Source organism: Phalacrocorax aristotelis, chromosome 7 (assembly GCF_949628215.1).
Source record: "Phalacrocorax aristotelis chromosome 7, bGulAri2.1, whole genome shotgun sequence".
Taxonomy (NCBI): Eukaryota; Metazoa; Chordata; class Aves; order Suliformes; family Phalacrocoracidae; genus Phalacrocorax; species Phalacrocorax aristotelis.
This window is the reverse complement of record NC_134282.1, coordinates 43,931,982-44,477,263: the sequence shown is the minus strand read 5'-3', so window position 1 is coordinate 44,477,263 and position 545,282 is coordinate 43,931,982. Positions and strand designations below refer to the sequence as shown.

Genomic DNA, 545,282 nt, shown 5'->3' with positions numbered 1-545,282 from the left:
CAAAGCCTGCACTGCCACTCTGCTACATTCACTATTGCTAGTTTTGCTTTGTTTTCTCCTCGGCGATTTAACACATGAAATGTCGAGACACATTGTAAATGGATGTATTTTTGATAGGAATTGTAAGGTACATGCACCCCCAGTTGTTAACATTTCAACGTTATTTCAGAAATAGTTAAAATAGGTGATCAATCCTTGTTTTGCTTGTTATTCTAAGGGATCAGGTATTATAAAAACGAATTTGCATTTCACGTGCCTAAAGAGAATAGCTGCAAGGTTTATTCTCTACAATTCTTTTGACAACTACCTGAAAGGAGGTTGTAGCGAGGTGGATGTTGTTCTCTTTCCCCAAGTTACTGGCAATACAATGAGAGGAAATGGCCTCAAACTGCGTCAGGGGAGGTTTAGATTGGATATTAGGAAAATTTTCTTTACTGAAAGAGTGGTCAGGCATTGGAACAGGCTGCCCAGAGAGGTGGTGGGGTCACCATCCCCGCAAGTATTAAAAAAACAAGTAGATGTGGCACTTGGGGACATGGTTTAGGAAGCATGGTGCTGTTGGGTTGATGGTTGGACTTGACGAACCTAGAGGTCTTTTCCATCCTTAATGATTCTACGATTCATTCTCACACGCAACGACATAAATTTCGGTGGCTGCCGCAGTGCTCTGTGCTTTGCACGTCTAGTTTTTCTCTCTTGGCGGCTCTGGAAGTGCACTCCCCACTGCACACGCGGGTACCAGACGCCTCTGCCAAACCAACGAGTGACACGGACCCAAAACTGGGCCTGACGGACCCGGCCCGCGCATGGTAGCCCGCGCCCTCCCGCGTGGCCCCACAGCCACCCACGCGCGCAGCCGCTGGGAAAGACAAGCGGGCCGCCGCGGCTTCGCCCGCCGCCCGCGAGCGTGCGCGAGGTGGAGGTGCATGCGCATGCGCGGGGCAGGGACGGCGGCCGGCTGAGGCCGGGGCGCGTCGCGAGAAGTCGTGTGCCGCCGGCGGACGGAGCGGCCAGGCCCGGCCCGGCCCGGCCCGGCCCCTCAGGGCGGCGATGGCGGCCGCCGGCGGCGGCTCGGGTGCGCCCGTGGAGACGCCCGCCGCCACCACCGCGGAGGCTGGCGCGGTGTTGCAGCGGGAGCCGCTGTACAACTGGCAGGCCACCAAGGGCTCGCTGCGGGAGCGCTTCGCCTTCCTCTTCTCCAACGAGCTCCTCAGCGACGTACACTTCGTGGTGGGGAAGGGCAGCCCCCGCGGCAGCGGCGGGGGGGCGCCCCCCGGGCCTGGCCAGCAGCGCATCCCCGCCCACCGTTTCGTCCTTGCGGCCGGCAGCGCCGTCTTCGACGCGATGTTTAACGGCGGTATGGCCACCACCTCGGCCGAGATCGAGCTGCCCGACGTGGAGCCCGCCGCCTTCCTGGCGCTCCTCAGGTCAGGCCTCCGGGGGGGCTCCTGGGCCGGGGGCACCGAGCGGCGGGGCGGGGGTCGGGGCATTTGCTCGCCCCGTGGCCCCTCCTGGCTCCTGTCCCTCAAGACCCACGCCGCCCCCCGGGCCGCCGTGTCCGTGGGGGAAGATGCCGAGAAAACCCGTAACCACCTTGTGGGCTGGCACGCAAGGTCAAACCGGCCCGCCAGCACGTTTTGGTTCCTTCCTGCTCTTTCCCCTGCATCCTTTCCCCCAGAGAAGTGCCCTAATTTTAGGGCAGCTAATTGTCCGTTCAGAAAAGTACTTTGATAGCGGTGGGTGTCTGGTTTGGCTTTTTGATTCCGTTTGGGGTTTTTTGTAGCTGAGACGATGGGAATTAGTGGTTCCTCTGAGGGTTGCAGCTACCCATCCACCTTCCAATAATGGCCAGGGAGGGACAGAGGCTTTTGTACCAAGCTTTTAATTTCATTTGATAGTCACTTTGAAATTTTATTAATGTTATGTTCACTTTCCTCTTTGATCAGTGGTAATAAATTGTTGTATCTTTTTACCAGAGTAAATGGTAAAAAAAAATTACAATTACCCATTGCAATCACCCTTACTTCAGATACTTTTGGGTGGAGAGTGAATGTGCAGCAGCAGAAGGCAGTAATCAACTGATTTTTGCACGCAAACCACCCAAGTGAGACCATGAGTGCAGCGATGGCAAGAAGTATGTAAAATGGGTTAGTAACTTCTAATTCGGGCAGAACAGGATCTGCTACTTCTCATGCTCACAAAACTGATGAGTTTACCTACCGTTTCTTTTTACCACCAGTCTTTACTTAGATGGTGGTAAATAAAATTTATGGTGTTCATAGAAACAATTACTGATAATTTCTTTGTGCATCAGGCTGTGGTGCAGTAATATGATTAAACTGCTTAACCTTAAGTTTTTTCTCAAACTCGTCTGCTAGGCAAAACCTCTGTAAAATACACGAAACAGATTTCTGTAATGAACATTTGGGAAACAAGTAATACTATTGCCTGGAAATAAATACATAGAGTTGCGGGGCTTTCTGTAATGGGAAAAGCTCCAAAGTGTTAGCAACTTTGTCTTTGTTTTGAGGCCTAACAGATAAGAACAGTGAGAGCAAGTCACCTAGTCCTTTTAATAATCTTGGGCACAGGAGTTGCAGTAACTGAATTGGGAGGAAAAAACCAAAACAAACACAAAACCTCAATCCCACCAAACCACCATGCAGCAGCAATATTTCTCTGTTTGCAAATTAACTGTATTTATTTTGTGGATTCTTAGCAAAGAGGGAGTGGCAAGTGAAGAGTTTGTGTAGCGGAGTGGGAGATAATGGGAAGGCCTTTCAAGCAAAATGGTTTCAAAGGTTAAAAGTAAATGAGCGTGCACATGTATGTGTTTGTACATATGTGGGGGAAAAAACACTGGACAGTGAAAAGTGGATATAATGAGAGAAGTTTGTCTGGATAAAAATATAAACACAGAAACAGGAGAGTTCTAAGTAAAGATAAGAAGGATGGTCTTTGAAAACTGTAGAACGGAATGAAGAGATGTTGTTAGAAGCAAACAAAAGCCATGTAGTGTTGGTAGAGCTGCTGGTATGTAATGGCCATGGCACTTATGCAAGTAAACTGATTATACTTGCATCTGGTCTAAATATCACCAAAGTGATGAACTATTGAAACATTTCAGGTTTGATGTCTTCTTTGGTATGAAATACATGGCAGCTTTTTATGATCTTTCATATTGTCAATATATTTTGAGGTTATGTTGGAATAAATATAACTTACAACACCTTGTTAAAAACATATCTAAGGAGAACTTCTTTAATACAGAGCAGTACTGGACTTCTTCCATGTTCATATAGACTGTTTTTAAAGTATACCAACTGTAAGACAACTTGTTTTGTGTTTTGGTTTTTTGTGGGTTTTTTTTCCTGGTGTTGGCCAGAAAAGGCAAGAATTATACCTTGCACTGTTGGCCTCTTTTTTCTATCATTAGTAAGTTGGTCAGATAATGATGGTTCCCTTTTATAGGACCTTTCTTTAATCATAGCAAACACCAGTTTGAGGTGTATGGCTAGAAATTAAGTTGGGTTATTTGAATACACATAGCAAATGAACATCAAGGTAAAGGAAATGTTTAAGTGATGCAAAAACTTTTAGGGATAATTTACTAATTATTAAATGTTCCGCAGCTAGTTTCCATTTTATTTACTCAAGTGGTTTGTTAGGTCCTATCTGTAGTTGATGTGTTTTATAAAGATCTACTGATAAAGACGTCTTGTAAATTTAAGCCAAAGGAAAAGATTTTTTTTAATGAAAACTTTTCTGATTCTCTTAAAAAACTCATTAAATCTGTAGCTGTCCAGTGAGACGGGGTGTCATTTCTCTGTCCTATGACATAAACTTTCATCAGTGTTAGTATTTTGTCACAAAATAGGAGGTAGTTCAAAAATTATGTTTATGGGGAAGAAAAAAGTAGTTAGAAATTGAACAATTTAAACACCGGATAGTCACCAAGTGAATGTGATGTCTGTATTTTTTATTTTTCTTTTGGATATGTTTGTACATAATTTAGAAATCAGCTGCAGTTGCTACCCTTTTCTGACAGGGGCCTCTAAAATAATAAATTTGTAGAGTTAAAATATTTAAAAATAATGAACTGAAACTTTAATTGATAGTACCACTGTAATTCCAGTAATGTGCTTTAGGGTTTCTTTTTTCCCCTAGAGAAAGTCCTCCTTGTCTGTGGGCTAAAGTCTTAACTGTAAAGATTTGAAAATTGGCTGGGGAAGGGGAGAGAACTTTCTTAGAAAATAATTGGCTGAGCTCAAGGGCTTAGAAATTACTGTGGTGTGTGTTTTGGCTTATCATCCAGTATTCCTCTTGCCTGAAGAGTTTTCGAACATGAGCCAGAGGCTTTTTTTTTTAAAGCAGCTGAGTACTTAAGGATTTACCTGTCAAACTACTGAAGAACAGAAATTATATCAAAGTCACAAAGTTTGAATCTGCTTCCCAGTTAAATAGCTGTAAGACTTTTTTAAAAATTTCATTCACAATTTACGGTAATTTTAACTTGTCCTTTAATCATAGTATAAAGGAAAGTGACGACATGGCACAAATTTAGCAGTCCATCTCCAAGTGTCTTTGCAGAGCACTTTGGCAGGCAGTAAATAGAGGGGCAGTAGTGCTTATTGCAGAAAGATTCCTGTATGCTTTTAGAGTGATGAAAGTATTTCAGCTATTGGGAAGGTGGTACGACTAGGTGACAAAGAAGTGCTAACCTGAGAGTAAAGAAAAGTGGTATAAAATGTGTGAGAGGCTGATGTAAAGTGAATGATTGAGCGGTCACTTGGAAAAATTGTTCTTGTTACTAAAAGTGTTCTTCCACTATGCACATACATCCCCCTATCCTGGATGACAATAAAGTCATTCAGTGTCTAAAGAGCAGCTTACTTCTATAAGTCTCTTGAAGGGGAGGACGGAAGAAGGCAAGGGGGAAGGATAAGTGATCTTGAGCCCAACTGAGTTCAGTGGAGGAGGAGCAGTGGTATAAACATTAAGGTGTGCTAGCTCAGGCGTGCCACAAACGGAAGAGTTAATACAGTCAGAGCTCTTCGCACATAAGCAGAGGGATTTTTAGAGAGAAGGCACACCTAGAGTAGATGAATGCATCATGATCATCCATCCGTATACTTCAGGGAAATAGGATTATACAACATCCTAGAACCATGTAGTTTATTACCATTTTTCATAGTTCTTTACAGACACCTTTTAACTTTATAAATGCACATTTTAGTATTTGCAAAAGACTACTGTTTGGCTTTGAAAACCCCAGAAAAGTATTGGCATTGTCAAAAACTTGAAATACTATACAGAAAAAACTGACAATGTTACTTCCTTAGTGTGTTTGGACACTTGCCATGAGTTTTCTCAGTTTCAAACAATGTAACTATATTGCATGTTCTGGGACTATGAGTTGCTATGTTTTGTGGTGATTGATGTGTAGAAACAGGTAACGATGTCAACAGGGTGAGCTTGAGATGCTTTGCAAATTTTAGTTGTCAGAACTTTAATCACTTAAGTCCTGTCGGTTTGTCATTGACACACTTGTAGTTGAGGGGTGTCTCTTAATGTATATCCTGCCATACTGCAGGAGAGGGACTGGAGCATAGAGCCTCAGATGTGCACTTCATGGGATGAAAAAGCATCCTGTAGCTCACAGATCTCACATGAATGAAAAACCTGCATGTGTATTTGAATTCCTGTCATTTGGCCATGTAATTGGTTTCTGATCATATGAGGAAAAAGCCTGCAAAATTCCTGGAAAAGCAAGGGTCAGAAAAGAGAGATTTGGAACCGCGCCCTGATTTTTAAGAAGGTGTATTAGAAAGTGAACCACAAGCCAGATAAGCTTCTCTGGTGGGTCAGTTCAGTAGCTTCAGGTGGGACACACTTAAAGAATAAAATCAAAATCATGTTCCAAAAACAACTTGGTGAAATGTTTTTGGTGTTTTTTTTAGGATTAGGTAAAATTTATAATGTAGTTTGCATGGTAGTGGTGCTTTTTTTACGGCCTGTTAATGTTCAACTCTTATGTGATTTGGACTCTAAGCTCCTATGAAGTCATATAAGGAAGGTTAGAGCATTTTGAAACAGATTTTTTTTTTTTTTAAATGTAAAACCAAAATCTAAACACTGTGCTAGTTCTTTAATGAACTACTTGTCAATTTGGTATACAAAAATGTACATATGAGATATTAGTTTCTTAAAAGTAAATTTGTCAGTGGTAGTGACTGGCAAGTCAGCCCAATATTTTTATCAACAGATAATAGTTCACAGCTTTCATAAATCAGTTCCAAATGAACTGTACAAAACTTTTACTAATAAAAACATTAGCATTTAATTAAATTCATTATTTCTGAAAGCTGTTTGATGTAAATCGAGTTTAAAGAATTAATCTAGAGCATCATTCACATTTCCTAACTGGTATGAAAGCTGGCCATTTCAATGGATTGAAGTATTGTAATGGTAGATATGTACCTGTTGGTAAGTGGCAGAAAATTTAATGTTGAAGGTCATATTTAATTGTGTGTTAGCAATTACTGAGAATTAGAGTTTTCTTGGAATATAAGAAATATAAACAGTGAAAAACTTCTGTTGAAACTTGATTTATAGGTTTCTATTGCTTAGATCGCCCCATGTTGCAAACAAGTTTGAGTCCAGTAATTTCACAGTTTTCTTCTGATAAAAACAAACTAGTTGTTATTACATTAAAATCTCTTCTAAACACACCCTCTGTCTCTACTTGTTGCTTGCCAATCATTTCTAGAAGGTCCTGAACAAAAAAATCCTGAGAAATAAGGAAGGGCATCATCTTCATTGCGTAGGTCTTCATTCCTTCATTTACTAGAGTGCCCTTGTTTATCATGTAGAATCATCTGTGTGCTGGGGGTGGGGAGGAGTGATGAGGTTGGGGGTTGTGTACCATGAATTTATTTTTGCAAATCACAGGGTATTCTTGATTATTATCTGAAAAACTGATGAAATATTGCTGATTATTTTCAATGTCACCTGTAAGAAGAGTTATTTTTGAAGAGTCATCTTTTCCATACAGTACTGTAAGATAAATCTTATCTTGTCTGGTCTTGAATAACAGCTTCTCAGGCGTTTTTCCTGTTTTTGGTGGAGAGTTCTGTCTTTTGGTTCACAGCTTATGCTAAAATCTCAACCAATCATCTAGCCTCAAACAGTGGAGACAAGCCAGAGTGATTCGCTATGGCAGGAGTAGAAGAGTCAAGGTCATCTGCTAGAATATTACTCTCTTTCCTCTCCTCTGAATACTACAGAATGGTAACTTCGACAGTATAAGTCCTTGACACTTCCCCTCATGGCAGGGAAGCTGGTGTGCACTGCCAGTAAATTAAGTTTAGTAATGTAGCCATAGAGGGTTATATATTGATATTTAGAAATACAGCTCTTCCTAGTGAATCAAAAGAGTGTATGCCTGTGCATTAAGTAATTCCGCAGCTCAGCTGTTGTTTACAGTTCGGTAGCTATGTATAACTAGTACAGCCAGATCTGTCGTAGGGAGCAATACATATTTAAAACAAATGTATGCCATTAGGTTAATGTAATATTCTTTCTTCGACCCTTTAACTAGCTTATTAATTTGTAAAAATGCTACATGGTGAACTGTCGCATGTTCACAGTGCAAATCATTGACCTGTTTTCTAAATGCAAAGAGACCGTTATGTTGTGTTTGACTGCCCCCCTCAAGATACGTTTTTATGATCTATTGTGTATTGATTTCTAGGTTTCTTTATTCAGATGAAGTTCAAATTGGTCCAGAAACAGTCATGACTACTTTATACACTGCTAAAAAGTATGCAGTCCCAGCCCTGGAAGCACATTGTGTGGATTTTCTAACAAAGCACCTCCGAGCAGATAATGCCTTTATGCTGCTTACTCAAGTAGGTAAATTTAAGCTTAGTTTTGATTTGCTAGGCAAATTAGTATTTGGAGGGAAATGACTAAATACTACTTCACAGTGGTTTTGCTATCACATAGTCTTAAGTTATGTATGAAAATGTCTTGTTGCTCTGTTAGAATTTTTACAGGCTCAGTTTCTTATTAATGTGGAGGAAGCTTGTTTTTTTTTTTTCTTTAATACGCAATGGACTGGGATGTTTCAAATGGAGCCACTTTATTCTACAATGTATTTGCACTAATCTCTTAATTGTTCTTTGTTAAGACTGTGCTTCATTCACTATAGCGGATTTGATGTGTACTTGTTTTTAGTTATATTGCCTAAACTACAAAGTAGTGAATTCTCCTTAATTGTACTCCTTTGAGAATAAGTACCCTTTAAGGTATAAACACAAAGAGTACTTAGACAAATCAAGCTATTTTAATTTAGATCTATACTAGAGTAGAAATACTTGCTCTTTAAGATCAGCAGTTTACAACTTTATGCTTAAGATATATTTCCTTACCTTTCTAGGCTCGTTTGTTTGATGAACCTCAGCTTGCTAGTCTTTGTCTTGACACAATAGACAAAAGTACTACGGATGCAATAAGTGCAGAAGGCTTTACTGATATTGATATAGGTAAGCTACCTTGTGTGTCCTAAGCATTAAACTTCTGAAGGGAAGTTAGGGTGCAAGAAGGCTCGGTTCCGGTAACCCAGGATAATTCACCTCCCCCATTTGAGTGTGTAGAGTTCCAAGCATATCATATCCCCTTGTCACGGTAACTTGGGGTAGTTCGCTTCCCCCCCTCATCTGCACCCACCTTTGCATGGGCACCGATATGATGGCCAGCTGTGTATCTTGGAATTTGGACAGTAGCACCTGCACTACATCAGCAATTTGCTAATGAGCAAAACAGGACATTGCATATGTATGATATGTTGATCAGGGCAAGTTTTATTATCTACCCTTGCAGTGCATTCCTTTGAGCTTCACTCCTGAGCAGGGTTCCACTGCATTGGGTCCCTATTTGATTAATATCAGTGTCCCACCGAAGCTTTCACTTACTGAGTGTTGTGCCTCGTCCCTGAGGAATCCACACCTGCTTTTCATGTGTAATAGGAGTAACACTGTTTTGTTGCTGCATGGTACTTCTCTATTCAGAGTTGCATAGATTGGGTACAATTTATTAAATCTGTTTAAAAAAAAAAAGTCTAAATGGCTGGTTTCTGTGTTTCATCTTTTATGAAAAGCTAGCAGTTGTAAATTTGCTTACTTAACTTCATTGTTACTATGTGTCTAAGATTTTACTCCAGTTTAACTAGACTGTGTGAAAAACTCAGACTGAAGGAAGATATTCCAGCTGCTTAAAGAAATTTTAAAGTCATTGTTAACTCGTGTTCAGTGGGATTTGTACTATGAGTGTTCATCGCTGCTCTTGATAAATCCCACTTGGTTTTGACGCTCCAATGTGGTATTTTCTATGACCGCAAACAGGCCTTGCTTAAATTCAGGGCATATAAAAATTCCCAAAGACGACAGAAGATTCAGAATATGAAAACACTTTTTTTTTTGCCCCAGGCTTGTGTTCTATGATAAACTGAGAATTTTTGCATACCTGTTATTGAATAAATGTCAGAACAAGTAAGAAATACAGGAAAACTTGCTTTTGTAAAACATGTGAGAGTGCCTTGCCTTGCATTCTGTATGTCACCTTCAAGTTTTGTGGGTGGCAAATATGTCAATATTTAAGATTACTTTTATTTATCTTTAATCTGGTTTTGTGTGCACCACTGCTGCTTGTGTTTATGGTTGATCCAGATTGGTAGATGGTTACTCGGGTGAGAATATGACAATATCATCATGACTAACTTGTTTTTTAGTTGTGTGCATTCACTGCTTGGTCACTTCCGGTTTTGATCTTGCCCTAGCTGTGGAAATTCTTCAGGATATTGGTCGTCACTACCTAGATTATAAACAGTCACACTCTTGGGAATCAAGAAAGTTCATGTGCTGTCTTCACAGCAGGAAAATTAGTTTCTTAGTTTGCAGTCTATACACCACTGGAAGATTTCTTTTTACATAAGAAAAGTTGTCTTATCTTTGTTGGGTTATTATGAATGTTCTTAGTGTCTATGTGCTTAACATTTTAAGCCTACTTAATGTGTAGCACTGTTACTGGTTTGGATGAAAACTGATGTAAATTCATTAACTTTTTTTTTTTTTAGACACATTATGTGCAGTTCTAGAAAGAGATACCCTTAGTATTCGAGAAAGTAGACTCTTTGGAGCTGTTGTTCGTTGGGCAGAAGCAGAATGTCAAAGACAACAGCTGCCTGTGACATTTGGAAACAAACAGAAAGTCCTTGGAAGAGCTCTTTCATTAATCCGTTTTCCATTAATGACTATTGAAGAGTTTGCAGCAGGTGAGTTTTGGGTTTCTTGTCTTACTGTTAGACCATATCTCTGCTCTGCTCACCTGTGAGTGTTTAGATGCTTAACACTATTCTGCTATTAATGTCGTACTAACAAAAGTTGTGATGCACAAATGGAAGCAAAACATTCTGCAGAATACACTCTGATTGTTGGAAAATATTATTGTCATCTTCAGTTTGCAAATGTGTAGTTTAAATACAACAGTTGGAGTAATTCTTTGAAAAGTCTTAGAAGTTTTTTCTTTTCACAGGCCCTGCTCAGTCTGGAATCTTGTCAGATCGGGAAGTAGTAAATCTCTTTCTGCATTTTACTGTCAATCCTAAACCTAAAGTAGATTATATTGACCGACCAAGATGTTGCCTTAGAGGAAAAGAATGCAGCATTAACAGGTTCCAGCAAGTGGAGAGTCGCTGGGGCTACAGTGGAACAAGTGATCGGATTAGGTATGGGTTTTGAAACTACTTGGTGGAGAGACAGAGAAGTGTGGGAAGAAAGGGAACATATTACTCAATTTCAGCTTTTTGGCATAAGATACAGTAACAAACATGCTGGTTTTGTTTGGGCATGTTTAATCTTTTCCTCCTTTTAAATAACTTAGGCTGTTGCGCACATAAAATATAAAGTAGCAAAGTCAAAGTTCAGGAGGATTGGGTGCATTGTAGAGTGATTGGGTGTTAGCTGCATATTCCTTTTTAAAATAGCAAATTTTGAGCTGCTTTTATTTTGGAGATATTCAAAGAATCTGGTTATTTTTTGTTTAGTGACGCTGAATATCTTGGGGGATTAGCAAAGCTTTAACCTATAAAGCTGACACCTTACAAAGCATTTTTCTTACTATTGAAATCTAAATAGGAAGTGTTATTGGAAAAAAAATGTAATGTCATTTTCAGTTTATTTCCCTACTCTTCAGTGGCAGTCTTTTTCCTACTTCACTGGGAATAAGGTTAATACCAATCACAGTTGTTTAAATTCCTTTCTTGGCTTGTGTATTACTAGGTTCACCGTTAACAGAAGAATTTCCATAGTGGGATTTGGATTATATGGATCTATTCATGGACCCACAGACTATCAAGTTAATATACAGGTACAGTATATTCTGTTTAAATAGGCTTATGCAGAAACTACACTTCTAGTACTTGCAAAAGGCTAAGTGTATATTTGAATTGAGTAGGAGCAGTCTGACAGGCCAGGAATCTAACCTGTTTTGTCACCAACAGTGCTCATAAGCAGATGACTAGGGAAAAATAAGAACAGTGTGATACTCTTCTCCCATTCTGCTATATTCTCCTGTCCTTCAGTTGTTTTCAGTATAGGCGTTTCCTGAGACTGATTTTCTTTCTCTATTTAGTAGCTCCTGGTGAATCTTTCTTCAGGATACTTGTCTGGTCTAACCTTGAACTCCTGTGAGCTTTCTGCAGAGGAATTTCACAGCTTTGTAATCTGTTCAGTTGTGCACGAAGTCTGTTCTTTAATAAAGTTTCTAGTAATTCAGGAAAGAGATCTTGAATTTGTCATCAACAGCTCTCTGAAATCAGTGACACAACGTGTAGTGACTGCTAAAAAAGCCCACTGTGTCACTGGGAAGATACTGAAAACAAGATAAAAGGTGACATAGTGTTGTTCTATGAAAGCCAGGTATGCTGACATCTTGAGTATTGTGTGTAGTTCCCAGTCTCACGCGGTAGAATTGGAAGGTAGAGAAAAGGGTAGCTAAAACGATTAAGGGGATAGAGCTGCTGCTTTATGGAGAGAGACCAAGAAGGCTAGGACTCTTCCATTTGTAGGGGAGAGGGCTCTGGGGAGGTGTGAGCGATGCTTCTAAGATTGAGGGCAATAGATAAGGTAAATGCAGAACTGTTTGTTTGTTCACCAACCCCTGAGTATTACAACTAGCTGATACTAGCAGAAGATCAAAACAGGTAACACTATCTTGTCAATACAGAGGACACTAAACATAATGCCAGAAGAAGCATATATCTTGTTTTGAATCTGGTGATATTTGAACATGTTCATTCATCAACAGCAAATCCATTAGAAGATTCCAGAAGGAATAGAAGGGGGATATGCACTGTGGCACCCCTAGTAGAACAGTTGTGGTTGTGGAGGGAACAGACAGCAGAGCCCAGACTTGTTTGCTAACCCTCAGCAGCAACATCTTCTCTTGCCACTGTCATAGCGTATTTGACCATTTGTCTGGCCCGATGGGTATTCATTACACTCTTAGCTTGCCTGTTACACGTATGGGGGCTTAGAGGCTTATCCTTGCCCAGAACATTTTGGAAAGATTGTCTGTCTTGCTGCTGATTCAGTCTTAGACAGAATGTTGACGTTGCTGTTACTATAACTTCTTCTGTAAAGTTACTTCGATTTTAGGTTTGCTGAAAACATTGTCCCAGCATGGGAATCTCCCCAATTTCTTCTGCTCATAAATTTATTTATATTGCTGTTCTCCAGGCTCTTATGTGAAGACCTTATCCTGCTGCTACTCACTTTATATCTTCAAGCTGTTCAGCCCACCGGAGAGTCTATAGGGCTTTTTGCTACTGCTGTGCTGAAAGAATGATTTAACATTGGTTTTGATGCTTTCAGATAGCTGTTCCTAAACCTTCTTTTGGCCTGCTTAATTGCATTTTTTACATTTTGATCTATCAGTTTCAAACTTTCTATTTTAATCTGGATACACCTTCATATTTCTATAGGATGCCCTTTTTGGTTTGTTTATTTCCGGTAATAGCCTTTTTTTAATCAGCAATCCCAACTTTTTCCCCCTTTTCTCAAGCCTTTCCAAATAGGCAATATGTACCAATACTGCACTTGGGCACGTGATGTCTTACAGTAGCCTGCATGCTTCTTGTAAGGATTTTATTTTCTTAATTGCTCATTTTAGCTGCTTTTGAACAAGGTCACTCATTTTCCTCTTGAAATTTAGCACAGCTGTGGTGGATTTGCCTTTGTTGTTCACATGGGAGCGTTGACTCTAAGTATATTATGGACACTGTTACATAGTGTTTCCATTATGAAATTTTGAATCTGATCCTGCTCATCACTCAGTACCAAATCAAGGGTTGCGTTTCTTCCTACTGAGCAATTGGTTAGCAAGCTCATGAAATGGTCAGTGATAGCATCTAAAAATGTCACCCCTGCTTCATGTCCTGATATGACACTTGCCTGGTCTGAGTGGGTAATGGAATAAATACACCACTAAAATTGTATTTCCTACTTTTGTAGCCTGATTGATCTCTCTTAGCATCTTGTGGTCAGGATTGTCTTCTAGCAATATTGATCCAGCACTACGTTTTTTCCTTTTTAAGTGTGGAAAGTCAGTCCTTTTGAATTTTCTTTCTTGTTGAAATCGGTTTTGATTTGATTTTAAGCTTTCTAACAAGGTATTAGCATTCTGTGAGTGGCACAGTTTCACTCTGCTGCATATTTCATAACTGGGTAATGTCAATAACCTGTCACATCACATTGATTTATCAGGTGCCTGGGAAATTTTGTGAAAGAAAATCTGTGACTTCATTTAGGGACAGAAATTCCGTTCATAGACTTTAGCATGTGCTGGAACTGCTGTTTTGGTTCATTTCTGGGCATCCTATTGAAATGACAGTTTATTTGTCTTCTGTTTCCTCTTTGATGTTCACTATTCTCTGACCATTCTGTACTTAAAAGACAGACAAAAAATTCCTATCCTTAAGAAAAAAAAAATGTTGTGTCTTTCCTCTTACGATGTTCCAAAGAGAATGTATCTGGAATGAGGTTTTGAAGGAATTTGTTGGCTTTTCCACCTTCCTCAGTTTAAAAGCTCGCTTGCAAATTCCTCAATTTGAAGTGCCATCATTTGGTTTTCTCGGACTATACTTCTGTGTAAACGAGTAGCGTAGTGTCCTAGACCAGATCTTTAGAACAAGAGAGTTGGTACTGAGGACCTAGCAGATATACTATACATATCTGGGGGTTTTTACTTTGCATTAAGCCTTGTTTGATCCTCTCGCCTAAATTCCTGTTAGCAGATGAGAGCATTTAGTGTGCTCCCTCAGCAGGTTTGCTGGATTTATTTAATCTGAAAAGAATTTAGTTCTTGCAAGGCAAATGAAAGCATAGTGTGGGAATGATGAAGAGATTCACTTGAAAAACATGCTTGTGATCCAAACTGAAAGGCTAACGTACCTTTATGGTTCAGAGGAAGGCCATCCATCTTACACAAGTTCTCTTTATTCTGGAAGTATCCCCAATTCCCGAATCTGAAACTTTCTTGTTACAATCTTTACAGACAGGTATTTAAGTCCCATGTCTCTACCTTTCTTCTTGGGCCTGCATAAGTACTAGCAGAGCTCCAGAGTGTTAAACATTTAATACTTGTCTTAAAATAGTGATAATGTGTATTGCAAATACATCTTTTATGTGAAAGGGGCTTAGGACTTCAGCATTATAATTGTTAATATTTCTATTGATTGTGGCTGGGAAAAATACTTAGAGCACATTTTGCCTAGAATAGGGCTTCATCTCATTTGTGCAATATTAAAATTTACATGGCAGTTTAATAATAAAATACTAAAATCGATAGGATCTTTGTTAGTGCAGTAATTGTGAAAGGTGTTCGTGTTACTCTAAAGCTCTGATATCCAACTTCTGCAAGAGGTGTTGGGCAGCATGGATCAGGATTGCTATCCAAAATGAGAAGTGAGGTATCAGCTATCACTACATCTTGGCTAGTGATTCCTATTTGCCACTAAAATTGAAGGCAAAAGAAATAATACGTAGCCTGAGTGTAATTTTTATACTGAATCTAGGATAGAAATAAATTGTATAAAATATAGCAGTACAAGTTCCTGTTTTCTTTTAAGAATGTATCATTGACTGCTTACATTATCTGTAAATACTTGTTTTCTAAATCAGCCACAGCCAGCAAATGTGCTTCCCTCATGCGGGCTGTGTAGGTGTATGAAGATCAGCAAATCTAAGTGCAGGATTATACATAGCAGATGAAGGTCAGAAGCTGAAGGTCTAAGAGCTGTTCTTCATCTCCCAAGCCAAGACTGTAACCTGGTTGGAGCAGTGTTGAAATCTAGCCCACAGATCAGACAGCCTGTGTAAAACTCACAAGCCATTGTTCAGCACACTGCTGGGTCAACCCTAATGGTATCAGGAAATTACGCCTATTTTCCAGTTCTGAGATTGCGCTATCCTTGCAATTAAACTGGGTGGAGTAGGCAAGTGTTTGCTTGTAATCTTGTAATATACATACAATAAGAATCTTTTTCAAGCTTGTAAACCTAAAAATATTTTCATGTTTTTGTACAGATAATTGATTATGAGAAGAATCAAACACTAGGACAAAACGATACTGGATTTAGCTGTGATGGAACGGCCAGTACATTCAGAGTTATGTTCAAAGAACCAATAGAGATTTTGCCAACGGTTTGCTACACAGCTTGTGCAACGTTGAAAGTAAGAATGCCTAACAGTACAGAAGAAAACGTTATTTTGATGCAGGAGTTGTTCTTTTTTCTGTCTTCTGATAGCAAAGTGACTTCTGGATCTTGAATTTATTCTAAGTTTAGTGCTAAAGAAGGCCATAGTTAATCTCCACAGTAACTTTTTAATACTGCTACCTCCCTTCTGTCCCACAGCACAGAATTAATAACTGGATCCTTATTGCCTTCCCAATTTCTGGCTTGCTGTATGAGTTAGAATGAGTCCTCGTGGAAATCACCGGTTCTCTGTGGGCAAAAGCACTCTCCAGAATATTTAATCTGGCAACACACTATCAAAAAATCAAGTTTTATTTCTTTTATCAAGTATGGTCTAACCACTTGCTAGAGTCAAGAAAACAAAGCTTTCTTTTATCACTTCTTATACTAGTGCTAAAATATAGGAAATAACTACTTGTTCTAGGAAAGTCTCCCCTTAGTGTTACAAACAAACTTATTTATTCAGTGTGTTCTCAATCATCCTCTTTTAAATATAATTCACTATACAGAAGTCAAAGTTGACTGGGTTTGAAAAAAAAAAAATAGTGCATGTTAAAAGAAGCTGAGGCAGGAAACTAAGTGAGAATGCAGACAACCTGTATGACAAGAAGAAATAAGAAAATATTTATTCATTACTAGTTGGATAAAATCAAGTGGGTCTGCTGTCAGAGAACCTTTATTTTTGTTGTTATTATTTAGACATAGGACGCTTGCTTCTGCTGTCTGTGATTTTTGTATATAACTTACATGATGTGGGTACAGAAATGTTATACTGTTAAAATAACCTAAGTCAGTAGTGTTTGAAGCTCAACATTTTATGGGTCTTGCTGCCCATTTCCATTCAGTTGCTAATATCTTCTGTTTTTCAGGGTCCTGATTCCCACTATGGAACAAAAGGTTTAAAGAAGGTGATCCACGAATCTCCTACGGCTAGCAAAACATGCTTTGTCTTTTATAGTTCACCAGGTAACAACAACGGTACATCAATAGAAGATGGACAGATACCAGAAATAATATTTTATACATAATTTCACATGATCATCTCAAATATGTCAGCATATCAGTGGACTTCAGCTCACTAGTGGTGGCAGTTAAAAAATTCTGTGAAATCACATGAATGTGTAAAAAGAAAACTAACTTGTTGGAGAGGTACCGGAAAAGCTGTTTTCTCTGCATTGTTATTGGCAGAACGTAATTACGAGGAAAAAGCTAAACAAAGCATCAAGTGGAATAAGTACTCTGTATATGGAAAAATTGTTTTGAACAGTATCTTGTGATTTATTGCTTTGTCTTTTCACCCCTTCATTTCTCGTGTAGTAAAATTCTTTTTTTTTTTTTTTAAACTGGAAAATCCTTACTCATTATGCACTTCTTGTGTATGTTTTGCCCAACCAGTCCTAAAATGACAGCAGCAGCTTTACTGTAGTCCCAGCTTATGACCTTGGAATGACCCTATGGACATGAATTGCTACTCTGGTTTTTTTGAAGGACAGTGGCAAAGCTGGATTCACATTGCTATCATCTTGACTTTTTGGACGAGCTGTGGAGAACTACTGGACTCAGCGCTGCCGATCACATCTGCAGCTGCACTGAAGAAATACTGAGTCAAATTCAGCAATAAACAGATCTTTCCAGAATCTCTCTTAATTTAGAAGGGCTGTTTTGGAACATAGAGCTGGTTATGGAAATAGCCACTGTACATACATACGTGCCTGTAAGAAAATGTATAATGTGAAAATGAGTATACAATACTTGTAATGATGCTATTTTATCATTGGATATTCTAATACTAAAAAATTAGTATGAACTAAGCATTGTTTATGTGCAACTAGTTTTACAGATTGCATACACTCGTTCTGTGCCATTGGTGTATGTATATAGCATTCACTGTCTTGCAGTATGTACTGTGTAGCAACAGAACGTCTTCGTGTACAAAATCCTGTACCCTCCCCCTAATTATACTAAAATAATTGTAGGACGCAGGAGGTAAAAAACCTCTTTACTCTCCCCCCGTTTCCCTTCACTGGCCTGCTCCCGTGAGGGGCGTGCGGGGCTGAGCGCTCAAACCCCGTCCGACCGCCGGCTCTGCCGATCGCCCACGGCCCCCGCGCCTCGGGGCGGGGCTGGCCGGTGTCGGCGGAAGGGCCGCGCCGCGCCATGCTGGCCCTCGCCGGCTTCCGTTGGCTGCTGGCGGCACCGGTGCGGAGCGGCGGCTGGGCCATGCCCCGGAAGGTGCGGGTGGGGAGGCCCCGAGGGACCGGTGGGCGGGCGGCGCCCGCGGTGACCGCGCCTGTTCCTCTGTTTCAGGGAAAAGGAGCCGGGAAGGGGTCCACGGAACCGGCCGCCGCCGCGGGACCGGTGGTGGCGGCGGGCGACGGCTGCGTGAGGGTGGCGGTTCGCGCCAAACCCGGCTCCCGGTGCAGCGCCGTCACAGGTGGGTCTGCCCGGCCCGGGAGGGGGGATGCTGGGAGTCCTGGCCCGCCGCCGTGCCGGGCGGAGGGGGCCGGGCCTGAGGCGGGGATGTGGCGGGACGGCCCGCTGTCGGGTGGGGACAGCCTCCGCACTCCCGGGCGGCCAGTGGCGCGCGCTGACAGCGGGGGTCGGGGAGCTCCGGTCGCCCCTCCTGAGGGACGGCGCGGGTGGCCTCTCCCGCCCGAGGACTAGCCCTCAGAAACGGGGAACGGAGCGGGAAAACGGCTTTGTCTAACGAGTTCTTCGGCTTATCTCCATCCCCTAAACTGGAAAAAAAAACCCGAAAACAAAAACAAACCCAAAAACCAAAACAACAAAACAAAAAAACCCCCACATCAGAAACTAAAGAAAGCAATTTCACACTGTGCTCGAAAGAAGACAGGAGTAGCGCTTTCCCCCCACCCCTACAGGTGACGCTAGGTGGTGCAGCGAGAGTGGTGTAAATTCTTGTGAGCAAACTTCCTTTTGAAACAGCAAGCACACTGGATGGGCGCTTCGGCTCGACGTGGGTCGCTTTGTGCGTGCTGTTTGTACCCCAAAAGGTTGTGCGGTCTTATTTGAACCGTAAAAGTTTGATCTAATAAAATGTGTTCTCCCTCTAGAAATCTGGACTTGCTCGTGTACGAATCGGTACTGCTTTTTTATACAGATAAGCGTATGAGACACTACTGTGGTGGACTGTAGAGTATGCAGGCTGAATGGGCAGCACAAGGAAATTGTTTATGATAACATAGCTCTCTGGGCAGGCTTATTTATCGTGTCTTTTTTTGTGATTTGTATTCTGCTGTATGACACCAGGCTGGGCTGCACCTGCAGGAGAATGGGCAACGTAGCAAGGGGCTTAGATTAGTGCCCCAGTTGTGTGAAGACTGGTAATACGTGGCTGCACTCTGATGCAGGTCTGAAGGCTTCGCTGTTCTTCGTATTGGAAGGTTATTTTTGTACTGGCCAACAGTTTTACCGTGAAGGAATTTGTGAAGTGTAAAAATGTTGTTAACTGCTAATCTACAAGTTTATTTGTTTTTTAAATGAAAATGCTTTTGAAAGCATAAACATTCATACTAGCTGTTTTGTATATTTTGAGCATAAATTCCTTAAAATATTTGTTATAGATGTGACAGCTGAGGCAGTAGGTGTAGCAATTGCTGCACCTCCATCAGAAGGGGAGGCAAATGCAGAGCTGTGTCGCTACCTCTCTAAGGTGCTAGAAGTGAAGAAGAGTGAAGTTATTTTAGAGAAGGTACTTCCTTTTTTTTTTCTTCTTTTAAGTCTTGCACTACTGCAATTTAAATTCAAGATTTTGAAACTTATTCACTGAGAATGGGGAGCTGCTCTCCAAGATCAGTCCAAAAGATGTTTTAAAGGTGTTTAGTTGAATTAATGGAATGATTCATTGAGAACAAACCTAGTGTAAGAAGAACCACAGCTGATCTTGAGATCTTTAATCAGAATAGTTCTCATCATGATATATTTTCCAAAAATGTGTGGTTCATGTTTTCTGTATTCTTTAAAGATTCTCATTTTCATGTCACATGCAGTTCACAAAATTTGTGCTTTGCAGAGAATGTGCATTTTATTAATAACTTTGCATTCATTTTTTGAAGTAACATCAAAAGTGAACATTTTCTGACAATTAAGTGCACACATGAGCAAAGGCATATAGAAGCACTTGGATTATATATTATTATAGATCACTATATTATAGTTATATTATAGCTGGGCCTCAAGATTTTGTGTGTGTTAGAATTTACATGTCTTGACTTTGGTGAGCACAAACTCTGTTTTATTCATTGCACTGAATAAATAATTTGTTTTATTAATTCATTGTACTTGAAGTCAGTCTTCCCAGTCATGTTCATTTATAGTTTATGAGCATGAGAGCACAATGAAAAATTGTGCTTTTTATTTTTGTCTGTTACTTTAATGTAGTAGTTGTAAAAGTCTGTTAAAAGATAGCGGTAAATTGCAACATGATTAATGGACTGAGCACTGTGTTGCCAAAAGGTAGATATGCAAAGATTTGAATCCTGTTTTTCCTGAGGCATGGGCGTTCTGCTTAATTTGTTTGTCAACATTTTACAAATAGCACTGTTTCCTGCCTTAAAGGGATGTTCAGGTTTAACTATATTATTCTCATAAGCGCTAAGCAGAGTTGAACATAGAAGGGGCCAGTGTCGTCTGACCTTCTTGATTTGTTTTTTCTGACCTATGTCAGAATAATTACATGCTAGTGTTACTTTTCATAAGCCACTGTTCTCAGTGAAGCATTGTGGTAGAATCTCTCTTTCACCTGTGGCTTAGATTTTTCCATCCTGATCTGCTAGGTGCAAACAACAACTGATTTTTGGTACTGGTTGCTCTCTTATGTGATACTTGCTTTATGATGAGCAATAACATTAACAAAATCAATCTATATCAGGGAAATATAAAGTGGGCACTACCAGATATCTATGCAAGGGCCTTGATTTTCATCATCAGCTGTGTAGACTGCTTAAAAAATCTGTTTCTAATTTTAAATTCCATGCTATATTTCTGTATGGTAGAGTTATGGACTCTTTCCTCCCTCAGGATGTCCCTTTTGGGCTTTGCAAACTTTCTGCCAGGCTGCAGATTAACAAGCAACTTGTTTCTCATGGTTTACTGAGTACTAGCAAAGTTCTGTCTTCAGGGGATATGACATGAGGTGGCAGGTTTGCCAGTTGCTATGTAAAACAGCCTTTTTTTCAGTAATACAAAAACAGGTCAATAATATTTCATATAACTGCTCTATGAATCGGAGTGTCTTACAGGTTATCTACAATGTGATTTCTTTTCATTTAGTTGATACTATCAACCTGAGAACTCAGCTTAAGAGTGACTAATAGTCTGTGGGAGAAAACTCTGAAGAAAGATCTGAAAGTACACAGTTATCAAATATATGTGTTTATACACACACACTTTTTAAAAACAAAAAGGCAAATTAGTTGGAGTCTTGCTTCTAGATGATACAAATAAATTATGGAAACTTATCACTCCTTGCTTTCCATTCTAGCCTATAAAAAGAGCATCAATTCAGGGCATACTCTAGAAGCAGTATCCAATTTTAAAAGGAGAGTAGGTAAGACATTGTTTTCCACCTTTCAGATAACTAGAAAAGGACATTGATGAACTACCTTTTACTGCTGTTAATTCTGCTTACCCATACTTCAATAATTATTTTTGAAGTACCTTGTTTGTTGGCTGCAGTGAGATTTTTATGGAATGTGTATTTGATGGTGATTCTCTCAAAGATACAATTTTTTGTGTGTCTAAACCAGGGCGGTAAATCACGTGAAAAAGTGGTGAAGATTTTGGTATCAATGACACCAGATGACGTTTTAGAAAAACTGAAAAAAGAAGCTTCCAGCTGACCTAAAACAAAAGCAGGAAATGGGACAATGCATCTTGGTAAATGGACTGATATTTTTTCTTATGTAAATCTAGTCCTGTTGAGAATGTGGATAATGACTAGGGAAAGATACTTCTCCCCCTCGCCCCACCCTTGTTAACACAGCTGCTGTACAGTTGAAGTTTTTCTGTAGGTTTGCTTAGAAAAACTTGTCTTTACTGAGGCTCTGTAATCTGCCTCTGTCACTACAGAGATTTTTCCGCTCTGGACAGTTTTCTGTTGGTAAGATTTGTCCTCTTTCCTGGTCCCTAAACAAATGGTTTAGAAAACTTGTTTCTTAGTGAAACAAACTTTCGTTAACAAAGTGAAAAACTTGGAGTGGCAGGCTTCAATGTGAAAAGTGGTACAAAAAGATGAGTCTGTCTGGATGGTAAAGACCCTAGAATAATGTTCTTTTCAACATCTAGCGGCAGGTACTGGGTGCAGTTTTGCACTATGTGCACATATGTGCATCTAAAATAAATGTATTGGAGCCAATATACTGTTGTTGATCACACAGGCAAGCTAAAAGCAGAATCACCTCCATAACTGAAACAAAACCAGAAGTTTGCACTATGAAAACCTGACCAATAGCCTAGTAATTGCGTACACAGTGTCACTTTGTAATAGTTTAATTAGGTTCCTGAAAAGTAGAGGTACAATCCTGTATCCTTGCCAAAAGTATGTCAAGTGTAATGGCCGTTTTTTAATAAAAGGGGCAAAAAGTGTTATCAAACTTTGTTTTGTGTTTGTATTTTTAAGGGGAAAAAATGGTTCCTAGAATGTTATTTTTAAACAGAGCTTTTTTGCAATCTTTCTTTGGTTTAAAAATTAGTAGTTTCTAACCCATAGAGAACCATTCAGAGTCATTTGGAGAACAGAGCTAGAGGTCTGTAACTAAATGGGCAGCTATACTCCAGCCTCGGGGCTAATAAGAAGGCTTAACTTCTCTCTTTATCATGTTTCAGAGGCCAGAGTGAGATTTAACTAGTGTTTCTCCAAAATGTTTGTGATATCGCACATGTCTCTGGTGGGAGTTTGCTTTTTTATCTGCATCACTGCTGATGTCTGAAATTGTCCTATCTTTACTATGGTTGTCTCTTTTTTTTTTTTTTAAATATATATATTAAAAGATGTAATGCCTAAAATAAAAAAGAAAAAGTGTTCTGAAGGTTTGCTTAAGGTTTGTCATACCTTTTCCTGGAAAACAATGTAAGGAATGCAAAAGTTACAGCTAAATTTCTTTACCAGCTTCATGCAGTGCAGACTTCATAGCTCATAGTTTAGTTTTTCATGGACAAAAATATTTTCCTTTAGGAAATTCTTTCTGCTTCCTGTTATCCTAAATATTGCAACAATTGTTTTTAGAGTTAGAGAGCTGGTGCTTGTCAAAATGACAGCTCCTTTAAGGTGGCTTGTTTTAAATATGTTATGAAAAGTGTTACTTTCTTGTTTGGAAAGTGTTTGGAGAAGTAAGTCTAAACTGTGAATGCTGCTTGCTTAATGGTTTGCATCTGGGCTCTTTGTTTTCTCAGGCTTTTGGTCAGCTGTACATTGCCTCAGTTGCCTTTCCTTACTGAGCCTTCCTAGTCTGTACTGGTTGGCTGTGTTTTACTGTTCAGTCAGTTTTGGTTCACGGCTGCTTGCTGTTTCATCTGTTCTTGCCCAGCAGAGGGGTACCATGTACCATGTCCTGCAGAAAAATTAAGGCAAAGCAAGCCAAAACTAAGCGTTCATGGTTGGTTGGTGGTTTTTTTTCTGTATTTCCTAGACTACTTTTTATTCTGAGTGGAAAAGAGCAATCCAAAGACAAAGGAATCCTGCATTTATAAGTTATATTCTGAGTTGGATGCTGCAACAGCCATTATAAAGATTTCTTTGGAAGCTAATACCATGTGTTACATGATATGTATTATATACTATATTGAAATAATGTATTCCACTTTCACATGACTTCAGACCCAGGTGGAGGGAGGAGCTGGGTAGGCAGATATAGTCTCTGAAGTACATTGATCTTCAGTGATTATTATCTATAACAATAGCCAATTTAATCTTTCAGTTCCCTCTCTGTCTTGTCAGCATGTTCTGCCTGGTGTCTTTGCTAGTTTCTGCTTCAGGGGTTTCACCTTTCCTAAACACCTTTAACTGGCATTCTGCATCTTTTCTTCCTAACCAGTGAAAGTAACTCAAAGACTAATAGGGTGTCTTCAGTGTATTATGCTGTCATTATTATGTAATGTGAATATTGTCAGATTCATCACTTGTCACTCAGGAGACAAGTACTGTTCATCTAGGAAGTTTATTAGACCTTGGGAAAACAGCCACTGGGCCCTCCTCCCTATTGCATTTCTGTTTTCTATTGCATTTACAAGTGTGTGCATGGGGAGGGGGGAGTCATTTATATAGTATTGATTTTGTGCTTGGCCAAGCCAAGTACTTTTCCTTTCATCTGGAATGTAATATGGCATTTAAGACTCAATTTAATCTGTCTGGTTTAGTCATCATACAGTACTTTTTCAAAACTTATAGTTGGCTGTTTTTAGCATTGCTTCCTAGGAAGCAGAAATATTATTGGTGGCATGTATTGAAGCCATAGCTTCTGTTGCTCAAAGCATAATGTAACTGAGGCCTCAGTGATTGTGTAAAAAAGCCATGGCAGATGGAAGCCACAGCAGCAATCAAAGCAGAGGGATAGAAATTAAGTTCTCTTGGTAGTAGTGCCCTGTCTCACGACGGAAACAGTGGACTAGCTAGCAGAGTGGCAAATAAAGTCTTTATGTTTTGGGAACAGAGAATTTATTTAATAGAAGTAACCAAAATTGTTTTAGAAGGGTAGTATAAATAACACTGGGGTGTTGCCATACCTAATATCTGAGAGCCTCTTATATCAATGGTTTTTACGCAGTCATCTAATTCTATCCTTGATATCTTGGTTGTGGATACATGTATCCCAGTGAAATTCCTGGGAGGCAGGAATTGCTGGTCCATTGTGTATCAACAGTGAGGTACAGAAGAGTTTAGCAGCTTGTGTGACCAAGCAAGTCAATGGCAAAACTGTGATCCTAGCACTTTCAAATCTTGTATTGAAATTATAACCTGTCAGCTATCTCTTCATGAACACAGCGAATGAAATATCTTTCAGTCCACTGAGAAAATTGTGGTAGCAAATATCCCTAACTCTTCAGCAGAGTATGTTTTTAATAGAACAGAGGTTTGTGATATCGTGGGAAGCTTCTTCCAAGAATTTCAAAACTTTTCACATCCCCTGTCTCAATAAAACTTAACTCTTACTCCTAGACCAGTTTAAAAACACTGTGGTGCCAGTTGCTACCCTCCTTTTACTTGTTGGTCCCTATTTTATCCATGTGCATTAAGCTACATGATTACTCAGCTGTTTGAAATCCTGCTATTGACTCAAGCACTGTCCTCTTTTCCTAATACGTTGTCTGACCAATTTCAGTAAAATCTGTCTAATGGTGATTTAATATCTTACTGCTTACATACCTGGGCAGTCAGTGCATTTTTTTAATATAATTAAGTTATTTAAACATCAGCAAAATAGAAGTTATCTGAATAAATTCTGTGCCAAGCAGTCTTAATGGCATAGCACATCCTTGGTCTTTCATCCACTTGGTTACATTTGTTTTCTATAATCCAACTTTGAAAGTAGGTATATGCCTTCATTGCAGTACTCTAATATGCTAATTAAGGATATTTCATTATACCCTCTGAAGCTGGCCACTTTGCTATTTTACTTTCAACGCACTGCATTTATCATCTGCAGTACATTTCTATCTCTCCTTTTAGTCCCAAGTGTTTCTAAATCCCCACTTCTTCAGGTGTCATCAGTCTAAATAATCCTGTATAATTGACAACTTTGTCAATAACTGGCAGTGGCAATTTACCAGAAAGCACAATTTAATATCTGCCTTCGTTCAGCCTCTGGGAAGATAAATACACCTGATCTTTCTGCTCATTACTTCACATGTCTGTCTCTGTGTTTTCCCTCTCATACTGTTTATTTGCATATGTAAAACTTGAAACAGATTAATTCCTTTTTAAAATTTTTTTTATTTCAATCTACTGTATTCCCCTCTTAATGTTTTTAGTCTTTATCTCAGGAGGATGATTCATTGCCATATTAGCTATTATAAAAATGTGCTCCCCGTCTCCTTCTGGGAACAGAGTGTTTTACCCGCATGTAAAGTATATCTTGGTTATTATTCTCTAGGAAGGCTGCTGCACTTGGGGCAAAGTGCTGTCAATGTAACCAAGGCACAATAAACAGTCAAAAAGCTGCTGAAGAAATTAAATAGTTGCCTTAAAGGAGTGTAATACTTCTCCAAGGTACTGGGAATTCATTTCTTCCTGGTCCTTTATATAATAGCTTTTCAAGTAATTGTTAGTGAGCCATGAAGAATTTTGTGTTAATCTATAAATACTGCATTTATTTGTTTTTGCATTGTTTCAAGAGCTGGGGAAGTTAGTGATGAAGTAGTGTACCGTACTGTCTTACTACAGCTCAAGGCTCAGTTTCTGGAATGTTGTTTAAATAACATTTTGAGTTTCCAAGTCTGAAGTAAGGCAGGTTGGTCACTATAGCAATATACTGTAAAGAGAACTGTTAACCATGGACTTAAGGAGAAAAGAATGTTGGAATGACCAACAGAGGGTCAAAACCTCATTTTGTGCTGCTCAGACAAAGCAGTCATCTGCCTTAAGAGAATAACTGGGGTTACAAAGTATAATTCTGTGGTGATTGTCATTAAGTTGACTTTTTTCTATTACCTAGTACATGTGTACTACGCATGGCTGCAGCATGTTGTTCCTTTGGCCAGCTTTCATTGCTGTAGTGTTTTGCAAACCAGGATGCATTGAGGCATAATTTATTAAAAAATTCAAAGCTCTCAATACGTATTATGACATAGTTGGTGCCCATCTGCCTGAAAGGGACATCAGCAAGTTGAATTTTATAAAACAAGCTATTTCTATGGAACCTTCTTTTACTGGTGCTACTTTTGATAGCTTGTCTTAAAATCTACAAAGTTTTCTGCTTCTTTTCTGGTGTTCAGAAGGTCTATGGGGTTACATTTGATAGCGGTATCACCACATATGCTCAGCTCAAGCAGCCACCTTCCTGACATCTCTGGGCGCTGGGTTCATATGGCCTCTTGCTGCCTCTCACCTTCAGTTTTGCAGCTGCTGTTTCAGGTAAGTGCCCTCCAGCAGGGCCAGGCTCTCTGAGGTTGTTTCTGCTCTTTATTTGTCACATCAGGGTTGTTGCTGATGCATATCTCCTTAGATGCTACTGTATTTCTTGGGCTTGACAGCTCTTTGAGATTCATTGTGGAAGGGGGGTGGGGGGGAGGGAGAAAAACCTTGTGATATAATCTTTGCAATCCAAGTGCAAACATGTCCCCTCCAGTGAGGCCCTGTAGCAGCTCTGTATAGCCTCCTGGCATTTGTCCTTTAATAAAATGTCTCCTTTCGTCTTCAGTAAATCTGACAGCAATCAGCTGGCATGTATGTGAGGTCATGTTCCTGCTACGAGGAAAGATTGCTATTAGCTATTAGGTGCACTTCTGAACAAGCAATTTTCTTCAGTTTCATAGCTGCCTTTTTACAATGGAAGTGCAATCTGTTACTAATAGCCCTTGATAGGTTTATGGTTTGGGGGGCATTTTTTATTTTTGTTTTAAAAACCTGATTAAGCTTATCACTGACTGAATATAAATGCTAATACAGAGAAGGGACCAGCCAGACAAATTGCACTTGGCTAATTTTACTTAATGAGAATATCTGATTCTGCTCAGTCACTTCCTTGCTGAGTTCGGGTTCAGCTACCAAAGCAGACCCAGGAGATTTTTGTTAAATATTTTCAAAAGGTAATAAGCTTATAATGATGTTCTCAAACTGTATGAGTTCTGTTTGCTGTGATTGCTGTCATAGATCAGCTAGAATAAATTTTTTTATTTATTTAATACAGTGCCAGGCAATATTTCTGGCAGAAGATAAATGTGAAATTAGAGCATCTGAAAACACTGATTTGACAATAGCTGTCATTAAAAGGTGAATGTGTGGCAAGGCCAGTCTTCCAGTAATCAAATGCCTGTGTGCATAAAAGTAGAGAAGGTGTAAGATCTAATTAAACACTACCTTTCAGTAGTCTGAAAAGTATATAACTCCTAAATCTGCAAAAATAAGCAAAGTGACCCTGTCAACTGAAGTGTTGGTATACATGTGTTACGTACTTAAAGAAACAAAGACAAAAAGAACAGGTAATACCAGAGCTTGCCATAAGCCTTTCTGCCATTGCAAATCTGAATTTGAAATTATTTTTTCCTCTAATCTTGCTGTAAGATAGACCTCTACAAGAAACAGAAAATTTTCTGCACCACTGTTCATGTCACAAGGCTGTGAAGAAAAGTTCCACTTAAGCATGTTTTATGGAAAATGGTGCTTAACAACCTTTTTGTAGAAAACCTTTGGTTTCTCAGCTGCACGTGATTCCTGATGACTTCAGTGTACCTACTTGGTCTTTTTACCTGGAGAAGAATTTGGTGAAGTGCTCCAATTTTATATACCTGGGCTTATAAAATTAAATAAGCAATTTATGTTAGTTCATTTTAGATCTTAGCTATTTTCAGGCTGGGTTTTAGGCTTTGTCCTGCAGTTATCCAAAGAGAGATTAGACTCTCTGAAGAAACCTTGTTTGATTGATTCCTGGGTTTGCATACTAGGTGAAGTTCTCCAATCCAAAAATAGAGAAAATAAAGCGGGGGGCGGGTGGTGGGGGATTAATTTACATTAATCAAAGGACATACATTGAGTTAGGAGCAATTTTACTTGGCTTGTTGGAAGTACTTGCTGCATGTCCCTAAGGTCTGCTGGGGAGGAACATGCACAGAATAGAGGCTGTGATAGACTCTAGATATTTTATAGCACCTGCTCTGCTGTTTAGCACTCAAGTCGGAATGGGGAAAAATCTGTCATGTTTTCCAAGACTGTAAATCTAATAATTTGCAATATAACTTTCACAGTATTTTTTTTACTTGCAATCTGTGAATCTAGGTAGGAAAAGGATATTACCTATGGCCCTTTGCGTGTGAATCCTGGGCCCTTAAATGCCAATCTGAAATTTTTCAGGAAGGAAAGATTCATCTTCTGAAATGATAGATTTGTGTAAGGGCTGTTTATGTGTAATATAGAAAGAGCATCTACTGATACAGTTCTTATTTAGAGTTGTGTGGGTTAAAATACAAATTCAGATGGAAAAGTTTGTGAGCTGCTCATAACTAGTTCATCCATTCTGCCTTCCTATCTCATTTAAGTAAATTGATTCTACAAAGGCAGCTACACTTTGCCAGCATTTTTTCATTTTGGTGACTGAACTATTATCCTTCACAGCTCATCAGGACTAACACTTTGTAATTGCTGTGAGAGGCTGGCACATCCCCTTGCCACCAGAATCAGCCAACTGCAACTCACAGGGCCTTGTCTTAGCTGCAGAGCTTCATCCAAAGTATTGTGAAGCCTCCCACAGGTTTCCATTACGCTAAGCAGGCAGCTCTGGGAGCCCAGCCCCCAGCCCTTTGCAGTGGAAGGAGCTCCTGCCAGAAATGCTCATTCAGGTTAGTGGGTACAGTGAGAGTTTGCTCTACAGGGGAAGATAACTGTGGACTGTATAAAAATGTTTCAAAATATGAGACACTCTCTTCTATTTCTGTCAGAAGAAAAGCATTAAGAGTCTAATTAGAAGAGAAATTTTAACTCTGAGAAATTTGTATCAGTCATTGCCACCTTTCATCTCTGAATTTTAGACCTAGCCCCTCTGCTGTATTAATTTCCACTGTTGAAAAAGTACAAATACTAAAAAGGAGGGCACTTCAAGGTTTGAGTGAAATCACTTGGGAATGGTAAAATCAGGCCTTCTGATTAACTGACTCATTCATTAGTGTAATATGTGAGAGAGTAAATCAAACACTTGTTTTCTTTTGCTTTACTGTCTGTGAAGAACATTGAGTAGAAGAGACACCCATTTCTACATCCTCCAAAATTATGTGCTTTCTCCACAGAGGAGCCTTTGGTCTACTGCCACATGCCTGTTCAGTTTTAGAGGATAAATTCAGCCCTGAGTTTTAGAGGATAAATAAATCTGTGACTTCTTAATTGCAATGAAAAAGTTTGACTCGAGGCAGGTTTGGCAGCAGAGAAAAAGCTATCAAGACTGTTGTGAATGTTTGATTGGCAGCAGGGGAGATAGCTGTATTTAAGGATTTTAGAGAAGAACTTGTCCTAAACAATAAGGTCTAAGCCAGTTCTAGAGACTAAGACTGCTGATAATCTTTGTGTCCAGTTTCATGAAGGACCAAATCTTTTCCAAAGAAGAACATCGGATGTCTAAAATAAGAAAATAAGAACATATAAACTAGGTATAGCAACCTCCATGGTTTGTTCCTTCTCCCTAGTCTTTTCTGTATGTAATGTCCTACAAATTCTTGTTCTAGATTAGATTTGGGTTCTTGGGGATGCACACACCTCTGTTCCTTTGGTAAACCTCAGAGTCTCTTGTTGCTGCTGTAATACAAATAATAATAAGAGCATAATCAAGGTTGTATTTGTTTTGTGGTTACTCTGAACGCTAGAGACTTACAGTAATTATAATACCATTAAATAGTAATGGAAAAGGATTTAAAAGTAGATCATGAGGCTCCTGGAAGGAGATGTAAATCTTGCTCAGTTTTCTTCACTACCCCAGGCATTGCATTCCTCTCACGGCAAAAAGAGCAACCTAAAATGACTTCCAAAATGCTGGGGTGTAGACCAGCCCCTCTGTGCTAGGAGCCAAGAGTGCCATGTAAAATACAGGTTTATGTGGGAGAAACTAAATGGGAATGAATTCAGCTTCAAAAATCAGTTTTCTGTGATTTTGGAAGTGTATTGTGTCTGACTGCATTTAGTAGTCAGAGACAGTGCATTTGGTGCCCAGAGAGCAGAATATAACTATGAAGAAAGCAATTCTTCCATATACCTCTCACCATGGGATCTGATTGCTTTATAAATCTATGCAACCAGTGTTATGACTCTATTTTTTTTTTTTGACTGTGCTTATATGAAAACATTATATGATATGGCTCTATGACCCAGTCCTTTGTTTCATGAAACAATACTCAGTCCCAACATCATGATTTGTATAAGCCGGTGTAAGCTGGTTTTGCCTCCTGTCTTCTTTCATAATGTGTTCACAGTGTAAATCTCCTGTTACATGCTTGAAACTCTGTAAATACAAGGGATAAGAACACTGTCCATCTAGAAGCCAAATAATAAAATCGGTTGTGCTAAGACTTAAAGTGGCAGGGTGCCGTGGGGCCAGAGGTGTGCGTGTAGGTTCTTCTGTACTTTGCATGTGAGACAGACCAGCTCCAAGGAGTCTTTTAGCAGCTGCAAGGCCATTGCCTTGTCCTTTCTTTAGAATGGGTATGTTTTAGGGGAAAAAGGATTTCTTTTGGATACTTTAGTCTGTCTACTTTGTCGTGTGAGCCACAAGGTCTACATTGGCCCCTGATTATAGTGTCTCTGTGGCTGTTGCGGTGTTTACAGTGTTCATTTGTGAGGGAGAGATGATGTATGTGACTTTGGTTAATGATCCCTTAACACACGGTGCTTCCAGTTCAAATTGGAAGACAGCATCCAAAGAGGACGACAGGCTATGTATGATAAATACCTCCCCCGCTGCACAGTTAGAGTCAGCTTATAACAAATGTGAAAAATGCAATTTCATTTTCCTTCAGCTTTTCAATTTCTTGCTGTTGCCTTTCACAGAGGAAAAAAAAAGATTTTTGTCAAAATCATAATAATTTAATGCCATATATATTTGAAAGCTCTTAGAAGGTTACAAAGGTGAATTTAAAAAACAATTTTAATTGTTCCTTTACTTCCTCTTATGTATAGTGAAATTTACTGACAAAGGGCCAATGAAGAGGATTTATAAACTGATTTTAGTATAATCACATTCTGGCCTGTATCAGTATTCAGGAGGTATTGCTTCTCCTAACCTGAAGTGATGTGTTAATTTGACTTGGAGATGGAGTAAGATGTGGACACAAACAATTTATTGGATTAAATAAAATCATAACTACAGATCAGTGATTCTGCTATAGTGTTTGGTTGGTTAAAATAGAAAGCGTTGCCATTAGTGCATGGGAGTCTGCAGTTTATCATCTGCTGTCAGATAATCAGCCCTGTTACCAAATTGTGGCCTCTCCAGTTTTGCCCGCAGGCTGGCAATGTCATGGGGACAAGCAGGGTGCCGGCAGCCTCGGAAACGTTGCAGACCCAGCGTGGCACTTGCCCGCCGCAGTTGCAATGCAGGTTATATGCACAGGATCCTTCATGCGTTATAACATTTGTTTAGGTTCTCAGCATGCTGCAGTGGACTGACTGCTTCTATATATTTGTATCTGTTATGCTCACAGAAAAGAATGTGGTTTATTTAGCAGCTTAATCCATAGGAATTCAAATAAATTCTACTCTTTAGACCCTTTGCTTGTTTTTAGGTCCGTAGTGTTCTCCACCACTGCCTGTGTTAACCCAGACAAATCCTAGTCAGTGACTTTATTACCTACAGTCATTTTCTCTTGTTAAGTAACCTCCTCTCAACTGTTGAAACTGAGTCACTCTTGTGCAGTTAACTACAAGCTTGCCCTACTAAACTCTATTTGTCTGTCTTGCAAGCAGTAGTAGGTGAACTCGGTAGAGATTTTTGTAGGTGCTTAGCACTGTAAGGATCCTGGGCTCTCCTGGACTCAGCTAGCGTCTCTGAATAGGCTGCTTTTATCCCAAATGGTGCAGACAAAAATACTAAAGGTCACTGCCACACACTATTCCACAATGAAGCTGCCCCAAAGTAACAAATCGATAGCTGATGATAAACAGTGTAGAAGAGGAGGTCCCATACTTAAGCCATTGTTAAGAAAGAAGGAATCACAATGAGCTCCAGGAGGTTCAGAGAATAGCTTCCAGAGGGAAGTGTGGCAAATCTGTCTGTCGATTCATCTAAAGTTAGACTGGACAAAAAAAAACTCTAAACCCAACTACAAGTGTTCTGTGTATCGAAGGGTGGGATGATGGTATGGTGGCATCACAACAGGCAGAGTGAGAGGGGCTGGTGATAGACAGGGAATAAAGTTTATTCCATTTACAGACTATTTTAAAGCCCTGCTCTGATTTTGCCAAATGAAACGAAGATGCAGATATTTGATGTGGTTTTAACTCAGGGATGATATTTTGGTCATCTTTGGGAGCTGAAATTCACCTGTTAAGATTTCCTTTCTTTTTTTGCATTACAGTTCTGAGTGTTTTCTAGCAATCCTTGAAGTTTCTATATTAGTAGCAGAAAACGTGAAGAGCCTGAGAAGCTTTTCTGAGTGATGTCTTGGATGGCATGGTTACAGACAGGTTTCTGCCTTTTAAAACGTAGTATAGGAGGTGTGATCTAAGGAGACAGAAATTAACAGTTAAAAGTCATTCATGAGCCGATGTCCTGTAGCACTGCTGCATGCCATATGCGTGTGCAGCAAAAGTGGAGTTGAGCCAAGGAGCAGCTGAGTTTGTGGACAGCTTTGAATCCAAAGTTACGACAGGACCTGCTGGGATGTCTAGGATCCTCCCCCAGAGCATTAATGAGAAATACATGCCATCTGGAGGAATTTGCTTGCCAAGGGACTGCGACGCCATCTTTGTCTTCTAGTTATCATCAATCACAAATGGCTTTTAAATAGATTTGTATTTTACCTTCAGCCAGATGATTTTGTCTTCTCAGCTACTAAGGACACTCTGACCTTTCAATAGCCTCTTCTAGAACACTTTGTATTTCTGATAAGACACATTTGTTGCAATGGCTGCTCTGTCGCTCATCTCTTTCCTTTTCCTGCACCAGTACTTTCCCTCTTTCATCATAGCTGCCTCGTCCATTCCTCCCCTTACCACCTTATTTTCTTTCTTTCTCTTTTGCTGTAAGTGCAGAGAACAACTTTACCTTTAATGTTTTTGAGACACAGATGATTAACTATGTAATTCTAGTAGTTTGCATTAAAATTTTTGCACCTACTTGATTTAAAAAAAGGCAGGTACCCTAATACGTAAGGTTGGAATTTTACTCACTCTTGCCGTGATTGTATGGTGTGTACATGAATGTTTTAAAAATCAATTAAATGTAAATGAATAGTACATTCAATATAGTAACCATCACAAGTTTTATTGATGTGGAATCTAGTTTGCATAGATTGCCCTGTCATTTTTAATTTACCTCTTTTTAATTCAGTGTTAACTATCAAATTGGACTACCCATGCGTCTTAGCTATGATGAGGCTGTCTTTGTGCTACTTATATTTTTGAAGGCTTTTCTACTACACCCATAGGATTAGAATCACTTATTGTTCAGTGCAGGTCTAGCTTTGAGAGCTTGCTAGGCCACAGAATCCCAGCTATAGGCCTCTAAATACTATGCTATATAACTATGGAGTGACATAAAGGCAGTGTTTAAATCAAGTCACTGCCTTCACAGTATTTATAATGTGTTTGATTTTAGCTAAAAAATACTTAAAAATCAGCAAACAAATCAATTTGCTCACCAGAATGTTTCTAATGTATTGTGCTGGGACATACAGACCCCAGCTGGGATTGTTATACACCATACCTGTGCTTTAAATGGAGTAGCTCCTCCTGGGAGGATTTGTAGCCAAAATACAGAGCACAGAAGAGGGAAACAGGGCAGACTTAACCACTGTTTTAAGGGTGGAAGCTGAGACACAAAAGTATTAAAAGTGGTTTGTAGCTGAGCTGGGAATTAACATGCATGTCTGGTTCTATATTTGAAAACATCCTTCCTCTTAACTTTCTTATTAGTTCAGGTAGAATGGCGGGCACTGGGGCAAAGTTGTCTTTTTAGAATTTTAAAGTAGTTTTAAAAGGTCTTGTCTTCAGCAGTGTTCAAGAATATGAGGAACTAGTAAAACAGATGTATCTGAAATAAATAGCCTGGTCTCTGCATAGTGACAGGAAGGAGAGAATAAAAACAGTAGTGGATTTAAAAAACATTTTTAGGCCAGTAATAAGAATATGTGTAATGCAGGTATGGAGGGAAGTAAAATTAGGCTGATCTTTTATTACCTAGCAATAAATCTGTTTTGTCTCTAAAACCTAAAATCCTGCTGGTGAGGTCGAAAGAGTTTTTTCAATTGCATTTACCCAGACTGCAGGATATGTGATCAATAGCTATTTGTTTATCATTCCCTGGATCTCTCCACCTTGTGTAAGGACTTAAACTCTGCCAGTCTAATGAGTCTAGCTGCTTCGCTGTTTCCAGATTCTTACGTCCATATTCTGCCAGCTTGTTTTATGCTGGGGAGGTCCCCGGAGCTTGTGGAGGAGGAAGGAATTTCTCTCCCCCATGCCCCCCCGCCCAGGCCGTGGCATGGCAGTAAAGCCACTTGATAACCAAAAATCAAATCTCAAAACTTATTTTCCCCTACAGGGTTCAGGATACATGAGGAAATGGCCATGAAACAATTGTTCCTTCAGCTCAGCCGTGCTCCTTCCCATCACTGCCTGGGCTGTACAACGTACCCTCCTAGTCGCATCTTACCTTAACAACAAAAAAAATGTAATTCTGCTGATGGAAGTATCCTCTGAGCTGCAGGGTTGGAGAAATAGGATTTGCCCATGTTGGCAATTTAAGGTAAAGCTCCTTTATGTTCTTATAGCAGTTTAGCTGTAGCTAGGGTTTAGAGGAGGGTGTGTGTACCCCAGGCTTGATGCTCCAGCAGTTCACTTGAGAGCAGGTGTTTCGAGTGCGCGGATTATAAACGAGTAACGTGAGGTTGATCTGAGGAGAATGTGTGTCCACGCAGAGCTCTTGCACTAAACCGATCTAAATTCCAGAGGTTTTGTATGCTGCATTTAAATGCTCATACCATTAAAACCACTGAAGCAGTATTCTTAAATGTGCTTTGTTTCAGGTCTCTGTGGCATTTATAAATCAAGATGACTTGATGACTACAGAAGGGTAAAACATAAAAAACAGGCCTTTGCTGTGGAAAAAATAATTTTATTTTGTAAAAAGAATATATAATCATTTGGAGCTGGTTGCACTTGGCAGTGATTACTGTTACTTATTTTTCTTGAGCACATTTTCCATCAAAAATGTATTGTTTCAAGCATTTCTTCAGAAATAAACTTCAGACGCAGCTTTGGACAAAGAGCATCTGCTTTCTGACCAGCACGAATCATGCTAAACTTGGAACAGGGTGGCCAAAAGCTATGTGAAACATGATATGCTTGGTTTTTCAATCTTTATCTCAACAGTACTAATTATAAGCTTAAGTATTTAATTAATGTGGATATATAAATACATATAAATTGTCTTTCCTCACACTGTGCAAGAGCTGTGAAAAAGCTTAGTGTCTTAGTCATTCTTTTAACATGTAACATGTTTCAGTTTGAAGATGCTGCTTGAATCCTTGAAGATATTTTTTTTCATGGGTAAGGTTGGGCCTTGGTTATTTTTGTAGTTCTATAAAAAATAACTAAGTTGTTTTCTTACCTTTAACTTATCTTTTGAATAGATGAGGTTTTTTCTTCAAACAGTGAGGAGGAGCAGCTTTGACACTTGTTATTGATACACCTTTCGTTAGTGAAGCAAGGTTTGAATTACACAACATGCAAAAAAAGAAAAGGCAACCCATACTTGTGGAAAAAAGTCATCCAGCTGCTGAAGTATTATTTGAAAAAGAAGCATCTCTGTGTTTGGAAAAAGGCAATGTTCATTTGTATTCCTGTTGGTCACAAATAACAAAAAAGTAACCATGGGAGATGATGATACAATTTATCCTGTTGTGTGTTTATTAGACTTAGAGGAAAACATAGTTATCACCAACTTTTACCATCTCTTGCAGTAAATTTGTATTTCAACAGGAAAGAGTGCTTAGAAAGTCAGGGGCTGAGCTGTATAGAAATAACACTTTGGCTGTTTCACTGTTTCATGTAAGCAAATGAGGACTGACAAGCACTAAGTGGAGTCTGCACTTTACTGCAGAAAAACATAGGCCATGGTAAACACAAAAATAAATTCCAGCCTGCGGGGCCTAGTGAAAAAATAATCCTCTTGAGAGGCAAGATCATTGTGCACCACCATGGTACGGTTGTCATCTACTCTTCTGGCAGTGCTGGAGCTGCTGGATTCTGTTTTGATCTCCAGGATTACCTCCGTGTGTCTCAAGTCAAGCTACATATTTCCTAAGTACTTTCAGGGAAACCTGATCTGTCCTATAATCTTGCTTAGCTTCTGGGCATTAGAATATCAGCACTGTGCATAATTTAAACAGGGTTATATAGCTCTCTTCTAACATGCAGAGACAAGGGGACAGATTACAGTAATTTTTCCTGATTGGCAAATGAAAGGCAATGGAGGTGCAGTTTCATTAAATTGCTCCTAAGGCGGTCTGTAGCTGCTGTAAGCAGTCCTGTTCTCCCTGCCTTCTCGCTCCATGTTCCTACCCCCTCTTGCTTGTCAGGGTTAGAGAAGGTGTGACTGCAGAAGTTGGATCAGCTAACAAAATTCGCCCAGAGTTGTGTAGTTTGGAGACTTCGCCCCCCCTCTCCCCCCCCGCCCCCCATCCAAGGAATGAGGGTGGTGGCAGGCAAAACCTTAGCTTAAATTTGATACAAAAAGAATTTTCCTTCCAACATCTCAGTATAAGCAGCAAATGTGAACATGTTTCTTGGTTAAGCAGAATATTTACTATCAAATTAACAGTACAAGTTTAAATATATTGAAATACATAACTGCTGCAATATATTCAAATATATTTAAACAGTAGGAGATTAAATATATTTTTTTGTTCTATAAATTGAATGTTGATTATGTGTATATCAGAAATGACACTTGTCTTCCCTGTCTGAAATCTCTACTAGAGAGCCTCTGGAAAGTAGTTCGGCTTCTAACTAGCCTTTCAAAGCACGTCTGCACATTTCTATTCCCAGCTGCAGAGCCAGGATAAAATAGAGGTTGAATAGTAGTGAACACTTGTAAAATTTTATCTCACAAATCACACAGATTTTTTTCTGTGTGCTTTCTTTTGCCTTCGAGTATGTAGTGGCTTAGCTGTGATTTGAAAGCCTTTAGCATTTTCTTGAACGCTAGTTAAGAAATTGTACAAAAGCTACTGAGTTTTCTCAGTTGTTTGCCACAGCACCTGTAATTCATCATAGAATGGTTTGTGTTGGAAGGGACCTTTAGAGGCCATCTAGCCCAACCCCCCTGCAGTGAGCAGGGACATCTTCAAATGGATCAGGTTGCTCATAGCCCCATCCAACCTGACCTTGAATGTTTCCAGGGATGGGGCCTCCACTATGTCTCCGGGCAACCCATTCCAGCGCTTCACCACCCTCACTGTAAAAAAATTTCTTCTTTGTACCTAGTCTGAATCTACCCTCTCTTAGTTTAAAACCATTACCCCTGGTCCTGTCGCCACAGGCCCTGCTGAAAAGTCTATCCCCACCTTTCTCATAAGCCCCCTTGAAATATAGAAAGGCTGCAATAAGGTGTCCCCAAAGCCGCCTCTTCTCCAGGCTGAACAACCCCAACTCTTTCAGCCTGTCCTTGTAGGAGAGGGGCTCCAGCCCTCAGATAATTTTTGTGGCCCTCCTCCAGACCCACTCCAACAGGTCCATGTCCTTCCTGTGCTGAGGGCTCCAGAGCTGGACGCAGTACTGTGGGTGAGCGCATGCTATTAATTTAGCATGTTAATTCTTCATAATCGATTAATAGTCCATACAAAATTGCTGTCTGTGTTCAGGAATGGATTTAGAACTGCTGCAAGAGCTGTATTCAGAACTTCCTGGGGTGTTCAAACTCTTGGTAATGTGGCAGTCATTTTTTAATACATAACACTTATCTTTCTTTTGTTTCCTTCATGATAATAATGATGTCAGAGCAAATGTCAGATGGAAAAGATCTCTTAAAGTCAGATTCCAGACGCTGAATTGTAATGTTTACCCTGCAGTCTCCAGCATAGTTAAAGCAAACAATTTCTGTAGTGTTTGAAGTTGCAAATGTTGACGTTATCCAGCTTCAGTTTTGTCATCTGTAACATGCTGTAATACACAAACTGTAAGTGCAGGCAATACTTACTGGTTTTATTTAGCTTCACAGAAACAATAAACTGGACTTTATCATAAATACTAATTAAGTGGAAACTGCTAGAGGTAATCTATACTGAATTCTGTTTACCCTTCTGGCCAGTGCTAGGCACGCATTTACTTAGAAATTTATTCCCCCCCCAAAAAAAATTAGATTCTTGCCATAATTGTTCCAAGGAAAAGTTTTGTAAATCATACAGGTCCTTAAAGTTGAAGGCTCTAATGGTGAGGCAGATGGAGCCAAGAATGCAAAGACAGAAACCCGGAAGCTGCACTGGCCTGCGTGTCTCCTGGTCTGAGAGTCAAGAAACTCAGAATAAGATTGCTGAGATCATGGAATGTAAATGTGTGATTCTAAGTCATCACTTGCACTTAGGCCATCCTAATCTATCTGCTTCTGCAGTTTGGTCATAATGTTGTGGGTTCTTTATTCACTAGCCGAAAAACACTAAAAAAAAAAAAAGTAGTTATTGGGCTTCAGGAAAAGCAACAGATGAGACACGATCCTTTCCTTCTGCCAGGATTTATTTCAACCTGAGATGCTACTCCAGATGGTAGGGAGGAAGAGCATCCTGGCACAGCCTGACTTCCGTGACGTAGCTGGCAGTGTCAGGCTTTTTGCAGAAAGATATGCGCTCCCTTCCTGGAGGTGGGAGTCTGGGGTATCTGGCACTTCGCATGTGATTCTGCATTAAAAGGAAGTTCCACCATACCAACATGCAGGCTCTCCTTAGTGCACAGGTAAGAATTTTGCATGATCTTGCATCCCCCAGTCTAACGGCTCCAACACATTAACGAGGGTTAAAAAGGGTGCATTTTGTCCAGTAGAACTCCTTAAGGAAAAACAAACCTCTCACTAAAAGATTTCTAAGGTTAAACAACTGAATTCAAGGCAAATGCTTCAGGGCGTAGGATATTAAAAAATATATCATCAGAGTTAACTGTTATATGTAAAACAGAAAACAGAAATACTTAGCAGGTGAGTGGAGACACTTGTGCCACTGCTTTTGTATCAGACTGCGTAAAAGCTATGTGGTATGTGTTTCCAAGATCAACAGTAAACATACTCTTTAGCTCTTAAAAGCATCTTATGAGCTGGGAGACTGCTTTTGACTTCTATGTTTGTCCTTTGGCCATGACTTTTACAACAGTCAGCATGGATGGTTCCGTGTTTCTGTACATGGACCCCGGGACTGATGTACAACAGCTGAAGAAAATGTCAAGTACAAAGAAATGCGCTGCTCTTCTGATGCAAATTAGCTGATCACGTAAATGGTGAAAGAGAACTTTGACGCTATTACAGTAGAATGTAAGATAGTGGATTAACACTCCAGACTTCTAACTAACCACAGCTTGTCTTGTCCTCTGGACTGTAGCCAAGTAGGCCATTCTTCTGTCTTAAAGCAGCAGCTGTGCAGTAGTAACGCTTACCTGTCAGCACTGCTTCTTATGCAGCTGTCAGCCTAGGTGACAGTGCTGCAATTTGAATGTTTCAAAAGTAGGTTTCGGAAATACTCAGAAACATCGTTACACATGAACTATACTTTTATTGTGTGAACACTTAAAAAACCACAGAACTTAAATTCTAAAAACTGCATAACACTCTGCACTGCTTATGCTATTTCCTCACGCAAAAAAAAAAAGTACAGAACAGTACTGATTATGGTTCCTTTCTTCTATAACATGCACAAAGTATTTCATACAAACTAATTACAATTATCAAATTTTACAGCTTTACTGAAGTGGGAATTCCAAAATGTTATGCACATACCAAATCTATTTTAAGGTGGTACAAATTAACCTAAGTTTGATATCACTTCTCAGGTAAAACTTGTGTATCACTGAACTACTACAACAAGAAGATACATGTTTAAACAACTTAGTTTTTATTCTAACTTTTAGACCGTGTTAAGAAGCATACTGCACATAAATTGAAGCCATTGAGTCAACAGACACTACGCTGACCCCATAAAATATTTCTGTAATGGCATTGCTCTTCTCAGTTTTAAGGCATCTGAAATTCAAACCAAATGGAGCTTTTCTCACTATCAAAACCCAAACTAAAAAATTCTCTCCAGAGACAGACACAGTATGTCACTTTCAAAAAGATCCATCTTAAGGCAATGTGCCACTGCTATGGGCTGCACACAAACCACAGGTATTTTCCCCTGACCTGTTGTGTTTTTTAAAATATAACAGAGAGAAATCTTGGTGTTGGAAGAAGTGTATGTGTACGTATTCAGACAAAAGAATGAGATAGAAGTTTAATCTAAGATCTACAGATGCTAAACAAACTCTGTATAATACACTTCTATTATTCTAAAAGGTATTCCCTTTTTCAATTCACACTACAGACAAACAGCAAGGGGCTGTAATACTGATTCTTCAGTTATCTATAAAAATGTGGAAAAATAAGAAAACTGAAGTCTAACTGGATTTGTTACATAGCATTACTGGACTTTCAAACTACAGGTATCATCAGTAGGGATGGTAACGAGGCCCTGGGTTGTAGGAGTTGTAGCCATATTGTCCGTAGTGGGAGGAGTATGATTGTCCTTGTCTGTGCTGCTGGTAGTTATTACCCCAACTTCTTTCTGGCCTCTGGTTAGATCTGTAGTCACCTTGCCAGTTGTATCTGTCCCCTCTAAAATATCTACCATCTTGGAACCTGCAATGAACAGAAATGTCAGAGATTCACGCAAATTGTGAGGTTTTAAAAATATGATTGATAATGAACTCTTAAATTTTACAGTTTTCATAAAAACTGTCATGTAACTTTATACACTCAACTTCTTATCTGTTTTTATGACAAACTGTTGAAAACTTACTTACAGTCATCTGAGACAATTCATTAATTTCTTACCACTACCCAGCACACTATTTGCTAAGCTATGGAAGGGCAGTTTGTTTCCTAACAAAAAGTATTCACAGGTATTAGGTGAACTGCCAGTAGGTTCTCAAACAGACCATGTATCTAACAAACAACCAGAAGGTACATCCCGGTCTGTATCAAAGCCAGGTTCAATCTAGTAGCTTCAGGGTTGAAAGCTGTGGCAAAGCAGGCTTAAGTACAGTTTAGCTACCTAACGGCATAGAGTCCTAGAATTTGCATATTCCCTAAAATACATACTGCCACCACTTCATGGCCTCTTGCAGATTCACGTGCTCAAGAGAGTGTATCTTAGTAGTGGTATTTAGCCATTGTCCAGTCTAAATTTTGGCTTTTCAGTTGTATCTCGATTCCTATCAACACCTGAGCTGCCTCACAGTCATTTTCTTTGGATATCTCAACAGTGTGGTGTAGACAAACAACATTTACATGAGGTTCACTTTGTGACCTGTGGATAGAAGAGTTCATTAGTTCAAAGAACCACCAAGTTTTATTAGAACATCTCCTTAATCACCCCCTTTTTTTTTTAATCTGTAGAAACTGATTCTGTGTTTAACTTAATGACAAGCTTTTAGGGTGAGAAAAAGTTAAAACGTTGTCCTTCTTTTCTTCAGATAAGGCACGAAGTCCTCCCAATTGTTAGTTGGACTGGAGTTTAGCTACTTTAATACAAAGGCTGATGTTAGTATTACCAAACATACTATATGCTGTAATCGTTGTTTTTCAGTCACACAAAAATCAGATGTTATGGTCCAGAATTCGGTAAAAAGCTGCAATTACATCCTCAAGAAATAATTCAAAATATTTTGCAGCAGGAGGTAACATTGCACTTGCTAGACAGATTGGATGATGGATTTTACAGTAATTTCTACTAGATAAAAGAAATACAGGCTAATCTGACAAAGTACAGCATATATTTAAGTTACAAATGAAATGTTTTTCTGGACAGCTAGGGACAGACAATCAAACTATTAGTCTGTTCCTTTGCACATTTTCCTGCCAGCTATTATCCAACAGAAGATAGGCTGCTTAGTTTTCCAGAACTCTCATCTTTCCCCCCTGGAAAAATGTTCCTGGCTGAGCAGTAACAAACCCCAGGGCAATGGGTTTGGTGGCTCCAGCTCGTTCCTTACTAAAAAGCAAATTACTTAATACTTTTATACACAGTGCAAAAACTTTGACTATCAATACAGAGAAAATGTAAAACCTCATTACTTTTTAGAAAAGGCTATTTCTCTTAAATACAGTTACCTATGAAATAACAAGAAGATACTTCTATTAGCAGAAGAACTTCCTATCTTTCTTTTGAAATAAGTGATCATTTAACTATATATTTGTGAACCTACCAAGATTTAAAAAAAAAAAAAAGACTAAATCAGTACCGATCTCTATTTCTCTGGTTGCCACCAGATCTGTTTCTCCATTCTTCAACTATAGGAGGGGGATCTGCAGGGCGTTTCAGGTATTCTTGGTATTCTTCATCATCTGATGTGAATCGATGAGCAAACATCTTTTCATAATTCAGGGGCATGTCAACCAACGAAGTCATTCTGAAAACTTGAAACATTAACACAATAAAAGCGGCTTTACCCTTATATGAAGGCTCTTATTGTAATAGCTACGAAAATCCACTTAAATCAAATGAAGAACAATGAAAAGTTACCCTCAGATTAACACAGCAGTGAAGTTTTCGGCAGACAGCATAGATGACTGACTCTTAAGTCTTGACCATCTAAGACTGTAAGTAAGTCTCCTGAATAGGTTCTCTCTGATGGAAAGCAATTCCAATTTACTGCACAGTCTTTGGACATGTGTACTGGATATGCAGACACTGATCTGTCTAAAGACTGAGAGTAGTTTTAAGGGTCTCCATCTACACAGGAGAAATTCAACTTGGATTAATACCGAATACAATCAGCCATTACACAGGAGCATCTTTGAATCAATTTTGATAGACCTAGATTAGATGAGCTGTGGTAGAAAGATACGGAACATTTCTAAGGGTTAGTAATACAAAAAAGTATTTCTTCAGAGTGCACTCCCAATCTACTCCTAATCCATTTATGACAGAAAAACCATTACTACAATCAACTTGAGAAGTTTGCTATGGTAGAATTAGCATGGAAAGCCTACAGATAAATAGAGCCAGCAAAGCAAAAGGCTCAGATTTAGTCACAATAATTTATGTGTTAATAACTTGATTCAAGGAAAGGACAGCACCTAAGAGAATGTTAAATTACCTCATAATATGCCTCTCTGATGGGATTTGTGTTTCAGGCCTTAGTTTCCTTATTTACCTGACTATACAGGCATTTGCCCTTCAGACGTCGGTGCTACTAGTACTGTCCATCAGGAGAAGCCTGACCCTAATAGCAGATGCTGAGAAAGGCTCTACACCTACTTTCTTAACAAGCCCTGGGTAGTTTAAAGCATTTAAAGGTCTTTGCCTCTAGGCTTCCAGATCAAGCTCTTCTGCTGCCTCCTGAAGATTTGCAGGGAGGACCAATATTCACCTTGCAAACTGGAGGGAATGAAGGAGCAAACTGGTTTCTTCTGGACCCTGAGAGCTAAAACAGATACCCTCAATGACCAAGCCCAATTCTTCTCCTCACTGTACCCATGAGCAGCTTGAGACTAGGGTGAGTAAGTGGGATGTTTCTGGGGAATACAGCACAGTACTAGGACCCAAGGGAATGGCAGGAAGATGTACCAGGGGAGTTTTAGGTTGGATATTAGGAAAAGGCTCTTCACCCAGAGGGTGGTGGAGCACTGGAACAGGCCCCCCAGGTATTCAAGAAGCACTTGGACAAGGCCCTCAGAGATATGGTGTGAATTTGGGGTGGTCCTGTGCAGGGACAGGAGTTGGACTTGATTGATCCTTGCAGGTCCCTTCTAACTCAGGGCATTCTATGATTCTGTGATTACTCTTTCTGTAGGCTGAACTCCCCTTTTGTCAGCTTCAGAAAGTTCTGTGGGTGGTGATCTCCAGAGCCCGTCTGCAGCCTTCCCCCTTCCACCCAATGACACAGCGTAAATCTTTCTGAGGCAGATATAGGAGTTATTCCTGCAGGATGTCCAGTGACTTCATCCTCCTTTTTTGCAATCAGTTAGCCTCGCTGGTTTTCCTATGAGCCAGCTCCAAGGAACTCTGCTCCTCAGGAACTCGGGCCGGGGGGTGACGCTGCCCTGGGTACCCACCCCATACCACCGCAGCCTTCTCCAAAGAGCAGTGGGAACTGCCCTCCTCACGATTAATAATTTTAATATCAGTATTCACCCTGCGGGGGCCGGCAAGGGGAAGCCCCTCGCCTCCCTCCGCCTAGGGCCAAGCACTGCCCCGAGGAACGGACGGAGCTCGCTCCCCTCAGCGGGCCTCGCGCCGGAGCGCTCCTCCCCTCACGGCGGGTCGGCCCGGGCTGCGGCCCTGACCCCGCACGGCGGGTCTCGGGTCTTGGCCCCCGGCTCCCCGCTCCCCGCCGCCCTCCTCCCTCACGGCCGCCGCCACCGCCCTCACCCTGCGCCGCCAGCCGTCGCCGAACCGCCGCACTGAGGGCGAGCGAGAGAGCCCTCCTCTTCCGGGCCGAGCCCCGCCGCTTCCCCTGCCGCCGCGGCTCGCTGAGGGAGGCCGGTCTCAGGCGGCGCCGCCCCGGCGGCGGGGGGGCCCGGAGCGGCGGGAGGATTGATCCCCCCAAAATTTGGTTTTGATACAAAGCACGTTGACAGAAATAGTACTGAGGTCTGTGGGGCGCTTTGCTTGGCTCATACGCAAGTTTTAAGGAGGTGATACCTGAAGTATTTGGATTTTAACAGGAAAGTGCAGATGAAAAGGGTAAAGTGAACGTGGTGCCTATATCCGTAGCCCTGTGGCTGTTGATAACGCGATTTAAGTGTGTTCCAGGCATAAAAAAAGCTTAGAGATGTGTTGACTACTGTGTGAGGAAAGTAAGATGACATGAAGCCTTTTTGGCAGCTAAATAATTCTGCGTAAGCCAAAATAATTCTGGTTTAGCATGTGCTTCAGCAACATATTTATGCTCCAACCTGGTGCTGCAGATAGTGGTTAGTCCTGTCACCTTTAATACAGGTGAAGTTATGCGTGAGCGTCAAAACTTCTCCTGAACGAGGTCCTGTGCACGTAAATAGCTAGAGGCAGGGAACTGTACCTCCCCTCCTGTATTTCTGCCAACTTGGGTGTTATTACTAATTTATGACGTGCCACAGCAGTTATTAACAGCTCACTGCCCAAAGGATTGGCAGTATGGGGATGCGGTGCTGCCTCTCTCCTCTGGACGGCTGGTGGCATCAAGACCTTCCTGTAGCAGAAATGGTGTTGGTGTCCCTGTTCCCTCATTTACCTTGTTTCCACAATGCTGATGTCTTTGCATTGCTGACCCTTTTCCACAACTCCTAATGCAATGATTTTTACATCATCTTTTGAGCTGTGTATAAGAAATGGATTTTTTGTACGACCCTTTCAGAAAGCAATGGGGTTTTATAAGCTCTGCCAGAAACTCTATCACTCACAGGCACTAGCAAAGCACAGAGACCGATAATCGAGTACATCACTTGAAACAAAATACCCCAGCAACAGCAATAGCAGCATCCAATTCTCCCAAAATATCAGGCCAGAATAAGTGCCCTTTGTTTGACATAAACAGCAATAATTACAGTCAGCTCTCCTGCATGACCTATAGCAGGAGTGTATTGTCACTTGCAGAATAGAAATGATGACCTCAATCCAAACAGCCTAATGCAAATATCTTAGCCTGGATAGCTAGTTCTAAGCCAAACAAATTGTCACTGAGGCTGAAAAATCATGTATTTTAGTTTAAGTTTTCCCCATATAATCCCTGTTCTACTGACTGCCCTTTTAAAAAAGGCAAAAGTAAGTAGGATTTTATTTCTTCCCCAGTCCTGTTTCATTTTGACCACTGGATATTGTAGTTTCAGATGTGTCTACAGAGGATTTAATGTCTACAATTAATGACATGATCCTTAATAAAAGGGAGATACTGCTTTTTCCTGAAGCTTGAATCAGCTGTTTCATGGGTGACATTTTTCATTAAAAGACCAAACCAAACTTCATTTATTTTAAACTTTTAATTGCAGATTCAAGTTGTCCATACATTGAAGCATGTACATAATCTAAGCATATATATAAATTCTGTTAAAGGCATGGGCCCCCTGTAAATGCTGTGAGCAGTGAGCAGTGTACTTCACAAATTACAGTTTTGCTATGGTGCTCTCATCAGCATATTCCACACAGAAAAACACTTGCAGGGTATGGCTAAATCAGAGTGGCACATAATTATATATGATGCTTGTGCTTTGGATCTTTTTTCATTATGTGTCTTTATGCCTGCTATGGGTTAGAACATCAAGAAGAAGATCGTGAGCTGGATGGCAGTTTCCTAAGATTTTTCATAGATGTTACACTGAAGTTCAAACTGCATGTAAAAAGACCCGAAGTGACAGGTGATTTTTAAAGGAATAAAGGCACCCCAAAATTAATATTGTCACCAAGTAAGACCTTCAATGCCCACTAAATGCCTCACATAGCACGTACCTACATAGTAGGTGCCCAAGTACTTAAAAGGTCTAGCTCCAAGTGTTGTCAAGACTGAGGACTTGATAATCCACTCTTGCAATCTTTCTGCTCACTTCAAGGCTCTCTGGGTAATTAATGTGTTGGTTTTGTGCAAACACAATTTCATAATCAGCATCTCTGAAGTCTACTGTAGTGTGATAAAGCCTCAAAGGTTTTGCTTTTTTTTTTCTGTGGATTTCATTATGTTAAATAATGCACTGTTAGATGAAGTATTATCTTCTAAATTTTAAACTAACGGTTGTTCCTTTTAGCCTATTAGAAATTAATGGAGATTTTGTAGAATAGATCTTCCTGACTGAACAAAGGAATATACACTAAAACTAGCAAAGTCTTGTTTGCCTTGAAACAATGAATAATGACAGGTCTTTTTATAATTATTTAGCCTTAATAACTCTTACTGTTCTGTTACAAGACGTTGTATTTGATGTTTTACATAAATTCCCAGCTTCTGGAATGTTTTTATTATACTCAACTTTCATTTGAAAAAAAATTTCTAGCCCTTGTTATTATGGACACTTCTTGGGGAAAAAAAGGTAAGTCTGCTGTTCAGGATAACCAGCCTGTACCGAGAAGTGAAAGGAAAACGTTATTGAAGTTGTATTTGTTTAAAATCTTACAATTTCTGCAATTTTCTGTTTCTTTATGACTAAGTTTGTTGCGTTATCTCAGTAGAGATTGACAGCTGTGGCATTTTTAATGAAAAATCAGCATGTATCTCAGCAGCAGGATAAAAGGAGAACTAAATTTTTTTTGCATTTCTATATCTTTAAACAGGAGGGATCCTTTTACTTCAATGTTAATATCTACCTTGAGAAATCAACTGAGGAACTAACATACCTTGTAACTGGGGCCTGCCTGATCAAGGGAATATTCGTCTACAAATGAATAAGCAGAGAAACCTCCAGAGATTGCTATGGATCCTGTTGGGGTTTTTTTTAAATAACAAAATAATATATCAGATAATATTGTAGTGAAAATTTATTTATCTTCAAAACTCCAATTTCTTCTTTTAGTTTGCTGAATCTGCTCAGTGATTCCTGTCAGCCAATTCCCCTCTCCCTCCACGCTATTTTCAGTGTCTCAGTTACAGTGTAACTGGAAGCCTGGTTTGTTTGCACAACGAAACCTGATTTCCCCAGATAATTTATTCTAGGGAATGGCGATGTCTGGCACTGCTAGAGAGAGCAAGACTTTGTGTTCTGGCTAACGGCAGGTACAAAGGGAGTGCGTGGCAGCCTTGTTATTGATTACACACTAAAGGAAAGCTGTGTTTCTGTGGGCACAAGAGGCTGTAAGACCACCGGGGGACAGCTGAGGAACCAAGGACCGACCACAAAATATTTGCTAGATCCTTCATTGCTCTAAGAGATAGGTAAGCAGGGATACTCTTTAGGCAATCTGCAGAAATATTTGGAGTTGTGCTCTTTCTCTAAGGCCTCCTGTGCTCAGAGGATCAGTTCTCATGACTCCTCTGGCTGGAAAGGATTACTGCTTAGATGAAGCTCACTTACATAGCAAGAAAGACTGAGATAAAACAGCTGTTACTGACAAATGCCTCTGAAGCCCGTGCAGTTATTCTGTCAGATCTCTGCCTTGCCTTTGCCGTTATATTGTACAATATCACCGAGCTTCAGAGCATCTTTCACACACCTCCATATGGTATTGTAAAGTGAAGTCCATAAAGGAACAGACTGAGCCCTTCCAACCAACTTCACTAAACTTAATACAAGAAATGTTTCCTTCCCATAAGGATGACCTTTAAATGTTAACTGCCTGAAAAAAATAACATTGTCCTTTTTTAAAAAGGGGAAAATGCAATTCCTGGTGCTTGATTGTGTTACACAGTAACCGTTTTGGTACTGTGGGGCCCAATTCCTTTGCATTAAACTTACAACAGGGTAACACTTGGTTAGAAGGAATTTATTCCTAATTTATGCCAGTATGAAAGAAGGCCTTTAATTTTCCTAAGAGCTATTTCTGTTATCAGTCTTTGAAAACTCACAGTCACATTAAGTTATATTTCTAGTGTATTGTTCTTAAAATCAGTGCAGAGGTGGTGTTATCTGACTGTCATTTATACATATCTATGTACATATATACAAATTAAAAATCACTACATTCTAGCTGCCTTCTTTTATTTTCACCTTTTAAACTGACTAAGCCAGCTGTGCCCTTTGGGGTCTATAAGAATGAATCATTTTTATTATTTTTGCTTTCTTAGACAGTAATTACAGAGTAGTATGCTGTCTCTGTTTTTCAATATTATGGTGCCATTTTAATCCATGGTGCAACACCATTAACTTCAGTGGAGTTACACTAGAAATGAATTTGTCCCCAGGAGGCTTTTCCAAATGTTCAGTTCTTTCCTCATGATTACCCAGAGGAACAGAGAAGAAGGCGGCAAGATAGAGGGCCCTTTGATAGGAGGAATGTAGTTCAAAGTGAAGTCTTGTTTCTGCCATTCATGGTGCTCCATATGTTCCTCATTTGGGGTGGAGGTGGGTTAGACCCTGTGCAGCACACATGCTGTGGCTGACGGGCAGGCAGAAATTTTTACATAGCACATCTGGTGCACAGGTTATGTTCCTTCCCAGACGTAGGTACTGTACAAATGGGGGGGGGAAAAAAAGAGGAAAAAAATGTGGAAGGAATATTCAGGTACTTAAAGTGTACTTCTGTGGCGCTGCTTGAAGTCAGAAAATGGAGTAGCCAAATGCTAAGATATCAAACTCATCATAATCGTCAGGCTGTCTAAACTCCAAATCAGATGCTTTTTAGATGTCAAGTAATCCTGCAAGTGAGGATGTATGAATCAGTGCTACCATGGATTGCCTATTGTTAAGATAGTTGCAAAATAGAAAGGAGGTACTTGCAGAAGTTGCTAGGACTAGATTTTATTCATACTCAATTTCTTTTATAGTTGGATATTTAATTTTAGTTTGGGCTCATTTCTTGTGTCCATATCCAGTTTAAAACTTTCACATCTGCTGCAGGGTGGAAACACCGACTTGTAAGTTAGACACAAATTAGTAGCACCCAGCTAAGTTTAGAATGGCAATTTAGATAATTTCCTCTTTGCTGTCATGGAGCAGGGTCGGTCGGGGAGCCAACAGCGTGGCCGGCAGGGTAGGGGGCCCATCCCACAGCCCCTGAGCGGGGCTGGCCAGGGACAGCAGCCAAGAGCTCAGAGGGCCAGACAAGTTCATGGGGACAAGTCCAAGGCAAGTCAGAAGTTCAGTCTGTGGGTCAATGCCCAGATCAACAGGGTCCATGGCCAGGCACAGCAGGACCTGAAGCCTGGCATGGCCGTGGCAGTGCTGGGCAGGGACTAAGGGCCCAGGGCTGAGCTTAGATGAGCCCCTGTGCCTGGGTCAGGGGTATGGGGGAGGCCCTTGGAGGGGAGGCTGGTCGAGGCAATTAAGGCCTGTCAGTGCATTCAGGGCCCTGACATGCACATCTGGTAACAATTTCTGTTGCGTTCAAATCTGAAACTCAAGATTATTGCATAACCCAGGATCTAGCAGAAGGAAGTGGTTATGCCTTTTTAGCAAGCGTCTAGCATTTCTCCTGGGTTGGATAGCTTAGGCAGTTTGTGTGTTGCACGCCAGTCTGTTGCCTCAGATAAAAAGACAAATATCCAACCTCTAAAAAGGATACTCCAGGAGTCTCCGTTCTCTGGATGGTGACATTCCCCAGGCACTGGAGCATTGCCCTGAGGTTCCTCTCTGAGGCCCAGGTTTGAAATCTGCCCTTGCCGCCAGCCCTGCAGATAGATGTGCAATGGGGCTCACTCACGCCTGTCCTCCTGCTTCACCTTGTCAAAGCCACCCCAGATGTGTAAGCACATGTTCAGGTTCTGCTAAAGGCAACAAAATACAAAAGTATTTCAGTGTTTTGTTCCCTCTCAAGGTTCAGGTCAGGGGAACTGGTCTAAGTAATGCTGCCTGCATTAGAAACTAAACAGGGCTCTCCACAGATGGCTTTACCAAGAAGCTGTTAGCACAGGAATTTGTCTGCCTTCTTTCTTTTCTCTTTGCAGTAAGGAGAGTTCTTGAATGTTCTCTGCAGTTCCCCTTAAGATTAAGGGCCATTAGAGAAAGCAAGGGCTGAAGTATAGGCCAACTTTGTACTACTTCATGTTTAAAGGGTCTTCTTAATCTGAAGTAATTTTTTTTAAATTGTAAACCAGAATTTTCCAGAGATACCAATCTGTATTGAGACCATGCTGTGCTAAAGTGAAATAAGGTATAAGTGAATTAGCTGAGCTGCAGAAAAGCTTGCAGGATTTTGCAAAGCTGCAGTCTGCTCCTTGTTCTGGCATTACCTCACTACTGCCATATGCTCCCCGTGCATCCCTGTGTTGTCCCTTGCCCTACACAAAATCTGGAAACTCTTGGAGCAGAGACTATCTTTTCATTTTATGTTTGTGCTGTGCTGGGGTGGTCCTTGTCTGGCGGTCTAGGTTACCACTACTCCTAGCAGTAATAACTCTCCCTCCTGTTACTAAATTAGGACTGGAGATCATTCTTTCCAGCAGACAAGGGTTCCTAATCTTTCAGGAGATTATGCCGTGACTGACACCCCTCTGCATCCCCTCCTGTCCTCCCCGAGACCTCTGCCTCGGCTGTCAAGGCACAGCGTCCTTGCCTGCCCCAGCACCGCTGTAACTCCTTTTCCATCTTTGCCCTGGACTCCTGTGGCAGTTTCCTGGAACCTTTCCACAGTGCTGCTGTTCCCATGGCCCTCCTTCACCCTCCCAATTTCAGGTCTCTCTTCACCACTTTCTTGAGCTGTGGCTGTTTCTTTCCCACCCCATGCCCTGCCTGTTGAAGCTGTGCTGTGGTGGCAACCAGCTGCTTAGCGTGCTAGTGCTCAGCTGAATGCTGCTTTCTAATGTTGGTTGGAAACCAGTGCAGCAGAATGGTCTAAACTTAAAAAACTACAGAGATGTTATCATGGAAAATGCAAAGTTCTGATGGAGCCTCTGATGGAGGCTTATTAAAAACAAGTTCAGAAAATCTCACACATAAATGAAAACCACGCAGTAATTTTTGGTGATATGTTGAATGTGATTGTTTCATATCATGCAATGGCTGCTCATTTTAAGAATAATACACAGTTATTTTCTTGGTCTTAAATGCTGGTGTGGGGGTACCACAAAATTCCAGAGTAAAAACTTTAATTAAAAAGGAAACGTTTATCTCCAAGCAGTAGCTTCTGCAGCATATTGCAAGATAAGACTTTGCTAACCTGAAAAAGTAAGCAAGATTCTAATTAAATCAGGAGAACAAATGATGAACTAGATATACATTTTATTTAAGGATGGCAGTTACATAAGATATCAAAGATCTCACAGTTGCTTTCTGATAGGAAATGTTGCTGCCAGATCTCACAGACTATTTCTAGGGAGAGAAATCCTTGTTCCACTGGTTCCAAGTACTGTTGTGATTCTGCCTTCAGCAGGGTCAGGACTTCGCTGTGTCTCTCCATTTGACTCGGAAGTCACGTTAGTCCTGTTAAAAACTGCAGATGATTCAGTAATGAAGCAATGCGTCAGCATGGTATGAGGAATCACTGTCCTGTGAGTGCTGCCATATTTCCAGTGAGGCACAAATACAAAGTCCTGACTATTTATGGTTATTAAAGTTCCCAGCGCACCTTTTGAAAAGTAAGGCTCTTAATCCTTGTGTGCTGGCCAGAATCTATTTTCAGTGATGCCACTCTGGTTATCAGCATTTACTGTATTGTTCCAGATGGAGATAGTGTTGGCCATTGCATCCTGTTCCAAACAGTGTGCTGGGCTCCTCTCTGTTTTGGAAAGGCTGATATTTTCCAGAAACAACCCTGCTGCAGTGGTGTGTGAAGTGATCTCCATATATCCCTCACTTGTCTCACTGGAATGGAATGAGGATTAATGAATTATGACCAAATCATGACCCCAGTGAAGTCAAAAGAAGGGTTTTTTCCATTGGCATTGGGGGGGGAAGGCTTGGCTTCTGTGTGGACATTACTGTTTTGAGGTACCTGCGTGTAAAAACAAATGAAAATGCAAAGCATTGCCTTGCTGAAATGCCTGTGTAGTGAGAATCCCTGTAGCTGGAGAGGACAATGCATTTTAAAGGCTGTTTCCTCAAGAGTCTAGTTACTTGTCACAACAGGTGTTATTGTGCACAAGAAATTCCGGTTCATTGAATGTGGCTTTAAGCAGCGTTGGTTGGCTGGCATTTGTGGCTCTGCATGTCCTATGCATTCAAAACATGCTTTGTTGTGCTTTCAAGGCTGGATCCTGCTCTTTTCCTGATCCAGCTAATGGCAGGGAATTATATCTCAGAAGCCATGTTCTCAAAACCATCAATAATTCAGCTTTAAATATTGGAAGAAAGTTGAATACTGAGTAGCAATAGCTGTGGGTTATTCTCTTTGACCAAATGTTAATTCTTCTGGAGAAACAGACAGAGGATCTAAAATAGAGCTACTCTGGCTAGTTTCCTAAGGGACTGCAAAATATTTCCTGCTTAGGTCTTCACGTGCCACTTACGATGTCACATTTCAAACTGTAAATCAATTTACAGGTTGGACAAGTGATATCACTGAAAAACATTTTTGCAGGATCGCCTAGCTTCTTCCATGCAAATATAATAATAGTACGTTGCTCATGAAAATATAGTAAAGAGTGGTCATGGACTATTCTGGGAAAAGCGTACTCACCAGATGGACATAGAGGGAACATTCAGTCAGCCACTGAGGAGCAGAAGAACAGTAATAAATATTATTAAAGGTGGGTATGGATGAAGATTAGCCTATTCCTGCAGGAAAACTATCAAATTAAACTTAGAAAAATGTTGGTACATTCACAACATAAATCATGTGCTCTTCTGCAAATGAACAGTAAATGAAAAATAGAGGATACGTGTCATCCATACTTGATAGGGTCGACTTAATTTTCTCAAGTATGTAGAAAAGATTTTGATGGGTGTATATTAATATTTCTCTCTTGGCTAAAGATGAATTTGAAACAAAACGTAGCTCAAAGCTTTTCTGGAAGTTTTAAGTGATCTGCTCCACCTTCCACCACATCCCATGGAGTTAAACTGAATTCTGTAACTGCATGCTTGTTGTCATCTCCCATCGCAGTGCCCTGGAACTGGACCATGTGTGCCTCCCCTGGCTCCAAAGCCCTAACTGAACTATGGCTGAAAAACTTAACATGACATTAATGCATGGCTGCTGCTGCCTCCCATCCTTTAGGTACTTCTTCAAAACCCAGTGCTCTTCCAGGTACTTGAGCTGCAAACATGTCCCTAAAATTTTTTTTTAATATTTGCAAGTGACTAAAAAATTTGCTCTGATTTTTCAAAAAATGTGGGTTTTATACGCCCCTCGAGGACCATGAAATTTCCCCAGAAAAGTGGAATCTGTGTTTACTATTAGACATGAGCACTATTATCACTTCTGTTAACTAGAATTACACAAGACTGGATTAAGAGTGTTGACAGTAAATACTTTCTGACAAGCAAAATATGGAGCTGAAAATAATCTGACTGTGTTTATTAAATGGATTGGTAGTGTTTATGTATTTTGTCATCCAAATATTGTTGCAGAACAAAGTTATGTTAGGTAGAATTAGGAATGCAAAAGCTCCCCTTGAGCTAGTTTTATCTAGACAAGACATGCAGCCCAACTTGCCACCCGGTAGATTCTTTTAAAATGCATTTCCACATCAAAGTATCCCTGGCATCTTTCATTGTGGGAGCTGTATTCTCGTTGTTCTTTTGTCAAATAACTATTTTTTACTTTTCCAGATTTTAATTATTAGTCTAGTAAAAAGAGAACAAATTCTGCATGATTTGTGGCCTTCTGGCTTCATTTTTATTATTCATAAATTTTTGTAGTTTAGCAGGACCTAGACATAAGGACTGGTATAAGTCAAGGTCTTTAACTTTATTTGAAAGTGGTATATATACAGTCCAGTAGGGTTTTTTTATTTTTTTTCTAACGCATTTTGGAAGCATAAAAATATTAGCCTACTTCTTAAATGCATTTTAATTGCTTTCCATAGGACAGTCTGCAGGGTGAAACACTCATCACTTTTTTCAGAGAATGGTGCAAAACATAGCTTTTGTGGTGACAAATAGTTTCCTTCACAAATGAAAGTTGTCCCTGTCTGTGAAAGACACCCATAGCTGGGCACTTCCAACGTCATCTGTCTGAGCCAGGTCTGGCTTCCCTGAACTCAAGATATTTTCCACAACTGGAGGAGAGAAATCTTGTGGTACCACTTGTGCCCTTAGGAGATTTAGCAAGAGCTTTGGGGTGCTCGCCGCTACACCTCAACTATCAGTTTTTGTAAATAGGTTTGAAATTCCATGTGGCTTCATTCCCACCTGGCACTCTGCCTGTACTGCTCAGTCCTTTGAGAAATTCATCCAGGTGAGGGGTTCAGATACCTCTGCCCACAGGAAACATGTAAACCTTTATCAAGCCGTTGGGCATTAATGTAAATTAATCAGACCTCCAGTGTACCCATGGAAAATGTCTTGCTTTCCCAGTAAGGCAAGCAAGGACCTGATTAAGGGGCAAAGTCCACCTATGAGTAAGTTCTAAAGAAACACAAAGAATGAGGTACTTTGCACTAGTCTGAAATCTAAATTCCTACAAGCAGCCAAGGCAAGCTGTTCTACAGAACTAAAATGTTCTGAAAAGTCTGGCCCTAGCCTCTCTTCCTCTGTCCTGCTTTACAAGGGAGTAGTGTTTTCTGGGAAGAGTGAGGGTGGGGATGCAGTGGGGAATGACCCTTCAGGGAGGGAGCTGGGGGGTGGAGATCTGACTGCTGGCATGTCCAGGACCCTGGGAGAAAGGAGAGGGGGAAGCAGGGTGTCTTGGAGAAGGATAGACTGCAAAAAGAAAAAAACACTTTTCTCATTACAGCCCCTAGGAGCATTCCACATTGCCTTCTCATCCCTTCCCATGGGTCCCACTTCTCTGCCCTCCCGTTCCTTTTGCCATACCCATCACCATCCCCACATGTGCCTGATTACACCCTGAAATTGTACCCAACTGCTGCAAAAAATCAGGTGTGGGGCAGCAAAATTCAGTTTTGCTTATGCTCCTTGAACTGTCTCTAGCCTCACGGGCAGGATTAATTCTACACATGATGCAGGACTGCAGCAGAATCCTGGGCTCAGCAATGGGCCCTTGGCCCCACAGCCCCCTTGGAGGCCTGACCCCCTTCCTGCTGCACGAAAGCCAGCTGCAATAAGCCTGGGGGGTCTTCTCCACCTCCCCCCTTTCCTGCCCTCCCAGCCCCTGTGGCAGCACAACCGAGTCGCTCACTGACCCACACCCACACCAGACGTTGTTCATGCACCACAGAGCCCAACACAGCCAGTATAGTGGAATGGGCTAATTAAAAAGGCAGCATTTAAAATGCCAGCCCATGGTTGCTTGGAAATGTAACCCAACTTCGGTATTATTTTCGAGCTTAGATTTTTTGAATCCAAAATTCCATGTGACGGAAGAGATGGGTATTTAAACAGATGTCTGCAATTTCTTTAAAAAATAGAGATTGAGTTACAGATGGTAGAAAGGGCCTGAGAATTAAAAACTCCTGAGCTACAAGAAAATTTACATGTGAGCAAAATGATTTGCTGAAATGAATGGTCGTGCAATTCTGCATGTTTGAAAATTAAGCTTCTTTCACCAGAAATGTATCTTTTCCCTTCCATATTATCTGCTTCTCTACTAGTAGCCTTGACTGTCACCATCATTGTCACAGCCAAGTCACGATATGAGGGTCCTGCTTCTAACAGACAGAGCGTATAGTTCTTTCCTTCTCCTATCTCTGCTACAATTTGGCCTACCAGCACCAAAAATTTTGATCTGAATTAGCTTAAGAAGAAAACTAATCTACCCCATCTGCATAACCAGTGCCTGATTACTCTAATGTCCATTTTATAAATCACAAATAAATGGAATTTTGTGATGTAAGCCTGGAAGGAAACCAGAGCCGTCATCTATACTCACAGAAGAAATGGATTTTTTTTTCTTCGTTTGGGGATTTAAAAAGAAAATTACCAGAATAAACTTTGAGTGAAAAAGCTGTTAACTTCTAAAGTGACATATGAAATGCAAGGAGCTGCATATTGGAAGGGAAAAACTGAACGCATTTGGTACAGTTTTGAGGGTTAATTCAGGATCCAGCTCATCAGCTGGGAGACCTGTGGATTGCTGTGAGTAGCTTTATGGAGATCCCCACTCACGCATGTGTGTTCCAAAAGAAGAGAGCAGTGTTAGGATGTATATGAAACCAGTACATAGACTCAAATACAAGCTGTAAGGAGACTTCTACATGCAGTGCTCCTTACCTACTCTGCAGGGTTCCAGTCCGTCCATTGCAAAACCAGTTCAAATTAGCATGATTTCAGAGAAGAGTAGCAAGACCCACTAGGTGCAGAAAAAAGTTGTCATGTGAAGAGCGACCAACCTTATTTACTTTACAGTGCAGTGGACATAATCAATGTCTACATCAATGAGAACATTAAGAAGGAGAATCAGGAGTATCTGTTTTCTCTGTCTTACCTTGTAAGTACGAAGAAACCGGTCTGTTAAAGGGAACAAGGTTTGCTCCAAGTATGGGACCACTTTTACAAACGTTCAGGTTCAGCGTGCACTCCTGGATGTGTCCCAGGCTGGATTTCTAGTGGACCAAAGAACAGAGGATGCCTACAGGATCTGTCCCAAATTGTTTATTAGAGCTGACAGATGCTTTCTGACTACACCAGTATTGTTAGAAATCCATCAGCCTCTTACCATTTTGCAGTCTACAACACTGTACTGGGTAGTTACATTCAAGTCTGGGAGTCCTGTGGTGGCTGGTAGGGCATGATTCTGGTTTTGTTGGCTTTCTTTATATGTCTATGTTTTTTCTCTCTAAAATCTTATTTAGTATTATTTTTTTGTTAGCTGTGTATTTGTCTTCATTGAGAAGGCAACGTATACTAAAGGGTGACAATGACAGTTCTTTGCATTTACATAAAAATCTGCTTTGAACAGATACTTGCATATTTTACAGGACAACTTTTTGAAAGTGAGGTAGATCGCTTGTGTACCTCCTATTACTCCACTTAGACAGGAGCTTCCTGGCACTAAGTAATTATACATATAAGAATAAACTGCAAAGAATAATAAGAGGATGTTCAACCTACTCTTTTAAAGATGATTGACAAAACGCTTTTAAAAATGGGCTGCTTTTGTACTTCTAAAGACACAGAAAGTAGTCCTGAATGATTGTTCTTGGATTATTTCTGGAGGAGAGTAGAGAAGAACTGCTTTTGCCTTAGAGGAAAATGGCTTTTACCTTGGAAATCACATGAATATTTGGCGGTTTTGCTGGGGGACTTGTTGAAGGTCTCAGATGTTTATTGTGAGCTCTGACATTTTAATTGAAAGGACAGGAGTGTTGATTTTTTAAAATAAATAGATTCTTTGTCCAAACCATTTATTAGAGATTGGATTAAGTAGGTTTTAACAACAAAAATCATAAATCAGAGAGTTTTCAACAGTCTGACTTAAAATCCTTTATTTTCTCAGTTGCTCATCTTTAAAATTTTATATTCAGTGAATTGTAATTACATTAATTCTTCATTCATTGGGGGACTTTGAAAACTAATACTCTGTTTCAAAAGTAAAAATCAATAATTCCCCAAAGCTTTTTTAGTTAACTTCTGGATAATGTTTAAAGCTTGAAAATGGTTGGTTATTTGTCAAAGAAAAAAAAAAAGGGGGAGGGGCGGGGGGGAATGGCGAGGTTCTGTTGGGGTAAAAAAATGCAAATTTAATCAGTATAGTTAGAAAAAAGAGAAAATCACAGTACTGAAAATTTTATTTAATACTACCTGCCATGGGAAATAGGGAGAAGACTGTAAGACTGTCTTGAAGCATAATCGTTGAAAACCAGCAGGTTTCCTGAAATGAAATTGTATCTAAAATAAAACAGAGTGGCAAAAGAGGACAACAGTGAAAGGAGAAAACAGAAAAACTGAGAAAGAGGAAGAGACTGCTGAGCTCTTTGCTTTTCAGAATGCAGACTGGGTACATACTCCTGATTGCTAGATCAGTTTTCTGAAAAGGATATTCACCCTGTATCTAGGAATCAAAAAATTATATCTTTAGGAGGCCCGTGGGAATAGGAGAAATTTCTCATCTAAAGAAGTTACATCCATTTACAGAATGTGGATATTTTTATTGTTCAGCTTCAATCACACCAAGGGATCCTGTGCCTTCAGTATTTTGAGTCTTCCTGAACCATGCCACAGTAATAAGAGCACACTTGTGAATACTAAATGAGGACTGAATTACCATCATGTACACATCCTGCATCGCAACCAAATCGGAAGTGAAATATCATGTCACATATGAAAGCTTAAGAACTGATTAATTTTGATAGCGTATTTATAGTTCCCATTTACGGATAACTCAAAATACTTTAAGAAAATTGAATACCAAATTATACTAAAATAATGTAAATCAATGGGAACTATACATGACAGCGGAGAAGTTGAAGATGGAACTGTCTGCAGAGCAATCGCTTCATTCAATATTGATAATGTTAAACAGCTTGTATGAGATCTGGGCCTCATTCAAATCCATGGGACTTTTACCATTGACCTAAATTGAGGACAGGACTTCATCCTTTTTTTGGCAGAGATAAGAAGACAACAACAGCGTGCCACACTTCAGAAAGAGGAATATCTCGTCCATTTAGAAGAATAGAGGGTACTTCAGATGAAGGGAGTACGCTTACAGAAACCCAGATATGAGCAGAAAACTGGTTAACTCGCTGTCTGCCAGACCAAATGTCTCAAGGTCCTTCAGAAATGGACCACAACTCTGTCTCTTCTAGAAGACAGTTCTGGATAGAACATAAAACAAATGGAAAGACCTTATGAACAAAAGCAATATACAAAATTTTGTATCATGTGAATTTCACAGCCAGTTATGCTCCCATAAGCTTAAGCATTTTTTATAATTGGAGTTGAAAATACACTCTTGAATGCAAGTTGAGTCTCCTTCAACATCCACAGTAACCATCTGACCATGGTAAAGAGAGCAGATACGCTGGAGTGGTGTCATCCCACGGCCTTTTGAAAATGTCTGTGTAATTCACCCTGCTTTCTTTCCCCATGACATAGAGTTTATTTGAGTGTATGGGATTGAAATTCCATTTTGGTGTTCCAGACATCAGGAAATAGTTGTCTGTCAGAGTGGGAGACAGTTTCATTGCCCATGGCTAGAAGGTGTTAGGTTGCTGGTGAAGTTTTCCTTTGAGGGTTCCCATGAGGTCCTCAGGTAATACTGGGGACAACCCCAGTTATTACACACAAAGTTAAAGCAAGCAAACATAAAGCCTTTCCCACAGCCTCTAAACCTTCTTTGAAAGAAAGGATAAATCAACATGAGATTAAAAAAAAAAAGAAAAGAATCACTCTTGATGGCAGGGTATTAATTATAACTTTGTGTGGGAGAACTTATGTGTGAATTGAGCGTCTTTTCCCCAAGAAATAACTGTGTCTGTGTAGCACCATCCTACGAACAGCCACACGAGCAGGTCCACAGCTTTCCTGTGGCTTTGTGTCCTGTGGCTGCCTCTCAGATGTCAGCGTCACGCTCGTGGTTGGGCAGCCATGACTCTTCCGCACTAGTGCAATCTTTCCTCCAGTCGAAAGGAATGATCCCTCTATGCTCATGAAACCTATAGGGGAGTAATAGCTCTGGGACCATGCCTGGCACAGACTTGCAGGGGGGCTGAGGAGGGCCAAAAGGGGAGCAGCCCCCTGTTTGCACTCCTGATGGAATTTGCACTTCTGGGTCGAGCGGCGGGCTGGAGGCTGGGTGCGAGACCCACATCAAGACCATGGGGCTGAGTCTGCCGGGGCCCAAATGTGGCTGAAATGGCCTAGTGGCTCGAAAGCTCCTTGGGACGTCAGGGCAGGCACGCTCTGCGCTCTCTTCGTTTCCCAGGGAAAACGGATTAAAAGCGGGAAAAGACTGGTGGGGGAGAGTCGCCTGCTCGCCTTTCGCCAGGCATCCTTCCATCCCTCGGCAGTGGCACCGCCGCGGGGTCCCCAGGGCATCCCCGGCAGCCGCGCTGGGACCGCAGCCGTGCCCGCGCAGCGGGGCAGGGGCCGGCGGCGGGGCGCGCCCCCGGTGCGGGACAGCCGGTCCCGGCACAGCGGGTCGGGAAGCAGCCGGTATCCCGGGGAATCTGGTCCCGGGAGGAGCGTGTCCGGGACCGCCGGTCTGCGCTGTCCCCACGGCTGTTGGGGCTTCACGGCAGCAGGCGGGGCCGCCCGGGGGACACCCCCGCAACTTCACCCGAAGTTTTCTCGCCGCCCTGTCCCCCTCCGGCGGGTCGCGCCCCCCGCGACGCGGGCACCGGGGAACGAGGAGGAGGAGGGGGAGATGCTGAGGGCTCCCGCCGGGGCTTCTCCTTCCCCACACGGCGCACAAACCCCCGCAGGGCAACCCCCGCCGCCACCGCTTGCCGGAGCCCGGTGCGGGGAGCGGAGGGATCCCGGGGGCGCGCGCCGCCCCGCCCCCACCTCGCAGGGCGGCCGGGTGCGGCGGGAAGCTGCTCGGTGCCGCCGCCGCCCGGGAGGGAGGGAGGTTATGTAAGGGGGGGAGGGAGGGAGAGGAGGGAGGCGGCGGGAGGAGGAGGAGGAGGAGCAGGAGCAGGAGCAGGAGCACGACGCCTCGCCGCCTCGCCGCCGCCGTGCAGCCGCAGCCAGCCGGGGCCGGGGTGGCCGCATGTGCGAAGTGGGGACGCGGCCGCCGCTGGCCGCCGAGCGCGGGGAGCCGCCCGGGGTTGCCGCTGCCGCCGAAAGGTGCCGAGACATGGGGTGAGTCCGCCGGGCCCCGGCCCCGCGTGGGCGCCGCGACCCGCCCCGGCCCCGCGCCCTGACCCACGCGTGGGCGCCGCCTCCCGCTGCCCCGGCCCCGCCGCAGGTGCTCCCGGTCGCCCTGCGAGCGCTCCCCGAAACCGGCGGTTCGTAACGTGTAAATCAGTCGCTTACCGCCTGCTCGGAGCGGCGGCGGGGAGGCTCCCGCCCGAGCCACCGCCGGAGCGGGCACGTTACCGGTGGCAAAATCCCCGCTGGAATAAGCGGGCGTGTCGCGGTGCGGGGCCGGGGGTCCGGTCCCCTCGCCGGGAGGGTGCGGGCCGGGCGCGCCGGTCGGAGCCGCGAGAGCGTTCTCAGGTGTTCGTGCTCCGGTTCAGCGAGAGCTGCCGGCGGCTGGGGGCACACGGTGAACTTGCCCGAACTGTGCCAGCTGTTCGCTAATCTGTGTAGATATTACGCGCCCCCCCCCCCCCCCCGCATTGTTTTGTGTGGTTTTGTTTTGTTTTTTAACGTGCCAGAAGTCTCTGATCACATGTGGTGGCTGGCCCCTTGGAGAGTTCGTCTTGATCTTTCCAAAAATCAGTCCTGCCTTTTTCTTCTCCTCTAACTTTAACGAGGGGACAAAAGCCAAATGCTGGCACTGGAGCAGTTTGTGAACCAAAGATCAGGAAACAGAGGTTAACGTTGTGGTTTTGGCTTGAACTATATATAGGTTTGAAATTCTCTCGACCAGAACGTCTTGGGGGATTCCAAACCCACACACTTAATTTGCTTTATTTTTATCCTATTATGTTCTCTTACACCTTTTCTCTTCCTTGCCTCTCCTCACCCCCCTGTGGCAAGGAATCATCCTCCGGTTTCTGAGCTTCCTCATGCCGCTTCCAACTATGCAGACTACCACCGTAGATTTGTGTATTATTGTCAGAGTGATATAATTCAAGACAATATGGGTAAAGAATGTATTAAAATGCCATGTGTGTGCCTGAATTTGATACCCAGGAGTACTGAGTATTGAATGGAAGTGCAGGGGCAGAGGGCGAAATAAGATCTGAGTATCTCCCCATGTTCACTTCAGGGTTATAAGGGGCTCATCTGCCTCTTAATTTTGTAAAGTTCCACTGGAAAATAAAACAGAAACTGTCCTTGGGGTTGGAGAAAGAAGCATCAAACCCTGGCTGGAGCTGCACTGCCCTGCTGAGTCCAGGATGGTCAGAAACATCCATCCCAGGGAAACTTGCCTCCGTCATTTCACCTGGGCATCTCTAAAGGCAAATAATTTTGTTGTCGTCATTTTTAACTGTTTCTGTAGTGGTAGATCAGGTTAGCTGAGAAGTTTAGCTGTGGTTTGGAGAGAATTGAGTGAAAGGTCACCGTGGTCCCCCACCCCCTTCTGTAAGTCAGTCATAGCTCTGGGCTTGGTGTGGTCCTGCTCTGCCTGTGGAGCTGTTCGAGCTGCGAAGGATTTGAAGGCTTTTGAGTGCTCTGGTTGTGCTCGTGTCTGCATTGCTACATAACCTGTGTTGGATCATGCGGGATTGTGCAGGTATGAGGCTCGTTCACCAATCTGGTTCAATATCCTGATCTAATGTGTTTCACTTAAAGTTATTTCAGTCTTACACTGGTGCACATGAGATCAAGCTCCCAGCATCATTCATTCCCAGGGTTTCGGCGTGGGTTGTACACACTCGTACACTCTGTACAGAGTGCAGACAAGGTGGGTTTTCAATATTCATTTTGCCGGTATCTCACGTCATTATCTTGCCATTCATCTTTCTGATACAGAGAACTTGGAAGTACGTTTGGGATAGTGTTGTTGCAGCCGTGGCTTAGCACACATGACACAGGAGTAACCCCCGCAGTTCCTCCCTATTCCATCTCTGCTGGCAAATCCTTCCCCTCTGCATGCTCCGTCTTTTCCTTCTGTGAAATGGGCACCTCAGTACTCATCTGTCTTTGTGAAGCATGTTGTGATCAGAGCACAGAGCTTGGTCTTTCTTACTTGAAAGAATATATTTTGTCCCAGGCATTCCAGCGGGATTTGCCTCCTGGGCACATTTTGGTGTTGCACATAGGGCACATTTTCACAGAAATTGTGACAATAACTTGACTCTTAGCTCTTAAAATATTGTTCTTTTTTTTTCCCTTGTAATTTTTTTTCCTGGGGGTGGCCATTGCTAATGATTCATTTAAATGCTGCCTATGGATTTGGCAGTGACTGATGGTGCTATGAAACCTGATATAGCTACTTGAGCTCAGCAAAGCTATTTAAATTGCTTATTAGCTGTGAGCTGAGATATTTAAACTGTTGTTTTAGTTCAGCTTAGTAGCCAGCAATGCGGTGTCAAGTTTTACAAAAGTAATTCGCATGTTTTAAAAAAATTAATGCCTGTAATTCAGGGGATGTGAAAAAAATGTTGTAAAAAACCAAAGTATCCAGGGAAAAAAAAAATCTGCTTCAGTGCCCATTAAAGTCAATGCAAAGGTTCTTGCTGGCTGAAAGCCACTGTCTTTGAGTCAAGCCACTGCTAGTGATCTCACTGGACAAATGTTTACTTTAAAGGGAACAAATCTTTTCCTAAATTACCGCTTTCTTTTACCTGTCATATCTGATAACTGCTGTTACCTCAATAGTCTCAGAGCTTAAACTTCACCTATTTGAAAACTACAACATAATGCATTTCCAGCTGTAGACATCTTTGTCTGAAAATATCACCTGATCTGTCTTTTGTTGTTGCAAGCCAAGGGCTAGCACAACCGAGAAAGTGGCTCGCCTTTCTATGGCTCTGATTTTAGTGAGCTGTACCTACACATCTAATAGCCATGGTCTGGTTCAATTTGACCTCAGTTTAAGCAATCTAAGCTAACTTTCCGGTTATAAAGATGCTTCAGGTTTAGTTATTAGATGATTTAAGGAGGCATTGCATAGCTGCTTCATCTGTGTTTACATTTTAATTTCTATTTTAATTTCTTTCATATCTTTGTATTTCCCTATCTGTCTTATTTCTTGTTATGATGCATGTGGCAAGTATCCAGTTTGGATTAGACCTGCAAATCACTTCACTGCTGCCAAAGCTGTTATTTATATTATCCGTTGGATTAAAACTCAACTAATTTAAATCCCCTCTAGCAATAAAATTGAATTTAAAATCTTTTTTATAAATAATATCAAAGTGAAAATCAGGCCTCTGAGTGTTAGAAATTATTGCAGAAAGCTGTACATTGCGCAACACTGTACACTGTACGCCAGTGTAGAAGTGTGTGCTATACAGGTTAATGATGAACTAGCTCATAGCACACATTTCTTTTGGCTGATATGAGGTGGCTTCTCTGTGCTGCTTCCACATGGGCTAATGTGGTAAATTAGTCCCATCTGGCTGGAATCCATCTGTACCTCCCCCGGGTGGGGCTTTGAGACCACTCCTTCCTCCAGGAAGGTGGGAAAAGGCAAGTTTCCAAGTCTGGATCAAGCAATGAAGTAACTTTATCTTAAGGAGACTGGACTTCTGAACAAAGCTCTGCCCCTCCTGTAATATTTTCATGAAAAGGTGCATTGGGGGACTATATTTCTGACAGCAGTCATACGTAATGTTTTTATTATGCAGTGACATTTAAGAGCATCAGGAAAGCCTGTCTTGCACTCTCCCCTTCTGCTTTAAGCAATAGTAACGTCCATCGGCCAACACGTGGTTTTATTTGGGAAGTAAAAGGCAAACAAATGGGAGGATGGTGAAAGAAGAAGGTGAAAGAAGCAGATGATGCGATGAAGTTAACATTATAGGAAGACATTAATTTTGGACTGTGGTGAAGCTGCCCATTCCCAGTACCAGCAGTACTTTAGATACCATGGTGATAAGCTTCACCTAAGAAGCTCCATTGCGAGCAATAGTGTGTTGCAGAGGAAGTTCACCTTGGCCATCATCCAGCTCCTGCTGAAATCCACAGGAGTCTTGTGCTGGCTCCCTCCAAAGACTGGCCGAGCCATCTGTCCACGAGGGAAGGGGGCATCCTGGGACTCCAGGGGTGGCAGGCAGATAATGGCACCCGGCTTTGACTGCAAAGCCCATGTCCCTCAAAGAAGAGCTGGGATGAGTGTATGCCCAAACACAGCTGAGTTGGTACTGTGAACTCAGGGACTCTTTTTTGAGGTTTTAAGGTCAGCAGCTTCAGTTCAGTTCCTAGCGTAGCTCATGGGGGTAGATTGTATCAGGCATCATCCAACCAGTGATGGTGTTGGTTCAAGGAAAGGGACTGCGATTTGATAGACACTGAGGCTGTTAATCTCATGATTTTTGAAGCAGCTGGCTGGGGATGCTTGATTCTTCACAGCCTTCGTTCCTTATGTAGCTATTGCCATTTTGCAAAGTGGGTATAAACGGCTGCCGTTCTGACTTGGAGAATTCGGTACCTCTGTGTTCAGATACAGACATCTGTACAAAATCCAGTGGAAAATTCAGGTCCAGAGAACTTTGGGCTCTGGAGCAGTATGTTGGGTTCACTGAAATGATGGAAAACTCAGTTGTCCTTGACAGTATGTACGAAACCTTTTATATGTAGTTCCTTTCTTATATTTAACACAAATAAGATTAGAAAGACAGGGAGCTCTGTGGGGTGGAGGGAAGGAAAAAAAAGGCAAATAGCTAGACTGTCATATGGAATTGTGTATCCTTAGGATTTTGGTGTGGTTGCATTCAAGTGAGTGAACAAACCTGTAATGTTGGAGAGTTTCATCCAAGTCTGCCATCAAGTAAGAGACCTTGTCAGCTCTCACACAATTATGTGAGGAGTTCGTAGCAGTGCAGATAGATGCACGTAACTTAATTTGGGCAAAAACCTCCTGTGTGAATAAGCTCCAGAGGAAACATGGGTTTGGGAGAAATTATGAAACAAACTAATAAAAGAGTAGCAGAAAGAAATTATGAAGGAATGATTGGCATGAAAGACACAGTGGCTTAAGAAGAAAAATCATAGGGTCTGCTAGAGCGAAGGTCGGCAAGTAATAATAGGAAAAATCTGACAGTACCACAACTAGTTTGAGTGCCCTGGTGCAAATTTCTCCAAAATTTACTCACATCAACAATGCTGTAGAAAGACTGAACAGAAAGAAGACTTAATGCTAAGAGAGTGATCGTAGTCAAGTTGCTTTCAGCTACTAACCTAATTACCACTGTTACTTTGATTATCACTTGAGAAAAAACTTATAAATAAAATATCCTCCACAAAGTTGGGATGTCCCTCAAGCCCTTATTTCTATTTGGAAAGAGGGTGGTGAGTAGGTCTCCTGATAACAATTCGTTTGAAATGTTAAAAAATTATTTGATGTTCAGTTCCTTTAAACTGAAAGTAGTTTTAACTGGTTCAGATCTGACAGCGCCTTAAACTGTTCAAGCACATTCCCAGCATAACTGAAACAGGCAAAAAGGAGTAATGAGTGTGCTGAGAACCCAAGAGCAAGGGCCTCAGCCTGGTTTTGCATCTAGATTTTCTGCAGTGCTGTGTATCCATTTTATTAGTTTATTTGGCTCTATTAATGCAGTGCCTACAATAAATCGCCTTACCCATGAACATGTATTTAAGGACGCATAAGCATTTTGAATCAGCTGTTAATTTTCCTGCTGACTTTGTGATAGGGTGTGTGCAGAGTGGGAAGGTCCTCGGTCCTGAAGGTTGCTACACAGTCAAATCTCTGCCTGGTTTCACCTTGAATGCTGTCCATCACATCTGTGCACTTTGTGCGCTGCAAATACAACGTGTGACTTGTTTATACTGTGTTTTGGTTGTGGCTCTTTAGGATGTAAATGTGCTTAGGGCAATGTATTTCAACTGTGTTTCTCTGATAATTCAGCTGTACACTGTAAATAGCTGACAATCCTGTTATTAAATCTCAGAATGTGACAAGGGCATTGCCTTCAAACGAAGACAGGAAGTGTTTAAGCTTGAGCATTAAAGAAGCACTTTTAATGGCAAGAGCAATTAGGCAGGGAATAGACCATTAACATCAGAGAAGGTTACTGCTGTGCTCCAGCCACACATCACCCAGCATAGGTTAGAGACAGTGTGAGCAGGGGCTGTGTAAGATGTACTCATGCAAAATGTACAAGATGAGATTGGATGATGCAGTTGATCTTTGATTATATTTTTGATGACACATCCTAGCTGCTCTCTGCCTGTTTGTAAGAGAGAAATCTGCCCGCTGCTGCTGGCTTGGATGCTCTGTGCTTAGCTCATGTGTGACAGGAGTAGCTGGCTGCTTACTCCTCATTGACGTAGCAACTATTAGAGGCTATTGGGCCCTCTTGCATCACTTGGAAATGCTTCGTAATGATAATTTTGCTACTGGGGTCAGGATTAAAATGAAGAAGATAATATTTTAAATAATTGATGCTTGAGGCGTTTTAGGATTTGTTTAAAAAAATTTATGTTGCTGAATGGCATCACCAAGCGGGACAGCCTGCTTAATGACTCATAGGGGAGCAGGAGGCTCTGCTGCGTAGGTGTTTTAGGATTTGTGGGCTTCATGTTGAAGTCTGGCAAGACTGGGAGCTTTAGCTGCAAAACAACTGTGGCTTTATCATGCTGAAGAGCGAGCAGATTTGACATAGGGGAAAGAGGGCCTGGCAATGGAGGTGTGAGCAGAAGTGATTGCTGGTTACTGTGCAAAGCTTGTTCACTTCAGTAGCAATGCATCCTCCCTTCCTGTCTCCCCCCCCCCCCCCACTAGTCTGATTTTATTTATTTGATGTGGCTTATCCAAATGCAAGACTCTAAGAATTTCTGAAGTGAAAAACTGTTTTCTTTCCGTCTGGAGGTTTCACTGCAGCCTACAGGATTTAGAAACTCGAACCCTGCTGCAATTCAAGAATAAATTTTCTGTAGAAGTTGTAATCTTCTGCTTACGCATCAAGGGGCCTGAGAGAGCCCTCCAGAGCAGCTAGGTGTTGTTCCCTGTTAGCATTTGCATTAAAATAGTAGAAGACCTGTAACTGCATTCTTATCATGGGAGGTTTAGTACATCAGTGCAGCAAGACAGCAAAGGCCTCTTTGGAATATGTCTAAAAATATGTAGCCAGCTTGTGCAATATTTTTTCATAAAGCTACTTCTGGTTGTACTGAGGATCCTTCCTTGTGGACTGTGAAATGGTGTGTATGAGTACTCACTCTATAAATACTTGTTTGCCTCTGCTTAACACTTTGCAGTAGCTCCTCATCAGGTATGGAACGCTGTATTTTGGGGAGGGGAAAAAAATATAAAATTTAAATCATGCATGGCTCTGAAGGGAAATGTTAATTTTATTATGTGGATGTCTGAGCATCTTATTTTCAATATTCATTACTGATTGTTTCATCCCGGGAAGAAGGACAGGTAGTGTAGCCAGAGCTGGGAGTATTCAGCAAAGGTTTTCCTTTTGAAAACACAGTACTTCAAGATGCACACTGTCTCTCCCTCATTAATTGCATTGCAGTGACTAACTCAAGTTCTTCACTTCTGGTGAGTTGCCCTGTACCATGTAACAGCAACACTTTGTAGTTGCCTTTGTTTCATTCCCTGGTTTGATCAGGCTTCTATATTCCAGCTTCCCACTATAAATCTGTTGCACACATCTAAAATGTCTCCCTGCAGTTGTTTAAGTGGGAACATGTGATCTGTTTTGTGAATTTGAAATCTGTCAATGAGAGAGCATTTGAAAAAAATGGGAGAAATGCTTTGAGAGGAGATGTGCAAAATATCACGGACCAGCACTCGGGGGCGCGCTGGGGCTCTGGGCTGCTTGGAGGATGTGTGGGTAAACCTGGGGAGAGTCTGACACCTTATTACTATTTATTTTGGAGATGGTGATGTCTAAAGACAAGGCAGCTCTGTTCTGGTGGGTAGACCAGACACCAGTGCAAAGATGGCAACAGTGTAGTTGTCTCGCTGTCTCTGCCTTGACATCACCCCATCTCTAACCAGGATGTACCTCTGCCAGGAGGTTTCTGCCCAGGCAGGGCAGCCCCAAGGCGCTCATGGGCACAGTGTACACCCAAGGGCACAACTGTTGCCCTTCAGTATCCAAGGAGGAAATAAAAGCATCTTTGGGCTCTACTTATGTACATGTATAATCCAATGATTGTCATAATAATCCCCTCTCCTCCAGCTGGGATAGGGAGAAATTTATTCCTTTATGAAACAATAAAGGAGATATAGTTGCCTAAAATTGTACAGCACGTGGATGAATGAGAGCGCTCTCTTTTCATGGTTATTTTATTTTGTGTTTGACAGCTGTTTGTCACTTATGTAGTCCATTACAGGAGATAGCTAATTTTCTGTTGTCTGTTGTTTATAGAGGTGGTCTTTATAAACCTGTATTTAAGGGATCTTCTAAAAATGCTAACTTTTAAGTCTAATTTGATTCTTTTCAAGACAAACAGAAATTGGCTTGACGGAGAACAGGGATTTGACACTTCACTACACCCACCCAAATTCAAGAAAATTCAATTAAAAGCTTGAATGTCTAATCACAGTTACAATGAAACACAATAGCCGTGGAGCAAGGGTCAGATCCCATGTTGCAGAAAGGGAGCTGTTGGTTTGGGAGTTACTTGGGGTAGATTTGAGGCTGCTCACCTCCCAGGCAGATCCAGAAATGTGCATAAGTGCATGCTTCTTCGCGGAGCTTTCCTTTCCCCCTGGGTCTCTTCCACCTTCATCTGTGCTTTGGAGCAGGGAAATGGATGATTGTGCATAACGTGAAATTCCAATTTGTCTTTTGAGATCCAAAGGACAAATAACATCTTTAAAGTTTCTGAGCAATCCTCAAAGACGTTCCCTGGATAGAAAGTTCTGGGCATCTGTTCTTTGAGACCTTCAAAATTGCATATTATGGAAGATGCACCCTGATGCTCCCAGCAATCTCTCTCGCCATACTTTGCCTCCCCAGACTTCTCTGCAAAGCCTGTGGTTTTGCGGAGGGCTTCCTTCTTCAGCTGGACGGAGCTCCTCATGAAGCCTGGGGTGAACAACCTTCCTGCGGTTGTGGTTGCCTGCTTTTCCCTCTACAGGGAAGGCCTGAATTTTTTGGTCTCAGAGCAATAATCCTGCATATATGTTGTTCGGATCTTTTCAAGAACCTTTCTCCATTGAGTTAGAAATTAGCATTTCAAATTCTACGGGGGAGAAGTTGCCAAAGTTTTTATATTTTAAGCTTAGAGTTTGGAATGAAATCAAAATATCTAATCCACTTTGCATTCCCTGTTTGGTCTTTCCTCCCTGCCTTATGAATTGGCATCCTTGTCCTTAAGACATAGAGCAATATTGTGCGACTCTATAAGGCTTCTCCCATGAAATATTGAAGTAATGCTGCGCTAATTTGCAACATATTTTCCAATAACTCTTAAATTAGCGTAAGTGACATGAGGTTGTACTGGAAAGGGTTTATGCTCATCCAGTGCTTTACAGGATGACCTCTGAATTATTGGCCAGAAGAGAAAATAGATGCGCAACTGCTGGGAATGATTTGGGATGGTTCAGTGCTGCCTGTTTCTCCTTAAAAGAATGACTTATTTCCATGAGTTAAACAGGGTGGACCAGACTTTGCACCTTGGACCTAAGTTACTTTTCCTCCCTTTCTTTCCTTTTTCTGTCTCCTTTTGGCGCTCCTCCTTCCCCCATGGTGACACTGGAGCAGCTGCAGTTCCCCACGGGGAGGGCAGCCCGGCCGGTGTCTGGGGCGGCTGCAGCTCTGAGCCTGGGTCAAAGCGTCATCTGGGGAGCCACGTGGAAAAACATGGGGCTAGTCTGGGTTGTCTAGGGAGAAATGGGCAAATGAAATGCTCTTTTGCTGCCTTTCGGGGGTGGTAAAGCTTGCTAAAAGAAAACTGTGTTTAGAGAGATCTGTAGTAGAGGCCTTACAAGTCAAATCGGTTTGATTCTTAGGGTGCTAAAGTGTGAACGTGCAAAAAGCATACTAAGAATTTCTCACCAATTGGCACCTTATCCTCAGTGGCTGAGTGAGTACTTGATCCATTCTGCATACTAACACCAGGCACTAATTTTAGATCACAGGGACTACAAAGAGTGCAGTTTCTAGCTCTTGACTTGCTCTATTTTACTTTCAGCAAATAGAGGAAACTGGTACATAAACTTTTTTCTCCCCCAGCAAAGGAAGTGTCTGACTCCATTAGCAAGGAATCTCCTACCATGAGAGTGTACTCAAAACAAATTACTGTGGAATACAAGACATGATTTTTAATCCTATTTTAAAACAAATGTTCAGAATTTTGTTCTGAAAATGATGCAAAAATAATTGCAGTTGTGTAATATCAGTTATTATTCTAGCATAAAATTCTGTCTAGAATTTATTGGGCTGATTTTGCTCACATTTGTTTGGTATAAATAAGCAGTAACTTAGAGCAGAAGAGGACCAGGTCTCCTGCATGCATTCTCCCGTTGTTTTGAAGGGTGAATTCACTGCTGCATAGATCTCATAAAAGGTTCAGAGCCCCACAGCAAAAGTATTAGTAAAGGACACAGCCATAAGCAGGTTGTGTCATCTGGGATGTGTGTCAGCCTGACATATTATCCATAGAGTGCTTTGTTTGCATTTGGTCAATATGATGAGCTACCGGCTTCATGCTGAAGTAGCACTGCAGAACTTACCAATGGCTTATCCAGCCGGCAGTGAGAAGGATGAGCCTCTGGTCGCCACCCAGCCGGTTTGTTTTGTTTCACAGGATTGCTGGGGCATAGTTCTGTCCTCTCACAGTTGATTCCTCTTTTGGGAGCAGACATGTGGACAGCTAAATACATATAGTGCTTGTATAGCCCTACTCCAGAGACCCTGCTGTCCGTGGTTTGGCCAGTCCTCCGCTGCATTTGCATGGACCGGGCCTGGGTATGTGGCTACCTTTAAAAATAGGACAATAACTTCAGTGTGCTTTCAGCCAAAGAGAAGGATTTAGAAAAAAATACCAGGAAAAGAAAGTGTATATATCAGCGTTGCCAATTCACAGGGCAGCTGGCTTATCAAGCAGCAAATAGTGGCAACTAAATGAGGGCAATGCAGAACAGCTAAAAATGAGGCATGTTATCCCCTGGCTATCACAGAATCACTGTGCTCTAGCTGAGGACCCAGTACACAGCTGGTTTCATCAATAACTGTGCAATACCCGCAGGCTCTTGAGCCTGCGCCGAACAGAAATCCTGGGAAGGAGCCCAACCCCAGTGTGCTGGCCCATCCAAGCCCATCATTTTTTGGAAAAATTATTTTAGATCATCTCATCACTTTAAACATTTTGGTAAGTGTTAAAATACTTTCAGCGCTGTGGAAGTAATCACCATATGGCGGTAAGGTTTGCCATCTGTCCAGAGATGCTGAATACAATTAGTCCATGTAGGCCATTTATCAATCTATAAGTGACAATATTCCCAGTCCTGGCAACTCTGGCTGCTGAGAGAATCAGCACTTGTATAGGCCTACCTGTCTGGCCTTATTACAGTCAATACATAAGTGAGACAGAAAAAACCACGTTGTTCAGCTGTGTCCTTCACCCTTGACAGGAGGAAAAAAAGGTATGTATTGGTGTAAATGAGACTGAGGAAATGTTATGGCTTAATTTTTGTAGCACTAATTGGATTTTTGTGTCTAGTAGACCTTAATTTTATAAGGCAAAGCCAGGTTTACTTGAAGTCTTTCAATCGAGAAATACCAGCAGGACAGAGTATGTCACGGGGGGGGAAAATTATTATTAAATCCTCTCCTGTTGTATTAACTTCCAAGGCACAAAAGGCTAGATGTTAGAAACAAGAGAAATGGGATCATTAGCATCATATAGGTAAGCTTTTATTCTTCCAAGGTTTCTTGTTAGACTTCAGAAAAGTGAGAAGATGGCTTTTCAGCAGAGTGAATAATTTTTTGAAATAAAGTCAAGGCCTTTTTATTTTGACTAATGATCTGACACTATAAGGAGTCTGACTTTTGACCGCTGCTGCAGAGGTAGCCCCTGGCAGATGTCCTAGCTTGGCTGCTCAGGACTGTCAGCCTCCTTAAAACTTAGGTTAGATTTGTAATGGTTAATGCATATCCAGAAAATAACTTCAACTTTTTATTTGGTTTTACATATTACCTGGACTCATCTTGCATAGTAAGTTTATAATAAGAACGTGTTCTCTGTTCTGTTTATTCTACAAATTTTCAGCCAGCCCACACTAACTTTTGAGACTCTGCTGACATGAGAATATAATTTTTTTCGCATATTTGCATTATAGCCTGTAGTTATGGAACCTGCATTGCATGGAAAATGCTGATACTTGAAATTAAACCTTCCCATAGCCCACACCTCGTATAACCTGTACCTTGCATAACCGACAGAGTTGGAGGCATTGGCATGCAGAAATCAGAAGTGCCAAGGGAGCAGGACTGTGGGGATCAGAAATAGGGTGCTGTTGAGGTTCAGGAACTTCTGGGATAAGTTTCTCCCAATATTCCCTGCACATATGTGCAGTTTACTTTACCACAGTGTTAGCAAGTTGTAGGGGTTTAGTTCTGTGATTTTACTGGTGTGGGGTTTTTTTGTGACAAGGGGGGAGTGGTGGGGTTTTTAGTTTTGAAGGTACTGTGTTTCTCACGTATAACCTGTTGGTTACGTTTTTTGGATTTAGTAGTTTTTCTGTCTGAAGCTCAGGAGATTACCAGAGGATCTTCACTTTTGTGCTAGGATTGCTAACAGCTTTTTACGCCAAAAAAATAAATGTATGTATCTGAGATCTGTACTGTAAATCTGATGGCAACAGATGGTGTTATATTTTTAAAGATTGAAGTGAATAACGTTAGAAATTTCCTTTGTATTTTTATCTTGAAGTAGAAGAAACGTGTCATTCCATGATCTTATTGGCTGCTAGTAAATACATTTGTTTCAAGAACCGTGTTCCCCTGTTCCATAGAGAGGTGCTGCCTGTGTGCTAGCAGCAGCCAAAATACTCTGGTTGTTGATTCTATTAATCCATTAAAATTGCCAGAAGATGGCAATCTGCTTTCTTCCAGCTAGTCTAATTTAAACTGCATTGAGTGAGGAGTGATGCTGGCTTTAGCTGTGGTCGTTTGTGCCCAGCATCTTGCCCTTTCCCGACTGCAGCTGTGGGGTTCCTGGCTGCGAGTACAGGGGATGTGCTTGCACTAGAACCTCTTTTTGCTGCTTTTTGGTGGTCTGACTACATTTCGTGATTTTTTTGCCTTCTAGATGGTTTGCTCTAGAAGGAGGCTGGTAGCAACAAATCTGTTTAAACATGGCAGTGCTGTTGCCAGCCCTGTGCTGTTCTCAGCATGGGCAAGTTGATGCATGTACCGAAACCCAGTGCGGACATTGGTTTGCATCTTTCTAATCCCTTACAGAGTAAATTGCTTATTCTTTAATTGTTTTTAATTTTTACATGCTTAAGTTTCATTAAAGGCATGCATCCTTGTATTAAACCATCTGTTGGCACCCTTTTCCTTGCTGTCTAGTAAAGCACTCAGGCCTGAGTTTTATTAGCCCAGGGGCTCTGGCAGCATCTCTGGTCACAGTGTGTACCCAGCACAGGGTGCACACCACGCCCTGCCTGTGCTGCCTGCACGTGGTAGTGGCCACTGGGACAAGCAAAGCCCTATCATTTTCTTCTGATGTTATGGTTGGTAGAAGTCCTCATTTGATCCTTTAGGCAGTAGATCAAAGAGAGTTATACAACTTGTTCTTTAAACTGAACTGATTGGTTTTTTTTCCTCTGCTATCAGTGGAAGAAAAGCCTCAGGGGGGAACATTTGAATAGGGTATGGGAAAGCATATCATAATTACATGCATGGATTAGTGCACAAAAGTACTCCCCTCCAAGGATCTGCTTAGTTCTGTGGCGTTTGAAATAATGGAGTGTTTAATCATATTATTTTGCAATAGTGAGGCTTTGATTATGCTACTGATTAAAATCAACTTTTCAGATTTCTTTGTGCAAAGATAACCTCATCTGCCATGCAAATTCTTATAGCATGGGAGAAGAAAGAGTCCTAAACATGAGGATGTTGCCCTGGTGGTATCAGTGGGTTTTACATGCACAAACACACACATGGTCTTTCACTTCAATCTTGGGTTTGTAGGTACGATGTTTTTGATCATATATCCCCTGAAATTTAATTTCTTCATTTCTTAAACACCAAATAGCGCGCACAACCTCAAAGCATCCCCAGCCTTCTGCCACACAGAAGGTATAGTGCAAAGGATTATTAATAATAATAAAGACTCCACTAGCATGGTAAAGGATTTTCCTGCTGGTTTACAACTGCAAAATAAATTATTCTCTTCCTCCAACATTGCATTTACATTATTTTTCACACTTTGATAATTTCTCACCGATGCTAACTCTAGATGTGTATGGTGTCTGAAGTGGGGTGAGGAGGCCCAGGAGCAGCTGAGGCTGTCAGCACTTCATCTCCCCCAGCAAGGCCAGCGCTGGGGGCCCCTGGGCAGCGCTTGAGAAATGCTGCCTCTTGTTTTTGGATGGCGCTTAAGGAGCTTGACACAGTTCAGATCTGTACACTGGCTCCTTATTTCTCCTTTGTAAAACTAACCAGCCAACCCCCATGGTGTTTTACCTGTGCATGAGAAAATTCATGGTGGCACAGAGCTGCAGAGCTGTGGATTTGTTTGGGTTTGGTTTGGCTGCTCTGACAGCACCAGAGGCCCACGTGTGCCCTGTGGGGGTGTGCTGACTGTTTCTTGCACATGGGGCACCCCTGGGTGGGCTCAGTCCTGCACGCCTCACCGTAATGAGCTCCTGTGGGGTCCCTGCTGCTCAATCCTCCCTGCACTGCGGCAGAGGGTCTCACTGAAAGCTTTACAGAGCAGCCCACAACATGTAAAATGTAAAGCTAATGTGTGCTGGCGCTTCATCCTTCCTGACACCAGCTGCCTGGGCTAAATTTTGGTGTGAGCACTCTGGTCTGTGAGCCAGAGCCCGGGGACTTGTAACAAACCCAGTGGTTGCTGGGTTTGTGTCTGGGTGGGGACTGCTGGCACTGGGCAAGGCACAGAGGGAGGCTGCTCTCCTTCTCTGAAAGACTTGTGCTCTACTCCAAGATTTACACTGCCAATTTACAATGGCAATCTCTTGCTGAAATATTACAATGCAAACATTGTGCCACAGAGGAGACTGTGCTAAAAGCATTAACTCTACTGGAGCTGGGGCGAACCCACAGGATGTGATTTTTAACCAATCCAGAGAAATAGGAAGACTTTGGGGCTCTGTTTATGTGCTGATGCAGCCTCTTTTGTCAACAAGGGTAGGAGAGGTGCTGGGTGTAAACAGAGTACAAGTGTGTTTTTCGGTTTAATAGGGTTTGACTTCATGCAAATGGCAGGCCATGTAAACATTACTGGGGGTGCAAATTTCTGGATCCTCTTCTCAAGAAAAATCTCTGAAATAATCAGAGTAATACAACTGGTTTCACACACACGTGCCTCATCTCATTTTTTCTAGTAAATGACCTTACCTGTGGAGGATTAGTTCAGGGTCCCCTCAGTTCCTGTCACTTATGTATGAGTGTTTATTCACAGTGTCTTGAAAGGTTAATAGCTGTCTGGAGATAGCCCAAAACCAAAGTGTGAGCTTTTTCACTGCCCAAGTTAAGCCTTTTAATTTGTATATTGACTTTGTAAAGGCGTAATGGTATTGTGAGACCTTACAGATGTTACAATGATTTTCATACCAAGAGCTTTTGTCCTCAAGATCTATTCTTTTGGACTTAACTCAGCCACAAATAAAAAATGAGTTTAATTAATGCCTGTGCTTTTAATAGACAATTCCTCTTCAGCTAGCTAGGTTTTTTTTTCTTAATTTTTCTGTCTAAGTACCTGGAACTATTTTGTTTCCTACAAATGCAAGAAGCATTTTTGCTAGTTACATTCTTTCTGTTGAAATAATAATGCCTGTAATAATGCCTTCTTCAAGGGAGCTGAAACGATGGATTTTTTTGCATGAATTTTGTATATTTCTGGAGGTGAGTTGATATCAAATCTAGTATAAAGTGGGCACTAGAAAATCATGACTGTAGTTATTTGAATGAGTTGCATGACCTTGCCCTCAATTAGTGCTGCTGCCAGATCCAGCACTTCTTTTCAGCCTCATCACAAGATCGGTCTGCCTACAAAATAGGAATTTCAGCAGCTGAGAGACTAAAAAGAAGGACTTTGAGTAAGCTATATTTAAAAAATAGCTGTTTCTCTTTCTTCTTTCCTCTTTTTTTAGGGACAGTGTAATTTCTGTTCTCCTAGTCTTAGGGTTTTTCAGAAGCTGTTCCCTGCACCTGTCTATGTACCTGCACTTCCACCCTGCAGCAGGGGACACCAGCCGGGAGTGCAGGGCTTGGCTAGCAAAGTACCAACAAATGCAGTTTAAGGAGTGCCTGCATTTTTTTTTTTTCTATGTTTTTCAAGAGAGAAAAAATAAGTCCCCTGCTAGCCCAGCCTGTCATTCTGGGCCATTTCTCCTACCCCTCATATACCAAATATTAAGGCCTTCCCTCTTCTCTCTGCGCTCACCCTTTCTGCCCTGTATCGCTCAGGGTTGCTTTTCTATCCTTCCAAGTAAACTTGTCCATGGAAATACCTGTGTAAGGAGGACTGTTTGCATTGCAGGGGAAACAGGAGCTGCCCAGGTCTGTGGAGCCGAGCAGCTTGCGGCAGACCTGCATCCAGCTACCAGCGCTTGGCTGCGGGCAGGTGATTTGCAGAGCTGGCATCCTGTCCCACCTTCTTCCACTTCATGTAGGAGCAATTGTTAAAACCACCGATAGCTTCTCTCTGGTCTGTAAAGACTGTTAATTTTTACAATAGTGTCCTTTGTTGAGTGGTGAATATTCCGCTGTTGATTTAGCCTTTTAAATTCATGTAGTCAAAAAACTTCCCTGGGTGGAAGAACTGGTATAAAACTGCCCTGCAATGATAGCAATAGCAAAGCTACCGAGAGGAAATGAGGTGATTTAATTTTATTTCCAGGCTTGCTACTGTCTCTGTTGTCCTGGGATGCCATCTCACTCTCAGTGGCTGTTTCCTCAGGTGTAAAATGGAGCCATTACCCACCTGCTTGCTTCATGCTGAGTTGTGCACCCTTGCAAGTTGAAACAGGCCCTTCACTTCTGCTGGTTGTGTATGCTGGCAGCTGGCACCAGAACCTGCTTGTCACAGCTGATGAGATCTGAATGACCTGGATTAATTAGCATATGCCAATTTGGGAAGGGAGCAAGCTGCCTGCTTTCATAATGCCAGTTTGCTGCCACCACATCTGTAAAATGTGCAGGTTTAGCATTTGCCTCTCCCCAGCTCTGCGTATTGCTATGCTGACTAGGCCCAGCCTGCCATCCTGGTCCCTGACCCCAGCCATGAACGAGGCAGTGATGGATGTTGCAGTTGCGGTATCTCGGGGAACTGGGTTGAGACAGCTGAATTTGCTTTGTTTGTGGCCAGTGTAAGGGTGATGCACTTGTCTTGACTGAAGTGTGTGCGGTGAGGCAAGGAGGGGTCCTCTGACTTTGTCCTTGGTCATTGTTAAGAAGCTAATTCTTGTGGTTTTCAGATTCCTGAAAAGATTTGATCCAAAATGGTACAAGCCTTCAATATGTAGAGGTAACAGACTGGAGGATAGCAGACTCTCTCTTTTGCTTTGAGCAAAGATTAATTCTGTGTATAAACTACAAGTGTGCTAAGTAGCATGTGTGACACCATGAACTGTAACTTCTTCCCACAGCAGTTACATCCTTCATCAGAGGTCTGCCTTGACTTGGATTTTGGTGTTTCAGGGAGAGGGTTTGGTTGTTTTGAAAGTTTGAGATGTGCAACTATGAACAAGTGAGTAGTGTTACGGGTAGATGAAACTGTATTTTCACAGGTAATTTTTAGGCATCATTACTTGCCTGGACTTTCATTGAGATGAGTGTTTCAAACAGGAGAAAGATGTCCATCCATGAACTCAGGGGCCATCATGTAACGGTAAAATCTAGAAAGGCAAGGAGCAGCAGCCTGGCAGGGCAGCTGCGCACCACAAGGCATGGGGACCCCCAGTGCCAGCATTGCTGTTGGCTGAAGGGAGATGTTTGGTGACTTCTGGGGTCTTGAAGGAGTGACTGGAGCGCTTGCCCTGTCAAGGAGCAGGATATATTTATTCAATTTTGTTTGAGACTGGAGACATCAATTTGGCTCACTAATGTGCTCTTCGCCTTGGGAGCTGTGCACATGTTTTTGAGAAGCCAGAGGCGCAGATCGTGCTCGGTGGCTTTTTGAGCTGGCATCATTACTGTCACAATTTTGCACAGTTGTTGAGGGTGGCTGTTAGGTGGGTGGGTGGGAGAGCTGTGTGTGCACAGCTGGCCACACCTGGGGAGGAGTGGTGTGGGAACAGCACTCCTTTTCTTAGCAATCTTGCTTACTTTTGAATTATTATAAATAAATACAAATGGCAGTCCAAACACCATTGTATGTGAAGATATACATAAAGGATTAGTTCTTTTTATTGCACTGTCAGGCAGTAGTAGCAATGCTCAATCCAAATAACTGTTGATACCAAATTTATCATGTTGTGTTTAGCAAAATCATTGTTTGTATCATGGCCAGTGATGGTCATGTGTATGTCACAATGCAGGATTTTGCATTCGTACCTACTCTTCTTTCTTGAAAGGTCCTCATTATCTAATACTTATAGCAAATCACTGCGGATCTGCTGGCACTGTCAGGTAGTATAAACCTCAGCATGAGCATGATGCTAGCCTGTAGCAGGAAGCACTATGTTCCAAAAACCCTACGCTGACGTGCTGTCTGCAGGCATGTGCATCTTCCACCAAATGGCAGCTATTTGAGGACATGTTCTTTTAAAAATATATTGATTACAATTGGTAAATTAGGCAGTTAATGCAAAGCTGTCTACTATTAGTGTGCAGCACGCACAAATAATCCTGTCCCATAAACCAGGAATATTATCCCAGAAAATATACGTGATCTGTTAATGAAAGTTTTAACAACATGTACAGATAGTGGTTTTGCCTCTGGTGGAGTACCAGAGCTCCTGTCACAAGTGCGTTTGATGTTCTAGATCCTACAACAAGTACAGGAGCTGCTTTTTTCTATATCCTGCTCGGTCAGTCTACCCACCCGATAGCCACTGGACACTTTGCACATTTAAAAGAACTTGGGTGCTGATCCTACAGGCACCCACATGAATCACTGTGTTGTGTTTACTACCAAAAAAGATTGCTCTAATACAGAAGTGTTCACATTGTCAGTGCCTTGTTCAGAGCTGGAGCTGGCTCCCCATAGCGCTGTGCGTGGCTGGGGTCCAGGGGCAGGGGCTCTCCCAGAGACTGGCTGGCTGCCCGGACAGGGCTCACCGTGCTGTGGCTCCATCAGCCCTTATGGTGCTGGCTGCCAGTCAGCAAAGACTCTTTACAGCTGAAGTTATTTAAATCGCTGTTTGTGCTCATGATTCACATTATAAACAAGGAACTTTAATTAATTAATTTGAACTTTTCCTAAGTGAGAGCTTATTCTCATTGATTCGGAAGAGTAATATAAAACACATGGCTTGCAGCTAGTAACACACTTGTAAAATTTGGCATGGTTCTATATTAACCAGAAAGTGATACTGTATCTCATGCAGCTGTGGATGCAGTTAGTTAGGTCCAGAGTCTTGGTTTTTGCTTTTTAAATTCTTCAGAAAAGGTTTATGACATATTTCTACATTGATGGAGGATGATTGTCTTTTACTTGAGTTTTGTCTCACAGAATCACAGAATGGAGGGGTTGGAAGGGACCTCTGGAGATCATCTCACCCAACCCCCTGCTTGAGCAGGCACACCCAGAGCAGGGGCACAGGAACGCGTCCAGGTGGGTTTTGGATGTCTCCAGGGAAGGGACTCCACAGCCTCCCTGGGCAGCCTGTGCCACTGCTATGGCACCCGCACAGGAACGTTTTTCTTTTAAAGAGTATTCAATCAATCATTAACAACTTCGGTTAAAATTCATGAGAGTTTAAACATTCATAAATTCTTCTCTTCTGATTTACGAGTCTGCAGCCTGGCTGGCAGTACCACTACTCCCTGCCTCCCTGGGCTAACTGGCAGTCTCACGTAATGACCAGCTTACAGGGGCTCAAATGGTGCAGGCTGTGCTGCAAGAATTCTGAGTTAGCATTGTTGTTGTTTTAAGCGTAAAACCTGATAAATCTCTGACAAAGCAAAAAGGTAAGAAGCCCTGGAAAACAAGGTCAATCCTCTATCAGTGGCGTGTTTTCTTGAATGTCAAAAGTTGCAAGTGAGTAACGCAGAATAATCCTTCTCCATTTTGGGCTCTGTAAGGCTGTGGTAAGTATTTTTAAAGTGTCTAATTCAGCGTTTCGTTTGAAAATTATGCACTGCAGTTTTATAGTTGCTTGTGTGTGCTTCACTGGTCAGACGAGTTTGACATGCAATGAAGGAGGATATTTCCCCTCCCACTGGAGTTTGTCAATACTGTTGGCTAGTTTATCAACTAGCACATTAATACTGTCAGTGATAGGGCTGCTGTTTGCACCCAGAAAGACAAAATACACCTTTTTGTTGTTTAGTAATCACAAGGATTAGAAAACATAGTTAGGTTTTGCCTTTACTTTTTAATAGAAGCCCCACATGAATGGATAGATGGCTATCTCAAGGCCCGAGCTTCATTATCCATCGGTTTATCCACTTGGATGCTTGTATACAGCTCCTGTTGACAACAGTAGCTGCTACCAGACTCCTGAAAAAATGGAGATAGTCTTTCCCTTCTTTCTACCTTTATTATGTCCAGACATACTTTATATGCTTACTGTTCCTGCTGCAGAGAGGCCAGGCATAGTTTTAACAGTGTTTTCTGGTATTGTTAAGATGAATTAATAGAGTTAAAGTTGTTTGTGGAATAGGTTTGCATGGAAGAAACTTCTGAAAGTTTAGACTGTGAAATATAGGTCATATTACCATTAGCAAACCCAATTATTAGAGGAATCCACTAAAAATATAGAGCTAAGTGAAAGGTGAAATAAATTCAAAATTATTCTTCACTTGGGGAAAGTACATATTTTTAGAGTAAAAGAGTAAGCAGCTTGGGGGAAACTTCCTTTCCCTGCATTCCTTATTGCAAACAAACTCCACAACCTTCATGGGTGTTATACTGCTGATCCTCTGTAATGGATGATGGAAATATTTAAAAAATGTTATGGACACCTGCCCCTTCTTTCCTCCCACCTGAGGACGGCATTGATTTTAGTGTGTTGAAATGAGTGTCAGGTTCTATGTGTTACTGATAAGGAAGACCTGAAGCAAATGCTACTCTTACACAACTGTAATATGACAGTCCCATTGTAATTTCAGTTTGTTTCATAGAAGTATTTTACAGGGTTCAGCACAGCTGTCCATCCAGAAACCTGTGTGGTAGCCCCTGGAAAAATGTAAAACTTGGAGTATATCTTGCAAGGAGAAAACTGTATTTCGTTTTCTCCCTCCTGAGGACTTGCTGGGCTTTGCAAGCTCGCTCCATCTTTCCTGAGCTAATTCTACACTTCAGTAACTTCATCTGTTTGATATTTGTAAATTTACTCCCCTTGATTTTAATTTAACTGCAATGGTCAAGATCATGTGTGATGTTTGATACAGTTCCTCTATATAGTACCTGAAGTTATTCTGTTCCAAAAATGCACAGGTGGATGGATAAACAAGGAGTTCAACATAATAGATATTTTAATGAAAACGTAGTTCCAAAAATATAGGGGGGAGAATAATAGAACAGAATTATTTGTATGAATAGGGAAGAATAGCATATGAAAGCAAGAGATCTCTCTGGCCTTTCACCTACCTCTTTTCATTTGCTTTGTGCAAAATTCAGCCTGGCAGCCTTTTCAGTTTCCATGTGGTAAACATTTTTGGGCGGTAACTCTATTGTGGTACAATTGTTTCTGAATCCTGTCATAATTCTGTCAAGTGTAACTATGCATGATATAATTTTTTGTATGTGATAAGAATATATTGAGGTACACTTAAAAGCTACAGTATATAACGGTCTATATTAAGAGTTAAAGCATAAAAATGTATATAAAAGCACTGTAAAGCTTGATTTGCAATTCACTTCTACTTCTAAACTTGGATTAAAGGCATAGTTGGAAGTTAATTTAGTTTTATGGCCTTTAAGTAAATCTTCATTCTGATCTTCAACCTAGATGACTGTGTGTGTATCACATTTGTTCTTTTGGTCCTGCACCTTCTCTGCTTTTATGTGTGATTTGCTTTGTCATGTGTTGAAGGTAAAACAAAACCCCTCCACTGTGTGCACAATTTTCTTGATGAGAAAAAGCATCCGAGGAGGGCTGATGTTTAGGAGTGGGGTGTCAGGGGCAGTACGTCATCCACTGAGAGCTAAAATGAAAGACAATATATATCACACAGGGTTTTGGTTGTCTGTCTTTTCCCACTCACTTCCCAGGATGATTGACTGGGTTTGCATCTGATGAAATTTTCATGCACATTCACAGAACAGTGGGATTCTAAGGATAGAGACTAATATTTCAGCAATTATACCATGCCTGTAGGTCGCTGGACTCCTTGGTGCATCCACAGAGGAAGGCTGGCTGTAGGTAACGGTTCACAGGAATGCGTGGCAGGAGGAAATCCAGCCATGGGGGGGCTTGTTGTTGCCTTTGGCAAAATACGTGGATGGGAAAAGAAAGAATGCATGTGAGTGTCCTTTCTTGGAAATAAGTATTTGAGGAAATGGTGGGTACTGAGTTAGTGTAACATGGGGAGAAAAAAGCCAATTGCTTCCTGGGCTATGGCAGTAACTTTAGGGCACTGAATGTCACTTAGCGATATCAGGGAGAGGTACTCAAGGCTGGATAGTGGCTCAGCAGCGTCACTGCTCTGCCTTTTCACTTGGGGGATTGCCAGGCGCTCTCTGTCTTGTGCTTTCAACATGCCTGGTCAAGGCTGGGCTTCTGGGACATTTCATCTTCCACAGACTCATGCATCCATTTCTCCTGTCCCTCCCTATTCCAGAGAACAGCCCATCTTCACCACCAGAGCCCATGTCTTCCAAATTGACCCCAGCACGAAGAAGAACTGGGTTCCTGCAAGCAAGCAGGCTGTAACTGTTTCCTACTTCTATGACAGCACGAGAAACAGCTATCGGATTATCAGTGTGGATGGAGCCAAGGTAGGAGGCTGATGGTACCACGGCGTGTTTACTGTGCTGAGAGGATCGTGACTGTCAGCCCTGGCTGAAGATAGACATAGATGGGCTACATTAAGCACTTAAGGTCATAAATACTCACTTTTCTAATATAATCCATTATGGACACTTATAGTGATAACAGGAAAAACACAGGGCACCTTAAAAATTATTTTGCCAAACTTAAACTAGTCAGAGATAAAATCAATTGACTTCATGATCTTAATGAGCCAAGAGCTTTAAGTGTCCAAATGGAGCTTGTAGCACAGTATCTAAAACCACCACCCATATTAGGTAGATTAAGACCTCAGCCTTTTGGTGAAAAAATTCTCTTATTAAAGGGAACAGGGAGACATATATGTACAGACTAGAACTTTTAATGTAAATGCCAACTGCATATTCACTTGTGCCTGGTTGAACTGTTTACAGGTTAGCACTTGAATTTTTTCAGCTTTCGTACTGGAGTTCATCAGCCTTAGGTGACAAATTAGGCATGAAGACTTCCCCCCTACTCTTTTTTTGTATTTTGTTTTGCATTACCAGATAGTGTACTGAAGTATCTCCTATAAGAATCCCTATCAGCCAGGTTGAATGGGTTGCTCAGACAACTGTTCTTATTATGTGCTAGATTTGTCCGTCTGATCAGTCCCTCCGAAGTAACTTGTAAGGTGACTGCTTTCCCATAGCAGACCCCAGTCAAAGGTGTAAGTTAAAACATTTCACTCGTGTACAAAAATCTTTGGTCATTTCTGCCAAAGCATAAACTACAGGGTAACGAGACAAGTTTACAGCCTGTTTATCTGTGTTCCTGTTTGGATGAGGATGTTAAAATATCACTGCCCTGGGAGAGAGAGATCACAGAAAGTATTCCTTAATAAAGCTTTTCTATCTGTCATGCCTATTTCACATACTTTTTTTTCGGAACAAGTCCTGTGCTATATTTGGTTATATATTGGCTTATAAATCAGCCATACTGCCTGCTTAAGCTGATGGTGATGTTTCATTGACATCGGTACAGCATTAATATATCACCATCATTACCGTGTTTGTGCTGGTGTGTTCATTTCCAGAAATGTCAGCTAACTGCCCTGGCTGCCTCCGTCTGCAGTCAGTGCACACAACCCCTGCAACTTGCTGGGGAAAGCAGAGTCCTCCAAAATTTGCTTACACTCCTGCTCCTGCTTGGGTGAAGCTGGTGCTGGTGGGCTGTTGGCTTTACAGACCCAGGCGAGTGTGACTTCTAAGGCAAGACTGCTGTACTCATTTGATTTGTGGATGTGCATGCGTGCATTAAGACCAATTAATGAAAAGAAAGTAATTACTGTATGTGGCAAGGGAAGCTGCAGGGGCAGCATATGCCCACAGCCAGAGGTCCTGCCCAGAACCGCAAAATGTGTGCTGAGAACAAGATGCGCATCCAAGCTTTGCCTTGTAATTTGCCCAAGAGACATTCAGAAGGAACGACCCCCCTGTTTTAAGCATGTCCCAGAAGAAGGTGAGCTTTCCATGATTAAAATTCTTCCCGAGACTTCCTGAGAAAGAATCAATTGCTGGCCACATGAATTATTCCTCTTGTATTGAACCTTGGCAGATTGAGGAACAGGCCAAGAGAGATGCTGCCTTCATGCTTGCCTCTGGAGAGGCCCCAGTTACCCTGCCTGTCCATTTTAAGAGTGCTGATTTGGAAAAAGAATGGTGTTTATACCCAAATAAGTTAAAAATTGCTTTTCTCTATCTAACAACTATTGTTTAGTGTTTTGACCTACTTTTCTAGCCAAAAATGAAACTGGGTAGGACTGTGAGGAAGAATATAGACAGCATTGGTTGGTGTTGTCCTGCTTTCTATATATCTCACTTATTAGAGTGAAGTCTTCTGTGTGTTGGCAAATACCAGATGAATTAGCATCACAGCATCACTACAGGCAGAAGTTACCTGTGTTTAAAGACAAAAAAGCTGAAGCTCAAGTAAATTAAGGGGCTTGGCCCTAGGAGGAAGGTGGTAACAAAGGATGTGTATCTCTTACAACTCTCCATCCTTGTCTGAACTGCTGTTCTAACAGTTTATTTTAGACAAACAGATGATGCACATTGGCTTGCAATCTCACTTAAATCCAAACTGCATGCAGCTGTTGGACTGATTTTGGCTTTTTTACCTTATGTTGAATTACATAGTAACAATAAAAATATTTTAAAATTATCAAGAATACAGGGCTCTTCACTTAAACATTGCTCATTACTCAGTTGCATAAATTTCATTTTAGCATTCAATGTATTGCTCTGGGCAGCATGTTGAATTGCAAGTATGCAGAGTACCATAGGGCTGCTGAAACCCATTAGCGCTGCTGTTGTGCAGAACATGGGGCAGGCTGTGTAATGTCAACCGGATGAGTATTTCGTTTCCCCCGATGTACCACCAACCTGATGGGCCGAGATTCTTGCAGGAGTGGCTTCCTCAGGCTGCTGCTGCTGTCTCTGAAGGTCCAGACGTTCTGCAGTCCCCTGTCCTTCAGGCCCATCCTCTCTTCTCCCAGCAGACATAGCCTGTCCCCTTCTCCTTCCTGGCAGGTCCCTGTATGTTGTCCCCAAACCCCCAGGGTGCAGAAGGGTGAGGATGGGTGCCACAGGGCAGAGGGGAGTGGGCTGAAGGGGAGGGAGTAAGGGAACCACTGAGCCCATGTGTTTAAAGGCATGAATATTGGGAACTCCTTTTGTGAGCATGGCTGGCAAAGGGGCAGGGGAGTTGATTGGCTCTTCTGCCTGACACAGTAGGATGCTGCCTTTGGGTCCTTACCTGTTTGCCAAACTGTGGGGAAGGACAGAAGGGCCTGTCTGGTACATGCAGAGGTGGTGAAGATGGACATTGAAGCAAAGAGGAAAATGGGACAGAAGGGGAGTAGGGTAAAGGTAGGGAGCAGAATGAAGTCAAGGGAGCTTAACTCTTCCCTTGCAGAGAGATATGCAAGAGGCTCGTGCTGAAAACCAGGAGTTCTGATATGATGGAGGGCAGCCAGGCGAGAGCGTACACCTTCTAGGTGCCAGGTTTCTTCCAAATCCTCCCAGCACAACAACAAAAACCCCATGGAAATGCCTGGGGAGTCAAGCACTGAAAAGTGGAGATCCTGGTTTCAAAAGAGCTTGTACCACTTTAATTCCTCATGTTTGCAAAGCTAGCAGAGAGCAAGTATTATAATTCCTGCATCTTTCACAGAAAAATAGGTGCTGTGGACAGTAGCTTACAATTTATAGCAAAATATTTCACAGATACCATACAAGTATACACTGGATGATCTTAACCAAGATACCATTACTAAACAAGGGAATAGCTTAATATATCTTTTAATTACATTATAATTGACTTGTATATTGTCAAGAAAGTAATTTCATCATGATGTTTTAAGAAGTTTCTAGCCAGAGGCTGTTTAAACTGCAGCATAATGAATGCTGGAGGAAATTATACAATACAATGCAAGGTCACACACTGATTCAGAGTTAATGAGGCAGCCAAAAGACTTCACCATATGAAAGTGCCCAGTGTTGTGGGCAAAAGTCAACCCTGTTGAAAAATGACAAAATACAGTGATGGTACAGGGAGAACATGAACTTGTAAGTGCTCGGTTGCTGTGTAGTGTGTGCAGAAAGCCACACACATGGTTCTTCATTAACAGTGACCTACATTATTCTGCCTTTTAGAGGCAAAAAGAAAGTTTGAAAACATGAAAATTACTCAGACTGATACCCTCTGTCATCCTCTGGAATAACGCATAGTGGTTCCCTGGTTGGTGGGTTTAATTTTTTTATAATTTGGAAATACTTGTTATCCAAACAATGTAGACAAGGGGGAAAGGATGAGAAACTTGTCTGTATGGAAATTGAGAAGAAGGAAATATAATCCCTCAGAAACAAGATTCTGTCCTCATTTTCAAATCTTCATATGTTAACCTGTGATTGCAACAGCATCATTTTTATCTTTTGAGAAATAAGTTGTTAAAAAGGAACATAAAGCTATCCTAAAAATTGATAGCCAGCAATAAAGTGAGACATTCTGAGATGGCAACAGCAAAGAAAAGTGACACAGCAAGAGCCATCTCAGATGCCAGTCCCAAGTTGTCTCTCTGAGATGCTTAAACAGATGACTAAAAAAAATTAAATCAGGATTAAAAAGATGAATAGACTGCAAGAGTAATTTTGGTAAATACACAATACAGAAACAAAGACTTTGTGTTTCAGAGGAAAAAAAAATTGTCAGCTGACACTCATTCCCAGTTGCTAGATCATTTGAAAGAGTTTATTACTTAACAATTACCTTGAATATTGAAGGTCAGCAGCTAAGTTGGGTGTAAGTGTGTGAAAGTATTGAAGAGAGAACCAGAAAAATTGCTGTTCTGGGAAAGCAAAATCAGTGGGTCTATTTCTGAAGTAAATTGAAATTAGTAAGAATATGGGCCAAATTTTGCCAATTAGTACTCATAGTGTTCCCCAAAGTGAATACAGTACATTATATAATATGATGAAGCTGTTTGATTAAGTGTCATATATGTGCTTATAATGGGTTGTATCAGTGAGTGTCACTGATACACTCACTGTGTATCACCGGATAGTGTGATTTCCAGAGCAGAATGAAGTGGGCAGGAACAGAGCCCCAGCAGCCTGTGGTAGCAGATATCTGGGGAAGTAAGAAAGGGTGATATGTAAATCTGCTAATATTTGATGTGTTTCTGGCATTCTCAGTTCCTGTGCCAACCCTAATTGCTACCTAATTTAATAGCTGCCCACCTCTTTATGACCGTGATTTTTTTTTTTTTTTTTGTTCTCACGAGCAGAGGCAGGTGTCCTCGGCACACAGGGAGGAAATTCAGAGTTCTTCCAGTGCTGTGTTCAGAGACTCAAAACAAATCATTTTCTTTGCCCATGGAAATTGAATTATTTTAGGACATAGTTGTTAAAAATATCCTAGAGTATTTTGCCAAAAGGTGACTCTTAGATTTAAGAAGCTTTCCTTTCACAGGAAGAAAATTGCAGGGTATTGTAGCACAGATGAAATTCCTTCATCTGGCTAGTTCTTTATGTTCTTTTTTTTTTCTTTCATTGACGTAAATTCAGCCATTAAACCAATAGCAACTGTTTCTCAGGAAAAACCTACCAAGTAATTTAGATATTACAAAATTTTTGGCACTGAATTAAAAAAGGCTTCTGGCAATGCATACCTTGCCAGGGGCCCGTGTTGCTGTGGCAGCATTTAACTGTGCCTCTAAGACCTCATGGATCTGGTTTGCAATAACGTGTAGCAGAAACGGTCACATCACCACCTTCCCTCTTGACATTCAGAGTATCAGTGTGTGTTCGCCTGACCCCACACTCAATGAATTATGTGGAGTGATGTGCTGTGTTTTATATTCTTTAAATACCTAAAGTTTTTTTAATACCTAAGTTTTTTTAACTACCTAAAATATCATGTTTAACAATTTTGCAGTGAAATGATCAGAGGATGTTTTACAGCCTTGGGTGGCCAAAGATAAAGGAATGTAAAAGTACATGAAAAGTGATCTTACAAAGTGGTGTGTAGCCTTTTCTTTTAATGTGTATAAAGAAATCCTGAATTAAATGCTATGATTTTGAAAGGTGTGGGTGAGCATATATATGTGTTTTGTCAAAGGGACAAAGATTCTTTTATTTCCAGTTTTGCCTGCCCTAGTTTTATTTATGGCCATTGCTTGTCAGGAGTGCTGTGCGCATCCCGGAGGAGCACGGTGCTGCTGGGGTCCAAGACAGCTGCTGAAATGCCCTGCTCCTTGCCCTGAAGATTGTTTTGCTGACCGCAGCATTGGCAGGACTGATTTCTAGAGAGACCCTGCTGGTAAAATCTGATTAAATTAGCAGTAAATATTTTTTTATTCCAGATTTTCAAAACTTTTTTCACTTCTGTGTAACTGAGATGGATATTTCTTTTTTTTCCCCAAACTTTTTCAGTTGTGCTCTTTTTGCCCTTCCTGCCATTCCTTCCAGGCTGGGTGGGAAATCTCTTCTTTTCTAGTCATCCCAGAAAGAGTGCCAACCATAAAGCCGGCATGGGGGGGGAGCATGAGTTCAATGTTACTTATACTTCTGACACTGAGAACAAACACAAAAAGGACCTTTAATCAAAAAGGCAGTATGTGACACTTGTTACTGTTTGAAGAGCCTAAAAGACACATCCCAGCTTAAGAGTGAGGCTGCATTAGGGTAAGCCAGTGGAAAGGTGACCAGGTTCTGACCTCTGGAGGTCTGAGTTGACTGATCCAGTATTCCTGCATTCTTGTCCATATCAGTCCACAAAAGAGACCTTCATATGCCTTAAGAAAAGATTTCCAGTACTGGTCTGGCTGATGATTGTAACATAGAAATTTGAGCATACTTGATGGCCTTCTTCTTCTCTTCATCATAGTTTAAGCTTTTCATGAGCTATTGGAACCAATTTCAACATGGTTGTTAGCACTGGAGATGATACTGGAGCCATAAAAGAGTAATTCCAACAAATGGAACTAATTAACCCCCCATATAAAAGGAAGAACATATTTTGAAATACAAAAACATGGTATAAAATATAGTTTTAATGCATAATCCTGTCTTCATTGCTTTTACGCTAACGAGATGACTATTAAGTAAAAACATTAGTTATGGTTTTATGATCTTTATATATACATCATATAATAGATAAATACTTTACTGTTGAGACAGAGCAACTGTAATATCATCAGTATTTATATACTGTGAGTCCATATCAGAGCCTTTAAAATAATTTGATGCCATTCAATCACTTTCATCAGATGAGTTTGCTTCATAAGGCAGTTGCAGTGTGGACCTTTCCTGGTTCAGATTTCCCAGGCCATGCTGGAGAATGATGCTCGTCTGCCCGAGACATGTTACAGTACCAACTGTGCTAAACAAAGTACTTTGTAAAAGATGCCTGAAGAGGCTCTAGTGACTTTTTGCAGTCCCTTTTAGGCTTGTTGTTGCTGTAAATAATGAAGCTGGATAGGGCTGCTCTCTGAGGGTCAGCTGCTCCTTTCTTAGAGAAGTTCCCTTCATTTTGTATGGTGAGCAGATTAAGAGCAGAACATCTGTCCTGCTCCAAGTCATAGTGCACCAGCCTAACCTAAGCAGGAACTGGTCTCTCATTCAGATAGTGAAACAACCTGCAGTAAATAATATTTTTCATAGCTGTTTCCTGATTTCATTTAAAGATGATAGGGTTGTGGTGATACAGCTTCCAGAGTTTTTTAGCATCACTTTGAGTGATTCAGGGGGAACTCTCAATTTACGCAAAACTTGCTATCAGTGGGTGATGCTGGTGCCTCCTAGGCAGAGGTTGCTGCTGTGGTGAAGGCTAGGGTGCTGGTGCTGGCTCAGCAGCAGCCCTGCAGCTGGGGTGGCAGGAAGGTGTCTGCACAGGGTGGTGGGTTAGGCACTTCAAAGGCGCAGGGTGTGCCCAAAGTGTTATGCTCCCAAGGGATCCTGTGGAGATATAAATCATTCAGTCTGTGGACTTTCAAAGAGAAATGTGAATGTTGGGGTTAATGGAAGTTGAAGCAGGGCGGATGCAAATAGACAATTAAATGCACATTTTAAAACAAGGATCAGTATCTATGTTGGGTGAGCACACTGAGGTGTGCACTGGATCCTTCTGCTATACACGCCAAGACTTCACATTCTTCTTAAAGACATCTTTGAAATAAGAGCGAATGAAATTAAGGAAAATAACAGTTCCTGATGATGATAAAAATATTTGTGTTGTCTACGTTTGTGGTATACTCAGCTTGACTAAAGTTACTAGAGTTTTTATTTCTCTGTAGAAGTTAAAATAGCTTGAGAACATTTTCTTTGGAATTTGGTGACGAAGAAATAAAGCATAAAGGAGAAGCAGAGCAGTTGGCCAAGGGTGAGCCTACCCACTTACATCACCCTTTATTTGCTTAGGGTGATATCAAGTATTCAGAAATTCAGGCTGAGGGGAGGTCCATGATTTAGTAATTGGGAGGATAGTACATTGCCTGGAGTTGTGTCTGCAGGAGAATTTTCATGAGTTGCCAAGACTGCTTTAGCTAGGTAGAGCTAGTAACATTGGGTGTGCTTGTGTGGACAGGTCCTTGAGTATTCAGAGGATAAAAAAAATACTGTTGGGGCTTAACTGCAGCGGCAATTACAGAATTGCTGATACTGGTGGAGGTGAGCTGGGAATGGAAGGAAATTTAAAAATGTTTGCACAAACAAGACTTGGGGCTTCAGGTGAAAGAGAGCTTGTCAAAAGCTGAGAAATGGAGCACGGTAAATACCAGGAAATTTGGTGGGTCCCTTGAGACTGCATCAACCAGAAATCATGATCATCTGCTGAGGATGTGTTTTGGTTTTTTGTTTTTGGTGTTTTTTTTTTTTAAAAAAAAGTCTAGAGCTGTAGAACTCATCACTTAAATATCACTTAAATGTTTCTATATTAATCTCTTTCCACATCATTAACTTTGAAATGTGAAAAATCCTCTGTTCATTGTCTGGATTATTTCTGGAAGTAAATCCTTCAGAAGCCAGTTAGTAAGCTTAGGAGAAAAGATAACAAAGTGCTGGCAACAGCTGTATCCTTGACAGAACAACAGAAGTACATCTGTCACTGTTTGATCCTATCTGGCTCATTTTTCTGCTTATATGTACAGTGTGTGCATGTGTCACTGGCTCTGGAAAGACCACACACAACTGAATCCAGGAGACTGCAGAAACATTTTCAGAAATGCAGTTTGTTACTTTTAAAAAAGGTGAAAAAAGGAAAGCTAAGAATCTGTGCTGGAGGGTTTCTTGCTGTACCGTTCATCAGCAAGCAGGGAAACCGGTCTGGGTAGATTTTTCCTTTCTAAAACTTCTCCATAAAATTTTTCAGAAAAGCTCTGTAAAAGAAAGTGTTTCAGCACATAGCTGCCTCACACAGAGTTGTTTCTCGTCACCAGACTCAAATATGAATGTGGCATCTCAACATGCCAGAGAGGTTAATTAAACCATGTGATGTTATTGTAAAGAAACCAGGAATCGAGCAAAAGATGCCTGGTTTATGTCATGGTCCTTGAACTTGGCAAAGCTTTTGAAGGATCTTGAACAACTTTTTGGTGAAAATAATCCATGCTTGTAGTTAGTTGAAAATTGAGGGGGGGAAAAATGTTTTTAGTAACATCATCAACACAGGCACAACATGGTAGAGTTTATAGATGTTTTCCCTCATCTTTTTTGTTTCGTTAGCAAAGCAAAACCTATGGGATGAGACTAAAATAGGTGAATTTATAGATGGTAAAACTTTCATACCTGCTCACCAGATTCTAGGGAGCACAGTGGTGCTCAGCTTGCTTGCATGTTTTGCATTGTGCTGCTGCCTTTTTCTTCCAAAATAAATTATAAGAGGACTGAGGAAGCTGGTGCCCAAAGGTGAACTGAGCACATGCTCCATCTCCTTGAGCTTTCCACATCCTCTTCCCAGGGTATTAGGGACTTCTATCAAAATTGCAATGCAAGCAACACTGGTTAGCTCTTGGTTTCATAATCTGGGACTTTTATTCCCTTTTTTTTAAGTTTAGCTACTGAAAGTAATAATTCCCATAAGCTGTGCTTTATGAAACTCTAAGGATTTCATGTCCACTGAAACAGCTATCTGAATTATTTGTTCCCTTCTACCCCCGTGTTGTAGTGCCAGAGGTATCTAATCCTTGGAAATCCCTATTCAGAGAGTTAATGTATCAGACATGCTAATCAAGTCATGCCAGATGGAGTTTATAAATAAACTGCAATGTATTGTGTATTCTTAAAATTTGAGCATCAAACATAATTCAAGGTGATATTTTCCTGGTTTTACCAAAAAAAACCCCACCAAACAAACCCCAAACATCACTTCTTTCTTGATTGTGGATTGCAAAGTTGCATCCAATGGCACAGTGGTTGTTAGATGGAAAATGAGGAACAGTATAAATGACTGTCAACCATTAAATACTAGCTGAAGTCCAAAGCTGATTCTCCCTGAGGAGTGAACAAGATGATCCCATGAACCCAAGCTAACCTCCACCTAGCTTTATTTTCTGACAGCAAAAAAAGGGGTGAAGCATTTCTGAGGATGCAGGATTGGGATTTTATATTATCTTATAGATACCTTGTATCTTCAGTTATGTTAGTGTATTGCTCCTAAGAGTTGTTAGACCTGGTTGCCCTTGATTGTCATTCTACAGTGACCACTTCAAAGTGCTTTAGAAGGTAACAAGTAGATCCTGTCATCTCCTGAAAATAATGTACCTGCCCTTCTTGGCCATTCCTCACACCAAGGGACTGTTTTTGCAGATTTCAGAGAGAAAGTAGTAAGCTATCCCATTGCTGACCGCTCTCTGGGGTGTGTAGGTTGTTAAAGAGTAGAGTCGTCTTTAGTGATGCCATATGGCCATGCCATTTCTGACCTCTGCAGAAGGACCTTCAGGCTTAAGTGAAGCTGTTGTCATACAGCTTGAAGGATGCAGAAAATGACCAGTGCTTCAGTGATTCATACAGGGATGTGGTTATACTCTGCACAGAGCCTATATGCTTTTATTAAATCCTCCGAAGTGTGGATGTGATATAACTATGGGGTTTTTTTCATTGTATCTAATTGTATATAACACAACCTTCTCCCTCACCCCAACTTTAGTAGCTCTGAAAGAATAAGGAGTCTCCACTGTATTATTCTCTCTGTCTCTGAGAAGTTAGAATCTTACTTCTTGTGTGAAAATAACACACAAGCACCTTGGTTTATATATTTTGTAAAACATTGCATGAAATTTGTGGGTAACAATTTGTTCCAGTATAGAGGGTTTGAAAATCCTTGCTGTAGATTTTCTTCATGAAACAGCTGCTGGTGCTCTGAATCGTGTGGGTGGGTGGATGTGTGTGCTGTGCCTAAAAGGAAAAAAAAAAATCTAGTCAGATGTCAAAGCAAAAATAGGAGATTTTAGAGATTTAGACTGGGTGGAGGAGGTGGGAAGGCAACTCTGCAGAGATGTTAATTACCTTGGGAAGAAAAAGAGCGCAGTGGAGTAGGTGTAGCAGGAGATTCACTTAATAGAATTCACATAATCATGAACCCACTTCCCTTGCATTTAGACAGGTTCTCAGTAAGGGCTTTGCAACAGAAATATTTTACCAGAGGAAAAACAGTTATTAGTCTTCTTATTGAAGAAGGGGGGCTATTTTTACATCTTTTTTCATGAAGGAGGACAAGAGCTGTATGGTTTTTGTTTGATTTCTTTGCTTTTGGGGTTAAAAATGGACCTCATGATTCATTGAATTATCCCAGGGATGCAAGGTGAGGGAAGGGAAAAAAAAAGCTATGTGCAACTGTACAAATGGCCCTTTTCCCCAAAAAAGCAAGTGGCAGCAGCATGTGAGATGCTTTATCCATAGAGGTTGATTCCCTCTCTGCAGAGGGAGCTCAGGTTGGGAAGTAAATGCTTTGGACTGCAGCAAGTCCTCTGCAGCTTGCAAGGCGTCCTGGCATCATCTTCTTTGCAGAGTGCGGATGAATCACTGCGGTTCCCCTTCCTCTCCTGTCTCCTGCAGAAATACATGATGTACTTATGGAAGCTTTTGGAGTCCATCGCTGGGTGAAATAACTACTGTCCTGGTTAACTGTGTAGAACAGTAATTCTTGAAAAGCAGAGGCTGGCCAGGCTTACTGGCACTGTAGGGCTAAAATGATGGGTACCCAGCACAAAAGTCTGGTAATAGATGTGCTGCCAATTGTTGCCTACCCTATGCTCTGGGCTCCCTTAGTTACACACAAACAGTGGAGCAGAGCAGGAGGAACAGCAAAATGGAGACACCCAATGTTCTTCTTAACATACGTTTACAATGCTTCCAATCTAATTAATCCATACCCTCAACCTGTCCCAGGTAAAGCACCACGGAAGTGTCAGGCGCAGCAGATGGAGCAAAGCTAGAACAAGTGCTGTTGCTTTTTTTTTTTAAGCACCTTCTACAAAGACTTAGCAGGAAGGGCGGGGAGAAAGATTTGATCACATCTGCTGGCCCTGATTTGTAAAACAACTAAAATTAATCCTCCTGCATTACAGGTTCACTGTTTTGGCCAAAGGCTGTTCTTTCTTTCATCCCCAAGTTCTTATGCTGCTGTGAGCATGTCTTTATGCTGCTCCTGCTCTATTCTGTTAGGTGGCCTCAGCAAGGAACTCTCTTTTTTCCCTTCAATAACACTGTCTTGATTAACAATATGTATGTGTGTGCTGGCTTTGTAGGAGTAGACATGAGATGATAGGTTTATCACCAGTGACGTATTGGTGAAAAGACGTTACATGTTGGCCTAGAAGCTGTCAGCAGAGATAGGGAGAATGGCAGGTCATGAAGGATAGTGCAAATCATGGAAATGTCCGTGGGCTAATTCCACGAGGGAGCTGCTGGATATTTGGGATAGAGGGAGAATTTCTCTGCAAAGACGTCCCTGTCTCCTTATCTCCACATCCAGTAATTCACTAATTCACGGCAACTTGATGAGCTGGAAGAACCTGCTGAGCCTGTGATAGCTGTGACCAGAGGATTAGCAGCTTCTTTCCCTCTTCAATTCTGTTTTTAGACTGGGATACATCTTTACTGAAGATTAGCAGCCTGGTGGGTTAGGGAAATTAAATTTCACAAGGTCTGCAAACTGGAAAGCACATATTCAGAGGTGTGAAAATGAAATGGGGAGGTTTTAATGTAGTGACTTCTTAATGAGTGGTCCTATGGCCTTGAGCCCTGGGGCTTTTCTGGAGGTGAGGTTACTTCAGAGTAACAGGTGATGTGAATTTAAAGGGAAAATTCCAGGCAACTTCTTAATTTGACACTCTTGTCCCAGAACAAGAGGCCCTTTTCTGATTTAATTCAAGACAGTTCTGAAATACATTGGCTAATATATTAATTAGCTATTTCATAGATGTTATTTCAGTCTTTTCCCAGGTAAAGAAGCTTTTGACAGAGCTGGCTGCATTGGCTCATCATCCCCTTTGGTGGGTGTCTCATCAGAGGAAGTATCCTGGCTAATTCCTGCTGGCATGTTGGCCCTCCTCCTCCGGGCTGTGCTGGTGGCTCTGCCAAATGCCCACCACAATCACTGCTCTCTTCCCCTTGGAGCTGAGCCTGCTCTCATCTCTGCTTTCCCCTCTTGTGAATCTGGCAAGCAAGGGCCAATGTGACCAGGGTGTATGCTGCGAGCCAAGCCAGCAAACCCCCATGTGTTGCTCCAGCTCCGCTCCCGCTGGACTCCAGCCAGCCGGCATGCATGTTCACCTTACGTTAATGAAATGGTGACTTGGGAAAATTTATTTTCAGGAGCCACATCAGCTTTGCTTCTTTAGTGCAGTGTTGTGATACATGGAGTGTGGGAGGGGAACCCTTTAAATTCTCAAAGTATCCTCTAAAAGAAATGGCAGCTGTATATATGGGCACTGCTCATATATTATAAGCAGCGTGAGCTGCCAGTACATATTTTTTCCTTCTACGGACTCAGGTAGTCTTGTGACCTCTCCCTGCTCAATTTATTTGGCATTTTCTCTCTGTGGGAAGGCAGCAGGATGGGTGTGTTATAGTCTGTGAATGTTCTGCTCTACACCAGCTTATTTGCATTCACTTTTATCTGATGAATATACCTGGTGTGTCTCTAGATGTCTGGAGTCATTTCTGGTTGATGTAGCACTACCTTGCACTGTGAAAATTCTTCTGTGTCATCTTTAAATAAAAATTTAGATCTGTCAGGATTGTTTTTCTCCCAAAGGAAGTGAAATTAGTGTGAGATTCTGTTTGGCTTATGTGGATGCATCAGGAATGTTTGCCATCTGATATGCTTGTATTTAGATGAGAGCAAAGGCAGATATTTTTTTTAACTGCATGTAGACAACTCAGTATGATGAATGAGTTTATTATTCTGTAAGGTGCTTATTATATCATGCTCCTCTTTGCCTTTGTCTTTAGGGAGAACTCTTTAACTGCTTCAGGGATTGACTGCATTTGATTAGAGAGTAGTTTGTCTTTTGAATCCATTATCCTGGATGGAAGTCCACAAGTTTATTGTTTTCTGATGCAGCTGGAATTGCACTGTGTGTGTATTATATGAATGAGGACCAAACGCAAAGTTATTTTGTAGGACCCCATTTGAATTGATGAGTTGCCTTTTCTTATAGAATTATAATACTGGATCGCTGTTAGGGGTGGAAAAGACCCTGTGGGCTCATCCTGCCCACAGCAGCTTTCAAGTGTGTCCTTTCTCTTCTGTGCCCTTCTTCTCAGCTCCTTCTTCCTTTGAAACTTGAAAATTCTGACTCATCCTTTAATGAAAAAAGAAAATTTCCCCAGTTTGGTTGAACGTTCCTGTTGCGGTGGCCACCAAAGCTTCCCCTGCCTTCTGCTCTGGCTGGAGGCCTCCTGCCCAGGAGATGGAGGAGTGGTGGGGAGTACTTTCCTTCTGGTCTCACGTAGTCAAGGATGAGCCAGCTTTGGGTGGGGGGATAGGCTGGGTTACCTGGCAGGACTGCTTGCAAGGCTTGCTTTTCGTTGTTCTTTGAAAGCGTAACAGCCTTTCTTTCTCCTAAACGTGATCAACATGATCGTTTCCTGGCCAATGTACTATATCTGCTCTGGAACAATGACCAGATTTACATGGGAAGTGAATGTACAGGCCGATGGTTCCAAAGTTTAATGTTACAGCATCTTCCTGTAATCATGACAGGGCGATGGGGTGAGGATGGGGAGGAAGACCAGGTGGAAAGTGTGATGTACCTGCAGCATCCAGCTCCTCCAAACAGTTTCCATGAGCTCTGATTTAGTCTCCTATGCTTTTACTTAGGTTTGCACTTCTCCATAGGAATGCAGCACTTCTGAAGTGCCTGACTGACAGAGGAGGATTTAAGGGAAAAAAAGGTAGAGCCACGTTCCAGGCAGTTTCACTAATTGCAGCTTATTATAAATTTAACAGATGAACTGTCAGTTTCCTGAAGGTGTGTGATCACCTCAACCTTTTCTTGGATTCTGCACTGGCTATAGAAAAAATTAACCTCTAAGGTGTACATTAGTACACTAATGTACTTCATCTTATTGCTCAGTAAGATGTTTCTTGGTTTACAATTTGCAGGCTTCGTTATTCCTTTTATCACTTCTTTGATAATATTGGACTGTGGCCTAAAAGGTATCTTTGGTGTGGTTTCTTTATATATTTGTATTTACTCAGTGATTACCATAGGAGGTATGGCAGAATTTTATTCTTCTTGGAGTCTGCTTCTAGTGAGTGAGGCTTTTGCCTTTCAAGAAAATGAGTCATTTTATTAGTTTTTTTCCCCACAGATGTCTAATTTGATAGGCACAGTAGGACTGAAGTAATACTTTTTATCACTTGAAATTTCTGGGTATTTCAGAGCTTCTAAAATAAATTCTATAACTTGAGAAACTAAACATTTGTAAGTAGTTCATCTGTCTGATGTAAGATTTTTAAAGAAGAAATATACATATAGCACTTTCCTTAAAGTTTCTGGAAAGCATCCTGATTTTTCTGGGTTGGTGGTAGCTTTTGCTCTTGTTCTTGTGACTCTCTGTATCATGCAATCCTCGTATTGTCATACTCCCTTTGCAATGTCAAAACCCTACATAAAATCTTTTATTTTCTTTCCATTAAAATCTTTGAAATTGCACTTATGTTTTTATATTGGCTGCGTTTCTTTGTGACTTAGCTGGAAGAGAGTGCATCTGGAGAGCTTTGCTTATACCTCTGCCTGTCAACCGGCCATTCAAAAAGATGTTTTGACCCTGAAAGCTGATGCCGGTATGGTATGTGTTGGTCAGCTCTGGTTGCAGGATCACCTCTCCCACTTTCTTCTCTGATTATTCCCATGCAAAAAACAATTTCAGGAGTATCAGCCACCTGGGCCTCATCTCTTTTGATCCTTTTGGTGAAACTTTCAGTGGTAGGAAATGGCAGAAAATCGTATGTTTATTTGAAAGTGGTGATGCAAAAAGAGGGAACCACTGAAGCTGAGCAACTTCTAAGAAAACAAATAAAAGCATCGGCACAGAGGTCAGAAGTTAGGGAGGGGACGGAGGCAGTAATGATTTTTCTCTGGTAAATTTAATTCACACTTTTTTGCTAAATGTAAATGATAGCTTAGGAAAAAAACTGCTTGGAATACATAGTAAATGATGTTGCCAGGATACTTCCTGATCATGTTAATTAAACTGTCCCACAGATTTGGCTTAATTACTTCATAATTTGCATATTGGAAATGATGGTACACATTACTAAAGAAAGCTCCTATTCTGTTGGCAGAAAGAACATTGTACATGAATTAATTTCCAGGGAAAGGAGTCTCTGGACTCATATAATGTGTATCTTGAAAATAAAGTTAAGATTTTTGGTAATGAACTGGCATATATCTCGTTCCTTTTTGCAAGATTACTTTTTATGCTTGTTACACCAAGTTCCATAGAGACTTCATCCCAACAGCCTTCCTTGTGTTGGCTATTTCTTTAATTACAAGAGCCACTGCTGCTTTCAGGGTTGCTGGTGGTGAAGAAGGTATTCATTAACTTGTGTATAGTGGCAGCATATCTGTCTTGAGGTCCCATATTTGATACTGCATGTGCATTGTGGGTGATGCACTTCACCACCCTCCCAAGTGAAACTCATTACTAAGTTACCAGTTTCTCCTTGTCTTGTTTTGTTGTTGTTGTTTTCTTTTCTTTTGTTTTTTTTTTTGTAATTTCTGACATCTCAGGCATCCTACTTGTGGAGGCCCGAGGCCAAATGCAGAAATATCTCTTTGGTCTTCCAGTCTGAGGGCAGGCATTGCTGGTGGACACTCTGCTTGGAGGCCTTGGGCCACCCCAGGTGACTGGCAGGGTGGTGGGAGTAGCCATGTTCCTTTGTAACACTGAAAAAAGAGGATTTTGCATCAGCATTTCTGCCAGGTTTATTTTATAGTTCCTGTCCCTGCTGTTGCATTGAGTTCAGTGACATTCCTGCAGCAGTGTTTAACTGCAGGACTGTGACTGTACTTTGGAAAAAGAAGACAAAACATCAAAATTCTTGCATGTAGTAAGACAAGATAGAAACTGTTTTGTTTTGGGGGAAAAAAATCTTCTGAATACAGCAGTTTCCCAATTTAGAATGCTAATTGCTTTGGATCGTTGCTATCATTACTAGGGTATGCATTTCCAATGTGGCTTCTACTTTTTAATCCTTTTTTGATCTGTTTTTAAACAGGTGATCATAAACAGCACAATCACACCTAACATGACCTTCACTAAAACATCGCAGAAGTTTGGCCAGTGGGCGGACAGCAGAGCAAATACTGTGTTTGGGTTGGGCTTTCCCTCCGAGCAGCAGCTGACGAAGGTACCGGAGCTCACTGAATTTCTGCAAAGGCTGTCTTGTTTCTTATTAATGAAGAATTGCACATACCCATCTGACCTCTTCTGAGCTGTATACTTCTGCAGGTCCTGTTCATCTGTGCAAGTTGCCCGTCTGCTATAATTACCCAGTGTCTGTATATACAGAAGCAGCATAGCAAACTATATGGTCAAAACTATAGATTAAATCTGACCACTGGCGATGGTACTAGAGAGGTGATCTTGACAGTGTTTTGCCCAGTGTGGCCGAAAGCATTTGTGTTTACAGAAACAACCTGAACTCTGAAGTATTTTTTTTTTGTGGCATCTCCCTGCCCTGTGTGCTCATTTCAGTCGAAAGTGGCACCAAATGCAAAGGGAACCACTGATATGCTGGAATTGTCAGCATTAGGGCTGCCTGATGTTGCTGAAGGAAAGGAGTTGTTATTCCAGCCTCAGAAATGTGCATTCTGATGACTTGCTGCCATTGGTAGCCAACCAAGGTAGACTTGCCAGCCCCTGGGGCTGGCTGGCGCCCTGGTTTTGCAGATACCACTATTGGTGGGGCTGTGCTCTCAGGAGGCTTGATAAACTGGTCTGGGTTAAAATAATACTGCATTTTTTGGCATTTCAGCTCAGTGGTGTGATTTGCAGCCCTGACCCAAAGCAATTTTATCACAGACCTGGGAAGGTGACAGTGAGTTGTGGCAGAGATGGGGGAGGAGTAGCCAGGGAGGTCTGATGCCAAGTTTGCTGGCAGAGCTGTGTCTTGGAGCTGCACCCCAAACATGGGTCTGGTATTACTGCAACACTTCCCTAGACCAGGGACTGGCTAGAGCAGCGGGCTTATAAAGTCTAGAGCTGCCTCTTGTAATGAATTGCCAATGGTTTAAAATACATCCTTGTCATTGGTGAGACCACCAAGTCTAATCTAGTGCTTATCAAGCAGCTGAGATGTATGTTTGTGCAGTAAAAAAACCCCTACTTATCTAATACATAGTTGACACTTGAAACATGGCTACTTGGCACTGGGTTTTGTCAGTTAACTCAACATTGTGTCCTTGGGCATGGCCCATGGGTTCTCGTGTTGTTGAAAAGAATCAGGAGAGCAAGATGTTTCTTGTAGCATCTAAAATAGCAAAAGCAGGCTATTACGGTAGAAGGAGGAGACCTTTCCATTAACTAAATTGTTATAGGAATTTAGTTCACTAAGTCTGTCTTACTGAGTTATTGCAATTTCCAGAGAATTGCATTTTTTGCAAATGTTTCTTAAAGGTAAAGTGTATTTTTACTTTTCACATGAAATTATTTTTGGTCTTCGGATGGCCGTAAAGGTGCCTGGTTATGTTTTATGATGCTTAATCAAGTAAAGAGGACTGGTCACTTCACCTATGCATATTTTCCACTCCTGTGGCAAAAAGGTGTTCATAATAGCTAAATAAGTGGTATGGGAATATGGGAGGATTAAAGTGGACCTAGGAGAATAGTTTGTTGTGGGTAGCAGATAAGCATGATACACTGCAACCTTTGGACACCAAATGAAAGAATTAGCACCATTGGGTAGTAATTGCTAATCTAATATAATAAGTAATATATAAAATAATATAATAAGTAATAGTAATAATAAGTAATAAAAGTAATTACTGAAGTCATGCCTCTGCAACATGACAGGTGGCAACATGGTACCTCAGTGCTGGTATAACAGGGCACAAGGTACCTTTGGAGGTCCTTGCACCCTAATCAGAAAGATTTTATCATATTCTCCAAAACTGTCCAAACACGTATAAATTTAATGCTGGTATTAAATTAAATGTAATTAATTTAAATTACATTAAATTAATAAATTTAATGCTGGTGTCAGAAAGCAGCCCTTTAATGTTCAAGTGGCCCGACTAGAGCCAGTCTGAAAAACGTCATGTGGGCACAGAGGCCCCAGCACCAGCTGTGTTTCTCTCCAGATCAGTTTGCACTGTTTACACTGCAGGATCTGCTGAAGAGTCCACTGCTGATAACACAGCCTTCTACTTGCAGGAAAAACTTTCCAAATCAGCAGAAAGACCTTTTCTGGTCAGTATATTGAAGGGGAGCTTAAGGGGAGCACTTCTTAAATGGCTTAAGATGATCTATTTAAAAAAAAAAAAAAATCTGACAGTTATCTATCTGGAAAACGTTAGAAAACCTGGTTTATTACCACCATGCAAAGCAATGGGACAAAGATATCCTTTATCATCCGTGCTCTTCAGTTTAATTATTGAACCATTAGTATGAAAGATCAGAGATGATGGAGAGATTACAGATGTGTAAGTGTATTTGGAATACTAAAATCAAGTTTCATTTTTTTGTTGATATCATTATACTCTTATAAAAGATATAAATTAAAGCTTGCCATTTTTACTGGAAATAATTGAAGCTCTTAGTCAAGAATTGGAAGGATGCAGTAAAACTCCCCTAAACCAGACATCAACAGCTCTGGTTTTAAATAAATAAATAAATAAAGCTGAAGAATGTCTGCTGAAAACAATTAATAATGAGACATGAGAAGAGATTAGCACACCTAAAAATGTGTGCATTTTTAAGTATATTGGTTGACCTAATAAAAGATATTGCCTCTTTCTAATGCCTTTCTTCTCTTGAGATACTTAAGCATTAATCCATATCTATAGGGAAAAGCAGTTCAAATTAAACATGAGCCATTAATGAAAACTGCATTCAGTGACCTAGTAACCTAATTACCATTCACATTGATTGGGAGAATCCCAGGGCTTAAAGTTTATGTCCTGCTCTCAGGGTCTTTTTCACCTCTTGCAGGACTCGCTGACCCTCCTTTCCCCCCATCTCACCCTGTGTCTCAAAAAGGTCTCAAGACATATTCATACATTGCTACAGCCAAATCGAAATAGGTGAGAATTAATGGTGTTCCTGGGTGTGATGAAAAGGCAGGGCTGGTCCTGTAAAGGTAGTCATGTGGTTTGCGCATGAAGTGGTTAGGTAAAAAAACCCCATCATTCAGGATGCTTCAACACAGACGTACTATCTGAGGAGCTGTAGGTAGTCAAGGGCATAGGGACAAAGATTTATACAGGTGAGAAACTCAGTAAACCCAGCCTGTACACATCATAACGCCACTGCAGCCAGCATCTGGGGAGCACTGGGCTTCATTTCTATGCATGCACGCACATTATGTGTGCAGTATTTGCCAGGTGCTATGTTGCAGGGGAGAAAGCTCAGAGCAGAGCCTGGCCCTGCCCCCAGCACGCAGCGCAGCCTCCCAGTCCAACCAGCTTCGGTGCTGGCAGTGCACTGGCTGTGCTGTAGCTAATTACTGGCCACTTACTGGAGTAAATAGTTTTGTTTGCTGCCGATCTTCCCAGTACTGAAGACTCATCCAGAGAAAACCACAGGCAAAGTGACACATGCCTTGTGGGTCACAGCACAGCAGTGCTCCCCCATGGGAACATCCCATTGCCCAGCCTTCTGCAAACCAAGAGGGTAATGAAATATTTATGAGACTGCTTTGGGTGGGAGCAGCTGTTTCATCTGTCTGACACTGGCAGAATTTGTCAGTAGCAGACATAAAATATTATGCCAGATCAGGAGCTTAAAATTTACACATAGAAAATAATGCTTTTTAATGTATAAAATGTTAAGAAGGTCTATTTAAATATATATCTTTTTCTCCAGGTGAGAAGCTGGCTGCAGATTTAACAGCCTTTATATAATTTGTGCACTGCACAGTAGCATCCTTGAGTTGCCGTTAAATTTCACTGGCCAAGACTTGTAATCAAACAATGCTCATGAGCTGCAGCAGCCTTAGTCTAAAAGGCTTCACAAGCGTTGGTAACAGCAAATGTTCTCCATATTGCAGCTTAGTCTCACAGGTTCCTGGGGCATGGGAAGGCACATTGTATAATCCCTGATGGATTATTAGGGTGGTGTTTAGTTGGCATTTTTCCCACACAAGTCTTTGTTTTGCTAATTTTGGGGAACTTTGCCTGCCTGAGGACAAGGATGGAGGAAAGGGAAGATGAAGGAAGTAAAGATGGAGAGAGAAAGAACATGATTTTTTTAGTTGGTTTTAGGTATTTATACATGCATTGCCCCTCAAGACTACACTTACCAAGTTTTCATTTACTAAACAGAAGATTATGTAACTTTTTACCCAGTAATTTCACATTTAAAAAGCACTCCCTGTTGTTGCAGTGGTTTGATAGCTCAAAGTCAATTTAGATCTTGGAGGTGGCACATGATTTTGTACTATCAATTATTTGTCAGTTGTTTATATCTGAGACAGAAGAAATCAGTTACTGGAGAGAAACCATATCTCTAATTTCTGCTGGTGATCAGACACTGTGGCCATGCTGTCACTCACAGAGATGGCCTCAGGATCTGGGTAGCTTCAGAAACACCAGGTCTGCTGCTGTAGCAATTAGCGTTGGTAATGCTACACAAGTTTGGGCTGTCACCACCGTGTTGCCTCACTCAGAAGAGTAATCAAGTGAAAGGCTTTAATTTCATAACAAGCCAAGTGATCCTCGGTAGCTTTCAAAAATAGACTGTTAGTAAAATCTAGCAGGTATTAATTAGCTAAGAATGGAAAAGAAGCAACAGCAGAATTCTTTAAGGACTGACTGTTTCAAAGTGTGTGGGGTAAACAAAACCCAGAGACAGTCTTTCACCACCATTTCTGTTACAGCCATCTTATCATTGTTGCAAATGTAAAGAATGAAGGGTAATATTTTGACTCTTAAAGCCAAAGATCTGTCACAAAGATGATGAAAAAACTCATTTGCTTTTAGAAACAAGCATAAGTGAATAAATACATGTGTTGGTAAACTAGAGGCATGGCTCAAATCTATTGTGCAATGAGATTATTGGCGGTTTTATATTGAAGATTAGCTTTGCTCAGTCATATACAGTTTTTTATTATGAAAATGTGGAACAATGTCATCTTCTTTTCAGCTCACATAATTTTTCACAGCAGTCTCCTGTGTGCTTTATGAAGATAGTTGCAAAAATAAAATGTGATAGATAGCTTCCAATTCTTTTTCTTTTCATATTTCATATAGTCCATGAAGAACCCTCATAAATTTTTCATACTTGCCCATAAAGGTTTATTGTAAAAGAGGGACTCAAAACCAACCCTTTACTATTTGCAAGAAACCCTAGTGTAGACCTTACTGTTGATACAATATTTTAGAAATAATCAGTTTGTTATAGCTGTTTTGTCACAGCAGGAGATACATTTTGTGTAAAGTTGGAGTTAAATCACTTAAGGCAAAAATGTAATGTAGTTGTTCCTAATGAACTTTATAGTACTACAAAGGTAATCAAGTCATTTGTGCGCGTAGTGACTGCACATGCCATCACATAGCAACCACTGCCATCCAAGAGCATGTACTTTGCATATGCAGTTTCAGCTGTTGTATAGAAAACAACTGGATTTGAGAGCTCGATCTTCATTCATAAGCATCATCACAGATCATAGTCTACACCCAAAATTTCACTTGGCTTTCAGAATGGGCTCATCCGTAGGATTTACAAATTATGTACGTGTGTTTGTTGGAAATTTCCATTTGTGTGTGTCATACAAAACACAGGTGCCTCCACATATAAATCCAGTTTTCTCTTAGACCAGTTGGAGATTTGTTTTATCAATCTTTATAGTTCCATTATTTTACTGAGAGCATGCTAAGTACCTGCTATAAATCTAAAAGTTAGAAGGTAAGATTAGTAAATGGATAATGATTCTTCCCATTCTTTGACTGTAAAGTGTGATGTGTGTTCATGCTTTTATTTACAATTTTGTTGTGTTCTGAATAATCTGAGGATATAATGGCAGTCCCTTTATTCCCGAACTGTGAAATAAAATAGGTTTATTTATATGCACTTTTAATGTGTCTTTTCTTTCTAGCATTTCAAGTTTCTTAAAACACAGGCAAGCAAGACCAATCTGCTTTAGCAGGAGCACAAAGTTACTTATTCTTATACAGGTTCTTAATTTAAAAATTTATGCCTTTTCTTTCAGGTTTGCAATCCTCCCTTTAAAACTTTAAGCACTGTTTAAAGTGTTTAAAGCCCTGTGCCCCTGACTGGCTTTGATAATACTTGTATTTCAAAAGTGCCAGACTGTCTTTGGAGCAGGTGTCCTACAGCAACTTGCAGAGATTGGGATCATTACTTTTCATCTTTACCTTTCCTTTCCTCTGCCTTTCCCAGTTTGATATAACCCTCTTACAGGAAGCATTCAAGCCTTTCCCTGAAGTCTTCTACCTTTATTTTTGCCAGTAAAAAGAAAATTAGACCAGGAAAGATGCATATGGCCCCATCGTGCATTCAGATCTACCTTTTTCTACTTTTTTCTATGTCTTGATAATCCCTTGCTTGCACCCTGCAGATATCTCATGAGCTCATTTGCATCCTTTAATTTAATTGACTTGCATTTAGGAATAGAAGACTGGTTTGTTTGAGGTTTTTTTTAATCCAAACATGTGTTTTGTACTTTTAACTTTTAATAGACCGTCAACATTGAGTGAAACAGAGGAGGGGGAGGAAATGAACAAAACCAAATCAAACCAGAAGACGCTAATAGCTTCTTTTTTTCTCCATGGTTTTTACTGTGGTTGGCCAGAGCTACAGAGATATCCCTCTTTGGAAACACCCCTGTTCCATTTGAAAGAACCTCCCTGCCAAAGAACTAAGATGTTTTTTTTTTCTTGCCAAAAATTTCAAATTATCAAAATTAGTTGTTCACTTTTGGAGATATATGAACCATATAAATATAGTAATCTGAACAGTTTCACAGATGATAAATCATTCTAATAAATATCTTCCATGCTTTTTCCAGTTTGCAGAGAAATTCCAGGAAGTAAAAGAAGCTGCCAAACTAGCAAGAGACAGATCTCAAGAGAAAATTGAGACCTCAAGCAATCATTCCCAGGTTTGTAATTTAGCTTTGATACCTGTGTGCACATAGGATAAATAATTTAAATTTTCTAATAGAGTGTACCAGCTTCTGGCAGCAAGCTTAAAGTATATAAAATGAAGGTTGCTGAAGGTAATTGTCAGCTGCTGGACATTAACATTGTCAGAGGAATATTTTTCATCCATCCATGCTCTTTGCCTTGTTTATATCTAATTTTTTTCAGCAGTTCTTGTGCTGTTTTGCAGTACTTTTGCAGTAACAGGGAAAGCTACACATCCTTTGATTTGTGCTGTTACAGATACTTTGGGTCACTGGAAAGTAAGTCAGTGTAGTGCTTCAGCAGACAGTGAGATTCATCAAGATACTTCTTTTTGCTATCTGTCTAATATACTTTTTTAGGAGTTTGGTTTGGCAGTGGCGAGACTGACTTTGTGGCCATAGTGTTTCATTGCCTGGCTGTGATGGATTGAAAGCCGTGGTGTGGGAACAGAGGCAGTGCTTTAGTGAGTGGCTGGAAGAAGCTTGTGTTGGATATTTGTACAGTACACTTCTCTAGACAGCACACCTTGATATAGCCAAGTGCCTCCATGTCCAGGGAGATCTGGGTTTCTTACAGCTTGAGGAAACTGAGTGTTGTCCCAGTATCTCTCTATATTTTATGGTAATTTCATACGCATTGCATTAGGTGAGAATGAACCCTGTTCAGCAGGTGTTCTTGGCCTAGGCTAATGTTTGGAGGAAAGTTAGATGAATTTTGATCAGAGAGAAATTCAGATGCATGATCAGAAAAAAGTTGCTGGATGTTGTTAGTCTTGCAACTAGCTCCCAAGGCCACAAGTATTGATCTGAGAGGCTGACTTTAGATACTAATTTTTTGAAGACTTTGGTCATGGCCTGTATTCACTTTAGTCTTTGGTGATCAGCACCAAGCAGTCTATGAATACTGCTACTTGGGAGGAGCAGTATCTTCTTTTTTTTATTTATTTTTGGTTTGGACTTCCTGTGCTTCCAGGTGCACTGCATTGTTTCATTATCCTAAAAAAAAACCCCAAACAACCTTTAGAAAACACAAGCTTTGTCAGTTAAAACAATTAAAAAATTTCTCTGAACACTTTAGATTTCCATTTTGTATATCACTGTAATTTTATAATTCTATTTAAATAGACCAGCTTTGCAGCCAAGGTGTAAAGGGCATGTATTTATTTCCACTGTTCCGCCATGAGAGCATACACAGCCTAGGTCTCAGCAGGGCGGTGTAGGATCAAGATTACAAAGACATTGGTGTGGTGGTATTGCAGGAGATGCAGGAGAAGCCCAGTGTTCATTTGTGTGTTGTGCTGCAGGAATCTGGACGTGAAACACCATCTTCCACTCGAGCATCTAGTGTGAATGGAACAGATGATGAGAAAGCATCACATGGGGGTCCTGCTGAGGCACATCTCAAGTCTGAGAATGATAAATTAAAAATTGCTCTAGCCCAAAGGTGAAGTTTGTTTAATACCTAAATTGCATTGTAATAGTATGCTGTAATTATCTGATAGCTAATAAGATAAATTATTCTAATGTAATTGCATTAATTTAAAATGATACAGCAGAATGGATGAGTGAGCAGATTTTAGCAAGTACCTCCTAGAGATATTTACGACTTAGTTTTTTCCTGAACCAGTTCCTGATGAAATAAGATCTCTTTTATTCCGCTGATGCCAACTCTTACAACCACCTTCGTTTGTGACGTTTTAGAGCTACAGAAGTAACAATAAGTCCATGGGGCAAGCAGTTGCTTCTGATAAGATATGAAGCCAGTCTCTTCTTACTCTTTGAGTTCACTACATTTACTTTGATGAAAATAGGTATGGATATTTAAAATTATAAAAGGGAGTGAACTCAACCTTAAAAATTTTAAGTGAGAAATATAATTTTACCAGGCTGCTTAGAAGTCTTAGTGGGATGTTTCTAAAGCTGTGGACAATGCCCCTTGAAGTTACATTTTTTGCTATTTTCTTTGATAAATTATTTGAAAATACTGAGAAGAGTAATTTGCAGCTTTAGTGAAAATACAGGCATTGGAATATGCAAAGTTACAACATTAAAATACCATAATTCTCTGCTGGGATCTCGCCTTGTCTGCCTCTTGCATATGAATATATCTGTGAATGGAAAGAAAATATAACAGCATCAGGCTACTCTTAAAAAGCTATTTAAAAAGTAAGGCAGCAGTACCATAACCAGCATTACTCAGTGAGCAATTCTGAGGTTGCACATATTATATTTGAAGTAGATTCTCTCTATTGACATTTCAGTGGCATAACCTATTTCAGATCATAACGTTTGCTAGTTCCTCCTGCTGAAGACACCTCCACAGGCAAGTAGCAGCTAGCATGTAGAGAATTTCAAAGCCTCCTTTCCATTCACTCTCTAAACTCATGCACTACGCTGCAGCTTGAAGCTTTGGGGAATGAGTAGTTTAATTCTTCAGCATTACGTAACTCTTCTATATTTAAGGCTGAGCATTAAAAAAAAAAAATCAAATATAAGTAGTGTGAACCCCCTGACATCTTCTGTTCTGAATTACTGTACCACTGCAAACGTGTAGAGCCATTTTGTTGCACGGGTACCATGTCCCCAGGCCTCCACTACAGCAGGTGCTCAGCGAGGCACAGCCGTGCCACTCTGGAGGTGAGCACAGACCATGCATGGCGCTGGAGTAAAACGCTTTTGCAAATGGTGGAGATCCCAGCTGACAGTTTAACCCTACAGCCTGCTTTGAAAGCAGGACCTTTGTTCCAGAAGCACAGGTCACCATTGCTGGAGTTGATAGATCCATTTGTTTTGGCAGAGAGAATCAACTTAAGGTTTATGTTCTCCTTAGGCAGGCAATGGCTAGGGGCAAGTACATATGTCTGAGTATGCTTGATCTTATAACAACAGATCATTGGTAAACACCCACCATGGGTGGATGAGTTTGCAGTCAGGTAGAGTAGTGATATGCAGGATTATAAGGTGAAGCCAGCTAATGACACCCTGGTTTTCTCAGTTCATCCAATGTGAAGAAGTGGGAGACGGAACTGCAGACGCTGCGGGAGAGCAACGCCAGGCTGACCACGGCACTGCAGGAGTCCGCCGCCAGCATTGAGCACTGGAAGAAGCAGTTCTCAGCCTGCAAGGAGGAAAACGACCAGCTCAGGAGCAAGGTAGCAGAGCATACCCATCAGAGAGCTGACTCTTCCAGTCAGCTGCTCCTGCCATTGCTCTTTCTCTTGGATTTCTGCTGCTTTATCTTTGTGTGTGTGAGGAGACAGATTTTGTCTTTGAAAGGGAAGTGGATGGGGGGGTTAAGGCAGCTGCTTCCCTCTGCACATAGCAGGCAGGGAAGTTCAAAGGGCTGGGGGTCAGCAGGAGGACTTGTGCTGCCACATCATGTGAAGCTCCCTGCCTCTTGATTTGGGAGACTTGTTGTCAGCAGGGGTTGGTGGCCGGGATGATAAAACAGAAAGGTTTTAAAAGTGGGATTACTATTGCGTACCCCTTTCAAAGCTCACTTAAATATTGCCAGATGAATGAGCAGAAGGCAAGGTTATGGCCTGGTTACCCACAGGAAACCAAGCTGGGAACCACTCAGTATTAGAAGTAAATACCAATGGCAGGCAGGGGAATGAGGACATGAGTTACGTCCTCAGCACTGTGGGCTGTGAGCCGGGTCCTCCAGCGCTAGCGCTGAGCACATCTCATCCAGAAACCTGCCAAAAGGCATTGTCAAAAGCCTTTTCCCCTCTGTTACGGAGCACAATGTTTCTCAGTAGTGTAAGACTGAGGGTGAGCAGTGGCTACAGCAGGAAACAACTGAGAAGTTTAAATTTTTAAAGCCTCAGTTTGAGTATTCATTGGTACTGTCCCTCAAATAATACAGTGCCATCTGTAACAGCCCCACACAGGGTTGGCACAAACCTGAGCACGGGGAAGCTTGGTTTCCATGTGCACTGCTCACAGGGATAATTTCACTCTATTCATCTTAAATGTCTTTGAAAAATCTGGACCCTTTCCCTGCTTGCTTAGATGGGACATTTGGTGTAGAGATGAGATTGTATCCAGTGTAGTGAGGATTTTTTGTTTAGTGTTTACTTTCAAAGAGGGAAGGAATTTTGTATCTTTTTGTATGGCAGTAGGCTGCAGATAGTATTTCAGCATTGGAGGTGGCCTGGGTTGCCTGTCGGCGCTGAAATTCCACGCGGAGCAACCTTTTTCCCAGGCAGATACTGTCTGTTTGCATGTATTTTAGGTGTGCATGGTGATAATTCAGAGATCAAACCAGAGTTGTTACATGATTTGTGTTCCCACATCCAGTCTCTTGGATAGGGGAGAAGCGAGAGACTGGAGCAGTATGGTATTTACAGTGTTGTTTCTTCCTTTTCTATAGTGTTGCAGAGAAAGTTGTTCTCATTAACATTAACTGATGAAACATGCCACATGTCAGTAGCTGCAGCATAGATATGAGATTATCAAAACACTGCCTTACTACAGCTGCAAAGTCATCGTATGGGGGACTAGCCAGACTGTGCAGTAATGCTGTCTGTATAACGTGCTGTCTTATTCTGTGCAGAGAGGTTTTCGGAGCTTTTCCCCCAAGTAGGTTCCTTGCTCAACACTCACACTGCACCACTGCAGCACCCTGGGAAGTTCCTTCTCCTTTATTAATTGGGTCAGAATTTTTTGCATATTGCTCTACCTTCAAATGAGGGAAGTTGTAATCCCAAAGCAACATGAAGCTGAGAATTAAAGTACATACTTTAATGAGCTGGCCTGTCAGCACTGTGGGAAGTGCATCTCCTGGGAGCTAAGTCCAGAGCTGGCAGCAGGAAGTATGGAGAGAGCAAGGCACGTCCCTGGGCAAGAGAACGAAGCGGTGCCTGCTCTTCTGAACTGGTTCTCCCCCCAAAGTTTTGATGGTGTGTCCATCATGCTGCAGCTAGACTAGTAAGCAACCCATGAGGAGGCAAAGCTGGGAGCACTGGAGAGGTTTCTTCTCTTTGCTGCATTAGGAGACACCACTGTTGTAGTCTTATGTTGTTTCATAGAAATGAAGTGCGGATTTTATCCCCAACCCCACTTTAGCAGCTCAGTGTTTTGCGCAATCTTGAGTAATTATACGAGATACTGTGCAAGAGAGAATAAACGTAGTCCCAGGGCTTCCTAGTGGATGTGTAAATTGGCTTTTTTTAAGGAAAGATGTGATAATTTTGTTGCAGTGAATGAAACGCTATGATCTAGGAAACAGATCCGTGACAAATTTTCCATGCTTCCCCCTGCTCAGTGGAGTAATGTCCATCTACATCAGCCATGGTCTGCCCCAAATTTCCAGAAATTTGAAAAATTTCACCTAATGTCTGACATTTCTTAAAGATTGAAGAACTGGAGGAACAGTGCAATGAAATAAATAAAGAGAAGGAAAGAAATGCTCAGCTGAGTAGACGTCTCCAGGAACTGGAAACAGAACTTCAGGACAAAGAGCTGGTAAGTGCCCTGAACACAGAAATGGCATGCTTTAGAGTTTGAGTGGCTACATCTGCTTCACACTTGGGATGTAGATTTATGGACTGACTCACCTACAGCCAGAAGAAGCCCAGTGTCTCAGGGTGTCACCCATTTCTAGATTTTCCATGTACAACTTTAGCAATAGTTTGATAGAGTTCCTCGGTCTCAATTTCATGATGTGTTATGTGCTGTGACAACACACTTTAATTTGGCAGTGGTTAACAAACATGATAATTTTATGTATACAATACTTTACTCCTAAGAGAAGAGTTGGAGTCATGAAACAAGTTATCCAAAGCCAGACAGACATATGTTGAGAACAGATTTTGTTACTAGTCCCCATGTCCTGAATTTCCACAGACATCAGGAGCATCATTAAAAAGACACAGTTTACAAAATAACTTGATGTTTGTGTAAAGAGTCTTGTTTCTTTACCTGGATAGCTCATAGTCTTCCGCTTTGCCATTTTATGGTCTCCCTCTGATCTCAGGACTAATGCCAAGAGTGAGAAATTCAGATTCATTTCGAGTACCCCAGTTTGTCATTTTTGACGTACAAGGGTGTTCATTTTTCTACAGAGAATGATGTTGATGGCTTGGAGCCCATGAGCAGTGGGGAAAATAATGGGATCCTTGGTTTTTTCCTTCATTACAGTGACCAAATGCTCTGTGCCGGCTGAAGAGAAAAAGCTGTCAGCAGGTGCAGTAAACTTTGCCATGTGCCATTACAGCATCTCTGCTGGTGCTCCTAAAAGCAGTGCTGTTAAGGGGTTTTAAGATGGCACAAGGAAATAGTTTAGGGAGATGGATTTTGATGCACTGTTATAAATATAATAAGTCTTTCAGCCCCATATTTCAAAAGAAAATGTCATGCTTTCTTCCCAACCTTTCTGTGGTAATAGCATGTGTAATAACCCTTATTCTCTGCTAGTGTTTTCCTCAAGATTCAAATTTTTACGGTACTAAATGAACCAGAAGATTGATTGGCTTGGGAATATTACATGCCTATCTTTTTTACACTGACAATATACTAACTTGTTTTCAAATTGTATACTTACATTAGCAGGTTCTTGATTAGGTCTAAACCACCCATAAGTAACCTTTTCATGGTGTGCAATTCATGAAGCCTGCTCATGGGTGTCATCATGTAGGAGGAGCTGCTGATATCCTCCTCATGTAGGAATGAGAGAGAAATGTAAAGACATGGGAGTCAGGACAGAGCTATCTAGTGAAATGTTTATATTTTTATATATACCGTGTGCCATATAGCATATATAGTATGTATATCTATATATGCACATGCTCTATTATACTATATAAAGTAAGTATACAGTATAGTAGTGTGTGTATATATATGTACAGTAAGTATATATAGTATAATGTGTATATATTTTGAGATCTGAGCCCCCAGGCATTATCTATGTATATACAGATTTATATGCATGGGAATCAGGGGGACTTGAGGAAAAAATGTTATTGTCTGGTTCTGTGGAAGAGTTTGGCTTACGGATTCTGTTACGCTCGCATTGTGCTGTAAGTTCACCTTAAGGGAAGAAATCATATTTCACAGCCAAGAAATACGCCTTTCAGATAGGACTGGTTTTGCTGTCCTGTGTCAGTACAGCTCAGAGAGGACATAATCCTGTTTACTCTTCAGACCTACATGGGCAGTTTCTGGAGGAGGCTCTTGCACTCTCTTCAAGTCACAGACTTTCTCTTGGACCTGCAGTTGTGCTTTTCAGATGCTCTGGCAATCTTCTGTAAAACGTGCAGGCTTTCTTTGAGTCCTTTCCTACTGACCACATTGGTGGTGTTCGTTTGTGGTATTAATGTAGTCAGCTCTCTTCATTTCCATCAGAGACAGGGTCTCCTATTAAGTCACATTGCTCTTTTGATGAACTCCTTTCAGCTAGTCCTCTCAATTTGGATAGTCATGCTGGAACTGAATACAAATTTCAGCGGGGGGAGTTCTCAGAGCTGTACAGTGGAGTAGAGCCCATTACAGCTGTGCTCTGTAATGATGCCTGTGTGTATGCAGCTCGTAATGCCATTGGCCTTTCTTTGCTGCTATATATAATGGAAAATTCACATCTAATTTGCTCTTTGCTACCATCTATAAATTGCTAGTAGCATTACAGCCCTTCAGATTTCTCTCTTATTGAATGTATCTTTTGCATGGGTATGTGTTTTAGGTTAAGATTTCATTGATATAATTAATGGCATTCACGCTAGAGATCAGATTACATTGTTTTAGAAGTACAGTCACAAACATAGTGCAAAAATGTATTTTAGTAGTGAATTAGCATGTGTTTTGGAATGCAGACATGCTATTTTGATTGTTTTACATCCAAATACTGTTCAGAATACAATAAAATATGCAAAGTCATTTCATATTCTCAGATTTTCATTATGTTTTAAATTGAAGCTTGCATTCTTTTTTTTTCCATTATGTTTTCAAAGGAACTGGAAGAGCTCCGAAAACAGGGTGAAATTATACCACAGCTAATGTCAGAATGTGAATCTGTATCTACACAATTACAGGTACAGTTTAGCAATGAAAGTAATTTTAAAACAGTTGATACATTTACTTTCTTTCTCATTACTGTATGCTTTTCTCTGTTGAGACTTCAGTGTTTGAAGGCAAAAGAGCAGTAAAAACAAAAAATGCTAATTATGTGCAAAAATGCACCATACCCATCCCAGCACAGGAGTAATTAAATAGCTCCATTTCTTTGCCTTGCTGTCTGCAGAAATTAGTTTGCCTGGGATCGCGTTGTGTCTATCCCCTGCAGATTCCAGGCTATCCTGTGTCCTGTATTTCTGCTGCTCTGGGCTTGTGGAGCTGCACCGCAGCCACGTGTGTCAAGCAGCACTCCAAGACCTGCGGCTAATTGCCGCAGTGGCACTAGGGAAGGCTTTTTGGAAAGAAGCAGATGAGCATAGCTGCACACCACAAGGGAAAAAGGTTCACCTTAGGATGCATTTATATGCTGTGCCATTCATTTCCAGCATAGCATGGCTCACTGTGACTTGGTTTTTGCACATGTGTCTCCTCTGCTGGGAGGTGCTCACTCCACCAAAGCTGGATGGGCTGCGGCAGCCCTGCCCCAGCCAGAGGCTGGGCATTGGGCATCACTTGGTAAAGTCGGGGCTTATGTAAATGCAATGAATTAGCACGTGAAAGGACAACAACAAATATAAGCAGTCTCATCAATGAAATCAAATCTAATAAATCAAATAAGCCATCACTGTGATAATCTAAATTATGTAAAGTAATTTAGAAGGCTGCTGAGGAGTGCAGAAGCTGAAAATGGTTAAAATATTAATTTCATTTGATTCAGTATGGTAAAATAAGTTGTCTATAGGTTTTGGTGAAATAAGCGTGTGCTTAAACAAATGAAATGGAGAACAATAGACAGAAGAGCTAATGAGAGGGAAAAACAATAGAACAGACTGCAGCAAGAGAAGTGTTATGTGGCTGCCCCATTCCTTGCCTGGGTGCTCACAAATGTGGAACTTTTAAAAAATGCCAATAAATCCAAAAGTGCTGAGTAAAACAATATTATTCCTCAGGCAGTATTTTCTAAGCTTGTTTTTGAAGGTTAAACCATCATAGATAATTCTGTATGTAACTGGTGGCATAGTGTCTAATTCCGTAGCTGTAGCAATGACAGAAATATATGCACAGTGCATGATTTAAATCCAGCTGAATTTTAAGATATCAACCAAATGACAAAATCTGATGCAAAGCGTCTTTTCCAGTTAATCTGTGTCCTTTCCTGCGTGAGCTTTCTTTCCTTTTAATCTGACTAGCACATGCTGCTTGCTCTTGTTGGTGCTTGTCTTAATCAGTTTGCAGAAGTCAAAGCAAACTTTTACAGCCCAGCTGCCATTTGTTGCTTTACCCTATTGCATGCCATTACCCCTTCTTTATGATTCATCTTACTGTCTCTTTTGTCTTTAAGGCTGCTGAGAAAAAGAACAAAGATCTTGAAGAGAAAGTCAGAACACTAAGGACAGAAGTTGAAGAGAGCAAACATAGGCAGACCAACCTTAAAACTGAATTAAAGAATTTTTTAGATGTACTAGATGGGAAGATAGATGAATTACATGATTTCCGACAAGGACTGTCTAAACTTGGAGTTGACAACTAGTTGGCAATAGATTTTTTTTTTTAATTTTTTTTTTGTAATCTAGGGTCTGGATGTTTGATGTTTTGTTGATCCCAAACATGTGTTTTACAAAATATAACTAGAATGTTCCACTTGTTTGCATTGGTTTTGTATATAGAGGCTGAAAATTTGCTGTGGGTTTTTTGGGGGTTTTGTTGGTTTTGTTTGTTTATTTTCCAAACCAATCGTGCTGCTCACTGAATTCTGTTGAGATTAGAAACTTTCTATATTGCTGCTCTCGCTTCTTGGGGTTGGGAACAGGTAAAAGGTTCTGTCTCAGGAATCTGGAACTAGATCTACCTTAAAATGAATATGCGGTTAGTTGTTGCAGGGAAATTTATATCTTTCTTAAGGGCTGTTGCAACCATAGAAACAGAAAACAAGTCTTTTTCTTGTCCAGACTATCAGCACTCCTAGCAACATCCACTTTTATTCCTTGGTGGAGCAGTTAGAAGATTAACTGAAGCTCCTGCAGTCTGTAAATCAGCCTGGTAAAATGTGCCTATGATGAGCTGCAGTCAAGTGAATCACTTCACACAGATACCAGTATCTTTAGGGACCATGTCAGTCAGGCCTGATCCGCAGAACAAAATCCAGTGGATTTCAGATAACCTTTGATACAGGTTGCACATGCTTGCCTGGACCCATACAGAGCAAAGGCAACAGTGCAGAAATTAATTTCAGCTCTTCAAGTCCTGCGTCTTACCCAGTAGGTGAGGGCAGCTTCTCCTGCTTAGAAAGATCATCTCTCTTTGGCCTTCAATTTTGAACCTATATAGTTCAGTCATTATGTGCATCTCTGAAAAATGCCCACCTAAGTCTTGGGACCAGATATTTATTTTAAAAAACGATATGCAGCTGGTTTGTACACAAGGCACATCTGTGCAACTTGATTGCTGTTGATAAACTTCCACAGTAGTGAAGAAGGAAGCATTGATCTGAAGAGCAGTAGGAGGTTACTACAAAATGTGTGTTGCTCAGAAGCAAGTTTCTGTCCAGGACGCTGGCAGGGTCATGATCACATGAAATGAAAATCCTTTCCTATGATTTCTGTAGTCTCACCTCAAGTGTCCTTGGCAGTAGGGTGGGAATTAGTCAACAAGTTAGACTATCCAAAAAAAAAACACAACACAAAAGGCAGAAATGCTGTTGTATTCTCTGTATTCAGCAGCTCTAAATACATTTTAAGAAATGCAAGGTCTCCAGCAAGAAGGAAGTTCACTTCATCACAGGCAGGCATGTAAAAGAGCCAGAGAGGAGAATTCAGCCCAAGTTTTGCTCTTGCTGCTAGGACTGCCTTCACTTTCTTTCTCTTCTTCCTCTGTTGCCTGGTTTGAGACTCTGTTTACATGGGATCTGAATTAATTCATGAAAGAATTTTTATGTGACATTATTATTTGCTTAATTCAAGTGAGAGCTTTGTTAAGCACCACATTAGTGCATTCTAGCAGTGACTGATATAAAATGGCCATGCTTTTTTTTTTATTTAGGGACTTCTTTCTTTTCTCAGCACATCTCAATTATAAAAGTGACCTTTAAAAGAAAGGTGGGTTATAGCTGAAACATGCATTGAATACATTTTTGCACACGGATATATATAATCTACATGCTGGAGATAAGTTCTGTCTGCAACTGTCCCTTGAATTTTCATTTCATATGTTACTGTAGCATTACCTCCATTGTCTGTTTTTTAGACTGGACTTTGTGTATTTTTGCTTTTACAACGGATATGAAGCCGGGACTTTTCATAACCATTATGACCATTTAAGTCTCTTTAAAAAAATTCCTGTAGGCTGTTGATATTTAAAAATAAAAATAAAAATCAGGTACATAGCATGTAGGCGTGTGAAAATTAGACTTTGCCAGCATGGAGGATTCAACAGTTGCATAATGTGGGGGTTAGATCAGACTTCTCAAAATTGAAAATGACGTCAGAAACTATGTGTAGTTGAGCACAAGTGATCTCCATTTTTAGTCTTTTTATTTGATAGCAAGTCAGATAGACACCATCATTTAACAGGCAGCTTGTCCTGCTTCTCCTCTCCTCCCATGCTGCTTTAGAGTTCCTGAACTGCAGCAGATTCCTGCATCAGATGGGAACTAGGGGACAGCACAACAAAGAACCACAAGCAATACAGGTAGTCAGGGCCCTCCTCGTCACAGTGTTTTATTGCTTTCACATCAAGGATCCTGCTCCATCTTTTTCCTATTGACCAGTCGTAGGCCTTCCTTCTTGGTTTTAATACAAAATATGATTTTTAATGTGATTCTGGGTAGAGGGATGCAAAAGGCTCTGCAAACAAATTAATTTATTGGGGTTAATCCAGACTTTTTTTTCCCCACTTCAGTCAGGTCCTTCTCAGATCCAGTTCATTAGGAATGTATTAAGCCACTCTTAAACCGCAGAAGTGTTTCTATAGGATTGCATTGATTTAACAGATGGAGTTTAATACTGGCACATTAAACCAGTGCACAGCTCTGACACGGGTAGTTATTTCTGGGTGCTTCATGCCCACCAGAGGAATAATGGGGTGTCCTTAGAGTAATCCCTGATCTGGCTCTTCTAGTCTTGCCCCAAATGTATGTTTTCCTTATTTGCTATTGCTCTGATGTTGAGCTGTTAGGGATGCCTGTACATGGCTATATGATGTGGGAAACTCCATCCTTCAAGCATCCAAGGTCTTGCTATAATTACCTTCTTTCTCTCTTTTCCTTCCCAGCAGTAGTAAGTTGAGAGCTTCTATGTATAACCACTTAAAAACCTCCCCCAAACTCCATCTCTTTTAAACTTCCCCTCTCTTTCATTTTATTTTTCCTCTTCAAAAGCCAAAAGCATGCTAGGAAGAGGTGGCACATGCTCTCAGGAGGAGTGTTTGGATGCCAGCTGTGGCTCCTTCCTCCAGCCTGACCCCATCCCTGCCCCAGGACTGGAGCCCTATGTGCCCACTGAGCGAGGGCCATTGGTGTCACACACTGGTTATTTCTTGATGCTCTGTGGTGGCCCAGCAATAACCCCTGCATGCCAAACTGTCAGCCCCTAAGCTGCTCCTCAGGGACTTGTCCTGGCATCAAAATGCCTCCTCCCTCCTGGCAGGAGCACCAGGGCGGTGAGCCTTCCCTCACCAATGTGCCCACACTGTCCCATGGATACATTTGTTCCTCCTTTTGTGAACATTGGGGATTCAGCCCATGCTAGGAGCTGCGCTCAGTTAGTGGCTGCCTGCTTAGAGATGGCCCCAAACACTGCCAGGGCCAAGAAATCCTCATCCCTGTCCAAGAGAGGGTCTGCAGAGCTTGGTTTTGTTATTAAAATTAAAATTCAGTGCTGTGCAAACCCCGGTTTCCCCATCAGCAATGAACTAGGTCATGCTTCATTTCCATTGAGACTGAGTGGAGGTGTCTTTATACAAGGTTGTATCTCACTATGGGCAATCATGGGTTCCCTTTCTGGGCACACGTTTCTTCCTTTAAGTGGTTGATGGCAGGATCTATCCTACCTCAGTTACTTGGTCTTTTGTTAATAAAGGTCTTGTGCTTGTCACTTCCCGTGCCGATACGTGCTGGCTGCACCACCATGGATCCCACCACGCTGCCCATCCTGCCTGTCCAGCCCTGGTGGCATTGCCAAGCTGGTGGCTCTGGGAGCAAAATATGTGCTGGCCTCTTGTGACACCAGGTTAGAGAGTGTCTTACTGCTTTCTGGGCTTTCCAGTGAGATGCTCCTTAGAGTTGGTGTTAGAGCTGCTGAATAATGGTGTGGTTTTTTTTTTTCTGATGGCCAAAATGAGAAATAAACAGGTCCACTTTGTATTAGCACAAAACCTAAAAATATTTAGTGACGTAAAAATATATCAAGATAATTGTTTTCAAGGGGAAGGAGCGTTTTGTTATATTCATTCACATTTTGGAAAATAACCTTAGCTTCATCTGTGGAATAAATTATTTCAAAATTTAAAACTGACACATTGTTTCACACCCCAAATTAAAACAGGTTAACCCTTTGCTTTTTTCCTAATTGGCTGAATCTTTATTTGCTGATTTTGACTCAACCTCACAAGGAGTTTTTTCAGCCCAAAAGTGCATTTTCAGCTAAATTAGTACTTTCCAGTGTTTTTCTATGTCTATTTGGTGTCTCCTTTACTAGAGTGAGCTCACTGGAAGAAAACTTTTCTGTAAGAAATTCAGTGCCACCTCTCACTTTGTATATCCTAGTGTTTAAAAGATGCTCTTTTTAAAAATAGTTTTACACAGTGTACATCTGTGCCCAGAAAACAAATGTTATTTAGACAATGCCTTTTTTCTAGATAAACACCTGATTTTATGTTTATGTGAGCAATTCAAGGTGAACATTTTTTAAAGCTGCTCAATGAATTAAGGAGAGCAGAGGGGTTTCTGCTGTTCCTCCTGCTGTCCCTGCCATTGCCATTGCTTTCCAAGAGCGTCAGCAAAAGTATTTATGGTGTTAAGGGTCCTTGCCCTGTGCTCATCCTGTGATTGCTTGGTGGCTTGGCGGGCATGTCCCCATCTCAGCAGGGCACAAATTGTCCATAGGCTTCTGCATTCTTCTGTTGCACTGTTTTTTTCCCAAGCGTTCATTTTCTCCCCTATTAATTTCTTGTCACCTTTGGCTGCTTCATGAATGATTGAAGGAAAATTCCCTGTTACTGCCACTGCTTTGTAGTGGTGGGAATTTCTCAGCTACAAGACTGTGCTCTTCATTAGGCTCTTCTTAAACAGTTATCGCTGCAAAACCCTTCAAAGCATCAGTGGCTTGTAAGGAATATAGCGCTGTCTTCCTGAGCCTATGGATTAGCAAAGAAAAAACCGCTATCAGGATGAAATGATGCCCCGCTCGGTTTAGTGTGTGACTGATGCTGAATCCCAAGAGAACAGGGACTTGGACAGCAGCAGCTGATTTTGATAATCATTTCAGCAGAAGTTTTGGTGAAAGATGTGCTCTGCCCACAAGATGTGGATGAACCAAAGGTATAGGATGGCTGCACTGAACTGTCAGCTCATCCACCTTTGTCTGGGCAGTTCTGGGCTTGTCAAGCCTGTAAATATCAAAAAGTCCTCAGCATATCACAAACATGACAATGTGAGGGATGAAAAGCAAATATCCACACATAGCTGAGCAGCACTGCTTTAGGGTCAGACGCTGTCAGTCAAAAATAGGAGAAGCTGTTGCTGTCCTACACAGGCTCAGCAGTACCAGAGACCTTTCAGAAGGGTGGGTTCAGCTTTTGGGGGGGCTGCAAGGCAGTGAGGGCTCCCAGGCTGGGCTGGCGTGGTCTGTTTGTGGGCATGATTTAGCAGCAGAAAGGCACAGAGCTACCCTAAGGTAATTTTTATTTCCATGGATCATGTTCAACAAGCACCTGTGTATCAAGGAAAGCAATACATAGCCTCAAGATGTTTTAATCTGGACGCACCTCTAGATGGAGAGCCCTGGCTGGCCGACACAGCCTGGCCGGGGATGCTGTGCCTGAAGTCCTGCACCCCTGGGAGCTCGGCATTGCTTTAGGCTCATTTTTAGACTATAACCTTAACAGTTACGTGAAGTTTGCGTGTCTTAAATACTGTTCTCTGTGGTAAACCATAAAGTACCTGAAGTGAAATAGGGAGTTAGGAGGTGAATATAAATGCGACGAAGGTGCTTCCCAAACGAGGGCTCTCCTGCAGGCTGCAGGCAGAGCTAGTCCTGGCCAGGAGAGCTTTGCTTGTATTCCTGGGGGATGTTGGATGTCTAACCATTTTGACTTTCTACTGTGTTTTTTCTTAGCTCTTTTTTTCTTTTCTTCTTTTTTTTAAGTGAATATCCTAAACATACAGTCTTCAGATGAAGGTGCCTATACCTCCAAAAATTTTATATGCACGTTTTGAAATAGATTTCTTTTTCCTTTCTGGTTGTTTAGTTACCTAATAATAATGACACATAACAGGGAAGGCACTTGAGAAAGAGCTGTCTGCTGTTGTATTTTTGTTTAGTTTTGGTTTTGGTTTTGGTTTGTTGGGGTTTTTTTAACACTGGTCAGCAATAATTATTTTAGCCATATACTAGCTAAAAAAATTGATAATATAAGATTTGTGAACTAAGCTTCTAAGTTTGCAGAATGTTGATTAACTTGGGTATGTGAAAGGGAGCTACGCTCAATAAAAAAGTATTTTGCAGCATTTAGATGTTTTCATTTAATTGCCTAATAGTGATCATGAACATATTGTTCTATAAAACTCATCCTGAATGACAAAGCACATCATTTTTAACATTAATATATCCCTTGTAGTTGAAAGTTCTGAGAGTGTTTTAGTGTGGTCTGCTATACCAAAATATTTAGATTATTATGAGATTTTAGTACTAAAGGTAAACATACACCCTGTTTTTACTGTTCCAAGTTAAGTGAATGACTGACAATTTGTTGATACACAACTGTGGGAAAACACTGCAGTGCTCTAAATGTATCTTTTTATTTAGTTTTATGTTTAGTATTTGGTTTAATGAAAACTGAAGTGTTTACTACAGTTGGATCATTGTAAAAACATCTCTTACCTCATCATTTTGTCTGCTGTGAAAAAGTACTTTCTTCTTTTTTTCTTTTCTTTTCTTTTCTTTTTTTTTTTTTTCAAATTGACCATAGACCATCAATGTTAATATTTAGACTCCTAGTAGCAGTAAATGCTGGGTTTTATATATATAAAAAAGGAAAACTTGATTTTTTTCTTTATGAACTTATTATATAACTGTGATTTTTATCTGATTTTATTGTAACATAAAGTTGTTTTATGTAAAAATATATAGTTTAAGTAAAATCTCTTGTCTCACTGTCTTCATTGGCTTTGGAAAATGAACGTCTGTGGCTGCAAATCTGAACTGCCCTTTGATAATGCTGTCCTTTGATAAGAATGCGGTTTTGATCTGTACATATGGTATAGTGGCTTAGGTAATCTTAAAAACCCTTTTTCAGGAGATGGATCTTTAAAATGTTTGTCTTGCTTCACTCTATACTCATTCAGAGAGGGGTGCAGGATTGGGGCTGGTACATACATATATATACACAATACATACGTACTAAACTGGAAAAGTAGTATCTAGAAATATTTTGGTGTGAAATTTTGGACTTGCTGCATGCTGAGAAAGGCCTATGGCTAGGAGAAGGCTTTTTGTCACCCTGTCTGGGGGATGTTCAGGACCAAAACCCCTCCCGTGATTCCTGTAACTGATGTGGCAGCCCCTGCTGGCAGCTACAGCTGGTATTTTCTCTGCAGGAGCTACCTGGGACTCAGAAGTAATCCTCTATTGAAATTAGAGATGTTCTGACACCAATCTCCTGCATGAGCATACAGCGGGTAATAAGAGCCCTCTCAGACGAGACTGTTTCCCAGGTCCTTGCTGGTGTCCAGCAGCACAGTCCACACTCAACAGCGCACCCCTGGTAGGGGATAAGCCTGAAGGCCATCTACAGACAGTATGTAATGATGCTCTCAGCATCGTCATATTCATAGTACAGAAGCAGCGTTTGCTGACTTTGCGCCAAACCAGGCTTCCCCAAAGGAGATAAGAAGGTTTGAAGACTGCTAAATGGTTGAGGCTCATCGTGCCTTTGTTATTCTGGGCTACAAGGCTGCAAATGTCAGCTTTGGGGTGCGTGAGAAACACGTCAGAGTGCTTCTACAAGGAGCCATCAATAGCTCTGACAAGAAGTTCAGCAAATTCTGGCAGTCCCTGAATAGCCAGTAGCTGTAAAAGCAGCTTACATGTACGCCAGTAAAATGCAAGTAACGGTTTCTAACTCATAGCAAAAAAAGCAATCTGTTTGGATGTACATAATTATAAAGCTTAGTATAGTAGCGGTACCAGTGCATACTCCTATTCTACCTATCTGCATACTTCTATCCCATCACCTACATTTATCAGAAACAAGCCTCATTCTCCTGTTACCAAGCAAGCTGATGATCCTGCAGTATGCATTTCCATTTATGAGTGATAGCACCCCTCTCCAGTCATGCATGGGGAAGTGCCTTGTGCCACCGGTTGCATGGAGGTGCCTGGTCGGTACAGGCACATCTGACACTTCTGTAAGCTAATCGCCTCATTAAGTCCAGGATATACTTTAGCATTGAGAAAGTCACTGGTCTGTGTGAAAGGCTGCTTCTCGCCAGTTGTTCATAATGCAGGTGACCAGCGGTTCACATCAAAAAGCTTGTGGAGCCCCTCCTTAATGGGGTTTGTACTTCTGCAGTTACCCTTTAAACAGTGTCTTACCTAGCTGCATGATACTGAGCTGTGATGTCCCACCTTGGGAGGTCTGATGCAAATAGGAGCTAAAGCGAGATGAAGTTTAAGTTTAAATTTCCTTCCTTTTGGAGGAAAAAAGCCACCACACCACCACAGAGGAGGCCTGTGTAAAAGCAATATAGCAGATGGAATCCCTGAGCAGCAACAGGCTTGCTCTCCCTGTAACGCACGGAACTGGTGACAGGGTTGAACTTACATAAAATTCAACATTATTCTGTCCCACATGCTCCAAACACTTTTAATGTTCCAAACTTTTCATCTAAAGGAGCGTCTGTACCAACAAGGGAAGAGAAGAGGATGTGTTAATTATATATCACTCTCTTAACTGTCTCCCCACTTCCAAGGAGACTTGAGCATTTATGCACAAAGCCACTGATACACAGAGAAATGTGCATACATTTTTCTTTTATTCCTTTTTATTGCCTAAGGTGTATCCGAAAGCCTGTAAATCATTTTAATGATTTACAATATTAAATATCCTTTATATAATCGGCATTGCCAACCAGAGCAGAACAGCAGCACCAGTGAGGCTAATATGCAACGGGCTAACCTTCTCCTGCAAACAACTGAAATGTACATGCTAGATTTAAAAATATAGCAGTTGCAGCTGAGAAAGTAAAGCCAGGCAATGAATGTAGCTTGGACTCTGACCTGCAGCAGTGCTGCAGCTGTGCTTTGGCCACAGAACCAACTGGAGCAAAGTCCAACCCTCCTTCAAAAGCGGAAAAAAAATACCCTGCCAGGTGCACTGCCAAGTTTGATCTCAGTGAGAAATGCTAAAAACGGCCATGCAAAGACTCATAAAGCAGCACTGCAAAGGCCATGCCAGTAACCTGCAACATGACTTTCCATTTTATCATTTAACATGTGTCAGAGTAGCACTGCCATGTAGCTGTCCCAGGCTGTGAAGATCTGAGACCTTGTGAATTTTAAAAGCTTGGCTAACACTTGCAAGACAAACATCTCTGATCTTATTGCAACAATGCATTGATGGGAAGATTTGACAGATCATCGCAGCTGAGTGGTACTTAACTCCGACCTCTGCCTGTGAATTTTTCGAAGACAGATCTCTGTGCTATGAAATTCACTTTGGGTCTTAACACTTTCCTTGAAAACTGAATATATTTCAATAACATTTCAGAATTGTTGGATCTTCTCAGAAGCACTGGCTGAAATGAAATGATGTCTAGATTGAAAACTGCAGGCTTTCATTTGGGTTGAAAACAAGAAATTTTTGTGGGCTGGTATGGGACCCAGCTTCTGGCTTTAAGGCTGGTACCCCAAGTGTACAGGCACAGCACTTTAGAAACATTTTACTGAATCAGTCCTGCTTGAGCAGGGCTTTGGGGACCAGCTGTTCTCCACCATAAAATGCATAAACACATGCGTTCCTGTGTTGGTCTGCAGTGGTGGTTTGTATCGAGGATCCCAGAGCTAAACTCCGTGCAGCTTCCTGGGACTGTGCTTCCATGCGTGGCTGGGAGCTGCAGTCTGAGTGAGGGCTTAAATACCCTGAACAACATTTCTTGACAAAGGTTTGCATTTAATTACTCAAATTTTTGAGCAGATACATCTATTCGTACATGAAGCATGGACATGGAGCATTTTTGTTTTCCTTTCATGTCCTCTTCATTCATCAGTACTGGCAGTCTATGAAAAAGAAATCTGTGGCTGCTGTGATCAAGAGGGAGTGGGCTCTTGCTTTTCTCCCAGCTTTCCATCACTGAATGTGATTTGTTGCATATGCCCTGGATTGTGCTTAATGTATGCTGGCTGGAGGGAATTCAGACGTTCAGGGAATTATAAATACTACCCGCACAGGCAACCTTTTTGCCTTATCATGTCACACTGAAGTGTATCAGTTTTCAAAGCTATTTTCTTTATGGCTTTTGCCATTTATTTCGTTGCTGCCATTAGCCACAGCTTCCACTTTTCTGTGGATGCAGGTTTGCACTGTTCATTAGCCTGGAGATGAATGATGCAAAATAAGATCCCGGAGTTCCCTGGAGCAAAGAACTCAGGAAAGAAACAAAGTATTTGCGTCTTTCAAATCCCATTTATCTATAGCAGTGTTGGGTGCATTTATAAAGATAATCCCTGAAACCTGAGAAATTGCAGTGATTCACTTTCTCCTTACACTGCAGAGGTCCTGCGGTCATCAGCACAGTCATTTCAGTGGGAGGGGAATGGCTTTAGGATAGGGATGAGAGGTACACGTTAATGCTGTTTAAAAACCAAGAAGGAAAAGAAGCATGGATGTATTGCACTGCAGCCTAGCTCTTCTAAATCATGGGGTTTAACATTTTGTATGCCTTAGTGGTTCAGATGAAAGGCAGCCAGGGTCTGTATCCTGGTCCCTCTGTAAGGTGAGATGTAGCATCCCTCAGCAATCCATAGCTTCAGCTGCCCTACTTTTGTATCTTGTAACTGGGTACTGAAGGTAGAAGGTGAAACTTCTGAGCTGCAGAGGGTTTTGAACAAACTCTGACCAATTTTCTTCAGATATGGTTGCTGTAATGGACTTGGTTTTTTTTATACATTCTGGATAAACTAACATTGCTGATCACAGTTAGCTCCTCTTTAGAAAAGAAATATAAAGACATCGATAGGCTATTACTGATGTACAACTTGCTTCCATGTGTGATAAATACATATTAAAAGCCAACACTAGCACTGATGGGAGTGTGCAAACAAGGACCGAGAAGCACAGTGTTTCAGCAAATTAATGTGGTGCTGTCTTACAAACTGGTTTATTTTGTGCAAAATGTGGAGCAGTTCTGGCATGCCTCATTGTGAAGCCGCCTTTGGGTCACACCAGGCAACTACGGTGGAGGTTGGTGGGCTCAGCAGATCTCTGTCACAGGAAAACATTGCTTGTCTCTAGATGCCTGCTTCACCTCTGGTCCAGATGTCTCCTTGCCATTTAAAGCTCATTACCGATATACAGATGACTGCAGCCCTGCTAGACTGCTGTGGGGAATACTGCTGCTGTTGCTGGAAGTCATCCCGCAGGGATGGAAGCAGGTCCACAGAGCCAGCCCCATTTCTGTCCCCAGGTACGGTATGGGGAGATCGTGCCCTTAGGGGAGCAGGCAGCTGCCTGGCGTGCAGGCAGAGGCACTGACACTCACCAGTGAGCAATGTCTGGAGGGAACAGGAGTATCACACACAGAGGCTGTGTCTCCCTGGTGGTCAGCCCTTTTCACTGCAGCAGATGCATCCTGGAGCATTTACATGTGCAAAATGCTCCTTTAGGCACAGCAGACAAGATGCAGTTCTGCTTCACCATTCTGTGCCTACACACCCATACACACTTTTCAGTATTTTCATTCCAAAATAGCAGGCCTGCTGACTCGGGAGGGAGGGGACAGAGCTGAGCTCTCCATGTAGGCTGGGGGAAGCGTAGGCGCTTGATCCTATTTCACTGTCACCTCTGCTTCACAGGAAGAGACTGTGGGAAGGGCAGTGACTCACTTGCTGATGAACAGTGATTTGAGCACATCACCAGGAGTGGGACAGAGTCATTTCGTCACCCCCCCCCCCCCCAATGACTGCCCTGCCCACTGCCACAGCGCTGAGACATCTGGCTACCAGGCTGCTGGCATTGGAGCTGGCTGCCTTTCAACCCCTTCTTGGGGAGAAGATGACGGAAACGGGGCAGAGCAGAGGCTGCTGCTGGTTCTCAGAGAAATACCTTTTGGTTCTGCGAAGACACCCATGGGATCATGTTTCAACTATTGCTTTGGGACAGAAAGGAGCTGCAAATGTCTTTATGGAACTGAGTGATCAACTCTTTGAAGCTGGCATAAACCAGTCTCCCAGTAGGACATTAAGTTTCTTCCCCAAGCTGTAGCCTGGCCAGCACTTCCCCAGACTGCGCGCCCTTTGGCTACTAGCAGGGCAGTATTATATGTCATTGGGAGTGGGGGGGAGGGATGTGTGCTCCCTTTCCATCAGGACACCCTTGTTCAGGGCTGGCCCCAAGGTGCAGCCACACGACCCTGCTTACCTGCAGCCAGCTGGCCAGGGAGATTGCTTTTTCACCGCATCCTCAGTGCTTTGCTGGGGATCTGGGGCAGGAGGGGCTCCAGTGCAAAAATGAGCAACTGTAGTTTTGCTAAATATGGTTTCTGAGCAGTTTGTGGCTCACTTACTGCAAGAGCCATGGCTTGCTAAAGATGGCTTGTTTTACAAAGCATTTTCACAAGTAGCTGAGCTGTTAATGTCGTTGCTACCTGAGCAGCTTTAATTGTGTTCCTTCTTGCTTTCAGCTAAGCATGACATGCTGGGAATGAAAATCACATACCTTTTTGCCAGGAAAAAAAAAGCAAGTTCTGGAGCAGTTCTGAGTGTGTGCTCCCCCCAGGGATTCGTTCACATATTGTTCTGAGCTGCTTTTCTGCCAAGGTTTGCTGTGGCATTTATTAAAAGATGCCTTCAATACAATTCAGCTTTTATCATCACCATGGGTTTAATTGAAATGATGTGCCCCTTTTTCCTACCAATATCATGTTATTATGGTGTGCAGTGCACAGATGTGCCCTTGGATGCAAACAGGAAATTTTGGAATTAAATCGCTGCTTTTCAAGTGAGGGCACGCATAGCCTTCAATCACATTTTCTCCAAAGGGCACACACTCTTATCCACCAACCTCGTCTTTGTAAAGAAGCACTGAAAAAAGAAGCATTTCCTATCTTACAACCCTTATAAAGACCAGGTTAAACATTGATTTTTTGGCAGAAACAGACATTTAGTGTTCCCCCCCCCCCCGATTTTAACTGAAAGGCAGAGAAAAGCTAACGCCCGCAGCATTCAGGCATGGCGTGGCTCACAGAAGTGAGCAGGCTGCTTGTGCAGCACACCAGTCACTTCCAACCGTGCATCTTAGAAAACAGCCAAGGAGAAGGGAAGGCATGTGGTTTGAATGGAGATAGACAGGCTTACGGCGATTTTAACATAATTTAATATTGGGGACGTGCTTTTATAGCATGTTTATAGCTTTCTGTATACAGAAATGCCCGCACTTCCCAGGCACTGGTGGAACGGTCCAGGCACCTCCCAGCTCTGGGCGCATTCCGTGTCCCTTGTGCAAAAAGCAGTAACTCCAGGACCTGCAGATGGGGTGAGGTGTTTCTTGTTACTAGGAAACCCCTAGAGGAGGACAGGCTATCTTTGTGCAAGCACATTTTTATAAATCAGCACCACTTTCCAAATAGTCGTAAATTAATTCAGAGAGGCTCTTTGACTATGCATGACTGAAGTGAAATACTTGCTTGAGCCTCTGTAAGAGCAGCATCTGGATCACTTCAGCGTGTCCACACTCAGACTTGATTTGCTTGATTCAATAACATTTTACAGGAAAAAAAGAATCAATATCCAGCTTATGAGTCAGCCCCGTGCGCTGAACTGGGGGCTTGGTTATGGAGGTGCTTACTAAATCCCCAGAAGTGGCATGTTGACAGAAATGCTGATAAATCTGTAGCTGCACTGGGCATTACCAGCTACAGCCACACTGCTCTGCACGTTGGGTAACGCTGCTGTGACGCTTCTCTCGCTGTGATCAAAGCACTGGGATTTCAAAGTGAAATTCTTTTAGTCAGACCAAGTTGTCTTTGAATACTCTAACTTTAAACCTCCCTAAAAATACTGGCAGCTGCTCTCTGGACCGTCCACATCCAGTTAGAGAGACCACAAGCCACAGTGATAATGATTTATAGAAATCAATCTCTTTACCTCATTACTGGACTTTCCAGCAAACCTGTGCATTATTAACTCCTTAAAGCCAGACAACTGTATTTTTTTCAGTTTGAACAGATCAATTTCTACAGCTGGACAGTCAGGGAAGATTATTCCCATCAAGGGATTCATTTCCTATCCCAGGGTGAGATACTTTAAGAAGGATATTAAATGTCTAAAAGCTGTCACAGCAGTTTTGCTGGTTACTATTAATCTCGTCCAGTAGAGCTGGTCATCATGGAGCCAACCCGCTACTCCAGTTTCTCCCATTTTGCCCATCAGCCCTTGCATGGTGCTGAAAGCATGTGCATTGAACATATGCATGTGCATGAAAGCATGCCAAGGTGGGAAGGCGCCAGCTGAAGCCTGAGCTCAAATCCAGATTAAGGCCCCTCTCCTCTTGACACCTGCAGGTGGTTTCTCTTGAGTGCCCCATCAACCTGGGGTGAATCAGCCTTGGGGCACCGGGGCCATTTCCTATCCACCATTCCCTCCACAGCCCGGTGCCGGTGGCACAGGACAGGTCATAGTCACAGAAAGCCAGAAGAAAAAGATCTGAAGGTTTTTCTTCAGTCTTCTTACATTTGGGCATCTCTCAGAAAATTAGCTGTGGCTCCCCCCCACAGGGCAAACTGAGCCTCAAGGCAGTACAAGTGCGCACACATCCGCTGGCCACAGGCTGCAAACCTCTCCCTGCTGCAGTGCGTCAGCAATACCGGCAGCACCTTGGGGGGTGTTTGTCTAACCTGCTTTTAAAGATTACAAGTGACAGACACTCCACCACCTTCTCCAGCAATCTGTCCCTGCACCTCTTTGCTCTCACTGTGTATTAGAAAGGAGTTCTCATGCTGGTTGTAATTTAAGCCCATTACTTCCCCGTGAATACACAGAACAAATTACTCCCCTCCTCTTCACAGCAACCTCTTACATATTTGAAGACTGCTCTCTTCTTTAGGCTAATGACAGTGCTTTTGGCGTTTTCCCTAGTCATGTTTCTGACATCCAGGAGCATTGGTGTTCCAGCAGCTGCCTTTTGCCAGGAGCTGTGCCCGCAGCATGGTCAGGACTCCACCATCATCCCCCGGCACTGCGACTGTGCAACGGCTGCTCTGCATCCTGGGAGCCCTAGTCCCATCAGTGCTCATCTCTGCCGAGTAGCATCCTTCAAATTTTGGTAGTGAGCCAAGTGGCAAGGATATTTGATAGAAGTGAAATCTTCCACACCAACTAGAAAATTGCTGCAGCACATTTTTCACACAGCAGGTCTATTGGCCATACTGCAAATGAAATGGGCTTCAGAAAACAGGTGGGTTCAGACAGTTTCTGAGTGGACTTTTAAGGATGTTTTTCAGCCTGGGATGTAGAGAGCTCTGTTGAACACCTGAGATCAGCCCCTAGCTGAGTGTCAGGCACAGTTGCAGGAGAAAACTCTAGGTAGGAGAAATCACTCCAGTGTTGCTGTTACTCAGACGGCCTCTCCTGAGTAAAATCGCTGCTGTTAAACACAAAAAAGCTGTAAGATTTGTTGGAGAAATTGCAACTTGCTTATTCTCTGCATACTTTAAACTGCTGCATTTAACTCCCTAGCACTGTAGCTGAGAATTCAATCATAGTAATAAAATGGCAAAGGGCTCTGCACTGGAGCCCGAGCTGCCATTTAGCAGGAGGGACCAGCCACAGGAAAGCAGCCGAGCCTCTGTGCCCTTTCCCTCGGCTTTAAATAACCACACTGCTAAAGGGCACAGCCTGCATGAGGGCAGCTCTCAGTCCCAGCACCAGTCCCCCTGCACCCTCCCCACACTGCTCCCCACCACTGGCCAAGCATGCCTCTGTGCAGGGTAACCTCAGGGAAGAGATCTCCGCTCTTGAAGGACTAGATTTTGTCCTCAGTTCCAGTCTATGGGAAGCATTCAGCATTTGGGATGCCGAAGTCTGAATGTGCAATATATTTGCCCGTTCTGCCCCAGTTCAGCACAGCTCTTGCGCCCAGGTCGAGCCCAGGGGCAGGCAGGGTGGTATGGGTGCACTGTGGCATCGGGCCTGCCAGCTCCCCTCTGCAGGCATCATGTCTGAAGTGTTGAGCAAGAAGTGACCTGTGCTGCTGCTGCCACTGCTTTTGTCTCCATTCAGTTTGACAGCAGTGGACAGAGAAAAAGTTGGGGTTTTATGACTTCCAAATAGCAGTAAGTGCTGAAACAGTAAAAAATGAACCCCCAAGCTGCTGCTTCTCGCATGAAAACTGTTGCATACATATTTACTGTGCGGATTAAACAGATCTGCTACTCTACAGGAAAAGAGGGAACTAAAGCACCATATTTGCTGTTTTGTTACCAAATTACAATTCATAAATACTTGAGAAAATAAGGTCATTTACATATAACTTAAGTGAGAGAGTGCAGTTGCTGTATGACTGCCACTTGCTATCAAAATCCAGAGTACGATGGTGTAAAAAATGCTTACTTCACCACAGTATCCTAAAATGACAGCACACTGAATACACTTCTGTCAGGATATATTTTTATTAAGGGTCAGTATAAACTCCAGAAGAAACTTTGAATCATTTTTGTCACTACCTACTCCAAATAGAAACAGTCTATAAATTGAATGTAGCTGAATTTTTAAATAGTCAAGTTCCAGGCACAATGCAAATACCTGCCATTTATAAGGCAGATAATTTAAATTCATGAGTAGCTATAAATATGCTCTGTATTACAGGGCTAGATCCCAGAAAATATCATATACAATATTTTGGCTCTTTCTTTCACGCCAACACTTCATTGTAGATGTACGAAAAGCATCTAATAATTCTCTCTATATAACTTTCCAGCTAAAAAGTAAACTCTTTGGTAATTACTACAGCAGTGTTTATTTCAAATTTGACAGTAATTTTTCCAAGTAGTATTACCATGCTCATTCGTAACTGCACACTCTATAACATGATAAATGGAGGATCCATGAAGTTAGTTGAGAGTGAGCTGTATTAGGCAAGCAAAATGTTAAAGAAATTTCTGGACAACGGAGGTAGGAATGAGAGGTTCCAGATTATGCCAAATTTTCTGGTCTGCCTCTATCGACACAGATTTATTTGGTTCTACGTTTACCTGACAAAATAGATTTTCAGTTTGTTATTCACTCAAACTGTGTTGTGATAGCATTACTTACTGTGTATTAACAACCTAAACACATATTTCAATCCAGCACCTTAGCTGTCTTCAGATTGGTGAAAATTCTACATGGCTGAGCCAGAAATACCTATTAATGCAAGCATATTTTGGAGTATGGTTTCTCATGCAAAAATAATGATTTGGAGCTCCTGTAGAAAATCATTAGGATTCTTTCGCTTTACATATCTTGGACTGTGAGAAGAACACACACACATCATGCTGTTCTTTCACTTTGAAAGGGACAGTCTTCTACAACAGGCAAAATGAGACACACATACTGTTCCAGTCCGTACATCTGTTACTCTGAATTGGTTAGCCATCCCATTCTCCATTATTCTGATCATTGTTTTCTTCTTCTTCAGAATCAGCAGACACTTTCTTAATTCTCTGGATGACTGCCTTAATGCTTCTCTCTAGCTCATTAGTGGATCCTTTACTGACGTCTTTCTCAGTATCTCGATTCACTTTTCTTAGTTTAACTCCTTGCCTTATGGCAGAGAGGATGTTGTCTTTCACAGAAGCATACGGATTTGGATGTTCCACTTTGCGAAGATGAACTTCATTACGTTTTAGAGAAGCCAAAACCTCATCCATGGAACCTGCAACACATACATGTATTGTTACCAGAAGAAAGAACAAGACAACCACACTTTGAGGCATAAAACCTTACCCAAGTGTTCAGGGTTCTTCCTTTCATGTTTGCTAGAGACAGGAAAAAGACTGGTCTGTTCTGGCACAGACTCCTTCAAGCTTCTGCAACACAACACTCTGGAACAGCTTTTAAAAAGCAGTTAAAACTTTTATATCTGGAATTGAGAATCCAATGCCTCTTCAACATTATACAAGATTGTGCTCTAAGGAAGGAATTATACACAAAGGAGGATGCTTCTTTTTCATTACAACTTTACGGGCTTTCAAAAAAATTTCACTGAACCAAAAAAATCTCTTCTATTCTGTGTTTGAAACAATCTACCATTCCTCCTAGCTTGCTCAGATGCCTGCTGTGACTGTCAATTGCATTTTTGCTCAGCCAAGAGAAAAATGAAAGGATTTGAGTAGAAGGCCTTGAAACTGCACCACTGAAGTCAGTGGGAGCCAGATCAGGCCCTAAGCAGGCAGGCAGGCAGCTCTTTTCTGTATGGACTTAAAAAATAATTTCCATTTTACAACATGATTTAAATCTCGGGTGTATGCTTCTGAACTTCAGACCGTAAAGGACACCATACTGAGAGAGCTTCCACTAGTTCTCTTGACACACACTAATTTGAATTTTACTCCTTCTGTTGGATTCTTTCTTGCTAGCTTCAGACTGTCGCAAAGGGAGGCAGTTTCCCTGGACAGCAGTCAACTCCTACAGCCGTAGGTTCAGAGCATCAATGCCTCACAGCTGGAAGTATTTTTTCCATGCACAGTGCACAGAAGGTTATGTGATTCATATCACATATTCTTTCAAGTGATCAAGCACTTAAAATAATATTCTGCTAAATCCTGTGGTACCTTCAGAGACTGAGATGCCAGAAAAGGATCAAAGATCCACCAAGTTGTCTCACAAAGCCGTGAAGTAAGAACGCCTTAAGTCTATTAATCAAATGGGCTGCCTGGTAAGACTAGTCTAACAAATCATAGAAGTTCCCCTTGGAAAGTATGTTAACACGTTACAGACAATATTTTCAACACCAAAATATGAACCTCTCCTGGCTTTTCATGTGCAAATACATGAGTAGTCTATGTGTAACTAAAACCTGTTTATGAAGCTGTTTCAGCAAGTTCCTGTGGCAGTATTTTACTGATTACTATTACAGCAATTACCATGCTGAGTTTCTTCATTAAATAGGTGTAAACAACCAAAGAGACCTCTCTGATTAACAAAAAGGATTTTTTTCTTATCCAAAAATAATGAAAGGACACAATGTTAGGCTGTGAGTGGTAGTAAATATTAGCTGCTAACAAGGCTATTCTAGTAGCAATCAGACTACTCTGGTGTACAACCCCTGTTGCTAATCAAAGCTTCTTAAGCATATCTGTGGTAGTTAACCCACAGACCTCCCAGACTGAAGTCCGCACACTGATCCACTGGATGCACAGTAGTCTGGCACAGTAACTCAATTGCATCTCAGCCCTTCAGCTGCTTGTACTTCCCCTTGGAAAAACTGAAAATGCTGAACTTTCCTTGGTATTTCTGCCTGTGGTTTGCCTCTTAACTGAGACGATACAAAGGCCGCTTAGATGTATTGTGAATAGTCTGAAAAGGAAAAGGAATGTACCACATTTAAAGACATGTTTCATTCTAGCATAAGCTCCACTGTAAAAATGACAATAAAAAATTGCTGCCTTCCAACTTAGATCAATCTCCCTGACATAGTCAAAATATCTGCTTGCTTTAGAGATAAAAATAAGCCTGTTAGCAGGATGTAACCAGTGCAGCCTTCGGAGGCTGCTGAGCTCTATTCTCAAACTACTCTTTCAATTGCCAAGGTCAGCCTTCAATTACACCTGCGTGGTCTTGCTAACAAAGCAGAAGTGTAACAGAGCAGAATTTTTGCCCTAGGAACGTTCATGTGCCAAAGCTATCCATCTGCCTTTCAAATCCTGGTTGAATTCTGCATGAATTCTCTTAAGAAACTTTTATTTAGAAACCAAGCAAATTGTAAGTGGACACAGGCTGTGCATATCTTAGAAATGCAAGCAGCCCAGCTGCTAGCTCTGTAGTATGTAAAGTGCAGCCTTAGTACAACCACAAATTGACCCACAGTAGTCTTCTGACTAGACAGGTGATTAATCCTCCATCAAAATGCCACATTCAGTTCAAAAGTTGCAAAACTGTGGCAAGAAAAAACTTGGTAATAAACATTGCTTCTCACCAAACAACATGAATAAACACCCTCCCCTTGAAATTTCTTCTGACACCTTCCTACCTATTACTGCAGTGGGATTTGCAGTGTCATAAGAAATGCAGGTCCTGAATTACAATCTCCACAGAACTAGTAGTGCTGTGATTAAGCATGGTTTAAACTAACTTGTAAGGCTGTACTTAATAAATGCAGGATTCCGGAAGAGATTCTAGTTCAAATGTCCTAAAAGACTCATAGCACTTCCCCAAAAATGCAGTCACACACTCGTGAGCGTGAGGACCCTGTGAAGTGTATCAAAAGGGATATACAAATCATTGTTCCTCACTTAGCATCCTGAGTTATGGTCAGTGTTATTGTATGTGGTTTCTTAGACTAAGCTTTCCAAGAGCTTCAGTCTCTTGAGCAAGACTGCATACTATTCCTGTCCAGAACCATAAGGAGGGAGAACAGAAAAATACAGGAAACGGAAAAAAACCAAACACCACCAGTTGATGTGAGCCTTCTTACCTATGTAATTATTTATAGACCTCCTGGATGAGTCATCCTGTTTGTGCAGTGCAGGGCTTTCTGTGGGGACATCGGAGCTAAGGAGAAGTGGCTTATCCACTATTGCTGACGGTGTCTTTAACTGAAGGGGTAAAGAGGGAGGTGGGGGAGGAGGGGGTAGAGGAGGAGGAGGTGGAGGAGGGGGTGGTGGTGGTGGTGAGGATGGAGAGACCATCAATCCCCCACTGTGCTTTTCTTGCTCTGAGTCAACAGCAGTAACAAAAATCTGGACAGGTATATCTGCTGAGGTATTGTGATATGAAGGTTTTGAGTCTTCGGCATCTACTAGCAGTATGCTCTTTGGCTGCTCTGGAGCTGCCCTTGCTCTCGACGAAGGTGGAAGGGACAGTACTGCAACCTGCTGAGTGATGTTTCGTGGCAGGTTGGGACTAAGAGGCTGGGGATGAGATGTTTTCAGAACAACATGAGGTGGACACTTCTGAAAAACAAATCATAAGGCAAGAGGTCACATCTCCATTGGACTGGCCAAAACACAAACCCCAAAGAGACAAATAGCCACAGAGTATAGACTTGTTCCACTCACCCATTCAAGCAGAAAATTCAACCCTGAACAAACTTAAATTAATATCAAGATACTTCTTTCAAAGCCATTTCCTCACTTGTATTCTTTGCAACAGGTTCTGCACCTGGAAACTATATTCTTAGTGGATTTAATCCTCTTGACTCATACACAGTCCTACTTTAGGCTATCCAAACGGTTGTCTCTGACTTGGACTGTGCTTACACATGAGCTATGTCTACTTCCTGACGTGTTTTGACACCACTTAGGACTATGTAAGTTCACAGTACTTGCCTCTCTGAATGTCTTCAGCCTCTCCAGTGTTTTCTGACGTTCCTGGCTTATCCAAGCTTTTTTCTTTTTCTCCTCCTCTTTTTGCTTGTCTCTCTTCTGCATTAAAACACAAGTAAGTGAGCATTAGTGTGTGAAAACAAGCAGCCACCAGATTCTCCAAGGCTGCTATTCAGTACTCACTATCTGTATGCTATGATGCTGCTGGAAGCGTTTTTTGCTCTCTTCTGCCTGTTGCAGTCTCTGCCGATGGCTTGCTTCACATCGATCCTGGTAGAACAGCAAAATTCATGCAACCCTTGGTTAGTTCACGTTTACTGGGCACCACCTGTGCCATTAGTTCCTGTACACAAGCCACTAAACAGCAACTAATATCAAGTGCTTAGCTGTGCCAAAAAGGATGGCTAAGCTCAATCAGTGGCAGATGTGAGACCCTGAAGGTAAAGTCTGTGGGACTCCTTCATGGCTAAAGCCAATGGGATATTTTGTTCTCCTAATTAATGATAGGGTTATTCATGCTGCAGAGGGAACATACCCAGATCTGAATCGATCCCTCTGTCCTACATTTAGGTTAAAAAAACAGAGAAGAAAGAAAAGGGGAAAAAAAAAAAAGAAAGCAGCAACAAGCTCTGAAGAAATTTCACCCAGGTACCGGCTGGAAGGAAGCGGTGCAAAGACATGAGGAAGAATGCAAGAGGGAAGATAGCCGGGCATTAGAAAAATGCAAGGCTACTTTCCCACTGTCCCTCATTTGCCATAGCTCCCAAGTACAAAAGCCAGGGAAGCAAGGGTATGGGAAGCACAATGAATGCCTAACAGGGATACCTTCTTTAGTAACAAAGTGCTGCAGAGAAGCTGCAGGCTTCAATATTTTCTCTGGGAGTCGCTATTTGTCACTGTACAGAGGGGGATTATCCACATGGCTGAGTAAGCATTTCCAAATCATCTGGCATTTGGCTTTAGTGTTATATAACCAATAGACAGCAATTAAGTGAATGAAAACAGAAGCAAAGGAAGTGTCTGCCGAGGAAGCAGTTGCAAGCAAGAAACAATGATGGCTCACAATACATTTCCAATGTCACTCCCATTTTGTCCAGGCTAGTGAGGGGTAAAAGGCTGGATAGACTGGAGCAAATTCTGCTCTCTGCCCCAGGACTGCGCAGATGTAAGGTAAGCTCAGCTCACTGGGAAGGTTCACGAGTTAACTGTGACCTCACTTGTGTCTTCCTAGTGTCCTGCTCTGAATGGAAAACAAAGGAAAAAACTGCCCTTTGCACAGAACTGAGAGGCTGGAGAGAGAATTGTAGCAGTTAAATTTTCCCCTCCCTCCTATGCAAAAGTAAAGTATCTGTCACCACAGCTTCCTTCATTACATGCCAGGTTTCCTCCTGTACTGCAGCTGCTTTGTAAAAGGTTTGTAAAAGGCCACAGCTCCATCTGGCCACAGCAGGGCTCTGGTAAGGTTTAGCTGATACGGGAACACCTCCTGGGTCACCCATGTAAGTTTGTGTTATCTTAATAAACTAGAGAGGCACTTGCACCACACAGTGGAGTGTAAAGCTGGCTTTAAAAAAATCGCGTTGCCCCTCTCTGTTTGGAGGCTTTGGCACTGAGTCATGTATTATTTTATATGCTCCACCCAAAGCTTCCCTAGCTGTTTCCTGGCCATCCCTCTTGAGTCAAGACATCAGCTAAAGAAAATGCACATCTCCAGGACTGCATTTACTTTTTTGTTCCTGAGGTAGGCTCTCCTCGCACAGACAGTCCCACGCTTTGTCTCCAACTGCTTAGTCTTCTGCCTCAGCATCGTCATTTCTGACAAGTTAGCGTAATGTTGTCCCATTGTCTGTTCAATGACCTTGAGCTCCTCAGGGTTTTCACATGTATCATAGTAAACAACTTCATCCTGTTTCTCTAAAAAGGCATTTGGCATTTTTTTAAAAACCCCAAAATTGCCACAGTTATTTAAACATTTAAAAAACTAATGACATTTTAAAAGCCACTGAAAGCAGTAAGTTAGTTATTAGAAAGTGTAATGCTCCAGAGTGGAGCTTGGTCCTTCAAAGTCTTATGCAAACATGTCACGTTACTCACAGGGATGCTTTGCAGGATCAAATTTGTGCTGTTAGCATTTGTTATTTAGCTTGCTCTTTCAAATGGCCCTCTGTGCTTTAACTCCTACCCTCACTGACTGAAGTTTTCCTGGAAAACTGAAGACTGTTCTGATCAACACGGGGTGACTTATTTTATTATTTACCACATTTTAATTATGCAACAAGCAGGAGCAATGCTTACTTCACAGTTCACCACAGTATTAGAGAATTCATAAGAACAAATAAGCGTAAACAAGACTGGTGCCTAATTTGGTCATAAATATGTTATGAAGAGACACTTAAACTGGAGTATAGCAGTATTCAAGTACCATCTAGCTGTAATTACCTCTTTTTGTCATTACAGGATATTGCAATTTCTACAAATTAAATTACAACAGATTTGTGATGAATTTCAGGACCCATTTCAGCAAGTCATGATATCCATATTCTCTGTTCAAAGATCATGTAACTCAGAGCAGTTAAGTATTTTCTATGGAAGTCATTCCATTTGCTAAACCAGTGCATGCACATATCACAGCTGCTGGCAAGATGAGCTACCCGTATGGCTTATTTTTAAACTCGTGTTATCAAATTAATGTCTAATTAGTCAGAAGACAAAATATTAGATGGTGCCAGGCATCAATGTTTTCCAACGATGCTTTCTACTATCAAGACCTCAGCACTGATAATTTTTTTTTTTTTAAGTTAAAACAGAGCAGGCTATATCACTCATGTGTTTCAGATATGTGCTTAAATATTTCTTTATTCTTACCTTTAATCTGTCTCCTTAAAGTGTCCAACTGTACAATAAGCAGCATCTCTTCATGTTTCAATACTTCAAGCTGTACATTATATAATTCCAGCTGCATTTCATAATACTGTATTTCCAGCTCCTCCACTACAGTCAGGTTCTCTTCTTCTTCACTGAGGTTCTCCATCTGTATAGACCCAAACAGAAGATAAAAAGCATTAATAACAAAATGAAATATGGAACACACACGAAACACGCATGCATGCACAAATACACGTACAAAGCCTGGCCTAACTGGCAGCTGCTTAGGTCCTTTGGTATGGAAACAACAGAACATTAGAAATAGCTTGGAACAGAAACTCAGAGGAACAGAGAGCCTTATTAACCTAAAGTGTAATTTTACCTGAAGTCTACCAGGAAAGACTTCATTATCATCTGCACAAATAATACTGCTCCTGAAAACAATTACATACAGTGCAGTACACTACTCTTGGAAAATAAATATCCAGTAGTCCTAGCAGCAGTTAGATGGCATCAAATCAAGATCAGAAGATTAAAATTAGGTAAGTATCTTTATTTTGCAGTGTCCTCTGAAAATAATATCTGGTCTTTATCTCCCTAAACCTAACAATTTTAAAGATTAATATCACAAATGCTAATAAGACACTTGAACTGTAAAAGCATGTATCTTAACCTTTGCTAAGTGTCCTTGTCTGTGCAGGAGCAATTTTAAAAAACCAGAGTCATGCATTTTTCCATAACTTAAAACCATATTGAAAACCTAAGATTTTTCATAAACAAAGACTTTGAAAGTCTATTCCCCATGACCACTTCCAGTAGGTTTTGATCAGCCCTTCACAGAATAGTGACAGAAAAGGAGGCTTTGCAAGGTCTTACGCTTTTCTGAATGCCAGCTCTCTTCTGCTTCAGGCACAACTCTCTTGCCCTCAGATGCTGAAGAGTTTCTTTAGCTAGCATACATTTCAGGTTTTCTAATCGTGGCAAAGCTGATGCCCAGCTGGTTTTACCAAATCTTTCCTGATCTTGTTCCATCTGTTTGTGCATTGCTGCAGATTAAAAACATTACAATAAGATATGAGAAGTGCAGTGTACTAATAGACCTTATGCTTTTCTGTTGTACCTGCAGTACTAGAAGTATTGATGCTATTAAACAGTTTCTGAAGCTTCTTAAAAATTACAAGACTAAAAGGTTGAATTTATGATTTTATGTAAGTAAAATACTTCATTGTACCATGGAAACATGCTTTAACAGTTACTCAGCAATCTACTCAGTTAACATGCTGAAATCCTCAAGGCTTGTATACCAAGCACTAGAAGTGTGCATGGTTGCTGTTCAGAGATTTGCAGCCCTATGTCTCAGGCCTTGGCAACGTCTGTGTGCAAGCCAAATTGGTTAAAAGATATAAAACTTAGGTGAATAAAATGTTTCTTTCTTAAGCTGGGCACTCATCTTAACCTCAGGGTCTGCAGAGAGAGACCAGCAAAGGTGGCAAGAATTGCTCAGTCCCCTAGGTATTTACACAACCTCTTGTATACATCATTCTGATTACCTGCCAGAGCCTTTACAGTTTCCTTGAAGTAGTTCACAGTGATATCCTGAATAGAGCACACAGCATTCTCAGCTCGCTTAGTCCATTCTTCAGCATCTTTCTGCAAAGCTGCTACTCTTTTAGGCCCCAAATTATCATACTGCAAAGATTTCTGCAAGGAGACAAAATTCTCAGATACCAACTGGTTACCACAGTGGTGCAGCCTGCATTACGCTATACTGAGAGACATTTCAAGCAAGGCAGAGCATGGTGGCAAACATGACCTTCCCCTCACCTGTCACAAAGTGAATCACTGCTCATGCCTATGTATTGCCTTGTTCCTCATTCTCTAGGCTAACTCAGAACCTTTGTTCCCCAATCATGACTTCATGCTTAACTTTGGATAACTTAATTATTAAAATATTTTTAAACTATCATCTTAAAAACCACATCCAGTACAAATGTTTTCAGTTGTTACTAAAAGTAACTCAAAACCACTCTTCTATGTTCTATTTTTCTCCATGTGTTGACAGCACATCGCACTGTCAGATTCTCCAGTTTGGCAGTTCTTTAACAGAGGAACAGGGATATTGAAAAGAAACATAAGACAGTATTTTCAAGTCCATAAAGTATACATGCATACAAGACTAGTATTCAAACTTTTTTTTAAAGAATTAGATTCCAAATGAGCCTAAATATCCCTTAAGAGTTTTTCTTTATATACAGAAACAAACTTTCTGTTTCATCCATTCAAATTTTCACTTTCAGTACAGCATACTGGGTATTTTATTGTCACAGATTTAGACCTTCAGTATCCAAGAACCTTAGTCTAAACTCAAAACCGTTCTGTTCTTTTTGAGAACATTAACAGCTCACTTCAATTTTAACAGACTATTTAAGGAAAAACCAAAACAGTAGATGGCAGTCTTTTCCAGGGGCACCGTAACTTCCAGTTTAAGATGCACATAAAATTAAATGCACACAGTGACAACTGACATGTTTTAAACTGTACTTCTAGCAGGTTGTAGCAGCAGTAGAAAACCACTTTTTGTGATAAGGTCTCCTCTGCCTTCTATTCTACCACCACAACTGAGTTAATCTGGTGCATCAGCATTGCTGGGGGATGGCATTCTCAGCGTCACAAACTAATCCCACAACGAAGGCTACTTAAATCTCTGTAAAGTCAGCCTACCAGAGTAAACCCCAGAGAGGTGGATCTTGGGGATGTTTTCCTTTTAAGTCCTCAAAACAAAAGGAAGTGGGACACTGGTGGGAAGACAGCTGCAGTTCTTTTCAAGTCAGTGTCAGGGACTCTCGAGATCCTCTCTCTCAGAGTGGTTCTACCCTAACTCTGAATTTCTCAGTCATGTTTGGTGGCTTGGCAGGCAAAAAAAAAGTAGGTACAGACAGAAGTAGAGAATGTTAAGTGATTTGAGTCTAAACCACTCCAAGAGCAGCTGATGCCCTACTGTATAACTTGTCCTTTCACTTTGTAAAGGCAAACCTACCAGGATTTCCAGTTTGTACAGTGTCGCCAGCTCTCGCATATCTCTGAAGGGCTGCAGTAAATACTGGTAGAATTGTGTTGCCATGGTGACCAAATCCTGATAAGCTTCGTCTTCTTCTTCATAAACCTTCATCAAAGCCACCATTGTGTCAGCATTTTTATGCTGCTGAAGAACCTAGTGGGATAAAAGGTAAATCAGACTTAGCTGCTTTGCATTCATGTGCACTGACTGCTGACAAGCTTTTGTGGAAAGGACCTGCCATTTGTCATTCGATGAACAGGCAAGACTTCCCCCTACACAGGAGGCGTAGGCCAGGCATTCAGCAGCCACCCCTAGCTGGAAATATCTTTAACACCACACTGTTAAAGGCACTAACTGCTGCATATTGCACTGGGAGACTGCCTAGGGCTTCCACCACAGAAATTCTAATAGCTGTGTACAGGTGACTTGGTTGCTGCTTTTTATAAACACAAATGGGAAACCGGGGAAGTCTGTGTACTGGAAGGATAGTAAGGTATTCTTAAACTAGCTCTTGCATTGCTTCCACAATTCCTAAATGCCTGCTAATATGAAATGAGTTTCTGGATCCAGAATTTCCAACTTCAGGCATAAAAAATCAGATTGCCATTTAAAAATATGAATTCAGAAACAGATTTCTACTCCTGATATACCCTGCAGTTAAATTCCTTTAACATTTATATAATTTATAATAGTTCAGTTCTAGGGATATTATACCTCGTAACTTGTAATTCTTCCATGGAACAACTGCCTTTCTGATACACTAGCCCTTATTTGCTTCTATGACAAAATATAAAGTTGGAAACTTCCCCTCATTGCATTTTTTACTGGCACCAGTCAAAGCTTCAAAGATTTTTCTTTGACAGCACCTAGCACAGAACATGGCACGCTCTGCGTGCCAGGACAGAGTGAGCCAGCTGAGAGAACACAGCTAAGTTCCTCTGAGAAACACAGACCTTCCTGAAAGGACAGCGTTTGCTCTACAGCCCTGTAAGGGAAGGGAATGGGGGGTATCTAGTGCTACAAAAATGAGAAAAAGCATTAGAAACATTAGCTTGATTGTGTTGCAACTGAGAAGCACTGAAATTAAACGATCACCTTTGCTCTTGCCAGCTAAGTCTGGGTAAGACAGCAGGAACAAAGTTCCCAGCTGCAAAGGCACTTCCCCAGGGAAAACCTGTAGAAGTCAGCTCAAGGGCATTTCCCACCAATCCTCCCTCGAGGCCTAGCACACGCAGGATGGGAACAAGAGGATCTGAACTGCAACAACTTCTGATAATCCCAGAAGTCCTGTGGCCCCTTAGGATTCCCCAGGAGCTCATGGTAGCTCAGACAGTCCTAGGGCCCACCTGCAGCAATTTAATTGTCTGGTTTTTTTCCTCCACTATCAAAGCCAAATAGAAACGCAATAGTTCACTTTTTGGTTTCCATTCTCAAAGCAAGTAGTGAGTGTCATGCTGCTCCTGAAGGATGCTTATAGTGAGCAGAATGGGAAATATCAGTAAAATTTCAAAGTCAATTCATGAGACATTCATTACACGGGTTTGGGGTTTTCTTGGGGACAGACAGGGGTTGGGGGGGGGTGTGACATTTTGTCTATTTCAAAGTAAAATCTTGCTTTTACACAACCTGATATTCTTTCCACAGAATTCTGGTTCATCGTTAGCCCAACTGACTGCTCTGGTTGTTGTAATGGTATTGCTCTTGGGTTTTTTCCTTTGTCTTTGAACACACATACACACAAAAAAAGTATTTACAATACTCTCCTCCATCTTGTATCGGTATCTTCTGAATTCTTCAAAATTAATCTCCTGGCCCAGAGGATGAAGTATTTGAGAAGGACATGAATGTTAAAAGGGAATAAGGATACTCAGATACTTAAGGCTAACTTAGTGCCAGAAGAGGCAGGTTTTATTTCTTGAATCTTGTGTAACTTGGTCTAGACTGCAACATAATGAATTTATGTCCCTGTTAGGCCTGCAAATACAACAACACTTTGTAGCCTGTTTAGCCATATCCAAAATATAGTTGGAAATAACAGAATAACTGGCACCGAGCTATACTTAACCACCAAACCCCAAACTGCCTCATGGCTGCACATGCTTGGGCTGCTTGCAAAAGAACATGGTGGCTAGAATATATTTCTAACTGGGCCATGAACTGTTATAGTCAGTTAGAGAAACTGTACCTTTTATATACAACACTGTACATGAATTTCATGTAAATTGAAGTTTTCTTTTTAAAAATAGTGTCCTCCTGAAACAGTAATGTTGTTACAGCTGTTAAATACTGAAATAGGAAACAGAAGGCTAAAGCCAATTGTCTTAACTTCCCTCCAAAGCACGACCACTTTCATAAAATACCTTTCAGCCTACTTTGCCAGGAAATAGACTGCAAACAGATACAGCAAGAAAACTATAGCAGCAACACACTGGTGAGCCTAATGTATCTGTAACGCTTGTTTTAACATACTGACATCCTCATTGCAACCATTTTACTAGAGTTTAAATTCATGTTTACTACAAGGGGAGAAAAGCCAGGAACCTATCTACAGCAAAAACAAACTTATAGTACTAAAGGGAGAAAGGGCTAACATCATCATTAGTTCATACAATCATTAGGCCAGAATCTGACACTTGAAAAACAACACAGCTTCTCTGACTACAAAACACATACTTGGCATAGGCCTATGGCTAGGTTTGGTTTTAATAAAAGACCTAACTAAGAATCCCCCAGTTATAGGCATTACTGCAAACAGGCAGTCTGAGACCTTCACAGGGAGGTTAGAAAATTAGAACATGGTTGTACTCTCCCTTTATGTTATCATTCCACCCATTGCACAACACAGCTGGGTATTTTTAGCAACGTGTTTTTGTAGGAGCGCTTGCAGCTTAAGTAAGCACCCCAACGTCTTATACTGAGTGCGCACCCAGAGTTGGTTTATTCCCCACTTAATAAAGCAGCACTTAGAAAGACTTATGACACTCAGTACTTGAGAAAGTTGGCCTAGCAGATTCCAGACAATCAAAAAAGTGTTTGTGTAAGCACCAATCTGAACACTGGACAATACTACGAGCAAGATGGTATTAGTGACTTAGTCACCCTTGCTCACGTTATCCGAATGTGTATTTGACCTGAGCGACTGAAGCTCTTGCAGCAGAGGCTGCCAGCCTCATGCATGCAACTCCCAGGCAAGCAAGAGGTGCTTAAGCTCAGAGGCTCAGACAGGTACAGCTGCGAGCCGTGCTGCAGCAGGGAACAGCAAAAGTGGTCCTACACCGAGGGAAACCCTTGTCCTGCCCGCAGGGAGAGCAGGGGGTGCCCCTGCATCGCCCCCACCCCGCACCCCTCAGGGGCAGCCTCAGGCCAAGCCCGGCGCGCCTGCTGCCCCAGGCCGCCGGCCCCCTCGGGCCCCGCCGGCGCTGCGGGGCGGCCCCTCCGCCCCCCCGCCCGGCCCCGGGGCCCGTACCCGCCGCAGGGCCTCCTTGGCCCGGGCCAGGTGGCCCCGCAGGGCCCTCCCGCGGAGCTCGTGGAGACTCTCGAAGTACTCGTCGTCGCGGCGGCGGTCGGCGGCGAAGAGGACGTCCAGCACCACGCGGCCACCGCAGAGCTCCAGGGCCCAGCCCAAGTAGAGCTCCAGCTGCCGGCACAGCCCCTGCAGCTCGGCCTCGCCCGGCGCCGCGCCGCCAGGGAACAGCACGGCCCAGAGCCCGCCAGCGGTTGCGGCGCCGGGCAGGGAGGGCGGCAGCGCGGGGAAGGCGGGCTCCAGGCGCGGACAGATGGCTGCCAGCTGCCGGTGGACGCCGCGCAGGGCCGGCGCCGAGAAGAGGCCGGCCCAGCTCTGCGGGGCCTGCGGCGGCGACGCCGCCGCCTCCGCCCGGCCGTGGCAGGTCACGGCGAACGCGCCCTCCACGCCGTTCCAGCCCACGAGGAAGCGGAGCCGCGGCGGCGGCTGAGGCTCGGTGAAGGCGGTGTCGCGCACGGCCACCCACCCCTCCAGGCTATCCGGCTGCGGCTCCATAATGGCGTCGGCCGCGCAGCCCCCGCCGACCGAAACAGAAACCGACCGGCCCCCACTGCGGCGCGCGCACCCGGCGGGGGGGGGGGGGGGCCCTCGCGTCACGTCACCGGCAGCGCGCGGAGCCACTGGCCGGCGTCGCCCAGGGGCGGGACCAAGGCGCAGCCGCCAGAGGGGGTGGGGGCGGCTAGGCGGCACTCACGTGGCTGGCACGGAAATAAATAACATGGAAAGAGAGGGGGGTGATGCCTGCGCGATGCGGAGTTAAGGCCCTGAGTGTGCAAAAAATCCCAGTTCTTTTTGTGAAATAAGCACGTATTCCTGTGAACAGCGGTGGGCACACGGCCCTGCGGGAAGGAGCACGGGCATTACCTCAGGGCGTCCGCTGACTGCGGGAGGCCTCTGCCATTTTCCTGGGCCCCGTGGGTTTGAGCCGCTGGCTGGATGCTGTGGCTGCTGGCTGAGGGGAAGCTGCTGTGCACTAGCAGTTTTCCAGCCATCATTCCCATGGGCCCGGCAAAATTTCACAAGTTGATCCCAGCCAAAACCCTATGGTCCTTCCCTGCACTTCAAAATGAAGAGGTGACACCCTGTGTCAGCCTCCAAGCCCTGGTGGTGGCAGGTGGCACCAGGCCCCAGTGCCTGCCATGCCACATGCTCAGAGGCTGTGGCCACAAACCACTTTGCAGTCAAGTGGTGCTTGTCCTTAAACCAAACTCAGTCCTAAGGTCATCATAGTTATTATACCACCTAAATACCGTCTCATGGGCCTCTGAGGGGAGTGGGGAGCAAAGAGATTTTTATATAGCACATGTCTTTTATTCAGGCCTTGTGTGCAAGGCTGAATTTAATTAACGGTAAACACGAATTAAATTCATGTTTATTCTTGGAAAGTTATATTCTAGTCTTTGGAAGCAAAGCTGACGCTACTAATTTTTTCAGTAAATTAAGGCCTGCAAGACAGTGTAGCTTAACAGTATAAGGGAGAATATAAGTTGTCATTTGAAAAATTAATAAAATCTCTCTGACGGCATAAATGTTAACATTTCAGCAAATGCTCCATAATTTATGTGAAAACATCTCTGCTCTGATCTCACAGATGATAGAGGCACTGTCAGCGGTAATGAGATCATGACTACATGGGTAATTAACTTGCAATTCCTTATCGAAACAGCAACAATTGCACTGCTAGCCATGTGAGAAAATTACACCAGGTTTAATTGGAAAAGGAGGAAAAACCAGAGCTGTGTCAAGATCCAACAGACATTTCCCCTTGCACTGTCCCCTGAGTTCAAGACGTATATAATTCAATGTTCTCAAATGTGCTTAAAAACCTCTTGCCAGCAAGGCTGGCTCAGTAGCATGTTCACAAGCAGAAGATTATGTATGCTGGACAGCTGTGGGTTTGAGTGGATACATAAAGCTCAAGTGCTAGTGTAATCACAATAATCAGTGGTAATATACAGCCTGGTTTTATCAGGTGAACCACTACTGAGTGCAGACTGAAGGCATATGTTCCTGTGAAAACCCTCCCTAGCTGTGCTGTTGCCTACCTTTTTCACTATAGTTAGCTCACCAGTGGACCAGCATAGACATACAGGGTAGGAATGTATGTGTATGTATAATAAGTATATACAACATCATGATTTCTGATATTTTTCTAAATTCTGATTTTTAAATATTTTTTTCTAGAATCTGTTCTTGATTCCAACTCAAGCCTGTAGTAAAACTTCTGCTAATTTAATAGAGAGCAGGGCTTTGCCATTAAAATTTTGCAAAGAACAGAACAGACACTTCCATTTAAATACACAGTATTGCTGTAAGTATCTGTCCAGCTCTTTGAGTTTGTGCAGAGTGCACATTTTGTGTATCCCACACACGATACTCTGCCTAGCACCACAGTCTTGGAAATCACACCTAGAGTCAGTGACTGCACTCTGCCGGCTTTATTAACACCAGTTCAGAAAGCAATAGAGCTTTAGCAAGGGGTCTGTATAATTGTTCCAAGTACTTCAGATCCAGGAATCAACCTTCAGAGCCTTTTCTTGGTGTATGACATTCATCCTGGCGGCACTCAAGTAGCATGCTGCTGAAGGACAGCCAGGGCACATCTATATTTGTTCCATTGCTCATGCTGGCATGTCCCCTGAGCAAAGAGGCAGTCTAGGGTTACAGTAATAAGTCTTCCAACTGCAGTCATAGGAAAGTGGTAGGGAATTGCTTTCGTGTGAATTAATTTTTACTAGGGGAAACAAATGTGAAGTTTGATGCCGTCTGAGCTATCAGAAGAATTTATGACGTCTTAAGATAGAAGGCAAGTTTTTAGGTAGTAACATTCTTTGTTATATATTTTCAATAATTGATGGTCACAGACTTAAACATTCTTCACTGTAATTGTATCTGTGCCTGTAAACTGAGCAAACACTGAGCAATCATCTGAAAATCTTATTTAGGCAGCAGGGTTTCAGGCGAGCTTAAGTATGTTCATTTTAATTTATGTAATTTAATTTCATTTTGGTAGGAAAAATACTTGTTTATTCACTTTTCTAGTTAGTAGTAGCTTCTAAAGCAAGCCTTATTTTATAATTATGGGGGGAAAAGTCTTTGTAGGAGCCAGACAACAATTTCTGGTATGTGTCAAGACCTTTTCTCTGTTTATTATGTTAAAATTTGCATGATTTATTATTTATTTTATCACCTTTAGCATAACTAGTATTTCTGCCTAACTTCCGTGTTTTTGTCTGTAGTAAGATACTGCTAGCTGTAGAATCCACTCCCATGTCTGCAGTGCCAGAAGACTAACGGTGAACTTCTGTGTGTGTTTCTTGCAGATCTAGGCTGTTTTCAGTCATTGATTTAAAACTGGAGATTTGGAAGTTTCTTAGCATTTTTCACTGGTTCAAGAAGCTGCTTTCTAATAAGTCACTGAATGTGTTGACTTTGTTAGCTAAGTAATCCTCAGGAATATTAGTGAAATATTGACGAAATAAATTTGAAGTGATAGCAAGTACTTGAAACTATGAAAACCATAAAAAGTAGTTTGAAAGCAAAGCTTATGTGAAAGCTTCTGCAGAAGCTCTGATAACTTTGATGTCTGACTGACCTTTTGGCTTTTTTCTGCAAGAAAGTGGTTTTAAAGCTTTCATATGCTTCACTGAACTAGGATTAGATGTAACTATATTTTCATTAATATTCAGATGAAATCTCTCTATGAACTCTTTTGACTGTAGTAGTAAACTGCTGAGAAAATTGTCCCAAATAGCTTTGTAGCTGTGATTTTGTTAGTGCCGGTGAACAGAGGAGGGCTGCAGGGACATTGCAGCTCTGACAGAGCACCATGTGGTCTCTCTGTACTAGTGTTATTTCATGAGCTGTTGTTAATATGGGCTGGTTAGAAAGAGTGGACTTAGGGATTCAGGGTTAAGATTGCCCTTGCACCTTTAATGTTGTCCCACATGCATCTGCTTTATCATATAGCTTTGTGTTTCACATCCACATGCTCTTTTCACACCTTCCCCATCGCACAGAATGGATGTGTGTGAGCTCCAGGTCAGAGCAGACTTCTCTCAATTCAGGGGTCAATGACCTGCCCTGCTTCCTACTTACTGTATGCTTTATCACGAGGATCATCACTGATCTTTTTTCTGAGCTTTGTTTTTGTTAAAACATATATTTTCACAGCATGTAAGAACCCCCAAAGGGCGGGTTTTTTCCCTGTTTTATACAAAGGACCTGAGACCTGGACTGAGAATAATGTTAAAAGAAACCTCAAGTTTCAGTATCAAGAATAGTAACTTGAGAAATCCAGAACAGGATTTTTCAGGGTATTTATTAGTGTGTTATATGGCATCAGTGGTGACAAGAGAGGGCATCCTACAGTATGCCTGACTGACAGTTCAGAAGAGCGCTTGACAGCAGCTAAAGGATGAGCAGACTTCAGGCCATCTCCAATTGCACGTAACAGTATCAACTGAGCCTGAAGCACAGTCACAGCATTGAGCTGAGGACAGAACTGTTTGGAAATCAGACATCAGGGTCACAGATGAGCCACTCAGAAAACATAGGTTGCACACCAGAAATGCTCTCTGCTGTGCTTTGCATGGAGGTGAGAAAAAAAACCAAGCTTCCTGTGGCTTCACTTCAGAAGATTCATTTAAGAAGTGAAGCTACCAGCTTTGGTCTTTCCCAAGCCTACCTCCAGGCCCTGAGCAGTCCTCAGCCAAACCTATTCACTCTATATATTTTTAAGCAAGAAAAACTCATGCTTGATATCTCAGTATGTAGCTAAGGATCTTATCTTTTACAGGTTTGAGACTCAACATCCCAAAATCCTCACTGAGGATACCAATGTCATCCAGATCTGGCAGCACAAGAAAGTATGAAACTAGTGACCAGTCACCCAGTCATTCAGCTTCCCAACCAGTCCCAGAATCTAGTGAGAATGAGACTGAAGGCTTGATATTTTATCACATGGATCTTTATGGATCAAAGGAGAGGTTTGATATCTTTCCTGAAGAGCCATCTGGTCAAGGAGACAGATCTCTGGGGGATACCAGCAGGGAATCTGCATTGAGTAGCAAAAAATGTCAGCGCTCACAAGAAGCTGGATATGACTTGGAAAAGGAGGTTGCAGAGTTGGCTAAGATGTATGGACTTGATGAGGATAGAGAAAAAGAGCTTGAGCTTCTTGGAGGACATCTGGAGATGGTGGAGAGCAGATGGCCGCCTGCCCTCACAGAAAAAGCAGGATCACAAGGCTCCATATATAATGCATCAAAAAGTAGCTCTCCAGTGAAAGACCATAATCAAAGCACAAAACAACAGGGACTTCCTGGCGAGACTTCTCAAGATGATGATCAGAGCAAAGCCAGAGCAGAGGATGAGGCTGAGAGCCACACATGGTCCAGAGAGGGGCTTAGCAGTGGCAGCATGTCAGATAAGTGGAGCAGTCAGGTTGTCAGTGAGGAAGAGGAAGCAGCAGATGTTTTTTGCTCTACCTGCAAGATGCCAATCCGAGCTTTTGACAAACTCTTTGGTGAGCACAAGGATCATGAGGTGTCTCAGCTCCCCAGTGCTGTGGAAAGCGAAAAGGTAAGAGTAATACAAGTACTGGGGTGCCTCAAAAACAGTGTTCAGATATACTAAGAATCACACTGGGTGTTTCGGTAGGAGGAGCTTCATAAAAATATGTGCAAGTTGGAAGAGCAGATCGCTCAGATGGAAAACTTCGCCAGTCACTTGGAAGAGATCTTCATCACTGTAGAGGTAAGGCATTTTTGTTGGGCTAATTTTGTCATACTGGGGTTAGAACAGTTTTGACAGTCATAGTGTTCAGTTGTTAATGAGGTAAGTAATTGTGATAACAGAGCACAGAGTTATCTTGGGGTTTGTCTAGACTGAGGTACTCAGGAAAATTAATTGTAATGGATTTTTAAAGTGGGTTAGTAAAACCACATTAAGCATTTGCACACATACTTGCATTCAGAAATAAAGTGCCCCCCGCCCCCCCCGCCAGTTATCTTAGTTTTAAATGGCTAGAGACCTGTGATCTAGCTAGTCCATCCAGGGTGTACCCCTTGTGTTCACTCTGTTTCATTCACGGAAGCACCAGATACAGGCAAACCCTTGGACAAGCTGCATCAAGCTACAGCACTTTAAGGGTTGTGCTCCTGCTCACCTGATGTCAACTTGGCCCCAGGAGAAGGGGCCCATCTGGCACCAAGTCAAACTGAAGCAGTAACTCAAGGCAGCTACTGTCTTTTCTCCGCTGCACATGGCACAGAAGGACATTGGTGCCTTAGCAGTGGGCAGCTGCTGGCAATAAAGCCTTGCGTGCTCCTTAAGTCTTCCTTCCTAATGCTTTCTCCAGCAATGAGTGAGGATACCAGCATTAGCTGCTCAGCTCCCCCAGCGCGAATCCATGGATCCCACTGGGTTGCCATGGTTTCTGTCATGGAAGGACGTGCTTGACTGTGTTGGTGGAAACACTTGTGAGATTATGGCTAGGATATATCCCTAGCTGTGCTCCCTGGGCTTAGGTTGGAGACAGTTGACTTGCATAATTGTTTTTATTATAATTTCTGATGCTCTTAATATGCCTGGAACCATATCCAAGACTCTCTTGTGCCTCAGTGGGGATGAACAATTAGAATGAACCCCTAAAAAATGCAAATTAGTCAAATTACAGCTTCTGTGTACTGGCATTGCCTCCCTGGCAGGGAGAATTTTAGGCAGACCTGAGTAAGAATTTTCTGTTGCTGAACTATGGATCAGGACTGATGCCAAGGAACAAACCCCTAAATGCCTTGCAGGAAAACTTTGGGAGGCAGGAGCAGAACTTCGAGGTGCATTACAATGATGCAGTGCAAGTGCTTGCTCAGAAGTATGAAGAACAGTTGGAAGCACTGGGAGAAGAGAAGAGGCAGAAGCTTGAAGCTTTATATGGGCAGCTGGTCAGTTGTGGGGAGCATCTCGACACCTGCAAGGAGCTGACAGACGCAACCCAGGCACTTTACCTGGAAAATGAGAAAGCCAATTTTATAAAGGTAAAGAGCTTTAATTGGCAAGGCCCATTCTAAATGCTCTTTGCTGCTTTCAGGTAGTCCCCAGCTAGGAAGTCAGTGGCTTTATTTCTAGAGAGCATTTGGGGTGCTCGACCCATGGTGCTGTCACTGCTCCAGGTGCTTGGCATGGTGGCATTGACTCCATGGTGCCAAAATGCAGAAGCAGCAGCAGAAGTTTGTAACTTGGATGCTCAAGGATTTATGAGTCTCACTGGGGTTCAGAGAAAGGATATGTCTCTAGAAAGCTTATCTCGGGAAACTCTGGAAGCACTTAATGTTCATTGCTTCATGCGGGCTCAGCTCTCTTGCTCTATTCTGAGCTCACAGAAGGCAGGCTGATGCAACCACTTCGGAAGATGTTTCTTTTTCTTGCTCATTTTGTTGGAAAGTTCAGCTGAACAGGAGGCTCCAAACTAAATACATCAGGAACTCTTGCAAAGTGATGGATGAATGCCACTTTTGAGGAGGTGTCAAGAAGTTCTTTTTCTTTAGCAGGTAGAAAAATAATTGGAAAAAAATGAGAATTTTCACTGCTGATGAGCAATTGCTCTAATTTGTCCTGTGACTCAGGTGGGTGGGAGCATTTCTATAGCACAGCCACAGTACCTTCTGAATCAGACAGTGAACAAATCTCCTAAAACCTCCAGTCTGCTCCAGTGGACCAGCTTGCTGTGTTACTCCAACCTGTGGAGTTCTTCACATGAGCTGACTGTTCCATTCCTCTGCATCTCTGGAATAACCTTATTTTCTCCTTAGCTTGTAAACAGTTTTAAATTGCCCCTAGGAACCATTATTCATCAAGAAGTGAATAGCTCTTGGTCATGAGCTCTCAGCTGCTCAGGTTTCTCCAGGGATGGTACATCTGTCTTCCAGTAATGTGCACTGCTTGGACTCCCTCCAAAGCAGATTATTTCACTATTTTCCCCAGCTGTTGTTGGGTTTTGTTTGTGAAGGATCTGTTAGCACTTTGGACACTTCAGGAAGGATACTGTCTACAGTCTAATTGGGTAGACACTGGTCACTGCCTGATACTGCACCTTATCTTTTTTACTTATCAGCCAAGATCTGTCCATTTGAATGGACAGTTAGGCATGGCTTTGTTCTTATTGCTGAGTGAGAGCCAGCTAGCTCACTCTAAGGGCTGCATTTGGGACAATTCATGTACGACAAGCCAACAGCATGATGCAGACTAATGCAAGAAATGTATCTTTTCTATCTTTAACACACTCTCTCTCTTTTTTTCTACAGGCAGCAGTAACCATGGTTGACAGGTAGCATCACAGTCTGGGATTTTGCATCATGCTCCTTCCTGCTAATTCAGCCTTTTACTGGCGAGACTTGCATGTTCTGGACTCTGTTCAGGCACACAAATGTTACCTAAGCTACTAGAGCTATGGACATCTTTAGTATTTCTGGTTCAAACTGCAGCAGAAAAAGAAGTTTAAAGAAGTTTAACACTCAAAACTAGTTTTAAGCCAATTTTTAAAAACTCAAAGGGAGAGTTAGAGCATGAATAAATAACTGTTTTCAGCTTAGTCATAAGGAACTAATTTCAGTGACTGAGAAACAGGATTGCTAAAGATCTTGAAAGAAATGCTCTGGATACAAATCTGCCTAAAACTGAGCTCCCTGAATAGGTTAGTAACAGGCTTATTTATGCATTAGTATAGAGGAGTAGAAAGTCAAGCCACGGGAGCTCAGAACAGATCCTGAAAGATCTTGGAGAAGCTGGAAGAAATCTTAAGGCACACTAAATCAATTGCAAAAAATATACATTTAAATTGACCGGCATAATTTACGAAAACACAGAGAAAAGATACCCCTTTGTTTCAAATTTACAACACCTAGAACCACGAGGCCCTGAATTAGTAATAGGGTCATAAATTCTATATAATGGAAGTCATGGATCTAATAGCTTGCTTCCCACAGAGGAGTGCTGGGGAAACCTCACTCACCTGCTTGCTGGGAGCGCAGTGTGCCGCAGCCAGCTTGCGAAGTGTGTAGGGCACCCAAGGCGTGGTCCCTCAGTCCCATCAGCATCCAGCTGTTTGGATCTTGGAGCGCTGCTCTGATGTATGGCCATGTAGCTCCAAACAAGGCGCATGGGGAGGCTGGGCTTTGTACAACTATGAAAACATTATTTTAAGGAAGTAGCTGTTATTTTAGAGTTTGATGTTCTTTTCTTCTTATTAATAGGTATCATAGAAAGGTATCTCCAACACTATGGTACTTCCAATTAGACTTTTTTTCCCCCTACAATTACAGGCTGGAAGAATTCTTAAAGAAAAAAGTGGATTTAGAACTTTCAACACTGCCAGACTTTGAAGAGCGGGTCATAGACTTCTCTGAAGTTGAACAACTAATGAACTCCATTAATACAATTCCAGGTACTCTTCCTATCTGATCATTATTTCAGACCTATTTACATTTAATTAAGGATATGTATTAAACAGAAGTCCATTACTTCTTTTAAAGGAAAACTGCAAATGCAGAATTAGCTTCTCCCTAGTTTTCCCCCTAGGATTTTTTGTTTGCCTGAATATACAGAGCCACTGGAAGCTATTTTTGGATTTTTTTTTTTTTCACTTGTTTTCAGTATAAAATTACCAGAACTTCCAAGTTTGGTCTTCCCTGCTTTTGCTGCATGATTTCCTAGAAGACTCACAAAAACACCCCCCCTCTGTTGAGGGGTCAGGCATGCTTAGTTGGTGATAACTTGTCTTACCCTGTAGTTGCTTGAAAAAAAAGTAGAGAGGGACACCAGACTGCTTTAAGCAACCTGCACAGCTTCTCTCAATAACCAGATTTCAGTGGCTTGTTCCTCTGCTATTTAGCAAACATTTTTCCTGTTATCCACAGGAATCAGCAAAAGTCAAAGAAATTTCTAATAATTAAAAAATAAAAATACAAAAGATTTAAAATATTTTCTGGCACACCACAAATGGTCAGAAAGAATAATATGCATTTTTTTTTATGCCTATACATTGTGTTTTCTTAAAGTAAAATAGCATTTGCTACTTGTTTGCTTGTGCTGCTGACCCCATGTTGTACAGCTTTTCCCTAAGCTTTCTTCCAGCGACTCCTGAGCCCCTGGGCTGGCCCGCAGCAGCGCAGTGCATGTCAGATGTTGTTCCTGCAGGGCCACACTAGCTCACTGGGAAGCAGTGGTCCTCAGAGGCAGGGGAGGTCAAGTTGACAGAGAAGTGTTAGGCTCAGGCTTATGTATTTTGTTGTTTTGATTTTGATTTGGAGGAAGACTAGTTCATACACCAGTTATCTGCAACTATTTACAGGGTCAGCTCCTAACTTTTCTCCATGTGGGAAGAATATGACTCTATTCAATGCCTAGTCTTTGTGTAAACACCTTTGTGAGAGGAGAGGTGTTTGCCTGTGAACAACATACTATACTTATACATATAAATACTGACCTGTTTTCTACTCTGCAGCTCCTTGTGCCCCTGTGATCAATCCCCAGGCTCCCAATGCAGCAACTGGCACCTCACTGAGAGTTTGCTGGGGGCTTTTCTCAGATGACACTGTCGAGTGCTACCAACTGTGCTATAAACCAGTGAGCAACGAGAGGTGCAGTGGTGAACAAGCAGGTAAGGAGGCCTGGACCCAAACGGACACCTCAGTGTCCACCCATCAAAACCAGCTAGTTCCAAAGTGCCAGTGGACTTGCTGTGGCAACCAGTGCACCTTTTGTGCACTCCCTCCACCACCAATACTGTCATATCTGTCACCACATTTCCTGCTTCTGGCTTTGTCACTCTTCCCCTGCCACATCTGCCAAGCTGCCAGCTGCAGCAGGACCCGTCACAGGAGCAAAGACGGGACAGGGCAGCAGCTGGGATAGCAGGAGCGGGAAGGGGACAGTGGACAGAGTCATGTCTCAACAGTAGCATTTCTTTTCCTGGGGGGTGTGCACTGAGTTAGACACACATGTGCTGCATCCACTGCAAGGCACAGTATTTTTAGAGAGCAAATCATATTATCAGCAAACCCACTGAAACTGCCGTAGTCATCTTACAGTTTATCTCAGTGCTAATAATAGGCTGTAACTCCCCATCACACACACACACAAAAAAATAACCACAGAACCATCCTAAAATGTCCCAGCCTTGTGACAAAACTGCTTTTGCTAATAATATTCTTGCAGAACCTTTTACTGAAAACACCCAGTCACTTCTCCAGCAAAGTGGAAGCCTGTAGTGTCAAATGGCCGGTTCAGAAAGAAAAGCAGAACCTGTCCAAATCTTATAAGATGAAGAATGAGAAATGAGTAGTGAAATAGCTTCAGTTCTTGTCCCACTGCTGGAATGAGCTGACCAGACAGCATCCCCTGAGTGGGAATGTGCAGGGTCTTTCTAGAAAAAATTCAGTGACAAGTGGGTGACCTTTCTTTCTGGGTTTTTTTTTTCTGAGTGATGTGGCTCCTTCAGAAGCTGATGCATTATCTGATTTATGCCTCCTTAGAGGAAGGCATGGTGAAACAGCCTGACAGCTAATCAAAGGGTATGGAGCACACAAGGAGCTAACTTGAACTCAGCACATAAAACAACGCGCCTCAACTCCATTATCTGAGGCAGCTTTGGGTAAGTGTGGGTAATTGTGTAAATGCACTGTAAATGCTTTGTTGTTTTCATTTCAGAGCATACGCTAAAAGTCAAAGAAACATATTGCACCATTACTAATCTGTTGCCGAATACACAGTATGAATTTTGGGTCAGTGCTTTAAATGCCTCTGGTATCAGCCCACCGAGTGAAAGAGCAGTTTATGTAACAGGTAAAAATATTTCATTAATATGACTATGTGACCATCATAGTGATGTTCATAGTAACCTCTGAATTTTATGCCAGTCATGCTTCCTAGGTGCTTTGTTTCTTCTGATGTAAGTCTACTGACTGCAGGGGAATTTCCTATGTTTATTTGGAGAGCCTATCAGGCCAATTGTCCATGTTTTAGAATTGAAGAAACAGAAGCACAGAGACAAAATAACTTATTTGAATGCAGACATGTAGGAGAGCTGGGAGTAAGATTCAAGTCTCCCAGTTCTGCCAGGTGGATGCCAGCCATTCTTTTATTGGCCTGTGTATATTTTGTGGATTCACCTGCTATGCTGCCCTTTGTAACTGCAGTTCAGTCAAGCACATTTTTGATTAGTGTGGCTTGTCTTCGGGAATTCTTCCCAATAGGTGAACTGCACCAAGATTAATTACAGACCCTGGTTCTCTTTTGTGAAATCCTGACATAAAATTGAGCAAGTCAAAGTGGGACCTTCAAGCACTCATTCCTGATATCTTTGACATCTTAAAGCAGAGAAGAGCTGCACCTTTATGACAAAGATAAAACCAATGGTAGAAAGAAAAGGGTGTGTAATCAGTCTCTATGTATGTTACATCTCTGATTAATTCTCTTGGGACTTACATAGTCCAAATTAAGTCTTTGAATAACACTGTTAATCACCCTGCCTGCTGTTTATTGTCCATTGGGGAAGCAGGTTTCTTTATCTACATAGTATTAGTAAACAACTTTGTTCTATTTTTTAAGTCTTCAAAGCATGTTTGTTGCAAACATCTTCAAGCAACAGCTTATAATTGTTCTTTTGCCTACTTTTTAGCTCCTTCACCACCTACCATAAAGAGTAAAAACATCCGAAGCTGTGAAAACGCAGCACTGGTGTGCTGGGAATCTAGAGACATTAACCCTGTTGATTCCTACATGGTTGAGTTGTCCAAGCTGACAGATGAAGAAAATGGTGATACTATTACTGAGTAAGTCACTGTTCTGTCGAGTCCATAACCTGTAGAGATGAAACCATTTCAAATCATGTGGCATCAGATAGCACTTAGAAAGGACTCATGACCCTTTGGTGAATTTACCTTTACAAACAATCCCATTAGTAAAATTTATTGAATAAATGTTAATAAAAATTACTATACAGGGTATGGGAAAAAGGCAGAAGCAACTGTAAAAATCTGCGTAGTCTGTCACACACCATCTCTTACCCCTACTACTGACAACTGTACAAGGTAAAGTGTTGTTGATGGGTTACAAGAGAAGCTGATCATGTAATTTCTTCTTTGTTGTTCAGAAAATAATCTCAAAGGCCTACCTTTATTCTCTACCCTATCATTTTCCATGGATTTATTTTCTGTAGATCTATTGTTGGGATTCCTAACTGCGAAGTCCTAATTCACCTCCAGCCAGCACAAAGCTATCGCATCTGTGTTAGAGCCCTAAACCTGGGTGGTTCCAGTGAAAGAAGCGAACCTGTCCTGATACACACCACAGGTACCGTACAGCACAGATCAACTCCAGCAGCCTATTATCTCGACAGAAAGATTCCTGCTGGTTTCAATGGCCTCTGGATCAGGTCCTAATCTCTTACCTCTAATTACACACCTGGTAACCTTTTAGGAATGGAAAAAACCCACTTTTTGTAACGAGTGCATTACTTTAGCTCTGTAATTCGAAATTACTTCTGTCTAGTATATTTGATACTTGAAAGTTACTAATTTCTAAACATTTTAAAAGACCAGATCAGCCCAATGTCCCCAGATGTTGCCAGCTTGCCAAGTACTGACACACCAATGAAGAAAGTTGTAGCGTGAATTTACTTCAGAGATTACCTTGTAATGATGCTGCTGCTGGAAATTTGAGACAGTCAGCACTTTCCAGGGTAATTTGGATATGCAAAATCTTCCTGTGTGTATATTAGAATGTCTCCAGCTTGGCTGGGGAAGCTCTGAGGTCTGGTTGCCTTTATTAATCAGGAAAAAGGCAGTCCAGCTTTCAGCTGTAAGCTTTGCTTTTGGTTACTGACAGAGCATTATCATCTCTGCTCTCAGTGCCGTGCTGGGCAAGGATTAACCTTCTCCCCCAAAGGCAAGTTGGATGCCCTTTCCCCTCCCAACCATCTAATCAAAGCCCATTTTAATGACTTATAGGCAGACGTATGTTTTAATTTTCACCACTGCTGTAATGATGCTGCAGCTTCACTGGGGTGTCTCAAAGCTCCTATGTCACTCACAGATGCAGTCACACCATACCTGTGTCTCTTCTGCACTTACCTTCTGTGAGAGACCTGCAAATTGTGCTTATTCAGCAAGCTGACCACACACCCATTGATCTGTGAAAGGCTTCATTTCAGTAAAAAACCTGTCTGCTACACATCAATGACACCACAGAAAAGAAATGGTCATTCTTAAAGCCCTGGAGAGGAAGACTGTCATTGTGTTACCATTGTTTGTCATTGTGTGTATTTCAACTACTTGAATCAAATTCAATATTTGAAATTGCCAGTTCTGCTTGCACAGCATGTTTGTTTTCAGCAGCACATGCCTGTAATTGCCCTGTCATTGTTTGCATTGTATTTACATTGAAGTAACTTGGCAGTTTGATTATAATGATTTCATTTGGAGAGATTTATCTGCTCTGAGTCTACATTATGCAAAGAGCTGACGCAAATTGATCTGTCAGTTGCAAGCACTCACCTCCAACACTGAGAATGACCTTTGATTCTTACTTACTGGGGTGGATACACAAACACCAACTACAAACAGCAGCTGTGACACAGGTGGCTGCTCATCAGAGTGCCATGTGTCAGACCTGCTCTGTGAAGTCTCTGAAGGGAGAAAGGCAGAAGGACTTTTATCCTGGGCTGGCTTAGCTGACTTACCTCTCTGAAGGCTGATCTGATGAGGAGGTGCTGAAGCATGAGGGATGCTGTGTGTGGCACCTTTGTAGAGGTTCCTTCTCTTCAAACTGTGCCCGGCATTTATGTGGAAGAGTGGGGCCATGGAGAGGCCTTTAAGCCCCCCTTCTCCTTTCAGTGACTAAAAATAGATCACTGCAGCTCTGAGGAAGATGACTTGAAACTGGACAGTCCACTGCAGGGAGGACCACTCATCTCTGAAAAGCTACTTCCTGCACAATGCCCACAGCTTTGAGCCCTAGCTGGTTCAAAACCAGGTTAAGGCCCCTTTTCTGCTTTTCACAGGCTGTAACTAAACAGGGTTAAGCTGTAAAACACCCATTTATTTTAAAAACTCCAAATAGACAACCTTGTCCAGTCAATGTCAGCCACAGATTCCTTCCAGAGCACCAGTTAATCTTTTTGTGGATCCAAACAATATTTCACCACACCCTTGGAGCAAACCCTAATGCCATAGGGAGCTACTGGAGTTATCCTCAGGCATTCTCCTCCCTTGCAGGCACCTACTTCTGCCTTAACGAGGACACAGCCCATCCTTTACTGGCGATTCTGGATGATGGATTTACAATTGCATGCGATGAACTGGAAAACCCAGAGTGTGATCTGCCTGTCTATGACAACAGTTTTACAAGGTATACAGAATAATTTCAGTTGCAACAAATGCATGCGGCTTGTGGCTGCTTCGCCCACAACACACCCCTACCTTGAATTTAAATCCACTAAAAAGGTTTACTGGTATTGCAGCTCTCCTCACTTCCAAGCCAGGCACCAACCAAGTAAAACTTACAGACTGTGTGTGTATAATGCATAGTGATTTTTCCCATCTTGGTTTTTGCATACGTGACTACGGTTATCTTCAGTTTTAGACAACTGCAAACATTTTGGTTGGTCCTTTTAAAATATGGATTACTCATCTTTTAGAATACCAGATTTATTTCAAGGTATTTCAAGTTGGGCTCCTAAGATAACTATTCATTTTGAAATGGTAGGCTTTCTTCCATAGTTCCTTGGCATACATATTATCTACACCTCCCTTTGCATGATGAGTGCACCGACTTCTATTAAATTCAAAAACTTTCTTCCCATTAAACTCTTTACAGAGCCCCAAATCCCCCAAAAAACATCAAAAGAAAAAAATAAACAAATCCCATATACTGTTAATACAACACTAGTGGGATTAAATTTTTTTAAAAAAGGCATTATTATCAGGTTCTCTTTTAATTACAGTGATCCAGCACTCACACACTTCCAAGGCTTGAGGAGCTGCCCCTCTCTGTTGGCTGTTGCTCCCTCTCTCCAGCCCCTTCCTTTGCAAGCTGCTGAGGTGATAGAGCTTTGCACGTGATGTGCAGGAGGCTCTGCCCCGCCTTCCCTAGTCTCCTTTTCACACATGGAAATTTGGGGACTGTTTTTATATAGCTCTGTCCAATTGAAACCACCACTCATATAAAACTTGTTTGCTACAGTGAATACTACAGAATGGGCAAAAAAAACCTATTGGTGCTTTGGGCACCTGACAGTCTTCTTTGAAAGAGGCTTGTGTGGTTCAAAGCACAAGTGGTCTGTTTGGGTTTGTTGGGGTTTTTTTTGGGTTTTTTTTGTTTTTTTTTTAATAGATGCCAGGAAGCGTCTAATAGGGCTTTCAGCAGCTCTCATTGATTTTGTAAGTTTAAATCTCTGTCTCTAGCTGCTCTTTGGAACCTAAGCATCATTTGGAAGTTAATGCAACTTCATGAAGAGGATTACAGATGCAGCCAGCCACAATTATATACGAACCTGCTTACACATGTTGGGCACCTCGAGCTAAATTTGAACAGGTATTTAAGTGCCAAAGCAAATGCTAAGGAAAGGAGAGGGATCTGAATACTCACCTCTTGCTGAAAGATTTAGCTGATACTATCTGGGCCTACAGCTTTTACTTTCAAAACAGATTTAGGCCCTTTGCCATTGAAATGAGAGACTTAGCTTGCCAAAATGCATGTTTCCAGTCAGAACCATGGAAACAACATAAAACCAGGACAGGGGTCTGCACAGAATACTACAAGCCCACAACTTTGTCCCTCCATGGAAATGCAATGTTACTACAGGGCTCAGTAGAAAAGAGCCAGGATATAGAAGACTCTCTTCATTAATGTCATCATGATAAGCCTAAATGGGATTTCATCCCACTTCCACAGAGTGCTTTTATGTTTCACATAAACAGCCAGAGCTGGCACTCAACTCATTCTGAACTCTGAGGCTGAGCTTTTGATGCCACTGTGAACTCTCAGAAGCCTCTTTCATGCCAAGATACTGTGGGGGAAAAAAACCCTAAAAATCTCCCAAGCTGAAATGACTAATGATCATAATACAAGGAAATTACATCACAAACTCTTCTTTCTGAAGTTTGTGTGATCTCTGAAAGACTAATGTGTTTTCTAACCACAGCAGCTCCTATGGTCTGACTCAAGTCTGCCTTTGGTAGCTTTGCAACTCTCATCACTATGGTAATATTCTGCTCACAGATGTTTACCCATCTGTTTTGCAGCATTCTGTTTCCTTCCCAAGCTGGAGCAGCACAGCCTCTGTGAGTCGAGATTTCAGCAGCCTTTAAGCTATTTCCAGGACATCTACATGCACTTGTAATGAACTGTACACTTGCTTTAAGTGATTGCTGCTGAGGTACAGAGTACACCTATCTTGCTGTTCATGCCTGCCCTTACACATCAGGCCCTCTTTCTCAGTATTACCTAAAGGTAGATAAGCTCAGAGTGGCTGCCAGAGACATCCTTTGTAATTTACAACTTTAGATGACCCTACCACAGAAACATACAGGTTGTGTGTGACTCCCTGTCCAAAACTGAAGGTGTGTTTTAAAACCTGCTATCCCCTGTGATGCAGCAATGACGGCTAATACACTGTGTACTTTTCCCAAGGAAAAGCTGGGTGTAATCTTACAGGATTCACATTGCCCTTTTAAATTGAGTCAGGGTGTTTCAGAAGCATTTGGCATAGGTTATTTTGCCCAACTTTCTTGCTTCAGAACCTGTGTTTTTGCTGACTTGCATCTTCAAAGCACCCACCTCCTTTGACTCTGAGACTGTGCTTGTAAATCAAGCTGAAGGGTCTCTGTGGTTTATTGTCTTTGTCTCTCCTACACATCTTTTTAGGCATCTTCTACATGGTTCCTATCATAAAGGCTAAGTCTACTGTTAAAACTTTCACGGTCCACGTATCTAAGCATATTGCAAACTCTGCTACTGTGTTCAGTTCTTGCTGGTCTCTCCAAACACAGTATAAGCAGGTCTCCTCCTTCCCAACTTCTCCAGGAGTTTCATGCTGTTACAGTGCTCCATTCCTGATGGTGAGGGACATGTAAAGCCCTGGGCTGTTTACGAAGAAAATACAAAATCTGTAGCCTTTTCCCCCTGCTATACTGGGGTTCACCAGACCACTCTCTTCTAGCAAGTAACAACTTTCACAGAAAACCCAGACAGCACAGGATACCGTTCTCCTTTTTCCTGGAAGTGCCCAGGGTATTCATTTATACAAAGCTACCTGCAGGTAAAAACAGGGTAGGTGTCACAAAGAAATTTCCAGATTCTGTGTCAGGTCCTCAGCATGTGGGCTTTGCTGTAGTCAAAAATCCATGCTGTGCTGCTGAGGAGACAGCAAAAGTGGCTTTTGTTTATTGGTAGGTAATGTCCAGATACATTACATACCTAAACATTGTAAATAGCATTGCAGCGAGTCCCTGCCAAAGCACATATTCCTGTCTGTCTCCCACAGGTGTATTGGGATCCTGGGGAGTCTGATCCCATTTCCAGGGAAGCATTACTGGGAGGTAGAAGTTGAGGAAGATACAGAGTACAGAATTGGTGTAGCTTTTGAAAACACCCCGAGACATGGCTATCTGGGGGCAAACAACTCATCCTGGTGCATGAGGCACATCATCACGCCATCGAGGTAAGGGCTGTGGAGGCTTCAGGTCTCCTACAGGAACACCTCCTACATGTACACCTGCAGGCAGAGCAGCAGACACCTCCTACCTGCAGGGGACAGCCAGAGATTTTATATCAAAGCTCAGAGCAAGCACTTAACCAGGGGCCTCTGACATTCCACTGCTGGCACTGTGAACTGGTGTTGGAAGGATACTGGAACCTTTAAGCGAATCCTCCTGCTTAATGAGATTCTCACACTGAAACAGGCTCTTGCAGGAACAAAATCTGCATTGCAGAAGTGAGCTATAAAGGCCTTGGTTTAGGTCACCGGAACCCCAGTGGGAAGACAAAGTAATAGATCCATGTAACATAGAAACTATGTATCTGGCTAAATTCAGTAGTATGCAACTGGTTTGGATCTCTTTCCTATCTATGGAAGTACCAAACAGCCACACTGCCACATCTGCATGCAGAAGTGCCAGCTCCCCTTAGGCCTCAGCCGAACCTCTGGGCTCCCCCCCAGACACCATTTTATTAGCATCACTGCCTTTGGCTCACACTGAAGATCTGGGCACCTTGTGAAGCACCCAGGAGCAAGAAAACAAGTCACACCCCCAGGCATCTCAGACCATTGCCTGCTGCCTGCCTGAATGGCTCGCTGCTCAGCCTGCAATATTTGCCAGGGTGCTGCTGGGTCCCATTGAACAGGGAGCCTGGATACCACCTGAGGGTCCCCAGCACACACAGTCAGCAAATGGTAGGGGTGGCATAGCATGGGCCCATATCTGCCTGTCCTCTGCCTGCTGGCATGCAGGGAGAGGTTTCAGACGCAGCTCAGTTGGCTGGAGCACGTGCTCCTCCGCAGGCTCCCCAGCAGTTAGCCCACTGCATAGCCCGGGTACTTAGTAGTGCTGGCATTTGCCTCCCACACAGCAAGAAATACCGCTCAATGACAGAGACCCAAACCCACTAAGGCTAATGACTCTCCCATACACTGCAGGCAGGCTAATTTGATTTCCTTGCTATGTTGAGCTAAGAGGTACGTTGAGGTTTGTTCTCATTCTTCTGGAGCAATGAGCAAGGACTTCAGAGCTGGGCCATTGCTCAGTTTGAGTCACTGTGATACCCATTTCTGCAGGGAAATGTTCTCAGGTTTGAGTGGTGTGGGTGGAGAAGGTGATTAGTAAAGAAGCTGGCCCTTATGAAAGGCCAGAGAACCCACTTCAGCCAAATAAATCTTCTCATTTCTGCACAGAAACGCGCATGTTCCCATAGAAGTCTCATTCTTGGTTGCAGCGTGCCACACTAGGGAGAGCAGTGTGAGTAACTGTTGAAGAACGTCAGCATTACTCCAACAGTGACTACGTGGGGAAGAAAAGGGCTATTCTCATGACAAAGCTGCTTATGTACAGAGCTGCTTATGTACAGAAGTTCCAGTCCTCATGCTCATTTACTAGAGGCTGACATCTTTTAATTGTGATTCCCTGGACTGTGGAGGCCAGGAGCGAGCAGGGAAGTCCTGTAGGAAAAGCAACCAGAAACATAATTTGGAGAGTGGGGGTTGAAAAATTATGTCCAGTATTCTGGCAGATGCTGAGCCACACTGAGTCAGGCAGCCTCTGCCCAAGGGATTAGAGTCCCTCACTGCTGCTGTGCAGGTGGGTGTGAGCATTTTCCCGTAACTTTGGCAGGGAAGATGACTCAGTACCACAGGCCCTCAGGGAGCAAGTGGGCAGCATGGCAGAGCCTGTGGAAGGACAGGACTGAGTCATCCCTCACCAACTCTCTCCTTGACAGTGCCTGCAGATGTCTAGGGGTAAGGCTGGGGGGATGACAGGTGTTGCTCTGGAGCAAGCCTAACAGAGCACAGCTTCTACATGGGGGGACAACTTCAGGGAATAAAAAAGGGAAGTCCCACATTGTGCTCTGACCTTGTCCACATGTAAGGGCTACCAGCCATCCATTTGCAGCCAGACTGGGATATGAAACAAGAGGCCCTTTGCACAGGTTAGGCAGGCAGGTCTGAGCACTGTGGGGTATGGCTGCGTGAAAGCACAGAGCACACCATTCCTCAGAAAACAAGGCCTTTGCTCAGTGAAGTGGATGGGACTCGGGCAGTACAGCGGGGTGCACAGGAGGCACGGGACCGTGAAGCAGGAAGCATACCCTGGAACACACTCATGTGCACAAAATGCTTCGCTTTGAGAAGCCCTCAGGTTTTTTGTCTGTTTCTTGCCAACAGGCACAAGTATGAATTCCTGCACAGTGGGATGACGCCAGACATCAGAATTACTGTCCCCCCACAAAGGATTGGCATCCTGCTGGACTACGAGAACTGCAGACTCTCATTTTACAATGCAGACATTGCCCAGCACCTTTATGCATTCAAGTCATACTTCCAGCATTATGTCCACCCCTGCTTTGCTTTGGAAACACCTGGCATCCTACGGATACATACTGGAATTGCAATACCCCCATGGACTGCCCTCCCATAACCTGTGTTCTGCAGCTGCAACATCTACATGTAACCTACACTGGGCAATGCCCTCTTTTGGCATTAACTGCTCCATCATGCTCCCTATAAACCAGCTGCGTCCCAAGAAAGAGAGCAAAGCAACCCACCCAGACCAGCTGCCGGGCCAGAGCCCTTACGACAGTTTCTATCCGCTGAGGCAGGATCTTAGCAGAAAACCACAATGGTCACAAGATGCATCAGCATCCCAGAATTCTCCTGTTAGAAATGGACACCATCCTTCTCAGAAGTGACGCTGTCACCAAGCAGCAGAGGCAGCTGGATCTCCAGTTCCCCCAGTACCCATTTGAGCTTAGGGAACTCCGCTGTTCCAGAGAAATCACTAATTCCACTCTTGTGTCTGCTGAAGAGCTAAAAATTCAAGAAAGCAAAAATAGCAAAAGGCATAATCACTGTACAGATGCTAGACAGAGCTGAAAACGCTACAACCATGAAGCTGATCTCACAGTCAAGTATTCTTGTCGGTACATGAAGCCTGTGACACAAGATAATCAAATACATCTCCCTTGTGTGTGCGAACTGTTAGCGCCTACCACACTTTTTGAAATACCCAAGCATGCACTAGTCTCAAATATTAAAACACATTTTTACAAAATGCCCATGCTTCTCATTCATTCATCCAGGGGAAAAAAAAACCAAAACAAAAAACACACAACACCAAGGCCTTTTGCAGTGCCCAGTTGCCCCTACAGAGAAATCAAAAGCATCATTTTTAGCTTGTCTTTTTGGCCATGCTCACCTCCACCTGGGTATTATCCTCCACACTCACAGATCTGTTCTCCCCTCAGCACTGAGGACTTCTCACCCCTGATGGCACGTCTTTGAAGATTTGCGTGCCCAGTGGGGGCTGGCCCTGCACTCAACTAAAATGTCCTTGTTTAGGCTTCATTTCCAGACATGAGACAGAGAGACACTGCCAGTCAAGCAGGCTTGTCTAGCTCTCAAGAGCCTCATTCGTGTTTGGTGTCAAAACTACCTGAATTCAATCAAGAGTCATTAACAGAGAAGCTTTTCCACAGATTTATTGTACATTCATCACAAAAATTGTTGGTTCAAGTTCCCATTCTAGGGGATAGTCGGGAACAGGCAGCGGCCTCTACAATACACAGGGTCCCTACAAACAGAGCCTGGCAAAACTGAAGAGATTTCATGTAGAACCATGTGCCAAATGCTTGCCTGTTCTTCCCCAAATAGCTTAAAGTCTCTCCAAAACAGGCTTTGCAGAAACCATAAAGACAAGAACTGAATATGTCATTACGGCAGTGATTAGTACCATCCTCTCTTGGTACTAATAGCTCTCTGTTTTGCAGGCCTCAGAAGGAGATGTTTAACAACACTCAGCTACGCAAGTACAGTGTTATTTCTTAGCCTACCAGGAATTAAGAGATTTCCAGTGCAGAAAGGGTTGTTATGGTCACTTTGTCAGACCTCCTGTGCAGCAGGCCAGAGACTTGCTGTGAGCACAACTTGTGTCCAGCAGAAACGGATGACTCGGCCAGCCGGCGCTGCCAATGCAGAGGGCAGGAGGTGGCCAGGCGAGCCCTGCTGACATTGCAAGGCCGTACCAGAGAACAGCAGCTGACGCATACAGCTCCTCTGCCAGGCAATGAAGTGGTGAGGTAGCACCACCCAAGTTGTTTTAACACCTTTTTGTTTTAACACTTTTTTTTCCCCTTTGCTTAAAAAAGTATGACTTGATCCAGGGACCAACTTCCACTCACTAGAACATGTTTTACCTTTATCTGTCAAAAATTGAGCGCCACGACTTCGTTTCAAGTAGATACCTGAAAGAGTAAAACATGCAAATATCAGAGCAGGGATATGACGATGTCTGAGCCTCCCAGCAAAGCCTTCAATGCAGAAAGACTGCTAGTGAGCCCAACAATTCTGGTGAAAGCAGCTGTTCTCTTATGAACAGTCCCACCACTCCCCACCACCAGCTTTCACCTCAAGTGTTTAAACCATACCTGTACCCTGGCGCAAGGATTAGCCATTCACCTCAGATGATGCAAGAAGCCAATCCAAACTATTTTTCAAGCTGTGAACTGCCCTTTACAACCCTCCTGCAGGACTGCTGCAAGGACAGATTTTCTGAGCCAAACACGAGGTGCTCGGACACCTGTGGCATGGGGCTCTACAGGTACCAAACAGCTCCATCATTACATTGCCAGCTTGGTTTAATCTGCTGGAGAATGCAGGCCTGATGGCTGAGTATGGAGTGGCCTGCTCAGCAGAGTATGACTCAGTGGTCATAGCGAGGTGTGGTACAGGACAGCTAAGGCTACAATAGAACAAACAAGCAATAATTGGCTACTAGGTTAAAAACAATATGGGAAATGAGTTTGCATGTTTCTGTTTAATAAAAGCTTCACCTGACAGCAATAACCCAAGCTTTCCTCCCTTCGGAATCCCATCCCTGTCGCTTAAATGTTTATACAGCAAAGGAAAACGCACAAACAACCTGCATTTTTTAAAACCAGCTGTCACTGTGAGCTACCTTTATATAAATCCCTTACAGGGAGGCCACCGCTTCCACCACAGGGTCTATCAATCAGACCAGTATGGCACCAAGCTTTAAGTTCACATCCACCTCACCTGCCTGCATAAGTCCACCAGACAGGGAAGTACAATACCTCTCTGAGGCTCTAAGGGCCAAAGCCAGTACAGAACTGGAAGCTGTATTTAATAGTAAAAGGGGCATCTCCTACCGAAGCTAAAGGGCCAGCACAGTACCCTAGAGCTGACTAACACCAAGTGTATCAGTTTATCTGGAATCCTTGATATAGCACTCATCTTGAAGAGCTGTCTTGAGCTGTCCATCCAAGAGCTACTTCTCTGCATTGAAGGATGTCTCCGATGAGGCAAAACCAGTTCTCATCTCTGGCATGTCTACAGGAACTCTGGCTCACTGCTGAACTAGAGCATCTGAAAGGACAACAGTCAGTCAAAAACTAGTTGTCCTTGTCTCTGAGAACGTGTTATGTACTGCAAGATGCATTTTCCTGGTACCTGTTAGTGTTTTTCTTTGTGTTCCTTTTCACTATGTGCATTTACTGGCAAATACTAGCAAAATTCATCTTCTCTGAAGGACAGGAGCTCATGCCTAAGGCTCTGCTATTGGCCACCTGAACCCCACAGGCTGCCCTGACTTGCAGCAGTGATCCAGGCATCCCTGCAGAGCTTGCAGCAACAGAAACCATCAAAGGAAGGGACACCCCCAACCACACCTTGCCCAGCAGCTAACTGGGGACTTTGCCAGGGCTGCCCAAAGGCCCTCGCGCATAAAAGCAGACACCCTCAAACCCCTTTAGGCTGGGGAAAAAGGACCACTTTTTCCAATTCCCTTCTGTTCCCTCTTGATTTAAAGTATCAGTACACGTTGTTGCCACAGGAGGGCACCACACGAAGTCCTTTCACAAGGCCGCACCAGTTACCAGGCAGATTTACACAAACAGCCTACGACTTTAACAGTTACAGTTTCTAAACTGTTTACAGTAATCCTTCAGCACGTCCAGTGTCGTTCCTCCTCAGCCAGTCCTGGAGCTGGGAACAAAGGGACCGAGGGGCCTGTGAGCAAAAACACACAGGTCAGACAGCGTCAAAAGCACAAATACAACAACAGGCAACACAGCAGCCCTGAAATAGTTTAGTGTGTTCGATTCAACCAAACACACCCACCATTTTCTACAGAAACACTTGACTTCTTTACTTCTAACTTGCTCCCTCTAATTGCCATTAAAACCCTGTAGGTAGATGAAGTAGGTCCTGCCTTTCTCTCACAGACAGGCCTTGTTCTTCAGCCATTTAATTTAGGAGGATAGTATCAGTGGAGTCAATATAATGTCACTGGCTCCACTTTCTTAGTCCTCCAGATGAATCTCTGTAAGAAACTCCTGGGAAGCCTCATGGGCTGACTGTGCTCTCCTGAAGGAGACTGTGCAGCCTGACCATCCTGCCTGCCTTCCTGGCCTGGAAGGCAATTCCCTGTTCCTGCTCTCAAACCCTGCTCTATCTTTCTAACAGCCCACTACTGTTTTCCAACAGTAACCACTATTACTCATTAACTGCTAATGCACGGCAAAGTGGCCAGGGACCGAACAAAGGCGGGCTCTGCTTCCCGTTTAATTCAGCACCTGGATTCCACTGACTCAGTGCACGGTCCTGAGAAATAACGCTGACTTTTTGTTAAATTTTCTCTCGGTTGCATTTACGTTGGTGTGCTCAACTGCCAGTATATTTTGGGACTCAGCTGTCCCGCCCCCAACTTGCTTAAACTTTTTCCAAGTAGGCTTACGTTTTAAGCTTTAGGTATGCAAGCAATACCAAGGCCACAAACTGCTTCATAAAATGGCCGTAAGGGGCTGCACTCTCTGCCAAAAGGATGCTTATGCCACGGCGGGAGCTGAGTAAGTGTTTTGCTGCAGATGCAAAGCTGTGGCTTAAACTCAGCACCAGAAAGGCTGCACCAGCGAAGAGAGTGGTCTCAAACTAATTCACAAAACCAAGCCCACGGGCAGCTCCCCCCCCCCCGCAGGGCCCGTCACGCCGCCGCGGGCGCTGCCCCAGGCAAGCCCTGCCTGCAGGCCGTGGGGCCCGGCGGGCATCGCTCACCTGCCGCCCTGGAGAAGGGTCCGCGGGCAGGAGAGCCTCTTCATCAGCCCGGCACGGCCGTGGCCGCGCGGATTCCCACATGAGACGCACATAGCGGCGGCAGATCCTGCAAGGCGGTACACGAGATGGCGACAGGCGCGGGCAGAAGGCCGCTCCCAGCGCCGCACGGCCGCACAGGGGCCCGCTCCGGCGGGAAGGAAGGCTCGGCCCGGCCCCGCGGGGCCGCTCAACCCTCTCCACGCCGCCGCCGGCCGCTCCGCTGGGCCTCTGCGTGACCCGCCAGCGGAGCGGGGGCGAACACCGCCGCCCCGTACAGAAGGCCGCTCCCGGCACCACCGGCGCCGCTCTCCCTCCCGCCGCCGGCCGCCCTCGGCCGCCTCACCCCACCACGGCAGGGCGAGGGAAGACACTGCGCCGGAGCGGGGCGCGGGCACCTCCCCGCCGCCATAAGGGGGCACATCCCGCCTCACCTCGTGCCACCTCCGTTTCCTGCGGGCGCAGGCGCTGAGACAAGCCCAACCGCGCCGCGCCGCTGGGAGGGGCCGTCCAGCTCCGCTTCCTGCCCGGGCGCGGCGGGGGGCGGGCAGGCACTCGCCGCCGGGCGGGGCCGCCTCGCTCTTTGCTTGAAAAAACTACGACCTTAGACGGGCGACGGGCGGGCCCTGCTCTCCCTTCGCCGCCGGGGCGAGACGCCTCGTGTTTCACTCTGGGTGGGAGCGCTGTCCCACGCGTCGGACGCGGTGCGGGTGGCCGCCGGTCCCGGGGGAAGTGGTGGCTGTGGAGGCGCCCAGGGGTCGGTGGGGGGCGCCGGGACCGCGACCGCCGGAGGAGCGGCTGGTGCGGGGCGGCGCAGGAGCTCCCGCCGAGCCGTGCTGACCCTGCGTCCCGTCTCCGCTGCAGCCACGCAGCGTTCGCCCGAGAAGTAACGGGCCGAACCCGAGCCCACCACGTACTGCAGCCTACCTGACAGCCGGCCGGGCAAGGGAGCGCTTTTTTCCAGCGAGGGCTCGCTCTGTTACCTCTAGCAGCCCTTGCCCAAACGTCACCATCTTGTGCAACACCTGCTTATCTGTCCGCCTTCTTTCCTTCCGACAACAAGTGCTTGATCCTGCAGATTTAAGCACGTGAATAACATCCTGCTACTGGGTCGGGCAATTTCCTTTCCCCCGGGCCCTGCTCCGCGCGTAGCCCTGGCATGGCTGAATGAGAGCCACCAGCTCTCAGCAGCCGCAGCAACCACCGGGTTTGCACCGGTGGGGCTGGGGCCGTGACAAAGCTGCCGTGTTGTCTCAACCCCTGGGGCAGGTCCACAGCTGCCAAGTGCATCTGCATGGGCAGCCACCATCCAGGCTGGGCTGGGCTGTGCTGAAAGTAGCACGTAGAGTCCCTCTATTTGGAGGTATTTTGCAGCCAGTTGGATACACTCAAGTTTTCTCTCAATCTCTAAACAGAATTCCTTATGTCCCATCTACGGTGTTGGAAAGTACACTCTCAGGAAATGCCTGGGGCCACCCCAGCACCTCCTGCCCTGTCCTACTCCCATGCTGACCAGAAAGCTGCAGCCAGGCTGCTTGAGTAAACCTATTTATTGTGCCTGTGCAGTAAGTGTCAGATATATTTCACAGCCTGTATAATAAAACACTTGATGAAATGAACACTGAATAGCCTCACCATTTATAATCTGGGTTTGTAAAGCTCTCTTGTAGCAAGAGTCAGTAGCAGCCCTGCTTGTCTTCATTCTTTTGGTGTAGCTTTTCTGGCCTCCAGGGAAGCACCCGGTACATTTAGCATGGGCCTAGGCTTTGGGAGAGCTTCAGCATCTGCAGGCTAAACTGTTTCACGTATTACAGGTTGGCCTACCACCAGTCAGGCTGTCCAGCCCAACCTAAAACCTTATTTGCATGTTTGCCCCTTTCTGCGACAGTGCATGGTTAGGAGGGCTCAGCTGTTTATGAAGCTGCAGCTCACTCTCTGTGCTGGGCCAGCTGCACTCCCGGGTTGCGCTGCGGTCCTAACTCCTCAGGGCCACCCAGGACAGCCAAAGGCAGGAATAACAGCCATGGGAGGGAAAGCTGGGGAGTGGATGGTTGCTAAGGTGCAGTGCAGAGGCAGCTGTCACAGGTAGGGACAGGCTGCTGGGCTTCATTCATAACTTTTTATTCTTGCACAAGGCAAAGAAATAGCCAGAAGTAAAGAGCAGTAGCTGTAAACCACCTCTGCAGTCTCCATATTCTGGAGTTAACAAAGCTCTGCTTGGCCTTAGCAAAAGAAAAGCAAATTGCTCATCAGACTCCTCTTCCAAGCAAAGTAAATACTTTGCCTCCTGCCCTTGAAATGACTTATCAAAGGGCAATATCTCACCAGAGCCTGTTTCAAATGTGGTCTAACTACCGTTCATGCTATTATTAACTGGAGGCAATTTGGGAAGGGGAGGCAGGGGGCTTTGATTCCTCTCACATGAAAGCTTTAAAGAAGAGAAAGAAGTCAGAGTATCGACCTGTCATGACATGGCATACAGATAAAAGCCTCACTGTCATTTTTGCCCGCAGAGCCTCACCGTGGCTTCAGTGGCCTGACTGTGGGGTAGCTCAAGCCTGATTTATAAACTGCAGCTTTCCCATTCAGGCTCCCCAGAGCACAACCTTTCCTCCCTCCAACACCCCACAGGAAGAAAAAGGCACATCACCTCCCATACATGGAAGCATGTGGTCTACACTGCTGATTAAGCCCAACATTTCTGAGCATGCCCAAAGAGATCACTTGTATTGACATCCAGGAAAGGACACTTAAGAAGTAGTCCGACTTCCTACATCTGACAGCTTGTCAGATGTAAAAGAAAACCTTTGTTCCTAGTGGAGAATTTCAAATTCAGCATCATCATTGCTATGACCTGTTCTCTTGCTTTGCATTCCTCTGTCTGTGTATTAACCCTAGAGTTAACATCTGGCTTTTTAAAGAGTTAAATAAGCCGAAAGATCAAGGAATAGACAGACAAAAAACTGAAATACATATACAAATATCTGTTTAAATTAAAAATTGAGACTACTTTTTTTCTTTTGCTGCACATCAGCTTTTAGGTTGTGTGGTGCCCTCTTGGTCCCTCAGCGTCTTTCTGCATATTGCTAGTGTAATCTTGGCTGACACCGGCTCAGCTCAGTGGTGAAGATATGAAGAGCAGGCCTGTGCAGGTGGCTCTCTGTGCTTATAGCACTAGTATCACACAGAAGGAAATCTAAGCTCAGGGAGCAGCTGATCAGAAGAGGTAGGAATAGTTTTGAACTTCGCTCAGCCATGGCACCATGGCGTTTCCTACAGACTATGATAATGTGACCATGAATTTGCAACCACTCTCAGGGCAGACTTCCTTCAGAAAACCAAAATGATCGAAGAGATGGATCTGTGGGTAAAAAATAACACCGAAGAGGCAGATTATGAACTGAACTAAGCCAACAAAAGTGAAGTGTAACTTCAAAATCAGTGCGTTGGGAAGGTTTTTTACTTGAAAGTCTTGAGGTGGGGCTACTGGTGGGCAGATGTTTCTCTGTGGGGTGCTAAGTGGGGGAAAAACCCCCCAAAGTCCCTTTTTTACAGACCACCTTCTAGAAATACTATTGACTCTTGTTACAACAAAAGCAACACAAATACAAATACCACTTTGCTAATACATACTGAGCCAGACTTAAACATGTCACTGATATTTACTTAAATATTGTTAGGTATGTACTCTGATGTGGTTCAAAGAACACTTGCTTATTTAAAACAGCTTATTTTAAAACAAGGCTTTTTGTTTTCTTTCTTTTTTTTGTGTGTGTGTTCTTGGCACGATAGAGCAGCTAAAACTTTCTGCTTTCTGACCTTGACTTGTCAGAGATTTGTCATAATGGGATATAACAGCATATTTGCACTGAGTCTGCCAGCATGGATTTTCAGGGGCTGGGAGAGGCTGCTCACTTTTAGGGCTTTGTTGTATGGTGAGGAGAATTCAATTCTGCTCTCAAGATGACCTGAAAACTGTCTATTCATGCAACTGGAGTTTTTCTCCCTAACTATCCCGAAAAGCTGTGTCTGATGTTATGCGTGCCATTCCCAGCCCAGTCTCGGTGGCGTGGCTGGGCACCTTGCCTGTTTCTCAGCACTTATATTCATGCTATATCATTGCAGTCTGTCTTACTTACGGTAAACAGTGCCTGAAATAGCTGGCACCACCCACCGCTGGGGACAGGCACTGGGACTCCGTGTGCACAGGCCGATGGCACGCGGCACTCCCAGGAGTCTCACTGAGGTCAGGACAAAGTGGGGAGGAAAGATGGATTTCTGGCTTCTCAGCAGCTCTGACCAGTATCTCTGTAAAGCAGCAGTGACAAACCATTATGAAAGCACCTGCTTTCTAAATTTCTCTTCCCACTGTTTTTGAAAGTCAGCATGGTTCAACGCAGAGCCCTCAGCAGCAGCCTGGGGTAGATGCTGACAAGCCACTGTACTTCCCTGCAAGTTGTTTTACCCACCTGCAAAAGGGCTCTCTGGGGCTTCTTATAAAACACTTAGGGATCTGTAAAGGAAAAATTTGATTTTCTGTAAAGAAAAATATTACAAGCAAAGTAACATTTTTTATTTTTAGGCAAAAAGGCACAGTTCTTGCTGGAGGTGCAAAGCAAAATTCCTCTGACATTCTGCACTGCAAATACCAAGGGAATCTCATCAAACATATTCCATTTCATCTTTAGGCTGAAGACAAAGCTGTACCTCTTCCCAAGGACCTAGGGAACTGCAGGATCACTAGGATGACATCATTCTACTTGTTTATAAAACATGCTGCACACTGATCTTGGCGCTTAGTGTGCTCAGGTTGAGCTAAGAGCTAATGTAATGAACTCCAGGGAAGGATTTACATCAAATACCACTTTGGAATATTAGAGACAGCCAGGACCAACTCACTTGAATAATTACACACTGGCTAAAGTCCTCCTTTCATTTCAAAACCAGGCAATCACCTTTTTCACTTGCTCTCTAAAACTGTGTGCGTTGCTGTGCTATTTCACTACCTCAGGAGAAATATATGCAATTAAAGGATGAAGTAACTCCTGTTAATTACCTTGGGCTGAACTAAGATTGGTTTTAGCTCTAGCAATGACTCTTGCCACTCGAGGGGGGGAGCAAGCAAACCAAGAAAAGAGAAATCCAAATCTCAACAAGCATCCATAGCTGCTTTTATTTAAGATAACCTCAAAGGCAGAGGTGCCTGTGAATACTTCTGAACTTCAGTGTGTGTGTGGGAGTACAACACAAAAGACCCTGCATACATATACACATTGTATGCAGTAGCAATGCAGTGCTTACAATCCTTTTTAGTTTACTATTTTTATATTCTTCTGCCTGTGGATCCTAGTGTAAGGCTTTCAGCCATTATAGGGTATGTTTCCAGGCTCAGTTTAACTTGAATCTGAAAAAGAAGATTTTCTTGTGGTAAAAGTTGTAAGCGGTAAGTCAGTTTGAAAGGCAGGATTTAGTCCCAGCATTATGGCTGTCTGTTTGAGGGAGATCCACAGCCAGTGGCAGTTAAGCGAAGGACTCCTAGCAAATGGGACCAGAAGAAAAATGAAAGACAGAGAAACTGAGAGGGAAAAAGTAGAATGCTAGGAGACCAGAAGACTGCCTCCTGGCCTGAGAAAGACTTACTGTTAAACCATGGGTAGGGCTTGAAGGTCCAGGGTTTCAAAGGTGTTCAGAAGTCTCAAACCCATTTTGCTTAGTGGCTCCAGGTCCCTGGCCTTTTCCCACTCAGTTGTCTTGCTTGTTAAAGAGGATGCTAACACTTAGCTTTGCAGGGTTTGCAAAGATAAGTTCACTGAGGTTTGCATGGGAAGTGTGGGAGAAGATTCTTAAAGATGTTAAACAAGGGGAAAAAAAGGAAAACACAATACACTTTGCCCAAGTAACATTCAAAGCAGGCACCGAGAGAAAGCATTCAGTGGAGTTACAACACAGAAGTCCTTTGCCCACAGAGCCATAGCTTCAGCAGAACAAAAAATAGGTGAAGCACCTGGACATCCCCTTTGTTCTGAACCAGCAGCACATGCTGCACAGGGACATGGCAATAATTTAAAAGCTCGTTTTCTGCATCCAAACATCATGTCAGGATGAAAAGCAATCCATCCTGCTATCATTTAATGAGCACCCCTGGGACCACTGTACCTTGGAGGCATGATGTCACACGTCAGCAGAAAGATTATTTGTTTTGAAGCTTTGAATAGCTCTGAGACTTCATTTCAAAGTGCTCCACGCAGAGTCATGACTCAAACCCTTCTGGTCTCACAGAAGGGCACAACTGACTAGAGTTTCCCTGTGCTGCTTCTGAGCATCCTGTAAGGGATTATTAGATATTTAATTTTATGATCCTTTCCTCTCTTTTATGTAGGGATGGCTTTGTCATTGCTTCAATTCCATCATGTTCATGACACATTTTCTTAAGTGTCATATCAATGATGTCTCTACTGAGACAAGCAGAAAGAACCACAGCAAAAAGCACTGCAACAAAAACCAAGGCATTCGTTCTATTTCAGGTGATTTTTCATTTATATATAGCCCTTGGGGAAATCGTAGTATGAAAGCCATTTCAGACCTGTGACAAGGTAGCTGTGCACAACACCTGTCTGGTTTCTCCTTTTGTAAGAATAAGCAATTATTACTCAGAATTTTATACCTGTCCCTTGCAGGGAACAAGATATTAATCTAGGGCAATTTGCTGAGGAGCCAACATTTTTTCTTACCAGATCATAATAGTTTGGACTTATCCGGAAGCAACTGAAGTGATACCCAGGCTTAGCAGCAATATTACCTGATTGAAAATAGGTAGCATGGAAAATAGAGGCAGTCATTCTGAAAGGGTCATATAATGCTGAATTGCTGAACCTGATTCAGTTTTAAAACACAAAGCTTTAAGATTGAAACCCATAAAGGTCCTCTCCTTCATCATGTCTACATTGGAATTTACTTTTAACATTAAAGCAAGAACAAATGAAAAGTGCAGACGCTGTATACAACTGCTAGCCTGTCTGAAATTGGGAATAACTTCAATCATACTCTTTCAGTTTATTCCAGCGTTCTCCCTTCCACAGTGGAGAACCATCAGTAAAGCCATGGTTCCTGTCCCAAGCAGAGCTCCATCACTGAGTGACAGTTCAAAAGACATGGCACTTCAGGACATGGTTTAGGAGGCATCGTAGTGTTGGGTTGATGGTTGGACTTGATGATCCTAGAGGTCTTTTCCAACCTTAATGATTCTATGATTCTATACAAAAGCACAGGAAGAGATACTAAATTGGAAAGGGTTCAGAGCACAGGGCATACAGTCTTGCTATGTAATCTTGGAGAAGAAAGGAAGGGGATCTGGAATGGCTGAAGAATTTACAATGGGATCCAAAGTCATCTGGATCCTAGATTGATAAATATCACATCAGAGCTATTGCTGCTCACAGCAAGGCCCTTCCTGCCACATGGGCAGCAGCCTGGAATCGCCTCCATTGAACCTGCACAGCCTTACACTGCACAGAAGGCTTTTAGAGAGAAGCTCTAAAGATGAGATGAGACCTAAAGAAGGAAGAGCTCTTAGGTGAGGACCAGGCATAGTCATTCCAGACTTTAATTATAATGACCCTGGCAACAGCAAAATTTAGATGGGCAACAGCAAAATTTAGATGGACAACAGAATGAACAGAGCTGCATTCAGTGGTTGCAAATCAGTGTTTTATGTTAAGTGAAATTATTGTACACTGACAGGGACATAAATCTGGCTGATACAGAGGGTGGATTAGCACAGTTCTACACTCCAAGTAATGACATTAAAGATGCAGTGTGAATTTCAGGGAATTAATCATATTGATCACATCTTTTCAATAATGATGTATCAGGCATTTTTATAGCAGATTAAATTAACTGCTTTTACCATTCATTAATGTAACCCAGAATATTAACTATGCTTATGAAGAAATATTTTTACCCCCTTCCTGCAGACATTCTCTGGGCCCATATGCTGTTACTTTTCCTCTCCTACCCCCATTACAGCAGATAAGTGGATGAGATATTGATGGTGTGATACAGCTTCCCTCTAATGGAGCCAGGGTAGCTTTTCCTTGAACTAGGCACAGGAGCCTGCATGCAATAGAAGAGATTAACGCCAGGTGGCAAATTACAGTTGATTATAATAGGTGCATGTATAGCAAAACACAGTGTAATATTGCCAGGAAAACAAAATGTATCTGGCACCAACTCTCCCTCTCCTTGCATGTTCCCTTTGAAAATAGGATACTGGGTTTTTTCAGTCTTCAATGGAAATATACCTGCTCATTCAGTATCGATTGTAGAACCCCTGGGCACTCCTAGGCAGGATCTGAGCCCTGCCAGCCTAGGCAAAATACACACATCAATGAACTAAAGGAAATTATGAAAGGGAATCCCCTGCCCTGACAGCATATAACCCAAATTCTATGTAGGAAGGCAGAGCACACAGCAAGGTAAGGGCAGCACTGGCAGAAAGGTACAATGCAAACATGAAGAGTAGTGAGCTACAAAAGGTGGTGGCCCATGAGTCTCACTGGCTTGGAGATGAAGGAGAAACACAGAAACAGGTAACACCTGGAGAGGTCACCTGTTCCTTTGTTACCTGCTTTAAGGCTCTACTGCTGTAGTCCCCTGCATCATCCACCTCTCCCCTGCTTCTGCTTGTTCAGGAATGGTCAAAATGTTGCTAAAGTCAATTGGTTCTGCACTGACAACAGTCAGCCATTTTTTCAGTGCTTTTGGAGCCCCTTTATGCCTACCAGAAAGGCTGACAGGATACTCTTCTAGTCCTTCAGTGGAATACAGCATGGCATTGCATTTAGCTGTGAAGAGACTTGTCAAAGGGCACAAAAGGGTTTGATGGGCTTACCAAGGGCCAGCCACAAGCTGAGGGGCCTGCCAGCCATACACCACCTTTCATCACCATTATGTCAGTCCAACCCCCTCAACTATTCCCTTCCCCAGACAGCAAGTGTCCCAGTTATTTTTAAAATGATTTGATTTATCTGTTAGTCTTCAAACTACAAAGTAAATATATATTTCAAATGAAATGGCTAGGACCTTTGACACTTCTTAAAATATACATTTTATTATTTTCTGGTGTTTGCTATGAAGGTTTCATTCAAATTGTGAAGGTACACAGCCTTTACAAACTTCTTGAGTCAAAGGTTTTTGTTGGTGGTTTTATGTTCTGTTTCTTTCATGGCAGAGGAAAATACATAGGCTATAAAATGTTGAAATTCATTCGATGTTTAGTATTACCTCTTCGCATATGCTGTGGAATGCTTTGTAGAAATACCATATAAAATAAGGCAGACTTTGACAGGGAATTCAGTCATAAAGTTTCATGGGAGAAAACAAAAAGTTCCAACATATTATTTTTGTAGCCAAGGGAAAATCAGGTGGTTGTCACTGGTTTGTGGGAGAACTACTGCAGTTCTGGTGCTCAGACAGTATACATTTATTGTTTATTCTACTATTCTCAAGTGAGACCTTTTCAATAAAACTTATTTTAATTAACATAAATCAGACAATATTTAAACATACACATCTATCCTTACAGTGCAATAAAAATGTATCATTGTATAGTATTTTGTATTTGCATTATGAAAATAAAAGGTCTGTACATCAATTAAATGTATATTAATGAGTATGAATCATGTAAATTTGTAATGCATCTAAAGTTGGCTTTGGCTTTTAAGTATTTATAAATTCATAGAAAATATTGAACATCTAACAAAATAAATAAAACATATCATTTTAATCATCATAGATGCTAACGATCAACCTCAAAAATTCTTGTGTTATTTTTTACATTTGCTACTAAATTTTTTTAAAGAGAACTCACTTTCAGTAGTGCTCAGAAGTGAATGATTGCACCTTCTGTGATGTGAAAAAATAGAGTACATCTATTTTTCATAGATCAAAAATTCCTTCAGAGTTGCATTTTAAATGTCTGATTGTTCTACGTAACTGTCTTAAGTGCTTATAAAAAGCATGTAGCTTTCTCATAAAAGCTGTGAATTTCTATTAATAGATATTTCTTTTTCACTTGCAAGATTGAGGATTAAGCAAAATCTTCTAGGGAATGTCCTTTTTATGAGGATTCTTCAAGGTCTTCCAGCTTCATGTACTGGTATGAAGATTTCACAAAAATATGTTCACTAATAAACCCTCTTCAGTACAAGTACTGCAGCAATCCAGTGTAATTCCACTTGGTAGGCTTATTTCATTGGAGTCCACACATGGTAGTTTTGTGGAAGTCAACTGCTGACCTCATGTTCTCTTGAATTTGAAAGTTCCCCAAGCACATGGGCTAGCCTTACTGTAATACTGAAGAGACCAAAACAAATCTGAAATCACATGAATAAAAGTGAGCTTGAATAAATAGGCATCTGGTTAGTAAATTACACACCATGGTCTAATTGCTATTCTGGTGGTGGTGGTCGAAGGCTCCGCAGCTTCCTTTCATCTAGTCCTTTCCAGTATTTAAAGTTATTATCCAGATGCTGCATCAAATTTGGCAGGTCTGCAAATGCTAGGGAAGAAAGGGCAGAGTGTATTTAGTCTGCAGAATTGAGAGTGTCACATGATTCTGTCTGCTTAAGTATCACTTTAAATGTCTGGGCAACTGTGTTAAGTAAGAAAGCTTAAATCTGTTATACTGATAGTTGAAATGGTTTTGGCTGTATAGCTCTCATCACTCATGTATCACTCGGGCCACTGAGAACAGTTCTGTAAGTCTACTTAATACTGGTTTTCCAAGTTCCAGCAAAGGGACCCAGTTTTCCAGGAAAGGCATAGCTAATTATGCTTGTAATTATTCTACTTCATCAAATCTCAGTCACATGTCATGATCTGGCATTCAGGAGAGTCACATTTCTGACCACTTTTACCATGGAGGCAGCACTTGGAAGGAAATAGCTGCTCCCCCAAGCAGTCTCCAGACTGTAGAAATTTGTCTTGAAGAATAACTGATATTAACATGGACAAAATGACTGTGCCTAAAGTGCTATCAAGGAGCATATGTTCTGTTCTCCATTTACAGAGAAGCAAGTTTAAAGTGAAGAAAGTTAAACATTGCCTGAATCTAATATATTAAAGAGAAGCCAAGAGAAGCTGAGAGAATGGCTTGTAGCAGTACCAAAATACTTCTAAGCAATAATGAAGTTATTAAGCTTACTCAAACTGCAGAAATCTTCCCTTTTCTCCCCCTTTCTTTAGGAGCCATAAGAAAGCAATTTTATATCACAATACTTTCAAATGTTCGCAAAATAGTTATTGTCAGGAGATACAGCAGAGTTTTGCTTACCGTCCCAGGCATCAAACATATCCGTAATGAAGTAATCAATGAATGATATTTGGGATTTGGGGATGCTGCAAGTATTTCTGTCAAAAACTGGCATCACAACAGGTAAACCTTGCCTCTTTTCTTCATCAGTCTGCAAAAAACCACTCTTGTGATTATTCACCTAAGACACATTCTGTTAATGGGCTTCTTTTAGCAGCAGATTGTTTAGCACTGACTAGAGCATGCAGCTGCTAAATAAACAGAGGAACCTGAATAAATCTGAAGAAGCAGCAATTTAATCTTAAGCACCTAGTTGTCTGGGTTTCAGCAAAACAGCAGACTAATAATGCCTTCCAGTGTTTCCCACAAAGTGATACATTTACCTTCTGCATCTACACACAAAGCTGACCCTAAGTAACTTCACATGTTACTGCTTAAGTTATGACTGCTTTGGAGCTAAAAGATGCTCAACCATTTTCAGTCTCTGATGGAAGCCTCACGGAATCTGTACACCTCAGACATGGCACAATATCTTTTTTGTCCTCCTCTTCTCCTCTTGAGGTACCAAGGCCCAGCTGCAGTGTTTTTCTATCATCTGTAATAATGACTCTGCCCTCTTGTTTTCCCCATCCTTCTGAAAGCTTTCTTCAAGCACAGTGTGCTACGGTCTTACAGCATTTCTTGGAGCGAGTACTGTCCCATGCTAACACTAGGACCTGATGATCCTATTCTTGAGGCATAGCCAGGATGTGGGTACACAGAAGGCACCCTTCCTCTGCCTCTTGTGATGGGAATGCATTTGCAGGCAAAACTCAGCTCCAAACTGAACAACTTGAAAGCTTAAATTTTTCAAAAACTGCACTGTAGAACTTGTCAGCTTTCATCTGTCTGAAGGCATCTAGTCTTGTATCAGCATGAGTAATATCCCATCACTTAAAATAAAAAGTTGTTATTTTTCACATTATGTAGTGCAGCCTTAGATGTTCTGGGACACTAACAGTATATGCACCCTTCTCTCACCTGGAATTTCAGCAGCCCGTTTTAGCTGTCTTACCTGTGCAAAGTACTCCTCAGAGATGCGTCCAGCCCACTCTATGCACTGTTCTATGGGTCTGCATGGATTGGAAATGTCAGCACACTTTATCAGCATGCGTTTGATAAGGATACGGTTTTCAGGAGACGTGAGAACAGTTTTGATTGACTCTCCATCACCATTATTCTGTAACATTTAGGAATTAAAAGCAATCCATTAGCAAGGTCTCTGTGCACTTACTCAAAAGCTTTGTGCCCTGGGAATGCTTTCAGCAGATCCTACAGGGATCAGTCCTGCTACTGGCTACTATATTTGATGTCCAACTGAATTTATTGGGGGATTATGAATATTAGCCACAGCTCTGAACTAGCACTGAACTCCAGTTTCTGGATTCAGTCACCGTCTTTGTGACAGATCTCTTGGTCATCTTTGGGCAAGTCGTCTAATCCCTCTATGCCTTAACTGCCTCCTTAAAAGTGTGGAGAGGATCCATTCATCACTACACACATAGTGATGAGAACCGTGTAGGCAGAAAAATGTAAATCTCTGCCGAAATCCAAGGATTAATGGACTTGCACATTAAGGGTGGAATAGCTGGTTTAAAAAAAAAAGGCCTGACCCGAGATGCACGGTCATCCTCTGCACACAAACCTCGCCAGCATGAGCATCAATCATTCTGACAGCACTGCTACTATTAGGAGAGTCAGATCCCACATTGCCTCCCAGGCATGCTCCTCATTCCCTTCCACTGGACCCACGTTAGCCCATGAGTCTCTGACCTGACTGGGAATTTTGCTTTCTGAGAGTTTGTCAGTATTAAAGCAATATATTAGAAACATGCTTCTGAACAGCCTCATCTTTCCTCTGCAAGTCCAGGAAAGTTTTCAGCCCACACACAGCTTATATTGGGTTCCCAGGCTGCACATATAAGCGTGTCAATGGTACTTGTTTATTTGGAGCCAGTATACAGCTAACATGAGTAAAGGCTGTGATGATCCAGGTTAGAAGCTATTTTCTGTGGAGCTATGATGAAGTAAGTTTCCAAAGGACAGAGATTCAGGATTAAAATATCTTAAAAAAATTACCCAAAATACAACGTTATTACTTGACTCTTTAGGGATGGGTAGGTACAGAAATTTACAACACCGTCTACTCAGAATAGAAACTCTTCGAAGCAAGGAATATACTAGACTTCTCTGGCACCTAACAAGATCTTGGTCTATAGTCAGAGCAGTGAAGAAGCAACAGTAACGATAATGATAATCATAATAATGTGCCATCAGTTCCTGCAGTATTTTGTACAAAGAGGGAGATACAAAGCAGCAGAAACATAATGATCTTTTATTAGGACATATTTTTCAGAAGAAAGTTCTTGTGGGGAAGAAAGTTTTTCCTAAAGGAAGAAACTGCCAATAAAAAAAAATAGTATTTGTTAGTATAGTGGCTCAGAAACACCAGCTCCACAGTTAACACCAAAATGAGACTCCCAAACCAATTCTTTTCACTCATTTTTAGATAAGTGGAAGGGAAAATACAGAGGAAACAAAGTGAGGTGCATACATCTCCACATAGCAGAGAATATCCTAGTAGGTAAACCACCAGGAATCAAGAAAGGATGTTCACTTCTGTGATCTGTTCAAACGAAGGCACAATTCTACTTGCTGGATGCAGATGTCTTGGGAATAAAATGTGCTAACTGTGCTTAGTCCCAGCATCCTGCTCAGAGTGCAGAGGTGTCTCTGCATGTCAGATGTTGGCTTCCTGTCATAGGCTTAGGTGACATCATGAAGGGAAATGGGAGGATAAAGGATGCTGGAGCTGGAAAGGATTTTTTTCAGTTTATGAAACAAAAGAAGAAAGGAAACAAACAGAGCAGCTTCTCAGCATGGCTCTTTGAACAAATATGTATAAAAATAATAAATAAAAGAAATAAGTGGAACTGTCCCATTTGGAATACACGGTTGGCAGCTCAGCCTGCAAACACTACACTGACTCACCGCCATGACTGGAAACCAGGCCAGGAAACACATGCTGCTGCTGCAACCAGATATACAACCAGACTTGAAAGAGGACCTGCCAGTGTTGTTCTGCTGGTAACAAGCATGGCAAATGATTTGGTTTCCCACTCACACATTACAGGCCTTTTAATAGGAACCTGCTAAACAGAGAAACTCCCAACCAAAAGAAGGGAAACATTTTGCTTCTTGTTTTCAATACAAATTATATACTTTTTGTCTTTCTTCCCACCCTTGGGCAGAATTTGCTATGAATTGCAAATGCATTGTAGGGCAGTTTATTTCGCTGCAGCCCGTGGGGCTCAAGGGCAGAATTAACTTTTGTTTGATTTCTGTATGTCACTGTACTTGTTTTTACTGTCTGACTGTACAGGTCCAAGCCCTGTTCTTCAGCAGCAACAGCTATTCAGCTCTCCATAACAGGCAAGAAGATGATTTTGGCTCTTTGGATGGATGCTGCTGCTGAAAAAACTGCTGGATCCCAATTCTTGGGGCTGGAAGGAGGGGCTCTGCGCACCAAGCCAGGCCAGTACAGAGCCCTCCAGCAGGACCAGGTGTCCTAGAGAGTTATGCACTCCACAAGGTCAGACAGTGTGGTGCACTACATTCAGCAGCAGCAGCTTCTTTGTTCTCCTCCATGTCTCTTCCCCTCCTACACTGAATGCTGCTACGCTCACCCAGAGAGGCTGTCCAAGTGAGGACTTAACAGCATTTCTCCTAGTATAGTCACTAAAACCAGTATCCTACGGGGACTTTGGCTTCATATTTACATAGTTCTCATTAGCATTGCTGGGTGCCAAGAACAAAGCTAATTCTGGCATATACTCCTGTGGACAAAGGTACTCTCCTCCAATTAAGCTCCAGTCTGCTTCTGATGGGTGAAGGAACAAGACCTGTGCCTCTCCCACCTTCAGATAATAAACTGACTGCCCTCCCCCATTGCACACAACAGTCATAAATGTGGCTTTCTAAAAAACATGGTAAGAAAATACAGAAAACCATTACAGCTCCTACAGGATGTTGCCACCAATGCAAACTTTATTATAACCATTTCTGAAAATTCTTCTCTTTGCAAAAAACCATTCCAACAAAATTATACACTGCTCTTACTGGCAACAAAACTGCTGGTTGAAGCTGTTATTGAAACTGGTGTGGTTTTTCAGACTGAGTTCTTAACAGGCAATTTCATTGTGTCCATGGGGTTCCAGATGGCTATTGATTATGTCTATATGATACATAATACAACCATCATCTATTTTAAAGATTAAAAAAGAAAGTAGGCAGAAAACCCATGAATGCTGCCAGGCAGTGCTGAAGGCTGAAGGCCCTCATTTTCAGAGAACACACCATATGGCAGTCAATATACCTGCCCTTATGCTGCACCACCAGCGGTTCGTGTTGTGAGTGAGGGAGTAATTCAGCTTCTGTTCTGAGGCAAATCTTGGGTCCTTTGCAGAAATGGCTAACAACAACATCAAGTCTTGCCACTAACACTCTCTCCATGGGAGTAACTGGGTTAATCAAACGGCATTTTTAACAGGAAGATATATAGCCCAAGGTTCTGGTCCCAAGTACAATATCACAGCACTGCAATATTAATAGGATCCAAGTGAGTCCCGCTTACCCTCAAAATGTGTGATGACCCATTAAGCAGAAGGGCATTCAAACCCAGAGGTGAAAGGCACATTTCTAGTCTCTCTTTCTCCATGTTTCTGATGAACTTTACCATGTGGGGATTTCCTACAGCCAAGGGTTCCCAGTCCCTGCCTAGTCATTTTAAGGAGGACTTGCAGTGTCACTTACCCCATTTTCTTCTAGTGCTGCCAAGGGTTTATTAATGCTGTTGACAAACTTGTTGACATGCTCAAAGTGCTTTGTCATTTCTGTTGCTAAGACCATGTCAATAATGGCTTGGCGAAGGGTTCGATACTCATTCCTGTTTAAAGAAGGAAACAATTAAGAACGCTGGCTAGTTCACAAAGGGCTGCTTGCTGAAACAAGTCTAACAAAAATGCTATAGACCATTTCCATTGAAGGGAGGTGCTGGGGGAAGAAAGAACAGCAATAAAGGCTTGGGCAGCTGCATCTATGCTGGATGAAGTACCCTTTGGTGTGCAGAGACATATGTGCTAGAGGCATGACTGGATCTCTAGGAGAAACAGTGCAGGAGTGGGGCAGAAACAAAGGCTCCAGCTACTCAGGAGGGCTGCCAGGACATGCCACACCAGTGTGTTCCCAAGGCTTGTAGCATAGACACTCAGCAGTGGCTTATGCCCCAGCCAAGTTTTCAGTAATACTTTTCTGCTGTGTCTTGAGAGGGCCAAGGCAATGGTCACATCCTCACCCCAAATGCCTTTCTAGGGCTGGAAGAAGAACAACAGGTCCTTCACTGTCTCTCCCATTGCAACAAGGCATTTAATTTTTGACCGACGCTCTGTGACTCTTTCTATCCTTGTTCTACCCAGCAAACTACCCACTCAGCCATAGCTTGTCCTCTATATCCAAGGCTACAAAATTATTCTTCTAGACTTGCTAACATTAGGATTTACACAAAGTTCCTTAGATAGGGTCTGCCTTTTTATCCACAGGAGGAATTGGAATAATGGGATTACTCTTAAGTCTGTGCAAGACAGGCAGAAGGACTCTACCGTTTTAGAAGCAAACTTCCACAAGGACTACGGACAGTTATCCACAAGGCACTGCCTTCTTCTGGGATGCTTGTTTGCATTATCTTATGTCACAAAGAAGGGAGTGAGTGATGTTAATGGGCAGACAAGGACCCTGGGTTTTAAGCTTACCTCTCCATGTTTTTAAATATATTGCATTTGTCATCCCGGGTGGTGAGCTGGAAAGCCAGGGCAGCATGATGGCTCTCCAGCACTGCGGTGTCATTGTAGAGAATTGCTAGCTCACTGCCAGCGTTGCACAGGAAAGAATTTGTTCTTCCTGGGTGATCCACATCATGGACTGTGGCAGCAATGAGTGCAGCAACCTCATCAATCGGATCCAAAGTTTGCTGAAAATAGAAGGATGCTTCGTTTTCCTGGCAGACTCATTAGAAACCCTACTCTGTCCATAAGATTAAGCCAAGCTGCTGAGGAATAAAAGCCTGAACTCTGCAGATCAGTAAGGGTCAGATGTTCTAGACAGAGCAATGGAAAATTCATTATAAGCTTCATTGAACACTGTATGACTTTTCTGGCCATTTTGTGCCTCTTGAATTTTACTTTAGCCACACCTTTGACAAAGCACATCCAATTAAACAAATGCAGAGTAATATATTAGTTTGTGTTTTCTAACACAGAAACCACCTTCACTTGGAGTTAGGGTATTTGGCTTGGAAAAAAGACCAATACTGCTAAAAATCATTCTATTTCCAACAGACCCCTTCATTTCTATTGGAAACTCAATGTGTCCTAATAACATTCCACTTACATGCTGGCTAGGTTTACAATTTGTAAGGAATGTTTCCCGTATATCCAGTTCTATAATAACAGTGTCCTGGGGCTACAGCTAATATGAATTCTATGAAGAATCCTTGATGGTTTACATCCGTGGAAAAATTACATGACACACTGTTCTATACTTTCTGTATAAGATTCTGATTCTCTTAGTGTGCTGTACTCCATGCTTTATGTCTACTTACATTGGTCATTGCTTTATGTCTAATTATATCTACCCTATAATGAAATAAACAACTACTCAACTTTTAAGGTTTTATACTTGAGTTTTAATACTGTGTTAATAGCATAAAGGAGAAAAAGAACCAAGCATTTCAGGAATATATTGTACACATTTGGAAACTAGCCTTCATGCTGTGTTTATGTTGGCTTTTTGTGAAGGATCACAGATACAAAACAATTACGTTAAAAATGTTAATAAAGTGAAAGAGACACAAGAGCAGAAATGTTCCCAGTTGAATCTGGGAGCAGGGCAGATAATTTCCATTCCAATTAGTTTGAATTTAAGGTCCAAATTCTCTACTGGCTTTGACAGTACAGCTCAGAATCATTAGACTTGGTAGGTGAAAAGACAATCCCTACACTACTTTACACCTCCTGAAATTAACGCAGTGACTTGACTTTGATGGAGTTAGGATATTATTCATTGAGGACTGTCAAGAAGGTCTTGTGGAGGACAAGAAAAGGCAAAGAATTATTTCTACTCTAGGTTCATAGTAAGCATTGCCTGAAATACTATCTGCTGTGTGTTAGCTTCTTCCTTCTTTCTTTCAGCTGCTGCTCATGGGATTCTATTTTTGTGGTATGAAGTTAGAAGAGAGAGATTTTTAGAACAGACTCTCCTCAGAGGGACACACTGACCAGTGTTCAGTCTGGCTGAAAGACCTGTGCAGATGGGAAGTGGCCAGAAACTGGAGAATACTTGACCTGTGGGATCACAGCAGTGTATCTTATGCTTATTTCCCAAGTCTGATAACAAACTTCACAGGGATTTACAGCACCTTTACCCCCAACTTCAGGTCAAGGATTCTAATTTTGTCATCTTAACTCCTGTGGCACAGAAGTGGAAATGATTCTGAGAATATTGCTTCAATTTGGGAGCCAGAAAATTTTCCCAGGCAAGAACCAAGTTCAACTTACTAAAAAAAAATCCCCTCAGTGTGAACTTGAGTGGCAGGACCTGGCCTTCTATATTTAGGTTAAATTGAACTCTGGACAACACAAAAGCAGCTGGGCTGTAACAATGAAAAGATAAAGAGAGAATTTTGAACGTTGAATCTGCCCCTTCTACTGCTGCAACATTTTTTATCTTCCTATGCCTACAGCAGAATGGAAATAACATTCTGGAAAAGGAGGAGGCAGTCTTGCTTCTGTGGCATTGAAAGGAGTCCAGATCTTGTCTGTTTTTCATAGATATTCTTGGGAAGACCAGCTAAACCTCTGGCAAATCAGAGGCTGGAAATATCCAGTGACATTCTGTTTCCACTTGGCATATAGTATTTGTAAGACAGTTTCTGGAGAGCACACTAGTAAGCTGCAGCTCCAGGTTAAGGGACTTATTACAGTTTTAATGATCTGTCAGAAGATTGGTTTACAGTCACAAATGTCTCAGCAAGGTGCCCATCACTAGCACTATCCTTAGGCAGGCCATTTCAGGGTAGGAATTCCTATCCAAAAGTGCAACTCAGAAATATGTACTACCACTCCACTGCATACACATGCAAGCACTGTTTTAATTCCCCTTCTCCAGTCTGCCCTCTGGGCATGTGAGAACAAAGGTTGCTGTGATTTTTTCTGGTTGTCAGTGGCTCTAATATGCCAGTAGGTGTTATGGTACAAGGAACTTCAACAAGTAATCTTTTTCAATACTCTCCTCCAATGTAGTCTCTTTAAGCCTCAGGGCATCTCGTGCAGTGTATGACACAGCTTCAGAAGCACTAAACCTATTTCAGGCCTATATTGTCCTGGGAGTCTTCTGCAAAATGACCATCACAAGGCATAAGAGATAGTGATTTATTGTGTTAAGTCTGTATTTGGCATGTACCATCACAAAAATAATTGTGTCATTAGCTTACCTATCTGAGAAAGTTAAACTATATGAAGAAGTTTTGTTTTAAAAGGAGGGTTTCTTATTCTCGTATCAAGAATAGCTCAATTCCTGTAATATTAGTGTCCATCCTTCCATGTATTTATAAGAGGGGTCCTAGAATGTACGTAAAGCAGCCCAGTTCTTTGACATCAGAGTTACCAAATTAGGTAGACATTTGGCTCTTGGCAACTTTTTTTTGATAGATCTTCCTCTGATCGCGCCTGTACTTCCCACCTAGACTATTTCTTATAAATGTGGACTCACCTTTACTCTTTCTTTAGACAAGAAATAAGCAGTGGCATGTAGTACATCTGCTGAATGAGTAGAATTATGGTAGGAGTTGGAGGAATGGTAGTTAGCTTCAATAACTTGTAACCATGATCTCAGAGTTGATTCTGAACAGTTTAGGAATTCACAGATTCCAAAGCGAGCAAATATTTTGAGACCCAGATAAACCAAAGGCCTGTTGAGAAAAATAAACACAAAGTTTTAAAACAAATGAGATTGAAAGAGTATTACCTAGCATCAATAGTATGAATCTATTCAGCATTTTTAACCAATGACATGTCAGATTAGGTATAAGGACTTGTTAAGAATTACAATCCAGACCTGTAGAAATGTTCTGCCTACCCATCATGTGCGCACTCTCAGAACCCTGACAGTTCCTTACACCTCCAGGAGTAATAAAAAGGCCTACATTGCTGCTGTACGACATGTAGTAGTATTTTGAGGTTTGCAGAGTCTATGTTGAGTAAATGTATACTGTAGTCAAAATGAGATAAATTAGCAAGTACTAAACTCTACGCATGAGAGGAAGGAGGTAATCTTGCTGCTGCAACAGATTCCTAAACTAGCTTGCTTACAGTTAGATTAATTATATCTATACTATACAATGCTGCAATCACTATTCTTTCTGCACTGCAGATCTGCTCCATTTCTTTTACACCCACTCTTGCAGGCTTCCATTACTCATTGACTATGCATGCAACAGAGGATGAGAGATGGAGGTATTCTGGGAGCAAATGACCAGGCCAGAGTATGCCATTTCTAGAAGGCTACAAGGTCCTATAAGTATAAGGACTATAAGATGAACCCTCAGGTTAACCAAGTCAGAGACCTGTCTCCAAAACCAGCCAACATCACTGTATTCCAGTACTCTTGCCAAACTGCACAGTTTAAACCCAGATCACTGGCAGGTGAATGAAGACCAGAACAGCAGTACAGAATATTTCTAATCTGAAAATTGTGATAGTGCAATATGTTTAACGGAGCAAATGAAAAGAAAAAAATATCAAGTTTTAGCCCACTAGCCTTTTTTCGAACCCAGTTAATATCCCTGTTTTCTTGCCCAATACATCCTTTGCTTAAGAAGAACAGGTATAGCAGTAAATATTTTCAAATGTGGATTCTTAAAAATAGATCTTAAACCCTGATTTTGGCATCTCACTTCGCTGCTTGATTCCAGATGCATCAAGCTCTTTGATTTTTAGCTGCACCTGAAAGGTGAGGTGAGGTCATTTGGAGTTGGATGTACATCTTTTGGCAAAAAAACTCAGCAATACTGTGCCATATACTAGAAACATAACATACTGAAGTTAAATTCCCCCTAATTCCTGCCATGTAGCACTGTCAAAGGTCTCTCCAGGTTTCTGTGTCAGTTAACTGTAACACACTAAAGCTTAGATTTAATGAATTATCTTTGCTTTACTACCATAAGTCTGCTTGGACTTGAAGACAATAGTAATAGCATATTCATACTTGTGATTCATTGAAGATCACTTTAATTCTCTTAATAAATGAATTGCCTTTATTTAAACACAGCAGGAAGCAATCATGGTTATAATACCTTTAGTGAGAGGACAGACCACAGAGTCTGTGGTCTCTCCAAATCAATAAGAACAGAGAAAAACCTATCTGGTGATGTCATGCATGTTGGCTGGGATAATTAATTCTTAAGTTACTGCAATGTGCGTATTAAATGTCGTAAATCACACAGACTGAATAAATATTGACTGTTTTTTTAAATTACTGTATCTATAGCACTTCATTAGGATCAGAAATGTAGCGAAGGAAAAAAAACCCTAAAGCGACTGGATGCAAATTTCTTCACTTACAATAAAATCACCTTAAAGAAGAATAAAAACCTCATTTTTTTTTTTCTGTCCACACTTTTGACTTATAAAACCGTGGTCTAAAAATGAAGTGCATATATGTTAACTAAATGCTTGGTATCTTTCTTAGACACTGCTTTTGAATACCTTTTAAAGTTCTTTCAGATCTGGGATTTTAACAAAGGTTTAAGATTCACTGCAGGGTCTAGCTTCCAAATTAGTGTCTCATAGAAGCATTAAGCTAAAACAAAGCATGACACATGAAACTAGACCCAAGGAGAACTTTTGCTAGGCATCCGAAAATAAAAACAAGGATTTAAACAGAAAGATCAATTTACAGTCTTAGTGGGAGCATTTACTACTAATGAAGTACAGTGTATCAAAACTGCCAATCTGGTTTTGAAAACTTCTGTGATGGAAATTGGTATGCACGACTTTTAATCAGTAAATATTCTTCAGTTAATCTTATACATAAAAGGTAGCCTGCCAAGATTTTAGATTAAAAACCTTCCTCTAGTCCCAGAGAAAGCCAATGGGAATTCTGCTGAAAAGCTGTATTTGAACTGTTTAGGAATAAAAATTACCCAATTACATGGAGAGAAAATAAAACATGATCTGTATCAACTGATGAAATTAAGACAGCATGTTGACTCTGTATGTAGTTGGCCATAATTTGAATTTGAATCCCAAAAGACAACAATTTGATTTGTAGAACTTTTCTATTACTGAGAACGGAACAGGAAGACTTTTAAAATGATGTTGTTTTGTTATTATACCATATCAAAGATACATAATCTTAATTTACATCCACTGGGTATCTGCAGAAAATAGTGCATGATAAACCAGAAGATATTTAATGGGTTCATGGACAACTACAAATGACAATGGGAAAATTTCAAACATTTGACTTTGAAAATAAAAGTAAAAAAGCAGAGGTAGAGAAATTAATATTTTAAAAGCACAGGTAGAGGAATTAAAAAGCTTGTTACAGGGTGACATTTAAGTCAGTTTTCAGCAACTTCCATTTATTAGCTCTTGAGCTTACTGACCTTTTATGGGTGGCAGCCTCAAGTTCAAAGATGTCAAAATCCCAGTGTTCTTCATTTTCCATTGCCTGTGAAATCCGTGGGGGTATGTCATTGAGAGAAATTGGAGAGATCAAACTGCCAGCGACCTGATGAGTTTCTGTTGAGGAATATATTTTCAGATCACTATTAATAACCCTGAGATACCCTTTTACTTCAAAAGTTTTATTTTCTGTAGTAATGCCTGGCAACTCCAATTTCTGTAAAGCTCAGTAATGCTGCAGAACAATGCTTATAAAAAAGAATAAAACAATGTTTATAAAAAAGAACACCTGATCACATTTCCCATTTCTTAAATTTCTTAACATGTTTTAATATCTCAGTAACCACCAAATTAAAACTTACGTTTTGCTGACAATATGTATTCATTCCCTGATAATCTTCGTAAACCATCCTGTTCAAGAAAAGTTGAGAGTTAGATGCAGGGTATTATACAAAAGGTCTATAAGACAATGACACCAAACAGTAGCACAATGACTTTAGAGAAGCCTGACTGCAACCTGTCACAGTCATCAAAGCTGCCTCTCTCTTATTTGGGTATACTGTTAAGATTTGCCTGTTTTACATATAGTTCATAATGAATGTCAAACTGCAAGATATGGGATACAATATGAACTCAGACAGGTAAAAGTGAAATTTCTCAGCTGCAGATGGAGGTCTGGAATTACAGCCTCACATCCACCTTTGTCTGGACAACACACACAGAGGCTCTGGATGAGTGTCACAAACCAGACACAGAATGTCCACATACTTCCCATCAACAAGCAAAGGTGGGTGGTGGGAGAGAATGGATGGAGACATGCTTCTGCTTTCCTCCCCCTGGTATTGGCAGGTCAGGTCACCTCAGCAGCATAAGAATCTCACGATTTGTTTCTGGGATTGCAGAACAACAAATTACTCTGAGGCTTCCCTTCTATCAAACAAGAACGTATGCTTGTTTCTTCTCCAATTCAGTGCCTCCTAGGCTTAATTCTGGCATGATGCCTAGATGTGCAAACTGAGACTAAGGATTAAAACTAACAGGATGATATATTTAATATTTACTTTTCAGCTAATCTAAATGCTGGGGCCCAAATACTGCTTGGTCTTTTGATGTATACAGCTGTTAGTTACTGCACATTAATGTTTATCCCATGATGTAAAAAACCTGTTATTAAAAAAAAAATCTTTCTGCAAGCACCTTACTAAAAATGTTATGCACCCAAAGTAGAGCAGAAGTAAATATGGATGCTATATCTGAACATGCAAAGTCTGCACTTAAAAGAATTGTTGTATCTCATTCTTATTTTCACATTTGTAAGTAAATTAGTCTGGAGTTTTGTGATTTAAAAGGAAAGGGAGTACTACTCCTATAACTGGCTCAGTGACTTTTTAATAGCACTGCTATACCACCAATATTTAGTCCATCAGATGCTGTCTATCATTCAGAATCAAAGATTAGTTTTTTAAAGAGTTGAAATAGCAGGTGTAATTCTAACTGGAAAATCCATCTTTGAACTCCAAATGCCCTTCCCATCATGAATTCTGCTTGAGAGTTCAAATCCAATAACCTACTACTTGTTCCCCTACTCAGACATAACTTCTGAACATGAAATAGAATAATATGATTCTGTTTTCAACAGACCCTTAGCTGGAAAAATGTATCTCCCAGATAATTTAAAACTCATACTATACCATATACCCTTATGCTCTGAAATGGATTTTCTCAGCTTTTCTATTTTTTCATAAAATTGCCCTTGTTTTATTTTTAGTAAGGATTTTGTGTTTTGTAGTATTGTTACCTACGTGTTCTGGGACACAGTCAGAATACAAATCTATGTGAGAATCAACAATCCACAAAAAGGAGAAGACAGTTGAGTTTATGGACTATGTGTATTCAGCAGGAGAAAAGATTAACGTTGAGACTCTAATGGTTATATGCATCAATATTCTTCCTGTGTTTTTATAGTTAAGGTAAGAATATATTTTGTCTACTGAGCTAGTAAATTCAACCCTATACAAACCATTCAGGTCTTCACCTGGTATTCTTGAAGTCTCTCGTGCGTTCTTCCTGATTAGGTATTTGCTGCCATATTTTAAAAGGCAAAAGTATATGTAAACTGCTTGAAGATTTGATAGATACTGCAAAGGCGTTTTGATAGTTACAGCATGAAATGATAATAGCCCAGAGACATCTCTGAAAAGCTCACATCTTGTGAGCCTTTTTGCGTCCAACACACTGTCAAATCTTTTCCTGGGGTAGCCTTTTATATGCAATCTACAGACTAATGGGAACACATACCCTTTAAGGAACAGGAAACATTCATCCAAGTTCATCTAGTTATTATCAGGAGGGTCAGACTCCAGGCTCTGAAGGTTTGGGTACAATTCTTGCTTCAGTACATGCCCTTTGTTCAACTTTGGGTGCAATGCTTTTTCCAATGCCCCCATTCCTCTTTTCATAACATACCAACATAATACATGCCGCCTTCAGTCTTTTTATTGCCCTATTTATTTAAATTATGAGTTCTGTGGAGCATGATTGTGTTTTAATTCAAGTTTCTAGCTCAAAGCACTCTGATCTTTCTGTGAGCATCTATGGGTACAAATATAATCCAAGAAATCACAACAAAAAATATATTTTGCATTCTTTTGAAAACACATACATTCTATACACTGAAAAGCCCCTGAAACATGCCATTCTAATCCTAATTAATAGAAACAAGCGTCTGGCTATCTTTCTTTCTTTGTCTCCCATCTAGACCTTTCTAAAATGAATCACATTGAAAAAATGATTGGTTTTCCTTTCCATTTCTAGCAAAACGAACGCTTCAATTTTCTTCCAGTTTTCAGAGCTACATTCTTAATGTAGGGGAAAAAACATCCACAAAGAGAGATGTGCAGTTTTTCCTGAAAATTTGGCATTGTAGAGTCAAAACACATGCCAGATGATAAAGATCGAGTAACTGGGAAAATCAGGCACTGGGACATTAAACAGCTGTTTGTGGCGGTATGTACTTACTGTCATTAACCCTCCAACGAGGTCACTTGTATGTGGATCCTCATCTTTTGTCCCCAGTTGTGGAGAGTACAATTCAGTGGTTCTTAAAATCTCCAAAACCCGGTCTAAAGCTTCAGCAACTGGCATGGGACTGCTTTCTTGTGCAGCATTGATGATGTTTATCACCTGGTTTAGCATTAGACATGTTTTGAATTTAGAAGTGATTTAAGAAAGAGCAAGAGACACTCATCAATTACTATGGAAAACTCACAGCAAATAAACAAGATCTACAACTTTAATCCATGTGTGGGAGAATCAAAATGAAAGGGATGTTACTAAAACACTGATGATTGCTACTGATTCTGGGAACAAGATTGCAGCCTTGAAGACAGCAGTCTTACTAATGACTTTCCCATTCAAGGCACAGCCTCAAAATGTCTCTGAATTGATTTAATATAACCTTCTCCCATTTGCCTCTCTCAGTTTATTAAGGAGCTGATTTTTGCCAAATCCTTGTATGGTTTCAGAAGGCAGTTTACAATGCATAAGTAAGAAGGAGGAATTCTAGCCCCTCCTTCACATAGGCAAAAGTCCTTAAAAAGCTTCATGCAATGGCTGACCACATGGAGGGCTCTCTACTAAGCAGGCTTGGGAGGACTTAATTCAGAGCATCTGGCTCTTTGGAGCTCCACCAGTGGGCAGGTGGAATGGGGGAAGAAGTTGTACCAGAGGCTAGCGCTGCCTTGCTCCTCAGTCTGGATGCCGTACTGGAGCCTTGTGCCCCAGTATGCCAGTACAGCACAACTGACAACAGCTAGTGACAACAGCACATTACCTTGGTGATGGGTGCTTCAATAGTCATGGAATGTATCCTGGCCATAGAAGAGTGCCGCCTTTGTGAGCTGCCTATGTGGAAAACAAAGCAGAATTTGTATCCTGATTTCAGCGACAAGGCATGACAGGAGGATTGAGCCAAGAAATCTTGATTCATTTTTCTGAACTGCTTACCCTGCTGTGCCTTTCAGAGGCAATCTACTACAGAATGCATACACATGCTCGTTATGCTGAGGACACACAGGTACAAAGAAATGCTTGCTGAACTACTGTTATCCCACATTAGAGGTAAGTAGCTGTAACAGCCTGGCAAAATCATGGCCATGTTTTTTTTATTTTAACTAATTAAAACATTAAGTTAAAAACTCAGTTAAAAGTCTATACGGATGTGTGTGTGTATAAACTGGCAGGCACAGGTAGGTAACTATTGCACTTAGGTTATTACAGATGTATCTTCTGCTGCTGCCTAATGCAACATGACAAGTCATAATGAGTCAGCTTCCAAGCTGAGGTAAATCAGTGAAGCTCCTCTGAAGTGAAAATAGCTAAGCCAAATTAAAACAGCAGAGGTTCTGGCCTATCATTCATTGGAAATTGAAAAACAAATATTTTATATCATTTAGCAATTTTGGTTCTGTAGAGAAAAGGCCAAGATGGGATTTTTCTGTGTAATTATGTTGTGCTACCTATAAAATGCAGACACATATCTGTTACTCTTTGTGCTGAGCATCTCTTAAGAAAAAGAATCAATGCTATTTTTGCTATACTGGAGCATGATTGTATTCTCACTGCCACAGACGTACTTCCTTGTTTCACTAGTGTATGCTGCTAGTGTATACACTAGTGTATACTAGTGTAGACTGTAATGATGTATGCTTTAACAAAATCATGTAAGTATCAGTAACAGTTTTGTACGCGTGACTTGGCTATCAAGTTTGGGGTGATCTAATGAAGGAAAACACAACACAGTGAAAAGAAAATAAAATTCATTAAAAATTATCTTCATACTTTTATCAAGAGAAGAGGTAAGAAATGTAATAAACTGTTAGGTTTAGAGTTTGCTGTTTGTACTTGAAAGTATCTGTGTTGTATCTTTTAAGGTCTTCCTTGCAGGATGGTAGCCTTCTGTTCTCTACCAGTTCCAAAATAGACTCAAAGTAGTTCAAGAGAAGAAAAATGGGGCTGACAAATGTAAAGTTGTTCATGAATTGATGACTTACTATTTTATTCGTGTGTGTGTGTGTGTATGTGTATATATACACATTGATGCTTACCTATATTTGTATGTGTATGTATGTATGCACATAAAAATCTGAATATATATAGAAATCAGAAATATCTATGTGTTTACCATACCATCACTCCCTCGTGACGTTGTGGATCTGACATCTAGTGATCCTTTCCTCCTGTCTTTGTGTCTGCAAGTCTGAATATCTGTGGAGAAAATGATATTGTACAATTACATATATTGTGCCTAAGATGTATGTTAAAGGAACTGAAACACAGAGGAAGCCTGATAGCAGCTGAGTGACATCCACAATGCTTCAGCAGATGAGAGCCAATGAAAGCTTCTTTTTAAATTCTCGCCCAATTACACTGTCATGAACCCAGTCACACTCTCTGGCAGAACATGCCTAAGTGTTTTTGCAGAAGGGATCTAACAGTGTGGAGGAAAAAGTTGCTTTCTTGACACAGTGACACAATTCTAACTGTAAATACAATTTGTGCAACACACCTGAGCTCACTCAAGTAAGAACTGCCACAAAGAACTGGTGGACAAAAGTAGACTACACACTAGCAAACTAGGCCATGTATCCTAGGTCCCTTATAGACTCCAGCAGATACAACCTGTGCTACCAAGGCTACAATTAACAAGCACCTGCAGCATGGTTGCCAAGGATGTCGTAACTGAACTGTTGATATTTGGGATGAGGGTGAATGGTAGTGTTGGTCATCCTCATTTCCATCCACATGCAAATATCCCACAATACAGTTAAAAGCAATATAAACATACATGCCACTAGCTATCGACCAGCCACAACAACATGACATCTAGACAGCATCCTTCTTATTTCTAATTTTGTCAAAGGGATCCACTACCTACAACTGAAATGTGACACTGAAGCCAGCAGTGTATCCCACAATACCAAGTTAGGGTCCTATTACTACATTTTCAAGGGTGGTTTGCTTTATATCACTTCTAAAACAAATGAGGCAGGTAGAGAGGGCTTGTATTTACTTTCCTGCCTTTTGAACTGGATTCCCAGCTTATCTCTAGCTAAATAGCACTGTTCAGACTGTCCTGGGCATCTGTGGTTTTCAGTCAGATCACTAACAATGGGCTTTATTCTTTCCCTAGTTACGTTCTCTGCTTATTAGGACAGAAGAGATGCGTCATACCTGTCTGAGATTCAGCCTGAACACGTTCACATGTCTTCTCCGCCTACAATTTAGTATGAGAAATCCAGTTAGTCAGAATTTTCCCATTATTTTGTAATATTTAGCACTCAAACTAAAACAAGCATAGGACTATTTTAACTTACCTTATTGTTGTCATTGCACAGTCTACTAATTGACACATAGTGTCTAATCTTTCTGTAAGCAAAAAACAACATGTTAATTCCCATCCAAACCTCACTGTAATGCACTGCTGATACACAGATTGGGTAAGAGCAACAAATTAATATAGGAAGAATCCTGTTCTAGCAGGAAGGCTCAACTGGGAATGAAAAAACCCCACAGTTCTGCATGTGATGGGGAATACAAAATGGAAGCATGTTTTGCAAAGATTGTCTCCCCCTCTTTCTCTCTGTCCCCTGCCCAGCTTCTTCTGGGCTACCATAGGACGTTTCAGGTATGATATAAATGCAAAACATGCAGCAATGCAGTCCAACAATCAAAACCTTCCATAGGATTTAGGGAGAGAGCAATCAAACTGGAAACTACACCCTTGATTGCCAGGAAACTTTCTGAGCTAGCTTCAAATGGGCTTAGGTTGTTCTATAAGTAGCAATGTATGTAATACATATTGGTCTTACAAATTTGGCATCTTAAGCTGAAAATATGTTTTTACTCTACTGATGGAGAATAGAGAACATTAATTACTTCCAGGGATGAAACAAACCAAACCCACTTTTTTTAGGAAGTAACTGCATGAAGAAGCTGCATTTAGCCTTTCCTTCATGAAGACGCACCTTTCTAAACAATTGTCTCAGCCTAGTCTGGAAGATAATGTGGTGTGCTTTTAATTAATGTTTGTTTTGCCTGAGAGGGCTTTGAAACTACTACGGCATGCAACCCGATCCACTTTCGTTCCCAATATAGTATAGAAGGACTCATCATAAAGGTACGGATAACTAACATATACCTGTGTGCTCTGAATGCTCTACCAAGTGGAAGTTGCACAAAAATCAAGACATGCTTGAATTTTGACTGGAATCAAAGCACACAGTAACCTCATCACATAAAGACACTTGGCAACGGGCACTAGTAGGTGAATACAGAGGAACATAGCACAGGTGCACAGTGGAACAGGATGTAGTTCCTGGTGGTCCCAACACAGCACACAGAAAGAGAGAAGGGTGCCCTTGCACTTTAGGGAGTATTAGAAGAGTAAGAGTCACAAGTGAGCACATGTGGATCTTTGGCTCCTTTTTGGGGAGAATTTCATTTTCCCTGCACACAGCATGTAAAGTTGATTTTGCCCCAAGAAATTACATGCAGAGGTCTGATGCTCCCTTCCTTGCATGTTTCCCTTATACTCAGTAACAGGATAATCCAATGTCTGCTGAAAGCCTTGCTTCAGACCTAAATCACCACCTTAGCTTTCATACTTACCCTCCCTGTCCGACGACAGGTAGTATCTTCACATTTTGTTGTATGTTATCTCCATTTTTCTTTTTCGCATGGTACATTCCTTGCCATTCCTGAAAAAGGAAGGAAGTTCAGACAAAACAGGAAGAGAAGCTGTAGCTTCATACCTTTTTTCTTTGAAAGCTGTCTTACAATACAAAACCAGTCAGGGCTAGTTGAACTGTGCTAACCCTCAAATTTCTTCCCTGCAACTAGCCTATGGGTCACCCTGTAACTAACCTGTAGGTCACTGTGTTGCTGCCAATGCACAGAGAACTTCCAGAGGGGCAGCCTTTGAGTGCCCTGACAGCAACAGCCAAACCTCAGGTGCTGTGGGAATCAGAATCACATATTCTCCTCAGTGGTGCTGGGGGTCACTGGCGGGGAGACCTGGCAAAGATGCTGTCAAGAGCAGGGGCTTGGACCAGCCCTTTGCCTGGAGCAAGAGTCCCCCAGAGGCTCTAACAGTGCAGGGCACCCCCCTGCCCTGCCCCTGGACCAGACAGCACATGTCTGGGACTGCTACGCTGACCTGCCTGACTTTCTCCCTGACTGTGTTGACTCCTCACAGGACAGAAAGGTTGATGAGAAACCATTATGCTGACCTGTCCACCTTAATTTCTGGACTGCATTGTCTCTCCTGTAGAGTTGGGAAGACTTATCACTGGTTAACATTAAATATATCTGTGACTAAAGCACTTTGGTATCCCAGCACATTTACTTTCCACACTGCCAGTTCTGTCTCAGAAAGCGGCAGAGATTTATCCTGGCTTTTTTAAAGCAAAAAAGAGCCTAGTAGAATAGCTACTGGATTCTGCTTCCCATCTGCTGACCTCCCCTCTAAAAGCACTCTGGTTTCAGGATCACATTTAAGTAGACAATTTTTGAAGTATCAGATTGTCACTGCCAGTATAATTGTTTCTTGATAAAACTCAAAAATGGGGAAAAAAATTTTCATTTTGCAGTGAGAAATCTTTTTTTTCCTCTGGAAATGAGACCTTTCTTTCTTTCTAGTGCAGAACCTCATTTTCTCTTTCAGTAAGACTCAGGAAAAGTCCCTTCTCAATTGTTTAAGCATGCTTTTAAATGAAATACTGTTAAAACAATCACTTCTGTTATTTAGAGAATTTAAATCCAGAAGGCACCACCATGGTCTAACATCCAGCCCCAAACCACCTCCCTGCAGCAGAGCCCACACCCATGCTGTGAAGTAGGAGAGCTCCCACGCTGATGCACGCAGACATGGCTAAACCTAGCTTCAACATATGCCAGGGCATGGGCCCTGTACTTGTTGCTCCCTCCCAATTCCCTCACCACGCTGCTGCTGCTTCTCAAACTGTGCTACAAATATCACAGCAAAGACATATACCACAACACTGACAGACCTCCCTGGGTCTCCCCTTGCATGTGGTGTCTCAATTAGAGTTGCCCCCTCACAGGCCTATTTAGGAAAACTCACGGAAAGAAAAATTTGTGAGCCTTGGGTCTCCCCACTTCACTTCTGGCAGCAGCACAGAGGCCGGTAACCTTCTAACAGAGCCGGTCTTTTGAAACCTGGCAGCTGACAAGATTTACAATCTTGCCTACACATATCCATCCCTAGAATAGTTGTTGGTGTCTTTTTTAATAGATGCATATTTTGAGCAGGGCCTCTAATAAATACCAAGTGATTAATAAATAATTGATTCCATATTGCATATTAACTTAATACAAATTACCCATGTCAACTGCTGCCTTACAGTTAAGTTCAACAGACTGCAGATCAAATTGTACAAATGTATGTGAAAATACCTTCATGAGGTACATGATATGTATTTATATATGTTAGTCTGACAGATGTCGCAGTCAAGCAGGCCAGAGCACAGCTACAGAGAGAACAGTTTTGCATTTATGTTGATGGAGCCAGCAAATAAAGACTCCAGCCTACAGAGAGCTGCATGGTGACAGGCTGGGCAGAAAAAATTATGAAAGGCTTTTCCGAGGATCTGTCAGAAAAAAGAACTGTGCATAACAAATTGTGAAGTGAGCATGATATCTTCTGTGAACTGCATGAGGAATATAAATGAAGATAAAGCAAACATCACAAAATTCAATGCTCTCATAATTAAAAGTATGCATATCAATTGTTTCCTGACAAGCAGGATGAGGCAGAGATGAGTAATCGATCTCTAACCCAGGTAATAAACCTGGAATATGCACAAAAGGGTGAAGCCATAAGGTATAGATTGGATAATTCCCACATTGAAAGTGCATCCTTTTCAAGAGAGGTTATTCACTAATGTGCTCATCTTAGTCAACAGATTGATTTTTCAACTTGTGAATTTCTAAAACCTGTGAAACTGTGGCAAAAAATGTGTGAGGGAAAAGGTCAGCGGAATTCTGAGAAATAGGAGGTCCAAGCCAAACTCCTGCTGGTAGTTGAAGTTCTCCCAGGGACATTACTTAAACATATTTTAAGAACACCATATGCTCTCTCACAGAGCCTCTGTCAGCAATCCAACAGAGAAGAGCTACTTCACAAGACGTGCTGTCAGTCAAGCTCACAGTTATGTCTACATTACAGCCACACAAGTACAGTGATCAGTCACTTCTGCATGGCCTTATGTGCTGGGATTGAACGCAGAGTAACTACCATACACAGTTAAAAAAGTGGTTTCACCCCTGATAGAGTGAATCAACACTGAGGTTTCAAACTTCATTAAGGCAGCCATGGCATGCATCTATCCACTGAACACACACATGCATAGGAAGTAATCCTTCAATTCAGCCTTCCTTTTAGATTGGGGCTTCTTCCACTAGAAAGTGAAGTTCAGCAAGCTACTTGTAGAAAACAGAGCAAACCAAAATAAACACAAGATGCCATGAAAACAATCTCACTGAAAGGAAGGCTCCGTTAGGAAGGAATTGCCATAGACCTTTATCATAGAGCGATCACGCTCTCCCAATCCCTCTGTAAAGATAGCTATCTTGCAAATAATTCCCAAGGAGTAAGAGGAATTGCATGTCTTGTCTGATTCATCAATAGCTATCCATCTCACTTCAGAAAAAGCAAAACTAAGATAAAGAGCTTTGTGTCAAACTTCAGAGATCAGAGGCAGCAAGAATTCTAGTCAGAATTGCACATTTCATCTTAATGGATATAATTTGCATCATGAAACAGAAGAATGAAGAAAGTACAACTTGGTTTTTAACTCCTCAAGTATGGATGGGTGAAAATGCCTTTCAATAACGCTGGCTTCTTGCAAATTACAGCCAGCTGTAGTAACAAAAATTAACTTCCAGAGATTTTTTTTTTTGCTAAGAGAAATAACATCCTGACCCAAGAATCCCTATGTACCATGCAATTAGCAATTTTTGTATATAATGCCTATGAACTTTTGTTTGGATATACTGAACTTGCTCACAGCACTATGTTTTTCAGCACGAGAGGGTAAATGCTACAAGAGATCATCCTCCTGAATTCCATTTAAAGACTAGAGGTAGATTTTATACAGCCTACATTTTTCTAAAGGTCAGAAAATCTTGCCTTCTATTATTTTTGTTGTATTACCATGTTTGTTCAAAACAGAAAAGCCAAGCCTGTTGACAGGAGAATATCACAATAGTAGACAATTGGCTTTTTCAGTATGCTATAATCCTACAGTAGCCACCATATAGCCTATTGTAAAGGGAAGCAGTCTTTTAAATTTAGGATATAAAGAAATCACAAGCCTGAAAACAACATACAGACCATGCCAGAATGATCCAGACAAAAATGAGGCACGTCTGAAAATGCTGTAACATCTTGACACAAAACTTTCAAACTAGAGCACCTTCAAAACGCTGCAGTATTTCAAAGGTTGCTCCGCACAGTTAACCTCTACTCACAAATACTTCCTGTAAGGATTTAATTTGGAACTCATTTTTCTATTAATATGTAAATGTAAGGCTACATAGATTGCATACTATAAAATGTTCCAAAGGGAAATGCAAAAAACACGTAAACAGAACAGATCCATCTAGAACAGCTGTTCTAGACAGACAAGTTTAAATAAGTAGTATTTCATTAACCCTCACAGTTGGAAGCCCTAGAGCCATGAGTAAAATAAGTGCAAGGAAAGAGATAGATTACAGTTATGTTTCTATAATTCATATAATAAAATATATTTCCATTATTAAAGACATTTTTATCAGCACACTAAATATTAAAAATTTGATCACTTTATATCTTGAGAATTGATGTTGTAGATTTAAAGCCTGACACATCTAATGTATTCACATTATAACTTAATAAGTACTCTCTCCTAACATCAGTTTCGTATTACACACATTTACTGAAATAATTTTGGTCAGGCAACAGAGGTGTGAAGTACCATAACCCAAGCTATTGTCTATTGCTGGGATCTCTTCCAAAAGGCCAATACATGTAGAAATGAGTGATGCATTCTTGTTGAAACGCACATGCAATCTGCACACAGCTAGGGTGCAGCTTTTGTTGATGAATGCTTGTGTTAGTTCCCTGATTTACAGGGTATGAATCATGACAATTTTGCATCGGTGCTTTTGCATCACTGCCTAGATAGACAGAGTACCATGATTCATTTCAGCATCTCCCTGCTCTGTGTCAACAACATGCTGCTTCCCTGCAGACAGTCGGTATGACCCAACTAGCTATCCTGACTCAAGTCTGAGCATGGGCCATGACGCACCTACAAACACACCAATTCCCAAATCTTTTTGTGTAACCTTCAAGATTTTCTTCCTATAAGGTACTATGACATGTTCAGTGACCCCAGAAGCATTTATCATCATCATCAAAATGCAAATGAAAGCTCCTAGACGGATTCTCACACTACAGCCACAACAGTCCCAAAGGAACATCATGGAGCTACCAGAAAAACAGTAACGTCTCTCTGTAATGACCTCCCTTGATGCCAGCTGCACCTCCTCATGCACTTTCTTGGTGCAACAAACATTTCTAATGAAAACCCATTAGAAGCTCCCATGTCATTAGAGAATAAAAGATATTGGCAGCTGGCAGCTGACACTGCCTATCACTCTCAAGTGATATTGCAGATGTCTCTTTTGATATTTTCACATTCTGAACTTGCAAATCAGCTTCCACTTTTCATGCTGAAATACTTCAACATGCTGCTTTTCTCATTTACATCACACAGGATAACATGTGCATCCATCCCATTTCTCTTTAGTATTCCCACACCTTTTACTACATACAGCATATATTATAAAGAAACATAGCAAGTCACTTATTTTCATAAAACATGTAGCTCTTCCAAGCAAGAAAAGAGAAAGAAGCCCTTACAAAATGAGCATTTTTTACTTCCTCTTCTTGTTTGAGTAAAAAAAGATGCAAATGGTATGTGTCTGTGAAGCTGCAAGTTACATCATGTGTCATCCCTGGACAATAATAACTTTTACATGTAGCAAATGGTAAGTGATACAATGCCATTACTCACCTTTCCTATCTTAATGCAGGAATTAATAGTATCTAGGAAATCGGCTTTTTTTTCATTTATAGGCACTTCTGTTAATTCCTTTCCTATTAGTTCACCTATTTGATAGCCCATCACTGTTTCAAAAGCAGGATTGACATACTGTGAAATAAAAACAAACAAAAAACTATTCAACAGAATACTTAAAGCACAACAGAATAATTTTTTTTGTATTTGCTAATCCAAGGGATCTCTTTCTCACCCTGAAATAAAACTCTGTATGTACTGCTTCTGAGAGATGCCTACATTTTTTTCTTTGTGAAGCAAAACATGAATGTCCATGCTAGAAGTGTTGTGCAGAGTGTGTGCATGTGAGCAAAGAGAGGGAAATTATGGAAACAGCTGAGTATTACATATCCACAGAGTTTAGACAGACAACATAAATTCCTGAAAAATTAGCTCTGTCAGTTCTCAAACCTATAAACCTCAAACCTATCTCAGTGTTCCTAAAAATTGCAAATTAGATGGTGGGATAGCATAGAAATAATAACCTTATCTACTGACAAATTCATCATCTTATTGTGTGTAAGGGCCAACCATCACCATTCCCCTGTCCCAGCAAAGCCCAGCCAAGCAGACTGGAAGAAGTGGAATCTAATAAAGCAACTTTCTCTCTGAACTGAATGTTGTATTTCACTGCAATGCTGTAGCCCTTGCCTAACAAAACTGAAGACTGGTACCCATAGCCCACACCTTCATGACCCTCTCGCTAGCTGAGTTACAGACACAGGTCCTGTCATAACAGCATCTGAATGCCTCACAACTTACAATGTTTCAATATGAGAGAAATTAAAAAGGTGCCACTGAATGCCTCCTGCTCCTAAACGTTCCCCACTAAAGGTTCCTGCCAAAAGGTTTCCCTGCTATTTGAGAAAGCCCTGCCTGACAGAGTTCCAGGACTCTTGCACATGTCGGTTCTCTCATACTCTAGGGCTGTCAGCAGATGGACAAAATTTGGTCTGAAAACACATATTTAAAACAACTTCAGGATGTGTTCTGTATTTTTGCAAAAGGGACAAAGAAGGCACATCCTTCAATGAAATTGCCATTGTCAAGATCTGGGTCAAAAGGGTACAATTTATATGCATGTTATAACTCCTAGAGGCTTAGACTCAAGCTATACTGATAACAAAATCACTCCTCACAACCTTCATAGCTAGGGATGGAACTAAATCCCTTATAAAGATTATGTTTTTCAGGATTGCAAACCTAAGCACAATTTCTTTTCCATTTTGAAAGAAATTTTTAAGATGAGATTAAATTTAAAAATGGCTGGCTCAAGAATTCTGATGCATCAAACAGTATCAGATTTAAGAAAAAGAAATATTACCTTTCTTTAAATAGAACATCAATTAGATTTGCTTTTCAAGACCATCAAATTAACATACAATATTTTTGGAAAAGAATACATGCAAGCCAGTGGCTGCATTAATTTATGATATGAAAGAATCATTACAAAAAATAAAAACAAGAGAGTAAATCTTTATTAATTCAGAAACAAAAATATCCCTCAAAATCAACTTGATTTATGCAAGATATTTTAAAGGGAGAAAATTCTACTCTACAGCAAAACTCTCTCCCATCTTCTTAGAACCATTAAGTTAGGTGAGATTCTTGTACTGTAAGAAAGAGTAAATGTAATCATCAATGAAATAAAATACAGTCAGTCCACAAAGCAATTTTCTGTACTTGCAAAAATAACTGGAACAAACCTGTATTACATGGTCTTCACTTGTGATCTCAATGGCTTCTTGACTTTTCTCTAATGCTGTAAATAATGAATTACACGCCCTGGAGACAAAAATAAAAAAAAAAAAAGGCTTCTGATTAAATTTAATCCACGTAATTCTTATTGTATATGACAATAAAGTACTGCAACTCCACACTGAATAAAGCTGTACTTTAATGATTAATGTACTTTCTTCAGCTAACTGACATTCTTTAATTAACTACAGTACAGTAAAATAAATATTTGTTTAAGGATGTGGCTGAATTGGCATATTTTGTTGATAATGTTTTTGGTATAATTACCTTAGTTTGAATTGTGCCTGCACCTCTCCAAATTCCAGCTGAATCAACTCATTGTAACAGGCCATTATATTAGAATTTTCTACATATCTCTGCAAATAAAAGGTTAGAAATATTTCATTAATACACATTTCTGTACTCAAAGGTATGAATCTCTTGTTTTCTTTTGCTTGATAAAGAACTAAAAAGTAGTAGACATGCCAAAAATGAACATGTTGTAACACGAGCAACATGAGAAGATTATTTTTTGGGCCTAGTAGAATTCTTCAGGTTACTGCGTTTTGAAAAGGTGACAGATCCTTCTGGCAATGAGGTTCATCTATTCTGTTTATTCTCTGTGATTGTCAGCATGATCAATATATAAAATAATCTACTTGTAACGGTTAATGCTTTCAATCTACTTATTTAAAATAACAGTGAAAACATTGTGTCTCGAGTCATCAAAATTTGAGATTATTATGCGTTTCCAATTTCTGATACCCCAAATTGTATACATAGAAGAAAGCAAAAATTCCTGACAAATATACCAGCCATTGAATACAATTATTCATTTTGGGGCTCATATAACAATGACCTCAGTATCTGTGATATTTTTTTAAAAACATCTCATATTTACTAGATTTGAGCCTGAACGTTAAAATCTTTGTTCATGCCAAAGTGCCACAGACATTGATAGGCTGGGAGGGAGGACTGATTATCAAAGAAAAGCCACATCAAGGCTGCTAAACAAAATTTTCTATGCGTTGCCATTAGACCCATCTCCAAGGCTCTGATCCATAAATAATTCAGAACCTGTGTCGGATTACTTATGTGCCCCCTGGAATGACGCTGTACATATAAGTACAGTTATTTTCAGGCTCTAGCATTTCCTGTATTAGGACCTTACTACAAAGAAGCAAATAGGTGCAAATGGATTGTGATGGGATAGTAAAAAAAATCTGTCGAGCATGCAACCAAATACTCTGAATCACACTGTAAATCATGCACATTTTTATTCCATTGTCAGCTTAATGCAATGAGGAATCCACTTAACTGACACACTAATAAGCACCTTTCCTGCTTAACTGGAAGAGTTGCCAAGGAACAGATTCAATGTAATATATTTCAGGTGCCTCCAAACAATAGATAATAGCACTTGACAGTGTTTGAAGCGTGTTTACAGATGTGAATTGGCATTTAATAGAAGAGATTTCCCACAGCACATTCTGCTGTTCATTGCAAGCTGCTCTCTGGCTCTGCTGCAGTTGCTAGTCAATTTTGTCACTGTCAACTTTTCAAGCAGAACATCATATACTTACTTTGAAATAAATGTATAAAGAAGAAAAGTCGTAGCACCACTTCTTATATTCCTGAGAATGTCCACCTACTTAGTCAGCATTATTCTAATTCTACTGCTGTATGGGAGTTCAGAATCTTATATGTATATAAGAATATATATATATAAAAGAATACATATATAAGAATGAGAAGAATGAACAAGATTTACAGGTTGGATTACAGACACGAACAGTCGCTGACAGACAAACTTCTAGATAGTTTCTTGCATGACAATTTCGAAATGTCACAGCAACCTAGTGAAGTATAATACATACATACCCTTGTGAAGCCAGCAGAGATCAGGGGCAATACTGATGACTCTTCACGATCAGCATGCCTTTTAAAGAAGGACAATAAAGTCAGAGATTATTTCTGTAATCAACTGAGACCCAATTTCACAATACCTGTACCCCAGATGTCACATTAAAGGCTAATATGGCTGGATCCTTACAGGATCTATGAATAAAACAATATTTGTGGGTTTTATAAGCTTTAATCTTTGGCGTGGCTAAGCCAAAATGTTCTTTTTCTTTTTGCATGTAATGAGCTACTTGCATCACAAAAAACTAATCCTTCAGGAAAACAAATTATTTAGCTAGATTGTTGTACTATTCCTTCTTTTTTGGTACTGGATTCTTTGTTGTTTATGCTGTCCTTAGCCAAAGATGCACTTGAAAGTCTATATGGCCAAAGTTCTAAGAAATAACTTGTTATCTGAGTGTACCAAATCTTAAGTGGGCAACTCAAGATGCCTGAATGAGGATGGATTTTCCAGTATTGCCAACCCAGCGTCTTCTAGTAGGTCACTTTGGGATTACATACTTCTAAAAGGAGATATAGGAATAATTTTTAAAAACTTGGCTATACTGTTAAAAGAGACTCCAACATATGTGAATGTATGGCTGGAATCTGGAAGAAAGGCCATTATGTTAGGTTTCTGTAAATAAGCAGATGGAAGATGGTCTGGTTTAGTAGCTGCAGAATAGCTTTTATTTGTGTGTGAAATTTTGGATCTTATGGCACCTCTTCTTTTTGTTTTCTGTGCACTGGTTTCTTATGCATGAAGAGCATGATGCCTACTAAAGTACAAGGTTTGTATAAGATTAAGCAGAGAGAGAAAAATCTCTGTCAGAAAAATCTTCCTCATGCCAGCTATCTGGTAATGCTTCCTCCCAGAAGCACAAAGAAAGATGGCAGGCATTATGCAGGGGAAAAAGAAGGCCAAAAAACCACAAACTGAACGGCAGGAAAATGAAGAAGACCCTCCATATGCTATTGGCTAAATGTCAGGCTTTTTCATAAATATGCTTCTTGCAGCAAGAAAGGAAATGTGTGAAAGTTCTCTGTGAAATTCTAAATGGTGACTCAAGAATGCTTGGGTTTAGCACATGGGAGCTTGACACAGTCAACTCAGTCACAGTGGAAGGCAAACTCACTTCTGAAGTTTTCAGTAGATAGGGATAGTAGACACATCTGAAAAGTTTGAGAACTCAAGCTTCTGAGATACTGTCACTGCAAGGGACTATTATCTTGTCCCCACACGCAATGCGAACATTTTGAAAAGACAAAAATTAATGGCAGGGAAAAAACCCTTTTGAGCAACTTCGTAATTGGAAGTTAGCAAGCCCAGCTTCCAAGCTCTCCTCACTTCTGAAAGCAACTGCTGGCCCACTGAACCACAGGTGTCTTTCTCTCTGATGTGCATGAAGCAGCTCTTGAGTTGCTCTTTGCTCTGTAGCTCCTTTTTTCCCCACTTTTCTTTTGTGTTAGTCTGATGAGAGGCAATTCTGATTGTAGAAGCAATGGCTACCATAGACAGAAGACTTCCTGACATAAAAACATCGAAGATGACATTCACAATGGAATCCCTTGAAATGTTTAATTAGGGTCTTCTCTTCACTAGAGATGATGATGGAAGACAGGATTTTTAATGGGAAATTTCAATACCTCAGAACTTGTTTTCAGAAGAAGTACTTTCCGAGAAATAGACATTCCCAAAATTGTACTTTGAGGAAATTATCTTCCATTTATTTCATTTCAGATTAAATACATGGTATTTTTGTTACTTTTACATTATTTTATGATATATAAGTAATGTTTTCAGAGGGAGTAGGAGAAAAAGGTATATACACTGCTTTACTGAGATGTCTATTTTACTTTTAAAACTTCTATGGTCAGATGCTACTTTGTACTGATCAAATTGTTCTGTATCTTTTTTTTTGTAACTCAACGGATCTCCTGTTTGTGCTGAGATTAATCAGACTGACAGACAGATCAAGAAAGGTCCAAACTCTTATTTTTATTAATACAAAAATATAGATCTATGAGGCAGTTCCACAGTTCTGTACATGATGTTGCAGAGGTTGTTTGAAACATACTCCAAAAGCCTGCAGTGATCAAGACAGAGGAAAAGACAAACAAACAAAAAAAACCCCAAAATCCAAAGAAAGACCTCTTTAGTAAAAACTAGAAATCAAAAATCCTTTTCCAATCTTGTGGTCAAGGATGGTGAAAATCTATATGGTATAACACATTACCACTAGCACAGTAAGAAGTTCTAATTAAAGTTTTTTAATGTAGTATTTAATTTTACAGTGATAAGATTTACGTCATGTTGATCACACGTGAAAGTAAAGATATGAGTATTACCTGCGTACTACACCAATAATGACTGTGTTTTCTGAGGGTTTTGTTGTTCTGATAGACCTTTAAATAAAAAGCAAATCATTTAACATCTTTTTAAGTTCACATTTCAGAAAACAGGACTTTACAGAATCTTCACAAGGTACTTTTCTTAAAATGTCTCCTTTAAATGGTTTTACAGCAAAACAAATATCAAATCCCGAGCCCGCTGGACCACTAAGAAAGGAGAATAAATTTAGCAGTACCTGAGACTCCATTAAAAAAAGACACAGAGAATGTAGATTAATCTAAACCTCAAATACTTTCAGTGGGGAATAGCAAAAATTCTCTCCTCTGAAATGGCTTGTAATGGACTTATTTGAAGGACTTGGCCTCACTCATTTAAGAAGCATTTTCTTTAATCCGGGAGAGAATGGGAAAATGTAACAAGGGGAACAGCACTGATACCTAGTCTTTGCCTGACAAAAATCTTATCTAGTTACTTTAGTTTAGCAAGGAGAAAAGCCTTTGTCCCAGTCCCCTGAACCTACCACACTCATCCAGGGTACATAATCTGACCCCACCACCCCACACCCCACAGACTGTTGCTTAGTCTAGACACATTCCCAAGGGGTATTTCACTGGAAAGTCACTGAAGCAAGGCGCTGCTGCCTGTCAAGTATCTGTAGAGACACTCAGAAAGGCAAATCCTTTTCCCCTTTTTTCTTACTTTACAGCAGTTTTTGAAGTTTTTTTAGAATCAATTTGCAATTTTCCTCTTCATAACAGATTTTTTAAATGTTGTAGGTATGGAAACATGCACACAAAACGTTGCTTATTTGCATCTGGAGTTATTCAACAGCAAGTGACATTTCAAAAACTTTGAACACTAATGAAGTGAATGTATTCATTAAATTGCTTGGTGGCACATGCAATCTTTGCAGTTAATTTAATGTGCAAACAAGTAACCAGGTATTTGAAAAAAAAAACAAAACCACAACAGTTCACTATGGCAAGAAATTTGTACACTGTAGCTCTGAGCCAGATTGAGCTTCAGATATCCTAGCACACAAACAAAAATGCTCCAGCTATCAGATGTAAAGCACTGAGTTAACATTATTTGATGCTGTGAGTGGACATCTGTCCAAAAGCATATCAATGTTCAATAGTTTTATAAAAGGGTCATATAAAGCAAAAAAAACTTTGATGATGTGTTAACTATATAGTTAAGCATTAAATACACTGAAATGGTGCTTACCTGCATAATGCTTCTGCATCAAAGTATCTGGAATGTCTATGGTCAATAATGATAATGTCATGGTGTTTATCAAGAAAACATTCTAGTGCCGACTCAGGTGTCCTCGCAATATTACATCGAAATCCAGCTTTCTCACATGCCCAGCAGAACCCATTACTCTGGTTATCTTCTTTAGCAAACACTAAAAGGACCTGGGATAAAGACAGACGATGAATCATTACAAACAAATCTCACATATACTGTAGATTCTGTAACTTTTGCCTATTCTTAACATGTGTTTTTAAAGCCACTTCCAAGGCTTAATCCATTGTTTTTAACAGAATTGTTTTCTACATACTATTGCTTTTTATAATTGTCTGTAAAGAGAGGTGTTTCAAGTGGGTAAAAGAGTCTGACAGAGCCATTTATATCCACAGGGGATGAACAAGTTTGGGAAGTGGCGCTCTTATCATTAGCTACAAAGAAAGTTTAGGCAATCAGTTGAGATTAGGTGCCTACATTTCAGACAGTGTACATGAAATAACAGTGAGGCTACTTTTCTTCACTGAAATTGTCTTACATACAACAGTTTTCTTGGGTTTTATTTTTCTTGCCAGGATCATATTCCAGGAAAAAAAATGCCACGGTTCACCTCACATGAATTAATATTTAATGGTGCTTCGATGGCATGATGAAAAATGCGCTTTCCTTTTCATCTCATTCTAGTTCCCCAGAGTACTGAATGCAGCCCAGTCTGCAGTGTTTCTGGAATCTATAGACAGGCTGGTCAAAATGAACTCATGCAAGACTGAAATCATAAACAGTACCTCTGTATATGGAGTATGTCCCCATGTGACTCCTGTGCAAAGCTTCCCATGGGATTTATATCACAGAAGGAGATTACCATGGTTAAAATCCAGAACTGGAAGTCAGATCTATGAGCCAGTATTTTCTCTGCCCTAACTCGCTGTGTAATTGTCAATAACATTAATCTCTCTGAGCCTTTTTAAAATCAATACAATGCCTACATACTCAAAGTACAATAAGGCCCAATTCCTTCTAAAATGTATTTCAAATTCTAGGATTGAATACGGTACAGAAGATAAACATAAATTCTGCTAAGGAAGATTCTCACTGATGTGATTGTGCTTTGTGTCAAGATAATATTTTGCAGAAGAAAACTTCTTTTGCCTGAAAGAATACAAAGAATGGCAGTATACATAACTATGTTAGTGTTGATCTTGTGGATGACTCAGTATGTGCAGCCTTTTGGGAAAGATGGATAGCTAAGCCAGCACTTGGTCTGTTGTCCCAAGACACCAATCTTTCAGTAATTTAATCAAACCACTTAGATATATGCTTTGGTCAGACAATAATGTGGAGCATGTGTAACTCACACCCATTCTGCTGCTGTTTATCTTCTGAGTGGTTTAAGGAATTCCAGTGCTGGTTACACTTTGGACCAGGTTGGTGGAATGTCTACCAGTAAATCTTAATATTTCCATGTAGTGCATATTTTTGTAAGAATGAAGGACTTTGCACTCATTCAGTTCAGATTCCTTTTATAGCAACCTGCAAAACTGTTTGCAAAAACATGTCATACTTTGGACTATATTTAGTGAAGTTAATTTATAACACTCTTTAGAAGTGGAAGAATGGTTTTCAGCAAGAGCACAGGAAGTCAGCAGATCTGAGTTGTATGATTGACTCTGGCACAAATGTGATGTTGTCTAACTTCTCCTTCCCTCATACTTGCCAGCTATATTAAAAGGATAAATTGGGAGAATTTTAGAGTGGCCTATTACTGGACAAAGGTGATACAATCATTAATAACAATAAAGGAGGCAGAAATATTTGAGGAATGTTTCTGATTTGTACTTGGGGAACAGCTGGATGAGTCCATCCTAAGATCTGATGTTCGATGATATCACTGCCTGTTCTGACAATAGCTCAGGAAGATGTTGAACTGCAGTTCTTGAAGACAGACATTTTCCAATTATCAGGTCCAGATTACTTTCACTCAGGAGTTTTGTAATTACTGGCTGATAAACTTCTTGGATTATTAATGGTTCAGTATGCCTTGGGATACAGGAGAATTTTCAGAGGAAGTCCAAAGGAGTCACGTATATGCAAACCTCATACCCATCCCAGACAAAATAAGGGGTCAACCGACATAAAACCTTTATTAATAAAGATATAAAAAGGAGGACGAATTAATGCCAGTCAACAATAAATAACAACAACGAAAAAAACTTTGCCAAGCTCATTTCATATCTTTTGTGATGAGATTGCAAGTTTGATTGATGCTGGTAATAATGCCAGTGTAATAGGTCTTGACAGGACATGTGGATTAGTATCATTTTGATGAGATTTTGGTTAAGAATTGGCTACCAGTAAAATACAGAACAAGGCACAGACTAAACTGATTACTAGCTAACTGATAGCAGAACAAACTACAAATAGCTCTATTTTTATAAGCTGAGAGATGTTTGGAGAAAAGAGGCAGGATTTTCAGGATATCACATAGGTTGTCGTGATAAAAATCTGTTAGGTGCACATTACCACTTGACGAAAATGTTCTGTGAAGATCTCTATACCCAGAAAATTCCAATCATAAATTTTAAGCTAACGTCTGTGATGTTTTAGAAGTTAAGACTTCAGTTTGAACTGTTATATTACCTGAAGCTGATCTTGATGAAGTCTCATAGGGCCAAACTGCACATCTGTTACTGGTGACTAGAAGAAATAAGAAGAGATCTTATTAATACATATACACCTAGGGAAGAAAAAAAATAGCTCTGTTAGAGAAGGCATTTCTTATTTACCACTCTCTCACAGATATATTGCTATCGTTATGAAGCTGCTTCTTCACGAGGCTCTTGTTCTGCTTTTTGTAAATTTATATGCTAAGCTGCATTAAAACAGTTAGAAATCAACAATCTATTCTTAAACCTATTTTCTTCTTGTTATTTTAAACATAAAGTAATGGATTAGTCATGAAAGTTTGGTAGACAGATTGTTATTTTTATGTATCCTCTGTATCACTCCAGCAGGTCTGCAAAACACGGAATTGTTTAAAGTGGGGTTTTTTAAGTCCAAAAAAGCATTAGATCTCCAGGAGAAAGGCAAAAATACATAACTCTGCTCTTAGAATTTCACATGTAACAGGTGCCCAAGAGTGCTACAAACACACACTAATTTAATTTCTCCAAGGGTGTTTTGCTGCATTCTCTCCTTCCTGCCCAGCCCTTCCAGGGAAGGTTTCAGAACTCAGATGTTGGTATTTGATGATGCATGTATTCAGCATGCAACTTCACTTTGAAAAACTCTGCAAAAATGCTGTCATATGTCATGCATTCTGCACACCAGTGATTTCCATATCAGAATCTGTTCAAGTAACACAGGCAGTTTAGCTTAGGATACAGGAAGTGAGCTGAGATCCTTTCTTCTCATGTGTCACTTCAAGCAATGGAGGTCAATGACCAGAAGTGCTGTTTATCACAACTGGTTCTCTTTGATATGATTAATCATTAATCAAGCTTAAACATGAATGACTCTTCAATTGGTATGGGATGGACTTTCAAAAGTAGTTAAACACATAAATACAGAGGGAGACTCTCACAGGATTACACCCATTAGGTTCTTTGGGAACTCCCATGAGGCGAGTAACTGCACTTTCATGTGCTTAAATATTTTTCACCTCTTGTCTCAGAAATGAAAACTAAAAAGCAGGAATAACAATGTTCCCAGTTCAAAACAGGAAACAGAGTCCAACCAATGGTCTTTGCAGTTACATAGACTCTTCAAAGGTAACTGGAGTAAAAAAGCAGAAGAAAATTATTTTTTGCAATGCAGTGAACAGAAGACATCTCTGGATTCATATGTATAAAGAAAAGATCTGTTGAGCATAAAGATGGCATTTTTACATTGTTGTTTCTCACAGTAAAACCACGCTTTATGATCAGATTTATTAATTTGCAGCCTAGAATTTTTCCAATAAGTCATTTTAAAGAATCACCAGCGTGTCCCATAGAAAAATCTTTTTACAATTAGACACTCCATTCTTTTATGTGTTAAGATACGTGAAGAATTCTTTCTATGACCTTACTGTACTATTGCTCAGCCCTCAGAGTTTCTCATGTGTTGTTTTATTTATTTATCAACTTGGAAATCATCACTGCAACATTAAATAAGCAAGAAACATGAGTCAAGGAAAAATGGCAACACAGTGCCTACAAAAAGAAGCCAGGAACCAATGTTTGCCTGTGTTATTTCAGAGGGCCTCTAAAAGCTGATATTAAAATGACATGGAAGGGTTTCAGATTTACTCTCAGTCACTCAGGATCAGATTGGCTTAGTAAATACTCTCCAGTCAATTTTTTCCTAATTTTGAGATCAAAAATCTCTCTTCAGGTGGAAGAATCTAGCTGCTTTATTCTCCCTTGGGGCCCATTATCCAATTATTCAAAATCTGCACTAGAAAACAGCAAATACTTTTTCTGATAATGCACATAGCAGGAGGGAATCCAGCTCTTTGCACCAGTGTTAACTGGTTTTGCAGCACTGACAGTAGTAACTACTTGTCCTGAATCAGTAAGATCAGCAGAAATGCCTGAAGGACAGAGAGGAAGCATGTCTATTGAGTAAGAAATGCCTCTTTACAGTCACTTCTCTGACCATAACCACACTTCAAATTAAATTTTGAAACATCTATTTTGTACACTCCAGCTTCCAGAATAAAGCAGCAAGTGTTTTTAGTTTCACCAAGAGATGGGCCTGAGTGGAGAGGTTCAGATCCAGAGCTGAATTTCGCTGGCATTTGGGGGTACATAAAACCCCATCTACATGCTCAGCGTAGCCTTGTACTATCAGTCTCAGTCCAAGGGGAATTTTAACAAATGAGGTAAGCCCAGTATTGCCAGTTATTGCTTTTCAGATGCTTCTTTCTTTTAAAAAAGTTCTGAATGAATAGTCATCAAAGTATTTAAAAGACTGAGCCTGAAAAAAACACTTTTCTCACAGAAACATGGGCCATTTCTACACTAAAAACACCGGTCTATGCCCCATTTAAGCTTAAGTAACAAGGACTGCCTAAATGAGATAAACTGTCTTGTTACATGTTAACTTGCTGTCCTGAGTAGAAGAAAAACCCCAGTCTGCATCTCAGCTGGAAAATTTTGGTGAATGGCAGTTAATTCTTAATCCTGTTGAAATCTGTTCAAATAACTTGATTAATCATTTCAACTTTTTGTGTGCTGCTGGTAGCACTGAGAAGTAACATGCTGATTAAGTACTGTGTCAAATATCAAGACTTCAGCAAGGATTAGCAAAAACTCTCAACTATTGGTGAACTAAATGAGCTTTAAAAATACCTCTAACACTGCAAGCTTATAACAAAAACAAGCCCAGCAAAAGCTCACATGTATAGTAACTGCACAAACACAACTTTAGCTACTTATTCCTTCAAGTTTCTTTCCTACTTGAAGAACAAAGACCCAAGTACATTATCAGGTTGACAGACGTGATTTATGCATGTGACAGCCTTCCAAGCAGGCACAAACCTGTAAGAAAGCGTATAAGACAGAGAGGTGGAACTAGCTGTAGGTTCCTGGAATTGATCGTGAGAGAGCTGGGTCCCTTGCCAAAGAGCCGCTGATGCAACTTCACAGGTAAGTTCAGCATAGGTGACTGTGCAAGACCTGAGTCCAGGACACTTAGAGCACCCTCACTATGAATGTAGGTCTTTTGAAAATCCTTCCTTGGCCAGACAACCTTAGAGGCCAGCCTATAACTTGGAGCCAGGGACTAAATCAAGAAGATAGTAGGAAAGGGTGCTGCTGCTGATTTCAGACAACATAGCCTACTCTCATTGAAGCCCCATACTCAAACGAACCCAAGCGTCCAGGGGGGCACCAGGGCTCATGGTCTCAAAGGTATCTAAATGCTAGAATAGTTTGCAACAGTAACTAATTCTCAGGCTTTTGAAAACACAAACCTTTTTGGCTCATCTGTGCTAGTGCAACTTCCACAATAGCTGCAGCTCATTTCCTCTAGGTCTGGGGAGTGATAGATGCCTGTAATAGCAGGCTGCATGTCAGCAACTACTAGTTAGCTTTAATTGCAGGCAGCAGCTCAGTTTACTGCAGCAGCAAGGGTTTACACCCTCTGCTTAGAGACACAGCAGATAATCAACTCCAGGCACTTGCAGCCATTTTACATTCTCTGACCTGCTGAACTACTGCTGGTAGCACTTATTTTCCCCAAAATTTGCCTTTCTTATTTGAACATTGTCTTTTCTGTCCTGTCAAACCAGGCCTGTCCCTGGCACAAAGTGAAATCCATCCTAAGGCAATGGCATTAGCCATACATATGATAGCTGTCAATGGGGAAGTCTTCTACTGACTGCTGTGTTCAGCTTCACACTCGCTAGAAATAATCTGCGAGTTGTAGCAGCTAAGTTACAAACACTGAAATTACTGATAGAAATACTTTGTTTCCAAAGTCCAGATAAAAGTGAATGTTTGGTAAATACAAACTCAAATAAGCTTTAAAAAGACAGACCCAAACAACTGTGACTGATCTGATTAAAGTACAACAAACTCAATGTTGACCTGATATAACCTGGTAAAGTACTTCTTACTATGAGTCATTCTTCACATTTTACCAGAACAGAATCTACAGGAATGGTCTGTTCTTGGTTGCTGGGTTGTTTTTTTTTCCTTCCTACAGCTAGAAAAACTTTGAATGATCTTGCTCAATGAATAAATGTAGAAAGAAATAAAGGGTGGAAATAAAGCCAGCTTGATCCACATGCTCCCTATGGTGATAAACTGCCTGGTTGGCATGTGGGACACATCAAAGCAGCCCACAGGTCTCCTATTTACTAGAGGTCTCGTATCTTGGCTTTCTACAAAATGCCTCTCTTACCATTACCAATTGGAGAGGAGAGCAAACTTCCTAAAAGGGCAGAGTCAACCCCCACAAAATCCTTTGGGTATTAACACCCATTAACTCCTGCTATGGAGGGACAAACACATTCCTTCTGGAGGCTGATTTTCTTAAATCACTTCTTTTATAAAGCTTTTGTGGGATGTTTTAAAGCAGAGCCCCATGCAGCCCAAGGTCACCCTTGTCAGGGCTGGGACTGTGGGCTGCTGCAGCACTACCCACGCACAAGAAGCTGCTGGTGACCTGGGGAGCAGGAGTGCTTGCCTGAAATCCTCCTCCACAATCCACAACTGCTCCATCACTTCCTTTCTGCCACAGATGGGGCTGCGCGGATGACAGGAATGACTCTTCGTCTGGGCATGTAATTGCCATGCACAGCCTTGGCCTCCTGCTAGTATCCCTCCCTAAAGGGCAGCTGGAAGCATTTCTGCTCCTGCTCTTCTCGCCTTTTCCAGGTTAGAATTTGTGGGAGGAGATGTGACAGCTTATTTTTCCTGCAACTGACTTGAACAAAGAAGTGACACAAACTTTTGCTGAATGGATTGCAGATGGAAACTGCTGCCATACGGCTAACATCTGGGTTTAAAAACCAGATGATGAGAAGAGAATTTCTGTTAGTAGTTTTAAGACTAAGTAACTGCCTCTTCAAATAAAGACTTCAGCCTCAAGGCTCTGACTCATTTTAATATATGACACAGATAACTACAATGATTAGACATGATAATTTATCGCTGGTCCTAATGGACTACAGCCAGCAAAATTAATTATTTTACTTAGATCAATATTTTAAGACATTAAAAAAAAGTGTTTTATCAAAATTTAAAATATATACTTAAGTTTTCTACATATACTACGTACATTATATAAATCAGTATGAGTTGACTCATCACAGCAAGATTTGAGAGTCTTGATCATCAAGATATTCTAGGAGCTACAGGACTGTTAAACTGAATTTTGATAATTCAAAAAAAAACAAAGGGATTAATTTTACAAAGGAAAAAACATCATTTTTCTTAACCTGTTCTTTTAAGCATAAATTTATCATCCCAGAAAATGAAAGCTCAAAGGAAATAATAGATTTATACCATACCTTAAACTTTAACTGATTCGGGATCTATTAATGGCAGAAATTTGAAATCTACACGATAATACCTGATCTGAGAAACCTTAGCCAAACACTCTTGGCTGCTGAAAGCTAGGAAATAACACACTCAGTATAAACTGGAATGACAAGGTCCAGGATCCAGGCCACCCAGGTCATACCAGCATGGTGCCTCTGTCTGAACAGAGAGGGGCTTTGTAACCTGGTGTGGCTAACGTTTCTGGGCAAGGAAGACTCCATGTTCAGGATCAGCTGTAGTTTTTCACTATTCACATTTTTCTGGTTTGTAACAATCTTGATCCCTTTCTGAGATATACGAATACTAATCCAATCCATAGTCATTTACCTATTTCCTTCTCAGTGGAAATCTACCTAAGTAGAGTATTTAAGACTTAGCTTCTTATTTTCCACACACTTTCTGCTAGACACTTAACAACACTGTTCATATCTTCCTTGCAGATTTTGACAGCACTGTTTTGTTACAAACTTAACATTGGTACAAGTTATATAAAATGCTGGCTGAGCAGATCTTCCTACCAGGCACAACTGTTCAGAGCATAAAATGAATTTTATAGTCCATGGCCTGAATTCCAACCTGGTAGCAACAGTGAAAATTCAGAGTAATCCCACTAAATACAAGAGAATATACTGGATTTACTTCAGTGTAAATGAAGTGGGAGTCTGGCCCCATGCAGCTACTTTTATTGTTTGGAGGCCACAACAGTTGGAATAAAGAATAAGAGGGAACAAAGCGTCCAGGGTTTCTGCCATTGCTTGACAGATTCAAGGACAAAGGTAAGCCCAGCTCTCAGAGACTCTAAGCAGTATGTAGTCAGTTTGTTCTTCGCTGAAATATGAAGACAAGAGTTCTGAAAGGCAATTAAAATTCACCAAAACTGCTGCTCAACCTAGACGAAACCTGTTAATTCCAGTCCTTGATATTTTTTTCTATTTTTTTTCATAAAAGATACAGACAAATGTCACAGACTCAGTAATTTACATAATGTAGCATTCTGACTCAGTGCAATTTTCTTTGATAAAGCTAGCATTCAAGTTAATATAAACTGAGTTCCCACTGATGCATCTCTGTCAACAAAACAAGACAGGTTTAGATCTATATTACAAGGTCTGAAGATCACCTGAGGTTCTGTTCCAGTATCTTTTTCCTTTTATCTATTTTCTGTTTTAAATTGATTCCTAGAAGAATTATCTGCCATGCTGCCGTGTAATGATACAACAGGCAGTGTAAGTGATGGGGCAACATATCTTCTGTTTTCTTAATCCATTTCTTAAATTTTAGTAGCAGTTGTGGATCAGTTTTATATAAATGAGCTCTTGAGAGCCAAACTCTGGCCTCTGATTCACATCATTAGCAACACAGAATTTGGATAGCTTGCAGTTTTTGTGAGAAGGAAAGCTTTATTGAGCATAATGAGTTGCCAGAGCTCTCGAGTCAGGCTGCTGGCCCTGTCAGCCATGAGACCCACTCTCTTATTCCTGAGTTCCCGACATCACCTTCACCGCTCCTAAAATCCAGCCCCTCTTCCACTCCTCAGCCTGGAGGCAAGTTTCAGGTTAACCCAGGTCCTGAGGAAGCTACCCAGAAGATTTCTGCACCCAGCTGGGATGGGGACTGCATCTCTGGTGTGCCAGGACACAGCACTGAACACTGTGGCTATCCTAGTTTCACCAGGCCTCTCCTGGGCCTGAGGAGGAACCTGCTGATTCTTGCTGTGTGTTGGGCTTGCCACACATGCCAACCATTATTATATATGCTTGTTTGTATTCTGGGCCTAATTCCCCACTGCATTTCTTCAGTGTTATTCTGCTGCAATAAGTAAACCTAAATTAGAACAAAACTGCAGTAATACTGTTGTGAAATTGGGCTCGTTGCCTTCTAGCACACTTCAGACACAACTGAGAACTCCCATTTTGTACTGTTTATACATTCTCCCCTTATTCATTATAGGAAACTTCAGTTATCAAGCTGTAAGCATGATATGCTTATATATATAACTTATATATAATGCCATATAATGATGGCATTAGCAAAAGTGAATTATTCCATTTTCTTGGGACTAATTAACGATGCTGTCCCAAAGAGACTTTTATTATTATTCATAATGCAGTAAGACCTGGGTGGCCTCTGGCCCAGATGAGTAGCCCACTGTGGTAACACTGTACAATGACAGGACAAAAAGGCAGTCAGCAGTCCCTGCCATTGTTAAAGGTCAGAATTTTTACACAGAATATGGTAACAATTTGGGGAATTTTTTAGCTCTTGATAGGATATTTAAGTGATAAAATAAATGTAATTATCACTTAGCATGCCTAGAGCACTATTACACAAATCTCAAAACTTGTGGAGGGAGGAAAGGGTTGCTGTTTCCATTTTTACATTGAGAGGAACTGAGGCACCAGGGAAGAGAGCCTGTCTCGGCACACCTTGGGCTGAGCCCCAGCATCCTTCAGCACAGCATCAGGTCCCCCTGCTTCCTGGCCAACTGACAGCAGCACGCACTGGTAATATTGGGACCATCTGATAACAGCTGATATCTGGAAAACACCCACTGATTTCTGAAATTCAAAACTATAGTTTGTGATCATTCAAACACAATTTACATTATGAATCAGTAGCTGCAGTGTTATCATAGGTTTCTAAGGTAAGGAGATGCAACTCCAGCAAAGTGACTATGCAAATCTCATACTACGTACTTCCACAAGAGCCCTCATTCTCAATGAGCCACACATCAAAAAGGGACAGAATAAATTACAGACAAGTCAGAAAAAGAAAGCCATCTACTCATTAATCCACACTGACTTTTTCTGTCCAAAGAGAACAAAGGCAAACGGAAAACAGACCTCACATCAAAAGCTATTCAAATATACCAAGTTGTAGTTGTTGCAGTACCTACCTGATTCAGAGACCCCTTATAGACCTGTATGCTATGCACAAGCACACAGGGCTTGACATTTCATCTATTTGTCTGTTTAGAAGAGGAAAAAATGTGAATCATATGCTCCACAACAACCCTGGAGACGTGAATACCCTTAACACTGGTCTGTGCCCCATGGTCATAATTTTGCCAAATGCTTTTATGACCAGTAAGCACTGAGTTTAAAATGCTCTAGGCCTTCACCATCTTAAGATTTGAGATGGCTCACAGGGGTCTTCATTAAGGTCCCCACTTTCTGACTGAAAGTTTTTCAAGAACTTCTCCATTCAGGCCACATATGCACAGATCTTTGTCTGGAGGCTGTGAGCTCTCCCCACATTGGATCCCTGGGCTGCTCACTAAACCATAGCCAAATATTTCTGTGTGGTGAGGGCATGCTGTAAAGCATTTGTAGTTATATCCTGCACTAAGAGAAAAACAGTGGCTTAAATGATCTGGCTTGTACTTTAGAAGAATTTTTTAAACCCTATAATAATGGTTTTCTATACATAGGTTGCAGAAATGGATGCCTTTATCAATGCAAAAAAAAAAAAGTAATATGAACATTTTCAGCTGTTCAAAGTCAAATGTAATTTTGAAGCATTTATCTTTTTGGAGAGTCCAGCTTAAGGGTAACAGGAATAGAACGTGCAACATGCAGAAACTGAATTACTTCAGATGAAAGAAAGGGTAATCTTTAAGACACTAGCACCTAATTCCATGTTTTATTTGTTTTTGACAAAATTCAAGGCTCAGCTAGAATACCCTGCACTTCAGAGCAAATGTCCTCCAAAGTCAGGCATCCTTAGTATTCTGGGGTTACTTGCAAACAAGGGTTGTGATATGTTTGTGTCCTTTGTGAGACGTTACCTTGCAGGCAGCTGAATGGCATGTATGTGTGGATATTACACCTCTCTGAGTGCAGCTATTCCCCCATACTCCCAACAACTCAGAGACTATTCTGTTTTCCCCTTTGCAATGAGGACCAGTCACACTCTATCTCACAAAACGCTTTAAAGGCAGCCACATAAAAACAGTGTGTCTAGCAATTCCCAGAAGGCTGAGACACCTACTTCCTCTCTGCTTTTCCCCTCACCTGACACAAGTCTGGCTACTCCGCTAGCTGGGACAGCTATAACCAAGTTCTGGGGACCAATTAACTCCTCATATGCCGGTGTCAGTGTAAAAGTCCTAGTGTGCTATCCTCTCTCATCTGCTGGCAGAAAAAACCTCTAGCCAGATGTAAAGGCTAGCCAAGAAGACAGAGGAAGAATTTGGTCTTTGAGTCTTTCAGGTCATCAGCCAAAACACATTCAAACCCAGAGCATTAAATATGTTGGGGTTTGCATCACTCCAAACAAATCCAGCCTCAGCTTTACCAACATCATTGTCTAACTGAAAAGGAACTTCTCATTTGCCTACTGCTGCCTCAGGTGTATTCATTTTGCAGGCAGGCTGTAGCTGACTTTCCATCCCCCTACTTGAGCAGACACTTCAGTACAAATACTACATTCTTCTAGCCCAGAGGGAAATTCTTGCTGCCTGCACTTTAACAGTTGATCTGCATGGCACTCTGGGAGACTTAAATATGGCACAGTAGTTCTATTGTTTAATATTATTAAAACTGCTTGCTCTCTTGTGATTCTGCAAGATCCTGGAGTGTAGCAATAAGCACTAATCATTTCATATCTATCAGCTAGTTCTCTTCTTTTTAGTGGATACCACTTGCTAGTTTTATTTTAGAGATTATTACAGATATATCAGGATACAATAGATCTCCATCACTGTCAGTTTTATTCTTTTCTTTATGCACATGAATTTCAGTGGCAGTTTTCCTTGAACCATCTGGATTCAAAGAGTCAGCTGACTAAAAGGAAATTCCAGTCTATCAGGACCATTTCCAATTACTTTCTTTATGCCAAACAAACTTTTCATGCCTTGATCTACCAACATTGCAATTGTCACAAACAGACCAAGCAAAGCAAGAGGGTACAGCACAAAAATAGCATAAACCAGTCAGCGGATCTGCTAGGCTTCCTAGAAGATCTCTATTTTGTCCTAAGACTTCCATTTGTTAAGGAACAAACTTGATTTTTCTATTGTCATTAATAACCCATTGTTTGTGCTGATACAGTTCAGGCTGTACAGACCATAATAATTTTTCTATCTGCTGCCATCCATTGTCATAAAAGCATACATTTCCCGAGCAATGTCAAATGGCCTGCAGCAAACTGCTGTCAGGTCACAGTTGTGCAGGTAGCAAGCTCAGATTAGTCCTCCTGACCAACTGAGAACTGCACATGAGCTCCTGTGGCTGCTATTTATGTTACACATCGCCAGCCTTTGCATATGTGGGCATCCTGGATGCGCCAGTTGATTTTAGTCCTCTGGGGCTGGATGGTGACAGTATGGAGCTGCCTCCTTCTCCTTCTTCATCCCCATTCCCCCAGCCATCTGCCACACACACCGTCTTCACACAGCTTACTCAGGTGTCTGTGAACGTGCTGGACACCGCTGGCATGTGGTTTTCTGTATGGTCCAAAAGGTGTGCTCTGCCCAGTACCCTGCCTGGGAACTGCTCTCAAAGACAGCAAAGATGCAGTCTCTGAGATGTAATTTCACAGGCAGAATAAATGCTAAGTCAGTGGGACAGAGTCCAGTACAATGGAAGAAAAACATTCAATAGGATAATGAACATTTCAGCATTTTTGTTTATTGGATACAGGTTTCCCAGGCTGAGTGCAACTGTCTACTGATATTTGAGAAAACCAAGAGAGGTTCATGGCATTCAAACCTTTTCTACATAGGGAACTTTGTCTCCAGTAAACGGAGGAAGACTTGAGACTGCAGGCATATTCAAGATGTCTTTTTTAAAAATCAAGGAAATTCACAGCAGTAGATCTTTTTTTTTTTTTCATGCTTAAGGTTTAGCATTAATTATGCTTGTTCACACCAATGACCAATCCAACAGGTTAAATCCAGGTTTTATCAAAAGAAGGAAAACAGACAAATGGATTTAAGTACACTGGGGATCCCTTCTTTCTTTTGACCACCAGGAACTTCCCTGGCTGAGGGGATGAGTGACTGGTTTCCTCTAATACAGATGCCTCCTCATTTCTGAGGACCTACAGGGTAGTTTGAAACTTGACACTGGTTTTCTGCTTGAGTCTGGTTCAGTAATACACAGTGCTTCTGCCAGCCCACAGGGCTCGATAAATATTACACGTGTGGTAGATGGGATCACTCTTTTTTCCTTAAGTACAGTAGAACCTTTTTACAGTTATGCCAATCCCCCTAAACTTTGCATGTGTTTAATAAAGTTGGGTTTTCATTACAATCAGAATTGCAATTAAGTAAAATCTGATGCAGCAAAGCAACTTTTCGTTCTGGTTCTCTTGTAAACAGAATTCTACTCTATCTGGATTTGTGGTAGGCACACTCCATTTTATTTAACTGAAAAAAAATCAATTTAAAAAAATTAACTATGCAAACACCTTTGAAACAAAGCAATCTCTGCACATTCTGCCTACGAGTAACATTTCCTTTACAAAAGAACTGCTGGATATGCCAAAGAAGATATGGCTGGTATAAAACTAATTATTTCTAATCATGATTTTCTCTCTAGAAATGCACAAGCAACCAATATGTTACTGCCTCCTAGTACAGTTTCACAGGACTAAAGCTGTGGTAACAGCAGAGCACTCTACCACACGGCAGCTCCTTTTTAATAAACAACCCATCAGCAAGGAAACCCATAAAGCACATTGCCACTGTAGTCATTAGCTGGGAAACAAATTCAGCTGTGTATCAAATATCCCCTTAAGATGAAATCCTGCCCACAGTGAAGTTCATTGACATCAGTACTATCTAGATACACCCTCTCCAGGTACAATGTTTGTATTTCTCAAAGTACAAGGGCCAAAATTATGCAAATAACCTATAGATGTTGAATAGCTTCATATAAATTATTTAAGCTTGAGATTTCCAGGAAAGAGAGACATCATTTGGAGATACTTGCATCAGATACTTTTACCAGTTACATGACGGCAGTGAAACTTTCACACTCTTGCTGCAATTACAAAGTTTGAAGGAAAGATCTGTAACATGCAGGTAAGAAGAGAAGATGCAAAACCACTCTATAAACCTATAATGTAAGCATGTGCATTCACCTGCAAACTGCATGGACAGACAACCGCTGTATAAAATCATGAACACTTACAAGTATACAGCTAGCAGCGGTTAAAAGGTGCATTTGGTTGAGCAGATGTGGACTTTTCATGTGTCATTTGGACAGTCATTTTAAAACGGTACTTGCCTTCCCTGTAATGTGGGTAGGATGTCAGAAATTTTTTTTCAGAAGCTTTACCAGTCTCCTCAAGTTACGAGTCCTCAGACCCTTCAGTGGGCCCTTCCACAAGGGCTGTTTGAACACCAGCACTGTGTGTGATCTCTGAAATAAGCAGGTTCTCTGCTCCCCCAGCAAAGACTGCAAAGTGCGAGCAGGGCAGAGTTGCGACTAGCACAGCAGAAAAGCTTCTCAAATACTAGGGATCACCAGGTACCTACCACCTTCTGCACAGTTTTATTGACACCTGAATATATCTGGCTCATCTAAAAAGGTCTGATGTTGTAGATGGCACTTGTGCAATTGTCCTACAATAGGAATCAGTGCTGGAACTGTGCACGTGTGAGGACCCTGGCCTATTCTATCACATGCCACACAGCTCCATGCTGCACCATTTAGTTAGGCAGCAACATTCTCCTTTCACTTGGATAACAATGGTGAATTAGAAGAAGGAGCTATATGAAAGAAAGAGGCTCCACTTAGTCATTATATAATGAAATGGTGTCAACCTATGCAAAAAAAGACCAAAACCCTGCTAGGTTGCAAGAAAAAATGGCATCCATCCAAAATCAATCTCCCTTGAGATACAAATTCTGGCATCTGCCAAGATGGAAGCTTGTTTAATCTGTTTTGCAACTATCTAAAATATATGTCCACCCTGAACATTTTTGCTTTCTCATTCTGCTGTTTTTTCTAAGAAAGGATGCAATGGGCCTAGGCCTTCTGCTTTGAGCGCGAAAGTTTTATGCCAAAGAACAAACAAGAGAAAATAGACATTAAAGTCCTGTCTGGCGACACCACTAATAAGTTCACAGTCACCGTTTCCTTCTTCCTCCCCTGCACCAAGTGTTTCTTCCCAGACAGTGATCCAGACTGCTGATAGCTCTGGCAGGGAGCTTTTACCAGAAATTTTAGCAGGAAATGTTAATTTGCAAGCCTTGGTGTCCTCCCTCGGGGAAGACAGACATTGTATCTGCACAACCAAACTGTGGGGACTCAGAACTCCTCAGACCTGCCTGGAACATGCAAAAGAGAAACTCCTCGGTATCTCTAGCAAAGCTGAGTAAAAAAACAACTGTATTAATTTATTTTCTTTTGCCTTTTCCCCCAAGCAATTAAACACTAGAAGAATGTCCAAAGCAAACAGAAAAATTCTATTAATTAAATATCCAATTTAGTGTAGTCTCATGGCATAACTTTGAGTTCAGCCTGATTTCTAGGACAAAAAACCTAGCTGGAAATTTGAAGGACTAGAATAAAAACAAACTATTGCTTTGTGTAAAATTCTGCTGCATTTCTATAAACCAGCTTAATGGTAAAATAGCCTGTGTGTAACAGTAAACGTAACACATCCATTACAAATAAATTAGATATCAGGGATAAATAGTTTTCTAGTATAATGTCTCATGTGAAAGACAGAAAGAAAAAGCCAGACTCACTTTATTAACAGTTCCAGTAAAGCTACAGTAAAACTACAGGTCACCTGGAGAATTAAAAAATAAAAATAAACCTATAAACTCATTGAAGAATTATGTAGATCAGACTCTTAAAAAATTTTATTACTCAGATAGATCACCTGATTTCTTTTTCTTCCTCTTTGAACTTTGAACAGAAGGCTGTAAGTAATTAGATGCAGTAATATAGATGCAGGAGAGAACGGTGTTCTTTATTAGGAAAGCTTTTATCAATCATGGGAAGTTTCATTTGACTTGTTTTATGTGTTTGCATGTTCCTTTCAGCTAGGACAAACGTTCTTACCACATTCATATTTGTCTGGTTAGCAGATTTTTCTGCATCTCTTTTGTCCTTATCCTCCAAAGACAAAACAAATGCTGTGCTGCTAAATGTTGAACTTTGCAATTTTAGTACTGCATTGCGACAGGAATGTATTTTGACTTACTGTACAAGCCACTAACATGTACAGTCCAGGCACCTACCATGGAACACCAAAGTTCTACATTTTTTCTTCACTGCTTAATTTGAACCAGTATTTCATACTACGGATGACTTCAGAATATACTATGAGTTGCATAATTTAATCCAGTTATATTTTGTAATCTAATTTTGTTAAGAACATGCAAATATATTCCAACAAAACAAACCTTCTGTGAAACAGCAGGAAAATATTAGAGGTGGCATCAAACCACTACTCCATTGGACATAAATTACTCTCAGTACGATCCCCACAAAACAGAGTAACAAAATTTGCAGGCCGCAATATGAGGTCGTACCCAGAAATACTTTCCAGATGAAGCAAGCAAGATTTGCAGTGGTTTTGTGACACAATCAACAATTTCCTGCTATTGGAAGAGAGATTATCTAGTGCATTTGCTGCACAGATTCTGTCTTCTTGCACACCTCCTTTTCTGAGTTCAGTGAGCAATGAAAGCTAAAAAGGGCACTTGCACAAATATAAGGTCCATCACAGCTCTCTGTCCTTCCTTCTCTGTGCAGCTGGCCCTGAATGCTCAATAGCTGATCACCTGTGAATTATTTTGTCAGACAAATCTAACAAATACATTGCCTACCAAGCACGCATAGTATTTCAGCCTCATGCCCCTTGTTTATTCTTAAATAGTACAGCCCTGCCACTGCTACCCATGTACTCTTTGGGAAGTAAAACATGGCTTGTTTGAACCATAAACTAATACTACTTAAAGCATTTAAGACTGATTATTTTTTTTTTTTTTAAACAAGAGAAACATGCCTATGTTGGGAATAATATTTTGCTGATACTGTAAACATGGAACTATGGGTGTCTCAACCCATATCCCACATACTATGTTTCTACTTCAGACCGAGTTTTAAAACATAATTTCACAGTGTTTATGATAACTTAATAGCTTAACTGATGATTTTGCTCTGCAACTCTCCTTTGTATTTTTAGCCCATTCTTTTTTTTTTTTTTTAAATCTGCATGGCATATAGAATTACCAGGACTACCATTTGACTGGCTTGCTATTTTTTCTAGCGTAAGAAGAATCTGTTAGCTGTGCCAGTCAAGAAAAAACACTTCTTCCCCCGAGTTACACTCTGAGAATTTAGTTACAGCCTTTACAAGCAGTGCTATGCAAATCAGTGCTTCCCACGCAAGCAGCTTTTCAGAGTCTTCAGCAAGAAACACCTGCTGGTAAGTATAGACCTATTTTTTACAGTACAATAGCATATTTTCTTCCTGAAATGTTCAATTTTTTCCAGTATTTCTGTCATACAAGAATAGATTAAAAAGAAAGTGAAATAGTTATTACTTTTCCACGACTGCAGTGCCTACCAGTTGTTTTCTTGACACACCTCTCCCAGTCTCATCTGGAACTCTCCCTGTTTCACTGGGTTGGAAAAACTGTGTCCCTTTGACTGCAACGGTGACAGCATTCATTTCACTCTCTGTTCTGTCTTCTAACACAAGACTGAAGAACTGGAGCCTCAAGCTGAAGTCAGAGGCAAACATCTGGAATTTATTTGTTAGAAATAAAATGAATGACATCTTTTCAGGAGTGTTAGCTTGCACCTGTACTTATAAATCTCCATGACGGCAAGTTATTAATAAATTTAACCAGGAGCAGGAGGCAGAAGGCTCTGAATATGAGCCCTTTGGCTCGACCCCTGTCAAGGGCCCCAGGAAGAAGGTCAGTACTGAGATGCCCTCGAGACACAATTTGTTCAGAGCTTTCCTCTTCCACCATAGGATAAGGAATACAGTATATTAGGCCTCCTGGGGCCCACCATGCTTTCAGTGCACAAATCCAGCCAGCTCTGTAGAGCAGGTTGGGTGGCAGACTGTGTTCTCTTGGTCTCTTCTCCCAGATGACAGAGTGCCCTATCCAGCCTTACAGTCTGCACAGGCAACTGGGAGTTTCATCCAGCCTTGCCACAGGGGAAATGTAGCCCCAGTGGTTACTTTTGTTGTCTGTAACACCAGGAGTGATTCAAACTTCAGCAGAAGCTTTGCAGGGCAATGGAAAAGAGAACTGGAGGAATTTAAGGGGACAGCACTGCAAACAGGGTAGTGATGGGGGGCCAGGACAGAGGTCAAAAGAATCAAACACGGCAGCTGTTATCTGATGGGAGGGCACAAAGGTACAGGATGAACCTCTGGAAATATGTAGAGGAGGGAACAGGGAATACACAGAGAGGAAGAAGGGCAGGGGAGAAACAAAGAGAGAGAAGCCCCTGCCAATTGTTTGGATGAAGTGTTACCTTTGCCTAGGCACTGAACTCATTGTCTGCAGCCGTCTCCTTTCCTGCTTCTTTCCTGAGCCTCCCTCAGCACAGACAGTGCTTGTTCCAAATCGGAAGGTGACTGATGTGGGTCCTGTGCTATGGGCAGGTCTACAGCAGGGACTAGATCAACTTCTTTAGTTTTACTTGTGCAGAGCACAAGGTTTTCACTGCAAGGGTTCAGCTGACTGAAGTGCAAGTTCACTGCATCTTATCCAACTCGGCAGGCTGCCTCAGGGAATGTTCATATTTAGGGATTGGTATGATCTTAATGAAATCCCGTTGCAAACGCAATGAAACACCTGGAGATGCAAAGCAAATTCAGACAGGTACCCATGCCTGGGTACTCTATCCAGTTCATTTCTCTATATACTGACTCTGGGCCCCATTAGGGATGCAGGATGCTGGAAGAACAGGAACTCTGTATTGGGGGGAAGCCATTATATTTCTTTCTGATCATAAAAGAAGATACTTTGAGGGAAAGAGCATTTTTGTTTCTTCACAGACCCAGTCATGAAGAAGTCAGAAAAGACAGAGAACTCAGCATTTCAATGAGGTGAAAGCCCACATGCTCCACACTCAGTACTTCACACAGTCAGACTATTTCTAGTTACTGAACACGTCACTGAGACAGTGCAGCAATACTGAATTTAGTAGAGGAAGGCACTAGGCAAAATGTTCTGGTGGTACCTTAATAAAAACCTTTAAAAAAATAAAGACAAACTCAATCCCCACAATGGTGGTCTGGTTCCTATATGCCACTCCAGCATACCCTGTTGCTCTGCAACTCCAAACGTTTCGAGTTGTGGGTTTTTTAGTTTTCTGTTTTGGATTTTTTGGAGTTTTTGTTTGTTTGTTTTAAAATAAAGGACCTTAGAAGATTACTTACAAGAACTGCTTTCATGAAGTGATCAACTGCTCTTCACCAAATACACAAGTTCTTTGGGGAAAGGAAAAAATAGGATTTGGAGACAGGGTAACACTATGCCGGGGGGAACCATGTGGAGTATGACAGGCCTACAGAAGAGATAGGGAAGCACAAGACTCAAGTACCATAAGGCACACAGTGTGCCCTATTTTTACAAAGATTGTTTCTTACTTCGAATAGGTGCCTCCTCTTGCTGTGTGTGACAGGAGATTAATATGATGATGATGTTAGTATTATTGACTAAAGATGCCTGCCCCAAGCTTTGTCTGGAAGAACCGTTGAACTAAGCTCACTGGTTCTTGTCCAAGTAGAAGTTAACAACCCTGTGGCACTGGCCAAAATACAAGCAAACCAAAACATGCAAGGGGATCAGACCCCTGGCAGAGTGTCAGCACCCCTCATCTCAGCAACCAGATTGCTGTGCTAGCTAGTAGAAGAACTATTGATGAATGCATTATTGACAGTTCCTCTGTCTACAGAATTACAGCACTAGCAGCCTCACAGTTAAGACTTGCAGAATGTTTCTGGATGGAGGTGTTTTCACATATACATCATATAGCACCATATTATAAACTATTTCAGGCTACTTCAGAAAGCTACTAACATAATTCTGCAAGAAAAAACACTCACGGGGAAAAAAATCCAAAATCCATTAAAAAACCCACACACAACCTGAAACAAATGTGGGTTTTTATCATTGCTTGATATTTAAACTGTCAGCTTTTTCCTCCTGGTAAGTAGGCAGCTCTAGTTCACAACTGAACACCTACTTTATTTATTTAGCTATGCTGCATTTAACCTTACATCCTGTCTGCTGGGTGCATCCGGCTCCACAGATCTCCATGCAGCAAAGCTTTAGCATAAGGTGGGGGAGCTACTTTCCACAAGCCAAAAAACAGGAAATTTGATGACATTGTTCAGTGAGCTGACGTCAGCAGAGAGTGATACAAAAGAGTAAACAACTTCCTAGCAGCCGCAGACAAATGGGCCGGAACTACTGGAATCCTGTGAAGTCTGGTGTGTTTTGCATGAAAATTACTGTCTCAATGAAATAGGGAGAGATCTTTGGCTGATGCAAATTGGAGCTGCTCCCTGGAAATCTAGGAACTGCACCAATTTGGTCTGTTTAAGATCTGACTCCCAGCCTTTACCTTTCAGATCCTGAAAACACCATTTTTGGGAATTCACACTGTTGATATTCTGAATATTTTGTAAACGTTCTCATTATTTTAAAACACACAAAAAGTTGATTTGAATAAAAAGGATAAACTTCAGTGAATGTATGGAAGGTACTGTCAGGAACGCAGGTGCCACTTCATTATGATCATACTACCATCAGTCTTACACATATATAAACTGTATATATACATATAATATATAATATTCTTGTTAAAATACATTGATATGAAGGGAGCTTAGCACTCTGCTGGTGGAACCAAACAGCACACATAACATCTCCTTTTTGGATTTCATTGTTTGCTTTGTGGAATCTGCTTTCATATTTCCAGCTATGGGCAAATGTCAAATATGATCCAAAAAAATAACCCCTCAGCTAGATGTACAATGACTTAAAAACAGATTATAGCAGGCAGAAAGGAAACATAGGGGAAGACATTTTGGCTCTAATTGAATGTCATTCTGCCCATCTCTGTGCAATTTAAAGATTTCTTAACTGCAAGAAGTAATATTTGACCGTTGATCACAAATATGGAGCTTCACTACTGCATCCCAACCAACTGTATCAAGAAAAATTCTCTTCCCTACTCGTCTACTTGTAAAGAGACCATTGAGGGACAAAATTTTTCAGGCCCTTTAATACTGCCTTTTGAGCTATCCCTTTCAAAGGGGTGTAGAGAATTAAGTCCTATTCTAAACAAGGTAGTTCTTAAGCTCCTGACAAACTAACTAAGACCTTGCTGGGCCCTTATAATCTGAGAAAATCTGGGGTCCTGACAGAAAATACACAGGGATATTCCCCAGGGGGATGCAATTCAGTAGGTACAATCCCAGGACTCTCCTCTCACCCAGGTATCCCTCCTAGCCAAAATCTAAGCAGAACAGACTCCTAAGATGAAAATTAGCAGCTAAGTTTAGAGCTTTCCATAAGACTGCCCTACTCTCAGTAACAGAGCAAAGGAACAACAGGAAAGAGCTGGATGCTTCTTGGCTCTCCTTGCCAAATTCACCTCTCCTTGGAGACAAAAAAATGTAGTATGCAGTCCTGGGGAGGAAGACACACCAATAACCATGTCAACACTGCAGTCAAATGACAAGGCAAACATACTGGACCAAATCTATCTGCAATATAACTCTAGTGATTTGAACAGACTTTGTTCTTCCCAAATAGTGGCAAGTAGCTGTAGGCTAACGAATGGCTAGACAAAAATAAATAAATAAATAAGACCACACACCTGAAGAGCAACAAATACCAATAAAAACCAGCAGGTCTAAAAAAAAAAAACCTAAAACTGTTTCTCATTCCTTACTATACCTACATCAGAATTTTCCTGATTTCTATGAATTTGTCATTTCAGCAGAGTATGAGTTTGTACCAGTTCTGTCATTCTTCCCTGACTCCTCCATTTAAATGTTAGAAGTAAGGGCTTAGAAAATAAACTCTTCTCTGAAGCTAATCATTCTCAATCCTAGCTTTGGTTACGTGATGAAATTAAAAGCATATACATCACTAGCAAAAGCTTCCAAGAACAAGCAAATCTACCCGGAGAAACTCCAACATATTTATCAGTGAACGATATTTACCTGGGTGTGCCAACAATGTCAAGAAGTTAATCTTGTCAGAGATGGGTTTTCTGCAAAACCCACAGGGCTTCAGGATGAAAACATAATTTTGCTACAACTCTCTTTCCAAACTTCCGTTCTACTAAGGCTTATGGCTAATACATAGCTAGGGAAAGAGACCTTGCTCTGACCTGCAGGAACAGCAATGATGGTGGCGTGACATAACCTGAGTGGAGATACATGACTATACAAGTCTGTTATCTACATAGCACACTTATTTAGGGCTTTCCATTGTTAAGGTCTGATTTATATCAATAGAGGTGAACATGGTGACCAAAGGAAGATGGCACGTGGTTTTAAATATAAATGAAACTATGGAATCCTATTGTGTGCAAGCACAGAAGCAAGGACAGCATAGGAAGGGTGGATGGGTGTGCTGAGCAATCTGCTCATTGAGGTTACTATCTCTTCTTGATAGGGTCTGGCAAAAAGGGTAGTAACTTCTACAGGATTTCTTTCCCCTTCTTTTCAACAGCCTGAGGCCCTGGACTATCAGATATGACACAAAATGCAAAATGTTTTCCAGTTACCTCTACAATGACATACCACTGAGATTTATTTTGCAAGCCGGGGCACCATTTCCTGCTTTTTCCTGTGCAGCTAAACAGAGAACTCCTTTTAACTTTCAGTTAAATGGAATACCTGTCATTATCACCTACGTTCAATTAAATTTTTACATATGAATTTGTTTCATGGAAGTGTATTTTGAAATTTCACTTCTGCAGTGCAATGCAAAAGCACCTACTAATCAGATTAAATGAGCAATAAAATCCTAGCCTAGGTTTATGGGGGAGTTAACCTGGAGGCCACTAACTATGGTATTTCCTATATTTTACACCTATTTTGGGTCACTTTACATTAAACTAGCAAATGGACTAAACTGAAATGTTTTCTGATATTAAAAGAGTGCTTGTCAGGAAAAATGAGAGCTCCAAGGGTTAGATGCACCTACCATTCACCCATCCACAAAGGGGAATGTGTTTCTTACAGGATCACTGCACAGTAGAAAGCTTTGTTTCTGTAGAGATTTTGACATATGGCTGAAGTTAGACCTTAAATTAGAATATTCCTCTCTGAATTGAGAAATGATCTTTCTGTGCAAATGAATAGTGTATTCAGTGCAAATAAAGCTTCTGCTATTGCACAGTTCATCTTATCTACTGATGTAATTTCCTCTTAGTTGCTTCTCTAATATTAATAATCACCATATAGCCAAAGAGGTCATATACTAGGAATGTATACTTTAAAATTCTTCAACATTGAAGAAGAGTTTGGAAAAAAAAAAATCTATGTTTCTGGCTAGAAGAACACTCTGAATGACTTGCAAGGACGTGATGTTATGTTTTTTAAAGGCGGGGATAAAGAAACCTGTCTACTTAGGGGAAAAAGACTCCAGATTGCAAGAGAAATGCAAGAGTTGAACACAGAAAGGAAAATCACTAATGAACAGTGAACCTAACCTTCCTTAATAACCAAAAAAGGGTCATAAACAAAGTAATCATGCTGATATAACCAAAGGATCACACAAAAATCATGGAGGTTTGATTTATGGGTTCAGGACATTTCTGATGCAATTCTTGATATGATAATTTTTGTTCTAAAATGACTTGCAGCAGCAGCTTCTCTTTTCCTGAACAAAGCAGAAGCAGCTTCCTCAACGTTTTCAGCAGTCAACTCCTAGCTGCACAGGCACCTCAAGGATGCCCACTTACCTACCCAGATGAAGAGCAGAAGAGAGAAAAAAAATGCAGGTACAGAAAACTTGATGTTTTTAAGGACACTGGCACCTTTTAAGGTAACTGCCTACTATGAACTTCTCAGAAAATCTCAGATTAGAAAGCTGGGGTATCATTTTTGTGATGAGTACTCTGCTTGGTGGGACTGTGGCTATCTCCAGGTGTTATGAAGAAGTTCAGCTCTTTGTACACAAACAGGAGCAAAAGAGGAAAATGAACCTCTACCACATACGTCAGGGGAAATAATGGCCCAGGTCCATCCTGCCTCATCTTAGTCACATAGCCAAGATGCCAGCATCAAAAAGGTGGAAATCCTAGTCACCTCTCTAACTCATGGACAAATTCAGGAACCTGTGTTTCAGATACAAAAGATCTTAGGAGACAGAAATGCTCACAGGACCGGCTGCCTTGGAACAAACCAGAGCTGCTGGCACTGGAGTGGGATTTGGAAGGATCTGCCCCCTTCTGAATGACTCAGCACTCACCCCTTGAGCTTTAATAGGATACCCAAGCTACCATACCATGGGAAATTAAGAAGTGTATTTGAAAAATGATGTTGATGTTTAAAAAACAGAATTAGGACATTCTTTACCATCTTTGATTTATAAAAGCCCTTCATGTCACTATATATAATTTTGAATGAAGCATTTTTCTCCTTGAAAAAAAAAAAGAAAATTACTGTCTAGTAAAAAGCAATTGTTTCTACACAGAAAATTTTAAAATGGGATTAAATGCTACATTTTAAAAAAATGATAATTTAAAGAGGAGACAAGTTCTAGGGCACATTGGAGTGAAAAGACATTGAGAGCCAAAAAATTAGTTCTCAAGAAATGGTGTCAGAACACAGTAGCTGGAAGCTTTCAAGATGAGCTGACAAAGAAAAACTGAGTAAGACCTAGTTAAAGATAGCAGAGTAAATCTGAGCAAAACTGAGAATATTACAGAAGACGCAATATCTCACAAACACATTCTTTTTTTTTTTTTCTTCTTCAGGGTAAATATAGGTCTATTACATAGAAACTCTGCTCTTTTATGTATTGGAAATAATTCTTTTGAGTATTTCAGAGCATGGAAATCCTCTTTTGGGAGAGATCCAAATGCTGATTTGACAAGGTCTTTAAACCAAATAATTCTGGATAGAATTTTCTTCCTCATAGTACTTTGGCTTTATGTTCTTCCCAGAATGTTTTCTTTCTTCACTTGTAAGTACCAATGTTACCAGCTCTGGAGTGTCTTTAAAGGATCTCAAAATAGTTGATCTTTTCCTCAAAGCCAGTTCCTGGAATCATGTGACTGCATGAGATCGTAGGTTTTCCTTGTAAAAAGGTTACTTCTGCCTCTTGCAGTTGCAGAAAAAGCTTGAATCCTTTATGTTCAAACACTAGCAGAGAGAACCAAAATGTGCCATGATTTAAAAAAACATTAATTTCTTGAGCTTAGTGCTTTTTTTTTTTTTGTCTGGAATACTGATTTTTAATCCCCTGGAGCTGGCACTACTGCACCAGCACAGCAGAAACAGGTCACAACTGCTGCAGGACTTTGATCTGAGCAAGAAAGGCATTAAGCGTGAAGCAAAACAGGGTGAAAGGGCAAGGATCAGCCTGACTAAGTCTTGTGCCCAAAGTCAGACCCTCAATCAATATTCAGACAGCTTCTTCAGCACTCATTTCCCAAATACAGGACTGCCACTTTTCAAAGGAGACTTCAGCTTTGAACCAAATGCAATAGGAAAACCAGCATTTGGATTATCTCACGTCTAATAGTCCTGGATGGACAAAAGTAGCCTGGGCTACCATGTTCATAAATAAAGGCCAAAGGTGGAAAGACCTGGTTCCACTGCATGCCCTAGTAGAGCAGCAAACACAGAAACCAGTAAAACGGAACACAATATAGCCAGAGATGACAGATCATCCTGCAAAGGGCAAAGAAGTCAGTCAATAATTTACACCACAATAAAAGCTTATACTTTCACAGGGCAGAACATCAAATCGCAGAGCTAGAAGGCATCTGCAGAGGTTATCTAGATCATCCTCTATCCCAAGGCAGGATTAATATAGTCATGTCACCCTTAACACACATTTGCCTAAGCTTATCTTAAGCTCCATGACTCTCAGCTTCACTGTCCTCTCTGTTTGGAGGTTTTTCCAACTTATCACACTTCAATATTCTTTACAATTAAGGCTGAATATAGTATTTCTTGCCCTATTCACTGTGGAAATGAAAAATGTATTATTCCCTCCCACTCTTTAGCAGCCTTTTCCAGATTTGAAGGCTGGTTAGTTTGTGGAAGTAAAGGACTTGTTATTTTCCTTTTAGTCAAAGCGTTTTAAAACAATTAAAAAAAAAACACAACAAAAAAGGTTATAAACACTGTTATGGTAGTTTTATAAGCTGCAACTTGTGAGCAGTAGCTCAAAAGAGTTTGAGCACAACTTATGGGGGGGACTGCAGAGGGATGGAGGCACACACAGCAGCTGAATGCAGACAGCGTATCTGACACTGACAATGCTTACCAGCTGAAACCCAATTTCTAGGAAACGCCTAGAGAGAGCGCAGGTACCGACTTTCATGGCAACTATTCTGTTGAAAACCAAGGTCCTGCATCTTCACTAAGGAAGGACCATGTCCAAGGCAACACACAAACATATCTTACTAAAACCAAGAGAATTTTGAGTTAAGCTTGTGCTTAAGTGCTTGCTGAATCACAGCTTGGTGTTATACATGAGGAAGTTTGTAATACACATTCATTTTCAATCAGACAACCTAGACATTATAGGAATTACATTTTGCTCTTAGGATTGCACTTGGACTGATTTTGTCAGTCCCCAAAGAGAGAATTTCACTGTTTATTACAACAGCTGGGATTAACTATGTACTCTAGTAAAGACACTAGAAATCCTAGCAGGAGGTGACTGTATAATTACATTTCTCATAGATACTTCAGAATGAAATACAAATCTCGTTAGTGCTTACTGACATCTCCAGAGCACATAAACTCATAAAAGAAGTTTTCATAGATTTATAAAATTAAATAGAAAAGCTTACTGGAAAACAACAGACTGGCCACACTTATCTTACTTAATTTGTATGAGGCTCTGGCAGACCAGAAAGTATAAAGGAAATAGTTGTGTAATGCCTAATGACTGTTTAGAATGGAAAAATGTTTCTTCTTTTATCTTAGCTTGTTATAAGGGGATGGGTCAGAGTACAACACAGTTTAAATGGGAGATCATGCCTATGATCAACTGAAGTTTTTAAAAACTGTGTGTACATATTGTACAGTACCATGTTAGCTTTGAACCATGTTGAAAATAGAATCATTTCTATTTGCTAGGAAGTTGTGGGTTTAACTTTATAGCACAAAAGCAATAAATTGACTTTCTTGCAACTAAGCCAAGGAGGACGGAGTAAGTATTCTCATGAAACTAGCAAATAAATGCACCTACATCTATTTGATACTGATAAATCCATATCCCATCTCTTTGTTCTCTGACTCTCCATACATTAACGAATTACTGCAAATTACTAGGACATTGTCATTATCGTATACTTTCAAAGCTTCTCATCTTCATGTATCTCAGCTTCTGAAAGGTACTAGCATTGGAGCATGCCATGGAGCCAACAAACAAGGTCTGTGTTTCAGCAAGTGGAATCGAAGTGGAGAACACTCTGTTCTCTTTAAACTCACTTCAGCATCCCATCCCAAACGAACTAAGGCAAGGCACTTGAGGAGGTTTCTGTTCTGAGCATTGCCTTTGGTCTCTGCTCCACGCAGGAGATGTGAGACATGCACTATTCCTCAGCGCAGCTTCCATCAGTGTTGCAATGGGTATGTTCCAACAGATGCATCAGAAACAAAAAGGTAAATGTAGTTCTGGCCTAAACAGTTGCAGCTCTCACAGTCCTCTCTCTGAGCTGTCCCAGCAGGAAACTATGTTCTACGCAATATCAATAGGCTTTGAGTTTTTAGAACCAATATGTTGTTTTTTGCATTGCAATATTACACCTTATATTGCATACACCAGGCATAAAAGTCAGGCTAACATATATCAAGATTTTTACAATTCCATGCCAAGAAAAGCACCTCCAGTCTTGAATCTTGCATTTCTCGTTCATTTAACTTCAACTCCATGTCTTCTGAGGCAAAAGTACCTTTAGTGCACCAACAGTTTATTGCTGTTACCATCACCCAAACAGACCTGATTAAGGGGCACTATAATATTACATTAATGAATATGAGTACTGATAGCAGTAAAAATGCCCCAGATGAGGATCTGACCCTTTGACTGTTATTTGGGAAGCCTCACTTTTCACAGCTGCAACTGACTGAAGTACATTTCGTTGCCAACAGTTTTCTAGATATATTATAGAACTAAAAGCTTGAGGCTCCATAACAGATAATACTAAAATCACAGTCCTTAAAAACAAGAAAAGCAACAATGGCAATGCACAGGCTGAGCACCAATCTCATCATCTGTTTACACCAGACATCTGTCAAGTCACTGGTCATTATTCCACTACTTTTGCAATTTTTAATCCCAAGAATCCAAATTAATTTTAACATGGATGACTAGATTTTGATACTTCAGCACCTTATTCCTTGAAAAGTCTGGAAAAAATAAAAACGTTGCCAGTCTGATTTAAACTTAAACCAAATCTGGGAAGATTAATTCTGAGTACAACTGTAGTAAAAATCCTTCATATATAACACTACATTCCCCGCCCTCCCCTTTTCTAACCGATATGAATGAGCAGTCAGCAAATAACCTATTTGACAGACAGATTTTCAGGAAAGCGTAATCAGCTCTCACTGCAGCAGACTCTAGTGAGCTGCATGGATTTACACCAGCAGGAGGCCATGGTCAGAATATAATTTCCAGTAACTGTGTGAATGAACTGGGTTTTTTTTCCTTTTTAAACTCTACATGTGACTTAGCAATTACATTTTCTGAAGTGTCCCCAGGCCAGCAGGCTGCAGTTCCACTGGGTTAGGACTCAGTGCAAACCCAGCTTTACAAAGGACTCTGTACAACATGGGCTTTGCAAAGCCCACGTTGCAAAGCATTCCTTCAGCAGGCTCCCTGGGCACGTGTGAGATCTGGGAGTCCCCCAGTGGCATCTGAACTTCCCATCTGATTGCAATGAGTCAAGTAGTGATACTGCCCTTCCTGCTGGGAGGAACGCAGCAGCTCAGGAGGAGGGCCAGGAAGAGCTGCTGAGAACTGGAATCTCTCAGGGATGTAAAACAATGTGAGGACTTAAGTCCAACCAACATTTTACAGATGCCAATTAATTCCTACAGAAAGAGAATTGTGGGCCAGAACAGCTCACACTCCAGGACAGAATAATAACAACCAAGTCTGGGTCTTCATTTCAACACTTTCTGGACATTGTTTTGGGCCCCAGGGCTTTGTTGCAGGTACCAAAGGTCTAAGGCTGCCCTGGTATTAATACATCCCTTCCCAATTCAGCATATTCTCCACCTGGATATTGTTCCTGTGACAGATTAAATCCATCCATTTCTTCTGTTGTTTGTCCTCAGACAACAAAGAAATCTTACAAAGGGTCAAAATGTATCATCTCTGTTGCCAGCTAACAATTCCTTATCGCCATTACTCATTTATACTGTTTATGTTTTCCTATTGCCATAGTAACAACAGCTAAAAAGAGCTTGGATTAAATAAATCAGTGGAGTCTGCAGACCTGAAAGCTCCTCAATTAAACAATGGTTCATATCGAGGGGAGAAGGTGATGGACAAAACCTGCAACACATTAATATTGGACAGTCTTCTATCACTCACATGCTAGCAGCTGGCAAACGTAGTGTCTAAAGAAAATTGGCTGGTATAGAATCTAACAGGGAATATAATACAAGGAGGAAGACTTGAATGAGAAGGTCATGATTAGTTGTTATTGCTGTAACATATTAATTAAGTGTTGATATTACATGCAAACATCAGAAATTTGGCCTCTATCCCAATGACTCTGCAGTCTATGAGACACAGCCTTCAATTCTTCCTTATGCTAGTGTTCTTTTATTATATGAACAGCCTCATCGCATGAGATGCAAGACTTGCACAACAAAAACTTCACATTATAGACAACACATATTCAGAAAAAAGTCTATTAATGGTGATCTGCAAAATGCTTTTGGGAGAGCATGGAGGGGGGCTGTTGTATAAAGGACATCTAGGCAAGTTTTGTTTCCCTCTTTTTTTTTCTTTTAGTTTTTGACCTGTTCTTCCTGGTTTTCCCTCTTCCCAAAATAGCAAGATTTGCTACAGTTTCAAAATATATTTGCTGTTGGTCCTTTAATTAAGTATATCAGACTGCTGATACACAAACAAAGATGCCCAGAAAGAGAACTTTTAAGATCCACAGAGCTTTTAATCTAAACATAGGTGTTTTGTGCCATTTGAGATGCCCTGATATCTCCCACATGGCCTTCCCTGCTGGTCCAGAAGGTTGTTTGTAGATCACGTGTTATGAACACTGAGTAGCAACTGAGGAGGATCATCCAAGATACTGCAGGGCATCACAGCTGGCACACACTAGACACCTCTGCTTATGCAATGGAATAAATCCCCAAGTGCCTCCACAGTTAAGCAGCATCTAACCAAGTGGTTTAAGGATCACAGTCTTAGATAAGGAGATCTAAATTACATTTCACTTTGCTGCATTTGGCTCCTTCTAACAATCTTTACTGCTGTTACTGCAATAGGACAGCCTCAAGTGCCTTTTCAGATTTGCTTTTCCATCAGCTCCACTATTCATGTTTATTTGTACTGCTGGTTTATCCAAGAGCCCTTTTCATATACTGGGATGCTGTATCAACAAAACACAATGATGGGCAACATCCTACAGATCAAGTGTATGACATGGAGCAAACAATGGAGATGGATGGATGGGGTGTAACACAAGGAAACAGCGCTGTCGTAGTAGAAGGCAGTACTTTCAACAGACCACAGACATAGCCATAGTTAACTGGGTCTAGCACAGCTGCTTCTGACACTACATCTGTCAACAACATGGGCAAACTTTTCAGGGCAGTAAATAAGTCCAAAGAATATCCAGTGACAGAGGCACCTGGATTTCTAATGTGAAATATATCCTTCATTCTGTCCTTTTCCTACTTTCACAGTGCAAGCCTGCGTATGAACAAATTTGCAAAATGCAGGCTAGAGGGATACATGACTGCTCTCCATGAAAATGCTGGACCAGAAAAGAGCAAGCAGAAAAAAGAACTACTGAAGCTAAATAGAAAACCTTGGCACAAAACGAAGTAGGTATCAATTCACCATAAGTAAGTTTAGGCTTGAAAAAAGGAGGATTAGAAACTCTCAGAAGAGGAAGGATCTGGAGCAACCTTCTAATAGGAACAGGGAAAGGCTGAAAAATAATTAGCTTTGAGACAGTACAGAATGCATTTATGAAAGACATTTAATGCTGTGGCTACCCATAATAGCAGAGGACTGACCTTCATGACCCAGGTGATCCCTCCTACTCCAATCACTGCGTATGTCCCCAGAACACAGAAAAGGCCAAAACCCTATCTGATCAAGGTCCCTTTGCCTATGTGCTTGTTTTGTGCGTAATCCATTGCTACAGTAGCCAGTGGAATAGTGAACAAGTGGTACAGAAAAAAGTTATTAGTCCAAGAAAACACAGTAAGGAAAACCAGAATAAGTCAGAATATCAAAACCCCGAATGTGCTATATTTGAAATGCAACTTTTTAAATCTTCCATCCCCAACTCCAAAGCAGAAAAATGCAAAAGTGACTGGGGGATCAAATCATCTGGTTTTATGTTTGGCATTAAACAGGTCATAAAAATTATTGACTTTGGCTCTTTACGCCTCTAATACATTAAAAATAATTACAACCATGCCCCAACTGAAATGTAATCTCAGAAGTCAGTATGTGAATTTAGGGTTTTGAAGAAAAGCTACCGCTCAGCAGCACACAGAGCTCATTCCAGAGAAGAGAAGAGGAGAGGGCAGCCTGCACAGCCAAGTGATTGCCACTGCACCGTACAGCACAGGCTTGTGTAGTCCTCTGACCACGGTTAAAATCCTTCATTACTACCATTACCTCCATAGTTAGTTAATCCTGGAAACTACAAAGACAGTTGCTTAAATTCTAAAGAAAAAGGGAAGAAAGAAGGTGTGATTGTTTTGCAGCCAGCTGGGAAGAAAAGTGGTCCCAGAGACACCACATAAGTGTAAAGAAAAGCTGAATTAACTTCAAGAAGCGTATGTAAAGCATTATATGTACAATCATGCTGTAAATGCTCTACTCATTCCTGCTCCATACAGAGTTCCCAAACATACTGAAGGGGGAATGGGACTGAGTCAAGCATTGAGACTAGACTTCCGAATTACCTCCAGTTCTAGGTGCCTCCCATTTTGAGAACCTCAGGTGGCATTCCTACAGCCAATATTCAAAAGCGCTTGAAATTTACTGTTTATTTTCATATCTGGCCAGGCAGTGTGATTCTCCATTTTTCTGCTCCTCACACATGGCACTACACACGCAGTGAAGGCCTGTTAGATCTGCTCTGGCAAAGTGAAGAAAATTCAGGAGACCCCAAGTTCTCTTTCTAACTGCCCATGTAGAAGAGGCTGCCTTGCTTTATATCTGCTCAACTTAGCTAGCTCTCCTCAACACTGCAATGACTAAAGACAAAATTTATCTTAATGAAAGATTCCACAGAAACCAAAGAATTTGGCATCAACCTTCAGCGTGAAAACTTCATTCTTTTTTTTCTGTTTACAAATTCTGTAAAGCCCAGTTGAAAGTCAGCTTGTGAATTCACGTAAAGGCACCCAAATGGCATTTCAAAGCTAAAACATACACACTTTGGTGCAGTCAGTGTGCTCAGTGAGAATGGGATAATTCAGCACCTATATAAACCTTAAAGTATTTCTAGGTTAAAAAAAAAACATTAATGTTTAAGACCATCTTCAAAATCACCTCATCCACCCTCAGGTTAATGCCACATGAAAGTCTTATCTTATTCCCTCTTAATATTTCATTCAGAGTGCCTAACTGCAGGTTTAGAAGCTCTTCCATCAGCACCCAGGTTTGAAAATCGTAGTAATTACTTTCAACTGAGATTATATACAGTAGTCTGCTTGATACCTCTTTGTTACAGTGTCCCACTGTGAACCTATCAGCTGCATGAGTTATTGCAGCTCTCCTTCCCATTTTAGGCATTTGCAATTTTATCAGCTTTTGAAAGAGAAATTGGGCTGGGTTATGGCAGTGAGGCAGGAGAGAAACTGACTTTCAAGGACTCCCAGTGTGAAAACATTTGCAACCTTTTGTTGGTAAAAGTCTAGTCAGGGATGTGGATGTTTAAGGTCTTCAAAAGATGTAGTTACAAAACCTCTCTGTTCACTTTTAGGGTTCTTGTGTTTTCTTCCAATAACTTGTTCAGATGTTTCAGTATCTGGACCATAAAGCAGAGAAGATACAATCTATTTGGCAAGAATACCCATCGATGCTGTTCCTTTTTTGTAAGTACATTGATATGATCATATTAACCTTATCAAACAGTTCTACCAGATGAAAGGCATACATTTGCTTATAGCACAAACCACCTACATCTCATTTTACTATGGAACAAAGATGCCAGTATTACTAAGCAGTATAAACATTCTTCTTCACTTGCCAAGCAAGGTTAAAGGGGGATCCCCATGGCATTAAGTCACTTAGACCATGGCCAATTAAGAGTGGAACCTTTCCGTTCCTCATCTTTAGTTTCTGACTGCAGCCACTTTGAGGCTGAAGCCTCTGGGAGGCCCAAAAGCAGCATCCTTCTCCATGGGGCATGGCATCTGCCATAGTGTCTCTGTGGGCCACTTCCAGCCCCACAGTTCAGCAGCCCTGGACCCCACTCCACTAGAACCTCAGGACCTTCTTCTCCCCCCCTCCTTCTGGATGGATGAGAGTCCCAGTGACAGGCTTACTCAGGCTCCAACTACACAGATGGGAACTCCTTCCCTTAGCTCTGTAATCCACCTCAACATCCCCAGTTACTTGCATTGATTCATTCTTTTGTTCTCTGAAAAATGATTGCCTACAAACTCCTGATGCAACTGGGTTACAACTTCCCACCTGGCACAAGAGCAAAGCAGCACAGGTATAGGTAGTGCTGCCCTCTCTGTCTGCCTGGAGCTTTGAATAATGCAGCCTCTCCAGTCAAAATAAGCCTGCCTGGTTAACTTCAGTCTCTCCTGTCTTATCTTAAAAGAAACTCTCCCCAGCCTAAAAAGCCTAAAAAGCAGCATGCCCCACCATCGGCAAGTCCCTTCAGGGGAAAAAACAGGTTTTCCAGTTTAAGGCTGAAAACTAATTTCAAGAAGAACATAAAATTCCTTCTCTTGCAGCATAAGGAACAAACCACGCTCTATAGGGTGCAAGGAAAGCTTTGCAGGGTTCTTTTTTGGCCATGAACACGCATCCAATTAATGGTCTCTGGCAAAATGTAGCTTTAACACTATGATGCAGTCTTACAAAGATTATTGTGTTATTGTTTGGCAAAGCTTTTTACTGACTGTTAGATTATTTTTAATGAGTAGGAAGTAAGGGGGAGTTTGCCACTGAACTTAACTTTGAAAAACATTTTTCTTAACACAGTGGTATGTTTAATTGGCAGATGGCAATCAGTTAAATTACATACACGCAACAACACGCACCTTTCCCACTAGCAACTGCAGCTACCCCAGTGCATATGGTCATAAGTTTCCAGAAAAAAGGGCACAAGCAGGACAGAAGTGAAAAAGTCATAAGTCATAGGGCCCAGCTCTAAGACTGGGCAGTAAGATCCATAGCCTAGTGAGGTCTGCCCAGAAGGGGAAAGCAATAGGTAATGGATCACAACTTGGTGCGGGGGGCGGAAGGGGAAAAAAAAATTTAAAAAAATCTTTGGACTGGTTCCTTTCTAACCCAGTCATAACTGAAGCAAAGTCCACATTGCCAGGCCAGAGAATCAACAGGAAGAGTCTGACACTACTGCAAGACAAGTCAGGAGCGCAAACATCCACAGACCTTGGAACTACTTGCAAAATCCTTTAGTGCAGCAAACCCTATTTACCATACTGAGAAGCACAGTCTTTGAACTCCTTGTCTAGCCTTACTGCAATCAGTGGCAGGACTGACTTGCCATCTTAGATGTGTGTCTGTGCCTGCAATGTGAATCAGTACATCTGCTAGCACAGGTGTCTCACTTCCCCTCCCCCTGCCTGTGCTTTTTCAATTCAGCTTTGAATTGTTCACACTGGAAAACAACAAATACACAAACCCAAACTTTAATTGAAGGAAGCAGCCCCCGTGATGGTTTAGCTACATGCACAGACCAATGTAAAACTTAGAGTCTCTGCATCAGAGACCACAGTGGAGTATGATTCCCTTAACCTACGAAAGACCACTATATTTGTGCCCTCTTTAAGCTCAAAACTGAAATCTTCTTCCATGAATGCTTCATGGCTCATTATCAAGACCAAGATTTGTTTTGTGGAAAAGTCTATTTTTACTTATTCTCAAACAACACTAAAATCCTGAAACATTTGACCCTGAAGAAATCTCTGGGAAACAACCTTCAGATATGTCAGAACATAGACTTTTTCAGTTTCCTCCATATGTACAAGGCATCTGCCCCAATGGACGTCAAAGAAAGCCACCAGGATGATAGGAGTCTTTACTTTGGCAGAAAATGGCACACAGCAGCATATAAACAACATGCAGACTAAGATGGGAGTTGGCCTGCTGGGGTTATGTGTGCTATCTGTGACTCCCATGCATGACTCTGGCAATCTTGATTCTGATTTAGTTACCTTCACCTTGTTTTTATGGGCTTATTTAGAAAATTCTATAAAGCAATAATAACAGAATATCTAAGTGACCTGAAGAAAACTGCACAGAATGCCTCATTTACACCACATATTCAGATTCCTACTGTCTACTCTATATGATTTGTTGTTAAACCATAGAGATTCTGAGAACTTCTGCTCTGATATTTAGCTTGTCCGACAGTGCCTGTTCTGCTGACCTCTGGGGCTCCCTGCAAAGCCTGTTTTCCCAGACTCTCAGAGGGGTGGACTGAGCCGGCTTAAATGAGGAATGTCACATTTACTGTGGGCTGGGAAAAGATGAGGGCTCTGCTTAGTGCTGACATGTGTCAATTTTAAACCTGTAATAAGTGCATTTTTAGAAACAGAATTGTCTGCATGCTTTTGTCTGGAGCTGACTGCATTGTGTCGCCTGGACGGAGGAGGCGCAAGACGATTGTGAGGTCACATAAAACTGGATTATGACAGTGACTCAGTGGGGCATTAGGAATAAGCTAATTAGAAAGGAAGAATCTGCATGTACACATGTGATTATGGGAAAGAAAGGATCGAGAAAATACATGGCAGCTAAACAGGATTTTAACATGATACTAAAGAGACAGAGAGACCCTTCCCTCAAGTACAAGCAAGCATAAAAGTGGCAGATGTGGTTGATAAGAACGGTCCTGTCCCACTTTGCTGCAGACGTCCTTCACATGAACAGCATGGCTGCGCTCATCTGAAGTTCAGGAGAGATGATGGACCTCAGTCACCTCAGACCCAAAGAACAGCCACCATCATGATTTCAGATGCACTTCTGTCAAGGGAACACTCTCCCATTGAGCAGACAGGGCATCATGTTCATAAGAGTGCCATTGGCACCGTGAATTCCTGAGTGGATCACGCCAACACATTAAAGACAAAGAGGAAAAGGACTATATCTCTGCACAAATATCCCAGCCAGGGAGCCCCACCCAGATTTCCCTGCGAGTCTTCTGACATCCATGGTGTTTATACACTGGCTTTGGCTTTTTCTACAAGGCTACTAAGGTCTCCACCCAGGCAGACAATGTCTTTGAACTGGTGTACAATAAACTGTGTAACACTGTCCTTCTTTTTCATTTTTTAATGGAGGAGGACAACAGATCCTTAAATCACAGTATTAAACTTTAAAAAAAAAAAAAATTCCATGCTACAAAAGGCAGCTTCTTAGTGTGCAGAGCAGCTCTAATAGCATGTTCCTGCACATAACAACCTGAAGCACAGGTGAAAAACAACAGAGCTAACACACAGTATAACTAAGCAACAGTAAAATTTAGCACTGGTGAAAGCAGTAAAAAACTTTTAAATTGACGTCTAACACTAAGTAGCTGAAGTTACCTCCCTAAGCTAGAGTTGAAGTGTACAGTCGCACAGCTCATATTGCAATAACAAGAATTGTCCCAAGAGAAGACGCAGACTCCTGGCTTTGTACCATTCACAACCCACAGTTTACAGCATCAGCTGAGACCCAGGAGTATACTCACTCCAGGGGCCATCTGTTATCCTCTGCACAACAACCACTATTAACTCATTGTCACTGGGAAATCGTTTACTTAATAATACATTGAGCTGGCTGTTCTTCCTGCAGAAGAAAGCTGTTCCATAAACATAAGGACATATTTCCAAACCTCAGTATTCAACACTCTCTTCCCTGCCTATTCCAGCTTCTTCATTTTTTAAATCTCTTCTTGTGATATAGACCTTTATGAAGAAACTGTTTATTTAATCAATAGTTTGCCTGTGGCCTTGAATAGCCCTGATTAATAAAAAGATCAAATTAGTGTTTCCTAAACTACTTCTTGAAGTGGAGGAGGAAAATAAAGACATTCCCATGCTATTCGAATGACTAGGTAGAACTGCTTTCATTTTAATAGCAGAGATTTACTCCCCAACCCCCTCCCCATAAGGTTATTTACTCATTATATGTTTACAGATCAGGACCCTTGATCCAGCAAGTACTTGTGTACCACATAGCACACTTTATCTCAGTGGGACTCTTTCAGAGATACAAGCCTGCAGAAATCAGGGCCATAGCTATATTTCTGAATGCTGCTGGAATATAAAGAGTGCAAGACCAAAAAGACACAGCGTCAACAAAATCTCAAGGTAGAGCAGCTCCCTGGCTGTTGACTGAACTGTGTAACTCTAAAGGACTATAGATGATGCGATCATGACATTTCCATTACTTTAGAGCAGCACTTACAACTGTACGGACATGGTGGCAAAACCAGATTTAACGTAAGCCATGTTCCTCAGCACACCTTTAAAAAACAAAACAAAGACAAATAAACAATTTGAGACAAAATAATAATCTGAGCTGACTTTGCAGTATTTGACTGGCTTTCAAAACCATTTTGTGTTTTTAGAAAATACTGCGGGTTCTGTACTCTCTGTGGTATTTCCAGCGGACACAGCTCTTCCTGTGGTATTAGACCTGGCACTGCCACAAGAACTTTGCCCCTGATTGTCTCAATGAAAACACCACAAAAAGGAACACTTTCCATGACTGGCTGAAAACATCTAAAGTATACATATGTACAGGGATACATTTTTATATATATAATCAGGAAGGGGAAAAAGAAGAGAGAAAACTGGAAAACAGATGAAAATGCAATGAATGGTTTTACCAAAAGAAAAAAATACAAAGATTTGGGGAAGGAGTTTTGTTTGTTTGTTTGTTTTTTGAGAGATTCCAGTCAGGCTCAAAAGCTTTGCTCATTTTTAGCTAGTGGAGTTGAGCCAGAGCCTTTCCTTGGCTCTGAATCAACTCTACTCTATAGCTTTGATTTACTGAAATCTTGGCCTTAGTTGGGGGAAGGGATACATGTCAGTGCTGCTCCTGCAAGGGGTAAGCAGGAATCGGAGGTTCTGGCTTACCCACCTCTGTCCCTCTTCCTCCAGCAGTGGCGTAAGGTCCCTTGTTCCTGGAACCCACTCAACTATCCTTCTTTCCAGACAGACTTACCAGATCATCTAGCCTTGCCAGGTCTTTTTTGATGTGTGAAGGCAGAGTCGAAGGGAATGAACCCAATTATATATAGATTATTACATGGGCTTCAAACGCGTTCCGATAATGCACGCTCCTCTGGGTGCTGGTGAGGATGTCCTGCAGCCACGAGACAGATACCTTCCATATATTGGCAGGGAGCAGACTAGTCGCATGCCTTTCCAGACCAGAGGTTGGGTTTTTCTGTCAAGTACAAAACAGTGCTTGGCAGTGCCAGGTCCCCAGCACAACCCTGGCAAAATGCCCCAACCCTCCCCAAGAGGGGCCAGCTCCATCGACGAGTGGGTCTTTTCTTTGCCATGTGTGTTTGTGTATTCAGCCATGGCCCTCTCTGCTGAGGCTCCCAGCACAAAACCAGCAGAGCAGTTGGTGGGTAACCTGCCTTCTAAGAACTGCTCTGAGCCCACTGGCTTATTACACATTACTCTAAGGAAACAGGAGATGACAGTGACTTTGCAGCACAGTTGGATCTAAACCGATGATCTAAATTCTGCAGCTTTCATTCAACCGCTTAGTTATCCAAGTCACACAATTCCCTCTGTGAGCTCAGAAATATACATTATAGAGAAAGAAAATTGTAAACGGAAGCAGGTCAGGCTTAGACAGACACATACCCTCTGGGGCACGTGGCAGGGACGCAAGAAGAGAGACACAGCTAATTGCAAATTACTGTCATTGCCATATTAGTCATGTAACATAAATGCTGTCAAGTAACAAGCTTTATGGGAACAGACTCTGATTTCTCGAACAATGCCAGAAAGTGGCATTGCAGCTGAAGTCTGTACATGAAGCCTTGTCAGCATCAATAGAAATGCTCCAAGATCTGTCAGCTGTACCTAGCAGGGGAAACGGGCTATATTCAAGATGACCAGGCTAGTTCTGCAAGTATGGCTGACCACTGTTTGGGATACCATGGAGAAAAGAGAGTGGGGGGCAGAGACATACAGCTCAGTCATGAAAGTATGAAAGTACACACATACAGTCTCAGACTGACTCTGCTTGCAGGAGTGGAGAGCTCTTCCTCCAGGTCAGAGTAACAAAAATATGACACTGCTTGCACCAAATATTTTCCTCATTTTGGTGCAAATAGAATCTGCAGCCTTTAGCCACTCAGAGATTTTTCTCTGCAATGATACTCTTCATTAAGGAAACCTCTTTTCTTCCCTTATGCCCCAGTGCTGCATAAAAAGGGTAAAGGTACAAGCTGTGGGCATTAGGCATGCCTTGTTTCCTTCAACAGAAATAACTTAGAGGGTTTTTTCAGATTTGTTTCTGACTGCATAAACAATTGAGCTAGCTCCATTTTGCTGTGCTCCGCATTAATTGGCATCACGACTCCAAAATGCCAATTTACAGCTTCTCAGTCAGATAGTCTTGAAGAAGATGGAAGTCAGATATTCTGCTTTCTGGTATTTATCCTTATCCAAAATGAACCTATTTTTAACGGAGAGCCATGTAGCAATGGCAAAGAAATACAGACCCTTTCACCCCAAGCAACAGATTTCATCAGAATAAGTATTATCTCTGAACCTACCGTAAACTTATTTTAGTACTGCTGTAGGGTTCCTGGTGCAGGACCTTTCCCAGACCCCCCAGCCAGGCTTCTTTCTCTAGTTTCAAGCCAGCAGTACACAGACATCCTGCTCTGGCAGATGAAAAACCTCCAGAAGTGTCTGTATAAAACACCAGCCAGTAAAAATAGATTCTAACAAGTGAAAAATGCAACATTGAGATTAGAGAGTTGCAAAATGGTGAGAGACCATCACTCCAGAGGGGTAGCTAAGCAACAACTGCTTTGTTTTGTTTTGAAATCTATATGAGGAATAAAAATACCACCAAGCATAGCGTCAGCCCAGAAAAAATATTCTCCCCTCTGAAGAAGAGCTGGGGCAGTGTCAACTAGTCGAGTTGCATGCAGTGCACGGAAAAGCGTCATCTCTCTTTTAAACCTGCCATCTTGAAGCTTCTTTTGACAACCTTGCAACTGACTGTTCAATGCCTCAGATAATAATGGGGTGGCTTTATTGAGGTTTTTATTGATGGCTGTATTTGAAAACAATGTATTTAAGATAGGTATGCTATTCTTGAATGAACAGATAGTAAGTCTGATAGCCTACAGTTCATTTGCTAACAGAAATAAAGCCTCCCTTGGAAGTGATAGGAGCTTATATGTACTGAGTGGCTTAACCAAAGGCAGAGGGTTAATTAACCTAATGAGCACTACATTAAAAACCTATTAAACCAGGAAGTTCCAAATACCTGTCAAAGGGAACATTGTCCTTTTCAAAGCCAAATGTACTCTTAAATTCCTGAAAAGCCAAAATAAAACAGCCCCCAGGTAAATTCTGCTGGATGAACTTTAAAACTCAGGCTGAGATAGGATAAGAAGCTTATAATATAATACAACAAAGAAATTAAGAATGCTGTATAACTCTCTAAGACAAAACTGAAAACTTTTACCATTTCAAAGGACAGACTCTTCCCGAACAGTTAGCAAGTCCAAGAGAAGGCACTGGGCACCAGCAAAGCAACACTCCTTGCTCCTTGAGCCTTGACCTCTTTACATGTTGATTAGAATGATAAGGTACACAGGGAAAGTCTGCAGCTCTAAGCAAAAGCATGCTAAATCCTCACCAGTCCAAGCAGGACTCATCTCCACTATTAAAACCAAATAGCAACAACTCAAAAGGAAGATGAATCCCAAGGGATGAAGATCCTTTATAGTTAGGAAGAAGAAATGAAGCAGTCTGCAAAATGTGCTGCTGCAGCACTCCCTTTTGGGACTCCTCTGCTGTTCACTTACAGGGCAAGCTGGAGGAGCCAGGATCTATGGCAGTGAGCAAGCTACCACCTGGAATGACCACTTGACCAGTCAGGAGCCACAGCACATCTACTGCCACGCAGCAGCAAGTTCTCTTACAGAAGAGAAAATAATTCAGCAAAAGGTAACACACAAAAGAGAGTTAGTTTAGCCTACTAAACTGAAATTCCTGGATCTTAGACGACCAACAAAGCTGAAATTTTCTTACTGAACAAATACAGGGACAGCTTTTTTAGGTGTTCAATCACATAAAGACAGAGAGGTCTTAAGCATCCAAGCAAATTTCTCCTGCATAAGATGAGGGTTGATGAAAATCCACGTTGGTGCCCACATGCATTTTGGGAACCTGTCAAAACCTGTCCTTTATTCCCTCAAAGAGTAATGTGTACTTTCAGGCATTTACTAAAATCCTTTTTACCACTGGACCATTTTGAATATCGTGATGTGATATAAGGATATCCGAAAACTGAATGACCTCACTTCTCTCGCTTTATTGACCTTTTACGTGGATGTACCGGTATCAATATCGCTGGGAGAAAAGAACCTGTCCCAGTATATATAAACAGTATTGTTATATGAGCAGAAAAAATATTAGGACATATTCTGTTAACATTTATAAACACATTTTACCCAAATCACAGAATAAGGTTCCAGCAGACTGACACAGAAAACTCCCTTTCATACCAATGCAGCATGCAATGTCATCCCTGTCCTACTGAAGCATCAGCGTAAGGTCAGAGGTGGCACTCCTCCACAGGCAGGCACAGAGGACATGCAGGCATTGCAGGGAGTTGCCCAATTCCTGGTAGCTCCTAATGGTGTCCGTGGTGTGGCTCCTCACACACCAGGAGAGGTGGAGGTAGAGAACTCTCTGGTGAACAAGCTCTAGGGGCCTGGAGGAAAACGTCTCCAAGGAGGAAAATTCTGAACAACCAGCTTCTGAACAGAGCTCCTGGTGGGCACACGCACCTCTCTTTACACTCAAGCCCCTGGTAGAGATGTACAGCCTGTAGTTTGGTTAAAGTATGCTAGAAATATCTCCTACTTCTAAGGCCCAGGTCTGTTTCTTCCTAAGGTCAAACAGTGATCCCTCTGATTTCAAAGGGTTTTAGACTGGGTCCTAAGTAATTTATACTACACATACATCTAAGTACTTCAGCCTGTCTTTAAGGAAGCAGAATCTATGAGCACCTGAAGAGTTCTTGCCATAACTGTTATTTTCCAGTGACAAACTTTCTGCCCCCATGGCACAGCAGACCATCAAGTCACTGCCGTTGCTAATGTTGGCTAGACTGGAAGTAGTGGAAGAAGACACACTAAAATGAAATTAGTTTCATTGTGATGAGTCCAAACAAGCAGCCATTGGGGTTATGCCCTTCTCATTCCAACAGATGGAGACAGAGACCTTTGGGTTTAAGGATCATGCCTCAATCTCAAAATCTACAAAATTTAGATATGACCCTAGCTTATCCATGCACATTCCCAAAAGCTTTAGACTGTCACGTAACTTCCTACCAGAAGAACAACAACAATAAGGGAAACAGTTCAGTTTACTGGATTATGTATAGAAGTAAAATGGAGGAGTAAGCAAACAAACAAACGAAAACCACATGAAGATCCTCTTTTTCCTAACTAGATTACATCTAGTCATAGTCCAGAAAACAGTGTTAGGATGAGAAGCAATAGGTTTGTTTACATTGTATCTAACCAACTGAAGCAATAATACTCCCTTGAGTTCTGGGAAATAGTCTAATAGTTGAAGGAAAAAACCACAGGTCAAACATTTTCACTGTTTATCGTACTTTAAAGGTTTGGATGCTCTTTGTGCTTCATAACTACTGACTAAGCAACTGAAGCCAGTGAGGGCTCTGAGCTGCTCTGTACTTCAGAAGAGCATGTCACATCCCCAGAACATGCTGGGTTCCCAAAAATAACCTTGGAAAGTTTTGTCTTTGCATTTCAGCAAACCATGGAAATGTTGCAGTAGGTCCTGTTGACATTGACTTCTTAGGGACGCCAAGGAGACTGTCTTTCTCAGCAATGCAGATTTCAGAAGAAGCTGTTTGTCTGGGCCATATAAGGTTACTGAACTCAAGATACCTTTCAAAATATATTTGTCTGATATATTTGTTTAATATAGCCCCCTCTCCTTTTTCTGGGAATACATAGCAAATTATCATTTGAACCATAACATGGCCCCATCCTACCTCCGTTCTAAAGTCATCTATCTAAGCATTTTCTGAGGAGTTGCAATTCGCTGTTATTGCAACACGCACCTTTTTCTTTCCCCCTTTACACTTCCAGCTCATGACATTCACTGTAGCAGTGGCACTCTTTCCTCCCTCCAAGCTCAAGTGTTTCACCTTCAGGAAACATCCCAGCTCCTCTGGCCAACAGGATAAGAAACCTGAGCTGGTTTCTGTACTCGATTTTAATGAAAAAACTGACAACACTGCCAAGTTTCTAGGCTGACCATTTCAATCTCAAATCTAGTACTGTTTATGCTACATACTTCTGACCTATGCAACAACCTCTACCATAAAGAAGCAAAGAGTAGAGACAGTTCTCCTTTGATACATGCATTATTTTACCTTCTGAGCATTTGCTGGATTTAATCTGAAAATGGTAGAGTTAATTAAAACAAACAATCAAAAACTTTAGGCTATTTAAGGCAGGAGGACCCTGCTTAAAAACAGTTTGCCTTGAAGATAAAAGCAAAACTTACAGGTGTTTATATGAGTTTTACAAACAACTTGCAAAGCTAGATAATAAATTCAGTGTCTACGTATGTCCTGTCACTTTCTTCAATAGCTCCAAGCTCTGCATGTTCCGTACTGCTAAAACTCTTCATTATTGCTTCATCATCTTGACAATCCCAGCTTTTCTTTGTCCAGCTTCCTTAGCTCCAGACTCTTCTGCTCTACTCCAGCCTAAAGTGAGCTGTTAAAATCTCCTCTGAATTTCTCCAGTGGTTTCTTGTTATTACTGCAAACTCAAAAAGCTCCTTCCTCACTTACAGTACTCTTTCTGTTTTTCACACCATCTATAAGTTTGCTCCTCTCAACCTCCTCCCATATCATTGTCCCCATTATTATTTTCTCAGCTCACACTCAGAGCACCTTCTCACTTCTCTTCAGCCACCTTTGCCTCTGAGCCTCATCAGCAGGTCAGTTTATGCAAGACCTCTTTTCTTTCTGCCCTTTACTCATTAACCACCAATACTCTTAATTCTCCCTAAAGTATTTCTTCATGGCTTGATTTTGCCTCTCCCTACATTAACTTCTAACCTCTTCAACACATGAATCCTACCTTGCTGTTTGCTTCCTGAGCATAATTTCAACATTTTTTCACAGGGAAGAAAAGGTTGGAACAAATAACCCAAATGCTGTAGGAGTGTCTTGAAGATAAATGTATTGAATTCCATGGGGAGTTCAAGTTCTACATTAGAACAGAGAAGGAGCCCAAAAGAAAAAAAAGGAAGCTACTCTGTAAAAGCGATCACTAATGTTACAAGAAGTTGTAACAGTAGTACAGTTACAAGAAGAATTTGTGTGTGGAAGATCTTATTTAATTGTAAGCAAATCAAAGATGCACATCTCGTATATTTATTAGTCGGAACGCCTGTGTTTTTTTGCCGAGGTAGAAATGGCACAGCTCTAGATGGGCCCACAAGACACCTCCACCTCTTGAAGAAGTGAGTGTTGTGACCCTTGGAGCTAAGCACATTACTGGGAAAAGAAAGAATATACTTTAATAGCTTCAGTGTAAAAGTAGTTCCTTATTTTCAATTTCTAACACTAAAGTGTTGTTTCATTTGGCAAATGTTATCCAATTTGATGCTCCTTTTTATGCAGTGACCAAAGAAAGCCAAAGCAGTGGAAAATGGCCTGAGCAAGATACATCACCATCATGAAGAAAAATACTTGCTCTGGAAGCTTACTCTATTGTCTGTCTTCAGTATCTGCCTAGTTCAGCACCTGATTTCACTTGCAAGACTTTCTTACTTCTGAAGGCACAGATGAAAACTGAAGCTGCAGAGGTTAATAAAAGCCAAGCTCTGTGCTTCACTAGGGACAGTTGCAGCTGGTCTAAACCTGCATCGTTCTACCGCAGTCAATGGAGCGATGACAGTTCACCAAGGCTTTGCTTCAAAAATGTATATGGGCTTTCCGCACACCACTCCACCCCCCACACCACTCCCTTTATTTCATTCCAGAAGAACCGTTGATTTGGGCAAATCACCCAAAGCACAGTTGTCCCCTTTTAAAACTCATGTAAACTGCTGAAGGGACAGATCTAACATAAAAACAAAGCCAAGACTAAAACCGTATGACCAATCCTCTGCCAAACAGAATGAGCAAATATTATGCACAGCATGCTGAAGAACTAGCTGCAACACATGAATAGCATGTAATGTGCTATCTTCAAAAACCCCTCTAGAAGCATGAATCATAATCAGTTCCATGCAATCATTCATGTACAGAGACCACAGCAATATTAAACTTTCATAAACCTTTTGAACATAATCTGGAAAGCAACCCAGGCAATATTTGAGTAAGGCTACAAAGTGTAGAATCAGTAAATAGTATCAAGCTGTCACACATTAACAATAAAGACTACGAAAATACACTCACAGACAACTTTCTAAAAAGATAAGAACACTCAAAACCAGGCCTTTGTATTTTACACAAGTGAACGATAAATCAGTATTGAATTGTACATGTTAGAACACAAATGTCTGAATTTGACTTTTCTTTTTCTAGTCATAAAATACCACACTGTTTCTGCACAGGAAAGAATAGATCGAAACAGCATTACACGTGTCCGGAGGCCAAACAGTGTATGTTAAAGCTGGAAAAATGAAACAGGATCCTCCAATCCCTCTACTGCTCACTCAACAGACTGTCAGCTCCTGGCTTCTTGACAAACTTTTGAATGACAGAAAAATATAGACACAATCTGTCACCCTGTGCTGAAATGCCCTGTCTCCCATGCAGACAGTAACATGGACACCCTCTAACATCACGGATTCCAAACACACCAGAGGTAGGCTAAGGCAGCCCAGGCCCAAGGCACTGCAAGACAGCTCAATCCTGAGCCCCACTGCACCTTCAGCTTCCAAACCACTTACTGTCCTACAAACTTGTACCACAGGCACCTGGGGGTATGGTATATATCCTCATATCTTTGTGTAGCACACACACAATGACGACTAATCAAGCATGAAGTGGAGCATGTTTGATTTTTGCAGTAAGAAAAGTGAGCTTAAAAAACGTAAGATAAAGAGTAGTCGGGGAGCTGAGGAAGCCAGGGTTCAAGTTCTTGGTCTACCACAGAGTTTTTGTGTGACCCTGGTCGAGTTGTTTATTCCCTGCACGCCTGAGCAATAGCTCCGTGGGTGGCGCATAGGAGAAATACGTTAAAGACTGGGAGGTATTTGGATAGAGAAATACCCAAGAGCTCTGGGACTGGCATATTTATACATACAGAAAACACGAAGAGACAATAACTCAGAAAGTGGTAAATTACGAAATAATAAATGCATTAATCTTGACAGCAAATGTTGAAGTAAGCATAAACAGAGGAAAGTATTAGGGGACACAAGAACTGTGATGATTTCCCTCAGCTAATTACATGGTCCTAGAACTCAAGAGAAGGTACTTTCTTATAAATATAACTTCGGTTTCTTGCGAGGGATTACAGCTGCCTATAAAACCAATGAGCAGAAACACGCCTGTGTGTTGTGTCCTCTCTGACCTATAACAACTGGAAGCAGCTGCAGAATTAGAGTTTAAATCATGGTCATTTCTGCAGATGCAGCCAGCTTTACGCAGACTGTCAAATGCTGCTGTAAAACTACAGAGCACAAGTTTAACTCACTTATTAATGGAAATATGAGCTGGCTTGTATAACCTCTGCCCAGCAGTTAACAAGAAATCATCGTTAATCGGAGAGGATACAACTCTCATACAAGAGCTCACTAGTTTTTCTTTGGACATTTCAGCTGAAAAAGCAAGATAGATATATTTTACAAATACATACCAAGGGTTTTAACTTTCCACAGCTTTTTTTTCCAAATGACCAAAATATTTTCTTGACAATTACTTTTAAACATGAGAGAGTTTTTTAGTTTAAATACTGTAACTTGCCATAGCACAAACAAACTGTAACTAACTTTTTAAAAAGTAAATTCTAACTGCAAACGGAAACGTTCGTTCTTTGAAGTGCACTTCCTTTCACTCCTCCTATTAGGCTGATAGGGCAGTTTTAAAAGAAAAATCACAACAGGGAAAAATAGTGTGACTAACTTGCATCTTGCAAAACAGTTAAAGTTTTTTCTGTTAAAATGTATACCACGGTGCTAAAGAAAAGGATATTTTCCTTGATATCTTCATCTTTGCTCTTAAGACAAAGGAACATGATGTTAAATTCTGCACAGATGTAGCACAAACCACAGTCCTTTGTGCGTGTTCTTGAACTGTTTCAAGAAGCCCTAGAGATATCACACATTATCCCATAATTCAACGCTTTAACCTTGAGGGAAAAATACACAAAACAGCTTCAGATTTTTTCCAACTCAATACAGCATTGTAAATACTCTAACAGCTATTTGATAAACACAATAGAAGGGCCTTTAAAGTGAATACATCTCGTTTGCCATGTTTATAGTAAATGTCTCAGTAAAGACTGTTTTAAAATGCAAAACATGATTAATTACTCCAACATTTTTACTGTATCTACTTCTCTGTGTTGTCTGATTTTGTCTGCTTTAAGAGAAATGTCTTCATTATGAAGAATGCAGTATCACTCTTGTTTACTAAAAAGGTCATTGATAATTTCTATAAAGTAAATAAATTTGGGTTTGATCATCTTTGCTTGATATAAAAAATATTTTAAACAAAATATATTTGTCCCAAGTACCTGAAATAATTCTAAGGGCTAATAAAGTGGAAAATCTCCCGTAGCACAAAGAAAGTGGGGTGTACACAAATGCACTACCTTTGTGCTCATGCAACTTGTACCAGACAGTATGGATTTATGTTAGCTGCAAACATTCCATAACACACAACCTCTTAACTAATGTTTAGTTTGCATTTAGCAAAATATCTGATTTAGTAACAAAGTTTCCAGTGTAAAACTTTACGGATGCCTGCAAAGAGAGTATTGGAATATTTCTAGTCATGGTGCCTCACTTTTTCTAAACAAGAGAGACTTAAAAAATTTAAAAGGTCAAATATCTCCCCTCTTATTATACTGACTTCCAATTAATTCTTATTGATTAGAAAAATATATCTGATTCTTCAGGAATCTTAAGGAACTTAAATTTGTCAATTTTCATTTCATTGTTATTCACCTACGCCAGGAACAGCAAAATAGCAAATTCCCTTTTCCTGCCTTATTCTGCAAATTACCTTTCAAAAGAACTACAGAAATTGTGGTAAAGAAACAACCTTCATGCATTTGAAAACATAACAAACAAAATGGTGATAGTATGACGTTATTGCCATCGTATTTCTATGGGGCTGTGAATTCTATGGGACTACTACTGACATGGAAAGAAACCTTTGTAGAATATTTTTAGACATCTGTTATTCCTGTTATGCTGAAAATTAACCTAAAGTTTTAAGCTCTTTTTTGGCTTACAGGAGCCAAAATATGGTAGCATGACAATCACTTTTAAGAAACATTTACTTCTGCATCATTTTTCCACTACACCAAATAAACATTTTTGTTTCACATGAAGAGGAGCTGGTCATCTCAAAAAAAGGGAAGGCTTTTCTACCAGCCCAAAGCTGGTAGAAATCACACTGTCTTTTGAGGCCTCAGTGCCACAGACACACTCCAGCCATGCTTAGCCATGTCCAGGCAGGGACAGGAGCAAATACAGTTGGTTTTTTTTGCAAGTCTTCACCAGACAAGGGATTCTGCTGTACAAGATACAGACCCTCCACTGGCAAGGAAGGACAGTTGACTACAAAATTTTTTCTCCTACAACACCAGTCTCCCACACCAGTGACATTCCAGCAAAACAAGGAAACTGCCAACCCATGTGTCAGCGCACTGGTGCATTCCAGGGGGGACACATGTAGCTCAGGAGCAAAGATCTAGAATAATAACTTTGGCCTAACAGGACTAGGGAAGAAGCCGCATAAATACATGACATTTCAGAGCAGGCCAGACATTGCAGAACCACTAATGTATTCATTTCCTCCTAGAAGTATTAATAATTTACCATCTTTTTTAAAAAGCAGCACTAGAGCTGCATCACTGCATTCCAAGCAAATTCTAGGTATTTGTACAGTTGTTTGTTTTCATTTGCCTCCGAGTTCAGTCCTCTGTTTCATTCCCACTGGCCTTCTGTAAATCCCTGAAGATAGCTAGACGGAATGAATCCCAAGATTTTATTAAGCTACAAAAGAAAATAAATTATGCTGAAGCTCATGTGAATATTTAGAATTTTTTCCAAACACGAGGATAAATGTGCAGCTTTCGTGAGGAGATACAGGAAAAAACAATTAAAGGGCCACTTATGCTCAGAAAGACCATTCAGGAAGTGATGGGAAAAAAAAGTAAAGGGGATAACTTAATGTCAGGGCCTGAAATACTCCCTTGCCTGTCCACCAGGGACAGGACAGAGCTTTCCTGGGAAGCACTGTCACCTTTTGCACAAATTGAAGTATTTCTGTCTCTCTCAGATCCAAGCGATCTCCTTCTGGGCTGTACAGCCAACACCATCTTCAGTCACAAATGGTAATCAGATGCAGTCCGGGTTTCTAAGCCTGCAAACAAGAAGCCTCACTACCTCTGCTGCTCTGAGCTAAGCGTGCAGAGGGCTTCGTGCTGTCAGTCTTTGGTGGACACTTCTGCAGGCTACCAGAATCATCCTCACCATGGTCCCGTTGCTACCTGGAAAGACTCTTTGCATTGGGAGAGGCAGCTTCCCAGAGCTAAGCATGCAGGTGCAAGGGAGAATGAGAGGCAGATCAGACCCGTCATTGTGAGGAAGCAGAGAGACAGGCAGCAGGGGCTGGACAACACTCCTTTCTGTCTCACTGCAGCCCAGGAAATTGGAAGAAAATGAGGGCAGGGAAGGAATAAGAGCTTAAAGCATTGTATAATCCAGGAGTGTTTTTAGAAAAGGTGCTGCTAGAAGGAAACAGTCATCACCTTAGCAGTTATCTAAACAACTTTCTCACATGAAACAACTACCAAAAAAAAGCCAGTGAAGGCTCCTCTTGCACTTCACCAAGCTCCTTTTTCCGTTCACCCTGGGAGGCACTAATACACCTCTTGTGATTAAAAGCCATGAGATCTGGTATGTGGCTTTACAGTCCTGATGTTTCCTCTCCATTGCTTTACAAGGAATCCTGACCTTACTGAAGAAAATGGCAAAGCTCCCATTAGGCTTTAATGGAGACAGTCTTGGGCTCTTACAGCCTGGTGTGTCAAGGGTCGCAGTCCTGCAGACAGCAGGAGGAATGCATGCACCTCAGTGCTCCCCTCGCTGCCAGATCCTGCAGAGAAGAGCTGGTGTTTACAAGGCTGGGAACACTATAAACTTTCTCTAATGCAGACAATGATTAAAGTCTCAGCTACGGAGGAGAGATTCCTCCAAACTAATTCTTTCCTGTTGTGAGAGATTTATTTTTTTTTCTTAGCAGACATCAGAACTCTTTCATTTGCAAATGTACAAGTCTCCAGAGGGAAGCTTGAACTTATCCTTAAAGTTACTAGAAGTTTATTATTACTTTCTCATGGAAAAAAGTCACGGATGTCTTGTAATCCCTCGTGTTCCCGTCTTCTAAAGTTGAATGCATCCTGACCCAGAGAAAAGCTTGGGAGCCCGCTAAAATAGGAGGTAAAAGACGATTCTGAAACAATTTACAAGATGTTCTTTCCTTCTAGGCTTTAATGTTATGACTCACTACTGGGTGCTTAAAGTCCCCTTAGAGTAGTGAGAAATCTATACGTACACTTGATGGACTTTCTAGAACAAGAATGGGCTGTTCCTGTGTTTTGTCAAGCAAAGCAAAATATTTTGTGTCAACAGAGCTAACCCACACGGTATCTTGATATGGCTGCCCAGTCTGGGATACTGACCCTCACAGCACCTTCATATTTTAGAATCAAAATACCTCTACATTTTTAGGGGATGGAAAGGGAAAGGGTAGAGGTTGGAAGGCCAGCAGCCTGCCAAAAAGTATTAAGCAGGATTTTAGTCTGCTCTGTAAAGTGTCTTATGTGTTTTCTTAGGGCCTTATCCAAAGCCCATTCAAACCAATGGGAATCCCTCCAGGCCTAAGCTTTAGCCTTTACACTACTGTATACATTTTTATCATTAACTGCAATTATATTCTCGTAACATTTGTGGGCAAAATGGCTGTGAGACTCTCTGATACATAAAATATACCCACAACAGTTCTGCTATAGGAGTCTTCCAAGTTTGTTTTCCTGACTTCTACATGGTTCTGTTCAATGCCTTGGTTAAGAAAGCAAAGAAAATTCTTGCTTTCTGTCTCTTAAAATTATTTGAGAGAGAAATTAAGAAACAATGAGTAAGAAGATTACAGTTAATCACTGAATTTGGTCATGCCAACCATATTCTGTACCTGGATGACAAATGATTTTGCTCACCTTACCATAAAACAGCTCGTTAGTCCCGTCAGCTGCACTGCTGTCCTAGAGCTATTGCATTGCTTTAGAATATAAGGGCCAACTTATGCATCATCCTGCAGGAAAGGTGTCTCCTGCCTACACGCTTGTGAGACTGCTGGTGGCAGGTATCACAAACCAGTTTGAAGAGCAGGTGCTTACAGAAAAAAGACAAAGACACCCAAGAATATGGGCTGCTGTTGTACTTCTGTATTCAGAGAATTCCCTCCTCTTGGGGCAATCCACCAACTGGGCTACAAGCCGGAACTTCACACTAAGATTACTTCATTCTGTACTTTGATTTTAAGAAAATGCATGATTTAATTGTTTTAGAAATGAACAGGAGACTCACATAAGATGGGTTTTTGGATCTCAGCTGGTACAGCCTGTAAGAAGAGCTGAATATTGAGCTATCACTGACCAGGTTCCAGTGCAGTTCTAGTAATACAAAGGCAAACATTACCACATTTGTTTTGGGTTTGCTGTGGTTAAAGGAGAAGCCTATTTAGAGGCTCAGAATTAGCATCAGAGATTATGGGTACTATGTAGGTGAGATCTTATCTGAGTGATATTACATCTTGTGGAAAATATGTAAATATATCAAGTTACATGTGCATACAAAAGCATTTCACAATTACACTAGATATTTAGACAGTTGATCCCTCATGCAACAAATACAAGTAATACAACCTCTTAAAACTGCAAGAAACAAGACTCTGCTTTTTTTTGCCAAATAAACTGGTAAACTAACTCAACAAGCCTTATCTTGCCTTTATTAGCCCACCTGTCTTTACCCCTTTAATGTCAGGCTTAAAAGAGGAAGTGAGTACTTAACTGATAATGCTTCTTCAAAGGAAATATTTGCTTCAGTTACCTTGCATTTTTAATGAGATTGTTTAGTCATAGCTTGGCATTGCTTCATAGCATGCACCATGTCAAAGCTTTCAGGTTTTCAAAGCACAAAAATGCATGAAGTAGTTTGAGCCAGCAAAAGTGGAATTGTTCCTGGCTGGCATAAAATCATGGAGATGATGTTTACCTCCCTTCCTTGGTCAGAACAGAGACAGAATTAACAGGATAAAGTTATTCCTTTAATTGCAGTCCCTGTGCCATCTTGTGGGGCCTGTTTACAGAAAATTCTCTGCAATTCAGATTCAGCTAAGGGAGGAAGTGCCCAACCAACTGCAATTTGCTCACGTTTAAAATGAGGGCAGGACCTAATGAAGTGGCCTCAGCACACCGATGATCCCTAATTTACTATTATGTCATGCTAGCGAAAACTTAATAATACTGTACCTCTGTGGCTGGGTAGCCTCTTTTGTTAAAGGGGAAGATAAAAGATGCTATAATATTTTTTTATTGGCTCTCTGTTTTCTTATAAGCCCCAGATCAAACATTTTACTTTGTATGGCTCTGACTCAGCACACAGTATATGCATTTCTGACAAGCAGGGCATCTATCATGCACAAAGACAAAAGCCCCAAGAAGACTTACTGACTTAAAACAAAAGTACAACTACCACCACCACCTCAAACCCTCTCACAGTGCACAAGGTAAGCAAGTGACCTGGAGCTGAAATATTAAGTCTTGCACTCAAACTTTTTTTTTTTAGAAAAAGAAACCACTTGTTAATATTTTAGATCAATACCCATGTTCAGAATAGATTTCTTCTAAGTTTTGCCCTTCAGTAAACACCAGAATGGTTTTATAAAGTGAACAGCAAAAATCACTGGAAGCTTTATAGCATGACAAAAACACACCCCTGCCTTTACACTTTGCCCTGCAAGGGACAAAAGCTACATCAGCAGCTGAAAGGGGGCCCTCCCAAATAACAGACATTTTCACTTTCTTTGTTCTTCCCCCACCTCTACTCTAATCTTTTTTAATCCCAGAGTAGTGAAAATATTTGGGATAGCTCTGAAATTGGCATTTATAACAGAATTAAAAAATTAAAAATAAAAAATGAGTGAACCCCAGCTCTGCAGGGCATCCTGCCTTCCACTGCTGTGGCACAGAAGTGGAGACTTTCTTGTTTATATAAACTAAGCACCCTTGAGCCTCTCAGGAAATTGGTTGGAGGCTTGTGTCTTGTTTGCCCTTTCTCAGCAGCTGAAAACATTCAAAAGCTGGACAGCACCTTTATGTTTTCACTGCTCATCCAAAACAGAAGGAAGGGGAAAGACAAGTAGAAGAAAGAGAAAAGCAACATCCAGGAAGTGCCATTTCTCTTTAGCTATGCTCAGTATTGATGGCATGGTGCTACCATCTGGAAGGACAGCAAGCAGGACAAAACCAATCAAAAATTACCAACTGCAGAAGGAATGAGGAAAGCAAGTTACTACAACAGGATGCTGGGCACCTCTTTGAGAGCAGCTAGAGGTGCGGTTACACAGCACCCACCAGAAAGCATCCAGCCATGTGTGGAGTAAGGCACTTGACAAGAAGAGATTTCTCAAACTCAAAATAGATTTGACCTTAGGATTCTACTCCAAACATCCAGAACAAGTGAAGTCACTATATATAAACTCTTCTGCCTTGTGAATGCCTCTTGAACTCTATACTGGTGCAAGGCTTACTTAGTAAGCGGAGCAAGTGCTTTGCCTCCCTCATCCTAAAATGCTGCTTAGAAATCAAACCCAAAGACTCCCAACAAAAGATTGGAGCACCATTAAACTCTGAGGGCTCCTCACCACACAAGCAGAGTTACCCCTGTAAACACTTGGGCAGTGCCTCAGGGCAGAGGCTTCGTGCTCTGCCTGCCAGGTCCCAGGCTGGGACCGGCTGCCCAGGTTGCGCAGGAACCCTGACTTCCTGTCCTGCAGCAAGCGAGCACTTGTGTCTGTCTGACTGTGCTCTCTATGCATAGGCGCTAAGGAAAAATACTAATGTTGGGAGTGATTATTTCAATCATAGACTTCTTTAGAAAGAGAGAAAAGCTGCAACATGATTACGCACCAGCAAGGGCTTGTACTCGTGCCGTAAGAGAGTACTGTGAAGATGACACCTGTGCTATCGAGGAGAATTTTTCAGGATTCTTCCAGTACAGTAAAGTGTTGGTCCAAGGCTTTCTGTACCAGTGCCTGCTCCCAGGTAGTACCTTCTGTCATGCTTCAACAACATCTAATTCCTCAAATTATCGAAGCAAAAGCCATAACATCTTTTTCTTTTAAATTTCTCAATCTGTGTTTATTTTCAGGCCATGATCCAGCTGTCCTTTTTCTTTTCCCAAATACTGAAATAAAACTAGTGGCTACTGAAAATAAAATCATCTTTAAACCCCACTAAAAGCTCCCCTCATATATCTGAGGGATTATTTTTCTTATGTTTTATCCAGGCATCCCATTTTGGAAAAGGTGGGAGTAGATTTTGCTTTTCAAGAAAAATAAACTTACCTAACTTTTGTATGTAGCTTCTGTGGCAAACAAAGAGGCAGCTCGAAGGGCCACCCCCAACCCCAATTCCTCTAGAGCAATACTTCCTCCACTGATTGAATGGGTTCATTGATCTGAAAGGGCTGTGGATCAAGCAATATTTAAAGGGGAACTGCTAAAGGAGCTTTCAAAGACAAAATGAGTGTTCAGGTAGAAAAGCAAACAAGACTGCTTTAGACACAGAGCTCGCAAAGGAAACTGGAGGCTCTACTGTGCCACGTGAGCTTACAGTAGCCACTGCAGACCTGGGGTATTTCTGAGAAGCCTTATTTTGTTCACTGACACAAGTGCTGGGAAGAAATGCATCCTGACCTCCTCTTTCCTTGTAGGGAAGACAATATTTCCAGCAACTTATATGTTAGAAAGGGTGCAAGAATAAACAATAAATAAACTACTTGCATACAAATAAGTTGCCTGAAGGAGCAGTTATGTCTAAAAATTCTATATAGTGACCAAACTGCTAAAAGATGACAGAACTTCTAACAAAAATAAAAGGTTTCTCAGTAGAAAACAGCCACAATTTCAGAGGACTACAGTATAATAATTATGGCAAACTTTTTTTAAAAAAAATCTATGGGCAATCCAGGAATTTAGACTAATGAGCCCTGCAGTTATGCCAAGCAAAGAGGTTGAAATGTTAAAACCAAAATAGCATCACGCCTGGGAAAAGATGACATAAAAAACAAGCAAATGTTCTGCAAAGGACCAGTGTCTCTAGCCTATTCAAGTTCTTTGAACAGGTCAGTAAATTAGTGTATAACAAAAAAAAAAAAAAGAAAAAGAAAAAAACACCCACCCAACTCAAACCCTGGATACTGTAGTTTAGACTTCCAAACTGACAAGATCCCAAACAAAAAAGATGCACTAGAAAGTAACCATGGACTAAGTGAAGGTACCACCATAGACCAAAGGGGAAAGAACCAAAAAAGAGGATAAAAAGCACTATTTTCTTTATCTAAACCAGAATGTGTTGCATACCATTTCATGCCAATATTTTTTTTCAATATTCCATTTACCAGTGGCACCATCAACACCAACCTGGCTCTAACATAAGGAGCAGTTCGCCTACACCAGCCCACAGAGCAGTTCTTCTCCCTTCCTCTGCCTCTGATCGATGCAGCTGCCTGCAGGTATGACACAGTACAGCCATTCCCATGTAGGTTGAGACATTTCTAGTAGCCTTTCAAAGCTGCATTAGCACTGTACTCCTAAATCTCCTTCAATTTGTTTAATGGCAGGCAATGGGAAAACACAGACAACAGCAGTCAGAGAGATTGTCATTAAATAAGATATAACTTGACCTGCAAGTGAGCTAGGCTCAGCCATGTGGCTGTGTCTTAATCAGTGGAAACAGGATTTCAAATGCCTACCTGTTGTATAACCTTTTTGTATATTTAAGGCTGAACCAAATAAAGTCTTATTTTTCATCTATGAGTTATGCTAAAAAGCAAAGGCAAAAACCTTTGGGGCTTATTTTAGCACGTATTTTTATAATTGCACGAAAATAAAAGTAATAATGTATAGACAATCCTAAAAATGCCTGAGAAAAATCAAAAGCAAACACAATAAGGTACAGAAAACATTTTGCACTAATTTATAAATCTTGGCTTAGATTTCTAATCAGTTTAGTGGTAATGACAGCATTGTTAACTTTCAAAGCCAGCTCTCTCAAACACTGGCTTGTGTGTAGCCTCCAGAGGACCTCAGCCTTATATACTCTAAGGAACTGAAGCAGAACTTCAGGCAAACATAAGTGCTTCATTTTGAGGCTGATGCCAAAGAAATTCCAGAATATATGTCCGTAAAAGAGGAGTTAAGATCTCCTGGGGCAGCCACCCAATACAACTTCCGCTTACTTACTTATTCATTACTTGTACTGCAATAGAGCCCAAGGACGCCGATCACGAGCCAGAGCTCATTCTGCTAGATGCTGTACAAACACATAAGAAAGAGTCTTTAGCCCAAGGAGTTCACAATCTGATCATTAGTTAGTAAAATCACTCAGCCAGAGACACCACTGTATAATCTTCCATGACCATAAACTCACCTTTCATCTCACTCTAACAGCACTACCCATGTAACAAGTGAAATAAGGGACTTTGGGATAGCAATTTGGAAAAATAAAATCAAGAGAAAATTAAAGCCTTGCCAGATCACCCATAAACACAAATGTATACCTGCAAGCACAAAAGAAGTACCACCTCAAAAAGCACTTTCACAGACTAGTCCTTGCAAAATCCTATTCTCTGGCTGTCCTTGGGCCACTCTCTTTTGTAAAATGCAAATAAATTAGCATCAAACTGCATAATAAAGAGCAGGAGACAGTAGGCTTTACTCAGGCCTCTAATTTTTTTGTGATATTCTTAAAGAATTATACATCAGATAGATAGCTATGATTCTTCTTAAGACTCTGTTCACATTAAATCATTCAGTGATCACATTTTTTGCAATGCTACTGCATTTCTAGTAACAGGCTCATGAGCACACTAAATTCACTTCAATCCACCCACCTGTTAGACACTCTACGATCTAAACACAAAACTTTTCTCACCTGACAACTCATCTCTTCAGCTTAAAAAATTGTTTCCATCCCTTGTCAAACAGAACCCTTTTTATATCTACATTGAAGAATTTATTCCACTGTTTTTCATGCAAGCAGATTTAGAACCAAAAAAAAAAAAAAGAAGCCACATTTCCTAAAGTTTTAATCTGTTTTGAATTGAATCTCCATAGCTGCCAGTCCACGAAGAGGAAAAAAGGTTACCCATGGCAAATATTTAAAAAAAAAAGTGTGCATGCTCTGCAGTATTCAAAGGAGACAGAGCTTGAGGTCTCCCCTCAACCAAAGCTGGGACAGAAATTTTCGGATTTTTATCTTTCAGCAACTGACAAATCCCTAGTGCATTATTTTTCCTGCGGGGTGTACTGCATATTTGATACACTACAGTTTTCTCCCTCCTCTCTATCCACTTCCCTTAGCATTTCTGTTCATTTTCTGGTCTCCATTTTCTCCAGCCTCACTTTCCCATTTTCGTTTTCCTTTCCCACAGATTCCTTCCCGTCTTTCAGAATATGCCTATTTGGGCTTCTTTCCACAGAACCACAAAGTTCTCTCTTCGCTGTCCCTACCCATGCTGTCAAGCTCTTCTCTCCATTTATACCCACATCTTTACCTGGTCAGCCTGGAACAGGAGCCCTGGAAGATCCAAGCATCAGGGAAGAGATGACCATGTTTTGGTGACTCATCTGCTGACCAACCTTGAGAGTACCACTCTCCAGATATGAGCTGACTATGCTTGAAGTACTGGCTTCCCATTTCCACAGCAGGCCAGTTTCCCCTTGTGCTGGTCAGCCTCCTGCAAAGCTGAAATCTGCATCTTTTAGAGTTGTATAGACTGAAAACCTCAAATATTTTCCATGGGACAGAGCCCTAACTAAGGGCTCTATTCACCTGAAATGTGATGCCATGGGCTTCCACACCCAGCATGTAGGCAGACTGCACTTGATAAATGTCTGTTTATCATAACTGCAGAAGTCAGCTCCACTTTTCCAACCACTTTCTCCATTGAGATTAGGAAGGTAAAGGTCACATTTTAAAAAGACAGGCCTTTAAAACTAGATTTTTTTTTTAAGTACTAGCAACTAAACTCTCTATGTGAAAACATCCCATCCTTTTCCATAAAACTAGGCTGCACTAGATCATAGAATCATAGAATCGTTAAGGTTGGAAAAGACCCTTAAGATCATTGAGTCCAACCGCTAACCTATCACTGCCAAGCCCACCACTAAACCATATCCTCAAGCACCACGTCTACCCTTTTAAATACCTCCAGGGATGGAGACTCCACCATCTCCCTGGGCAGCCTGTTCCAATGCCTGACTACCCTTTCGGTGAAGAAGTTTTTCCTAATATCCAACCTAAACTTCCCCTGTTGCAGCTTGAGGCCATTTCCTCACATCCTATCGCTTATTACTAGGGAGAAGGGACCAACCCCCGCCTTGCTACAGCCTCCTTTCAGGTAGCTGTAGAGAGTGATAAGGTCTCCCCTCAGCCTCCTCTTCTCCAGACTAAACAACCCCAATTCCCTCAGCCACTCCTCATAAGATTTGTTCTCTAGACCCCTCACCAACTTTGTTGCCCTTCTCTGGACATGCTCCAGCACCTTGATGTCCTTCTTGTAGCGAGGGGCCCAAAACTGCACACAGTACTCAAGGTGCGGCCTCACCTGTGCCGAGTACAGGGGCACTATCACCTCCCTGCTCCTGCTGGCCACACTATTGCTGATACAAGCCAGGATGCCATTGGCCTTCTTGGCCGCCTGAGCACACTGCTGGCTCATGTTCAGGTGGCTGTCAACCAACACCCCCAGATCCTTTTCCTCCAGGCACCTCTCCAGCCACTCCTCCTCAAGCCTGTAGCGTTGCATGGGGCTGTTGTGACCCAAGTGCAGGACCCGGCACTTAGCCTTGTTGAATCTCATACCGTTGGCTCCGGCCCAACAATCAAGCCTGTCCAGGTCCCTCTGTAGGGCCTTGCTGCCCTCCAGCAGATCAACACTTCCACCCAGCTTGGTGTCATCTGCAAACTTACTGAGGGTGCACTCAATCCCCTCATCCAGCTCATCAGTGAAGATATTGAACAGGACCGGCCCCAACCCTGAGCCCTGGGGAACACCACTAGTGTTCAACACCAGCCGCCAACTGGATTTAGCTCCATTGACTACTACTTTCTGGGCTCGGCCATCCAGCTGGTTTTTAACCCAGCGCAGAGTGCACTTGTCCAAGACATGAGCAGCCAGCTTCTCCAGGAGAATACTGTGGGAGACAGTGTCAAAGGCCTTACTAAAGTCCAAGTAGACAATGTCTACAGCCTTACCCTCATACACTAAGCAGGTCACCTTATCATAGAAGGAGACCAGGTTAGTGAGGCAGGACCTCCCTTTCATGAACGCATGCTGGCTGAGCCCAGTCCCCTGTGTGTCCCGCATGTGCTGCGTAATGGCATTCAAGACGATCTGCTCCATAACCTTTCCCGGCACCGAGGTCAGGCTGACAGGCGTGTAGTTCCCCGGATCCTCCTTCTGACCCTTCCTGTAGAGGGGCATCACATTCGCTAGCTTCCAGTCATCTGGGACCTCCCCAGTTGACCAGGACTGCTGATAAATGATGGACAGTGGCTTGGCAAGCTCCTCTGCCAGCTCCTTCAGTATCCTTGGGTGGATCCCATCTGACCCCATGGACTTGTGAACATCCAGGTGAAGGAGCAGGTCGGTGACTGCCACCTCTTCAACAACTGGGACTTCATTCTGCATACTATCTCCATCTCCCAGCACAGGGGCCTGACAACTCTGAGGATGACCAGTCTGACTATTAAAGACTGAGGCAAAGAAAGCATTAAGTACCTCAGCCGCCTTCTCATCTTTCCTGGCAAGGTTACCTTCCACACCCAGCAAAGGAAAGAGATTATCCCTGGCCCTCCTTTTGCCACTTATGTATTTATAAAAACATTTTTTGTTATCTTTAATGGTGGCAGACAGTTTAAGTTCCACCTGGGCCTTTGCCTTCCTAATCTTTTCCCTGCATACCCTCACAACATCCTTGTAGTCCTCCTGAGTAACCTGCCCCTTCTTCCAAAGGCAGTAAGCTCTCCTTTTTTTCTTGAGTTCCAACCAAAGCTCCCTATTCAGCCAAGCCTGTCTTCTCCCCCGCCTGCTCGACTTACGGCACATGGGGACAGCCTGCTCCTGCACCTTTGAGACTTCCTTCTTTAATAATATTCAGCCTTCCCGGACTCCTTTGCCCTTCAGGACTGCCTCCCAAGGGACTCCGTTAACCAGACTCCTTAACAATCCAAAGTCTGCCCTTCTGAAGTCCAGGGTAGTGGTTTTGCTGACCCTCTTCCTTACTTCTCCAAGAATAAAAAACTCTACCATGTCATGGTCGCTGAGCCCAAGACAGCCTCCAACCACCACATCACCCACCAGGCCTTCTCTGTTCGTAAACAGCAGGTCCAGTGGGGCACCTCCCCTGGTTGGCTCGCTTACCAGTTGTGTCAGGAAATTATCTGCCACACACTCCAGGAACCTCAGAGACTGCTTTCTCTCTGCTGTGTTGTATTTCCAGCAGATATCTGGTAAGTTGAAGTCTCCCATGAGAAATAGGGCTAGAGATTGTGAGCCTTCAGCCAACTGCTTGTAGGGTACTTCATCTGTCTCCTCATCCTGGTTGGGTGGTCTATAACAGACTCCCACCAGGATGTCTCCCTTATTGGCCTTCCCCCTGACCCTTACCCATAAGCACTCAACCTTATCATTACCATCATTGAGTTCTAGACAGTCAAAACACTCTCTAACATACAAGGCTACCCCTCCACCTCTCCTTCCTTGACTGTCCCTTCTAAAGAGCTTGTAGCCATCCATTGCAGTGCTCCAGTTGTGCGAGTCATCCCACCATGTTTCCATGATGGTGACCACATCATAGTTTCCCTGACATGCAATGGCTTCCAGCTCCTCCTGTTTATTGCCCATGCTGCGTGCATTGGTATAAATGCACTTCAATTGATCTATTGATCTCTTTTCCAACGCAGGTATGCCACCCCTAGGCTCATTCCTAGCAAGCCTGGTTTTATCCCCTTCCCCCTTCATATCTAGTTTAAAGCCCTCTCAACAAGGCCTGCTAACTCCTGAGCCAGAATCCTTTTTCCCCTTTGCAACAGGTGAACCCCATCTGTCTCCAGCAGGCCTGGGCCATGTAAACTGCCCCATGATCAAAAAAAACCCAAAATTCCACCACTGGCACCAGCCTCTGAGCCACGTGTTAATGAGATCAACATATTCTTCTTTAAAGAGCTAGTACACTACTGACAATGGCCTAAGAACTATTTCGTTACACTGATACACAGAGGGTAATAAAAAAGTCCCTCTGTTACTGAGAAAGGAAGCCCCGAAATACAGAACTGCAAATTCCAACATGGGAATGCATTCAGATCATATTCCAACCAAAATTCTTACACTAATTAGAGATCGATTTTTACAAGGCTTCAAATCCTCTGTGCCTCACAGCTAGGTTACAGAACTACTAGTTTTATCACTCTTACTCTTTAGACAAAGATTCATTTTCTGCTCAAATAAGTACAAAGAATCTGTTGCACTCCAGCCACTACTGCACTCTTCAAAGACACAGTCATACTCTTTTTTAGAGACAAAAGTCCTCCCCCAACACCCTTTTTCATTTCATCAGAGACAGCACTTTGGAGTGGCAGGGAAGCAAAGCCATCCTCAGCCTCGGGGGGATGAGGTGGAACTTGTCCTTTCCCCACTCTGTGCCTAACAGGAGGATCTGGCTTACTTCCACCATCTATGCTGCACCTTTTACTGACATGAAATGTGTTTTGTATTAACATTTAAACTATGCTCACAGACTTCCTTTATTCTCTATTTATTCCAAAACTTCAAAGGGTAAAAATGCTACTGCTAGGCAAAAGGCAAATTTTTAGTTTCTTGAGAGCATACTTGTGCAGTTAAAACACTATCCTGATTTGCCATCATTCTTTGTTCCACTGTATCTCTCCTGACTTTTCCAGCAAGGAATACACAGCCAATAGCTCTATCCTCCTGACCACGCCTTAGGCTCTGGCAAAGAGCAGCTGAGAAGAAAGACGTTTTACATATTTATGATTAAAAGATAACCGATAACCAGGATCCAGATGTTGGTCTCTGCTGGCCAGCGCACAGTGCAATTATTATTCCATTTATAGAAAGAGATGTTGTCCTGCCTTTTCCAGCCAACCAAAAGGTCTTCCATAAAATGCTCAAATGCCCTGAAGAGAGGCATTCAAAACAAGGAACGAAGAGGGAACGGATTGCATTTGCTCCACAATTATTGCATTATATAAATTTAACATGGCCTCAATCCTACAGCATCATCCATTCCCACAAACTCCGAGGCTCACTCTGTCAGAGTGAGCTTGGATATCCCCCTGCGGCTCAGCACTAGCTCCCACACGGGTGCCGACAGACAGCACTGGAGCACCAGTAAAAAGCAAAATGTGGGCTAGATAGAGGCGAGATCAGCCTCTTCACACCCACAGCCCAGGGCAGCTTCTAACAAGGACAATGGAAACAGGCACAAATTGTTTAAGCCACATGAAGTCTGATAGTGTTATTAAAGCTCTTCTCCTTCTGAGCTTGATCTTGGAAAAACTTCTGAATTTGTTTAAATGACTGAGTAATATTCTAATTCCCTGAGTTCCAGACAAAGAGCAATCCAGCCAAAGCACAGGGTCTCTTTTGGGTTTTTTTGGTTGGTGAGAATTTGGGCTGGAGGAAAGGGATGGAATAAAAATAAGTAGGACTGAAAGGCAGAAGGTTTTCAAAGTACTGAATGTATAAAAATAATAGTTACCAGGCTGAGGGATAGCCCACAGCTTCAGCAAACATAATAAGACAATTTTAACTGTGCAATATGTCATCTGACTATAATATTTTAATAACTTCTTTTAATAAATTTTCAGCTTAATAAATCCAGTTGCCATTTATACCAGTAAGCATTATGTTTTGGCAAAAAGCATCCACAATTCCATAAAAGAAAAACAGGTTAGAAAGGTTAGAAATATTTGGAAAAGTTATAACAATCACTACAAATAGAAGTCTGTGGAATGTATAACTTTACACCGAGTGCTCAGATTCTGCACACCAATACATTATTAATTTTTTTTTCAGCTGTGGACAGGAAAATGTATAAACTGTTAATCCATTATATACAGCCATTTCCTTTGGGTATTTCTAAACAATGGAAAAAGAGACCTTAACTGTAGTTTAAAAATAACTTTCTGTCCACCAACATTTCAGTTTACTTTTAAAATATGCTTCTTGCAGCCTTAGAATCACTATGTACATTGTGGTAATTTGTTTACTAATTGTCATAAAAAAATAATAAAGATTAAATTATGTGTTTCCTCTTAACATCACATTTTTATAATTATACTGTGCACGTCATTCTCAAGCATTAGTGGAACTTGACACAAATGTGATTTCTCCCAATTCTTTTGCATTTTCTCCCTTTTCCGTGAACAGCTTATTTCCTGAAATGTACAATATGACTTGATTAAATAATCGGATTTTCATTTTCTCCTCCCATTATAAACACTGCTTGATTCCATACAAAATCAATATCACTTATAGGATATAAAAATATTTACAGTCAGAAAATTAAAACAAACAGAAAAAACTAACAAAGAGAGCTACCCATCATGAAGTTGTTCCTCCTCAAAGTATTTACTTCTTCCACAAAGCCTCAAATCAGATTTGATTCTTAAGGACAGCACAGATCCACCAAACTCCAGATAATTATCAAGTTCCTGGTCCCAAGCTATGACAGATTTTAACTGAGAACATTTCCAGAGGTTTAGTACGGCCTGAATACATATTTTTAATGGTACCAGTCTTAGAAACAATGGCACTATTTCGGCTGAAGATTTCACACACAGCCAAACACAAACACACACTACCCCTGAGGCAGACCCCTGAGTGACAAATTAAAGTTGATGCATGAAGTCTGATGAAATAACAATAAAACAAACAAACAAAAAACAACCAACCTAGAACTTGGTAGTGTACTGTGTCAGGAAACATTTACAACAAGCGACTCTACAAACCCCACCACAAAATTAATTCCTACAAAATTACGTCTGCTTTGGCCTCAGTTAATTTGATGTCATTTCAGTTGAACCTTACTGGTTTCAGCTCTGTAACCTCTATCAGGCTTTCACACAGGGGTGGAAACTAGGTTGACTTGGATGGGTTTGCACAGAAGCAATACTGGGATACACTGGCTGCCAACCCATCATCACTTCCATTGTCTCAGTGTGCTTCCCACATGCATATTGTGTGAATGAAATTCTCTTAATCCAGAGAAAACCCTGAGCCAAGCAGTATGCATTATATAGAAAGATTATATGAAGAAAAGCAAGGATATCACCCTTGTGTTGTTTTAATTTTAAAAGAATGAAAGGAATAAAAAGCATAAAAGGACAGAAACCATTACCCACATCACAGTTCTCTAACGGAGCAGAAGCCCCTGGTACTGCAAAAATATCTCAGAAATTACAGTTTAAGAAATAAAGTTCACTCATTAACTCATTTCCTAAAGGCAGTATTTTCTGAATATCTCCCCTTTACCCTTTTTACTAACACCACATTATAAAACTACTTTATTACTGTTTTTATTTAAGACTTAGAAAGCAAAGTCTGGACAGCAATGCAGACACTATTAGCTAATTTAAAGGCAAACTGTTCCAAGAATAGTAATTTCGTTTCAGCTGTTTTGCAATTTCACTGCTTTGTTGTTGTCTGCAGTTGAAGAGTTACAATTTTAAAAATTGCTTTTCACTTTCACAATATTCATATGGGAAAGATTATGTAACATCCCTTATTTTAAAAATCTGGATTTTTTTTTTCAAGTCAGAAAACTCATCCAGATATCCAAGCCATCAAGGTTATTATTTCAATGGTGTATTCCTGAATAGCTCTAAAGTTCTCTACAATAAACAGAATGGTTCAAAACATCAGAAGGAAAATTTTAATAATTTTAAAATAGATGTCATAAGTAGCACTACTATTAAAAATTATAGTTCAGTTGTCTACACAAAACTTCCAAGGTAGTTAAAGAATATCACAAACTACTATAAATCTCAGAGTTTTGTATATTAAGATGTTACATTGCCATTCTCAAAAATGCTCTGTTAATATTAAAAAGAGGGAAATAAATAGTCCGGGATTTTGTTACAAAGCACCAGCAAGTTGTACATTACATACACAACTGGATTGCTGCAATGTTTACAGAAAGCCAGTCATTTAAACCTCCTCTGAAAGTTCTTAAATCTTTGATGCTGACAGTTCAGAAGACAAGTAAGAAAAGGCTTGTGCCAGAATCCACTGTCTTAAGAAAGCAAGACATTCAGTTGTTGCTAAAACACTGCCTGAGTTTTTGTAGAAATATTTACAATTATACAACAGAAAACATGCAACAAATGTGGGGGTGATTACAGAAACACACAGAAAATTAATTCAGAAATGGTCTCCTCAGCCAGGTAGCATTAGCTTCTGTTTCTGACTTCATACTCCTCAAAGAAACATTCCTCTTTCCAAAGGAAAAACACTGGGTTTAAGAATATATGTCAAACACAGAGAAGTGAAAAAACTTGGTTGCTCAGAGTTCCACTGAATTGCAAAAAGTTCAAGAATTTGTACTCTCCCGAGGACTTCATCTTTTTTTATCTTTAAATCTAAATGTTGCTGCACAGATTAAAATTACCTTTAAGCATCTGTTGCTTATCTGCAGAGATAGCTACTGTTTCTCAGGAGGAGCCTCTCTTTTAATTAAAAATGTAAGAAGTAGCCTTGTTACAATTCTAGCCCAACTTTAACAGTTGCCACCACCTCCTTTGTGGCGCAGAGCACTTTCAACCCACGGCAGACTTAACATGTGCACTCAGACAGGCTAACCCCTGAAACCTAAGCCAAGGTATCTATGGAGTTTGCTCACAGGAGGAAGGCTCTGAGCATTGCACAGCACCCACAAGGCCATGACCATACTTTCACACCCTAACTCAGAGCTGCCTGTAACAACCATGGGGCTCAGGCAGCCATATAGGGTGGCAGAGGGGTTTACCCACAGCACACCCAGCTCTCCCCACGTTTACCCACAGCACGCCCAGCTCTCCCCACGTGTTCCCTCCAAGCCACCTCCCTCACCCCACAGCCTGTTCTTCCCTTCCCCCTCCCTCCCCTGACCCACTCCTGCTGCTGGTTTTCTGAAGGTTATCTGAACATGATGATCATCTAGAGATTTCTTCCCAAATAATCAGTATTTTTAAACTGCAAATTTACCTGCAGTGCAGCTTATATGCATGAAGACTGACATGCTGTTGTTTAAAATCCCTTTTTTCAATAAGATGCATCAGCAAGCAAATGTATTTTCATATAAGGAAATTATTATCATTCTTATTTTAGACATAAAACCAGTATTTTCTCAAAAATAGTTTCATTTAAACCTTACTAACACTGAATGATAGTGAAAAAATTATTTGTTTTTTAAGCATAAGAGATTTACATCCTTATAAAACTATTTTGATTTAAAATTGTTTTCCTTTAAATCTCAAGCCTGACACAGAATAAATTTCTACTCTGCTCGGTCAGAAAAAAATATCAGCTTACCATTTCTTCTTCTGGGTGCAATAATTTCAACACAAAACTTGGTTTATGTTAAGAGCAAGACTTAAATGACTTTAAGGCAAGAAAAGGGACATATTTCACAGCCTTGTATAATCTTTCTTCCTATGAGTTACCTTTTTTCTTAAACCGTGTTCTTATTAAACAATACACTGACATTTTGCATCTCTTCTTTGTGTACATAAGAGCTTGACCAAACTGGCTACACTTACAAATTGCTTTATTTTTCTTAGTGACATTTCTTTAAAGTGATATTTTTTTCATGGCAGGCTCTTAAAAAGCAAGCTTATTATCTAGAAAATATGCCATATTTGCAAACTCTTTTGCTCCACTTGCTTTATGGAAAGGAAAAAAGCCCCATTTTCCACAAACGACTGTGGTTTTCATGTCACTGAAGGGCACATAGCTTGGCGGTACACCCTACCCACTGAGTCATCAGAAACTGGACTTGGCTGCAGAATGCCATTTTTCGTTAGATCCGCATGTGATTGACACAGACCAACAATCTTGGGTAGAGGGCTCATGCTAATCAGCCACATACACAAACAAGAGTACTCAACGCACACAAGTTTATCCAGCTTGCATGGGCCAGAAAATAGCTTTTCATGTCCAGAATGTTTATTTTTAGGACTACTAACTAGTCCTTCTTTCTTTTTGTTCCAAATGGCTCAAGAGCCGTGTTTACACCCCAACTAGAAACACCAAGGCAACTTTCATTTAACAAAACCACCATCTTTTAATACCTAGACTCTACCACCATTTGATCAAGGAGTGTTTGCTTTCCAGGGCAGCTAAGACACCAGATACCTTTTTCCACTCTTCTGCAGATAACCCTAACTCTGACAGAAAAGCAGAAAGTCTACCGCATCTTATTAGCAGTTTGTATATGCCTGAAGTTACCAAACACAGTACAGCAAAATTTTCAAAATTTATCTGTTGTTCATTTCCTTCACTTCTCTGTATTTGAAGAATGGTGAAAGCATCAATGTGTCAGCTGGAAGGTTAATTCTGTGTCAAAAGGAAGAGCCAAGGTATTCATTCAGAGCATTTGTACACTGATATGGATCACCAAAAGTGTCAGTTTGCTGCTGTTTTATCCAGAAAATTTTATCTCCTAAATCAGCACTGGGTACTCATGTTTTAATTTAGTAAGCAAAAAAAAAAAAGAGTGATCTTGAATGGAAGAGACACTTCTTAATGTGCATGATGATACATACAAGAATTTTTCAATATAGTAAATTGCAGGAGCCTGCAGAGCTTCTCCAGAAGAATTTTGTAATGATTTAGGATGTGAGTAAGAGGTATCTACCCCTGCAGCTACTAAAAAGTCTTTCAAATAGCATTTGTTTTCCAAGGGAAGGGTATCAGTAAATTGGGTGTCATGAAGGGACAGTTTGCATAGAAGAGCAAAGCAGTCTGAGCCAGAAAGTTTCACTGAACTCTCAGCTTTAGTTAAACTATGCCAGAAATATATGGGAATAAACAAACAGATTAGGAAAAGAAGGCAGAAGAAAGTAATAATCTTCACTGGGAGGAATGGGGCAAATGTAAACTGAAAGGGCCTCTGTGTGTAACAGAGGCTATAAAAGGAAGACTGTTTGTTTAGTGCTACATCTGTTTTGTATAGGCTTCTTAAGAAGAAAAAAAAAAATCACAGTAGCTATCCAATACCTTTATACCTGGCACGTGAACACATCTGGTCTAAGGAAGAGAAAGAAACAAAACCCCTAAACCTCCCCAGAGCTTGAAAACTAGGGCCCTTTGAGTTGATAACTTCGCAGGAAAACTGAGCAATGCTAGAAAAGATCACAGCAAATGCCGTTGCTCTGCCAGATTCAGCAATGGCCACACCGAGCCTCAGGAGCTCAACCTTTGCCATGGGATAAGAGATCGCTGTGGCAGTACAGTCACCTCCTTTCACAGCTTGAGCCCAGGAACCACAAGGGCCCCGCAGAGGGGGAAACCTCAAACTGGCAGTGTCTAATTTGGTTTTGTTTATGTTCCTGTGCTCCCTATTGATCTGCATAGGGCTTAGAATCAACAGCAAAGACCAGCAACCTTCCCAGTACAAACTGCAGAGGCAAAATAATCTCAGAATGATGCTTCCCACTCTAAATCAGAAGAGACAGCCGGATCCAGTGGCCGGCAGTTGGGAAGTGGCCCCAAAGTCTGCTTGGTACAAGGCTCCTCACACAGATCAGCATCTGTTTCAATTTATCTCAGTGCTGCAAGCTGGGCTTTCAGTTGGACATGCTAGTGTTTGCAATAAGGTGGAGCAAGCAGTGTCCAAGGAGGTAGGCCATAAACCCCATAACGAGGTGAAACAGGTTCTCACTAGAACAAATGTAATGGGGAAGAGAAAGAGCAGACGAAAACAAGGTTGGAAATAATCCTTTGGGAACAGTTTAACCCTCAAGTGTCTATTACTAGAAACTGTAATTAACAGATACGCTGACTCCAAAACAAGAGATGGTTGTCTATCCTCTAACGAGGACAGAGACTGATTAATTTGGACGCTCCATGTGATAAATACTTGACAGTCACTGAAACATGCCCCACTGGAGAAGCCTTCACAAGCTTCTCAGGAGACTACGAAGTGCAAAGCATCTGCATAGTAAGACATAGTCCTGCTCTCACCACAAATTAACACCTTTTTACTGCTCTCCATAAATCACAATACCGAAGGCACAGCCTATCCAGCTGTTAGAAAAGTGCCTTTCCATTTGGTTAAAAGGAAAACAAAACAGCTAGGAAAGGCAAACCAAAAGATACTGCTTCTTGCTGATTTTCCATAAGATGCTCATGGGACTACCCCATGTCCGTTACCAGGCAGCATGTCCACCAAAAGATGCACTACATTTTGCAAGTTCTTCCTTTCTGAATAAGGATACTGCAGATTTTCAATGCCATCAGCATAATTTGCAAGATACAGGTGTTGGTTATTCTTTAAAACAAGAGCCTCTCATACACAGGGCACCCCCTCCATGTTTCAGCCTACAGAGAAACCAGACTAAGAAATCCCTCTACTGGTACAGACCACATTGCCTTTATGGACCCCTGGAAGGCTGTATTCCTTCTCCTGTCATATATGCAGAAATTCATTCATCACTGAACAAAACACTAGCATCGAATAATGTGTCTTCAAGCATGTGATATGTGCATTTCCAGCTGTAGTGTAAGGAGTGCCAGCATCTACCAATGCACCAAGGTATGACCATCATTTAACAGATGAATATCCAGTTTTTGCCCATGAACTGGGATACTTCCTGCCATGGAATAATGAATGGACTTTAGTCCCTTCAGAAAAGAGAGAAATGAAATACCAAAACAATTTAACTAGTCCACAGTTTGCTGCCTGCAGGTGTCTGAGATCCATGAAAGCAGGTGAAAGGCAGCATGCCCTGTGATGGACACATGATGCTGCAGCCTTGCTCCATGTCAAAGCCTGAGTCTGTATACGGAGCTTCTGAAAGTAATTCTACTCTCACAGTTCCAAGCTGTACATTCAGGATTCAAAGGTGCTGATTTATAGTATTGTAAATCTTTCCTATTTGTTCTTTTTCCATTGAAGTTTGTTCTCAGTGCTAACAGCCATTTATTTTCAGCAGCAGTGGTACCGGATAGGTTGCACAAGTGCTGCTCTTGCATGGGTTGGCGTGATCAATTCCCATGCTTTCAGCACCACCAGGAATAAGTGCCATGGTTAAACAGCCAGGAGACATCTCTGTTAGTAGCTAGAAAAACCTACCACACACATCTGTTCTCAAATAAAAGATCAAGGTAACTATCAAAGAGGGACCGCATCACTTTAGTGCGGTAACAGCCTTTTCCACAATTGATAGTGTCTTTTGAAGGTATGGCAGAAACTTATCTCAAATCATTAATTTTATTTTACTATAAAATACCTACCTTGTTCATATCTAAGAGTGAAAGGAAGGAAGGGAACATATTCTGGTTAATAGCACTGAAGCACTCAAGATTTTGGAATTACATTCCTCCTTCAAAGGGGCATTTGTATGTTGATAACAATCTCTGTAACAGCAAGAAAATGACAAACAGCAGGAGACTGGGAAGACAGATAATTCTGGTGACAGACTGCAAATTAAACAAATAAAAATTAAGCAGATATATTTTGTGTTTTTCTTAAAACCAAAGATTCATCTTTTCTTTTTCAAAATGAAGTTGTCACCTCTATGAAGGATTAATCATAACAGAAATTGTATGACATTATTGAAGTAAGAAAATAATAGTAAAGAGAGGGCATACAAGAGGAATGGAGCCCATCAGCATTTAAATAGCACTTTTAAAATCCTGTGAGAAAAAAGTTCTGGTTGATAATGTATGGTTTAACTTCAGAGATTCAAATATTGGCACTAAAACCAAGAAGGTAGAGGAAATATGTCCTATAACATGGAATATTTTTGTTGGAATAGTCAGTAATACATAGCAAGTTGCATAAGCCTCATCAGTATTTCCAAAGTAAGATCTTTTCTCCTTTACCTCGGCAAGGGAATGCACAAAGGCTGATGATAGTAAAATAAACACTTATTTGTTTCAGTAGTGTTTGGTCCAAGCTAAGTCACCAATAAAAAAAAGAGCACTTTCCTATACATCTGTTGTCTAGGTGACGTGTCTTTGAGACCTAAACTGCTAACTTAGTGGACAAAAAACAAGCTTTTACTGCTGTTAGCTTTGCAAAACCAATATAACCGTGGCTGAACGAGCTGGAATTTTTATTACTGGCAAAGAAGATTCAGACAGAAAACAGCTTGATTGTCAAACCCAAATATGAGAGTTTGAATTATCAGCTGTTAGAAAAATCACCTTTTGACTTGTAAACTAAGCGAAGTTTTATCTGAAAGTGATTGAGAGAGAACAAGTGCAGAACCTCCTGCTGACGTTTTTACAGAATCACTTCTGGAAACAATTCTGCTGTAAGATAACAACCCTCTGCCCTCTTCCCTTTCTGCCAGCCTGCGTACACCACTCACACGTGGAACTGGAAGAACAAGCTAAAGAGTGCTACAAAGCTCCAAGGATCACTGAGGTATGTGAAAATCATACGGGAACGATCAAAGTGGTAAGAGTCGTGCAAGAAAAGGCATGCAGCTTCCTGGACAGCTGAAGCTCTGCCCTGCTATACTCTGGGCTCTACCACAGCCCTGCTGTGAGTCAGTTTTTCCCATCTTCACAAGACCAAAAAGTGCAAGCATAGAAAAATGCCTTATTAACTTGCTGACCTCCCTATATGATTCCTGCACATTGGACTCCTCAGCCCTTGGGATTTAGTCTGCTCCCAGCAGGAACTGTACAGGCAGTCCCTATTGCACTGCTGGGAACCTGCTGTCCCACTTTGTCCAGCATCCCATGCTCTGCCATGGCCACAGAGTCCTTGGCCAGGCTGCACTGAACAAAAAGGGCGACTCTGGGCTCCTTCCCCCATCTTGTTAAAGGCTTGATCTTCCCAGCTTTTTGTGAGGGGATCTATATAGCAGGATGCAGGGCAGTGAGTATCAAAGCTAGCTCTGACTTGGTTTGCTCAGGGACTGGAAACACTATAGCTGTATCACCACAATACTCTGCACACATTAGCCCTGATGTTTACACAGCTTTCCTACTGCTGCTACATGGGCTGGCCTGGTCATTCAAGACTAAGTCATATTCCTCTATGTATTATATTACTCTACCTCTGCACTTTAGATACACTGTGAGATTTCTTCACCGGTTCAGATGAGGAAGGATCAAACTGGAAAAGGCAGATCCCATGAACAAGATTCTCTAAACCTGGATGCGAGACACAAGTCTTCTGCAGACAAGAGAATGCTGACGCTTGGCCCACATTAAGATTTCTTTCTACATCCTGGGAAACAGTTATTTAATTTCTGTGCAGCATCAGATTGAATCAAGAGCATGAATTACATTATGCTCTTTTAAGTATCTGACTTAATCCCAATTTAATAATTTAAAACCTAAATAAATAACATTTTTTCCCAGGGCATTAGACCGTTCTAAGGTCAGCGCCCCATTCCAGAAGGAGCTGCCAGCCACTGTATCCATCCTTTGGGGACTGCCTTCTCAGAACATATGTTGACACTGTCCATTCAGGCAGGAAAGAAAAAATTGTTACGAGAAGCTGAAGTGCCAACTTGGACCATATTGCTTGAGACCATACTTTTGGGTATCTTACTATCAAGATCTATTCAGGCGAGTCCATCCCCTCACTTAGGTCCAAGATCTTATCAAAGAAACCCCAAGTACTTAAATTATTTTGTAGCTATTGTTTATGCTCTAACTAATAGACCTACTACCTCAACTACTGAGGCTACCCTGGGAAGCAGCCATGCCAGGGCTCCTGTCCCACATACAGCAGCCAGCAGAGCTCCAAGGACAAGAGCAGAGGCAGGGACAAAGGAAGCACAGCAGATTGCTCCAGCCAACATCTGACAGGAGCACTGGGAATACAGTGGTTAACCGGACCCCTAGTTTTGTTTCTGAAGGAATATTAGCCAGTGGATTTTGTATAGACACCTCAGTTCAGCAATCAGTAAAAAAAAATGCTTTGGTTTCAAATGTCAGAATACATTTTATTCTGATAGATCTGTTCAATTTCCCTCAGACTTACTGCAGCAGTAAGAAAATCACTGTCTATGAAGAGATAAATGAAATCTGCCTGGGTAGCTTTAAGCTACCCATAGGACCTTGCGTCCTTCCAGGGGAGGGCTCCACCTCTGTCCTCATCATCTGCACCAGCACCACTGATGTCAGCCAGGGCAACCACAGACAGAGCAACACCGCTTACCAAAGATTGTGGCTGCAAAATCAGACACATAATACAACTCAGCATAGCAAGCTTGGTTCTTCTTCACGCTTTCATCTCTTTTTTTTACTTTAGAACATCAGGGATTAAAATTAATTATAGAAACACAGCCGTGCAAATTTATGGAAATATGCAATATATCCTTTTGATACAATAAGAGTGATTTTTTTTTCCTCCAGTTTGTAATTTCAGTCAGATAGCTTCAGTGTTAGTTTTCTTTATTTACTGTAAATAACTGGGACACTGGTTACCAGGGCTATTATTAATTATGCCAGCAGACAAGCAAGTCATCTATTATTGAACTAAAATACTTCTAACTGCATGTGCAACTCTTGCACTCTCCTTATGCATAAATAACCACAAGTTTCTCTCTTTTAAAAAAGCATATGTCATTATAAAGAGTGAATTAACAGAGTTCATTTCCAAACGTCATCACTGGCTTTAATTTATTTTTACATTTGTATAATGTAAGCACTGAAGTGTGCAACAGCCCTATAAACATACAGGAAAATATGATCCCTGCCCCAGTAAGTTTACATTCTAGGATGGGATTTCTTGTTAGCGCTAATTCTTTCCACTTTTTTCACTGATTATTAAAAACAATTACGAAGACCTGAACAAACTATGTGTGCTATTGCCTGCTAACACAAATAGGACGGTATTTAGGCAGTATCATTATTTATTTTTCTTCCTAAATCTATTTTCCCCAATGTAGCATGACCCTCTCCTCTCTGCCCTCCTCAGCAATGCACTCCCAAGAACACAAGCTACCCAACCAAGCTGAATATACTGAACTCACAAGTACAGCCAGGCATTTGTGAACATTAGCAATGACATCAGAATCCTCAAGCTATTGGAATGAAAAAGAGTTTTCAGATATTGTATATATTTCCACCTTTTTTTTTTCCAAATATCTTGATTAACACATCGCTTCAGCAAAATTGGGTATCATTTGTATCCAGAAAAAAAAATACACAGGAAAATAAACACAGCTCCAGACACAGAAAAAGCTCCTATAATTTAGGCAAAGCTAAATGAGTTTTTAAACAACCACGTGTAGTCCTTGCACTGCAGTTGCTTATCTGTCACAAAGCAGACAAACTACACAATGGCCTTGACTGACTGTTATACATCATTCAAAGTTAACATTTTTGTATTTGACCAACTTATCCTCCCGCCTGAGCAATGAAACCCACGAGTCACTAAGTAAAATATCATTCTAGATCCCAAAAGACTTTGCTAAGGCACAATGTGATCAATCTCAAAGTTTTTAAAAGAGGAATCTGGTGGTTGTAAAACAATTACTAAAAATACTGGAGACCTTTCCCAGGCAACTCTCTTCACTTATCTGTGCTATATTTGCTGTTTCTGTCTAAGTTTCTTTTGGGTAGTTCCTAATTCTATGGTGCTAGCCTTCAGTTGGAAAGGAGTTGTGAAGTTTAGAAATACCTACTTATTAGACCTAAAAAGCTGCTGTTTTACTAAAAGCAGTTAGAATCAAGAAATTGCTTTCTCTAAAAAGAGAAGTATTTTCAAAAAGCAAGGAAGTACTCCAAGGGTGAAACAACATCATGTGAGTGACATGAAAACAGGCTGAGGACTCCTGATTCCAGGGCACATGAGGACTGAGCGTACCACAGAGACTGAACTTGCTTAGTTTCTGCCTGGAGAGCGTTTACCCTGCAAACGCCAGCAAACGGGCAATCTATGGAACAACATTGTCATGAGCTTCAAAAATTTAATAGCCTAATGTTTTTAGAGGGCAAGGTATTTTGGAAAGATGCTGTAAAAAAGGCAAAGAAAAATTTAAGAACAAAAAATAAAATATGCACGTTAATTAGATTTTAGGTTTATTTTCCATGGACTGAATGGGAAGATCGTAAAGTATAAAAGAAATTACTCCTGAGATTAAATAAAGAGCTTCCCCACAACATGGAAACTATCTCCAGACTACATAAAGATACTGTACCAGTACACACTAGCGTATTTTTGTGCTAAGCCTAACTGTACAGAATTACTTATGGCAACATTACAAATTTATATAAATTCCTTCATTTTATTACGTATTTTCTGCCATTTCTGCACTTAGGTGTTTGTTATATCAACGACCATTACCATTCCAGCCACTGACACATAGTTGACTTCAAATAAGCTAGAAAGTTTTGTTCTCCAAGTCCACAGGGTTCACTCACCTGTGCTCTACCACGCATGCATGCTGGAGCTCTAACATGGCACCAAGAGTCCTCAGTAGGCTAAAGACAATATGGACCACACTCCAGTTTTTGATAGTGATATACCAGACAGGAAAAAAAGTAGCCAAAACCAGCTAGTAACATAATGGCTTTGAGAAAACCAGCCTTTCCATTAACTCTATGGGCTTCAAGCATCACCTCGGCTCTGGAACGTGGGTACAAAGACAGAAGCAAGAGGCTTCATCTCAGAGTCTGGCACATTGCTCTGGTTTGCTTGCATAATACCACTTAAATGAAATATCACCCTAGCCTCAATGCAATCATGATGAGAGTCAGGCCTCTCTCAGTCTATTCATTCTATGCTCTAGAAACTAAAGAGGAATGATTGGTGGCCCAAAACCAGACTGCAGAGTAGGGAGTTATGGGATGCAGCTCCATAACCAAGGCAGCACTTATGAACCACTTTTCAGTCCTCTGTAACAGTCACCAACTCTGCAAGTGCAAAAGAAAACAGGAAGCTCAGAAGGTTATTGAAAGATGTAAAATAGCAGTTAATTACATTAGAGACACAATGAACATGACCCTTTGGAAAAAATAGATATGGCAGTTTTTGGTAGTGTAACAATTTCTTCCACTTGGTCCTCATCAAAAAGAAAGCTTGCCCTTCAATACCTTGGGAAGCCATTTCAAGATCCCAGCAAGGAAATAAAATACATTTCCATTTCAGATCAAAGTTCAGTTCGATCGCAACTATTGATGCAGATATTCCCTTTTTATAGTATCTGCACTGACATGGTTACAAAAATAGATGGAAAATGTCTAATGATTATTACGAAATTGTGTCAGCACCAGCTGAATCATTCAAGACTAGGAGTTCACGCTTAATGTTATTTATGACAGTCTCTATTCATATTTAAATAACTAAAATTCATATCCAGAAACTATAATTAATTTGCACATCAACTAATTATTTATGTTTTGTGCTATTTATGTTTTGTGTTACTTCTTTTGGTTAAGCAACACAAGAACTTACCTACAATTTAGAATGTCAGTGAGGAAAACATTTTAAGCATAGAAGAGCATTGCAATTTTAAAAGATGATGAAAAAAACCATTTTTCTAGTACAGCTAATTAGAAATAAGTTTACTGCATTTTAGCTGCAGTTAGAGAAAAAAGTACTAAGTGAGAGGAGCTGATGTGAGTTTCATCAGTGAGGGGACATATACTATTTGTGAACCCCAAAAATTACAGATACATACATATATGAGCATTAGAAACATGAAAATGACAGTTAAAGGTAGAACACAATGGCAAAAGTAAGAAAAGGGCCTGCAGAAAGGAACCTCCACTATGTATAACTGAACAAGTTAAAAACTACAGACCACCATGGATGCTAAAGTAACAAGGTCAACCAGAAACAGGCAATAAAATGGCAGTTCTGCTGCAGAAGCAGCTGTGGTGTTTGTACAACATTCATATCACAAGTTGCCTTTTTGCATTACCATCAAATTGTCACCAAATCACACCTGGTAATTCAGTATCTTCTGTACAATTATCATTTGTCCATACCTAAAAATACATCTAGAATAGTTTCATAATTATTCACATTAAATCAGTTCTAAACAACACAATTAATTAACTGAGAGTTCAACTTTTCCTTAATAACCTCAAGTTGCAGAATGCAGAGCCACATACTGTCTGTTCTGAAGAGCAGTGTCCTACAGTAAAAGGCACACAAACAGCAACAGAGGACAAAGGCCATTAACAATCACTTATTTGTCCTAATTCAAGGACTGTTCCTCTCCATTTGCTCTACTGCCTGGTCTAGCCTACAAAGTCTTGCTGACAAAAACATGCCTTTTTTTACTAAAGGTTTGCAAATACCCACATTATAATTTCATACCTCAGCCAAACCATTTCCTGTTAAATTGACCTGTCCAAAAGAAGAAAAATTCAAAAAAAAGCACCAGTGCAGAGGCAGCATTCACAGTGCTAGCAGAGGTCCTTGGAGCTCTCACTGCTACAAATTCTTGCTGCAAAGGCATCATAAAAGCAGGCAAGTGGCTCATAGACATCAGCTGCCAGAAACTATCACAGCGCAAAGGCTCGGCAAGGAGGAAAAGGGCTCCATGTGCTGGCTCTGTACCAGGTTTTTGCTTCACTTCTATTTCACTTCCACAGTCCTTAAATCACAGCATAGGTATAACACAAGTGTCCTGGGAAACTTTCTTGTTGCAAATGTAGCTAACACTAGCAAAACTGGTTTTGCTGGTATACTTCATACCAGTTCTTCAAATGAAACAAGCTATTTTAACAAAGGCATGTTTTTCTTCCCCCCCCCCCCCCCCCATCACTATATCCATAACAGAGATTTTTCCAGTATAAAATATTATCAAAAATTAAAATCCCTCACTGACATTTCTAGGCTAGGTAACGTTCCTTGTACAGTCCTGGCCTTGACTGTATCAAGACTTTGCCTAAATTAAAAATGTGTCCTAAGTATAATTCCACAAGTCAAGAAACACAGAAAAACTTCCTATTTATTATATACATATATACTTATTTACATATATGCATAATTATACAATCATACCATTGTATTTGTACTCTCAAGTAGCATAAACTATACTGTCACAAGCACAGTAGTATCAGTATTGCTGCGATTAGAGCAGGGCTTTACCCTAGCCACATCAGTAAGAAATCACCAATGTAAAGAACAGACTACTGCAGTATTAAGATATGAGGCGAGAGGAGGTTGCTTCATCACCTAAGACCCTAGACACTTGTTTCTGTAACATATGATGGGACCTTTCAGGGTCATGGGCAACAGAGGTTTGCAGACTTCTTTGAAACAGTATTTACTCTTTGTTCAAGGCCATGTTGAAGAAACCCAGCTAGCTAAACCACAGTCAGCAAGCTCAGTCTTCATTGCCTTCAGCAGGTGTTTTAACAGCGCTCAGAGAGACTAAGTTTTCTATACACTCAGGGGACAAAGGGGGACATGAAAAAGCACAAAAATAAACCAGAACAATTAATTTATAAAGAAATGGGTCATAATGAACTATTCTCTATTTTTAAGTGAGCTGAGTAACAAGGAATTGCATACATATTATTTGTAAAAAAAAAAAGTTAAAAAATTACTATAGACCTTCAGCCAGTATCATACAGGAGTGACAATCTATGCACCTCAGCCACAGCCACTTGCTCTTACCCCAACACCACTATCAGCTTGGCAGCATATGTAAAACAGCATTGGCTTTAACATGCAAAGTGGTATCTGCACTAGGCAGATCAAAGTATTTTCAGTATCTGTTAAAGGAGGCCTTAACTGGTTTTAGAAGCAGTGCTGCAGTAATAAATCTGATCTCTTGAAGCACGAGTTGGAAGTTGTACCTTCCTGTCATCAGGTTCACTCTATGATGTGTTGTGGAGTTTTGGCTGCAAAGAAGCTGTAGCCTGCAGTTAATGAACTGTTCAAAGTAGCTGTGAAATTGTCAACTTAATTAAGCCAAGTTTCGTTAACAGTCATCTTTCAAAAATTTTGTGTGAAGAAGCAGGCTCTGGAAGTGTCCAGCTATGTATGCACTGTAGGAAAGTGCTGTGTAGTTTTCTGAACCAAGAAATTAAGAGCTCATGTGATAAGAGATAGTGGTATTTTACGAAGTATTTAAAGAAAGCCCCTTGGCTGTCCCAGCATGTCAGTGAGTTTCATAATTTTTTCTATTTTTAGAGAGTTAAGAAGCATAAGCACTTGAGAACAGTCAGTGATGGTTTCTTAAGATAGCTTGACCTCTAGAAAGACATGTATGACTTGGAGAGAGGAAGGAGAACCTCCTGAGGAAACCTTCCTGTGAAGGTCCAAGCTCTCAGTGCTCAGTACTGAAGTTCTGCATGGACATGGCAGCCACAATCTGAGAGGTTTGTCCTACTCAGATGAAGGCAGTCAACTTCAGAGAGCATCAGGAGGACCAAGCCGCTCTATACTACATACATGCATTTCCATCCCTGTTATTCATGGCTTTGAATAAAGCACTTCTACATGCACCACTGTCTTTCCTTTACCTTAACCAGATTAGCACATGTTAAAGACCCTGTCCAAGCTAGATTAAAAAATAAGATCTTAGAGTATACCAAGTCAGGAGTTTGTATTCTACCTAAATTAACTGCAACCTCATTGGCAAACATCCTGTACATACATATTCCTCTGGACAGTCCACTCAGGTCTGTCCTAGGACATAAATACCTGTCGTAAACAGAGTTACATCAATCATTAGTCTGGGTTTCAACAAATCATTACCGCTTGCTTCAGTTCATTCCTCAGTACAGAGTTTGAAGTTTCCCAAACCCATCTCAGACTCTCAAGGATATGAAGACCTCTTGCAATACCCAGCAACAGCAGAGGTGCAGTGCTGTTAGCCATAATCCCTTCACCCTGGCAATCCTTTGTCATGCTTTTCCCTCCAACTGAAATGTTTTGTTGATTTACCTTAAGAATCATTAAACTATCTTAGAAGGGGCTAGATCTAGAATCTCCTAGAAATTCTACCTGCTGGCTTGGGACCACCCAATGTTGGGAAAGATAATGAAAAAAAATCCAAGCCCTTCACCCAAACCACCTCTCTGCAAATGGAAGGAAAATATAAAAGAAAAAAATCCAACAATGAGGTACTTTACAGGTCCTTGTAACTCTTACAAAGTTGCATGAAGCTAAGAGAAGTCAAACATTTAAAGATTCCCAGGTAATATTTCACATGTGTATTTACTGTTACTGAGTGTATTTTTACAGGGGTAAGGGGCAACTAGATCCTAAAGCAGTCAAAGTGATTGGCCACAGACAGGGAACTGCCACTCTGCTTTCAGATATGCTCAACAGGCTGCACTTCCTTGGTACCTTTATCCTGAAATGGAAAAGCCCTGGCCCAGCAAATTGTAACAAGTGGATGTAGCCTGGTACTTCTCTGACCAGTCAGCTGGAATGCCAGTCAGCTGGGGAGGGGGGGAAATATGTAAGGGGCCATTGACCAAAAGAATCGTGTTTCCTGAGCAGGGATGATAGTTCGTCTTTGCAGGTCATCCGTGGAGAAAGGGCAAGAGACCACATGGCCTCATTGCTAAACACACACTTTAGGAAACAACTGTCTGAGGGAGTCAGTGTCCTTACTCCAACTGATGACAGAAAAATTTAGGAGCTTTCCCAACCTTCTTAGAACAAATCACTCTTCCACAACTAGGTTAAGATCCCTGTGGAGACAACTGAGATTTCTGCAACCTACAAACAAAACCATTCCCCATAGCGACTTCAGAGTCAGGCACTGGACCCCACCACTTACACTCTACGCTAGCCTCTGGTCTTGACCTCATGATTAAATTTAGGAGACAATGACAGAGCAGTGCAACTTATCAGGGAGGCACCTCCTAACCCACCTAACTCCTATCCATGAAATAAAGGGTTGAACATTACAGCTACCTCTGTGACACCTCTGAAACACCCACAACCTGCACTCCTAGCACAGCTCAAAAAAGAAACAAAGATTTCCATTCCCTGACCCTGCACCAGGTGTGTTTCACTTCCTTCAAATTCTTTAGTTTGCTTACACTTTGTATACCAACAAAGCAAGGTTACCTCACAAAGCAAAATTTACCCCATGAACAGTGTCCCACAACCTTAGAAGAGCACAGCAGAAGAGAGTTTATATAGCACAAAGAGCACAAAAGAGCCTTGTATGAGCTCTTAGCAATCAGAACAGCCAAGATAAAGTTAGGAGAAAACTTCAGAGCTATGCAACCTCCAAAAAGAAGTCCTTTTTAGTTTAATGGGCAAAATAAGAGATGGTAATTTCAGCTCACTTATTTGACAGTCCAGCTATGAATCTCACTGTAAGCAATTAACGAGAGAGCTTAGCTTTTTAGAAAACGAACTTCAATCACACTCCTCTGAAAATTTGGTGCCTGGCAATTTTCCAGTGCTGACATGGTGACTAGGGGCTAAGTCTGAGGATCAGACAAGCCATTAGACTTCCCATACATCCCACCAACCATGAGCAAGGCTTGCTCCCTCTGCCCCACTCCCGCTTTGAGGATTTGCACTGATAGAAAAAACAAAACAAAACAAAACCCACCCTCTTCCAAATAAACAGTGACAGCAGAATTGTGTTTTTCAGTAAAATATCATGAGCTGATATATCAATATTTAGCTCTAGGAACCAACAGTAAATAATGCCCACCAAAACTCCATTTTTTAACATCTGCTACCAAGACAGCAGGCTGACACTACTGCCTGTCCGTCAGGGACAAATATTGCCTTTGCCCTTCTCACCAAAGACGGGGGTTAGAGGGATTGATTAGCTTCCTCACTGAGCAGTTTCATTAGTTTCATGAGTTTTTATTATTAACAAGGATTATAAAAGCTAAATCTATCTTATCCCCAAGAAGCTGGTTCTTGCTACTCAGTACCACTGCCAGAGGCAGGGCACTGTGAAAGCTGCTTTTTTGGAGAAAACTTGGTTCCCAACAAGCTACTGCTCTAACACATTAATTTTAAAGAGCTGTAACTTGCAATAACATTTCAGAAAACATAAACCCCTCCTAAAAAGTAAGTGGCTGCTGCAAAGTAAAAGATTCCATACTTTGGTAAAGGTAAAATGTTAGGTGATTCACTGAGGGAAAAAGCATCAATGCTAGGCTTAGGAACTGTGATTGGCTGCACTACCACTAAATCCAAACTGAGTGCTCTCATGACAAATCTCAGCTCCATGGCGTTAAATAGGAAGGAACAAGAGACATAATTTCCAGAACTGAGGACATACAATAACATAACTAATTGACAGTATAAGCAGAACAGCCCTTTCACCTGAAATTCTGCAGAGAGCAGATCACTTCCATGGCAAAAGACAAAAAGAAAAAAGATACTAAGTAAATTAAAAGTTACAGCAGAATCAATAGAAGCATGAAGCAGTGTCTGAGTTCACAGGGCTTATTCTTCCTTGCAGTGCAGTTGTTAACAAAACAAAAGTTGTTTGGGTTTGCAAAACTCTCTTTGCCAGACTTTGAAATGTTTCATTCCTCTAAAATATCAAAATTACCCTCAGCTTTTCTTCATCTGCTGCATACTCTGCCTTATGTATGAAAAAAACCACTAGCTTCCCTGGTCATGAAGTCCTCTTCAAAATGCAAACCCGTATTTAGTTACAATTAATCTCCCTTACTTTCTTTTAAAAACTTTTATCAGTTTTTCTTGGTCCCTGCAATGGTATTTGCAGAAACAAATACATAAACGATCCACACTGACAATATTTCAGTGCTAAGTATGTACTAACACTAGTTTAGAAATCAATCCTTCATTCAAAAATTCCACTCGCGTACAATTTTTTAAATTACATTTGTCAACTTAGCAACCAAGTTCTAAGGAGATAAAACTAAAATATCATTATCATATTACATGCCAAAATTGTGAAAAATTAGAAGTAAATCAGTATGTCCAGACTAAAGCTGTAAGAGGAACATGAAAAACTCTTCTCGTTTTTGTACCTTTAAATAGATTTCTTGCATCTTTCTCCAAAGCACTCTCTGCTGACTGCTGTTAGAAACAAAGCACTGCATTACTTGGACACAGTTTGATCTGAGTGCAGCTCTCATGTTCCTGGGTATATGATGGCCCTGATCCTGCATGACACATAATTAAGATCAAGCATTCAAGTAGAAACACACGAGTTAGCCAAAGAGCCACATGCTAACCAGTGGCAGTCTGGCTCTTCTAGTTTCAGTTCAGTACCCCTAGCCTTGCCCACGGCACTGCATCATTACTTATAGAATGACCATCTGCAGCCAGAAAGCACCAGGCAACATAACACATCCCAATACATTTCTGATGCAAGTGGAGAACTACACAGGTACAAATACGCAGAAAAAAGTCCTTTTGAATGCCTAGAAATTCAAAGTTTTAACTTTGAGAGTCACCACTCTCAAGAACAGCAGCAGACATACAGATTTTGTTTATGACCTGAAGCCACAGCAATTTACATTCTTTACACAGCTACTGCTTGAGAAAAGCCCCCACTGCTATACGAAGCTGACAAAAAAAAAAAAAAAAAAATTAAAAAAAAATCCATTTGCTATTATATTACTCCTGTCATTAGACAGTTAATAATACCAGTTAGTGGTAGTCACTTCTGCTTCAAGTTATGAAAGTAGTAAGTGTGGTTGTCCTCAACCATTTTTGAAATTTCTCACCAAACTTTTACAGAGAGAAAAAAAAACAAACAAAAAAAACTCAAGAAAAAAACACTTAAAAATTGAAAGAAGCAGCAGACAGTATTCCAAAAAGAAATACACATCTGCAAACTCAGTCATCTCAGCCAAACACTTATCTTGACATACCACATGGATACATTTGGGCATTTAAGAACTTGGAATCAAAACCACTGTTGTTAAATAGAGTTGTCCAGTGTCAGAAGAGACGAAGTTATGATAATTAAGTATGACTGAGGAACATCATCTACCTGATGATACAAAACTATAGATACTCTTAAATACAGGAAGATTGTATTCGGTGTGGATTGAGGTTCTTTCATTGTTTTAATTAATGCAATTGCACAGTTTTTTCAGACAAGATCCTTATAAAGAAGGTTTACTTTGCTGACTGCTTACTGAAGTTAATTGTCTGATTAAATTTTATTAGAGATAACAGAACCTCAAACTGTAAGACAGAAAGCAACGGTAAATGTGTAACTTTAAAAATACATTATCTTTTAGTGGCAAGTAAGATGGGGCCTCATAAATTTTCCACAGCATCCCAGTAGGGAGGTAAAGGTCGTTGCTAATTCCAAGTTAAAAACAGTGGGAAGGAGAAGATGTCATTCTTTCGTATGTGTCCAGTGATTCTGTGTTTCTTTGTATGGATTTACCTAGGAAACTGGGAATTCTAAAAATCAATGAAAATATTTCAAGGTTACCATTTTTCCCTTAACAATATCAGAAATCTGTTCATGTTGCTATGTAAAATGTTTCATTCATAATGGAAAATACCTCTTACTTGAAAAGGTTTGCTCTTTCCAGGCATATAAAATGGTTGAAGCTTCTTGTGCAACTTTCAAATTAACGTGCAAAATAATTCCGCTTTTGCAAAAAGAGTGAATTCTCATGTCCGATAAAGAAACAGACACAACTTAAATCTGTTAAAAATATTAACAAACAGATTAAATTTCTATCCTGAACAAAAAAGAAAATTCCTTGAAATAGTACCTATTTAGTTTGCTCAGGAATGAAAGGCCTATCTGGCCAACAAGGAGATTGTCTTTACACCAACAAAAATATGTCAACCTAATTTCTAAGGATATAGGGCTCAAAAATTGTCTATCATGTAATAAAGTAACAGAATCAAAAGCAGCATTTCTTCCTTCTCCTATTGGAGCCCCTTTTACAGGAATCAGTCTTTTTTATTACTAACAGTATTTTATTCCCAAAATTGCTTTTAGATCTTGAATATTCCTTTTTTTATTCCACGTTCTTTTGTTTGCAGAGACATTAACTCTCTACATATATATGCAGACTACCTTTAAACTTTTAAAACACTATCAAAGCCATCTCAAATTACCTTGTCAACTACACTGAAAATAGATATAATTTAATTCACATCAGTGCATTTCCATGTCAAAAAGTAGGTTCTAGCCCTCGTCCCATCTCCTGAAACAAAGCCATAATGTGGGAGTTGGATTACAGAATACTAAGCTTTTTACTATATATAGAGTGACAGACTTCCAGATTTTACAATGAAGGGGAGAAAAGGGCCCAGGAGTTTGATTTGAGGCCAACAGCTCAACCCATAGTAAAAGGGGATGGTCTGGAAGAATGCACAAATTAGAGACTTCGCTATTTAATTTCACAGCATGTGTACCAACATCATTTATTACATTTTGGCCTTAATAGGCATTTTAAGAAAGAACCTAAGAGGGGCTGGATGCCAAAATCTTTTTGAAAAGCAGAGAGCTTTAACAACATCACTTCCTTGATGCCTTTAAAAACTTAAAAATCTGACTCTGGGCAATAAAACTATTTAGTGTGTCATGCACACTAAAACTATTCAATTTGCATCTTGTCATCCTGTGCCAATTTAAATTATGGCTAATTGAAGATACCTAATTATTTTACCCAATGAACTGATAGCAATGTGTAGAATGTCACAGGGCCAAGCAAATTCCTAGTGAACCTCCACTGGATGAATGGGTCTGACATACAAAACACTGCAATAAACATGGAAAACTGCACTTTGGACATGAGATCACGTTCTGTGTGCAATCTCAGAAACACTGCTAACAAAAGTTTTAATTCCATCCATGGCTGGTAAAGCTGTTTACAATGTGGGAATATTATATCCATATACACCACCAAAATAGAACACAATGGTAAATTGTTCTCCTATGTGTGCAGGTGCTTCTGGGGTCCCCTGACAACATGACAACTTACATAAAGCTGGTATTGAAACAATTTCACCTGGGGCCGATCTGCTCATTACCATATTAGCTTTCAGTTTTCGCTGAGAGCTAATAAAAGCTTTAGCTGCCCAAATCTCTAAATATTTATTTCCTCTTTGAGGACTCATTTGAAAGTCAGTTGGCATTCCAAGCGCTCAAAAAGTGAAGTATTTTCAGTGTACTGTTACTATTGCTTAAGAAACCCAATCCTGGAGTCCTCTCTCAAGGTGGTAGCCAAGAGAGGTGAACAAAAGTTCATATAATAACTAAAGTAAAACAGCAGTTTATCACTGTTGGTAGTGGCAGCTGTTGGATATAACAATTTCAATGGATGTTAAAAATAATTCTCATTCAAATACCTCTCATTTCCTTGACATGGACATTTACTCGAACATGAAGAACAGATATCAAAGCATGCAATATGGGAAGCAAAACAGTTTCCAAACAGTATTTTTTCCGAAGTTTCAATTTCTCACTGTGGATGTACTTGCACTTGAATCTGAGCCATACAATTAAGAACACAAAGGGTACAACACAGTGAGATAAATACCTAGAACTGTAGAAATAAAGGCTTGTTTTTAATACTTCCTCTATTGACAGATTCAGGTGGCAGAAAAGGAAAAGCTTAGAAATTAGCTACCTAAAATGGCCAGGGAGGAGACACAAAGCGAGCTCAGACCAAGGGCAGCAAAGAACAATGCAAAAGGCGGAGAGAAGTCAGTGTTTTTTGTCTGGCCAATGAATTTACAGCTGAAAGGAGTTTCAGTGAAGTTTTTAACAATAGTACTCAAAAAATTCAGGGTATAACCTTGCTCATCTCAGTCACACAAGGAATTGCCCTCAGATGCAGTGACACATTTTGCATGAGTTGGTTTGCAGGACCAGGAGAAGTACCAATAATAATGCTTTAAAAATTGAAAACACAATTTATGCTATCTTAGTAGTGTAGCAAGTGATTTACAGTTTGTTTTTTTCCAGTTTACACTACAGACAACAGGAAATGAAAAGGTGAAGATAAAAACCAGACTTAAATATGAACCCAGTTCACATGTTACTACACCAGTTCACTTCATAACATTTAAAAATTAGACTCCCATCCTCTGGAGAAAATGTTTCAAGCCTTGTAACAGCAGCATAAAAAGTATCAGCCTGAAAGTCTGGACCCATAAAGACTGAGAAAAGTTCAAAAGAAGGATCCTCTCAGTGGGAGCAAGGATGCCTGTACAGGAGGGCTGATGTCACTGGAAGTGGGAGGGAAATGGTGATGGGAGGTTTGTCAGGGAAATGATTGAGGACAGTTTCAGTGGGAACAGGGAGGAATCAAGAGATGGTGGATAGCCTCAGTGGAAGCATGGACAGTATGCGTGGGAGTTTCAAAGGGAGAGAGAGCTCATGTGTTCCAAGGAGAAGGAGTTACCAGACAGACAGGAAAAGTGCAGATGGCTTAACGGACTAAATAATGTGCTGTTAAATGCTGAAATGAGATCCACTTCAGCACTGCAGGTACAATATAGCATACAGCCTCCTGTAAGCAGAATTATGCAACCATTGGTTTGCAGTGACTGCAAAATTCTCAGGCAATTTCACAGGGTTTGAATGAAGAAAACTTACTGCCTGTAGGGCCATGGATTTAAACTGTCTGTGCCCTATCAGCTGATAAATCAAAAGGCTATTTCACAGTTAGTCCTGCTGGCTTAGGACTACTTTTAATTTAAAATAAAGGAAGCTTGGATTTACTCTCTGATCCCCTTGCACCTAAATGCACATATTTCTGTGCTAAATATACATGACAGAGTTACACAAGAGAAGAGGAAGGAAATCTCACATACGTAAAAGAATGACAGGGCAAAATAAATGCACAATGCATGTGCTACAGTGTATATTAGTGCACTATTGAGGAGCGACGCACACACATGATGTTGGGACAGCATGTGCTAATGAATACCCAACTAAATTTTAGATAAATGCCCATGAAGTCCTTACACCATTCCAGTGCGTTTACTCCACTTATGCTACAGATTAAACAGAGGGATTATTCTAAAGGTGTTTAAGCAGGTTTCCATAAAGCCAAGCACCTTTACCACAAATTCAGCAACACAAATGTCTGAAGAAGAAAATCATAACTAATATATATATACAGAAAAGACAGACTATCACAATTTCGAGTCCACTCCCTTGAGATTTTTAGAGCTTAAAAAAAAAAAAAATAAGAAAACTTTCCTTTGCAATAGTGCTGGGTAAGTGTAATTTGATATTCTTAATGTAGCACTGTATAATCAAACCTCAGTCACAGTTACTGCATCTGTGTCTTGCTCATCTTTCACTGGGGAAAGTACAGAGTTTAAGCTGTGGAGTCAATACATCAAAAATTAAGGGAAGGGTTTTCGTGGCTGGTTCACTTTTTAGATGTGGCACTTGGATTCCAAGTTGCTCATAAATTTTTAAATTAAAGCCACATATGAAATTACTAAGGAGGGAGATACAAGTGCTATGACCAAATATAATTCATTAATAGGGCTCATCCATTTCTCATATTCTATCATGATACTTGAAAATACCAGAAATAGGTATTATGGCATTTATCTCTGCAGACATGGACTTTCAGGACTGCTTTGCAAATTTGCTATGGATAAACTTAGGTTTTTCTATATTAGGAAAAAAACAGGTTAACTTTTTTTAGCTACGGTTTGTAAATTGACGCAAATCACAAAGTATAGTATGATCACACCACACATCCAGAAAATGACCCTCTGATATTTGTCCAGAAGGAAAATATAATAAGACATCAACATAAAGCCAGAATAAGTCTGGCAGCTAATTAGCAATATATATAATGCCATTTTACACTTGGCATGGGTTATTTCTTTTTATGACACTTTCTGACTTGAAAAATGTGCACTATAGCTAACAAACTGATTCAATAAAAGTTATTGCACTACATATTTTACATATTTTAATAAACTTAATGCTAATGCCAGCTGAAGTGAAAATATGAGATTTACACACGGGCCAAGTTTTCTTCTTCTTAGCTCTCACATAGGATTTTCTTGGTTTTAATGTGTGCATATACAACAAAAGAATGTGAATAAATGTCAATTAAAGTGCCCTGAAACCAAGTGAAAATGCCATTCAGGCAGGTTACTGGCTATTCACGCAAATTCTGACGACACCACCATTGGCCAAAGCACAAAAAGTTTGCAGCATCTTCTGTTTGCGTGAGGGCATCTCAGGGGCCATAAAGGTTGCACTATGCACTCTGAAGAATAGCAATAGTTCCTAGTAGCACCGTAATTCTTACAGTTCTTCCTCAAATCAAAAATCCCTTTAAGTCCAAAACAGCACAATGTCCTGCCCAATGCTCCATTTGGCTTCAGGGATTTCAGGCTCCTGTCCCTTACTCTTCAGTGTTCTCACACTTTGTTTCTTTCCAAACGACTTCACTGTACTGTGAAAACTGCCCTCCAGTGACAGCATAGCCCTCTCTCCAGCACAATTGCCGAGACAATGTGGTTATCTAGCACACTAACGACTGCACATCTGATCGTACTACACACACTAATGATAAAAGCAGAGAGTGGACTGCCATGTTGGTTTATAGCTCTAGATCATATTATAGGATTTTGCACATGAAAAATCATGCAGATGTGATGTGTTCAACAGATTTTGTATTCAGCTGATTGCAAACAGAATTCCATTCTCACTTCTCAAAACTCATCGTTTTGCAGAAACGTGCTTAGAGTGATGACAAGAGCAGAAAATACAACTGATAAAATCAGAATGACTGCCAATGAGATTACAGTATGCGTATGAACCAACATCAGTCGTATAGCATCTGGCTGCATTATCCAAACCCAGTAATAAGAATTTTTACAAAGTTCTTGAAATTGAACAACAAAATTTAACAAAACTAAGACTGCTTCCCATGCATGCTTCTGGAAACAGGTTTTGGAGCTGGTTTTTTTGCCATAAGCAAACACACAGAAGACAAATCCACAGAATATAAATTTTAAGAATATTTTTTGTTAGATTTTGTCATGTGCAATTATAATCACACTTAAGAATTCATCCGGCAGAACAATTGCAAGGATTCTGATGACAACTTAAGTTTTCTTACTCTGGTTACCGTGTTAAATACGCCATAAGCAAGTCTATCGTGTGTGAACAGGGCCATAAAGGTCAGTTTCCTGTTCAGTGTTATTAACACAAAAATTTATTTTAGTATAACACCATTCAACTTCATGTTCTGCCTTAGGTACTGTTAATTCCTCCTCCAACTCACTACTTATAAAGTGTCTTCTCATTTTCTAGACTTTTTTTAAACTCCCATGAACTGAGATTACTATATCTGGAGGAAAACAACTGAAGAAAATCACAGCACTGAAAAAAATTATTCCAGGTCAATATTCTAGAAGTTGTCCTAACAAGCACATAAAAATCCTAAGAAAACTACAAATCGTTAGAGTTTCTGTGAGTCTGCAAAACGGTTGACATTTAGCTAGTTCTTGCCTGCATCTCAAGCCCATATCTTATATTTATGGCATGTGTATCTCCATTCTTATCATGGTAACGCAGAGCAGATCAGCCATGTTATATAATATCCCCTGTGCTGCCACAATTTGCTTTTTTTTATATATTTGCAATTACTTATTTTGACAAAGTAGAGATAGGTCCCCCCCAAAAAAGGCAAAATATATTAAATAATCAAAACCTATAGCATTAGGAACTAAAGTACAACCCACAAACAGGCCATCAATATAAAGTAAACGACAAGAAAGCACTCTGCACCACTAGCTCTCACTTTAAAAAAAAAAAGAAAAAAATTACAAATTACAATTCCTTTCAGTATGCGTCTGCCGACTTCACAGGCCCTTGTGTTGTATCTCTACACAAAAGTATGCATTTTAACAAACATGAAAAAGAACCTCCAAAAATACCCTATTTGCAGCAATAGACAAGGTCAACAAGTTGTTAATGTAAATCAGTACCCAGAGCAAAAACCGCTGCAGCTCTCCTTTCAACTTTCTGAATGGAAGAGGTATGCAAATTGATCAGCCCAGCTAGCAGATCGCATCAGACTGCTTTTGCCTCTGCTTCCAAACAGACAAGCGCAAACAGCAACACTGGATGACCCAGCACAAACAAACATGTAAAACAGAGGAGTCAGTGGCAGCGCAGCTCCCATGCACGGCAGAGTCCCACCGCGGGCCGACGGGCCCTCCGCATTCAGAAGCCAGACCCGTGCCCCTCGGCTCTAAGGACTGACGAGGACAATTACACCGCTCTCCTTCCCGGCATTAGGAAAACTTATTTTGTGGAATCAAGAAAGAGGCTTGGGTACATCTGTATAGTCGTTTCATGAGACTGATTCGTTTATAAACGAAAGTAATAGCTCAAGCCAGGAAAAGCTCCCCAACAACGTATCGCTTTGCCAGGGAGACTCCTTGGGTTAAACCACTACAGCCAACTCCAGTTCCGAGAGAAACAGTGCTAATGTTGAGCATCCCTTTTACCTTAACACTGGATCTGCTGGTCTGGGTCTCTGCCTCCATGCTCTGGCTGTTCTCCCTCTTGTCTTTCTTAGAGGAATTAGTCCTCACCTTATAAGTGGATGTGTTGGAGGATTTAATGAATAATCCTGGGACGGGGTTGCCTTGCTGCTGTTGAGACATGGTTGTGTTGGTCTGGTGAGGGGAATTGCACTCCTCAGACTCTTTGCTACTGTGATAGACCACTCTGCTGTCAGAGATGTGGATGCTTGGAGCACAGCCCATGCTTTGTGGCCACCTGGGCAATACTTCTAAATGGTATATGTGTGTGTGTATATATATAGAGAGAGAGATATATATATCTTTCCTTCCCGTTGGTATTTTCCCCCTGCTTAATTTTTTTTTAATAGGTTGAATCTCTTTCCTGCGTCTCCACCTCACTCTGAAGCATTGCCATCAGTCCCTTCTACACCACCAAAAACGTGTCTGTTCTCCTTGTCCTCCAGGAAACAGGTCCTTTTATCTCAATCTCAGCAGTGGGCTGGGGAGCTGGAGGGGAGGGAAGGGGGGAAATCAAGAACCGGTCGACTTCATATTTTCACAGGTTATTATTAATTTTTCTAAGCCATCTGAGAATCTTGGTAAGGTTTTCTTTCCTTCTGGTGAAAGAAAAAAAAATAAAAAGGGGCGGGGGGAGAGGGCAAAAGCAAAAATAACAAGACGACCCCCAAGCCCCAAGCCACACGCACGCACACCCCAGCGTCTTCTCGGCCAGGCGCTCAGAGCGGCCGGGGACACTGCACCATCTCCTCCCGCCTAGTCCGGAGCACGGCGCATTTTCCACCTGGGTTTGCACAGCGTTACCGATTAACCCGGGTAGGGGCCGGGGGGGGCCGCTCCCCACCTCCTCTTCCGCGCTCCCCGCCGAGCAGCGCCTGCTCCTCGCGGTCCGCTCGGCGCCGTGCCGGGGGTGGGCTTTGGAGTGTGCTGGGGGGGGGGGGGCCGAGATGGAGAGGTTTAAAAAAAAAAAATAGTAATCAAGATTTGCCCCTCCGCCCCGAGGAGCCGGCTGCACCCCTCACGCCGCGCCGGGCATGTCCCGCGCCGCCTCCGTCGCGGGCGGCCGCCGCGGGGGCGACATCCAGGTTCCCGTCGTCGGAAGGAAGAGCCCCACGTCAGGCAGCAGCGGGGCTCTGGGGCCGCCGCAGCGGCATCCCGCCCGGCTCAGCGCCGCCGGGCCGCAGCGGAGCGGGGCGGGCCGGGCCGCGGGGAGCCCCCCTCGGCCCCCGGGCCGACCCTCGGCGAAGCGGGGCACGGCCCGGAGGGGTTCCCGGAGCGGCAGGAGGAGCCGGCTCCGCGGGCTGAGGCATCAAAGGGCCTCCATGTTGGGGTTTTTTTTTGGTCAGAGAAATGATGCGAAACGGCGAGCGGGGGGATTTTTTTAAAAAAAAAAAAAAAAAAAAAAATTGAAAAAAGCGAGAAGTAGAAGGAAAGCGATCCTAGCGTCCCATCCCGGCGGAAAGGGTTGCAGCGGCGAGAGCTCTAATTCCCAGGCAGGGCCGTGGCGTCTGCGTCCCTTGCAGCGGGGAAATGCCTCTCTCCTCGCAGCCGCCTTCCCTCGCTCTGCGACCGCCTTGTTATTATTGATGTTCCTCAGCGGCCGCGGCCCCCTCCTGCCCGCCCAACGGCCGCCCTACCCCCGCCGCTTGACAGCACCGGAGCCAATAAAAGCACCCGCCGGCGCTGACCTCCGGCCCGCGCTGCCGTCAATGCAAATCAGCCGCCAAGGGCCAATGGCGCGCCGCGCTGCTGCTCCGCCCGAGCGAGCCAACTTTAAACCGTCGCGCCGCGTGCGCCCGGCTGTGGGGGGACGGGTGTGTGCCGCGCGCGGCCGCCGTTGGTGGCGTCACCTGCCGCGAGGGAGGGCCGGGAGCTCCTCTGGGGTACCCTTCCCGGGACCCCCGGCCCTTCCCGGACCCCCGCTCCCCCCTGCCAGGGCAGCCCGAGGCATTCCAGCTGCGGCGTGCGGAGCCAGAGGTGCTTTTACACGGCTGCAACATCTGTGTCACAGTATGACCCCGACCATTTCAGGTCCAGTTAGCTTCTTACTCTTGATTTAAAAAAAAAAAAAGCAAAACACCAAAATAACCAACCAAAAAAACACCACACCAAACCATCAACAAAGTACATCAGCAGAATTCTTAACCCCACATCACTTGTCAGGACCAGAAGCTCGGCTGCCCTGCAGATGTTCAGAATGAAGGCTGACCCATCAGCCTGCCTGGAGAAACCGGCCAGTTGCCTTCCTGTAAGGACACTGGTTCCTTTCTTCAGGAACCAGAAAACAGTCGGAGCCCAGACTGTTGTTGTTTCCCATCATCTCCCTTTTCAACTCTGGCCATGCCAATTTCTTCAAAAATATTTTTGAAAGCAAAGACTCTGAAAAGGGAAGGTGGTGCTATATGGGTAGGGCCAGACCCTAGGGCTTGGAAAATGAACTGCAGACAGACTTTTTCTGCAATATGCATGTAAAATAAACTTCTGTTTCTATATCGTATGGAAGTAACTATAATGCTATATCGTATAGCTGTGTTGTGAGACTGTATGTCCTTCAAGAGAGAAAGAGTAGTATTTAAAGCCCTTTAAAACACCACACCCAGTGCAAGGCAAGCTATGGCTATAGATAATACATGTTTCAGAAATACCAGCTCAAGTGCAGCTCAGGCTCAACAACAGGCATATAACACCTTGATCTACCACAGACCACCCACAACCCAATGGGCTCGTAAGAGCCCTGTTCGTATTCCACACATGCCTTTCACTTTCCTCACTATGTCATTCGTAGCTCTGCCAATCTTTACTCTCCGTGACTTGCAGAGGTGCTTCTCAGAGGTATTGCCTGTTCGCACCAGCTGAGGAACAGCTCAGAGGTGACAGCAGTATAGGGAAGGCCAGGTTGAACTTTCAATTTAGGAACATGGAGAAACCAAATATCGGAGATGTGACTTTTGTCAATAAGCTCCAGCATCTGATGTGGGAAAATGATGTATCACAGGATGAAACTATTTAAACTACTCCAAATTTGTATCACAAACGCTTCAGTGCTCAGCCGTCAGAATCTCACTGTTTCAGGAGCACCAATTCAGCGCAAGCACTTCTGTGCATTCCGAACATTCAGCCTTTGAACAGTGCCTTGGCTATATGACAAATGCCATCAGGTAGTAATTAAAAGCAAAATGTGCAGATAAGTGATGACTATGACAGCAAGAATGGCAAAAAGAAGCGCTTCATTCATACATGATAGCCCCACTTGATGCAGATGAGAGCTCCTTGTAAGGTTCAGAGATGCAAAGCCAAAAGTCAGTGCTTTTGAGAAATGTGGTTTTTCAGGATAACCACAGTACTTGCACTGACAAAATGCCTTTATTTACTTCTCGTAATTGCTAGGGTTAAAGGCTGGAAAATCAAGTCTTTCCTTCCCCAATCTCTCTGCTACTGTGAAGTTTCACGTATAAGCAATACTCACAAGAACTTCATCCACCCCATTAATTTAACTGAACTATACAGCCTGTTAGAACCAGAAAAGAACACTGGCTCCCTGTGATCTCTCATCACTTTGGAAGCCCACTTAAAAGAAGCACTTACAATAAATGAAGGGAAAGGCTTAATGTACCTGCTTTAAACAGTGGGCACCGTTTGGAGAGGGGTCTCATCCTCATTCTTTCCTTTATATTAAACATTACTTACTAGATCACATTAATAAGAAGACACTTAAGTGCAGCTAGAAAGAGGCTGTGTAAGAGAATACTGCAATTCCTACTTGTGCCATTAATCACAAGCGTGGCCTCTCCTTCAGCCTTAACGGATATGTCAACAAAACGGCTATTGCACTGTATTTCTGGTGGCACTGGAGGAGTCAGAGACAGCAAAAACTCATTTTCAGAGCTCCACATTCTGTTTGCAGTGCTGACACCTAGAGTTAAGCTTTCTACTTTGTAAAATAAATGGGTTTGATTTGAAGCTACACAAAGATGAAATGTATATTTTGTGATGTCATTAAAAAAAAAAGTATCAATATTAAAAACATCTCTGCTTTCCATTTTGGAGGCAAACAAGTTCCCATTCAACTAATATTTCAGTTTATCTGAATGACAGACAAATAGTGGGTAGAGGGGGAGGGAAATGCTTCATTCAACATTATATAAGAGCATGACAAAACAACAAAGTGTACATGCAGATCTGACACGTATGACCTCTTTGCCCTTTTTCAAAAGTTTTTCCACACTAACCCTACCCAGATTATTTCTGATTATTTCAATTTACATCCTAATTTCAAACAAACAAAAAAAGCCTCAGTTTGCAAGTTTTTCAGATGAGCGTTCACTCTGCCTTGAATGGGAAGATGAGGGGAACACAAAATGCCTGAACGATCCCCTAGTAGTCTAATAAAAGCCATTGAAAAATCACTACAACTATTGCTACACTGATTAAAATCCAACTAAAGACAAAAATTTCTATTTGAACAAGACACTGGCACATGCACAGGCTTCTTTCTCTTCAGTTTGAAAACATTGGTGCTGTCTTCTATTGCCAATGGAAAAATACAGCTCAAAGTATAGATTTACCCACAGCCTAGAAGCAGGGAGAAGGGCTGAAAACATAAAAATCATTGCCAAGAGTAGTCATTTGTCACTACACTGTATGAACTCTGTGGATAAAGGGGCTTGTTCAAGCTTATTTGCTGAAGTGCAGCTCAGGAAATGGTGGGCCCTATTATTCAAAAAAATGAAATAGTGCAAAAGAGCAGAGGAAGAATAGGAGCGTAGACACTGGCAGATTAGGGCTGTGGGGGAAGTGCAAGGTCAGTACAGAGTCAGTAAGTGAGAGGTCAGAAGAGAACTAGCTCTAGGAGACAGCTGGGGAATGAGAAAGGTTATTTATGGAGAATAAGGTTGAATTTCATTCAGGATTGCAGAATAAGAAAGAAGGCTAGGAAAGAGCTTGAAATTATTTTTATCAGCTTGGTCTGTAGACAAGTGGGTGCTGTAGAAGATCAAAGTATTTAGAGAACAAATACATAAGCTTAAAATTTAAAAGAGATTGAAAATTACAGTATGCAGCCACTTCCCCAATCATCTCATAAACAAATTTTATTGGATCTGGCATTATTTGACAAAAGACTGAACAACACACTGGCTCCCAGATCTCCCCCCCAAATTTCCATAAGCAAAAGCACTTCCCCTTGATGTATCAGCAGCATGCATCCATTCCACACAGCCTTTAACCATTTCCCATTGCACATTAAAGGAATTCATGCATGAGTCCTGGGACAAATCACTCCTGCCCAGTTACACAAAAATGTGTATGAAAGCCCAGAGAAAAAGCTTGGTGCCAAAATCCAATTCTGGTAATATGTCAATGCCCAAGACACTGACAGGAAGAATTATGCAGAAGAAATGATGGGCTAACACATGCATGAACAACAAATATTGGTGTGCTTTGAAAAAAAAAGGTTTGTTCCGCGATGGCAGAGCAAGCATGCCTGCAGTCCTGGGAACACAAGGTAGCAATCTTGATATGAGATTACTTTAAGTGGTTTTAATTGCTTCTCCCCCCCAAGTCAGCTGAATGTTCCAACTGTGTCTTCTGGTCTTCTGAAAAGTTAGGCAATCCTGCTGGTCTCTCAGCCAGCAAAGGAGGCAGCGGGGAGGAGGAGGTGGAACTGTGGAAAACGTGCCAGGACACAAACAGCTGAATGGACTCTACACTTCTAAACACTGACACATGCAAGCTGTGACAGAGCTCCAGCCCCAAGATATTGTAGAAGAGAAAACAGGGACCATATTCTGCCTTAGCCACAAGTCAGAGTCAGCATTGTACCCCACCAGCAGGCCAGGGTACTTCTGCTTGCTTGTGTAGAAGCGACAGATGTCCTGGAACTGGGCATTTTCAGGTGACATGAGACAAGTATAAAGTTCGTCCTGAGATAGATCACTCCCAGCTCCTGGAATGTACAGAAGTACAATGGGTTTGTTTTCTGCATCACTTTCCTGATGTCCTGAAAAACCCCAAAGCACTCTCTGAAGGCCTGGCAGGCTGTCTGGCTTGCTGTTGTTGCACAACTGCGATTGCAGAACACAGACAATTGTCTGTGCCACTTGGAAATCAGGGCCTTCAAGACAGTCTAAGTCAGCAACTTTTTCAACTCTAGCACCAAAGACGTTCAAGTCTAAAGCTCAGATACTTCATATATGTACTAGCATCATCATCATAACTGGTGTCGAAATGGCTTTTGCAACTGTAGTTTACATATCACCCTCACTGCTGTTCAGTGATCAGCAGGACACACACACACTGTTTCTGGGAGAAAAATATATCCCCCTTCTCCACCATACCGTCTTTCGACTTTGTTTACCCTCTCAGTTGTTGTACAGTGTGGAAGTCTCTTTCCTTGTCCCATTCTATGCTAAAGATTTGTCTCCCTTTCTTGTATTTCTTAGTCTCTCCTGCTTCTTCCTACCTTTTCCTCGGATCCTTTTGATTCCTCCTCTCAGTACCCCTTTTGTCATCTGCTTTCTCTTGCTATTCCCCCCCCCCCCCATTAGATCAAATTGCTTTGCCCAACCCCAAAGCAATTCTCACCTCTATGATCTCCCAAAAGTTCAGTCAGCCCCCTTAAGCCTTCCTCAAAAGCCCCCCATTTTTTCTGGTTTCACAATTGTCCATCTGTCCGACGACTTCTCAAGTATCCTCCAGCATTATACCTTCTCTACTTTGGTTTTTGTAGGCTTTCCTCAAAGCACGCATAGCAGATGCAGAGCGAAGGTGACCAGACCTCTCTGCCACCCAGCTTTAATGACTGGGCATGGGGCTTCTCATGCTGCTGACTTACAGTAGGCTTGGCTGAAGCCCACCTTCAGCAGAGCAAGGGAAAAGGGTGAGAGTATGGTCTCCCTGAATCTCTTCTGCTCCAAAGGAAGCTGAGTCTGGATCTGGAGGCAGCGGAGACTGACACCCACAGCATTGCTGATCTCTCTAGGAACCCTGAGTATAGATCCTTGGACTGACCCGGGGCCAGAGCATATTACAGAACCCTGACCACTATCTTAGAGTCTCACAGGTTTTCCTCTCCCTCCCAGTCCTCTCTTCTCAAGTGTCTAAGTCCTCACCACCTAAAGGAGCCATCGTCTAAGACTTGTCTTTCCAGTCCCTGAGCCTGGGAGTCCTGCACAGCTGGGGGAATGCAGCACCCATGGGATGCAGGAGGCTGCACTGTAACACCCGGCTGCTCTGGTGGTGCCAACCCCAGAGCTCAGCGGGAAGGAGGAGTGCTCTGTGAGCTGCCGCTGCTGCTGCCAAAGCAGCCTCCACCAGCTCCCACTGCCTGGTCTGCCTCCAGTCAGCCAAAAATCTGTGGAGAAGGGCGGAACAAAGCACTGTCGTCCCCACCCACTCCCCTATAATTATCCTGTGCTTCACAAGCAGGATTATCTGTCTGGATACACAGTGCCATGCAGCCAGCTGTGAGCATACAGAATTAGCTGTTTCCTTCTTGCAGATTTTTCCCTTCTCTCTCCCTAAATATTTTTAAGAAAAACTTACACTAATTTAGTATGCAAACCCCTCAGCTTGTGATTTACTATATGGTGAGAACTGGTCCTTCTGCTAGAAAATTGATCCCACTTAGATGGAGTGGTATACCCAATTCTTACATCCTACAGGCCTTGCTGCCTGTTGTCCCTCTGCTTCCCAAGGCTGTTGGATCCCCCCTCCCTTACCTAGCCAGCCTCTGGCCCAGCCAGAGGAGGCTCAGGACCCTTCAGACTCATAAATTGGGTCCTGATGCCATAATGCCCTGTAACACATTGTGGCCTGCCTGGATATGGTAAGAGAAAGCAAAAGAAAAGCAATAAAAGAAACAAGCAACCTGGCTCCTCCATCAGTAGGTCAGTTTTCTTTGGTCATCAAAGCTAGAAGGATGAGCTCTTTGTCTGTGTCAGCCTACCCCAGCAGCTAACAAGATCAGTCCAAGCTCATGAAAACTCACTCAAGACAAGCTTTCAAAGCCACAGACTTACTCTCCCTGACTCTCTCCCCATCTCTCCTCTCCTGGGTCCCCATTGCCTCCTGCCCTGCAGCCACTTTCTCACTAGCTCCTGGTTAACCAGGCCAGCAGGCTTCCTTCCTGAGCCAGCATCCTTAACTCTTCCCAGAAACAGACAGAGTAAGAGTGGGAAAGAGACAATAAAATACAGAGCTAGAAACTCATCCCTGCAGTATGGCAGCAGCAGGAGCTGAAAAAATTCTCTAAAATTACTCTTCAAGACAGGCTGTACACCCACAAAACAGATGGCTTTCAAGGCTGCTGAATTTATTATTTACAGAACAGATCCATCACCCATGGTCATACTGGGCAGTAATTTATTATATATTCACAATAGCAAAAAATCCCATCTACTGGCTGTGAGATTTATGTTCCTAGATCACTCAAACATCTGAAAAACTCATCCTACAAACATGTCTGAATATAAGACAGGGAACTGGACCTCATCTGAATAATTAACAAATGTTAACTCTTTTCTCAATTACATTTCCTTTCCTTGGACCAAACCAATACTTTTAAATACACTCAGTTATATCCAACTACATACAATGCTTCCCTGATGTTAGGTCTTTCTGTGGAACAAGGCAGTATCCTTACATACACAAGAAGCTGAACCCTTAATTAACCAAGACAAGCATACCCTACCATCAGACAACCCAGAGATGGTTGCGCAATTTATTACTCTCTCCAAATGTACCCCTTTTTCCAGGAATGCTTCACATCCAGTTCTTACATTGCAATCAACCTCTCTGAGTAATGTTTCATTCATGATTCACACTATTTTTCCAACTGTATTCTTGTTTCTGTAAGCTCCCACCAGGGAAGATGCGCTCCCTGCCACTTGCCTGCATGCAGCTCTGCATCCAGACAGCTGTAAGGAGGAATGTATAAGAATCCGACCTCTGTGGTGCCATGGCACAGCACTCATAGATCATGAGTCTTGTAAACTCCATTTTACAGCTGTCTGCACATGCAGCTGAGAAGCAGGAAAAGCAACACCACAAGAATTGCAAGAGGAGATGACAAATTTTGGGGAAAGATAAGGAGAAACCACACCGAGAGCAGGTGGAGAAACTAGACCATATAAGTTTTCTGGGGATAGCTATTTAAAAAAAAGACAGACTCAGGATGCGTCAGGGAGATAAATCTTCCAAGTTTTTGAAAAGGGGAAGGCAGTGCTTGCAGGCTTACTCACCACAGCCCTAACAAACATAAATCTTACCCACATGGGCACCATCCTTCCCAACACACTCACCAGGGCTGGCTGTAGCGCAGCTATCACGGAAGGATCTGTCATATTAAGCAGAACAGCACTTGGCAGTTTCTGTGAATTATGGTTAAAGCCAGCACAGCTGGGTGCTGCAGGGGTTGACAGGCTCTGTAACAGTCACAATAGCAAGCACTATAAAAAACTTCACCAATATGGTTTGGGAACAGAGCTGAAAAATAGTTTTAAAACACGTCCTTTAAACTCATGAGAGACTTCCAAACAGATGCGGCAGGGGATGATCTGACAAACTGGGGGAGGCTGATCTCATGGTTCCCATCTGCCTTGGCAAGACCTCCTGGGTCTGCACTTACTGTGCCCATGAGAGCGGGTTCCTCCTGCTCTGCCCAGAGGCTTTTTATCCTCCTCTCACTTGAAAAATGCTGTGGTGGCATCTTTGTCTGCCTGATATACCTCCATTATGCTGCTCCTTCCCTTATCTCTCACATGCCCCAGGTGGTAAACAGACCTTTTCCTGCAGCCCTAATATGGTTTACACTTCTGGTTTTGGGGAGTTTCAGAGGAAACCAGTGAACACATTATCTTTACAAAGAATTAAAAAAAAACAAGCTGGAAAATCACTCTTAAATTCACTACCACAACAAGTATGCCAATCTGGACAAAACAATTAAAGATTTGTTCATCTCCTCGCACTCTTGGAAGTTCATCAGACAGGCATCACAGTCATTTGAGAAGGTCAGGATCATCCTATGCACATGATGTTTTTTCAGACCCCCACACAGGCCGCTTCCCCCTCAGCTGGTATAAACATGTAAAAATCGCATCTTCCTTTGACAGTCTTGAGCACCAAAAGTAATAACCACTTTTTCAACAAAAGCTCTGAGTCCTGAGGTCTTCAAAATTGACCTAAAGCAATTATCCTATTAAAAGGAATCTAAGTTAGTAACTGTCCATTTCACATATCCACAAGGGAAAAGCCATGTGGTCTCTTGAGAGGGAGGGATAAAGTGAGAAGGAAAAAAAAATGCCTGTACATAACATGCTTACTAAAATGCTTGAAATACCTTCACTACAAAAGCTTTCTCCAAACACAACCACGGTTGTTTTCAGCAGGAACAGCAAATCCCCAAAAATTGTTTTCCACTGGGTAGAAGTACAGGTATTCAAGAAAAATACTGCAAGAGTTAACAGTCTAAATTCAGCTTATGCACAGCAGGTTGAGCATGTACACAGACTTGCGGTGCACAGAGGCAGGCAGCGATTACAGCTGTGTGGTACTCAGCAACTCAGCTGATATCTGCATGCTGGTTATCCAGAAACTCATTTATGGGTAGTGTGGGCTGTTATTCCCCACTTACTGCACCCAGAGCTGCCATCTTACTTGCTCACTTTTTCCTTGACTAGCTCATGCATCACAAACAGGCAGGCAAACCTTGCTGGGGCCTCCACCCTGGCTCACTTTCCCCCATTCAGGGGAGATTTCTGGGAAGCTCTAGGAAGGGAGAGGGGCATTGGGAAACACTTGCCTTCTCTTGGGGGTTTCCCCAAAAACCAGCAGCAGATTAGCCTGAATTCATACCTACCACTGACTAAGCAAGGCATCGTTCAGCTCTACCAAACACCCCATGGAGATGGAGCGAGGAGACAAATAACAGGTCTCTTACATCCACAATTAAGTATCTAGACAGGAGCCCAGTCCCAATTTTCCTCCTACCTTGGATCAGCAGCAGTGAGAAGATATAGGACCAGGCCCCATTCCCAAACACTATTTCACTTTTGATTTTTAAACCGCTTGCTCATTTACAAAATAAAGCTGGAGGCATCTCACAGCTGAAACTATGTGTCCAGCTGCGATGTATTTCACTGATTATGTAATAGATGATCAAAAAGAAAAACAAAGAAAAAAAGCAATATATAGCAAATTCCATCTCTCATAGCCTTTCTGTTCAAGTTGTATTAATATTATGAGCTAAATAACAGTTAAAATGTAGTATACAAGGATGTTTGGAAGTGCTGTGCTTGGAGAGAGACTGTAGGTGTACATGCTAAGTATAACACATCAATTTCTTTCATGTGGATGCTGTTTTTATGAAACAAACCAGAGAAATGCAAACTTTTCCTGACTGGCAGCAGAAGTTGCACATTCAAGAATGGAAAAAGGCACTAACCTATAGTGATAGTTAGAGATATCCATCACTGTACAAATTACCTGCAACATCACTCAGACAGAAATCACTGACATGCAGGTTTAGCTAAGTGGGAGCAGATCTCTTGTTTGCATGTTTGCATGTGCTTTGTAAACACATTGTTGTTTATTCCTTTGCTGGCAAGCCGTGTTGGCTGTTCTTTATAGCATGGAAGAGAGCAATGAAGTATCACCAAAAGGTGACTCTCTGGGATACAAAGGACCCTGCAAAACAGCCAACTCTGCCCTGCAGCAGGGGCAGGGCTGCCAGGGCTGCCAGGGCACCCTAGGCAGGGCAGGCAGAAGCTCACAGCTCCTCGTGGTATGATGGCATGATGGCATCACCTCACTGCAGCCCTTAATAGCTTGTTGATTCAAGCCTCAGTCACAGGCTTTTAGTGCTGGTCAAACAAAATGAGACATTTTTTCACCACAAGGTGAAAGCCCAGACTTTTTCATACCTGCTGATTTCATATCTCCAATGCAGTGAGGTTAGTACCCAGAATCCCTCTTAAAGGTCTGCTTCATGGTCACCACATGGCACTTAGGCAAACTGAGATAATCTTAAATTAGACTTCCTTTTCATTATTTGGCTGTATGTTGTAGTTTTGCATTTTCGTTAGTATGGAAAACTCCATTAGATCAGCTACCTTCACTTTTGCTCACCACCTATAGTTTCAGTTTCTTGTACATTAGAACAACGCTGCAACACTCATCTTAACACCACATTAGCCACATTTTTAGAAGCTTCCTGTTAGTCCTAAAAATTTTGCCCATTAGAGGAAGAGGAAGAGATGAACGTGCTAAATGTCCCAGAACTGTTTAGGACAATCTGGTAGGGATAGTCTTGGAAATCATACTTCAATATCATTGCAGGTGATAATGTAGTTTAGCTATTTCTAAACAACCAGGCTGCCTTTAGATGTTGCTCTCTAGGTGTGTGGACGTTATTATGATCTCCAGCCTACAGCAGAAGAATTGTTTGAATTCCCCTTCCTCTCTTGTCAAACACTAATCATTTCTGCTTTATATTAGACTTTTTGTGGATGCCACTAATTCATGTTCAACACTTGATTACAGGAATGCCCAGTTGGGCTGCTCAGCTGTACCACTTTTGTACCAAGCTGAAGAAATTGTGTGCTCTCACAGTTACTCATGGGGGTGCCTGAACACACCAAGTCATCCCAAAGCATGCCAAGTAACTCCTCACCTCATGTCTTTAGACTATTTATCAAAAGTATTTTGTAAGCACTCTCCCAACATGTACCTACAGATTGACCTATATGAGGAATATATAAACACAACGATGAGGGCTGCTGGTTTTCTCCCTTTTTAGGATTTCTATTTCATCTTGCTTTGTTTAATATTTTCTCACTCTTATGCCACATGACAATATTTTTTATCTTAATATAGTGACCTATTGATAACATCAACGCCTTAAGAATTACAATTATACATTCCTATCTGAGGCATTTATCTGATGCTGCTATTTGACCTGTCCTAATCAGGGCAGATTGATCCCACGTTTATCCCAGCATAGCATTTTACATTAGATCCTTGTATTCACACAGGGTTGCGCTGGCAGCGCCTCGGCTCCCCCAGGCTGCCCGGAGGCTCTGAGGACAGAGTATATCAACCTTTCCAATTGGATTTTCTGAATTGCTGTGCCTGCTCTCACACAATGAACCTAATGGACAAAGAACTAAAGCAGAGATGAAGACTGAAAATTTTAAGAGGAAGAGAAAGTAAATTAAGCAGGAACCCTGCTAGACAGAGACTGAAGCAGGAATAAGAATTCTTTGCAGTGCTATAGATTTCAGAAAAAACCTAAATACCCAGACCAGCTTCCTGTCAGAGTATAAACTGCACGTACTTTGGCCATTTTCTGATCAGTTTAAAGCCAGTATCATATTTGTTACAATGACAGCATATTTACTAATGAAAGCACTCTGAAAGATATTTTAGGAACAGAAACAGAATTTTATCAGACTAAATTCACATTGCACAAACACTGATCTTTAAATACAGTTGCCTGTGCCCCCTCCATTATCAAAATAAATCTGAGGTAGCTCCCATATTACACCCTTAAAAAAAGACAGGAATCACCCAGCTCATCGTCTACTTTAGGAGTATGTGAACTTCTGATAAAACGTTTACTTTTGTTGCTCTGCCAAGTGCTAAGCCCAGAACTTGGGAGGATTAATAACAGACATGGGCCAGAGGCACGTGATTTAGCTAGCCTTGTTTGCAGTTCGGCTACTTAGCAAGGTACAGCCTGACCTTAGGTGACTGTGGCTAAAAGGAACAATTATGGAGCTTGTTATGGAAAAAAAAGTAAAACAAAAACAGACAGACGGAGCCATATAACTAGAAGAATTTAAAGTGTTCAGCTAAATTATGCACATTAGAACACACTACATCCAAACTTTAACCACTTCAGTGAAAAAAGAACTTCAGAAGACATAGAAACCTTGGATTTCTTCTAGAACAGTTGCTATACTGCTTTCTTTTATCTCTTGAGCAGCAAATAGAAGTAAACTTTCATTTTTCTGAAGTTATGTGGCCCTATCACAGACATACTGGAACACATCATAAATATCAGTTGATTTATGATTCTATTTCCTTACAGATGGGAAAACATAAATTGAGTGACTTGCCCTAAGTCACCTAGGAAGTATTTGTCATTGCCTGGAAGTAAGGCTGTAATGTGACCCCCTTCACCACAGTATCCACCTTTTGAAACTTCAGTAGTTTCTGGGAAACGGTGTATTTAAAATAGTTAATATAGCCAAGTAAAATTCCATATTTTTAAAGTACTTCTAGCATAACCTATGATTCTGCAGTAAAGCTCCACCTTTCCTAGAATTAGTAGACCTCAGTCAACACCAGCAAAAAACTGCTTGGTGTTAATCGTGGGCTCGAACTGTCTAATGATCATCTAAAAGGCTTTAAACACAACAACTTTCTGATACGTATTTAAGATTGCACTTCTCTGAAGGTCAATTTATCACAAAAATACCAGTAATAGTCAATGAAGTGAGTGATTTAGTGTAGCAGGTTTGCCTCTAGAAAGGAGTGTCTCCCAGCTTTGTTACAAGTGGAAACCACTGCAGAAAAAGGAGCTGGTGCACTGGGGAGGCATGTGCAGTGGATTTACTCAGTGTTTGACTTGTAAACGGGGAATAACATGACACTTTTGAGGAAGCTCAGAAACCTGCAGAGAACTTCCCTGCAGCTGCACAAGGGAACAGTTCTCATCTCCTCCTATTTTCTTAACTCTGCTGGTTTAAAAGACTTCCTAATTGTTGTTTGAGCACGGAACAGTTGGCACTTTCTGCAAAACAGTTGGATTCCTGGTCAAGAAGGACTCCAAGAGCAGCACTTCTGGGCAGATGAGCAGCAGGCACAGAGGTGTGCTGGCATGCTGTTTCCCAGCCTGCTTACAGCTCTGTGCAGCTAAATCACCTGGAGTGCTTGGGTGCTGGTACCCATACAAGGAGCTCTAGGATCAGAAGCAACTCCACTGAAGCCACTGGAGATTATTTTGGTCCTCTATGCGGTGTCTTTCAAATGTTATTTGTGGGCACAGAAAAATACCAGAGGCATGTCTTTGGGATATAGTCATTAAAACGCAGGCATCTTGGGACACTCACAAATGCCTGCTGCAAGCCACAGAACATGGGCCTGGCCGCCTGCTGATCTCGTTTGGAGAAAATTGCTAGGGTTGAGGGAATTTATTTTGTTCTGTTCTTTAAGGGCCTCCTGTGGCCAGATGGATGGGCCGGATGCAGCTGGAGCACTCCCTCCCCTTCCTGGTGCAGAGTGGAACTGGGACAGCTGAGCACAGCTCTCCAACGTCCTGGGATGGCTTGCTGCGCTGCCCTGGACGTGGCATTCAAGGGGACAATCCCCAACCCTTCCACATCCCGGTCAGCCAGTCAGGGAGCTGGTGGGTGGCATGCACAGCCATCAACCCCGTGTCCCCCCCGCCAAATTCTTTCCACTTAAAGCAGTTATTTAGCCTTCTTTTAGTGTGTTTCATGAGTATTGAGTTGTATGAGTTTAAAATTGGGCTTAGCTAGTCAGGGTGGACGGACACTGACAAAAAGCTTTTAAGCCTCCTCTGTGTAAACACCTGGTATGTTAGGGGAACATGTTAGAACATAACAATAGCTCCTTGCACTGGTACAACAGGTTACTGACTGTAATTCTCAACAATAGATTCATGTAACCACAAAATTTAATGCATTTATAAGAAGATTCAGTGTTACCTACAAAGACAACACTCTGTATTAGCTGAGGCTGGCTCCCACCCCACATAACCAGCTGTGGCGGAGGTCAGCTCATCCTCTCAGGTATCCATGCTGTCTCAGCCAGAGAAGTGAGTACTGTGACCTGATCCAGCCCATCAAGCACTGATGCCAAACTGGAGATAGAAAGCAAAGGCTTCCATATAAGGGAAGAAAGGAGTCAGGAGAGTTTAGAAGAAAAAGAAGGGTCAAAAGGAAAATTTTGTAGTGCAGTTCAACTCTCATCAACACAGTGCGCATGGTGCCGCCTCTGGCCCGTTATCACATAGTATAAGAACAATGCTAGATCCAAAAAGAAAATAAAAAGGAAACCATAGTATCTGGACAGGACATCGCTTCTGCAGAGCACTTATGATTAACCTTAGGAAACCACAATAATTTATCATTGAAGTAAAAAGAACAGTGAAACCCTAAAGAGCATTCACATGAACCAGGAGTAGCATCTGGCAGATGTACTGGCTACAGGAAAGCATTTGAGCTATGTACGGTAGATTATCAGTGTCTGGACATATTATTGTTTTTTGAAATATATGTTGTACCTTAAATGAAAAGGAAAATCCTATGAGATGGCATTTGAATGCCCATTGGAGTATGCCCTGAGACAGCTCTATGAACCATGCAATGAAGAAATCACCATAGTCCAGTTTTAGGGAGCCCCTTAGTAAATTGGAGCAAGCAAGGTTATGGAACAACAAGCAAGGTCTACGAGCTTAGGACCTCTTTGCAGAAAACCTGAGTTCCTTTTTACTGTAAATACTGTGAAGCTTGTCTGAGCAGTGTCTTACTACAGACGACCATCTCGTTAGCTGACCTCTGGACATAACAGGTAGTTGTCACCTGCACAGAAATTAAAACAGACGTTAATGAACTAATTAATTCACTCAGTGTTTAAAAATCCCTCCTTCCTATCCCCCTCTGTGCTCATGACTCCTAAGTAAACTATGTAGAAAGGGGTCTGATTCCCCTGCGTCTCTGACTGAGTATATACACAGTGCTCCCTCTTCACACCGTTATCTTTGATGTAACGCCACTGTGTGTTGGCTAATAACTCGACCAAAATCCATTATAGGCACCTCTTGTATAACGTGCACCTTGCTTTAGTGTGCAAGACATTTGGTTCCCAAAAACACAATAGGATGGCTAGAGTAACCACTAACCAGACATGCTGGAATGCCTCAAAGTGTCCAAGATTAGTCATTTGGCATCAATCCTGGGGAAATGTAGCTTTACATATCCCACTCTGGACAGAAAGGTTTAGTGCTTGGGGCCTTCTGGCAGGCCCGAACCTGACTCCTTCCCTTGCAGAGTGCAGCATAGCTTAGATCAGCCATGACTACAACAGCTAGAGATGAGATGCAATTGCCACAAAAACCTGGATCATTGACTTTGTCAAATCTGTCTCCAGCATATTCTTTTCTTCACCAAAAAAAGAAACCCAAAACAAAACAAAGCCTTTCCTATGCTTGGCCTTGATATTTATTTTTTTCTGGATAATTTCAGCTTCTGTGTTTGACAGCAGAAAGAAAAATGCATGTGTCACACATTTATCAGAAATCTGGTGGGTGTTTATGTATTATACAAGAGATCAACGGTTGGGGAAATTTCATTCTAATTTGAGGACAACAAAACAAAGTTACTGAAGAACAGCAGGTATGCTCATTGGCTATACAAATCAAGGCAAATGCAAGATTGCATTTAGGTGCTACAGAACTGACAGGATCAAGAAGCAGAAATACTTCTTTGGTCACTGAAGCTCGATGCAGGACTTGCATGGACACATCTTATCAGAAGGGCTGGCACCTGCACTTCACTGCACTTTTAATAAGGGATCCAGTCGCCTACATGTAATGTAAAGTATTTCTTATGCCACATTCACATCAGGCAAGACAGCATAGCACAGAGCCTGTGCCATTGCTTTGAGCAAGCCAGCACATCTAAACCAGCAGCTGAGTGCTGCACAGAGACAGCTCAGGAATAACTCATAAGCAGGACAGCTGGAGCAGCATGGCCTGGCTCCTAGGCTTGGTATGCCTGACTCTCAGAAGGACCAGTTTGCTTGAGCTTAGTGCTGAGGTGAGACAGAATTAATCCCACAGGTTCAGAAGCTGGCATGCTCACCATGAGACCACGGACCTGCGCATCAGGCTCTTGTGTGGCGCTGCCATGGCCTCAGCATTTCTGCTCAGAGCTGCAGAAAATAAACCAGTTAAAACATGCAGAAACTGGCAGCTGTGTTCGTGTTTTCACATATTAAGCTGCAGAACTGGTGCCAAGTACTCGCGCTCTCAGGACTGCACAGATGATGCTGCTTCTTCAATGTATGACATTCATGTAACATTCCAACAGGGAAAGAAACTAGCACAACCAAATGGATGAATGGAAAAACAAATTGCTTCAAGTTGATTTAAAGAAGATATTTAGTCATGCATGGGAAGGAAAAAGAAGAGAATAGGTGACCAAAATAGAATGAAACAATTGGAAACAGCTGATGTTTGATGAAAAAGAAGGTACTTTCTGGGGTGAGAAATTTAAAAGCTTTGAGTATTTTGAAAGGGCAAATTATACATGACTTTTTAATTCTTTAAATGGTGCCAGGTTATCCAGAAACCACTCCAGAAAGGTTTCCGAAACAGTTTATTCTAGAACTAAGCCAAAACCTTCAGCCAACTCTGGAAAATCTTATTTAGAGTCAGACTAACATTTTGTGAGCTCACGTCAATGTTGGAAAATTGCTCCAGCCGAAAGCATGAGGGAATAGTTTTGCAAAGGAACCCCTGAGTTTTAGCCTGTTTTTATGTTTTGCAATAAGAAAAGGCAGAAAAGGAAACTAAAATCCTTGACAGAAAAAAAAATAAAAAATAGAAGGGCTGAGTTGCAGTTGCTGACAGAGCCATTATTGTCTTTCCATTTCACAAGTTTCATGTTGTACTGGAAGCAAGAGTAGGGGGTTGCTTTACATGAGCTTTGTATTAGTGTACTTAGCATACAGACATGGAAGACAGTTTCTCAGTCCTGGCCACAGCACCTTGTGACTACAAATGTGACAAAACCAATTTTATTGCTCCAGCCAGTGTCAAAATCATACCAATTACCATTAAAAATCTCTGCCAAAATGGCAGCTCGGACAGCGCAGTCACCCCCAACCAGTAGGAATTCAGGTGTCAAACCCCACAGGGCACATGGGTGACACTGTTGTGGGCACTGACAAATTACTTTCCCAATGCAACTTTTTTTTTAGGCTTTGTGTGAACTTTAGGGCACATCCAAGTCTGAGGCATCCTAGTCATTCATGTTTCTAGGTCACTAGCTGCCCTTTATATCCTATCAGCCCCTCTCTTTTTGTTTTTTTTTTTTTCTCTCTTTTTTTTTTTTCAATCTAGCCAAAAAAGTTAGTGAATAAATGACAGATACTACTTTGTCCCCTTAGTAAATCATTGGCAGACATGGATCAGCATTTTGAAATGTATGGACATAGGTAGGAAGCCAGACAGACAGTATATTACTGCTTTTCATAACAAGTACTGATGTTTTGCTTCCAAGAGCATCCACATCTTTAAGTCACAAGTAAGAAGTCTGGTGTAATAAGCAAATTTAAAGTCAGGTGCTCTTGGCTAAATAAAGCCATATGAAAGAAGAAAAGAGAAGATATGTGAAAGGTTATGTATATGGAGCCCAAAGACAGTATACATTGCAAGCCTGGCAGAAAGGACATAGATGTCCCAAACAGAAGCCTGAGAAAACAGAAAACCAGTAATTATGAAGTTAACCCACAAAAATACCTTTTGTGGGGGACCAGATCTGTTTTCTAAATTCAAGCCAAATTTGGAAAATTTTTGTGAACACAGAGAAAAGTTCAAGACAGAAATGTAGAGCATATTGAAATATGCTTTGAGCAGAGGGGTTGGACAAGATGATCTCCAGAGGTCCCTTCCAACCTCAACTATTCTATGAGTCTGTGAAATGTTTTGCTTTGGTATTTTCTAAATGAAATGGTTTGGGTTTGATTTTTTTCTTTTCCAAAATGAAAGGGGACAAAAATAAACAGCTTATAAAGCAAAACCAGGCATTCTGTTTGGGACTGAACAAAAACATTTTGCAAAATTTAAGAATTTTCCTCCTAAACCCCCTTTATTTTCTCCAAGGGAACCTCTGCTTTTAGTTTCATTAGAACTATGTTTATTTTTCATATTTGTGGGGGAGGGGTCAGAGAGCAAACAAAAAAACTCATCATTCATCCAGCTCTGCTCCCAACCCCTATTTTCTTATTCACAGGTGAAAAACTGCAAAGATGATAAACCCTTTCAGACATACCCCTGTTTCTTCAGGGCTGAAGGTGCGGAGCAGGCATCTCTGCAGCCAACAATAACAAACACGAATGCCAACCTTGTGTGTTTCCATGGCCATGGTGTCCTAGAGACCTCCTCTTTCGCCCACATGCTCCTCCCCTCCAAAGCCACCTCATCATCATCTCTCTGAGGTTGTGGAAGGAGGGACAGTTCAGGTACACCCATTTCCCAATAGAAGAAGAAGAAGTAGCAGTAGCAGTAGCAGTAGAAGAAGAAGAAGAAGAAGAAGAAGAAGAAGAGGGTCTTTCTGCTCTTTTATTCTTTCTCCACCTTTCTTGTTTCCCTGGGTCTATTTACCCATCCCATGTGGTTACTGGTGGAAGAGAAACTATTTGGTTAGAGAGGGGAGAGCACAGGGAGCACTGTTGTACAACCAGCAGCCACCAGGATCAAGCTAGTGTCCCCAGGCTGTATGGGCAAAGCAGAGCAATACTTTCCTGTGAACACCAAAAACACTTGCAGTTAAACCTTGCGCTTGGGCTGGTGTGGGAGTACATGACACTGGCAGATCACCTACACCAGTGTCTGACTCGAGTCCGTTTGGGGTTGATGACAGCTTCAGCTGACCATATGCCCATGGCCAGCACTGCAAAATGTGCTGCAGAGATGAGTGGGACTGACAGGAGGTTGGAGGGGCACCCCAGAAACATCCCAGGGGCAGAGGGAAGCAGGGTCTGAGAGCCTGCAGGTTTCGCAGCAGCCAGGCGTCCTCTCCATGCTGCATGCCCATCTATGTCCCAGGCACATTTGCTAGCACACAGCCCCCTACTTGTGCCTGGGACCCTGACAGCATGACCTGAAATGCACAGTAAACCTGCTCTGCTATAAAACAGCTCTTGCCACAGTAAGCGGGGCCATGGGGACTGTTGCCCTCTTTTAATACTAAGGGTCTTGGAGTTATCAGCTAAACCTCTGGCTCCTCTTAGTATTTCAATCTCTGATAGAGCTGGTCAAAATGGTTCCATCCAGCAAACTTTTTCTAAAGAAAAATTGTTATGATTAAGGCTTTTATTGCTCTTCTTAAGAAAATGTCAGTAAAAAAAAGTAAATTTCAAAATCCCAAATTCTATTTTGGTTTTGGTTGGTTGGTTGCAGGTTTTTTCTTCTCTTAACTCCATCATCACACTCTCCTCACCCACCCTTTGCTACTCTAAGGAAGAAAAAGGAAAAGCAAGTATATGGAAGGAGAAACAGAGCCCACAAAGTTGCCTTTTGTACCCAAAACAAGCTGTTCATGGCACTGCAGCACGTTACCATGCTACTAGAGAGAGGCTGTTTTGCTGTGCATTCTGCCAAAGGTCCTTATTGTAGTCATGCAGGAATTAGCCCATTCAGCTCCGAGGCCATGATCACTAGTTTCCTTCTGGCCCATCTAGCCTACAATGAAAAGCAAGCCAGGGTTTGGCTGTGTGCCCTGAGAAGAGATATCTGGGGAACTGCTTTCACTTGACTACATAATCAACTGAAATCCTCCATATGCCCTATTTATTTTAAGGAATAAACAGTTAGGCCTGGGATCAGTACCTGGTACAAGCTATGGGAGTTGATTTGCAGCCTGATTCTCAGGGCAGGGCTTGTGCATGCAACCCCCATCGTTCTCAGATGCCTGCTGCTGGTAAATACCACTGCTCTGCATTTGCACAATACCACTGTTTCACCTCTTTTATCAAAAAATCTCAGACCTGTGCTGCAAACATGAAGGAGCTTCACAACACCTAGGAGGGAGGTCGGGATTGGTACAGATGGGGGGAACAGGCAAGGAGAAAAATGCCCACCTTAGGGAGGAAGCGAGGCAGTGGAGCGCAGCTCATCGTATTAGCACTTGTTTACTCACACAGCAACACTTCAGTACAAAGAAAACCAAACCTCCATTATAATCTCACATTTTTAGACTAGGCTCCTGCGTATTAGTTCCTATTGATTGACATGTGGAACAGCACACTTTGATCATCTTGTTAGTCAGGTATTCTTGCAGCAATATGTGACGCACTTTAAATAAGCCAGGTTAAGTCCTTGTGTACACAAGGAAGCTATTATAAGAAAAGGCAATGATGAAACTACTTTTTGCAAGAAGTAACCAGATATTGAGTGCCTTATATGCTTTGGAAAAATTCACTTGATTTATATAATTTTTCATTACTTTCTGCTTAGCATGACATGGCGGTGTCCCCCCAGCTGTGACTGGTTTGGCTTTGAAAGTCAAGATTTTGCAAGCAGGACTAGTGAAAACCCGTGAGGCTCTAAGCTCGCAAGGTCAAAAGCACCAATGGAGGAGACCCCAGCACTGCCACGGGGCAGGAGTACTGGTACCATACAAGGCTGCCGAGACCCAGATAGGCACCTCACTGCATGGCTGACCCTGTTGCCCAACCTCCCAACAGAATTACATTTGCAAAAGCATCTGATTTGCAGAAATACTGATCAGTCCTAGCTCCTACTGATACCAGCAAGGACTACAAGCACTGGGATACTGACAAAAATCAGAGCAGTATCACCAGCCCATGCCTCTGTCTCCCATTCATAAGTGTGGCTCAGCCTCTTAGGGACCATAACTGAGTCTTTATGAAGCTCTTGGATGGGTTTTACTGCAAAACAGAACTAAGAATGAACATGCACGATTACACCAGGACAATAGCCTAAACTTAACAATCGCTTCCTGTAATTGTCTGAGGCAGCCTGCAGAATGGAGAATCACCTCATGATAAATCCTTGTTGCTCATTTACCATCATTAATCTATACTGTCAGAATGAATTAGGTGCAGAAGAGCATGTTAATTGCAATGCAGATGACAGTCTAGCTTTAATTATCATGACTTCAAAGTAAACAGTGTCAGTTAATCGACCTCAATCACCATAAATGGTTGTTAGAGGAAAGCACTATTCAGCTGACAGTACTGATGTCCAGCTTGCAGGGTCTGCAGTTACAAGGCTGGCATTATATCGTTACTTTTCCAAATTGCTCTCTAGTTTTATCCACATTAGTCAGGTCTATGGGACACTTTTTCCACTGCCTATGACATGTCTTAAATTAGGGGTGACCAATTTAGTCAATTTGTAGCAACCTAGCTTTATTTATAGAACACTTCAGATTAAACAGCAAAAGCTCCCACTGTCCTTTTATGCCTTTTCATTTTGCATTTAACAGCTACTTATTCATTTTACTTACCAACTAGGGCTATGTTTTTATAGCTTGTGGTTCCCATTTCAATATTATTTTATGCCATTTTCTGAGGGCTAGGATTATGGAATAAACCTAAACGGTTCGTAAGGCACTGGGGGAACAGCTAGCAGTGTTGCAAAGGCCTCCAAATCCCACCAGACAAATGTAGCCCTTTTGTTAATGTAGGACCTGAGATAAAACCTCTCAAACCCCATCAGATTCATCCTGAGATTCAACATGTGAATCCCAGCAGGTGGGTTGACCACTCACTCTGGCTGTTATCAGCATCAGGCTCCTGCAGAGGAGAACAGATGAATTTGTTCTTCATATCTCTTGCAGACAGGACAAGAGGAGGTGTGCTTACACTGCAGCATGGGAAACAGCACGGTAGGAAGAAACACTCTAATGCAAAATCCACCAAAGCATTGGAGCAGGCTGCCCAGTGAGGCTGCGGGGCTCCAGTGGCAGAGGCTTTAAGAAGCCGGGGTATCTGCTGCAGACCCCAGGGCTTGTGTGGCCTCTGGGGTACTGGGCATCACTCCAGTGTATTTCCCGCTGCTTGATACAGCTTGTGAAAAAATACCCTCAATTTCCACTGCAACTGGTGTGCAAAATGCAAAAGCCTGAGAAAATACAAGGAACCTGTGAAATGTCCTGCTTTGCTCTCTCAAGGAGAGCAAACCAAGGAAATAAGGAGTTACAGAAATAAACCAATAAAGTAAAATTAAGGTGGGGAATTTAATCACTCAGGAGACGGGAAATTCAAGGCTACGGTACCCATGGCAACTACTATTTATCTACAGTGTATGGAACATTAACCTTAACTCCATAAGCGGAAAGAGAAAAAAATTATGGGACATATCACGTATGAATGCATATTTCATGCGGAGGGTACTCTGCGAGGGCTACTATGAAAGCAATAATTAAATTTCCTGACTGCAAAGCAGGTAGGTGCATGCACAAGCAGCTTTTCTGAGCCACAAGCAAATGTCACCAGCCAGAGCTCCCAGCTCACCCCCACAGTTTAGGCAAGGAAGATTCAAGGTCTCTGTCTGGCCTTAGTATTATGTCCTGCCGTATAAGCTTCTGGCTGCTGTTGAGATTTTGTTTTGAAAATTGCCATCTGTTGATTTAGTGAACGTTGTGGTGTTTCTTTCAGTTGTTTGGGACAACAAGAATTCTGCATTTCTTGTATGTTTTCCTTTTAAGCAACTAAAGTGACACCCATTGTTCAACAAGGCAGAAATCCAGTTCCTGCTGGCTGATCAGTTTATTCAAATGTGAGAACCAGATTATTGCCAAGTTAGATGGCAAACAAGTTGTCAAAACCTGAGAGAGTTTTGCATTTGTTGTAAGCTGAGTTTTAACCCGAGGCTGGGTGCTGAGGGGTCAGATTACTTACAGAAAGACCCAAAACCAAAGCCAGACAGATAGACAGTAACCGTGTGGATTGAAACAGCAGAAATATAACAGCTGAGAAGACTAATTGCAGGCACTGGGGGGGAGCAGGGCTATTTAAAGAAGAATCTGTTTAATAAAAATTATTTCTATCTTTTGTCACCATGATGGGACACAGAAGCAGGCAGTCTGCTTGGTTATGACCTCCCTCCCAGCCTGACTCTGAAGGTGCCATGTGCCATCTCCTCCCAGGGCCAGAGGCAGGTTGAAGAGAGGCAGAGTCCCTTTGTTCCACAGCCCGCAAGAGAAGGAGGCATCTCCCTGCTGGGGCTTCACTGCTCCCCAGCACAGCCCTGCCACACACCTTCTCCAGTTGACATCACTTGGTTCTCAGCAGAAGTGGACCCAAGCAGGGATCCTGGGCCCTGGTGCCTTAGGAGAAACTTGTGTCAGAAGCAGCATGCAGGTACCGGTGCTTGTAGGCAGCCAAACACAGCGCCCAGCATCTCCCACAGCAAAGCCAGTGGCAGGAGCAGGGCCAGACTCTAACCCATCCCATCACTCTTAATAAAGCAATTTAACACATCCACAGCACCAGCTGGCATAGCTCAGTGGTGACCTGTCACCACTTCATAGGCTGATAGGACAAGGCCAAAATCCAGCCACTGCACACGGAGGGGCTGATGGAGTCAGTGGAGCAGTGGCACACTCCTGGGCAGGTTCGGACGCCTGCGTGCCATGGGTGCCTTCGCAGGTCCCCCATCCCCATGCGGCACCTCGCCACTGGGTAGGTTTGGGCAGCTCTGTGCAACGCTGCCTGGGGTGCTGTTTGCTTGGATGGGACTCCTTGCAGAGGCAAGGAGGGGAGCAGTATGAAACACAGTAAGACTCTCCTCCTGAGCAGCAGCATCCTCATGTAGTACTGTGCCAAAGTACTGTTCTGTCCAGTAGTTTCAGATATATTTTACCATGTCAAGGCCACATTTATCTAGCAGCAACTCAGTGAGGAGATCTCCCACTGCTGAGATTTGTGTTTCTTTCACCTGCACTTCAAAATAAGAGTGCTCACACAAACTCCGTCTGCCAGAAAACCATCCCAGGGCTGTCTCAGACCACTGTTTGCACAACAGGGCAAAGTTGAGCCATGGGCACAGCTGAAACAGGCAGCCTGAGGACACTCTGCACAGCCTGGTTCACACCTGTAACCTGGAGATGCAGTGAGCAGAAAGCAGTGGTGCCTCTCCAAGGCTGACTTAGAGCTCAGGCTTGCCCAGGGGAGCCTGCACTGTGCCCTACGGGCCACCTACTCAAGTAGGCTCAAGACACGTGTTAGTCCATGTTCTGGCTGTCCTGCTCCTCCTTGCTAAAGTCTCTGAAAACCTCAAAGTCAGCTCCACAACAGAGGCAGCTGGCCCCTCACCAGCAACAGTCAGCTCACAGGCTTGAAACTTTCCACAGGATCATAAAAGCCAGAAGGTAATTATTTTACATTAAGGAAAAAAAGTATAAGGTAGGCTTCTTGCAAATACCCACTGAGGGCAACACAAGAGGGGTGGCAGGGTCAGACCAGCTGATTAAGAGCCATGCTGTAACCCTAGCATCCTTCACACGACATCCCATCCCACGAAAGGGGAGGACTCCCAACAGCAGTGCTGCCCTTCGCTCCTAGAGACACAGGCACTCCTCCAGCCATGTTTGCTATTGCTAGTGCAAACCCCAGAGCAGGTTCACTAGGGGTGGGCTGAAATTACCAACCTCATTTCCAGAGAGCTGTTAGTAACCTTGGACTCTTCTTACTGTGTCTTAAATATGAGCTATTCCTCATCAGGGAGAATTCAGGATTTGGTACTGCACAGCAACGAACAGCTGAACAAGCCAAATTTTGAAAAATGGCTGCATATATTTTCACAGAAGTCATGGTATAGAAGCCATCAGGTTCAGAATTAATCTGGCCAGACACCACCACAGTATCTATATGTTAACCCAAGTTAAGGCAGGTTTGAAGGCTACTGAAAAATCCCACCCTCCAAATTATTTCAATTTCTGAATCTCTGACCTGTTGGTTATGGAAAGGGAAAGAAGTGCAGGGATGAGGTAAATGTGTTTATGAATGCATTACTGTTACCTTTCTACTCTAACAGCTTACTGTAATGACTTTACCACCCATATTGATGGCTAATCAAGAACAGCACTAGGGGAGGAGGAGGAATCAGTTCTGCCACTAAGTTTGTGCAAAGCAAAGACATTGTTTTTTCCTCATAACATGAAAGTCATAGCCAAGGCAGACTTACTTGCAGCCTGTTAATGGCTAGAAGTATCCCTTTCCTAGGAGTTTGCTCTTATTTCTTACAAGTGCTCATATTTTACCCGGCACCTCTTCTGCAGAGCAGCAAGCGCAGCCTGAGCTGCAGCAGAGCAGCAAAGTCAAAGTGTTCAGCAAGCTTTCCCGAACTCATGTTTGAAGAGTTTCCTCAAAAGCAGCACAAGCTACTTTGCCAGCTAATCTTTCCAGCCTGCAGCTACAGAGCAAAGCGTGGCTGTGGACCTGTGTCAAAGGTACATTTGTTAACACATTTCCCCCGGAGTGCTAATTAACATTTACATCAAGTACTATGAGAGTGAAAAAGCTTCAACACAAACACACTGCGGGGAAATGCAAGGACCAAATTCTCTCTCCCCCCAGATGCAGTGTACTGTTTGCCCTTCAGGAGCTGGTGAAAATCCAGTTTGTTTTGTAATCTTCTGTTCTCTAAAATCAGATATTTCTGCAAGTTAATAACTAACTAGCTTCTTTTTATTTAAAAACCTGCATGTGCATTTAAAATTCTATGAAAGCAAGGCCCTGCTGGCACTGGTGCGAGCCAGCCCGTGTGCACGTCTCCATGCTGAATCACAGCACAGACGCTCCCCCAAGTAATTGCAGAAAATGACAATATTTTATCATTTTATAATAAACATAAATAAAAGCCAATCAACACACTTTCGCTTGCATCTTGAAACAAGACTGAACCGTCTTAAACTAAACACTAAGATAGGGAACACAAACATAAATATTTGTAGCTGGATCCTCAGTTGCCACTTTTTGGGACACCAACAAAAAGGCTCTAATGAGCAACATTTGTACCCCACAATAAGATGCAGGCAAAGTTATTTGCAAACACAAATTTGCACATCAAAAAATGCAAAGGCTGTTGCTGAACAGCTGGTTAATGAACTATTCTCAAAATTATTTCCCAATACTGATTGAGAAAAATGTGATATCACATTGAAGTAAAATTTTTAAGACTGCAATATCATTTAAATATGGTTGAAAAAAGTCCTCTAGGTTTTTCCCAGGGGGAAAAAAGGTTTTTTCCAGTTTTTAAAAGAAAAACTAGAAAAATCCCAGTTTACAGAAGGAAAATTGTATGCTATGAGCCATGAAACAATAGTATGTAAAACTTCACCTATTCTGTGAACTTTTATGGCATGAAAGAGTGCATATTATTATTCAATATCTTCTCTCCTGCCACAGCCATGGATGCTGCCCAGGCTCCCATGAACTCAAATCTCAGTGTCTAAAGAAGTGCCAATATTTTTCAAATTAGCATACTTGCAGATGTAGAAAAATTTCACTGGGCAAAGGATACAGCTGCACGCTGCTTCCACAAATCAGCTTCTGACTCTCCACCTCCAAGGAAATCAGGATCCAAGATGAATAATATATTTTGTGAAAACACAGACGTTTTGATTGCAAACTGGTCTAGAGTTCTGTGAACATATTTTGTTACTGTTGCGCACTTGTCAAATATTTGGGGTGAATAATTTTTAGCCTCAGTGTTTACAAAATGCTGTCATTGTTTAGTCCCTTTTTTCTTTTTTCTTTTTGAGTGTTGCTTGCTTCTGCCTTTTAATTGGATATCCAACTTTGCAAACAAGAAAATAAAAACAACAAACTAAATGCAAAAGCAATGCATATTTTTCTTGGCGATAGTCAAGTGAAGGACCCTCAGCACTAACAAGAACAGTCTGGGCGGTACCACAGGAGATGCACCAAGTGATCAATGCCGAGCAGATGTTCCAACAGGACAAGGTGATTTTGTTTCTTTTACTTGACTAGCTCTTGAAACCAAACGTATTTTCATTAGCTACACACATTAACATATTCACTAAGACAATTTTTTTAACAAGTAGCAAACACTCAGATATTTTACAGATTGCCAGATTCCTAAGTTCTCTGTCTTAATTTCCAGTGACTCCTATCAAGAAAAGACAATTTTGAGCTAAAATCTAAACTGGCGCATTCCTGACATGATCTCCCAGAGACTCTTTCTCCAAAATACGAATGTCTGGACTGAAATCCTGGCCTCAGCTCAGGCAACAGCAAAACCTCCACCAGTCCCCTCCAAAATGTGTAAAGACAAAAATCCCACAGTGTTTTGGGGGAAACCAAAATGGAGGTAGAATGCCCAGCTCCCAAAACACTAATCGTTTAATCTCATGTAACAGGATGAGATTAATATAAACACGCTAACCTGTCCAAATTGGAAATCTTTCAAACTTCAAGCACAGGAAACAACAAGGGGTTTTTTTCAGACAGGATGTCAGAGTTACCCCTGTGGTTATATGTGAGCTGAGGACAATGTTTTTACATGAGATCAAATTACAAACACAAGCAAACAGAAAACAATCTCCGAACGTCACTGAGATTTGACAAGAAGCACAGCTGACCCATTAGGAAGGTTAAATGCTCTCGAGCGAGCTCTGGGACAATATGAGGAGTTTGCTGCTGGACATCAAGTTCTGTGCGGTTAAATTGTCAATTTGTTTGCCCAAGTTAATGCTTATCTTACCCTATGGTTGCTGCAGTTTTACTAAACATGTTTGACCTGCAAATCTTAAAGCAGTGGCTTTGCTAAAATTATAAGAAGTTTCTGGATTTTCCAAGCACCTAGGAAAACTATTTTGGTAGTTTCCACAGCACAGAAACCTGTAGTTACTCAGATATTTGAAAGTTCCAGTGAGGTGGATGACAGTCACTTAACCACACACATTACCATTTCATTTCTATTTCTAATGTTCAGCACACCTTGCTCTAAGGAATTTCTGAAGTTGTTTACAAAGGCTGATGCAGAGGTTGTGTGCAGTCTGGTCCAAGGGCAATGATTTACTGAACTCACTTGTAAACAGCAGAAGGAGATAATATTTTCTGTAATTGGGAGGGGAAAAAAAAAAGTCCTCACCTTGCACCAAGGACCATTAGAGACAGGGCTGGTTTCCAAAATATCAGCTCGTTCATTTTCTTCCATGCCTGATTTGTTGAAAAACTTTTGTTTCCAATGAAAAACATTAAATCACCCTCCAGGCAAAACCAAACCAAACCACGCAGGCTCTAGTATTCCAGTTTGCGAAAGCACTGCAGTAAGCCACACACCAGTTTTATGGTCACTGGTCTAATCCAAGGTTGCAGATCCCAGTTCCTGGCTGGATTTCACAGAGCTTGGCCTTTCTTTTAAGCCTTGATAGCTCCTCTTGTCAGGCATTTATCCCCCTTAAACCTTCCTTGCAGATCCAGGTTTTCACACAACAAATGGCAAATGTTTATGGCTTCCCGGGCACTATAGAAGAACGGACACTGAACCTCTGATCATCTCAGGAGAAGCCTGACAACAGAGTGCAATACGTGGCCACACCTCTCTGCTGCCAGAGCTGGCCTAGACCATAAAATCAGAAGCAAGGTCACCCAGCAACCAACTGTTCCACGTCACTACAGTAATAAAGCCAACTTACATTTGACTTATTGCTTGGGTAGATAAATACTTTTATTAGATGAAAGAAACGCAGAGAAGATGGCGGGGGCTGACTGTTCTGAGCTGAGATACATCCATTTTGATCAATGCAAAGCTCTCACCAGACATGTGTGGGCCACATACAAAACCACAAAGCTCTGTCTGCAAATCCCATTGGGGTCAAACTTCTAAGCATGTCTCCCTAAGGATGAACTCCATGTACTCCATGTACTCCAGCAGGCTGGGTGGGTAACCCCTGCAGAGTCCCCTGCAGCAGAGACCATGAGCTCCCATCAGATGCCTACAAGACTTCTATCTGCCACATGCTCAGCTTGAAGTCCCACTCTCAAAAGTCTATTTAAAATAAGGACGAATTTACAAAATAGCCCTCAGTTCCCTGACAGAGTGCATAAAAATCAGGCTATACCATAAGGCTGCCTAGGGGACCCTTCTCAAGCAAATGGGTTATTTTTCTCAGGATGTAGAGCAACCACATACCTAATGGAGCACCCTCAATTTAGAAAGTGTCATTTCTCTCCAAACACACCGTATGTGTTACAGAGAGGGGCTCCAATAAATATAAATAAAAGCAGGTAACAGAAGATCGCTCTTCTTTGTTCTGTTTACACTGCGTATCAGGCAGTGCCACTGCAGATAGCTGGTGCCCTAAAATTTCGAAACTGACTGTGATCTCTGTGATCTATTTAAAGACACACATGGCTTCATTTTCAGTGCAGCTGCTTGGCCTGCTTGGGAAAGGCCTCACTTTAATAATCCCCAAAACAGGGGAGTCCAGGGTCACTGGCTACTCTGGAAAAGTAAGAACACTTTTTCCTCTCTCTAATAGGTGACATTTCTCGCTGAACAATTCTTCATAAATATATATATGGCAAGAGACAACTTTTTTTTTTGTGGCAACTGTGCAGGAAGATTAAAGTTAATTCTGTCAAAATATAAAATATTTTAATCAGATGCTCATATTGGCAGCATCATTAAAAGGTATCAGTGGAGGGAGCTGATTTTTAGACCTCTTTCTGCCACTGAAGCACAAAGTGCATAAATGATTTGCTCAAGATTACACGCTCAATTATATACTCATCTTTTCATTAATCAAATTGGATTTCATTATATATTTCTCAGCAGTTTAATTAAAATTGGTCTTTCAGGAGTTTGAGATTACATTTTACAAAATCATCAGTAACTAGAAGTGCCTATCTAGGCTATGACATGAATAGTTACAGGCCCTGAAACACTGTGAGTAGTGTATGTCTAACTGTGAGCCAGGTGTACACATTGTTGATTACATATTTATTTCAAAGAAGTGAAGTCAAATGTGACAAAGTAGGCAAGAAGCATAAGGGCACAGATGCCTTTTTATGGAGAGAGAGAAAAGCAAAGGATAAGAGAGTAGATTTGGAAACGAGCAACCTAGTCTGTCTTTGCCATTGATTCTGTGACTTTGAGAGGTAAATCAAAAGCTCTGTGCCTCAGTTTCCCCACCTATGCTGCGAGACTATCAATACTCAGCACTACTATCTCAAAAGAACAGCTGGCTGTGCACTGAAGATATTAAATGTCTTCATCAAACCTGCATCTCTGTCTTTTGACATGTAGACTCTTCCTATCATTTGTCCACCCAAGCCCGAAAGAAAGCAAAGTTGACTTATCCCCACAGGGTATGGGCACAGGTAACACCATCTTAGCCTTCTCTCACTGGCCAACGCAAGCCTACAGTCCTCAAGGTGCTGGGCACATGGTCATTCCACTGCAGCAGTGTAGTTGAGTGAGTTTTGCCCACTTTGAAATAATTTGAGGTTCACATGAACTCACCACCCAAACCAGCGGATAGCCAGCTGAGGTACTCCCTTCCCAGCTGGAAGGTTCTGCTGCACACAGACTACTGCTACAGATATTCACCATGTTTAAATCTCACTTTCTGTGATTTCATATGCCTGGGTCATTTTGTGAGGCACAAAGAGCTTCCACAGCACAGAACCTGACAGCCTCTCAGCAGCTGATCCTGGCTCACTGTTGCAGCCCTCACGGTGCTGCCCAGAGTCTCCATGGGACGCCTTTGGCCAGCCCTCCCTGCCCAGCCAGGAGTCAGCACAACCTCAGGCAAGGTGCAAGACAGGGAGGAGAGAGGGGGGAATTATACCAGTCTGCCCAATTATTCACAAGGGCTGTTTACCATGGCGGCTTCAAGGACTGTTTTCCACAATTCCTTTTAACTCTCTTGGGCACAAATCTCTGGTCACTAATTGCCCACTGAATTTTAAGAGAGCAGGCAAGGGGCCTGCCTGGAATATCAAATTGCTTTGCATTTTGTTTTTTCTCTGGTTTCTCTTTACAGGTCACCCATTTAGTGACATATTAGCTATGTTCCCAAGTAGGCGAAACTAGCCCTCTGAAGTTTGCTTGCATTAAATAGCAAGCAAAAGTGCTGTATCTCATTATCCACGTAGGTGTCTGTGCTACATCTTCTGCTTTGATGACATTTTGTGGCAGTAATTTTCACAGTTTTTCTGGTTTTGAATTGACCATTTCCTAATTTAAAACAGAGCAATCAAAGGAAACACTTTCCCCATATGCAGCATAACATAAGATAAACTTTCCTATGGTTGCTGTGGAGAAGCAAACTCACAATGTTTTCAGCTTCAACCTTTAGTGTAAACCAGACATCTGTTCTGAGTTGTGTCAGATCACAGGAAGGATAGCCCACAGCTTGGTTTACTTCAGACTAATTTAGGAAATCAGGACTCTCCCCATGGATTAGTCACTAACTTCTTGGGCAATGACAGGCCAGACACATTTGTCCCTCCAGCTCAGCAGTTTTCCCCTGTAAAACAAGGGTGACGGCTCTTCCTCGTGTCAGAAGGTGAATTGTGGCTGGAGGATCTAGCCCCCATACCAAGCCAGAAACTAAACTTTTCAGCCTATTTGTAAATCTGCAGTCCTGGCGTCAAAGTCGACCAGGAAAGGAAGAAGAAAAAGAAAAGGAAAAGTGCAAATGGGTCTAAAGATGGCTTTGAAGTACAGCCCAGGAGAGGAGATCCGGAAGTGAGAGCTGTAATTGCAGCTGGGCATCAGTTTCCTTTTTTTATTTCAGGAAAGCCCACAGCATGGTGCACTTTCTCTCTCTCCCTCAGAAAGCAGGGTAACACTCACCTCTGCAGGACAACAGAAGGAGCTGATAAATGAGAGGGACCATATAGACAAAAAACAACTCTCTGCATTTCTAATGCAGATGCAAGTGGAAAGCGTCATGAACATGTCTGTAATGACTGTTATTTCTTCTGGACCAGCAGGGAAAGCTAAAAACTATTTCTCATTTTGTTTCCTAAGGAAATTGCACTGTACTGCTTGTGGGCTGTGTCCCAGTTCCCTGCAATAGGGGCAGCTTCCAGCAAACTCAATAGAGAAGGGATGTCAGGGTCACAAAAACAGGTAGTCCAGCAAATACCCTACAGAGTGAAAGGCTCCCAGGCAAACTCAAGCCATCAAGACGACCCACATGAGAAAGCGCACTAAAGAGTAGCTGCCAGTGCTACAGATATGGTACATTTCATTTCAGGCTGGGGGCTGCTTTATTCCAAGCTGCCCCGAACCTAGGAATGCTGGGCCATTAGAGACACCCTGACACTGTTCATACCTCACCAAGCTGGATGTTCAGCCGAACACACGGTGGGCACAAGCATAAAGCTCAGACCTCAAGGTCCTATAGGTCTTTGACCTGAGCCCTGATAAGGCTGCCTGTTATGGAGGCTGCCCTAGCCTGTCAGTAACAAGCTGCTGCCACAAGCAAACATGTCAGAACAGGTTAATCGACATCCCACTGTAACTTTAACAATATTAGTCAACACTAAACAAAGGTTTAAATTTTTTTCCTTCCTGAGATAAGCTGCAAGGCAGGGATCAGGGCTGCTGTGAGAAAACACGGACTCTTGGCATAGTGGAATAAACCTGTTTGTTCCAGTTAGAAAAGGTTTGTGAGCTGAACTTGGGGGCCAAATTATCACAGAAATGAGTGGATCTTGAAGACCATTGCAAAGGGTTTAGGTTTTGGTATTTGCTAGGCATACCTTGAGTGCTTGGCTGCTATAAATCTCTTCTTGTTTAGGAAAGAAGTCTCATTTTGCATCATACTGTGCTTATCTTTTAGCAAAAGCGGGGGCAGGATGTGAATATGCTGGTGTTTGCAGACAGCAGTGGTGCAGTACAGCCCGTCTCTTAGCTTCACAATGAAGAAAATGAGCTACAATTGTGAAATTATTGCCTAACAATTGATAAGGACAACCGCTGCAATCCTCTTCCCTGCCTCTTCTTGGCTGGTGTCCCATTTACCACACGTTACAGGATATAGAGAAAAAAGAATGGTAATGTGGGTAAAGTACAAGCCACATACATAGAAGGCATAGATTATTGATATCCACATCTTGTCTGATTTTCTCTTTCACCATGGCCAAGTAACTCAGTCTTTGCAATTCATTTTTTTCCTCCTTTCATGACTATTTTTACCTTCTTTCTGACAGCCCTTGAGTTTGCCCAAAGACTGAGGCTTTGTAAATAGGGTTGGGGGGAAGGAGCTGGAGAGACCTATCCCTTCAAAACAAAGTCACAGCAGGTACCTTGACCAAGGCGCTGCAGGAGACTCTTTTAGCAGGCCCTTGCTTTGCAGGAGAATGAGGATTCTCCTTGCCTTGTTTCAAATCAAGACAGCCAGCCCCATGTCACCCTTCTTTTCAGGAGCTCCCTATGGCACCACAAATACCTTGCCACATGAGATGCCAGCTCCTGACATCCCAAGAAAAGCCCAGCCCACCAGAAGACCAAAGAAATTTGCTTCAGACTTTTTTGCCCAGAAAGGAAGGGCAGATGTATACAGTTCCTCAGTCTTCAAAATTCATGACTCTTGGAAACAGCAAGCCCACACACCCTGAAGTCACTGTTACCGCTATCATACCCCTGTGAGAGGAAAAGCCTGTAGTAATATATAAAAGTATTCGGTTCAAGTATTAAATTAATATTGACTTCATAAAGTGTTAAGTAATGGTACTTTTAACAATATTAAAAAAAGTGTTATTACTTCCTATTCTACATAGATGTCACACACTCAGTGGTGATCATATTGCTCACTAGCCAACTGTGGAAAATATTGACAGTTCTGGTATAATTTTTACATGAGCTGTGTAACAGAGCCTTAGTCATTGAACTGTAGCTCCCTTGAACAGAGTTCAGCATTACAGCTAGCTAGGGCCAAACTCTACCCAACATCCCTATAACCATCAAGCAGGTCACCTAACACAGTTATTTCAGTGCCTTGCTGACTCAGAAGTAATACAGAGAAAGGAATAAAGAGGATAAATTGTGTTTGAATTTAAATTTGCTGTTCAAAAGTGCATCACTGATATACTAGCACGAGGAGATTTCAATTTGCAGAAGAAATAATGTGCAATTCACAAGCAATTGCTGCTTCTGTAGAAGTTTAAATTGTATTTTGTCCTAATGTCCTGGAATTTCTTAAGGGTAATGCAAATACCTTCCAGTTCATCTTAACTCCTGGTTCTTCCAAATATGTTTTATATTTCTAAGAGCAAGCAGTATATTTTCATTAACAGAAGGAAATATTCTGAACAGTAATCTGAGGGAACAGGAACTGCTGAGATAAACCACATCACCCACAGAAATCTCACCTGTATTACAGCTCAATAAAATACCAACAGTTGTTCTTTACTTCCTGTAGAGAGGGGGGAATAACTGAACCACAATGAAGGATCTAAAAGAACGGGAATGACTCCATAAATGTTCAGCGTTTGGGCCATAGTTTTAAAAATTAATGGCTATGTCAATACATTTTTTGTGGCGCACAGCCCGTGTGAGACAGGTTTCCAAAGGCAGAGAACAACCTTCATTTGGCTAATGTCATTTCTGACACCCTGTGCAAGCCTAAACAATACAACTGGCCCTTAGGGAAATGTCCGGCTATGTCCTTGCACTCCACAGCAATTGCTTTCACATAGATATATACTTTTTGATGCTGAGAGACAGTCCTTTATGTATGATCAAACAAATAATGCCTACAGGTAAAAAACAGTTTGAGGTGTTTTCACTGACTTTGATCAAAACATCAACAGGAACAAGATGAATAAACAAAAATTGCTCTAAAGTATCCCTTAGCGTAGACTGGAAAAAAGTTACCGACATCACAGCAGCACCCTCTAGTGCTGCTGTCGACTGGGATTTGCCAGCACTTCCTAGATAAAATTTGGTATTTAGTGTCAGGATGCAACATCACTTATTCTACAGTGGGCAGTCCCTGAGGTCTCCACACTGGCCAAAACCTGGCATACAGGGCCCCAACTTCTGAGAATCCTGTGCTCATCACATCCCATAGGCTGAAGGGGGCCAGGCCCTGGCGTGGGTGGAAGCCACCACGGACTGACAAGTGGGCATTAGTCCCCCATTAGTCTGTGCAAACCACCAAACAGATGCTCAAACTCATTGCAGAGCTGTGGTTTTGGGAAGGGGTTTCAATGAGGCATTCCCTCTCCTACACCTCCCTGACTTCATGGGGTTAAGGTTTACTCTGTAAATGCTTGCCTGGCCTTTGAGGGTCTCACACAGGTGGTGCTAAAGGTTTTCTAATGATGAGGTGTTTTTAGGGTAGGTTTCATTGACAAAGAGCTCACAATAAGGGCAGAATATCAACACCATCTTGTGAAAAAAATGAGACTTAGATTACTAGGGAGACAAATCCATCAGTACTAAAAAATGCTTGACTGAAGAGATGCAATTACTTAGGATCCTTGTGCTGTGCTAACAGTACCTACAGCACAGCACAGTTATCTCCCAAATGATGGCAATAAAGAGTAGTGCAAAGGCAGAGATTATTTTTTGATTGTTCAGTGGAAAAGAAATGAGACTACTCCCACAGGTTTCAAATTATGTAGAGATGCAACTCCAAAAGTATCTACTGTCAGTCACAACAAAATAGGTGCATAAGTCCAGGTCAATAAACCAGCTAAAAATTCATCAGCCACAGTGGCGAACACAAAATAAAAAGATGGAGGCAAGATTGAGTATTTAAAACATGGCGGGTGAGAGACCATAATTTAGAAGGGGAGGGTTAGGTATGACTTTAAAAAAAAACAAACCACTTATTGCTGTCCTGAAGTCACGGAGTAGCTGCAAGGCAGCCAAGCCACAATGACCACTCTTTCTCCGCCTCACTCCCTGCAGCTGCAGGGAAAGCCCAGGAGGAATCAGTGTTGCCTCAAGTGCTATACACAGACACACCCATCCACAGCCTTCATCCCCTCACACTCCTGTATGTTATCCTTTGTGCCTGGGAAGCATGAATGCAAGATCCTACTACATCAGACAGAAAGAAGTACAGGGCAATGGTGGAATGTCTGTATCTGAGCACAGCCATGCTCAGAGCCAACTGGATCTCATGGTCAGAGCTGTAGCAGGTGTAGGGCAAGAGATCGCCATGTCCATTATACTGTTTCTGCCATGCTGTCTAAGACATGGGTGCATGTAAGTCCCATAAGGTGCTTCTTTCTATCTTTAAGTACAGACCTACTTTTTATTACTCAGCTCTAATAATTCTGAATGCCTCACATGCAGTTCTCAGAATCTGCCTTCCTCCAAATGCCTCAAATGCGGCAAGGCCACAGTTATAGTTACACTGGGTTGGTCACTTTAGCATCTGACACTCCAGCCAGACGAGGCAAAGATCCAAAACTCCGAAAGGCAAGCACTGGAACTTAAAAAAAATCACCGTAGGTGTGCTCTAAGGCAATAGGATAGGCATATTACACATCAGGAAACAACAGAATAAGATGCCAAAACAGAAACACAAAATAGTGTTTCTATACCTTTTTCTACATAGGAACCCACAGAAGCACAGTTAAGTCTATCAGGTCCCTAAACGGTCACCCACGTAGACAGCAGGTAGATATCAACGTACCTGAGGAAGTTACCTTAGTCTCTGCTGGTTCCTCCTCTTATTCCTGCCAGTTGGAATCACCTTCACATTATCCTCTCTGGGCCCCAGCCAAATAGCTTCCCCCTCATTCTTGTCCTACAGGACATAGAGGGAGCAGGGAGATGGTGTAAACCGTTGCAGAGCATGCATTGGATTTGCTAGTCTATTTTTTGTGGGGCTGCCCAGTTCATCACACTACCAAGCTCATGAGAATAACATAGCAGCAAGATACCGTTTGGAAGGCTCTGTTTCTCATTCATACATCTGACTTCATTAACTCATAAATCGTGACAATTTGCTATAAACTAATGAATGAACCACTAACTTAGGACATCATTCATTATCATAAAGTTATTTCCTGCCTGTTTAATTAAGCTCTGAGAATGCTCTAGCAGAAGGAAAGCAGAAGCAGACCCTCTTGGGAAGTGATAAATGCCAGAGGCTGAGGGGTATCCTGGCAGTTTTAGCACAGCTAAACACAGTGGGTTCTCTCCCTAGCAGGAATAAAAATCCTCAGCCAGTCTGGGAGGCTTGAAGAAGGAATTCAATTCTAGAAACATCCTTGACTAGCAGAAATGTCTGTGAATCCAACAATCTAATTTCCACCAGCACTACATAAAACCAGAGAAAAAAATCTATTTTCCCCAGCAGCCCTAATTTTTGATCTAAAACCAAAACTGATTTTATTTGGAGTCATGTAGACATTAGTCTACCCTTCTTAAGCCTTGACATAGCAGTTGCAGAACTGTTTACCAAATTGCCGTTTGGGTTATTAATCAAAGGAGGGATGCCAAAAAATAGAACCAAAAGAGAGTATTTTAAACTAGACAGCAGAAACATTCAGGAGTTACCAAAACAAGAAACAACCATTTGCTGCTAGCACAGACACAACTTGAAGCAACTGACTTGGAGAGAACCATTCTTTCTCTTCGGCCCACTAAGTAGGACAAAAAAAACCCCCCCCTTCCTTCCTCCACTTTATATCACATCAGCACTTAGCATTCCCAACCACGAACTACAGATACACAGCAGGAGGCTATCCCTGCCTCAAAGACTTTACCTTCTTTCCATATCCTCTCTGCTTTGATGCTGGGACTTTAAGAATTGTATTTTATTTAAAAAACAGACATGAAGAATCTTTGTTACAGACATCTATGCAAATATACATGGCTTCTCATAACCAGTGAGCTGGTTCTGAAACAGCCAAGTTTCAGAAGCAAAATGGAAGGGAAATCTTAGCTCCCCAGGGCCCCTGCCCAGGGAGTAGTTAGCTAATTCCCTGCAGATGAGCTGAGCCTGCCCTGAAAAACTCTCTGTAGATTAGGCAACTGATTTATCACATTTTCTTATCCTTATGGCTCTAACTGATGCAATGCTTCAGGTCTCCCAGTCAGGTCTGCTTCTGCTGCTTCTTTTGACAGTGCTGTCTATTTTGAAAGCTGAAGCTGACCTTCTGCCAAGCAAAAGCAAGTATTTAAGGCCGCCTCAGCCAGTGAAAAACAAATTATGGAGAATTCGAGTCCAGCCCACATTTAATTTGCTTTATTTACATATAAATGCAGCCTGGAACAGAGGTGGTCTAACACCACCATGCCTGCTTCCTCTGGCCAATAGTATCCTGCTGTCCCATCTAATCTGGCCTTAAAAATTGCTTGTAATTAGATATCAAAGCAGAAACCAAGCCCTTCTGTTTTGTCACTGTAGATTTGTATTTCCATGGTCTTGCCTAACCAAAACCTTCCATGACACAGGATGACCTCCCTCTCTGCAAGAATAAAAATAACTCAGAAGATTATATGCATCAGTATTATGTGGTGCCATCCACCATAACAATAACATATATCACGTTCCCTCCATCATTCCTTTAAAGGTTTTGCTGTCTTTGTATCACTCCCTCTTGAATGGGATGCTGGGGAAAATGTTTCTTATCATCACCATTTTTCAAGTTCTTCCACTATAAAGAAAGCCCACTAGAGCTTTAAAATTTAGCTTTGAACATTTTTTAGCATTGCGTTGTCCGCTTCGTAAATTCTCTCCTGTGGCACAATCAGCTCTCCAAATAACGTAAAATGTAATTTTACATTTGGTAATACAGACATGCATACCTACTCAAGGACATTTGTAAACATACCTGTGAATAAATTCTCATACTACCTCCACTGCTGGGAAAATACTGCAGTTCCAGGAGAGACACAAACTTTGTCCTCACTGGTCTTGTGCTGCAGGACACTAACATGGGATCCCACAGGGTTCCCAAAGAGTCTTCAGCACTTTTGTAGGCTGAAGCAGTTTCCAGGCATGTATTGTTAACCATCTCTATACCTCATGGAGTACCCAAGTGTGGTTCCCTTTTAACTTATGTGGAAACAGATTGGTTAACTGACCAATTCAAAGTCAGTGAAGGAGTCAGGTCTGAGGAGGTCTCAAAAATATTCACACCACCAGATCCTCTCTCCCAGAATGATGGTAGTAAAGCTTCCTCATGTCGGTGTATTTTTGATAGTGTGTCTCTCCAATCTGTATTCTGACACTACTACTGAAATGGAGCAGAAAGTTTCTGCTCATATGGAACAATTCCCCTGCCTTCCCTGTTGAAGGAAAGATGATTTAAGAGACAAGTCTATTTCCAAGCCAGTGGAAAGGATTAGGTGAAAGAACTTGTATTACTGAACAGAAAAAACCAAACAACTTCAGAAGCATGCTGGTAGTTTCCAGGCTGAAGGGCTTGGCACTGTGTGTGCAATTTAAGATTAAAAAAAAAGGAGCATTTGATAAGGGATAAGCAGAAAAGCCGGGAAAAGGCTGAAATGTTTGTAAAGTCAGAGTTTGGCACCTAAATTTGGTGCTGAATAATATCCTTTTCTAAATGGAATTTCTTTTATTAACAGAAAAGAAAAATTCTGATCCTTTGAGACTATACCCAGATTTTTTTAAACACAATTCAGTTTGCCCAAAAAGGGTACAGAAAGGGAGAAATTCCAGCTAATCTGTAAATTAACTTCACCTCAGTAAAAGAACAAAATTCCTGGTTACGAAAGAAAAGTGTTATTAATTCTTGAAGCTGTTCTTCAATTGAATATTACAAATAAGGCTAAACTATGACACTGGGAAATGTGAAATCTATTTTTGTCACAGTCTAAATAGGAAAGCATAGTAAAACATTGCTCTCCTGTTAAACCAGAAGCCTAAACTTCCTAGTTGGTACTTTTGTTTGGTTGGGTTGGTTATTGCAGCATCCTAAAATGAACTGAAAAAAAGAATCAGTGAGACAGGCCTGCTGTAAAGACAGCTTTGTGCCAGCATTAGGGCTTATGCATTTGTCATCAAGCAATAATTACTACGCTTTCTTTAAAACCGTAACAAAACACCTAAGTGTTGAGTAGATTCAAAGAGTACATGGTTCTGTGGAAGTGCATCACATGCCTAAAAAGAAGCAGCCCACAATCAACAGAGCCTGGGAATCAGAGAGGTGAGAATCCATACAAAACAGAAAAGGCCAAAAAAGAATTCTAGCATTTTTCCCCTCAAACTGAAAAAAGTGAATTTAACACAAAAGGTGAATTACAGCTTGTGTTGGATTTTTTGACATTTGCTTTTGCATTTCTCTCGGATGGATATAAACAACTACCCAAGGTTCTTTATAATTTTTCAGTCATGTTCACCATTGGATACCCACGCCTTAATCCAATACTAGTGATCAGAATAGCATGCAAATGGCGGTAACAGAAAAACTTCAGAGTTCAAGAATTTACTGGGAGCTAAACTTGAGGTATTAGTCTAACGCTGAAGCTAAATGTGTCTTGAGCATTTCCGCATGATGTAAAAATCTCCAGTCTATGCTATTTTTGAAAGAACTACATTATCAGAATAAACAGGCAGACATCCCCACCAATCCTTCCGTTCCTATTGCTCTGAAGAACAAGAAAGAAATGATCACATCAGAACAGACAGTGGCATTTTTTCCAGAGAAAGGGAACATTAAGGTCATGACACATATAGTACTTTGATCATTGGGGGTCAATCATGTTCATTTAGGGGGAAAAAAAAGAAATTGCGATGGTCTTATACCACAATTGCTTCAGAAGAGTACACTGAGATGAAGTCAGAGCATTAGAAATGTTCATATACAGCACTACTACCCTGTCAAGTAGGGGTCATGTATAACACAATATAGTCTCCTTGATCCTGGAGGTATCAGGCGTGCACATGTCCTGCTGCTAATCTACATCTGTCCAGAGTTTTTAATGGTTGCAGCTGTACCTTGTGATTACTTATGCCAAGCACAAACACAAAGACATCATTTCAGCACTACAACATGCAGAACAATGGGAAAGATGACCTGCAGTACATGTTCCTCTACCCAGCTGTCCAGCTCCATTTCAATATTGGAAAGCAAAGCTTGGTTACAGGAAGACACTATGAATTTCCATTGGCTAAAGAGCTTGATTTTAAAGGGAAAAGAGGGACCATCTCTACATGGTCAAGTGGTGGAAGCTGTCTCGTTAGCTCTTCCAGTCTGGCATATCTTAAAGCATTCTAGATTGTTGACACATAACCTGCTTAGTCCGATGTAACACTGGGTAAAATATGACCATATGGCTTATAGTGTGATGCTAGTTTATATATGAGCATGTTATGCCTGACATCTGATTTGCAAGACCTTTTCTGTCAAGGTGCACTGTATTGTCTGACTTAGTAGATTCTTCCACACTCTGGTAAGAAACATCTATTAGTGTTACTTTCCCCACCAGTCATACTTCTGTGCAAAACAGAAGCAGAAACATACTATATGAACAACATAGTACACAGGTTTCCTGCATTATACAAGTGCCTAAGTTATTACATGCTTTACAGAAAAAAAGATCCATCTATATTCTGTATCTCCATCTGTATTATAAAAACATGTACCCAACCAGATGTATTGTGCTTACTTGTTTTCAGAAGGACAACAAATTGAGAATGCAAAAAACTTTATTAGCATAAAAGTACATATTCAGTAACCAATACTCAAATTCCTTCACAGCATTTGTCATGTTTGATACATCTTTCTGTATCTGCAACAGTTGGAGGAAGAAGGGGTTGTAAGATGTCAGAGGTTTAGGGTTGGAGGGGGATTGTTGGTGGGTTTTTTTTGTTTTGTGCCTTTTTTCTAAGTTATGTAAACAATTCACAGTGAAACCTGTACAAGCAGAATATTAGCTATCGTTTGTACACTTAAGAGTTAAATAAAAATTAATTTCAGCGCTACAAAAAGCAATATAAAAAAAGAACTCAGATGTATGACAAATGCATCAGAAGAAAATGTAGAAGGACATGGGAAACGTAAGTGAACATGTTTTAAAAGTTAGATCATACTGGAAATTCTCTGTAAATATCTGTATGGCTCAACATGAAAAACATTACAAAATTACTTAGTTCCATAAGAGATCTGCACAGTTGCATCTATTTTAACTTCATTAAACATGAATATATTAGAACAATAGACTGATTAAAAGGCATAAGAAAACTTTACTCAAGTTTAACATTTCAAGCTGCCTATTTGATAGAGTAACTAGACAGAGGTAGATGTCCAATATTAGTGGCCAAGCTATCTAGCAAGACCCTTTAGCTATCTTGTCAAGTTTTTACATTCAAAGCCAATGTGAAATGGCTTCACAGATGAAGGATGTCTTTCAAAAAGCCAGCCAGAAAACCTGTATTGCTGATGGGCGTAGTTTCAATTATACTGCTGAAAGCCAAGGGTATATAACAATAAATCATTTACGGGACGATTGTAAGGACATCGCTGATCAAGCACTAGAGCTCATGAAGTCATTTTAACAAAAGTGAAATTAATTTATTAATTTCCTATGCTTATTTTGGAAGCTGAGCCATTGCTGCCTATCTGGCTCGTAACTAGTCAAAATAAGACTGCAGGGTACCACGGCGGCGGATATCACATGTCCAGCAATGGAAACCACCTCCCAATGAATTGGCATGGCGAATATTCACTTTAATTGTAGAAATGCCTGCAAGAAACATACATCACATACTTCAAAATTAAAATATCAAATTCATGTGGTAAGCTTTGATCAGAACATTAGATAATGCTTTATCAGATCATATGCCTAGATGCAAGTACGGGAAGTATTTCTTACTCATTTGTTAAGGATTTCTTTTCCCAAATTCTAAGCAGAGAACAAGCTAGGAGCATAGCTGGCTTGTTTATTCCAGCAATACCCTCAGGAACATATAGTGCCTGGAGCACAGCTGGTGTTTGATGTGTTATGATGTGCCGGTAATAAAAATTCCATTTTTGCAGTATGTGAATAATTAGTTGAAATTCTGCTACAATATATGACCAGGGCACATTTACATAAATCTGTGTGGGCATTTATGGTTCAGACACTAAATGTGCTCTTTCAAGTGCCTTTCAAGAAAAGCAGCATTCAAAGTAGAGAGCTCTGAGTCCCTCTTTCTCTGAAAGAGGCCATTACACTTACTACCTAGGATAAGCCCCCTCCCACTTCTTTTCAGCTCTGATGTTTCAGCTGTGGCTCAGCTTATACAAAGTCCTGACAGATAGATGCAGATCAGAAGACTTTTCTGTTATGAAGTTTGCCTTTTTGCTTCTTCATACTTTCAGGAGCAGCTCAGTAGAATTTATCATCTAGGTCAGCAATAGTTTTGTTCCCAGTAGACCCATCCCAATCCTAGGAACTTACTGACTACGGGAGTTTATTTAGAACTTATACAGACTGTGAAGTTTAAGTGTGAAAGATATGTCATCATTAGCATTAATGGCATCATTTTTAAAGTACTTTCAAACATTTATAAATCCTTATCTCCTTGGTCACGGAGAGAATTAAAACCTAGGATTGAAAAGCCAAGTGACTCACATTTAAAAGCAGATTAAAGCATTAGATTGCATGATTCTCACCTGCAATAGGTCTCAGGTCTGAGAGAAACTTCAGTAAGTACACTCACATCCATGGTACCAACCCTTCTTCTAAGTTCACAGTCACTATCTTCCACTTTTGGATCATTATCTCCTTCCCACCATTTTTTCCCTTTAAAGGAGTCTTTTGCTATTGGGGAGTATTATCTTTTACTCGGCAATACAATGATCCCTCACTTCCCTTGACTTCTCATCTACCTACCAGTCTCCTTTCTACGCTGTCAACTTTTGCATCACCATGTACTTATCTTGCATCATTAGTCAGCTGGCTGTAGCACCAACCAATCTGGCTGCCCTCCTCCTAACCGACTAGGAGCCACAAGTAGATCTATCTACATCCTTCCCTCCTGGTGTGATGGAATCTGTTGGATTAACTGTATGAGTTCAGATTTTTAAGTCTATATTATTTGTCCTTGGAGTTAGCTGTGCATAAGATGACTTTCAGATTTTATATTCAGTCACAGTTCTCCTGCTCCTGCATATCTAAAGGAATTCCACCCTATCAAGAGGTTACATCTCACAGGACTGAGATTCTCCATAAATGAGCAGAAATACCTGGGTTAAGTGCTCTTGATTTGACAGTTTAAAATACAATGAGTTTGAAACTAGAAAAATCTGAAAGCATTTTGGCAATGAGGGATAGCCAGCTCTACATCACTTAGCACACTCAACCTCTCCAAGACAGATTTTGACCTCCAAACTGAGCAGACAGTTTTACATAAAAAAAAGCAGCTCATTCAAAAGCATGCTAGCAATAACTTTAATTGCTACTCAGGCCTTTATTTGCTGCAAGCTGTAGGGGGCACAAGATGTAAGAACCCCATATTCATATAACTGAAATATTCAGGAGAGAAATCACTGAATGATTCTTACTTGCTAATCCAATTGTTTGAGTACCTTTACCAGTGCTGGCTGCTTTGACTACTTTAAGTGAAACCTCCATTCACCCTGATGTGTATAGCTGGTATCAAGATAATTTTAAGTATATGTTGAAATGTGTTAGGACATACCCAGATTTTCAAACATCTTCTGAATTGATGTCTCATTGGCATCCACCATCACACGTTTCTCATCCAGCATTAGGACATTCATGGAGAGCCATTTAGAAGACATCCACAGTGGGTGATCTAAACACATGAGAATGAACCTTCTACTATACCAATGTCGCCCCATGTAAGAATACTCTTGGAATTCTTAAAAAAGAAAGAGTGAGTATACCATCTGGGATGAGTGGCACTGGCGGGTGAATCACAGTCCAGCCTGCTTTCTTGAAGAGCTCGATCTGAAAGAGCAATTTAATGATATTCTAAACAGGGTTCTTAAAGTATTAGGTTCTCCAACCTACACATTTTATCAGGCTATTTCAATATATATGACGTTCCCTTCCCTCCATTCACTACTCTTGCCCTCATTCAAGTTCCATCTACAAACCCAGTTTTCATACAAGCATTTTTTGAAAGCCTTTTCAAATTTGCATACCACTAGCATTTCTTTCTACTGCTTTTATATATACTAAGATATATTAAAGACAAGAGGTAACATGCAGTTTAGAGCCTGTGTAGTAAAGATATTAGTAACAGTGCAAAAGTATTAAATTCTTTATCTTTGGTATTATTTCTTCCTATATGACTGCAAAAGCCATTGATATGAAATACACTGCCATTTATAGAAATAAAACCACCAAAAACACCACATAAAATTAAGTTTGCATCATGCTTCATAAGAAACTTAATGTGCAGTTTATTTAACAAAGGGAACAAAATAAAAGCATCCTAGGGAATAATTTGTGCCTCAGAATCACACAATTAAGTTTAAAATAAATTTGGATACAGAGAACTGACTTTTCAAATAGTCTGAATACTTGGAAGAGCTCTTTTTTCAAGTGTTACCACGAGGTGGAGCTCCGATCCTGAAAACTCAATAACCAGCCTGGCCTGCCAGGATTTTAAAGAAAAGCCCCCCTTCACCCACAACTCCCCGTACATTTCCTGGTCATCCAGAACTGCCAAATCAGTTTTTATGAAAGAAAGCTGCATCTGTCTTTTTATCTACACAGACAGCAGTTTTCCATGAAAACAGTCCCAGCACATGGGTTTAAACGCAAGACCAAGACCCTCCTCTTGCAAGCAAGATTATGAAAAACGGGGAAGGAAAAGGAGAGCAAAAGACTACGTATATTTTTAAAAAAATATATATGCATAATGGATAGTACAAAGGCAGTAATTCAATGGGATTATTTGCATTGAAGCCAATTGCTGCAAAGAGACTAATATTCCTTCTAAGAGCTATGCTGTGCACATGGTTCCATCATCTCTGCCGCGTACAGGTCTATCTCACTGATTAAGTTACCAGCTCAGTTATTCCCATGCGGTTGTACAGCTCCCAAAGTCACGGGGATCCTCACAAAAATCCTCAAACACTGAAAGTACAGGTAACATGCCTGTGAAAGTGATGAACTCTTACTCTCTGGAGGGCTTTCTGCTCCAGTTGTACTGTTTAGCAATATTAGCTTTTTCTTAGAGTGAGGTAGTAGGCTTTACCTACTGAACAATGTTTCCCCTCCTTCCTACTCTTCAAAAAGTATTTTTCACACAGTTATTCAGAGCTGACTACCTAAGCAATTAATAGCCTCCTGCTATTGGTATGGTTAACAATACCAAAGGAGAGGTGTCCACAATAAGAATAAAAAAGGGGATTACTCATCTGAACAGCAGAAAACCCTCAATTTCTCCTTGGATACAATTAGTATACTTAAGTAGTTGAAGTGTTCAGAGAAGTAGTATATCCTATGTACTTGCTTTGATGCTACATTATTACAAAACAGATCACTTCCATCACATTTAAACAATGCACATAGGAAGAAACACACAACTCATCTGCCTAGTCTCACAATGAGAAAGCACGAAGAGCAGTAGCAGAAAACTGAGGGATAACAACCGTCATTGTACTGCCAACAAAGTTCTAGAGTCAAGGTGCAAATATATCTATAAGTTCCTGAACAGCTGCCTGAGTGCTATTTAAATTCAATAATTTAATATGATTCAAGCGCATACAAAAAACTTGTGGATTAGCAATTATCCAGCAAGGACCTAATCCAGTTGAGTAATTTTTAAACACAAAACACCCTCTCTTCTGCTACACTCTTACCTGATGGCAGGGACGGTCTGGGTTAGAAAGCACAAGATCAGGTCCAATGATATTAAAAGTGGCATCAATGTGCATAGGGTTAGGATCCTTAAAGGATATTATATGCACTCTATAGTCTGGTGCAAGATGTCGCCTCATCCATTCAATGCCCATGTAATTTGTAACCTGAAAACAGGACAAAATAAGTTACACTAGGCTGGAATATAAACTGCATCCAAGCTTAGTTTATCTGAGGTTTTATTTAAATTTTTAAAGCCACAATAATAGAAGTTTGTGCCTCTAGCTAGCCTTTTAGCTGTAAGACACTCTTATCCTGTATATCAGATATTCTACGAAAAGCAGCTTCTTTCGTCAGCACTATGATCTTAATGCTGTTCAGGAATTTAAAAAGACATAAATACAAGTAACAATCATTAAGATAGATACCAAAGCTGTTGGAAGAAACCTTTGTTTACCTGGCTCCTTTGTACAAAGATATCTCTGCCAGCTCTAATGAAGTCAGCAGCATCAAAGCATGGTTCAAATTCAGTAGTTACAAATTTCCCCTGAGCAGCCAGTTTATGCCTGTCTTCAACAGAGCAGATTGGATAATCCTAGTTATAGAAAAACAAATATCCACCTTAGGCTGGAGTTGATAAGGCAAAGTCTTCAAACTATTTGCTGCTGAAGAGTATTTTGAAATTAAGAAAATATGTTTATATTGATAGCTAATCTGTTCCTTGGAAGTGGTTTGGTTTACTTGTTACTAGAATAAAAAAGAAAGCATAAATGTGGAAGGTTGAGTAAAAGGTTTTAAGTACATTCAAGAATAGATGATAAAAGGTAATAGTTATACAAAGGAGTTAATTGCTCTTGAGAGCCACTGCCTCCCTAATATTCTGGCTTTTGGATCAAAAGTATTCATTACCAGTGGAGTTTAACTATGAGTCCAACAAATCACTGCAGTGACAGAAATACTGGTATGCAAGCTTTTTCTGAACAAAGGTGGACTCCCTACTTTTCTCTCAGTTTAGAATTGAGAAGTACTTCAAGCTAGAAGGTAGATATTCAGGAATTTAAATAGATTTTAGAATGAAATAATGCAATTAAGAACAAATGAGGTACTAAAAAGCAACACACAAAAACTACTAGATAAGTAAGCATGCTTTACAACAGGGTCTGGAAGTTTTCCAATACTGACAGGTTACTCTAAGGTAATTTTGTTTAATAAAGTCTTCTTTGCATCATTTATAAGATGTCACTTTTCCCAGAAAGTTATAATCATTTCACATCCAGTTTTACTGCACTTATTGTAGATGCTCTTACCAAGGACCTAATGCATTTGAAGGCCTATAGGAAAACTACTGAAATTGTCAGAGCCAAAATTATAACAAAAGAAAAAAAAAACAGTATGAATTATTTGGAAGGCAAACACTCACAGTTTAGATCTTCCACTACTTCTTTTATGTAACTTTCGAAACACTAATCATCATGCAGAACAAGGATTATGAGGTTTTTTTCTGTGACAAAACAGATATTCCTTTCCACTTTCCTGATATGCTCAGGACATAGGGACATTCTCAGGGAATATAAATTCTTTAAGGTAATCTTTGTGATGTCTTTCTAGCATTCCTTCCTCTTCAGTAATGCTAAGTTACAGCCAGTAATCAAAACAATTCAAGCAGACTTGAATTCAATAGGGACAACTTCCTGTTTCTTATTTCCTAATTGCACACACTCAGTTTCACCTAGAAAGGCTACAGAATATTTGCATACATCAGAGAAACCACAAATTTCCAGAGTTGTTTTGTTCCCCCCATCCTACCCCAATTTTTTGAGACGTAGATATCAGGTTGAAACTGTCAACAAAATTCTTTATAACCAGAACCGAAGTTCTGAAGCAAAATGAGAGCAATACCTGATCATAGAGTTCATCTGCCATTGTAGGTTTGGGGGCAGTTGTCCACTTAGCACCACGGTTGAAATAATCTTTGATTATTCGTCTATACGCTCTGTACTCAAAGAACCGAGCACGCCAAGCCATAGGTGCTTCAATAATTTCATTTCCCACCACCAACAGAATGTCTCTTGGCATGGCAGCATACATACCTGAAAGGAAAAAGGCCATTAACCTATGAGACAAATATGCTTTTCTCAGCTCTTTCAGCTTATTCACTTTTCACCCTCCTTTTTACCATTACTTCTATCCAAAAGACTGACAAAAAGCATATTTACAAAGTCAGGAAACCAGCTCATAGTCCTTATATTCTTCAGCAAATTTTCAAAGTGACTTTTTTTATTCAAAATACATGCAACATTTTGCTACAAAGCCTCACTCATAACAAGTCCACAGCTAGATGAGAGACATCCACAATCTATGAGCCTCCACGTCATAATTTGATTAATGGACATTAACTAGATAAATCCTTATGAATAACTCAGATGACTTCAAACAGTGATAACAGGTAGCAAGTTTTCCAGGTGAACCTCATTTCTTTATATGCCATCCTTTTAAAAAGTAATAGTGCAGAAGAGGAATTTGGTGGAACACAGAACTAGTACAGGAAGCAGCCCCGTTACACTTTTCATTATCATTACCTGTTCCCTAATGATTTTGAAATCCACTAGAACAACTCAATAACACATTTGACATGAAAGGAGCCTGGAGACTATGCTTGATGCAAAGCTGAGTGTGAGCCAGTGTGCTCTCAGTGCAAATAACCAAAGCCACATAGTGCTATACAAGGAGGAATGTGGCCAGTAGGTAAAGAGACATTCAAATTTCCTTGACACTAGTGAGGATCCTCCTGGAAAACTGTTTCTAGTTTTGGCCTCCATAGTTTAAGATGGACCCAACTCTAGGGTCCAACAAAGGGCTATCAAGACAGGGGAGCCTTACAGCACGTGACCTGGGAGGAGAAGGGAAGAAACCTCAGCTTATTTCATGTGGCAAGTAGGGGACAAAGCAGTAACAGCCTACAGCTACTTTCTGAGCCATTAAACATGACAGATGAACGCTTCTTGGTAGTGGCAGTGACAACATAGCAAGGGAATCTGGCAACAGATGCTGCTGTCGGAATTTCAGGTTAGGTATTAGGAAAACATCTTTCACTAGGAAGTCCATGCAGCACTGAAACAGGTCAGCAAACCAGGTGGCAGAATCTCCATCCCTGGAGATTTTCCAAATTATAGCTACACAAAGCTATTACTGACCTCATCTAGCACTGGCAATAATCCAGCTCCAAGCAAGGAGGTAGATTATATGACATCCAAAATGTCTCAGACAAGAGCTAAACAGACAAGGCCTTCCACAACAGAAGAACATTTACCTGTAGACTGAAAATCAGGTGTTTTATACTTCACAGACCAGTCAATTGGATCAGGCCTCTTGACAATTACACCTTCTTTTCTCAAAATATTGCACATCTCTTCAATTTCAGCAATCGCTTTTTTTAAATGGTCTTTGGGGAAGCTCTGGCCTCCATATTTCTGATAAAATCCCCAATACTTTTCGTATGTGTTGGCCTAAAACAAAAGGACAGGTAAGTGACAAAGAATAAGCATCAGTTATTTTAGTAGAGTGAAATAGATACATCAGACAATTCTTAATGGTCAAAGTTTCTTCTCCTTCTTTCACTGACCTCCCATTGCTTTGTGTTATGACTGTAGCATGTTGTAGTGTGCCTTATATTTGAATCTGTAATGTTTTGAACAGTTGCTAAGAATTGTTAATGTCCTGCTGATTCTTCTAAAATAAAGGTGGAGGGGAGGAGGAAAAAAAAAAAAAGCGAGAAGCTTCAATACTTCAGATAATGCTCAATTATTCCTGGTTGAGAATCCCTGTCCTGGTAGCACTCTGCTGCCTTTCAAGGCTTCACTCAGATGTTTTATGATATGCATGTGTCCAGTCATTAAACTTACATAAGTGGAGGTGTTAGACTAGTTGTGAATGGCTGATGTCTTCACAAACACTTACATACAGTAACAAAGTTAAGTTTCAGCTGTATGTGCTAAGCAGATAGCTTCAGTACTGCTGATGGACTGTACATGTGGCATGATGCCCAAGAAAAAAAAGTCCTCCAAGGAAAAGCAGGAAAAAAAGAAGGGAAAGTCATTCTGGAATGTGGACAAGTACACATTTCATTCCCACCTGCAAGTTTAGTTTGACTTTTAGACGTGATTGTCAGGATATTTCCTTTCCTCATATTCTTGGATATATATGGATCAGTAGCTTATATTACTTGTTTCTACTGATGGAAATACTATTATAAATAATGTAATAAATTTTTCTAGAAGTCTCTTCCCCTCTTTAGCCATAGCCCTACAGAAAGTCTCTTTATTTATCAAATCACAGATGAAAACCAAGAGACTACATTACATTTCAGATAGTATTTAGTGGCTAGTATTGCAAAGTGCCCATGAAAAATTTGGTCCTTATTACACTAGACCTGTACAAACACACCAAACCCTCTAACTCTGCTATTTAATAAGGCTAGCAGACATGTTTTTAAATGAAAACAACTTTGAGCTCATCTCCAAAATGCATACATCTGTAGTCACCTTGTTAAAACCTCACCACTGTCACAGTGGTGACATCAGGAATTCTAAAGCCATCCCAAGTACAGGTAACATGCTTTGCTGGCTAGAAGGGGCCATACTTCAGGTACAGCAGCAGTCTAGAAAATGAAAGAGATACTAAATTCACCTGTTAGAGCTGGATCAAAACAAGTACATTTACAGGCCTAAATCCTCTGCTCCTGAAATCATATGATAGTTTTTAATTTGAGAAGACTAATTCAGAATAATGTCCTAGTTCTCATGGTTAAGAAAATCCAGCTATATAATCAAAACAAATTATGCTGCTTCAGTTCAGTATATCTTTGAAAGTACTTTGTTCAGATTTATTAGCTGTGAAACCAGTGGTTTTTATGGTTCTTTGCTAACACTAACATGACAGAGGAACAAGTGCATATGGAGCCCTTCTGGAATGATAGCAGAAGGGGTCAGGAACAGGTGAGCCAGTGGTCAGGCCTTCCTCCTACCAAACAGTCCTGCTTATTCAGGCAGCGTGAGTGACAGCAATGGGATGCAGGAGAACCTGCCCTCCCAAATGTGAGGTTACCTCCTCACGCTGCAGTCCTGACTACCTTCCAGAAAACAATGTTCTGGACAAAAAAAAATGCAATGATGTTCCTTTTGTGCTAGTACCATCAGTGAGCCCTGAGCAGGCCAGGCCATTCATCTGAAGGCACACCTGATCTCCTTCAACAATCCAGGCTGTCCACTGTATTCTCTACTATTTCAGGATTTTTGCCCTCATGCTAGAGAGGTAAGAGAAAATTCAACCTTTTAGACATCCTTAACATTTATATTAAAGGGCCCAGGCAAAGATCACAGCATAGCCATCTGCTCCTCCAGTACTGAAGGTTCTTCCCATCCTTCCTGAAGGAATTTATTTTTTTTCTCTGAGCAAGACCTTACCAAGAAGGTAATTTGATCACCTCAGACTTGCCAGCTGTTCAGAAGTCACATGCAGATCATATGAAGTGCCTAGCATTCCTATGGAAACCTTCTTCTGCTAATGAGACAAACTCGTCCTAAGGAGTAAAGCTAGTTATTTTCAGGGCCACCCACAATGTATTTGAACATCATTAATTCCTAAGAGGTGAGGCTCCCCTCTTCACCAAGTGTCCTCTGGTACTGCTCTTTTTCAAACATGAGAAATTACACCTGTGTTGCACTAACATGGCATAACCTTAAAGTTAAGACAGGGTTGACACCATAACACCACTCATATTCCCTACCCTCTGAATAACTGGTAAGAGGGTCTATGACTGGGACATGTATTTCATACCAATTCAGGGTTGAGATTTCAGGCCCCTTTGATCACATAGATACAACTCATTTCAGACTATGTTCAAAAAGTACCATGGCCAGGACACAGAAAAGAGCTTTAAATAATCTCCTCAATGCACCTTATAACCTACTGTCTGAGAGTACCTGAGAAACCATAGCAGCATTTAAGAAAAACCCTTTTCAGAAATAAATTTAAGAGTGTGCTGTAAGAAAAAGATGGTCTTTAAGAAACAGAAAAATTACACCCTATAGTTACTATATCTTTTAACATTTGTTGTGGAAAATAATTAACTGTCAACGTTAACACTCTCAAGATGTACCTTAAAGCTAGTATTGACAGTTATTAAATTTAGAACATTGAAACATAAATTCAGATCAAAATGCATTTTGCCTAATTCAGTAGTAAACATCCCCCTCCCAGCTTCTCATTCAAGATATAATATGTGGTAATAATACTTCTTTACCACAAATGCATTATTATTCACAAAATATACTGAAAAACAGAGCACAAAGCTATAAAGCTCAACTGTTTGACCAAGTGCCAACTGCTTCAGAAGAATACATCTGAACTGTGAGATTTTTGACCAAAGTGCCAGTTCAAAAAAGTACATTTTCCTAATTAATGTAGTTGTTAGCCTCCTAGTTAGGATTTCTCATGTTTCCCAATAGTGTATGTACCTCTACATAACCTATACAGCCCATTTCAAGCTCCCAAAAGGATATGTAACAAAATGTCAGCTCATTAATATTAATCAGATATGTAGGGCTTCCTATTCAATTCATTCCTTCCTCCTTCTTATACCAAGCACATCATTCCTACATCACAGCAAAAACATTTGCATATATCGAAACCACGCCTCAAAGTATCAGAAAGTGCTGAATCCAGCCATACTTCCAGCACTTAATATTTTGTAAACAAACATTCATACAATCTTAAAACACAGCTTAGGAGTACCTCAAAGCAAGTATTCACCAAAACTGTTGTACTTTGAGATGTGGGGTTTTTTTTAAAGCATCTCAGGTCCACAGCCTCAATTTTTTGTTGCACAACTCAAATTCATTAGCTTTAAACTGCGGTTTTTATAACCAATGACCCTCATTCATACTTGGCTGATGGCATGTGATACACATCAACTCTTAAGTAGCAATACTTAAAGGGACAGCAGCAGGGATTTGTGGCTGTTGTATGACACTGGAGCAACACACACACACCCCCCTTACATTTCAGCCTCATAGCAGAGATCTGAACAATAAGTGAATCTATTATTATCTTTCAGTATTGGCAAGGTAGGATTTGGACTACTGTTTAGATTATTCAGCGTCACTCCTAGGTAAAGCTACTGTTGCAGTTTCTACAGCACAATTTAAGCAAAAGCAGAGAAAACTAGAGGAAACTACAACTCAGCTGGTATGTTCTATTACTATTACCTGTTGTGGTCAATGTATTATTTAGACTTGGCAGTTTACATAAAGCAAAGCTAAAGCTTGCTTTAACCCTGAGATGTAAGTATTTGAATTGCAGAGGTGATCCTATACTTTGACATTCCTCATTGAGCTTCTGATATTGCATGTAATAGAAAGTGAAGTTCTGACTTCATTTGATTAGTTATGGCTTAATAGGCACTAGAACCAGTCTAGCTGTATAGCATGTCACACTTCAAGTTGGACATTTGAAAGAGTATTTTTTCTGACATTAAAGCAAGCCCTTGACCACTGCTTGAGAACAGAATTTTGCCTCATTTAATGTTACAAAGAAACAAAGTTAAGTTCTTCCCCCCCCCCCTTACTCTTCCTCTACATTCGTTATGGCAGTTTTAAGTACATAAATGCACATGCATACACTCATATATTAGAAATACCAATCATAATTAGCTTTTTCTGAAGCTGCTAGAATATCTGGAGTGTCTGAAACAGGATTCCAGAGCTTGGTAACTGAGCTTCAGCTTTCAAGGCGTAAATACAAGTCATAATGAAGTCAGTGGCAAAGTTTTCATTGTGCTCGCTGGGGCCAAGATACCGTCTCAAATGTCCCAATATAATTCAAATGATTTCTATCTGGGGACTAGGACTCCCACACTGCAGTAATTCATTCACACTCCTCCAAACAGTTTTGCCCAGAACCACAGCACAGATTCTAAAGAAAAGTATACAAATGTTAAAGCGGCTGGGGGAAAAGTAGTCTTCTCCACAAGTATATCCTAAACTTCCTTTAAACTACCATTTACAACACTTTAAACATATTTTCAGTATCTTTGTTTGATATTCCTTCAATGTCAGATCAAAAGAATTCCTGTTCTTTTTTTTAACTCTGAGGTCTTCTCATCAACTTTGTTAAGATATCCTTTAAAATTTTACTAAGGTCTCTTCAGCAGAAGTAGTGTCCCAGCTCCTTTTGCTGTAATAGCCACAGATTACATGCTGCCTTGGAGGCAATACCATACTGGGACACTGGAAGAGAACAATTCAAGATCATCCCCACAAATGCAGGTAACAAAACATACTTAGCAACTTTAAAGTCCAGGTAAAGTACACAGTAAAAATCTGGAGCAAGACTGTTGTTTGAGTGTTCCTGTTCTAAACCACATTTCAGAGAACAAAGAAATGTGAATTCATTTAGGTTGCTGTTGTAGTTTTAGGCACAGAAAAACTCTGAAAAACAGGAGTACATATTTCCTTACAATACTTACTGTAGCATGTACCAGTTCCAGTGAGCTATTTAACAGCCATTTAAACAGAATGGTCCTGCTTGTCTACAGCTACAGAACTCAATCTTTCTCAGACTATTAAGTAGAAAACTACACTTTCTTTTCAAGTAGTAACCCAACTTAGTTTTGAGCCCAATGAAACTTTCATCAGTCCTACCAACTATCTCAAATGCTCAAGTGCGTCCTTTGATAGCATCAGGGCTGCATTAGTAGAGCAGATTGTGCATGTTAGAGATTCTCTCTACTACTGACTTATGTTAAAACAGCTAATTCAACTGAAAGTGGGAAGAAAAAACATATCCCCCACCAACATAGCTATGCTGTAAAATTTCACAGATGTAAACAACTACTCTGAAAGAAAAATCCTCAAGAGTAAACACCACACATTGTGCACTGTAAAGCTTAAGCAAATTGTATATATAAAACCTGCATTACTTCATATTCAAGATTGGGGGTTTTTTAATTGTTTACCTTAACCTCCACAGAAAAAGGTGGGACACAAGCATTTTCAGCTCTTCCCACAATGACCTCTTCCAGTGGGTCCCATTCATTGTATGAGCAAACAGGACAGTCCTTAGGCACAGGGCTAGTAGCCTTGTCAGCAGCAGCACAGGAGTTCTGGGAAGCTGTAGCTGCCTGGGTGCTCCAGAAAGATCGCGGCACCCATCCTGTAAAGCCTCTTCCGAGCTTAAAATAAAAAATAAGAATGAAAATTATGTTTCCCTTACAAAAGGCAAAAAGCAATGGCTCATTCCACCCGTGCTTTACACTAATCCCAAAGCAATGTACATGATTTGGAGCATTAACAGAAACACATTGTTTGTTACAGCCATTCTAATTTATTTACAACCTACAAGATGCTTAAAGGACAATCCGCCGTTTAAAATACACTCAGTTTAGGAGAACAATGACATAGGAGCACAGCGTTGGCAGCGGCGGATGGAGTCACCGAACTCCGTGCTGCTGAACTGGGAGGGTGTCAGTCAAAGCAGCCTGTAGCCGTCCCGTGCCCGCTCACCACCGCTCGGAGAAAACCCGTACGCCTGCACCCGCCGGCGCATCCTCAACCCCAGCCCCTCCGAGCCCGGCGGCGGATCTGCCTTGGCACCAACCCGCGAGCCGAGGTAATGCGCCGCTTCAGCTCCCCGGCTCCCCCCGCGCAAGCACCGCACTCGCAGCATCTCTGCTGGCAGGACAGCACAGGACGGGACAGCTCTGCACCGCCTGCCCCCAGCGGCAGTGCCACAGCGCCCCGCGCCCGGCCCGCCGCCTTTATAGCGGCCCGCCACGCCCCCGGCCCCGCCCGCCCGGGCACGGCTGCTGCCGGGCGGCGGCGGGGCCCCGGTGGGGCTATGGCGGGACGGGCCCGCCTGGTGGCGCGGCGCGGCGCCCCCGCCCTCACGGTCCAGGGATCGATCGGCGGCGCCGGCAGCCGGGGTGAAAGGGCTAGTCGCCGGAGCTGCCGGATACACATTTGTGGGATTTCGTTCCCACAAATGGCTCTTCAGCAACAACTCGACCGTGAAGGTTTCCAGTCAGGTTTAAAATTCGTCTCTAAAAAGTGGACTGAAGTGCATCATTCTGTTGTTTTTACTCATCAGATATGCATGTTCTTCATTAAACCTGTAGGAGACATAAGAAATTCACTTTTACAAAGAATTCCAATAATTCATGTTAAGAATTCAGATTTTTAGAATACAATGTAAAGATTTTGGGATTCACCTAAAAATATTTTCATTCTTTAATTACTGAATATATCAAGAATATCCCAAATTCTTTAATTGCTGAATATTTCAAGAATATCCCAAACACTTTTAATTTCAAATTCTGGCTTGTCAAAATGCACATTGTGATATGATGAAAAGTAATCTTAAAATGAAAACATAAACCAATCAGCTCCTAGTAGGCCTATTCTTATTTTCCTCTGCAAAATCTCTCCATGATTACATCAATAGAAGTATCTTAAAAAATGCTTCTATCTCAACAGAACTGCAGTCTGTGAGAAATGTATTTGCTACCACCTCTTCTCATATTTAGCATGTCTCCCTTAGCCTGATACATTGTTCTGCAATGTTCTCAATTTTGCATATATGTTCACTTTTAAATAATTTTATTTTGCCTTACAAAAGTAACAACCACATATAGCAAAAATTAGTTTTGCCTGAGTTACTCTGTTTAAAGTTGTAAACACCTGCATCTTTCCTTCACCCTTATTATTTTTGGTTCTGCCTTTACCACCCATGCACTGCCTAGCATTTCTTCAGCCTTGTTTAATGCTCCTTCAGGCTTATGCTTCATTACCCAGAGCTAGTACAGTGGGCACGCCTGTGAACAGACGTGACATTTAACATTACTTCTACATGTAAAATCACACGTAGTGCTAGTGAACTCAGCAGACATCTCTATAGGAGGAAACAGGTAAACATCACTAGCATTAACATATATTAAAACATAAGCTACAGTCTTAGAATACAGCAGATCAGCTACAGTTTAGGACGCCTTAGGTAAACAAGTAAGCAAATTTTATTGTACAGGGTTATCATCTGGCAGTTTGCCTTTTTGGCACAGGTAAACACCACACACCTTTGTCAGAGAAATAGGACAGTGCAGGTTCTCTCTTCATGAATTTACATACTTCTCAGAGCAGTTAATTATATTAGTTGGTATGATATCAAGCATGCTTTTCCCTGTTTCATATGACTGCAGAACTTTTTCATAACTCACTCATCTTTCTTTGTTAGGACTCATTTGTAACACAATTGCCTCAAATGCTATTCTTGTATCGAAAAGGATACAAGGATATTCTTTTTAGTTTCAAAAAGGAATTTCCTTGATGCCACATAATTCCTAGTTACTAATTTTTGTCATCTATTTAAATTAAAAAAAAAAACCTCAAAACCTAAGTTTATGCCAGTTCTGCTCAAATGCTTATTATTTGATTCAGTTGATTTTGCTAAGGTCACTCTACTCACATTAACCTTCTAACAAATTAATGATTGGCTTGTGGCTAAATACAAAGGTCTTGCTTCTTTTTCTGCCCTTCTTGACTTATCAGCTAGTTTTGGACCTTTGGATCATTCTTTATCAACTCAGTTTACATAGTTTTTCTGACTCTGCACAATACTTCTTTTTCTACTTACTACATACGTTTGATGCTTTATGGGGTCCCTAAAATTGTCCTCACCATCATTACAATGAGCTTTGTGCTGAAAGCTCTACCATTCCTTTATTTTCCTGCTGGACTGCATTTTTTCTGCTCACATTCTTTTCAGTTAAAACATTCTTTCCTATATCTCAAAGGTCTGTTTCTTCATTTCTTAGTTGTAGTTCCCCATGGACATAAGCCAATCTTCATTTAAGTACAATCAAAGCAGAAATTCTTTCCTTTTCCTAACTGGCACATTCACGGTATGACCTTGAAACCTTTACTCATGGTAAATAAGCATTTTCCTTCCATCCTTGAGTACCAGTCATTTGACCCCCAGATTCCCCTCACATGGGCCTTAACACCAGCAAAGCACTAACCATCTAAATGCACTCTAGTGGTATCCCTATGCTTCTTTCATCACCTGACCATCTTCTGGGTCACTTGAAAAAAATCTCATTTGTCTCCTTAAAGCAGTCACTTATATTTCTCTGCTTACATCTTTCAATTCAGTAACACCCAATAGAGACTCCATACAGTTCACATTTATGGTGTATGGAAGTGTCATTCCTCACAGTTCCCTCTTTGGCATGAAAATGAGAGTCCTCTTGCTTTTTGTACACTACGTAGCTCTTTATATATTATTCTTCCTCTTCTGCAAGAAGGGCTTGATCTACCAATGTATGTTTTAACACAAACATAAATCATGGAGCATTACACCAGTAATGATTATTCAAATGTAAATAAAGTCAAATTCATTCATTCAAATACAAGAAAGTTATTTAAAACATGTGGTTGACTATGCAAGTGCTGAGCACTTTGGATCAAAAAAAATCTTATTATAAAGATCACGTTATTAATGTTATTACACACAATTGCTAGAATGATTACAACACCTTGAAAACTCAGCTCACTACTCAAAAGCTTTCCAATTATTTTCAAAATTGCTGATCTAGTAAAGATATTTTCTTCCACTACAAACCTCACCTCAGGATGGAATTTTAACTTTAAACAGGAACAGGAGCTTCACATTGCTATTGCTGAGATCTGGCCTATAACAATTAACCAGCAAGTTTTGTTTGGTTTTTTTCAATGGGGCTCTATGCATTTTTTTGTAATACTGTATCCATCATTTTTGAATGACACAAGGTGCCTTGCAGGCTTATATAAAACCATCTCGTTCTGATAACTAGGTAATCCATTTAAAGCAATGTGGTACCAGTTAACAAAGAACAATGTTCTGGCCCGACAGCACTAGTGAATAAGATATTAAGTAGTAAAATTTTAGTTTAAAACCACAGAATTAGAAAAAGCAACGGGAGACATGCCGTAGAGAGAAGTTACCCTTGGCAACAAGAAGTGAAGATCAAAGTATAAACTCAGCTACATTTCAGATATCTGCTCTCAGTCTCATGCATCTTTTCCTCTAACACATATCTGTTAGAGAAACGGAAGTCTCAAAGGATTATAGTACTGTTTAAATGTGAATTTCTATCTGCCCAGGACTTGAGATCCTGCCTGTCAGAGCAGACGTTGTTTAGATGTGTAATGTGGTATAGCAACATGCCTGAAGCACTTGAGGGACATGATGTTTAAGGCTAAGGAACAGCTTACCTTTTCTTACCAGTATTTCTGCTATGTTACTGATTGAAGCAATTTAGTATAAGACATCTGGTGTGAGCTGGTTTTAACATTTGCAGATATTCAACTTATCCTTACTTTACTTACAGAAACATAGTCTGTTTAACAATACAGTTGTGAGAGACTTCAGTTCCTTCTAGTGCCTTGTCAAGGATACTGCGTACTAAATTCCAACAGTCTACACCCACAAGAGGAAAATTTGACACAGCAAATCTTATCCGTTAGCAATCAGGAATATCATAGAATCCAGTACACTTCTTCGAAGGCAAGTTTCAAACTTCCTGAAGTTCAGAAGTCTGGACTGTTCCAGCTGGGAAGAAAAAATACACCTCAAAATATTAAAATTACTTTTTTTTCCTCCTTTAAGCTTGTAATTTTGTTGTCAACTCTGAACTCTAAAAACAGTCAAAATATTTTGTTACACATAATTAAAACAACTTCTTTAACATAATTTACTTCAACTCATGACCTACAGTAAGAGCTGAAACTCAACGTACTGTTTTCAAAGTCCTTTGAAAGAAATGTCAATTTCAATTAAATAAAATCTTGCTTTGTCATTCTCCACACTCAAAAGAAAGATGTAATTAGATTTAATCCCTTATCCACCCAAACAAGCTACATATATAAAATAGCAGGATATTCTTTCTCCCTAATCCCAGCTTCATCGAACCCAGTTTAATATTCAAACTTGCTGAAAAACTCCACACAGCTTCTGTCTATTTTATCTATTATAGTTATTAAAGGACAAATCCTGGAGTTCTCCCGAAATGTCAGTTCTGGGCACTTTTTGCAAGATTTCCTCTTCTTCCTGTCAGGACATCTTCACTGTGGCACTGTGACATTCTCAAGTGCCAATTTGTCCATCAGACCAAATGCAATCTGCTCCGATGGAGTTTTGACCACAGAATGAAATATTTATTCCTATGAGTACAAGAACCAAGTAAAACCAATTTCCTCACTTTTTGTGCAATTTGTATGGTAAATGATAAATCATAACCATAAATTGGATGGTATTTATCATAATCAGAGATCAGAATTTATAAGGAATTTCCATTATGTGGATATGCTGGTATATAATAGCTCTGCAACCTTTCTGCTAGTTGGGGCCCTTAAGGGGTCTTTTTATTCCTATCCAGCCACGGATAATCAAGAAACTTGTAGGAGCTCAATACCATTGAGACCCATGACCCTTTCTCAAACTTGTCTGAAAGTAGCCAACAGGTTCAAGTTACAGGGAGGGGAAGGAGAGAACAGACACAGACATATATGCACATACACAACCCACAGTCATATAATCTTATATTCTTAGGAAGCAGGACTAAAACCTTCCTTGTCTTTAAGAAATAAAAAGATGATAAAAAATTCTCCTGTTTGAAAGCCCATGACTTATGTTTTTTTTCTACATGAACCTCAGGCAGCAGTAGATCAAAATTTTGTAAGGTTGTTACACACAGATAACATTGCACAATGGTATGATTCAATTCTTAGTGTACTATTTTATTTATGCAAACATTGCTCTTCATATCTTTCTGTTAAAATGTCTTTAAAATGTCATTGCAAAATACAATCAAATGACATATACAATCAAAATACATTTCAACATATGTATTTCAAAAAAACAGATCAATATTAATATGTACTGCACTAAATTTAAAGCATGCATGATAATTTAGGAAATTATTTAACTCCTTTCTTTTGGGAACCAGGTAACTGGAATACTAGAAGGATGTAGACCAACACAGTTATGTATCGCCACTCAAAACAAGGCTCAGTAACTGAGCAAAGGAAACAGTACAGGCAGTAGAGGTGCACATACGTGAAGGGCAGGACACTGGCTGGCGAGGAGATAAAAGTTGCAATTGAAATAGAAAATGACATAAAGCAATGACAGAGCTCTGGTGAGATAATTGTTAGACAAAACTTTTGGCTTAAAAGTAGTCCAAAAAGAAATGTTTGCAAATTTGAGCAAATAAAATAGTCCTTGACTGAATCCACCTGATTTCAGGAAAACAGGACTCCACACTGTCCTTTGGGCTACTCACAAATCACGTCATATCATAGAAATGACTGATTTAATAATTAATTTATTTTCCTAAGAGAGCTTGCAGAAATCCACATTCTGAATAGCTACACTATGTGCATGTAAACATGAGTACCAGCATACATATAGATATCTGTTTTAATTTTAGAAGACATGTATCTATTATAGGAAGGTGATAGAGCTGAAGAAAGTTATATGAAGGCAAAGGATTTGGTGATCATAATCCATGATATTTTACACCCTGTCATTTCCAGAGGCAGTACAGTGCTGACTGCTGAAAAACGCAGGAGGTTCATGCAGCAAAAGGCACATCACTTGGTGGGATAGATTTCATTCAGAGCAGTATTTCCATGTATACAGTAACATGATCTGCCTACATTTTCTGGGGTCAGACAATACTTTCTGTCAGGGCTGCCAAGTGAACTCCATGGCTCTAGGCCATTTGAAATCTTTTGAATCTCAAATACATGGTCTCGGGACGTAGCCTGTTGTACATTAACATTTAAAATTTGGAAACTGCTTCACATTTTTCTTGAAGAATATTTATAGAAATTATTAATGTAACTTTGCTGTACCCCTGAAATAACAACAGCATCCAGTTTTCTTCTCACTCCCACTGGAATTAAAATTGCAGCCATACCACATTATACATGCGAATAACAGTTCCAAAAATTCTGCTTCCTTTAACTGTTGTGTGAGTGGCAACTGCAAGTAAGCTACTGGCCTCCTAACATGAAGGGGTTTTGCATTATTTTTGTTCCACTTGTTTTCTTTCTTGGAAGAGACAGGAAGCCTTAGCTCTCCAATAACCTCTTATCGATTCCAAGCTTCCAGGAGAGGTCAGCCCAATGCACCAAAGTTATTAGACCTCTATTTACTTTAGGGAGAATGCTGCAAAAAAACAACTTTCCTCTGTTTGTCCTTTCTACACTGAACCACAGAATGCCTTGGAAAGACTCCCTGACAAGAGGAATAAGGCACAGACCCTCAGTCACTCTGTGCAGTTTCTTGAGCTTTTGAATATTCCCTTTGACAGACAAGCAATTACTCAGTTACTATTTTCTAGGATATGCATGCAGTTTATTCATGTGAAAGAGGCTGGAGTACCCCTAGACTAAACTAGATGGCAGATCTCGTCTGCTCAGTTTGCTACTGCTCAGTAAATAAGGCTGTGAGAATAAAGTCCCTTCCCCCTCCTTTTTCTAAGAAAACACAGTTCTTTGATAAGCACATTCCCTCCCTTGATGGTCTTGTTGGCAGTACCTACGACTGTAACACCTCTGAAAAGTTTGCCGAGCATAAGCTTGCCTTGATGGTAGGATAGTAACAAATTATACAAGTAGGGTTTGCTTTGAGTGTCTCCTTCAAAAGATTTCATAAATTCATTGCACGTCTTACGCTAAATCTGATTCAAGCCTAAAATTAGTGGTTAAAAAACAACACTGGATTTGGACACATGGATGTCATTTACTCTTCCATCACAAATTAGAAAGAAAAATTACGAAGTCAAAATTTGGTGGAAAGGTGTAATTTTAAGTTCTCCTGAGGTCAAGGCTCAGCTAAGCTTTCTGCTTAATCCTTATCCTTTCATCACTCCTTGGCCACTTCAGTTCTTCAAAGGTAACAAACCATCAGCAGAGAGGAGAGAACAAGTAGCTTGCTTGCAGTGACAGGGATACCTGTACTAACCTAACTATCTGAACTCTGAACTAACCTCTGCTGGTATAGCTCTGGAATGAGTTTGGCTATGGGTCTGCAATGAACTAATAGAATTCAAAAATCTATTTATGGGATGGAAACATTTTCTCAACTCCATGAAACAGAATTGAGCAAGGCTCCATTTGCAGTTTCTGTATTAGGAGATTAGATCATTCCAGAGCTTTGGCAGGTCCATTCCCTGATCTTGAAGAGCACATCTGTTCTGATGAAACCCAGCCATGTCCATCCAAGGAAGACGAGGATGGGCTCAGTGCCAAGAACCTAGTTACCATCCCACACCAGGAATCTCTCACATGTCACTGCAGAATATTACAATTTTGTTCCTAGAATTTCATTCCAGTTGCTTCTAACACCTCTGCAGCAGAAAGATGAGTCTCACTATGATTCAGACAGCTTCACCTACAATTTCTTTAGCTAGTCATAAATGATTAGAGAGCTAAGTTTAAGATCACCACACAATACAGCATAGTTCAAGATTTTTAACTTAAATAGCCTAGAAACAAACATGGTATTATAAGGACATTTGGTGAGCAATTTTCTAGCAAAGCAAGTTCTTAGTTGCAAAATACCAACTTCTTGAAATGGAAAGGTTTCCTTAAGAGGCTTCAGATCCAATAAATTTAGGCAGAATGGAGGAAATGTTCCCTTTCCTTCTTCCAGTTTCTACTCCAGTTTTCCACATAGGCTGCTGAGAAGACAGGCACAGCCTGCTGTGAGTGCTACATATATGCTGCAAGCCTTCTAGCTTTACAGCTAAATGGTAAAATCTCTAACTACAGCTACTAGAGGCTTTTGAAGCCCAGGTATGCTCTCAAGATACCATATATGCTTCTAACCAGTTGTCATGGTTTAGCCCTAATTAGCAATGAAGCACCACCCAGCCATTTGCTCACTCCCACCACCCCAGTCATGTGGGGGAGAGAATCAGAAGACCAAAAGTAAGAAAACTCGTGGGTTGAGATAAGAACAGTTTAATAATTAAACAGTAATAGTAATACAATGAAAAGGAAAATAACAAGAAAGAGAGGCAAAATCCTGGGGGGGGGGGGGGGGGGGGGGGGGGGAGAGATAAAAAAATCCAAACAAACACCAAGTGATGCAGCCACTCACTTACTTGGCTGGGTGACCCCACCAGTCCCCGAGCTGGGACTGCTCCCACCCCAGCCAACTCCCCCCAGTTAATATACCCGGCATAACATCATATAATATGGAACATCCCACCGACCAACCCAGACCAGCTGTCCCGGCCGTGCCCCATCCCCTCCCAGCCTCCTGCGCTCCTGGCAGAGCACAGGAAGCCAGTCCTTGACCAGTACAAGCACCACCTGGCAACACTTAGCACCTAATTAGCACTTACTTCGCAACAACTCCAACATCAGTGTGCCATCAACACCATTCTTATACTATATCCAAAACACACCACTCCAGCTACAGAGAAGAAAACCAGCTCCATCCCAGCCGAATCCGTGACACCAGTGAGCTAAACTACCAAGTCATGACATGCAGGATGGAGTAGCTAAATCCATAGTTATTAATTGCATACATAGCGATAGTATTGTCATTTCATAGTATCCTACTAACACGCCTCATCTTCTGTGGAGCATAGCAGATCTCCTGTATGTCTACACTGTTAGATATCTATGCATGTGACATACAAATCTAGGCTGTCTGTATGGTTTTGTCTAATGAGTCATGGCATGTTTATTCACAGCCAGGTTTCACCTTTTTATCTTTTAAAAGCAATGTCATTAACATAAAGGAACATAAAAAAGTTTGTGACAGAGTGCAGCAAAGTAAAGGCACCCTGTAACACCTAGATTCCTTGTATTTTGGAGGGACCTGGGTAATCCATTAGACACAACTTTCTCAGAAATTCCAGGGTTGCAGGAGCAGTTCACTCACTTTGAAAGAGATTTTTTTTGGAGGTTGGTGATTGCAAAGTATTTCAGTGAACAGAGGTGTCAAATCAGCTGCAGATTGCACCAGCAAGCCAGCTCACCTAACTGAGGAGAACTTGAGATGTAGCCTGTAGGGAAGGGACATCAAGCCATTGCTTATTATCTCCTCATTCACTCCTTTGCATTGGTCTTCATATTGGTCCTAATATGACCCCTTGATGAGACAGTTCTCAGCAGAGAACTCACCCAGCAAAATACAGTGTTCTGTTGGCTTGGTGAGCTGAATTCATCACTGAAGTGTCAGAAGAGCACCAGAGCTGGAGCAAGGGAGGCAGTGGAGCTAGGAGGCCACATAAAGACGAGAGGGAAACAGAATCCTGCCCCTTTTGGCAGTGCCTATGAATTAGATCAGGTCAGCCTGTCTCATCTGATTGCAACCATACAGAAACACTGTGGTAACAGTGCAAATAAACCTTTAATAGCAACTGTATTAGCTGTGAATTTGAAAATGGGACAGAAAAGCATTTCAAACTGGGAACTGAAGATTGCAGACTGCAGTTTAGCAATCCTGAAAAATACCCAGTGGGGGCTTCCAGTGAGAAGAGTCAGGTGAAACCAGTAAGAAAAGAACCAACCCACCTGACCTGTTACCTATGCACTGCTTGCCACAGTGGCAGGAGTAAGGAAATAATCAGCACCACATAATCATAGCTCATTGTACCTTGCAAATATTAAGTAACTAACCCTCCCAGTATGCCTATGCATCATTCACAGGGGCTGGAACTAAAGCCTCTGCTCAGTTTTAAGTTGTGACAGTAAGAAATAGAAAAGTTAGTAAAACTTTGCTAAAAATATTAATTGATTTTGGATGGTTAATTTTGAAGCCTCCATTTCAACATACTTAGGCATTCATTATATAAGTTAAATTTATATAAGTGAATTATGTACATTTAAATTATAGCCTCATAATGTAGGAAAAAATCAATTCTACATAAAAAGAAATACAGTCCCTTGTGACCTCTGCAGGCATCTTGAAATTCGACCCATCCCCCATGGAGGATACTGATGCAGGGAAAAGAATGAGTTCCATGAATGGCAGCTATCATGGAACTCTAGTAGAAGGGTGTCTGTTTTCAAGTGCTTCTACAAAGCATTAGGAGACAGGAAGCCGGACATGAGGAGACTACGGAAATGGAGCACATGTGGGAAGTCATAAACTCATTAACTGAGCACCCACTGACACCACCCTGAGCAGCTGCAAGCAGCATCTTTTCACCATGCAGCCTATGACTGCGCAGGCTCTGAAGGGGTGCTTGGACAGTGCTGAGCATTGGCAAGAGGCCTTCTGCAGAGCCAGGTCCCACAGGCAATGTCCAGCACAGGACAGCACTGCTAACTATCCATGGCGGGCCAAGCCTGTGACCAGTTTCCAGCACAGGCTCAAGCATGCATGCCGCTTGTAATGCTAAACAAGTGTCAACCTGTCATAGGAAACTCCATCAGCTCTCTCCAAAAAGTCTCCATTCAGAGTAGATAATGGGGGGGAGAAGGAAGATAAGGTATTAAATAGGGTTTACTGAACTAAAAAACCTAGCAAACAACTAAGTTAATAAAAAAGCACTCCTTGTCCCTAGGCTAACAATTTTTAAATTGATACTTGGTTCAGCAAAAACACTGAAGCTTACATACTGCGATTTATAGCCAAAGTGACAGCTGTTCAAGCAAAAATATCAACATACACTATGGCAATCCAGAATATTAGTCAAGCACAAAATAACCTGCCTGAATTAATAATTCCCTCGCAAAAATAAAATACAGAAAAGCAGCAGCCACTTCAAAGTCATGCCACATCATATGTGACACATCTCATGATATATTAACCTCAAACAACATAGGAATTAGCAGTTAATTGCCTATTAAAACTGCTATAGTAATGAGAAATACTTGAACAAACAAAACTATATCTAGCAGTGGACTAACACACCTTCACCCCTTGGGATTACTGAAGAAAAACAGATTGCCCCAGTTGCAGCACAGCCTAATTCTCAACTTTGTATAGTTTTGGAGAAGAAAACAAAACTTAGTGCTAAATCATAAGTATCAGAACGAACACTATAGACTTAAGTAGGTAGAGCTTGGTAAATATTAGCGAAAATAACATGAACTGAAGAAATATAGTTGGTTTCAAATCTGGAGGCTATCCAAATGCCTAGTAATGCTGACATAATTACTGTGTAAACTGGTGAATTCTAGTTGCCATGGCTAGATTAAGCATCAGTAAATATTGCCTCAGAAATTTAACTGTCTCAGCAAGCTAGCTACCTCATAACTGAAATCTCTGTAGAGCTGAAAACCTTTATGAGGAGCTGGTAATTGCAGAACAGTGGAAAAGGTTTATCTCAAGGAATAGCTTAGAACAACAATGTATTGTGAAAAAGCTGGCCAGCAAACCAAGTATTTGTTGTGTGAAAATTTAGAAGTTTGTAAAAAAATTAGTCCTGAATCATAAGGCAGCCAAAGGTCCTTCAAAATGTCACTGGGGCACACTCATGATCAATTAACCTGAGGCTTTTGACTCTTCAGGCTGCTGATTACAATTTCCTACTAAAGGTACAGAAATGCCTATGCAAGGAAGTCAGAGATGTAACTGAAGAAGAAAAGGTTACATAGGAAAACTCTTCTTCAGAAAGCCCATTGCAGGACCACAGCACAATATTACTGCACACTCTTCCAAGCATGAAGCTGGAATTAGTAATGGTAGTTCAGCAATGCTTTGGAAAGACTGGCTGTGAATGTTGCCAGTAGGGTGTACTAATTTCTCATGCTTCTCCCAGGCAGTTACCATCAGATAAAGAAGCTTTCAAAAATATTCTGTAGCTTTTACAGCTGTGAAGTAACTCTTAAAAAATAAAGCTAAAAAACCTAAAGCACCAGTTTGAAACAGTAGCTTGTTACAGAAGAACTGTAAAAACCCTCTAATTTGTCTAAATGCTAAAGCCTAATGCTAGTAAAAATTTACCCTAGACATAAACCAGTTAATTTTCACCTGTGCCAGCTCCTTGAACCAGCTCCTCACTCAGCCCCATGAGTTCTAACACTGGCTCACAGGGAGGAGTATGTGAGCAGGAAAGGCAACACTGGCTGTAGGTCACTTGCAACCCACCGGGTCCAGTTTCAGCTGCAGAAGCTGCCTGGGAGGTCTGACCACAGCTAACCGGACTGGATGGCTCTGCTCCTTCCCACCCAGCTTGAACATCCAGCACTCGTGTTGCATCAGAGCTAGCCACAGCTCACCTAACAGCAAAGTGAATTGATCTGGCAGGGGAAACAAAGTCTGCAGCGAAAAAAGAAGCTTCCTGGCAGAAACGTCTCACCTTGTGGTGAGAAGGATCAGATATGACATAAAAGGGGAGCAGAAAACTGTGAACCAGAGGGCAGGAGGCTTTCCCTTGGTGGCACTTAGCAATATATAAAATTAAAAATAATTAAAAAAAGAAAAAGCAGTCCTTATTCACAGTAACGGCTGTTTAAACGTCACCAAGAAAAGCACTGCGTTCTGGTTACTGGGTCCAGTCAGAAGGGTGAAATTCCTAGAATTTGCTTCAAGGTTGTCTGAGCAACTAATATGTCTCTTAGCCTTGGACAAGAGCAAGACAGAGAGACTGAGACTGTAAATTACCTTTGTGCATCTGGAATACTAATAAATGTGGGGTTTTTTAATAAAAAAAAATTAAGCCACACCCCAAATTTTCAGTTGACTTAACTATTTACCTACTAGACTATTTACCACCCAGTGAGGAATAGCACCAGGGCTGGTACAAGAGGAGGGTAGGAAGGCAGCTCACCACTTAATCTGCCAGGACGCCTCATCGTAAATTTCTCCTGGTGTGAACCTTGACTACGCTTGGCTGCCTTTGCCGCTGACAACTGCGGCTTCAAAAGGGGACACACAGGTGGCCTGTATCCCATGCAGGACGAATGCAGCACTAGTCCTGGTCTCAACAAAGGATGCCAGCCTTCTGCCCCGAATCTGCGTGACTCTTCTGCTGCACCACTGGCCCCAGCTTCTGACAGGGCAGGCAGGCAGGGAGCCCACAAGCACCCACAAGGCTGCGACTCCACCATGGCACGCGCTGCCTGCCATGCTCTGATTCCCTACAGCGGTCATCCAGCAGGCCCTCAACTCAGTCAGTGGTTGCAATCTGCCCCACCAGAATTACCTTTCCCGCAGTTACTGTGACTGTCAGTGGTTTCATGGTTTTGTGGTTGTGGCATCCCTCTATCTTCCCTGCGGGGGGGTGTTTCTTTCTGTTATTGGTCCTTCAAGTTTCTCAGCTCATGAGCCTTGAATTCCTTTAATCCTTATTGGTCACAAACTGGCTCGTTTGTATTTCTCTGGATGTGGGTTTAGGTCAATAATGGCTCAAGCTGCAAGTTTAAGTCTTCAGTTATTTACAAAACTCTTAACTACGGCAGGGAGTGCACGCCATCAAACCAGACAAATCTTCTGGGGGCGCCGAAGCCTGGGCAGGAGGACCGACCGCGGGGGTCAGTCAGCACCAGCCGCGGCCGCGGCGGGAGCGGGCCGCGCCGCCCCGGGGCTGTGAGGGGGCGGGCGCGGCCGTCAGTCCTCCCCAGCCCGCCCCTCCCGGGACGCGAGGCGCGGACGTTGGTCGTGCCTCGCGGGGCGCAACGGCTGTACCCAAGCGCGCGGCGGGAAGGGAAGAAGGGGAGACGGCAGCGGTATCATGCTCGCCCTGTGCGCCACCGCGCTGGCGGGGCTGCTGCTGCGCTGCGCCTGGCCCTACTTCTTCCAGGACTTGCGCTTCGCCCTCACGGTTGCGCGGGTAGGGAGGAGGGCGCGCAGAGCCAGCGCCCGCGCGCCAGCCGGCATCCTGGACGTCTTCGCGCGGCGGGCGCCACACAAGCCGCTGCTGCTCTTCGGGGACAAGGTCTCCACCTACGAACAGGTGGAGCGGCGGAGCAGCGAGGCGGCGCGGGCGCTGCGCGACGCGGCCGGGCGGGCGGCTGCCTGGCCCTCTTGATGGGCAACCGGCCCGCCTACGTCTGGGTCTGGCTGGGCTGCTCCGTGGCTTGCCTCAACTCCAGCATCAGGGCCGCGTCCTTGTTGCGCTGCTTCCAGAGTAGCCCGGCCACCGTACTGCTGGCAGCCCCAGGTGAGGACGGCGCCGGCCCCTGCCGGCGGGGAGCCGAGGTGAGCGGAGCGCAGCCCAGCCGCGGGGGGCTCCCGGCCGGGCTTGCCGGTGCGTAGACGTGGCGGGGAGGCGGAGGGACACTTGCTTCTGATCGCGTCCCATCTGCTAAAGCTGAATGTGGGGGTTTGAGAAGTTGCTTCGGACCAGGCGAAAGGACAAGGTTCCCACATAATTTCCACCCTGTTTTAATTTTCAGCTACCGTACGAGATGAGGGCATTGTGCTGACACCTTGTTAGCTGTTTGATAAGGGTAATAAAGACCTAGAAATAAAATAGCCCTCAGTGATAAACAACAGGGTTAATTCACAGTTATTTTCACACAAGTGTCCAAATTAAACGCGGTAATGCAGAAGAATCCTCTTGCTGCCGCTGGACAGTGACTTGGACACATGAAGGTGGTTGCAGTCTATATAAAAGCTTTTGTCGGGTTTTGGTTCAAAGAAAAAGGCATGAACCCATGTAGACAAGCCATATTCCTTTTCCGTGGAAGAGGCTTTGGCATACTAGTATGTTTTAAATGGAGAGCTGCATTCTGTTCCATATAAAGCAGGGACCTTATTTCATGCCCAGTCCTTTATATTTGTAGGTATATGTATACTTAGAGTATAAGTGACTGACCATATGGGAAGTCAAAGATACTCTTTATCTGCCTATCTTCTATGTGACTATATACTCCACTTCAGCTTAGATAGTTGAACTCATTAATCCATTTTATGTAACTGAAAGTGTTTGATAGGCCCCAAAACTTTAGGAGTTCAAATAAAGTTTTCTCCTTTTGTGATATATCTCTGCCTCACTGAGAATAAGTTCTGTGTAATCTCTGCTTTCAAATTTAATCAGTATATGAGTTACTAGCATATGTGGGAAAAGCTATTTTGTAGGGTAGGAAATGTATTTTTCTTCCTTCTATAATGTACTTGCCTCAGATTTTCTAAAAAGCCTTCAGCTCTGAGGGGAAAAAAGTGAAAGGAAAAATTGAGCCTTGTTAATAAAAATTTACTACATGCTTGACTGCACTAGTGGTTACTGGACATGAGGAGAGGAAAGAAGTCTAGGTCTTTTCTGTTGGACCTTGTTTCTCTCTGTCCTTATTAAGTTTCATCCTTCATTATCTTGCTGCTCCACACAGAAGATAAATATTTGCTCATCAGAACTTACCATCACATGAGGTCTTGTCTGTGTACTTGCAGATAAGTTTCTGAAAAGAAATATGGTGAATTCATTAATACAGTCTATATGTCATTAAACTTAATTATACCTACAATATGGATTTCAAAATTTATTGGAGGGTTATTTATCCCAGTGAAAGTTTATTGGTGGTTATTTATCTCTAAGATGCCAGCTCATTAGATACTTGCATAAAAAGCCTTACTTTATCTCCTTCATGCCTGATGGTGTCTAAGGAGCAGAACTCTCCTCCCACCCAGCTTTACTCTTTGTGCAGTCCAGCATCTGTGCAGTGCTGGAAAGCACAGGTGGAATGGAGGAAGGCAGGCCAGGCTGTGCTAATATTTTGAGGTTTCCTTACCTGTTCACTAGAAGAAGCCTTCATTAGATTTTTTGATGAGTAGCTTGGTGGCTAAAGGGTACCCATGGTAATCCCAGAATGTTTTTTGGACTGAAGTTACAGCAGAAGTACAGAATTGTTTGATGGGCAATTCCAGAGTCTGCCAGGCTTGCAAAGCTAATACTTTTATTAAAGTTAGTGCTTTTGTGCAGTTGAGACAAACTTCTGATGTGGATTTTGGGTTTATCTCGTCAATTAGTGTGGAGATAGAATTTCCAGTAATTGATTTTAGTTTTCAGTATTAAATTGCTTCAGTGATTTGTTGATTTAATAGTAATTTATTCTTTGCTTTGAAATAAAATAGAAGTAGTAAAAAACAAATTACATGTTATGGAAAATTTTATATGATGATATTTCACTGAAATTAGTTTTGGGGATTCATTTTAAATCTTGTGGATTATCTATTCAAGTAAAAGTGCCTGTGAATTGAAAGGGTTTTAGTCTGGATTCCTAAAGGAACAAGGTATATACAATTGCACTAGTTTCCTGGTCATCTTCACTTCATTCCATTATCTAGCTTCTTAAGGGAATAAAAGTCTCAGAGACAACTACATTCTTTCTAACTTGGTTGAAACTGGCAGTGGGTAGAAGGGAGAGACCCACATTACTCCTTCAATAAGAGAAAGGCAGACAGGACTTGATCATGCAGGGAGTTAGCCTACTCATTGCACATAAGTGAAATCGTCCACTCTTGTCAGTTGGAGATACCAGAGGAAATATCAGGAGAACTGGGATTAATGAAGACGTGTGAGAGACAGAACACAACTCTAAAGAGTCCAGGCTTCAGTAGTACCACTCTTGCTAAGTCACTCTTCATTCTGCTTCTCAGTGTTTCTCCTATTTGTGTTGGGACTTGTGAAAGATGAGATTCATCTTTATGCATAAAACGTAGTGGTGATTTAAGCAGCACCTAACTTTGTGTGGGCCCTTGCCCCATGAGGCGTTTCCCCATGGTGGAGAGGGAAGGCAGCAACGTGATGCCAGGTGTGCTCTCCCTCAGTGTCCCACAGGGGCTGCAGGCAAGGGAAAGCGTGCATTAATTGCTCCTCTGCAATTCTGTTCCTGCTGCAGAAAACCAGATCAAATTAAATCACTCCCAGTTCTGTGGGGGTACGCTGTTCCTCTTCAGTCTTTTTTGCTGGATTCTGAAGTGACTTGAATGTGAATTTCTCCAACAGCAGCTAAACATGAAAGCTGCTGAGCTAAAGTTGATGCACCAATAGTATCGTTCACAGAATAATACAGAATTTTCTTTTAATATTTTTTTCTTTCCTCTTTGAGAACTGAAGGAATCTGTTGAAGAAATACTGCCATTCTTGAAGAAAGAAAATGTTAAAGTATATTATTTAAGCAAGAGATCTGCTACAGAAGGAGTTGAGAGCTTTCTTGATAAAGTAGATGCTGCTTCAGATGAGCCTACTCCATTGTCCTGGAGATCAGATATTACCTTTAAAACTCCTGCCATGTATATTTATACTTCTGGTACTACAGGTAATAAAAATTCACAAAAAACTATATGGAAGGCCACACATTCCCTCCAACATTGTGGTTTTTTACTAAGGAAAGAGATTCTGTTACTTCACATTAATTCCTACATTCATTCATTCTCCCTCAGGAAACTGAAAATTTGGAAAACTGAAAAGTATGTAGAACATAGGCTGACTTTAAGTACTAAATCTGGGGGCAGGGACTGAAGTAAAAGCCAATTAAAATTTTATGCCAGTAAGATCACAAGACATCTGGTATATCATATCCCTGGAGACACTGCTGGCCTAGGTATGTGTCTTGGCACCCACCGTATACTCAGTATCTTTGACTCATGAACTCAAAATGCTGACCATTAAGTTTTTGGGTGTCAGAGGACCAAAAATATTGAGGGCAGCATAAAATACAGCTAGTTGTGGCCACTGTGCAAAACTGCAGCTGGTATAGGAGCTGTAGCCTGTTATACATAAAGGCGTCTAGCATTAAGAGCACTTAGCCACAGCAGAAACTGCATGACAAGAATGAAGATGAATACAACACCTGAAAGTGCTCATCAAACCTATAGCTTCATTGGGAAGAGCAGGGTATGCCTGCAGAGTAGCTCAGTCTTTGAACCTTGGGGCAGGAACTCGCCTGGAAGGAAGGAAGTACTAACTTGAATCCTATTTGGGCTGCGGAAGGCAAATAACCCAGGTGTTCTTCATCCTTGTTAAGGGCTCTAATCTCTCTGTCCTTACAGAATAGGCAAGCACTACCATCATTTTGTTTTCTGGCATCTGTTTCAGCAAGTCATCAGTTCAACTGTATCTGATGGAAAACCAAGAAGAGATTTGGTAGTATGAATTCCAGTTTCATCTAGAATGATTCAGAGCTGCAAGGAAATACCTAATTCCAGGAGACATGCAAGATCTGAGATTAACCTCTGTTTCAGCATTCCCATTCCCTTTGCTAAGCATGCTAGATTCTCCAAATCCCACTTCCTCATTCTCTGGGTTCTTGCTATTCTTAGGTGCCATAATATTGGGAATTAAGGCACGTAACTGGGGGGCTAATCGCCTAAAAGTTACATGTGGGAAGACATACCCTCACTAGGGCTAAACACCAGTGTGTTGCATAGACACAAAATGCATACCTCCCTGAACTCTGGAGCTATCACTTGCATCAGTGAATAAGAGAAAATCATCTTCTCTTAAGTCCTTGTGGAACTGACTGGTCTTACTATGTTTATTGTTCAAGTGAGGTTATGCACCCTTTTGCTTGACTTTAAACAGGTCTTCCCAAAGCTGCAGTGATTGACCATGAACGCAGAATGCTAGCTTGTGGTTTGTTTGATGCTGGCAACCTTACCTCAGAAGACATTGTGTATACTGCTCTACCACTCTATCATAGCTCTGCCCTCCTCGTTGGAGTCCATGGATGTATCATGAAAGGTACCGTGCACTTGACTAGTAAGAATGAATGTGTTACTGTGCAGAATTCATGCACAGATCTGATCACAGATACAGTAAGCCTTTCCCTAGCTCCCAAACTTTGACATTAAATACTCGGTTATACATGTCTCTATTACCAGAAACTCTGTAAGTCAAGAGACATTTTTGTTTTTCTGTTGTCTTCCTATGACTCGCACAGATCTTCACCCCGTACAAATTTTATTTCATCACCTGGACAAACAGGATATATCCTATCTTACATGACAGCTCTTTGCACAGTTTTAGGGTAAATGAGTACAAGAGTTTCATCCACAATAATAGCCTTTAACTTCCGGTGAATGGAAATCGAGGTTAAACCAATTATTCAGCCTGGATTATATTTCAGTAGGGTTTAGGCAGAGTACTTCCAAAAGCTACATAACCCTAATTCTACAAGTTTTCTACAGTGTTGTGCTGAGAAATCTATAGAGTCTTATGATATAATAAGACTTGTTCCTTCTGTCACTTGTTTTACTTCTTTCTACACAGGTGCGACTATTGTTTTGCGTGCCAGATTTTCAGCAAGCCAATTCTGGGATGATTTAAAAAAATACAATGTAACGGTGATACAGTATATTGGGGAAGTGCTTTGGTATCTATGCAGTGTGCCACAGGTAATATTAACTGCCTTTCTTCTTTGATTAATTAAATTACTGGGAATATTTGCTATATTATGCTTCAAATCTAACTATAAGGGGAGGGGAAAAAAAAAGCCCAACAAAACCCTTCCCTAATGAGGTCTGTATTTACATTGCATATTAATATGAACTTTTTTCAAGGAGAAAAAAAAAGCTTTTTGCTTGAATTAATCATTCATTGGAAGATTAGAACAATGGCAATCCATTAATTGATATTCTGTTAAAAGGGAGAACACTTACCTTATCTGAGCACTCCAGCTGTAAACAAGATTGTGGAATTCTCTAGGAACCAGCAGACCTATGTTTTGCATAATGTGAGTTTTGGGGGTTTTGTAGCTAAGATGTTCTAACCCAAGATAGTCAGATGATCCCCAGGTGAAAGTGTTAATGTGATTATTTAAAGAGTGCCCCTTCTGAAGATGCACTTAACATACTGTCTTCATAGGATGCTTTCTTGCTGAGATCCCTGCAGTCGTATTAGTTAATTCTTAATTGCAGAAATACATTTGCATAAAATGAGTTTCACAGAGGTAGGCCTAATGAGCTGCAGTTAGAATTTAGTAAGAACAAAGGTGGTATCAGTCTTTCTATCACCATTTGATAACCGAAAGCCAGAACAGAGAATCAGGTCCACAGTTTCTTTGTAATTTATGTATATGTGTAAAATATGAAATATACAGAGGTTTCATTCTGATGTCAGTTACAGAGATGTGAAATAACTTCACTGGAAATCTGCAGGACTCCTCAGGAACCAGGTATCTAAGCAAGATTCTGTGATGCTTGGTATTATTTCATCTTGAGTTATTAGCCCAAAATGAGCAGTTAATAAAATAAAGTTTTATAATAGAAGACTTGGCCTCTGGATTGGGCCACTAGTTTTAATCAAAAAGTGTGGGTGGAAGAGTTTTAAATTGAGCTAAAGAAACTGGGCACTCGAAACATATAGTTAAGGGTGATGATAAGTTATACATCGGTCCTGCAGTTCATGGAAAATCCCAGTTAGCAAAGTACTCATAATTAGCCAATACTCAACTGGTATGAATAAAATAGGAGAAAAGGTGAAAATCTAGATTATCTCCTTTCATACAGAATGTTCTTTAGGAAAATAAGCTTAAAGAATAAGCTAATACACTCATTTTTAATAGAGTTGTGTTTCTTGATAGCATGCATGCACACACAAATATAACTGAGTCACAGGACATACTCTGTAAATTCCTGAATTTAACATGTATCTCAAAGATGGGTACAGTTGCCAGCCAAGTATAAATTAGTTCCCAAATGATGTGAGTTTGGTAATGTTAGCCACACAGAGACATTTAGCTTAACCATTAAAGTAACCTGTTAATCAAAAATAACATAAATGGCTGAACCAGAAGCCCACTGAATGATATAGCTGAGTAGTATTTGAGGCTGTCGTACAGATCACTTGTTATTGGTGGCAGCTTATCTACAAAGGTCAGATTTTAAGGTGGACATAGATATCTTAGCTTTCATTATTTAATATAAGGATTTTTTGTTTACTCAACACGTAAAATTCAACACCAGTGGGGAAAACACTTTACATAAGAAAGGTTTATAAGCTTAACATTTGATCGCATGTACCCATATGCATGCTACTCGGAGTGCAGAAGTCTCCCAGGAAGATGGGATTAACATTTTAAGAATGCAAGAACTTGACAGAATGGATATTATTACTTAAACTGCCATGGTGCCTAGAGGGCTTGGCCTGTTATTGCAGATGTAACAGAGACACAGTCTTTTCCATGAGGAAATCGCAGTATAAGCGAGATCCACATTGATGTAAGGTGTCATCTGTCTTAACTAATGCTATTTTGTTATTGGACTTCATTATTGTGCTAGTAATTTTTATCTATGCTATCATTTCTTTCCTTTACGTATCCATAGAAGAAAAAACTCTGTATGTGTCACAGGGTTTTTTTTCTGACTGTATTTCCAGCTAATTTATATAGTCATTTCAGAACAAATGAACAGTCCGAGTATTGTGGAAATCACCTTAAGGACAAATCGCTAAATCCTTCCTTCCTCCTTTAACTGTGGCAAATTAATGGCTAAATAAAAATTTTCTTGATCTGCCTAAGCAAATGGGGAAGAAAGATTGAAAATACAGACTTAAGAACAAGAAAAGATGAGGGACAATGTGGATCCTGTCCAAGCAGCATCCTGTCCCCAGTGAATCATTTCAAAATAAAATGTTTAAGCTCAGATGTATAAATGCCCAATCAGCTGGAGCCTCTCTCATGAGAGACTAAGATATTGTATATGGTGTTGTACAGCATCATCTACAACAAACAAAGATTTTTATAAAAAGTAAACAGCAAGGCATTTAGGCACTACACAGAGCTTCAGCAGATTTCATTGTTCTATTTTCAGATTGGTTCTGTGCTAACATGTTAATAGCAGATCTCTCTATCACAGAGAGGACTAGATATTTATGTATTGCTTCTTTAGATCAAATTTAAACATCCATTTGTAGACTATTCTGCAGAAATGCAATAATAATCCAGAAATTATATGACTGGAGTCCAAATAGAGTTTTACAGTATTTAAAAATTATAGCCATTTCATTGTGGCTTTTTTTTTTTACTCTTTTCTGGGAATATGACACTATAAGACCAATCCACGTGTGTCTTAATGGCCAGATTTCTCTTTTGAATCACTCCTTGGAAGAGCATTTTGCAATGCTCCATGTTCATCATCTACTTTGACCATCTACTGCATGGCTCTCTGCGCTGTATTTCCTAAAAGACAGAGCCAACATACTTACTCTGCACAAATACACATTCCAGTCTGTTGCTGATAGAATAGTCTTATTCCTTCAACAAAGTATTCCAAGTTAAGAAGCCAGTATATATTTAAAAAGACTCTTCGTGCCTTAAAATACTATTCAATTATGTAATAAAAGAAACAGTTGTAGAAAAAGGCAGGGAGTGGGAGAAAAGAGCCTTTCCATATTTTGTCAAAATTTTCTCAGGCTGTTGTTACATATTATGAATTACAAGTGTCTGACCCAGTTCAGTACTTCCTGTTGTTGAGGATAAATATAAACATCTAAGAGAAAGCATAAGTAGACTGCCATCCTCATTATGTGTTTATTACTTTATTGTGTAAACAGATATATCTAATAGCACTATTGAAAGCGATAAGAAATGTGGTAATAGAATTTTTAGCAGACTTGATCCTGAACTTAAAATGGCAGGCAGAAGGGATTTCCTTTCCACCCAAACACCATTTAAAATCCTGCAAATGTTTTGCTAAATTCAGGGTAAATTACACTCTTCTGCAGATAGTCACCACAAGGCTTACACACAAACTAGTTTAGCATGGTGCCTGAGTTTCATTCTGGCTTTCTGCGAAGAATTATTTGTTCCTGTCTTCATCCAAATCAAGTTAACTACTAACTACAGTTAGATATATAGCCTAACTTGCTCAGTAAGGTCTTTTCCATGTCAAAATCATGACCTTAACTGTAATCATGTTTGCACACATTTTGCTTCAGAATGTGCTCAATACTTTTAGACTAAAGTTGCCTTCAGAGTTTTCCAGAAATAGAAATTCTGCTTTCACTCAGCAGAAATTTGAATTTATGACTGTTTCTTGTTTCTAGAGAAACAACGATCAGGATCACAAAGTCAGACTTGCCATAGGAAATGGAATAAGGGCTGATGTTTGGAGGGAATTTATCCGAAGATTTGGAAATATTAGTATTTTGGAGTTTTATGCATCAACTGAAGGAAACATTTCTTTTGTTAATTACACTGGAAAAATTGGTGCAGTGGAAAGAGTAAACTGCCTGCAGAAGGTAAGAAAAACAACAAAACCTGCCATTTTGTCCTTCTTGGTGAAGTTTGGTGTATTGCTAAGGGCATATACCAGACCACTTGTATGACAAGTTGGGAAGAACCCAAGGCTCAGTTATGAATTTGTTTAGGGAGAAGATTCTCCCCAAGTCTGTAGTTGCCCATGCTAGATATCACAGATACCTCTAGATAGTTCAGGTAAAAGAACATTTAGACTCAGCACATTCAGTTGAAATGTGATGAATTTGACTCCTGTTAATTAGAAAGCTGACTATGTAGTATAAATCTGAAAGTATTTTTCAAAGATTGAATATTCATGTGTGTATACATTTTACAAATATTCACTAGAAAATCTTACGCTATGAACTGATTAAATATGACATAGAGAAAGATGAACCAGTCCGAGATGAAAATGGACCCTGCATGAGAGTTCCCAAAGGTAAAAACTTCACTCCTTTAAAAATTCTCAGAAAGGTAATTTTAAAAAATTACATCTCTTTGCATGACTTCTATCTGTAAAGATGCTAAGAGTTGCCATTGAGTAAGCCAGGTTTTTAAATACAAGTTACAAAATATGTAACAGATCACATACTATTGCAATACAGCTTCATGGAAAGGTAAAGTACAGTGGGGAATGCAGCATCTGTATACTTAGATTTTAGTAATTTATCTAGTTTTAATAATGGACATGCTAACATTTTTTAAGTACAGATCTTGCTGTACTTAAATGGGAGCAACCTCTTTAGCAAGGCCTGTTGTGACAGGACAAGGGGTAATGGTTTTAAACTAAAGGAGGGGGGATTTAGACTGGATCTAAGGAAAAACATTTTTACAATGAGGGTGGTGAAACACTGGAACAGGTTGCCCAGAGAGGTGGTAGATGCCCCATCCCTACAAACATTCCAGGCCAGGTTAGATGGGGCTCTGAGCAACCTGATCTAGTTGAAGATGTCCCTGCTCACTGCAGGGGGGTTGGACTAGATGCCCTCTAAAAGTCCTTTCCAGACTGAACCATGCTATGATTCTATCTTGACTTTTGCAGGAGCTATTTAATTCTTCTCAGACTTCGTATGTAACATACCACTAAAGAAACATTTGGAAAATAGAAAGCAGTTCTCTTCTCCAGCAGTGGCTGAAATGGTTTGCCATTGGCAATAGAGAAAGCACACATGAAAATACTTTTTAAAATAATATATCTTAATACCAGTTTTAATAGGAGGGTTTTATATATTGGAACAGGCAAGCCTGTGTTTAAACCAGATGCTTGTGATACATTTTGATTTTGTTGCATTCTGGTGCATGTGTAGTTGTTACTGTGAGTGAGGACAGAAATGCTTGCCTTCTCTGTGCATAAGGGAGCCCGTGGACAGGTTACCAACTGTGTTAAATTTTCATTGCTGAGGAATATACCAGTTACAGTAAGAGTGTCTGCCCCATAGGCATACTCTCCTATGGAGTAGGGATGTGCACACATATATTCCATATTTATATAAATGCACACAATGTTTAAATTGCTGAACTGCAGAGATGTGGAGAGTATCTGCAATGTAAGAGAGAAACCCATGAAAAAATATAAAATCACAGGTTTGATGGGGACAGACTGTAATTTATTTTGTATAGAGATAAAATTCAGTCCAGTGTGTAACATCCATGGCAAAGCTCTATATAATGTGGAGTTGAGTTTCTGTTTACATAAAGTATAGGTGTTCCTGCTCCCTTCATAAATTACTCCAGCTCTAGCAGATGAAAGACTAAAGAACATACTAAGCATCCTTTTGGTCTCTCTTGCATTTAAAGCAAGCAAGCTGAACCCCAATATTTGGTTCCTAAATCCAGGTAAATCTTTTGGTTGAGGGGTAAGGCTGCCCCATGCCAGCTGAGTTATGTGGAAGTAGCCTGTGCCAATGGTCACCTTCTAAAGACATCCTGATGCCATATGTAAGTCTCCTGTGTAGACACAGCTCTTACTGAGTCAGGTGTTTCAAACTGAGGCTTATGAAGTTGTCTAGAGAAATTGGGCAACTGTTTTTTCACTTACCAGACAAGTCCTCAGAGATTCTGTTCTGCTGCATTAATACAGGCAGGTGACAAACTGCATTATCTACCAGTATTTTTGAGGACTAGTGAATTGACAGGACAAGGTGGAACTCAATCTGTACCTCCACAACTGATTTTAAAGGATGATGATTATGACAAAATTCTCAAGTAACTCTATAACATCTGCAAACTCATTGATGTAATGAAAATATGTTATTTTTTGGCAATTTACACTGTCCTTTTTAAACAAATGTTTTTCCTAGGTGAACCTCCTCCTACTGATCTGCAAAATCACCCAATATGCACCGTTTAGTGGCTATGCAGGAGCAAAACAGCAAACAGAAGCAGCAATTAAGAGATGACTTCCAAAAAGGGGATTTATATTTTAATAGTGGTGACCTTTTAGTGATCAACAATAACTTCATTTATTTCCATGATCGAACTGGAGACACATTCCGGTTAATTAATTTACTTAAATTCTTGTCACAAGAGAAAGTTCCGACTCATTCTCAGGTTTGAATTCATATCCAGTATTTCCTACTGACTGACAAAGAGGAATTTCTCTGACTTCAGTCAGAAAAAGAGAGGACTCCAAGTCACCTCCACTGTTGTATTTTATGAATTGTGTTCATAGTTACATGCAGAGCCTACAAGAGGTTCAGCTGAGGGTGATGAATGAATGTGATTTTGAACAGTCAGAAACCAGTCACATTCATAGAATAAAAACACTGTGGTTTCACATTCACTATACTTTTAAAACTCAGAAAGCATCGAGCCTAGGATGGAACCTAGGGTAAGTAATATTTTGGGGTTTTATTTGTTTAGAGACATTTTAAGCATGATTAAACTAAGTGTGTTAAATTCTTCTCAGACTTTTATAGCCTGGAATGCATTGTTGAATTTTGTGGTATGTTTTTCTCTACTTTTGATAACATATTCCTTGTTCTAGTGCAAATGTGCTTTCTGATCTCAAGCTCAGTGATCAGCCCATTATAAAGTCAGACATTAAAACACTGAGGATCGCTATATGTATTACAAATAGAAATCATGACTATTGACTGGTTATTTTCCAGGTGGAAAGGGGAAGATGTTTCTACAACAGAAGTTGCAGATGTTTTAGGACTGATTGACTTCGTTCAAGAAGTTGTTGTATCTGGAGTATCTGTTCCAGGTATGAGTGAAATACTCAAAGTATCTCAACAAAAGAATTTTTTAATACATTAACAAAATATCAATATACTAAACTGCAGAGTATAGGTAGCCCTACTTCAGCTTATTTTTCATAAGCCACATTTGATACATTCCATCATTTAAATGTATGCAATATTAATTAGCTAAAAAAAAACATAGCCAAAGCTTACATTAACATAGTACGACAAGAATACTAACAGGAGAACGGAAGAATATTTGAGATTAAGTATCTTGAAATAAACATTGTATCTTTTACAGGAATATAGCTCTGCAATTACTGTAGAGTGGGACAAAAAAAATGGACCTGAATTTCTAGAAGCACAAGAATATAATTTAATGAAATTGATTTCACCTTTTCACCTTTCTTTAACAATCTGAAGCAATGCAAGAAGTTCTAACATGCCTTTTTTCTACTCAAAACTCTGTGAGAGCTTTTTTAAACTCTTTAAGGGCTAGTGGCAGCTTTTTTTTTTTTTAATTTGAGAGGGACTGCTGCTAAAGGCAGATTATCAGAGACACTGGAATACATCAGAGTGAACAGATAGCTTTAGTCTACTTTCTCATTTTCTGTATTTTGGAGGTGCCTTCCTGTCCATGTTTCTCACTTACCCAAGATCCGCAGGACTCCCATCTAGCTCCTCACTGCATTTGGCTTGTGATAGATAGTTAAAGTAGAACCCATTCTTACAGTGTAATGTAGGGATCTGAAATCAAACAGACAAGGTTAGATGTGATTGCAATCCCTAGTATTGCTTGCAGAAGTGGTTTGGACTTGGTGGCACAATACATTGCAAGCCCTTAGAGTAGTCTAAGGAGGAGGAGGAATTTTGGAGCCCATATTAACTAAGTCAACAGATACCAGCAGGTATAACAGATTAGTTATTAACTCATTAACAACATTAACTAACAGGTGTCACACTTTTTCAGAAAGTCTTCCAGACTATGGTATATCATAACATGGGTCATATCAATGACAGTTTAGTATTTTGGAATTAAAAGGTGTATTAGAGACACCACTCTTCCTATAGCCACCATTTCCTTCCGCTGTTTGTTGAACATGTAAGAGATTCTGTAATGTTATGATCCACTCTCTATTTCCTCTACTAAAAGTGGAAGACATGAGAATAGAAATACCCAGTGTTTCTGAGGCTAGAATAACAAGGCTGTTTATAAACCAAGATGATCTATTAGAATAGTGACTTTAATTCAAATAAACTTTTTATTAATCATGTATGCCTCTGCTACACCTATGAATTTAAAATTAAAGCATCTCTCTTTAAAAATCACTCTTGTTTTCAGCTGCTTTGTGGGAGGAATAAACACACAGCTGCCCTAGGAGACATTTCAAAAGAAAGGTAACAATATAAATGGTCTAGAGTTCTTTACGTATTTCTCACATTATACTCTAGGAGATGAGGAAGATATGCTCTTATTCTCAATGCTTTTGTAAAACCACACAGAAAAGGTGTTAATACCTAATTATGGAACAATTTAATGAAAAAAAAATGTTTAAATTGGTTTTCACTTTACATTTGTGTAATAACTGTGGGTGTATTGCGGGGTTTTTTTTTTTTCTCCCCGTTTTCAATGGCACAGAAATATTTGTACTATAGTAACATAGCTCGGGGTGATAGTATATATCACCTGAGAACTCATTAATTCAACACTCCAGATTTTGAATAAACAAAATGGAATGCCAGATGCCATCAATACATGGTGTTAAAGGCAAGCAGAAACAAGACTCAAAAGAAAGTTAAAAACAATCCACTTAAATTAGCATATGCTTGTGCTCTACTTTAAGCACTAGATGCTACTTTCCGTTTTCACTTCCTCCTGTACACAATTCTGTGAAAGCATTCATATAGTTCTAACATAAAACTTTGTATAAGAATATTACCTATTTCTTCTTTCATTACCTGTAATCCCAGAAAACAGAAGGAACACCAAAAGGTTTGTGTTTAAATGGTGTCCCATCCCTTAGCCACCAAAAGGGGAGGGAAGAAGCTCTTTCAGCATGTAGTTAAACAAGTAAAAACTCAAAAGTACTTGGATTTTTGCAGCATTTAATTAATCGTTCGTATGATAATAAGCAATGGTAAACTAGGTCTTATTCCTTTCTGTCCTCTTTCTGCATGGATGAGCTTGTGGGCACAGTAAGTACAAGGATATTTACCATGATTTATTGTAAAGTAAATTAACCCACACAGTTAAATGCTGCTGCAGGCAGACTTGTGCCTCAGAGTAATAAGATCTGATTTTCCAAAGTCTTTTCAAAGAAGGATGATTTTCAGAATGTCTGCCATCTAGAATTCTGATGCTAGGCTTTCAAAAGAACATGCTGAAGCCTTAAGAAAATGTAATGACTTGAGATGTCTAAAGGAAAATATGTTAGTATATTTTCTAAAGTGGCTTAGAAGGGACAGTTTACTTTTAGGAGAAACAAAGGAAAGAAAAAAAGGTTAGCCTGAAGTTCAAATTTATACATGAACTGCAATTATTTGCTGTTGTTATTCCTTCAGGTTATGAAGGCAGAACAGGAATGGCATGTATTCGACTAAAGGAAAACTCTGAATTTAACGGAGAAAGTACTTACAGATATGTTAACACTCACCTTCCAAACTATGCAAGACCTCGTTTTATAAGGATTAAAGTAAGCCAGTGTTCCTAAGTAGCTTTTGTGTGTCTGTCTGCATTGTGTTTTCTTTCTTTCCTGAGGGCTACGGGCTTCCTAGTTACACTAGCAAGTCTCAAAAAGGCTTCTTTTATCTCTCCCTTGCTCTTGTCATTTACCAATATGAAAGGAGAATGGCATCCAGATATTTCAGTTCAGCCTGAAAAAAACCAAAGTTGCATGAGCCGCTACAGAATACGTGGCACATTTTAACATAGAAAGTCAGGAAGATCTCTTAGTGGAAAATATATTTCCTATTGGATTCCTGTAGTGCAGTAACACAGCTGTGTTCTCTGTTTAGTGTAGCTCCCTCTACAGACCGTTATGTGCAAAATAAAGATCCACACACAAAAGCTTGTAAGAGAACCTTCTTTTGCAAGAGAGGCGTTAGATTTTTATCCTACCAATGAATAAATATCCAAATTCTAAACTGAAGTTTAGCTTGAATTAGGAAAATGTTGCAAGAATGTCCCTCTCACCGTACTTCTCAAGTTATTTATTTAAAATAAACGTGCTCCATTGAAAAAGTTTGTGTATTCACTGAGATGATTCAAGAGAACTAACACTGATATACCTGCATGACTAATTATTTAATCAGTCTTTAAACTTTTGGGTTAAACAAACAGAACAGTCAAGATAGTGGTTTGTCTTGCCATCTGATGTAAAGTACAGTGAGAGACTGAGCCCCAGTCTCCAACTGCTGTTTTCTTTGCTTTTCTTTTTTGAGAAAAATTCTGGGTTTTGATCAAAGAACATAATTAAGTAATTTTCTGGATAAGACCCTTGATTCTCTCTGACTAAAAGCTGAAAACTAGTGTTTTCCTGCCTCATTTAAATAAAATAGTAAGGTAAGCCTTTCAATAATGTTTCTGTGGCCCCAGCACTTCTTATAGTCAGAGTCATTACTGACCCCCATATTCCTCAGTCCAGTTGTTATTGGATGAATGCAGATAGTTTAGACCTCTATTAGTAAGGCTTTGACTTCAGTGCTGTATGGATTTTCTTGAAATCTGATTCCCTTTAAGGTTAGGAAATCTAATCTAATCCCCACAGTTATATACTGACATTGATAAGTAGATGTAATTTTGTTTTGTAGAGTGCCATTGAACTTACAGTGACTTTTAAGTACCGTAAAGTACAGCTAGTGGAGGAGGGTTTCAATCCAGCAGTCAAAGATCACCTGTACTTCCTGGATGACAAAGAAAACCTGTATGTACAAATGACCCAGGACATTTATAATTCAGTGAAAAACCATCACTTCAAATTGTGAGCATGTAAACAAACAAAAAAAAAATCTGTTTTTTATGTATCTAATATTCAGTTTTAAAGCATCTATTGTTCTAACCTTGCCAGGAAATCTTATTAATATTAGCAAATACCAGTATCTGAAATAAAGTGTGAATGTGGAATTGTTTTAGTGAAGCAGAACTTCTCCAACTCTACTTGTATCTTAGTCTGGCTTCTCCTCTCCTTCATATTTTGAACCTTACCTGCATTCCACCTGTTCATGGATGTAATGTTAATGTTGTTAATGTTAACACTGTGCACCTAAGCAGGTGACAGTGGGTACAATATAAGACCTCTTTATGCAAATATTTTTATATATATTAAAGGATGATACACTGCATTAGCGAAAATTACATCCCTAAGCAAAAAACCGAAACTCATTAAGACCATTAATGAAGCTTACAGTTGTCTCTAACTAATCAAAGACACTCTGTATTAGGTGCTTACATTAACTTTTATCCATTGCAGCAGAGATGACCTCTTATTTTTTATGCACCAAATAATACATACACAGAATAAGAACAATTTATAAGAACCAAGACATGTTTGCTTTTGGGTCCAAATAGAGTAATGGCAGGCCAGATACTTCATAGTAAAGTGTGGCTTAGATTTTCCTAAGATTTAAAAAAAGGCAAATAATATTGCAGAATGGAATAAAATAAATCTATTATTTCTAGAAAGGGCTATCAGGCCAAATTTTACTGCTCCTTGTAACACGTGCCTCACTATACCCCACTGTGAGTTTAGCTGATGTTGTATGGAAATTGTTCTGATCAACCAGACTCATTTTTTATATAACTTGAGAATAGTTGTACTGTTTCAGGCTGAAGACCCATCTGGCTGAGGACTCTGCCTTCAAGATGGGGTGATGGTAGATGCCTGGAAACAACTATGAAGAAGGCAGCAAGCATCTAGCAGTGCATTCCCAAAGTAATCTCCTAGCAATCATGCTTTCTGAGTCAACAGTAGTACCTCTGAATTTAAAGCCACCCTTAATAGATTTTTCTCCCCTAGTTCTTTTTAATTATTCTTGAAAAATATGTAAAATCATTGGCCTTTTGTAGCAATCAGTTGGTTTGCTGCATGGAGACCCTTTCTTCTGTAATGCCGCTTAATTCTTCTGTAATGAGAAAGGGTGAAATACCGTTCCTCCTCTCCTTCCTCAGGCCCTTGTGATTTACAGACCTTAGGTAATGCTGAGAAAGGCCACAGGTTGCATGGTTGCATAAAGCCTCCTGTGCACAGTAGCTGATTAGCACAGATGGAATGGCAGGGCTGCTGTGTTTAAACTTGGGGAGTTTTAAAATTGCCCTAATACAGCAAAATCTTTTAGAGCTGTTACAGCCTTCTTTTTGCACAGTTCAGGATTGATGTTGGCATTGTCTGCACACACAGGTCCTCACAGCAGTCTAGAGAGTTTAAATCAAGGTATTAAAAAGAAAATCAGTGGTGCAAATAGAGAGCTAAATTGTTTACCCCCCACTGAGGCCAGCATATTTTGTCAAAATGGTTCTAGCCTATCAGCTAGAAACTGTCCATTACCAGGACTGATAAGGCAGAAATCGGCATTTTCTTTACCACAGTCTACACAACAGGGTTTCGTGTTACATGCCTACAAGATTTATTTGATATTTTAATCTATAAATACACAAGGTTTCCACCAGTAAAAGCACAAGTATTTTCTCAGTGGTCACTGCCATTGCTTACATATTGAACAAAATAACATGTAGTATTGTATATGAATAAGCAAACTTTGGTTCTCTTTCTACCTGATGAGGTCTTAAGGACCAATCTCTCTTACGTGTTAAACAATGGCTTGCAGAGGACAACAAGGCAGCTGAAGGCCGCACTGAATGCTACACTCTGGAAAGCTTGGGACACTGTAGAACTTAATTAGTTTTTTGAAGGCACTTTTTTTGAGCATCATCACCTCTTCAGGCAGCCTGGAAAGAATTCTGGCATTTCCATGAGACGCCTTGTCAGTGGCTGCTGCTTTGGGGTTACATTGCTCGAGACCACCAGTCATTGGCACACTGTTGCAGCTAAGGGAACGTGCTGCCTTTCTCTTGCCTTGAACAGATAAATAATTGAATAAAAAAGATGTTAACTTATGTTTGGTAACATCTTGGACGTTTTCTGGAAAACAGTCATCTAGAGGCTCCCCTTGACCTTTCACTTGTTGACTAATCACACACGTACTGGGACTCGCTACTAACTTTTTAGGCTGAACTACTATTTTTCTGGAAGGTGTTTTGCATTTTTCTCCATCCAGATAAAGCTGAGAAGCACTACTAATGGCATCAGAACTAGGTTTAACTATCATATTAGGGATTCTTGCCCCATCACCAGAATTGATGCAGTGCAACCCATAATTCTGGCTAACAATCTGGGCTGCAGTGTGTTGAATGATGTTCCAGTCTTGCAGAATATCTTCCCTGGTTGTGAACTGAGATGTTACAGTAAAGCGAATGATGAACTTGTCATGAATGGTTGCTGGAATAAGGAAGAGCCTGCCAGAACTGCTTAGTTCTTTCAGGAGTTTTTCTGTCAGCCAGTTGGGACCCTGTTTTAAATATGAGTAAGAAAGAAAAAAATACTATAGTTAGAATTTCCAGTGACATCCAGACATTTCTAAGAATTCCAGCACTGAAAATTCTTACATGAAAGTCTATTCACAGTTCTTAATGTCTGGGGAGAAACTAGCTGTGGTCAATTCATTCCAAAAAGACATGCAAAAGGCCCGATCTTTACCTTTAGACGAAATACAACCAGTCCGAGATGTCTCTTGGCAGGAATTTCAAAGAGTGGATCACTTCTAACCAGTGATTCAAAGAATTTTGCTGTTTCAGTACCCTGTAATTAAGGAAAAAAAGTAGTTATGTATTGGTTTGTCACAAACCCACTGTAAGACACTCAATTAAGTAATTAAAAAGAATTCCTTTCCTTACTAAAACACATCATTCCAATGCATGAGTGGTAGGAAACAGACGAGTGACAAAGCTGAGAATTTTAGTCAGTCTCTATTTGCCCAAACCCTTGACAATGAACAAGAGTAACTGGACTACACATAGGAATTTTCTAGAAGATGGTTTGAAAACAGAATGTGCCTTCTCAGATTAGAGTCCTTTTGTGACAACTGTTGATCCACAGTATGATCCCTTGTATTTACACTCCATCAAAGACTTAAGCCTGTAAATTTTCATAGCAATGGGTTCAGCCACCCGTCACAGCCTGCCTCCCAAACAGCTGCCACTTTGCCTCAAAGAAAGCTTCTACAGATCAGTACTCAGTAATGTGCAGAAGGCATTGACTTACTGAGTCGCTTTCCATTGCCTATTGCTTCTAAGAGGGTACAGGGAATGTTTTGTCTACACAGTGAATCTTTACAGATTACTTAAGAGTAAAATCAGCATGCATTTAGTGTTCACATGCAAGCTATGTGTGTGGGAGGATTTCTGTCACTCATCTTTGCATCACTGATTTTATTAAACTCAGATTCCAGTAAATGAACATAATACATTTATGCTTGCATTGTTAATGCACATACATGGCGGACATGAGCTTGAAGCTTTTTCACCCCAAACGAACGAATCACAAACCACAGCTTCAAAGAACGAAATCGACGACTCAACGGAATTTGCCAGTGCTGTGAAAACACAATGGTGGATCAGTGAGTGCAACAAGAACAGAAAGAAGCATCCCCTTACACTGCTACGGCTGTTGCTTCAGCCTCAGGTCAGAAGTCTCTGTTGACAGAAATAATTTCTTACTACTGAAAATCTGCTAAGCCTAGGAAATAGCCATGAAAGAAACACTATGTCTACATACTTTTCAGTTACTTGCAGAACTAAGATTTTGGCTATTCCCCTTAACCTATGGCCTAGATATGCTTATAAATTTTAGTTAATTACCAGCTAATAACAAAACCTTTTTGCATTTGAAGAGCATTATCAATTTAAGATATGTCCATTCACACTTCAGTTCTGGAGTGCTCACTTCAGTTCCTTTAATTTGCTTATTTAAGTGCCATCCTGAACGTTTTCCCAAATCAACTATAAACAGTGAGAGTTGATATAGGGGTAGAACCTTCCAGAGGAAGTAACACCTACAGCATGGAACAGAGTGACAAACTTGTGAAGGAATACTGCCAGGGAGCAACACAATTAGGTGCAGGGTCCTGTTTAACCACAAGAGGGACTCATTGATATATTTTCCCCCCCTCTCACACACACTTATTCTCTAATGAAAAGCACTATTGATTTCAAGAAAACAATTATCTTTTCAGGACTAGGATGAGATCATAGCAGAAACCATTGGCAGTGAATATTCTTTTGTTTTACTGGACTGAAATCTGCTGTAAGATGGAACTAAAGTGAAATGCCCCTTTAGCACTCCTATGAATACCTTAATCTGAAGAAAACCATAATCCATTCTACTGCTATTTCAGAGTGCGGTGTTTCCATTGCTCACTGCTTTCTCTTTTTTATTACATATCAGAGATCCAAGAAAACCAGCCAAAATGCCATCAGTAGGAAATACTTCAGCAACACGATGCACAGAAATCCCCCTTCTAACTAAGGCGGCAACGCTGGATCCCCATCTGTGTAAAAATCTTAGTACTTCAATCTCTATATCTGAAAGAAATTTTATAATTAATTTTGATAACCAGGGCTCACTTCAAAGTTTTACTATTTAACCTGCATTAGGATCTCAGTATAATTGATTTTATGCTTTTATGTAATAAGACCAGCTATAAGATAAGCAGACTCCAGAGTATGAGGAATTTCACATTCTGTTTGAACATTTTATAGGCAATTTAAAGTATAAACTCAAATAACTTACCATGAAATCAACAGCAGCTCCTGAATTGGGATGTCTGAGGTAGACAGGGTTAACACTGAAGGTTTGATGTAACTTGTATTTGTCTTGAACCCTATCAATTGTAGAATGAACTGTATTTAGCAAAGAATTGTGCAGAGAAACACTTTGCAATTTGCATGTTAACCTTTTGTTGTTGTGTTTTGCCTTTACTCACCAAAATCCAGTGCAGTCAAAATGAACCATCATCCATTTAGAAGGGTTAAAAGTAAATGAATCTGCATATTCAATTCCATCCAAGAAAAATCGAAATTCAGGACATACAAATGCTGTTCCTGCATATGCAGCATCAATGTGAAGCCAGAGTCCCTCAGCATCGCCTGTTGGAATTGAAATTGTTGTTATATAAGGGACATAAGGAATCAAAGTACATGCTCAATCTCACCTAGGTGCAGGTTTTTGCAGGTGGTGGACAGGCTGCAACAAAATCACAAGCAAAACAAACAACTGACAGTATAGTTTTACTCTAAAGCTGTGGATTCAGAACCACAAAATATAGGATAGTGCTGAAATCAGATGGACTCTGTAACAAAATTCACTATTCCGTATTTCATGAGTGAGGTTTTTTTTAACATTTGATCTCTGTCACCTGCCGTTTTATTAAGCGAAATTCGCCAGTACAACATAGTTGTGCAAAGCTAGAATTAAGACACGGTGGCAAGCAAAAAGGACGAAGAGGTAGAAACCGCTCTCCAACCCATAAGAGAAAGTGCCGCAGGTCTTCAGCGGCTACTTGTCAGAATTTATGCTGGAGTATAATCTACAACCATGTCAAATATACCTATTGCACTGGTGGCAACAAAGGATGTCCTACCCAACACTACCTTCAAAACTCCTTTGCTAAGTTAAATATTTAATGTACTCATCCTACAACAGTACTGTGCTCTTTCCTGTACAGTCTGTATTCCCTGAATAACCACATGAAAGATTAATCAGTTAACAAATGTAATCTGTCTTGAATATAATGTATATTAGCATCCTAATCTAAATCTTACAGAAATCACGGCAAAGTCTTATGCTGATTCCACCAATCTTTGAGACATCTGAAAAACTTGGCTGATTAGTGTTTCTGCTCTCCTTGGTTTTGACATGAAAAAATCTCATACTATCTTTTCTGTGCTATCATCGCTAAAATCAGGAGAAAAAAACACTTACAAATTGGACCCAGTTCTGAGAGATTGTCAAAAGCACAGACACCAGTTGTTCCCAAAGTCGCACAAACCTAGAAGAAAACAAACTGGTTAAGATGGCATTTTTTTAAATAAATGGATGCAACACTAGAAGTGGAGAGGCTATCGTATACAGTTGAAATGATACTATGATTTTTTGTTTTATAAAACAAATTCTTGTATAATTTTTAACATTCAGCTAATGTATTTTAACACAATAAGAAACATTTCAGATGTAATTTTATGGTGACATTAAGAATACAGCACTATGTGAATACCCCCAACCAGAAAGCTGAACATACAAAGACTGGCACCAGGCCTGCCTTTCTGTCTTCTGCAATGGCCTTCTTCAAAGTTTCACCTCTGAGGGAAAAGTTCTCATCCACAGGCAGAAATTTCATCTTCACAAGAGAAATCAGGCCAGCCTTTTCTACAGAAGAATGTGCCTTTAAAAAAAAAACAAACCAAAAAACAATAAGAAGGCAAGCTCTGAGGCTGAACAGCTGTGTTAGGTTATGACCTTACAAAAGACAGTGGTGGCAAGAAAAGCAGAGAAAAAAATCCTTATTATAATCCATATTAATACAAGGCTGAAAGTTTCTTCTTTGTGAATAACTAAAAGAAATAATACACTGTAATTCCAAGGAATGCATGCGCTCAATTTATTTGGGTACTCATCTCTAAAATGTAATAATAGGCATCCTAACCTTGTGTTTGGAGGGCCATTTATCAAAACTCTGATCTTAAAGGACCCTCTAGAAATGGATTAGCCTCAGTATTCCCTCCTCTCTACCATAAGAAGATAAAAACCCCTGAAGTGTGCCTACTTCTGGGCTGCGGCAGACTAAAACCCATCACAAGAAAAAAAACCTTTTTAGTTATTCTGAGAGAACCAGCATGAGTGCCTCTCCTGTTGCAGTTTTCACAGGGCAATACAATTGTTCAGTTCAGGAGTCCAAGGGCAGAGCAGGTTTGCAAGCAGGGTCACAGTACTGTGTAGGTGTTTCCTCCAAGAACAAGCACAGAGGCCTAGAGTGGAGACCTACAATCAGGAACAGCACTGAGGTAACACCCTGAGCATGCCTGTCTCTGAGTTGAGGGAGGCTGTGAAGAAAGAGGAGCTGAAGCAGCATGAGATCAGCACCTAGTTATTCGAGTAAGGCTTTGTGAAAACAGGAAGGAAGTGCAGAAATGACAAGTCACGTGAAACAGTCTTTCAAGGACTGTTGGGATCCTACAAAACCTCATCGCACACTGATTTCGTTTCCCCATCTGCAGAAGGCAACGTTAGAGGGATTTGTTCATGCTTGTGAGGCATTCATGTTTGTGTTTTAATTTTAGTACAGAAAAGCAAGTTCACATTGTATAGTCTGGGTGAGACAGCACAAGTGAATTTGTTTTCGTTGTAACCATAAGAACCTACTTGATCAGATGCATAAGCAATGAGGCGAGAATTGAGTGAGGACTCATCAGCGTCTGGCTCAGAAAGCTTCATCTCCAGAACTTTGTTTTTCCTTGCTGCTAGCAGTGCAACCAAGGTTGATTCACTCACAGTGCTCTGCAAAGACATTGCTCATTTACTACAACATATTGCTATTTCATTGCTATTTTGTCATGTCTTTAATGAAGTCATAGAAGTGCTCAGCTGCCCACCCCCTTTTATTTCTACTGCCATTTCTAGTAGGATGGAGGGGAAAGTCACTACCTGAGGAGAACCTCTCTGGGCCAGCAACAAAAAATAAAGCCTTTTAACTGCTGTGTATTTGTAACGTGGTGGACCAAGTCGGGGGTGTGTGTGTGTGTAAACAAATCACGTTTTCCTTTTGTTCTCATACAGCTGAAATGTAGTATCTCCCATAAAAATTACAAACCTGAGCAAAGCTCCTTATAAGAACAGAGAGCCTCAGCACTGATTCCAGGGGATACTTGTTTGGGCCTCATGAAAGGAAGTAAAGGTTCAGGCCGTGGTCTTGCAACTCTCAGAGACACAAAGTAGACATGAGAAAAAGGGAAGAATAATTTCTTGTGTGGCTAAGGACTGCTGGCAGAAGGACAGTGACAAGGATTCCTTCTGTAACTATGTAAGAATCACTTCAGTGACTAATTTGATTATGTGAAACAGACTGAAGAAACCAAATCTCAGTCTCTTAAGGCAGGCCACAAGAGTAGCTGCTCCTCACCCATAACACAATTAGGACTAAAAGCAGTAGCAATCCCTATTCTATAATCTTTTATATTTAATACTAACATTTGGGAAAGTAATGTCAAATTGGGATTTGTCTCTATTCAGACCCATAGAGCAAACCTTGGTTTTGCCTCCAGGAAAACTAATCACCCAGAGGGAAATGCACTTGAGTGAAAACAAAATGTTGATGAGGCCACCTCTGCTCTTCCCTACCTGTAATACTCCTCCGCCCACACTGTTGGGATGGTGGTGCAGAAATTTATCTGGAAGGCCCAGCATTTTAGCTAACCAATCCATCACATTCATTTCCAGTTCTGTACAGGCTGGACTGGAGGCCTGCGGGGGGAAGGCAAGGGGGGGGGGGGGTGTGGAAATCAGGCTGTAATTAACCCTGCAAACACAGTAGGCGTAAAACCCTTAGATTAAACCACATATCACATTTTAATTAATAGCTATTAACACTTTTTAATTGCCTTGGGGGAATCTCACCTAGGTGCAACAAAGGCAGACGATAAGCTTTGTAGCATTGGATGTATAAGCAGCTAATTCTGTAATACTATGGCCCACACCACATGCTTTTGTAATAAAAACTGTGTTGTTTGGCGAGTTCTGTAATACTGACCTCTCCTCTAAGGTTGCAGTTGAGGGTGAGCTCCAGGTGCCTTGCTCATCGCTAGTTGCTCTCTTGGAACACCAAATACAGACACTCTGACCAGCCTCCTTAAAATGCTCTCTCCAGATTACCTGCATCACCTCAGTATTGAGCTTCTAAACTATCAATAATTTTAGAGTCATTAAAAACAATCACAATGAGCCATCTGAGACTCAATCATGGAACTGCAATTCACCACACACATACATGCTCTTGGTCCCTAAAGAGAAAGGGCACAGATCTGTCTTCCAACTGAGAGTTAAGGGAGGCTTTTTGAAGAGTGGCAAAAGAAAGATTAAAGCCGTTCTGCAGTGTCCAGCTTTCCACTTAGAAAAGAATCCATTTACATTGCAAACTTAACAGAAGTCTATCAAAATTAGATTGAGGGAATGGAAATGGACGTTTGTGTGTACACAATAAGCTAATCTGATACAACTTCATGGAGGCCATAACCATCAATTTCTTACAGGTTTATGAGATTCTACTACTTCCTTACACTGAGACATGCACCTAAAAATCTGGGCAGCTTCACCACTGGGGAAAGCATTGGCTTCAGAATGCTACAGAGGTATGTAGAGTCATAACCAAGCAGTCCTGTGCAGCTGCTGCAGGTGGACACAAAATACTCGAGGTATTCTGGGACAGGCCACCAGACAATTATTTTCAGAAGAGGAAAAATAGGAAATGTATTCTCTCAAAGGAGCAGGAAAACTGGAATGGAGCCCAGCCTAGCCTGCAGTCATGGATGGTGGCTGCTTTATTGCCTGCAGTACTTGTGGGTCAAGGAACAATGTTCACAGTGGGATGTACAAAGATTTAGAAAACACACATTTCTAGTGATATATTTTCTTCATTCACCTCTTACTACTAGGCAATGTTTGCTCTTATATATTCCCTTTTTCCCAAGTGACATTTTTCATTTATGCAAATGATGTACAGTTGGTTAAATAATTATACTAACTCACAGAAGAAGAAAGAATGACTATTACCTGCTCCTGCATAATGCACATGAGATATGAATATCTAAAATAACAAAAAAAAAATTTACCCATGTGAATCCCAAGCAGTTAATTGCATCAGCCAACATATCTCCAAGAAGTGAGGGCCAGGAAGTAAGAGCTGGAAAGTAGGCATGCATGTGTGGACTTTGCCAATGGACTACCTAGAACAAAATCATCTAGAAGTTAAGTCTGAAAATGTTACAAAATTCTGCATGAGATGTAGTGATTAGCATCTGTTTAAAGTGATGGAAAAGGATTACAGCAACATAATATGTGCAATTATAGATTTGCTAGAAGAAAGCTACAGAGATAATATCAGCAGGAATGCAGCACTAGCAAATGATAACGCTGTGTCGTTATTAGATAAATTCCAAATTATAGCAAAAGCATTTATCTGAATTAAACAGGCAGACAAAGAATCTGAACAGGAAAGAATGGTCTTTTGAACATTACACAACAGAGTCAGAAATATTTATCGAAATATTTATCTTTATAAGGGCAATCCTAGCAACAAAGTTGCTCTCATTCATTTCGTCGAACAACAGCTTACCCTTAGCTACACAGAACAATTTACAATTATATAGCGCCCTCTATATACCTGAAGGAGCTTGTGTGTGGGACGCCAGCGTAAGCATGTTTAATGTGAATACCTCTCCTACATCAGACCAAGTTTCTGCAAACATCTATAAAGAAAATTTTGAAATAGACTTTGAAACAGCTTCTTACATAATGCATTTAATTAGGTAATATGAACTCCCTTAGCAGAATCCACACTATTTATGTACAGGAGGAAGGAGACCTTTACATTCAAAGAGCAGGAGAAAAGTTTTATATGTACATGACCTTGGGCAAGAGATGTTTCATCTTGCTGTGCCTGAGTTTCCATATCTCTGAAATTGAGATGATGCAGTTCAGCAGGTAGGGGCCTTGTGAAGCTGAATTCACCAGTGTCAGAAAATATTTTTTTCCCTCTAAGTAAACACGAGCTATTCTTAATGTATAAAATACTTCAAAAATGCATTCAGTCTATCCCCTAAAACCGTAGTTAGGAACACAACAGTAATCTCCAGAATCCTTCCATGGACCTAATGTCTATAAGACTTACCCTGCATTTTGGGTCCTTTACTTTTATTTATATAAGTGTTCTGCAGAACCTGTGCACTCCCAGGATTTGATGCTCACCCCAGGTAATAATGGCTTTCTCCTGCCATTATTATACTTTTATTTCTTACCCCTGGCATAATAATCTTCTCTATGTCTCCAAAGATGTTTTCCCAGCTGTCTGGGTCCACTGGGGCAGAATCCGGCAACTGGGCTCTCATGTAACCTGGCTGAACATCAGGAGTTACCCGTCTCTCTCTCACATTGCTCAGGTACTGGCAAATGTAATCCACCATCTCTTTCCCTGGAAGAGCCAAAGCAGTGCTTTGTGTTTAGATTGCAGGAAAACTAACTAGCAGTTCTAGCACTTCAGGCAATCTGTCACTAGCATTGGATAGTGCTTGGAATACTGCTCCCAGGATAGCCACAGGAACTAACCTTCCTCCTATACCCTACTTGTCCCATCTAATAATGTAGGGACATGGCTTCTAGAACAGGCTTCATGGGGACAGAACAGATTCACAGGGTTATTTCAGCATCACGATTGATTAGTTCAAACATACCTTTAAAATACAATCATGGTACAGGTACGATTTTATGACTGAGAGGATAGATTTTTCTGGCCTACAAATTAACTGAAACTGCACTTCACAGAAATTAAATTTTCATAATGCCCCATGCTTCCCTGTCATTACAGCATACCCCCCTTTGCATCCTCTGAAAACAGCTGCCCAGTTCCGCACCTTTTCTCCACTTTTTAGGCAATATCCTCCAGCCCTGAGACCAAAGGTTGCTCCCCATCTCCAGAACCGTGCCAGTATCACTGGCGTTTCATGGGGTCAGCCAGGGAATAGCCACTGTGCATAACCCCTTAGCACAAGTTTATTCAGCATCACAGTTCTGCAGCTTTCCCAGGGTATTTTAGGTATAAGACCAAAAAGCCTAAGTCATCCACTGACTCTAAATCTAAATTTAAACTCAACTTCATCTCAGCCTCAGCAGATCTAAGTCTCAAGGACACGTGGAAATAGAGTATACAGCCCATTCTCATTTTGGGTACTGCTCCCAGCCCTACAACAGTTGATCTCCTTAAGCAAATACTACCTATTTCCAAGAGCAGAGGATCACTCACCTCTCCGTCTGTACTCCTCAGGCTCCATAACGATTCCTTCTAAAAGCACCTCTTCAAACCTGGACCACGACCTTTCAGGAGCTGTGGGCAGTTTGGGCTGGTGCCCTACTAGCTGCTTCACCCTTTATAGCTCCCTTTATCTCTCAGGCTCATGCATTCTGGAAAAGGTTTAATGTAGGCAGGTTATTGGTGAGGGTTTATCTAACTCCTCCCAACTGAGGCTTTTACAGTCCCTTGTACGTTCTCATCTATGCTCTTTTGATGTGTAAGATAGTATATCTCTAAGAGGAGCTTCCTCTGCTCTGAGCCTTTCCCATTTCTAAACAATCTTTCAGAAGTCTCACAGTAATCCATGTCATGAATAAAAGACACATTAACATGAGACTTGTGGGAGAGAAAAAGCTCGAGAGCTTCCAAAACCAAGTAAAAGCAGCAATGTTACTCTAGCACACCAAACTACTGCACTAGCAGTGGTCAGTAGAACATGGCACCAGCACATAACAAATTTGACACTGCAGGCAGGGACTTTTTTGTGCGTGTGTTTGTTTTTTTAAGAATTGTAGGACTGAGTTTTCCCAAGAAGAGAGTATACTGCATCCTTACAAGTCTTCAGTCCCTATGCTGTCAGCCTCTTGCTGCTAAGAGGAAAGGTGTTACAATTATTGCCAGTTCCAGAACTGCAATACAAAGCAGCAATGATCCTCTTTGTGGATTTCCTGACCTTCCAGATCAGACCAGGTTACAGCGCAGAGTGATGCTCCTCCATTGATATCACCCCAGACTGCTGAGCTGGGAAAAGACATCTTCCCCCCTCCCCCATGCTTGCTTTTCTCACATACAATATAAATAACCACTGGGATTTGGCCTTGTATCTCCAGAATTCCTCCAAGTCCTCCACCTAAATTGTTCTGTTTGGAAGAACAGCCACGTGGAGTCCCCTTGTTACAGTTTTAGGACTTGAAAACACATCCTGGCGTTGCTGGCAGCACAACCTTTGAGACTATACTCAAGGTTGAGCACTTATCTTTGTCAGAAGGAACTCACTTGCTCTACACTGATACCAGGCAGCCCTGGGAAGAGAGGTCAGACTTACGGACTAAGCACCAGAAAGAGAAGTTATTACACAGCACAATATATGCTTGCCCTATTTTTGCTATATCCTACGCTCCTGCTTAGGGCTGGCCCCACTGGAGACAGGACACCAGCCTAGGCAGACCCTTTGGCTCATACACAACAGCAGTTTCTCTGTTCTCATCATACAGAAAAGAACTGGCTGTCAGAGCAGCTTTGATTTTCTGCCTCACGGACTATAATGCAGTCTAAACCCTTTCATTATTCTAGAAAGTTAAGTCTTTCTCCACAGCGTGCGTACATTCTACAGAAAAGTGTGAAAACCCTTCCTAGTTTCTGCTGCGATTAGATATTTGAGAAAGAACCGTTTCATAGATATGACAAAGATGCTCTGATACACACGTATCAGATTAATATACTGAAATTGAAACAAAACTGATAAAAAGGCATTGAAAGAAGTGCAGTAAGTGCAGAAAAAAACCATACTAAATGCATATTCATCTGCTTTATCTCACATTTCTTTGGAAACATTAGGAAAGAAAAATAACAAGCTGTCCACACACTTAATATCAATTTATGAACCTCTCTTGGCTTTACTGTAAATGCTACCATAAAGGGGAGCAAAGAATGTGAGAAGGGACTGGCACTAAGCACAGATCAACTCAAAAAAGAGCTCAGAGTTCTCAAAAACTGTGATTCTAGCTCATTACATGTAACTAATGCATTACTGCAATATACAGACGTCTGTTCAACAAAAGCTGGTAGCTGATTACATTTGTGATTTCAATTTGGAACAGCAAATAAGGAGCAATACTTTTAATAATGTTTTCAGAGCTAAACTACACAATAAATATTCCATGTGACATATACCCTACGCCTTTGCTCAAACGTGATAGTTTCATCAGGTTGGTGCAGAAGAGAACAAACAGCAGGTCCTGTTCGGAACTAGAATAAAATAGGTGATAATGAATTACAGGTAGGGTAAATATTGCTGGTGATAAATATATTTTTGTTATAGCTACCCTGCACTTGGAAAAATTTTGTTACAGACAACGAGGAATAGAGTATTTGCTCACAGGAAGCAGAATTAATAGAAAAGGTTCTTTTCATTGTTTGCTACAAAGGCCTGTACCAGCGAAACCGTGGGAAATCCTCCATTTGGTCATGAACATTACCACTATCACTACTCAGACTAACACTGAAATTCTTATCATTATTAAGAGTTCACAGAGATTAAACTGTAGTTAACTTTGTGGGATGTGAGGACACAACCATTATTTTGATCACAGAATAATTCAGTCAGAACAATGACTAAACAGCACATTTATCTTGACTAACTGGTTCCTGCATTTACTGGTGACAAAATGGATAGTTTCAAAAAAAAAAAAAACAACCCTAAAATACAGCAATTCCCAGTTAGTCACTGCACAAGGCTTGCTTCGAGTCCTAGTACCAGCTGAGCATGATTATATCCTTGAAAACAATTTTTCTAAAAACCACCACCACAGATTTTCCATTTTTTTATTACCTTTTGGTTACTTTGGGGGCAAATCTACCAATTGGGATCAAATTTGCCAAATTTATACCAATATTAAGATATGTAGGATTTCTTCCCTAACTGCCAATTCTATAAACTCAAGTCAAAAGTTTGAAGAAGGAAGATTTTCCTTTGTATTGTATAATCCAATTCTTTCCCCACTCCTCCCTCCTACCTTCAAAGGCTATTCTAAGACTAAAACTGTTTCTTCGTATTTTTCTGAATGCCTAACACAGCACAACTTTGATCTTCTAATATGCATACAAAACAATTATATATATACACTATATATATGTGGAAAAGATATTTAATTGTAAAATAGAAAAAGTAGGCCAGAGTACAGTTTTAAGGGTAATTCTTCTGTGTACAGTATAGGTAAACTAGACTTTTTGCTTAAGTTCATATAAACAATTCCATAAAAGCAGTGAAACATGGAACAACAAAGCAAAGCACAAGAGTTTTATCTTACAAAAAAGGAATCTGCACAGTAGTTCAAAATTTAATGTAACACAGCACTGAACGATCTTAAGGCAGCTCAGTCTAAGCACAGCACTAGAAGCCAGCAACTCCTGAGATCTATTCCCAGTTTTACCACAGATTCACGTGGTCTTGGGCCAGTCATTTAACACTCCCTGTGTTGCACTTACACCCAGTTATAGAATTGAGACACCACCACTCACTTACCTGCCTCAGGCAGTACAGTAAGGGTTCTTTAAAATGCTCTGAAGATGTAACGTCCTATATTAATCCTAAGCATAATAGATCACTGCACAGACAAAAAAACACAGTCTAACAGTGAAGAACAATGACGCTAGGTAAGAAGAGCATCACTACAACATAAAAAATTACTTGTCTGATTGCAAAAATCCATGTAGAAAAAAAAATGTATCACTGAAGTAATTTCAAGGCTATTGGGGAAGAGATCAATAGAAATATTCTAAAAGAACTACTCTTTGTGTTCCAGTGGAGACATTCTTTTCTAGTCATTAATGAACTTTAAAATGTTTGTACAGGCAAACTGTAAGACACACAAAATGAAGTTTCAATGTCTCCACTACCAAATTTTAAATTGCCTCTAATATGTAAATTAAGATTTTTTTCAATTACAAATTACATTCTTCCAAGAAATATACCATCCACAATAAAACTGGCTGCTAGCTTACCTCAAATGACCTATAGGCTAAACATTTTTCTCATATTTTTTCACATCTTTGCTGAAAAATACCTATGCAAGATGTATGTGTAGAAATTATAAAAACATGCAGCATATGTACAAACTGAAAAGTTTAAAAAATATTAGCTTCATATACATGTAAATCTACTTGGATATATCTGAAATTAAATATAAAAATTTCACCACCTAAAATACAAAAAAAACCCCCAAAACAGAACAAAAAAAAAAAACCCAAAAATGGTTTTTAGAGAATCTGAGACAACTACTTAAAGCTGTACAAAGATTTCCACCTGGAAATGTCTTACTCAGAGAAGTTTAAGCTGTCACCATGTAGAAGTAACTGTTAATTCATTTTGTCACATAATTAATTTTTAAGTTGTCAGCTTAAATCAACAACATCACCCTTAAAACTGTTCTGTTTTTCAGAAGTTAGATTCATACTAAAATCAAAAATTTCACAAAAACATTGGCTTCTCGTGTTTCTGGATCCCTTCAAAAAGATTTATCAACTCATTTTGAAACTGTAAAAAAAACAACTATTTACAGTATTTCATTTTAAATACTTTTCACAATTTCTAAATTCAGAGTTTTTATGTTACAAGAAATTCATCAGAGCTCACGGCGTTAAGTCCAGTTATCAACTTGTAGCATCTCCTCTATCACGTAATCCTGTGTCTGTACCTATATAGCGCACAGTTCAAGATTGTACTGCAAGTTTTTAAAAGTAACAGGCTTTGCAGTATGTTCATTTTTTATTAAACAGCTTCTTTATTAGTCTGGAGGCGGTTCATTGCCTCTAGCTTCTGCCGGTAGGCCTCTGCTTCTTGTTCTTTCTTTAGAAGCTGCTGACGATATTTTTGTGCTTCTCTGTTTGCCTCATCCAGCTGTTTCTGAAGAGTTTCTCTTTCCTATTAGAAACAGAACCAGCAATATTTTGTCAAATATATATCAAATACAAGTTAAAATAGCAAATATTTTTCCTTTACATGCAGCTCAAGTGTTATGATTCATATGTTCATGTAGAAACTGTTCAGTTCTGACTCGGGCAAACCTATATGAATGCTGCTGTGTAAATTAGACATGAACTATTACACCAGACAACTCCCCACAATAAGGTTTGAAGCGTAAAACCAAATTTCTTTAGCTGAAAAGATACAAGCAAGTCTTCATGGAAAGAGAGTGAAATAAAAAAGCGGAAGCATGGTGGTCAAATACTAACAGAATATATTAACATTTCTCCAAGGATTCAATTCCCTTTGTTATGTTTTTTAATTGGAATTCAATCTAACAGGATTGCTCCTTTCTGTTGTATTTCTGATCAGCCAGTATAATGAAACACTGTTACCCAAAACCAGTTTGCACTGGAAAGTGACAGCTGCCCACTAACCCAACTGGTTAGAAACCTAACTGGTTTCTAAATGAAGCGATTGATACTATGCAATCCAGAGGTATAATTACACCCCTAAGGACACAATATTTTAGGAATTAACAGTCATTTAACCAGGTAAGATTTTCAGTTCAAAAGGAGTAACTTAAGGCTCCATCCTGCGTACAAGTTTGCTGGGGACAGCTACAAAATGGTTTCCAAGCAAAATAATAAGGGAAATGCCACTCCCTATGAAGCTGCCTTGGGAACTAAGGAGAACTTATTTCTATCTCTAGTGACGTAGGTACTGTCATTTTGTTTGATGCTACACTAAGCCCAATTGAAAAAGCAATTTGCTTGGAAAATAGTTTTGTTTTGATCTTCAACCAAACACCCTTTCATTAAAGTACATCATACTTTTATGAGTAAGGTAGTATTTGATTTCAAATCATTCTTTCCACTGTAGTTGTTAAGTAGCCACAGGAGGGAGGTTGTCAGAGAAACGAGCTATCTCCCAGAAAAACAAAACTGTTACCAAAAACTGAGGCCTAGTGAAAATAAGTTGCCTTTTCACCCTGTTCCCATCCCAGCAGTTCAGTACCACATTCACATTTAATACCTCCAACAGTTGTTAGAAGTTTCACCCCCCACATCCCCATAAAAGCATCCCTATTCTTCACCTCTTTGATGCACTCACATATTTTCATGGTCAGAGCCTGAAAATAGAAAATATTCTGCCTCCCTTCTACTTGCTACTGCTCTCAGTACTTGTCACAGTCACATTTAGCAGTCACATGCTATGCTGAATGTGCTGGAATATAATGACATACGTGATCAGATCATTGCTAACAGCAGCATCTGTATAGCAAAAACAACAGGTGAAGGAGAAACATTATTAGCAGGTTATAAAGACTAGCTATAATGCAGAACAGAACAAACTCCATTAATTGTAACCTGATTTTTCATACGACTTTAAGAACTGGAGGAAGCTAGCTAGGGTTTGCTTCATTTGGAGCATATGCTGATAAAATGAGAGCTCATCTGATCTTGCTTACTTATTAGGAGAGGAAGTTCAGCTTCCACCTCTGAAAATGTAAATTCTGCTTTTTAAGCAACTTTATGAATGGCCAATCCATGCAGCAACTAGACTGACGAATGCCAAAGGAACGGTAGAGCCTACATCTCAAAGGATCTGAAATGCACCAGTAATGTTCCATTACCAGTCCAACCAAAATACACTGCTATTTCTGTAAGTTATCTATGTCATTTAAGGGGAGTCAACATCTTACATAAAACAGCCTCTGGAGTAGAAAGTTGGTGAAAACAGCTACAAGACAATTCCCAGGGAAACAGTCAAAACAGTTGATCCTGCTACACATGGAAAGCAAACCTTCCCTCCCGAGGGCACTCAGTTCTGGGATATACTGAGCTGGGCATTACCTATCTCATAAATTTGTCACATAAAAAAAGGTCAGAAATCCACTACTGGCAAGAAGCAAAGCTGCTCTATCTACTGGGCTGCAGAAGAATAAGAACCACCAGTAACTCACTGGCCGGGGGTTCTGTGATGCATTACAAAAAGCAAGGTGCTATCACTACTATGGAGCATGTGCAGACTGCAAACACTTGGGGATGGAGAGGTTCTCAGACCACATCTTATGAGTATTTCCTACAGAAGAAAGAAATAGAGCCATGTACCCATAAGGAGTACAGCACATTAAGGAAGGGACAGATAAAAAGGGTAAAAAAAGGGTCAGTGGCAGAGACAAGATGAAACCAGCATCCACCAGGCAGACTAGCAATTCAAAGCATGTAGATTAGTCCAGCAACTAACAGGTGTAGTTTTTAGACATAGTCCTAATGTGAACAGCCTGAGTTAAGAAATTAAGGCCAAGTATACCATCTAACTAGGCAGTGGAAAGAAACCAATGTTTCTGGAGCAGCAAGGCAGATCTACAGTGGACTGAACAGTGAAAACTGGTTCCTTAACTTTGACATCTAGGAGGACTCTATATGGTCTATTAGTTTCATCAGATCCAGAAAGTGTTCTTAGGGCATTCTTTAGAACACATCTGAAAGTGTTCTAATTATCTGAAGTCCTTTTGTATCATTATAAAAACCTATCCAGCTAAAAATCAGATTAGAGGATCCTGAATGCTCTTAAGGAATCTTCTATTTTATCAGGAGAATTTTCTTCATCACATGTAACTTTTCTTAACAGTCTATATATTGACAACAGGCACACCCATAACTAAAGTAATTAAACCAAGCATTCTTTTTAACAACAGAAAAAGCAGAGACATTAATTCACTAATATAATTTTAAATCATGTTTTTGATTTTTAGTTTAATGACATGATTGTCCTCGTTCTACTACACATCACCCTCAATCATGCAACATGGGAGACAGTCAAATTCACAAATGAAAATAAAAATCACTTTAATGAATTAATGCATGAAAATGAGAAACAGTATCTGTGTGACAAGTTTTTTTGCTGCCATCCTTTGTCTGAAATACCAAACTGTTTAGGAAAACTGCTATCACTGTTCAAAATGAGCCAAAATGTTGGAACCTAACAGACCCAAATGAATAAAATCAAGACATCACTACAGCTTAGTCATTCACAGTACTCTCACAGGAAAGTTTGTCACCTCACATGAATGGGAGGATATTCAACTTAAGGACTTTCAAACTACAGTTAACTGTTCATACACTGTGAATTTAGAACAGCTGAAGAAAGCACTCTTAGCCTTCAATCAACACTTTATAATGAAATAAAGGAATGCATCACCAGTGAGGCAAAGAAACCAAACAATAAAAGGTTTTCTACATTAAAAAAATATTTTCATGAGTGGAGGGATCCCACTCCCTCCAAATTCAAGTAGCTACCACCTTCTATGATAATGAAGTCCGAAGTGAACTAACTTTATGTCCACTTCTTTGATGTCCCTGTTACCAATGGGAGGTAGCACCATACCGCTGTGAACCACAATAAGGTTCCTGAAGTCAACTGGCCTCCACGCAGAGGCAGAGGTCTGCATGTGCACTTCCAGTTGTACAGGTAGGGACAAAGTCAGGCATCAAAACTTGCACTTAAAGGTAACAGATAAAGCAACTCATTTAAACCAACTTTTGATATTTGAGAAATGTGTTTAAAATATATAATTGAAGCTGGTAATCCCCTTGAAAGAATTGTTTGTACTGTTATACCAAGTATCTGTCGTTAGGAACAGGTCAATTTATTCCTTAACCAATCTAGATATTTTTTTCCCTTTTCCTAACAGAATTATTAAAATACTTAAGGAAACGTAATTTCTTTTAGGAATAATTCAGGCAGATGTTTAAAAGTGTGAACAAAAGAAATGTTTTTATTGTAACAGTCATACATTTTAAAAATGCAGCAAGAAAATTTCAACTGTCATGATAATCTGTAATGACCACAAAGCTGCAAAGGCCGAAAGTATTTGATGTGACAACTTAGGGCAGGGAAAGCAAGTGATGATAGGTGGTAATTATTGTTATTAGACATGAATAACATTTACAGCACATACTGTACAAGAAAAAGTATTCAATTAGGCACAATTTGATAATATGAACAGAAGTTGGAGAACACAACCTTTGATAGATGAAATATGGAGTTGACAAAATGAGAATGTACAGCCTAGTCAAGGCAGAGAGCAGTTTTTGCAAACTTTTGACCAAAACTGGTCAGCACAGTTAGAAGTAACAGAAGAAGGAATGAGATGGCTGACCTATTGTGGCTAATGTAACAAAAAGCTATAATTTTAAATTGGACAGCTACATGTATTTGTCATATATAAAAACAAAAGCTCTCTGAATGCTGTTAGGTTTTCTGCCCTACAATTTAAATAAACAAACAAACAAACCCAGGATAGTGCAGAGATGTATAATAGCAAACTGTTCCAGAATTAAAAAGAAAAAAAAAAAAGACAGATAAAAATTGACAAACAGAATCTTACTGTTTCACATTTCCATTAACAGTAATCTAGATATCATGAATGGAAAGGAAACCTTGCTAAAAATATGATCTTACAATCAGGACAAGCATGTGGTCATAACAGAAAGATGAGGATACAGTACTCTGATTCACTGCTAGCGGAAAGAGTCAGGTTACTTGATAATATATCAGTACTCAGTTTTAAAAACTAGCTAGTGATCTTAAAGAAAAAACAGAAGTTTTCAAATACTTAAATAAGTGCCACATTTATGTGCACAACCAGAGGATGAAGCAAACAGCCCTCCTATATTCTTTTTTTTACAACAACTTCATAAAAGATGAATTGCAGTAACATGGGAGACTGAGCAAGTTATTGCTTCACACACTTCATTCTGTGGTAACACAGAAATTAAACTCTAGAACAACACAGAAAACCACAACCAGACACTCAGTGCTGAACGCTCTGGTTAACACATATCACGTAATAGACTCCTTACTTCTATTTCTGCAGATTCCATACGATTTTCAACAATCTCAATGCACTGTCTCTTCACTGGCGGTTCTTCGCTTATCACAGTTTCTTCAGCAATGTCTGTTGCTGGAACTGTTAATACTGAAAACATATTTGTACATAAAAATACATTTACTTCAAACAATATTTGCGCTATATATAATTCATATAATTAAGTAATTTTATTAACAGCAATAAAATGCAAAGGCTTTCCCCTGTGAAAACATGACTATTTATAAAGTCTGTACAGGGAAATTAACTAAAAACTTTAGCTGTTTGTATGCTACTAAAGCATTTTAAAATTCTTTGGTGCCGAGGTCTACAATAGTTAGCTGTCACTCTGGAGTATCATTGCCATTTGCCACAGTAAACAGATGTGGAAGTGAACTGCAGCAGTTACCAGTCTGTCAAATCTGTAATTTATATAGCAGACCATCTCCTTTATAATGGTTCTTAAGCAAATACTAAACACAAAACTGGCTTTTGATTTTAATTAATTAGAACAGTTTAGGTAATCTGAAAATCCAGTACTTATTAACCTTGGAGGAAAAAAAATTGGAGATCTAAAGGAATTCATACTCTAATTTACTCATGCAACCATCTGGCAAATAGTGTTGTGACTGTCACTTCAATTACTACCTACACACATTCATGCTTTTTGATAACTAGCTCTACATGTTCAGTACTGTGAACCAAATCATTTGCCTCCGGTGTGCAACTCTCCAAGCTCCACACAGAGGAGGAATCATTTTTGCCTAGAAGTGGCAGAGCACCTTTAAAACAAACCACCCAAAACACAGACACGTCACAAAAGAACACTTATTACACTAGCAGCTTCCACAAAGTACATATGGCACAACAGGACAATTTCCATCACCCTGGCTTCACTGGTTCTGTCACTGCTCTTCTAAAACCTCAAGCATAGTAGTTGGCTTTTGTTCTGTTAAGAACACACTCCATGCGATTTGCACAGCTTGCTTTGTGCATACCATTTCTAAATCCAGGCTCACTTCCCTGCAATTTTTCCAAGAGGGCTTCAGCATAAATATTGGAAGAAGTCTTTTGTTTTACTCCATCTCCTAGTTTTCATAACAAGAATGCAAGAATCAAGCTTACTGAAGGCAAAGCAAGTTGTTATCACTTTTCCTTTAAATGTTCCATTTCTCTTCCATACAGTTTAATAATTCTTCCATTCTTTCTCCTAATGCAGAGACTCAGCTGACATGTGTAACTCACTGAACTGCAGTGGCTCACATCTGAGCCTTTTGCAGTATAAGAATTCAAAGGTATTTAAATTGATAATTACACAAAACTGCCCACGCAATTTGCGCCTAACAATTTATTATTATAGCTAAAATAGTTCCTCAGGCTCGAACCGCCCGTGTTTCCACTCACCTTGCTGTCCATCTGGCATAGTCACAATGATTGGCTGCCCTATTCCACTGGTTGGAATCGAATGCAGATTACCAAGCTGAATGCCGTCTGTAACTATAGTAATAACTTGCTGACCTCCAGAACTGACAACTTGCTGAATAGCACCATCCACAGATTCTGCAGTCACAACCTCTTCTGTGGCCACAACTATCAACAGATTAGTAAAGGAATTAAGTCAATTTATAAATTAAGCTTTATGATTTCAAATGCATTTTGGTACAGCTCAGAAAAAAAATGTCTTCCATGCCTTTTAAAATCTGATCCCTTCCACCCCACCAATTAACGCATTACTACATATTATATTGTAAATAGAAATCTTTCACCACGTCAACGTAAAGCACTAACATTTTGAAATATACATGCAACTCTGTCCTCGCTTACCTTGCTCAATATAATAATTCTTTTATTTAGCATGTGTCCTAACACTCCACTTAAAACTGGTACTTTGGGTTCAGTGTTAACATGGCAGCAAGAACAAGAGTTGTTTTCAAGAACACAAATAACTTTTCCATTGTACACAAGCTGGACTAAGTTACACTAACAACAGAACAAAAAAAACCCTTAAACTTGAAATATTAGCTTGAAACTACTCCTCAACCAGTACCTTGCCAGGTGTACCTCAGGACCCAGCCCTGATTTCTCTGCTTACCGTAATGGTCTTCAGGACAGTAACAGACTGAAGGACCTCTAGAGAATCTTAAAGTTTTGTCCGTACTACATAGGTACTTCAAACACAACCACAACTTCATTTATTATACAAAGTATGAAACTGAACTAAAGGAAAAGTTCTGCAGATTTGACGTTTTTGTACCTTCGAAAGAGAAAGATAAAGCTAAAAAAGTAAAATAAACATTGTATGTATACAATTTTTAGGTAAAAGTAAAAATAAAAAGGTCCCAGCTCGACTAAGTATTTAAAATTCATTATTTGATTATCAGTATACAGCAGCAAACTCTCACAGTTCTATACTACATCTATAAGTCAAGGTAAGATAAGGGAAAGACTGCATTCAGAACTATGACACATACCACAGCTTGCACTATATACTGTAACTGGGGTCTTGCAATACTGCCCCCCCCTTTTTTTTTAAAGCAACAAGCTACTAAGACAAAGGGCAAGATCACTAGTAGCACAATCAAAGAATTTCAAGCACACTATGTATTATTCTCAATTTGTCAGGGTAAAAGCAAAGCCTTTGATTTAAATAACAGACATTAGAGTGCTTTCTATCTACAGAGATTAAATTAAAACCCTATAGACTGTGTTGTGATGCTCGAGATGAAAGAAGGTAGATAAAACCCTGAAGCTTTCACCTTTTAAGTTAATTACAATATAACACAAAAAAAAAAAAATCACTCTGTAGTTGAAATAATGACTGTAGTCATTGCCTTCTGAAGATCTTTATGTTTAGAGATTACTGTCCTACAGCACTGCTTAAATATTCATACAGTGTTTGTTCAGTAAACCAAAACAGTAAGTCCTACATGAATAACTGGTGTTGTACTGAACTTGATTTGGCTTCCAAGTACAGGCTCAGCAGTAAGAAAGAATACTGTCACCAAAAATTCCAAGTTGCAAGTGCCAATACTAGCTGCTGTGGCCAACAGCTCTGATGTTTCAGTTTCAAACTCAACATTGGGCTTTTAGTTCTGGAAGGAAACATTATTAGGTCTTCTTCAGACCTTGAAAGAAAAATGGAGATTTTGTCTAAAAAGAAGTTATTTTATGTAAAAGAAAGACATCCCCATAAACACAGTCCTTATTCCTCCCTTGCTCTCCTGTATCTATATCCATATAATCACTAGTTACCACACTACTTCATATGCCAAGGGAAAGCCGAAGTCATTTATAACAGTAGCACTATTATTTTCAATAATTTCTCTATTAATGTGCATTATTTTCTCCTGCAGTGTATGCACAGGGAGAGAACACCTGCACATGCAGTAAGACATATGCCTAATTCCAACATAAGCACACCAAATACTGCATTCCAAATACACATCTTAAACCAGATTTTTCTCTAATCCAACTAAGTTCCATACGTATATTATGCAACACATTTGTAGTAACATTCATGTTCTCATATATGCTTCATTTGAGTAAAATTAAAAAAAAAAACAACCAAACACCACCATGATTCTATTCAGCTCCAGCGAGAAGCACCTTTCTTGCTTTGGTTTTACAAAAATGATGTGTTTTTAACTGCAAGACATGAGGAACTAGGGGGAAGAGATCAGCATAAAGTTGGCTTGGAAAGAGGAGAAAAACAGAAACAACATAAAAGGCAGAACCTAAGTGCTTTGTCCAAGTTTATACAGTCCTAAACACAGGAGGCTAAATACAAGGTAAGAGCCAAAACCAGAATTCTCAATCCTACATTTTTGAGAGTATTCATAAACGGATCTTTTACAAGATGAGCACAAAGAGAAGGATTTGTTTTTGTTGCTGCTATTTTTCTTTTTTTTTTCCTTGAAGACACATACTGCTGTTGCACAGGTGACAAAAAGCTGCTTTTGTATTCTTTACACTTTATAAACTATTGAAGCAGTAAGAACCCAGGAAATACTTTCCAGACAGTACGAGTCTGCCAGATTGCCCATATACCTGCATAAAAATCAAAGCAGAAAAACTGACATAAACAGGAGGGTTAGGTATGATGCACACTGTGTTACTGAAGGTGGGAAGCTACTGCATCAAGACTTCAAGCCTATTCCTTCTGGCCTGTCATCTCCTGCCTCCTCTCAGGTAATTTTTATCTTCAGTGGTTTACTGAATGTAAACTGAATGTAATGTAGGTTGCACTGCACCACTGCAAGGGTAGGGCCAGGAAACATGAGAACACTGTTAGTTACCCAAGTCTATCTACTACTGAGTCCTAGATACACATTTAATGGCCTGTAATCCCATGCAATTCCTTCTCGAGTTTCTCTCTCCTACAATTAGGTCTGAGAGTCATTGAAATTTATTAATTGATTGAAAACATCAGCAGCTTCTTCTGTAATGAAAGGCACTGCATTCTGGTTTTGAATCATGCAATATTTAAATTCCATAGAATAGCAGAGCTGTAATTAGGTACTGCTTTGAGAAGTAGAAGAAAAGAGCTGTATTAAGAAGAAATCCTGCAGGACTTCAGAATACTTAGAAATGAAAATTCAGGTATGTGTTGGGATGCAGCTGTCACGCCAGCAAGTCTGAGAATACACTTCTCTTCTATTTTCAGCGAAAACTGCGTCCTTAAGGATGATGTAATCTACAGAGCTTTGATTATAAGACTCCTAAGTGCCATTTCTTTCTTCACTTTGGCATGTTGTAATGAACAAAAGTGAAAAAGTACACAAAGCAAGCACCACATTATTCAGGAAGAATGGAGAAAGATATCCGGGGCAACTTGCGGAGTATGAAACCTTGACCAAAGTTGCTAAGCTTACGTTTACCTGAAGTGCCATGACAGCGTACCAGCCTGAGCAGGACATACTAATCACTACATATTGTTATAAATGCAAGTAGAATGCCTCAATGTTGAAAAGAAGACCCACATACATTCTAACGGGCAAACTGCACATTAATATCATCAAATATTATTGTGCCTTTAGGGTGAAAGGTGAAGAAAACTGCCAACAAAGTGACTGCACGCAACATTGGGGGCCATTTCCCAATATTTAACAGAAAGAAGCATTCAAAGAATCATACAAACATTCTCCCACCTAATGCAACTAGACTGTAGGTAGACAAAGACGTGAATTCAATCACCTGAATTATGCTTGCTCTCAGCAAGATGAACGCTATTCACATTAGGCGCAGAAATACCAGTTGTGGTCAGAAATCTTATTAAGAAAGAATTGTACATACAAATCTAGCAACCTTCCAGGTAAAAGTAAAGGAAAAATTTTGTTCACACTGAAAAAAGGAAGATTGTAGTCTCATTTCTGTATTAACTGTATCTCCAAAAGCGCCAATTATGTACTTCTAGTTTATTAAATGAGGTTAAATGACTTCACTTTCTAACCTGGTGTTTCTGAAGAATTAGACAGTGGAGCTGATGCTTCTGCTAAAGCTGCCAGCGTGGCTAATACTGATGTCGATGAATTTCCAAACTGTACAGCAGACACGCCTGTTTCATCTAGTAGGATAAAAAAAAAAAGAAGTTAGGTCATAAATTTAAAACCAGTGAAGTCCTTTTTTTATTATTGCATTGAAGCTTTTAACACACACACTGTTCTCAGCAACATTCTGCTAAACCAAAGTGCTATTCTGAAGGCAAGTTTGTTAAGCAAATACAACTTCTGATAATTTATCTCCATGAAGACTGTTGTTTTAAGTACCTAGATATTTAGGCACATTAAAAAAACTGAAGAGGAACATGGTAACTTCTCTGTTCTTACCACGGTTTTTCCTCAAGCCTTTTCACTAAAAGGTGAAAACCTATTAAAGTATAAAATCCCAGTAGCTATCCTATAGGCTTCTAAATACCTGTTCCATTTGATGTATTTGCAGAAGATACCAGACCTGTTAGGTTCACCACCCCTCCAGGTCCGATGATGAACTGCGGTGTTGCTGCATGTATCGTCACAGTGTCTGGACTTTCTGGATTCGTATTGATTTGGTTCTGCATTGCAATCTAGGAGACAAAGGTAATAATATCGTTCCAGCTGTAGGTATAAAGAAGTTATTTACCTTGTAAGAACTAGAATTATTGCACATTCCACTCTAACAGAGAGAATCTCCCTTGTAACGCAATATACACACGTCATGTATTTACACAAAGCACAAGATGTGACATCAGAAACCCTTTTTGGCTGAAATCTAAAATGTCTGTTGAAGTGAAAAATGACACACAACTACTTCTCCTTACCATTTATTGTAAACAAAGAAGATCATATAAAGACAAGGCCCTTTTGTAGATGTGTAAGCTGAAGTATCTATAATAGAGGCCTGAAGAACCACGACTGCCGTGCCTGGCAGCTATATGCCACGAAAACGGGCTCTTACAGCTTAGTAATCACCACGAATTGTGGATGGCATTCTTCTTTTTGTCTTCCTTTGAATTATTATTGACTTTTACTTACTATGTCCTTTCTGCAATGAAGAGGAGGCTAAGGGAAGAGACCAGAAGTTCATACAGTTCAAGATGTACAGGAACAACAGATTTATACAGCGGCACAACGGTATTTTTCATTTGCTTTCTATTCTTTTCTCAATAACGCTTAGCACTTAATTTGCCTTTAAGAACACTATTGAACAGTAAGCACACATTTTCAAGAAAGTATCTATTATAATCCCAACCCAATCACTTATCCAACAATTCAATCCTAGTTTTTCTAATTCTGGAGAAAATGCCATCTCTTCTCCCCTCTCCTCAACTCCAACTGTTAGGAAATTAATATTCATATATGAGCTAACCGAATACTGCAGTAAAGTCAACTCCCTATTCTGCCAATATGTTTTAAGCTTTACACCTTGCTTGTGAAGACTCCACCTAGTTCTGTATACTACAACACTCAAATTTCAGAAAAGAAAAGATATTTATCCTTGACTTTGTAGGTGGTGAAAGCGCTCTTCAGCCAACTAATATTTACTAACATTAATCCCACTTCCATGTCACGAACTAGACTGGAGTTTAGCATTATCAGTCAATACATGGTCTCACACCTACTGTAGTAAAAGCTTAGTTTATCCCGTGTGTAAACAAGTACTTTGCTGTAAGCTCCCTGAATGTCATGAATCAAAAGTTACCTGTAATATTTCTGCAAGATCTTCATTTCCATTATCTACTGCAATATCTAACGCCGTTTTGCAAAATTTACTCTGAGCGTGAACATCTGCTCCGTACTTTATTAAGAGTTCTACAACTTCTTGGTGGTTATGTTCGGTAGCCCAGTGAAGCGCAGTCATTTTGAGCATGTCCTTCGCATTAACATCAGCACCGTGCTACAAACAAAATCATTGCATAAACTATGTCATTAGAAGTATCTGAAATAAATAATGCTGGTCACCGAAGGAAGCCCCAAACTGTCTTTCTCCAGCAGTAATGTCCTGTTATCTTACATTTACAGATTTATTAAAAGTACTTCAATCTAACTACCGAATACATCATTTACCTCAAATGATTAAATACTCCCTAAAACATAACGTGTCTTGGTTCTAAAAGCTGTTACTCACACAATGTCAAATTACAAAATAGTCTTATTTTGAAATGGCAATAAGTAATTCACCTGAAATCATGATGACTTTAATGCTAAAATAAATTACAGTTTAACAGGAAAACAAAGTACCCAATGCACACAATATAAATATTCATACCTTTTCAATGTTGATTTCATGACTAAAAGGAAATTGCAAATATTTTATCATAAACCACTGTAATATCCCCACCTCAGAACTTGTTTCAGCAGTCTTTACCTTAAGTAAAACTTCAACTATGCTGGCATGGCCTTCTGATGCTGCCATGTGTAATGGAGTTCTGTCCACTTTGGTTCTGGCATCCCGACTTACACCTGCTCGCAGCAACACTTCTGTTGTTGAGTAGTGTCCATACTGTGCTGCTAGATGAAGTGGAGATGTTCCCAACTGTAATGTAATGCAAAGTGTGGAGTTTTAACAGATGTCAGGATGACGTATTTCTTATTCTGGGGCTATCAAACTTGGGTGTCAGGCCACCACTTCAAAATAATTTTCCCTTCCAGTCTTAAGGAAAGAACCTGTCACAGCTTTTACAAAGTATGAAGGGGTGGGGGGCAGTGTGTGTGTGTGTAAGTTTAAATGTCTGTGCATGTTTTTGCTGTCTTTTTGAGGTGTGATGTTTCAAGGGGCCTAACCCCATTTTTAGTGTTGATCAACACACCATACCAACAGTGGAAGGGACCTCTGGAAGTCATTTAAGTCCAATCTCCTGCTCAAAACAGAGACAACTTGAAAGTTATGTCACCAAGTAGATTAAGGCTCTTACAGGCTTGCAGATAACCTAGAATTTTACGTACATGACCTCCCTATACAACCTGTTCAAAAACAGGCACCTCCAAAAGACAACCCAGAGCCCCTATATCAGGGAACTCTCAGCTGCACATATTAGGTAGTCAGGACTGCTTTCTTAATTCAGACCTTTTACTATCCTAAATGCATAAACACAATAACAAGAAGGATGACTGATGCTTCCTCCCATTAACTATTCCAAAGATCATCCTCAAAGCCACCAGAACAAGCTCATTCACAGTTTGTTACTAAAATCAGTAAGAGGTCATATGAAGAAACAGACAATTTTAATTTTAAATTAGACATTAGCTGATGTGACTGCAGAATTCCAAGATGACACTCCCAAGCCTTGAAATATGAATGCTTAATTGTAATAATCCTATTTCTTCAGGTGAGAAAAGTAAGACGATTTACCAAACACTGCAAAAGTTTTCATTACCCAATCTGTGGTAAAAGGTGCTCCATTTGCCATCAAAATGCGAACTTCATCATCTTGACCTGCTCGTGCAGCTTCTAGAAGTTTCTTTCCCAAATCTACTAGTGACATCTAGTGAAGTACATAAAGGAATATAAAGAAAAAATAACAACATTAATACTATTATAAGTACACAAATGCCACTGTCATTTTTTAAAATTATTATTTCTGAATGACTGTGAAAAGTTCAAAAACTGGAGCTTATATTTTAGCCATGGGAACAAGCTTTATTGATTGCAATAAACAGCCTGATCTTAGACTTACTTTTGTCAGCCAAACAGAACTGACACTGGGGTGAAGATTTCAATATTATAGTGCTGTAACCATAGCAGCTGCAAAGTTATATCAAACTAGATTTGATCTGAATGGGATGCACATTTCTTATATCAGAAAGCAGTTTAGAAGCTCTCACCTGATACCGCTACCTGCTGCAGCTTTGTCCAGCTTTCAAATGGTACTACTTCATGGCTGCTGTCACACGCCCAAAGGCACTACATTCACTTACCCAAAATGCCTACACCTATTTAAGAGGTATCATTATGTAAATATGCTTAGATAGACATGAAACACACCTTTCTGAGATCTCGTCCATCACTACCACTTCATTTTGTTCATCCTAAAATATTGCTGAATTCCTAGCTACAAAATGATGCAATAAGCATATATTATTATACTATTTGTATCAGACATATGAACTAAAACATCTGCCTGAAAACAAACACTACTACCTGCTTCAACTGTCTAGAGTTACTAAAAACACATTAAGTGCAAAATTTTGATTGAGATATGACCAAGACACTAGCTGAAAAACTTTCACATCATCTTTAGATAATCACTCTTTTACAGCACTCAGGGTTCCATACAGAATCATAGAATCATTAAGGTTGGAAAAGACCTCCATATAATACAGAGCACACAAAACTATACGTAGACAAATGACACCTATCTGTGTTCCTGCTGCATCAAAGACTTCCTAGTATAACATCTTTTTAAACCCACTCTATTTCATACTCGATATTAAATGTGTTCCGTAAAAAGAAAATTTAGAACTAAACCACAACTCACACTACTAACCAAAATATATCATCAACATTTTAGTCCTATAGCTATGTTTTCTGCTACCAGGACACTAAGAATGGGACAACTTTCATCTCTGTTTGGTTTCTGGTCACAAGCAAATTTAAGCCTGTATTACTAATAACAGCAGTTGCAAGGCCACGCAGCCAGTTTCCTACACAAAGTTAGGGTGATCAGTTCAGAAAGAAATCCCAATAGGATCATTTTTTTACCTCTTTTCTTAAAAATACAATTCTATCACAAACTCAATGTATTTAGAAAGTTCTCCACACCTGTCAAAATCTGTGTGGTATGTTCAACAAGCTGAAAGCTATTGACTTTGGAAGAAATTAGAAAGGCAGACGGAAATACTGCAAATGCAGACTCCAACATGTATCAGTAGAGCCATGAACTGAAGCAGATTACCTCTTTGTCTACAGAACTGACTGCAGGCAGCAATATCCCCTTCACCAAGACAATACTCCATTTATGTACATCCTTCTAGTACACATGGACATGTTGATTTGTCTCCAGGCAGAAAAGGGAAGAGGAGCAGGAAGGTGGCAGGACAGGACAAATACTGACAATGTAAAAAGGAAGGAAGAAAGGAGCAGAGTCAGATGCAGAGGAAGGGACAACAGCTGACTCTCTTCCATAAAGAAAAAGAACAAAGAGAAACAGGAATAAGAAAGTCTACTATCCCAGTTAAAGGGAGACACTAGGACTAACAATATAAAACAAATCATAGGACAGAAAGGGCATTTGGCAAGTGCAGCAGTGAAATGAAGGAATACAGCGCTCTCGTTATATGGCACCCTCTGTTTTTTTTTTTGGCAGGGGGCAATTTAAAGAGAGGAAAAACACACACAGACACACACACTTTTTTCTGGTTGTCTAACACCACCACATCAAGGTCCTCAAGCAAAACAAAAGCTGGAACTTAATGCAAAATACCGAAGTTAGGAACTAATTTGGAAAGACACCAATTCATTTTCCTTGTATTTATTTTTGTTTTAAACACCAGTAGAGAAAAGGAACTAGTTAAGTCTCCTTTCAGAATTACAGAATAATTGAGGCTGGGCAGGACCTCCCAAGGTCAGCTAGTTCAATAGCCTGGTCAGAGCTGGCCCAACAGGCACAGGCTGTGCAGGGCTCAGGCCTGTTGAGTTTTGAATGTCTCTGTGGACGAACACCCCACCACTTCAGCCTCATTCCAGTGTCCAACCACCCTCATGGTGAGAGCTGCCCTCTTTGTATAAGCTTATACTTAACTTATACTTGGTGCCTGTTAGACAACAAAAATAGATTAATTAAATTACAATCTGTACATTTAACAGCTACACCTATTCAGAACCCACTGGCCACATCTATACTGGTGAAATAAACTGCAAAGTTGTTACCAAAACCCTATACTGCAACATCGAGCAGCAAAAAAATTAAATTGTGGTGGACTGCAAAATACAAGTCTCACTCCCAGGAGACCTTAGGGACAAACTTCAGCTTGAGATCAACACCTTTTCAGAGTCTCTCTGAACCACTCCTGTTGAGCACGCTGTCAGAGTGACAGATCAGTTCTTACCTCAATGCAAAACTAAACAGCATTGTACTACTCTCAATAAGAAGTGTTCTAATCAAGGAAAAAAGAGGGACAGAGAAGATCATACACGATGTAACCTTCACTACATGTAGTACTTATATTAACCAACACTCTCTCGGTTGATATGAAGTGTTTGTATTTTAAACAAGAACAAAGCTTCACAGAAGTTTACATGTTTCATGATGTAGAATTTTAACTTCAGTTAAAAACGACACAAATTTCAGAAATGAAGTAAAAGTTTCCATTCTCATAGGACACTTGAAAGCATGCTTGGGCCATCTAGCGGAAGAAAGTTTAAAACACAGTAAACTTACACCAACTCAAAAATAAAAATCACATTCTATGTCAATAATGCACTAATAACAGCAACTGATGAAGCATTTCCAAAAGACTCACACACAGTTAGTCACTTTTAACCAACAAATACTAGCATTCACAAAATTTCTTCAGAGTAGTCAACCCAAAGCTGATTTCTACTTGACAGACCATTCCAGGGACCAGTATTGTAAGGTCAGGAAGCCCTTTAGTAATAACATGCCCCACACTTCCCCTGTACTCTTCTACTGCTAGTACTGGGATGTACCAAGAAGAGTCTGCAGTGTCAGAATTTCCCTTCCTTCCCTCTCCAGAAAAATTCTTCAGCTGCTCTCTTGAGATCAGTTAGTCACACTACAACAGAGCAGTCATACTATCAAAAGCAAAGTTCTACACATAGCACAACAAAATGCATTTAAAATTGAAATAATATCTCCACTTCAAAGCAGCACTCTTAGTTATGTACTGCTACTACTCTGTGCAGTGTTACAGAACAACTCTGCTGAACTGTGTTAGAGGGTACTCTTCAGTAACTGTCATTTCCATCAAGCTTGGCTAGCACAACAGCTGGGTAATAAGAGATTCTTTCACACAATAAAAACATCACTGCTCTGAAATAAAGGCTTCAGACTATTACACTTATTCTTACGCCAATCTGAGTATGTTTTCAGACTTCTAACAGCTCCTACACAACTGTGTGAACCAAGGGTTTTGTCTACAGAGTGACTAGGGAAGAGCTTCTGCTGGGTTTGGACTTCTCTGTATTAACCACCTCCTGAATTTCCACATTTCATTACTGCAGTGTATTCTGTACAGTATCATTAGCCAGATGCCAGAGTGAACTGGTAATTAAAGTTTACATCAAATTATCATTGCTATTTTACTTCTGGTAATAGTAATACTACTTACTACTAGTAATACTACACACTAGTAATACTACTAATAGTAATACTAGTGCTAGTAAAAAGTAATAGCAATACTACCTACTAATGGTGGTACTACATACTAATAGTACTAACGATAGGAAATCATACTGCTTTTTTGTATCTATCTTATGATTTAGGTTTTTATACATTCTGTGTAACTCTCAACAACATGTTGTTACCAGAAGGGTATATAACAGCACTTCACCGGAGCTTAGGTGGAGCTGTGTGTAAAATGGGCTCTGTGGGGAGGCAAAGGAGCTGAAAAACATGCGGCTTGGGAAGTCTGGGGTACCAAACCACAGCCTACAGACAACAAAGCAGCAGAGCCTGCTGTCCTAAAGGAAGAAGATTAAGTTTGGCTTAAAATATTGTAGCACCTTTCACACTGGTATCCTGCCCCAAGGATTTGGACCCAGCCTGTATTCCCTTTCTACCACTGCAGCCGTGAGCATCAGCCAGTCAAAATCAACAGGACACCTGCTAACATGGAGCTCTTGCAGCCACCAGTGTACCAAGGCATGCTCCTGAGAGACACACACTTATACTAGAAGACCATGGACTGCACCAATCCAATTTACCAGAAGACAAACAGACTCAGCATACACCGTACCTATGACAAGGATTTGCAATCATTCCTAAAAAACCCAGGTCAAAGTTCCATAAAATGCTAATTAAACAGGCTTCCCTACTGAAGTGACAGGCAGCAGAATCGTACTCACAGCCGTTACGTCTGGAAAAAAGAATGCCCTTTTCAGAATGTCTTTTTCTTTCCACTGTTTCAAAAAAAATAATTTTAAAAATCCACCTGCTTCCCCAGACCTGATCTTCAGAAATGCTACAATCCTACTGATTCCAACATTGCACAGTATCGCCACAAATTTAGAACAGCAATTTCCAACTAATTCTATATGCCTATCCAGACCAAGGTCAAAAATATTTTTAAGTAGAGTATAAATAGTTAGCAACAACTATTTAAATCTTTAATCAGGCACACAGTTTTGATAATTTTTAGAATTGAAATAATAAGATCAACTTGGTTTGGTTTTTTTTTTAATCCTGATATAATAACACAATACTTGAACTCTGAAAAACTCTTCAAAAAGGTTTTTATTTCAATTACAGTTTTGTAACTTTTAAAGGAACCAGAAGGTTTGCATTAAACCCAGGCATATTTCCATGTGCTAGCATCTCTTAAAAACCTTGGCTTGATTTTATAATTTAACAGAGATTATAGCAAGTCACATGGGATAAACTCAAAAAGTTCTTGTATTGTTTCCTAAGTGAATGATACCCTTCCAAATGTATTTGGACAATGATTTCATGTCATACTTCAAATCTTAATATAAATATCACAGGCTTAGAATAGCCACACTTCTATTATGATAATTAAAATTACACTAATATATAAACAGCAGTGGGCTTTAGTTCCAGTGCTTTCAGCTTTCCTCTATGTCTGTGTTGTGTTTGTAGTAAATTCTCTCTAGTTTGTTTACACAGCACCATGACCTTCATGTTGGACTATGTATGCACCACATGAAAAATATCTGATCTGAGAAGAAAGATCAGAAAAGCAAACATACGGTTGAATAGCTTCGTGGTTAAGATAGTCAAGCCTGTATTTACACAGGTCTGTCCTCCAACTAGGTTTATACATGAATTTAAATTAGCAACAATCATCAGCATAACTCTATTAAATAATGCAGATGGTAGAAAAGTCTCATCCTTAAAAATGAGACCACAGATCTGGCTGTTATCTGCAACAAAAAGCAACAACTGAAAAATATTATTATGCAACAAGGGTGAACCACTGGCACCAACCAAGATTTGGGTTGGCACTGCCAAGAAGCTACAAAGCTTTCACAGACAAGTTTGGCACTGGATACCAAAAAGATGTTATGGCAGCTGTGACTGACATGAAGAATCTTAAGGGCTTGTTCTGTAGCCTTTGAACTAACTGTTCTACAGTCTTAAGAGTATGTCTCAGATCAATGGAAACTTGAAAATATCCTCAAACAAAAATCACCAGCCTCTCTAATTAGAACGTCTGTTCTATTATGAGGAAACTTCCTTAACAGTTTCTTTCTAGCACACAGGTCCAAAACAAAAAAAACCACACCCCTAGAAAACAGTTTTCATCAAAGAAAGTGGACAACAAACAAGAGCCTACACCTAGCATATGCTGATCTGCATTGTGTGCCCCCAACCTTACACAGATTTGTGCACCCTTACAAGTACTTCTACATGCATACACACTTCAGCCAAACTGCTTAGCCTTACTAATACTTGGGAAGTAATGAGTAATTGGAAGAAAACCATTATAGCACGCCAAAGTGTGCATTCACTTCTAGCACATTCAACGCTAATATGCAGCATTTACTATTAGATAAAAGCTACCTTAGTAAGCACGTGAAAGGACAACGTAAAACTGCTTTAAGCTAAAAACTCAATGGGGATTTCACCGACGTGCTATCAAACAGAGCCTCACCAGCTGAAGCTACTTTGACTACCAGGAGAGCAAAGAAAAACACTCCGAACCACCACATCTCAGCCCACGTTTGTGCTCCCATCGTACGCTTTATTGAGAGTCCGAGGCAAGAGTTACAGAGTGCGGGGCAGGAGGCTGCAGCGGCGGGAAGCGCTCCCCTCGGGGCACCTTTGGCGCCAAGCTCCGGCGCGCAGCAAAGCCGCCCCGGGCTGTGACAGGAACCGATGGGCAGCCCGCCCCACGCCAGGCCCGAGACGGGACCGCCCGCCGAGGAAGCGGCGGGCCCCGTTCCGCCCCTCAGCGCCCGGGCCCCTCGCCGGGCGGGCCGCGCCGCGCTCCCCCGGGTCCGTGCGGCACGCCGCGGGCACTCGTGGCCACCCGTCCCCCCGCCGCGCCGGCGGCCCCGGCCCCGGTGCAGGCCCTGCCCCACAGGCCGCGCCCGGCGCCCCGCGGGGCCGCACAGGCCGCCGCCGCGGCCCAGGCCGGAGCCGCCGCTGCCCGCGCCCCCCGCGCGGCGGGGTCCCCGGAAGGCCGGCCAGCGCGCCCGCTCTCCCCAACAGGAAATCCTGGCTGGGCTGGGCGCTGCGGAGGGAGCCGCGGCGCCGGGTTCCGGGGGAAGTGGAATTATTTTTTACCAGCGAAGAGATCAACTTCCACATCCGGTAACAGGGCCCTATACAAAGGCGCAGACTGACCTGGAAAAGCTTGGCCGGCCCAGGGGGGTGAGGGAGAGACGAGGCGCGGGGATGGGGGCCTTACCGTGCTGCCGTCCCGGCCGCCGCCGCCGCCACGACAACCAGGGGCGCTGGAGGCCGCCGCTCATCGGCGCCCAAAAGCCCCACACAAAAGTCCCCGCTGCGCCTGGCGGAGGGACACGGCAGGCGTCGGGAGGGGAGGGGCGCCGCTCCGCCGGGAGCCGCGCCGCCCCGCCGCCAGCCCGCGCTCGGCCGTGAGGCGGCGGGTCCCGCCCGCGGGCGGCGCCCCCGGGGGCGCCCGGCACTTACCGTGGGGTGCGGGTATTACCTTATTACACAAATATCCCCGACAAAAGGGGCTCGGCGGAGGGATACGGCCTCCGCGCCGCCTGCCGCGCATGCGCGGCAGCGGGGGGAAAGGCGGGGGAAGTGGGGAGTGGAGGGGCCCGCCATGTTCCGTCCCGCTTCCCGCCCGGTGGGGGGCAGGGCGCTGCCCGCCCCCGGCGTGCCCGGGGAGACCCTCCCTGTAAGCAGCTTCAGAAATGAAGGAGAGGGCCGCTGTCCCGCATGCCGGCCTTCTCAGGCTCCTCTTCGCTGCGGGGGTCACCCTTCCCGCCTCATGGCCGCTGGGGCTTGGGGTGTGCGTCAGGTGAGGGTGCCCTAAGGAAGGGCTTCGCTGCCCTGCCTCCCCTAGGCAGGGCTTTAGCTATGCTTTGGGATCACAGAGATAGGATGTGATACGGATGACAACTGCAAAATGGCCCCAAGCCTTGCTGTTCTGTCAGAGAGCTCTGGCCTTCAGTTCCAAACCGGCATTGGACCCAACACCCCAGTGCCTGAAATGTTTCTCTTGGTTTTGTTTCAACAATGAGAAATGGTCGTGCTCGCATTCTCCCCAAAACTATTCAAAGTCACCAATCTTCTGATACCACCATAAAGGATAGATCCCATAATCCATGTCCTTCAGAAGAAGATACCAGCCACAAAATTCTGCTCAGTTATTTTGGAGATCGTAGTACCTACTACATAATCGGAGGAATAGTTGTGACAACATTGTTTACAGGTCCTCTTTTTTTTTTTTTTTTTTTTTTTGCCCTTGACCTGCCTAACACAGCTTTGGAGAAAATACAAATAACCAGATTCCAAAGAGCAAACCTCGCCTCAAAGATACCACAGAACTGAATCCTCAAGTCACTGCTGAAACAAACCCATTTGGTCCAGGAGAGGAAGCTCTGTTTCCCTCGCGTGGCAGATGAACAGCCATCCTGGCTGAGTGCGATGGCAGGACTTATGCCACCCTGGCTGACAGGACTCCCCCCAGTTCTTGCAGTACTTTTGATTTGAATTAGGCTGCAGGGAGGAATTCTCCATGCACTTTTTGGAAAGCCGGTTATTCCTTCCTTTATATGCCGTCACCTGGTTCAGGGACCTGTTGACGTATTTTTCTAGGAGTGATAAACCAGAAGGTGGCACTAGAGAACAAGTCCGGACACCTCCCCTCAGGGCTGTCACTTGTCACCAGGGTACAGAAACCTTAAACCCAGCCTTCATCACATCTCTTTTTCGCTGTTGGTAAGCGTTCTGTGTCTCTCAACGAGCATGTAGCTTGCCAAATTATGGATTTTCATTTACACAGTAGCAGTAGATACAGGAAATACTATGATGTCCTCACAGGCATGTGCCAACGAGCAGGAATGCCTCATGATGTTAGCTGCAGTGCTACGGAAAAGCAAAACATTCTTTGTTATTGAAAATCTTGTATAGAGGTGAAGAATGCGGTCTGCATCTGGTCCACGCAGACGGTACATGAGTTTTCATTATTATGATCACAACTTCTATCTTCAAAATAATCATGTCTAACGTTGGGGTTTTTTGACAGAATTCACCAGAAGTACGTTTACAAGAGAGACACTTGATGTCTGATGTAGGCAAGTCAAAACACATTTCACACCTGTAAAGTACCTGGATTATTTTAATTTATTTTATGGTGCTTTATAAGATAGTTTATAGGTTTTATTAATGTAATAATCTAATACATTGTATTAAAAAGCATACCAATTTCTACTGTTTAAAATCCTTTTTTTATTTATTCAATACTGCTACACAGTAACATACTTGCTGATAGGAAAATGTACTTTAACCTAAGGCAACACCAAAACATGTTGTAACACAATCAACATGATAGCATGTTTTAACAAGTTCTTGAATATGGTAAAGCTAATTGTACAGGCAAGTCCTCCCCAGCGCCTTTCTATATATGGTTGGGTTTGCCCATACAAGTAAGACCAAATTATTTTATGATGCAATTTCTTTATATAAGGGAAACAGTAAAAGGGACACTCATGAGTCCAGTTTGGAGAGCAGCTAACATGATACTTTACACTATTTGCACACTTAGATCCCAAACCTTGACATCAGTGGACTTACCCCTTCCATCATGTCATAACTTTCTGGCACGACCCATCTTGGCTGAAACAAATGGAGCAGTTCTGAAAAGGGGACTTAGAAGAGCATTGTGTTATTAATATTATTCAGTTCAATGTTAAGCAACTTACTTTGGTATTAACCTCTCTGCACAATGTAGAAGATTTAGAGCTGTACTTGTTTCTCCCAGAATCTTTTACATGTCTGATCACTTCTATGCACTGGAAGATATTGCTTGAGCCTTTCAGGTACCCAATACAAACCAACATTACTGTACCACTACGCACTGTGATACAATTAACCCTTCTGGACAATGCATCAGTAGTATTTTGGAAGGCTACATGAAGACAGGCATCTTTCTCATTTTGGCTTCATGACCTCCCAGTTTCCCAAAGTGGCCAAGGAAAACTGCTGCAGTTCACAAGACATTTCTACTGGCAAAATAAAGCAGTAGATTGAAGTATTTTAATTGAATCCCCTACCTTGACACAGATAGGGGACAGACTGGGACTGTGGCAGGACAGAGCATCTTTCAGTTTGTGTAAGATCTTGATGGCATGCCCTGCCTCCCCGACTGACAGGGAACAGGCTTGGCACCACCCTCTCCCCACCCTTCTCCCATGTTTTACATCCCAGTATGACTACATCAGCATGCAACACACACCCGCCATCCCTGAGATAAAATGTTTGTAGTAACACCACAAGCTGCACAGAAAACAGCAAAAAATAAGAGCTGAACTTACAATGTCCCCAGTCAACGCAGTTTTCTCTAGGGGGAAAAAAAAAAAAAGGGCTATTTTCCTAAAGCGAGGTGTCTCGCCTCCCACGCCAGGTTTCACAGTGCATCGGAAGGACCAGTTTAGCACCCCGTACAAATGCTGGATGACCCACAAAATGTGCCTGATCTCGGAGCCCGCTTTTAGCGGCTTGGCCTCAGTAACACGAGGAGCCGGGCCAGCAGGGCGCCGGGCCCTCGGGGGTCTGGCAGGGCAAGGCCTAGCGGCCTCGGCCCCGAGGAGCGCCCAGGTGGCAGCCACGGCGTGAGGGGGCTGTGGGTGACCCCCACTCCCCGTGAGCCCTCTCCAGGGCGGTGGCGCTGAGCCGCGCTGACCGGCCTCTCCCTTCTCCCCCTCGCACTGCCCCCAAAGCCACCCCCGGCTCCGAGGAGCTCCACGGCAGAGCAGGTCCCCGCCCGCGCCCCACGGAGCCCACAGGACAGTGACTGAGTCGCGGACTCCCTCCCGCCGAGTCCCCCCCGCGGCCCGAGCCCGGCCCCGCGGCCCGGATAGGGCCGCAGAGAGTCCCCGCCCCCGCAGGGGAGCGGAGGCCCGGGAGGGAGGAACGCTGCCGAGTTCCGCCTCAGCAGCCATGGCCGAGTAGCGTCTTCTCGGCGGCCGCGCTCGGAGATGGGCCTGCCCCGGGCCGGCAGGCTGAGGCAGCGAGTCCCCGCGGCGGTAAGTACACGGCCGGACCCGCCGCGCTAGCCAGAGGCGGCGGCCGGGCCACCGCGGGAGCGAGGCCTGCGGGGCAGGCAGGCTCGCCTCACGCCCTCCTCCGGCCGTGGCGGAGGGGGCGGGCGCCCTTTGGGGGAGCCCCGGGCCCGGCCCTGCCGCGCGTTGGGGGGGGGGGCGGGGGGGAAGGCGGCCCTCAAGGGGCTGCGGAGGGCGGGGGGAGCCGCGCCGGGCTGCGCAGAGAGCAGCGGGGAGAACTAGGCCCGGCCCGGCGAGCAGCCCTCCGCCCCGGTGCCGGCGGTGTGACCTTGGGCAGCCCGCAGTCCCTCCGTCCGCAGCCCGGCCGGGCCGACGCGGGAGCGGCGCCGGGGGAAGCCAGCCCGGAGCCCGAGAGCGGCCGGAGGAGGGTGGCGCGGCGTTTCCCGGTGCGCGCTCCCCCGGCCGGAGCGGGCGAGGCGGCGAGCTGCGGTGTCATGGAGACTGCCACGGCCCCGGCCGGGCCCGCACCTGGCTTCTAACAACCCAGTTGAAAACTCGGAGGCGTTTTCAGCCTTTCTGTCACCTCCCTGGTTTCTTATCACCTATACTGTTTGCGTATGCTTTGCAGATTTTCATTTATCTAAAAAAGTGAAGCTATCTGTGTTCTTACTTAGACTGAATAACTTCCAAACTTACTGTATAAAATCCAACCTTTTTTCTTTGTTTTAAAAAAAGCAACTTTGTAGCATCTTCTCTCCCCATCAGTATCAGTTAAACTTGGATGAGCAAACTGTCAGAAAGGATTTTCTCACTGTGCAAAAAGAGTGGTTCCCAAGCTTGGCAGCACAGGTAGTTTCAGCACGGTACGTGGCCAAAGACAGACCCGCAATGTGTTACTGCCACGATGACAGGTGGCACCCGGCAGCGTGATGAAGGTTTGGGTGCTCTGTGTGAGCATAATGGCCTTGCTGTAAGAAGCCCCAATGGTTATAATCAGCCTATGCACATGAAGTTACAGGACCAAGGCCTGTAGGATTAACAGTACTGGAGCCTGAAAAAAAAAAGCTAGAGGGCTCTCAGAGATAAATATGCTGATTGACTGTGTAGTTCAGTCATGTTAAAATACTGTACCTGTAGATTAATACTGGTAATCTTAGCAAAACCAACACTTGTGTACAGAGTAGACAGTAAAACTTAATTCCAAGAGAACTGAGGAACTTAATGCTCATGAGAAACCCGTTTCTCATTTGCCCAAGTCTTAGAGACAAAAATAAGTAGGTGAATAATACTTCATTACATACTTGAACTAGTGATGCATAGTCGTTAGCACATCAGTTTATTTCAGACTCTGTTAGTGTCTACTGCTTGCAATATAACTGCTTCTGCGCATTGTTCTTGCCCTGGTCATTCCAATGAAAGCTTACTCATATCCTTAGTAAAACAGGCATGATAATTAGATGTTGACAAACCTGTTACAAATAGGTATGTTTCCCTGTCAGTGTAAAGGTATCCATTCTAAGTATTTTAAATGCCCATAAACATCCAAGCATTACTTCCCTTATGTTTTTGGGATATAAGGCACTTAGAGTGCCTGCTTTTCAGCACTCCCAAGTATTAAAAAGGAGCCTGAGATAGTACTTAGGCTGGGGGCAGGACAGATCCAGTTTCAAGTTTGATGTTAATTTTTAAGAAAAAAAGTTGTCAGATCTGAAATAGGTTGTTTCCTCTTCCTCACAGGGTTGACTAATAGCAGACTTAGCTACTATGGCTTCTTCAATCCCTTGTATTCATGGTTTTATAAACCAGTTCTCTTTTCTTGCTGGGAAAGAAGATATCTCTCTAAGGAAGAGATGTATGGAAGATCCACATATAAAATTGGAAGGGTTCATTGATGCTTCAGTGTTGCCATTGTATTAATATAGTGATTGTAAGTGTGGGACGAAATGGAATGCTTGGCAAAAGTGAGCATAATCTAGTCAGTACAGCTTGGAGCGGCAAGAGTTTATCCTGATAAATGGACATGGTTCTGATAAGTACAGTTCACTGCAGTGCCTGTAGTGGAAACAAATACAGACCTCATACAGAACTTGCAGTAGCTTGCCTATCTCCATGCATTGCACTACTGTATGTTAACTACTCCCAAATGTCTTTGTGTAAGCTACTTTGCTGGAAGAACCATTGAGACCAGGTCAGTTAAGTATTGGATATCTGCAAAAATTCAGGTTCCAAATCAGCTGGTTAAATATTATATATGAAGGAGCTGATTTGGATTCTGAAATCAGTGTTTTCCCAAAGCCTGTGTAGAGGGAAAAAAAAAACCTAATTCATATGAGTATAAGAGAAAATCAAGCTACAAGTGCCATAAAATTTAGTAGAAGTTTAAGAAGTTTTAAGAGTTCTTCTGAGTGAAGACTTAGAACAGTCAACTGGCAACTAGTGGTTAGCCTCTAGGTTATGGTAGGGGATTTTTGCTGCATAAAACTGAAAATGTTATAGTTCCATAGTTAAAGTTCTGTATAGAAAAATTAATTAGAAACTGCAGCTGAAATGTCAATTTATGACATATGCTGTATGTAATTCTTCTGTTAAATAGGCTGTTGATAATTTGAGATTTCTTTTTTTACAAAATATTATTCCTAATCCATGCTTATACATTTTGTTGCACCATATTTTATGAATTATGGTGCTGAGGGATGTCAAAAGAATAATACCTCATTTGTCAGATATTGTGGTTAGTAGCTCATATTTTGGAAAAAGGTATAGAAATTTCTTCAGATCAGGAAATAAAAGTTCAGTATTGAACTTTTCTGGCAATTTGAAGACCTGGAGTCATAACTTGCAAACCATAGCAGAAAGGCATGGAAAGCCAATTTTTGTTCAGAGCCAAAACCTGGGATTTGGCTTTTATCCACTAGTTCTACGTTTGTGTAGATGAGGTTCCAGAAGAACTACCCGTATCAAGGTGTGTCAGCAACACTTGAGACTTTACTAGCATCTTTTGCCTTCCATTAAATGGTTCATCTTCCACACAATCTTGGGTTTTTTCCTCATATGCACATAGGCACAGTAACGTTTTATACATATCTTTTTTTGGATGACACGTTTAGTTACAGTATTCTTCAGAACATACCCAAATGCTGCCACTTAAGATTAAGAAAATACTGGTTACATAACAGAGCAAACACTGAAGATATATTTGGAAAGGACTTAGCTTCAAAGAAAAAGCCTATTTACAGTTCCAAGCAAAAAAAAAAAAAGCCAGGTAAAGACATGCTCTGACGGTAGGACTAAACAAGCAATGCTAAAATCTTTTGAGTGATGCCTTTCTTTGTAATTCTATGAGGTTGTAAAAAGTATGTCTTTGTTTTAGGGAAAAAAGCTTTTAGATTGCAAAGGTCTGTTATTTTGCGGCAGGGGTGTGAACGTGTTTTGTTTCTACTGAATGCAATTCTTCTGATGAATTTTCTGCCTTGTTTTCAGCACCTAAATATCATCCTGAAAATTACAGTTGAACATACAATACCTTGTATGGGGAAGACAGTGTTTTAAGATGAGTGGGATATGGGATATAATATTAAATTTATGTATTAAAATTAGTATTCAAGGACTTTACTTCCTAGAATTATTTGAAAACCAGTCTCCTAAGGAAGGATTTTTGACAATCTTAACTTTGAAAAGTTGCTATCTATTTGGAAAATGAGCAAGTACAGCATTTGTGTTTAAGCAGTAAGTTACCTAGCTGGATATTGTTTAGTCTGACCTTGGCATGCCAGACCTTAAACTGAAGGCTCATCATTAGATGTGTATCCTATTTTTGCATTTATTTCCAACATGAACTTATCAAAGGTTTGGGTTAAATTAGTGGCTTTATTTAATAATCAGTTCCTAAACCAAGTATAATCAACCTAGTGATACTATATATGCAATGATACTTCAAGGAGTAACAGCTATGTGCAACGGGAAGGGATCACATTCCCCTGTCAGCTTCTCATTCTTGGCTCTGCATGCTGATGGCTCTCTCTGTACAAGGTGTGTAGCATTCCACCTTTTCAGCAAGCTGAATTGGCTCAATAAGAGGTTGGTGAAGTACCACACCAGCATGAGAAAGAGGGAAGGAAATCAGGACTACCTCATTTGGTGGCAGTCAGCTACAGATAATTCAGTTCTGTGAAACTTCACTCTGAGGTCACTGGCTGATGGTTTTTTGGTCACACTTGTCATGCTGATCACCACCTTGAGAATGGAAGGAAAATGCACTACCTTCATCTCCTGAAAGGCCATGTTTTTCACTACTAGGAAATAATTTATTTGTTGGAATCATTTGAGCATCTTTCTTCTAATTAGTTCCCCTTAATTTCTTTGGTATTGCTAGCACCTTAATGTATCACCACTTGAGGAAGAGTTAGTTCCTCCCCTGTCACCCCCAAGGGCTAAAATAGCTTACCTTGTATGAGATTCTAAGATTTTTAGTTAGACTATCTGTATGAGACTTAATGGACTGCTCTATGCAGCACATTAGATGAAATGATGTAATAGTCCTTTCTGGCCAAACTCTGCTTAACTATTTCATGGCTACCTGGAGAGCACTTGCAAATGAAAGCAGAAAGACAATGATACCTAGGAGTTTAAGACCTACAGTATATCCAAGAAGTTTTAATTCAACTTTAACAGCAGCAACCTTTCTTTTCTGAGCTTGTCTCTTAATACATTAGAAGTCACATTTCCATGGGTGTAGTGTGCATTTGCAGAGGTTTGTGCTAAGGGGTAGTGATAAAAATAATTATCAGTTACTAATTTCAGAGTACAGAGAAGTCAGCTATTTTTTCATAATATACAACTATAATGCCAGTAACTAAGTTTGCTTGATATGATGATTTTGAACATTAAGTCATTTTTTTCTTACTATTTTCTTATTCTTTTGTTAGCAACATATTACTAACATTCTGTATAAATTACCTAGAGTGGTTTAAAATAATGCTATCACTTTGGGAGGATTAATTTGTACTGTTAACTGTTCAGCCACTCTGCTTACATCAGTAATACTTAGAACCGGTACAGGAGGACCCTTACAGATAATTAACATTTAAGTATTTGCAGTTTAAGCAGCTACATTATTAGTCTCACTTCTGGCAAAGAAGTTTTCTTTGACTTCTGGAAATACTTTATTCCTTTTATTACAAATAATTACCCAGAATAAGTGACAGATTTTTGCTTTTTACTTTAAATATATGTATATTTATGTAAGTAATTCTGTTTTAATAGTAGTAATCTAGATTAGTATCAGAGAGACAGGTGCATTGATAAGTACTGATGCTGTAGTATTATAACAATATTTTGCCAGATCATAGAGGATCAGATCAGGTACTAGAGCTCCAATTCATTACCTACAATTAAGTTACATTTAGAATTTTTTCAGTATAGCTTAATCTTTACCTGCATAAATTCCAGATTGTTTTATACTAGTGCTAATTTCCATAAAGCAAGATAAATTAGGTAATAACCCCATACAGGTACCTATACCTGTATTAAAAGTCATTGGAATATAATTGGGCTCTCCCTACTTCCCCCCCCTTCCTCCCCAGAAAAATATTGATAGAGACTTCTAAGAAGCTGTACCATCCTAGAAAGGACATAAATAACAACATTAACATGCCTGCTGTGGCATCTGTACCTAAGGAGCTATATCTCTGTACTTCATTGAAAGATCTCAACAAGAAGACAGAAATAAAACCTGAAAAGACAAGTACAAAGAGGTATGTATATTTTAATTGATTTTGGATTAATATTAGAAGTATTACTTCTAACAGTGGAGCAGGTATCAGAACTGTGTTGTAGATCTAAATTTCCTCAATTATTTGTTAGATATAAAAACCTTTTGATAGTCTTATGTCTAGATCTCTCAACTGTCGTATCAGATATGCTTACTGCCTGCAGAAGGTAACTTCACATGCTGCCAAAACCTGTCTTGGACAGAGCATGATGACCATGCAAGTTTCGTACTTTGAGAAAAAGGCTACATAAATGCAAATTCTTAAAAATTATAAGTAGTTTAGCAAATGTGTAAATAGAAAATATTTTGGCTCTAGCATTTTTAGACAATAATTTCATTTTGTCATACTATGAATTAGTGTTTTCCTCAGAAAAATATTTTGTTTTTTTTTTTAAGGGAAAAGTACTTTTTTCCCCATATCTCAGTATGGCATTTAACTATGGGAGATTTTAAATGAGGCTAGTAAACTAGCAAAGAGAAACATTATTTGGAGGAGCATGATGGTAACTTATATTTAATGAAAGCCTTATAGTAAGATGATAAAAATCAAACAATATATAGGCAGAGGATATGAATACTTAAAATGGCATCTTGTAATTGACTTATCCCCCAACACCTTTTCATTACATGCTGTACTCCTTTCATTTCAGTTATGTGCAGAGCGCCCTCAAGATTTTCAAAGCAGCAGAGGAAAGCAGATTAGACCGAGATGAAGAAAAAGCTTACATCCTATATATGAAATATGTGACCGTGTATAACTTTATTAAAAAGAGACCTGATTTTAAGCAGCAACAGGTATAAAAGCTTTCTGACTGACCTCTTCTGCACTGGTGGAGGTATTAGAAGTACAGAGTATTATGCTAATGCACATTCAAATTATTACACCGGTATTAAGTAAACCGTCTCACGATGATATTTTTTCCTTCCTATTTTTGACAAGTCTATTGTTAACTGGTTTTAATACACAAAGCATATAAATTGTCAGAGCTGTGCATATTTTTTCAGGAAAAGGTACTCCTGTCGTCTTTCCTGCTCAAACTTTTTTGTGCAGGTGCCTTCCCTAGCCTTTATTTATTAGTGCTATAGAACAATTTTACTTACAAACTCATGTTTGAGAGGAATATTTTGATTCAGAACAGTTGGTTACCTTTTGATGGTATTAATATCATTATATACCCATTCTCTGCACATTAGCAGCTCTTGATTGCACAAATGTAGGCATTATTAAGCTGTACTACTAATATGTGGGGTAATGCTTGTAATTTTAGGATTATTTTCATTCAATTCTTGGACCTACAAACTTAAAAAAAGCTATTGAAGAAGCTGAAAGACTCTCAGACAGCCTTAAACTCAGGTATGTGAATACAGGTAATAGATAAGATATTGTTCATTACACCTGAAGCCTGTACATGTGCAATTGCAGATTTTCATGCTATTTAGCAGTAAGGGATTGTACTTGAGTAGACCTTAGATACCCAAAACTCTTGAGAGCTTAAATTGTTTATCCACAGAAGTCTTATTAGAGATAATTTTCATCATCACATACTCTAACACACCACTGTATATATTGTCTTTTAATTCTTGGTAACTATGATTTGTTGATATTGTCTCCTATTTTTTTAATGACTAATAAAAGAAACCACAAGATATAAACTATATATACACGAGAGATGATCAAGAGCCATTTCCTCCTTACCCTTTGCATCATGAGGTCATCTGAAACCAAATATACCAATGAATGTTCCTAATATTTACATATGTTAAGAAGTCCTCCTAGCATGGATTTAGTTTACACTAACAAAACACATTTTTGATTCTTTAGCTAGCTGCTATACCTTTTCTCCACCTCTGCCATGTGCAGCATGTATATGGAAATGCAGTTTTGCCAGTGTGTAACTGAGCCATCACTAACAGGCTTTTGGGTAACTCACTCACAGCTGTCAAGTTACATGTCTTTGAGCCATAAGCCATGAAATTGTGTCAGTAAGGAGTTGTCGAATCTATCTTTAAGTGATATTTAGTGCAGTATGTCTTGCTTCCAGCCTTATCTGCTTCGCCCATTCTTAGGGACTACCTTTCTTGCCCCTTTCTCACCCTTTCAACTGTTTCCCTTCAGCTAGGCACATTTCCCTTCCCATGCCACCCCCTCCACCCCCAAGTATTATTTGAAAGCCCCCTTTGAAGTGCTTAATCCATAAATTCAGTTTAAGTGAACAAGGAAGTAAGAGTGTAGTTACATGTATACGAAAAGAGACTTTTCAAAGGTGTCTCATGATGCTATGTATGAAACAATCGTTAAGTTTTCCTTACTTTTAGTTGAGTCTTACAATTCAATAGAGCTACAAATTCACTCTAAGAGTAAACACTGATAATGTTACAGAATAACCAAAATTATTTAGAGACTTATTGTTTAGTAACTTGTGGCTTTTTGTGAAAGGAACAGAGTTTTGAAAGTTAACACAACTAATAACTTTCAACTACTCTGGGCAAAATGTGTATATTTTTAAAGGGAATACAAGTGAAACATGATTCCTGTGTAACTACAGAAGTGGTTTCAGGGAAATTATTTGTATAATTTCTTCTCCAGGCAGTAGGCCAGCAAATAGTTTAAACATTAATTGTTAACTAGAAGTATAGCTGCTGAAACATCATTTGTATAGGAGCAGGAATACCTACATGAATGACCTCCTATTTGCTTCAAAGGTGTAAATATTCCATATTGACTGAATTAAAATCTGAAGTATGCTTTAGTGCCATTAACTCCAAATGAGAACAAAACACTCTTTTCTAACTTATGATGCCTTTGCCAAATCAAGAAGCCTATTTAAAAGATAAATTACAGGCTTGCAACCTTCTTCCTATTAGTGGCCAGTTAGCAGAATAAACTGAGACAGAATTTGATTTAATGACCTAGTTTATTAACACAGTACTCTTGATATGAAATACAGCTGTATTGTCATCATTGTAATCCTGAATAGGCAATATCTGATTAAAATGAGCAATTTCTAATACAGTTCAGCGTTCATGTTTCACTGCTTGGTTCAGTCAAAGCTGTTAGTTCAAAACATTCTTTTTTAATGGATCACTAGTAACCCTTAAGCTTCTCGGTTACATTAAATAAAACAGAATGCTATCTAACAAGAGATGTAACTGTACAAACCTGCAGTTGGTGATCTAAAAAGCTGTAGTTTGGAGGCCACTGGTTTAGAATACAGTGATTGTCCTTACAATGGCAAAAGGTTGGGATGTTAATTTTAAAGTTTTAAAGCTTTATGAAGAGGACAGCTGTAGGCAGAACCTAGGTCCACCAAAGCTCTCGAGTATATAGGATTCTTGCATTGACTTCACTGTAGCCTCAGTGTTTGAGAGAAACAACAGGGACACAGGTGAGGGCATAACAGTGTTATAAAGCTGGCATCCATCCTGAAGGTGACTGCTGCCATATAGGTACATCTGATCTGACTTTTCAGGAAAAAACTCAGGAATAAGTTAGCTTGGTTATCTGTTATTGTTAGCTCTGTTGCACAACCAAATAAAATACCTGGGATGACTGTTATAATATATTGAAGTTTACCTGTAAGTCACCATACTTACTCTTTCCTCTGCAAAATGAGACCTGTTACATTTAGTGAAACCATAGCTAAGCATGACCCCACATTTAGAGAAAAAAATTAGTTAGCCTTAAGAGCAGTGGCTATGAGATAGGACCAAAAAAAGCATTTAAGAATAAGAAAACCAACCCCAGAGTGGGAGAAATAACATGCAGTCATGGAGGAAAATGGGGTTTGTTGGAAATAGAGATTGACAATACTTCAATTTTTTTGAAACACTTTTTCCTCCTGAAGACTTGATGATTCTGATCTTAATTATCCAAGGCTAGCCATTAATGCAATATTGGGGGGAAAAAAAGACTTCATTTTTTTCCAATAGATATGAGGAAGCTGAAGTTCGGAAAAAACTTGAAGAGAGGGACAGACAAGAGCTGCAGAAAAAACAAGAACCAAAAGATGATGGAAAGAGTTCAGTGAAAAACTCCTCAGAAAGTGCTGTGGATTCCAAAGGAAAAAGCCAAAGGGTAATTGAAGATGTTTACAAAACCTTTAATTCAGTTTAACCATATAGTTTTAATCTAGCATTTGATCTCTACTAGTAGCGATTTCCAGTTCAGAATAATTTTTTAAAAAATTACTCCCCATTACCCTTCTTTGACATTTCTTTGAAAGATGTTGAGTCCTACCAACCTCAGTCTTGCAAAAAGATAGACTAGCTTTTTTGTAAAATCAAATTCTGTTGTATAATAGAGTTAGCTAGTGTAAGAAAACCAAGGTAATGGTAATAAGCTGATTTCATGGATCACATCTCCTCTTCAATAGAGGGCTGACTTTTCAGCAATAGTGTGGAAAGAAACTCATTTCTCCACAAATGCTTTGTAAGTTTCATCTAGCAGATGATGCTGTCCTAGGTTGTGTCACCTTTTTAACTGGCTTCTTTCTACCAGTTGCAGCAGCAACCTTGGTGTCTTTTTAGTACATCCGTTCAACATATCTTTAGAAAAAACCTTTTTCCTAGACTTCTTCCTGTGGCTTACAGTCTGACCAATTTCCTTGAAGTTCTATGAGAATCAGTGCCTGTTGGCCACCTTTGTTCCAAGTATTGATATTAAACTAATTTTTTTCCCCTTACAACGCAGATTAATGGTGAGAGGAAGCATTCACTGGAAAGAAGGGATCAGTCTGATAGTCTGAGTGGTAAGAGATGCAAAGTTCACACAAATATGAAAATACCATATACATATGCACCTATTGCTTAAGCAGTTGCAGTTCTTTTAAGGAGTTATTTCACAGTCAGAGCGTTTTAATGAAATTCTAGTGTCCTGCATTTCAGTAACAGCAACTGGGTAATTAAACTCTGTATTGCAGGCTTCGTCACTTCTCTTTATCTTAGAAAGCTGTACTTTTTCAACAGTTTAATAACTAAAGCTGAACTAGCCCTAAAGTAGTCAAAGTAGAAAGAAAAATGTCTCTTCAGCTGATAAGAAAAAAAATCTCAGCAAGGCTGAAACATGCCAGCTTTCTCTTACTTAAATGAGAAATTTTTCCTTTTCCCTCCCAGTCTACTGGTTTTTGTCCCTGTAATAAATACATGAAAATGTTCTGTAGAGGAGCATCTGCAGTATGTAGTTTACAAATGCTTGCTTATATAGCGTGATTTAAATGACACCACAAAAAGTTAAAACTCGTTTCACTGAAGTGTTCGGTATTGTCTAATGCAGCAGATCAAGTGCCTATCACTACAGTAGTAGGAGCAAAAAGGCCAGGATGTTTATTTCATAGTGTCTCACCTCCATGACTTTGTGGGACTTTTTGTTCCTTTTCATCTGTTTGCAGTCTTGATTGTACCAGTGAGATGTGATCATAGCTATCTCCATTTATAATGTAGATAATATCTCCGTTTATAATGTATAATCTAATAGCTGTTGTATTTCAAGGAGCAATCACAGCTGAGAAACTGTTTGCAATGATGTCGGACAAAACTATTGAATTGATTATAATGGATGCTCGAAGACTGAAAGACTATCAGGAATCCTGTATTCCAAGATCTATCAGTGTCCCAGAAGAAGCTATCAGTCCTGGGTATGAAATAATAATTGATAATGAAATATTTAATTTCATAAGTTTATAAATTGACTAAAAAATGTTTTTAAAGTTTGTACACTTAGTTTTGATGTCCCAGATGTGTACAAGTGGGTGAGACATCTGGTCAGCTCTGTTCTTGCATGTACTGACTTCAAGCCAGAGCATATTTATTTTATCCAAGTGCATGCACGTAAACACAATAGGGATTATATATTGTGGGACAAAGTGTTACTTGTACATTTGTCTTTAAATACATGTCAATACATTTCAGAGTTACTGCGAATTGGATTGAAGCTAGACTCCCAGAGGATTCTAGAGATACATGGAAGAGGAGAGGACACTTTAATTATGTTATACTGCTAGACTGGTCTAGTTCTGCTGAAGACTTAAAGCTAGGAACAACCCTTCAAAGCCTGAAAGATGCACTTTTTAAGGTTGGCAAGTGTTGTTGTATAATAATTCATCTCAATAAATAAGAAAGTCTCAAAGCACCTGTAATTACAAAGTATATGGAAGACTTAATGACACTTTAGGCAAACATCTTTGTTCAGTTTTCAGAAACTGCTTATTTTGATAGCAGAAGTGTAGTCTGAAGTGTCACATTCCATGCTAGTACTCTAGTAGGGGACAGTATAATTCATTAAACAGGTAAACAGCAGAATGATTCAGCTCCCTGCTCAATAGCTAGCTCATAAACTTGAGTTCCTGGCTGACAGGGTTATTTGGGAAAATACTTAGTACAGTTTGCCAGAAAAATTGTCACGCTCTTTCCTGTATTATCAACTGCAATCCCTTATTCAGGGGCGGCTGGCCACCTGCATAGGCAGGCCAAAGAAGGCTAGCTTCTTTGCAGTCCTATCAGCCAGGCACTTTCTAGAAGGGAGGTGTTTTGTTGAAGGAGATCCCAGAAGTATTTTGAGCATAGTTAACTTTTGTGCATTATTGAAATTAACTCTAAGAGAAACATGAACTGAAATTTGAGCTTCATCAGTGCAAGGAGCTTAGAGTCACTATTGAGTAGATGCTTAACATTTTCAAGTCAGAACTCTGGCTACAGCTGTGTTGCCCTTGCCCTCTATATAGGTGGCTCTTCTGAAAGACTTTACATCTTTCTGTTACCTAAGCATTCAAGACTGGGGTTCAGAGATAGTTCAGGGAGTTCTCCCTGTTTATTGCTTTGCAGAATATTCTCTGAACCCCTGTGCTTTGTTCATGTTCTAATACTGAGGACCTTGGGAGGAGGCCAGTCTGGAGCCTGAACTCTCAAGGGTTTTTCAGAAAGTTAATGTTACACTTTCTAAAGCCAATGCCCCAGTCACTCAATAAACTTAGCAGATAAACTGAAGCAAGTATTGTAATAAAAATATTTTTCTGCATGGAGGATTGTTTTCTGAAGTAGTAGTAAGTGGTTCTTTCTGTATTGGAAGTATTCAGACCGTGCTATAGGTAGAACCAAGAACCTTACTGTGTTGGGCATTCTCCAAACAGAAGGAGGATCCCTGTTCCCCAAAGTTTCTGCACCTGTTTCAGTCAATAAGACTGAAAGTCTCAGAAATAACCTGTTTCATAATGTAATGACTAGACACAGAAATTTCAACAATGCAGTTAAGATGTAAAAGTTTCTCTTTTATTTTTAAATAATTTCAAACTTTTTTCTTATAGTGGGAAAGCAAAACTATACTGCAAAATGAACCTTTAGTTCTAGAAGGAGGTTACGAAAATTGGCTCCTTTGTTTTCCCCAGTACACAACAAACGCTAAAGTAACTCCACCCCAGCATAGCAGGAGTGAAGCAGTGACTGTTTCTTGTAAGTATAAAGGATGACACACACCCCCCCCAACCCCTCTGTGTTTGTAATTACTGGCTGTATCTTTAATTCATCCAAATGTGTTTGGGATAGCTTCATTCTATGCTGGACCTCATATCTAAAGTTTGGGGTCCGGTGGAAGGTGGGGGTTATTTTGCTTTTGTGTTTAAGAGCTGTCTTATGCTTCCCTCTTCTCTCCCTCCTAAAGTGGATTTTACGTATCCATCTCTGGAAGAGCCAGCTCCTGTTCCACCTGTTGCTATAAAGCCATCTTCAACAGAAGTGATCGAAAATGAAGCAACAGAAGATGATTTAGAAGAGAGGCTAAAATCACTTAACAGACCAAACGTACAGGATGTTGCTGTTCCAAAATCTGACAGTTCATTTGTAGTTAATCCAGTATCAATTACAAGAAGTATCCCTGAGGTAGGCTATGTTTCTTTTTTCAGAGTTAGTATATGGTTACTCTACTAGAGACCCACCACATACAGAAGCCTAAATCCACAAACATACTCACTATTTAAGGCTTGTATGCAAGGGTACTGGTACAGAGACTATTGGTGGCCTCTGAAGCCATCATAACTAATCTACAGAACTTTATGAAACTGAACATATTGAGTATAATTGCAAGACTAATTAATATTTTGATATAAGCACCTGAGAAATTGAAGGTCAGCAATTGATCATTGATTCAGAAAATCTGTAAGCAAACTTTTCTACTCAAAACACATATATGATGAAATATAGGGAGGGTAGTTAGGCTGTGGCTTACCTTTGCTATTCCAAAGCTCTGTTTTCCAGCAACTTACCTTCCATCAAATCATAAGAACATTTAGGTGGCTTGTCACTCTTGGCTCAGTAGTGGAAAAAAAAAATTTGTTTTTCCCTTTCATGGGTCTAAAGCTTTCTAGATATACCTTTGTAGAATCCTTACACTAAAATAGCATTTTCCTTAGGAGACAAGGCTAAGTAAAACCCTTCACTTCCACCCTTCTAGATATGGCCTTTAATACATATTTTAGCCAAGGGACCCTAAATGGTAAAAATAGGCCTTGTTTCTGTTCTTTCCTATAGTAGATTAGCTTTTATTTCTTCAGAACCCCCACTTCAGTATCAAAACCAACTTGGTCTCCTAGGTTTGAGCATAAGCCATTCTTAAATACCTCTTCCCATCAAGCAGTTCTGCCTTAATCACATGCTCTGTCATATGATTGAAAGAGTAAAGCCCAGATTAGGCTGCCTGATTTCCCTAAAACGATCACCTTTGAAAGCTTGAAAATAGAGAGTTGTAGTAATCAGCACTTAATGCTGTTCTTACGGTTCTGTAGAGCTTGTTGATTCTTATCTCACACCTGGAAGTTAAGTGAATACCTACTTTTACTAACAGGCAATTTGAATTACCAGCTATAATGAAATTGAAAGTTCACTCTGTCTGGCAGGAATATTGTCTTTATTCTCTTGTGAATCTAATTTAGAAAAAGCTTAGCTATCAGAGCAGTAATAGCTATAGTGACTTGTTGTTCTACACTTTGTGTTACAGGTTGATCGTTCTAAAAAGCCTTCACTAAAAATCCCTGATGATAACAGAACAAAATCTGAAAGTACAGTCAGTGACGGCCAGCCTGTTGAGAACGGACGAATAGTTCCAGACCGGTCCACAAAGCCATTATGTGATGCAAAGAGCATTCTGACAGAAGAAGAAAAAAGTCGTGTGCATGCAGAAACTGCTGCTCTGCTAGAGAAAAACAGACGGGAAAAAGAACTTCGTGAGAGGCAACAAGAAGAACAGAAAGAGAGACTCAAGCGAGAAAAAGAAGAACAAGAACAAAAAGCAAAAGAAGAACAGAAAGAAAAGGAACACAAAGAAAAACTACAGCAATCTAAAGATGACAGAGAACAGGAGAGGGCTGAACAAATAAAAAGAGAACAGGAGGAAAAGGAACAAGAAAGAGCACGCAAAGAAGCAAAAAGGCAAAATAAAAATGAACTAGAAAGCACTGGTGCAAAAAGGATTGAGATGGACAAAATATCTATGGAAGAAAGAGAAAAGGGAACTCGAACGCCAGAAATGCAGAGGCGGGCACTGGGTGATGCATCTCAGACCTTTGTAACTGTTTCAGGCAAGGTTAGTGAAAAAGAGATTGTCACCAAATGTGGACTAATTATTCAGGATAATTTCTGAATGCATACTCTAGTATAACCTAGAAATTTTAAATATATCATTGGATTTTTATTTAGGCCATTTTTACATAAATGTAGAGGAGAAAGTTAAAACCAAGGCACAAATAGATTTTTGGGTTTTTTTTTTTTTGCAAGACAGCCTTGATTCTTGCTTGTAGGCGACAGCATGGAATCCCTGTAGGATAATAAAACTTCCACTGACATGGAGCTAGAAGGGATGGTTCATAGGCTGCAATCCTCTGTTTCAAAAATAGAGGCATGGTGTATATTATACTGTTGTAACACATGGTAGGGACAGAATTATATTATCATAACAAACTCATTAGTGCCTCCAGCTGCGTAAATGTTGATATAACAGGATTTTGTTGACTGGCATAGGAAGCAAAGCAATACCCTAATCTAGTATTTTTGCTGAGAACAGTCCAGTTCTAACTCTCTATGAAGGTGTCACAGTTCCTTCTTTCTTCATAATCTTGAAAAAAAATTGCAAAATTTCTGAGAGTATAAAAATAATCTGACCATGAAACAGGAGCCATTTGCAAAGCTGAGTTAAACAGAACAGATGTCTTTAAAACCATTTCTTAAGAACATGCATTAGGATATTTTTCTCTGCCTTTGCAACTGCAGTTGTTTTTTGACCAAACTTTGATGCTTGTGTAATGCAGATGCACAAGAAGGCCAAAATAAATCTTCCTGGGCAACCTTGGCATATCATTCTTGAGTGTTTGTTTGACTGACAGAACAACTTCACATAATCCCAAAATGGCTGGCCATGATATAATAAATTAGTAATGTTGGCTTCACAGTTCCTTTTTCATGGAGAGGCTTTGTCACAGTGAGAAGTAAAAGGGGAAGAAGTCTTTAATTTAAAAAAAAAAATCTAAACCCCACAGCTTTTAGGGGGGGAAAGTAGTGTAGATGGAACGCCTGCGCTTTATTTCTAAGCTCTTGAAACTACATAACACTGTTCTACGTCATACAACATTCAGCTACGAACGCTATTCCAGCAAATTGCCTATAGTATAGACTAGGAAGAATAAAAACGACGTGTAGATACTTGCTCTAACCACTTCTTTGTGCCACATGCATTTAATGACCAAAAAAAGAGAATATAACTCTGCTTTTCCACTGTTTTGCTTTATCAGCATTCTTTACTGATATCCCAGATGAAAACTGAAAGGCTTCTCTAAAATCTTTTACAGCAAACTGGGGTTAAAGGACAACCAGACAGTGGAGCTCAAAAGCCAGGACCCCTTAGAGAGGATTCTGAACAAGATACTGAAAGACTTAAAGTAAATACAATGCGTTGTATGTAGCCAAACCCAATCGAGTACAGCTGCTTTATGGTTATTATATTATGTTAAATTCTACCTCATTTCAATTTTTAAAGTCATCTTAAGAAAAGAATATACCATGTTTACACCTGTTTACTTCCATTCATTCGTCATATTCATCTGGACAAAATATTTGAAGCTTTCACTAGAAATCTTCATATGTTTTTGATGGCATTAACAAGCATTCCATACTTGTTTGTCATTTCACGCATACTCTTTTGCATACTGCTTTGAAAGAGAGAAAAGATCATCCATATGTGTTTAACAGAAGCACGTGTTCCTAATAAGGTAGCTTCTTTAGGGAAAAAATTGAATATTCAGACTTCTGTGAGACTGAATTGTCCTTTTTTCCTGGAGTGTCTCAATAAATGGGTTTTGTTTAGATTGAGTGATACAAAATAGTAGTACTATATTACCATTACAATAATCAAGGATTTCTTATTTAACTGTTTTGCATTAAATCATGTAACTATATAGGGAAGGTCAGAGACAGCTTGCTGCTCTGCATAAGTAACTATACATACCTTACATTTCCATTTATTTATTAGTCTCAGCGGGAGCCATTAATGAGAGCGCGAAGTGAAGAAATGGGAAGGATAATACCAGGACTGCCTGCAGGTTGGGCAAAGGTAACTTTCTATTCTGATGTTATAACTGAGCTGCCTTGTTCAGTTTCGAACTGCATTTCAGTTGTGCCTTTCTTCTAAGTTAGATCATCCAATTCCCCACCCGCTGCCTTCAACTTCCACACAGTTATTTTCTGAATTTTAACATTATTTGTAGTGAAACTAGGAGAGCTCATCTGCTGTTTCTGGTACTAAGCAGTTGCTGTTTAATATGCATTTTGGTGAAAGTGGTGCCTTCCAGTAAATTAAATCCATTAAGTGTTGAGGCCAGTCACAACTGTTAATGTCTCAATGCTTGAAAAAACTCATGCGGTGTTCCTACAGTAGTTTAAAAATAGGTAAGTAAGTTAATGATGGATTTTTTACTTGGTTTTGAAACAATTTGTTTTTTTTCCCCAAGTTTCTGGATCCAATCACTGGAACCTTTCGTTACTATCACTCGCCAACAAATACTGTTCATATGTATCCACCAGAAATGGCTCCTTCATCCACTCCTCCATCAACCCCTCCAACTCATAAACCCAAGCCACAGGTCACTGTTGAACGAGAGAGAGAACACTCCAAACTGAAGCGCTCCTACTCTTCCCCAGATATAACCCAAGCCATTCAGGAGGAAGAGAAGAAAAGAATTCCTGTAACTCCTGCAGTCAATCGTGACAATAAGTATGTTTAATAAGTTATACTGCAACTCATCCAGTATGAGCGCATATAGGACTTTCTTTCTGTTTAACCTACTGAAATTCATTAATATTTTTCTGGGTAGGTTTGAAAGGATGCAAGAGTGATAGACCTAAATTTCATAGGTAAAAGTTCAATGTATAGGATAGTTATCTTATGAGAATTAATTGTTATGTATTAGCATGAATTTCAGCGGTCACAATGTAACTGGACAATAGTTGCTTTTGAAATGGTGGCATTTGTGTTAAGATATTAAATGCCAGTCTTCTGACAGCTTGTGAAATGCAGAGTTTTCAGTTTTTAGACTGGGTTAAATGAACAGCTAATTCTTCACCTGTGAATTTAAAAAAAACAAACAACCTAACAACTGATAGAGCCTATAACTCAGCATCATTATAGGCCAGTGTATATGGCTTTCTCCCTATTATGTGTACCTTAAATGGTGGCATTTGGTGACATCTTGTGCCAGGATATTTCATTCCATCTGAGGGAGGGTGGTTCTGTTGGCTTACATGCACGGCCTTCTCAAGTCTGAGATTCCTAAAAAATTATTTCTTCCTTACAGGCCACCCTGTTACACTAAAGCAGAAATTTCAAGACTCTCTGCATCACAAATTCGGAATCTTAATCCTGTATTTGGGGGATCGGGACCAGCTCTAACAGGGCTTCGTAATCTAGGGAACACTTGCTATATGAATTCCATATTACAGTGTCTGTGCAATGCACCTCACCTGGCTGATTATTTTAACAGAAACTTGTATCAAGATGATATTAACAGGTAACAAACAATCTCTTACTCTCATCCTTTAATTTATAATTGAAGGAAAAAAACCCTGCCTTTACCATTGTTAATTAAAAAAAAAATATCTTAGTGGGGTTAAGCGGGCCGGGGTGGGGTGTTTGGTTTTTTTTTTTCAGTACGAGACAAATGCTGACTTCTAAACGTCTTGACATTTTCAAAATTTGTGTGTGTGACAAAATAGATTTTACTGGACAGTCTTAATTAAAATGTGCTTACCACATTCTTAAATGTAAGTGTACTAGAGTCTCCTAAAACTGACAGAATATTTAAACAGGAGTTTACAAATCAAGCTGGAAACAACTGTACCTTCCCTCAGCCCAGTCTTGAATATAGAACCAAATTACAGTGCCAAAGCAGGCAAAAATTTTAACACAGTCTAACAGCCAGGGTTTTTTTAATCTCAAGAAATTACTTTGAAACTGGGATAATGTCTGGAATTAATAACAATGTTTTAAAAAAAGTTATTTGGATGGCTCACTATATTTTTATTTTGTTGGTCTGTTTAATTGTATAGGTCAAATTTCTTGGGGCATAAAGGTGAAGTGGCTGAAGAGTTTGGTGTAATAATGAAAGCTTTATGGACAGGACAGTATAAATACATCAGTCCAAAAGACTTCAAAATTACAGTTGGGAAGATTAATGACCAATTTGCAGGGTATAGCCAGCAGGACTCCCAAGAATTGCTTCTCTTTCTAATGGATGGCTTGCATGAAGACCTAAATAAAGTAAGCAATGCACTTGTAACAAATTATACATCTGTCAGATGATCAAGAGAAATAAATTTTAAAAAGACCCTCTTGTTTCATAAGAAGGTTGCATTACTGGAACCTTGTACAGAAGGAAATGCGAGTATTCAGAATTAGAGTAGGAATTTATTTTGGAACAGTATAAGGTTCTGAAGGGAGTAATGGAAGAAGCCTAACTAGATAAGAAATGGATGGCTACACTGACATGTTTAAATATTCTTGCAAATATTCATTAGTATGGTTGCCTATAGATTAGCCTTTCTATTTTTATATATGTTAATGTATGGCTGTGGTATTTAAACTTCTGTTATCCAGGCTGACAACAGGAAAAGATACAAGGAAGAAAACAATGATCATCTTGATGACTTCAGAGCAGCAGAACTGGCCTGGCACAAACACAAACAGCTCAATGAATCCATTATTGTGGCACTCTTCCAAGGCCAGTTCAAATCTACAGTGCAGTGTCTTACATGTCACAAGAAGTCTCGGACCTTTGAGGCTTTCATGTATTTGTCATTACCGCTTGCATCCACTAGTAAATGTACACTGCAGGTACGCTGGCTCTAGAGAGAAACAGTTCTTGGCATAAAAACACTCCTCTGTGGCTTCATTATGTTTCTTCTCTCAGCCTCTTGTTGAAGGGGTTGGTCAGTATTTCAGCTTATTCTAACCTGAAACATGAACAGGTCTGAGTCTTATTTTTAAATTCTTCTAAAGTTTAAAAAAATAGGTCATTGCTTAAAAGTTTCAAAATACAAGCAGGATGGAAATACGTAAGCTGCAGTACCAGAAAAGACTTGTATAGTATTTGATTTTGTAGGTGATGGTAGAAATCTTTTGTGTTTTTAAACAAAATATTGTATGTATGTTTTGAAGGACTTGCAGCTAATATACACGGTAAAATTTACTTCCACACATGGATTTAACTCACTTTTCCTCATCTTTGTGAAACATTGCACACAGATAATTGATGCAGTTTAACAACCAAATAGGAAACGTATTTTTGCTACACCTCCATAAACACCTGACCTTCCCAATCTGTGTTTGTATTTTGTTTTAGGAATGCCTTAGGTTGTTCTCTAAAGAGGAAAAGCTCACTGATAACAATAGATTTTACTGTAGCCATTGCAAAACTCGGAGGGATTCTTTGAAAAAAATAGAAATTTGGAAATTACCACCTGTTCTTCTTGTGCACTTGAAACGGTAAGAGAAATGGTGATCGGTGAAAATTAATTAGGGTGAAGTGACCAGGCTTTGGTGGAGACTGATTGTTCCAGTGCAATAGCTAACCATTTTTAATTGGAGAAAGTCCTGAATGTATTTCTGGTTGTAACGTTGCAAGAATTCTGTTTTCATCTGATGCCTCTTTTATTGGGCTGTAGTTCATGAAGCACCTTTACAAGTAATCTCTTTTCATTTGTTCTAAGAAACACATGTGCAAACATTAATAGAATTGCGGGTCAAATGCTTTAGTTGAGATCATGTCCTGGTTAAAAACAGAGAAAACAAACATGCTTAATATTCTTAAATAGCGTGTGAACAACCTGTAACTTTTAATACATTTTAATTCTCTAGATTTTCCTATGATGGAAGATGGAAGCAAAAACTTCAAACTTCTGTAGATTTCCCATTGGAAACTCTTGACCTTTCACAGTATGTTATTGGTCCAAAGAATAACTTGAAGAGATATAATCTGTTTTCAGTATCAGTAAGTAACTGTGTCACATCTCAAAGTTCAGCTGGTCTTTATGCTGGGACTTGGGCTAGCCCATGCGATTCATCTCTGTTTCCAGGCTGCTTACTTGGTTACAGATTAAGTTGTTATTCTAAAAAGAATGATTGGTATTTAGTAAAAATCTCACATTCTAGTTTATTTCCCTAACCAGGGAGGAAATGGCGGCTTTCGAGGCCATTAATTCTTTTCTTATGTTTACAGAATCATTATGGCGGGTTGGATGGAGGGCACTATACAGCCTACTGCAAAAATGCTTCAAAACAGCGCTGGTTTAAGTTTGATGACCATGAAGTATCTGAGATCTCAGCGTCATCTGTGAAATCTTCAGCTGCATACATTCTCTTTTACACATCCTACGAACAGCGAGCAGTGGACATGGCCACGTAAAGTAGTGTGGGTTAAGGAAACTGGTTTTCTTTTTATAAGAGCAATGTAGGTATGGGAACGCATATAAATATGCAAAACTATGACAAACATAGTCACTTACAGCTACGAGGATGGTTGCAGCAGCTTTTCTGCAAGCAGACTCTTTCTGGTCGGTACACTAGTGCTTAAAAATCAGAAGACTGATTAATAATGCTTGTGGTAATACTGCCATCTGTGAAACCATTTAAAAAGCATACTTGCATTACCATTTATTTAAAAGACAACTATATTTTTAGTCTGCTCCAAAATTAAATTCTAGCTTAGTCATCTGAAATCTATTAACAAGTAGTTTAGAATGTCTTAAAATCCCAAGGCGTATCTTGGTTTTTATTTTTTTCTTTCACTGTTATGGCCTTTTCACATTTCTAACCTTAAGCTTGATTCTACTGTGAATACTCTAGAATGATGTAAACAGTTAGGAATGTAAGTGTACATATGGATTGCATACTTGCACATTGGAACTATGTATATAAAAGATGTTGTCCTTTTTGTGAGAATCTCTAAAACTCAGAGGATTGCGTTTATTTGCCAGCTCTAAGTAACTGCAACACTACTTTAAAAAGCAGAGCTGTATTTTTTTCTGTTAGCTTTTGTCAATATTTGTGCACTTCAGAGTTACTCTAAACAAACAAGATTTTCCTTTTTAATTTTTTAATATAAATTTTCATGTACACATGCATTAAAAATCTTAATGAAGAAATGATTTAAAAATATATCCTGTTAAATGTATGTTTCAGTTTGGTGTTTTCATTCTCAACTAGTTGTGTAATGGTCAGGAGCCTACATAATGACAGTGTGAGCCATACTCACACAGTTTAAAGGTTCTTCAGATGAAAAAAATACTACTTTGTGTAGAACTGATTAGTTTAGAAACTGTTTTAGTTGCATCTTGTGCATTTCCCTGCTTTGGATTTGGGTTAGTTTTCCCTCTCTGATTAGGCTGGCATTCGAAAATGTTAAATCCTACATTCTGAGCTTTTATCTGTCTACATGCATGTGTCTTGCTGATGGAATTAAGACCAGGATTGATTGTTTTCCAGAAGCTTACAAGCCACAAACAAATTTGCAGTGATAAAGGGACAAAATGACAGTACTAGAATAATGCCTTTTTATTTCTTTGATATTAATGGTCACGTCATCACCTGTGCTCTTCTCAAACATAAAATGGTCTGGTTGTATGCTTTCACCTTAGTATCCTACTGTCAGTTTCTGAAAGGCAGCTAAAACCAGCGTAATTTACTTCAGCGACAGAGAAACAGGAATTTTCAGGTAAGTGCCTCTATAGGTTCTGCATATGTGTTCTTTTGAGGGATGTATGAGGCTTTCATGGAGAACAACCATTAGAGCTTGTACAATGGAGTGGATGCCCGGTCCTTAATAGGCTCGGAAGCTGTAACTTCTCTCTCTAGAAGGTACTTCCTGAAGGACCACAACAGATGATCAGGTAATGCAAATGCTCTAGTTTATTGATGAAACAGGACTTGGCTGATGCTACCAATGAATGCTAATTGCTGGCCTACTGACTGTTCGTTTTCCATGGCTAGCAGATTTTTAATGGGTGCAGCGAAGGCCTTGAGAGGCGTAGAATAGGAGATAAGCTCTGTTAGTCTGCACTGACGAATCTGGAATCTTGGTTATCTGTGCATCATCGAAGCTGTACCAGTTTCTGGTGACTGAGTGCTTGCAGAACGCTGTGTAGTGGCCATCATCCAGAAAACCAGAGTGGTTCTGTAACAAACAACACAGTCTGTGAAAGCAGAAGGCTCCCTCTTTCTCCTTACAAGCAAAAGTAGGAATTGGCAATCATTTTTTGTTTGCTCTTGGAAAAGATGGGAGAGAAGATTCTGCCCCCCTTTGGCCTGCAGCAAGGACTATTAATTCAAATAGATGCTTTAAAATGGAGCAAATAGATGATGATTATGCTTCTCTATTTTGCAGCATTAAATTTGCAACCCAGCTATTGCCCCTGATGCAGGTCACTATAAACAGGCCCCACTTGCAGTGAGTGATGGAAAAGAGACCATTTAGTCCTTATTTATAGACAGGATCCGCACAGGATCAGCTTGTGAGTTTAAGCTGAAAAGGCTGAGGAAGCTTCAACCGGGCATTGAGTGCCAGGAATGCATGCTTTTTAAAATTGGGATGTAGCAGGGAGAAGGAGAGTGAAGCGGTAACTTCTCCTGTCTTCTTTGGTTGTGTACTGTTACTGGACCATCCATGGCAGGTTTAAAAATAAAAAAAAAGTATGAAAAACATATATAGATATAAAACCCCATAAATCATATATATAAAGACCTTGTTACTGGTACATTGTTAGTGAAGCAAAGAGGAACCATGCTGTCTCACATGCTGTAACTGCAATTTTTAAGTGCCTGGAACAGAGAAAACTTGCTCTGATCAAGTCCAAACTAACACAGGCTTCACCTGCTACCTGAGGCAGGGCCTTACAAATAAAAGCAGGAAAGGCAAAGCTCACCACTACAGCACACAGGCTGTACTCTGCATCTTTGCAGAAATGTGGGGAACTGTAAGGAGAGAGATCCAGATTGCTGAGTGGATAGCAGATGTCAGTTGAGAGTTTCCGTTTGTGTTCGCCTTGCCATTCAAACCTGAAATAGAATTTTGAACAATTTTAAATAACTCAACTTCATTCTTGTGTTGTGGTTGCGAAACTAGGTTGCTAGGGGAAGGGAAAAACAACAAGCAAGGCCAGCAGAGAGCCAGGAAGATGATCAGGGGGCTGGAGCATCTCCCATAATGAGGAAAGGCTGAAAGACTTGGGTTTATTCAGCCCAGAGAAGAGAAGGCTGAGGGGGGATCATATCAATGCTTGTAAATGTCTAAAGGGTGGGTGTCAGGACAATGGGACTGGACTCTTTTCAGTGGCGCCCAACAACAGGACAAGGGGCAACCGGCACAAGTTGGAACACAGGAAGTTCCACCTAAACATGAGAAACAACTTCTTTCCTGTGCGGGTGCCAGAGCAGGGGCACAGGCTGCCCAGGGAGGGTGTGGAGTCCCTTCCCTGGAGACATTCAAACCCCACCTGGTCGTGTTCCTGTGCCCCTGCTCTGGGTGTGCCTGCTCAAGCAGGGGGGCTGGGCGAGATGATCTCCAGAGGTCCCTCCAACCCCTCCATTCTGTGATTCTGTGAAATGACTACCCAGCATTTTGAAATAAAAGATCTGTATTAATACTGAGTGATACTGTAAAGTGACAGAAAATATGCTAAACCCACAGGAGATGTCCAGCAAGAAAACCAAAGATCTTGCTTCCTGATCGTTCTGTCTATTAGAAATGGCAGCGATCAAATCTCTGCATCACTGTCACAGTGCCCTAAATGTTCTGTATTGTGCTGTTGTCAGCTCTTGTTTCATGCCAGGCTCCATCCCTCTTTCCTCTGTAACTTTAGTAGTGTTGTACTACAACTTTTATACTGTGGCCAAGGGCTGCAGCTGGAGCCCACAATCTCATTTGAGCATGTCAAGGAAAGCAGATGCTGAACGGAAAATTAAATAATAACTTTACATAACATAGTTCTGGGAAGCCAAATCAGCCCAGAGTAATTTTCTTTATAGATGGGAAGTTGTTAAGAATAGATTTAGCATCTGGCTATGCGTGGCTAGTAAAGTCTGCTAGTCAGGAGCTCTTACACTGATGCACTGCTCTGTTTAGTAGACATAGTTCTTAGATCTGATTTAGTTAAGGGGTAAATAGAAATACAGTGTCTCAGCTGCAATAACGACAAGCAAAATGCCTTGTTTAAGTCCTGCACTCAGAATCCAAGTAACAAGCTCTCCCTCATACCACAGGAGCCCGTGTTTGCAGGGATGTCTGGCCATACAAAGTGCTGTACTAAGCTGTAGTCAGTCACCCCTCAGTGGAGTTTTTCTCCCATTGGAGAGGAGATCCCAAACGTAGTGAGTGAAATTTGGTGGGCTGGAGCACAGAGTAAGGCAGAACACCTTGGCTGAGATTTCAGGAATGCAACTGGCATGTTTGACAGATGTATTTCTGTAACTGCCCATTTAGCTTCCAGGTATCGAAAGTACTAAACCCACCCATATGCAGCGATTTTTTTCCTCGTCATGTAAATGAATCCCAGGAAATGGCCTTGGCCTACCCTATATGGACTGTACCTCTTTAGGTGAAAAATAACAATCTGTGGTGCCGTGGTCATGGTGGCCTTTACTGCAGCATCTTGTTTAGTTCCACACCAGGAGCAGTGGATTTGGTTGTTCCAAGTCAGTGTGTCTTGCTGAAAGAAGCCTTTGAGACAGTCCTGTGAAAGAGGAAAAAAAAAACACAAAAATGTTATTTGATCAAACAGATCTCCACCCCTGAAGAGCCTAAGTAAGGCAAGAGAAGTGTTTGCCATGTTTTGGAGCTCTCTTCCTAATGGAATGTCAAGGCTGACATTACAAATACACTTGGAACAGAAGACAGCCAGCAATGGCTGCCTTTTCCCCCCAAAAAATGAGGCAATACTTTGCTGAGTGAAAGAAACCCTCATGATTGCTTTTGAACCATCTTAATATCCCTCATCCCATGACAACTCAGGAGCGTCACTCCCATAACCTCACCAGCCTCTGCGGTCCAGAGACCAGTACAGCAACCCCACCTAGGACCGGTTCAAAGACTATCCATCAGTGCCCAGGAAACCAAAGTAACCAAACCCCCACATCTTTTTAATAACAGCCATTAGTCTAAACCACCTATTCCCAGATGAAGCAGAAACCAGCAGGAGTGTATTCGAGGTTGTACCTGCAGAGAGCACCTGCTCTTAGAAGGGATGGGCAGGGAAAGAATGGTGAAACTCTCGGGTCTGTTGGTGGTGGTCTTGCATTCCAGACACGTGATATCATAACTGAGTTGCCCCTCAAATAACTGTGTGATAATAGATGTTTCGCTGACACTCCCTTTGCTTGATTTTGCATCAGTTATGCATTTTCCTTGGCTTGACTATACAGAAGAGGGGAAAAAAAAAAGGTAGGTAACCAGCTGTTTCAGAAGCACCTTCACTGGGTTTTAATGGTCTCTGCCCACTGTCTGTGTGGGCTAGAAGTTAGTCTTGTCTCAGAACTTGGCTCTAAAATGCTATTTTAACTTGATGTTTCATACATGCAGAATAAGATAAATTCCTTTTCTGAGAGAAATTAAACAAAAATACAATATTCTAGACATTAGATGGAAGTGAACTTAATTGCTGGACAGGCTCTTTATCCGTGGAGCTGAAGAAGAGAAAGGCAGACATGGGGCATGGCAGACGTGAACATTGCAGGCAGATGGAAAAGGAGAACGTAAAGCATAGCAGAAGCAAAGAGAGGTGAGGATAATGGAGCTACAGGCAGCAGCAGCATTTAGATGGGGGCTGCAGTTTGATGTAGCATTAGATGCAAATGAATTATTCTGCGTACATGGGTATGACACAAAGGAATAAAAATGACAATTTTTAGCAGCCACATCGCATAGTTTGGAAGAGGAAGACGGGCAATTATTACATGGAATGCTGAATCATGAAATGCAACAAGGAAACTGCTATGGTCCCCAAAACACCACAGCTGGGCTTTTACCTTCTTGAGAGCCTCGTGGAGCTCATTCAGGACACAAATCAGAAACTCCTGTGCGTCCTGCTGAGTCCTCTTGCTAAAAGTTGGGTACTGCTTCCCAAGGACTGAATGAAAAACCTCTGGGGAAACACAGTCAACCTCTCCAAGCCACATATCGGACATCAAACAGCCAAAGGCAGTTGCAGACTCACCATTCTCCCTTGAAGAAAATAAACATAGATTTCAGGGAAAGTATGAAAAGATGGTGGCTCCACCTTCAAATAGGAGCATAATACATGAACTTAGAAAAATATATGCAGGTACAGTACAGCTCTGACAGCCTGTCATTTGGTTTGAAGGACTCTGCAGATACTGGAAAGTAGTAGGAATCATCATCAAGACAGCAATGACAGTAACTGGCATTACCATCAAAATTGCAAAAAAAAACAAGAAAAAAAGGCATAACGTTTAAATTACTTATCAAGGAAAAACGACTTGGGGGTCTCAGTGAAAGGGGAAGGAAATCAGCTTGTGGCCAAAATGACTGTAACTGCCTTGTGGGGAGCTGGTAGGTGGCTTCCTCAGGCATTCTCATGGCAACACATATCTTTTGGAAGGAAAAGTGCAGTGCCAAGCAGAAAAATATAAGTAGTGTGAATAAATCAACTTACCTGTGTAGGGCTGCTTTGTACTTTTCTGAGAGAAAATACTCCACAAGCGGTGGCACGCTGCAGAGGCACTGCAAAATCGCATTCATGTAGCATGTGTTACCCAGATTCCGCAGCCCAGTGAGCCCTGGGCACTGGCTGTCCATCTTCTCCATTGGGTCCTTGCAGGAATACCTCACCCTTTCTAACCAAATGGCGCATACATCTACCTGCTAGGAAAAAAACCCACAACAGTGGAAATCTAAAATGCTACAGTGCTTTTTCTATTGTTTTTTTAGAAAGTGGTACTGTCTTGAGACATTTGCTGCTGTTGGGAGTCTCTGTGGTGCAATTGGTTAGCGTGTTTGGCTGTTAACAAGAAGGCTGGTGGTTTGAGCCCACCCAGGGACGGCCGGGGGACTGGAGCTAGGTGACCTTTAAGGTCCCTTCTAACCCAAACCATTCTATGGTTTCAGGATCTTCTTCATAAGTCACATTTACTTTCATCAAGCTAATAAAGCAGTAAATACTCATTGTCCCCCACACTAAGCTCTTCCCAATACAGTGAGATACATCACTAAGGTATTATTTCAATATCTGGAGCTTTAGAGTTATTCCTAAAATTCCACTCAGTCTTTGACTCCATACACAATTACTTGGAAAGTACAACCAGCTGTAAATAGCTATCTTAAGCATTTATCCCTACAGAATGTATATTGTAGTTCATTTCCTCAGTATTTGTGTTTTCTAAAACCATAGGTTGCAGCCCAGATGCTACTATAAACAGGTTGCTCTTACACTTCTTCCATAAACTATTACTTAATTGACATTAAGAAGATTTTAATCGGTTTGTTTTCTTTCAGCACAAATCTGCCCTGGACCAAACTGTCCCCATCCCCAATTAGGGAGGAGAGAGCTCTAGACACAGACCCGGCACAACCCAGATTGTTGATGTTGAATTTTTAAAGGCCACTATTTTATTCTGATGCAGAAAGAGGGAAGATTCTGAAACCTCAATAATCTCTGTAGAACAAGAAAAGCCATTTCTCTCCAGCTCAACAACATATGCCAAAGTTTGTGTTTCTTGAGACCTCCCAGGCTGACAACCACTTTCTCTCATCTGCTACCTACAAAACAACTGCAAAACCATTTTCTTTTAAATTTCAATAACAGCAGAACGGACATTTCCAAACAGCTCTACCTATAGACTAGTCTCCTATGAAAACATTTAATTCCATCTTTTATAGCCATCTCCAAGGTACACCGGCTTGGAGGAAAAAACACGCTGGGACCACCAGGTATGGAAGATGGCTGGGAAGCCACCAGCAGCCTCACAGGGAGATTGTGCTCGCCCCAGCTCAGGGAGGCCACCTCTTGCCCTTGTTTCTTCATGCCATCACCTTTTCCATCCAGTTTCATGGCATGACTAGCACGGTCCCACGTGTCCCATCCCCCGGGCTCCCCTCGCCCCATCACTTTGTGATGCTGTTCTGTTCCATCAGTTCTCATCCAGGGAACACACCAGGCCTGACCTGCCTCCCTGCGTGCCACTGGGAACAACCTTGGGAGGAGACAGGCACCTGCCGATCCCACTGGGCAGAGTTTCAGCCTGACCCACATTTATTCATGTTTGCTCATACTTGTATTAGTGTTTATTATTGCCATGCTCTGACAGAAGGGCAGTGATGACTGAAGGTGTTGACCATAAGAAGATGGAACTACCTCAAAACATCACACTGAATTAGTGTATTGGTGTTTAGAAAAATTTTCCTGGGAGAAAAATGGGTAGTGGCAGAGAAGTATCTTTTAACTAGCTAATGAGACAGCGTAGGTGATCTCTGAATTTCATACACCACTGAAGAGCAACAGGTTTTCCCCATTTAACATACATTTTGTGAAGAAACAAGTATCCACAGAATAGGCCCAGGAAGCCATTAAAAAAAAATCCCTAATTATCTTACTTGTTAAGTTACAAGGAAAGGATGTCTCCCAGCACCCTTTGGACATCTTATCTGCTGTCACAGCTATAATCTCCCAAACTGTGTATCTGCCAACTGAGTCATAAAAGCAACACCCCCCTTTCAAAATTGGATCTACATTTTTGTAAATAGAACTGTAATATTGTACATACTTTACCAAGAGTTTCAAATGTTTTAAAATCTAAATTATAATCCTGTGGGTTAAAAGTTTTAGGTTTAACAAATACATACAAATGCCTTGATATGTTCCTATATGTAAGTCTATCCATAGGGGTTTTTTTCCACCCTGAAATATTTAATTACATTTTGTTCATGAATCTCAACTAGCTAGGAATTCAATCCTGCCTCTTTATGAAAATTTATTCAGTTCAGATATGCAAAACATGAGGTTGAAATACAATGCATTTTCCCCCTGGGGCTGTGACTGTACCTAGATGGAGGCACTTTGCCAAAGGGCTACAGGCAAATGCAGAGACAAGGATGTGCTGCAGGTTCATCAGAAGGCCTGCTGCTGACCAGCTGCGGTTGACTTCTTTTGCTTTGGATAATTGAAATACACCAGACATTTCCATTACACGCGTGGAGTACTAATGCACTCTTATTCTTACCTCTGTGCAGGTACAGAATGAAGCCTGCAATACAACTGTAGTCCACACAGAAGTGTAGAGCTTTTGAAAATCCTCTGAAAGCCTGTTTTGGTGGAACCTTCATTCTCATTTCTATGAGAGCATCTCCAGTGTTTCTGTGATTCCAAGGCCCCTTGCTTATTCCTGCAGCCCTTCGGGGAGGGGGCGGAAAGTATGAATGAATGTGTTAATGTACACTAATACAGAAATGAAATTCAAATGGGAATAAGAACAGTTGCCACATTGGAGAAAATACCAAGAAAGGACAAGAACAGTAGGGAATTCACTTCACTTTATTGGAATTTAGCCACTTTGATAAATTTTATTCGGTGGAATGAGTCTCCATATTTTCCTGATTTCATCTTCTTTTTGACAAAAAAGCCATGGTACGTATCTGTTCCTGGTTTGGAATACAGGGTACACTGCCAGCAGCTTGCGTTCTTCTCCCGGTTAATAAATTTTTGATGCTTTGTGTGATTTTTTAGTGTCTCTTTTATCCTTCATTTTAGCAACTTTTCCAGTCTAAACAAACAAACAAACAACCCAAACCAAACCAATAAAAAAAAAAAAACCACAAGAAAAGTAAAAATCAAAACTGTACTATTTTGGTGATGGGATATATAGCTTTACATTTTGTTAGCATAAGAAAGGGCTAAAAAGGCTTTCTGGCCTTGGGTCACTAACTTGCCATGCTGTTATAAATATCCCTTCAAAGATAACCAGTAATATAAATTGGTTTTATTCTTCTGTCTTCCCATGAACCATTTTTGTCACTGGTGAATGACATAGGTGCTTCCAGTACTTGTCTATCCACGTTCCTCATTGCTCATGGCACGTCTTTCCTACCCCCACACAACTGGCAGATTTGATTCACAAAGCCGCATCCTGGTTCCTGCTCTACACTGCTGCTCCCTTCCCTCGGCCTGTTCAGGCTCAGGGGATGTCCCTCCCTGGCCTCCACACACAAGTGGAACAGGAGCCAGGCGGTATTAGTTACTAAGTCTTACTTAGAACAAATACCATATTTTCTACCATGGACTTAACAGAGGAGGTACTGACTGACACTTGTGTGGGATGGAGGAAGCAGGTGTTCCATGCAAGCTTAGGGAAAGGCTGAGCTAAGGCCACAGCAGAGGCTGAGGAATGACCACAAACATCTGACTTGAAGAAACAAAATTCTAGCAAGTTTCTGCAACAGATCTGCTCAGCTGCAGCAAGGGCATGAGGGATGAGGAAGCTTCCACCTGCCTAGCATCACCTTCCAAGGACTGCTTTTGTTAGTAATTAATTGCATGTTTGCAGAAACAAGATAAGAGAAGGCTGCCACTGGTTGCAAGGGGCATTACTCACATCTTCTGAAAAGGGAAGGCCTGAAGTTTCAATCTTGGAAAATAATCAACTCTCCATTTTTCTTTTCTTCAAAGCTCTCTGCAAGAAAGAGTTTTTCAGGTACTGCTCAAAAAGCAGTTTGTCCTAATCCTCCTCTTCCTGCTCTGCAACACCCCCCCCATCAATTGCTGGGGTTTAGCTTCTGCTTCTACTACTGTTTATATCCCTATCTGTGTATCATACTTAGCACAACACCAACAATGCAGCAGCATGGCACAAACATGGAAAACCACTGCCTGGAATTTATTTGTTTATTAATTAATTATTAGTGTCTGGTGTAGTGCACCACCACTTGCTGATGTGTCTTCACCCTTCTACATGGTTAAATAATACTGAGATATATCTCATTATTACCCATGAAACAGTCACTAGTCCTATACCCCCGGCATATCTTACCTTTCCTGCCCACTTCACCTGGAATCTCCAACGTCAGGAACTCGCTCCTTGATTTTCTTGGCAAGCTTCTGTTACTGGATTGAATATTCTCATCATCGGTCTGAACAAAGCAAATGCACAAAAATAAATTACAACCCCCAAAGCCTTAGCACCTCAAACTGTTCACAAGCTTTACGTTTACGGTGATGTGCTACTGCACACAGCCACGGTATTGTATAGAGTAATTTGATGCACTTAAGTTCTGGCCTTACCAAGGAATTTTATCTTGATTTCAGTCCATTAATGACAAACATGAGCACAGCCAACTATTTATTTAGAGCAAGAGCACCAAACAAGATATGTCATCGAACATACTCAGAAGAGTAGACAGAATGAAGGAACCAAGTAATTTTTCTTGACAGGACAGGGAACAATGACACTGCAAACTAGCAGTTGGCAGCATTAAAGAGGGCTGTTTCAACTTCTACTAATTCTTAAAAACGTTCTTACCAAAAGTAAGAGTCCTTGCTTTCCTACAGAGGGGAACACATTAAAGAAAAGAAGGAAGATAACTTGAAGAAACATATTGAAAAGTACTATGGTCATATACAGGCTGATAGCAACATTAAAAAGTACTTCTTGAAATCATTATTGGGCAAGAATAAGTTAAATTCAATCTGTAATAGCCGTCATGCAGGTAGAACAAAATTTGTATTGAAAACTATAAATCACTGAAATCATTAAACACATTGTCAGTATTTCAAAAAGACTATAAATCTATATATCTGAATTTTATTCCCAGTACTATAATCAGCAATGCTAACAGTCATCCTTCAAGAAGGCAAGAGCACATGCTTATTCCTACTTTTTGCAGAATCCGAATCGAGACCTTGATTTACTGTTTTAACATAACACAATACACAAATCCACATCAGCGCTACCTACTGCAAGCTTAGGGGCTGAGAACTAACTTACCATTACTCTCACCACAAAATGGATTCTTGCAAGAAAAGGTGTTAACTGTAAAAAGAAAGATGAAATCATCACAAGTCTTTCAGAAGCATTGTTATATTTTAAAAAGTATTTTTTTTTAACTGATCTTTTAGGAACATTCAACATGAACTGTTACTACCAAGTTTTCAGCTGTGGTCTTTTCTCCTCTCCAAATTCTTGCAGCGTTAAGTGTTGTGGCTTTAAGTAAGATGCAACCACAAAGAATGAAAGTGTAGGAAATCACTGCCACAGGCTTATAAGCCAAATGCCTCCTTTTCCAAATCACAAGGCTGCTGAGCAGCAGGTAGGAAACCCAGGAGACTCATCTTTTTGTATTTTGCCACAATGTATTGAGGAGTGGTTTTCTCTGGAATGTTTCAACACCTAAATATTGCAGGAAAGCAGTCAACAATGCTAAAGTTTCTGGATCAATTAAAAGATTAAATTAGTGCACTTGAATATTTGAGGCTTTTGCATGAAGAAATATTGATCCTGGAGGAAATTAAACTGCATTTTAAAACAGAAGTTACATAAGCAGCCAACGCTAGTATACAAGTACATAATATTCGGTTTAATCTGTTTTTCAATGGCTTTTCTTCTAATGAAAATATCCTGAGAATGGTGGTAGAGAATCAAAACTACCTGTCAAGGAAAATAATGGAGCTTACCTATTTCCCTGTATGAAATTCTTTAAATACCCTTTTAGTAGGAAAGTCACCAAAGCATTTCAGATTTTTACTAGAAATAATTGGAGAAAGTTTAAATTATATCCCTGTATTTAAAAACTAGTCTGTCACAAGATCTGCTGATATTTTGCTTTTGGATAGTTAACAGAAGTTCCAGTGCTGCTTCTACTTTCCTCCTCTTCAGTAATCTAAAGGAAATTTAAAAGCTAAAGGATCACAACTCTATTCACAAAGCACTTCAAGAGTGATGAGGTTTCAGCAGTGGAATGACACTTGATGTTCACAACCAAATTAAATTACATGGCATAATCTTCATGTTCCTACAGCCTGACATCAATAGGACATGGTATTATCCTAACACAGTCAGGCTGCTTCTTCAAGCTGACTTGGATTTTTTTCTTTGCCACCGCACCTTTCCAATGCCTTCTCTGAAGGATACTGACGTTTATGATTTTTTCCTGCTAGTTGGTAGAAGATAATTTGAGGGGGGTAAAAATAACAGCTTTCACAATCTAAACATAGGGCTCTCATCGTTCTAACTGTAAGTCTCACTGAGAAAGCAAGCACTCATGCCAGGAAGATATACAGAAATATGTAGTGTTAACCACTCCAAGTCACAGAATCACAGAATGGAGGGGTTGGAAGGGACCTCTGGAGATCATCTCGCCCAGCCCCCCTGCTTGAGCAGGCACACCCAGAGCAGGGGCACAGGAACACGACCAGGTGGGGTTTGAATGTCTCCAGGGAAGGGACTCCACACCCTCCCTGGGCAGCCTGTGCCCCTGCTCTGGCACCCTCACAGTGAAGAAGTTGTTTCTCATGTTTAGGTGGAACTTCCTGTGTTCCAACTTGTGCCAGTTGCCCCTTGTCCTGTTGTTGGGCGCCACTGAAAAGAGTCCAGTCCCATTGTCCTGACACCCACCCTTTAGATATTTACAAGCATTGATATGATCCCCCCTCAGCCTTCTCTTCTCTGGGCTGAATAAACCCAAGTCTTTCAGCCTTTCCTCATAAGGCAGATGCTCCAGCCCCCTGATCATCTTGGTAGCTCTCCTCTGGACTTGCTCAAGCAGTTCCCTGTCCTTTTTAAACTGGGGGGCCCAAAACTAGACACAGTACTCCAAATGTAGTCTCATCAGGGCACAGTAGAGGGGGAGCATAACCTCTCTGGACCTGCTGGCCACATTCCTTTTAATGCAGCCCAGGATAGTGTTGGCCTTCTTGGCCACAAGGGCACAGTGATGGCTCAGGGTCAGCTTGCTGTCCCCCAGCACTCCCAGGTCCTTTTCAGCAGAGCTGCTTTTTTCCAGTAATTCAGCCCCCAACCTGTACTGGTGCCTGGGGTTGTTCCTCCCCAGGTGCAGGACCTTACACTTGCTTTTGTTGAATTCCATGAGGTTCCCCTCAGCCCAGCTCTCCAGCCTGTCCAGGCCTTGTTGGATGGCAGCGCAGCCTTCTGGTGTATCAGCCCACTCCTCCCAGCTTGTTGTCATCAGCAAACTTGCTGAGAGTACGCTCTGTCCCTTCATCCAGGTCATTGATGAATATATTTAACAGGACAGGACCCAGCACAGGCCCCTGGGGAACACCACTAGTTACAGGCCTCCAACCAGACTCTGAGCCATTGACCATGAAGTCTTACATACATTCCCCAACCCTATTTGTCCCTTTTGGTCTTGGAAAGGCTTCAGGCCCTAGTCATTGCAACACAGAGCAGAAGGAACACTCCCCACTGTCACACACACCTATCACAAAAGTCACATCTGTTTATTTTGTTAAGAAAAGAGTCACAGGTAAAACTACAAGACAGGTGTCATGGTTGTAAAAGTTAACTGTGCATTGTTAGGTATTTGTCAGGAAACAAAAAGTTTCTAACTTTTACTTACAATTTTCCCAAAAAGGTTTTCCTATTTTATACACTGAATTTGGTCACATTTTCACAACACCCAAGGCTCCTCGAGAAATCCTTCCCAATTTGAAGAGCCAGTGTCACCTTACAGATTAACTGCTGCTGTTACTTGGCTAAGAATATAACCAGAAAAGGTGTATCTCTTGAATAACTGCCCATTACCTTACAGCAACAGAAGGGGGTGCAGTCAGGCATCCACAAAGGAGCTCCTAATTCAAAACAAACACTATGAAGAGCTTTAAGATATTTTTGGCTCAATGACCCGTTACCCCATCACATATGTCTGCCTACTATGAGAGTTTTCACTTTTTCCCCCTGCTAGTTTCTGGTGTTAGCCAAAGTCGAGATATCTCAAAGGCTGACAACTGCTTTGATCCAGCATGGCAAAGTCTGTTTTTCCACACACAGAGTTACTTAAATTCACCCAAATAATCTTTCAGACTAAAGGACAGCAGAAGTCTGTAAACAAGAATAAATTTATTTTAGATTCTTTAAAGATTTAATGATATACAAAATGTATACAGTATTATATCCTTATAACATTTTACCTTTCCCTGTCAAACATAAAACACCATTTAAACAGCTATTGTGTTCGTGCCTTAGGTCTGTATCTATAAGATACACTACTGAGTAAAAAAATTTATAGAGCTATATACTGCCCTTTTAATTAAAAATTACAAATTAGTACCTATGTAACAAAAAAAAAAAATCGCAGCATGAAACTTCAGTTGGACGAGTTTTTTCTTGCTGAATGCTCAACAATATTTGGGACAGTTAAATTACATTTTATTGGCATGAAGGTGCATTGCAATCTCCCGTACTTTACATAATGCTAATCCAACCCTAGCCTCTCTTAAATAAGTACCACAAATAACATAACATTAAAGATGTTTTCTACACAATTTTAAATACATTTAAAGTTATGTGTACATTCTTTTTTGATATACTGGTTTTACGAGATCTTTGGAAGGCATAACTTCTGAAGCAGTCATTACATACGAGGAAAAGCACTTCCAACTTGTGTTCTTACAAGGCAACTTATTTGGACCAGTATACGCTATTTTGTCTATTAAATATGATTATACCGGTCTATCATGGCTTTGTTACTATTTGATGGTGACTTGATAAAATTGAAATGTATAAAACAAGAAATTTCATTATGCACAATTAGGGCTCTATTCCACCAAAAACCACCAGCTTTACAGCCATGAAGGTGAATCCTGATTCAGGAGACTCTCTCTCTATTGGAACAGATCAAGTTCCTACCTTCAACCTCAGCCTACTGGCATCATATACGCACCTCATTTGGCTCTGTCTTCTTCAAAAGGCCAGGTTAAATGACATCTGGTGAGAAAACATCAGTGGAACACTTCCAAAAATGCTCAAGGTATACTCTGGCATTACAGAGGTAGGTGCTTTCTCCTGTCTTTTGCTGACTGATATTAAGACAGCTGCCAAACAGATGAATGCTTTACCTTAAAACATCAACTACCAAAATCCTTTTGGTTGAAGGCATATTGCACACCACAGGACTACAGAGAGAAAATCCTCTACTAAACCAAAACAAAATAAAAAATAAGCTTTCTGCTAAAAAGCCCCCTTGAAACATATCTTAAATACATGTCATTTTTCAACCTTTAAAATGATCAGCCGCCAAGATGTTCTCTGTAGATGGTTATCACAGGTTGTTAGGTCCTTAGATTATGGACCAGCCAAAATTCCACTTAGACAGCAAATCTTGTTTCGACATATCTTTCTTTTAATTATATTGAAGGAAAGATAAGCGACATTCCATGATGAAGCCACTGATTTGGTCACATCATTAGAGCATCAGACGAATAGAATTAGCTGAATCAGATTCTTTGGTGCAGCTTCCAGGCTGAATTGTCAATTCAGGGGAATCATCCTGAGGAAATATGATCTTGTCAGGTGTGTAATCATTCCTCTTCAGATCTGTACAAACAAAACGAAGTCATATTGATTACTGTTTCCTGAGCTAGTAGAATCAGTGGGCGTATGTACTTATCAAGAAGAATTCCTCAAAGTGCACTATGTCAAAAAAGGATGTTTTTATCATACATGTAATTGGAAGCCTAAAGCTCTTGCCTTAAAAGTGATGGCAACCTCAGAATTATTTTATTTACAGATATTATAGCAAGTATTGAGTCAACTTTCCATGGAAATTGGATTCTTCCATGATCTGTTTTGATGTTACCAGGATTTACAAATTTAAAATAAATGACTTCTCTTTATGTGAGAAATGACTTGGAAGTGTGAAATAGGCAGGAATCATGCAAGTTCCTTATGTTGTTCTGTTGGAGTCTAAAAGCCTGATATAGAGAAACAATTTCAATGTTTGAGATAAGCGTAATGTCCACGCAGCAAAAATATCTGGAATTGAAAGTTTTTAACTGAAATAATTTCTGCAGACCCAAATATGTTTTTAAAAAACAAGCAACAAAAAACCCCAAACAGCAAAGAAACAAACACCATACAAAAACCCAAACCAAGCCCAAAACAAACACAAGCACCATTTTGCTCAAAAAGCCTGAAGGTTTGCAAGTATCCTGACCTACTTTTTCTAGAAAACTTTATAATTTTTTACTGTACTTTCTGAAGTCTTGATCAGTCTAGTCTACTCTCCTCAAATACTGTGCGTACAGATACAGACCACACCATTCTTAATTCCTTTGTTTAGGATTTTGTCTTAAAATGGCATATCGTTTTAAAAGTTAAATTACAAAACTGCTGTTTATTACTTATTCCACTTTCACAGCATGACATAACTATTTCATTACATATCATACAACATTTATGACATGAGTGCCTCAGAAGAAGAAATACAGCAACTCTTACCAGGAAGTTTAAGCTTCCTGCAGCAGGAATTACAGTGATGCTTTGCTCTGAAGTTTTTTATTGCATCCTCTCCCAAATTGGCTGGACCAAACACCATATCATATGACCTTAGAAATAAAGTGCAGATAAACATGGGTTGCATGTGTTCTCTGGTGAAAGTTATATTATACTTTTCTTTAAATCCTTCTTTAACCTTACCTTTTTTCTCCAGCTTTTATCACAGAGGGATCTGTCAAATTTTCACCAACACCTTCAGACAGCACATGAAGAAAAAGTTAGATCTGATACGTTACATAAATGCATTAATTTTTAAAAGCCTTGGCATCCTTAGCTATGACTACTCAGCTTCCCCAAGAATAAAAGGAGAGGGGGAAAAAAACAAAACCCAAAACCCAACAACAACAAAAAAACCCAACCCAAATGATATGCCATTCTCTTTACCCTTACAAAAATTGCTCCTCAGCAAGCACTTTGTACTTCTCAGATTTCTTCTACCTATTTTTACATCTGCCTGCAAGTCCTAACTTTAGTTTTCTCACAGCCAGAATATCTGGCACACAGTTCAGGATAAATACAGCTCACCACAGGGTCACTACACAAACATGCAAAAACCCAGGATTTTTTATGGTGCGTATCATTAGAAAAAGATATATATATTTATATTCCGTGTATTGCTGTAAGATTTAATGCCATTTTAAAAAGGACAACCAATTAATTAGACCAAGATGCACTAAATAATGCTTTTTATTTATTACGCACATACAAATTCTTAATAAAATCCTATCACAGGAGAAAAGCCTGCATACATATATCTTGGCCTCAATCCCAATTTCAAAATAAGGACATTACCTTGCAGATCTAGTACCAACAATTCTCCTCTTGTATACTCATATGTCCAATGGCTGAAAGCTAGCATAACCTCCTCTAGCATGTTAGTTGGAATTATTTCATCACCATTATTGTTGTTGTATTTTCTAAACTCTCCAGTCATGCACTCTTCAACCGCAAACCACTGGCCAGCAGAGTGGCAATATAACAGGAAAACTTCCAGGAACCTAGTAAAAAGCATATTTAATGAATACATTTCCAAAACAAATGGCAAATATCTCATCATGTCTAGAATTTTATTTGATTTACTAATAATTTCAATAATTTGAAACTGTTACACAAAGTCACTTATATTATCACACTAGGCTAGAATTAGTGCAAAAAGTATGAACAGAAAATACTGCCAAGGATAATTCTGCTTGCCAAACTCATGTAATGTTCTGAGACGTATATTCACATATCAGTACCTTAGTATCTTTGATTCATCTGTTAACAACCCTGTAGGCATTATTCTATATCAAAAGCATGCAACGTAATGGAAGTTTAAATACACTCACCTTGGAGAGTATGGAATGGATTTGGGCTTCATTTGATTGAAAGCAAAGGTGAGCTTCTGTGCTGCCCTCTGCTGCTGAATTTCCTACAATTCAAAGGCCGTATATTTCATTAGCTGCATTATATGACAGGGAACATTAAGGAGCCAAAAGGGCAGCAGGAACAATCAGCATCTGTTCCCCCAAGACAGTGTAACTAATTACTTGCTTTTTAAATTACATCTACATTTTAAGAGCTTGAGCTCTTTGATTAAGGAAACCATACTGGAGCAGAGTTTTTAAGCCTTCAGCCCATAGAGAACTGCAGACTAACCCCTTTTTTGGGGGGACAGGGAATACTCTAACATATAATGCCTGTCTGTGTTTAATAATAGACAAGATTAGAACTTACTCTTAAGCATAAGTGTAACACAGTGTCCTCCTTATAAATACTTGACCACGTATTCACAACTTCAGGAAGAAAAGACTTGATGATATAAAGATGTCCTGATTTCAGGATATCATATTCTGACCATGTGCATACTACTTTAAGAGCTCGACGTAAACCTCCTCCCATCTCCTCTTTACTCAAAAATTCAATTTTAGCACAGAGTCCTAGCTGCGACCAGGAACTCATGCTGTTGTTCAAGATGCTGGGAGAACTTTCTTCAAGGCGATACACAGTGACTGGTTCACCTATGTTACAACAGAAAAAGCAATTACTGTGTTTAATTTTCCAAATTTAAAATTAAAAGCACCGAAACCCTACAGTTTCTTAGATTTCAACATGCTGCAATACTTAAGTTATTACTAACATACTGAATTGACAAAAAAATTTTAAACTATGCAGTGGGAAGATCCCTCTCAAACTTCTTTCATACAGCAGCATAGTAGTACAGTGGTTTTGTCCTCCTTATCAGAACTATTAATTAGACTGCTCAAACTGTTTGTTTACACTTTATATTAGTCAAGACAACTTAAACGAATCCCTGCAGAATAGTTTGTTATAAAAATTGTTAGCATAATACTATCATCACTGTATCACCACTTCTGAGGACAACTACAATTCAACCTAGATTTCATAATCAAGTGAGCTGCCCTAGAAAAGGTGTCATACTCATTTATATTTTTGAGTGCTACAAGACAGACACTAGACTTTTAGGTCACTAAAACTTTAGTTTCACACTTCGTATGAGCAAGTGTGAAATTCGGCATGATCATTCTGTATTAGATGGAATCTGTACAGTTTACATTTGTTTTCTTCCCCAAAAGACCACAGTGAAGCAGCAACACGAAGGACAATTCTTACCTCTCGGAGGCACAGGAGTGAATGGAATGCTCTGTGATAATCTCATCAAGTTATTTCTTTCTACAGCTAGAGGAAAGTTACAGCATTCGTTAAATTTTAAGGATCTAAGAAGTGTCATTAAAAATATGAATATTAGTTCATACGAGGGACTAACCTGAGTAATAGTAATTTATATCCATGATAGGCTTGAAAGGAGAAGCAATGCCTGAAAGATGTAAAAAAAAAAGGGGGAGGGGGGAGGGGGGGAGAAGAAAATAGGTCCTGCCTGCTACTTGTATTGTGTATTAAAATTACCACATGCAAAGAACACTTGCCAAGTAATTAGAGTTTGAAAAACATCTGGTACGCAGAAAATTTAAGTATCATTCTTAGCAGTTCAGTGCCTGGTGGGGGGAATTGTAGTGCTCAATGCTAGGCTAGTTATTAAAAACAAACAAACAAAACTCCAGACAGAAACCCCCACCAAACAAACAAAAAGAACCCCCACAAACCCATTTAAAAAAAAAAACACAAAACACACAAACCCCACACAATCCACACAATGATGTATCCCTTAAGTTCCAACTTATCAGTAGTTAAGTACTTTCTCATACAAGACCCAAAGAGTTGCTTATATGAGAAGCTCCCAGCTTGTTTATAGCAGAAACAAACTTACCATTCAATGCATCTTCTTCAGATGGCCTGTGAAATGCCACAAAACCAACAGTCATTGCTGCTTAAACACTTATATTTGCTGATTTTGACACATCATCCTAGGTCACCTTGTTAACCTCACGTTACTGCTTTTACCCTACTTTTTCAAGGGCAGCACAGGTTTCTTAATTACAAAACGGTAATGGAAGGCTGTTAAGTAATCTCTTGTTTTTAGAGCTATACTTTAAATACCAAGTCACGCACAACATTATGTAAAGTTTGCATCACAAGAGCTCATTCCCACAGAGGTACTTTAATTAAAAGTTGTTCACAACAGTTTACCCTTCTGTTATCAGATTAATAAGGTAATGGCTTTAACAGTTAACTCAGGGGATAATTGTTAACAAGTGCAATGTCTGCATGATTTCAGAGAAGGTTTACAGTTTGAAAGGTTGGGTAAAGACCTTTACCAGGAAGCTAGTTCCTTAGTAAGTGTCAACACAGTCATTTTCATTAAGGGCATGTTTTGCCCTCTGACATGTGACCCCATAATCTAAATAGAACCTGTCAAAGCATTCCAGTGAACACATTCAGTTATTTATTAGAAAAAAAAACCCTAAACCTTGTTTTTTCATTAAACTCAATGAATACCATTATACACAAAGACATCAACTAAAAAGAAAAACAAATCAAAATACAGAGTAATAAAATTGCTCCATCTGTAGAAAGTTTACTTACATTTGACTGCTATTTGAAGGTCTACCTTGTAACCAATCCTTTAAAACAAAGGAGAGGAAAAACAAAGGTTTCAGTTTTGTAAGGAAAACAGCATATTTAATTGGAGGTGAGGTGGTAATGTGTTTTAAAGATCTTGGAGTACAGCCTCTTTATTGGAAATACTTCAGTATTTCCATTATGCAGTTGAATGGAAGACACAAATACAGCTGAGGAATAGTAACTACAGTTAAAAGAATAGATAAGACTGTTCACCTATTCACTACTGTTTTATGGATTACCTAAATAATTCTTTTCTTAAACAAGAAGTTGTGGTTTTTTCCATAAACAGCAGGCAGCATACGCTTTCATAGTGAGAATATGAACAATATGTAGTAGAGAACATGCACAAATTCTTCCCTCAGTCAAAATTGTTCCCCTTCTGTGGCCTCCTTGAACAGATGAGTCCACAAATCAGTATTATCTTTTACACAATCCGTTTCATCTCCTTTATTTGTTCACAGTTTCTAATTCTGCTTAACAACAACAAAAAGGAAGATACAAACCGTCAGTAAGGCTGCTTTAGAGTCTACTTGCTGAGTGTCTTCACTCGATGCTCTTCTACTCTTACTGCATACTACAAACAGAAGAGATTCATAACTGGACAAGGAACAGCATCTGTCATTGTTACTTACCTATTTTCTAATAGAGTGAGCAACTAGAAAACTTAATGTGGCTCTCATAAAAAAAGCCTGATCCACAACCGTCTGAACTTCACGTTTCCAGCACAGTCCTGAATAGATTTTTTAATGACTCTAGCTATCTGTAGCAAATGCAAGGTAACAGAATTAAGCTGGCATGACTACAAGAACCACAGTGAGACTCAGGAGCAGATTCAAGTAGCACCAATCATGAAAATATTTCAAGATGCTTTAACTTTCTGTGTTTCCTTTGTAGCTTCTTAAATATGCACTATAAATACAACTTAGAGATAAAATTAGGTCACCTGAAAAGACGAGACACTTACATTGCTCTGAATGGACTGCCAGAGGGTCAGTAAACCCACTGCAAGAACTAGATTGCCTTAGACCACAGTCAGTTTGAAGACCCTACCAAAAAAAAAAACAGAAACAAAACCACCACATATCATTAGTCATCATTATAATTGTTTTCAACTAGTACTATTTTGGCACAGTCTGCCCAGTTTTCTTTTCTCGGACTACCTAGAGATTATTTTTTAAAAAAAAAAAACCTTCTGGATGAACCTCAAATATCTTGCTGCACAAAAATGTACAAGTTGAGTGCAGAATTATGTTAAAATACTCTTCACAGTAACCATCAGCTCTAACATTTTCAGGTGCACATGAAGACTACCCATTCTGAAAGAACTCTTTTAAAGAAAACGTTACAATAGGATCCAACTACAGAAATGTACGTTACACTGGATCTCTACAAGTGCCATTGTCAGCTATTCTGTCACGTGCCTTTGTTAACTACCAATTATCATTTAGGAACTTGGCTCTGGCAGAAACTAAAGTTCAGTTTGAACCCATTGAAAATAGGAACAAAAACTAGAGAAGTATTGCCACATAAAACCCTAGAGTTTATGAACGGAACTTCCTCATGGATTTATTCCTTAATTATAATCACATACTTTCTCAATATCTACTAAGGTGGTCAGCTTTTGACAACAAAATACTTCTTTTGCAAAAAAGAGAAAGCTAGTTTCATCACAAACTAGAACTACATGTAGATTGGCACGGGGCTGGAACATAACTCACAAACAGCCTATTAATTCCAATGGTTACTTGAATAAAACATTTTAAAAAAAAAAAAAACACAAACAAAAAAAACCACACCCCAACCAAGATTTTGAATAATAAAAAAACTAGAACTTGGAATGCTATGCCCTGCTTTGATTCCAAGTTTTATAACAGTTAGGAAATTGTTGCCATCTTCTTCACCCTTCTCTCTTAAGGAATACGCCCCACACACCCCTGAACACATACACATAAGCCTGTGTGTATGTATATGTGTATCTATACATACACACGCGCGCGCACGTGTGCATGTCCCTAAGTCTGTGTGTGTATATATATGAGAGAAAGACTATTTCTTTACATCCCTAAACATAAATAACATAAATACTTCACTGGAATGCAATACAGAGAATGAACCTGCTGAAAGCATCTTCTGAAGACCCATTTTTTGTCTATATGTATTTCAGTCTTCAGCATATTTCTTTAACATCTTACAATCAATGACTGTAGGGCCTACATGAAAAGTAAAAATCAAACCAGTCCCACCAGTTAAGATGGGACAAGCCTATTACTAAGTGTTTAAGAACAGTAGTAGGGTCTGGAAATGCTACTGGAGTTTGCATCCCAATAGTACCAAACACTGGAACTATTTAGACCTACATCAAGGAGACATCCAGCTGTATTTGTACAAAGGTTCAACTGTACAACTTTTTTTTTTTTATTATTTTCCTTTTTTCTTAAATCACAACCAGGGTTTGCTTACAGATAACGATATCAGAAAACAGAGTTCCCTGTATTTGCTGTGAAGAATACATTCAACATCTGGTGAAAAGTATGCCTCTTATAAATGGAAACCTTCTTCACTTACTTGAAGCCTGGTTGTTTCTATGCCCTCCAATATAGCTTTTTTGAAGTCTTCTTGTTGCTCCTATTAAAAACAAAAACACACAACAAACAAAGCAAATTTGTAAACGTTATTACCAAAAAAATAAAACGTGCCAAAACCACACACACAAAAAAGTTTCTTCGTCACACATTATACTTATCAGAAGGTCCGGAAGGAGCAACTCAGCAGAACACTGACATTGCAAATGTTCATAATGCAATTCTCAAGTCTCATTCTCCCCTGAATGAGGGTAACTGCAAATGGTAACTTGTATTTACTAACATATCTTAAAAGCTACCAGGAGAAAACTAGCTTTTTTATATATACTAGAGCACTTGTAGGAGTAGTTTGTTACAATTAATCATGTTCCACTTAGTTATTTTTATTATTCTTTAAGAAAATTGAAATAATATATCATTTTAGTTTATGACAAGTTTATTAGAAAGGCCTTTTCTTGAAAACATAATGAACAATTTTTGTCACTTTTAAAAATCATATACACTACCATCTTGCTCTATAAAATATCATGTAAATCACTGAAAGCTTCCTAAATGCTGATATGGAAATTTATGCATGGCAAATGTTTCATTAAACATTAATTATGGGATACATAATTTTATCTTAATTCACAGTTGTAGTCATCTCAGCTTTCATAAACTCAGATCTTGTTCAATATTTCATTAGCGTCATATTATGAAGCAACAGGAGTTGATGTGTAGTTAAGGTTGCATGAGTTTTCAGTAGGTTTTTTTTTTTTTTTTTTAAAATCATAAACCAGATACACATTACTTCCAGGCTGCATTTTGCAAGTTCTTTGATTATATTTGCTCTTAGACTTTTTCAAACATATTGTGAAGTTACAGTTAAAAAAAAATTATCCCCATTACCATGTTTGATAAAGTCTTCCATGCTTACCTCAATATCAGGACTTCTTTCTTTAATTTTGCTTGCTGCCTCTTTAAACCGCTGTAACTCCATGCTGTCTCTGTGACCTTTGACACAGTGAATTGAGAAACAGTATTCAAAATCAAAGGCAACCTCCAATGTTCTGACCATGCCAATAGTTTGCATCACCATAGCAAAGAGTTACAAACCATCTAAGTTTTGTGTGCCGATTTGAACTAGGGAAGACTTTCCAAACACACTGAAGTAAAAAGCAGTGTAACAAAACATTAATATGAAACTATTGCTTTTCCCGCATTAAGGGGTGGATTGCCACAATTCAAAAAGTAAAACCAACATGTTAAAACTTTACTCAAGCGTATGCTCCTCACATGAAAGGAACATGGTCATCTGAATTACAGTATTTTTATGTATGTATGACAAATGAAGGAAAAGCAGACAGTTTTCTTGAGATAGGTTTTACAATATACCCTTCATCCTCCCAGTTGTAAGAAATACTTTTCAGTATTTTACCAAGCACGTGGCTTTATAATGAATGAAAATCTACTTGGCTTCACAATGTAAAGCTGCACTGTATCACAAGTTTTAGAAAATGTGGATGGGAAGAATGAAGAGTATGTTCTAAATGCTAGAGATGTCAGAGGAACAGACACTAAAAATTTGGCTCCAGTAAAATAAGTTAGTTAGTATTCAAAGTTATTAGTGGTGAAGTACATTTAAAGATTAGAGTTACACACTGTCCATTATTTCTGTTTAGTCTTCCTTTCTGAATTTAAAAAGTTTTTTTTAAATCACGAGGAAATTATAAACAAATAGCTAATGAGTGTACAAACGTGTAGATACTCTTCCGACGCACACACAAATCTAAAAATGCTAGTGCATGCAGGTAACTTCGTAGAACTCCAAGTTTCACAGCAACAGAATAAACTCTTATCTAAAGATTTAAATTTTTACATTCTCAACAAACCTTTGGAAAACACCAAGACATCCCTGAACAACTGGGGCAAGACAACATCTCTACAGGCAACCTGACAATTCCAGACTGTGATCTTCTGCTACACACTAAGCATACTTGAAGTATTATCTACTTTACAAAAATCAGTTAGTAAACCCACACCTCTGTTTTGCAATGAATCTGCCACTGTTTTACCATTCAAATATGTAGGTAACTAACTAAAAACGTGCACCTTTTTACTGTTAAGCAAAACTCGAGGGGAGGCATAATGCTGTATTTAACAAAAGGACTTTGGAAGCTTCCAAAATGACTGCCAAAAGATACGTTAATCTAGGCAACAGTGGAAGATCCCAGTTACAACAGTGTTTAGAAACAGTATAGGAGGATCCCTCAGCTTGACACAGATACCACAAAGATATTTGTCCAGGATTCCATCAGCCTAAGAAGTCTTCTGCAATTACGTCAAGAAATAGACAATATTTTTAATTTATGCAATGAGAAGGTAGGTGCGTTATAATGAGTCGCAAAAGGTTTGTCTACAATGCCCGTACCAAGTTGCAGAGCTACTAATTGCACAAATCTGCTATACTCAACAACTAGCTAATGTTTTTCAGAAAAATATTGTCTATGTGACAGAATTATAAAGAAATGATAATTTAAGTAAAAAAAAATTCAAGCAACATAAGGAAATTAGAGATGTTAAAAGCAAAAAAAAAAAAAAGGCAGAGCAAAATGGCAGAATAAAGTCACCTGCAACCGGAATACACCCAGAATACTATACAATTCTTGGTAAGTCAAACCTTGTGGCTTAGATTTGGTCCACAGTTTATGAAGTATTCCCATAAGGATGTTAGAACATATATCTTGGTTTTGTAGTTCCATTGCATGGACATGGTCACTTTTGGAAAGTTCATCTGTAATATTCAAGTTTCCATGTGAGCCGCCACAGTTGACTGTTGACGTCAAGTTGCCAGTTGACAAAGAGAACTTCGCTTGGGGGTTGTTCTTCGATAACTTGACAGAGGACTGGTGATCACATTTGTCAACTCTGAAGCTGTAGTTACCATTAGTGTCACTCTCATCATGAATAAAACCACAATTAATGTATCCTCCATTTTCAACACAAGGCTGGGTGAAAGCAAGGCAAGCAGAGCCAGAAGCAAGAGGATAAGAGCAGCTAATAATGACTTCAGGATATTGAGAATCTACTTTGTTATACTTACCCACAAATGCACCAAATTCTACATTATTATCTCCTTCTGTAGCCTTAGAGAAAACAGTCTCTTCATGCTTTGCTGAAGAATCCAGCTGACTTTTGCAACTGGGCCGAGATGGAGTGCTAACAAAAAATTTAGCTGTTGGGGATGTTACATGTGGCATGCTGTTGGATGAATTGCCTAATTTTTTACTTTTACTAACAGATTTTGAGATCTCTGCAGCCTGTATTCGTTGGCGAAGTTCTGGAGGGGAAACAGCATTTGAAAATAAGGCACTGCCTGAGGAACCTGCCTCTTGAAAGTTTATTTCTTCTCTTCGGGGAACTGGAGCTAACTCCTGACCAGTTGTCTTATGTTGGACTTCTTTTTCATCACGTATAGAAATGTTACAGAGTAAAGCATTATTACTTTCAAGGCCTCCCTGTGGAAAAGAACCAAAGACGTTTCCAATGCTGTGCTTTTTCCACACAGAAGATCTTAGAGAGCCATCCTCAATGAGGTTTTGTGCCAAATGTTTTGAAATGCTCAATTCCCGCGTGATTTCATTATGAACTTTGCTGGCTTCTGAAGCTTTCTGTGCAGTCAGTGTTTTCAGAGTATCCACAGTTAGAGCAGAGAGATCCTGTAGGTGGCCAATCTGTGAATCTAAAGACTGTAATGACCGTTTTATGTAGTTGACACGATCACCAACTTCCTTTATTTGAATGCACATTTGTTCCACCCTAAGAAAAATCAAATTATGAAGTAGCTATGAAAGGTATTTTCCTTAATACACAAAAGAAACATCTTTGCAACTCTTTCTGTCCATTTAAGGAAAAAAACTCTGAAATTTCAAGGTGGTATACACTATAGTGTTGGACTTCTGTAATACAACATTTGTATATACTTCTGAATCATGAAATTAACATACACATCAATAAAGGGCCTACAGAACTTTTTCAAATTTATCAGTTTATTAAAACATTATGAGAAACTAAATAATACAATGCCTCAGCTTACTGAGTGCTGCTACTGATCAGGAAGCATCAATCACATTATTAGTTTCTGCATAGCAATGGAAAGACATAATCTAAAGTTTGCATAAATACTTATTTTCTTGAGCTGCATTTTATCCCCCTTAAAGCACATTTCAAAAAACCACAAAAGTTCTAAGCTTCTCTATTCAGAAATTTTATTTGTAAATATTCTACCGTTCAAATGTGACTCGAATCCTCTCCTCGCTTCCAGAATGAAATTTATCATCCTTTTCATTGAAATACATCTCAACACACAGCTCTTCAAAATCATGAAGTTTTTTTTGATCTTCCTCTGTCAGGAAGAGTTCTAAAGAGATATTAAACAGTTAGAAGATGCATATGTAGTGAAGCAGTACAAGTGCTGGAAACTAATAGCCACAACTTTACAAAGGGTGGGAAAATAAGAAAACAAACCAAGACAAAACCAATAAAAACCCAGCGTCACCTAAGACCCTTCCTCTCTCTTTGCTAGGAAAAAAGTTCAAGGTCAAAGATTTCTGCTAAAATAAAAATCAAAATAGTAATTCTAAAAGGATCTGTGTACAATATTATCGTTCCTTATGCTCCTACCCTCCAATCTTTTTTTCTTTGAGGCAGAAGATAGATTGTTTAGCTGGATTTTATCATCTGTGGAACATTTTTTTTCCCTTCTTAAATTCTCAGATGGTTTCCAATAAGAACAGAAGTTTTCCAGAAAGAAAAAAAAAAAAAATCTTCCCCCATTAACACTAATAGAAAATCTAATCTCAGTTTTTTTGTTTGCTTGTTTTTGTCATAAGTTAGTTTGACTGGAGGTTTCTAGGGGCTGTGCACTATACCCTTCATTACAGCACTGGGACTTTGAGCAGAATTAGAGTCTTATTCAATATTAAAAACATGGAAAATTAGACCTACTTCGATTTTCTTGAGAATATACATTATAGCCAAGAACATAGACCTTTCTGACAGTTTGCTTTAATCATATGAAAAAAGTTACTGCAATTTTTTGCATAATAACTGTTCATACTTGGCCCATCTGAAGTCTTGTCTGTCTTTCTTCTTTTACATAGACAACAGAACAGTGAAGCCATGTGGCTAAGAATAATAAGTGGTGGAGGCAGAACAGGTTTTTCATGGTAGGCCATAATGAAATGATATCGTTGATACTTCCACACAATGTTTGAAATTGCCTTGACTTGTAAATACACGTTGCTGAAAGGGAACAGAAAAGCATTAACAGATCAAGGCGGGTTTTGGTTTGGGGTGGGGGGGAGTGCGGTGCGTTAGTATTTAGGTTTGTTTTGTTTTGGGATTTTTTTAACACTTCGATAACAATCTTGAATTCTGAAGCTAGTTAACTAAGAGACAAAAGCACATACTTGCCTTTGACTGCAAAATTATTTTAGTGGAAGTTGGAAACACATTCAAGAAAACACCATGATCCAAAGCAAGGAGAGGGTTAAAAATTATCTCATCTGGTAATATCTCAGGACCTTTCCTCAGAAATAAATTACACTGAGATCAAGTTTCAAGTTTACCAAACAAACAAAACATTCTTTTTAACTAAACCCAGGTTTTTATATCAGGCCATGTCAATTCTGCAGTTTGCCATTCTTCAGTGTTAGTGATCTGCTTATTCCCATAAATCAAACACCTGCAGAGAACTGTAGAAGACCGTTTACTCTACTACAATTCAGCTCAACCAGCTAGAGAACGTTAAAAGAATTTGGGAACAACGGTCAATATATAGATCCAGAAACAACTTCATTTTCTGACAAAGAGAAGTTACAAAATGCTTTCCAATTCTCTCCAGCTTCCAATTCCCCTGGCTTCAAAGACGTGACACATACCAGTCACATCACACACTTCCCTACTTCATCACGGGCTTGCAGTGAGGAGGAGATGAAGACCAGCCTTAGAACCTGAAAATACTTCCAGTAAGTGGGATTGCTTTGAACTGGCATCAGTTCTTCTTATCTTGTCATCTTATTGCAATTAAATAGAAACTTACCAAAGTATTAGCAAAAATTAACAATTATCCATATACTTACTTGAAAAATGCAATAAGGAGATTAACCATAATTATGTACTGTACAAAGAGGTAGACAGCTTGAAGAAAAGGGGTCAACCACGTTCCTGGGCCACAGAGATGAGCAACTTTTTCATCAGAATTATTTGCACATACTGCGTTGGAAAAAAGACACAGAAAATATGTACAACTTTTAGAACTCCCAGAAGGTAAAGGTTAGGGTGGGGAGAGGCGGGGAAAGATCACTTATAAAGACTGCAACGACCAATGATCATGCACTGGTTCTGCAATTGAAGATGTCTCCATGCATTTACGAATATGGTAGAAAAATACAGGAGACAAAGTTTCTGGTTAATACCATGGGATAATCATACTATTGGATTAAAAAATAGCATAATACACCACCACAGCCAAAATCTTGGTATGACAGCTGTGTGGGAAAATTACAAAGCCCTGTGAGGAACAGCCTTGTGAGGAACAGTAAGTAGAGTTTTCATTCAAGTCATTCAAGCTTTATAAAGAATAATGAAAAAGTCAAGTCAAGAAGCTGCATCCCACGAAGAGGAGATAATCCAACAAATGGCATCTATGTCAATAATACTGCGCATTTCATGTAATAAAATTAGAATTTCATAAAGCCTTGAGAAGATATTATCAAAGTAAGTTTTCTCTTTATTTGCTCCAAAATTGCAGTGTCTTACCATCAATTTCATAGGCATACACTTCACCAAAAATCATCCAGTATGGATGAAACACAATATCTCTAGCAAGAGTCCAAGAGGGTGCCTCATCAGGATACAAAATTGCCTTCCTGGGAACACCAAAACTAAGTAGTACAAGTGCCATAATCACCACAATGTAAAACATGTTGGCCACCTGTTAACACAAAAAAAAAGGTCAAGTAACCCACTAGGTCATAATTATGATTTCACAACTTTAAACACTTCTACAGGGGCAGTGTAAACTTGATGAATTCTATGTATTATATAAGGAAAAGAGTCTAGGACACGTATATTTCAGTCAAAAAATTTTGTTAAATAACAAACTCTGTAAAAAAATTTGGGACCTTTTCCTGCCCTTTCTTACAGAGTATTGAGCATCCTCAGCCAAAGGCAGCTGAACGTATTTCCTTTGTAACTCAAATGCCTATTATGTGGATGAGTAGCAGCTGATAGAGAGAAACATTCCTTCCCAAATGCACTCAATAGCTGCACCACACACAGAGGTAGTTTTCCAAGGGCTGAAACACAAAACCTATGCCTCTTGCAAGAAATCAAAGTGAGAAATGAGCAACTTGATGCCCTCATTTTTAAGGAATGACAGGTTCAACTTTGTAGGAACCATTTTATAGGGGGAAGAATAACAAACACTCCTTCCACCTTTGTATATAGTTTTCAAGCCTTAAAAATCTTTTTTAACATTTCAAATAGCTCACTGACAGTACAGCTAAGTTATTTATTTTTAAATTTAAACAATTTGAATATTTTTTGCGTGAGAGAAGACAAGAACAGAGCCACAATCTATTCCCAGTTTTCCAGAGCACAAAATAAAAAGGTGCTTCAGGACACAAAATAAGTTGAAGTCTTGCACTAGAGAGTGCAAAGGCAAAAAACCCAAGACTACAAATAAATCTCAGGCCCAAGAAGGAAGCAATGCTAGATCAGTCCAGAAAAAGGCATCGTCATATTCAACTAAGCCTCTAACATCTAAGAGCAAAACAGACCAGAGATAGAAAATTTGCCAGCTTTTTACAGATACATGACAGAGAAAGCATCATAATAAAGGAAGTCTTCTAATCAGTGCTTTTGAAACACATTAAGTTATATTCCAGCTAGCTAATTCTGCACACCGAGTTGACATATTACACCAGGATAAGCAACCTTTTTCTAAACAAAACTTTGAGAAAATTTGTAAATGGACACAGCAAGAAATACATATTTCAGATGGGAAGAAAAGAAGTAACAAAGGGAGTGCTTACCATTTTCCCAATCATCATAACATAAGGGCCAGCCTGTTGATTTACAGCTAGAAAATCCAGTAATCGCACATACCAAAAAATTATATTGAGACAATAAGTTATTCTTCCAGCAACAAAGACATAATTTTCTTTGTAAGTGTTTTCACCAAAATTCCCCTTTGCTCCAAATCTTAATGCAAACCCGATGAAGAAAGTGACAATGGCAACTGTGTCACTGATATTGAAGTAATCACTAAACCACACTTTAATCTTCTGGTTAATCTTCCCAGCCTCTGACATAAAGATCTGCAATAAAAATAAAAGTCAGATCTGCTCACAGCTATTGCACGCAGACCAACACTGAAATATGATATTTTTAAACTTGCAAAAATAAAATACCTATTCCAACGGATAACTGTTTTACAATGAGGAAACAAAACTAGTGCTTAACTGTGTCAGCTTCACAAGGACAAGGAGGATTTCGATTTCCTTCTGTCTGAACAATTTATGAAGGAATTTTGGTTTGGGTTTAGGGTTTTTTTGGTGGTGTGGGTTTTTTTGGTTTTGGGGTTTTTTTTCCCCTCCTTTTGAGGCAGTTACTGTTACAAAAATGAGCCATACTTTCTGCCCCTTCAGTTAGATCTGAGGTAACAGATTAATGAACTAACTTTCTCTCTCTCATTTAAAAATTCTTATAGAACTAACCAGCAGCATAGTAGTTGTGATAACTATCCTGTCTCTATAAAGCTTTTCTTGTTTTGTCATCCCAGACATAGCATAGTGGTAGAATTTGGCTGACAATAAACACACATTTCACCCCTCAGAAAAGTAAGGTTGTTTATTTCACAACTTGTAGACAGTGAGTTACAGATATACACACACACACAAAAAAAAAAAAAACCAACCCAAAAAGTCAGACCAGGATGTCATTACCAGTTCCTTGAAATTTAGGAGGAAAAAAACCCATCTACTTTTAATAGACCTCCATTTCTTCCCCATCAGAAACAAGAAAAGGAAGCTTAGACCAAGAAACAATGATCCTGAAACTAGCAGCCTATATCAGACTTTACGATAAAGATATTACATCAGGTATTCCGATGCTTAAAGATTCTTAGGCTCTCTTGTTTATAAACACAGTTTAAAGCACACTGTTTTAATTGACAAAGAAAACGAAAATCCTAGATTGTCAGACATACCTCACGAATTTTCTCAATTGCTGATGTGAAAATGTAAGCAATAACAATCCACTCTTGAACGGATGGTAATTCTTCCATTTTTACAAGAACCACAAATGTGTAGAGCATGAGGAATCCTAAGTATGCCAACTAAAAAAAGCAATGAAAATTATACATATAATTACTGAAGGGTTCTTTATAGGTGTGCATGGAATCTTTTGATGTGGTATACAATAAAAGCTTCAAGTAGGATTACAGTACTATATTTACCCCTTTAAGCAGACAAGTTATTATTTATAAGGGGATACAAACATTTTCTTCTTAGAATATGAAAAATAGCTGTAATAAGCTATTTATTATTAGCAAAGCTTTGTTCTTAGTACAGCTATTTTTCCTTTAATATAAATCTCAGAGTTTCTATTACAGTCATTTAAATAAAGCTATGCATGAACACTTTAGCCTAATAAATGATTATAGAATTTCTGGTAGCAACTGATGGAATTGATTACTTAGGCCAGAATAGAAGCATTCGTGCTAATTACTCTCAAAGCTTAAAAGAAAAAAAAAACACCCCACAAAAAAAAACACACCACCACCCCCAAAAAAATAAAAATTTCTCAAAGCCAACATGATGAACTTCAAAAAACCCCCAACCACAGAGGACTGCATCTGCATATACAGCTTTTCAATATGAAGTACTTCTCATTTCCAGCTTAGCAATATAAGGGGTTTTTTGTTTGTTTTTTAAAAAGTGCTTAAACTTTGGAAATCTAATGTGGATTTTTGGGTTGTTTTCCCAACATGTAACTCTGTGACCTGAATCAAACTATTTTCAAATAAAACACACATTATGCAGAAGAAAACTTACCGTATTAAACCAAAACTTCACTATTGGTGCATGATAAAATGCATAGAATTTCTGCGTAATTGGAAGTTTTTTAGGTTTTGTTGGAGTCTCCATATCATGCTTTTCTGAAGTACTGTCCAAGATCCTCACTTCTTTAAACACCTCCTAAAAAGAAAGGACTGTTAACTTCCATACAGAAATACATGCTTTTAGACACTAATTTTAACTCTTATGTTAATTCAAAAATATAATTATTTGAAGTTAGAAAAAACCCTGTTTTTAATAGGCCCCCCAGCCCACATTACCATAGGTATTTCATCCACTGCATTCTGGAAGTTGTTTTCACTGTCATCCATCGCCATTTGATGTGCATCCTGAGATTGAGGAATATGTGACATTTCAGCCTTGGTCTTATATTCCAACAGCAGTATAGCAGGAGGGAGTAAAATACTCAGTATCACCTGGAAAAGATGAAGACTAAGTGCAAATAGTTCACAGCTACATTCAAGTATCAGACTACACCAACACACAGAATATAATCTGAAAATGTGTTATTTAAATTTCACTTGCTCGTTATTGAGGAAAAAATGTAGAAAAATAATTTGTTATTATACATATACACACTTAAGCAGCTAAGATCACATATACAGAGTGTTCCTCAACTTGAAGAAATAGGAAAGGAAGAATCAACAAATTCCGAAACTGAAAATCACTAGAAAGAATGTACTCCAAGTCTGAAGATCCAGAGGTGTTCTGTTTAGACTCTGTTCTTTCATCCACTCCCAGAAACTCTGGAACTGTCAAGGTGTATTTAGAAAGCATATACAAGTAGAGGTTGTGGTTTTGGGGTTGGGGGGGTGTGTAGGTGGAGGGGAGGGTGGTTAGTTTGGTTTGGGGGGGCGGTGTCCAACTTGTAGTGGAAAAGTGAGCTACGGTATGGATGAAGAGAATAAGCAAAAGCTATTTATTGTCATTAGCCTGTTACAAAGCAAGCAAGAAAATGGTTAATCAGTTATCAAAGAGTATTTTAATAGGTCACAAGTTAAATGATGCTTGTAGATATTTTGCAGGAAAGTTTTATTTCATTGTATTCCTGGCAACAATTAGGTTTTGGTACCCCATCTCAAAGAAATATGCAACTCCCATTTTGGTTTAACTGATCGATATCACAAATGGCACCACTGGGAAAACCTATCCCTGATTTGCCTACCCTTGTTCCATTCTATGCCCTGCTTTTGCTCAGTTTCTTCCTCCAAAATAGGATATACACAAAGCTTTTCTACATCAAGTCTCATGTGGTGCCTGTGAAAAGCCAAAACACATGAAACTATATTCTTACAGCAGGTTTTCTGTCTGTTAAGGTTTTTTACCACTGTGTTTTTAGTAGTGGATTAGTATTCACATGATCTCTTTAAGCCTCTGATTAAAGGCTACTTGCCTGGTTTTTGCCTTCTATATTTCTGTACCTTATTTGAAAAGATAATAGAGTGTCAAAAGAAGAGTTAACAATAAATACTTCTAGTTTTGATTTTGTTATAGGAGACTATTTTACAGGATTTATTAACATAAGCTATAGTTGTGAAAGCTTTATACTAATAGCATTTAAACACATGCTTTCCTTGCATTTAAACATAAATTCCGTTGATCCTTTTTTGTTTTTTACACCAATAAACTGTGACAATGCTTACTTTGTACCATGAATTCTTCCTCATGTTCAGCCTTCCCATCCACATATCTGATAACAACATCTGTGTACAAGTATGTGCTACGAATGGACGAAGCCTTGATGACACTGCTAGCTTCAGACAAGTTGAGTTGCTCCAATTTTTAAGCTCATACGTTAGTAATTTCATTGCCATAGTTTCATCTTGTCGGAAGGACTGTTCTAACAGTTCGACTGCCAGCTGACCAAACTCACTAGAATGAAGAAAAACCAACAAAACAATATCTTTAGAAATGACCTTGAGTTTAGGTTGAATTTTCTTGTACAAACAAATTACCAGTGGCACAACTTGAAGGGACTATTATCTGTCCCTTCTGTACAGATATACTGTACAGTAATTTTTAACTACACATGTGAATCTGCAGGCTACAAACAGCTGTTAAAACATGCAAGAAAATTACATGGAAGTAAGTAAATGGCACATTCAGTGTCATTTTAATGATTTATAGAAATCATGACTCGTAACAGCTCTCAAGAGAGAGCAATATCTAATATGAAACTTCTACTACAATGCCACTTCACCCTTTTTGCAAAAAAATTTTCTTCAAGCATGCTAATAGAACAGTTTGGGCTTTGTTCATATGTAACTCACTACTTCTGTTGCAAATTTCAAGAAAAGACCTTTAACTATATATATGTAATTTACTTGGAATACTGTTTCAGTTCTTCTGAAGTATCATCAACAAGGTCACTTTGTTTTGCTTCATATGCCATTGAACGATACACTTTGCAAGCAACTAAGGCTTTTGCCATGGACTCCTCCCCATGCTGCCAGAAGAAGAGGGCCATCTTCTGCCTCTTCATTAACACTGCCCAAAGTAACAGCTCGTTGAGAGGATAAGCAAAACGTCTCGTTTCAGGATCATCTATGTCTACTATTTCATCTTTGGTTCTTTTCTTTTTTCCCTCTTCTGCACCAGTGTCAATCTTTAAAAGAAAATCAGAAAATGACATTTTAAATCTCTAAACTTGGTCAATACATAACTTGAACTAGAGTGCTGAGTGATCCAATATAAAATTATGTATCATTATAAAAAGAAAAATGAATTTCTAAAGACTTGTAAAGCAGCTGGAGCTTTTGTTCAAAAACTTCAGTTGAAGTTTTCATTTTAGTAACTGGGAGACTGAATTACTTTGATTTATAGATCAAAAGAAAAGCAGTAACTAATATACCTACATACAAATGAGAAAATTCATGGAGACACATGGCTAAATCTTGCTTCATCTACAAAGCTATGTGAGCCCCCCCATTGTTACAACTGTGCCAAAGAGAAGCTTTTTGCTCCCTAACATATCAAAGCTTACCCAGAAGACTACTATACAGGAAGTTAAATGCTCTTTATAGAATCCTGTAAGCATGCTAGACAGTTTATAAACAAGTACAAAAAGACAGACTGAAATTGCAGCTTTACCAAAGTCAGTAAAACTGCTGCTACTGACACTTCAGTGGCACCTGCATTTCAACCAGGTTGTCCACTCTTAACTACTTAAAATAAATCCAACCATGCTCCCCTCACACATCTGTACCTTTGGTTTGTATGGCTGTGCTGTTTTGATGAAGTGATTATGGCGCATTTTTTCTTTCTTGTCTGCCCTGTTACCAAAAGACTCATGGCTTTTACACATCTGAGGAGTAGTATTTGAAGGATTTCGCCCAGATCGCTGTAACAAGAATAAGGGGAAGCGGTTTAGGTTTGGTTTCTTTACCCTTACCCACTATGCATTATAAAATAATCTGTATAGCTAGATACTTAGTTGAGCAATTAAACAGCTACTTTGCTACCAAAACAGTGATGAACTTATATAACAGCAACAACCAGAATTTTCACTGGATAATTAAGAAGCTTTTTTGTTTTAGTTTTTTTTAAGAAGTCACAAAGTAGACAGTTACACTTGTTGCTTTACAAGAAGTTAAGATATCTGTGCCCCAAGCCCTGGTGAATCTGGATGTTTAGTGCCCGTTCTTCCCCTATAAGTAAGAAAAAAGGGAATAACAGAGAAGGAATTTAGATGTGGTAGAATAAGGAGCAGGAGCACAAAACCTTTTGTTTGTCCTCAATCCCAAAACAGCTAAAGCTGTCCTCATAGGCCTTACTATTGCCTTTAAAAGAACCAGTCCATTGACAAAAAGAACAAACCAGTATGGATCCAATTTTCCTCCAAAATATGTAGGGTATTTTCAATTGAGAACATATGAATCAGAATGTCCTGTTATCCAACTGGCACATACCCGATTGTTCCCACTGAGACTGTTGTATATAGCTCTAAAGCGTTTTCTTGTATAGGTGCATCTATAGGTTCCTCCCATCAGATATTCAATAACCAGCCCCACATCAATCAGGTTGATTTTATACCCCGGAGGAAGATTTCCCTAGGAATACAAAACAGGTTTTTAGTTTTAAAAATTATAATCTTAAACTTGCTTAGTGTGTTTCTATATGTCACCTCACAGCTCTAAATTAATAAAAAACCAACAAAACCCACAATACAAATTAAACCTTTCATGATTAAAAAAAAAATTCTACATGGCTCAATATTTTCCAGTTTCAAAAAAGACAAGGTTATAGCTTTTCTGTATCATCTCCTCTAGCACGATAGATGTTCATTCTGTTGGGAGGTTGGGGGTGAGGGTGGGGCTGCAGACTGATTTTTGTCTATTGATTTAACAGCCAAAATTACTCCTAGGTGGGAGTACCAGCTTTCCATCTCCCCAAAAAGCAAAATAATTACAAGTAAGATGAAAAATACAACACTCATCGGGTTTAACATCTTTCTGGCAGCAGGGCACTAAGCATACAACAGCAAGTATTAGAAACAACAGAATGACTGCAGAAGTAGCTTATTTTTTACAATTAAACCCAATTAATAAATGTGAGATTAAATTGTCAGTCAAATATAAGAAATCATCAAGAAACTAACACTGCTAGTTTGACAGACTTCTACAGTTACAGCATACCTGTTTGACATCCCGAACAAGATGAAAGAGTGTTGGGTTAGTTGGGCCTTGTTTCTTTATAAAAAAAAAAGAGGGGGAAAATATTTGGAATGAGAAATTAGAGTGCAATAACAACATGAGAAGACTACAGTAGAAGCCAAATATTTTTGCAAGTTTGCTCAAAAAGAAAATCCCTAGTTTTTAAACAAACAGTAGCCACCAAATAAATGCAAATATTTCAAACTACTGTATTAGCCATAGTCTATTTCCTTTTTTGTTTCATTTTACTTCTATTTTAATTTGGGGCATAATGAATACACCCATAGTTTGTCCAAAAAGGGAGGACGACATGATGACACCAACCCAGAATGCAAACAGCACTATTATGGCCTTTTTTAATGTTATTAAGATATAATATTATAGAGACAAGTTTTAACAAATAAACATTTTAAATTACAGGAACACATACAGACTGATATTCATGTTTACAGTATTGCAGGATCCATAATAAATGCTCCCTTACTTTTTAAATCTTCAGTGTAAACATTCCCTCTCTGTACCAAAGTGGGTTTTTCTTCCTTCTCTGATTTCTTGTGAGTGCATGAACTGTTACGCTCTTAGACATACGGTTACCCTAGCTCCCATACAGAACTCAATCAAAAGCACATCAAGTATGTAAAAGCAACAGCATAGAAGGTTAATTTAAAAAAAAAAAAAAAGAAACCAAAACCTGATCCTTTACAGATCTTTATTAGCTAAAGAATTCCTTTTTTTTTGGGGGGTGTGTGTGTGTGTGTGTGTGTGTGTGTGTCAGAAACAGATAATGAGGGTGTTAACATAGGCTTAATTTGTGTACTACTCACATTAGCTACTTTTTGGTGGAAGGTTTTTTGTTTTGTCCTGTTAGATACTTAGTGTTATACAAAACTACTTTACAATTCTTAAGTCAACACCTACAGCAACAAAATTCTTCTAATATGCAGGTTCACAAAATATTTTTACAACTATTATGATAATATTAACTGCTATAAAGAGAAATAAACTTATGAAGCCCTAACAATACTACCTACAGACCTCATATTTTGTGCACAAGTTTCACTCATCTGACTTCCTCTTGTTCTCTTCCCCACTGTGGTTTACACATTGCATATGTTCCAAAACAAGGCTGCAGTTTTCCCTTGAGTATCTATCCCCATCATCACACAGAGATGAACATCCTGCTGACAAACTATTTCTGGTATCATTTCTGAAGAGCCAGAAAGCAGCTGTGGCACTACAAAGCAGCACTCTCATGCTACTCATGCACATGTCATGCACTCCTCAACTCTTAACCTCATGACAGAAGGCCTTCCCTATCCATACCCTATGGCCTTCAGACTGGTGCACATGACCCAGTATACAACACACTGAGCAACTAAAAAGCTGTTCTAAAAGTAGCTTAAAAAGCAATCATTCACTTACTGTGTTATAAAGTTCTTCCAGCCTGGGAATTGTAAGAAATTTGTGCATGCTTACACCATTTTCAATCAGAAGTTTCACAAATGCAACTCTATCCATCACAAGGGCATCTAACATAGCCTGTTCCAGAGAGCCAACCTACAACAAATAAGTAACAAGGTAGAGCCTGGAGAGAACCAGTAAAAGAGCACATCACAAAAGTAAGTGTACTTAGATTACATATCAACCTCATTCATTTACAGGGCTAGGGAAACCTTACATGTCTACAAATACAAAGATGTCACCCTTGGTTCAGAAAATCCCCTGAACTTCACACAATTACAGGATGAGAGAATATTCTGAAAACTTCATCAGCAAGTCTTATACTCTTTCATAGGCATCTCCAACTGACACAGTCAATGGGGCTCAGTAGACATTTTGTTTATCATAGTTAAGCTGTTCTCATAGATTGATATTGGATGAAACACAAAGACAAAAAACATGTAAAGCACAATTTGCCTCAAAGACAAATGCTCAGAACTGTCATTTCTATCAGCAACCTTTACATTATGTACTTCTGACTGCACACTCATATAAGATTGAGTTTTATTTCTACAGTAATATGGGAAAAAGGCAAGATCACAATGTAGTTTTCAAACTAATTTGCAGAATACAAGAAACAGACATTTTGTCCTCCCCCTCAAAAGACACTGCAGTGCTGCCAAGAGTAATTAATATACGCATTTTACTAGGTGCTGCTTAAGAAATTCCTATGACCATGCAACTGTAAGGAGGAAAGCATCTGACTAACATGAATTCAGCTTCCACCTTTTGCAATGTCTTTTCTCCTCTGGTTATTAAGAGCACTTAGCACATTTCTAAAATTTTTGGACTATTTTAAACCACACTAGCAAAACAGCCGTAAGACTATGCAGAATGCAAAAATTACTGTCCTCAAAATAAATGTGTCAGTATTCTACAGTATCTCTCTACAAAAGTCAAAAGATCCATTCTTTTGACAACTCAAGAGTAAGTTGCGTTTCTCTCTTAGAAGATATCATTCTACTTAATCTAGACCATTACATACCAGCCATTGTTGCCCATACACAAAAACATGATTTTTGGCTATGTCAACTCTATCCCACGCAAGTGTAAGAACAAGCTGGTCAAATGCAGATGCGTTTGTGCCTTAAGAAGCAAAAACAATGAAAAAAGTTTGAAATTAATTAAAACATATAATAAACATTCTTTCTTCCTAAAAATGCCAAATCAAGCAATGCACCACAAAGTTATACAGTATATTTCATCATTTATGACACGTTATGATATTATACGATGAGAAAACACAGTAGATAATTATTTGCTTAAAAACTAAAGATTCCTACAGATTATGGTATTGTATAAATGACCCATCATATAATACTAAACAATAATAGCTGGGGATTCCAAATGCTCTTAAAATTAAAAGTCTCACCTTTTAACAATGCTCTAAGTATTGCAACATCAATGTCCTGATGTTCATCTGACCCAATATGAAAAACTGTAATCTGTCCAAAAAGGTAAATAGGGAAAACATATTTTAAAATTATTTTCAGGCAAAGGTAATTAGCTCCAGTCTTTTATGTCAGGAGTTGAAACACATTAAGAAGTCACCTTATCTTCAATGCAACTTAAACCTATGTCCAATTTAAACTTACCTTTAGTGTCCACTGTGTATTGTTTTCCTAACTGGGTACCACACAGGACAATCTTTTATGAGAAAAAGCATAGCAGAAACCCTTTACAGTCTTCCATCAATTTGAACTACTTCTCCCACTATGATTACAATTCTCTATTGTCTATAAATACCTCACAGTATTCTGTTTATCCCTCCTGTTAATTCTAGATTATGAGATTAACCTGGCAAACAGGTTTAGTGAATATGACAATTCTAAACCCTAGAACAGCACAATACGAAGTCCAAATGAGACATCACCAGTACCTGACTCAGGCTACATATAAAAGTCTATAAAGTGCTTTTGCTTTAAGCGTGCAGTGATAGTAGACCTTTGTTAGTACAATCATAATTAAAAGACAAAAAAAAACACACCAAAATCCAAAAACCAAACCGAAAAAAAAAAAAAAACACAAAAAAACAGATGAAGTCCCAAGGTTTTCAGAAATCAAAGCAAGAAAAAGGGCAGCAACCCAAATACAAAATACGTATACACTATGTGTGTATTAATATTATATCCACACACCTTGCGTAAAAAATTTTTACAGCAAGATCTACTTACAAGTTCTTTTTTTTTCATGCATTCCAGCAGCGTCTGAAACAAATGAACTGCTTCACTTTGACCGAAATTAAATGTCTTTTTGATAGTTGAAATTATTTCAGGCTCAGCACCCTCAGGAACATTCCTGAGATTGAAGCAAACAGGAAAACGCATCGTTATACATTTAGAACAACAATGCATTTAATTAGTTTCAACACCTCCATTCAAAGTCCTTATATCTATAAGCTTATTACTGCTTCAGTGGCAAAATCTTGGGTAACCTTTAGAAAGAAGCACAGGTAGCTTGACCTATGACTTTCTACTACTGCCTCCTAAAAGTAACTCAGCTTCTCTCCCTTTCCTTCCCATACCCAGTTCTGATATACTCTCAACTAAAACATTTTGATACAAAATACTAAGTACTCACCCCTCTGAATAAGACCTGCTTCTGATCTTACTATGGACAAAGCTGTTTGGTTTACTGCTACATTAGAACCCTGCCTCCTGGTTCTGAGGGAGCCCCTGCAACAAGGACCCAATAAGTTTAAGGATTTATGCAAGTCTGACAACTAACTAGAAATCACTAAGTATTGTGGAGCCAAGCACATCCCTTTCATCATTTGAAACTGCACTTAAAACAGACAAGTGTTTTCTACACTAAACTACACTACTTTTGTGTAAAGTTTTAAGACTACTCAGAAGAAACAATACAGAAACTCTTTCTGATCCCCCTTCACAAAGTTACTACTATGCAACAGCTAACTGCATGAAAATATTTCCATTCAACGTAGTCAAGTCATATTTTCAAGCAGTTTGGTAACACTATTCTCTGTGTTATTCTCACACCTCTAGAAGGCCTGGTCAGCTCTGACTTCTGTTGAGCAAACCTCTGATGTCCACACTTAAGAATAGTCACATTTATCACTTAAGTTACTGTGGCTTAGTTAAAATCTGAAGTTGAAGCAGACAGAGCATTTAAATTGAGAGTTGGGTCCTCTAATTACAATCGTGTAACAAAGTTACCACACATAGCTGAAGTTATGCACAACATGTTTGCCTTAATTTAGGATACAGGCATGTACACTTTTCCTATCCTTTTTGCAAGTATTGCTAAAGCAAGCATGCACTACAGAATCTGGTGCAACTGGTACAAGGTACGTGGGAGGAACCTAGAACTAGAAAAGAAGTCTTGGTCTTTAGCCAGAAGTATTATTGCAGCCAACCTGGAAAGCGGCATCACAGGCAAGATTACACTCTCTGCTTTTACCCTTTGTCTTTCCACAGAAAAAGCTCTTGCAGAAATTCATTAAGGAATGGTCTCAAAACCCATCTATGTATGACTAATAGTTTGGCTAGCAGTGCTAGGACTTACCCTCCCTCCTCTGTTTGCTTGTGAACATATGCCAGTATGTCTGCAGCTCTACCAGTTCCTTCACATACTACCACCGGCACAGGAGGACTTTCTTGAAGGAAGTCTAGAACTGTGAGTATGACATTGGGGCCACCTTCAAATACAAGCGCCACCACAGGCACACCTTGGCCAATTCCTGTAAAGTTGCAAATAAGTAATAATAAACAGAAAATGTTGTAAGTATATAGGGAATGCTAAGACTGAGTTCTATTGAATAAATATTAAAATGCTGCCTGCCAGATGTTTTAACTGTTGCTAATGCACAGTTTCAAGCACTGTTTATACTTTGGGCTTCAGAGAAAGCACTGCAAAGGAGCTGATAAATACAACAGAATAGAGTCTACAAAAAGGAAGAGATTCTTCACATAAATACTCCTGAACATTTCTACCTTCCCCCCAAACAGTTTCCAAAGATAATAACACGTATACAACTTGAACACAGTTACATGGAAGCCCTCTACTGACAGGGAGTATTGCAAAAGCATTCCTAGAAGAGAAAAAAACACACACATGTTGCACCATAATTGGGAAAACACCAAAAGAAGTCACAGCTTCTTTGCACAAATACAGATGATGCTTTACAAACTCAATTGCCCTATTGTGAAACTGCAAGTGATCAGTGTCAAAACCATTAATGAATCAGACCAGTAAGGCCTGACAACATGCTAATAACTCAACTGACGTACATTTGCTTTATTAAAGCAAAATTGTCAACTTTATTGAAAAGAACCCTCCTCTCTGGTCTCAGAGGAATCCTAAATCAGTATCTAGGGTCCAGAGTAGCAGTGGAAATTTGCAAAATAATAATTCCGACTTCAAACATAAAAGACTAATTTTTCTATTTTCTCATTCAGATGTTTGGTGCAAGTACCTTTTTCATTAAAGCATAGTAACACTCAGCCCCTCAGGCATCAGAAATACTTACTTGCATGGATCCGCTGCAAATTAATAGTTTTTTCCAGCTCTCTCCGCAATTTAACTTCTGCTCCGTACTTTCCAACTGTTCCGTCATCCACCAGAATGAAATGGGAATGGAGGTTATTTAGGACATTTAGTTTACTTAATGGGTTTAACAAGGTTTGATATGGAGCAACCACCTAAGCATAAGCACACAACAATGTCTTATTTATAAAGATTCAACTTGAGTAATCTATTATCATCATTACCATCATTATTATTATCATCATCATCCCTTCCTTTCTGTCCTATTAAACTGTCTTTATCTCAACCCACAAATCTTACATTGTTTTCCCCTGATTCTCTTCCCCATCCCACTGCAAACGGCTGTGTGGTGTTTAGCTGCCTACTGGGTTAAACCATAAGATCTGGACACAAGAATTGGTGGCTCAGCAAGCAGCATTGACACATATAAGCATGCCTTGGATCAGGATATACCAGTAGCTCTTAGCTTTGTGCAAGAACGCGGTTAACCGTACCACAGAAGAATTCTGTTCTGAAGAATAATGTAGGAAAGACCCTCTGAAAAGGTGCCTTTGGGGAAAACTTGTGACTGCTCTAGCAAACAGTAGCACGGAAGACTGCATCAAAATTTTTCAACTTATCGGGCTCTGAAAACGTGAATTCTCTGTAATACTTCAGCATTTTTGTTATTTGATTCAGGAATATCAGGGGTGGGGAAAGGATTAAGTACTTGAGAACAAGTTGCCCCTCTAGTGCATTTGCATTTTGCAACTTGTTTACACTAACGATCTTACACTGACATCTGTGACATGGATCTTCATATTAAAACAAATATTCCAACGATGCAAAGCAAGCGGAAAAAAACACGCTTGAGCAGATTTGTCAAAAAGAAAGTCAGGTAAATCATTATTTCAATTAAGTAATTTATCCTTACATCTCTTCCAACAAGGTCATTTCTGTTTTCAATCACTCCCCATGGAGCAATCCCAATAGTGCAAATCTTTCGAGATGATCTGGAAGCATGTTCTCTTAGAGCATCACCAACATGTTTTGCAACACCTGTTTGTGCACAAAAGATTTCTATGTATTGAATGTCACATCTTATTAAGAAATACAACTGTTTTATTAGTTAACTGGGCCTTTGAGGATCTGGGAACTTATTTGACAAAACACCAGAGAAAAAGCACCACACTACATCTATAAGAAGGAAACAAAGTACTATGTGCCAGTAATTAAACAAAATAAATATTAGTCTATTAAGAACTAAAGAGTTTCCAGTACATTACTGTACTTTTTTGAATTGCATTAAGTTTCTCCCTTGCAGTTTCAAAAAAAAAAAAAAAAAAAAAAAAAAAAAAAAAACACCACCCACACACTGAAACCAAACAGGCCTCAAAAACCCAGAATACCCACCTTTGTGTTGTTTCTCTTTGCAAGACAAAACAGCAGTCCACTTCCAAAAACACATGTTCAAAACATATTATTTTTATTTTGTTTGACCAAACTCACTCAAATTTACTTTGCTTTAAGAAAAAGCTACGCATCCATTAAATCTTTTGGCCCTTATAAACCAAAATCCAGTTAACTATGTACATTCATTGGTACTTTACCTGTGTTCACCCCTCCAGTTATAATCCAGGCTCCTGTTGTTACTGCAGCTTTAATAAGACCTTTGCCAAGCAACTGCTTGATGCGTGGGTGAAGTTCAAATTTCTGCATGCCCCCATGTACAGATATAACAAGCTTCGGCAACTCCATCTGCCATTCTTTAAGCATAAGTTGCAGAATAGCTTCAGGCTTAGTGTCATATGACAATCGCACATACTGCAGGCACAAGAAGAAAGTTAAAAGGTTCTTAAAAGAAATCATCACAGAATCAATGAGTAAAAAGAACCAGGATGTACTTCAGGATATTTTATCCTATTCCTGGCTATGGAAAATGTAATTCGCTTTCTCAAAACATGGCACATGCAATGAATCAAGAGGCTTACTTGATGTCCTCCAAAATTAAGGACAAGACAGTTAACAGTTTTGAAAGCAAGTTTTGGAAAGGGAATGACTATAGAAAGATTGTTATTCCATCCTACCAACACAGTTATCTAGAAAAATGAGTCTTTATGAACACATTGGATGATCTCTAAATTAGATGAAATTCAGCAATATTTATAAAAGTTCTGCCATCTACTGGGGAGAGGCTTGCATGCCTCTTGCGAAAAGTTTTATAGAAAGACAGTTGCTTGCTTTCCCTTCCCCATTCCTGGTGGGAAGTAAAGGTACATTCTTTAACAGAAAACTTTAAAACTAGCAGCTTTTTAACTTGCCATGTGAAACAGCGTAAGATTATATAGATGGTTGATTGGTGAAAAATACTGCTGCATCTTTAATATGAGCTATTTAATAAGCCCTACCTGAATCAAACTCTAAAACATCACCACTATTCCAATAAACTGGTTTTAGCAACCCCACTAGCGCTCTGCAGAAGTAAGCACAGAAATGAGCACAGGCAGCTTGCTATTTCTGTCCTCCTAGAAAAGAATCCGCAGCAATTTTACGCTAAACTAAGTGCACAAAGGAACACATACACTGCTATTACCAACATGAAAGAATTCTGGTAAGAGCCCTTCTCTCCAAAGAGATGATCTCACCTAGAGCACTGGACTGCCACAGTCACCACGCTGTATCAGAACCCCTTGCAGCTTATAACTGCATGAGCATAAAAGCATTTCTATCACAAATAGAAATCCTTTTCAAAATAGTTCTGGAGACTATGTCAGAATTTCCCGTTTTCTAGCCTCTCCAGTACATGTGCACTTGTGAACTGAGCTGGTTTCCTAAATTTTGATTTATTGCTATGCTTGTTTTTAACTAACCCCCTCTCTCAAAACACTTAGTTATTCTAAACAGTACGATTATGCTTTAATAATTTTGATGAAATCTACTAAAGAAGCATATTCCATATCTGTCCATAATTTTTAAATGATTTTTCGGAGTTTGAAAATTACAAATACAGGGTTCAGATAGCAGATGTTACTTAACAGGTCCTACAAAAATTGAACAGAGTGAGTAAGCAAGCAGCACAGATGAGTAAGCTGTATTTTCATGGTCTGAAACAGTGACTCTGAATTTTAATGTAATGTTTTGCTGAAGTGATTACAAATTCTTATCACCATTTGCAATTTGAAGGTAAGACTGTACATGGATACAACTAATTCTGATAGATCTGAGCAACTGTTGTTACGAAAAATAGATTTTAAAATGGAAATTAGAAAGAATTCATATCACGATTTACAAAAAAATAGAACAATAGAGGGCACAGGTTTGTCACAATATGGGTGCCATTGTTTTCAGCCTTCCGTTTCAGCAGTTAAATGAAGCATCCACCACCTCTATCAACATGTTTAGAGTAAGGAAAAAAAAAAACCAAACATCATACATGCCTTAGCCCTGTAAGAATGAGAGCCACCTTGAAAGTTGATGACACCATAAGCATCAGTAGAGGTCTGTTCTGTATGTTTTTCCACTGACCATTCTTCTATTTCCTGATTATAGTTTTCACCCAGCTTCACATCGGAGTATTTCATAGCAAGACTTGCAGTAAAACAAGCATGTTGTCTGACCAAGCGGCCACAACAGCACCTGCACCCAACCATATCATTTAGAATACTTGAGTAAATACTGTTATTAGAAGACGAGAGAAGAACTTACTTTATCATAACAGAGATATATCAGATTTAGAAAGCAAAGATTCTAAATATCATATAAACCTCTTTTCCAGACCAAGCTTGTTGCCATAAATATTTATAGCAAGAATTAATTACAATACATTATTATTATTATTATTATTATTATTATTATTATGCAAAATATTGACAATCACTGAAATAGCAAGTTGGAGGCTAGAAGGAACTGAGGTAGTCAGAACATAGAAAACTGATTCTTTGAAGCCAAATAATTTATATAACATTTATAAATCTGTGATATTGTATTGCAGAGTTCTTTATTAACAAGTTATACTAGTTTTATATCTAACTTTCACCGACTTGCCATTTGCAATATTGATCAAAACTTTTTAAAACCCTATTATGAAAGCACTTGTTTAATGGAAAAAAATATTCATAAATATTGTAATTACAAAGAACTCTTACCTGACAAGTTGCTGACAAATCTGACATCCTGGAAGGCATCTATAAGAAATATTTAAATACATGAGTAAACTTCAGCTTCAATTTTAAGGGGGTGGGTGAGGAACAGACCACTCACAACGCTTCATATGCTTACAAAAGATTACTGAACAAAAGAGAGCGCCAGTAAATGGAAAATATGCTGCCCAAGTTTGCCTGTTTATAACATGGTAACTTGCCAAGTATACTACAGTCATGTAAAATAAAGACAGACAAGTGAAAACACATAAACACACAAAAGTTTCAGTCCTGAGACTTCAGACAGGTTTTCAGGCTTTGGACCATCAATATATGAAGACCAGGACTATTTCAGAGTGGATTATCAGCAGCACTCAAACTGAATCATTTTGCTAGATGCTGAGAAGTTACTTACAGACCAGCATTTCCTTGGACTCATCCTAACTATACATTGCTGCATCTATTCTACATATTTGTCCTTCTAATATACATACAAGTAGAACTACCTGTGTGGGAAAGTTATTTGATAATTTCTGAGTTGCATGTGCAGAAAAAGATGTATTTGAACCAACCTTAGACAATGGTATCTTTACATAAAGTTTATGATATTAAACCAACTCTTCATTTCTACCTGCTTCCATCTTAAACATTTTCTGTGCTTTCCTGCTAACAGCTTTCTTAACATTTAAAATTAACATAGCAGATAAATTTATACCACTGTTTTCCATAATTTTCATGAGCAGCTGTTAACCGATTATGGTTAAGAGCTAGTACGCAAGAGCGTACAAATACAGACGTTATACAGTAGTCTTAAACTGTTTTCAGACTTTGAGCATAAAGAATTTAATTTTTTCCTCTACTGAAGTTACACTCTATTAATCATCTATGTATTTAATACTGAACTGTAGTTTTAGATCTTCTCTAACACTTATTAAAGTATAATTATCTATACTAAAATGTACAGATCAACAAAACATATGAAATATTCCTGTCTCCATTTGATTTGTTTACACATAATTCTTGAGCAACAGTAAGTGATTCTTAGAAATTGACAGACAAAAAGTTGTAAAGTTCGTTGTATGTTACAAACAGGTTAAACTAAAAGTGCAATGTTAAAGATCATTTTGTTCCTTGTGAAGTGCTCTGGAAATTTTAACAGCTTCCTAATTACTTTGTTTGCATTTGCAAATTTTCCATGTGCTACAATCATGGCTATAAATTCTAAAAGCTTCTCACGTCACACGGTTTCAAGTAATGTGGTGAATTATTTACAATAACTTAAAAATTCTACAGCATTTACTTTGTTCTTTTTCTGCTTAAAAACAAAGTTCTTAAAAGAAAAATAATGCTCTGCCCTGATAGAACAAAAGAGATCTATAACTTTTTTCATGGAAAAGACTGAAATAGAAGCAATCAAAAGTTCTAAAAAGGTTTCTCAGCTGCTCTCAAATATATGAAGGAACAAAAAAAAAAAAAAGCTGATTTGATACCCATAATGACAATAGTAACCATTTTGGGGAGACAAAACTGCCTTAAAATACCAATTTTGACTCTATTTTCAGTTTGACCTTATTTGATCTGTGACACAAATGTCATGACCATGCACACCAATTTCAATCATTATACGAACTCTTAAAATTACAGCTATAACATTTAGTGAAGGTAGTCTCTACCAATTAGATATGTTAGAGGTATACACTGACTTGCTTGATTTCACATCTCTAATTGAGCATAAGGTAAAAGCAGCATATGAGATATGCAAAATATTATTCGTTAGTCTCAGCCTCCCCTCTAGAAACATGTTTCCCCATTTTTCATCCTCATTTTTCCTTGCATACCTTTAAGGATGAAAAATTACTTGATACCACATGAAATCTTTTGATATCCGAACTGCTCTTATTTTATCTACTTCCCCTAGAAGCAAATATTTCTTCAGCCTTTTTTTTCTTTTTTTTCTCCCATCACAATTCTTGTTTTTCTTTATTCCTCTATGAATCCTTTTATCCTTTTTCCTGCACTGTCACATTTATTTTTACACTTCACTCTACACTCACACTATTCGAATTTCAAGAACAGCAGTGTATCCCTATGAGACTTTCTGACTTCAAACCTATGCCACCAAAACCCCCATGCTGCAGACACACCATAGAAGCAGCAAACAAAACAGGGGAAGATTTATTAGAGATTTCTGCAATGCCAAAGTGCTTTCAGAAAAGGGGAAAAAAACCCATCCAAGCTAAACAAAAAGAGTGAGAATGCGCAGTCATGAAAGAGTGAACTAAAGACAGCATTTTATACAGATAGTTAGTCCAAAAATCTATTATACACTCTCTTTACAATACTGACTTCTTTCAATTTTAAAGAGCAGCAATGAGTTCTTGCCTCATTTCTCGTTTACCTGTGGGGGTCTTTTGAACTTGGTATAATATACACACACTCCCTCTTGGTGAAAGTATTTTCTATCCAGGATTTCTGGGACTGAAAAATAAAAAGTGCAACAGTATTATAAAATACAAATCATACAACTTTGCAATGAAAAATGCTTTTTAAGGAAACAATAATTAGAACATGGGGGCGCAGAGGTATTTAAAGATGAAGGCAACTAGTATCTAACAAGGAAGTTAAATTGTCTTTTAATGTTTTGCTGTCTCCCAAAAATGAACAAAACCATATATGACCCTATAAAAGCATCTCACACTGCCTGAAAACTGAGGCAACTAGAATCATTACAAAACTTATTTTATACACAAATCCATTAAAATCCAAAGTAATATTTTTCAAAGCTAACATTTAAATTACAAAAATTTGCAATATGCAAATAAAGACGTACCAAAACCTCCCAAACAACTTCAAAATATACTGTACCTGCCTTGCTAAGGAAAAAAAAAAATCAGTTGAAATTTTTAAAAATTAACTGCACTACACTGAGATAACAGTAATTTCATCCATTTACCTTTTTAATGAAGTGAAATTTTCATCTTGAAATTGCGGGTAAGGCAGTTTTCTAACAACACTGGCAATCTTTTCTATTAGCAATAAATAGGTCATAACCTTTGTTCTTCACCAAGAAACTTTTAATTTCAATAAAAAAGTTTAATTGGCATCTCTAAGCTGTGTTTTAAGCTTAAACTTGAAACATGTTCTGAAACGTGAAATGTTTACTTCTTCATATTCTTACCTATTCTAACAGGTGGACAGAATTTAAGTTAGTTGCATTAAACAACCACATAACATTATCTTGCATGATAATCTCAGGATTAGATGCTAAACAATATGCGTAACGTCCAATGTCTACATCATGTTTCAGCAATACATTGGGAAAGGAACTCGGACATGATTTTTAGTGATTAAAAAGAAGAAAAAATCTTCAGATGCCAATTTGCACCTTATGCAATATTGCTTTAAATCCTTATTAAGGTTACATTAAAATTTCATCATTGCTAACAACATGCCCTGTTATATGTTTACATTTTACCTGTAGAAACATTTGAGACAGTTCATACCTGTTCTATTTTACAATGAGGGGAAAAAAGACTGATCTGTATTACTCACAGGTATCTAAATAGAGGTCTGAGGAAAATATGAAGAAATTCAGATTTTTTTTTTTTTTTTCAGATTTATTATAACAGAAGATTCAGTAAAGATAGATGGCTTTTCACTCACCACAATTTCAGGATCAGTTTAAGATAACACAGAGAAATTATTACAAGTAAGAATGTACGAGCTAGTTTTAATATAGGCCCCTGGAAAACTGCTCCTCAACTGCCCACCCTCTTTTAATACATTTCCCAGACTCAGCAGATCTTTCCCACATTATTCATCATTATCTCCTTCCAATATTTGTTTTAGTGAACTTTGACTATGAATCTGTCAAGCCGGGAACAAACTGCTGCTCCAGTTTCTCGCTTCACATTAAGAGGGCCACCAGTCTCTTCCAAAGAGGGTGGAAAGTTGCAGGTACAGGCACTTCCCAAGAGAGGAAGAAGGGTAGGAGAAAGGTAGAGGCAGAACCCACAGGGAAGAATCATGGCAGGGAAGAGGAGCAGTAAACAACAGAATGAGCACTCACACCATATATTTTACATTTAAATTAATATCTTAAACACCTGGAATGAATAGCCAAAGCCGTTATTCACTACTGTCCTACCTCCTTTCGCTATACATAGGAAAGAATGTTCTTACAAAGGGGAAAGAAAGAAGGCCTAGCAAGGGAAAAGCAGAATATTAGACATTATATGCCATCATGGTATTATGAACGATTCTGTTACAGTGCTTTTCCCTCTTTTTCTTCTCTTCCAAAGGAGAAGGAAAATCGAAGTGACTGACTCTTAACAGCCTTGTGAAAGAGAAGATCTCTTCCTCCGCTGTCCTCAGAATTCATCTCTACTCTTTCAGTAGCATTATCCTCAGTTCTTGGATAAGGAAAGAGAAGCACATCATTTCCCATGAAGGACATGGATATTTCCTAGGATACCTGCCTTACCTGAGCTGGGCTCAAAATAGTTTTATCCCTCCTCTGCCTTTATCAGAAGATTAGCAGTGTTATAAAATAAATTTGATATATGTATATATGTACATTCATATATGTATATCATACTATATGTAAAAATACACATATAGTAGGCAGTCCAAATTTTTAGCTTCCTCGTCTCATAGTATTTTTTAACACTATTAAGCCTTAGCCTTTGTGATATGAATCCCAGTTCTGGAAGCTGCTTTCTGCTTAACTGAGTGTCCCCACTGTTTATATGGCTATGTATTTTTTTACTTCATTTCTTAAAACTGAGGTCTTGTATAGATCATCACTTTAGCATTGCAGTAATTTAAGCTTACATATGGACTCTGCAGATCCTCCAGAACACAAAAAGATAAAGAAGAGTAATTTAATACTTATATGTTTTAGTCAGCTGGCTAAAACCACACCTTGAAGCAAGCTATCACAGGCATCATAACGTGCTAGATATTGAAATGTGAAGTATATAAACCACAAATAATTGCATCGATTGCTCCATGCAATATTGTTTTATTATTAAATGGCGATCAGAGCTGGGGACAAGGAACACTGGCTCACAATGTGCAACACTACCCTTCATAATAAATGGATCTGAAAAAAACAAAAAAAGAAATTTAAAAGAATGTACAGTTTTAACCACTCAAAGATTTCTCTCTATTCTTCAGTAGTGACAGTAATTTCAGTGGGGGTACATCTATATTATTTATGTAGTGGAAGCTCTATGATGTTATTAAAACATACTTGGAACTTTTCTTTTTGTAAAATTAGACTCTCCAGCAGCACTCCTGTACACTGATCAACCTTTATTGCAAGATATTTTATACAGAACTTTATAATTAGAGATTCTTGTTTCCAGTTGAGAAGCTGGGAAAAGGCAGGGAGACGGGAAGCAAACCAAAAAGAAAACAGAGTAAGTGAGAAACATTTCCCATAAACTGGTAAAGATCACATTAAAAATGTAGGAAGAAATAGCACACAGTATCAACTTCCTTGTAAGAAAGAACTACTATTACATAATGTTCCTGTGATGACCAGAAAAGGAAGATGATGTGAGGACACTGTTGAGATAAATTAGTTGCAGCAGTTACCCCTAAGAAATACTTCTTTATCAGCTAAAGATTAAGTTAAAATAGGAGATCAAGTCAGTAGTAAAAAAATCAATATGTAAGTTATCAAACTGTTTTTAAAAAATTGCTTACTGTTATTAAAGCTTTTTAAATAATCTCTGCAGCATACACAACTACACCTCTTAAACTCTGCTTCCAGTAACCGGGCAACTTCTGCTGACTGGAGCAATCTGTTTTGCTAGGGTATTTTAAAAGGCTTATCTTACATGAAGGTTACAGGCAATATGGGTCAGGAGCTCTCAGTACAGTGAGCTCTGTAGTGCTGCTAGTCAAGAAAAAGGAAAGAAAAGGGTGGGGAGGGTAGGGAAGAGCTATGAACCCTTCCACAAAAACATATGGTCAGATTTTAGTAAAAAGCACGAGCAGTATCAACATATAATGAGCTATTTTTCAACTATTTACTTTCTTTCATTTCAAACTTGCACCTTGAGGAAAAAAAATCTGAGCTTTCCAGATTCTCTCTCGCACATTTCAAATCTCTCAAGCTACATGATATTAAAGACTTACAAGAAAAATGTTAATACAGTTACTATTACCCCAGAACTACCTTCACTGTCTTTTCCCTACAGGTAAGATATCTATGAAAATTTCACCACATTAAGACATCTTAGCAGTCAGTGTTGGCAGAATCTCATCTGCACACCAAAAAAACATTTAATTTAACTTTTACTTTTTGGAAGATGTACTACAGTAAGTACTAGCTCCTAGTTCTGAAGTGGCCAACAAGGCAGTTTCTCAGTCTTTAAGCTGTGAAGGTTATGCAAGATACCTTATTCTGGTTGCACTGATTTCTGAGCTAACAAAGATCACTGTGTCTTTCAGTACTTCTGAAAGAACTTCAAGAAACAAAGGGCACATAGATTTGATTCAATACACTAGGAGAGATATACTCACCCTGGGATCACAATTAAAGGAAATACTTTATACTATTTCCAATAAATAAGTCCTTTCATAAAAGCTTCACAAGTGCTGAAATAATTATAATTGCTATTTGAAACAAAATTTAAACAAGTATTTGCTGAACTACAAACTCAAGAGCATGTGCCCGACTATGGTACTTTCAACTTCTGGAAGTATCTAAAAGCCAAAACAATCCCACAACCTTTTATACCAGGTGTAAGTTTTACCATAGCCATTTTAGTATTAGTTATTTTTGTTTCAGCAATAGCATTAGCACTCCAAAGCATCAATAATAGAAATTATTTAAGTGTACCTGCTCAGGATGCAAGGAATTCTTTACTTTATCTTTACTGAAATTCATGATGGATATTTTTCACAAGTGTCCTTGCAGAATGAAACTTTTAACACAAAGTTAACTATAATTTAAGGTTTTGTATATAGCAGGTTACAAATGAAAAGCACCAGTCACCCAAGTACAGTATGAGATCAGGTCTCAGAAAAAAAACTCCAGCCATCTGCCATTCTCCCCGCTTCAACTCACGTGTTCGTAAAGAGCCTCTTACTCAACATATTAAAATAATAAGATGACTAATTTCTAGCAGGGCAGCAACTGATAGGCAACAGTACAACAGAGCCTTATCAAACTATTGTGAAAGTCTCCAAGTTTATCAAACTTGGTCTGAATTATTTTCTTTATAGAAAGTAAGCTTTCCTATTTGGCAAGATCTCAAAATAACTTGCATGACTTTCAACGAACACAAATATGGCAGGTATAAATATACTGTATAGCTGACAATCATGAACAACTTCATGTACAAAAGGATCCCAGTTTATTCCTTCTACTCATTTGTAATACTGTATACCATTGGAGGCTCCTAAGTTATATATTATTTGTTACAAAACTAAATTTTAACTTACCCTAAATATATCACTCTCAAACCTGAAACACTGCATAACAACCTAGCAGTTCTGCCGACAGTTTTTCTACAAAGCCGGCCAGCTGAATCAGGAAACAGAACTGGACTAAAAAATAATATTCCAAACTCTGACTTTTGTGGAAGGCTGATAATGGGGATTTCAATTACTAATTGCAAATCATATAATCTTCTACAGCATCTCCTATTTCAGGTTTCAAACCTTTGCTTACACTATAAGGCAATTCAATATATGCAATAGTTTGTAAAGGAAAAGATCTTCCAATTTTATTTGTCCTTTATTTAAAAATAAATAGACTCTGTACTCTTTCCCCACTGCCTCCAATTTTCCAGAAAGCTGAAGCTTCCATTTGGGCAAAAGAAAATTCAGGAAGCCCAAAACCAAGAAGATACAGTAGAAACTGTCTGCAGCTGGGATACTCATGCCAGCACTGCCACAGAGCAGTCCTACCCATCCAGGTCACTTAAAACCAACAAGGTAAGTTTCAAAACATTTCTAAGAGACATTCTGTACTAAGAACATCCTTTAGCTTGTCCATTCAAGGAAATGTCTACTGCCAAGTTACTGCTTCTTATATAACTATACATACTGCACACGCTCTTTTCATGATTTACAAGAGGATCTCTTATCTAAGATACCTGCTCCATTAGCCAAACATGTGCTATATACCATGGGACTGAACTGTGATCCCTGCCCAGCCAGCTAACCCCTAACTGAGCACTGAGCTCCTGCAGCTACAGCTTAAAGGCAGAAACCGCAAACAAACCTTTATCTTACTGCTTTTATACTCAGTACTTCGAACAAAACCAAATAAAGCCAAACCAGGATGAATATGATAACCAATTAAGTTAATGCATATCAAGTAGTTTAGAATTCATAAAACTTCTTGTGGGAAGAGGTGCCATAAATAAAATGCATGCCGGCTCTCACTGCAAAGATTTCTGGCAGGGGCTTCAAACCCTTAAGGCAGTAAGAACCATGCTTCAGGCAAAGTACCTGGACTTGTTCTTAGTACAAATTAACTGAGTGATACTGAAAATGTGCATCCCACAATGAGCCAAGTAATTAAACTGTTGTGTATGGGGTGGAGAGTTATCTGAAAGACAGTTATGTACAATTCTCAAAAGAAAATACCTAAAATTTTGTATTAAAAATTATAGCAGAGCACAACTCCGTTCCTCAAGGAAACCTTTATCATTTGAGGAAAGCCTTCAGAACTTCAGCTAACATTAAGTAAATAAGCAGATGGGAGGAGAAAAGGAAAAGGTAGGCAGTTTGATGCCATGTATTTGCTAACATTTGTTTTAAATTCTTGGCTCCAGCAAAGCCCAGACATTTAATTTACTTGCTTTCCTTGCAATTTCAAATTACATACCTCTATAATTACTGTTTGGGGATTTTTTTTTTTTTTTTTTTTAAAGGAGGAGGGGAAGAAAGAAAAGCATTTAGCCAGCTAGTATTATGAACTATATTTAAAACAAAGACTCTCTGCTGAAGAATAACAGCACTGTCTGTCCAGAGAATACACAGCACATACAAAAAGTACACAAAACTCTGTTCCTGAATCAGTAACTAGAATACCAGTCAACCTTACCAATTTTTAAAGTAACTTCTATAGAAAGTATGGACATGTGCAATATCAGAAAGACAAAAAGGCCTAAATGTTATCACAATGCCAAATGATATTTATACAGAGTGCTTTAACATAACCCTGTGAAGTATGTCACTCTAAATGAGAAGGACTGTGCATTAATCTTAAATTGTTATTTAATCCACTGCAAATGAAAATTTTTGCAAGGTTATTTTACCTGCAGCCCACATTAGGATTATTTTATTATTATTCTTAAACAACTACCAGCCTCATCTACAAGAAGTTGTTTCGTTTATTTTTTCCCAAACCCATTGGAGCACCTCTTGCCACGGAACCCCAATAGCTCAGACACAGACAGACCCACCGTGCACGAACGGTGTCTCTGCTATGTTGAAGATCCTGTTCTGAGCAAAATTCACCTGGCTTCACTTGACTTATATGAAACAAAACAGTTCTAGTTTTCTGGGTTGAATGACTTCTCTAATGAAAATTTTGCTACAGTCCCAAAAATACGTTGCTCAACAGCAAAAAAAAATATTGGATTTATTTGAAATAAAAACTGTTGAGGAAGCAGGGAAAGTAAAAAGGCAGTCAGAGAAAGTCTCCTGTCAATTCTCCTGTGCACTGTATTCAGAAGCATACCTCAAATGAGCCAGCAAGTGAAGATACCAATCTTCGTATCAATGGCTCCCTTAGTGCCAAAACAAACCTTCAACAACCCTATTCTTTACTAAACAGTTCAGGAGATTTGCTCTGAACAGTTTTCACAGCAATCCAGATCTCTAACAGAGTAGCTATTGTTTCATCAAGTTCTTCTCTGACATAACACAGTCACCAGCGAACTCACCAAATCCACACGCAGTTTTGGATGCAAAGAATACTGGGGATTTGTCAAAAGGTTTCTACAGCTCTCTCAAACTTGAGAACAGTGATTCCCATGTGCTATTTAGAGGACAGGCTGCTTCCGGGGGAACTTTTTCACCAACAAATCATAAAGCATAAAATTGTTTGTTGGGGTCGTTTTTGTAGATTCATTTAATTCAGAAGACCATAAATTAATATACAGAATTTAACACTCTGAAGTTGTTATTTTTAATCCTGACGCACCAGAATAAAACCCACAGACCTAGTATTTTTGGGACATTTTAATTATATTCAGACTCAATCCACTTTACTCACATTATTGGGAAAGTTATCTTCTAACTGCAATACAGGTTTCTCGGGGAAATTCAGAGCAAATTCAGCATATTTTAAGTGAATTCTTAAAAAAATTGCTGGTTTAACACCCATGTGAAGGTGCATGCTGTTCTGCAGTTAGACCAGTCATAAAATTACTCCTCTTTTTTAGAAAGTATTAAATCTTAAAATGCATATACCATCCATACAAGGCATAAAAACTATATTGAAATGTACCTAGAAAATATTTCTCAACTGATTCTACACTATGAGACATCTCAGATCACACTGGAATAAACCATCAGTTGATTTCAGAAGACACACACACTGGTATAATTCCAAAATGGCTTTCTCTCAGCTAACAATAAAAATCTTCAGAGTTAAATGTCCAATTAACAGGTACAGTGATTAAATAAAGTTTTCAAAACCAGAGACTCTATAAGACTCTGTCAGCACAGCAGATGACACGCTGTTCCTGAACACGCATTCAGAAAAGCGGAGTATCTCACTGGGAGCAGGGGGGAAATGTATTTTGGTTTTTATTTCCCAACTTTCATCAACAGAATTTGGAATTTTGATAGGAAAAAGAAAACGCATAAGGTAAACCAGTTTCACTGCTGTAAACTGAAGTAAATTGATTTCAACATAGTTTACATTTGCAATCCTCCTGACTAATGAAATACTAACAAAAAAAAAATATTTAGCTCTTCTTAAAAAATTAATAAATTCATTTCTATGAGCTCCCAGACCAAATTTCGATGCATTCCATGAAGTATTTCAAAACATATACAAAGGTATGGTCTAGAAGCAACAAACCAGGAACTAGCCCACTGAGTTCTCAAAAGAGATTAAAATAATTCTTTACCCTCTGAGACGTACAACCATGGATGAAAGAAAAGGATAGAAAGGGAGCATGTGGTAGTAACTGCAAGGAAAATATAGCTGCAGCTTTTCAGCCAACATTTTTAACTCTAATACCCACTTTGTTCAAATGAGAGATTCCAAAAAAATACATGGCAAAAGTACATAGGAATGTTTTCAAACCTGTCATACAGTGCTTGCTTCTTTCTGCCAGGGTCCCTCTTCAAAACTCATTTTTAATTATGTTGAGTCACTAGTATTAACCAATCCCAAATCTCTTACATTTTTAAACACACAGCCTACTTCTTCCTTATCTACAGTCATACAATTGTATAGTCTGCATTCTCTTCACGTCTCTTGACACCAACGATTTAGGTAGTCTGCAGGCATTCTAATCTTACCATAGTTGCAGACTGCAAGCCTACACACCCTCTTAAATAAGACCAGCAGGAAGGTAAGAGTCAGCGTACCTACTCACCAACACGCAACAGAAATGATGCCAAGCCTTTTTAAGTGGGTCAAATAATTTCTGTGGGTATCAAGGACGGCCACTCAACCCGGTCCTTTCCGCAGGGACTAATGGGACACACTGTGCATGGCTGCTAAAACCTCTGCACTGCCTGGCTGACCAGATTCATTCCATACGAAGGAATTAGTTTGGTTCATACCTCACATTTCTGGCAAGTGCTGGGCTTACCTTGCACATGCCACACAGGGTGTAGGAACAATCCTATAAACTCTGGGTTTATTTTTGGAAGGAATGAGGCTTGGGGCATGTTTTCAGCCATAAAGCAATTCACATAGCCTGGATCCGTTGGCTGTCCTCCCCAAGCAACTTTCAGTCCCTTCCCCATCACATCGGGAGCACAACTCACAGATGTAAGAAAGGAATCAGTGGTGGCCACCTCGGGAAATAATTCAGTAAGAAAGGGCTCCTGTGACCAGCCAAATAATTAATCCTACCCTTGATTTGCTTCCAGTTTGTTCCCAGATGAAGAAAGCTCAGCTCTAGCAGCCACTATTCATAGACAGCATACAGGCTGCAAGTTTCACCTCACCTAATGCAAAGGTTATATTTCAGCTTTATTTGAGCTGCACATTTAAAGACGGTTCTGCCTTTCTGGTTCATGAAGTACATGAACATCTGATTAATGCATTATGTGCTGAAGCACATTACAACTACAAAAGCAAGCTGGAAGGGTGGATGTTGTTGGTCTTGCTCTACCACTGTTCCATTTACAAATCTGACTTATTTCTAGTGTTGTACAAAGAAAGGTACTTCGCTATCATCACAGCAAACATTTTGGTGCCTGCTGACTTAAGTAGGCTATTATTAACTCGCTAAAGCAACGGAAACTTGTTATCACTAAGGGATTTTTGACATAGCTAGCCTTAGACGACCCTTTGAATATCTTTTTTAAAAAGAAAAACAAACTCCAAAAAACTCCAAAAAATCCTCCCAAAAAAACCCAAACTCAGAAAGCCTTATGCCTGCATTTAGATTATTACAAAACAATAATATTTCTCTGAATAGCATGGGTGAGAGGGAAGTGCAATACAACATACTAGTGGGCATGTGAAATGCGTGACAGCACCAGACCACTGCTGAAGACCATGAAATTTCACATAACTTAGTATTAGATGCAGTATCAGGGAAAACCAATTTCTTTTTATAATCAAAACTGCTAACATTAGGAAAGAGGCCCTTCGACAAACACACTGTCAAAGAACTACCTGAAACAGATTTGTAATTTTGTCCACTTTAACAGCAAGTACCATAAAAAAAAGAAAAAATCACTTTATAAGTTAAGCAAGTCATCTCAGACCAGAAAAGTAATATTAGACTGGTTCTAGGCTAGTATTAAAATATCAGCATTGGACCTGATGTCTGAGAGGGACAGAAGTTAGTCATACAACCCCTGAACTGCCTTCACTTCCTTGGCAAGGGCAATATGTGCATTACTCAGGATTGTGGAGGTGTGATGCAGCACATTTGTCTTAGCTCCTGTTCTCTGCATTCTCCCTACCTGTACACAGATGCACACCAATGTGCCAGTATTTTCTAGCTACAGTAGGGGAAGTGAACATTTTGGTCAACTCCCTACAGTGACCAGAATTCTTGGGAGATTAGAATAGGATGCCGAAAGTCGGATGAGCTGGGAGGAAAACAAGCCAAAACAAGATTTTGCTATATTACAATTCAGCTCCTGTAGAATTACAGAGACTTAAACATTTTTAAAATTCAGCTTACTAACAAAGAGCTCCTCAATTCAGTTACACTTTCCCTGCCTGTCAAGACAGAGAACTAGCTCTCCTAACACAGTTAGCTAGGTCTGCAGTTGCTCAAGAGTGCACACTGACTACAGCCCTCATCTCAGGGCATAAGTAGCCTGACAGCATTCTAGAGACATCCATGTACCTAAACTTTTTATCAGAAGATAAAATTCTCCACTAAAACTATTTAAGTAGGTTTTGTTTACTCTAGAAAAGTGCAAAGAAACTTAATTGGGTTTATTTAGGCAAATGTGAAAGCAGATAATTACTTTCTGAAATAATATATAATGCTTATTTAGGCACTTTTTAAAATTTCCTATCTCTGTTTTTGAGGGGAACAGTAGTTTGAGCTACTGTGTTTTATTTTGTTGATCTCCCATGAGGCTAGTTTCATACAGAAATTGAGCTCTCCATCACAACCTCATGCTGACTGCTGAAATAATATTATTTTACACCGATTTTCCCATTACCATTCAACCATCTTATTAGCAGGTTTTGAAAGTCTCAACTACATTCTTACATCCCTCTTCATGAATGTTCCTTTTAAATATTAGAGTCAGAGCTGTAAAATATACACAATGCAATCTATTGTGAGAGAGCTTAAAGTCATTCGTTTTACCTCCAAGTCAATGCTCAGTCTGCTAAAACGTACCATTTTACTCCACCATTTACCAAAAGCACTACAAAGCTTCCTGTCACACCGTCCTTCACAGGCACACAGCATTGTTAACTAAGATACAAGCACAGACGTCCTAATGCCTAACTATGATTTAAACCCAGGTCTGGCTAGCTCTAATGCAAAGGGAAACAGAAGAATGTCTTTTGGTGTTTCTCTTATCCTAGTCTTACAAGGGTTGCCTCAGCGAGCTTGAGTCCCCAAGCTGAGTATTCAGATCTCAAATCAAAAGCACAAACTCTTACCAAACACTTGTATGGACTTGAAATACTCTGAATCATCAAGCTGGACAATATCAACTAAAAATCAGAATAGCCTGTAGGGAAAAAACCTCCCACTTTGCTCTAACAGGGAAAACTAAACGTATTTGATAAAAGGAAGATCATCTCGAGAAGAAAAAAAATTTGAAATGTAAGAAGGAGAACCATTCCAAATGACTGTTTGCTACCTGAAAAGTATAATGAAGCAATGCAGGTAGTTCCCTAGGACGTACAATTTACTGTCTCAATCTTATCTCTTAATTTTTGTTTATTGCACAGTGATACAGGTATCCTCTACTTAAGCAGATTGAAGAAACTACAGTTTTTCAGCTCTCCAACCAAACGTTGATGCAGAATTGCAGGTTACTCACAGAACTGAGCTACCTGCAGCACATCTATGGTAAATACCACAAGTCTAAGTAATCACTCAGAAATTAAATATATGATTTTTAGAAATAAAGTAACCTCTTTTTTCCCCCATGTGGGGTGGGGGGGAACAACTAATTAAATGATACTGAGAGATCACAACACCACTTGCACTTTGCAAATGTTTTCTGTTTATTATCATTTCCTCCAGCGTACCCACTTCCAGTAAAATTCACCAATGCTGAGTGGTATGTGGCACAAAGGCCTCCCTAAGCTGTACTAGACTTACACCTCGGGCTCCTCTCTGGCCTACTGGGGGAAAGGAGTGAAGACAGACTGTCATTCTAGAGAAACAAAAGAAAACAGTAAGGAAGTAAGAGGTCCTGATAACAGCAAAGCCAAGATATATAGGGGAAATATTTGCTTTAACAGATGCAATTCTTCAAATTATACAGTGAAGGTGCAGTCAGAGAAGACAAGCTGACCAAGTTACTCTGCCCTTCCACCTGTTCCCCTGCTACTTCCCTCCCACCAGCAGTTATGCACTAGTCCTTTGGTGAGTTGATTAAGCTCCCTAAACCAGCACAGTATTATTTCCAGGAAAAGAAGAGCAGGTAGCTTTGATGTCAGAATGAACCAATTCAGATGCAGACTGGGTAGAAAACTAAAGCACAGAAAAGAACCATATGGCCACGATCAAGGTGGGAACAAGGAAAGTAGAATATCCCCTTTGGTAGCAGTAAGATAGTGGGTTACCAAAACAGCTGAGCTGACCTAAGCATACCGTCAAGGTACAAAATAATCTCCCAAAGCACACTTACTCTAGGCATCCAGGAAAAGACTACTGATCTGTCACACAAAAAGGCATTCTTTTTATGTATCTGTATCCTGATGTTCAGGAAGAAAAGGAAGCCAAGATGGTATGTCTTTATTTCTTGGAGAGCTGCCAACAAAGCAAGAACGTATTGCTTAAGGTCACATTTTAGGTGAGTAGATACCCTGGGTTTGAGAATAGCATCCATTCTCATCTGGCACTGAAGATGTTTTTCCTACTTCACAGTATAATTAAAACCCAACTAACTCCTAATACATTAATTAGGAGAGATTTTTCTTGTCCTACATTTAAGATCTTTACATGTCAGAAAAAAACTAAAAAAATCCAGTAATGACACCCAAGAGGATAGTCAAAAAGACTAACCATATCTTAGCAGTGCTAATTTTTCTACATCCTCTCTGCAGAGAAAAGAGCTGCTGTGAATCCCTCTGTCTCCACTGAGCAAGCCTAGGAACTCACTGCCTGATTAGCTTCTGCGAATAATCCTCCTGCTCTCTGCAAAGTCTACCTCTATTCTGCAGATTGTCTACATGCATGTGACCAGAAAACTTTTCTACAACCCAAAAACAGGACTTTTCTGAAGGCAGAAAAGCTTCAGTCTTTTACATTTTCTGTATCAGGAAGATAGTGCAGCCCAAAGACTATTTTATCATGTCCAGCAAAGTCCTATGATTATACTAGTACCAAATATTTCTCTCATGGGCTACAGAGCACCAAGCACAACCAGACTGATGTATTCAAACAACAAACAACAACTGTTAGCAGCCTTCATTGCTGCAGAATGTTCACCTGTAACACTACCCGGCGGCCCAAATGCAGACAAGGGGTGCTGATTGTCTTCTGCCCTCTTTCCCTATATAAAAACCTAAAAAGACCACATTGTTTCACCAATGCAATTGAAACTATAATTGTTATTGAATTGAATTTAACAGTGAAGAGTCCCCGAATTCTACATACAGAGGCAGGATTTATATGGAAAAATGTATGCATAATAAACTGTGTTTTTCCTACAGCTGAAAACTTAAAAAGGATTTTTCTGCATAAAATTTTTATAAAAGAAACCAAGAATAAGACAGACCTATTGCTTAATGAGGCAAAGGCATAAATCCTCATCAAGAACATTTCTGAAGTTGGCACAAATTAAAAGGACAAAGGTTAGTTAAGGGGATATTTCTGCTTTTCAATGCCTCTGGCTGCAAAGCCAGTTAATGCCAGTTTAAGAGGTTAACGTCCATCCCAACCTCCACGTCTTTGCTAGTGCCCCTCACACAGGCCAAGGTAAGTGCTCGCAGGGCTGCCCCATGGGCTAGTCTGCAGCGTAACCCCATGAACATTTTCAGCAGCACCATTAGTAAACTATAGCTTGTGAAATTGGGAGGAGCAAGCCTCTTCCAATTAGTTCTGCATCCAGAGGCCTTGCAACACCAGATGATGCTAAGTTCCTAGAAAGTTGTCTAGGATATTTGTCAGCTATGGTATTGGTAATTCTTTGATCTACCATGAGCAGGAATTCCTTCAAGATCAATCACTCCAAACTTTTTGGCCAGAACATCACCCTCAACCATGTGCTTTTCTAATGCTTTCAGCTTAAGTTTTGTTAAATTTGCTGTTTAACAGAATTCTGCAAACTACAGTTTAGACAATACTGCAGCCAGGGAACACAGGAGAAACTGGTAAGCCTTTGACATTTAAAACATCATTAACTGCACCTACTCTTGTAGATTAGCTGATTTTTATAATTGAAGATAAAGTTGATTAACAGCTCTGTAATTACACAGCTGGTATTTTTACATTACAGTCATGTGTTGCTTAAGCACGTGCACAATTTAACCTATTCAGGTGACTGAAGTTATACCTGACTAAATACTTGCATGACCGCAGCAGCCACAGGGCCAGGCTTTGAAAGGAAGCTGAGATTTTTCAGACTGGCTCTAGCCACAAACTAGTATATTGTGTTGACCTTACTGCTCAAAGCCAATATAGATGAAATTTTAGCTATGTTGTACAACAGCACAACCATCTTTGAACCTGGTCACATGGCTGCTGTGCTGAGCTCTATCAGATACACTAGCAGAATGCAGCTTCACTTTCTCCTGCCCCAAAGGAACAGGTTCGGCTTCTTAAGTGAAACAGGGATGGGAATAGCACTAAAAAGCAAATAAGCAGCATGTTAATAACACGGAGAAAAAAAGACCTAGCAATATTATGTTATGCAAGACAAGTTACCAGCAGTGGATCGTTTGCCAACAGAAATAACTTGATGGGAGGGGTGAATCTCCTCTTGACGGAGCTCAGTTCAAAGACAGACTACAGCACAGCATATCTGGTAAAAAAAGTTATCTTACACTTGGTAGCAGACATTCAGAAAAAAAGGTCAAGAAAACATCCTCTGTAAACAAGAGCTTTCATACTGAAGTATTCAAGAATAGCTACTACATGCCTACTTCAAAATTACACAAAGTCTGCAATGCAGTTTGGTTTATGCTTTGAAGAGGCTATAGAACCTGACTTCTGATGGCACAGCTCTATCCACACCTGCACACAAGGCTGTAAGGCTTAGAAAACACTCACATAGAATGGGTGATACATAGAGTAACACAGCATTGGCTAATGTGGTGGCACAAGTCAACTCTCAAGCACCTCAGAGCAAGCTTCCAAACCAGCTTCACAGCTGATGTCAAGTTTGGGGTGCCGCAACCCCATTTTCCTAAGCCTCTGCACATGATCCCACCCCATCTCATACCAGCACCGGCATTTACGCAGTCACGTGGAGAGCCGATTCAGGGAAATTACCAACAACAGAATTAATCCTAAAAAAAAAAAAGGAGGTGATTAGATGTTTATTCAATTCAGATGCCCAAAACAGTGACTAAGCACAGAGGAATCACCAAAGGGACAGGCAGAAGGGTGACAGCCAGGGCTTAGATGAGTTTAAACTGGATTGCAACCACACCTTTAAGAGTAGTTTTGGCAGATTTAGGAGCGGCTAGTAAAGATGCTATGGACTTGAACATCAACCCTGCCTCGTATCTGAGATTATTACCCTGCAACACATAGACCTGCACCTCAAGCACTCCAGGTCAGTCTTGGGAACTACACTGTCAATGAAGTAACAGTGGAAAGACCTGGGCTGCTAAGTAATACTAGTTCTTAAAATGCCATGAGACTAGAGGTTTTCAGGCCATAAGTGCTTGTGCAATACAGTATTCCTAGCAGAGCAACTAGAAATTAATTTGCTGAAGGCATAAATGTAAATTTATTAAATTTAAATTTTAAAAGTCAAGTTTGTCAAGTCCACGTTTCACAAAAACTGGTTACCACTCTGCAGTGTTAGGATTAGGAGGAGAAAAACTCCTATTAGGTATTAGGATATGAACTGTCAGCTAGGGACATCTTGCAAAATTCCACCCAACACAAGTCAGGGGACTACAAAGCAGAAACATTGTTTCTGTTCCTCTTTTAGCAAAGGTGACAAGAATCAGGTAGATAAGATTAGGAAAATAAGTACCTCTTTGAGTAGAGGTAAGTGGGAACAATGCACAAAACAAAGGCTGGTATTCGATTGCAATAACCATTGTGTTAACATTGACTGAGCTGTAACAGATACTTTCCCAGGCTTTGAAGATTACTGAGTTATATTATGGTGAAAGACTGAACACATAGATTAAATTAATTTAAGAGCTGTAACCTAGAAAGTATTCTCAAGCAGGAACTGTTAGTGTATGACACCAAAAATATACTGCAGTAATCACCCAAAAGGTTGTCAGTAAAAAATAACAAAAAAATATCCCACCCCCAAAAAAAAACCAGCAAGCCAGAATTTAATAGAAATATGCCAATTCTCAGAACCTGCATCTTTTTTTAATATATCTCATTTGATTAGCAGTAAACAATTAACGGAGTAATCCAATAGCACTGGGAGTCATCCACACCAAGCTGTAGGATCCATGACCAAAAAGTAAAAAGTCTGACCAAGCTGCCACAGACCTTGAAATAGCTCCAAAGCTCTCCAACTCAGAAAGAGGCCTCCCCAGATTGTTGCCATTACAATTACTTGCAGTAAATCTAGACATCCATAAGATTCACACGTGCATAATTTTCATATCTTGGCAAGCTATATGCACACATCTACCCATACTCTTTGAAACTGAATATTCGCCAGTTGCCTGCTCTTTGCAAAACACATGACCATGAATTTAAACAAAATAGGCGCTTGAGGTTGGACCTATCTGAACAGAAACTACTGATCTCCATGTACAGGTTGAAGATGTAGCAATAAAGCTTTGCAGAGGGTTTACAATAGCTGTTGCTGAAGTTGGATCACCTTCTGAAAACGTTAGCTGTCAAACGACAGAATACCAACTTCGTTACTGAATCAGACTGTAAAATTCTGATTTTGCAGCTGTCAGAAGTCAACAGATGTGTTAGCAAACATATCACGTGCGATCCTCCTCCAGCTGAAATCAAATGAAATAGAGATGGGTTGGGATATACTAAGTCAGCAACTGCACATTTGCCATACACGCATTTCAGAAAATATGACAATAGAAAATGCGTGAAACAGCTTGAATTCAAATGAGTTTGTAAGATTCTTTAGGAAAAAAATTTCATTGCTCTTGATAACATAAGTATTAAATAATCCATAACCTTGGTCCAACTTTTTTTTTTAAATCCTAAAACACAGAAATTGCCAGAATTAAGGTTTAATCCAAGCCTACCACCTCAGTAACATCTGAACTTTGCTTTAAGGGGAAAAAACTGAATAACTTATAAACCAAGTTCAATCCGCTCTAACATGATGTCACTTTGTTACCATACTTCAAAATCTCCTTGGCAATCAACACTACATTTGTCTTACAGACTATTCCTGCAACATCCTCATACCATATGTTGTCAAACCACTTTCCACAGTTATATATTCTAGTCCTTTCATAAGGCAGCTTTTCGGAACTATCAACACCTCAATCAGTGACACAGTTGTTTTTCTGACGGTATTTCCTATACGTTTAGAGCATTTTTTGCCCAATTCTTGGGAAGCAAAAAACCCAAATACAGTTAAGGATAACAACGTTATTTATGCCAGTTTCTTGTTTTTTAATTTTTATTTAATATTTCATTACCCTGTCAGAAATTCACTGGCATTTCCTTCTTGGAAAGAGCAGAGGGGTAAGAAGTTTCCCCTGCTCACCTAACAGTGATTAGACAACCTACTTCTGTGCAAGAATTACAGAGGCTGGGGAAAAAAAGAAACTCAAGCTATACTGTGATTCCAGCAAACCTGGTAGTTAAAGAAAGTGGCTCACGCCCCCACTTTAAAAACAGCTCACATCTACTCTACATGCTAAGCAAAACATAGGTGTAAAGAAGACTGAAAAAACCTCACCGCTCCTCACTGACTCTCTCTGTCAGTGTAATGGCTGTGATGGAGACTGGTCTCCAAAACACTGCTGCTTGGGTCCGTGGTCCCATCCAGTCAGATGCAACAGTTCGGTGTGCCAGGAGATGATGGTCTAATGACTGGCTGCTACCAAAAAGGCAAGTCCCCTCCTGCACATCCTACCTCTTCTCTCATGCAGCAGCACTGATGCCCACCTAATCCTGTGCTCAGCCAGGTCAGGAAGTGAAATTTGCCAATACAACGGTTTTGGGGTTTACTTTTTCTGTTCTGTTAGATTAGCTTTCTATTACTTAAATTGTAGATGGTTTTTGTATTTCAAGTGAAAGAAAAGCTAAGCTTAAAGTAATAAAAGTAACAGAAACCAAGGATTAGTTAGGCCATTTTTGGTATACGTTGTATCACAATATATTAACAGGACACCATTACATGTGCATTCTCATTATGTGAGCAAAAAAGATGGGATTAAATCAAATAAGGGACAGTAACAGGATCACAGAGAATACCATAAAGGCAAAATAAGGTTTCAGTCCAGGGAACACAAAGAAAGCATGCCACAAACTTTATTCAAGTTTTACCACAGGCCAAGTCAGTATCGCTGACTATTTTTTGTAGAAATAATCAAGCATATAGACTTACTTGTCAGAGGTCACCACTACTTGTCACTATCAGAGGTAAGAAGTGACATTATGTTTAATAATCATCTAAGCATCTTATCCAAATGCACACACAAAGTGAGATTATTCAGTAACATATCTGCTGAAAAGCCAGCCGCCAGAATTTCACCCAGTGAAGCTACAATGCATCTAGACAGAATTATTCACTTCAGAAAAAAAAGAAAACTCCCTCAAAGACAAAAGTTCTGGAAAACATACGTATCGATTTTAGTGTCAGTTTGCCTTTAAAAATGTGGGACAGAAATAATCTTACTTGTTAAGTAAGATAATTTCTGTGGGACAGAAATAATCTTACTTGTTTCAGCAAATTAGCGTGGCATGCAAATATTGCGGCCAAAGTAGAGACATGGTTAACAGAAATAAGAAATTTCAAAAGAAATAAATAACTGTTTAAAAAAAAAAAAAAGACAAAGATACATTTTTCAGGTTAAGTGCACTGGCGTGAGAAGTATAACTTCATTGTCCTGATTTTTCAAAGCATAAGCCACAATTTCAAAATCCAATCCCAAGCTTCAAATTTGGGCTTGTTTCAGACAATATGCTGACAGTATCAGAAGTTTAGCAGAAGTGTCACTGCTAGTATAACTATGTATTAAACTCCTAATTAGGCTAATCAGGGTCTTTCTGGGAAAGAAAATTAAACCTACTATGCAAAATCCAGTCAAGCACACAAATTGCAGAGTATAAAAGCATCTCCCTCCCTTCATACACACTTTTTGACAGGTCCTCTTAGAGATTTATTCACAATATAACTGGTGTAAAATTGACAAACCAATATAGCCAAACCCTACTGTATCAGCGTCGATTATTTAAGTTCAAATCAGTATCAGTTTGTTTAGAAAAGAATCATCTGTCATGACTGTCCACAAAAAGAGAACAGTTAACAGAAATGCACCTCATGAAGGGACATGAAAGAGAAGCAGGAAAAGTTTGGGTGTTGGTGCAAAGCTTCCAGGAAAGGGAAGCACAGCAAGTGGTAAAGATAACCATGAGAAAAAGAGAGGAGTTTGGATGCTGCAATCTATCACCAGCAGAGCAGGGAAAGCAGGGCTGATGTGATAAGACAAAAAGGTAAGGTGGCAAGACTAGAGTTACACAGAGCCTCAAGGGACAAGAAGAGAAGTGAAAGTTTAAAACACAATAGAATACCTCTCTCCACGATAACCCACGTGGGGAGATGGACGATCTGAGAGAGTATCTTTAAATATAAGTGAGGTAACTGTTAAGCATAACGTGATGATTCAAGGTGCCTTTGTATGACAAGTGAAAATCACCCTCCTGCTCCTGAGCTCAAGCAAGCAAAAAAAAAAAAAAAAATCAAAGTAAAACATCAGGAAACTAATGTACAAACAGTCCAAAACCAGCCTAAACACTTCCACATGCACAAAGGTTTTTTCCCCCCACTTTAAATAGCAAAGTCAGGAATGGCCTCATACCAGAAGGTATGAAGGATGATCTAGCAGACACTTATCTCACCCACACAGACACATTAAAAAAAAGACTGAACTCCCAGAATGCCCACACTGAACAACTCAGTCTTTAGACTAATTCCTGATTTAATGTTGGACACTGTCCAGTAATTCAAAATTGCTAAACAGTCATGGAGCAGCAGGGAAATTTTTAGCAAAATGAACTTGCATGAAATGTCCTATAATCAACTCAGGCAAAACACCTGTTACACAGTGGTTGCAAAATATTTCATAAACACTGGGTAAGTATAAAACATTACAAAAGGTGCTACATTGCCAGAAAAACTGCTGAGCCACAATCAGTTTACAAATCTATAATGGTTAAAACCAATTTGTACATTTCTGGGCTATGTCAGCACCCACAAAACACCAGAACTAAACTAAACTAAAAAAAAAAACACCCCACACTTCAGTCGAGAAGAGCAAGTACCACACAAGTGGGAGATGTCAAGCACTCGTTCAAGTCACAACGGAAGGTTGCACTTTCAGCTTCTTCCTAGCAGAGTGGCAGATTTGCAGATTCGAGAAAAAGACAGCCCACATTTCCACACAGTTCACAGATACAGTCAGAAATGGAAGCTTCATGGGAATGAATCCCTGTGGTTTTTGAACAATATGCCGTGAAATACAAGCACCTGACTAGGAGCTCAGGCAGGCTGTAGAAATCCACAGATTTACACTCCACACTTTGATTTCCAAAATTATTTGAAAGCACTTGATGCGATGGCTCATTAAATTCTGTAAATATCGGTTAAGAAATAAGTTTATAGGGATAAAGAAACAATTAGCACTCAGAAGAAGAAAGAACTGGAATTAAAACTGTGTTTTCTTTGTGGAAGCTCATACACCTCTTTGTAAGGGTTTATATACTCTCTTGTATACGACAGCGTGTAGAAATGGTAGAAAATAAATAGGCAGAAAGATTAGAAAGGAACAGCCACATACCGGAAAACTACACAGTCCAACGTGTAAGTTCTGGTGCTACGCAAACCCATGACGAGGGACTAGGGCAGACTCAGAGCACTAAATGAAAGGTCACGTTTCTAACCGGTGAAGCCCCCTCCGCCGCAGGACCGGCTGCCCAGCGCGCTGCCGCGGGGTGCGCAGGGACGCGCAGGCGGCAGGGCTGCGCTGGCCGGCCCCGCGGGCACCACGCGGGGAGGCTCCAGAAATGCCGGGAGGCGGCGGGAGCCTCGCCCCGGCGGCTCGGGTCAGCCCCGGCCCGGGAGCTGCGGAAGGGCAGGGCCCGCAGGGCGGTGGCGGCAGGGGTGACTGGGCGGGACGGACAGACGGGCCCCGCCGACTGCCGTTAGCGGTCGGGGCACCGCGCACCGACGGGCCCGAGGCGCCCGAGCCCGCGCCTCCCCTTCCGGCCCAGCGGTGACAGCTTGGCGGGATCCCTCCTGCCGCCGCCGGGGCACCCCGCGGAACAGCCACCGCGGCGGAAGGCGAGCCCGGGCACCAGAGGGGCCGAGGCGGATCCAGGCGGCCGCGGCAGGCAGGACCGCAGCGGCCGGCTGGGACGGGTCTGAGCCAGTGGCCAGCGCCCCCGTCCCGTCCCTTCCCCGCGCCCCGCAGCCGCCGCCGCCCTCACCATTCTCCTCAGGGCCGGGCTGGGTCTCGGCGCCGACTCTGGCTCTCCTCGCGCCGGGCAGCTCCCGCTCGTGGTTCGGCGTCGGCGGTGGCGGGGCCTGTCTCCATCTATCGGGGCTGAGCTCGGCAGCAGCGGAGGGCTGGGTGGGGAGAAACCGGGTGAGGACAACGCTCCCGGGGCGACGGGGAGAGCTGGGCGAGGAGGACGGGGCTGGCTCCACTCCACACCGGGACCCAGCGCTGGCGGCGGCAGCGGCCCGGCGGCCCTTTCTCATAATTGTGCGACTCGGCCGGCGGAGAGCCGCGGCGCTGCCGCGTCAGCGCGCACCGCCCCCGGGAGGAGGGGGCCGCCGGGCGCGGCCCGCTACTGCCCTCCCTTTTGCCAGCCGGCCGGCAGGCATGAAGGCAGGCTGCCGCGCCGCTGCTCCCCTCAGGGTGGGGGCGGGACGGCCGGCGAGGCGAGGGGGGCAGCCCCCGACAGCGCCCCCCAAGTACCCTGGAAAGGTGTAAATGGCGGCCGGAGGGCAGGCGCCCGTGACCCCGCGCGCTGCTGGTGAGGTAAATCCCGAAGAGGCGGTAAAAACAGCTTTCCGGGAATGAAACTAGTCTGGCTGGCACCGCGTGGTTCGAAGATAAAGCTCGGCTGCCGAGAGCCCCGTCTCTCTGTAAAAGCACTGGTCCTAGCAGCGGGCTCGGCGGCTGCCCCGACAGCCTCGGCGGCGGCTTGGGGCAGCACGGGGCCTGGGCCCGGGCCCCCTCTTCCCACTCGAGGAAACGCCACTGCCACCGGGTCGGTGGCGGTCCGTGGTCAGTCACGGATAGCTGGTGCCTGGAGAAGGCCACCCGGCGTTACTCACTGTCGAAACTACATCATGGGGGACAGCGTTAGTTAAGGTTGGTTTGAGCTTCTCTTGCCGTCGTGCTTACGCTTGGCGGTGATGCCATTAGCACTGTATCAAACATGCGTTGTGATGCGGTCTGAGCAAAATTGGAGGAAAGTTTATTTTGAAGGAAGGAGGACACGTTTCTTCTACTTCAGTCAGTTCTTTTCCCGATTTAGATTAGAAACTGTCCAGGGCAGAAACCTTGACTTTTTGTCAGCAAAACCTGAGAATCAGTATCAGTAATAAAAAGTCTTGTAGAATAATTCCCACTACATGTTCCAATATTTATCTTTTGCAACAAACTGTATGTTAGGATAAACTTTAATTATTTCTTCCCTTAAGCTTGGCTCAAATTATTGGTGTTCCCTAAATATGAAAAACATCCAAAATGTACATCTAGTATTACTGCTTTGCCATTAATTTTTACTTAAGACAGAGGAAGTTAGCTCAGTGTTTCCTTTGCGATGAAAACATGGTCCAAAAGTGAGTTAAATCTGGCTCAAAGGTCCTGGTACAACTTCCAAAATACCAGAGCTGTACAAGAGTGGTAATTTTGTATAAACACAATCAGAACATTCACATTTATCTAAAACCTTTGATTTTTGTTATCAGGCCTTATCATTTGTCTGCACTGTTGTGACATTACTTTGAATGTCATATCATCTGTCTCCCCTTGCTGCAAAAAGTATGGTGTTGGGCTAAGCTGACAGGAACTGTGTGCCTGCACCTGAACTGCCAGTTTGCGCATCGCACAGTGAAAGCTCTGCACGTACTCCGAGCAAAACACCCACCGGTGAGCCTCAGCTTGACAGAAACAGTCTCTGAAGAGTCTGAGGCTCAATAACACTACTAAACTTACTAGACCCGCTCCAATTATTAGAAAGGGATGATCAAAAATCAAACCAGGCACTAAAACAAAAGCAACAGAACTAGCAGATACTAGTTTAAACTGACCTGTAGCTATCAAGAAACAAAATGTCTTCTCATTAACAGCCATTCAGCAGGGCAGATCCTGTAGGAAATTCTGGTGGCAGAACCCATTTGCTGCAAATAATAGGTGCAAATTTGTGAAGACCAACACACCTGCAGGCTTTCAGGCAGTTGCTGCAGGGAATTCCTCAGCTGCAGGGGACCCCTAATGCTAGTTAACTTCAGAAGAATACGTGCTATCTTACATAGGTATGAAAATTAGGCTCCTAGGACTCTTAATTTCCATAGAATAGAAAATCCAGGAATTTCTAGGGAAAAGCTAAATAAGTTCTGAATACAAGATCTCCCAGCTAACAGGCTAAATTCACTCTTGTTCCCACCTGGCTTCCCCTGTGCCAGTGCTAGTTCTTGGCTTACAGAGCAGGAACAGAAGGAGCAGTGGAAGCCTAGTAAGATTTTTCTGGAGATGGTTCAAGAACTTTCCAAAGGAAAGCAGAGAAAATGGGGGATTTCTGCATTCTTCAGCTAAGACTATAAAGCATTTCTGACGAAATACCACATTCCTGCTTCCTCCCTTCCTTTTTCCCTTTCTAATTAATTAATCGAAACCTCCTCACATCCCACATGAAGTTCATGAGCAAGTCCTTCTATGACTAGGTCCCTCATGTCATACCAGTATTTGGACTAGACTGACTTGATTCTCATGGTTATCATGTTGGCCTCTAAGTTACTAAGTAACCAAGGGCTAGAAGGAGCAAGGGAATTGGGAGAAAGTAGCTGGAGGCCAGCCTGGGCATGAGACTGCTCTGGTACAAGCTATTGTTTTAGAACATGCTTAAGGTGAAGAATTTTCCATGCCTTTTTTCCTGTTTATCATGCAAAAATGTAGAGAGATTGACATCAAATTATTTGAGAGTTAAACTGTTTGTGATAAACTTAGATGGAAAGACAGCCCATTGTTTCACTGGAACAGCTTGTGAAGAACATGAAGGGAAAATGACTCATCAACATCCTCTCTGCCTCACTGTCAGGAGGAGCATCAGCCTTCAGAAAGAGCACTGTGGAAGGGGGGCAGGACATAGCACCATAGTGAAACACGTCCCCCTGACCTGGGACTGATGGCACATGGCATAAGGAAGTCACCTTATATCCTTTTCTTACGTTGATCAGCCATACAGAACATGATGTGATCTGACCCTAAAAACTAGCAGCATTAGTCATCCAAAAAGAGTGAATTCTTGAACACTCAGATGCTAAATCTTGTTTTCATTGCTGTACCCCAACCTTAGAGAGCTAAGCAGTAGGATAAATATTTGTCACCCTAAATGTTACCTTCCAACCACACCAAATGTCAGCTAAAAATTCCTCTGGTATCTTTTTCCAAATCAACAACTGTCAGCTGTGAATTAGAAGGAAATAATGAAGCATTATTTTATACCTAATTGCATTTAAGGACCTTTAACCCAAAGCAAGCTTCTGTTATCTAAAATGGAATATAACTGGTTTGAACACAACTCCTTTGCTATGTGGTTCCCGTATCTCACTTTTATATCTCAAAGCAAACTATCAGTCTGCCACTGGCACTTTATGTTGAATAATTATTTGTTATGTAATCATCACCAGACCTAGTCAAATTGGTGATGTCAACCTTAATAGGTTTTACATCGCATTAAGCCAGCTGTAACTTGATCTCACCGCAGTAAGTGCTAAAGGATTGTCAGAAACGTCTCTAAGGAAGCCCTTATCTCAATATTGCAATATCCAGTAGCCAGGATGAGGCTGTTTGATTGCTTGCTTACCCTCATGTAGATGAAATACTGACTCGTGCAGAAAGAAAAAATTAATATACAGCATTCCTCTTCATGGGAAATGAAATGAGTTACCATTAAATAAAAGTAATCTGGTTCTCACTTTTTTTTTTTGCTTGACTCTGTAATAAGTTTTACCAGAGATACACTCTGTTATTCCACAGCTGTTCTTTTGAAGTTGTTCAAAATACGTGCTGGAGTTCGTATAGTTAAACTGGATACAAATGCCAACTGATAAGGAGATCTAGTTAATATCCTACTTGAGGTCAAACAGATTCTATGTAGAAAACATTTTTGTCCTTTACTAAAGTCACCTTTGGCAGAAAAGAGGTATTATTGATTCACTTTTCTTACTCTTTTAACAAGGGTGAATTCTCCTAAACCCTTACCCCACACCTCCCAGGTTTGTCCATGCCTGCTCTATCTAGGTAAATCAGCTGTATAGCTGTAGCGAAAGTGGGAACTCACCAGCTTACATTCGGGCTGCTACTCCTGAACACTGAAGATACTTATTTTTTCAACATGAAAGTTTAAAATTTGTCGAGTAAGGCAAAAAAGTCTCCATTATTTGTGAGGGTTTTTCTATCGCTGGAGTTGCAGAGTTTCTGTGAAAGCATTTTGCCCAATACTTCTCTGATAATACCCCAAATAGCATTACAAACATGCAACTTTTCAGCAATTCAAAATATGCTATTTCAAAATGGGATGAAGTAGAAACAGCTTATTGCTGTTAATCACAACACTTAGGAAATAAAACCTAAAAGGAGGAGGCTTGTTTCCATTGAAGCCAGGGAAAATAAAACTAAAATAATATGTAACTTCACAGTTTTTAAACTGTTCAGAATTTGGTTACTTTGTTGGTGTGTGATATGCTCCAGTTGCACATCTTCTGAAGAGGTCCCAAAGGTTTAGTAATCTTTTTGCACTATACAAAAAAGCAGTCAGTCTGAGCAGTGTGTTAGCTTTAACAGCTGAGGAGGTATGTATTCCCTCAAAGGAAACAAGTGCCTTAGCTGTAAGGTCAAGAAACAGGTCATGAAATCTAGGGTAAATTCAAAACACATCAGGAGAAAAATAACAGAAGAAAAGTTAATTTTGCATGTTTAACAGTCATAAAACAGGTTTAGACTCCATTCTCACAAGCAGTGTGTGTATTTAAAGTAACAGAACTGCTTGTGTATTAAAATTGGCACAATAGCATTGACATCTTACTGTATGAAGTAATTCTAAAAAGGGAAGGTGGAGGTAGCATGCCTTTAGAAATAAGAGAGCTCATCTGGTATCACCCAAAAGCCAATAGTGCAGTTAAGCTCCCCTCTGACCATGAGGCCTGTCACAACAGCATGAGGGTGTTTTCACTGCATTTAGCCTCTTAAATTAGGGCGAGAGCATTCTTTCATCTACAAAGTCAGCCATTTACTTTGCAATGCAGATGTAGGGAAAGCTATGTAAGGCTCCTCAGGTTTTCAGTGCCTCCCCATGTTTCTGGGACTGGCAAATTACCAGCAACACTAGGCAAGGATTGGAGCGTGGGCTTTCTGGTAGCGGTGCAAAGGCCCGGATGACCCAAAGCGCCAAGCTCAGAGCGCAAAACTAGTAACTCATGTTCAGCTTTACGGTATGGCTTGTCACATCCAAATTAGGCAAATGAGAGCGTGAGTTTTCAAGTTTTAAAAATCTGCATTGAAGATACTCCATATTAATAAGAAGGGATATTCAAGTTAATGAGGTAAATAAGCTGAGCACACACAGTATTTCTGAATGCGCAATTTTGCCTTCAACAAGCTCTGTAAGTGTACAAAAAAAGATATATTACCCAACCCATCATCTAAAGTATAAGCATATACTGTATTTGGGAATATGATACATTACTTACTGCTCAGAAAGCTGTGTTTGAGAGCTTAACCAACACAGGCCCAAGTCTTGCACGAAACCGCCGAGGGTGTGCCTCCAAATGTCTCTATTTACGTGCACAAAAGCCAGTAGCTGCCAGGAACCGCATGGGGACATTTGCACCTTAATGGTGACCCTTTGCAAGATTTTATCAGTGCCTGCCTTTACAAAATAACTAAAGTGACTTTGTGTCAGTTTTGTTCCTTCTGAACTTTCTACCCCTGTAACTTCCATAGGGTTTTTAAACTTCTCTGTGAAAATTTGTTCCTGCTGCAAGCTTCAGGTTCACAAATTGGTTTGAGTTTTTAGCTTGTTAGCCCCTGAGCTGGTGCATGGTAGACAGGTAGTGAGGCGGACCTTGCGTAGAGATGCTCCACGTGCAAGAGGTGCAGCATCTCCTTCCATGACTGCGCTGCCCAAACCAGTAGGGGAAAGCGGTGGCAGCAGCCAGAGGTGCTGCCTTCCCACGCGGCCAGCCAGCAGCAGCGGGCAGCAATGCCAGCCTAGTGCCACAGCCCTAAACAAGCTGCTTTGTAAGAACAGGGCAGCAGGTCAAACCAAGTGCTTCCTGAAATTTAGAAATCGGAGACGAGTGCACAGGTATCCTTACAGAGCTCTGATTTTTTATTTATTTATTT

General features: G+C 40.6%; 14 protein-coding genes, 3 long non-coding RNA genes and 1 other non-coding gene across 39 annotated transcripts; 6 read left to right on the top strand and 12 right to left on the bottom strand.

Moving 5' to 3' along the window:
• Positions 1-914: 914 nt before the first annotated feature.
• Positions 915-17,625, top strand: BTBD1 (BTB domain containing 1). Its single transcript, XM_075100489.1, has 8 exons — positions 915-1,427; positions 7,754-7,910; positions 8,441-8,546; positions 10,136-10,333; positions 10,594-10,786; positions 11,340-11,427; positions 15,645-15,791; positions 16,684-17,625. Exons 1-8 carry the CDS (start codon positions 1,051-1,053, stop codon positions 16,840-16,842), a joined length of 1,425 nt encoding a protein of 474 aa, XP_074956590.1. The 5' UTR covers positions 915-1,050; the 3' UTR covers positions 16,843-17,625.
• Positions 17,626-17,916: 291 nt separating this feature from the next.
• On the top strand, positions 17,917-36,627 carry C7H15orf40 (chromosome 7 C15orf40 homolog). 7 transcript variants are annotated; one of them, XR_012661716.1, is made up of 7 exons: positions 17,917-18,046; positions 18,122-18,248; positions 19,399-19,526; positions 21,318-21,383; positions 21,583-21,712; positions 35,227-35,430; positions 35,711-36,627. XR_012661716.1 is itself a non-coding variant. In XM_075100495.1 (5 exons), the coding sequence occupies exons 1-4, from the start codon at positions 17,972-17,974 to the stop codon at positions 21,351-21,353; spliced, it is 366 nt and encodes a 121-aa protein (XP_074956596.1). In that variant the 5' UTR covers positions 17,917-17,971; the 3' UTR covers positions 21,354-21,383; positions 21,583-22,428. The 7 variants fall into 7 exon arrangements, 4 of the variants coding, with proteins under 4 accessions (XP_074956596.1, XP_074956594.1, XP_074956593.1 ...); XR_012661714.1 differs by lacking the exon at positions 21,318-21,383 and having other exon boundaries at positions 17,920-18,046; XR_012661715.1 differs by lacking the exon at positions 21,318-21,383 and having other exon boundaries at positions 17,930-18,013.
• Positions 36,628-40,418: 3,791 nt separating this feature from the next.
• RAMAC (RNA guanine-7 methyltransferase activating subunit) lies at positions 40,419-45,408 on the bottom strand. Of its 2 annotated transcripts, XM_075100497.1 has the most exons (3): positions 45,296-45,408; positions 43,164-43,338; positions 40,419-41,559 (listed from the first exon to the last, which is right to left on the bottom strand). In XM_075100497.1, the coding sequence occupies exons 2-3, from the start codon at positions 43,328-43,330 to the stop codon at positions 41,370-41,372; spliced, it is 357 nt and encodes a 118-aa protein (XP_074956598.1). In that variant the 5' UTR covers positions 43,331-43,338; positions 45,296-45,408; the 3' UTR covers positions 40,419-41,369. The 2 variants fall into 2 exon arrangements, with proteins under 2 accessions (XP_074956598.1, XP_074956597.1); XM_075100496.1 differs by lacking the exon at positions 45,296-45,408 and having other exon boundaries at positions 43,164-43,348.
• A 7,291-nt stretch (positions 45,409-52,699) lies between these two features.
• On the bottom strand, positions 52,700-62,695 carry LOC142060367 (uncharacterized). The gene is made up of 4 exons (XR_012661713.1): positions 62,461-62,695; positions 57,968-58,085; positions 54,098-54,130; positions 52,700-53,283 (listed from the first exon to the last, which is right to left on the bottom strand). It is a non-coding gene; the product is annotated as an uncharacterized LOC142060367 (long non-coding RNA).
• On the top strand, positions 62,104-119,609 carry HOMER2 (homer scaffold protein 2). Of its 2 annotated transcripts, none has more exons than XM_075100483.1 (9): positions 62,104-62,286; positions 85,332-85,488; positions 102,767-102,898; positions 109,736-109,828; positions 111,157-111,296; positions 112,848-113,004; positions 115,211-115,321; positions 117,802-117,882; positions 119,307-119,609. In XM_075100483.1, the coding sequence occupies exons 1-9, from the start codon at positions 62,195-62,197 to the stop codon at positions 119,493-119,495; spliced, it is 1,152 nt and encodes a 383-aa protein (XP_074956584.1). In that variant the 5' UTR covers positions 62,104-62,194; the 3' UTR covers positions 119,496-119,609. The 2 variants fall into 2 exon arrangements, with proteins under 2 accessions (XP_074956584.1, XP_074956586.1); XM_075100485.1 differs by lacking the exon at positions 62,104-62,286 and adding an exon at positions 65,617-65,831.
• A 16,428-nt stretch (positions 119,610-136,037) lies between these two features.
• Positions 136,038-150,926, bottom strand: WHAMM (WASP homolog associated with actin, golgi membranes and microtubules). The gene is made up of 10 exons (XM_075100482.1): positions 150,305-150,926; positions 146,818-146,991; positions 145,331-145,481; positions 144,657-144,826; positions 143,781-143,946; positions 142,642-142,829; positions 141,099-141,185; positions 140,919-141,014; positions 140,066-140,543; positions 136,038-137,305 (listed from the first exon to the last, which is right to left on the bottom strand). Exons 1-10 carry the CDS (start codon positions 150,854-150,856, stop codon positions 137,019-137,021), a joined length of 2,349 nt encoding a protein of 782 aa, XP_074956583.1. The 5' UTR covers positions 150,857-150,926; the 3' UTR covers positions 136,038-137,018.
• A 2,125-nt stretch (positions 150,927-153,051) lies between these two features.
• Positions 153,052-172,186, top strand: FSD2 (fibronectin type III and SPRY domain containing 2). The gene is made up of 13 exons (XM_075100481.1): positions 153,052-153,167; positions 155,160-155,944; positions 156,023-156,118; positions 157,165-157,398; positions 158,665-158,687; positions 159,682-159,803; positions 160,863-161,018; positions 162,068-162,202; positions 163,038-163,191; positions 163,578-163,711; positions 165,634-165,766; positions 168,903-169,079; positions 171,297-172,186. Exons 2-13 carry the CDS (start codon positions 155,201-155,203, stop codon positions 171,547-171,549), a joined length of 2,361 nt encoding a protein of 786 aa, XP_074956582.1. The 5' UTR covers positions 153,052-153,167; positions 155,160-155,200; the 3' UTR covers positions 171,550-172,186.
• A 408-nt stretch (positions 172,187-172,594) lies between these two features.
• Positions 172,595-176,760, bottom strand: LOC142060365 (uncharacterized). Its single transcript, XR_012661712.1, has 4 exons — positions 176,669-176,760; positions 176,199-176,304; positions 175,081-175,154; positions 172,595-173,371 (listed from the first exon to the last, which is right to left on the bottom strand). It is a non-coding gene; the product is annotated as an uncharacterized LOC142060365 (long non-coding RNA).
• On the bottom strand, positions 175,329-175,459 carry LOC142060617 (small Cajal body-specific RNA 15). The gene has a single exon (XR_012661836.1).
• Positions 176,761-183,973: 7,213 nt separating the features above from the next.
• PDE8A (phosphodiesterase 8A) lies at positions 183,974-344,066 on the bottom strand. 5 transcript variants are annotated; one of them, XM_075100478.1, is made up of 23 exons: positions 313,716-315,367; positions 222,381-222,437; positions 219,723-219,913; positions 218,492-218,548; positions 216,122-216,179; positions 214,529-214,617; positions 214,210-214,288; positions 212,462-212,599; positions 206,991-207,079; positions 205,697-205,748; positions 205,554-205,596; positions 204,510-204,587; positions 203,155-203,225; positions 202,341-202,505; positions 199,685-199,733; positions 199,304-199,439; positions 196,408-196,606; positions 193,392-193,609; positions 192,397-192,529; positions 188,600-188,764; positions 187,567-187,696; positions 186,670-186,792; positions 183,974-184,346 (listed from the first exon to the last, which is right to left on the bottom strand). In XM_075100478.1, exons 1-22 carry the CDS (start codon positions 313,974-313,976, stop codon positions 186,683-186,685), a joined length of 2,568 nt encoding a protein of 855 aa, XP_074956579.1. In that variant the 5' UTR covers positions 313,977-315,367; the 3' UTR covers positions 183,974-184,346; positions 186,670-186,682. The 5 variants fall into 5 exon arrangements, with proteins under 5 accessions (XP_074956579.1, XP_074956578.1, XP_074956580.1 ...); XM_075100477.1 differs by lacking the exon at positions 183,974-184,346 and adding an exon at positions 185,317-186,587; XM_075100479.1 differs by lacking the exons at positions 183,974-184,346; positions 313,716-315,367 and adding an exon at positions 343,645-344,066 and having other exon boundaries at positions 185,317-186,792.
• Positions 344,067-357,133: 13,067 nt separating this feature from the next.
• Positions 357,134-372,060, bottom strand: GATM (glycine amidinotransferase). The gene is made up of 9 exons (XM_075100475.1): positions 371,917-372,060; positions 371,276-371,491; positions 365,573-365,768; positions 364,162-364,352; positions 362,720-362,857; positions 362,265-362,429; positions 360,336-360,399; positions 360,128-360,244; positions 357,134-358,188 (listed from the first exon to the last, which is right to left on the bottom strand). Exons 1-9 carry the CDS (start codon positions 371,983-371,985, stop codon positions 358,076-358,078), a joined length of 1,269 nt encoding a protein of 422 aa, XP_074956576.1. The 5' UTR covers positions 371,986-372,060; the 3' UTR covers positions 357,134-358,075.
• Positions 372,061-385,955: 13,895 nt separating this feature from the next.
• SLC27A2 (solute carrier family 27 member 2) lies at positions 385,956-403,406 on the top strand. Its single transcript, XM_075100474.1, is given in 12 exon segments — positions 385,956-386,267; positions 386,270-386,425; positions 389,313-389,522; positions 390,788-390,946; positions 391,475-391,599; positions 395,249-395,443; positions 395,790-395,886; positions 397,749-397,818; positions 397,820-397,936; positions 398,552-398,649; positions 401,189-401,319; positions 402,437-403,406. Coding segments are annotated over 12 exon segments (1,803 nt in total). The 5' UTR covers positions 385,956-385,996; the 3' UTR covers positions 402,611-403,406.
• Positions 403,407-404,227: 821 nt separating this feature from the next.
• On the bottom strand, positions 404,228-414,888 carry HDC (histidine decarboxylase). The gene is made up of 12 exons (XM_075100465.1): positions 414,746-414,888; positions 413,745-413,917; positions 412,560-412,673; positions 411,073-411,195; positions 410,098-410,232; positions 408,977-409,120; positions 408,661-408,727; positions 407,663-407,825; positions 407,470-407,560; positions 406,175-406,273; positions 405,379-405,480; positions 404,228-405,190 (listed from the first exon to the last, which is right to left on the bottom strand). Exons 1-12 carry the CDS (start codon positions 414,771-414,773, stop codon positions 404,432-404,434), a joined length of 1,998 nt encoding a protein of 665 aa, XP_074956566.1. The 5' UTR covers positions 414,774-414,888; the 3' UTR covers positions 404,228-404,431.
• Positions 414,889-417,642: 2,754 nt separating this feature from the next.
• GABPB1 (GA binding protein transcription factor subunit beta 1) lies at positions 417,643-440,718 on the bottom strand. Of its 6 annotated transcripts, none has more exons than XM_075100466.1 (9): positions 440,643-440,718; positions 433,205-433,312; positions 432,196-432,363; positions 431,530-431,724; positions 430,267-430,414; positions 429,803-429,916; positions 425,758-425,943; positions 424,349-424,464; positions 417,643-419,435 (listed from the first exon to the last, which is right to left on the bottom strand). In XM_075100466.1, exons 1-9 carry the CDS (start codon positions 440,712-440,714, stop codon positions 419,283-419,285), a joined length of 1,260 nt encoding a protein of 419 aa, XP_074956567.1. In that variant the 5' UTR covers positions 440,715-440,718; the 3' UTR covers positions 417,643-419,282. The 6 variants fall into 6 exon arrangements, with proteins under 6 accessions (XP_074956567.1, XP_074956568.1, XP_074956569.1 ...); XM_075100467.1 differs by having other exon boundaries at positions 430,303-430,414; positions 440,643-440,715; XM_075100468.1 differs by lacking the exon at positions 440,643-440,718 and adding an exon at positions 440,379-440,575.
• A 594-nt stretch (positions 440,719-441,312) lies between these two features.
• Positions 441,313-443,993, bottom strand: LOC142060358 (uncharacterized). The gene is made up of 3 exons (XR_012661711.1): positions 443,482-443,993; positions 442,742-442,815; positions 441,313-442,033 (listed from the first exon to the last, which is right to left on the bottom strand). It is a non-coding gene; the product is annotated as an uncharacterized LOC142060358 (long non-coding RNA).
• A 51-nt stretch (positions 443,994-444,044) lies between these two features.
• USP8 (ubiquitin specific peptidase 8) lies at positions 444,045-466,638 on the top strand. Of its 4 annotated transcripts, none has more exons than XM_075100462.1 (20): positions 444,045-444,192; positions 449,751-449,921; positions 450,589-450,733; positions 451,207-451,292; positions 453,869-454,013; positions 454,629-454,686; positions 455,427-455,571; positions 455,846-456,008; positions 457,237-457,381; positions 457,590-457,807; positions 458,922-459,506; positions 460,765-460,854; positions 461,445-461,525; positions 461,923-462,185; positions 462,766-462,978; positions 463,517-463,727; positions 464,064-464,300; positions 464,809-464,951; positions 465,324-465,456; positions 465,685-466,638. In XM_075100462.1, the coding sequence occupies exons 2-20, from the start codon at positions 449,818-449,820 to the stop codon at positions 465,868-465,870; spliced, it is 3,351 nt and encodes a 1,116-aa protein (XP_074956563.1). In that variant the 5' UTR covers positions 444,045-444,192; positions 449,751-449,817; the 3' UTR covers positions 465,871-466,638. The 4 variants fall into 4 exon arrangements, with proteins under 4 accessions (XP_074956563.1, XP_074956562.1, XP_074956565.1 ...); XM_075100461.1 differs by having other exon boundaries at positions 455,412-455,571; XM_075100464.1 differs by lacking the exon at positions 460,765-460,854.
• A 707-nt stretch (positions 466,639-467,345) lies between these two features.
• Positions 467,346-472,347, bottom strand: USP50 (ubiquitin specific peptidase 50). The gene is made up of 6 exons (XM_075100472.1): positions 472,130-472,347; positions 471,483-471,678; positions 470,674-470,871; positions 470,049-470,191; positions 468,386-468,518; positions 467,346-467,637 (listed from the first exon to the last, which is right to left on the bottom strand). Exons 1-6 carry the CDS (start codon positions 472,279-472,281, stop codon positions 467,461-467,463), a joined length of 999 nt encoding a protein of 332 aa, XP_074956573.1. The 5' UTR covers positions 472,282-472,347; the 3' UTR covers positions 467,346-467,460.
• Positions 472,348-480,520: 8,173 nt separating this feature from the next.
• Positions 480,521-539,448, bottom strand: TRPM7 (transient receptor potential cation channel subfamily M member 7). Of its 2 annotated transcripts, XM_075100457.1 has the most exons (41): positions 539,131-539,448; positions 516,879-516,958; positions 514,487-514,525; positions 513,779-513,977; positions 511,952-512,165; positions 511,276-511,400; positions 510,346-510,517; positions 509,382-509,556; positions 508,031-508,154; positions 507,229-507,301; positions 506,842-506,942; positions 505,779-505,913; positions 504,339-504,392; positions 503,613-503,753; positions 502,910-503,044; positions 502,029-502,309; positions 501,348-501,576; positions 499,965-500,120; positions 499,681-499,824; positions 498,834-498,962; positions 497,659-497,943; positions 496,382-496,556; positions 495,703-495,835; positions 494,679-494,863; positions 493,847-493,979; positions 492,663-493,378; positions 492,240-492,353; positions 490,497-490,573; positions 489,564-489,623; positions 487,963-488,044; positions 487,502-487,572; positions 486,960-486,997; positions 486,244-486,269; positions 485,743-485,793; positions 485,589-485,654; positions 484,692-484,975; positions 484,304-484,386; positions 483,768-483,973; positions 483,117-483,168; positions 482,919-483,025; positions 480,521-482,015 (listed from the first exon to the last, which is right to left on the bottom strand). In XM_075100457.1, the coding sequence occupies exons 1-41, from the start codon at positions 539,131-539,133 to the stop codon at positions 481,885-481,887; spliced, it is 5,784 nt and encodes a 1,927-aa protein (XP_074956558.1). In that variant the 5' UTR covers positions 539,134-539,448; the 3' UTR covers positions 480,521-481,884. The 2 variants fall into 2 exon arrangements, with proteins under 2 accessions (XP_074956558.1, XP_074956561.1); XM_075100460.1 differs by lacking the exon at positions 492,240-492,353.
• Between the last annotated feature and the right edge of the window lie 5,834 nt (positions 539,449-545,282).

What these genes read in the sequence shown, in the direction of transcription:
- TRPM7 (XM_075100457.1), bottom strand. An exon ending in TTTGCAGCGGATCCATGCAA is followed by an intron (nt 509,557 to 510,345) that starts GTAAGTATTTCT and finishes GCAACTTTACAG; the next exon opens with GAATTGGCCAAGGTGTGCCT. An exon ending in CACTCCTGTGCCTCCGAGAG is followed by an intron (nt 484,976 to 485,588) that starts GTAAGAATTGTC and finishes GTTGTAACATAG; the next exon opens with GTGAACCAGTCACTGTGTAT.
- HOMER2 (XM_075100483.1), top strand. Translation starts at nt 62,195, where the DNA reads ATGTGCGAAGTGGGGACGCGGCCGCCGCTGGCCGCCGAGCGCGGGGAG. An exon ending in TCAGTGTGGATGGAGCCAAG is followed by an intron (nt 85,489 to 102,766) that starts GTAGGAGGCTGA and finishes GTTTTTAAACAG; the next exon opens with GTGATCATAAACAGCACAAT. An exon ending in AAAATTGCTCTAGCCCAAAG is followed by an intron (nt 111,297 to 112,847) that starts GTGAAGTTTGTT and finishes TGGTTTTCTCAG; the next exon opens with TTCATCCAATGTGAAGAAGT.
- HDC (XM_075100465.1), bottom strand. Translation starts at nt 414,773, where the DNA reads ATGGAGCCTGAGGAGTACAGACGGAGAG. An exon ending in TGAGGAGTACAGACGGAGAG is followed by an intron (nt 413,918 to 414,745) that starts GTGAGTGATCCT and finishes TGGCTCTTCCAG; the next exon opens with GGAAAGAGATGGTGGATTAC. An exon ending in TGGGCGGAGGAGTATTACAG is followed by an intron (nt 410,233 to 411,072) that starts GTAGGGAAGAGC and finishes ATGTCTTTGCAG; the next exon opens with AGCACTGTGAGTGAATCAAC.
- C7H15orf40 (XM_075100493.1), top strand. Translation starts at nt 17,972, where the DNA reads ATGCTGGCCCTCGCCGGCTTCCGTTGGCTGCTGGCGGCACCGGTGCGG. An exon ending in GCTGGGCCATGCCCCGGAAG is followed by an intron (nt 18,047 to 18,121) that starts GTGCGGGTGGGG and finishes CCTCTGTTTCAG; the next exon opens with GGAAAAGGAGCCGGGAAGGG. An exon ending in CCGGTGCAGCGCCGTCACAG is followed by an intron (nt 18,249 to 19,398) that starts GTGGGTCTGCCC and finishes TATTTGTTATAG; the next exon opens with ATGTGACAGCTGAGGCAGTA.
- RAMAC (XM_075100496.1), bottom strand. Translation starts at nt 43,348, where the DNA reads ATGTTTCAAGTTTTCAGAATGACTTCGTTGGTTGACATGCCCCTGAAT. An exon ending in AACCAGAGAAATAGAGATCG is followed by an intron (nt 41,560 to 43,163) that starts GTACTGATTTAG and finishes TGTTCATTGCAG; the next exon opens with GTTCCAAGATGGTAGATATT.
- WHAMM (XM_075100482.1), bottom strand. Translation starts at nt 150,856, where the DNA reads ATGGAGCCGCAGCCGGATAGCCTGGAGGGGTGGGTGGCCGTGCGCGAC. An exon ending in TTTAAGGAGACAGATTAAAG is followed by an intron (nt 142,830 to 143,780) that starts GTAAGAATAAAG and finishes ATGCCTTTTTAG; the next exon opens with AGAAACAGGATGAAGTTGTT. An exon ending in AGCATCATAGCATACAGATA is followed by an intron (nt 141,015 to 141,098) that starts GTGAGTACTGAA and finishes GTTTTAATGCAG; the next exon opens with AAGAGAGACAAGCAAAAAGA.
- GABPB1 (XM_075100466.1), bottom strand. Translation starts at nt 440,714, where the DNA reads ATGCGCGGCAGGCGGCGCGGAGGCCGTATCCCTCCGCCGAGCCCCTTT. An exon ending in GGGGATATTTGTGTAATAAG is followed by an intron (nt 433,313 to 440,642) that starts GTAATACCCGCA and finishes GTACTTCACTAG; the next exon opens with ATGTCACTAGTAGATTTGGG. An exon ending in TATGCCAGATGGACAGCAAG is followed by an intron (nt 424,465 to 425,757) that starts GTGAGTGGAAAC and finishes ATATGTTTTCAG; the next exon opens with TATTAACAGTTCCAGCAACA.
- USP8 (XM_075100461.1), top strand. Translation starts at nt 449,818, where the DNA reads ATGCCTGCTGTGGCATCTGTACCTAAGGAGCTATATCTCTGTACTTCA. An exon ending in TTACAAGAAGTATCCCTGAG is followed by an intron (nt 457,808 to 458,921) that starts GTAGGCTATGTT and finishes TTTGTGTTACAG; the next exon opens with GTTGATCGTTCTAAAAAGCC. An exon ending in CTAGTAAATGTACACTGCAG is followed by an intron (nt 464,301 to 464,808) that starts GTACGCTGGCTC and finishes ATTTTGTTTTAG; the next exon opens with GAATGCCTTAGGTTGTTCTC.
- PDE8A (XM_075100478.1), bottom strand. Translation starts at nt 313,976, where the DNA reads ATGGGCTGTGCTCCAAGCATCCACATCTCTGACAGCAGAGTGGTCTAT. An exon ending in CCTGTCGTCGGACAGGGAGG is followed by an intron (nt 205,749 to 206,990) that starts GTAAGTATGAAA and finishes TTTTGCTTACAG; the next exon opens with AAAGATTAGACACTATGTGT. An exon ending in TTGAAGCACCCATCACCAAG is followed by an intron (nt 202,506 to 203,154) that starts GTAATGTGCTGT and finishes ATGCTAAACCAG; the next exon opens with GTGATAAACATCATCAATGC.
- FSD2 (XM_075100481.1), top strand. Translation starts at nt 155,201, where the DNA reads ATGTCATCCAGATCTGGCAGCACAAGAAAGTATGAAACTAGTGACCAG. An exon ending in AGAAAGCCAATTTTATAAAG is followed by an intron (nt 157,399 to 158,664) that starts GTAAAGAGCTTT and finishes TTTTTTCTACAG; the next exon opens with GCAGCAGTAACCATGGTTGA. An exon ending in TGTCCTGATACACACCACAG is followed by an intron (nt 163,712 to 165,633) that starts GTACCGTACAGC and finishes CCTCCCTTGCAG; the next exon opens with GCACCTACTTCTGCCTTAAC.
- USP50 (XM_075100472.1), bottom strand. Translation starts at nt 472,281, where the DNA reads ATGGAGAAGATGGACAGCCAGTGCCCAGGGCTCACTGGGCTGCGGAAT. An exon ending in AGAGCAGGTGCTCTCTGCAG is followed by an intron (nt 470,192 to 470,673) that starts GTACAACCTCGA and finishes CCTCTTTCACAG; the next exon opens with GACTGTCTCAAAGGCTTCTT. An exon ending in ACAGCCTGTGTGCTGTAGTG is followed by an intron (nt 467,638 to 468,385) that starts GTGAGCTTTGCC and finishes TGTTTGTTACAG; the next exon opens with AACCACTCTGGTTTTCTGGA.
- GATM (XM_075100475.1), bottom strand. Translation starts at nt 371,985, where the DNA reads ATGCTGCGAGTGCGGTGCTTGCGCGGGGGGAGCCGGGGAGCTGAAGCG. An exon ending in CTTTTTCTGTGGAGGTTAAG is followed by an intron (nt 365,769 to 371,275) that starts GTAAACAATTAA and finishes CTTTTGTTTTAG; the next exon opens with GCCAACACATACGAAAAGTA. An exon ending in TCTTTGTACAAAGGAGCCAG is followed by an intron (nt 362,430 to 362,719) that starts GTAAACAAAGGT and finishes TCCTGTTTTCAG; the next exon opens with GTTACAAATTACATGGGCAT.
- BTBD1 (XM_075100489.1), top strand. Translation starts at nt 1,051, where the DNA reads ATGGCGGCCGCCGGCGGCGGCTCGGGTGCGCCCGTGGAGACGCCCGCC. An exon ending in GCCTTCCTGGCGCTCCTCAG is followed by an intron (nt 1,428 to 7,753) that starts GTCAGGCCTCCG and finishes ATTGATTTCTAG; the next exon opens with GTTTCTTTATTCAGATGAAG. An exon ending in CAGCTTGTGCAACGTTGAAA is followed by an intron (nt 15,792 to 16,683) that starts GTAAGAATGCCT and finishes TCTGTTTTTCAG; the next exon opens with GGTCCTGATTCCCACTATGG.